This window comes from Hippopotamus amphibius, chromosome 2, assembly GCF_030028045.1.
Source record: "Hippopotamus amphibius kiboko isolate mHipAmp2 chromosome 2, mHipAmp2.hap2, whole genome shotgun sequence".
Taxonomy (NCBI): domain Eukaryota; kingdom Metazoa; phylum Chordata; class Mammalia; order Artiodactyla; family Hippopotamidae; genus Hippopotamus; species Hippopotamus amphibius.
The window spans coordinates 94631957-95208672 of NC_080187.1; the positions used below are offsets into that span (position 1 = coordinate 94631957).

Sequence of the window (576716 nt, forward strand, 5' to 3'; positions counted from 1 at the left end):
GGTTATTAGAAGAGTTAACATGAGATCTACCTTCTTAGCAGATTTGAAAGTGTATAATATGGTATTGTTAGTTACAGGCACAGCGTTGTACAACAGATCTCCAGCACTCATTGATCTTGCATAAATGAAATTTGAGATCCGTTAATTAGCAACTCTCCACTCCCTCTTCTCCCAGCTCCTGGAAACCACCACTCTATTCCCTGCTTCTGTGAGTTTGACTAGTTTAGATGACTCATACAAGCAGAATCATGCAGAATTTGTCTTTGTGTGACTGGCTTTATTCACTTCGCATTATGTCTTCAAATTTCATCCACGTGGTTGCATATTGAAGGATTTTCTTCTTTTTTAAGGCTGAATAATATTCTACTGTATGTATATACCATTTTAATCCATTCATCCATCAATAGACATTTAAGTAGTTTCCATACCTTGGCTATGGTGAATAGTGCTTCAGTGAGTACAGGAGTGCTCTTGTCACTTTGAGGTCCTGAGTTAGGATAAGACTTCACTTGCATGTGGCTATCCTGTGCTCTGTAGGATGCTTAGCAGCATCTTTGGTCCCTATTCACCTATAGTACCATTTGCCTAAATTCTGCTTATAGTATCACCACGCCCCTCAGTTGTGAAAACCAAAAATGTCTCCCGATATACAGCCATATGTGCCCTGGGATGGAGGAACAAATTATTGCCTCCCCTCCAGTGAAAACACTGGTTTAGGGGATTTGAACAAAGTCACTCAGAAAGTGTGACAAGACCAAAACTAAGACCTGCTCCACCTGATTTCCTGGTCTGTCCTTTCATCCTTGGAGAACTGGAATTCAGGGGATAAGATTACCCAGCTACTATAACCACTTCTACACAGATATATGCCCAGGGATAACTCAGAACATACACTTTCCAGATATAAAATCAAATCATCAAGTATAAATAGACACCCAACACATAAAAAGGATTACAGGAGGAGCTCTGAGGGCAACTGTAATAATGTGCTACCTATTTCATGTTCCTGTTTCTAATAACCTCTGCAACTGGGCCCACTACCCTAGATTTTGAGGCCAAGCTTACTCCCAGTAGGAGAAATTTAAATGACTGCATGTCAGTGGGCCACAATCGCAAGATTAATTTAGCCTTTGCTGAGATTTTACTCTAGTTGAGGGAAAACTTTTTTTTTTGTCAAAAGCCAGATAGTAAATATTTGAGGCTTTGTGGGACACATAGTCTCTATCACAGCTTTTCAACTCTGCCTTTGTAGCTAGAAATCAACCATAAATAAAAAGCATATGAATAGATGCAGCTCTGTTCCAACAAAACTTTATTTACAAAAACAGGCTGGACTTGGCCCATGGGGTATAGAGTTTGCCAACCTCTGCTCTAGTTCAATGAACTCCGTTCTTTATTTATTTCTATATTGAATCTTTCTTCTATCCATCCCAGTATCCAAATTGCAGTCTATAAGCTCAAAGGTACAGGGTTTATAACTTCCTTTTCTATAACTTAAACTAATTTCTGTTTCAGGCCTGCTTTCTGGTAGGTGGTAAAAAAAATAAATCACATCCAATTCAGACTCCTCTCAGCTTATTCATAATATATTCAGGATTATCTCATTGATTTTGGAGTTTTCTCCATCAACTCAGGGTGCTTCCCTCCATTCCCAGGTTGTGTCTGTGTTTTGGAAGGCTCCTGTAATGCCATGCATCAGGGGAGAAAGTAACAGGTCCCTTGCCTTGATCTGTCCAGTGGCCTTCTGCTTTCTGCTTATTGATCTCAATGTACTCCCTGTTTTTAATATAGGTCTTATTAATATTTAGGTATGGTCAGGCCAACAGATCAGGATATAACTGCCATTGTAAAGACAGTTTGTTTACTCACAGATTCCATCACGTGCTACAGAGGCCACATGAGTAAGCACTAGGGTCTTCAGGAGGCAGAGGGAGAGGAGAAAACCACGGGCGAGAGATTTTATTTTGGTTTATGTGGGAAGAAATGAGTGAAGCAGGTTAAGCAGGTTTAGGATTGGCTGGTTTGAATAGTTTCAGCCGGCTCTGGGACAGAGGAACTCTCCCTAATTGTCTGGTACCTAGCCATAGGGTGATTAGGGTAGGTGGACAGTGGCCTAGAATGTAAGAGTTTAAAAAGGAAGGTAGTTGGGAGTGTGGACTCTGCATTGGTTGGTCTGCATGTTGAAAAACTGGCTAGCTGGACTAGCAAGTTGCTTACTATCTCTAGGAACTTGCTAAACCTGAGAGGGACAGTCCCTCCAGGATTCGCAAGGACCCTGATATCAAAGCATCATAACATAAAAGACACTGTTAATACACTTCCCTCTTTACTCTACAAGGCCTTATAGACCACTGCTCTTTGGGCTGAATTTATACCACTCTCAGGCACATGGTGAAAGTTCTGAGGATCCTAACACTGTGGCCAGGACACAGGACTTTCATAAGGTTACCTTACAGTGTGCCAGAATCTTTCTGGCCATCTCTACTCCTCTGCATGGCACAGAGGAAACAGCCAAGGCCAGCTGCCTCTTCCAAATCCAATTAGGAAGCAAGGCACTGATCTATCCAACCATCAGTACTCCCAGACTTAACTGGGTTTCTAAAGTCTCAATAGGATGGAAAAACAGGGGCACAAGTGACCCCCTCCTCATGTGTCTAAAACCTTGCTTTTCTCTGGTTTAACTGTCTCATCCAGACTAAAGAAATTTAATCTTGCTGGGGGCAGAGGAGAGATGAGGTGGAAAAAACTAGCTCTTGCCAACTTTGTATTTTCCCCCTCATCTATTGCTTAGTGCATAAACATTAGGCCCTGTGTCTCTTAGAGCTGTGGATTGTGAAAAGCAAAATCAAGGCTTTTGAAACTCATATCTCCTTTTTCCTCACACCACTCTCTGCCACACTACTTAAAAGTCTGTTCTGACACTCAAAAGCTGAGCTTTGACTCTTGTTTTCTTTTGTAATAAAGCAGAGGAAGAGCCCTGAGAAGGAGAAATATATTGGTAAATATACCAAAATATTATCTTGTGACAGCAGTTATATACACTGGGTACCTGCCTTATTCCCCTCGCTTAACTTCCACCTTGAATCCATGACTCTTCATCCTGCTCCTTCTGGGACAAGCCTTATATCCTTCCCTTCCCTGGTGAAACTGTGCTCCCACTGCTGAATAATTTTCCCAAATGTACAGGCATAAAAAAGGAGTTTCTGCCCTTGAGGAAATTATGGGAATTACATATTCTGCAATTTCACCTAGTATAATTTTAATTTTCTCTTCTTTTTCTTTCTTCCTTGCCTTTCTTTTCCTTTCTTTCTTTTCTTTTTTTTTTTTTTTTTTTTTTTTGGTCTCACAAACCTGGATACCAGAACATCTGGACAAAAGAGGGAAAAGTTTAATATGTCAGTTCTCTATAAATATTGAGGGCATTTTAAATTTAAAATGTGAGGATAGATGAGAAATTAAAACTAAGTTTAATACTTTTGTGTGCAGCCAAATATGGTTTAACTATAGATTCTCATCCCTGTACACAAAAAGGACCAGCTCCATTTCCATGCATGTTTCCTTTGTTCCTTCAGTTCTTCAGTAAATGTTTACTGAGCACTCACTCTGAGCCAGAAACCAATCTATTTGCTGAGGATACATTAGTAAACAAAAGAGAGAAAATCAGCCACCTTCACGTAATATACATTCTAATTTCAGGAAATAAATGTTTAATTACTAACATTTATGCTGTGCTGATTATCTGCTAGGCATTGATCCAATCTCCACAGTAGCGTGATGCCTTAGTTTTATTACTATACCTGTTTTATAGATAATATTTAGCAATTTGCTCAAGATTTCAGAGCTAGTAAGAAGTGAAGCCAGAACCTGAGCCCAGGTAGACCAGCTCCAGTGTCTGTTCATGTTCTCAATACCTCCAGTCCACCACCACTACCTTATAAGTAAATTACAGAATATGTTAGAATTCAATGATTTCTATGGGAAAAATTAACTACAAAAAGGGAGTAGAGAATGCTAGGGAAGGTTAGAATCTTAGACAGGGTAGTTAGGAGAGACAACTAAGATGTGTTATTTGAGTAAAAACTTGAAGGAAGTGAGGGAGCAAGAGAGATTAACATCTGCAGTAAGGATGTTCAGGAAGAAGGAACAGCAATTGCAAAGTCCCCGAGGCAGAACCTTGCTTGGAAGTCCACAGGTGCAATTTTGCACGTTACTTCATCAAAATAGATCACAAACATTTAACACAAAATGCCCATCGAGTTATTCTATTATTTTGGCAAAATGCAAAGCATTCAAAAATAATTTGTCATGTCTTCTAATACTTTCAAAACAGCATTTTTATAACTTGGATGGATGAGACTAAGAAGAGTTAAAAAGAGCAAGAAATAAATGTATTATTACACCTTGATATTGTTAAGGTATGTTATAAGGGATTGATAAAATGTTAGGCAAATAAAAATAAAAACAAGCTATGATTTTACTGTATGTTTCTTTTGACGTGAGAATGATCATTCTTAATAACTAAAAGCAAAAAAATAAATGGCATGAATACTGTTTTTGGTAATACACACATCATGCTAATGGTAAACCTTCAAGGATCTGTCCTCAGAAGAGAAAGAATTTGCAGAGCTGGTCTTGGCAAGTGCCAAGTTGGAGTTTGTTGCTGCATTTACTTTGCCCTAGACGTCTCCAAACTCTTCATCAACCAGTTGATACTGTTCCTGATTCACAGGAATTAGAGATTAAACAGCTTGCAACAGAGGCTGCCCAGCCAGACTCCAGCAGAACTGATGTGAGGCTCACAAGTGCCTGGCTATTTTGCTCTGCTCTGTAACAGATGGCTTGTTTCTAAGGACAAAGTTCTTTATTTTCTTTCAAGTTTTCTATGGGTTATGCAAAGAATGGGGGTCCTGGCAGCTCAGTATTCACCCTCCTCAGTCCTAGAAAACATTCATCAAGGTCTAATGAGAAGAGATCTTAGGCTCAGACTCGGATTCAAAAGAATGGGACACAGATCTCAGCCTTTTCCCTAGCTAGTGGTTCAGTTTATAAAAATGCACTCTTTATTCTCTCTAAACCTCAGTATCCTCATTTAAAAATGAACGCAAAAATATTCTCCTACTGTTTTCATAGTATATTGTAAGAAAAAAGTCAGACAGTAGATTGAAGAGCACTGAAAATTAGTCTTCAGCAATAAAAGTTTTTCTGTTATCCTGTCTTACTTTTCCTACCTTTTAATTTGTTAATAATTTTTAAGATTTTCCCAGTCTGTTTATTCTCTTATCTAACTTCTTAATCTTTCTTAGCCTCCTCTATCTTTTTTCCCCTATATTTACTACTTAAACTATTTTCCTTCAAACCTGATATTTTTAAATTGAATTATTTTGAATCAATTCACTAACCTAAACATTCCTTAGTACTATAGTTTTGCTAATTCTTTTCCTCTGCTATGCCCTCATGTCTGCACTTAATTTATATGTATTCTTAGGTGACACTGGCCAGCATTCACTTTGATATAATACAAGGATCTCAGCAGTAAACTAGATTTCATCCAAGTCTCTGACTGAACTCATTTGGCCACATTGCTCCCATCTGCCTGGACCAAAGAGAGGAAATACAAACAGCTGGCTCTCCTGAATAGAAGGAATGCTAATGCAATTGCATGGAAGTATGGAATATGCTGCGTAAGGTTAAAAAAAAAGTGAGGGGAGCCTAAGAAAGAAATAGCAAATGAGGAGACACAAGAAAATGATGTTGTTCTGAATTAGACGAAAAGTCACTCACAGACTTTTTAAGGAGACTAAAGAGGATTTTTTCCTTCCTATTTCCCACATTTTCCCCACTTTTATATGCAATATTTAATGACTTCTGTTATAAATATAACCTAGTCTCAAAACACTAATATGAAGATTGAGTTAGAAGAAAAATTTCTCCTCTGATGAATTATCTGGTGTCTTTGGATGCTAACCTGTTGTTAATTTCTTTCTCCTCTGTCATCCATTCTCCATTATGTCTCCCTGTCTTTACTCTATCTGCTATATTTCCTTTAATCCTATATTCTTTTCACTTTTCTCCAGAGATAGCTCTGTCTGGTCCCTTATGATCTCCTAGACAGTGCTCCTGTTGAAGTCAGGGACTGTGTAGTTTATACAGTATTTATATTCCCAGCTCCATATACTAAGGTAAGTCCTCAGTAGGCTGATAAATGAACAGCCCTCTCTTAGTCTTGTATGGACTCACACTGCTGTCACTAAATGAACCTTGAATACTAGCTAAATGGTTGGAGATTCCACACTACTTCTACTTCTGATCTTAGTGCAGTGATGGTCTCAAACTGTGTACCTTAGAGGCCTAGAGGCTTCTTAGATTCTGGATAAAAGAAAACAAAAAACAGTGCTCCAGTGAGAAATCATGACCATGTCTAGTTTCAGTCTGGAATCTCCAGAAGAAGATGCTGAGACAGTTTGGAGTGTAAGGTATTTATTAGGAGTCAAAAACCTATGAAAGTTAGGAGGAGGAAGCACATTTGGGGAAAGAAGGATGGCACTCTCATGTGGGTCCAAAAAGCCTGAGCCAACCTAAGCCAGGGTGGGGGTAGGGGGTGTCTAGAGCAAATATTGCTTGTCAGAGATGTTCTTATACATTGTGGGCCAAAATGGCTGGATCTTTATACTCCCCCACCCCTCAATGTGCATACACACACACACACACACATACACACACACACACACACACACACACACACACACACACATGCAGAGTCACTGTGTGGGCTGTGACCTCGGGTGAGGAGGCTCTTTGCAGCTGAGGTCCACCCTGAAGGAGTTGACAGCTGGAGACGATTGGCTGACCACACTGCCCACAGCTTGGCAGCTAGTCTGTCCTTGAAGGGAAATGTGTGTGGCACATCTCTCCCATCTACCACTTGACAGGTCATCATTATAATTGTTTGTACAGATTAAACAGTACATAAGTACTAAGTTAGTTTTAAGGAATTTAGTTCCATGAGGCATGTCATTGAGCAATCTTGAGTCTACTATAAAAGTAAACTGAAACATCTCTGTGGTTACTTCTTTCAGAGCTCATGCTTCCTCCTTTGTCCCTAGCTAGCTGTCCTTTTCTTAGAGTGGGTTATAAAGAAGTCCTAAAACTCAAGCCCTGTGCTTTTGCCAATGGCCCACAGCAACTAGTTCATCTCTTGCAACCACAGCTGCAGAAAAGGTAGACATTATTTTCGGTGATAAAATTGCTAGCCAAGAACTTCTATGCTTGGTGCCATTGTCCTCATATATCAGACACTAACAAAGGAGCAAGGGTCATATGCCAGCCTGAAATGGGCTTCCATGAGCATCTGTTGTTAGCTTTATTAGCAAGAAATGAATGGGAACTGTAAAAATTAATCAGAGACTGCACTTGCTGAAACATTAATGAGAAAGCAGTTATAAACCACCAAAATATGGTTTCCTCCTCTTTTTCTCTCCTCTCCCTGATCCTCTGTCTCCTTTCCACGCTATCATGTCTTCCCTCTCTTGTTTAGACACTTCTGACTTTTACGAGCATATTCCCTTTTAGGGAATAAAAGGGGGCAGGGAGAACTAGCTGGAATTGATTGTATGACCCATATTGAAAGTCACCATTCTGAAGCAGTTGCATCTGTGAAATGGTCCATGAGGACTGTGTGGTTTCCTGGCAAGGCCTGACCAAAGCTCCAGTGTTGTCTGAGGGTTCTTTCCTCCTGGGGTTTCACATATGTACAGACATACTTCATTACAGCTTGAGCAGAAGTGTCACCAATAGCAATTACATCCTAACTTCAATGGTTTTCCAGAGCCTCTGAGCAAAAAGAAGTCATCAAGAGTTTCTTCTTTTCTTCCTTGTTCAGACATGGGTAAATTAGCACACAGCTGAGATTTCAAGAATGGCACTGAGGGGGTTCAAATGGCATCTATTAATTAGTGTTTGTTTTGGCAGTAGGCTGCTGAAATTTGACAGAAGATAAAAGTACTATTTGACTTCTTTAGGTACAAATGCTTGCTGAGGGAGGTCATCGAAGGGCAATGCTCATTACTGCAGGTTAAAGTTCTAGGGAACTGTTTTGATTCACCCTATGTTCAATAACTGAAATCACCATCATGGCCTGTTACTTATAGGTATAATCCATGTATCTGTAGCTCTGCTATAAAGGTTCAAATTCCTAGTGTGTATGTGTATGTGTGTATGTGTAACAGAGAGAGAGAGACAGGGAGGGAGGGAGGGAGAGAATGTTCATGTGTGTGCTGTGGGGCATGGAGGAAGGAGGTATCACACTTCATTTGACATAGTAACTACCAAGTGTCACTTGGAATAAATACACTACTAGATGGCAAATTTTCTCCCCAGGCATGCATGCATAGTTAAACTCATAGAATGAGGTTTAAAATGATAGTGTTTACTGAGCATTTATTGTATACAAGCCTTAGTTCTGAAAGTTCTCTCAGTATACATGCATTATTTAATTAAATCCTTACCACAACCCTATTATTAGATGCTATTGTTATCTCCATTTTACAGATGAGGAAACTGATATTTAGGAAGTTTAAGTAACTTGCTTAGGGTCACACAACTAGCAAGTGGCAGAGCCAGGACTGAAGTCAGCTCTTTGCGGCTCTAGAATGCATGGTCATCCAGACAGTATACAGCAGAGCTGGAACCTCAAAGCGGTCTTTTGACTCCAAAACTCATGCTTTTAACCAGACTTTACAGCCTTGTTATTTAGAAAACAACTTAAGAAATATTGTATCTGTAGATAATATATGGAAGCTGAACCCAAGATCAGATACACACATACACCTACATAATAAAACAAACAAAAAACAAAATAAACATCCTTCTCCTAATTTATGATTGCTCTATAAGCCAAAGAAGTGTCTTGTCTCATAGGTTTTCTCTCCTTTTCTCTACCTTAGCTCAATAGCACCAATGTTCCAGATTCTTGGGTCCCTCGTGAAGACTCAGATGTGTGTTTTGTTTCCTCAATAGCTGAAACATCAGGAGTGTTCTCCCACCTCCTTCACAATCTCAGATCTGATCTACCAAATACTCCAAAGTCGGCAGAAGGAAAGAGAGAAGAGAAGGAGGCTTCTGCCTCCCAATCTTTCCGAAGGGCTGCTGTTTTCTTTTTTCCTCAAGAAGAACAACAGTAAAAAACAAAGCAAACAAATCCAATTCCCACTTCTGCAAATCCCCAGGAAGCTCCTTTTTCCAGAGTTCTCACTCACTAATTTGGCTAACATTCCTGCTGGTAACAGACCCAATGAATTCTCCATAATTGCTGTCAATTGCACAGGGAAAAGACTGGGAGGAAACCTTCACTTCTCTTCTGCAACAGCAAACAGCAGAAGTGAAAGAGGCAGGGGATTTTGCAAAATGTCTACTCCCTAGAATTAAGAACAAGAGCTTTTCTTGCCAGACCTAATCTATGCTGGTCACCATGAAATGGTATATACTGTCATTTTACAGCAATTTGATAATCAACAGCTTATTATAATTCTTAAGGTCACATATTTTGCTGTGTGTGTGCATGTGTGTGTGTGAGTGTAGTAGAGGGAGTGAGAGACTGCTGGACAGCCACAAATAAGAACAAAATAGTTGCTGTTATTGTTAGTTTTCCTCAAGATGACCCTTCCCTCCAGAAGAACAATGTGCTGTGATCTCTAGCTACCCAGGCTTTACATCATCCACATTACCCTGCAGCAGCAATAGATTGATGTGTATTTTCACTTCCCCCAGCGAGTTGCCCTCTAATCCTTCATTTGCCACTCTAGCACAATTGCACAGAAGCAATAGCAGGGATAGTTACAGTGCATACAATTGATTCCAATCTATCCATCATAAACTACAGTCTAGGACATCAAGCGGTCAAAAAAAAAAAAAAAAAAAAAAAAACCCAAAACTTTTGAATCAAGAAATGCTTTTGTCCATTCTAGGTCAAGGAAAATCATCATACAATTTGGCTTTATTCTTTGCCTTTAGCATAGTTTCCCACTCTTCAGCAGATAAAGGTTAATGTCTGTTTGTGAACATTCAGTAACGAAGTAGTAGTGAAGGTGATGGTAAGCATTTTTAAACTGCATTTGAGGAAGAGCAGCTTCTACCTAACACAATCTTTGGATTCTATCATGAACTCTTCTGATTGGACATCATGAAAATAGGGCTTAGCCTAATTAACTGTAATGGATTTGGGGGAATTTAACCTTAGTTCATGTGTGCTCAAATACATACTTAAGGATAAGTGAGTAAGCAGAAAAAATATTTAGGAACTCAAATACTTTTGATGCAAGCTAATGAACATTCATCACATGAGGGACTGGTCCTATTCCTTTAAAAGATCAAAGATGACAGAGCCAAATATCCCACTCTCAAGCTGCTTTTAATCTAGGATAGAAGGGTAAAAGACTACACATATAACCATAAGAAATACAAGAGGCTCTAAAGTGGACTGCAGAATTGATGGAGTCATCTATAATTCTGTATTTGAGGCCACTGGCCCTACATTTAAATTCTCCAGTCCCCAACCCCCACATTTATCACTATTAGAATCTAAAAAGTCAATGCTAAAAATTGAGAGGCCATTATACCTTGGAATTATAGGAATAGGAAGGAGACAGGAAGGACACTACAGGCAGAGAAAGCATACTGGAGTCAAAGGGATTTACTAAAATGCTCCCTACGAGGCATTAAGAGGCCGCACCTGGTACTTAGGTTTGTGGCTTCTTCAATAACTGTCTATGGTTAAATATAACCTAAAAGGAGCAATGAAAAACAAAGGGAAAAGCTCCCTCTACAAAGGAATAATGCTCTCTAAAAATTCCTAAGCATTTTCTCCTCATACTTCTAAGAAACAAGTCTTTGCAGTTACAATTTGAGTTTAACTTTTCGAATGTGAAAAGAAATTCCATGTGTGTATATACTTTTTGCAGCCTGTGTGATTTAGCAAAAAACAGGCAAATCTATTGCTTTCATACTTATATTAGAGATGCCAGATGCATAACCACAATTTAGATTTGATTTTTTTCAACTCAAACAATAGTGTTCCTTTAAGCAAAATTGGCTTGACTTTGAGAGTGAATGCAAAAACTTAATGTTTTGAAATCTTGCAGAATAATTTGTTGGCAGCTCAAGATCTTGTTTTGCCAAGTTTTACTCCAAAATAATTTTCTTACTCAGAGCTGATACAGGGAATGGCAATTCTCACTTGAATATATGGCAGTTATACAACTGAGCCAACTGGCACGCTGGAAGAGGGAAGACATCTTAGACTCAGGGAAGGGGCCTGGTTATTTCAGTGATGGGGACTCAGAGGCCCCAAAAGTCCAAACTTGCACTATTAACTAGTGGAAAGTCAGGACTAATAATATGTTCAAGATGATGAGCTTTCAAAACTACTGCCCTAAAAAGACAAAATTAAAGAGAACTCTGGGAAAATGGTGGCTTGAGACATTCCACACACTTTCATTCAGTGCTCTAACTCCAACTTAGCCATTTCTTGTGGACCAACAGGCAGGGATAAGCCAAGACCTGTTACCCTACTTTCTCCCCTTTAGAGTACTCTAGGGCTCAGTACAAAAGCCCAAGGAAAGGATCAGAAAGCACACCCTTCCTAGGGAAAAAGCCCATTTCAGCTCTCTTGGACTTCAGGATCTTCCTGACCCCAAGAATCTGCAGAAGAGGTGAACAGTTGGGTTCACTCATCTCTACCTCTGTGATTCAGAGAATACAAAGAGATCACAGAGCAAAGACGTTAAACCTTCACACGTTGAGAGAGTAGAGATGGGCAGTCTGCTGTATGCTCAGCGAGCCACAGTGCAGAGATGGATGCTCTCTCCAGCTACGCTCTGAAGCTTTCCCACAGAAGGTGTGCTGACGAGCAGATATAGAAAAATGGATCCCATTAAAAGGGCATATAAGCCAGACAGCACAATAAACAGAAAAATCAGAATAGACTACCAAAGAAATAGAGATGCTTCTTTTAAAACTAGATTTAAAAGAAGTAGAAGAACATGTATAGAAATCCAAATATAGCACCCAGCATAGTTCCTGGCACTAAAACTACATGATTTTTTTTAATTTAAGAATTGAATAGATGAAGTAAAAGAGAAAGTTAGCACTAAAGATGCTTAAGTTGGTGCCTTGGAAGATCAGGTGGAAGAATATATTAAATCATAGAGGGAAAAAAAGAGAAAAACTATATATAGAAAATGCGGGAAAACATAGACATTTTGGAAAAGAGATTCATGAGAAAAACAGAAGTTCTACAGTGAGAAAAAAGATGCAAACAGAGTAGACAATAATTAAATAAATGCTTGATGAAAATTTCCCTGAGCTGAAGAAGACCTAGGCCAACAAATTTAAATAGCCCATCAATTTCCAGAGATAGTACATACAAGAGATAGTCCTTATCAAATAACTGAACTCCAGTAATGAAGACAAATAAATATTTAATGCATCCCAAGAGAAACAAGTAATTTACAAAAAAAAAAAAAAAAGAATTAGATTGGTAATGAATTTGTACAATTCTGAAGCCTTGATGTGGTAGGATAATATCTACAGATGCTTTCAAATAAAGGACTAGATATATGATAAGATATTATTCCCCAACAGTCTGTAAGAATGTTATTCAAAGAGTTTTTTTTCACTCATGTACTCCTTCTGAGGAAACACTTAAGAAAAGACTCAAACCCAGAGAATAACAAATCTGAACCTCATGATACTTGGGATGGAAGAAGAGGTAAAGCTGGTGAGCAAAGAATTTGGTAACAGATTTATAATTAAATATAATTGAATGATGATAGCCTATCTGGGAATTTGTACACTAAGGGATAAACAAGAGTTCTTAAAAGAGGCAAAATGCATGGAAAATTCTAATAATTGTAATTCTAAAATTATTTTAGAAGGAGTTTGTATGGGAGGAAGAAGAGTAAAATAACAGCATTCCAGAAGTCTCATATGATGCGCAGTTGGGGGGTTGTTAGTGAGCAAGTGAAAATATTCTAGAGGTCTCACCTTATTGGGAGGAGGCAGAGAAGCAGTAGAGGAATAAAGAACCTTAATAGGGAGTTATGATCTTCTTTTCATATAGTTTAAAGTAAATATGCATATAAATATGAGTAGGAGGAAAAAGAAGCTAACCATTAAGGAAAGTTAAATTACAGTAGAATTCTTTAGGTAAAAAGGGGAAAGAAGCAATTAATAAAGTTAATAAAACCATACAAACATAAGGAAAAAGTAAAAAACAGAAAAAATAAAATAATAAAGTATCAACTATGGCATAAAATCAATTATATCATGATGAAAACATAAAAGACTTAATTCTTCCAAAAAATAATAGGGAATATTCGATTGGAATAAGAAATCAAATCCAAGCTATCTACTATTTACCGGAAGCACAGTTAAAAATGAAATGATAAAGTTTATAAATAAAGGGATAAAGACTAGGCAAATATAAGAAAAAACAAAGCAGAAGGGGCAATATCAAACTAAGACTAACATTAAAATCCCTAAATAGAAAAAAAAAAGGAGAGAAATTACATAATATTAAAAGGTATCATTTATGAGACAAGAAACATAATCACAATCCTGTGAATACCAAACAACACAGAGGTTAAAGAAATAAAACAAAACCTATAATAATTCTAGGAGAATTGATTAAAAAATAAATGATGGTAGTTTATTTCAATTTATATTTTCAGAATCAGACAGATCTAGTAGAGAAAATATTAGTAAGAATATAGAGAAATTAATAATATATTCAATAAATTTTATTTAATAGTCCTGTTGAATCTTCTATTTTGGGAACAGAGAATACTTTTGTTACATTCAATAGAAATTTATAAAAATCAATCACATATTTGGATACAAATGAGACTTCAATAAAATTTTTCTATCATAAAGACCACACTGAAAATAACATAATAAAACAAGAAAAAATGTTTCACTGTAAAATCTTATCCTCTTTGAAATAACGAATAATTTTTTTTATATAACTTTTGGTTTAAGAGAGAAGTAAAAGTAAAATTACATTCTATCTGGAAAGAATGAAAATAAAAAACACTTTGTACTAAAATTTATGGGAAACAGCAGAAGCAATACTCATGACGAAAGATATAACTTTAAATGCCTTCACATTAAAAAGAAAGAATGAAATTAAGGGAAGTTAACATTCATTTAAAAAAATGTGAAACAACAAAACCTACCAAAACAGAATAGGAAAAGAGAATTAATTTAATGCAATCTGAAAGTAATGGACTAGAAAACAAAACAAAATGAAAATAGTAGAAGAGATAAATACAAAAGCTTGTTCTTTGACAAGCCCAAAAGAGACAAACATCTTATATTCCAAATTAAGGAAGAAAAAAAAGAGAGAGAAAGGACAAAAATCTACAAGGTAATGGATAAGAAGGAAGATATAACCACATCTAGAAATAGAATAAACTCAATAGAACATAAGAAATATTACATGCAACTCTATGGCAACAAATTTAAAAACCTAGAGAAAATGGGTAATATAAATAACTCAGTTAAATAAAGAAGTATCAGGAAACATGAGTAGATCAGGCATTATAGAACAGGTTGAAAAAGTATAAATATTTTCTATTAAAAATACCAGCTGATAATATTATAGTTGATTTTCACCAAGGTTTAAAAAAAACAAATCCTTGCATTTTCCCTTCCATTTCTTGTTCCTTTCTTCCTTTGTACCTTAGACAAACATTTATCTAATATGTAGTATGTCAGACACTGTTTTAGACTCTAGAATGCAACATTATATAAAGCAAGGTCCTTGTCCTCAGAGTTTACCTTCTATTTTACAGCTCTTAGATAAAGATGGTAAACTGCTCAATTCATTTTATGACCTCATAAATTGTAAAACTTATAACATCAAACAACAAATCCACAGACCAATCTCATTAACGAATATAAGCATAAAAATTATAAAGTAGACATAATCAAATAGAATGTAGATGGTGTCAAAAGCTAGACTGACTAAAAATGTCTGTTCCAGGGTTTTAATCATGGCTGTAAATCAGGAAATCTATCAAGATAATTCAGTGTATCAACAAATTAAAGCAATAAACAGTATTTAGACATACAATCAGAAAAAGTATCTGATAAAATTCAACAATTCCTGAAATAAAACTCAAACAAATTAGGAATAGAAGGAAAAGTATTATTTACATAAAGAGGTTAAGATATTGGTCCTTTTACTAAGTAAACTGTTTTCCTAAAACACAGAGCCTTCTCCTTACATCTGAAATAGTTCTATGGAATTAAAATTTTAATACTAGTTTTTACATTTTATCAGAATAATTACAGCCATACCAGTTACAATGCAAATTCAGGATTTAGACATAGCCAAACCTAAGCATCCCCTATAAAATTAACAGACCAAAGCCCAATGAGCTTCCTGCGGAATTTCCAGTCACTTGAGCCTTGCACAGGAGAAGTGCTTAATAAATATTTGTTCAAAGTGAGCAAACCATTTAACCTCCATGAGCCCCAGTTTTCTCAAAGAATAGGGAGGCATGCCCTGCTTATCTCGTCAAGCTGCTAAAACAATACAATCAATAATGCATGCGAAATTTTGTGAACTGAAATGCCAAACAACTGTAAGTTCTTTTGGTTGATATAAAAGAGAATATGCTTAGATGTCAAATGAGTAATGAAGACAGATTCTAAAGGTTTTCAGAGAAGTCTGAATGAGGTCATTCTAGGCATGCTTCCTCAAGAAAGACTTCTTGAAGGACATTATGCTGGGCTATATATTTATCCTTACCTCCTCTGGCCATGACTATCTGATATTACAATTGTTCATGTTTTGATTGTTCTTGATTACTCTGAGGCTTATCTGGAATTCTACCCATTCAGTTGACAAATATTTAATGAGCATTTTCTATGTGCTAAACATAGACGTTGTTTTAGACAAAAGTGGCCAGTCTATTTTCTTTCCTCAAAGAACTTATAATATGTGGAGAGATATTTCTAAAACTTCAAACATATGTATACTAACATCACTATCTGTACTGTTATCAACCATCTTAATTTTGTTTACTCAATGTTTTTTTAACTTCATTTTTAAATTTATATCTTATGTTAACTTTGACTTAAGCAATTGTATTCCTGAAATAACCAATTTTACATGCTAATTTCACATTTTCCAAATACATGTTAAAGATTGCACATACACACAAATTGTTTGTCTACCAGCAAAATGATCTCTCAAACCACCAGTAATATATGCATCTCACTTTTGAAAACAGAGAAGGAATAGAGTTGCAAATAGTAAATTAAGATGCACACATTGTGCTCTAGGGTTAGTTTAATGTTGAGGCAAGTCTTGTGTCAGGACTAAATTTTGGCAGGTAAGAGGAAAGAGCTGTATTCTCTTCCCTGCAACCCCTTATTAGAAAGGTCACTTGTCAACAAATGCAGAGGTAGACCCCCTCCACAGTACCTGAAACAAGAAGTTGAATTTGTTGCTTGCTAGGGAAGGGAAGGCTATGCTTGTAGAACATACTTAATCAAAATAAACAAATACAAGGTGTTGGGAAGTGCGGAGTTTAGGATTGATGGGCTTTCAGAAGAGCCTGGTTACAGATGTGTTGGTCCTTAATGCAGAAGCCCAAAGAGCAGGTGTTGCTAATTGGCTCTCAGAAGCTGGGGCTGTTATGACTGGCTGACTCTCAGAAGCTGGGTTCTGATGCACAAGAGTAAATAAACACTAGTGCTGGTGTGGCTAAAAAAATATTCAGTACCTTCCTTGGAGGGCAGGAAAGTTTTATTCTTGCAACCAAAAAGAAGAGATAAAATAGTAGCAACATGATTCTAAAGTGGACAAAATTGATTTAACCAACTAGCTTCAAAACTGTATCTACAGAAGAATTATTTTCAATTTTTTTTTTTACAAGTAGTAAAACCTGTTAGAGCAGCACTATCAGTTTAATCACACCTGCCTGGACTACCAATCAAAGCTTAGAAGGAAAAGTGCCTCTCCATAAATAAATAAATCTCTTCTGCTAGTTGCTCTGGAACCCACCATACAGAGTTGCCCATGTGAAAATCAGCCTCCTTGGAGTGTGTGCTCTTGGAACTTTGCATGATGTCTTATTCCTTATGCGCCATCTCAGTTTTAGCCACTTGAAGAAGGTGACTGCCTGTTTTGGAGGTGTGCCTCAGAATTCCCAGCATGAATTTTGCTTACGCCACGTGGCCTTTAACGTTTATTATCCAAAATAGCCCTACTCAATTTAGAGTAACACTAGTTACTCAATTTTTTTCAGACACAGTGACTAATAGACAGATATATATGTGTATAGTGCATGTGTGGACTCAGGAATCCTCAGGTGCACAGATGGCTTACTTACTCATTCAAAACACATTTTTGCTAATACCTTAAATATGGAAGTTATGCTTTTCTGTCTCCTTACTCCCCCATCCCTCTGAACTATATAGAGTAGATCCAGGCAACAGATTCATGATTGTAAAAATATATGAAATATGATTTCTTTTATATGTGTATAAAGACTCACACATGCACATATATACACACATATATGTGCTCCTCCATTAACTTGTGTGTGTGTGTGTGTGTGTGTGTGTGTACTTCTACTAACTGCCCTAAACATTGGGTAATTTTTTTCTTTAAAATGTATTTGAAATTTAGTTTATAAATAATTTCCATAATTTAGTGTCATGGGACAAGGTTCACAACTAATTTAGACATAACAGCAAGTATGTAAATCTTCTTTATCATTAATTCATATTCTGTAAAATGTACTAAAGTATTATACTGCAAAGTTATTTATGCCATGGGAGTACAGGGTTTATTGTTTTAATTAATCCTGACTGATCAAGTTTTAAAACATTAAGATATATTGGGACTGCTCTGCTGCAAATCCAGTAACATCTTCTTGGAGTGTGACATTGCTATTATCTTTCCATGAAGACTCCTACTGTGCTTTTTCTCTTTATTTTCGAAAAAATAATGTGACATAGTTAATTAATATTCTCTAGGTCTATATACCATGTATATAATTCACCACAGTTGCTAGGGAATGTAGCCTTCCCTATTATATTATTAACAAACAGATTTAATAATGATAACAATAACAATAGCTTTCTTATCTTTTCTTTCATTCACATTTATGAATCATAAAACTTGCTGAGTTCCTACTAGGTGCCAATATTCTGTGAGATCCTTCAGGAGATACAAACATGAATAGTTTGCAATCTAATGAGAGGCTCATATTGTTACTCACACAATCTCAATAATTTATAATGTGAACATGAGCTATGAATGTAGATAAAGTGGTCCTGACTCGACCACTTACAACAGGGTGGGTTGTGATAAGTTACCTAATTATTCTAAGCTTCAATTTCTGCATCTGTAAAATGAAGACACTGGTAATAATACCCTCACAGAGACTTTGTGGACAGTCACAGAAATTATGTGAGCAATATGCCTACACAGTGCCCAGAATACAAACAATTTAAAAAACTAATTTAATTTTTAAAATTCTATAATATATGTATAATTAACATTCAAAGAGCAGGAATGATTATTTCCTATTATCCAGAGAGGTATGGAAAAAGGAAATGACTTATTCAGGATCACACAGCAAGTCACTGGCAAGTCAATACCAGGAGTATCCTCAAGAAAAAGCATGTCCAAAGGTGGCTGACATCAGTCACCCGGAGCTTTTCTTTAACTCAGAATAAAGCTTCTCAAGTGAAATCATCAGGGTAGGGATGACTCACAACCACTGTGGTGAAGCAAAGGACATATTTATTAGTTTTAATCCATGCACTTGCTTCCAACCCACCAGAGGATGGGATATGGCTTGCAAACTTCTGCCCACGAATTAGACTCTCATACTCTGTGCACGGAAGGGCTTGCTTTTTTGCTTTTCTACCTGCAGCCTTAGGTCTGATTGTGCTGCATCTCTCCGTCTTCACTTCTGGCCAAAAGAAAATAGCCTTTGTTCTAAAATGCCCTCCTGAGTGGGTCTGTTACCTTCTTTGAGACTCTCATTAGCTTATCCTCTATGCTACAGATTGCATTTGGCAAATCCCCAGCGGGTAGGATTCCATTTAAAACCAAAAACTTAAGGATTGAAAGTGGAATAGAAATTGATCTCATCTGGTATTTCCAATGCACCACTTCTGGTAGTTTGTTTGGGCTGTCCCTCCAGAGAGGGAAGAGTGGCAAAGGCACAAAGTGTGTCTTTTCCAGATGACTTTCTGAAGTCCTATGTAGAAAGAAACTAAATCAACAAACAAGAAAATATAACAGCAGAGGTTTTGGTGGTCTACCTTCCCCACAGGCTGTGCATGTTCATCTTGTGACCCCCCCTGCATAGTGCCTAGAACAAACAAAAGCTGGCAGGCAGAGTAGAAAGAAAGTTATATATATTTGGAGTCAACAAGCTAGCAGTTCAAATCTTGTCCCAGCTCCTCGCTAACTATACTATATTAACTACATTTTGTACATTATTTAAGCCTCAGCTTCTGAATCTGTAAAAGAGGAATAATGCTACCTTCTCTACAGAGTTTTTTTTTTTTTTGAAGATTAGAAGTAGCAAATGCAAGGCATCTGTCACATAGTAGACATTTAATAAAGAATTTATTATTATTACAGTAGATGTCTAGTGAATGTTTGCTGAACAAGAGAAATTATGAATTATGATAACGCTTATTGTGAGCCTTAGAACTCTATACCCACTTCAAAGCATGCATCACTTTTCCCCTCCATTTCAGAATTACTTTTCCCCACACAGAATTATAGAATAGGGGGCAGGGACGGGTTTTATGTAACTGAGGTACAACAGAAACCTTATTCACAAAAATCCTCAAGTGAATGAGCCAACATTCTCTCACTGTACATACATTTTATACATATACGTAACATATAGTATAGACCAAACTATACGTACTATGTACATGTGTGTGTATATATATAGTACAGTATAGTATATAATCACATGCTCACTATATGGGAAGAGAAGTATAAAAAGACTCCATGCTGTCCCTTTGCAAGAGCACTGCTTTAATGGCCATGTGCAGAGGACAGACAGCAGCAGGCTAGCCAAACAGCCACCATATGGTCAGCTGGAAGAGGAAAAACCTCCAGGTAGGAGGGAAGAACTGTTCCAAGGACATTGTGAAGTAGAGTTTGTAAGAACATGGCATCAAATGACTTGAGATGCTTAGTGTAGGAAGGTGATGAGGGTCAGGCCTACACTAAAGCAGTCTAGACTACGGAAAATATTCATTTATTCTTTTTTTTGTTGTTTTCTTAGTGTTGCTGTTTTTAAGCAAAGTGATTGCTATTGTTATCATTATTCTTAAAGAAGATTTTGTTCTGCAATGGATAGAGGAAAGTTAATTAAATATTAGAGGGCACACCAGCTGGGGTTGAAAATGGGACTTCATGTTATTGTCTACAGCACATACTTTACTAGCTCTGACTCTTGTCTGCAAGTGCAAATCCAAGAGACAGAAGTCACCATGCAGGTGCTGTAATGCAAGTGCCTCTTTGGCATCACACATACTTGGGTTGGTTCAAATCTATTTCCTAACTGAGTAAACTTGGAGATATATATTTTATTTTATATATTATATATACATATGTGTAACTGAGTTGTAGTAAAGATTAAATACAGTATTAGGTACTTGGTATATGATAGCTATATTATTTTTATTCAAAATGGCCCTTTCCTTGTACACACACACACACCCACCCACATGTGGCCCTGACAAGGAGAGGATATTTTGATTAACTTGACTTCTGTCATTGGGTTGACTTCCTTTCAGAGAGCTCCTACTCCTGTCCTATAAATCAACCACATAGGGTTTCTCACCATCTCACCAGTCTTTTCCATCATTCTTGCCTCATGTATCAACTCTCACCAAAATATACTCCCCAAATTAAATATAAGTCAAGGATTGAGGGGGCAAAAAAAAATCCTTGTTATTGATCCACATATGCAAACAGACTCTTCTCTTTAATCTTCACTAAAACAAACCCTTATCCACAAAGCCTCATTAACAGCAAACTTACCAGTAGCATGAGGATTTACATCCAGAACCGTAAACATTTAAAATTAAATATTTCACATCCATATTTTAAAAAGTCTTTTAGTTGTTTTAGCCTAGTTAGCCTTCAGCCTCCTTCCATGTTTCTCAGTGCTTGCCATCTTTTTTCTCCTCCCCATTCTTGTCCTCTCTATTCTGCTTTCCACCTGTCTCCCATCAAATTCCCTTCCTCTAAGTTTCTAAGATTTAGAATTCCAATCTCTACCATTGTCCTCTCAATTGTAATGGTAGAAACTACTTCCTGGAGTTGCTATTTCCATGATATCTTAGTAACTTGGTTAACAAATTTATACCTTATTAATGATTCTTTATCTTAATTTTCCATGTTCCCATAAGTGCTGTGGATTCGGTCTCCTAACTGGGCCCTGTAGATACAGAACTAACTCTTGTTGAGCACCTCCTATGTTCCAAATATTGTGCCTGTCCTCTACATTTCTTATCTCAGGTAAGTGACATTATGTGTAAGAGTATCAGATGTTTAGCAGCAAAGAACTAGTCTTTTTCTTGTTCTCACCCATGTAAGGCCCCAAAGTTTAGAAGGATCGTTATCACCCTAATCTTCCCATCTTCAAGGAGAACAGTGCCTGCAGAGGACTCTCAATCACGTGGAGAATGATGTCACCAGCTACTGCATCCTGGACCAGTACTGTCCGGTAGAATTTTCTGCAATGGTGGAAATACTTCATATCTGTGCTGTACAATATGGTAGCCACTGGTAAAGCTACTGAGCACTTGAAACGTAACTAGTGTGACTGAGGAAACAAATTTTTAATTTTAGTTAATTTTAATTAAAATTTCCATATATGGTCAGTGATATTATAATGCACAGTAGAGTTAGACTTTACAGGGCAGTAACAAAGGTGGTAGAGGAAGCACCTTTTGGTCTTCTGGATGTACAATTTCACAGGTAACACAAATACAAAATGGGATTGTTGAATTGTGCGCCTAGGTGACTTGTCAATGAGCTTTCATGTATAAAAAGACTGTCAAAAACAGATCATTCATGCTGGGGCTCACCTTCACAGGTGCCAGGGAGCATCTTGCCTTGGGGAAGGAAACAAATCTATACTCCATGATTAGCATGTGATATTTTACAGACAGGCATCAATGCCTGGTGATTTTGCTGCACTTGGCTTTTATCTTGTGAGATTTATTTAAAGGAGCATATGCATGGCTTAGAGCCTTAGGGAATGATAACACATAAAAATAGGAAAGCATAAAGGAAAGCAAAAGAAAACCTGCTTCCTTTGTGAAAAGGCGTGTTCCTCTTTCAGTACCTCCAAATTCTACACCTGCACCTCTTTCTTCAACAAATCCTTCTCTAACTCAACCCTTACAGAATGTCTTTCAGTACCCCTCCCATCAGAGAAAGCTCTTGCCCACACTCCATTCCCCAACCCCCAGCTTTTAGCAGAAGAAGCCAAAAAGGGCAAGGGAAAAACAACGCTAACTAGGAGGATGAGAAGAGGGAGTTAGAGTGAGTTTTCATTGTATTCATAATGTTTTATTTCTCTAAGAAAACTGGAAGTAAATATAAATAAAATTTTAACTTATTTCAAGATGATGAAAATTGTTTATTCTTATTCTTCTTACCTTCTGTAATTCTATTTTTTAAAACATTAAAAACGAAAAGAAGAGCAATTGTGAAAAAGCCATTAACTCCAGACAGTATCCTGCTCTACTTTTCTATGTTGGTATTTTCAACTATTATCACTCTGGAACAGATGGATCTTTACAGTGTCCATGTTGTTAACTTAATGTTGTCCAGTAACTATTTATGTTTAACTTTTTTCAAGTTCATTTGGTAGTTATTTGGAAATGTCTCTGAACAAGACTGTTTCCATTAAATAGCCACAGGATGGGATAAGGCACTTAGAACATATTGCAAAATTGCCCCCAATTTAACCTTCAGCTTTACATACATACATTTCCTTATGTAAGTTAGCATAGTACTTTATAGGCTGTTAAAAGTAAGACACTTCACTAAAGTGCTCACCATTTAAATAAAGGATAGTGAGTAGGTTAAAAGTTCAGAACTAAAAGAACAAAGGACTGGAGCTCAATAACAAAACTATACTTTAACCAGAGTATTTAAAGGCACTTGCTTTTTCAAGTTGGTTTTAGCTGTAAATATTTTCCGTATGGGCTCTTGAGTTCATTTATGTTTATCAGATTATGTATGTCAATTTTGGTTTGGAAATGATCATTTTTGATATCTAAATATTAAATAGGACACATCTACTCTTTTCTGAGTGATTTTGTTTCTATGGCTGTTGCCTTCTGAATGCTGGACTACTTCCAAAGGTGAGAAGAATAAAGGCTCTTTTCCAAGAACATCTCAAAGTCTTAGCTGAAATACGTTACTTGTGGTAATAACTTTTTCTGCCTGTCTCCTGTTTTGCTGGCATTGGTTATGTCACTGCTATTATGAAGGCCACACTGGAAGTGCTAGAATTGTGTTTCAAAGAGAAGAATAATTTTAAGGTTCTTCCGAAGTTCTCATATAGAAACATATGAAAGCTATTATGGATGTTGATGGGTAATGATACTTTTATTTGATGTGAAAATTTTTGAAATAAGTATCAGGATCCTGAAGTAGAATCAAAGAAATCTGTATTACTAGAAGTGATGGCTACACAAATTCTCTACAGAAACAGCAGAGAACTATTGAATTTTATATAAAATACTCCCATATTTTTGCTCATTATAATGGACTTTCTCGTTGGAAATCTTTTTATACTATGTCTCTAAGTAGGTGGTATGCTAGTCTTTCAGCAAATCATTTATTTTGGGGATCCTTGTATAGATTTTATTAACAACATGCAGATTTTGAGTTTTTTCAATGTTAATTTAATACACACAATTATGTACAGATAACAGTGTTTTTTGACTCAGTATTGAGAGTCTTTTATTACTGTTATTACACATTCTATTTTGGCTATTATAGTTGCTTAATCAAAAACTATAACCTGCAATATTTCTTGGTTTCAACATACCAAGTGATATGACACCTCACTACTAGAAATAGTGACTCACGGTGGTGATGACTGCGGGGCTATGTGATAACTGATAAGATAAACAGAATTGGGAGGCTGCCCTTACCACACCAATTATTAAATAAGTGGAGTTAACATTGTCATTCCTAGGCCACTTTAAATGATAAAGATGTGGCATATATATATACAATGAAATATTACTCAGCTATAAAAAGAAATGAAATGGAGCTATATGTAATGAGGTGGACAGACCTAGAGTCTGTCATACAGAGTGAAGTAAACCAGAAAGAGAAAAACAAATATTGTATGCTAATTCTTATATACGGAATCTAAACAAACAAACAAACAAATGGTACTGATGAACCCAGTGACAAGACAAGAATAAGGATGCAGATGCAGAGAATGGACTGGAGGACACAAGGTTGGGGGAGCGGGGGGTGAAGAGGAAGCTGGGACGAAGTGAGAGAGTAGCATAGACATATATATACTACCAACTGTAAAATAGATAGCCAGTGGGAAGTTGTTGTATAACAAAGGGAGATCAACTCAATGATAGGTGATGCCTTAGGGGGCTGGGATGGGGAGGGTGGGGGGGAGTCGCGCGAGGGAGGGAATATGGGGATATGTGTATAAATACAGCTGACTGACTTTGGTGTACTTCAAAAGCTGGTACAAGAGTGTAAAGCAATTATATTCCAATAAAGAGCTTAAAAAAAAAAGAATCTTTTCTTATACATAATAAGTGGAGTTAATATTGTCATTGCTAGGCCATTTTAAGTGATAAATTTGTTCTTAACCAAATTAATGCAATCCAATATTTTGAAAAATCTAAGTTTTCACAATGATTTTTCCCAAAATTTTATTTATTTTTTAAGTTTTTTTTTTTTTTTTTTTGGCTGCGTGGCTTGTGGGATCTTAATTCCCTAACCAGGGATTGAACCCATGCCCTCAGCAATGAAAACATGGTGTCCTAACCACTGGACTGCCAGGGAATATCCTTTCCCAACATTTTAGAAAATGATACACAACAAATAAGAACTATATGAGCTGGTAATCAGTTTCTAAATTGTGAATGTTGCATTCATTCATATCCTGCTTTTGTGAGCCCAGTGCTTCAGTAAAGGAGAGATGTATTATGATGATCTTAAAAAAATCATGCAATTTTTTTGAGTCTACAATGAGTTTCTTCATTTATAAGGCAACTTAGCCAAAATTTTCCAAAGTTTCCATGGAATGATAGCTACATTCCATACATCTAAAAAGCAATGTTTTCCATTGTCAAAAATGTTTGAGAAATATTACACACAAAACTCTCCTTCTGGTGATTCATATTAAACATCAACATATTAAAAACTCATTAATTTGACGCCATAATTTCTTTTTTAGTATGAATAATCTAGTAATAACCCATAGTGCTTATGGTAAAATAGCAAACAGACTCAAGGTGATATGTGACATTGAAACAGTTCTGATATGGCAGAGGTGAGTTCTAGCAACTGATCAAGAAACAAAGAAAAGTCATAAATAAATAATCCTAGGGCTGAAAAAATAGAAATAGCTATAGTTAAAATATAGATGATCAAAAGAGAACATTTTATTCCAACAAATTTGAAAGCTAAGATGAATTTTCTGTAATTTTCTGAAATCGCTTTCTAGAAAAATTATCAAAAATCACTCAAGAAAAATATTATACAAGTCAATTATTATTATTAAAATTGAAATCAGTAATCAAAAATTTACTCCAAATCATTTCTGTGCCAATTAATTATACATTCCTCTCCTAAAAATTTCTTCTAAACTTTTTAGTAGGGACTTCCCTGTTGGTCCAGTGGTTAAGAATGTGCACTTCCATGGCAGGGGACACTGGTTCAATCCCTGCTCAGTGAACTAAGATCCTGTATGCTGCATGGTGAGGCAAAAAATTAAAAAATTAAAAATAAAAGATTTTAGTAAATGCCTTACTAAATCTTCCTTCAACAGAAAATCTCAATTCTATAAAATTTTATTAGACATAGAAAATTAGAGAAAGCTATCTATCTGTTTTGTTTTATGGGACTAGTATAATTTTATAACAAAACCAGAAAATTCAATATACCAAAAATAAAATAAAATTAAAAACAATATTAAACAAACCAAAAACCTGAGACCAATCTCAATTATAAACAAAAAATTTAATCAAAATATTAGCAAACAGAATGTAGCAGTGTATTAAATACTACCTTACCAACCACAGGTTTTTCCTAATTACAAAAATATAATACAACTTCAAAAATATAGTAATATATCTTAAAAGAAAATTTTCATATGTTTATCATAATAAATGAATACATGACATTCAATTCAACATCAACACGATTTAAAAAAAAGGCTAAAAAAGATAAAAATAGAAGAGAATATCTTTAATTTAATAAATACTTACAAAAAAACTACATAAAATACTCTACTTAATATTAAAACTCTAGATGTAGTCCCAACATGAGGGTTTTCACTATTGATTATTTTATTCAATATAACAGAGGAGGTCCTAGGCAATTCAGTAAGGCAAAGTAAAGAAGTAGGAGGGTTTGATATAGAAGATGTGGCACATATATACAATGGACTATTACTCAGCCATAAAAAGGAACAAAATTCAGTTATTTGTAGTAAGGTGGATGGACCTAGAAACTGTCATACAGAGTAAAGGAAGTCAGCAAGAGAAAAACAAATACCGTATGCTAATGCATATATATGAAATCTAGAAAAATGGTACTGATGAAACTAGTGACAGGGCAGGAATAGAGACACAGACGTAAAGAATGGACTTGAGGACACAGCAGGGGAAGGGAAGCTGGGACGAAGTGAGAGAGTAGCATTAACATACATATATTAACATATACACACTACCAAATGTAAAATAGATAACTAGTGGGAAGCTGCTGCAGAGCACAGGGAGATAAGCTTGGTACTTTGTGACGACCTAGAGGGGTGGGATAGGGAAGGTGGGAAGGAGGCTCAAGAGGGAGGGGATATGGGGATATATGTGTACATATAGCTGATTCACTTTGCTGTACAGCAGAAACTAACACAACATTGTAAATCAATTATATTCCAATAAAAATGAAAAAAAAAAAAGTAGGAGGTATGAGAATTGGAAAGAGGCATGCTTTGTAGTCAGTCATGTGACCCTAAACTAACAAAGAAGAACAAAGGATCAAGAAGGAACAGAAAGGCTAAGACAATTTTGAGAAACAAAGTTGGAGAGACTTTTTGTGCCATATATTAAGCCTTATTAAATCTCCAGTAATGGAGACAATGTGGTCTTGGAACGTGAATAGATAGTGGGCCAACAGAACAGAGTAAAGAGCTCTGACACAGGGAAACAATATAAGACAGAGATGGTATCACAGATCACAGAGCAATAGATAATGTGAAATTGACTATCTACATGAAAAATTAAAATATGATCAGATGCCTATTTCACACTTGACATAAAATTGAGTTCCAGGTAGATTAAAGATCTGTATGTGAAAACTAAACTTTAAACTTTTAAAGTAAATTAAAAGAAAACTTTTTTTTTTACTTGTCTCAGGTTAGAGAAAAGATTTCTTAAAATCATCTAAACACAGGCATAATAAAAAATAAAAAGCTGTTAGAGTTGATGACATCAGAATTTCTGTTCAAAGTCTGTAAGTTTAAAAACAAGGAACAGACAAAAAAGATAATTGATAGATTAATACTCAGATTTAAAAACTCATTAATAATTATAAAAACATCAAACAACCTAACGGAAAGGAAGAAAAAGGATACAAAAAGGTACTTCACAGAAGAAGAAATCAGAATTAACAATAAACTTATGAAAAGATACTCAGTCTTACTAGTAAACTGGGAAATGCTGATAAATCAAAAGGAAATACCATTTCACATCCATCATATCAGCAAAGATTGAAAAGTTTGCTAATGCCAAGAATTGATGAGGATGTAAAGGAATACAGTCTAGAGAGCAAACTGTCATTAAATTGCTTCAACTCAGCAATGCTAGGTCATACATGTTCACAAGGAAATATACACAACAATATTAACTATAACACTGTGGTGAATAGAAAACCTTAAGAAGAAGCTAACTCTCGGCCCAAAAGAAAAATGAACAGACTAGGGTATATTTATACAGTAGAATACTACACAACAGTTAAAAATTAATGAATCATGGCTATAAGATTAAATATCAAAAGAAAGTACAGCAAAAGAAGCAAGCTGCAGAAGGACAAAAATAGTATAATATTCTTTGTACATGTGAAATTTGTAAGCAATGTATTTTTTTATACATACATGCTATGCTCTAAAACATGGATGGGAAAGATAGTAACTTCCAAATAAAAATTATTTATGAATTGGAGGGAGGTAAACAGAATTGGGGAGGAGCACACAGGTGGATTCAATTATATGATGTTTTACTGCTTAAAAATATCTCAAGCAAATATAGCAACATTTAAAAATTTGATGGGGCTGAGTGGTGAGTAGTACATGGGTGTTTGTTTCGGTATTCTTTGTATTTTTGAATGTTTTTAATATTTTAAAATAAAAATATTTTAATAAGAAGAGTACAGTGAGTTTGGGGAACTCAAATATAACTAAAACCAATAACATATGACTGTTCTAGCTTGTAATGATTTGCCTGGATCTCAAGGCTAAGGAATCACTGCATTAACTTTTTCCCAGCTCTAACTGGAACAAAACACCTCCTTTTTCCCCAGCATTCATCTTTGGCTTCCAACCTGGATTGCCTACTGGGTGCTCCTTTTGTTTCCCTCCTCAGCTCTACAGCAACACCCTTGTACAAAGCTTTCAGACGCCAGGAGCTGATTCTTAATCCAGGTAATAAACACTGAATCATTTCCCTTGGCAGACCCGTCCCCACCCATCTGCTCAGACTCTTCCCTGAATATGGGTACGCTGTGGTATAGTCATACTATGAACCATTTCCCAGCAGTTAAAATGAATGAACTATTGCCACATTTCTCGACATGGATACATCAAAACATAATAGGAAACAAAAGAAGCAAGTGCTCCTCCCGAGAGCCACTTATTTTGCCCTCCCTCCTAGGGCTTGGATTCTGCCCACAGCATGGCCTCAGCTGGAAGTAGGTCCTGCCATGGCATGGCTGCAGCAGCTGAAGATTCTGAAACAACATGGAAAAAGCTTCTGCTCTAATGTGTATTGAAAAAAAATGAGTAGAATACAAAATTATACCTCTGGTAGGTTTTAACATTGTAAAAATTATATATATGGACAGGACTGGAAGAGAATGGAGAAAAATGAAAATAGATTTTTTTTTTAAATGTACTGGGGCTGTGGGTAATTTTCTTCCCTTTCTTTTGCAATCTATCAATACTGTTATGTGTTTGTGTAACAAGTTATTTTAAAATGTTAAAAAACGTAGGTTGTAGGACAGATAGAATCAATCTGTAATCTTTCTGGTAATGAACAGCAAGTTTTCTCAGAGTTGATAATGGGCTTCAATTCTGCTCTCAGAAGCAGTTTACCTACAATTCCAGGACAGCCATGTCCCACTGATCACATGCTCTGGAATAAGAAGGACAGGGCACCACTGTACTACACGACTGTCTGAAATTTTAATAACAACTTGCTTTTCAAAGCCTTTTACAGATTAATTACTTCATTTGCACTGTAGAAATGATGAATAAAGGTTACAAGTATTTCAAAGGCAGTTGGTGGAGTTGGTGTGAACAAAATGCTTGACCAATGCTACTGGAATGTTAAGATCCCACAGGTGGAATGACCATAGTCCAGTAAATACCACACTGGGAAGGTGATCAAGAACTTCTGGGAACAGAAGTATAACATCTGGTCAAAATGACAGGCTTTGGTGTTCAGGAATCCTTGGTTCCAATCCTAGCTCTGCCACTGGGTAGCCTTGAGCACCGTCTGGCTCCTCTAAGTTTCATTTTCCTCTTTGGTGAAACGGGGATAATACTGACCTGACAGAACGAATGTGAGCATGAACTGAGGTATTAGATTTCCAGCAGCTAGCCAGGAACCTGACCCATAGCAGATGCTCAGTAAATAGCTGCTTTTAGTTTTCACTCAGCCCCCTTTCCGAGTTTTATTATACATCATACTTAACTAAGTAATATAGGTGGGCTATTTCTGTGAATGCTATTATTTGACGAGTACTCACAACTATGGATTTACAGTACACTCCAACTCTCCTTCCCATGAATCTCTCCCCCTAGGACAAATCCATAGGTATGCATACACATTACATAGAGCTGAATACACACTTCTCAGCCTGCAGATCCAAAGCAATCTTGTGAGTAATAGTGTTTCAGGACCCCATGTGCTTGGGTGAGTAAATCATTCCTAAACTGGCAGTTTACTAAATATTCTTATTAACAGTAAAAGAATAAAAAGAAAGCAAAGAAGAAACAAAAGTAAGCCTTAGGCAAGTCACTTTACATCCTCTCTATCACCCCCTAAAAAGTAAGGAAAAGGAAGAGGAATCTATTACAAACTCCAATCCATTGTTATAGGGCAGAATCTGTAGGGCTGCGACATAGGATCTGGCAACTAGAAGAAACCCCTTGCCACAAGCATCCAGGAAAACACTGGTTTATCGCTCTCACTTTCTTTTTTCCAGAGTCATATGTTCATCTACAAGTACTACTCCATGATCAAGGAAGGGAAGGGGAGGGGAGGAAGAAGGATGGACCAATGATGTTGATTTGAGCTTAGGAGAAAACTCTGAAAACAGCTGTTTTCACAGATCCATCTCCCATAAAATCCCAGAGAGGCTGCACCTTATCCTTGGGAATATTCCAAACCATATGCATATCCTATTGGCATCGGTCCTGATGGGATATCAATCATCTAAAGACCTTCCTGGGAATTCCCTGGCAGTCCAGTGGTTAGGACTCTGTGCTTTCACTTCTGAGGGCCCAGGTTTGACCCCTGGTCGGCAAACTGAGATCCTGCAAGCCATGCAGCCAAACAAACAAAACCTTCCCATCTCACCCCAGATACTCATTTTTTTCCTTCTGTCTGAACTTTGCTCATTTTTACTGAAAAAAAAATACAATAGATATCACACAAAGTTTTTATCTTCCTCCAGGGTATTTTTCTTCTATTTACTTGAGGAACTGAGCCCAGAAAATATTTTGAGAATGAAATTACACCAAGAATGAAATAACTTACAGAGCCTAAACCTTTGGGGCATGACTTCATATCACTTATTTTAAATAACTGCTGGTGTCTGGGATTGCTACAGATATTTGTCCTGTTGCATCATTGTGGGACATCTGACAAATGTTTTATTGGCAGCTTGCTAAGGAAAGACAAGTAATGAAGACAAGGCCACGGAATGTATACGGCAGGGTCTGTATGGAGATCCCAGCTCCTCCAAGCTCTCAGACTTACTTAGGCAAGTCACTTTACACCCTCCCTATCACCCCTGAAAGTTTCTTGTCTGGCAAGCAGGGATAATAATATTTTTCCAATTTACCTCTCATGGTTGTCATAAAAATAACAATTTAAAAATCTATATAATGGTGCTTTGAGAAAAATATAAACGTACATGTAAGCCACTGCTATTGTTTTTGCCTCCAAATTCCATTTGGGGACTTACTCCATTGGAACTGAGTTATAGTTTTCCACAGCTGTCATTTCTCACCTACCTCTGCAAAGACAAAATCGTTTAGAGAGTGTTACAGAATGAATTGTGCCCCCCAAAGTTGTATGTTGAAGCCCTAACACCCAACACAACTGTATGTGAAGATAGGGCCATTAAGAAGCAATTAAGGAGGGGCAGGGGGTGAAGGAGAAGCTAAGACGAAGTGAGAGAGTAGCATAGACATATATATACTACCAACTGTAAAATAGCCAGTGGGAAGTTGCTGTATAACAAAGGGAGATCAATGATGCCTTAGAGGACTGGATGATGGATGATGCCTTAGAGGACTGGGACAGGGAGGGTGGTGGGGAGTCGAGGGAGGGAGGGAATACGGGGCTATATGTATAAATACAGATGATTGACCTTGGTGTACCTCAAAAACTGGTACAAGAGTGTAAAGCAATTATATTCCAATAAAAAAATTTGATCACTTATTAAAAAAAAGTAATTAAGGTTAAAAGAGGTAATAAGGACTTAATCTGATAGGACTGGTATCCTTATGAGAAGATGAAGAGACACCAAAGCTCCTTCTCCATATGCACAGAGAGAAAAGGACACATGAGGACATCATGAGAAGACAGCTGTCTGCAAGCCAGGGAGAGAGTTTTCACCAGGAACTGAATCTGCCAGCACCTTGATCTAGGACTTGCAGCCTCCAGAACTGGTAGTACCTTGTCAGCCTGAGCTGACTGACACAAAAAGAAAGAAAATAGGGGTACCTGTTTAGCCCCACTCTGGACTCAGGATGCTATACTCCTAGCCTCAGGCCACCTATGCCCCCAAACCTTAGGGGGCACTAGAAAAAGACTATAGACCCATCCCTCCCTCTTGCCTTAATCCTTTCCCTCCCAAAGGGAGCCTTAGTATCTGAGGTTTCTACCGTTAAGCACACCTTCCAGCCACAGTTGGGAATCAAATAAAATACAAATCTTGAGGACATCCTTATATCTGTATTCATTGGCTCCATTAAAGTAGCTTCCCAGCTTGTGAAAGGTCCCCAAGGGCCTTACTGCGGATGTCCTCATCGGCCACACACAACCCAAGACCCTGGGATATAGATGCCTAAGATTTGAGCGAAACCATAAGGAGACTAGTTTTGTACCTCAGTTGTCCTTACATGATGGAAAAATTTTCCCAGCTGCATCGAAATTGTGGGCTCTTTATTGTAGCTGAGATTTAAAGTTACACTAATGTACAATGATAGAAGTCAATGTTAAGGTTTAAAATTTAATCTTATTCCTACATGTTTATTCATTTGTTGTACCTTGTCCAGCTGAATCCAGCTATATTTCAGACTCAACTAAACTAACATATGATCTGCTATAACTGCCTGCCACTTGGTCATCCTTCCAGACACTGTGGGCATGCTGTGGATCAGAAATAAAATAATATTTTTTAAAAAACCCTCTGCATTCTATATTTTTCTTTTCCTTTGTTTTTTTAAGGAGGCGGATACATTGACATAAATCCCTAGCAGGTGATTTTGTAAGTCTCAGTGTAGCCTGTGCTGTTACCCAGACTGAAGAAAACATCGTTCCATTTCACTGCCAACTCTCTGGCCATGCAACTGCCCTCAAATGGACTTTACTAACAGAGCACTTCAAATCTGCACCACAGAAAGGATGCCATTCTCTGTCTGTCAAAGCCATTTTCCCTCTCCCTATTCAGCTGTGCTTTTCCACCTGCAGGTGCCCCACCTACTTCCTGAACCAAAGTAGGCATTATGCGAGGACTCCTGGCTTTACTAGCAGGAGGGTTCCAAAAATAGCTGTTTAGCCATAAATTCAGAATCTGGTATGCCTGGTGTGAGTGCTGGGTACCTGGGGCCTGACCAAATGGTAATCCTCTCCTTCCCTCTGAATTCTGGGCCTGGTCCACATGGCCTGGCCTTCTGCCTCAGCTTCCTGCTGGGACTTCAGCCCTTTGCAGAGTCACAACACTCTGGACTATGGCCCTACACATTGCCTGGCTCCTCAAAGATATTTCCCCTGGGGAGATAAAACATGCTCTCTCTCCTCTCTTTCTTCTTCCTCATTACTGACAATCACTGTCTTTCCAACAACTAGCTAGGCTCCTGTCTGAAAACAGATACCCAGAGGAATACCACTGTACTATAAAGATTGAGTATTTGGTACCAGATTTAAATACATCCTGGCAGAGGGATAGTGGCTTGACCAATCATCCCCTTTTCATCTGTCAAATGTGGGCTAGGAGCAGAGAACCCCCCAAAAAACTTTGTATAACTCTGATCTGGTCTAAACTCCACACAAATAAGGAATCTAGGACTCAAGAGAAAAGCTGAGGCAAGACTCTATGGATCATTCATTATTCATTGGTCTATTCAATAAATAGTCACTGAATGTCTAGAATGTGCAAAATAGACACTGCTGTGGTTTCACTCTTATTTCATTCCCACTTCAACATAAGTCCCATCACTCCTCTTTAACAAGTCTTCATATATTGAAAAATGAAATGGTCATGACACTGAGTTGTCTCTCTATCAAACCACAGGCTCTACCTGTAGACAGTAGAGGAAAAGCAGGGAGACTATCCTTTTCTTCTGCAACCTACAAGAACCAGTTCTGGTACATTATTAAAGGAGTGAGTCCTTTCCCCAGCCTTCTTGTAAATAGTTTCTACATGTCACAATTTGTGGATTTTTTCAATAGGCAAGGGATGGGGCAAACTCATAATGAAGAAGAGAGAGAAAAAGTCCATGAGAAAAAAATTATGATATATTATGAAAACCCTGGGGGAAAAAAAGTCCCCTGAATTTTAGCTAGTGAAATCCTTGATGACAATATTTTAAAAGTTATGATATTGTCCAGGATCTTAGGAAATGACCCTTTGGCAGTTCTTCAATCTGGAGTTTTCTTGTTAATCCACAAGCCATAGGCTTGGCAGAGTATTCCATGGAGGCTTAAAACAATAATCCTCAAACAATGCTGTAAAAGATTATGTCGTCAAGAGAAAATGGGGTCTGGCAGAATTACGTTACTCAAACAGCACTTACACTTTATTATAATAAAAGAGCCTCTGCACTCTTTGGTGTGTATTTGTCCAGTTCTCACACTGCAGGTCTCCAGAGGCCTCTTTTATTTGTGAAGTGATTGCTACAGAATTGAGGCAGAGTCCAGAGGCCTCACTCAGTCTCCTCTGTGATGATTAGAATTATTTTCTCATCTATCTCTAGTTTCTGTGCAGACATTATACAAATTACTTTCTCTGTATTATTTAAATTTCACTGCAATGATCCCTTACCAGGAGCAACAATAAAGTTACCTTCATTTTAAAAAGTACACATATATGTGTACATGTGCATATATACACATATACACACAGGTATATATGTATATTTATTTACCTTTGAGGATATAAAAGGTAAGTAAATATTTCAATTCATTTGTGTGTTATTTTAATACTAACATGTTGAGTTATTGATGCTAGGTGCCTTGTTAATTGCTTAATCATAATAACACTGTAAGACAGATACTATTATTATTCCCATTTTACGTATTAGTACACTAGAGCTAAGAAAATTAAATAACATATACAAACTAATGCAATTAGTAAGTGTAAGGGCCTGAGAATTAATGAAACCCAGCCCTTTCTAACTCCAGACCCCGGTTCTTAACAATTGAGCTACACTTTCTCTCTCTGAAGGACAGAGATGTGGGCAGGAAGAAAGGACAGACATGCTCTATGAGGGTACGCTAGGAAGCAATCAGAACATACACTTCTTGAATAGGATGTCCTATTCTCCGACCCCTCCACCCCCCTGCAAATGGCCTTTGCATTTGAGGAATTTGTCCAGCTTGCTTGTATGAAAGTAGCCCACTTTTACAGTTATTTGGTGCTCTTTTTAGCTTGGAGAAGGGGGTGTTGGGTGGGGAGGCTCTCTGCTTGTGTTTAAACAGGACCATACATAAAAAGATAAAACATGACAGTGGTGAATATCATGGTGGGGGGTACAAATGGATCTATTTTCCCAGCTAACTGGTTCATCCAATACATTCCATCGTACCAGAGAATGGCCTGAAAATAGCAATAGAGAGATCCTAACACTGTCAACACCCAAACAGCAGATTTCTAACTAATAATTTTAACAACTGAAACAAATCAGATCTTGTCACTTGCAGTATTCTAACTTTAATAATTTTAAGTACCAGGTAGAGTTGAATGAATGAATGAATGAGCAAATTCTACATTATCATACTTTCTACTAGTCTTGCTATGGTCTTAGCCATCATTCTGATAACCAGGTTTTTGTTTTGTTCCAGAGTCTGCATTTTTGCCTTTACTTCAGTTTTACATTATGGTAACACAGCAGAAAGGCAGAAGAAAATATATATTAGACAAACTTCACTCTGGCTGTGCCCTAAGCAAATAAAATATACTTGAGTCATTAACAAAATTGTGAATTAAAAATAAAAGGAGTTCATCAGTACCATTTTTTTAGATTCCATATATATGCGTTGGCATATGGTATTTGTTTTTCTCTTTCTGGCTTACTTCACTCTGTATGACAGACTCTAGGTCCATCCACCTCACTACAAACAACTAAATTTCATTCGTTTTTATGGCTGAGTAATATTGCATTGTATATATGTGCCACATCTTTAGGGTAAGAATAAAGATGCAGATGTAGAGAACAGACCTGAGGACACAAGGGGTGGTGGCACAAAGGGGAAGCTGAGATGAAATGAGAGAGTAGCATTGACTTATATTCCCTACCAATTGTAAAATACCTAATAGGAAGCTGCTGCATAACACAGAGACATCAACTCGATGATGGGTGATGATTTAGAGGGGTGGGATAGGGAGGGTGGGAAGGAGTCGCAAGAGGGAGGGGATATGGGGATATATGTATAAATACAGCTGATACACTTTGTTGTACAGTAGAAACTGGCACAACAGTGTAAAGCAACTATACTCCAATAAAGAGCTAAAAAAAATAAATAAAATAAAAATAAAAGGAGTTAATGTGATTGACAAGACTTTCCCCTACATACAATAAAAAAACCAGAAGACAAAAAAATTTCAGTACTCAGAGCAACTACACTGCAAACTTCCTCCCTGGAGTCTACCATGTTCTATGCGTTGCTCAAACAAGTTCTTTATTTTTAGGCACATGAATTCTCAGGGTTTATAATTATTTTCAAACATGAACTCTTATTGAATAATCTGCCTGAAGAAGAACATTCTGGGAGATATAAAAAGGATCCTAAACCATCATCCCTCATGAAATTTTAAATTTTCCTCCGGATGTTTTTTAAACCATATTTTACAAAGATAAGAAAAATAGAACATTGGCTCAGTGCAACTTCAGGCAGAAAAAGATGAACTCTTAGATTAAGCCAATTGTCCATAGACAGTTTCTCTTGGGATTTTTTTTAAAGGATTTAGAAAGTGTTTCCTCTTCTCATCAAGTGATTTTGGCACTTTTGATTTGTATTACTTTTGGAAAGAGCAAATTAATTAAAATCATAAACCTAGAATAGTTGGGTTAAGTTTCCACTCTGCTAATAGCACTATGTCACTGCATTTTAGACTATATAATAGTGTAGAAGTAACTACTTTACCTTCTTTAAAATATTCTCAATTGCTTTCTTATGAGGAACTCAAAAGTTTTTGTTTCTGTTTTCTAAATGAGAAAGAAGTGTTCCTGTCAATAAGAAAAGTAATCATGTTTCTGGATATGTAAACATGAAATCTATAAAACAAACATTTTGATAAAATATGTCTTTTGGCACTGATTTATTTGGCAATCAAAAGTGTTTTCCTGAGGAACAAAAGGTTTTGTAGAACCCTCTGTATCCTTAAACTGATTGATTACAGAAACTAAGTTGTAAAGCCAAGAATGAAAATTTATTTCTCTATCCAAATCAGAAGATGCTTAGATTTACATACCCTCACTGAAGTTGTCTTCATGTGTGTAGTTCCTACTCCTTTGTCAATAATTCACACTCACGAATCAGGTTTCTGTTGGATCTAGAATAGTGACATTTTGGCCAGTGGAATCAAAACATGGTCAAACCAATTTCATTGTCTTTATATACCTGAGTCTTCAGATTTTAGTGAATTTGATGGAGCTGGTCCAAAAATATCTGTAAGCTGTAATAGACTACATTTCATTTTCCCCACCCTCAAACTAGGAGCAACACAGGAAAAGTGTTAATAATAATTACAAATTATTACAAATCTCCTGAGGGGGGAAAAAAAATAAACTTTTTCTCTTCATTCAATCTAGAAGAAGAGGAAGCTTCCAGGAATGATAACCTGGAAATAAAAGAAACGGGACATTTTAAGATTCATTGAGGCAAATAATGAAAGTAACACTGCAGGAATCCTGGACTTGCATGGTAGTTTTGTCTTTTAACCACATGATGATTCTCCGAAGCCTGTGTCTTTATCTGAAAAATAGGTCTATAATGCTTCTCCTATATATCTCACAGGATTGTTATATCGCAAGGGTTATTTTGGGTAAAAGTGTTTTATAAATATTTAAGTACCAAAACATTTTATTATTAATATTATCACTTTTTATATTATTTTTGTTGGTGATTTTAGTTGATGTTGTATTGTTTCTAATGACAGCCTCCCAGGAGAATCATCTCCATTTTCATTGGGATTCCAGAGACAACAGTCAATACTATTCAAGTAATCTTCGTGTCATACAAGCAGGTCAGCATAGAACACTAGGTAATCAATAGTCCCTATTCTTTGATCCTGACAAAATGAACGATCAAAGAATTCTAAATAGTCAATGAACCTGACTCTTTAAAGATATCAACTATCTTATTACTTTTCTTTGGAATGACTGCCCAAATCAGGAGGGAGCAGGGGCAGATATGCCAACAAAAACAAGAAAGCATTCTCAGGTTAAATCATTCAAAGCAAAATTGTTATAATGCTAGAAGACTGCAAGCATACTTTACAAAATTATATATCTATCTACCTGTTACTGCAGTTTTATATAATGGTAACAATTTAGGAAGGTGAAGGAGGGTAGATGGATGGATGGACGGATAGATGGTCAGAAGGACAGGGATAGATGGGTGAATAGATAGATAAATAGATAGCTATTGTACACAGATTTATAAAATTAAAAATGTAATACATGCTTCCAGTAGGGATTTAACAGTGCAACCAAGTAGGAGAAAGAAAAATTTCTCTTAATTCCATACCTACAGATAATGAATGTAACTGCTATAATATGTATTCTTCACAGTATTTTCCTATGCAAAGTTTTTTGTTTTACATAACTGAATTATACTCATATTAGTTTTAAAATCAACTTTGTTAGGGTATTATTATTAATAAAATGCATAAATTTTAAGTATACAATTTGATAATTTTTGACAAATATATACTCCCATGTAGCAACTTCCCTATCAAGATACAGAGCATTTATATCACTCCAAAATGGTCCCCTGTGTTCCTTGGCAGTGAATATCTCTTAACCCATGCCCCAGGCTACCACTCGTCTGCTTTCTGTTACCATAGATTAGTTTTACCTATTCTAGAAATTCATTTATGGAAACATAGAATATATAATTTTTGTGTCTGGCTTTTATTCGCTCAAAAATAGTACTTCTGAGATTTATTCATGTGTAGGCAATTTGTTCTTTTTATTGTTGAGTAGTATTCTGTCACATAAATCCACCACAATTTTGTTTATCCACTTACATTCCAAGAAACATGTGGATTGTTTTCAGGTTTTTGGTATTAAGAATAAAGCTATTATGAACATTCATATATTGTATACACAATATACATATTGTATTTATCTTAAAAGAGATGTTGTTACATAGATGTATACATTTGTCAAAAATCAAATTATCAAATGCTTTTTTTCAGTTAATACAAAATGGGAGTATTATTTTAATTTTTTTCAGAAATACCATTTTAAGTGTATGCCTAATTTTTATTTTGTGGATACACCATAATTTACATAAACATTCTCTATATTTGTGTATTTAAATTGTTTCTAATTGTTTTCTTTTATAAATAATAATGCAAGGAACATCCTTGCTTTTTCTCTACTTTGGGTGCCAGCAAAGTTTTTCACAGCAGTTCAAACTCAAGTTGACACACAAAAAATTGAAAGAAAATGCTCAATAATGTTCTTTTCATTCTTTGATCTATAATATACATGAAAACACTAGACACTCTACGAGTATAATTAAAAATGCATTCCAAATTCTAAATGCATTCTAAAGAGTTTCCTTTCTTCATGCCTTTTTTTTCCCTAAGAACTTCTGAAGAGTGTGAGCTTCACTTGCTATTTTCCCCCATTTTCAATTGACAATCGCCTTGATGAATAGAGGAAGCAACTCCCTTTGGATTAATTGTTAATTGTAAGGAAAGAACTGTTCAATGAGGCCAAATGTGTAGGTGTTGAGCATTGTTTGTAGTTGTTTTTTTCTAAGCTTGGGAAATGTGTTTTTGCAACATGGCAGTCAAGCCCTGCATGAACAAGCAAAATATAGAATAACAGAACAAAAAAGAAAATCCTTTTTGGAGCCAAAAAATGATCAAAACAAAGCATCAAAGGTAGAGGCTACAGTGACAGAACTGCTGGGGACAGAAACATTTAAAATACACCTGCGTTTTTGCTAATTGAAAAATTCAAATTCACAACCTTAGCAGTCCTTAAATAAGCAATATACTTAATGTTTCTGTTCTAAATGTTTTCCCAATTTTTTTTTATTGGAGTATTATTGCTTTACACTGTTGTGCCAGCTGCTGCTGTACAACAAAGTGAATCAGCTGTATTTATACACGTCCCCATATCCACTCCCTCTTAAGCCTCCCTCCCACCCTCCCTATCCCACTGCCTAGGTCATCATCAATCATTGAGTTGATCTCCCTGTGTTATGCAGCAGCACCCCACTAGCTATCTATTTTACATTTGGTAGTGTATATATGTCAATGTTACTCTTTCATTTCGTCCCAGCTTCCCCACCTCCTCCCCACCCCCGCCCGTGTCCTCAAGTCTGTTCTCTACATCTGCATCTTTATTCTTGCCCTGCCACTGGGTTCATCCCAATATTATTTTAGTGAGAAAGAGAACACTGGGTCCATTTCTACACTTTATCTTAAAAAACAAGGCATGTTCAAAGTTTTAAAAAATTTAACTCATACAGGTAGGTAATTTCTCCAATGTATCCTTCAGCTTTCTATACCAAAAAAATGTATTCTTGAAATATCCCAGTTCCCTCAATTCTTCTATGTAATTCTTGTGATTGAACGCCTATATTCTTGATAATTGTGTATCTGTATCTCTCTCTTTCTCTCTGGGATTGTATATCACATCATGGATTTTGTCTATCCAATCTTCTTTTGGACTTTGAGGGGACTGTTTCTCATTGATATCAGGTATGTGAGTCTGGTGCAGCTGCCACTCTCAATGCCTACTTCCATGGACTGAATGTTTGTGTCCCAACAAAATTCATATGTTAAAGCCTAATCCTCAATGTGATGGTATTTAGAAGTGAGGCCTGGAGGAGCTACTTAGGTCTTGAGGGTAGCGCCTTCATGAATGGGATGATTGGCCCTATAAGAAGTAACAGGAGAGAAATGATCTCTTTCTCTCCGCTAGGTGAGGATACAGTGAGAAGACAGCTGTCTGCAAACCAGAGGAGGGCCCTCGCTGGAATGCAATGATGCTGGTACCCTAATCTTGAACCTTCAGGCCTCAGCCTGTAGAAATAAATTTCTGTTGTTTAAGCCACCTAATCTATGTTTTGTTTGTTTGGTTGGTTGGTTGTTTATGTTGCTGCTGTTATAGCAGCCCAGGCAGACTAAGACACATATTCAGCCAGTAGTGGAGGGGGAGTTCATAAGACTGTAGTTACCTACACACCTATCCATGATGATTGTCTAAAGTAATAGCAAATCACACAAATCAAGCCAGATCCTTTGCCTATGACTTTTTTTTTTTAAGGGAAGCCCCATTTCAAGATGTGTTAGAGTTGATGAGCAGTCTCATACTGATTCACAAGAGTTGATTGCTAAATTTTCAGGAACTTTGTAAGCCAATCAATAAACTATTGATAGCTTGAAATATAACATGATGGGAGTATTCACACTACAGAACCTAGAAAGTGCTTAATCAATATACACCACATTAACAAAATGAAGGATGAAATCATATGCTTATGTCAGCAGATTCAGAAAGAATTTGACAAAATTCAACACACTTTCATGATAAAATTTTCAACAAATTATGAAATGTACTTCAAAATAACAAAGACAATATGTGACAAGCCCATAGCTAACATCATGCTCAACAGTGAAAAGCTGAAAGCTTTTCCTTTAAGATCATAAATAATACAGTGATGCCTACTTTCACCAGTTTTATTCATCAAACTATTGAAACTCCTAGTCAGAGCAATTTGGCAAGAAAAAAACATAGAAGGTAACCAAATCAGAAAGAAAAGTAAAATTGTCTCTGTTTGCAGAGGACATGATATTATATACAGAAAACCCTCAAGATGCCATCAAAAAAACTGTTAGAACTTTAGAACTAATAAAAGAATTTATCAAATTTGCAAGATACAAAATCAATACACAAAAGTCAGTTGCATTTTTATATACTAATGATGAACTATCAAAAAGAAAAGTTAAAAAACAATCCCACTTACAATAACATCAAAAAGGATAAAACACTTAGGAAAAATTTAACAAAGGAGGTGAAAGATCTGTATGCTGAAAACTATAAAACATTGATGAAAGAAGACACAAACAAATGGAAAGATATTCTGTGTTCATGGTTGGAAAAATTAATATTGTTTAAATGTCCACAATACAAAGTGATCTACTAATTCAATGCAATCACTATCAAAATTCCAATGGCATTTTTTACAGAAATAGAACAAACAATCCTTTTGCATGGAACCACAAAAGACCCCAAATAACCAAAGAAATTATTAGAAAGAAGAACAAAGCAGGAATTTTTTAGAAAGAAGAACATACTCCCTGATTTCAAACTATATTACAAAGCTATTAAACAAACAGTATGGTATTAGCATAAAAACAGACACATAGTCAATGGAACAGACTAGATGGCCCAGAAATAAATCCACACACATAAGGTCAATTAATTTTAAACAAAGGAGCCAAGAATATAAAATGGGGAAAGGCTAATCTCTTCCATAAATGGTGCTGTGAAAACTAGATATCCACATGCAAAAGAATGAACCTGGACTACTTTCTCAAACCATACACAAAAATCAAGTCAAAATGGGTTAAACACTTGACATAATACCTGAAATCATAAAACTCCTAGAAGAAAACATAAGGGGTAAATTCCATGACAGTGTTCTTGGCAATGATGCTTTAAATTTGATAGTAAAAGCAAAGGCAACAAAAGCACAAATAAACTAGAGACACTACCCCAAAATAAAAAGCTTCTGCACAGTAGAGGAAACCACTAATAAAATGAAAAGGCAACCTATTAAAATACATATCCAATAAGGGGTTAACAAACAAAATATACAAGGAACACATAAAACTCAATAGCAAAAAACAAAGAACCCCATTAAAAATGACAATAGACCTGAATAGACATTTTGCCAAAGAAGATATACATATGGCCAACAGGTACAAGAAAAGGAGCTCAACATCACTAATCATAAGAGGAAGGCAAACAAAAACCATAACGAGATATCATCTCACACCTGTTAGGATGCCTATTATCAAAAAGAGAAGTGATAACAAATGCTGGCGAGGATGTGGAGAAAAGGTAACTCTTGTACACTTTTGATGAGCATGCACAGTTGTGCAGCCACTATGGAAAACAGTACATAAGTTTCTCAAGAAATTAAAAATAGAACTACTATATGATCCACAATTCTACTTCTAGATGTGTACAAAAGAAATAAAATCTAAAATCCCTATTTTGAAGAGATCTGTACTCCCATGTTCATTTTAGCATTATTTACAATAGGCAAGATATGGAAACAACCTGTGTCTGTCAATGAATCAACTGATTAAAAAATGTGATATATATATAACATTTATATATATTATATATATAAATATATTATATATATGGAATATATAATGGACTATTACTCAGCCTTCAAAAAGAAAGAAATTCTGCCTCTTTCAACAACATGAATGAACATGGAGGGCATTATGGTAAGTGAAATAAACCAGAAAAAGACAAATACAGCATGATATCACTTATAAGTGGGATCTAAAAACAAACAAACAAACAAAAACAGAAATGCAAATAAAAAAAAATCCCAAACCTCATAGAAACAAAGTAGAATGCTATCACCATGGAGTGGGGGATAGGGTAAATAGAGAGAGGTTGGTCAAAGGGCACAAATTTTCAGTTATGAAATGAATAAGTTCCTAGATCTAATGTATAACATGGTGACTACAGGTGATAATAGTGTATAATTGAAATCTGGTAAGTAGAACTTAAGTGTTCATACCAAAAAAACAGTAAATATGTGAGGTGACAAATGTATTAATTAACTCAATTGTGGGAATCCTTTCACAATGTATACATAAATCATAATATTGTAAACTTTAAGTATACATTTATATATTTAATATATATTTATCAATTATATGAGGGTGACTCAAAAATTATTCGCACTTAAAACTTCTGTAAATTCTACAGCCAGAGTGTGGACAATTTTTGACTCACTCTCATACTTTCAATGGAAAAAACAAATTGAAAAGTATTACCAATTTGGTTTTTGCTTTTTTTTCCCTAATTGCAGGGAGCTTCTTTTTAAATATTTACCTATTAATATCATGAGTTAGATATAAAAGGGCAGGGACAATAGCCTGTATTTATTATTTTTCTACTTAGAAGTTATTCTGTGGGTGTCGAACAAATCCTTATTGAGTCCCATTATCAGGCTTTGATCATAATGACAGTATTATAATGAGATGTGGTGGTGTCAAGATGGGAACCAGGAGTTCGGATATTAGGTTTTTGAGAACTAAGGTCTCACTTCTGTAGTACATTACAGCATTGAGTACTCAGGCTTTGGAATAAGAGAGACCTCAGTTCAAAACCTCACAATCTTACTTGGACATGTTCCGCAAGCCTGCCTTGCAGGTGGTTGTGAGTAACAATACTTTGCAGAAAGGCATAACCTTTCCCCAAAAGGGAATTTCCTCTCCCCTTATTGTCATGTGCTTCGCAGAATCCATGGAATGTCTTGATATGTTTTTTTTTCATTCCAAAATTCTTGGCAATGATTTCTAGACCATGCTGATAAACACTTGATGTTTGTGTAGCATTTTTCACTTTAAGAAGAATTTCCCCCACTCCTTATTGCAGTTGATCAGATTCTGGAAATGGAGACTATGTCTGACTGAGATGGCTTTCATCTCAATGTATCTGACATGGAAGAGCAAGTCCAATTCGAACATTAGCTTGGTGACTAATTATTAAATTTTGAAGGTCCTGTTCACTGTTACCAGCAACATCTTTTGTTGATAACATACCTTATAAAGCTTTCATGGATTATGAACCCATCACCATATATGTGATTACAGAGCCTAGCAAGGTGGCAAGGTAGCCAACTCATCCCTATAACTATAGACAGACAGACAGACAGGCAGACAGACAGAAACAAAATGCAGAAGAAAATCTCTACTTTGACAAATGCCATAGTCAAGTCAGTTTGGGGATTCTGGTATCTTAATTTAGTTATAGACCAGGGGATAAGACTTAACTTATTACCCAATTCAATGATCATTTATAGAGCACATTTCTAAATTAGAAGACAGATGGATCTATATTTGGATCTCTAAAGCAAATCTTTGCCTTTCAAGAATATAACCTGAACTTTTTATTTGAATTAAAATATTTTGAAGTAACACTATAACTTGCTAATTATCCAGTGAAGCTTACTTTCAGAAATTTATTGGTTGCTTCATTAAATTATAGCATAATGGTTTTAAAAAATATCTTCCCTGGCTACTTGTTATCAAACTTCTAGGTATGATCATTATAAACCTCCCTGACTTGGACTCCATCTGTATTCCCGATCCAAGTGTCAGTAATGAGAACAAAATAAAACAGCCAAAGGCAGGAAAATATCATTTATTTAAGGACCTTAACAGAGAAAAAGAAAAAAAAAAAAGCAGGGTGTAAACTTTAAAATACCACTATTAATTATAACACCAAGCTGAAAGAGGTGGCATCACCACTGCTCTGATAGAGTCAGCAGTTGTGAGAGACCAGAGCAAGAGATTCCAGAGTGCTCCCTGGTATTTCCTGCCAGCATTGTCTCATGACCAAGTGAGGCTTATCTGTGCTCCCTTCATCAGGACTTTTCCCATTGTAAATGAACCCCAATTCAAACTAGTTTAAGGAAAAACAAAAGTAAGCATGACATCTATTGGCTTTCACACTGAGAAGTTAAAAGATCCAAGGTCTTACTTGATGTTGAGAGTCAAATATTATTCCTAGGCCTGGGCTCTTTCCACTTCTTGTGTCTCAAGATCTAGGCTTCTTCTCAGGTAGTCTCTGTCCACATAGTGACCCCAAGTAGCACTCCATCCAACCATGATGGCCAGGGGCACAAGTGTCTGATTAGCCAGGCCTGCATCATGTGCCTACCCCAGGAACCAGGAAGTAAGACCATCCCACTCAGACTTCATGGCCTGGGGGTAGGTTCTTATTCTCAAGCAAAGATCAGCATTTTTATTAAAAGTACAGGGGAATGGGATGGACCTAGAGACTGTCATATAGAGTGAAGTAAGTCAGAAAGAGAAAAACAAATATTATATAGTAACGCATATATGCGGAATATAGAAAAATGGTACAGATCAACTGGTTTGCAAGGCAGAAATAGAGACACAGATGTAGAGAACAAACACATGGACACCAAGCAGGGGAAGTGGGGGGGTTGGGGGGTGGTGGTGGTGGGATGAATTGGGAGATTGGGATTGCCATATGTACACTTACTAATAAAAAATATTAAACTGTACACTTTAAATATATGCAGTTTATTGTATGTCAATTGTATCTCAATAAAACTTCTTAAAGAAACACACACACACATAAAAGTCCTTGAAGAAAAATAAAAATTAAAAAAAAAATAAAAGGGGTGCAAGAAAACCAAAAAACTATATATATATATTATATATATATATATATATGCACTTTATTGTATGTCAATTATATCTCAGTAAAAGTTCTTAAAAAAAAAAGTATAGGGGAGTGGATTTTAGGATATCAGGTGCCCATGGCTGGTTTTTGGTGTAACCTTGAGTAGGCAGTGTGGATTTAAAGCTTTAGGCTTTAGAGTGGGACAGATCTACATCCATGTGCCATCTCTGCCACACCCTAGATAAGCATCTCAGGCAAGTTGCTTAATCTCTTTGTATGTGTACCTATAAAATGGGAATATTAATTATACTTAGCTCATAGATTTTCTATGAGGATTACATAAGATTACATAAGAATACAAAGCACACTACCAGGCAAAAAGTAAACAACCACAATAAATATTTAGAGAAGGTGATATAACTTAAAAGAATAGGATCAAGGAAGGGAAGGAATATGGGGATATGTGTATAAAAACAGTTGATTGAACCTGGTGTACCCCCAAAAAATAAAAAAAAGAAAAAGAAAAAAAAAAAAAGAATAGGAAACCTAAAGACATGTGAATTTCATCCCTGAACAGACACTGATTCTACTTTTAATCACTAATAAGAAGGTAGGAGCAAAATCCAAACTAAACTCGTCTAGCGGTGGTAAATGTTCCATAGGTTTACTAAGATGTTTCCCTAACTTTTAAGGATTCTCAACACTACATTTAAGAATCTCTCAGTGGTCCTGGAACTTCAGGAGGGTAACCACTATTTAGTTTCTCTGCATTCTTATTACAAGTATATGAATGATTTAGAATACATTTTTTGAAACATTAAGATTATTTCACAGCTTACAATTACTCCTTTGTAACTGTACCTACTTTGATGGGAGAGAAGGGGAGAAATTCAGAACCTACATAAAAAATTGAAGTAAAATCTAACACAAAACAGGGATTGCTAACACAGCACAGAGATGCCAAAACTGCACGGATAAGTGATTTTGAAAACCATCAAACAGACATTTCACAAGGTCAACCAAAATGCAGTGTGCCTGACAGTAATGAGTGATTTTAGTCCAATAATCATTAAAATGCCTGAGAGAAAGGGTTTCTTTTCTGCTGGCACCTATTCTTTATTGGAGGGTATTATTTTATATATAAATTTCATCTTGCCTTTAATTGCCTAGTTTAGCTATAAACACTTGAAAAGAAATTCTTGCCAGAGGAAAAATCTGGCCTCGGCTTGGAGTCACTTGGGGTCAGTGACAGGATGAAGGTACACCAAGTAAACTAGTAAAACAGAAGGTAAGGAGCCTCTAATCCAAAAAAATTCACTTAGTTTTCTCCCTTCTTTCCTTCCTTCCTTTTATCTCTTAAGTACAAGTAATATGTGAATTTAAATAATATCTTTACAAGCAAAAAAACCAAATTTAATAATATCCTGAAGTCATGTACCATACAATTACACAATCCCTGATGTTAGGGACTGAATTTGCATTATTGATTATAACAATTTTCTGTGTCAACTCTGCACCAAAACACCTAAGTGAAAAATCTAATTGACTCTCTGGATAGTATCACAACCAACAGCCACACACTTGCATAATTAAATGTATTTTTTAAAATACTTCATGGATGAGATGTAGTCATTGCTTATATGGATTTCAGGTGGAGTTATTTGTCAGTACAACTAAAATTGAGTACTTCTCCCCAGAAGGAGGACCTTGGTGAACGATAAAGAGCTAAGGTAGTTTCCATTTTTAAGATACCTACCCTGAATTCTGTGGAATATCTATGATCTTTTTAAAGCACATGGGTTTTAGTATCAAACAGATGTGGCTTCAGCCTCAGATCTGTCATTTAATAAACACAACTTTGGAAAGTTACTTAATATATTTAAGTTCCAATTTTTTCATCTGTACAATGAGTATAACAAAAATAACTTCCTCTAAAATTGGTTGTGGGGCTCAATATCAAAAAAACAAACAACCTAATCAAAAAATGGGCAGAAGACCTAAATGGACATTTCTCCAAAGAAGACATACTGATGGCCAACAGGCATAAGAAAAGATTCTCAATATCAGAAATTATTAGAGAAATGCAAATCAAAACTACAATGAGGTACCACCTCTCACCAGTCAGAATGGCGATCATCAAAAAGTCTACAATAATAAATGCCGGAAAGGGTGTGGAGAAAAAAGAACTCTCCTACACTGTTGGTGGGAATGTAAATTGGTTGCAGCCACTATGGAGAACATCATGGGGGTTCCTTAAAAAACTAAAACTAGAATTACCATATGATCCAGCAATCCCACTCCTGGGCATATATCCAGACAAAACTATAATTCAAAAAGATACATGCACCCCTATGTTCATAGCAGCATTATTCACAATAGCCCCCCCCCAAAAAAAAACCCCTAATGTCCATTGACAGATGAATGGATAAAGAAGAAGTGGTACATACCTATAATGGAATACTACTCAGCCATAAAAAAGAACAAAATAATGCCATTTGCAGCAACATGGATATAACTAGAGATTATCATACTAGATGAAGTAAGTCGGAAAGAGAAAGACTAATACCATATGATATCACTTATATGTGGAATCTAAAATACGGCACAAATGAACCTACATACAAAACAGAAACAGACTCACAGACATAGAGAACAGACTTGTAGTTGCCAAGAGGGAGGGGGGGTAAGGGAGGGAAGGACTGGGATTGTGGGATTAGCAGATATAAACTATCATATATAGGATGGATAAACAACAAGGTCCTACTGTATAGCACAGGGAACTATATTTAATATCCTGTGATAAAGCATAATGGAAAAAATATTAAAAAAAGGAATGTCAAAAAATTAGCTCAAATATTGGCTGTGGGAATTAAATAGATACTGCATAAAAAATGCTACCATAATAGATGACATATAGTTAGTACACAATACATTTAGCTTTAGATACTTAGATTCTGTACTTGTTTGAATTGAGTTTTGCTTTATTTGTTTTATTTTGTTTTTTAAAGTCTTGGATCTATGAATGATGGATTGAAAAATAGATCAAATATGATTCTACAGACGTCCCACAGATCATGTGCCTTTTGAGCACAGGGAGGAGCTCAGTTATCACCTTCACCCCAGTGACCCTCCATAGCCTGGGACAGAGTAGGTACTAAATAAATAAGTTGCACTTTTCATATCCTCCTCACTTTTATTTCCCTTTCTGCATAATAGATGCAGCCTTATGGGTAGGTGTGATACTCCACAGGCGACCTTAGGTAGAGTTCAGCAATTCTCTTCATTCCCAAAAGATAATCTGTTTCACTGGACCTTGGTAAAATAATGGACGTCTTCCTTGAGATCCAACTGAGGGGAAGCAAATGGGGATTTATATTACACAGAATGCATTTTCTGTGGTGGGCAGGATGTACTTCATTACAGATATGCTCTATATCTCATGAGCTTGCATGTGTGCATGCACCTGTGTGTTTGTGTACATGCACATGTGTTGCGGAAGATGCCTTGTTACCTTTCTCACACTTACACTGATACTCATTTATCAAAAACTTTATCCAATCCTTTGATGCTTTAACTAAGTGAGGATAACATATTCAATCCCAGATGTTGAATCTAAAAAGATTATAAATTAACAGTTATAAAAGAATGTTTTGGGGAGCAACAAAGAAACAGTAGTTCTAGGAAAGGAATATAGAAAGATTTTGACACACCAGTTCTCATTAGATTCAGACATAGAAGCCTTAGAGGTATTCAGTTTGATGGCTTTATTTTATTTCCTTCATCCACATTGTCAGTTCTTTTGTTTTCTTGCATTTCCATTTTTAATCATCTTTGTATTCCTCTCCTATCCTGTGGCCAATTCCTCTGATCTCATTTCTTATTTTCCTCCTATGCTTACTTCCTCCACTTGCTAACTTGATTTAGCTTCTGGTATCAGTTTCTAACCTTTTCCCTTATTTTCCTCCAACTTCCACTTATCCCCCAGCTAATCTTTTGACCTTTTTGTAATCTCTTTTCTTTCCACATTATCTTGTTTTCAGAGCTGTCCTTATCTGCTTAGCTCTTGGTCAAGTTCATGGGGAACATTCATTCTGAAAAGTCTTTAGCCTATAAATGGATTACCAGTTGTCTCGAAAGTCTTGGCTCACCCAGATACCTGGAAAAAGGCCCTTCTGTTTCCAAGGCCTTTCCAGAATAGATGGAACCTCCACACTTTCTCCTCTGCTTGTTCCCACTTTCCCACCTGCTCACTGTTTTGCAATCTTCAGGCAGAATTTCTAAGTAAAAGAAGCACATAGGTTAACTCAGGTTTTACCCAATCATTTGTTGTTTACTCTCCATTTCCCCCTACCCTCTGTCTTAGGGCTTTTAAAGAGTGAGGGGCAATTTGGCAGGAGCCTGCCTGTGTCTTTCAGATTTAAATTGATACTCTAAAAAGCCTGGCCACCTCCAAGGCAAATGTTTCCCAAGTTTCAATTTAGTTTTCATTAGGAACCCAGCAGCCCTGTGCCAGTCAGCCTGCCCATTTAAACAAGGCCTCTCTCAGGGGATTATGCAGTTGCAAGCTGAAACATCTATATGCAAATGAGCTTTTCTGTATTTGCTATCAGCTACCACAGAAATTTTCCATTCCTTCAAAGCTATTTTTAAAAAGCAAACAGAAAACAGAAAAGAAAGAAAGAAAGAAAGAAAGAAAGAAAGAAAGAAAGAAAGAAAGAAAGAAAGAAAGAAAGAAAGAAAGAAAATCTCTTTAGCATAGACAGAAACCCTGAAGAAGAGTGGAAGGCTGGCTCCTACCCTACCCGTTTCCAGTCTCTCTCCACCTACTCCTTCAAACAGCTGCAGGAGACAGAGAATTCCTGCCTGCCTTTATCCCCCACCAGGGAACATAAACACATCCTAAGGCAAGGTTATATTACAATTCTAATTTATCTAAAATAAGTAACTGGTGCACAACAGAAGTAAGGAAATTTTTTTGAAGTGGAAAACATAAGGAAGATCCAAATGGGTCTAAAGATTTTGAGCAAAATAAAGTTTGATATATTTAAAAATGTAGAATTAACTCCAGTTATTTGCATGAATAAAAGGCAATGTCATTGTGGATGTTATGATTTATATATCATATAAAGTATTTTATTTTGAAATGCAGGGTATATTCGTGCTGTTAAAAAGAAACAACAGGCCCGAAGTGGAGTCACCTAGCAGATAAATGATAGCTAAGTGGCAAAGCCCCACCAAGATTTAATATTTAACCTAACTGCAGTTTTAGCCTCTCTCAGGAATGGAATTTTAAACCAATTGGTCTGGAATTTTCCTGATCAACACTACTGAGGTAATCTGCCTAAGACCCCCTGACTTCCCCTAAAAGAAGGAACCTGAATTATTCAGCTCTCTCAACTTTCTTGTCCCACCCTCTTTCTGCCTATAAAAAAACTTCCCTTTTGTACAACTCCTTGGAGCACCTTTCTACTTACCAGATAGGATGCTGCCCAATTCATGAATTGTTGAATAAAATCAATTAGATTTTCAAATTTACACAATTAGAGTTTGTGTTTTAACAGCTTTGGTGGCAGTAGTGGGATCTAGAGTGAACTTCTGATGGCACTCAGGGACAATGAGAAACACAGGAGGGGTACCCTGTGAACCCACAGTTCACTTCACTATCTTTTTTGCTGTTTCCGAGGGCCACAAGTAAGTTCCTCTTGGTGATGAGCCCCACTCTAATTGCATCTAGCCCCCATCTGATTGGCTTTTCTCTACGGGACAGGGCAGCTTGAGCTAGAGGACAGTTCTGCCTGGAGCCTAATTAAGCTGGTGAATAGTTCTGCCTACAGCCAAGCCCCTAGCTTTTCAGAGAGCAATTACCAAGTTTTTGAGTGGAAAACCCCAGCCCTTGATTCTGCTTCCAGATTCCACACTGGAAACTGCTGGTGGTGGCTGCAGTTTCCCATTTGTTTGGAATCAGTTGCAGTCCCCATCTGTTGAGATCTGCTAATTCAATCCTTTTCCCCAGTTCAAAGTTCCATAGGAATTGTTGGTGGTTACCAGCTGGGATCAGACTGGATTCAAATTAAAAACCAGGCAGCACTTGAGGTTGGGCTGAGTTTGGCTCGAGTTGGACCATGTCTAGGCTATTGCTAATGGGGAGCTCAGAAGCCAAAAGCCACAAAAACTAGTGGGCACAGGTAGAGCGTTTAAAGGCTGTTAGAGCTCTTGCCATCTCAAGGAGACTCCCATAATAGAACAAATTGGTCATGGTTGTTAGGTAACCATTGACTGGAACCACCCACCTTGGCCAGGCACTATGACAACCACTTGCATGAGTTGTCTTGCAAGAAGAGGTACCAATAAGGAACACAGTGCGTCCGCTGAAAACGAACCCAGAGAATTTGGGAGGGGCCAAAAGGAGGGAGAAGACGCCAGTCCATATGTCCTACCAACCTCCCAGAATCCTTCTTACTGGAATCCATCTTGGCTGAGAGATGTATACGCCACCAAGGACTCTGAGGCAGACCAAACACGGGCCAAGCAAGATGACTGGCCAGAGACAACCCAGAAACTAACCCCATTAGTATAAAACCTGAGACTGTGAGCCATGTGGTAGAGCGGTTCTCCTCAGTTCCCTTACCCTACTGCTCTCAGCCTGGGCACCCCTTCCCAAAAAGTCTTTTGCTTTGTCAGCATGTGTGTCTCCTCAGACAATTCATCTCCAAGTGTTAAATAAGAGCCCACTCTCGGGCCCTGGAAGGGCATCCCCCTTCCTGCAACATGGTCAGAGTGACAATAGGGAGCCTGCCAGCTTCAAGGGAATTTCCACTCAACAAGGTACACTATAGAACACCCTATAAATTCCAACCCCACGGCACATCCCTCTTAGGTATTAGTTTGGCTCTAAGAAACCCAAAGGCCTAGCTAAAAGAAATGGGATCCTTTATATAAGAAAAGTAGAACACACCACCCTCTGGTACACTTGCTTATTTTATGTCTAAGAACTATAGTCCTAGAAGCTGTAGATTTCTACAAAAATGACAAAATCTTATTGAAGTCAACACAGAATCACAATGGCCATTATGTGAAAGGTTACAATTAGACAAGATTGTTTATTTGAGAAGTGCACTTGAAAGTAAGGGTTCCCATATTCAACAGATAGAAGGGTATACCTATTTTATTTGGTATGTAGAAGCTTCTAAGAGGCTTCAAGATTCCAAAATAGCTTCATTGAAAGGTTTGTTGTAGAAGACTAATGAAAAATTAAAGACAAAAGGCACCTAAAACAACACCTAAGCCTCCCCTGTAATACAGGTCCAGGAATAAATGTCTCAATTGTAATCAACTGGGACACTAGAAAAAAGATTGTTCTCAAAAGCCTTGTGAAACATACTCGTGGTGGGGGAGGTGTGGATATTCCAACATAGGTAGGTGGGTGTGTCAGTTCTCTGAGATCATTTAGGCAGCAACACAATTCTTTGAGGAATTCAAAAAAGGTGTCCTTGTTTTACAATTCTAGTCTTTATATAGGACCAGAGGTGTGAGGAAAAAAATTTTTTTTAACTCCACCAATCCTTTTTACCAATCCCAAAACCTCCCCTATTCATCTCAAAAGACTTGTAAATATTGGAAACCAAAGCCCTCCTTGGAGGAACTCGCATTCTTTCCCTGTGCCTTTAACTCCCGTCTAGACCATCTCTTTAAAGTACAAACTTCAGGGAGGTATTTCTTATCAGGAGAATGAAAAGAGGAAAGGTCATTTGAATTAAGATGAATGAAAAAAATCATGTCTCTCCTCCACAAGTATTTTTAGAAAAGTCTTTAGCATCTGAGCAATGAACTTAACTTGCTCCAACTGATCTTTTATAACTAATGCATTTTACATTGTCATACCTGTCTTGTGGCTAAAATTTTAAAACAAAGCTGTAAGGTCTTTATTTCCATCTGTATGTTCATGTATGTCTATATGTATATGTTGTAAGTATGTGATTAATTTCTACCCTCAGATGGCATTGCTAAAATTAATCTGTAAAAGAGCTCTATTCAATTGGCTACAACAAGAACTTGTATAAATTAATGGTTGGCTAGATAGCTTCCTCCACAAGAGGGCAGACAGCAGTATCAAGCAGTATCAGCAGCATTTCGTCTTGTGGAACTGAAAACCACAGCCACAGAAAGGTAGAGAAAATGAAAAAGCAGAGGACTTTGTACCAGATGAAGGGACAGGATAAAGCCCCAGAAAAACAACCAAATGAAGAGGAGATAGGCAGCCTTACAGAAAAAGAATTCAGAATAATGATAGTGAAGATGATCCAGGACTTTGAAAAAAGACTGGATGCAAAGATCGAAAAGTTTACCAAAGACCTAGAAGAATTAAAGAACAAACAAACAGAGATATGCAACACAATAACTGAAATGAAAAATACACTAGAAGGAACCAATAGCAGATTAACTGAGGCAGAAGGGTGAATAAGTGACCTGGAAGACAGAATGGTGATAATCACTGATGTGGAAAAGAATAAAGAAAAAAGAATGAAAAGAACTGAAGACAGCCTAGGAGACCTCTGGGACAATGTTAAATGCACCAACATTCGCATTATAGAGGTCTCAGAAGGAGACGAGAGAGAGAGGACCTGAGAAAATACTGGAAGAGATTCTAGTTGAAAACTTCCCTAACATGGGAAAGGAAATAGCTACCCAAGTCCAGGAAGCACAGAGAGTCCCAGGCAGGATAAATCCAAGGAGAAACACGCCAAGACATATAGTAGTCAAATTGACAAAAATTAAAGACAGATAAATATTAGTAAAAGCAACAAGGGAAAAACGACAAATAACATACAAGGGAACTCCCATCAGGTTAACAGCTGATTTCTCAGCAGAAACTCTGCAAGCCAGAAGGGAGTGGCATGATATATTTCAAGTGATGAAAGGGAAGAACCTACAACCAAGAATACTCTACCCAGCAAGGATCTCATTCAGATTCGACGGAGAAGTCAAAAGCTTTCCAGACAAGCAACAGCTAAGAGAATTCAGCACCACCAAACCAGCCCTACAACAAATGCTAAAGGAACTTCTCTAAGCGGGAAACATAAGAGAAGAAAAGGACCTACAAAAACAAAAACAAAACAATTAAGAAAATGGTACTAGGAACATACATATTGATAATTACCTTGAATGTAAATGGACTAAATGCACCAACCAGAAGACACAGACTGGCTGAATGGATACAAAAACAAGACCCATATAAATGCTGTCTACAAGAGACCCACTTCAGACCTAGGGACACATACAGACGGAAAGGAAGGGGATGGAAAAAGATATTCCATGCAAATGAAAACCAAAAGAAAGCTGGAGTAGTAATACTCATATCAGATAAAATAGACTTTAAAATAAAAAATGTTACAAGAGACAAGAAGGGACATTACATAAAGATCAAGGGATCCACCCAAGAAGAGGAGATAACAATTATAAATATATATGCACCCAATATAGGAGCACCTCAATACATAAGGCAAATGCTAACAACTATGAAAGAGGAAATGCAAGGCAGAAATAGACACAGGTGTAGAGAACAAACACATGGACACCAAGTGGGGAAAGCAGGGAGGGTTGGGGGGGGATGAATTGGGAGATTGGGATACCAAATTGTACACTCTAAATATATGCTGTTTATTGTCTGTTGACTGTATCTCAATAAAAGTTCTTTAAAAAAAAGAAAACATTTTTGAAATCCATAAATTTAAGATAATAAAATTCTACCTAAATTTATTAAATAGCACTCTGCAGGTTTTCCTTTACATAGTTTTATTTTTACTAGCAAAAAAAAAAAAAAAAAGTTAAGGGTTGAGTATTCTAAAAATTCTCAGAATTATCATTGAAACTAACCTAAACGCTTTTCAGGTTCACATGATCAAGGAAAATATTTGATATTAAAGCTAGCTTAAATTCAGTGTTGCATTAAAACAGACATGTCTTCAGAATTACCAACATTTAACATAATGCAGACAAAGGACTTTTATTCTACCTGGGTTTACTAGTCAAATTCATATTATCTCTGCTGTAAAATTTGTCAGCAAAAAAATAACTTAGAATGATGGCTGATTTTGTCTAATGCTTCAGGAAATTTTCATGGGGCACAACTGTTGGGAGTAGTGGTGACTTAGACGTAAATGTTATAGAGTTTATAGATAAACTGTTTAGCAATAATTATATTTTATGTTATGTGTACTAAGAAATAGCTTTCAAAATCTTTCAGGTAACTTGAAACTTCAGAGTTGTGCTAAGCTAAGCTGAATGATGGAAATACATTGAAAATCTAGGTCATTTCCAAATAAGATGAAACAGTGAAACTTTACTAAATGTAGGTTTATGCTCTTTTGGCTTCTTATTACAAAGAGATGAAAGACATTTGGGATCTATTAGTAAACTCATCCAGTTCTTTATTGAAAGACTGTACTATGAAGAAACATATATTTTCAGAAATTATGGAATGTATTCATAAATTTGCAAATCTAACATATGCTGATGTAACAGCCACAATTCACAATTGCTTGCTTATGTTACACTAGAAATTAAGGTTTTAAGGGTTAAGAATTCTCATTAATATATGTAATTAAAATTACTAAAAAGGGAAATAATTCCATATGCAAGGAAAGTAGGATGTGGGTTTTGGCCAAAAAAAGGTATAAGATATGAAAATGCATTTTTTTCAGGGAAAAGAAAGTAAATTTGCCCCAAGGTAAAAAACTGGTTATTTCAAAATGGGAAAGGAGATAATGAAAGACAAATTCAACAGGAGGTTGGGAAGAGAGAAAGACAGGGGAAATTTTACCTTGTGTAATCAAGCTGGCTAAAATTGAACTGATATTACAAAAGTGTTTCAAGTAAGCTTTAACATCATTAATGTACTGGGACTTCCCTGGTAGCACAGTTGTTAAGAATCCACCTGCCAATGCAGGGGACATGGGTTAAATCCCTGGTCCAGGAAGTCCCCACATGCCATGGAGCAACTAAGCCCATGCCCCACAACTACTGAGGCTGTGCTCTAGAGCTCGCAAGTCACAACTATTGAGCCTGTGAGCCACAACTACTGAAGCCCATGTGCCTAAAGCCTGTGCTCTGCAACAAGAGAAGCCACTGCAATGAGAAGCCAACGCACCGTGAGGAAGAGTAACCCCTGCTCGCCCCAACTAGACAAAGCCCATGCACAGCAACGAAGACCCAATGCAGCCAATAAATGAAATATATTTAAATATATACATGTGTATATATATATAGCAGTAATGTACTTATATAAAATTAAAATTTTCTTTCATCTGCTAAATGGACAAAGTTTTTCTGTACTATTGGTCTGCTCTTGATAATAAGCTATTATAAAAGTTTTCTCTTACCCTTTCAAGTAGTATCCGCCTAGAAAGCAAAGATTTTGTGTTTTACAAAATAATTTCCTGTGCTTTGATTGGTTTTGCTCACAATTATGCAATCTTTACTATTTGCCTTCGAAATATTTTACTGTCATTTTGGTCAAATAGATAAGTATTATTTTATAATTATTTGTGATCTATTTGTAACGTGTTCTTTTAAACCTTTTGATCATATTGACAAACTTTCCAAAATCAAATTCTAAATGAAGTCTTTCTGACCTTAAACTAACTTTGGGATTTTCCAGAGGATCCCTGGAACATCTCAAAAGATTTGTTCTCTCTCTTCATAAAAAAAGAGATGTTAAACTAACTAGGCTTATTTAAAATATTAAATTACATGGAAAGCATTGTCAAATAAAAAGTAATACTAAGGCTTCTTAATGGTCTATTTGTAAACGTATATAAGTTTTCCTGAAATTCCTAAAGTCTGAGACACCCTGGTATGATGTTATAATAATAATTCTAGTTATTTAAAAATGTTGTGTGTCACAGAAACAGCCACATTTTCTTGTCAATTTCACTATAATGAACTCTCATCAGCTCTTTAACAATGGGCATTTTAAAAAGCCTTTTTGTCATTTACAGACAGTTATTATTTTACTCAGATGCTTTTGCAAGAGTTTTCCGAGAAAAGTGCTTCATCTTCAAGGAGATTCACGGAAAAAGTTTTAACAAGTACAGGTTTCTGATCATAAAACTGAACTAGGTAAGAATTTCCAGAACTAATGGGAAAGCTGGATTTAAATAGAACAAAAATTAATAACAGGGGACTGAATAAAATGAGGATGATTATAATTTTTATGACTTTTTGTCTGAAACATTGCTGGTTGCTTAATGTTGTTTTTCCAGATTTAAAGAAACTTTTTTCTTAAGCTGTCTATGATTTAAATCAATTTGGTAAAGTATACGTTTGTAAACAAAGATGAAAACATACAGTTTTTTCTGCCTACCTAATCCCTCCAAAATTGGGGAACTCTTGAGTATTTTCTTCATGACAATATGGTCAGTTATTTGTATAAATTCAGTAAAAATATATTCTCCTTGTAATATGACACAAATGGGAACATTGGCTATATTACCAAAGTTGTGACTGGAATGTCATACTTGAGAGAGACAGGCATAGACTCAGATATGACCAGGCAGTTTTGAGGAAATAATACTGACTTTATGAAGCCAATAAAGTCCCCCCAAAAATGACCTTGTACCTTGCTTATAATATTCCAGAAAAGCCATCTTAAAAAGGGCTTATATAGTCAATCACTATTCTTGCTGAACTTATATAAATAATCAGGCCAAGTTTTAATGCAAACAAATTAGTTTTACTGTGGTTACCTTTGGAAAAGAGTAAGGGTAACTGTGGAAAAGAAAATTATGTTTTAACCTTTGTAGATATTAGATTCTAGTCCTGTTAACTATCTGTGAGATTTTGTTATAAACCTGTAAACTGGACTATATCTTGAATTCTTCTAGTTTCCTCAAATATCTGACTCTCCAAACTAATGTTTCTGATTTTCTTTCACCCTTTGGCTTTGCAATACTGAGAACAAAGACTTCCCTTTAATCTCCTTGGAAGGGACTATAGCAGGTCCTCCTCACTACCCAGATGGCAGCCAAACTTCAGGGACTTACACTCTGGGCTCATATCTCACAATGAAAAAGGAAACAGCACACAAGCCGAAGACCTCAAAATCAAATTGACTAGGAAGAGAAGTAGCTGACATAGATGCAGACTATCTTCACCCAACATGTCAGATCAAGACTTCTTACTTTAATGATAAAACCTTTTTTTCTTTTTCTTTTCTTTACTCTGACATTGGCCTAAAAAGATGATACCATTACTCATACATCACAGGCCACCGCTAAGGGGGGATAACCTCTTGAACTTAGAAAAACATTCTATTTCAGGCTAGGAAAAAACCTAACTGACTCCTGGCTTGAATGGGCAAATGCAACAATCCCTGTAAATGAATTGATTAACAGTGCCAACTTTGTGGAAGTGGTTTGTGCCCTGACAGGATTTATCTTTGTTTGTGATGGCTGCCATTCTCCTTGAGCCTATAAAGCCTAGATGGCTGGCACATAACTGCACAGTGCCTCTTAGGTTATCTAACTGTGCCTCTAACTATCCACAAACAAACTGAAACACCTCATTGGTCAACTCCCCTGAATTTGCCTGGTCGAGTTAGAAAGGACATACCAGAAGGCATTCAGGATTAAGGATTCACTTTATTTAGCAGGGCTCTACTTCCCTGGATAGGAGTACAAATGAGGCTATGATCAGGAACCTCTCCCCAACTCTTGAAAGTATTGCAGAATCTGCTGCTAAATAATAATTGCCCAACAAAAATTCTTAGACCCTCTGTCCAAAGTTGTTCTTGATAACAGGATTATTGTTTAGCTGGGCAAAGAGGTATCTGTGCTGTAGCTGTGAACACTACCTGCTATATCTATATCTGGATTAATATTTTGGGGGAAGTTGAAACTCATCTACATAAGATCACTGAGCAAGTCACTTGCCTTAAAAGAGCGACTCCTTCAAAGGGGTCTTTCTTTGATTGGTTTGGTTCTTAGGGATCATGACTCTGAAGTGCACTCCAAACATTGGAATTACCCTTCTTATAGTTATCATGATAATCTCCCTGGTGGGCTGCATTCTCTCAAAAGCTTTAAATGCATGTTTGCAGCCACTGATAAGCAAGCAAAAGACCTCCTAAGAGAGAAACATCAGGACGTCAGAGTGGAATAAATGCCTTAAATTTTGATCCATCTCTCAGTTAGGATTAGAGGTTGATTTGATCAAAAGGGGGAATTATTAAAAAGAAACAACATTCACTTTACTGTACAGCAGAAACTAACAACACTGTAAAGCAATTATATGCCAACAAAAACAATAAATAAAATAAGAGTACAGTATAGAAACAGGAAAAAAAATAAGAAAGAAAAGCAAAAAAACAACAGGCCCCACATTGTGTCACTTATACTAAGCCCCACCAATATTTAATACCTAACCTAACTGCAGTTTCACCTTCTCAAAGGAGTGGAATTTTAAATCAGTCTGCAACTTCCTGACCAACATAACTGAGGTAGTCTGACTAAGACCTCTTCCCTTCCCCTTAAAAAAAAGGTAACCTTGCCTGAAATAATCTACTCTTTACCTTTTTTGTCCCACACTCTTTCTGCCTATAAAATCCTTTCATTTTGCAAAACTCCAAGGAGTACCTTTCTACATGCTTAACGAAATGCTGCCTGATTCATAAATCATTGAATAAAGTGAATTAGAACTTCAAATTTACTCAGTTGAATTTTTTTTTAACAGTGCTAAAGCGGAATATTTTAAGCACCATTCAAACATGGCTATTGGTCTTTGAGCAGGTCTCCTGGGCATCAATTTCCTCATTTGTAAATGAGGAGCTGAACTAGACAGATCAGTGGTTCTTAAATTATTAGAAGACTCCTCACTACTTTGTTTAACTTTGTATTTGGAAGCAATTTCAAACTTAAAGAAAACCTGCAAGACTGATATGAAGAACATTCATTATCCTTCACCTAGATTCACCTATTGTTAACATTTTGTCCCATCTGCTTTATCATTGCTGCTCTCTCTCTCTCTCTGTATAGACAGATAGAGAGACAGAGAGATAGTTAGATATCTAGCTACACACACAGCTCACAAGCACATATATGTGAATGAACATACACATATATACATATATGTATGTATATCCATTCACTATTATCTGAAATCCAAATTGAACTGGGTTACCTGTATTTTATCTGGCAACCTTAGGGAAGACAAAACAGCAAAGGGTACAATAATAAGCAAGTTATCATTGTGGATAATAGGTTTCCAATCTTGCTGGGGACCTTCTGAGAAACCCATACAGAATACACCTCAGAACTGAGCTGCAGCAGGACAGAGAGCCTAGGGCATTACCCCTGGCCTCCCATTTTACCTCTGTTGAAGACTGTCCTTAGGGCAGCATTAACTCCTTGTCACTTTTGTGCTGCTCTAGCTTGTGGCTGAGCAAACTCTCAAGGGTGAAAGAAGCTATCAAGCAGAGAAGCAGGCATTTAAAGTAGGGAGTTATCCATGGTATACCCAAAACTGTCCAACATGGGTACAGGGGACATTCAGAGATGAGCCTTGGGGACACGGGATAGGGCGTCAAAAGAGTCAACTAGAGTTCTCTTTACTCGTTCCTTTGGTTTGCATCTATGCTGACAAAGCAACCTTGTGATTATCACACTGCTTCTTAATGTTACAGAGAAAAAGCAGTACAGTCCTGAGGCCTCCAGCCCTGTCACGGATGGCTTCAGTGCATAGAAATCAACAGATATTCTGGTCTTTTACACTGGCTGTGGGAGCTAAGTCAACATATCTGTTCTTGAGATCTATACTCACTTCTGGCATGCTGACAATTTATGTTTCTGAGTCAGTAAGACTGTGGGACAGGCCTCCAGATGGTGCCATGATTCTAGTACATAGAATAGTACCCTCTAATGCCTCCTGAGAGTTACCTGGCCTCCTTCTCACAGCCCTACAACCTTGAAACAACATTTCAGTTGTTGTGAGTCACATTTCCTCTACTTTGAATTTTTACAATCTTCATTTTCCAGTTGGGCAAATTGAGTTTGGATACTCCTCCCCAAAAGCCCATTTTCTGTGAATTATTACTTTAGTTTTAAACCTCAAATCATTCTTAGCTTAATTAAAAGTACCTGGTTATTATCTATTTCCTTGTATCTACAAAGTAGAATCTTGGATTCAACTTGAGGTAGCTCACATTTCTTCGTAGAGTTTGATTAGTAGCAGAGGAAGCATAACGCATCTCTCTTTCTTCCTGGCTTGTGTCTAAACTTAGTAGCTACTGGTCAGTTCTCTGGGTTATGGTGTGAAATCAAAATGTTGAGTATCCTTCCGAGTATGGATAATTTAGAAACTAATAGAAAGCATTGGCTTAATATATAAATTAATTATATTAAAAAAAATCTTGATTAGAATATCGGTCAGCCTGGGTTCTTCAGGAAGCAGACCTACTTTTTCTGCTTTCCTAATCCTGCTTCCTTCACTCCATTATAGGTTTTACCCAAAAGTACATCCATCATAAATCACTTGACAAGAATCTCTGCCTCAGGCTCTGCTTCCATAAGTCTAACCTAAGATAGACTTGGCAACGGGTGAGCCTGAGAGGCTCTGAGGCAATTGATAAGAGGGGAATGGTGCATAATTAAAGAATAAATGAATTGACTTCTCACTAAAGAACCGAGAATAATTCAGCATATACATTTTGGTGTTTCCTGTCACTTTAAACTACAAATATTATAAATATCATTTTGCTAAACCTTTGATTTAGCTCCTACTCTTACTGCTAAGAACTTGAAATCAAAGGATCAATATGCTACTAGCTACCACACAACTTCTCTGATGCTGCGAACTTCAAATGAGACTCTTTAATAGAATGTTCATTTTCTTGCTGTGATTTGCTGACATGCAAACCTCACTTGGTAATTTTAATTAGAATCTTAGAATTTTATAGCTTGAACAAACTTTAGGGATCATCTAGTCCAACTCTTTTAGCTCATGAACAAATGGAAGCCAACAAAACCCAATTACCACCCAGGGTCATTCAACTACCAAATGGCAGAATTGGGATGATAGTCCAGTCTCATGGGCTCCAATCCAACACTATTTCCACTGAACCACATTATCTGGCCTTTACCAAACTCCACATATTTCAGATAGAGAAGAAAAAGAGTATTCAACTTTTTCACTCATTACTCATTAAGTCATATCATTGGGCTTATAAATGAATTACATTAGTATCTGCTTTAGCCTAGTAATGAGTTTGTAATGCTAAATTATAAATTCATCTTCTCTTCTTGCTTTCTCTGTCTGTATAAGCTTTACCCAATTACTTCAAGTAACAATAAACACGTAACTATCCATCAGAGAGAACAGTTCACAAGCAGAGCTACTGAATGTTATATTATTTCATTCAAGATATGGTTGGAATTTACTTGGACTAGACTAAATGAACTCATTCCCAATAAGGTTTAGTTTGTCTCTAAATGAATCAATGTCATGGATAGAAACGTTGCTGCACACACATTGTCCATATACACATTGTTTTCCTTAGCCTTGAGAGATGGAATTACATTAAATAAAAGGAAATCTTGCAGAGCCCTACTATTTCCATGTGATCTAACACAATCACCGCTCTCCATTAATTATAGCTATCTGAGAAAATTGACCTTTATGCCCATTAGGTTGGTCTTCAAACACAAGCAAATCTGCTAGCCTTGAAAGTTTACATACCCCAAAGCCACTGGACATTTGCTCCTTATTGAACTTCTTTGTCTCTATCTCCGTTTGCAACAAAAGTAAGACTTCCTAAAGAAAACATTTCTGCCTTAAATTATATAATTTGGCTACCAGTGAGTTACATTAGATTTCCTTCTGTAATCAACAGTTCTATAGAGAAAGGGAGAACATTCTACTCTCAGTGTCCAGAATTAACGATATTATAATCTTTCCCATACTTGGTGACTGTGATTTTCAGTTCATGGTAAGTCTTAAAAAAACTAATGTTTCTGTTCACTTCCACTGAACAAGTGGGAAGGAGGGGTAAAGGATTTAACAACTGAGAAAAATCCCTTTATCCTTTTAAACTCTAGGAAAAGAAAGCATTCAATGGATGCATTTTTTTGTTTTTGTTTTGTTTTGTTTGTTTCTGATCTGCTTATTTTGATAGTTCCTTTGCTGAAAAATTTTAACCCCACATTAGAGTGAAGATGATTCACCTCAGACCTCCCAACTCCCAATGATCCATTACTAACATCCAGTTAAGGCTAAGAGTGATAGTGATGTCAAGGAATTGCATGTGCCTGACATTTGACCAAGGCAAATATATCCTATTTGAGCTCATCATTCCACAGGAACAAAAGTGCATGACTTTTCTGGCCAACTTGATCCTTTTATAAAAAGAATATTGGTTTTTTTTTTCTATATTGTAAGTATCCTATACATATTACATAAAATACAAGTTCATTAAAAAGCTATCCTTTGCTTGGCTTTAACGTCAATCATATGTCCACGAGTGGCACATATATGTATATCTGTGTTTTTCTTTTCTAAGTTGAATTAATGCATTTTATTCGAATATTTAATAAATATATATGATCAATAGTCATTTTAAAAGTTCAAATGGAAGCAACCTAAGTGTCCATCTACAGATGAGTGGATAAAGAAAATGTGGTATATATACACAATGGAATACTACTCAGTCATAAAAAAGAATGAAATTTTGCCATTTGCAGCAACATGGATGGACTTGCAGGATATTATGCTAAGTGAAACAAGTCAGAGAAACACAAATACTGTATATTGCCACTTTTTTGTGGACTCTAAAAAATAAAACTACTGAATATAACAAAACAGAGATAGACTCACAGATAGAACAAACTGGTGGCTACCAGTGGTTGGGGGGGGTGGGGGGGCAAAATAGGAGTAGTGGATAAAGATGTGAAAAATATTATGTATAAAATAAATAAGGTACAAGGAGATATTGTACAGTACTGTAAGTACAGCCAATATTTTATAACTACAAATGGAGTACAATCTTTATAAAGTGTGAATCATTATACTGTACAACTGAAACTTATAATATTATAAATCAACTACACTTCAATATACATTAATTAACTAAAGTTCAAATGGGTATACAATGAAAAAGTAAGCCCCCCGCCACCCCTGTCCTCCAGTTCCTTGTCTCCTGAGGCAATAATTTTTACCAGAGTCCTATGCAACTTTCTGAAGACATTCTATATCTAATAAGCATGTGTTAAAGAAAAAACAGTACACATATACCCAGCATTCTGCATCTTGTCAGTTAACAGCATACCACTTCATATTCATGCACATAAAGCTGCCTTGTTCTCTCTCTTTATGGGATTCCATTAGATGGCTACTCCATAATTTATTTCACTAGTGTGTGGACATTTAGGATTTTTCCCCCAATCCTTTGTTCTTGTCAGCAATACCACAGTAAATCTCCTTGTACAAACGTCTTTGTACACGTTCGTATATAAATGTAGACTAAATTCCCAGAAGGAGAATTGCTATGTCAAAGGAGACATATATTTTTAATTTTTATAATTATTACCCCATTGTCCTCTATAGGAACTGCACTAATTTGTATTCCACTAAACAATGAATAGAAGTATCATTCTCCCCACATTTCTGCCAATAAATGTATCATCACAACTTTTTATTTTGACAACCTAATAAGTGAAAATGTTATCTCATTGTAGTCTCAATTTACATTTCTTTCATTATAAGACGTCTTACAAGACATTATATTTGTTTCCTTGCCTAAATTTAATTCATGGTTTATGATTTTTTCATCATTTTCCTATTTATTTATTGAGGCTCTTTACATATTAATCAAAGGAGCCCAATGTTATGCTATGTGTTGACTGTGTCCTCAGTTCGTACTTATTGAACTCTTTCTTATGAGAGTTCAGTGGAGACAAACACAAATCAGACAAGAATTTTGCCTTTAAGGTCTTTACTGTTTTGAAATTAAGTAATAAAATATCCTGTTAGGTGCTTTGTGTAAAATGTTTATACATTTCATCTTCAGTGCTACAGCCAGAGTATTTCTCAACTTAATGATCCCATTTGATTCTCACATTGCCTTGAGAGGTAAGTCATTGTTGCTGTTTGATGGATGATGGCATGGTAACAGGAAAGATGACATACCCAAAACATAGCACTGGATAGTGACTGAGCTAGAGCTCTTACCGGAACCCACATCCTGTGCACCCTTTGAAGCTGAGCGCAAGTGAGAAAGATCATCTGTCAGAATAGTCACAATCACTTGTTCTGCCAACAAGAATACCTTTCCTTTTCTTTTCCTTTCCTTTCTAAATCAGCAGAACATATTAAAAATATAGAAATATTCAATATATGCCTATGAACTCCTCCGTGGAGGGAATCTGAAATCCATCTGAGCAGGAATGAGACAGCCTGTACAACTGCAACAGAAGCATTCAAAATCATGTGGACTAGTACTAGAACTAATACAGGCTTTGGAAGCCACAACCCAGGACCCTGGAGAGATAATGGCTCTCCCCTCCTACCCTACCCCGGTGGTTATTAAACTCTTTGTGTCATAAATTTATAAATACTTTCCTGACAAAGATGTACAAATTTTTGCCCACAATGTTAGGGAGTCCTTGAACTCCCAAAAACTCTCCATGGGGCTTCAAAGGGAGCTTAAGGACTCCTCCATGGGAGAGGCATTCGTGGCAAACAGGTCACTCCACACTTCTGTGCTGTAAATGTACAATATCTTTTCTCTGTTTTTTTAAAGTTTTCTCTTTCAAGAAAAACACTTTATAGATGGTGGGGTAACCTAGACCACTTTGATCTCTAACGGTGGCATCCGCCCTCCCCTGTTCAATGCAGCAGGCTCCCTTATCAGCTGGCAATAAATGGTCAGCACACTGTCATTCTCCCCCTGCAAAGCACTGGCAATCAGCTCAGATGCATGGCTTTCTTCGATAACCCTTTAACCTTTGTTACTCCATGTGTCCAACACCAGAGGTGATTAATCCCAGTCACCAGAATGTCAGGAAGAGGGTGGAGCTGGCAGGACTTTCCTTGAGGTATTGTGGGATGGGATGACTATCCAGGCGATCTATTCCACTGAGGAACAATGTGTTGATTTAATTGGAAATTTCTCACAAACAGAATCTGGTATAACTGCATAGTGGTATATGGAACAGCACTGGGCAAGTTTTCATTTATTCACTGCCATCCTTGAGGCTAGTATTAAAGCTATGAATTTTGTTTACAACAGTGTGGGATATTTCACAGTTCTTTATTTTCCTAAGTCCAGTGAATTCCATTTCAATTTTCAGAAGTGTCTTATTTTCAAAGATCTTTCCCTCTGAATTATGTTATAGAGAAGTCCCAGAGGCTTATATGTCCCAAGATACTGGAGACAGTCCTAGCCTAAGACTGTTGGGGCCACTGCAAAACTCCTCATCTTCCTTCAAAGGCAGCATGATCACCCACTCTGTACCAAGGGCTTCTAAGGTCCTGGAACTTAGTACTTAATCATTTTCCAGTATCTTTAGAAACAATGCTGGTCTCTTTTTCCTGAGGTGGAGGCAGAGTGCCGGGGGAAGAATATGCTTTCTGGGTTCCCAGCATGTACAGTAGCAAACAAACAGAACAAAACGAGACTCTGATTCAATTATTTTAATAAATCACACTTACCTATGTACCAGCCTTTTCTGTCACCTTATCTGGATGACCACTGGCCAAGTGTCAAATGACCATTCCCTTTCTCTCAGGATTTTATACAACTGTCCTGGAACTATTTGGACCATCGCCAGGACTGAGGAGATGAGGAATTGAGAGTCTATGATTATCAAAGACCCCAGGAAATACCTTTTTCTGGAGAAATTATAGGAGTGTCTGTAATCACTTGGTATTGGTAGATTTCATCATTCCAGTTGTATTAATGCATTTGTTTGGACTGCAAGAAGAGGTTATTCTTTCTATTCCCAATGTGCACCCATGCCATATGGTTATTTATACTTTAAAATGGCTTATACATGAAAGCTTGAGTTTTCTTAAATTTTTTAATGTGGGCCACTGATGCATAAAAAATAACTTTACCATTAAACAAATGCTCTTTAGAAACGATAAGTCACTAATGTACTCAGAAAAATATAGCGTTACGGCAGGGATTATGACTGCTGTGACTATTGCAATGTCTTATATTATACCTACTATTTCTTTTAACTTTCCACTTGACAGCTGAGCAAAAGAGAGGAGAATGAGTGATATATGTTGGATCTCAAGCAGAAACTGTACAATCTTGTGGACTGAAAATTAGGAGTCAATAGGCCTTGGTTCTAATGACAGTTTCACTTGACAACAGCCCCATATCTCGGTCTCCCCAACCTGGGAAGATTAATGACACAGCAGCTGTGAAATGTCCTGAAGGCAAGTTTGAAATATCTGTGGCTCTCCTTACGTTGATACGTCTCCTCCTATCTCCTTCTAGTTTCCACTGCGTGAACACCATGGAAGGACACAGAGCTGGGGGGTGGAAGGGTGGGTGAAGGTTTTGCTTTTCCTTCTTTCTTTTTTAGTTTTTAATTGTCTTCCTTCCTCAACTATCATCTTCTTCTTTGTTCTCCATGTGTGTCTCATAATTACCCCCTCATATTTAATACCAATATCACACACAGATATGCTTACAGCAGCCTCTCCTATTTCCTCCAGTGGAATGCTTCCAGCAGTCATTTTACTTTATTTCTATGCAAGCTTGGAATGTGGTGGTTTAGATAAGAATGAGTGAATAGAACTAGCATTTATGAAGTGACTAGTAAGTGTGTATATTAGTTTCCCAGGGCTACTGTAACAAATTACCACAAATTGGTGGCTTAAAACAACAGAATTTAGCCTCTCACAGTTCTGGAGACCAAGTCTGAAACCAAGGTGTTGGCAGGGTCACACTCCCCCTGGAGGCTCTAGGGAAGAATCTTTCCTTGCCTCTTCCAGCTTCTGATGGCTGACAGCACTCTTGGTAGCTACAGCACTCCAATCTCTGCCTCCGTCTTTACATGACCTTCTCCTCTTCTCTCTGTGACTATGTGTCTGTCATAAGGACAACCGCTATTGGATTTAGGGTCTACGTAGAAAATTCAGGATGGTCACATCTTGAGATCTTTATAAGTGCAAGACCTTATTCCAAATAAGGTCACATTCACAGATTCTGAGGCACTGACAAATGTTTCAGGGAACACTGTTAACCCACAACAGTGTATATTTAACATTCACAAATCTGTTAGGTAGGTAATAGAAACTCCAATTTACAATGAGAAAACTGAGGTCCAAAACAGTTAAGTAACTCAGTAAGAAAAGGTGGAGCCAAAATTCAAGTTTAGGTCAATACGACATCAAAGCTTAGGTCTTTCAAAAAAAAAAAAAAAAAATCTTAGGTCTTTCACCATGAGCCTTCCTTGTGGCATCCAAAGATGAACACAAAACCACCTCAGCAAAAAGAAGATATTAATATCTCTAATAAATAAAAAGCATTCTCTAAGCTAATATATTTTCTTTTAAACTTCTGCTACAATGGATTTTTCTAATGCAGTTTATTATATTAAAAGGAAAAAGCCAGGTTTTCAACTTACCAAAAGTCTCTTAAAAATAAAAATAACACAAGAGTAGATACTAAATTTCCAACACAGGTCTAGGATGGGGACGAAAAAGGTAGTTCTTAGCTTTTGTACTTTAAAAAAAAAAAAAAATCTGATCCATGACCTCAAATGTATTCTCTTGCCAAATGGAATTTGGAAATCAAAGGACTTCAGCCAAGCAGTTCAATTTTCTATGTTAAAGAAGGACACCCTGGCAGTTTTCTCATAATATAAACCAGTATTTCCAATGACCTTCTGAACATTTCTACATGGATATCCCAGTACCACTTCAAATTCATCTCCAGTATCGTTTTTCTTCCAACACTGCTATTTCTACTTTTTCCAGTTCCTGTCATCAGGCTTCCATTTACCAAACTAAGAATTTTTGACTCATTGAATTTTGTTGTTCTTTTCTTCACAGTGTGTCTTACGTTCATTCATGTATTCCCAAGTGCTTCTGAGTATTTTTTCTGGGCCATACACCATGCTGGGTACTAGAGAGCTCTAAAAAGGCAGACACAAGTATGCTCTTTCGGGGAGCTTATAGTCTAGTTGGAAAAACAGACACTGAGCACATAATTACAAATATGACTTGATATAAAAGAGAAAGCAAAGGTTTCAAAGAACATGTTGGACTTCCTTGGTGGCGCAGTGGTTAAGAATCGCGTCAGCTCAGGGGACACAGTTTCGATCCCTGGGCCAAGAATATCCCACATGCTGCAAAGCAACTAAGCCTGTGCGCCACAACTACTGAGCCTGTGCGCCACAACTACTGAGCCCACATGCCGCAACTACTGAAGCCCATGCACCTAGAGCCTGTGCTCCACAAGAGAAGCCACCGTAATGAGAAGCCCAAGCACCTCAACAAAGAGTAGCCCCCACTCACCACAACTAGAGAAAGCTGGTGCACAGCACCAAAGACCCAACACAGCCAAAAATAAGATAAATAAATAATAAAATAAATCTTAAAAAAAAAAAAAAATGTTGCTGAACAATCATATCCATCCCTATCTTTCCACCCTCTCTGGTCTGCTCTGGTTGGTCCTTATCCTACCAGCTTCATGAGGCAGCCTCTCTGCCTTTAGTCTGACCTCTTCTCTGCTTATCCTACATTACTTTCCTCTCATGAGTTCTCAATAACATGACATTTACAAACTCTGCTCTTTTATGTGGCAGGTAGGACTTCCCTCCTTGTGAGCCCAACCCCATTCAATCCTGGAGAGAGATCTTGGGGAAGTTGGGGAAGAAGTTTAGGGTCCCTCTAACATTGGGAGCTTGGCAATGCTCTATAACAAACCCTATTAGCCTCATGAAACTTTTGCAAAAGCCAACCTGCCCACTTATTATCTGTCCTAAGATATCTGGCTTATTATAACCCTTAACATTTGTTCAAACTTTTTTTTTTCCCCACAGAATGTCTTTTTTGTCTTCTCTCTCTCTCAAATTCGACCCAGTCTCAAAGAACACCACTCTGAACCCTCCCTGACCCCAAGGGCTTTCTTTTCTTTCCCTGAATGCCAGGCACTCATTGGCACACCTAGCCTCTAGGTAACGGAGTCCAACTGAATTCTATGATGTTATTTTTCTGTGTAAGCATCTATGTCTTATCTCTCCCAAAGAGACCATGGGCTTCTTTAGAAGGGCTAGTCCTGCAGTCAGTGTTTCTTTGTACTACTGCACCTTATGCTTACTAGACAGTCAATAGTTCATATACTCGTAGAGCTGTAGAGCTGGGGCCTGAGTAAAATGAGGCCCAGACATGTAAAGTGGCCACCTGCAGATACATAGCTAGTTAAGGGCATGATTCAGACCAGAACCTAGATCTCTTGCTAGTAAATATTGTTCTTTTTACTGATGAATAAATGTAATAAATGAATATAGAGAAAAAAGTTCCATTCTTTTGAAATTGGTCCATCTAGTGCTAAACCCTTTCCAGCCAGATGTCATCCTATAGGTCTGCAGATGCTGTGGTTTCCACACACACACATAATAACCTTGCTACTGAATTTGAACTCTGATGCCCATTTTACCATCACTGCTGCACCTATAGATTCCTCCTACCTGCCCCCTATTTCCCACTCATTCTGATTTATTCTCAGCTATAACTAGCGTTAGACAGACTTTCAAAACTCGAATTCAGAGTTGTCAGCTTAATTTCCCATGCCTGGGATTTGTGCTGTAGCAACTTGGGGAGATACAAGCACACACTTTGTCTACATGAAGGAGGCTCTTGTGTGAGATGATGAAGGTAGAGGGAAGATCATCCTGTGATATCTCTAGCCCTTGAGACAGCTGGGGCTGGTTCCAACATTTTACCAGGCTTCTGAGCTATCAATCAGGAGCCCAGAGGTGGGATGGAGGCACCCCAGGAAATCAAAGCAAACTCAATGATTATCTATCTGCTGACAATGAAAAAAAAATTTCATTCTTCAGCTCTTTGCAGAATGAGATGGGGGAGTGGGGGTTGTGAAGAAATTAAAAGCGTGAAAATTTTTAATGAGCACAATTATTGAATCATCAGTCACACAGTCCATCTGCTTCAGAGCATTCCAGTGACTAGTGAAATTCTAAAATACTGCATTGTATTTTCACATTCATGTAATCACATAAATGTTCTTTAAGGAACACCTAATGATATTCATATATCATGTCCGTCCCTTCTACAATTCAGCATTCTCCTTTTGTCTGTTTCATTTTATTAGTCACTAATTTCACATTCTGACACCAAGTTGGTTAGAATTTGCTGGCAACTGTGTGAGTAGGAGGCAGCCCAGTGACGTTAAATACTGTGCTGTGGAATATTCATCTGTAAAGATAAACTGACACAAAATTTATCTCAAAGATCTTGTGTAGCCTGGAGTTTTGAGAGCAAACATATTGTCAGAGTGAAGAGTAGACTCACCTTTAAAGTCTTTACCCAGTGATGATTAATCCATTCAGGAAAGATATGGAGCAATGATAGCAACAGCATGTCAGTGAGAAGACCAGGTGGAGTATGGCTCTAAAATGGGATTTCTGGACCTAATTCCAGTGTCAGGGGTTGGGGTGGTTCTCTAGACCAATAAGCAATTCTCTAACACCAGCAAGATGTCCTACAATTCAACTCAATTCTGATACTATCTACCCGAAGATGGTGTCGGATTCTACGGGTTAATGGTTCGGTCCTACAAGACTCCCACCCCCACCCCCAACATACACACTTCTGATTCCAGTCACGAGTCCAGGTTGTTACCTGTGCTTCTGATCAACTGGCTATAAATCAGTGGTTCCCACGACCCCATGCTGGGTTCAATTAACTTGCTAGAGTGGCTCACAGAATTTAGAGAAACATTTTACTTTTACTAAATCACCACTTTATTATAAAAAGGATATAACTCAGGAACAGATGTAAGAGATGCATAGGGAAGGTATGGGAAAAGAGTGAGGAGCATCCATGCTCACTCTGAGAATGCCATTCTCCCCAAATCTCCACGTGTTCATCAACCCAGAAGCTGTTTGAACCCAGTCCTTTTGGGTTTTTATGGAGGCTTCATTACCTAGTCATGATTGATTGAATCATTGCCTGATAGCATCACCTGGGAACACCTATCCAATTGAGATGATAGGTTTGAAAAGTCTGTAAAAATTCATCAGAAAGGACACAACAGCAAGGGTGTCTAGCTGTAGACTAGGGATCTCAGAGGGAGCTTAGAGCTAAAAGTGGACACATTCTGTCTGCTTTAGTTAGGGAGCTTCTCTGGTTAGTAACCCACTCAGTTACTGAGAGGTGAGAGCCAGGCTGCCTGAGTCCCTATTCCAGCACCCCCACTTACCCATGGTATAACTTTAAGGGAGTTAATCTCTTTGTGCCTCATGTTTTTGTGGGTTTTTTTTTTGTTTGTTTGTTTTTGTGTTTGTTTAGTCTGCATTTACCTTATAGATTTGTTGAAAAAAATCAAATAGTCAATCCATGCAAATTTCTTAGAACAGTACCTGGCACGCAGTCAGTGCTCCATAAATGTTAACTATTATTCTATATCTAGGCTTCCCTAAGATCTCAGACATAAATCTCTGTACCAGAGTTATAAGGAAAATATTTTTCCAGGAAAAAATTATTTTCTGGTGTGACTAGAACGTTTTTTTGGGGGGGGATGATAAGACATTTTCTATTCATCATATAGGATGGGTCAGGATCACAAAACTACTTAAAAGATAAGAACTGTTAACTCAATGAAAGATCTTGAGTAACATCTTAGCAATCTTATAGATTCTGGAAAGAAAAAGAGAGAGAAGAGGGAGAGAATAAGAAAGTAAATAAGTTTTAATGGAGAAGTATATATGGGGGAGTACATTGTGTGTGCCTGTGTGTATGAGTTTAGCGAGTGAGAGTGGGGAGATACATACTGTATCATAGAGAGATGATCTACTCTACACAAGATAGGACTTGGTGAGGCAGACTTCTAGGTCAGCTTCTTCCCCATCCCTTCCTCATCCCCAAGCTGGTAGCATCTCTCAATATAATAGGGTTCCATGGGGAAATTAAAAAAAAAACATTTAACCAGTAATGCATCCATTATAATTGTTTAGGATCAAAAACTTTATAAAGAATTATGACGCACATTATTTTAAAACCTCAACAACTCTTAAGAAGCTGTTGCCTGAAAGAAGTGACCCATGTACAGATGAAGACACTGGCATAGCTAAATGTCTCATCTCAGTTAACACAGCTAGCAAATGGAAGGGCAGAGACTCAAAGGCAGGCTTCCTAGTTCAAATGCAGTTACTTCTTCTCTGTCACATCAGAACTGACACCTGCTCACATTTGCAGCCTTTTTGCACATCCAAATGGTTCCTAGTGTGCTTGGAAATGTATAAATTATTTCCACTCTTTGTATTATTGTTTGACTTTAACTCAATAAACATTCAAAAACCATTTATTCTGTTCCTACTATATGTAAGATACGCCACAGGGATATCAAGACATCTGTGAATACAAACTGGACTACTGGAATTTCCTTATGTGTTAGTTTCAAATTTAATCATGTCAACCTCTTATGAATAATATTCCAATTACAGCCATTACGTTCCAATTCATCTTGGGGTGCTGGAGTTCTCATTTTTCTATTAAATGATGAAAACAATGGTGTTTCTTCCCTCTCCACCCTACCTCCCCACCATCCAATCTTAAGACATAATATGGAATAATTTAGCACATATCTAGTGATTTCCTGTAAAAGTCCATTTGCTTTTCTCATTTAAAAATATTTAAAAGTATACAAAATATTTTAAAATATATTTCTATATAAAACCTCCCTATACCTTCTGGATTGTGTATTTGAGCAACTGTTCCACACAGACTTTGGTACAAGCATGGAGATCAGGGGTCTGAAGGTCCAGAATGAATCTCAGAATCTTTTGTCTCAGCTTATAATGAGAACTGGCACTTAGTTACAATCTTTTGTTCATTGCTGAAATAATTATTTGTGACATTTTTCAAATGCCCTAATTTTGTGGAAAGAACACACATCAAAGGTTGTGATAAACCTTCGCTGTCATCACCCTGGTAAAGATAACTGGCTCCAAGTTGGTGATCAGTGAACACTTAAGTTTCTTTCTTTTCCCCCATTACTTTTGGCATTTGTCTTGAGCTGTGGGATGGCTTCCATGGGTAAGGTTAATAATGTCCAGACACTTACAGGTGTTCAAGAACACATGTCCCAAGATCATTTTTCAGGATAGATCTTTCTCATTCCCCTGGCTTTGCATTGAGAGGCTCAGGAAGTGGCTCGGTGTAGGAAGGATTTGAGAATAAGTTAGTTAAAAAGTTTTATGCCTTTGAAAAGAACAGGAAAAAGACTAATATATGTAAAGAAGAGATTGCAAAAGTCCCATGGGTTACGGATGGCAACAGAACCAGTGCTGCAAATGAACCCTGAAATCTAAATTGGTTTAGAAACAGAAGAAGCGGCAGTATTCAGTGCCATTTTACAATAAGTGCCACCACTTAGTGCTCTAGTTTGGCTTTTTATGTATTTATGTGAGTACATTGGGTGTCCATCTGGATCTTTTAATCTACCCAGTTATATGCTTGGGCGTGTTCTCTGCATAATATCCTTCCTCCCAGGCCTCTGGAAATGCATGAACAAATACTGACTTCAGAGGGAAACAGCATTTTTGCTGATTAGAGAACAAAGCCAGAATGTTAAACCCAGCAGGGGATTGCTATTTGCCTGCCACGGAAGGGCTGAGTGTACACTTTTTGAGCATGTGGGTCTTACTTAGTGCTGGAGGTTTGACCCTCTGAACTCCCACTAAAGGAATCATGAAGCTCTAGATGGCCAAGTACCACTCACTAAATTCAGAAGCCTTCAGATGTGGGTGCCACATTCTCACACACATCGGTGCAGGTCCCTGAAATGCATCCAAAAATAAATGCTACCACTTAAGAGGATTTCAGGAGAAATATTAGACAGAGAGAAGTACAAGCAGCTTCTAGCATCATCTCAATTTTTAGTTTATTGAGGAAATTTCTAGGAATGAGTAACATGGTGCTAGAAGCAGCATAAACTAGTTGAGAACATAAACTCTGGAGCTAATCCACCTGTGTCCATCTTTTGACTCTGCTGCTAACTATATATAAAACCACTGACCTTGGGTGAAGTGCCTAATTCCTCAATGCCTTAACTTCTTTATTTTCAAAATGGCTCGATATCAACAGTAGCTACTGTATATTTTGCAAGTATTAAATAAGTTAATATATGAAACACATGTAATAAACCCAATATGTATAGTAAATACTCATTGATTTTTGAAATGAAGGCATTTATATTAGCAATTATTTAGGACTTTTTAATGTCTCTTTTCTTCCTATTAAAAAAAAAAGAGGAATGAAAATTGTCTTCTGTTTCTTTCCAAGAACGTAAGACAAACTATAGACTATGCTAGTGGAATCTATCTGGAAGCGATGTTTACTTGCAATAGTCAATAGTCATAAATACAGCCTCCTCATACATTGAAGTAAATTACAAAGAATGATTATTTCATTTTAAGAGTTCTGTTTACACTTATCCTGATACTGATATCTTCCATAGCTTTTTTCTTTTAAGGGACTGTATCCAAGGACAACTTTTATTACCTGCTGTGAACGAAGAGATCTCATCTGTCTTACTCATCTCTCTGCCCCCAAAATGAACATAACATACAGGAGCTACTTCATAAACATTCTTCACTGAATGAACAAATTAATATTTCTTCCATGTTTTTCTTACTTAAAAAGTCCCACTCCATTTATTCATTCACACACACACAACACATATGCAACACACACTCACATCAGGCTCTCCCTCTATCCTATAACCTCAAATAGAATTCTTATTTATTCCTCAAAGCTTAACTCAAAAACACCTCATCCAAAATGCCTTTCCTCATTTCTCTAACTAAATGTGCTATATCCTTAAATTCTCATATATGCTTTTTCTGTGTCACTTTTTTTTTTTAAGCTCTTTATTGGAATATAATTGCTTTACACTGTTTTGCCAGTTTTTGCTGTACAACAAAGTGAATCAGCTGTATTTATACATATATCCCCATATACCCTCCCTCCCACAACTCCCTCCCACTCTCCCTATCCCAGCCCTCTAAGTCATAACCCATCATCGAGTTGATCTCCCTGTGTTATGCAGCATCTTCCCACTAGCTATATATTTTACATTTGGTAGTGTATATATGTCAATGCTATGCTCTCATTTCGTCCCAGCTTCCCCTTTACCCCCTACCCCGTGTCCTCAAGTCTGTTCTCTACATCTGCATCCTTATTCTTGCCCTGTCACTGGGTTCATCAGTACCATTTTTTTAGATTCCATATATATGCATTAGCATACGGTATTTGTTTTTCTCTTTCTGATTTACTTCACTCTATATGACAGACTCTAGGTCCATCCACTTCACTACAAATAACTCAATTTCATTCCTTTTTATGGCTGAGTAATATTCCATTGTATATATGTGCCACATCTTCTTTATCCATTTATCTGTTGATGGGCATTAAAATTACGCATGGAAATGACATATATCCTCTATGTACCTTTGAGGTTAGGCACTGATTTGTATTGGGTTGGCCAAAAAGTTCATTCAGGTTTTTCCATAAGATGTTACAGAAACACCTGAAGGAATTTTTTAGCCAAACCAATATCTTATATGGTGGCTACCGCTGAAAATGTAATTGCTGGAAAACTAAAATAAATGTGTTATATATACATTTTAGACCATTTCAGGCTAAAGTCTGAACTAAACAGGTTTATAGTTACAATATTCAAACTGAACTCATTCCCTAATCCCTAACTGCTTAATTTGGTCAATAGCAGGCGCTACTCCATCTGAACTCACGCTGAGGAGTAGCTTGGCAAGCTATTGACTTAAATATTTAGTTTTCCAAGCCTTGTGAATACCTGGGTATTATTAAACTCAACAGAATGTTAAGAGTGGTCTGTAAGATATTTTTCAAAATACATTTCCTGAGGCAGGAGGTAGCTTTACTATTCACTAGTCATTGCCATTCTTCCCATGTGGCCTTACACTCATGTTTTGAAGTTATCTTGGATTGTGAAAATAAGTAACTTTTCTTAGTGGGTTCTGCTAGCATATCCTCCAGAATATGTCCTATCACCAAACATTACAAATGCTAAATGGCGAAGTCAGAGAATCCATGAACTTGCCCCTGGATTGAGTGACCACACAAATCAGCAGCACTTGCTGGATTGGAATGGCCCCATCTGATGACAGGACTGCTCTGCCCATTCCCAGGGTGGCAAGCCTATTGGCAGCACTGCTAAAGATCCTGACATAGGTACCTTCTGCAGGCATTAAACTGGATCAAGTCATTTCTAATTCTTGTTGGAAGCGGGCAGGGTATAAATTATAAATAGAGTAACACAATCAGATTAATTCAGCAAGTTAGTGATTATAGCAATGCATTTTAAAAACTCACGCAAGGAAAACAACTGGATTTAATGGAAAAGGCTATATAATGAGAGTATAGATCAAGTCTTGAGTCTGTCATCAACTAGTAGACTAATTCACTCAAATTATTGCCCTCTTTAACCCTAGTCTCCCCATCTGTGAAATGTAGATAGAAAATAAAACTCTCACTTACAGAATACCTTACTGAATGGCAGGCACCCTCACAGGTGGCATCCCTTTTATCCTTCTCAAAAGAGAGGCACTATTATGTTACTGATGAAGAAGCTGCAGCTCAGAGAGGTTCCATCGCATGCCAGACAACAGCTACCATGGGGTGGAGACAGGATTTGAACCCGGGTCTATTAAGCCCAAACTCCATCATCTCTTTCACAATGTATCAGACGCTACCTACCTTCATGACCTACAGCCACAGGATGAAATGCAGTAGTATAAGAGAGAATACTTTATAGAAGGCTAGATTTATTATTATGACTTGGGTCTGATAATCAGTTTTATTCAGAAACAGTTAATTGTCTATTAGGAAAAAATATTAAACACCAAGAAGATACTAAAATATGACTGTTAGATTTGTTCACTAAACAAAAAGAAAAACAACAAAAAAAGATTTGTTCACTAATCTCTCAGGCATATTTTTGTCTTCCACACTATAAGGAGGCAGTGGTTAGTCTTCAGCATGCAGTCAAGTCCTTGCATTCTTTTCTTCCTAACCACACTGCATGTTCCAATATGGGTTTCCTACTGCTGCTGTAACAAATTACTTCAAGGTAGTAGCTTAAGATAACACAAATTTCTTACCTTACAATTCTGGGGGTTAGAAATCCAAAATGGGTCTCACTGGGATAGAATCAAGTTGTTGGCAGGGCTTTGCCTGTGTTCCTTTCTGGAGGCCCTAGGGGAGAATCTATTTTCTTGTCTTTCCAGCTTTTAAAGGCTGCCCACGTTTTTTGCTTCACACCCCATTCTCCATCTTATTCTGACACTGACTCTTCTGCCTCCTCTTCCACATTTAAGGACCCTTGTGATTACACTGGGCCCATCCAGATAATACAGGACAATATCCTCACTTTAAAGTCAACTGGTTAGCAACCTTAATTCCCCTTGTCATGTAATATGACATATTCACAGGTTCCAGGGATTAGGAGGTAAACATATTTTGTACGGTGTTATTCTGCTTATCACAGCTCTCCAAGGGAAATGCCTGGATCTTAGACATCATTGATTAACTCTAGAGGGCTAACCACATCACTGGACACTGCAATAGCATAGGACATTGCAGAAGAGTATTCTGATTAAGAGTATGGTTCCTAGAGCTACATGCCTAGGTTCAAGTCCCAGTTCTGGTACTTTCTAGCAGTGTGACCTGGAACCAATTACTTCTCTATGCCTCTATTTCCTCTTCTGTAAATGAGGAAAATGAGAGTAATAAGAACAAATACTTACATAGCACTTACCATGTATCAAGCACTGTTCTAAATCCTTTTACATATATTTAGTCTTTACTGATCAAAACAAGCCTCAAAGATAGTTTCTATTATCATTCCCATTTTACAGATATGGAAATCAAGGAACTGAGATGATCTCTAACTTGTCCAAGGTCACATTGCTAATAAGAGGCAAAATCAAGGCTTGCACACAAGCAATACTGCTTCAAAACCAACACAGCAAACATGTTAACAAAGATGAAATTTGCGTTGTCCTCACAAAGTTAATGTCTATCAAGTACATTGAAATTCTATCTGTGGGAAGCAGCTTTCAGCAAGTTCTCTTCAATGTATCAGCTTATTCAAGTCTCAGCTAGGTTCTCCTTACTTTGTTCAGGAACAATTCTGAGTTATGCACAATAAGGGAGAACATAAGGAGACAGAGAAGTTTACTAAATCAATGTTCAAAAACCTTAGTACTCTCTAGTGGTAAGATACAAATGAAAATTTAGACTTGGCCTCTGCCTTCCTGGAGTTAACATATAGAATCTTCATTCATTCTTTCATTCGTTTATTCATTTTTCATACACATTTAGTCAGTTCTTGGCACTTAGTGAGGCCCCTGGGGAAAAGGCAAAAGTATTTAGCACTGAGTATTTGCCCACTAAAACCTCATAGCATAGTTGACACATGAACTGATCATGGTACAAACAGAATGAATGAATAACTTTTGTTTATTTAATGGAATAGAATGATACATTAATAAGATGCAGTCACTTCAAAACTTCATAGATTTCTCTGCAAGAGAATTTGTATCTATTTCTTCATTCAATGATGAAACAACTATTAACTGGACACCTACTATATGCTGGCATTGTGCTACTGGTCTTTGGAGATACAAGGTTGATCCAAACAGACCAGATCCCTCCCTGCTCTCATGGGGCAAGCATTCCAATGAGAAGAGATCAACAGTAAAAACAATTATGCTCAGTTACAGCTGAGATTTGAAGAACGGGTAAGAAAAGGAAAGCGAAGTACATTCAGGACAGAAGGAATAGGATGTGCAAACATCCAGGAAAAGAGGAAGCTTAATGAGTGAAATAGGAACATGTCAGAACGTCAGGTTAAAGAATGTAGGTGAGAGATCATATAGGGACATGCTGGCCCCATTAAGGAGTTTTGTTTTTATCTTAAGGGCAATGGGACACATTGAAAGTTGTAAAGCAGTGAGGGTCCATGACCAGATTTGGGTTTTTGAAACTATGTTGACTGCAGTGTAGACAAGGAATTGAAGTAGCGCCAGAGGGAGTCCAGAAGATAATGAAGTGGTACTGGAGTGGTCTAGACAAGGGATGGTAATAATCTGGTCTAGGGAGGTTGTAATAAAAATAGAAAACAGTGGGTAGGATTAAGAGAGATCTGAGAGATAAAATCTATGGGATTTGGTAATGGGCTAGGTGTTGGGGATGAGAGGATAAGTAGTGATCAATTTTTACTGACTAGTTTGACTGAGGCAGAGCTGAGAAAAATCTGGACAGAGAACTTTGTTTTCAATGTCTGTAGTCACTCCCTCTGCTCTTTTTTCCTACTCAGTAGTAATTTTTCCTTTAGTTTCCAACTTCAGGAATTCTTCAACCTCTGCAAACACACACACACACACTCTCACACACACACACACACACACACTCTCAAACATTTTCTTAGAACTTGGTAGTATTTTCTACTCAGTTGCTCCTCCTAATGTTGTCTGCTCTTCAAAGAGGAGACTATTGGTGTGGATGTGTATTATAAGGTTCCCAAAGCTACTCCATTCCTAGATCAGTGGTTTTAAACCGGAGACCATCTTGCTACCCAGGGGATATTTGGCGATATCTGGGGACATTTTTAACTGTCACAACTATAGGGGGGTGACCACTGGCATTTAGTCAATAAAGGAAAAGGATACTGACAAACATTATACAATGCACAGGACAGCTGCCCACAACAAGCTACCCATAACAAAGAATTATCTGGTCCATAATGTCACTAGTGACAAGGTTGAGAAATCTTGCCCCACATGTCAAGTCTTCATAAGGCTGGTCAAACTAAAGCAATACTGTGAGAGCTACCTCTAACCTTTTATATATCCTTGCTGTATTTTTTAAAAAATAAATGAACAAAAAAAGAAGGAAAATCCAGAACTGGAAATTTGGCACATCAAGATGCTACTCTTAACTTTTCAAAACTAATCAAAATGGGAGCAGGATAGTGGGAGAAGGCTTCAGTAATTACAGCATTTCCGAATTAGGAGCAAGAGGAAAGACAGCCATAGAAAAGTATAATTTAGTGTCTAATCAACTAGCTGATTGAATTCTCCATAAGATTAGGTTTGAGGCCCAAATGCATTACAGTGGTGATCTTGGGCACACGCTTGAACAACTATCAGTCATATACGAGGCTGGGGCAGTGGGGAGATTTCAAATATTTAAAAGCTTCTGTAATTAATTCAATGAATTATAACAACAGGGACAAGGCATAAAACTCCTTAATACAGGGCAACTCCAAGAAAAATTGGCAGATAATTCCTGTGTCATCCTGTTGTGCTTGCGGATTGCAGCACATATGGTCTTGCATCAGGGGTTGTAGAACAGTGAAAGATTCTAACACCATATGTGTGGAAATCCTGCACCTTGCAGAGTGAAGGAGCGGGGAAAACTTGTCCTTGAATCCTGGACCCTTATGGCCATTTTCTTCCTGGCTCAATATCAGATTTTTGTCCTCTCCATATGGTATTTTTAATGTATTGTACTTCATCTTTAATGTAGTTTTCTTGGGGATTTTAGTTGCTTATTTCCAATACTAATTTCCATTCCTGTGAATACGGAGGAAGTAGATTTGCTTCTCTTTCAATAATACAAAAAGAAAATAATTATGAAAACTACCCAGCATGAATAGTATTTATAGTTTTCCAATGAAAGGTCTGCACTGTGTCAAATATATGCACCTGTATGCATATGCATATCTTTAAATTTCTGTATTCAGATTTGTGGGGGGTTGCTGGAAGGAAATACACTATTTAAATGCACTAAGAGACTACTGTTGTTTACCTAATAGCCTGGGACCTGTGGATTTGGAGAGGACAATTTTCTATCATTAGGAAACTTTAATTATTCTTTTTCATATTAAGCTGAAATAGTTAAGGATATTATAAAATTAAGAGGATCAGATAGTGGACTTTTTAGGGGATACAACACAGTGATGTTTTAAGAGATTTGTCTATATTAGCGTCCTAAAGTAAAAGAAAATGAGGTCTGAAGAATTAAAAGCTCACTGAAAGCACTTTACCAATATACCAGTGCTCTTACCTCTACTGGGCCTTCCCTTTCGGCCCTTCAACCCCAAATATCACACAACAGTTAAATTTGGATGCTCTGTAAATTCATGGTCTCTAACTTGAGTTGAGCTCCTTGCCAGTTTCTTCTTCCGTTCCCTTTACTTGCCATCCTAAAGCTTCAGCAACTGCCTCAAACCACACTACCTAACTTCCATCCCACATGCATTCTGATAATGATCTCAACTCTTATTATTCTGAAAAACTGAGGCTGTCAACATACAGTTTTTCAGTTTTTGGCTTCCCTATCCACACATGCATTCTTTTGTAATCAAGCTTTCTCTTTCCTCTAGCCATAGATGGCTGTTCAGGGCCAAACCCTTGAACTGATTCATTCTCATCTCTGAACATGCTGTGCTCCATCAATGGTCTCCTCTTCATCCTACCACATTTACCCATCCATCAATGTGGCTCTTTTCTCAGTCTATAAACATGCTAGGTCTCTCCCATACTAAAAATTATCATCTCTTTAACCTCAGTCTTTCTCTTTCCCTTCCTTTTCAGCCAGAGGTTTTGTCAAAGGATTGTCACTGTCACCATTTCCTTTCTTCCCACTCACTGTTCAACCAAGAGCAATCTGGCTTTTCTTCTCATCATCCCACGGTAGCTGAGTTTGTGAGAGCTGTTGATGGCCTCCTTGTTGCTAAATACCATAGACCTAAGTAAGTGGTTATCTTTCTTGAACTTGCTGCTGCGTTGGCACTATTGATCCCTCATTTCCTTTAGTTTCTTCATTTGCCCTGACTTCTCTGATACTTGGTACTCCTGGTTCCCTTCTACCTCCCTGACTATTCCTTCCCAGTCCTCTTTGTGAGTTTCTAACCCCGTCCTTGGTTCACTGATCTTTTTCTCTTCAAGCTCCATTTGGTCAGCTTCATTAAAGTTCTTGTAGAACACTACTATCTGTATGCTAGTGAGTCCTACAATTTTAAGTTTCCATACCTCCTTTGAAGACTCAGAGTCTTTTGCAGAACTTCTTTTGAAGTTCCATTGGCTCTTCATACTTAGTATGTTCAAATCTGAATTCATTAAATGCATTAAGGCTCTGTCTTCCCCACCTCTGTCCTCCAAATCCCCCCATATTCTGATTTCAAATAATAGAACCTAAATCCACTTGAGCATCCAAGCAAGGTACCAGGAAGTCCCTCTCTTCCCTCTCTACACATCTAATCATTAAGTTCTATTTATTTTACCTTGCAAATACTTCTTGAATATAAACACCCCTTTAATATTACAACCACTCCCAGAGTTCCCACTATAACCATGGCTCTTGGGGAACCACCATAACGCTTCTATAACTGGTTCCTGCAAACACAGTTTCACCCTCAAAAATCCATTTTCCACACCACAGCCAAAGCAATCTGTGTAATATGCAACTCTAACCAAAGAGCCTTCATTCGCTCCCTACTATCTACAGAATGAAGTCAAAGTTTCTGAACATGCCACAAAAGACCCTCCATGACCTGGCTCTCATAGATGTCCTCAGAATTTCTTTCCACCATTTTCTAATTTATTTCTTATGTTCTTGTAATAATGATCTGCTTATAGAGCTCGACACACACATTGTGTTTCACACCTCTGGATTTATTCCTTCTTTCAGGATCACCCTTCCCATCTTTCCTCTTTTGATTAACTCAAACGTATCTTTCAAACTTCAACTCAGCTCTTGTGATGGTTAATTTTATATGCCATCTTGGCTAGGCCATAGTGTGCAGATATTTAGTCAAACATCATTCTAGATGCTTCTAGGAGATATTTTTAGATAAGATTAACATTTAAATCAGCAGACTTTAAGTAAAGCAGGTTATCCTCCCTAATGTAGGTGGGCATCACTAATCAGTTGAAAGACTTAAGAGAAAAAAGACTGACCTTCCTGGAGGAAGAGGAAATTCTGCCAGCAGATAGCCTTTGGACTCAAACTGCGACACTTCTCTGGGTCTCCTGTCCTAACCCTGCAGATTTGGGATTTGCCAGGTTCCAAAATCATGTGAGTCAATTCCTTAAAATAAGTCTCTCTCTAATAAACTTTATTCATAATTCCCTTTTCTCTTTTAATCCCACTGGCTCAACTAATTTTCATTATAAAAACTACCAAATCAAACAAAAAGACTAATTTATTTACTCATTTACAACTTAATTATTCTTCCATTGGATTATAAACTCCATGAAGCCAGGGTCCTTGTTCTCTGCTGCATCTCAAGTAGCTAGCACACAGTAGTCATCAAAACCCATTTTAAATGAATGCACTAAGGATTTAAGAGTTCATAACTCTATAATGCTAGTGGGGAGTGATTACAAAAACACAATTCTTGCTACTGAATATCTTTGAAACTACTTGGGGTGTTGAAGTTAACACTGATGATATTCCCAAGGAATAAGGTAAGACAATAGAGATGACAAGTTGTATGATGTGCATAAGGGCTAGAGGATTCAGTGGAAAATAAGATCTATGAGGATAGAGACATCAGGAAGGAAGCAAGGTCCTGTATTAGCCTTGTTAAAAGGGTAGAATTTTAACAAGAATAGAGAAAAGTGAATGAAAATAAGGAGACCAACATGAAGGGTAAGTTAACATGAGGCTGAAAACATAATAATTCTGACAATGGAGGTTAGAAGCACCAGAAAGTGGCAAGAAAATTAGCCTGTAAGGAAAGGTAAGGCAATCGATTAAAAAAAAAAAATTGTTTGGTTTAGTAGCCAAATAGAAGCCATCGAATGCTTTTGGGAAGAGAGACCTAAAAAAATGAGAAGTTAGTTTATGAAAAATTAGCCTGATGGTGCTAGGCAGCATGGATTGAATGGTAAAAATTTTGCAGTCAGGTAAACTTAACATACCTCTCTGCAGTCTGCCCTTGCATCAATTCATTGGTACCTCCTTTCTCACTGCTCATGGCATTGTTGGGAATCTACCCCCTGGCCTGCTTCACCCAGACCCAAGCTGGGTACTCTTGTTAGGTGAATAAGTGTGTTCAGCCACTTGTCTCCTTTTTCTCCCCTTTTTAATTTTTGCTGCCTCTTTCTGTAGCATAGTTACCAGAAGCCTCATACCAACCCAGGGTGAACTGGAGTCCAATCCCAGATCTTTCACCACTCATTGATATGTAATGTTCTAATCTTCAGGAATCTTTTAATATCCTATTGCCAAGTCTGACATCAACTCACAAGTAAGGTTATTTAACCTTAACTCATTGTTTTGTGTTTGCACCTCTTTCTGAAAATAAGCATTCCCAAATTCAGGAGGTTAGGAGAATCCTAGTACAGTAATATGTCAGTTCAGACTAAAGTCAGGTTCATTGACAGAGTAGCTATGACCTTAGGGCCTAATTCCTGTAGCATGGTTTTTGTCTTCTTTCTCATGGTGTCCTGGGTTTGGCAACATCTATCTGTTCATAAATGGCTTAAAATATTTAATATTCTTAGAAAAGACTGCTCAATTCTAAATTGGCAAGAAATTACTGGACCCATTATGAGCCATTTTGAAATGACTAGAATACACATATTCCAGGTAAAACTAAATAATCAAAATACATTTGAAATCAGAACTACTTTTCAATAGCATAATTAAGCTGTAGCCCAAAGGAACTAGACAGAAATCTTTGCTCTTGTTAAGACAGGTTCACACTGGCTTGCTGGCTTAAAACAGTTTGATCCAGTTTTCAGTTAGTCATATTCAAACTAGTCTGATTTAGTTGAATTCAATCGGAACAAAAAAGAAACATTTCAATCCAGTCAAAACTTCCCTGGGATATAAAATTATACTCTCTATAGACATCTTTGAATCTCCAGGATTTAATCCAAGGCCCAACACAGAGTAGAAACTTAATACGTGTAGTTACAACCATGGATGACCAAACTGGAACAACTGAATATTAACCTGGTGGAGAAAGGGACACTATGCACCCCAAGACAGGGACTAATAACAAGGATTCTTCTCACTGAAGGTACAGAAATTGCTCTGTACAATACCATAGCCACTAGCTACACGTGTTCTGAAATGTGGTTAATCAGAATTTAGCTGTGCTGGAAGTGTAAAATACACATCAGATTTCAAAGACAATTTTAAAAAGCAAAATATCTCATTAATTTTTAAAAATTGATAATACAGTCTAATAATATTTTGGATATATTGGTTTAATTAAAATATATTATTAACATTGATTTAATTTTTTTCTTTTTGCTTCTTGTTAAGCAGACCGCTAGAAAATTTTAAAACACCTCTGTAACTCACGTTTTTTTGGGGCAGTGTTGGTGTGCAATGTCCCGCCACTGCTCATGCATTAGAAGTGTCCATCACCATCTAATTAACACCTGTCTTCACAACAGGCCCAGGACACTTTTCCACACATATCAGGAATGTGCACTTGAATGAATTCCATTCTTGAATTCAAGGACTATCTTACCTGTTCTTCAGGAAACAAAAACAAAAACCTTTTCACTCCATCTGTCATCAAATTCTCCTGCTTTTCCTTTGAAATATTTCCCAAGTCTGCTCTTTTCTCTTTCTTTTCCACTGGATTTGCATACTCTTTGCCTCATGAAACTCCCTACCTCTAATATATCTTACACCTTTGATTATGAGTATGTCTCTTAAAATGGAAAAATAAAAGCATATTAAATTTAATATCACAGGCAATTTATGACTTCCACGATACCCAGTCTCCTCCTGGACCACCAGGTTTTTATTTTGTTTTGTTTTGTTTAATATTTCATTTAGCTAACAACAGTGATTATTACATGCCAGCCAATGCGCTGAACACTTTTCCAACATCAACACATTCAAGCCTCATAGCTCCATCATGAAGATCATTCTACTGCCCCCATTTCACTGATGGGAAAACAGCACTGAAAAGTCATCACTTGTTCAAGATCATGGCTGGCAGGGCCAGGATTTGAACCAGGTAGTCTCTTTATTATTTACTTAGCGTCTTGTGGCAGAGGTGGTCTTCCCCCTGGTAGCTTTATCTCTCAAGGGTTTGTTCTACCCAGACAAGGACGAATAGCACCAGCTCTCAGCCATTCCCACACTTTCCCTTGATCATGCTTTTCCTTGCTTCTATGATTTATCTGTTCTCTGTCTCATTCTGCCAGGGTCCTTTCTTTTGATTTCCCAGATAGCAATAATGTAATGCAGATTTTAATCCAAATTATGGCACTAATAACTCTAAATAATACAATTTCTTACACTAAAACTATAAAGGGTTTTCAGTTTACAAAGTACTTGAGGTACAATTATAAATTGCCAATGTGTAGATGGGAGAAAATGTGTCTACTTTGATCCTGATGTTTTGGAGAAACTGACGTATCTCAAAGGTTTTCTAATGGCGGGATTTCAGGCACTGTGATAGATCACTGAGTGGGAGCACACTGATATTGCTGGGAACACTGCTTACTCTCCCTGCATTTTTATATAGTCCTATGTTTCTTCATTTATGCATACCTATCCTGTTTTGCTCACAACGGGATTTGAGGCAGTTTTCAAACATAAATACAATGTAACAGGATTAAATAAATTGATGAGGCAATTGTCACTGTTATTCATGTTCTTAGTGGCAAGAATCCAAATCTCTGTTCCAGTTGCCTAGCACATCCATGATGGCTGAAAAACAGAGGCACAAGGCACACTCCAGGCCCACAGATACTCTTCTCTAGTTTGGCTTTGCCCCAGTCGACCTGGTGAGCTGAACTAGAGCTATCTTGGGTACTGAGTAATCCTGACTCCTTTTATTTATTTAGTTTTTAGTTTTAATACAATGTAACATTGTATTAGTCCAAGGTATACAACATAATGATTTGATATGTGTACATATTGTGAAATTATTACTACAATAAGCCTAGTAAATATGAATTGCCTTAGATGGTAACTATTTTTTAAGATCTACTCTCTTAGCAACTTTCAAATACGCAATACAGAATTGTTAACTATAGTCACCATGCTGTACATTACATCCTTACAAGGTATTTATCTTATAATTGGAAGTTTTTATCTTTTGACCACCTTCACCCATTTCCCCCACTCCCAGACCGCCACCTCTGGCAACCACCAGCCTCTGTTGTTTAAGTTTGTTTATTTTTTAGATTCCACATATAAGTGAGATCACACAGTATTTGCCTTCCTCTGTCTTATTTCACTAAATGTAATCCCCTCAAGGTCCATCCATGTTGTCACAAATAGCAAGATTTTTTTTTCTTTTTCATGAAAATAATATTCCACTGTGTATATATGCCACATTATCTTTATCCATTCATCCACTGATCAACATTTCAGTTGTTTCCATATCTTGGCTATTGCAAATAATGCTGCAATGAACATCGGGATCCAGATATCTTTCTGATATGGTGATTTCATTTCCTTTTTATATGCACCCGAAAGTGAAATTGCTGGATCACGTGGCAGTTATAAATTTAATTTTTTGAGGAACCTCCAAAATCTCACTGTTTTCCTTACTGGCTGCACCCATTTTACATTCCCACCTGGCTACTTTTAAAGATGAGTCTAGAGTCCAACATAATCAGCTGATTTGAGCTTTCTTTTCTCTGGGACCTTTTCAGATTCCTACCTGGCCTTTTAACACAGAGCACCTCCCAAGCAAAAGGTGCTTCCAGTCCTTGACTCACCACATCAATTTCTTAGGAGGCAAGACAGAAAAAAATGGAATGAAGAAATAAAAGTGATGTCTCCCATTTTATTTTGTTTTTAATTTGGTTAGTCCACTCACTAAAATCTCTATCCCCTCCTTCACTATGGTAGCCTAATTTAATTAAGCTGGAAATTACATTTTGACTTTGAGCTATTTTAGAGCCACCTCTTCCCTAGGGACGGAGTAAGGCTTCTAGAGTCTTGTTAGAGACATGGCAGGGACCAAATGAGTCAGGAAGAGAAGAGATTACACATGAAAAACAAGGATTATGGGAGGAATATAAGAAAGCCCCATGGAAGATGAACAAACAAGAACACACACCTTAAGTAAGGTACTTCACACCTGCTAAAAGTGGTCTACAAATTTGGTTCTGAGCTTCCTGGCATCCAAAGAAAAGAGAAATACAAAGATTTGTAAGAGTCAAAATGTCCATATTATAAACTCAACACAGTTACTCAAAGAAATACAGCTTTTTCTGGAATTGAGACCACAGAAGGAGTTTTGTCCCTACATTCTTATTAAGGGGCCTACATGATATAGAATGCATGTTCTCAAGAACATGCCTTCATTAATTTTCCTAGACCCTATCACATCTCTTGCCATGAATGCAAATCAGTAAAAGCAAATCTAAAAGGGTTGTTTCCTCTGGGTAAGGTACTATACAGTACAGCCAAAAATTTTTTTCATAACTAATAAATCACTGGACTCACTAGCAAATGAGATTTGCACTTTTAAATTTTTTAATTATTTCTATCAGAGAAAGTAAATTAATGTTGACAATTTAGGTACCTCTTTCCAGCCTTTTTTTCCTCACTGTTAAAGTTTGCCCTACTAAGGGTCCTTCTGTCCATGGGATCTTAATCCTGTAATCTATCCACAGGTAATTAGATCAAGGTAAGCGCCTGACCCAAGGGAAACCTGTTGCTAGGCTGAGCTGAGTTAATCAGATTCCTCGCACCAAGAAATTAAATTAAGAAACACAAATCCTGCTATAGTGATTTACTCTGGAGAAAGCAGCTGAAAGGACTAGAATGAGTTTCATGGACAGCCAAACCACAGCCACACCAAAGTTATAGAGAAACAGAACCTCTGACCCATAAGAAGGAAATAAACTTCCATATATTCCTGCTGAATCACCTGTGATTGTCTCCTGCCAGAGGAAAGAAGAAAGACATATTCTTTTCTCAGGCTCTTCACCCTATCATTTCCCCAGCCTCCATATTTTCAGACAAGTCCTGCCTTGGACATCCTTTCTAAGAAAATGTCTGGGTACCAAGGGACCATTGCCCTGGTGAGGGCAGGGATAAGGAGGCAGGTACTGGGGTAAACTGAGGTGATTACCAAACTGTTGATGACATGGGAGGGTCTGATGTTTACACTGTTTAATTTATTTATGACAAGGCACATCAAGCACTTTGAAATGAAATCTTTAAGACAGCCTCATGCACTGTGGGAGATGATGCCCCAAGACCCCGAAGGAAGAAATGGACACTCAACGTCAACAGGACGTTAAGTATTAACCTGAGCTCTTGCAGATTAAGATGGCCATTTGCTATAGCAGGAGATCCAGGGAAATCAATACTGCAACAATTACTTCTCTAGCATTAAAGCACCTGCCAGCAAAAGTGCCTTTGTGATCCCATTTCATGCTATAGACCAGCAGCTCCATTTCCTAATGGACAAGCATTTCAGCTCCTACAGCTTAGGTCTCCAAAACACTAGTATCCTTTCAAAAGAGCTTGCAAGGCTCTTATTGATATTCTGCTAGATGGCTATGAAATAGCCTGCTCTGGGAAAGAGTCTCTGTCCAGAGTGAGCACTTGTTTTATCAGGAAGCACTGTCTGAGGTGGCTGAGACAATCAAGTCACAGCTGAAGATATTGCCCAGTCTCCACAACCACTATCCATGTGAGGGTCATACCTTCCTCCTGGCAAGGGGTAAGCACTTCCTCAGAATGGTGAGCTTTAATGACAGCTGCAGTGCACTGAGAGTGGGTCATGACTAGAATGAAAGACACTCAGTCCCAGACAGATCCAAACTAACCACTCTGTCATGTGCCCAAGGCACCCCTTCGGTCACCTGACATCCAAACAGCCCCAAATACAGCAGGAAGAGTAAAATGGGGAAATAGTAGAAAACCAGAAGACAACAAGAAAGTTTGGATAATCTACCAAGAGGACATTCTGGTTCCGAATAATGGAAGATGGCAGAATGGAGTGAAGTATTAGCTGAGTTACACACCACATTACTCTTTTTTAGACAAAAGCGTATGTTCTGTGGAGAAAGCTTATTTAGTTCAAGTGATAAAGGATGCTAGTTCTTAAGGCAGTCAGTCTTCAAACTAAGATTCCAAAAGATTTGTTTTGGTTTGTGCAAAACTATAGCAGTAAAACGTCTTGAAGGAAGCTCCATTTTTTGTGGAATCAAAGCTTCAGGAATGAGGTCAAGAGGGATTTACTAAATAGACGTGTCTTTTGGGACCGACAACCGCAGTTTGTGGTTCTCTAGGAAACTTCAGGACTAATAGTCCCATGATAAGATAACCAAACATACAGGAAAAGATAAAAATCTGACCCCACATCAAAGTAAGAATATTAATAACACAAGAAAGTAAACCAGATGCTCTAATTGTAGTTAGAGAGAAAATATGATGCAGAGAGGAAAGCCTGCTCTGGTTGTATCGTGGAGCTAGTCCTGGAGTAACTCTTTCCCTTACTGCCTATTATCCCAGGTGACATTGAGCACATTACTTAGATCCCATAGCTATCAGCTACAGATATGTAAGCAACGAGAGTAATATATTCTATACAGGACCACTGTATAGGTTAAATGAGATCAAGGATATAAAAGTTTTTGGTTTGTAAAAGCCATTCAGTACATGTTTATTTCCCAATTTTGATGTTGGTTTGATGATGTTAAGATGCGTGAAACATCACAGATCCTAGAATCAAAAGGAATACTAAAGACTTCACTAGAGAGGACAACTGTACCCTGTTAATCAATTCTCCTCCACATTCCCTCTGAGAGAACTAGCCCCTTTTACAAACTGAGAAGGCAGTCCTTTGTTTTTGTGTGGCACTGCACAATGTGGTGACAAGGGCAGGACAAGGGCATCTTCCCAAGTTTTCACTGATACTTCTTGAAATAATATTCCTATGCTTGGCTACTTTAATTCATAGCATATTTATCCTCCCATTTTTTTCTCAGATTATCTCCCTGAACTTGCTTTTGTCTCCTAGTAGGACACTGAGTTGATGGTGTTCATACTCAGTCTGGGATGACAGCCCATCAGACCTGGATTCTTCTTTCTGAAAATGGCACAAAGTAACAATGTTATATGCCTAATAAAAAATACCCTATTATTTTTAAGTAAAATATTCTTAAAAGCTCAAAAAATGCAGAAAATATATGTATGCTATATGGTTATTTTCTGACCCATTTATAGGTTGCCACCTACAGTTAAAAATACAACATTAAGCAACGGAATAGTACTCAGCCATAAAAAGGAATGAAATAATGCCATTTGCAGCAACGTGGATGATCCTAGAGATTATCATACTAAGTGAAGCAAGTCAGAAAGAAAAAGACAAACACCATATGATATCAATTATATGCAGAATCTAAAATATGACACAAAAGAACTTCTTTATGAAACAGAAACAGACTCACAGATATAGAGAACAGACTTGCAGTTGCCAAGGTAGGTGAGGTAGGGGAGGGATGGATGGAGAGTTTGGGATTAGCAGATATAAACTATTATATATATAGAATGGATAAACAACAAGGTCCTACTGTATAGCACAGGGAACCATATTCAATATCCTATAATAAACCATAATGGAAAAAATATGAACAAGAATTATATATATATGTTATATATATATAAGGATATACACACACACATATCTATAACTGAATCACTTTGCTATACACCAGAAACTAAGTTAACATTGTAAATCAATTCAACTTTAATAAAAAATAAATTTTAAAAAATAATCATTAAGGAAGTGCTTCCTGAGCAAGTTGGACAGAAAAGCATCTCCTCTGAGTCCTGTACTAGCTTGTCCTGAGGATGTCTGCTTGCTTCTCTGTTCTGAAGTGCAAACCCCCTCATACTCCCTCACAGGCTCCAGATCAGAGGAGAGACACTCTATGTAGCCAAGGCTTCTAGGATCTCAAGAATCTTCCTTAGCCTCTCCTAATCTTACAGGATTTTGGACTAGGTCATGTTATTAGCAATACTTTGCTAATAGCTAGGGAAACTAAGGATTTTCCCGAAGGCTAAGACTTTGCAGTGGGGTAGGAGGAATCTGACAGATAGTGGGTTCTTTAAAATGTTTCTTATATGGATGAATGAAAGAGTTAATAATGGAGTGAGAGTTAGAAAGAAATTTTACAGTGTGGTTCTAAGCTTTGGCCAATTTCATTTTTCAGAGTCATTATTATGAAATTTATTACTACAAGTAAAGCAGTACACTTGAATGACTTTTTAAAAATATAATGATTTATGTCTTTAATTCTGAAAAACTCCTGGTCTATTATCTCTCGTAATAATTTCTCTCCCTCATTTTGATACTCACTCATCAGACACACCAATTATACATGCATTGGATCTTCTCAGTAAATCCTCTATAACTTTGTTTTTATTTTTTTATGTATTTATCTTGTTTTACCGCATTCCAGGTGAATTCCTGTTTACTCATGATAGGCTATACACTATGATGCACAACAAAAACAAACAAAAACCTCAGAAAGCAGAATAACAATTTACTTCTTGCCTATGTCACAGTTTAATGATGTTGGGCCGCTCTTTGAACGGGTCTTCTCCAACCTATGACTTAGAAATGTATCCTGTAATGTTGTGATACTGCTGTCATCAAGATGTTGTCCTCAGTTTCTCCAAGGAAAGAGAAATGCCTGGAGGATCACACGGATGTTTTGTGGCCAGACTGAAAAGTGATATACATTATTCGTACTCATATTCTAATCACATAGCCCCAATATCAATCCAAGGGCATTTAGGAGTGGTTTTGTTATGTGCCCAAGAAAATGAAATGCCATTGGTGAGTATCAAGCCAGCCCTACCATATTTATTTAGTTTTCTCTTCCACTATACTCTTTCTCACTTACCTTATTACAGTCTACTATTTATCTCATCTACTAAGTAATTTACTTAATCTTAATTTTCAATATTTTTGGTTAATTTGTATATATGCCTTTTCCAATTTAATAACCTGTTCTCATTTTAAGAATGCTATTTCTTCATCTATCTCTTTAAGGATTCTAAACAAACTTCTTATAAACAAATTGGCCATTCCCTTCATTACTACTATCTTCCTAGGTGCGACATCCTATTTGTTGGGTATTCCAAGTGACTCTCTTTATTATAAATTTATTTATGTGCTTTGCATTGTTTGTATGAAAGTTAACTGTTCATGAGAAATTTTTCCCACTTCTCCTTCAAATTAAAGTCCATTGTTATTGCAACAATTTTTTCTTTTGATGTGTTGATTTCAAAATTAATATGAAACTACAAAAGATTAAGAATAGTCAAAACACTCAAAGAAGAACAAGTTGGGAAGACTTCATCTACCAAAGAGCTTGAAAATTTGATAAATGTGAGGTAAAAGTTACACATTGAAAACACTGAGTCTTCTAATCTATTGCTATTGAGTATTCCATATACTAACTTCCCTAAACACTTTTTATAGTTTTCTACATAGAAGATTTTACATTTATCCTAGATATTTGGCATTCTTATGCTATTGAAAAAGGTGTCTTTTTAAAATTTTACTTTGTTTGTTTCTAGAATATGGAAATTCAATTAATTTTTGTATATTGACCTTGTATCTTGCAATCTTGATAAACCCACCTTTTAATTTAATTCCAATAATTCTTTTGGATTTTTTATATACACCATCATATTATTTATGAATAGTGACAGCTTATTTCTTCCTTTCTGTCCTTATACCTTTCTCTTCTTCTTCTTGCCTTAATGTCCAGCCTAGGACGTCCAGTACTTTTTGGATAGTGGTGGTGGTAAAAATCTTCCTTGTTTGTTTCCTGGTCTCACAGAGAAAGCTTTTCACATTTAACCATTAATTAAGATGTTTACTGTACACTCACTGTCACTACACTTTATCAAATTCTATTCCTTTTATTGATATTTCTGGTATGCTAATTTTTAAAATATATGAATGACTGTTTCCCCAGAGGAGCAACTAAACAAAATATTATGTATACTAAAACCTGGAAGAGTAGCTAACATTTATTGGTGTTTATTTTGAGTCAGGTATTACTCCAAGTATTTTACTTATATTAAATAAGTTAACGATCATAACAATCACTGAAGACGATTCTATTAAAATAAACATCTTTCAGATGAAAAACCTGAGGCCCAGAGAGGTTAAGTACCTTGCCCAGGATCACACAACTTCTAAGTTGAGGAGCTGAGATTTGAATTCAGGAGTCTCTATGTTTAAAATCTCTATGCAATATTATCATTTCTATAACCCTCCTACATAATATATGAGGTAAATTATATTAAACCCTGGGCATAGAACCACATGCAAAGTAGGTGTTCAACAAATGCCAGTTCCTTCTGCTCATCTACTGTCCTCTGAATTAGCAAAACAAAACAAACACAAAAAGTCATATATTCCAAAGCTTAAGGCTTAATTTGAGCTGATTCTACTCTAACAGTTTTCACCTCTTGGCCTGTGAGAAGAGAAAATACAATCATGAACTTGTTCCAATTAAGAAAATGATCTCAGTTTCTAAAAATTCATGACTCAGAAAAATGGAGATCCTGACCACACACTTTCCTTCCATCTTTACCCACTTCATCCTGAGAGCAGCAGACAGGACATATGTCATTCTACTTGCATTACTGTTAAGACTATTTTATCTTCAGAACTCATGTTCCAGCTGAATGCAGCATGATCAAATGAATGATATTTAAATGGTAATATATCAAACTAAGTTCCCGATATTCCATTACAGTTGGCCAGAATGTCATACTAATTTCACCTCAAACATTCTTATGGACTTTCCTTGCCCTCTCTTTTCTATTATATACATACACAGTTTCAGGTACTTTGTTTCTCTAGGGTTTTTTTTTCTTTTTCCTATGCTCTTACAACTATTTGTGTGCTTATAGTTAAAATTTATACACATTATTTTATAAATATTTTTTCTACATCTGCCTCTCCCATAGAAATGTGTGCACCTTGATGGAAGGCATGATTTTATGTTTATTTTTGTATCTCTACCACCTTGCACAGAGCATGACAATTGTAATAGCTAAATGAATGTTAGTTGAATAGATGGATGGATGAATGAACCTGACCAAGGGTGATCCTTTAGAGCTCCATTTTCGGTCTTTCTCTGACATTCTTTACTTCTGTTGCCCAGATTTCTCTGGGAATGAAAATACATCTGTTTGTCTTTCTGCTTCAGAAATATTACCCCTTTTCTTCATGCTATTATGTTGAAATTGCTTCCCAGATGATGGACAGTTTGCTTTCTTTCCCACTGGTTTTCCTAACATGACCCTCTGTGGCCTCTTAAACACTTGCCAGTCTCCCTTCCTTTCTTTACAGATTTGCATTTAGCAAGTGGAGGAAAGCAAGGAACTGGTTCAAAGGAGTTCAGCCTCTAATGCATTGCTAACAGGGCTGCCAGAAATTACAGGCTGTGCCTCATACAGTCCTCTGCAAATAGACATCTAAACACTACCAAAGTCCATGCTTATGTAATTTTAAGGCTTTAAGTCAGAACAACAAGGAACTGACATTGCTTTTTATCTATTCAACTCCCCCCAAAATGTCTGAGGTTGAATTGCAGCTGGTTGATCATTTTGGGTCAACATCTGAGTCCTGATTTGGGGGCTTCATTAGATACATAGAGGGCATCCAGAAAGCAATCCTACCTGCTGTACCTTCAGCCTAACAATATATTTTTGTGATTAAGTGCTTTGTGATATATGTTTGCACGCAGCCATTGGGGTGTGTGTGTGTGTGTGTGTGTGTGTGTGTGTGTGTGTGTGTGTGTGTTTGTGTATGCTTAGTTGAAATATGGATGTTTTCTTTCATTCAGCTTGAATATAAAAGCAGCTCCCTGAATCACCTCAGGGTACTTTTCAAATTCCCTGTGATATCACCCAGTTGGAATTATGCGCACTCATTTTCTAAATTCTGCAAAGAAAATTGTTGAATTCTCTGTGACATTTACCGTAACTTTGAAAATTTATGCTGCTTTTTTTTCCTCTTCTCCCACCTCTATCCCCTTTTCAAAAGCATACGTCTTCTCCCAGCTCCATCTCCTTGAGTGTTAAATGCTTTTAGAAAGCATTCATTTTTATTATTAGCCATCTTGCTCTATTTTATTTGCCACAGAATTATTCCATAGTCTAGTCTGATTCTTAGCTATAAAAAGCAAATACAATTATTTGGTACATCCCAGTAGTGAATCTTGGATACCGTAAGTGTCTCATATGCATTAAATTTAACTCAACAATATCAAAATCCTACATGGATGGATATAATATACTCCAAATTCCTAAAGTAAAAGAAACACAGTGTATGGGGTCTTAATTTCTCCTTTTCTCATGATTTCCCCCATTTAAGCATTTCCCTTGGCTTGGAGGGATTACATCCAAGAATCCTTACATGGATTCTCACACTGTAAGGTATCTTAAAATCCCTCAGGTAGATTGTAAAAACTGTAGTTTCCCCACAACCTACTCTCAGAGATTGTGATTCAGGAAGTCTGGGTTGGGACCTTGGAAGCTGCATTTCTAAGAAGTAATCCTGCTGGGTTTGATGCAAGAAGCACAGGGATTACATTCGGAAAAGCACTGATGACAGGATGAAATCCAACCTTTTAATATTGCACTACACCTTCTATCAACTATCCCCTATCACTCTCTTCTCTTTACCTGACACTGTTCACAGTCCATCTTTCCTGATCTTCTCACCACCCCTCCAGAGATACCCATGCCTGTATCACTTCATCTTTGCATGTGCTCAGAATGCCCTTTCCCTCTGTCCGGAGGGATCCTTACTCATTTCTTCAAGATCTGTTTCCAATATCCCCTTCTTGGTGCAGCCAGAAGCCAGCAACTTTCTTTGTTATGAATGAATCAATGAATCAAGGAATCAACAACCACTTATCAAATACCTGCTATGTGCTAAATGCTTAAATATATGCAATCTCATTTACTTCTCCCAATCCTACAAGGATCATTTAATCTTCTCATTTTACAGATGAGGTCACTGAGTGTTGGAGATAAATGACTTTTCCCAAAGTTAAAGTTAGTTACCAGAACAGATAACCAAACCCACCTCCAATGATTCCACAGTCAATACTCTTCCCTCCCTTTCGCTGCCTTTCACAGCTCCTGTTCACTGAATTTCCTTATCACTTAATCTGTGACTCACTGTGACCCTCATCAGACTCCATTGTACTTATTCCTTTATAGGCTTCTCTTATGTGCAATATGGTATCCTCTTCAAAGTCAGGGGCCAAGTGCTCTGCTCAGAAGCTAGACATAGTAGACATGCATTATGTTAGTTGACTGACTGAATGAATGATACGCATGTAAATGTAAATGTAAGCCTATATTATTGAGCACTTACTGTGGTGGATGTTTGTCACTTTAAAGCCACTCAATATGCATTCCCCTTTAAAATAGCTTCCTGATTTACTACTTGGATGTTATCTTTTCCCCCACTGTATGTAATTTTGTAGGCAGTATAATTCTAGGCAACTCTCCTACACAAAAGAAACTCAAAAAGAAGAACTCTTGAGTGGTGACTCAAGGATTGGGGAAATTTTGTAGGTTGCTTTATTTTAGCAATAGCAACAGTTCAGATTATTGAGATAGCTGCAGGGTTCCTGCCTCCTACTTTTCAGAGCTTCTTTGGTTCCCACCTATCCTCAAGCCCCATCCCCCAGCATCCCAGAGTCCTTGTGACAGCCCAGGCGACAAATTCCCTTTTATTAGACACAGCCAGTCTCTGTTGCTCTCAGTCAAAAATCATAACTGATATGCTTTTTCTTCAGAGAAGCCATTCTAGCTTTCCTTGTTACACAGTATGATTTTTACAAGCAACTAAAACCTACAGAATAGAACAAAATAAGTAAAAATTGCATGTTATTCTTAGGATACGAGATGTGATAAGCAACCTTTAACATCAAAATGCTTTTAAAGGCTTGTTTTGAGTTGATTATTCATGTTGACCCTTCTTTCACAGTGGAAGCAGGGTTTTCACTCACATTTTATAAGACAGGCCATTTATGGTGTCCAGAGGCAATGTAAATTTGTGATTCATATTTATAAATGGCAATAGTGGCCAATGAGTTTGACATCATCTACCCAAAGGGAATAATAAGATTTTATGAGTTTTTGCCAATATTTGCTTACTTGCAGATGTGATTAGACAAGGGCAAGTGCCTTCTTGGTGCAGAGAATCTGTTGAGGGAAAACAAAGAACTGGAGTTCACAGCATAATAATAATAATAATAATAATAATAATAATAAAAGCTTATAGAGATTAATATACTTTGAAAGGGGGTATTTACATGCCCAGATAAAAAGCTCAGATTTGAAAGGTGTTTTGTTGGTGTACAGAATAAGAGATGAAACTATTTTCAATAAACTTAGTGGCTAATAAAAGCTCTCAAAGAAAAGCATATTCATTCATTCACTCTTTCATTCTTTGAACCAGCCTTTATTAAACACTGGCTATGTGCTAGGTGCTGGGAATGAAAAGATGAACAAATACAGGACCACAGAGGAGGTAATATCTGATCTGCATTAAATGAGCATATTGTTTCAGCCCACGTAGCCTGGTACAGTGGAACCATTAATTCTGTCTTTTTCTCAATCAATAATTTATCAGAAATATGCAGTTAGCTGCTCCTCTGAGCAAATCATGATGTTAGATCCTTTGACATAGGCAAAAGACACATCAAAGAAGCCTAAATCATGGTTCCTGCCCTCGAGAAGCTTATGGTCCATTTAGAGAGCTATTAAGAAACTTCATAAAGTAAAAGAATGATATGAGAGAATTTGTATCTCAGTAACTGATTGTGTAGTAAGTGCTGCAAGTGCTGTAAGAGTTCAGAGAAGTGAAGTTAGTGTGTGATAGCATGATTGGGGAAGGCATCAATGAAGGATACAAGATTCAACATGGAACTGAAAGGAAAAAAAAGTTCAGAACTGGAAAGTGAGCTTAGAGATATTTCATGCACTGCCTCGCCCTTGCCCTGCATCCTCTCTCCCAACTTCACAGATTAAGAATCTGAGATTCAGAAAGATTAAGTAATTTGTACAGATATAGACAGCTAGTAAGTTACAGAGCCAAGAACTGACTTAACGATCTTAAAAGATTTTGATAGGAAGACAGAAAAGGGAGACTTGTTGAGACTGTGCTGGGGAGTAGAGGGAAATTTAAATGGATAGATGGGGGAGGTGACCATGGAGGTTTCTGAAAGCAGGAAGAGTAGGTAAGACTTGAGGCTGCAGGAAGGGAGATGTAATTGGAAAATTCTGAGCGCACAGTGTTCCTAACAACTTGGAAAGCTGGTTTGGAAAGATGAAAATCAGAAGAAGATTAATTATAGACAAACTGAATTTGAGATTATAGCAATGGATCAGCAAGCAAATGTCCAGATTTTTTCCAATATATTATAACATCAACCACTGACAACATTCAAGAGACCTGACAATATTTACTCACCATTTAATATTTCATTTCAATCTAACATTTTAATGCTGAAAGCCTTCTCTTTCAGAAATCCAACCACAGCGATATATAGCGTCATCACATAAAAGAAGAATCTGGCAGGCACACTGTATTCTGAGTCCCAGCAACATACCTCCCTAGCCTCCAGCTTCAACAAAGTTGGGTTCCAGGCAAGGAGACAAAAGATCAAATTTACCAACATTCTTACACAGAATTGCTCATGATGTCTTACTGAATAGATAGCTGTTTGAATGAACAGGTGAATGGATGAATGGGTAGATAGATGGATAGAAGAGTGAATATGAATGAAAAGTTACCATGGCAAAGTCTGGAAGATTATTAAAGAAATTTCTGAAACATTACCTTGCTCTAGGTAGCAAATTTTATGTTTTCCCTTAAAAGATGGAAACCTCAAAAATGTATTCACTCTTCCAATGGATACCCAAAGGAAGAGGAAGAATGAGTTTTATTTGGATATAGCTGCTGTCTGCTTGATGGCACTCTTCTAGTAAGAGGCGAGAGGAGTGATAAATCAGTTGACTGCAAAATTCATAAATATAAACTTTGAAATAAGATATAAGTGTTTCTAAGGAACATTTTAAGCAAAGTAAATGAAGAATCCTTACTACATAATAACTCACTATTGTGTTTGAGAATATCGATGGGTACAATGCAAAAGGTACACAGGATACACGGAGTTTCTCTTGTAAATACTACAATGTTCCACAAAGAGAACTGAGTATAAACTGACAGTTAAAAAAAAAAAAAAACTTAGGCAAGTAAAAGCACTTAGTAAGATATATGATAAGAGTAGGTACTGAGAAACCAATATTGATGTTTTACCATAATATTTGACTTGTTCACCATAAATATTTAGCTTGTTAAGTCACATCTAATAACCATAAAATGTAATTACACAGTAGTTACCAATGTCATTTTAAGTTTATTTCAAATCAGCCAGATTTACTCTACACTGCACAGATCCTAAATCACAATAGAGCTCTTAGAATAATCAATATTTAATTAACTTATAATTACTCATACTAACTGCTTTTTAAATGCAAATTAAATGCTACCATGTGATATTTAAAGGGATTATCATTTTTCCTATTAGGTCACTGTATATTATGTTTATTGCCATAATTTATCCTTATTGCTAGTGAGAATATCTGTAGTCTCAGAAGATGTATAAATTTGCGGAACATTAAGAAAAACAAGGCACTAACAACTGTGTTGTATTATCTTCTAAAGCCACAACTTAGAAGGAGAATAAATAGCAAATTTTTTAAATTTAGCAATTCTGATCTTGCTCACAGGGACATACTGACTGCTTGCTGCTCAAACTTCCCAGGGGCTCAAAGGAATTCCCCCATTTACAGCAAATGCCCTGGTACCCTGCAGCAAACAGTCAGGGTCCAGGTGTGAACAGATTGCACTGATCCAGTTTAGATGATGCTCTCTGCTTACAGATTCCATTCCCCTGAAAGGTCCGGAAGTTTTTTCAGGCCTCAGGGTGCCATTGAAAGGGTAACTGTTTCAGTGTACTAAATGGTACTCTACTAGTTAGAAAGCATTTATCAAGTACATATTCAGAGTGGCAGGACTTATGAACAAGAGGTAGCTTTAGCTAGTAGATTGGAAATGGCCTCTAATTCGATTGTTAATTTCTGAGAAGGCTACTAATCAGTCCTATATCTCTGGTATTCTTCAAGGCATCTAGATCTGTGACTGGTCTATTGCAAGCACTCTTCTATTACTTAATTTGTTACACAATGGGAAACCCCAATAATTTATTTTTAAGGAAGGTCCCTTACATTCAACACCAAACCACTCTAGCACTAGAATCAAGCCATGGTTAAGAAAATTGAATTCAAAGATGTCTAGGAAATCAGGAGATCCCAGGGAAATGCTATGGTTTTCAACAGGGAGACCCATGCCCCTAGTCCACTAGAACGTGAATTTCAATGAGAATAGCAACTGGCTGTAGGTTCAGGAGATGCTCCATTTGTGGAGATGTCCTCAGGTGAAATAAACATGCAATGCCATGTGGCTACTGACACTATGTGCCGGTATTACAGACATAAAAGGGATAACTGGAGACCGTGGTGACTAGGAATGCAGGCCTCATCTAAAGGGAACATCCGTTACTAACTCTAGCCAACTGTTAACACACCTTCTAAATTTTTCAAAAAAATTATGAAAATACAGATTTTTACGTGAAATCTGCTTATATGGCAACTAATTTGAATTTTTTTTCACATATGAGTTTCCATTGTACAAGCAACATGAATCACAACTTTGGATTCTATGTGGCTCATGGTGGTCAGTTAGCAACCTCTACTCTGTTCTAACACATACCCTTCACTCCAGTCCAACAGCTTCCCAACAGATCTCCAAGCCCCCTACTGCTCCACACCTGAACACGCTGTCATTTTTCTCCACTATTTTCAGATCTAAATGCATCATTCACTAGCTTGAATTTCTTCTAAGCTTCCCTGTTGTCTGGAATAAAGTCCAAATCTTTGGTGAACTCCATGAGGTCCTATCTGCAGTCTTAATTCTAGCTACCCCAGGGCTCAAGGTTCCTACATCAAAAAAACTCCACACAATTCCCAGCTTCCGGAGCATGCCGTGCCATTCTGTACACATGCCATTCTCTCTAAGTGAAGTGTCTCCCTGCTCCTGTCCCCTCTGCCTGCACAATCCCACTTCGCTTCAAGCCTCACCGTCAGTGACTCCTCTTCTGGGAAGATTTACCTACTTGTACCATTAGTTTCTCCTTCCTCTGTGTTCCCGTAGCTCCTTTAGCATTTATCACATCAGATCGTAAATATGTATTTATCTGTCTCTCCTTATTAGACTATGAATTCTTTTGGGAGCAAAGAATAATCCTCTCCATCTTTGCATTCTCTGTGCCTAATAAAGCACCTGGTTTTTATTAATATTTTATGAATAAAAGGAAAAACCCAATATTGATGTCTTGATATTTTATTGGCAAAGTGCAGATTTTGTAAAATATGAACTGCATTTAGGGAGCATGCATTAGACACGTATGTGTTCATGGAAGAAGTAAGTTAACGAGTAAATGTATCAGCCAAAATATAGCAGATGGGCTATAAGATAGGCTATACATGCCAGGTGCTGGATATTCCAGACATATGCTGAGATGGCATTGAAGCAGGGCTGAAGAATACTGTAAAGGAAGCCTGGAAGGCCATGAGATAAGTGCTGATATAAAAGCTTGAGAGACTGAAAAGCAGCCTGTGGAAAAGTGAAATGCTGGGTAGTACCCAAGTTTTGATTAATCTAAGCATTCCACATCCTGTCATCAAGTAGAAGTGTTTCTGGAATTTTGAGCCTGACCCTGAGACCCACCCATGAGAAAAGGAAATAAGGATGGATTGGCAGACCTGCTGGGGGGAGACAAGGATGAAACTGGATAACGGTGATGATTTTGTGTTATGGCCCAAATGCTGAACAGGTGATCTGGGTTCGTGGTCTACACCAATTAGGTGTGAACTTCAGGCAAAGCATGTAAATTCTCTTAGTCTCTATGTCTCCATTTGTAAAATAAAGAATCTTGATACAATGTTCTGAAAATTCATTCCAACTCACTAGTCTGTGATTCTATTTAGTCTATGAATGTCTAAACTACATCTGGAGGAAACTTCCCCAAGTCTAAAATTTCTCAACCCTAGGGGTTGAAAAGACACAGATGTACTGCAATAATACCAGAAGGTGAGCTCCATGAGGGCAGGGATTTTCATCTGTTAGGTTCACTCCTACAAGACTTGCAACCAGAATAGTAATTGGTACATTGTAGGCTCTCAGTAAATATTTGTTGATTGAATGAATTAGGGAAATATCTCACAAAGACTCTTCAAACTCTATCCTAAGCCTGGATAGGCTGTCTACATGCCAGTCTTATCAATAAGCTTCTCTCTCTCTCTCTCTCTGCATGTGTGTGTGTGTGTGTGCGTGTGCATGTGTGTGTACCTGGAAATCTAGGTTATTCCTTCCTGTACTGATTTTTGGCAAAACTACTTCTCATTGCGTTTTGGAACAATTCTATGCAGTGTGTGGTTACTTGTGCCAGACAACTACAGCATGAATATGATATGGGCACAGCCATGTGTCATCCTGGAATCAAAGTGAACCCAGACAAATAGATAACAGCACCTTCCTCCCTAGCAAGTAGGGTCTAAACAATTCTAGCTCAGCAGTTTTCAAACTGTGCTCTTCATGGCCCTTGAATTCCATGAAATCACATGGAGAGCTAAGTGGGTAGGGCTCTGCACGCTCCATCTCCTGCACTAACTGGAGAAGTATCATGTTTATCTATCATGTGCTGAGTTTCCCACAAATTTTTTAATTTGAAGAAAGAATTCACTGCCTTAAAAAAATGTTTGAAAACCCTTGAATGTTCTACTCAAAATGTCCAAGTGCCTATAAGTAAGTAATAGTAATAGCTAATACTAATGAGCACTTACTACGTGCTGTGCTCTGATCTAAGAACTTCACATGTATTCATTCATTTAAACCTCACAACATCCCTATGGCATAGGTATTACTATTATTCTCAGTTTTCAGATTCAGGGGCACAAAGAGGTTAGAAAATTTTCTCAAAGTCATACATAGCTAGTAGTTAAATGAGCGAGACTCATATTCAAAGTGAGGCAGAATAGCTCCAGCATTCATGCTCTTAATCACCGCATTCTAGTACCTAGGAACAATCAAAGTAAGCACTCCCTGCCAGCTTCAGAGTAGGTTTTACTGCTGGATATCTCTCTAATAATTTTTGCATGATTCTCCTTGATAGACAACAAAATTTTCAACTAAAAACAAGGCTAGGGACTTCCCGGGTGGCACAGTGGTTAAGAAACTGCCTGCCAATGCAGGGGACATGGGTTCAAGCCCTGGTCCAGGAAAATCCCACATGCCACGGAGCAACTAAGCCTGTGTGCCACAACTACTGAGCCTGCATGCCACAACTGCTGAAGCCTGCATGCCTAGAGCTTGTGCTCTAGAATAAAAGAAGCCACCCTAGTGAGAAGCCCGTGCACCACAACGAAGAGTAGCTCCTGCTTGCCACAACTAGAGAAAGCCTGTGCACAGCAACGAAGACCCAATGCAGTCAATAAATTAAATAAATTTATAAAAAATAAACAAATAATAAATAAATAAAAACAAGGCCACATCTGCCCAGGAACTTTAAAACTACATCTTGCTTCCCTTCCCTCAGATTCAAACTCTTGAAATTAACAAGTTGATACGGAACTTGAATTTGTCCCCACACCATTTGCACTTAAAGGTTTTAACTTCATATGGGGTAGCACCTCTGTCGTACACCTAACTGGCTCTGGCCCTTTAGGGCAATCCAAATACTCAGGTGCCAAGGCTTATCAATGAATAATGACGAACTAAAGATACCCTAAGTTAATCATGGCAATCCCCCTAGATTCTGCTTGCTTATACCTCACCTGCTGCCTCTCTAAACCGTTTCCATTCTGCTGTGAACTCTTGGCTCTGAGACCCTATTCCATCTTGCTTCAGGACCTATGGCCTTAGTGTTGCTTTTTGGCTTGCCAGAACCTTGATGGGCTCAGATTTGGCTTGTCTCTATGGCTCTCTCAGCCAAGTACTGTCTCATGTTGAAACCTGCTGTAGTCCTTGTCCTTTGGAATACAATTCCCAGCACTAACCAAGGTCCTGGTCTAGGATGCCCAAGCCCCTCTCCTTTAGGGCTGTATGCAGATGCTGCCCTCCTCATTTTAGCCTAAATTCTAGTTTATCCCAATTCACTATGCAGAAGCTTTCAGCACTCATCACAGCCAGAGTTTGGGGTCATTTATAACATGATTGTAGCAACTGAGTAATGACAAGGTAGGACTGAATGAGTCTTTTAGAAACTAAAAAGTAAGAAGATTATAAAGAAAGCCAAGGAAAAGTAATTGGATTGCCTCACTTCCAAACTGTTAAAACTGTAAAGAGTTTTTAAAGAGGGGTTTCTAAAGGGAGGCTCAGAGAACTGAAAACTGAAGCTGTACTATGGAAAGGTTCTCACCAGTGGGGGGTGAGTCACTGGAGGAAGCCCTCCCCTAGATAGTAACACATTTATACATTTAGTACTTTATGTAACCTCAGAAATTTAATGAAGTAATTTTTTAAAATGCAGATATTCACGATTCACCTGATTGCTACTAATCCTCAACTCTTCAACCAAAGGACAGAACGAATCATACAAAATGGCCTGGATGAATCTTGCTGTGTGTGGATTTCCAAGAATCTGTAAGTGTATTTTCTAGCCCTAAAAGTCATTCAACTTGATGCACAACTATTAACTCCAGAGTCATAAGAAGTTAAACTGGGGTTAGGGTGTTTATAAATTACATTCTAGTAGAATGAGAGAGATGGAGTGCCCTATGCTCTCAGCTAACCTATGTTGATTTTAGTCCAAGAGTAATATTGACAAAATCGGCATACCTGGTAGTTACGCATTAAAGGCATCATCTGAGTGGCATTTTGCAATATAAATGATTAGGTGAATAGCTTGCTCCCTGCTGGGCCAGTAGAGTTTGTTTTGTTTTATTAGTCTGCAATATTTAGAACATGTGACTGCTGAAAGAGACCCAGGATGCACTCACACTTAGAATGAAGAATCAAAGGGGTATGCAAGGGTTTTGAGGGTGGTTGTTTTTCTTCCAGAAAAACAGGTTAGGCAAAAGAGTCATAAGCTTTTATTGAAGCCCTACTAGTTTAGACACTGCCCGAGGTATTTGTCATGGTCATGAAAATGTCTCTCAGATCTCTGTGAGGAGAAAGATTGATCCAGGCCTCAGCTGCTGCACTGTGAAATCCACCATTGCCTTTTCATGGAGGTCATGTTTCCCATGAGCTGCTCTTAACCAACAACTGATTATGGCTGGATATTGAGGTGGGTCCATTTTGGGGAGATGAGGAACTCCTCTGGTGGGGGACTTTGGCTCAAGTACTTTCTTAGAACTATGCTGCAGTCTAAGATTCTTCCATCCATCCCTCCTTCCTTCCCTCTCTCCTTCACAAGGGTCATACTTGCATTACATTCTGATGGCTCTTCCAGCGACCCTTCACTCCTTACCCACTTTCTCTTACAATCATTCCTCTAGTAAATCTCTTGCATATCTAATCCCATTTTAGTGTCTGCTTCTCAGAGGACCCAGACTTACACAATAGTTTTATATACATCCATTTAGTTTACCCCTTACAAAAAGCTCATGAAATAGTTTATTAATCGAACTCATTTTAAAGCATATATAACTGATTCTTTTTAAGAAGAAAACATGTTCAAGAAATGGTAACAGGTAGGAAGAGGTCTAATTTCTGTGTATCTGAAAAGCCCAAGGGAAGACCCTCAGGCATGGCTAGGTCTAAAGATTTGATCCTGTTATCAAGAATTACTTTCTATCTTTTGGCCCTGAAGTTATCTGTTTTAGCCCTATTCTATGAGAGTTTATGCTTTTGTATTAACTCCAGGTTTACATCCTCCTGTTAGTAACTCCAATGGTTGAGAGCTTCTATCTTTCCAACAGCTCCAGTCAAACACCTAGACATGACTTTGATTGACCTGAATCAGATCACATGTCCATACCTGAAGTAATCACTGTGGCCTGGAGGAGGGATACACTGATTGGCTTAATGCTAGAACATGATCCCACCCTAAACCTGGGGGAAAGATCAGCTTCATTTAACCATGTGGACTGAGAACAGGGAAGAGGTGATTTCCATACTGGAAAATTAGGATGTTCTTTTCAAAAGAAGGCAGAAAGTTTCTGAGCATCATATATTGATGACAGAAATATGTCACAGGCTGGAAAATGGAAATCAAGGAACGTTAAACCATTTGCATCAGGAAGTGGTTCTTAAACTTTAGAGTGCATCAGAATTACTCAGAGGGCTTGTTAAAACACATATTGCTGGGCTACTGTACCCTCAGAATTTCTGATTTAGTAGGTCTAGATTGAGTCACAAGAATTTGCATTTGTAACAAATTCCTAGGTGATGTTAATGCTGGTCTAAACCACTGCTCTGAATAAGTAAAATGTGTCAACCCTTTTGAGTAATTTCTAAGTTTCAGGCACTGTTATAAAGTTAACAATACATTATCTTATTTAGTCTTCAAAATAATGCTAGGAGGTAATTACTGTTATCTCTATCTTAAGGTTTTGGGAAGCTAAGGTTCAAAAAGCCTAAGTAACTTTACCAAGGACACATATTAGAAAGTGTCAAAGTTGGAACTGAAACTCAAATGGCTCCTAAAGTAAACTTTCCTAAGACAAACGGTTGGGAGAATGACATCTGCCTCGGGAAAATAGAAACCAACTAGTTCCCCACTATTGGGTTATCCATGGCCTATGTGATTTGAAGTTTAAAAATCAATTAGCTATCACTTCCCCAAGATCACCCATGTTAATTATATCTTAAGCACATATAGGCACATAAAGTGGTTATAAAAAATTGGTAATGGTTTCACACCAATTTATAACCCAGACCAGAACCCACACCATGGAAACACCTAGAAAGGACATGTTTCTCCCAGATATTTCCTCTTGAGCTCCTGCTGCAGTGTGAAATTTTAATATCTCATCAACTATATAGCAGTCATAAACCACCATCCTTTTTTATCTAGTTTCTAATGCAGGAAGAAGCACATTCTTAATAATGACCTAAACCTATCTCATGAAATAATGCTCGAGGACGATGAACTCTAAATTATAAGTGATTACTTTTAAATTCATGGCAACTTTCCTGAGCATTTTTACTACTTGCTTAATTTCTCCAGCAAACCATAGTCATTGTTACCCATAATATCAGCAGTTCATCTAGAGGAAGGAATTCCTAGTTTCCTTAAAGGTTTATTGAATTTTAAAGAAGAATTTATCACATCAGACCGTGGCACATCCTGCTGCCAAGCACAACCTTGTGTTTACCAAAACTGAATCATAAAAAATTATTAATTTCAGCCTCCAAATAGTCTGTATTTGAAGTAGGGAAACCACAAAGGTCAGACATGAAGGAAAAAATAAAAGAATTCATGATGACCAGGATTTTAAACTCTGAATATTATGAACTATGATTCAATCTCAGGAGCTGCACTTATTCAATAAAGAATTATAACAAATTTGCTATGCACAAGACCCTGTGCTAAACACTGTGGAGGATGCAAAGAACATTAAAACATGAACACTTCCCTTAAAGAAACAACAGTCTGGCAAGGGAACTGATACAATACCTATGGTTTTTGAACAGCTATAACTAGCTGGATCTCAGACTAGATACCCAGTTAGGGTAATGGCTATAGTGGTCTATCAAGGATATTCAAAAATTCAATAGCTCGAACAAGATGTCCAGGGTGGGTACCTGGTCTCTGCTCCAAGAACCAATAAGGGACCCAGGGCTAAAAGAAACACATCTGCCATCTTACCAGCATCTAGAGTCTAGGATCTTGCCATCCGCATGGACAAAACACAAAGGTACCACTGTGTCCTAGTTCCACCTGGAAGAAAGAAGAAAGAGAATGTGGAAACAACAGGCACAATGGCTTGAGGCCCAGGCCCAGAAATGGCATATATTCCTTCTGTTTACATTCCACTGGAAAGAATTTAGTCATAGGGCCAGACCTAATCACAAGGGAACACAGAAAATGAGGTCTAGTATTGGGCCCAAGAGAAAGGGTGGATGAATTTTGGTAGTCAACTAGCAGTCTCTTCTCTAATACTTCACATGATTTTCTTCACTTAGTCCTCACCACCATACAATGGCGTAGCTATTTTTATTTCCACATTATATACAATGTAACTGAGGCTTAGAGACGTTAAACAACTGGTACAAGTTCACATTAAGTCACTGAATAGAAGAACTGGAATTCAAACCACAACATACCTGATTTCCAGCCTGTGCATGCACCCATTATGAAAGGGGATGGCTGTGATATACCACCTTCTCATCACTTTAAACGCAGGAATGGCTTTAATACTGGGTAGAGTGTGAAAAGAAGTTCTTTTTCTTTTAATGTGAGAGTAGTTAATTAGTAATGATGTATATGAGTTCATAAAAGTTGTGAATATTGAAATGAGGCCAAAAAAGTACAGTCTGTGACCCACCTACCACGGACAGAGAGCCATTTATTTCTCTGCAGCTTGTATCCTCAAATGTTTTCATCCTGTTTTTGTATTTTATTGGGGATAGTGTCAGGTCGTGTTATTATAATTAAGTAGTTTCTAAATAAAAGGTGTTATTTGGCCAGAGCCCCGAGGAACTGCAATCAAAGAAGAGCTGGCTGTGAACGCTAAGTTGAAAACTATAACTGAGCTGCGTGACATTTGAAAGACTGGGGAATTGTTTTTATTGTCATTTTGTTTCACAAGTACAATTTGATTTCTACAGGCTTTTTTATTCACCATATTTCAAATGTCTGCCACCATGTACCAAAGCAGACAGATATGTGATGCCTGCAAAGGGAATCTTGGGCTGTCTGCCACTTGGAATGTGAAGACAGGCATAGTGGTTCTTTATTTCAATAGGGTATCTGCCACTTTTTGAAGGTAACTCATGAACACCTGCAGGATGAGGAATACAAAGAGAAAAGTAACAGGAAGGATAAGAGAGGGCATGCTGGAGCAAGAAAACAAAAAGTTTGGTAAATAACGGTGTTTAAAAAATATCTAAGTAAGTATTCAAGAGCTGAAGAACCATTTTGGATAGCTGAAATTTTTTTTTTAAGTTCTTTAAGATGAAAGAGAATTCAGAACCTGGTGATTTTTACTAGACAGCTCATCACTTTCTGCTTAGGAATGACATCTGCTAGGCAGCAAGCATTCAGGACTGGAAGGAGTGATTAGCTTGGGCTCACTACACTGTCATACAGCCATACCCAGGGCTGGCAAAACACCTATCAGTGAAACAGCAGCAGCAACAGCAGCAGCTGCAGCCCTGTCATCTCAATGAGAAAGGAGGGATGGTGTTGGCTGATAAGTGACAGAAAGCTTGACATCTGGCCATTTATCATTTGAAAAACTCCACCAGACAAAAGGAAGTGCAGCAGATGTGCAATCCTAGGACAATTCAGGTGAAATAAACCATCGAACCTCCCCCTCCGTATTTCATATATGCATCCAGAGCTACAGGCCAGGCACTACACCACACTATGGTCTTCTGTTCCTCCAAATGTCTTCATGGCCATGATTCACTTTCACTGCGTCCTATCACGTAGATACATAGTCCTGCTCTTTCTTTTCCCAATATCCTAAGGCTATGGCTCTACTTTAAGAGGCAGGGGAAACATTAGTCAAGATGTAGCTCTTCTCAGATTAATCGAAGTGTCTATACACATTGGAAAATTCATCAGAGGCCAAGATGGGGTGGAAACAAGATATGAATATTGTTGGGAGACAATTCTCCATGGATCTCTCACAATTCTGCATATCTCGCAAGCAGAGGCAGCTTTTGTTTCAGACTATTTTTTAAATAATATCTACATAGAAAAGAGACTTGGAAGATAGAGGTAGTTTCTCCTTGTGGAGAAGATGACAGGTTTGTTTACTGTCCAGTATAATAGAGATAATGTCTCCCCTGGGACAGAAGTTGGGTAGGTCTATTTGCAGCCTGTTATGAAGGATTTGGATTGCCTAATCTTGGGGTTCCTCAGCTGTAACACAAACCCTTTGCATGTACTGCATTTCTTTGGCCTCTGCATCACCCCTGTGAGACTTGGATGAAAAGGGGAACTGATGCCAACATAAAGCTCATGCTGGTTTGCAGCCCCGTGAATAAGAAAATTCTTTGTCTCTGATCCAGGAGTCTTGTGTTTTTTACTTGCATCCATGAGACTATAGCAGGCTGACTTGTTAGGTTGCCAGTAGGGTAAAACTGCAGATCTTCCACAGTCTGGACAAGCAGCTCTCTGTAGTTTTGTCTACCACTTAGACTCAACTTAATCCCAAGAAGACTTTATTTTTCCCTTGTCTATGTACCATTGTTATTTATACAAACCCTATTATGACACTTATTGAAAGTCAATATTCAAATGAATGTCTTTCCCTCACATGCTTTCTGCTCCTAAGACAAGGGTCCATGCCTTGGTCATTTTTGTAGCTTCAACTACCAGTATAAAATAGATGCTTAATAAATGAATCAAGTTAGGGTATTTGAAACAGCCAACTTGAGTTCTTCAGATATTAGCTGTCTTCTTGGCATAGTAAACTCTCCATCTGGTTCCAACTTATGGATGAAGTTGTAAGATATTTTTATTCAATCATAGATTCAGCCATCATGACAACTGTTAGCACAAGCACTCAATTACCCACAATTTCATCTGCTGGTGGCAAAACTACAAGAATGATCTATAGCTGAGAGGCACAAAGAGGCTATTGCAGTGATTCTGCTTGTTGGAAAACCCCAGCAAAAAGTCCTGCTGTAGTTGAGTATTTCTCCAAATGTCTTTGCCTATATTCTAGGGAAAACACAATCTGGGAATAAAATGTTCTTACCAGGAACACTGCATCTTTTCTAAGATTCCAATGTCCCTATCGTAAAGAAGGTAACAGCACCATGGTTTCCAAGACTAATTGTGATTCCTCCATAGTTTTCCCAAGAAGGACAAACTGATTTCTTTACCCTCCCGTAGCTCTTGATTCTCTTCAGTACCCTCTCCTTCCCCTCTCCCCAGACTCATGGGTGGATCTGAACGACAAATGTTCAAGGAGGCAACAGTGGTTCCTACTGTTCCCACCAATAAAATATGGTGTCATTTTCTAAAAGGGGACACTGAGAACAAATATCTATTGGAAGAGATTTATAGTTAGAGTGAAACAGGCACCTTTTCTTTTCTCAAGATCTTTTTTCTAAGGGAAATAAAAATTGCCTCTATGCAAGCATAGTTTGATCATAACTACTGTATTTGGCACAATTCAAAAACTCATTTTCCACCAAAGAAATATATTTGAAACAGCTTCCCGAAGCCTCTCACACTCACTCAAGAAAAAGCAAAGGGTATATAATTTTGCAGATTCTACAATATCCTTGAGTTGAAAGAAACTGGACACATGTGAAACAGACTTCTAGAGATGTATAAATAAATTTTACTAAAATGAAATCAGTCTCCTCAAAGTCTATAAAAGATATTGATAAGTAGTGATGAAAGACAGTGTCTTTATTTCTACCTTTGAAGAGAGATTATAATTATATTTTAATTAAACAGCTTTACCCAGATTACCATATTTTAATGAATAATTCACCTTTATTGCTTCTTCTGTTGCTTACCCCTCACTGATAACACTCGGTGATTTTAAATGATTTTGGACACTGCTTTCTAATATGAAACAAAAAAGAACAAATAGTATACCCTAACAACCTAAAGGCCTGTGCTAGACTTTCAAATCAGCCACTTACTAGTTTGGGGCAAGTTACTTAAGTTTAATTAGCCTCAGTTTCCTCATCTGTAAAGCATCAAACATATAGTGTTAACCTTAAGGGTTTTGTGAGGGTTAAATAAAATAAAAGTGTTTCCATAGTACTTGTTACATGGTGAGTGTTCAAAGATTAATACTAGTTTCCATTTTGTGAGACTTATGACATGCCAGGCACAATGCCAAATACTTTACTATTTAGTAGCTTATTTAATAAAATATGTATTATTAAAAGTCCTATTTTACTAATGAGGACATTGGCATCAGAGAAATTACATAATTTACCCAAGGCCATAGAATTAGTCATTAACAGCACAAGGATAGAAGCCTAGCCAGATGTGCTGCCTCTGGGTCCAGGACTCTTTCCAATAAATATAAACAACTGGGAATAGATATGAACTGGTTCCATTTCACGCTTCAGTCTAGCCAAACAAAGCCACTTTCTTTCCCATAAACATACCCCAGAGGGTCACATCTTTACAAATTTCATGAGTAAGTTTGACTTGGGATAACTTCTGACTCAGGGGCTGAGATGTACTGGTCTCTGCAGCCACCTTCCTAGGGCAGAAGTTGATATCAAGGGCACCTATTGTAATGGGAGATAATAACTATCCTTAGATCTGAGCTCAATAAAGCATCAAACCCCCCAAGGGGATTGACTCTCTCCTTAGCCGTCTGCGCTTGAATCTTAGGAATAGTCCACTGTGGACTTATTTCTTCCACTCCCAACCTTAGCATGTTGAATCTTCTCCCCTTTCCAGTCACATTCCTCCAAACATATTTCATGCTTCTTAAATATAAGTGGCTCCCTTCATAGTGGACTTATGGCTGGTACAAACGCCATTCTATACCCTATCCCTTACTCTGGGCTCTACATTTTCACTGATGTTTGTATGAAGGGTCTAAACTCTAGCCTGATCTCCCCTATAATCAAGTTCACAGTTTCATATTTATATTTTTGTGTGTATATTCAAAAAATGCCTAAGGGATTTTTTGGTAGTAAAAATAGTATATATTTCTTGGAAATTTTTCAAGCAGTATAGATACAAAAGTGGAAGTCAGCCCTCCCAAACCTATTCTACTTCTTAAAGGTGAATACCATTAATAATTTATTGTGTATCATTCTAGACTCTTCTGTATATAAACATCTACCTAATTGCATATAAATATGTACATGGTATATTGTATAGTATGAATATATGTAGTACATTGTCTGTGTATACACAGCAAACATATACATAACTATATATATTACTTACATAATTTCTTTAGATAAATAGAATCATAGATTCTGCAATTTGCTTTTTTCAATAAACAATATACCATAGATACCTTTCCATGTCAATACACAGGGATATACCAAGTTCCTATTGATAACAGTATGATACTCTACTATATTAGTGTACTATATTCAACCAATTTCCTACTGATGGACATTCAGGTTGTTTACAGTTTGAAAGCTATTATAACTAACACTGCAATAAATATCCTTGTAAGTAAGTATTTAAGTACTTGCTAGAGTATTTTTATAGGATGGATTCCTAGAAGTGGAATTGCTGAGTCAAAGGGTATACACAGTTAAAATTTTGATAGACATTGTCAAATCACCCTCTTACCCATTGTACTTGAGAGTACTTATTTCCCAAAATATTCTCCAACATTGGATAGAATCAACTTCTTTTCTTTTTTGACAATCTGATAGGCATAAAAATCTTATTTTAATTTATTTATAACTAATCAATTAATGAAATTCAATATTATAGTTCCAACTCTATGCGCCCATGAAGTTCTATTAGTGTTGCATCATTTTTTATTTTTTTACTTTTTTAAAATTTATTTTTATTTATTGTCTGTGTTGGGTTTTCTCTGCTGCGCACAGACTTTCTGTAGTTGTGGAGAGTGGGAGTGGCCACTCTTCGTTGCAGTCCGCGGGACTCCCATTGTGGTGGCCTCTCATTGCGGTGGCTTCTCACTGCGGTGGCTTCTCTTGTTGTGGAGTATGGGCTCCAGGAGCTCAGGCCCCAGCAGTTGGAGAGCATGTGCTCATCATTAGTTGTGCCTTGTGGGCTCTAGAGCACAGGCTCAGTAGTTGTGGCGCAAAGGCACGGGAGCCCCGGGGCATGTGGGATCCTCCCGGACCAGGGAACGAACCTGTGTCCCCTGCATTGGCAGGTAGATTCCCAGCCACTGTGCTACCCCAGTGCTGCATCTTAATTCCATTCTAGGCCTCCTGCTAATGTCCCTGACAACTTGACCCATCACTACCACATTTAAGACAGATACTTTGATCATCTACCATCCTCATCATTTTATACAAGAAACTGAAACCCAGAGTGGTCGGAGACACGCCAGGGTTCAAGCTGATATACAGTGAAATTGAAATTGAAGAGGGTCAATGCAGTTACCTTCTCACTAGTTACTGTCATAGGCAGATACCAAATTCTTACTCATTTTTAGCTCCCTCAAATTGTGTCTGATATGCTGTTGTAAATACTAAATAATTTTTTATTAAATAAGTGAATTGAAATAAAACAAGCTCTTTTGTTCTCTCATGGTAAGAAGATGTATCAGTAGATGTCCCTAGGGATTGCAATATTGAAACCAGAAAGACAATACTAGGTTTTTATTTATTTCCTGTAATGCGATATCCAAATCATATTTGTGGTAATATGGAAAAAGACAGATACATGCAAAATGTTTAAAAGGCAAGATTATTCAATGAAGTAGATAATTATCAATCACATAAAGTGTTACTTTGTAGTTAAAAGCAAAGCCCTCAGAATGAAAAATAGGGTCCAGCATCACAGGGAGAATAACTGGAATAGAAGGATCTGGTTAAATTATTTAAAGTAAGAAATGGTCAGACTCAAATTTTTCCTGAAGGAAAATCAGAGGAATACAGTGGAAGGAATCTAGCTATAAGCAAATGCAGGTAGCTGGGCTCTAGGGAACAGCTGGGAAATGGGCCTGATAACCACCTTCCTCTTTCCTTCCTGTACCCATGTAACCTTATAACCACACCATCCTCCGTGTTCCATCACCCACACCACTCTCCTCATTCTAAGAGGACGTCAATTAATTGTACTCATTTTTATTGCTGTAAAATTACCACAAACTTAGTGGTTTAAAACAATACCCATTTATTTATTACCTCACAGCACTTTAGGTCATAAATCCAGGCATGGCATAGTTGGGCTTGGGTCTCACAAGGCTGAAATCAAGGTGTTGGCCAGGGCTTTGTTCTCATCTTGACCTTGGAGTCTTCATCCAACTTCATTCACACTGTGGGCAGAATTCAGTTCCTTGTAGCTGTAGGACATAGGTCCACATTTTCTTGCTAGCTGTTGTCTCTTAGCTCCTAGAGGCTGCCCTCAGGTTACAGTTACGTGGCAATATGCACATGGCCCTATGGTAATATGTCATTTGGCCATGCCACAGTGTGGCAGCTCACTTAATCAAAGCCAACAGGAGCATCTCTCTCTAGCCTGCTTTGACAGTAACATGTGACATAAGGTAATCATCAGAGTGACCATCACCTCTGTCATATCATGTAACTTAAGAGAGTAACTGCCCCATGATATTCACAATTCCCACCCACACTCAAGAAGAGAGGATTATATAAAGCATGAACTCCAGGGTGTGGAAATCTTGGGGACTGTCTTAGAACTCTTCCTGCCACACAAATAATAGCAGACAGAAGCCCAAAGTGACTATGGTGAAATACTCATGACTAGTAGGCATGACAGAAGATGCTCAGCCCCCTTAACAGCCCAGGAAATGGGAGTAACAACAGTAAGACTACAACTTGGAAAGGTTTAGGTTTTAAACAAGGAAAGAATATAGTCTGAAAAGTTTGAATATATTTTGTTGGTGTGAAAATGATCATCTATGGTACATCTTAAGACATAAGTAGTTGAGAGTTCTGGGTATTCAAAACATCAAATAGTGATATTACATCAACAAAAATACCAGCATTTATTTACTTAAAAATAATTCAATATATCAAAATACTAAAAACCAATATTATAATCACAAAATGTCTCCTGGACTTGGGGAAATAAATCAATATCAATCTTTTAAATTATCCTCCTATAAAAACTGCTACCTAAACATAAGTAAGCTTATTCATTTTCTAAATAGTTAGGCTTTTTTTCACACCCATGAAAACCCTGCCCTATTTCTTAGCTTACATTCTTTTATAATTGATAATGGAGCATTGCTTCTTTTTTTTTGTTCTCTTTCATATTCTATTAAATCTGTATTCTCATTCTCCTTTCTTTGGTTTTTAATGAAGTCAGTCAGTCCTTCCCCCTTCCAGTTAATTTTTTAAATAGAATTTCACTGATGCTGAAACACCCACTGCCTGCTCTTACCTACAGGCAAAATCCTTACCACCCATGGGAAATGAATGAATTCAATATTGCAAGCAAATAAACATAAACAGTTTTAACTTGTGACACATTCTGACTTTGAATTACTAATTCATTAGCTTGGCTATATACTTGGTTAGGCTGAGTTGAGCTTAGTGACTTAAACCTGTTGCTCAGCAGAATGGAAGTGTAATGACGGTTTTGTAAGGTAAGCATAAGAGCTGCCAAAGGCTGTTCCTTTATTTCCTTTTCCTCAAATTATGTCTTACTGAGAAAGGGATTTAAAAAATTCACTATTTACTTTTGTAAATTTTATTTTAAAATTTTATCACTGAAGTTTCAAACATGAACACAAGTGGTGGCAGTAGTACTATAAACTCAATGTACCCATTTCATCACCTAGTTTCAACAACATATTAACATATGACAAGCTTTTTCTACTATACTTTTACCCACTCCTCCCTCAATTATTTTTAAGCAAATCCTACATATATCATTTCATATCGCAGAGATATTTCAGCATGTATCTCTAAAACAGGAGGTTACTTTCAGAAAATTTTTCACACCTAATAAATTAACAAGTTACTTAATATCATCAAATATCCAGTTCACTTATAAGACAGTCAAGTATATATTTTTAAAACAGATATTTCGTTAAATCAGGATTCAAAACGTCCATACGTTGAGATAGCTGGTATGTTGTTTAAAGTCTTCTCGTTTTTATATCTTGCACTTGTTGTTGTTAAAGATACTAGGTCATTTACCCTTCAGAGTTTTCTAAAATATATTATGCTAATTATATACCAATGATGTCATTTATTGAGTTCCTTTGTCACCTACATTTCATATAAATTGGTAGGTAAATCTAGATGCTTGATCAGATTCAGATTATTTTTTTCTTTTCTGGGGAGATTTCCTTCCTGGGTAATATCGCATACTTCTACCAAGATGTATATATTGTCTCTCTTTTTTGATGTTATCAACTACTGATGATTATTTCTCAGACCCATTAATACGCTGGCAGGGTGGCAAAATAGTGATATTTGTCATGTCTTCTCCATTTGTTGCCAGAATCCTACACAGGGAAATATTTCCTCATCAATTATTTGGTTATTGAGGTACAGTTATATAAGAATGGAGGACAAATACTTAATTCTTTCTCTTTAGACGTTTTCAAAAAATAAGTAAATAGAATCACCAAAGGTCATCAATGAGTTATTTTTAATGCCTATGAAATTAAGCATATTATAAACCCATGAAACTAAGCATATTTGATGTATCCACCACAGTTTTTGTCTTAACTGATGCTCAAATTATTTCACCTCTGACCAGTAAAAGCTTATTCAGGTTGCCTCCTGAAGTCTTTTGATGTGACCCAAAAGTCTTTTATAGTTACCTTGCTTTCCAGTACTAGAGGATATTTCAGCATATTTCTCACTTTGTACATTTCTTTTTGTCCCATATCTAGAATCAGCCATTTCTCAAAAAAAGAAACAAAAGTTCCTTTTAATATAAGTGCTAAAGACTACAATCTGGAGACCAAAAAGATAAGTCTTTGCTGTTGGGTTGGTCATTGTTTTTAGACTTTCTCAGCATACAGAGGTAGGAAAAAAATTTGAGAGATAAAATATAGCACTAGTTATATGGATAATTATAACTCAGATTAAAGTTTATAGAGTTTTGTGAGTTTTTTGTCTGCTTGTTTGTTCATTTTGGGTAACAGCATTATTGAGATCTGATTTACATATTATAAAATTCACCCTCTTAAACTATACAATTTGATGTTTTTTAGTATATTCACAGAGTTGTACAACCATCACCAAAATCAGTTTTAGAACATTTCCATCATCACTAAAAGAAACCCTGTACCCGTTACTTGTTATCCAGCTATTATTCCCCCAAGTATTCACATTCTCCTTCCCCTCACTAACCCTAAACACAAGCACCAACCTACTTTCTGTCTCTGCAGATTTGCCTGCTCTGGGCATTTTCACATAAATGGAGTCATACATCAATAATATGTGGTCTTTTGTGGCTGAGTTCTGTTACTTAGTATTAGGTTTTTAAAGTTCACCCATGTTGCAGCAAGTATCAATAATTCATTCCTTTTTATGGCTGAATAATAGTCCATTGTATGGATAGACCACATTTTATTTATTTATTCATTCATCAGTTGATGAATATTTGGGTTGTTTTCACTGCTTGGCTATCATGAATAATGCTATCAATATTAATATACAAGTTTTATGTTAGCATATTTTTATTTCTCTAGAAATGCAATTGCTGGATCAAATGGTAAATCTACATTTAACTTTTTGAAGCACTATCAGACAGTTTTCCAAGTAACTACATCAAATTACAAATTCTATCAGCAGTGTATGAGGTTCTGATTTCTCCACATCTTTGACAACATTTGTTATTATCTAACTTTTTTGTTAAGCCAACCTGATGAGTATGAAACAGTCTCCCATCATCATTTGGGTTTGCATTTCCCTGACGGCTGATGAGGTTGAGCATCTTTTCATGTGCCTTATTGGCAATTTGCATATCTTCTCTGGACAAAATTCTATTCAGATCCTTTGACCATTTTTAAAATTTGGGTTATATGTTGTTTTTAACTGAGTTGTAAGAGTTCTTTGTATATTTTAGATATGTCATATAACTTGCAAATATTTTCTCCCATTCTGTGAATTGTCCACAATCTGACCCTAACCTGCGGTGCCAGTTCATCTCCTGCCTCTTACCATGATGAACTCTATGGTCTATAACCACAGCTTATTTTCTGGCCTTCTATTTAGAGTCCCTAAATTCTAATTGAAGTTTCTTCTCTCCCTCGTAAACTTTAACTAAACTTCCAGAAGAATGAAGCCTTCTCCAGACGACTTAAGATGATAATCCGATTATCTTTTCATATATGTATCTCCTGTAATATCTAACCTGGTCTTTGCATTCGGTTGACACAAATAAAAAATTAATTATGAGATAACCTGCATGCTATTGACCTATTGACACTCAGGACAATAGAAGTTCAGAAGAAGATCAAATAAATGTGGCCAACAGAAGTAGAAAATATATTCCTGGAAGATGTAGAACTTGAGCTAGAATCTTATATAAATAAGAAGTTATCTTTTTAAAGACATTTACATATTCCAATGGCTAGCAATACTCATCCCCCTGTCAATCTCATTCAGAGTTTAACCTGTTTCCTAAAGTACAGCCTTAGGAAGAATAGGTAGAGCTTTTTCATAGCCTCTATACGTGAAAATGCTCGTTAAATTCCTTACAGCCAATGTTTTTACTCCAGGTTCCAGCTCATTTCTCCAGTTCTCTCATGTTCTTAAAAGAACCTACTAGGATCTTGCTTAGCCTGATCCTACAACACTTATCCCAGGAAATCTGGGTTATGATTAGATTTATTTGAGAACTGAACTAGCCACTAAACTAAACCCTGTCCATTTATAAATGGGAGATAGCACAGCATAATAGTTATAGCAGGTTTGTTAACCTTTCCAGAATCTTATTTTTCACAATTTCCCTTTTTAAAATAATTGTTAAGACTTACCACAAACTATGATTCTGCATTTACATCTGCAAAATCTTTCAGGATCCTGATTTAGAATTTTTTACAGCACCTAAGAGCTCTCCCATATCTGATCTTGCTTAAATTTCAAATACAGTACTCCTTAAGCATGTTTGTTCTGCTATCTCCAGGTTGAAGTTCATTTCTTTAGAGTCAAAAAGGAAAAAAAATAAATCTGCAGTTGGTAAAAGAGTAGTTCAAAGAGTGTACAATGGAGAACTGAAAAAGTGAGTTTTTTTTACTTTAGTTCAATGCAATGAGGAGCCCGTGCACCACAATGAAGAGTAGCCCCGCTTGCAGCAACTAGAGAAAGCCTGTGTGCAGCAATGAAGACCCAATGCAGCCAATAAATAAATAAATAATTTTATTACAAAAAAAATAGACTCCATTTCCTCATCTGTATAAAGAAGAAAGAATAGGCAACTACTGGAACTTCCCTCCATGTTTGTCCTCAGTAAGTGTACTTCCCACTATCCAGCTGAATTACAAATCTTTTAACACTCAAGTGGCTCCACGCCACCATCTTCTTTGGTAAAGTCAATTTTCTCCTACCCTGAGGTTTTTCAGCCCATGTGATTGCTAGACAACCTACAGAATTCTCATAAAGCCTAAGAATCAGTCATTCTCCTCACTCATATATGGTCATCTGCCTAGCAATCTCACAATCTTTTGCAAGAAGTCCTGTAAGATTGCCGACTTTGATCCTCACCATTATTGCACACCTTTGTCCTTAAAACCCAAACAATGTGGGCAGTGCGAAAGAGGCTATAACTTCTACTTGAGGCTAGTCACCAGAGGGGCCTAGAAGTCAAAGGCAAGACTCTATAGTCCTCATAACTGCAGACCCACAGTGAAGGCCCCTCAGGAGGCAGGGAAGGCTACTCTTCTCTCTGGGTCTTGGAAGTACACACAAATAAAAACTTCCTGAGTCCTACTGTACTGTTCCCTGTTAACAAACTCTTTCACGCTACGTATACACACACACAAACACACACACACAACCCCTCACAATGTGGTTGAGTCAGAAGGGGCTTCAATATCAGATACAAGAATCTCTAAAACTAAGTGCCTCAGAGAGCGGAGAAATCCCCTTTCCCTTTTCCCATGGCCTACTTTATTTAATTCTAAAGCTTTATTGACATATAACTAACATACAATAAACAGTACCTAATTAAAATGTACAACTTGATGTTTTGACTTATATACACACCTGAAGAGCCATCACCACAATTACAATAAGGAACATAACCACCATCATTAAAAGTTTTTTCCAGCCTTTTTAATCCCTCTATCCTACCCCTTTCTCTGTTGTTTCAGATATATATAAGATGTGGCCATTCTTTGGGAATGGGGCCCAGAAGTCCTACCTTTAACTGGCTACCCAAGAGATCTCCTACATACCAAGGTTTGAAAACCCCCACCTTGGGAAAGGAACTTCACATCCTCTTTGAAACATATTCAGTTTTGGGCTTCCATCCATGAAGGTATCTTATTTTCCTCTAAATGTTTTAAAAGTCCTTTTTCCTATTGCTTATGATATATCTTCAACCACTCTCATCATTCTCTAATTTTTTTAGAATTCCAAGTCAAGGTCATCTAATCATTATAAATATATAAAACTGTGACATATAGTTCTAAGAGAAGATGGAGGATAATACAAGTCTCTGAGCTTTACAAAGTTCTGAGTAATTTTATGAAAGGCTTACATTTTCTCATACAGAAATTTTCGAACATGACTATATACAAAGTTTCCAAAAATGTACCATATACATTTTCAAGAGACATGATTCACCTCAAAGTGCTAGATAATTAATTTAGAAAGTTATTTTCCGAAAAGTGTTCATCATAGTTTTGTAATTCAAAATTTCAAACTATTTGGACTTTACTGAGCACATGCAATTTTCTAGTTCAAATGGGGCTTCTCCTCAATGGGAATATATATGGAGCATGAAACGCTATTACCAAAAATACTAAATAATTTATACTAGTAGTATTAACATTGTTGACATTTTACTTTATACTATTCTTCAAAATGTTCCTAAAGGGAATCAGATAAAAGTACAGTATTTGGAAAGTCTATTGAATTGTTTATTACTGATTGTTATAATAAAAGCAAACTTAAGTCCCACCTCCATAATTAATGCTTTAAGGTCTTATTTATTCTTTTGATGATTGCAACCCCAGGCAAAATTTAGAAAACATAAAACAACCTTTACATTTCAGGTAGAAGCATTATTATTTTACTTTTGAGTAAAGGAAAGCACCATGAGTCATTGCCACCAAATGGAAAAACACCTTATGGTAAATAATGTTTCCTTTTATTGCTGGTGTAGAAGTCCCAGCTCTGAGAGTAACCTAGGAGACATTGCAAGTCATTTTCTGTGAAAAGAAATAAAACCAAATGATCAGTGTGAGACTAGAGTGTAACCTAGACTCAGAATTAAGCAGGGATTCTCATATCCTAGTTCTCATTGCCAGGCTGCCAAAAGATGTTAAAATTATATGGTGTAGGTAGGAATGAGGATATAACTGAAGAGTTTTGGCTTGGTATTCTCCTTCTCAAGGAAATGATGTAACCTCTTAAAGATATGTTTCACTCTTTGATTATACATCCAAAATGCTTCTCTGAATTGTACAGGTTTATTAAATCTCTATAACAGAGAAAAGCACTCTCTAAAGTACTTATGTGATTTCTAGAAGAGCTAAACTGAATATGGCAAGATCCTTGATCACAGTGTTTTGACATTTCTTATCTAACTGATTCCAAGTAACACCAAGATATCCCAACAGCATTTCATATGGGAGGGGGCGGGGGGGGTGAAGGGGAAACTGAGATAAAGCAAGAGAGTAGTACAGACATATATATACTACCAACTGTAAAATAGATAGTCAGTGGGAAGTTGTTGTATAACAAAGGGAGTCCAACTCGAGGATGGAAGATGCCTTAGAGGACTGGGGCGGGGAGGGTGGGGGGGACTCGAGCGGGGGGAGTCAAGGGAGGGAGGGAATACAGGGATATGTGTATAAAAACAGATGATTGAACTCGGTGTACCCCCCCCCCCAAAAAAAAAAAACTAATATATTAAAAACAATTTTGTTGGAAAGATTTAATCATTATTCATTCATTCATTCGTTCAGAAAAAATGTTGTGAATGTCTACTATGCCCACCTATAGGGTGCTGGAAGATTTAAAACTCCTACTTCTTATTTTCACTAAGGTAGTTTATCCACTGTTGCTCTAAAAGAGGACAGCAGAAGTCCATACTACTTACCTCTCATCCAACAAGCGCCTCTTCCATGAAGACTTCCCTGATCATCTCAACTAGAAATTATGCCTCTCATCTCTCTACCATATGGTCATATATCAATCTTGCACTATATTCTTTTTTTATTTATTTTTCGTCCACACCTCACAGCTTGTGGGATCTTAGTTCCCTGACCAGGGATCGAACCCAGGCCCTCAGTAGTGAGAGTGCAGAGCCCTAACCACTGGACAACCAAGGAATTCCCAATCTTGTACTGTATTTAATTTAGTTTCATATCTTATCTTTCCATTTAGTCCATAAGCTCCTAGACAGCAGAGGCCCTAACTCTATACCCCTATTCATTCATTCATTCATTCATTCATTCAACAGGAAGATACTGAGTTAGGCATTATGTGAAATTTAAAGATAAATAAGACACAGGTACCATCATCAATTTGATTTTAGTTCAACTGGTGAAATAAGACACATATACAATTACCACAACATAAAAATGTGTTGAGTGAAGGCTTTTCCCAGTTTTCCTGGACCCTGCTTCTTTACCTGTCCCACATAACACAATGTCATGGACAAAGTAGGGACTAACTAAATAGGTGTTGGATGAATATTTGCTGAGAGCACTTTTTACGATCTTACTGTTAGGCCCATCAAATTTCCCTTTTTGTTCAAGAAGCTACCCACTGAGATACTTTATTACATTTGTATTTTCAGTTTCTGGGGGCTCATAACTAACATAAGGAGACAGAAATCTTACTAAAAATGTGAGGCAGCAATGTACAGTAAGAAAAGCATTGAGCTTTGAGTCAGGGACTCTGCTCTGGACTTTGGTTCCTCCATTTCCTAGGTGTGAATTGCATCTTAACCTCTGACTCCAGCTCTCAGTTTCCTTATTTGTAAAACAGGAATACCAATTGCCACCAGACAATGTTGTTGTGAGGCGCAAACAAAACAATGTGTTTGAAAGCACCTGGAAAACTGCAAAACATTTTGGAAATGATATTGTGAGCTCTCAGAATGCTTATGGCCAGTCAAGAGTAGCATGCAGTCAGGCACAATGAGAACTTTCCTTGCTGCTACGGATTGCCAGGCTGACTTGCCACTGACACCTTATCAATTTAGAAAAGTCACGTTGTGTCATCGAATTTCAGTCTTTCTAGACACAACCTGAAAAGATGCCTTATACAGACGAAAGCTTAGAGGGATTCAGCATTTGATGATCCTAACAATAGTTGTAAAATCTTCAGAAATCTTTATGATAATGGTAAAAGGCAAATATACCCTTGCTAGTCACACATTTATAGTAGCTTTCAATTACAGAATGTCTTTTATGTGTGAGACAGTGTGCAAAGTGCTCTAAAGACATTTTCTTAGCATGCTATGTGGATAGAAATCTCAAATTGCAGTTAGAAGATGCCATATGACTTGCACTGCACCATAGTATAGAAGGGTTCTGGAGTCTGAAGACCTGGATTCAAGTCTAGTCTCTTAAACTAAATGATTCTAGTAGCTGGCTTCTCATCCAGTTTTTTATTTTTTTTAATGGCACCAGTGTTAGTCTCTGCCACATAGGTTGTTATGCAATTCAGTACAGCACGTGCAGAGTGACTGGCTCAATTAGTATTTTTTTCATCTCTTTCCCTATAGCAAATTACCTTGAGCAAACTACTTAACTCTACCAGACTTCCATTTCCTTATCTGTAAAACAGGGATAATAATTAAACTTTGTCACTGTATTGCTGTATTAAATTAGATAATGTATAATCTGAAAAATACCACAGATATTTTAATTCGTATTATCACCTCATCCTCTTTCTCTTCTGCCACTTTATTCTTCATACTAATCTCAGTAAACTACCAGGATATGCCCTCTGGAAGGAAATTCTGGAATAAATTAAAATTCCAAGAAAACTGCATTTTATCACCAAGAATAGTTATCTCCCTTGGGTTACGCATGCTTCACATCAACAGCAGCCCCAGAGCCATCTAACTTGACAGTACAGCACCATGTGGATTAGCGTCAGCAAACCTGGAGGTGCAGTTGGCTGCAGGACACCTGGGGCCCATCTCCTCTTCTGCTGATTCACTGGACAGCAAAGAACAGCATTCCCAGATGTTCAACCATGCAACACCCACCAGGCCTAAAAAAAGATTACAAGGAGGGTCAATATGAGATCCTTTCTCATGACAGTAATAAGGAGCAAGGGAGTAGAGAGGCATCCTATTGAAGTGAATAAGTGTTATGGGAAGAACTGAAATAATTAAATCATTTTTTGCTCACAGCTCTAAAGGTCTAGGCTCACTGACTTGTACTTTAACAGCGCTTCCTCCTTGGCTATGTGTATACATCAGACATGTCCAAGTTAAGAAGATTCAAGACATTATGGGACTTTCCTGGTGGCACTGTAGTTAAGAATCTACTGTGCAGGGGACACAGTTTCACTCCCTGGGCCAGGAAGATCCCATATGCCACAGAGCAACTAAGCCCGTGCCCCACAACTTCTGAGCTTGTGCTCTAGAGCCTGTGAGCCACAACTATTGAGACCACATGTCACAGCTACTGAAGCCTGTGCGCCTAGAGCCCGTGCTCTGCAGCAAGAAAAGCCACCACGAGGAGCCTGTACACCACAATGAAGAGTAGCCTCCACTCACTGCAACTAGAGAAAGCCTGTGCGCAGCAATAAAGACCCAACGCAGTCACAAAAAAAATTAATTTATTTAAAAAAAAAAAGACATTATGAAGTGTCATTTCTTGAAGGGAGGCCACACTATTTATTCCTCATCTAATCAATACCAGTATCCAGACCAAAGGAAACACATAAACATACAACCAAAGCCGCGTGTGCTTCATAGCTCATGTACAATTCCTTGAATTCAATGAATGTACACATTAGTACTAGGCTGTAAGAGTGGTTGCTCTTATAAGATGAGAATTTACTTAAACAACATTTTGAATGATGTTTTCATTTTTAGTTCTGGTCGAATGAGGTACTGCACTGAGTTAAGGTCGGTAGACTAAAGCAATGTGGGCATCCAGAGTGTATACGAGCTGCCATTTTGCAAGTCATGAACATTCTACACACACACACACACACACACACACACACAGTCACAAGCTGCGGACTCAGTGGTAAATTATTGTACTCATTTTTAGAATACCCTATTTTAAATTGCTTTAAAGTCTCACTATTTTTCAGGTTCTAATTATATAAATCACCTGCTGATATTAATACAGTCATAAGAATAATGTATTTAATCACACTATTTAATATGTAACAATGAAACACGTTACTGATGTTAGTTATGACACCTCTTAACCCTGCCCTAAGACAATGAAGTCAGTGGTATTTACATGTTATTCAGCAGTCCACGCAGTAGGCTTCTTTTAAAGTTCAACTTAAAATAGACTTCTTCCTAGATTTAACTCATATGCCTCCATGCAATTAAAAATCTTTCTTTCCTACATTCTCATTGAAGTTTCTTACCACCTCTGTGATAACACTTGTCACAGCCTATAGGTATTAGATTTATTTATGCATATGTTTAGCTGCCAGATAAGATTCCAAAAGCCAAGAAGGCAGGCTCTGTCCTGCTCATCTTTGTGTAAGTTGCCCCCTCAACTTCCCTCCACGAGGAATTTATACCTAGCTGGTCTTTAATGATTTTTTTAATGATTTTTTTTTAAATGTTGCGAGTCATCTCAGTTATATTTTAACTATGGAGCTACTTATTCTGACTGTTAAAGTAAGACAATTATGTAGACCACCCTCATCCCTTACAAAAGTGTGTGGTTATCTACTAGGGACACATGCAACCATATTTGTTTTGTGCTTTTCTCTCAGCTACACGGGACATTCCCTCCTACAGTTCTTAGGGTGATACTTTCTCTCCATGCTGTCTGTGGTAAGTGGCAAGCAGTGCTTTTCCCTAGTGAGAAGGAAGTCAATAGGCTGTATTTTACTGTGACAGCTGGGCCATTTGACTCGAGTCTTATTACATTTGATGGCTACCTTTAGGGAATGTCTTTTTCAATTGTTTATTTTCCAAGCCTCTTGTCACTTCAAACTACAGAAAACAAAAGAGGAAGCCACATTTTACTAATGTGTACTCATAACATGGAAAGCACTTTATCAAACATGGGCCCAAGAAGATATTTCACTCTAATGAAACCCACAGATATTTACCAGATATTAACAACAATATGAGAATGATACAAAAATTAATAAACTCTAACAGTCCACTCCCGGGTATTATATTTAGGAAATAATAAGTATATAGATATATATTGATAAATTTGAAAATTATCTGCATTACTTAAAATACAAGACCTTCCAAAATGCCAAAAATATCCAACTTGGGCAAGGTTTTAATAATAAGCGCTCATTTTAGGAAGGTACTTTGTCTGTACTTGTCAAGACATTTACTGAGTTTTTCAAGGGGGGAGCTACTGACATTACAGCAAAGCAATCTTTAATACAAAGTGCTGTTGTAAGAATTACTAGAGGACTTCCCTGGTGGCACAGTGGTTAAGAATCTTGCCAGTGCAGGGGACTCGGGTTTGATCCCTGGTCCAGGAAGATCCCACATGCAATGGAACAACTAAGCCTGTGTGCCACAACTACTGAGCCTGCGCTCTAGAGCCCACAAGCCATAACTAATGAGCCAGAGTGCTGCAGCTACTGAAGCCCATGTGCCTACAGTCTGTGCTCTGCAACAAGAGAAGCCACCACAATGAGAAGCCCGCGTACCGCAACGAAGAGTAGCCCCCGCTTGCCACCACTAGAGAAAACCTGTGCATAGCAACGAAGATCCAACACAACCAAAATAAAATTAGAAAAAAAAATTACAACATTTTAAATTAACTATACTTCAATAAAATAAATTAAAAAAAAAAAGAACTACTAGAGATTTAGTATCCCTGAACTCTGGACACTGTCATTATGGCAACCAAAAGTGCTTCTTCTTATTTCCATATGCCCTCTAGGGTAGCACCCCTTAGTTGTGAACTAAGTGTATCAGTCAAAATAGGCTAAGTTATGTTACAGTAACAAACAACCTCAGGAACATAATATATAACACACTTTTTCTCCTACTCTACATATACACAACAGATCAAGAGGGGTACTCTGCTCATTATAATGACCAGGGACCAAGGTTGATGAGGCTCCACTGCAGTATGTATGCACATAATCACTGTAGCAGCAGTGATCACACAAGGGTGTGTGAGAAAGAAGAGACAGTAGAGTGAGGGCGTAATAGCTGCAGATATCAGAATGAGTCATCAAAGCATAATTTTGAAGGTGAAGGGCACACCTTGAGTTGCTAAACCTAATCCCTAGGTTCCCCAGAACTAGTTTTGTTCCTTAAAGAAAAGAGAGTAGAGTTAAAAAAGGAGTCCACCAAGAAGCCACGTATGCAAGAAGCACATTGCCTCTGCGGTAGGGTAGAAGGAAACAAACAAAAACAAAAAAGCTGCCTATTCCATTCACTGAGGAGAAAAGCAGGCTATATGAACTCACATAAGATTCCCTGAAACATAGAGGTAATTCCAACTGGCCTGGAATTCAGTTCTGGCTCTGTCCTGATGTAAACCTGCTCCTAATGGCTGGGAAAACTCACTTTTTCAGAGATACTTAATAAACAAGGGAGCAAAATCAGGATATTCAAAGACATGCTTAGGAAAAAGGAAAAGAACGTAAGAAATAAGAAAAATGGTGGATTCATAATAACATTCAGAAAAATATTGTAATGGAGCATGTAAAAATGATGACCAAATATTTCTCCTTGAATTTTAAAAACTTAAGAAGCAGTCAACTCAATGAAGGAAGAGCTCAAAGCACAAATAAAAGAACTTACAGAGAAGATGACTAGATAGCAGGAGAAGATAAAATGTAAGCTGTCCCAGAGCTCAAGAAAAGCAGTGGGAGAAAAAAATAAAACCATCAAATTTTTAAGGACAAAGCAGCAGGGGAATATGAAGGAGAACAGACACTGTTATGAACACATTAAGGAGAAAAGCTAAAATAAATAAGAAAACAAATGAAAAGGATTTGTAAGAAAATGAAAAGAGATACAACAGGGTATATAATTGGGATTTTTTTAAGAAAAAAGAAAAAACAGAACAAATATTTAAAGGGCAGATCCATTTTGGCAACAGTGCAGCAGGAAGAAGGTCTGCTGAGCCCACACCAGGCCCCCAGGGCACAGGTGAGGGATTATAGCATGTCACACTGCACTGCTGTTCTCTTCCACGTGCTGATGCGGCAGCCATGGCTCTCTGGCCATTGCCCATCCCAAGGTCTATGAAAGTAAGGAAGATTCCCTCAAATACACTTATCAACAAAGTAAAAGAACAGATTGTTAGCTGCAGGGAAATAGGTAGAGGCTATTTCTTGTCACAAAAAGGCAGACATATATCTTTCTGAATCTATGAGCTGACATGGTCTGAACAGGCCCATTTATCACTGGAATTGCAAATGGATCACTGCACAAAGCAGCTACTGCTCATTCTGGAGAGGTGGAAAAAGAAAAGTATTTGAAGGTTTGAAAGTCCAGCAAAATATGGACTAGAATGTTACTACTCATCTTCAGGCATCTCCAACCCTCCGCTGTAGAAGTTAAAAGTGCAGGTCCTTTTCTTTTCTAGAGATGGAGGCTCACCACAGAGACACACCTACATAAATTGAGGGGGGGAGGTCTTTTATAAGATCTATTTTTTTAATTTAGCAACAGAATAAGCTGGAAGAACTATGCATTAGAAGCAAAGCTCCAAAAATGATAAAATACCTGTAAATGAGCATATGACTAAAACTGTGTATCTAAAAAGGCATGTGGGAAAAAAATAAAGAGGCATGTGGAGTTCTTTGAGACTAAGAATGAAACAATAAGAAAACAATGAAAGGCTGAAAAGGTCTTCACAAAGTTCTAATGGAAGAGGAGCCATAGATAGATGTTGATTTTCTAAAAAAAAAAAAAAAAAAAAAAATCAGAGTTGTACACTTTGTCATCACATTTAAAACTTCAACATCATCAATCTGGCAGAAGTTTGCAGCAAACAGGGAAAGCCAAGCACATACCAACACCCAGTCTTATTCTAATTTTCCATCTCTAAAATTTCTTCTCTTAGAAGAATATTCTTCAGAATGTTCTGAATTGACTTAAAATTCAGTAAAATAGAAAAGCATGTTAGAGGAGGAAAGGAGAGAAATAATATAGTTCATAGACAATAATAATGATAAAAAAAAAACAACAACACACAGAAAACCACCATGCCAGGGATACTCCCTAGAAGCACATAACCTGTCAGTACTTCAGGAGAAAAGGCAGACCCATAACTTAGGAAACTGTGAAATATGTAGCATATCTGATGTTTTGACTCAAGCTAAGGATTTCACATTTGGTAGATACTAAAATCTTAGAGGTTCAGTTTATCCTATTATAAACAAAATGGCTACTGGGAGATCTTTTCCAAGAAACAATTACTTTCCTATTCTTAAGAGAATAAATGTATAAAAATATGTCTTATGTAATAATCTATAATGTCATAAAAGATAGTTCAACACCAAATTTTAATATGAAAGCCTAGGGCTCTCTGTATTCATTTTGTTATGCAAATTTTATTCATTCCTTTCTAGATGAAACTATATGTACCACACTCTGAGCTACTTTAACATAAAGATAGCATTAAGACTAACAGAATGCTTTAAATTTCTATTTATGAGGAAAGAAACAAATGATTAGTTTTGTTCTTTTCTTAATTACCAGTTTACATAATTAATCAAGTTACTTTTGTAAATTTAATTTTTTTTTTTTTTTGCTTTTTTGTGCATTATTTTAAAATATCCAATGAATTATCTCTTGTCTTTAATGATGAGTGAGTAGAAGTAATGCTACTTGGCCGTATTTGGTTATGAGAAAATAACAAAATAATTGTCCTTTAAAAAAGATACAATTCATATAAATATTCTTAGAATAAAGACAACAGAGTATGTATGTAGTTGTTTGTGCCTGGAAAACTGGGCTAGAATAGTCCACAAAAATACACAGTCTAGTAAAGATGTTATTGGATTTCAATAACTTTAAGAAGGAAGGAAGGGAGGTGGGAAGGAAAAACAAAAAGAGAAAATCATTTGGGCATCTAGGCAAAAAGATCTAGTCACTTACATCAGAGAATAGATTGGCCTGGCCTCAGAATTCTCCACAGCAATATCCAACGTCAGAAAATAGTGGAGTGATACAAAGTCCTTAAGAAAAGAAAGTACTATCCCAAGTGGTTATACTTTGCTGCCTTAACCTAGCTTCTTCAGAGTGCAGACTCTGGAACAAAAGTTCAGTTGAGTGCATTTATTAGTTTCCTGTGGCTGCTATAACAAACTTAGTGGCTTAAGATAACAGAAATTTATTCTCTCACAATGTCAAGGCCAGAACCTGTAATCAGTATCACTGAACTGTAATCAAGGTATTGGCAGGGTTGCGCTCCCTCCAGAGGCTCTCAGGGAGAATTTGCCCCTTGCCTCTTCCATTTAGTTTCTGAAGGCTACCAGCATTCCTTGACTTGTGGTGACATCACTCCAATCTCTGCTTCTGTGGACATACTGTCTTTTCTTCTATTGTGTAATCTCCCTCTGCATGTTACTCATTCCAAGCATAATCACTCCACTTCAAGAACCTTAATTAATCACATCTGCAAAGAATTTTTGTTTTTATATAAAAGTTAGCATTAGCAGGCTCCACAGATTACATATAAATTAAAGGAATTTTAAGGGACTACTCTTCTCAACTTAATGCAAATAAACTTGAAAACTGGGATGAAGCAGGTAATATGCCAGAAATATATAATTTACCATAACTATTTACAGCAGAAAATTTAAAGATTTCCAAAATTCAGAGAAAGATGTCAAAGAACCTCCCTCTCCACTTCCCCTCCCCCTGCCAAAATAATAAGGTGCCTGGATTAGACAATTTCACAAATAATGATTTCTTTCTCACATATATATGGAGAAATCAAATGCACTATAGAATATTTTATCAGAGCATAGGAAAAAGCAGCAGCCATAAACTATGAATTTCTAAGTGAAATACTGTTGAATTCATTTGGTGCAGCACTTAGCACAATGTTATCTAAAGAGAGATTACTAATAAATAACAGAATTTTGAAGTTAGGAAACAATGTCAGATATCACTTTTTTTTTTTTTTTAATAATTTATTTTGGCTGCACCTGGTCTTAGGTGGTGCATGCGGGATCTAGTTCCCTGACCAGGGATTGAGCCCAGGCCCCCTGCATTGGGAGCGGGGAGTCTTACCCACTGGATCACCAGCGAACTCCCAGATACCACCTATTTCAAATCTCATTTCAAATATGAGGTAACTACAGGCTGGAGAGAATAAATAACATTCTCTGTGTCATATGGCAGCCTCATTAGTGACAGAGCCAGATACAGATCACAAATTTCCCAAACTTTTGTCTTTCTACTATACTATATATATATATATTTTTAGGGAAAAGGGGAGGGTCTTAGAAATTAAACAGCAGACAACCTAGTATTTCGTTTTCTCCTCTTTAACAATATCTTTATTTTCGTCTTCATTTTAGCTTTCCCCAAATCACATCCCGTTTTATAAAGTTGAATAGTGAGTTTCTTTTTATCATGTTAATTTTTTAAGCCATTCGAAAGGAGAGAAGTTCAAACCTGAAATTAATCCCGCTTTCGTCCATCTCTTCTACCAAAAACAACCTGTGAACTCTAAATGCCTTTCTTTCTTACCAACAATCCTCTGAGAAAAACCCAGCACAAGCAACAGACGCCCAACCCTACCCGAAGGAAAGGAAAGGTGGGATGAAAAATGCTAAAGCGAAATTAAAAGTATTTATGCAGGTAACTCAAACCCATTTTTAACACCTATCTTGTATCTGTGTAGTCCCTTCACGTTATGCACAGATAGCGTTTAAGAAATTTGATTCTATCTTCACACAGACATTGGGTCAACTGTAGTTATGTCACCTAACCACTTACGTCATGTATTGGGAAACTGATACCGTGTTGGGTCGGGAATAGTAAACGGCATAGAGCAGATAATCGCCTAGCAAAGTGTCTAGCATAAAGTCAGGCACAAACCACTTAACTCTCTTTAAGTCAAACACCTCCAGTCAGGTGAAGTGACATGCCCGAGGTCTCACCTTTCCTGTCAGGCAGAACACTTAGAAACCCAGACTTTTCCTCTAAGGAGACTGCGAGTTGAGGAATTTAGGGAGTTGGCTAAAGTCTTAAAAGGATTGGGAGGGAAAAAAATTGGCCTCCGAAATGGCCGAAGTTTTCGCCACAGGCCACCACCGCAGCAAGCCACCTCCATCTTTTCCTCCCAACTCCGAGGCAAGCAAGAACTACACTTCCCAACGGCCCTCGGGCTGCTTCCGGTGCAGCGCGCCGGCGCTCTGCTTCCGGGAACATCGTTTACGTCAGTTCATGGGACGGTTCCTACGGCTGGGGCCGAGTTCCTTAACATGGGTTCTTTCTTTTCGCAGCCTCTTGAGCCGGTCAAGGTCGTTGCACCTACTGAGGCCGCCTCCTCCGCCAAGCCCGCCCCTGTCACTGCACCCGGAGCGCAGACCTCTCCAGCGGAAGCCCCTCTATTTAATAACTGCTGGAGCTGTCGCGTGCTCTCCGGGTCGGGGCTGATAGGGGCGGGCGGGTACGTGTACTGGGTGGCGCGGAAGCCCATGAAGCTGGGATACCCCCCGGGTCCAGGGACTATCGTGCAGATGGTCTTCGGCATCAGTGAGCGTTTGGGGCACTACCTTTGGGCTGGGGGAGAGGGAGAAGAGGGGCACAGCCACCACGTGGGCGGGGCGCCAGTTTTGGTCACGTGGCGGCAGGCATTCGCCCACCCCCGCCATAAGATGCGGGGCGGCGAGTTGCTGTTGGGACGCTTTTCTGTTTCTTCTTAAATCAGAGAGTTTTTTTTTTTTTTTTTTTTTTGAGAAGTCTCACTAGCCTCAATCTTTTTAATCCTACCAAGAGCTATTAGAGATAGGTATTAGTATAGTAGTCACATTTTCCTGTTGAACAAACCTAGGCACAGAGAAGTAAGAAATACCATGTTCGAAGTTGGACCCCCAGTGACACAGCTAGTCGTTGATCCCAGGTTTATCTGTCACCAAAACCCATGCTTCGTCTCTAGATTGTGGAGCGAGCCCGAGTGAGGGCGCTTAACCTGGGTTTAAAGAACTTTGGCTTTGAAGATAAACTGTAGACATGGATTCAAAGCCCACATACTAGGTCTACCACTGAGTATCGTGGCCCACAGTTGTGTTTTATAACAACTGATTATCAAGATGTCTTCCAGTAAAATGTAGTGATTCTTTTAGCTCTTCAGACGAACTGAGTGAATAGAATTTTAAGTTTTCAGATGTCTTACCTTCTTAACTAGATTACCCAGATCAATCCCTTTTTAGTACCTTTCCTGCTTTGGGGAAGTAACAGAATTTTTTTCTCTCAGCTTTCCATTAATGAGCTTCACTCTTCTATAAGAAAGAAATAATGGTAATTGTATCTTAAACAAGTATTGTGAGGGTTAAATAAGTTGACATATGTGAAAGCAGCTGGTAAACTGAAGTACAACATGACGAGTAAAATACTGTTGTTTTTTCTCTAGGCATTGCTTGTTGGGGTGTGGTAATCCTGTCAGACCCCAAAGGGAAGGCCTTCCGCGTTGGTTGAAAGTACCACCAGTAAATCTGTCATCTCTCCGCATCCCCATGACACACAGAGGAAGCGTGGGGCTTATGAATGTTCTGGATGGACACATGGACATTGACAGACTTCAGTCCTGCAGTTACTACAAGACTGAAAAGACAAACATGGGTTGTTATTCATTGGCCATATGTGTTTGTGGCCTTCTTCGAAGGTTCCACAGGGACCAATAAATCCCTCAGAGAAGAGAAGAGGTTCTGTGTGTTATTTGAGGAAGGAGGGTATAATTTTAAAAAAATATAAAGGAAATGATGAACCAAATGGGAAAGTGAGCTAAAGTTATTTTAAATAGTTCTTTTTACTTCTATAATGGGTAAACACCTACTATCATCCTCATCCTGGATAGGCATGCAATGTGCAGAAGTACATAAAACATTTATCTGTGTACTGCTCCTACTTCCCAAGTCATTGTCAGATCCATGACCTTATGAGAGATTCCCAGGTACTTTGACTTGGTTATTTTATTAGTGGTAAGTGAACCTTAAAAAACAGTCCTAGTGATTCGCCCAGGGTCATTCAGCAAATCAGTGATGGAGTTAGGACTTGTTCTTGTCTAGTTGTTCTTGGTCTTTCAGAACTAGGATTGTCCCAAAGAGGCAAGAATTACCTTTATGAAACAAATAATCATAAAAATCAGTATAAAATAAAAAACTTAACCAAAATATTTGAGAGAAATTCAAAATCTTTTGTGGTGTGTGTGTGTGTTTTGATTCTTTTTCTACAAGCACTGGAAAGTTTTCTATGATGAAATTGAGTTGCTTTTGAGATAAAAGACAACATCAGACAATTTATTTTTAAGAGAAGTTTGCTTCCTACCAGTTTTTTAAATTTATTTCTGAAATACTATGGTTTCTTTATAAAGTTATGTGTAGCTATTTTTTAGAGCAGAAAGATACTCAAATTCAGCTGCCAATCACAATGTGTAAATTTTGAATGATAGGTTGAGTAAGTAGAGTACCTTAGGGCTATTTTTCTGATACTGTATAGAAGTGCCCAAGTTTATTAAGCCTCGCAAATGATTATGTCTCTTGCACTGTCTACAATAGAGTTCATGGCACAGGTGGTTATATATCTATGCAACTGAGAAGACATTTCAACATAGACAACAAAGTATTTAAGTGAGATGCACAATTCAATTATGTGAGGTTAGTGAATACAGAAGTTTTAAGTTCGAAGGGACCAGAGAGGACCCAAAGCAGGGTGCTTCCTTGAAAACAAGTTACTACCTACTTTAAAAGGGAAGCCATCCTAACATTTTCTTAGTTTAAACCCAAATTACATAAATCTAACTTGCTGGTCTTGGCTTGACTTACTGGATACATAGAATAACTCTTAAACGTATATATTCTAATATAATTTTAACATCTTTCCCAGAATTTATACTAATATGGATCTTTAACCAAATAAGAGCTTTTTCCAAATAAACTTGGCCACTCATCAGAAACATTGCCATAGTATGTTTGGCTCTTCCCAACTTGGAGTCACTTAACTAGGTGTGAGCAAAGTATTGTTCTACCATCTCTATAGGCAGTTGGGAATAATGCCTCTCCCCCCCCAGTGGAATTTGTAGTTAAACATTGTTTCATTTTGTTTTTCTCTTGAAGTGTATTCCAAAATTTGCCTCGTTTCTGCTGGTGCTAAGTCAGAGGTCCTAGTTTGTTTTAGAAATGAATCTTCAGAGAGAGAAGAGACATCACCTTAGTCCTGCAATGCAGGAAGTGCATTTAGTGCCCCTACTGTTTTCCCTTTTCTTGAGGATGAAGTGGGATAAGCAGGACAAACAGGCTCAAGAATCAAGGGATTTTACTCAGTCATTTAAGAACACCAGCTTAATTATGATTTATGGACTTGAGAATCTCTTTACAGAATGGAAATGAGAGTTTATAATTACCTTTAGCAAACAAGAGAAAAAAATACAAAAATAGGTAATTTAAAAATGCACTTAGCGTTTTCCTTGGAACACGTATCAAAATGTGACTATAACATATGAACACTGACATTTTTCAAGGTGCCTAAGATACCTGTTTGCATAACCTTTACAGGGTATAAACTCTGATATCTCCAGATGATCAAGAAATCATTACACCCTCTCTTGTTCCCTTTGTGTATTGCATTGACTAGTCTAGAATCCGGTGACCAGCTAACAATATGTCTGAACATTTCAAAGTGCCTGAATATCGATTGTTCCTTAAGATCTTGCTGTGTGTTGGGGGAGAGGTGAGGGGTCTCTTTCTCCTTAGGCCAATTGCTGGACAGCTGTTGCTTGCAGCACTGGTGTGTGTCAAATGCAGATCAGTCTAAAAAGTTCTGGAGTTTCACCTGACCAGGACCAATTGCAGAGACAGCTGTTGCTGGCAGCCCTAGAGGTTAAGCATTTCAGCCATGATTTGTACTTCACCTCTACCCTCAGCTTAGCATTTGCCCCTTGCTCCTTTTTATTACTGGCTTCTCAGCCTAGCTATGTCTGAATTAGGGGCCTCTTGAATGATGCCACTTGATTTGACAACATGAAATATATTGCTCCCGAATTAAATATATGTTCAGGGCAAGCTTATGTTCAAGTACCCCCTCAAACCAGGCTTGACCTCAACTGATTTATTGCCAGGACTACATTGATCAAACCGACACGTCTCAAATCTTGAAGTGAGGAATAGTAAGCAACTGTGAGTTGAAAAGCTCCATTTTTTTTTTTTTTTTTAAGTGACAAATGAATCCTTGCCTTGACCCAGTGGTTATTTAGATATTAGGGGCAAAGAGTCAGAGGTGAAAGACCTATAATTACACATCATTCAGAGGTATCCTAAGAGCATGGAGAAAAAATATGTCACTCTTCTAAATGCTTGTCTCTTGGCCTTTGAGATATTCAACAACTTGTCATTCAAATGTAAATGGAATGTAGAGAAATAGCCAAAAGGGCAAATGTCAAATGCGGCAATGCCTCTAAAAACCACTGCTCAGTCCTGTGGCTGAACTTGCGTGTGATTCAGGAGTGTGGTAGACAGGATTCTTAAGATGGTCCCCCAAGGTTCCCAGCCCCTGGGTTTACATGCACCTCCTCCCAGTTATTCAAACACCACTCGAGGTGCTACTGTGAAGGACATTTGCAGGTGTAATTAAGGTCCCAGATCAGTTGATCTTAAGATAAGGAGATTATCTAGATGGGTTTATCACATAAAACCATTAAATCTCAGTCCAGGGGTCAGAGACCTGAGAAGCCAGAGATTAAAAGCAGGAGGGGGAGTCAGTGCATGAGGGATGCATTGGAGGCTGGAAGAAAGCAAACATCCACACTGAGAATTTCCTGTGGGGGCCATGTGACTAGGAATGGCAGGCAGCCTGGAGTGCTGAGTGATCACCAGCTGACAACTCAAAGGGAAACAAAGACCCCACTTCTGCAACCGGAAGGAGATGAATTCTGCCAACCACCTGTGAGCTTAGAAGAGGGCCCTGTGAGAACCAAGAACCACAGCCCTGGCCAACACCTTGGTTTCAGTCCAGTGAGGCCCTAAGCAAAGTATCTATAGGCAATGAATACAAGGAATCAGAAGTGTTTTGTGGTATCATAGTCACAGTGGAACTGAGCAGAACACTGAAGTCCCCTCCCCCTAACTACAAAGGCCCCTCCATGTCTCCTGCCTCTTATTTGCAGAAGAGCTGAAGTCTCCTAGGCCTCCCAGAGTCACAAAAGAGCAGGCTCAAGCAGTTAATGATAAGGACAATAGTCATAGACTCAGTGTCTGATGAAAGAATGGGATTAACACTATTGCTCCTAATAATCTATATCTCTGTGGGCATTAGAACAATTGTAGCTTAGTCTTCCCGTATATGTAAGCAGGCAACTAAAACTGTCAGCAAAGAGACACTATAGACCCCTGTCGAGATCTTCCACTCTGAAAATAAAGCACCCTATGTCAGCATGAAGTTATAGAAGATGGACCTTCACCCCAATCTCATAGAAATAGAATGATGTCTGACGAGTGAGGATTTGTAAGCAGCTCTTTTGCCCCTTTCCTGTTAGTCTCTTTCTATTCTCCATAAACTTTAATTATAAAAATGAGATCACTAGGTAACATTTAACCTAACTCCTGACTTCCGCTCTACTGAATGTACACAATGCCCTGCCTAACCTGTTGATTCCTTTCTGGATTAAAATGAGTAAGAATGAAAGATTAAGTAGTTAAAAAATGACTGACTCTCTACTCACAGCATCCCCCTTAGCAAATTTGCAGGCCGACCAAGCAGGCAAGAGAGCATCCAAAGGAGAATCAGAAGTCAGCAGGTCTGCATGCAATAGAAAAATGATGAAGATTCTGATCTCCTACCTTGATGATTAACTGAGGTTGTTTCCCCCTTTTCCCCTTGAAAATTCTCATGGCTGAACAGAATTTTCAGAGTTGGTCTCCAGACATGAGTCTACCTCCTCCCCAAATTGCCGGCTTTTCTGAATAAAGCACCTTTCCTTTCTAGTGACACTTGCCCCTTGGTAATTGGCTTTTGAGCAATGAGCAGCTGAACCTGAGTTCGGTAACAAGAGTAGGTGGCACGCCAGACCAAATACGTTTCCCCATTCTGGGTACTGAGGAAGTAGCAAGAAGGGCCCATGTGACTAGCATTTGTCTTTATACCATTAGTTATGGTCTTCACTTGTTCTTTTACTGGTGGTTTTCTTGGGTAGTTTGTATTTTCCGTTTTCTAGTAAAATTGTTCCACTGTTTAAAATATAAAGAAAATCACAGCACCCTTTTTATGTACTAAGCATTATGCTAACTAAATGCTTTGCAGGAATTGCTTACTCCTCTCAGTAACCCTATTTTACAGATCAGAAAATGAGTCCTGGAGCAGCTAAGAATTTCCCCAAAGCCTCAAATGATGAATCAGTAGTAGCTTAGCTAAGAGCACTAACTGGGAATTGAAAATTCATTTTGCTACAGTCATTTTCTTAGCATCCATTCTCAAAATGTTCAGTTATCAAAATTAGAAAATTTAAATTCTGATTTTCCATTTTCTCCATTATTGCTTAGTTTAACACGTATCATTAATCTCTTGGTTTCCTCTTTTTTATAATTTAGGTTATATCACTTATCACCCTGACAGCAATTTATATAATAATCCAAGCCAAAAAATTCTTCTCATCTCTTTAAGCTGGTTCATACGCTCCCCTAACTTTACCCCAATCTCTCTACTGATCTTGGACCATTCTGCTGAACCTCAGACTCTATTTTCCAGGAGCAGTAGAGCATCCTGTCTTTCTATAGACACCAGAGTCCCAACTTGTCCCAAATGAACACTTATCTCCCACCTACTTGTACTCCGTTTTTTCCTATCTCTGCTCATAGCATTCCCATCTAGTCAGCTGGCAAAGCTAGAAATTGTGGAATTATCTATGACTCTCTTTATTGTCACTCTTTACTTCTGATCTGTTCACAAGTTCTGGTTATTTTGACCCTTTACTGCTCTTTCCTATCCATTCCCATTGGTATTGTTTTGGATTAGCTATACCATTTCTCATGTAGATTACCATAATAGATTCATAATTCCTCCTTGCTTCCAGGAAACCCCTCTCATCTGCCCTGTACACTATAGCCAGAGTAATCTTACAACATGTCTCAGCTTAAAACCCTTCGGTATCTCTGCTAACACAAAATGAACACCAGACTACCTGGCAGGGTATGGAATACCTTTCATTATTTCACCCCCCATAACTTTCCATCTTTATCTTTTTCCACTCCCTGACTTCTGTTCCACACCACCCCCCTCCATGTTCCTGCCACTCTTAGCCAATTCCTCCTAAAAATACCATTCTCCATGTGTTTGCATGTGCTATTCCTTCAGCCTATAATACTCCTTTTGTCGGGAGAAATCCTGCTTGTCCTTCAAAGCCCAGCCCAAAAGTCCCCTCTCTGGTAAAGCATTCCCTGAAAAGTCCCCATGTCATTACTTTTAGGGCTGTGCAACCATTACACTTTGTACAGACTTCTATCACTGCATTTAAAAGATCGCTCAGTAATTATTTATGCATCTGTCCCTCCCCACCAATTGTGAGCTCCTGAGGAGTTCACAATCGTGCTTTTTTCATCTCCATGTTTCCGGTCCCCAGCCACAGCACCAAACATGCCAGGCACTTGGTTGGTGTTCAATAAATATTTGATAAATAAGTGAATAAAGGGCCGAACAAACTAGTAAGGATACAAAAATATTTGTTTTATTTTGACAATTTTAGTGTACTTCAGTGGTTCTAATCTCAGGTATGATCCCTCACCCAGTAGCATCAGCATTACCTGAAAGCTCATTAGAAATGCAAATCCTTAGCCCCATGCCAGACCTACTACTGAATCAGGAGCCCTGGAGTGGGAGTCCACCAATCTGTATTTTAATCTCTGGGTGATTCAAATGAATGATTACATTTGAGAACCACTGGTGTAGTTGAACCTGACTGATGTGTGTAGAACAGATCTCAGCTGTAAAGTAGTAGAAAGAACATATGAACATCTGGGCCATAAGTCTCATGTTCTAAACTCAGTTCTACCATCAGCTCCTACTATGCTCTTGAGAAAGCCACTTACCCTTTTAGAACATAAATGTTACCCTCCGTAAATTCAGAAGATCAGATTAGGTAATTTCTAAATTCCCTTTCAGCACTAAGATTCTCTCTTTGCATAAAGAAGATGTATTCTCTGATCCCAAAGGACAGAGACAGTAGTGGGGAACTGAGAGAAAACTGAAATAACACTCTCTGCAGTGATTCTGTGAAGATCAGACCATTGCTCCTGCAAGTTCACTCCTGAGAATCCTGCAGCTGCAAATGCCTAATGCTTCACAGGAATGTAGCAACCCCTCACCCCAATTAGTGCATCTGGCCAACCAAACAATTCTACAGAGGAGGGGAGAGCGTCCTTCCTGACCCTCTTGTGATCAGACCGTGCCCTGAAGCATGAAATGTGATTACCCTCTCCTAGCTTGCATAGCTGCCCGGGCATTCAAAAGAAATGTGTGAAGTCAGGAAGGACTGCAGTTGGTGGTGGTGATGTCTGTGTATGTGTAGTTCCTTTCTATTTCCCAAGAACCCAAATAGGAAAATCCCTCCTTCAGTTTCACCCTGCATAATACTGATTTAGTGATGTGAATTAAATTAAACATGTTATGTTATGCAGGCTGTGTCTAGAATAACAATGCACTTGAGCAAAGGAAAAAATGCCTTCAGTGAGTAGGTAAAGCAGACCAATAAAAAATGCACATTCTGTCCTGTACCTGGAGGTACAAAATAATATATATATTTTTAATGGTGTCTACCTATATATGAAACTGAGTGGACACAATAAAACCCAATAGGTGACTTCATCACTATAATGGCTAACTACAAAAATAGCCATTAAGCCTGGGACTAGGAGCCAGCATTGATGAAAGCCCTAGACTCTGGTCATGTTATCACCAAAATGGTTTTGATAACTAGAAGAAATCTGGCCTCATTTCCTTCATGGGAATCACCATTCTCAGGTACCGTGGATGCCTTGTATTAAGATTCAGTCCAATATATATTTATTATTAGCCTTTGTTATATGTCAGGCACTGTTAGGTGTGTTAGGAGTATTGCAGGGTCCCTGATCAAAAAAGCTGAGAGTCGATTGGGAGAGATAGACACTTTGAAAAGTGACTGCGATATACGGAAATTTTATACACTGGATCCATGAAAGCAAGGAAAACGGATATTTTAGATCTTCTTAAACTGGCACAGAAATCAAGTCTGATATGTTACCCAGAGCAAAGCCCAATCACCAGTGGGACAAACAGGACAAACTTTTGACCTGTGTGCCGCCCACCAGGAGGATGAATAGAGCAGACACATGTCAAGAAGAAGGGCTACCCACACTCATATCCAGGCATGTCATCAAACAGAACCTCTAAGGGAGGATTCTCTGAGTTCCTGACTCGGGGTTGCTTTAAGCAGCACGCTGTGCAGCCATGCTTGGAACTGTGTGACAGAGAACTGCAAAGCGCCTGTCAGAACCCTTGACAAGTGAGAGACAGGCAAAGTCGGGGGAGGCCTGCTCTCCATCCTCACCACCCCGTGAACACCTGTTACCAAGAGAGCAAGCTGAGAGACACATTTGGCACATGTTGGCAGCACCAGAAGAATCAGCCCCTCCCCATGATTTAGTGAAAACGTGATCCTTTCTCTGTGGCTTCTGCTGCACGACCTCATTACAGTTTCCTTTGCTGCACAGTTATTAGGAGTGAGAGGGGGAGGTAAGTAAATTCCCTCTAGCAGGTTTTACCATGGCTGGATCTAGGGATACTAAAAATTTTTGCAACATTCTTTTTTAAATGAGAAAAAAAAATTACACTAACCCCACATGTAGGGAGTTTTTCAATTGACAAGGCACTTTCATGAATTTACACACGTGGGTCTACAGCAAGGAAAGAGAACGGGCAGGGCATCTCCCAGAGTTCCCATTTTACAGGTGAAGTAATGGAGGTGGTTTGGGGAGTTGAGGGACTGTGCGATCACCAGTAAGAAGTGGGTGGGTCATGTGAGCTCAGGTCTTTGGAACCTTTGCAGGAATGCTCCTTCCACACTGGCTCTCTAAGAATTCAAGGAGATGTGTCTATTTTAACCCAGCCATCTTTCTGGTAGGGAGCCATTTAGGTTGTGCCTTCTAAAGCAACGGAAATTCAATTTGTCTCCCTTCAGTGTAAGGATGTAAGTGTAGTGACCCTGCCTTTAGAAGCCTGAGATTCAGAGGGATGAGGGCAATGCAGACGAAAGTTTTGCTTTAGAACCAGCCAGTTGGAAGCTGTTTGTCCCTAGACAAGCTACGAACATAGCTGAGCCCTGGCTTCCTGATTTTAAAAGGTGAATAGTCATACCCCCCAGCTTTTGTGGGGACTGTGTGTTAATGACTGTGATGTACTAGGATGTCAATAAATGATCACCAAGATTGTTTTTATTAGCATATTTTGTTTTTAATCGTATAGGTGTGTAAATATTTAATAGTATAAATAATGAGTCCCCACTCCTCCTGTCACCTGACTGAGGACTCAGAGTCTGGGTGTGGGGAAGGGCCTGCTACACTAGTGTCTGAGGGATCAGGTGTTTGGGGTCATCTCATGCAGATACCCAGAAGGCAAATTAAAAAAAAAAGTTTTTTTTTTAAACCTGCACACTGCTCAAGGTAGGTTTGTGTTTGCAATTTGGTTCAGTTCATTCCAATTTTTTTAATTTTAAAATGTTTCCTTTATTTAGAAATGTAACTTTAAAATAAATAGCAAGCAAAAAATAAAAAAGAGAAATAACGAAGTCTATCTAGAAACAAGTTTTCTTCTCAGGGAGCCCCAGAGTTGGCTCTAGGAAAGTGCCAGCTGCCGGTTTGTTTTATTATTCCGTTTAAATATATCCATGGCTGAGGGGGAGGAGGGCAACTGACAGCAGCTCTAGCTTCCTGCGATGCTTGATGCTTATTTCACTGAGTCAGCTGTAGGACTGACATGCTTTTCCTTGACACCAGTGCTAAATGATTCCCCTGCATTGAACCCTTTCTCTACCACTTAGTGACTGTCTCGCTTCCTCGTCTGGAAAACAGGGATGTTCTTGCCTGTCTTGCCCATTTTGTGGCTTTTTCATGCGGATCAAATAAAATCAGTGGATATGCATGAGTCCTTGAAATTGTACATAACACCCTCCCAGTGTTACCCATGGCTCTCTTCCAGTTGTAATTTTTCAAGAATAGGCAGTGCAACTCGGGAAAGGGAGTTACCCAACCAGGGGTGCTGCTACACATCCAGAATCCAGGATCTGCCACATTACCTCATTTCTGTGCAATATTAGATATTCTCCTTTGCCACCAGTTTAGCTCTTCAAAACACCACTGTGATACTGATTCTTGAAATATCATGATTTCTTGGAACTTGCTTTCTAATATAGGCATACCTCAGAGATACTACAGGTTTGGTTCTGTACCACTGCAATAAAGTGAGTCACACAAACTTTTTGGTTTCCCACTGTATATAAAAGATGTTTACACTATACTGTAGTCTATTAGATGTGTGATAGTGTTATGTCTAAAAAATATACATATCAGGATTAAATAATACTTTATTGCTAAAAATCTCTAACCATTATCTGAGCCTTCTGCAAATAATCATTTTTTGCAATAGTAACTTCAAGGATCACTAATCACAGATCACCATAACAAATATAATAATAATGAAAAAGCTTGAAATATTGCAGAATTACCAAAATGTGACAGAGAGATGAAGTGAGTAAATACTGTTGGAAAAACAACACCCATCGATTTGCTCGATGCAGGGTTGCCACAAACATTCAATTTGTAAAATCACAGAGCATCTGAAGTGCAATAAAACTAGGTAAGCCTGTAGGTAATCTTGTTAAATAAGACTTTCAGCTTTGAATCCTTCGAATCAGAAAATAAACCATCAGGTATGCACCTTCCTCCTCCCAATAGCTCACATGCTGTTCTGTGGTTCCTCTCCCCTTTCCTCTGACCTGTGACCTGAAATACGGCAGCTCTTTCTGGGAGGATTCTGTTCAGCATACAGGGTTTTGAGGAGCACAGCCACTCCTCCTCTTAACAACTGGAGTCAAATGGAATCCCACTGGGCTCATGGCCCACTGTATATTTCAGGTGTACTTTAGTGACATCTTATTTACTCTACTAAGCCATATGTGAACTTGAGACCAGTTAACATTCATATCATTTCTCAAGAACTCAACTATCTGCCAGGGTTCAAGTCGGCTAAGGCACTCTAGCTGATATTCTCGTTCACTATTTGGACTTTAGTTGGAACACCATGCTTAGTTAAGGGCTTTTCTTTTATATTTCAAAAAACACTGCTGATTTTGAAAAATACTGTAAGGTCTCTTTGATATTCAGAATTTTCTCCTACTGAATTTAGCCTTCACTTATTTCCTTGAATGCATGTTATATCTAGAGCTAGATATGTATTTCATGTTATATTTATTTCATGTAATATTATACATATATTTTAAATTAAAACAATACTCAAATAACATGCTGATTTCTGCCAAGTCTGTTTTGTTTTAATAAGTCATCTAGATACAGTCAGATATGGAACAAAGAAGGAGGCAGAAGTTCAGGCTTAAGTCTCAGATCTGCCAAGGAGGATCTTAAATAAGCCAATGACAATGATTCTCAAATTTACATCTCTAGACCCCAAATCTTCCCGACCCAGACTCATATATTCAATTGCCTCTTGACATTGCTGTTTGGATGACTAATAGGTGTCTTGAATTTAACCCATCCAAAACCAAAATCACGAAACTCTTGATTTCTCCTTTCATATTCCAAATCTGCTTCATCTCTTTTTTCCATTTAAAAAGTGGCATCTATATCCTCCCAGGTGCTCATATCAAAAGCCTAGGAATCACCTTTGACACTTTCTCTTATGCTCCATACCTGTTAAATTAATAAAACAGGTAGGCCATTAGACTGAGATGGCTCTAAGGTCTTGGCAGCCTAGTAGGCAAACCAGAATCTAAGCCTGTAAATGCCTCAAGGTTACAAAATCAAAACACTAAGAACAGCCAATCACAAACAGCCAACTAGGCTTTAAGCTATAGCCAATCCAATAACTTCCTTTCTTTGCTCCCATACTTTCTCCACATAAGTCTTCCCCCAGCTTCTGCCCAGGAGTGCTCCTAAGCACTTTCAGTTTCGCGTTGCCCAATTCAAATTGATTTTTGCTCAAATAAACCCATAAAAATTTTAATATGTCTCAGTTTATTTTTTAACATACCCAACGAATCAGCACATCTTGTTAGTTCTATCTTCAGAATATTCCTAAAATCTGACCACCTGTCACTCTACTTGAGTCATTCCCAGCTGTTGCCTGGACTACTGTAATCCTCTCCTGACTGGTTTTTCTGCTTCCTGTCTCATACACGCTACAGTTTCACTCCACACAGCAGCCGGCATGACCAGTTCAAATGTTAACTGGATCCTGTCTCCCTCTTTCCTGAAACTCAACCATTGCCAAACTTGTCCTATCACACTTAGAACAGATTCTAAGCTTCTTAACTTGGCCTTCAAGGCCTTACATGATTAACCCTGGATATTTGCGTGATCTCACTTCACAAACTCTCCCTCTTGCGCACAGAGTTCTAAACACACTTCCTGCTGTCTCTCAAACACACTTTACATCCTCTCAGCTCAGAGTCTCCGCACTTACAGTTATCTCCGCCTGGAAATCCTCCCCTAAAATAGTCCAATAGCTTGTCCCTTGCATCAATCAGGTGTCTGCTCAGACTCCCTCAGAGTGCTTTCCATCAGGTCCGGAAGAGCTCCCACTTTTAATCCTGTTGCTGAGTTTCTCTATTGTACTTTGTTTCCCTTCCTAGCTCCCATCACTCTCTTACGTTCTGCTCAAACACATACCCACACTTCTTCACTCTTCAATTGAATATAAGTGTCATGGGGACAGAAACTTAGAGTGTTTTGTTTACAACTTTACATTCCCAGTAACTAGACCAGTGCCAGACACTCAGTAAAAGCTAAACAAAAAAATTGTCAGTGAATGAAAGTATGCAGGCTCAAGGCTTGTTTCTTTTCTGTAAAGTAAAGGTATCAATAAGATGATCTACAAGATCTCTACTGGCTTTAAAAACCCATGACTCCTTGCTTTATTTTTTGGTTTATGATCTTGATTTGTTATGTATAGAAAAACAACTGTGGCAGAAAATGGTAGTGCAAGAGGCAATGAGCTGGACCAGGTAGCACCTCTACCATAACTTTTAAGGATTTTCTCTCAGATTTTCTTTGATTAAACTTCCCATTCCCTAGAGTTTATGTGTCGGTGGAAAACAAATGAGCATAGCTAATGCAATGGGATCAAAGAATCTGATTTTGCTAAATTAAGCTAACCAAGAGCCTAGTGAGGTCCAGAGGCTTGGGGCCAGATTTTCTATCTCCAACGAGCTTTACACAAGCAGCCACATAGGCAAGAACATCTCCAAATTGTTCCGTTTGAGGTCCTAATTTGTAGGTACCGCCCAGACAGTGTATATTATAATTAAAGGAGCAACGGGATTCTGATGACCTGTTCCAGCACATCCTGTGGATGTTGACAAATCATACATGATCTGGGCTTCATCTATTGAATGCACTGACTGAAATAATGAAATACTTTCATGCAGAAATTGATCAGTATGTTTATGGTGCAGAGATAGAGCTCTTTCATAATGTTCATGGTGGCAAACGTTTTTTGGCTTCCATTCAACATGAAGAAGCTTGGAGTCAATTTAGAGTAACCCCAGTACTATTCTTTAGGTGGATAAGAGGGGCAGTGCAGTTCATTTTTAAACACCCTTACTTGTAGTCAAGCACTCACAGAGAATATAGAAGATGTACAAATTGTTCTTTGTATGTTGCCTCCAACTTTTACAGTCAGAGTCCCTAGGAAAGCAGACCTCTTCCACCATGGCCGAGGAAGGTCTATGACACCTCTGCATTCTTCCCTGGGGGCTTCCTCTTCTTCTCAAGTCTCTGGCCCAAGTTAACAATTATTTGTGTGTGGGGGGTGTGCATAGGGAGCAGTACTTGGGAAGCTTCAAGAGGAGGATTGGTAGGACAGTAGAGCAGTTTTATACTTGCACAACTAGAGTTTCTGTTTCTTTCCTCATTTGATCTGCACTACCAAACTTTCTTTCTTTTGCTCTCCTGATTTTAATGTGCCTAATTCCCATGAAGGAGGAAGAATGAGAGACAGGGAAATAAGTCTATCTCATCACAATTAGCAAAATAAGATGGAGAAGAGTTTGAAGGAGCCTTGCTCATGAGATGGATAAACCAAGCCAAGTATGCAGGCTCAAGGCTTGTTTCTTTTCTGTAAAATAAAGGTTTCAATGAGATGATCTACAGGATCTCTACTGGCTTTAAAAACCCATGACTCCTTGCTTTATTTTTTGGTTTATGATCTTGATTTGTTACGTATAGAAAAACAACTGTGGCAGAAAAGCCAAGGGTGCTAAGTAACAGCGAACAACAACAACAGCTGGAGAAGCTACAGACACAAGATTTAGAATCCAGCATTCTATTTCTTATACTATGATATATATATACTACGTGTATAGGTTCTGTACATTAGCTCAGAATCCCACCTGAGTCCCAGAGATCTGGTTCTGCTTTGGCAAGTCATAAGTGAGAGAAAAGAACAGCAAATGAAAGGGTTAGATCAGCTCTCGATTGGCAGCCCTGTTGCCAAAATTACACCCAAGTTTAAACCTCAGGTTCATGAGGCGTATTGCTGCAAACTGAAAGGAAAAATCCACCAACGCATCTGAGCACCTGAGATGAGCATGTACAAAGGGTTGTGCTCAGCATTCCAGCTGTAGTCCTAAAATATAATGTCAGGCGGAATGGGGAGCCACAAAATGTGAAGTCAAAAGGCTGACTGAGTTGTCGATGGAAGGTTCATTACTAACTGTGATGTGCTCCTTGGCACTGACCCAGACAACCTGAGGCTATGACATTAACATGTGGTTCTTTATGTGAATCCAAGCCTTGCTGCTGCTTCCCCAGAAAGAAATGGGGCGGGGGAGGGGCTAAAATATCTTAATTTCTTCTGCAGTTTCACCAAAAGCCCAGGAATACTTTTAGATGTATATGAAGGATATCATCTGAAATAAAAGTATAAGACATTTTAAACTTTTATTCATATATTACACATGTGAATAAAAGTTACGATAAATGCTGTCATCCTTTCAGATATTTTTCAAATCAATCTGCACGTGCAACTTCAAAATATTTAAAAACACAGGGAAAAGATAAACTGTTCCCAAATACCACTGAGGGTTATTAAATTTAAAAAAAAAGAAAGAGAAAATAGCCTTTCTGCTTTTAATAACAAAGCAATCCAAAGGTCTTTCCCAATTGAGAAGAGCAACGTCTAAACATATATCTAAACATATATCTGTGTCCAAGGCTTGGACTGCTTTTTGACAACACACGATATAAATCCTGATTTGGGAATAATTGCCTGGGATGGTGCCCAGTTACCAGGTCATTTAAATCGATGCTGTGTGGTATTGCACACTTAAAATTATTTACACTGCTCTTATCCTAGCTACAATCTGTTCTCTCTCGCTAATGCAGTGGAGAGCAATTTACTCCAGAATACCAAAGTCCTTCTGATTTCATTTTTGCTCCCACATCTGCTGCTCTGAGCACAAGTCCTAGAAATAAAACCAAATAAAGAAGCACATGGAAGCTTTGGGGAAAGTGGGTTTTAGAGTAAACATCAATGAAATTTTCAAAGTTCTGTTTCTGACACTTTATTCTAATTAACTTTAATGGTTAGTTGCAGTTGTTCTTTGAGAGATTTGGAAGATTTGCTCCCTTCTTTCTAATTTCTTTCCTTCCTTCCTTCCTTCCTTCCTTCCTTCCTTCCTTCCTTCCTTCCTTCCTTCCTTCCTTCCTTCCTTCCTTCCTGCTTGCCTGGCTGCCTCCCTCCCTGCCTCCCTTCCTTCCTCCTCCCTCCCTCGCTCCCTCCTTCTCTCCCTTCCTTCCTCCATTAACTTTTTGGACATATCTCCCCTTTAGGATTGAGGCAAAGGGTGTCCACTTAGCAGTTCTCATTGGAAGGGAGGATGGTCCACAGCTCATGTTACTTACACCACTGAAGTGACTGGCTGTTTGTGAAAAGTAAGAGAGTTCTGATCAGCAGAACTGAAATGACTGGCAAACCCTGGAAGATATCAAACATCACTGTTTTGTTTAAATCTCAATTGTTTCATCATCATTATTATTAACTTTTTAAATTTTATTTTATTTTATTTTGTTTGGCCATGCCAGGCTGCTTGCGGGATCCTAGTTCCCTGACCAGGGTTCAAATCCAGGCCCCTGGCAGTGAGAGCCCTGAGTCCAAACCACTGGACCACGAGGGAATTCCCTTGTTTCCTTCATTTTATATATATATATATATATATATATATATATACACACCTAAAAAGCATTGAGAGGTCTTAGATTTTTCCTTAACAAAAAGACAAACAAACAAAAACAACCAAACAAATCAGGAGGTAAGTAGAAACAAATTTGAGAAATCAGACACTAGAACATGCGTGACTAGTGAAAAATCAAAAACCTCCCCATTATGGTAAGCCAAGATCCAAAATATGCTTCTGGCTATTCTGGGGTTCCAGAGTGGAAATCTAGGGGTCACCAACATGCCGGAGGTTAGATTATAAACAACTCCATTGGTTTTCCAGAGCTTTTTCATCATCTTTCAGTAGGGATGAAATGTGCTGCCTATCTCAAACCCGCCTCTTTTCTTCTCAACTAATAACACCCCAACTTTATTCATGTGTCTAGCTTTCAAGGAGGAAATATTGAATATTCTAAGGAAAAAAAATCCACAAGTTTAACCTGCCCCCCTCCCCGCCCCTTGTGATTGGTATAAGGGTGAGTATGCAGCCCAGCCCATGAGATTAAAGGATAACTTGCTGGGAATTTTGTCAGAGAGGTTTCCTCAGGAAGGAATGGATGCTTTTCTTTTGATTACTGGGTCTACAGTTGATGCCTGGCATTACTGTAGCCATCCTGTGACCATGGGGTGAACCAGTGTGAGGACAAGCCAACAAGCTATACAAGATACAAAGCCTCGTGTCCTTGATGGCATTGTTAACCCAATGAAAGCATCCTATTAAAACCTCCTATGGAAAAAAACAACCTCAGCCTACATGGGAGAATATCGAAGTCAACAAAATTGATAGGAGGTTGAAGAACCTGTGTACGAAAAAATGGTCAATTTGAGTGTCATCAGCTCCCTACCCAACCTCCTAAACCCTACCATAAATGACTTCTGATCAACTTCTGTGCACGGGAAGAAGTAACCCATTAAGAATCATATCACTCCATTCTCTGGCAAGACACTGAGAGTAAAGGTAGATCCATTTAAAACTTTGGATGCAGAGGGCAACACTGCGCTAAGAAGCAAGTACTCCTCACTAGCAAGGTAGCCTATTGCAACTGGAAGTGTGAAAGCAGGACCAAATTGAGCTCCTGGGTTTGGAAAGTTGGGAGCAGAAAAACACAGCATCCTAGAGAGGTGCTGGCCATACCAGTGACGGTGTCAGAGCAATATTATTGCAAACCTGAAGAGCAAGAAAGGAGATGAGGCCATCTAGGGACCACATGAGAGCACATATGGGCTTCCTAGATGCCTTGGGAGGAATTTGAGGGTGGGATTGCTGGGTGTATAGCCAGAGAGCTATTCTTTTGTTAACTTTATTGCATACTTAGATCATTGTAACAAGGAAAAACAAGGGTTCTCAGTCATCAAAACAACAGTCACTTTGATTTGGGTTAGAATAGAAAACTGATGTGGGAGAGAAACTCCTTAATAGCTACCAGGCCAAAATGGCTTTAATTAATGGTATACTGGTGAGCTGTTGTTGTTTTAATGCAGTTTATTAAAGTTGTGTACTCATAACACAATGAATATATTCCAGAATACAATTGGCTACTCACTTGCTATCTTACACAACAACTTAAGTTTTTTAAGTATTGTTTCTGAAACATCGCTGTGTCTAAGACTCACCCAGAGCCTTTGTTTAAACTGCTGAATTCTAGTCTGATGATTCTCATTATGAAAGTCTGGGGGTGGAGGCAGAAATCTGCATTTTCAACAAGTTTCCTATGTGATTCTAACATAGGTGATCCACACTTTAAGAAACTCTGTTCTAAGAATTTGGCATTAAAGTACAGATGTTATAAATAAAAGCATGTAGTTTTTCCCTCCAAGAAGGCTTTGCATTTGAAATATTGTTCCATTGTTAGGAATGAGGTTGATACTGAAGAGTCCTCTTGGGATCTACAAATAGTCCATGAGTTGTGATTTAGCCACCCAAGAGCTATTGTATTGCTGTCATTTTTCTTCATAGAGGTTCCTTAAACCTTACAGAAGGAATTTTTTTGTTGCTGTTGAAGAGGGGAAATGAGAAATATGGAAGATAACGCTCACTTCATATTTCCTCCTTCACTGAAAGGGAAGTGTAAGAGGAGGTCAAAAGTCCACCATCCTTGAGATCAAGAAGCAAAGTATTGATTTGTGATTTTCTGAGAGCAGAGATTGCTATTCATCTCTGCATTCCCAGCACCCACCTGTGACATTGCTCTACCTACTACCTTGCATGTAACAGAAACTTGCTAAATATCTGTCAAATGTTAGTGGATTTGGGGTGCTTCTGGTCTGAGTTTAAAACCACCCTAAGACAGCAACAAATATATGGTAAATTCTTAGCTCTAAGAGGTAAGAGCAATGTATTTTTTAATTGTTTGCCCACCATTGTGGGCACTAAACAAATGTGTGTTGAATGACTAATGGATATTTGAATATATACAGACTCTAGGACTCTAAAATCATCTTTTATATGACATCAGTTTTCCAAACTAGTTTTTTAGTAACAGAACCTTCTCTTCAAAGAAAAACTCATGTAGGATCCTTCTAGATAAGACAGACAAAAGCAAAGTTGAGAGACTAGGGGTTGAAGTTTCCTTTCCTTTGCATGTCCACCATCCATCAGCAATAAATAGTCCCTGAACCAATTTCTCTTAACCTAATTTAAAACTACTGGTCTGTACAATCTTTACAAGGTTCTTGTGCAGCTTTCTATACTTCTAGATCTTATACTTTAGTATCAAGGGTTATCAAAGAACTAACTTTTGTGTGGCTCACCTTTCGAACAATAAGCAGGAAATATTTTCTCCTCATGGGTGAGATATATTTTAATCTTCTAGACATAAGATGTGCATACACTGCACTTTCTTCCTTTATAAAATCTAAAATAAAATATTCTACAGATGTGTACCTTATTTTATTGTTTCATTTTTTTTTTAAATTATGCTTCACAGATATTACATTTTCTACAAACTGAAAGTTGTGGCAACCCTGTGTCAAGCCAGTCTATCAGCACCATTTTTCCAATAGTATTTGCTCATTCAGAAGAACAGGAGAAATTTTTGAACTTAGAGAACACTGAAGAGCATTTCCATAATGAATTGAATTTACTCAGTCTTTCTCATTTATAATCTCAAAAGAACCATGTAAACTACATGTGAGATTATACTGAAGAATACAGAAAGTTTGTAGCTAATAAAAATTTTTTTCAAATAGCAGCTACAAGAATTCTGATATTTTATTTTCACAAACCTCACTGCATGTCTTATTTTATATGTACTATTCTGGGTGAGAAAGGTAGAAACAAGTAAGAAGTGGGATGTCCCTATTTATTTAAAATTTCTTCTCTGTGCTTTTTTTGCAATTTCCAAATTTTGAACAGAAATGATGCCTTAACTTTTAAACTACTTTCAACAAATTAATAATGATAATAATAGTTAACATTTAATTAGGGCTCAAAATGTGCTTGATATATGCCAAGCTAAACACTTATGTACATCAGCTTACTTGGTATGGCAGCCATCAAGATGGTCTGTAGTGATCCTCGCCTCCTGGTGTTCACACTCTTGTGTAGCCCTCCCATTGAACAGGGCTGACCTACGTAACCAATAGGATATTGTGGAATAGATGATACGTGACCCCTGAGACTATGTCATAAAATATGTTCCTCTCTCTTGTATTACTCACTCTGGAGGAAGCTAGCTGCTGTGTTGTGTGGACACCAGCAGCCCTACAGAGAAGACCACATGGCAGGGAACTGAGAGCTCCTGCTAACAGCTAGCACCAACTCATCATCCATGCAAGTGAACAGATCCTCTGGCCCCAGTGTAGCCATTAGATGGTTGAAGCTCCCGCCAACATCTTGACTGCAACCTCAGGAGAGATCCTGAACCAGAACCATCCAGCTAAGCAGCTCCGGAATTCCTTATTCACAGAATCTATGAGATAATAAATGTTTGTGTCTTTTAACCCACTATGTTCTGGGAGAATTTGTTATGCAGCAAGAGAGAAAAAATACAGTTGGTTCTATTGCAATCCCCATCTTATAAGTGAAAAAAATTAAAGTGAGCTCAAGATCACAAAGAAAAGAGGGCAAACACCTCCACTGAAAATGAAGCCAGTTAGATTCCAAAGCCCTATACTACCTACTAGGCACACATATTCTGGAAGGGGGACAATGAAAGTCAATCTTAAATGCTCCTCACACAGCAACCACTTCATGTGTTCTCTCTTTCCCACTAAACCTGGACAATTAAAAGGAAGACAGTATGATACTGCCATTATTATAGTTTAAAAAAAGTTGAATATTGGCAATTTCACATGTTAAATCTCTACAAAAAATATACCCTCACTAAATGTCTCCTTTTCCTGTGATGTCCTCTTCCATACTAGGAAGAGGTTAACTTCCTTTTACTAGGTTCTGAGGTAGAGGTAACGTCTCCCATATAATAATACTCAGTAAGGTTTAAATTAATAAACCTTCCATACATTAAATTTACAAATAATTATGGATTTTTAAAAAGAGCATAGGAAGAAAAATGACTCAAAATAATCAGATGAGAGAGAAAAATATATGTATGTATATATACTTAGCGGCAGCTATGCTCAAGCGTATCTGCCCATCCTCTGCTACCCTCTTGGTCACTGCACTTCCCAAACCTTTGTCTTAACAAGTGTTACAAAAAAATTGGGTACCCAGCTACCATTCTCTTAGTCTCCACCTTTCTCTACTCCAGCCACACACATAAACGTGTCTCAGGTGCCCTCTGCATGCACGATGCCTGCCACAGCACAACCAAGTGCCTGTCCTGCAATGAGAAGTGTCTGCGTACACGGGTATATGTGTGTGCCACTGTGCACTGTCTGTGACCTGACACTCTCCATCCAGCTGCATTTTCAACATCTGCATTTAATTCTGCCGTGACAACTCTCCCTTCCCTTTACTAACCCCCAGCACAATCCCCTGAAGGTTATTCCTGCATTTTTCTTATTTCCAGAACGTTGAAAGCAGAATCTTGCTGGCTAGAGCAGAGCCACGCGAGCTACACAAAACATGAAGCTGAAATCAAAATGAATCAGCAGGACAGACAACAAACAGAAAAGGGCACTGTAGCACCACTGTTTACATGGGAAAACTCCAGGGAGACTCAAAGCACCCTAGTTCTGCCTGCAGAGCAAGGCAATATGGTGCCTTCAGAAAGCAAATATTTCATAGAAAATAATGGTTTAAAGTAATGTTTCCTTAGCTCCTCTAACCACTACAGTCCTAAAATGACAGTAGATGAGAGAAGGGGGAATAACTCCGAATTGAGTATTCAAGGAGCATGGATTGCGATATGAGCTCTGCCAATAGATAGCTAGTTGTATAATCTTGCCAATATTTTTTTTTCATGTCTCTGAGTCTTATTTTTTCCTCTATTAAAGACGGTGGCTTGACTATAAGATTACTAAAATCACTTCTGCTTTAACATTTTTTTGGTACTAATTAAGGAGGGAGACATAATAAAGTAGAAAATTAGCTCAAGAGGGAAAAGTTAAAATAATAAGATTAGAGAAATGATTAAAAGTGAGCATATAATGGTACTTATTTTAATAGAATTTTTTAAAGAGGAAGATTATCTGGACTTAATCTTAACTTTAGTCAGTATGAGAGGAAGTAAACTTTATTTGCTGAGGTTAGTTTTAACAGGGATCTCCCTGACTGCACTGGATACCGAAGTTGCAATAGGCAATGGGAAAGAATGTACCTATCCTCTTAAGGCAATTGTCAAAGCACATATGTACTTATTTCTTCAAATGGTCTATTCCAAGCAGAAAGAATACGCAGGTGGCTTTTCACTGATCCTTTGATTTCACACATTTCATGGACAGAGTATTTGATGTTAGAGATTAAAATCCCTACTTTTAGCCTATATTTTCTTCTTTTTTCCAGTATCCATCTAACTGTCTGTCTCCCCCACTAAAGCTCACAGTGCTTGAAGGCAGAAGACAGACGTTCAAAAGACAATGGCAAAACAACACGGTAAGTGCCACAGGCAGTGGTTTGCTGGTAAATTTTATGACTTTTTCTATCAGAAGTAAGATCACCACCCCTTTAATCCTATGCACACATACATAGTAAGGACCAATGTTCATATTTATTATAACTGTTTGTGGAAGTAGAACAATTAATTGTCATAGTGAACATAGTTTACTAGGTGAAGATTTTATATTAAAATTTTAATAAATGATCTCATATATCCCTCACAGTAAGTCTCAGAAATAAGAAATACTGTTACCTCCACTTTACAGGTGAGGAATCCAAGAGTCAGAGAGGTTAAGCATCTTGCCCAAGGTCACACTACTAGTAAGTGGTGGAACCAGGATTTGGACCATGGTGGTCCAATTTCAAAGCCCATTGCGGTTGGCCCAAAAGAGAGATATCAGTTCTGATTCATACAACTCTCAGCTTGAACCCAATCTTAGAATTTTTTTTTTTTTTTGAAGGAAAGAGGATTAAGTTAAGGATCAATGTGCAAAGAAAATTCCATTTCTTACCTGCAAGAGTCAGGACCAGACTCTGTATTGTGGTGGCCACACTCATATGCTGCTCTGATGCAGCTTGGCCTCTATATTAATGACTTCAAACGTCTTTGACTGTGACTCACAGTAAGAAATATAGTTTACATTGCATCCAAGGGCACACACATAAACACACACACACAAAACCTAATAAACAAAACTTCATAGGAAAGTACTTAATCATATAATATGTAATATACTCCTTTTTTGTCTGTTACACTCTATTCCATTCTATTTCATTATTGGTAGAGACTCACCAAATTGACTCCCCAACTGCAATTTGGAATAATGCTGCTCTATAAAATTCCTCCAATGGTATGTCTCTCCCCCACCTCCCCTTGTTTTCATTCCAACTTACTACAATATGATCATTGTATTCTGTGAGAGACACATGTACTTTAGAAATAATTTGGAATGTTTTAATAAAATTTTGTCACTTATCAAAGAATAGCATTAATTATTTGGCAGTAATAAATACCTCATTTCCTTATGATGCCAGATAAATAAGTTTGTGTAAACACAATATAAACACAAAATTGATGCAACAAAACTAAATAACCATGGTTTAAATTATACTATTTATCTCATCTATTGATTATTCATATATATATATAATTAACTTTCCAATGGCATCTATATCCTATGAAAATAATTGGATAGACTTTCACCAAGTTGGAAAAGTAAATTTAGGATTGTCTAATCTAAAATATAGGCTATGTAGCTCCTATAAAATTCAATGTGAAGGGCCTGGGGGACATGTTAAATAAATAAATAGTTATCCTCCAAACTAAGAACTGCCTCTTGGTACAGACAGAGCTTCCATGTTGACATGCCATGGACAATGAATTTGAATATGAACCCCAAGTTGAAAATAAACACCTAAGGGAAAAATGCTGCAATCACAGGGGTTGGTTTCCACTTGGAGTTGCTTCTCACATGGGCTTCTTTTTTTTTTTTTTTTTTCTTGTTTCCTTCTTTTTTTTTTTATTTTTCACATGGGCTTCTTTAAGCAGGGCAAATGGCAATAGAGATTTATTGATTGCCTGAACAATAAAGGACATCACGTAATATTAGGTTATTTGGGGGGAGGCATAAGGATTTTTTTCTCCTTTGTTCTTCAGGGAGAGGTAGTAGAGAAAATGAGAAAGTAAAATGTGAGAGGTCAGTGTTTAGCCATACAGAGGGACCCTAACACCCTATTTTGCAGAAATGGCCACAAGACTTTAAGAAAGGAATGCTGACTATTTAATTTTTATATTGCTTATGTTTCTGAAATGTAAATTCCCTCTTTTATCTTAGATATTCTTTTATATCCATAAAATCCTCATAATGAATTTTTTCAGTTTTTTGTTTGTTTTGTGTTTTTATTTGCTGTTTGTGTTTTGAACATCAAGTAAAGGGGCTGAGTTCTACATCTGGGTTGATACAGTGAGTTTGGGGGACAGCTCACTTGGGATGACAGGAAAATGTGTAACTGAACTATGTCAGCAGAAGCAGGACTTGGAGCTACAGGTGGCCATGAAATGCAAAGCCTCCTGGGAATTCAAAAAACACACTTACTGATGGCACCAGATCTTCCACAGATACAGTGTGGGGTGGTAACTTGATCTTATTTAGGTCTTAAGGAGCAATCACCCCAACTGATATCAAGTATTTGTTTTTTTTTTTTTAATAAATAGAGCTACATGTGGTTTTAAAACTTAAGTTTAATCCAAAATGTACATATATTACTTCACTTCAAAAAGGGGAATATGTATCAAGCAATAGGACAATGTTTGGTAATTTAGATTGGAAACACCGTTGAGGATCTAGGCAATTATTCATCACACTAATAAGTGGACCTTCTATAAAGTGCTTAAGTTCAAGTGAATGAAACAATCCAGGACTCTATTAAGTTCATATTCTTATATTTAGTTTAGGAATTAATAATTTGTAAGATTCTTTACAGTTAAAAAAAAAGCAGAAAATTGGAGAATTCCTACTTAAAGACTGTCTATAGATTGAAATAATTTTTGTGCTAAAAACTCAGTTAAAGTAACACATACAAGGGTGGTTCACGTTTTTTAGTTCATTCATCCATTTCATCTGTACCCCTTCATGGCTTAGCCTTACTAGAAAAGTGTACCATAAGTTTATTTTCTAACATGCTTTAGCAATATTATTTTCTATAGATCACATTCTTTCTATGAGCATTTACCTAATAACAGGAATCGGAAAGGGCAGGGGAGCAGAAAAGAATAAATTAATGCTGGTTGAGCTCCTATGTGCCTCTTTTGTTTGTGGCCATTATGAAGATCCTTCCTTTGTGAATTATTTCATTAAATTAAGTTAGTCCTCATATATTATTATCCCCATTTTATATAGAAAGCTTAAGAAAATCAAGTCCCTTGACCAAGGTCACATACCTGAGTTCTGCAAAGTGTGCTCAGCTATGTCAATTAAGCATGTCCCAAAGAAACTAGAAGTTGCTTGATCACACCAGCTTGGCAAAGGCTGTATTAAACAACATCAAAAGGTTTCTTTACTACAGGACTTCTCTGAGTCATTAATATGTTGAGGTTGATTGTCACTTTCCAAGAAGGTAAAAGAGTAAGCAGAAACTTCCAACGAACTTTTTAAAAAGAGTAACTCCCGGAATTAGTGTTCTGTGAATTATTCCCTTTGGGAAATAAATACTACACAAACTATGTCACCTCCAAAAAAAGAAAGGATTTGATCGATCTAGAACAGTGCAATGACATGATCACAATCTGCCAGAATATGGTTTAGGCCAGGTGGCTGGTAACACATCAAACAGAACCTGCAATTCTGAGCACAAGTAAGGAGTCTTTATTGATTTTCTCTGGTTGCTTGACAGCCTGAGCCCATGGGTGATGTAGGGCTACAAATCCCATCAAATTCACAGGAACTTTTCGACAGACTGTGTCTGCCTCCTACGCTGCAGTGATATGGTTGAACCCTTCTTGGGTTTATACATTGATTATAACCTCGGATAACATGCCACTGCAATTTCTGACGTTCTGGCTGAAGAAAGGGCCCTACTGAGAAAAATAAAAAGCAAAAGCCCAATGGAATTTTCTTCCTCTCTGATGCATATTATCCATTTGCTTGGGAGTTATTTTTACTAAAAGTGTAATTTTATTGTATTGTAATCATTTTGATTGAAAAAGCAATTTTTTATCATTTCTGTTGAAAATTCCATTAAAAATTTCAAACACTATAAAAACATATATATATATATATAGCTCTCTCTTCCAACCCATTATACTTTTCTTCTCCAAAATCAGTACTGAGACCAATTTCTTAGAAATTCTTTCAGATATTTTCTATGTATATACAAGCATATATACATGAGTGTGTTTACGGGTCTTTTGGCAGGGAGGTACATATATTGAGAATTATTTCACACAGTGTTCTCATTCTAATGATCTGAAGATTTTCTGAATTAAGATCTTTTTTTCGGTAACTTAACTTGAGATAGAACAGGCTAGTATAATCCATTCTAAGAGAAATACCAAGTTAGACTAACTGGATCGGTCTTTTTAAAGAATACAGCCATATTAACTGATGTACCATACAACCCAACCATTCTACATGGCACTATTCTATGATCTGAGTATGAGTCCTCAGGGAAATACCAAGTGAGCAAGGGAAAGTGACATGAATGGGAAGGTGGAGAGAAAAGTAGGAACTGGTTGGCTATGTAAAAAATGTGGCTTTTATCGTAAGGGTAACATGAAACCATTTAAAGGTTTGACTGGGAGATTGGGTAGCTGTATTACCTGTGTTGTCTAACACAGCAGCCAAGAGTCACATGTGACTACGGAGCATTTGAAATGTGGCCAGGCTGATCTAAATGAGATATAAGTGTGAAATACACATTGGATTTTTAGATTTGGAAGACTTAGAATGAAAAAAAATTGTAAAATATCTCAGAAATGTTTAAATTGGTTACATATTGAAATGATAGTATTTTGGAAGTATGAGGTTAAATAAAATGTGATAATAAAATTAATTTCATCTATTTCTTTCTAACTTTTTAATGTGGCTCCTAGGAGCCATTTTTACATACCGGGCTCACATTATAGTTCCCTTGGACAACATAGTAGAGACAAGAATATCTAAGTACGTGCATACTGGAAGTCTTACTTATCTATTGGATTTCTCATAGCTCTGAAACTCCATTTGAATTTTTTTCCAAAATGAATATTAAGCCTAGGATGACCCAACATTTTTAAATGGTTGTTTTCAAAGATAGTATGGCTCTTAGAAATGAAGTCTCCCTGTTTGCACATGAGGACTACTACTACTTAGTCTGAGAAACAGAGAGGCATAGGGGAAAACTGATTATAGTCTGTGTCATGAGGTCTGAATTCAAGTACTGACCATGGACATGTCATTTAACATCAACTTTCTCATCTGTTAAGCAAGAATCATATCATCTGGTCTATCAACTATTGGTGATATTGTAAGTATCAACTGAGAAAGCAGATAAGCATTTAATGAATTATTAGGCACCCTTTGATAGTTGATTAAACAGGTATATTAAAACAAAGAACTAAGAATATTATGGGAAGTTTAATTTTAGAAACTTCTGAAGAAACCATACAGTCTAACATACAACTACTCTTCTCTCATACATCTCTGCTTCAATTTACAGGTGAGGAAACAGAGTTTGGGTTTAACCCATATAAATTAAAACCAATAGTAATTACTTGGCTAATCATAGATTTAAGATTATAATCCAGATCTGATTTACTTATTTTTTGAATGAGCATCTAGATGGGTTCTAGCCTATTCATTCATTTCATAAATATTTACTTAGTATCTACTATGGACCAAAACTATGAAAGAGTCCAATGATAACTAACAATAGCTAACATTCACTGATTCTGTACTAAGCACTGGACACATTAAATACTTTAGCTCATTTAATCCATCAACCCTTGAGATAGGTGTTATTAGAGATTAATTACAAAGTGGGTAACCTAGGGTCTGTGAGGTTAAGTAACCTGCTCAAGGTCACACAGCGAGTAAGTGATAGAGCACAGATTTGACGCCTCTTGTCTTTGACTCCAAAGCCCATGCTATCAACCCTGTGCTTCTTACCCAATGGGGTGAAAAAACTGTCAGGAAAAGCAGTCAGGTAGACAATAAACCAAAGCATTGTGTGGTTTATTCCATAACAAAGATATGTACAAAGTTCTCAAGGGTCGCAGAGAAAGTTTGGATTGGCCTTCTGCGTCTTCTACAGTCTTTCCCCACCCAGTAAACGGCACCACCACACACCCATCCCATGAAACCACTCCATAGCTTACTAAGTTATCCTTGAGCAACCTCTTTGTCACTTTTACACCACCCAAGTCGATTCCACCTCCAGTGAGTATCCCCTGTTCTACTTCTACTTCTCTCCACCTGCACCATCATCACTTTCCTGCCTCCCCTCCACACCAGCATTCCATGCCTGAAATGTGAACATGCCTACTAATTGGCTACAAACCTTCTTATGTCCTCTCTACACAAACCTTTCTCTACCAAGAAAGCAGAGTGATCTTTTGAAATTGTAAATCTGATTATGCCATTCCCCTGAGTCAAACCTTTACAGGATTTCACATTAACCTTACAGAAAAAGCCTCATTCTGGACATGGCCAATGAGCCCCTGCTTTCATCTCCAACTTGCCATTCATGCCACCATCCCTTGCTAGCTCTGCTTTAGCCACACTGGCTTCCCTTTAGTTTCTGGAATAAGCCAAGCCTTTGTCCTCCCAGAGACTTTGCACATGCTTCTGACTGGGTGTCCTGCTCTTGGCATTTCACATGACTGGCTCTTCCTCATCTTATAGGCTCCACTTAAATGGTTGCTGGCACCTTTAAGGGGGTTTCCACTGTTTTCGATCTTCACAGCACTTTCATCTAATTGAAAATACCTATCTATTTTTTTTAGTGACATGTTTATTGGATCCACTAGACTGCAAACTCCATGAAAGGTAGGGATCATGATAATCTAGCTCCCCTCTGATTACCCAATAGTTTACCTTGTGCCTGGCACATAGCAGATGCTTCACAAATGTTTGTAGAGTAAATGAATTATAATGAACTCTTATTGGAAGGATGGTGAAGGCATGCTAAAAAAGCAAACCAGTCATCCTCACGTCTCTGTTTGAGTAACTACATTTCATTTTCTCTCATGCTCCTGCTAGAAAAATCATAGGTAGCTCATCACGCAGTTTCCCAGAATTGGAAAAGTCACTGTGCGATGCCTGTAACGCTCACAGTTTGTGTGATTTGCCTTCCATATAGTCCTGCGGCCATGCATTATGGATGCTCCTCTTAAGTAAAATCTGCTGCAGAAATGAATCAGCAAGAGCTAGAAGCTTGCTGCCTCTACCTAGACACAGCTGTTTTCCTGGCTCTATTCAATTCTAACTCCCTGGCTACCTAATTCAACCAATCATTTTCTGGAGAGAATGGCACAGTAGTTGGTATTTAATAAGACACATAGTTCTCTTCCAGGAACAAACAGGATCTGAGTGTGTGAGCTGGAGTTTTACTTCACTGTCCTTTATTCCTAATCTGGGAGTTACAGGCTAACCACACTGCCACAACTCCAGCACAGGAAAAATCTACAGCTATTGATTGGTATTGTCTACAAACACACATCTTTTTTAGTCTGTTACCTATTTTATCAGGTTGAGAGGGCAGGGATTGGAGGCAACAGAATGGAAGCTAACACTTGTTGAGTATCTGCTGGTGACAGGAAATATGCTAAGTACTTTACGCATTGCTTCTTTCATCTTCAGAAAGAAATGCTGTCAGGTAAATACGACCATTTCTATTGTATCTCCACTTTATGTTGACAGAGCAGAGAGCTTAATTAATTTGCCCAAAGTTACACAACTGGTCAAAGGCAGAGCCAGGATTTGAAATCATGTCTTTCTCTGAAGCCTATGCTCTCTGAAGAGACTGAAATTGAAGTTTATTTGGGGTTTTCTGGTCAGCCAACACAGTTCAAGTTTGGGTCAAGGAGAAATTGAAATTATGGCCCCAAATAGTATTTCTGAGCCATCTGAGCAGCAGCTGTGAAACATCCATGCCTCTCTGCATCTGGGAATGAAAATAAATCAGGTAAATTTTAACATGGAAGCTAGCTTGAAAGAAATATGACATATTCTGCCCTTATTTACTGAGAACTTCCTTTCCCTTTGGGTTTTTGGAAAGCACTGATTTGGCAGAGAGTAGTATTTGACAGATGACTATCCCAGAAAAAGAGAGCCACAGATGGGGACAACCGGCACAGAGCAGGAGTGCGGAGGGCTGGTACGCAGTGTTCACATCTGGGACAAGTTCCACAAACTGTTTTAAAGAACTGGCCTATGGGGACTTCCCTGGCGGTCCAGTGAGTAAGACTCCGTGCTTCTGATGCAAAAGACACAGGTTCGATCCCTGGTCAGGGAACTAAGATCCCACATGCCGTGCAGTGTGACCAAAAAAATTAAAAAATAAAATAAAATGCTAATCTTTAGAAAAAAAAAAACAAAACTGGCCTATGGGCTTACTATTTACTACAAACACATCTCAGCTCCAATGAGACCCAGACAGCTGCCCATCAGAGCAGGCCTTCCACAAACTGCATGATTCCTATGGCTGAGCAGACAGGTGTGTGGCAGCATGTAAGAGACAGGGGAGTGACCTTTCCCCACAAGAAAATGGCATTGGGCCCTAACTCCAGTAGACAGTGGGTATTCAGAATAGAGCATGGATGCTCGAGTCAGGCGGGGTTAGGTTCCAACACCTACTCTTGGCCTGTGTATGGGGATCCTATCCTGGTTACATCATTTCTCTGAGCTCCAATTTCCTCCCCGATCAAATGGAAAGGCTGGGCATTTCCCATCCTTGTGGGGAAGATCATATGGGGTGGTGATGGAAAAGCACAGAGGATACAGTGAGTCCCTCTCCTTCCCTTTCCTATTTTCCTTGCAGTGTTTCTCAAACTTAGTTGAGTCATTCTTTTTGTTTGTCCTACCTTGCCTATCAACAACTCCAAAAAGAATTTTTCTGAAAACCCACTTGCAGAAAGGATAGTATAACAAAAGGGAGAACGTCCGTCTGCGCAATTCCAGGGGTTGATCTTGAGACACGGAGGCAGATTCCACTCCCCGGGAGCCTGCAGTGGTGGTCTCCATGGCGCGCCCTTATTTTGATGACCCCTCCTTCCCTCTCTCACTTTCCTTACTCCCTCCCTCCCGATTTCTGGAATCACCTGCAAAGTCCTTATCTCAGGTTCTAAATTTGGGGCAAACCCGAATTAAGAATATTTGCCACATTCTATCTGCTACATGACGTAACCCATGCCTGCCATTACACTGAACACCTTCCAGGGATTTGACATAATTCCTGTAAATTTTTTTATTATAACATAGAAAAAATGATTTCACTACATCAGTCTCCCCTTTGACAAACTGGGGGGTAATAATAATTCCTATCTCCCAGGGGTTTCTGAGGATTTAACGAGACATGGCATATCAATGTGCTTAGCATAATGTCTGCAACATAAAAAGCAATTTAAAATGTTAACCAATTACTGATTACTGTCATCATTTTTACTATGAGATTAAGAGTAATGCGGCCTATGGGCCTCTATTAACCTTCTTGACTGAAGTATCCTTTGGCCTTTCAGCCAGTCTTTAGCACATACTGCCCTGCCCCCTTCCCTCACCCTCCCCGCTAAACCCCATACCACGTATAGATCGTTGCAGACAACATGCGAAAACACCACACATGGGCTGTATCATGTTACCGGGTTTGACTTCACTTTCTTTCTTTCTTTTACCCAACTTTCTATTTGCATTTATTTTTTGCAGAAAAAGAGAAAGTAGAGGGCTGAGCAATCTTTGTGAGTACTGCACATCAAAAGGATTAGCAAGAAAAAAAATTAAGTGTTGAGGAAGGATTTAAAGAAAAATCAGGTACTAAGTGGGTAAAAGATCAAGAAGAGAGGGTTCATCTCAGCTTAATGGATGGCAGTGAAAGAAGGAACAAAAGTAAGACCTAGATAAGAAGATTAAGGAATAGCCAAAATTGGATAAAAGGAAGGAAATTAAATCAGAAATACAGGAAATCAGAGAAGATTTGTAGGTAACTCAAAATGTTAAAGAGGCCAGAAATTGAGCCCATGAACCTGTTTCTTGAAGAGAAGTAAGAAGCAGTCATAATAGTACAGGATACTAGAACTGAAAGAGATTTTAAAGATGATCTAGCCCAACCATTCCATTTTACAAGCAAAGAAACTGAGACTCAGTGTCGAAAGCACATTGCTTTCCCAAGGCTGCATCATTACTAAGTTTCCAACCTGGGCTAGAACCCAGGATTTCTTACTTTTAGCTTAGTGATTGGTTCTACTCTATTATTTCTGATAAAAGACCTTAATGAAAAGGAGTCATTTGATCTAACTGACAAATGAGGCATATGATTAGCAAATTAGATCATCTGAGCATGTAAAAGAATAACCTTTAATAAATCTTGTTATTAAAAGGTTTATTTGGAATTGTTTATAATCACACAAAAATTGGAAACAATCTAATTATCCAATCATGGTGGTATGGTTAAATAATAATGTTGCAACTATAAGAATAGACCTCTAAAAATAAGGTGCCTAAAGGATTTCAATGACATACCTCAAAACTTTATATGATGTTGAAGGAAAAAAATGCAAGATATAAAATTATAGTAGCAGTATGATCTCAACTATATAGAAAATACAAGTAGAGAAAAACTGAGAAGGAACATACTAGAATATGCTAATAGTGGCCATCATTCTCTGTGTTTTGGCTATAGATGAATTTTACTTTCTTATTTATAGTTTGCATCCTACACATTTTCCACAATAAACATCCATTTCTGTACTAATTAGAAGAAAACATTTAACTTTTTTCTTTGAAAAGCCTAGTTGAAAATTATAATGCATCTGATATTACAATTTGAGATCACATTCTATTTCTACTTTCAGAATGAGGATGGGATTTTAATGTTCTTTTATTCCTTCCAAACACTGCACTTACCTCCTTTATAAAGTGACTCCTCACTCTGTGCAATTACTTTGGACATCCTAATTGCTGCAGCAAGTGATGTGGAGTTTATGGTATCAACCTGCATCATTTGTTCACGCATTCATTTTTTCAGCCAGTATTTACTGAGTGTCAACTACACATTGTTCTATGACAGATAATGTCTTTACCTTCAAGAAGTGCCTTTACCTAAGTGGAGAGGCAGGTAATGAACAAAAGGACACATTAATTTTAAAATGTGTGATAGAATAGAAATGAAATGAACATGGTGGTTGGTAGAACGCAGTGTGCAAGGGCGGTATGCTAATCAGTATAGCGTGGTTAGGCAAGGCCTCTCTACTGAATACTCTGATCCCCCTTCTGGACCTGAGCTTTCATCTCCCCACCTGCAGGGATGTTGGCCACCATAGGCTCACAGCTGAGACCCTCTAGGAACTGTCCTCAGCTGAAAGGAGCTGCCCAACTCACATTACTACCCCTCCCCAGAAGCAGCCTGCATCCAAAGCCTGATTGATGTGAGGGTCCAGAGGCCCAGACTCTTTGCCTCAATATAGCACAATTAGGAAATACCATCCCAGCTCCTAAACTCCCAGCGAGATTGGCTGAGGCTTCTGTTGTGACTTCATCACAGCTCAGGTTCTCTCTCTGTCCAATCCAGCTTCCTTCGCCCCCTTCACAGGTATTACTCCCAAGGGTGTTCCCAATCAACTTTCTGCACACACACCTGCATGTCAGAATCTGCTGCCCACGGAACACGGCCAAAACCAGCCTTTCCTTACAAAGAATATATGATTTGAATCTGAAAGATGAGAAGGAGCCAGCTGTGCACAGGGCCAGGGAAAGAACAAAGGCAAATTCCTTGAAGTAGAGGGGGAGCTTTTGAATTTCAAAGAAAAGAAAGGAAGCCAATATAGCTGTCTTGCCCAAATTCATACAGCCATTGAGTAGTGGAATCCGGACTCAAACCTGGGTTTGTCTGACACTGAAGTCTATGTTGTTCTTTCTGTCAAATTATGAGCTTCCCATAATAGGGGTCTTTGTTGTGTAAAATACTAGTATTCTATTTTAATCATGAAGCATTAGCTCTGCCAATATAATCACTGAGTTGTGAATTCTTTGAATTGGCTCCTCAGATACCTCTGTGACTTTATTCTTAAAGTATCGTTACTTTAAGTATCTTAGTAGTTTAATTATATCCAATTAAATGTTCTTTCATATTATCTGCATGTATCTGTAGGCAGCATTTGCAAACCATGAACACACCATTAATTCCACCTGCGCACTTTTTGAATACATTTATATGTAGATAATAACTATATTAGGTCCTTGCCTTAGTCATGCTATTAATTTAAAAATTAACCTGAGTTTTATTTTCTCATTCTGGAAAATACATTTCATAAATGTCTTCATGGTGCACCTGCAATAACTAAGCAAAGTTGCTTTAGGTGCTCATCAAAAGGTCAGTTATCTGGATTTAGCAAAATGATAGGATAAAACCTGCTGAAGTTTGATCTCTTAACAGTCGTCTCTCTGACTTGAGAGGCTTAATATACTCCAGCTGAATTTACTAATTCATTCATTCCCTCGTTCATCAAACATTTCATCTACTGCATGGTACTAACATGGTACGATCTACACACCAGGCACTGTGCTGATCACTTGGAACATGATCACTGTACTGTGAAATTCCCTCTTCTTGGGGAATTAAAATTGAATGACTGGGGGGCGGGGAGAACTTATCACAAAAACATAGCAGTGAATGCAGAGTTACAAAGTGAGTGCTTGGCGGGAACAGAACATGGTTCTGTCAGCTCTCGCGACGAAGGAACCTAATCTGGACCAGAAATGAAGGGAGATAAGAAGCAATGGTGGTTGTCTGGGTTGGAGAGAGGTACGTCAGATAAGGCTTTCTCGAGAAACTGCCCTATGAGCTGAGTTCTTAAATGATGGAGGCGAAAACAAGAAAACTCCCTTTTAGATGCATTGGGAATGCACGGAAGGACGCAGTCATTCCCACAGAGAACCAGCTGAACACCAGCAGACGGCCTCAGACACCGGAAAGGGCTGCGGAGAACCTGACATAGCCGGTAGGGAGGCGTCTACGAGGGCTCAAAGAGGGTGAAGCGGCGGAGCTGTGGCAGACGGGAGGGAGTGAGAAACATACGGAGGGTCCGCAGCGCAGCTCAGCGTTCCCGGACCGAGACATCGATCCGCGGCTGAACGGAGGGTCCAGGAGCGGGAGCGTGGGAACCGGAGAGCTGGTTCAGGGGGAGAAACATTGTTGCCGGTAGGGTGACGGACCGAGAGGACAGGAGGGAGGAGGTCCGCGGAGAGGAGTGCCGATCCCTGAGAGCTGCCCGGCCATGATGGCGGCTGGAGGCTGCAGGCTCCCGGGCGGGGGGGAGGAGCCGCGCGCATAGCCTCTCTCTCTCTTTCTGCGCCTCTGCAACAGGCAGCGGAGAGACGCCCTGCGGGGCCACATAAGGCGCTCAGGGATAACAAGCACCCTCAGGCGCTCGGGCGGGGCTAGATTAAAACTCCTTGCAACGCCAGCAGCAGGGAGGCTGCCGAGAGAAAAAAAAAAAAAAAAAAAAACCAGCATCAAAAAGAAAAAACCCCGAGAGAGGCCCAACTCTAAGACTTTCTGTGTACGCCTGAGCCACCAGCGCTCTCTGCAACAGGCACCTCCAAGCCTGACTGAAGCAACAGTGTGCCACTGCTCACTCCCTCCCAGGAGAAGGAGCCACTATTGCACCCTCTCCCTCCCCACACACCGAGGCTTACAGACGAACAATAAAGGAACCTCTGCTGGTCACAGAATAACGCAAAAAAAAAAAAAAACCCAAGGCAAGGAAAAGGACACTTACAGCTGAGACGCTAAGGAAACAGAAATAGTAGTATCAATACCTATTGAACTGGTCCATTCGGGGATCAGTTCTGGATTTTTTTTTTTTTCCTTTCTCTTTTTTTTTTTTTTTTTTTTTTTTTTGATTTATTAAATACGATCTTAGCCCTAAGGGATCTACAAGTTTTACAACATAATTTTATAAGGATATTTTTTACTCTTTTTTTTTTTTTTTTTTTTTTTTTTGCCTTTTAAAATACTTCTATATCTAGCTAAGTTTTTGGTAGTACGGACAAAATATCTTTCATACTTTCCTTTCATCCCTTTCTCTTATACACTTCTATTCCTTTCTTTTTCTTTGCATATTTCCAACCACATTACGCTCTTCTGTTCCCCTTTCTTCCAGCCATTTTAAGTGTATTTTATCTTAACATACTTATAAGCAACACTATCGGTCTGCTCAGACTCCTTGCTCTATTCTCCAGATGATGCACTGCCTTGGTATTAATATTAGGCTTTTGTCTTTATCTTAGTTCTTAGTACAGTTGTCTAATTACATTCTGAGAATCTCCATTCTCTCTGGTGGTACTCCAGCTCATTTCTATATTTGATCCTAGCTTACAAAATCTCCCTGGATTGATGTTTGTATGTGTAGGGTGTTATTTGTTGTTTGTTTGCTTCTGCTTTTGTCTCTGATTTGTTCTGTTTCAGTTGTCAATTTCTGCTGGGTTTCTCTCTGAATATCTGATAGCACACTGGGGTTCTGTCAGGTCTTTCTAGAGCCTTATGTCCTAACGGATTCAATAATTGTGTGTCTTATACATGTATGTGTTTCCTAGACTGAATATTCGTCTAATCCAATACTTGGACATTAGTCTGAGGCTTGGACAGTCTTCTATAAACACCTCTATCACCAGGACAAGCAACCCCAAAAGCTTGGACAACCATGAGGAAACAAAGAAACACCATGCAGGCAAAGGAGCAGGAAAAAAACCCACAAGACCAAATAAATGAGGAGGAAATAGGAAAAATGCCTGAAAAAGAATTTAGAGTAATGATAGTAAAAATGATACAAAATCTCGATAACAAAATAGAGAAAGTACAAGAAACAGTTCATAAGAACTCAGAAAAACAAACAGCAATGGATAACAAAATAACTGAAATTAAAAATACTCTAGATGCTCTAACCAGCAGAATGACTGAGGCAGAAGAACGAATAAGTGAGTTGGAAGATAGAATGGGAGAAATAAACGCCACAGAGCAGGAAAAAGAAAAAAAAATAAAAAGACTAGAAGACAGCCTCAGAGACCTCAGTGATAACCTTAAACGTACCAACATTCGAATTATAGGCATCCCAGAAGAAGAAGAAAACAAGAAAGGGTCTGTGAAAATATTTGAAGAGGTTCTAGTGGAAAACTTCCCCAACATGGGAAAGGAAATAATGAACCAAGTCCAAGAAGCACAGAGAGTCCCATACAGAATAAACCCAAGGAGAAATACACCAAGACACATATTAATCAAACTAACGACAATTCAACACAAAGAAAAAATATTAAAAGCAGCAAGAGAAAAGCAACAAACAACATATAAGGGAAAACCCATCAGGATAACAGCTGACCTTTCTACAGAAACTCTGCAGGCCAGAAGGGAATGGCAGGATATACTGAAAGTCCTGAAAGAGAGAAACCTACAGCCAAGAATCCTCTACCCAGCAAGAATCTCATTCAGATTTGAGGGAGAAATCAAAAGCTTTCCAGACAAGCAAAAGTTAAGAGAATTCAGCACCACCAAACCAGCCTTACAACAAGTGCTAAAGGAACTTCTCTAAGTAGGAAACACAAGAAAAGGAAAACACCTACAAATACAAACCCAAAACAATTAAGAAAATGGTAATTGGAACACACATGTCAATAATCACTTTAAATGTAAATGGATTAAATGCTCCAACCAAAAGACACAGACTGGCTGAATGGATACAAAAACAAGACCCTTCTATATGCTGCCTACAAGAAACCCACTTCAGACCAAGGGATACATATAGACTGAAAGTGAAGGGATGGAAAAAGATATTCCATGCAAATGGAAGTCAAAAGAAAGCTGGAGTAGCAATACTCATATCAGACAAATTAGACTTGAAAGTAAAGACTATTAAAAGAGACAAGGAAGGGCACTACATAATGATCAAGGGATCCATCCAAGAAGAACATATCACAATGGTAAATATCTATGCCCCCAATATAGGAGCACCTCAATACATAAGGCAAATGCTAACAGCTATAAAAGGGGACATCGACAGTAACACAATTATAGTGGGAGACTTGAACACACCACTTACATCAATGGACAGATCATCCAAACAGAAAATAAATAAAGACACACAAGCTTTAAATGACACATTAGACCATCTCGACTTAATTGATATTTATAGGACATTCCATCCAAAAACGACAGACTACACTTTCTTCTCAAGTGCACACGGAACATTTTCCAGGAGAGATCACATCTTGGGTCACAAATCAAACCTCAGCAAATTCAAGAAAATTGAAATCATATCAAGCATCTTCTCAGACCACAACGCCATGAGACTAGATATCAATTACAGGAAAAAAACTGCAAAAAATACAAACACATGGAGGCTAAACAATTCACTATTAAACAACCAAGGAATCACTTCAGAAATCAAAGAGGAAATCAAAAAGTATCTAGAAACAAATGACAACGAAAACACAACAACCCAAAACCTATGGGACACAGCAAAAGCAGTTCTAAGAGGGAAGTTTATAGCAATACAGTCCTACCTTAAGAAACAAGAAAATGATCGAATAAACAACCTAACCTTACACCTAAAACAACTAGAGAAAGAAGAACAAAGAAACCCCAAAATGAGCAGAAGGAAAGAAATCGTAAAGATGAGAGCAGAAATAAATGAAAAAGAAAGGAAAGAAACCATAAGAAAAATAAATAAAACTAAAAGCTGGTTCTTTGAGAAGATTAACAAAATTGATAAACCATTAGCCAGACTCATCAAGAAAAAAAGAGAGAAGATGCAAATCAACAGAATTAGAAATGAAAAAGGAGAAGTCACAACGGACACCTCAGAAATACAAAACATCATGAGAGACTACTACAAGCAACTATATGCCAATCAATTGGATAACCTGGAAGAAATGGATACATTCTTAGAAAAATACAATCTTCCAAGACTGAACCAGGAAGAAATAGAAACCATGAACAGACCAATCACAAGTACAGAAATTGAGGCAGTGATTAAAAATCTCCCAACACACAAAAGCCCAGGACCAGATGGATTCACAGGCGAATTCTATCAAACATTTCGAGAAGAGTTAACACCTATCCTTCTCAAACTCTTCCAAAATATTGCAGAAGGCGGAGCACTCCCAAACTCATTCTATGAGGCTACCATCACCCTGATACCAAAACCAGGCAAAGATGTCACAAAAAAAGAAAACTACAGACCAATATCACTGATGAATATAGATGCAAAAATCCTCAACAAAATACTAGCTAACAGACTGCAACAGCACATTAAAAAAATCATACACCACGATCAAGTGGGGTTTATCCCTGGGATGCAAGGATTCTTCAATATACGCAAATCAATCAACGTGATACATCATATCAACAAATTGAAGGATAAAAACCATATGATCATTTCAATAGATGCAGAAAAAGCTTTTGACAAAGTTCAACATCCATTTATGATAAAAGCTCTCCAGAAAATGGGCATAGAAGGAAATTACCTCAACATCATAAAAGCCATATATGACAAACCAAAAGCCAACATTGTTCTCAATGGAGAAAAACTGGAAGAATTCCCTCTAAGAACAGGAACAAGACAAGGGTGTCCACTCTCACCACTGTTATTCAACATAGTTTTGGAAATGTTAGCCACAGCAATCAGAGAAGAAAAAGAAATTAAAGGAATCCAAATTAGAAAAGAAGAAGTAAAATTATCACTCTTTGCAGATGACATGATACTATATATAGAAAACCCTAAAGACTCTACCAGAAAACTGCTAGCACTCATTGATGAGTTTAGTAAAGTAGCAGGATACAAAATTAATGCACAGAAATCTCTTGCATTCCTATACACTAACAACGGAAGAGCAGAAAGAGAAATTAAGGAAACTCTCCCATTCACCATTGCAACCAAAAGAATAAAATACCTAGGAATAAACCTGCCTAAGGAGGCAAAAGATCTGTATGCAGAAAACTTTAAGACATTGATGAAAGAAATCAAAGACGACACAAACAGATGGAGAGACATACCATGTTCCTGGATTGGAAGAATCAACATCGTGAAAATGTCTGTATTACCCAAAGCAATTTACAGATTCAATGCAATCCCGATCAGATTACCAATGGCATTTTTCACAGAACTAGAGCAAGAAATCTTACGATTTGTATGGAAACGCAAAAGACCCCAAATAGCCAAAGCAATCTTGAGAAGGAAAAATGGAGTTGGTGGAATCAGGCTTCCTGACTTCAAACTATACTACAAGGCCATAGTGATCAAGACAGTATGGTACTGGCACAAAAATAGAAAGGAAGATCAATGGAACAGAATAGAGAACTCAGAAGTAAGCCCAAACACATATGGGCACCTTATCTTTGACAAAGGAGGCACGAGTATACAATGGAAAAAAGACAGCCTCTTCAATAAGTGGTGCTGGGAAAATTGGACAGCAACATGTAAAAGAATGAAATTAGAACACTTCCTAACACCATACACAAAAATAAACTCCAAATGGATTAAAGACCTACATGTAAGGCCAGACACGATAAAACTCCTAGAGGAAAACATAGGCAGAACACTCTTTGACATCCATCAAAGCAACATCCTTTTTGACCCACCTCCTAGAATCATGGAAATAAAATCAAGAATAAACGAATGGGACCTCATGAAACTTAAAAGCTTTTGCACAGCAAAAGAAACCATAAACAAGACTAAAAGGCAACCCTCAGAATGGGAAAAAATAATTGCCTATGAAACAACGGACAAAGGATTAACCTCCAAAATATACAAGCAGCTCATGCAGCTTCATACCAAAAAAGCAAATAACCCAATCCACAAATGGGCAGAAGACCTAAATAGACATTTCTCCAAAGAAGACATACAGATGGCCAACAAACACATGAAAAGATGCTCAACATCACTCATCATCAGAGAAATGCAAGTCAAAGCCACAATGAGGTATCACCTCACACCAATCAGAATGGCCATCATCACAAAGTCTGGAAACAACAAATGTTGGAGAGGGTGTGGAGAAAAGGGAACTCTTCTGCACTGTTGGTGGGACTGTAAGTTGGTACAGCCACTATGGAAAACAATTTGGAGGTTCCTTAAAAAACTACCAATAGAACTACCATATGATCCAGTAATCCCACTCCTGGGCATATACCCAAAGAAAACCATAATCCCAAAAGAAACTTGTACCATAATGTTTATTGCAGCACTCTTTACAATAGCCAGGACATGGAAGCAACCTAAATGCCCATCAACAAATGAATGGATACAGAAGATGTGGCATATATATACAATGGAATATTACTCAGCTATAAAAAGGGATGAGATGGAGCTATATGTCATGAGGTGGATAGAACTACAATCTGTCATACAGAGTGAAGTAAGTCAGAAAGAGAAAGACAAATATTGTATGCTAACTCACATATACGGAATCTAAAAATGGTACTGATGAACTCAGTGACAAGAACAGGGAAGCAGATACAGAGAATGGACTGGAGAACTCGAGGTATGGGAGGGGTTGGGGGGTGAAGGGGAAACTGAGAAGAAGCGGGAGAGTAGTACAGACATATATATACTACCAACTGTAAAATAGTCAGTGGGAAGTTGTTGTATAACAAAGGGAGTCCAACTCGAGGATGGAAGATGCCTTAGAGGACTGGGGCAGGGAGGGTGGGGGGGAATCGAGGGGGGGGCATCAAGGAAGGGAGGGAATATGGGGATATGTGTATAAAAACAGTTGATTGAACCTGGTGTACCCCCAAAAAAAATAAAATAAAATAATAATAAAAAAAAAAAAAAAAAAAAAAAAAAAAAGAAAACTCCCTTTTGCCAGAGTGACCAGGCCATAATCAAGGAATGAGAAAGAAGCCAATATACCTGAGCTTTGAGAAATGAGCGAAGAGGAAGATGAAGCTGGAGAAGTAAGTAGGGGTAAGAGGATGGGGAAATTATCATCCATGTTGAGGGTTTTAATTTTTATTTTTTAACAGCAATGGAAAGCCATCAGATTCCTCAAGTGGCAAGTCTTGTATTAAATTCTGGGTTAACAAAGGCAAGTAGACCCTTTTCTTGCCCACAAGGGCTCATAGTCCAGTAGAGGATAATTGGTGATCGAGTGAAAATCACAGCACAGAACTGTAAGGACTATGATGAAGACAAGTAAAGACTGCAGTGGGAATGCTGTGGAGGCCGCCTAATTCATCCTGGGAGATCAGGGCAGGCTTCCTGGAGGAAGCACTGTCTGAGCTGAGTATCAAAGGTACACATCTAAAATTGTTCTGATCTCAATTCCAATCCATGTGGGGGAAAGTACTCCCCACACCAACAAGCAATTCTTGGTACACCAACGGGGTGTCCTATAATTCAACTCAGTTCTGATACTATCTGCCCAGAGATAGCATCAGATCCCACAAATTAAGGGCTCGTTCCCACAAGACTGCCCCTCCCCAACACACAGACACTTCAGATGTCAGTCCCAAGCCCAGGCTGTTACCTGTGCTTCTGACTGACCAGCTACAAATTGGAGGTTCCAATGACCCTCTCCAATTCAGAATGCTAAGTTCAAGTCCAAATGCAATCATAAGCATGGCTGATTAAATCATAGACCATTGATGACTGAACTCCATCTCCAGTCCCTCTCCCCTTCCTGGATATCAAGGAGTAGGAAGTGAAAGTTCCAAACCTCTAATCATTTGGTTTATTCCAGGGGCAACCAGCTCCCACGGCTTAGGTGCTTTCTAAAAGTCACCTCATCAACATAACAAAAGGCATGTTTATCACTCTCAATACTTTGGAAATTCCAAGGATTTTAGGAGCTCTGCGTCAGAAGTGGGGACAGGACAAAGACCAAGTATATACTTCTTCTTATAAATCACACAACATCCTCTATACATGATTCCCCATCCCAACAGGCCCACTCAAATACAGATCTCTTTGTCAAAGTATAGGCTCATGCTTTTGCTACTGTATACATGATTGGTCAACATGGAATCAAAATACCAAAGATAATGACATGTCTTTGCAAGGCTGGTGCCACCAGGAGACCTCTCCTAAAAGGCAAGTCTTCATTGAGCCCCTACTATGTGTAGGGCAGGAACCTGGCTCAGCATTGGAAAAGAATGACAAATACTAGCCCACAAATATACATCTATGCTTTCACACAGAAGTTCTGCAGAATGAGAAGAAATTCTGTCTGAGCTGGAGCTAAGCATCATAGACATGTACCAAGTACAAGCTGGGAGCACCCCTCTACATAAACACGTATTTGGAGAAAAAGGAGAAATGATTTGTTTGCTTGTTTTGAAGAGCATGCTGGGGCGGTGGTCCCAATGGAAGGGATATGTGGTATCTGTCCTTCCAGGAGGATTGGCATTTGCTGATCTGACAGATTGCTTATTTATTTCAATTGGGAAAGAGGGAGAGGTGGGACTAGTGCTAGACACCGAAAGTTCTTGGAAACTGTGTTAAGACCCTAGGCACGAGTAGCACTGCTTCAGGGCCTAGGTAGCTAATGTGAAACTGAGTTGGGAAAAGTGAATGTCTCCCCACCATCCACACTCCACTGTAGGTTTCAGGGCAGTCATAGCACCCTAAAGGCTCAGGAAGGCCAGCAGAGACGTTCTGAGCCCAAGGAACCAGCAGCGGGGAAGGCAGCTCCCAGCAGTGGCAGAAGGGCCATGATTCCCTGAAATGCCTGGCAGGCAGTTTGACAAAGTCTAACACAGGGATAAGCAGAATTGCCCCTGCATGTTTGTAAGCTGTGTCTTTCCTTGGTTTTCTTAAAAATAACCAGTAGTCTTCTGGGGGATGTCTGCTAAGGTCCTGCAATTATTCAAGTGGGGATATAGGTAATGTAAATTTGGGCATTCATGTTGGTGTGTCAGCACTCGTACTCAGAAAATACTAATGTCTAAGACATTCAATTTATTTTCGATTGCCTTGCAGAGAGCAAAGCTCTGAGGAGAGGAGACACAGGACAACTAAAGCATCATTGACTGACCCACTAGATAACTTTGGACAAGTCATGTTACTTCTTTGGACCTCAGCATTCTTAAATATTAAATGGGGTGGGCGATGAAGATAAATTAACAATAACTCAGTAGGCAAAAGGCTCAGAGCAAAGCATGGGGTGCAACTTTACTGAAAGGTATCTCAGAGCCATTGGACTGACAAGATCTGAAGCCCATCCAAACCCTCAGTTTCCACTGAAACAGAAAATATCCTTGTTGTCTATGCCCCATTTACCTGGCTTTGTTTCTGTTGGATTCTCTCTCCAATCCCAATTCTCATCTCCTTAGCGGTTCAGTCATACCTCTAAAGGCAGTGCACTGAAGAAAAAAATCTTTACATACTGACTTCGCCAGGTCAGGATTCTATTCTTAAACACTTCAGTGGCTCCTATGACACTTGTGATGTTTCCACAACTTTAAAAGTATGGATTTGCAAGGTGTAATGAGGCTGTTGCAGATACCAGAGAGGAAAACCCAATAGATCTTGGTGACTGAAGAGGGAGAGTAAAGTGAGTCTAATTAATTGAGAAAAGGGTGGTACTATTTACAGACGGATGTTGAGAGGGAGAGCTGGCTTAGAAGTAAAGGAAATGACCTTACTTTCAGATCTATTGAGTCTGAGATGCCAGTGAGACAGAGATTTCGGAGTTTCCCACAACTGGTGCATTAGAGGAAGCTGAAGGTTTACAAGGAAAACAAAAGAGCAAAATGATTTCCATTGAGCACTTACAGTATGCCATTCCTGAAGCAAGGATGTTATATCAGTATTCGCAGTTAGTGCTATGATGAAGTAGGTATTCTCATTGCCAGTTTATAGACAGGAAATCAAAATGGAGAGATATTCAGCCGCCTGCCCAAAGTCACACAGTTCAAAAGACCTGAATTTGAACATATATTACCTTGAAATCTAGATGTGTCCCTTTTCCATTACACTCTGCCTCCCTTGTCATGGCAAAAGGACAAAAGTGGGACCTCAGATGTTGATGAGGTCTGCACATGTGATGTTTAACTTGTGTTTTAAGCATTTAGTCTTGCAGTCCCCATTCTGTATAAAAACACTATTTATATTTTATTTTGATGTAGAGCCAAGAATCAGCATTACAGGCCCTGAGACATGAAAGTTTTGGGTACCCCTCAACAGCCAGGACCTTGGTTTTCCATTTGGAAACCAGTGGCATTTGGAAATTAAAGCCTAAGCATCCAATTTGAGGCTGGCTAGCTCCTATCTGTTCTTTTAAAAGCCTTTATAACCAGCAGTCAGCTGAGTGACCAAGCGCAGAAGACCAAGAAATGACCTCAAAACCAAGAGCTGGGGAGATTGTCCCAGTGGTACTGGTTGCTAGCAAGACCACCCTAGTGTGGGAAGAGCACTAGCTTTGGTCTCCTCTTGTCTGAGGGTGTGAGAATAATGGAATGGCTTTTGGGTTTGTGCTTCTCATCAAGACTTCTAGGCCTGGGACAGAGCTGCCGGGCTACTCCAACTGGGCAGAGGTCCATGAGTCCTGGCTTGTTCTCCCAAGGCTTGTAGGTAGTCTCATCTCAGTTTGTCATCAGTTTGAGGTTCTCCAAAAATAGAAATGCTGGACCCGAGATAAGTGTAGACTCCCCCGCTTTCAAATGTACTTTTCTCACAGGTACAATGGCTTGCAGCTGAGGTCACATCTCTACTGCCTCTCCTTGGGGAGCGGGAACTGAAATCCTGTTCTCAACAGAATATAATGATGGGTTTGTGTCAAGCTGCCTTCACAGCTTTGGCTGGGTGAACAGCAGCCACCGGGACCCACAGGGAGCAGTTATGTGACACTTTACAAGGTAAGATGTAGCATAAAAAGGAACCATTTTCTGGTGGCTTTCCCAAAAAGGAGCTCTGTGAACTGGAGAACAGAAGAGGATGCACCCTTCCCCATCCAAGCGGCCATTTGTTTCAAATTCTGAGAATTACACGAGCCCCAGGAGAGCCACTGCCCGCTCCCTGGAAGGCTGCCAGTCTCCCTGGACTCAGAGTCCCTCCACATTCTTTCTCCTTCATTTGCATTTTCTGAGTTTGTCTCTTTTAACGCCCTTTCCTCTTTGCCTGATTAACCCCTATCCATTATTTCAAAACCATCCTCAGGGGCTCACCACTGGTATCACCTCTTATGAATATCTTCTTTGACTACTCTAGCACAGGATACTTCAGTAGTCCTTTTTGGTGTTTTTTTGTTTGTTTTTTAAGCACCTTCTATATATCTCTAATACCAATTTCATTTACTATATATTTTGTTTTGTTTTGTTTTTTATAAATGTATTTTTATTTATTTATCTACTGGCTGTGTTGGGTTTTTGTTGCTGCACACGGGCAGTTGCAGTGAGCAGGGGCTACTCCTAGTTGTGGTGCGCAGGCTTCTCACTGCAGTGGCCTCTCCCATTGTGGAGCACGGGCTCTAGGCATGTGGGCTTCAATAGTTGTGGCTTGAAGGCTCAAGAGCGCAGGCTCAGCAGTTGTGGCACATGGGCTTAGTTGCTTCGCGGCATGTGGTATCTTCCTGGACCAGGGCTTGAACCCATGTCCTCTGCATTGGTAGGCGGATTCTCAACCACTGTACCACCAGGGAAGTCCTACTATGTTGATTTATGTATCTTTTATGTGTCTGTTTTTCCCCTGTGTGGCAGAGACTGGCAGATTGTTGCCCAAACAGGTTTTCTCTTTTCCTCCTAGGCACACAGTGAGACTACACTTTCCAGCTTCCCTTGTACTTAAGAAGTGACCTAGAATGATATGGGCCAAGCAGGAGGGGGTGTGATCCCCCACATGCTCTCTCCTCCCTTGTCTGCTGGCCAGATGCAGAGAGACTGGAGGTTCTAGGGATGGTGAAGCCCAGGCCCCTGAAAGCCTGCTTGAAAGAGTGTCTCTGTTGACCCATATTCTTCTCGGACTTGAGCAAGAAACAAACCACTAAGATTTCAGGCAGGGTTTTGAGGTAGCTAGTCTGCTGCAGATTCCTGGAGTGACCACATTTTTACATGTTGACCAGCTAGCAGAGTGCCTGGCAAATTGTTGATACTCGCTTAACATGTAAGGAATGAAAGTATAGTATTCTCACAAGAAAGTCTATCAAACTAATTCCCATTTGTAATTGCACTGATAGTTTCTTATAAACTAAACTAAAAACTCTATTTTTATTCTTGCAATTGAGGTCTCTTACTAGAGTTCTATACTTTTTTGACTTAAATTTAAGTGGTAAGTTGACTTGGAATAAGCAAGAGAATAGAGCCCCAGAATGTGATCACTAAGGTCTCCTTCTAGATTGGTGCCCATCCATTAATCAAATACTCCTTGAATATTCAACAATTAAATTAACAATTATTCTACCAGCAATTAAACTAGTTTACTATTATCCCAAGCCACATTTTTCTTCCATTTTATTAGCAAGCTAAGTCTGTTAATGCCTTGATAAATTTAGCTTTCTCATATCTATAGCGTTCCCCTAATTTTCCGTCCTGGTAACTACTTACAAAATGTAAATTACAGTTTGACTTGTTAGCCCTGCTTAGAGAGTCCATGTTGGTTCCTACATGTCACCTCTTACAAACTGTCTATATAATATCTACTGGGAAATTCTGTTGGGAATTACCATCCAGTTTAACATAATCCAGGGACCATATTCCCCTTTGTGAATAATTTCACAGTTGTCCATCCCCTCTGGGCTTACACCTTTCTTATTGTCCATGATTTCTCAAAGATGATCAACGGTAGTCCCACAGTCACATCAGACAATTCTTATGGTCCCTTGAGAGGTAATTCACCTGAGTTTGACAACCTGAATTAACTTCGAGAAACCAGGCACTATCCAATAATTGAACTCCACTTCTCTTTTAAAAAACGTTTGTTTTATGCCTTACAATTGAAGAGACCAGGCTGCTCACCACTCCTTATTAACTTGACACTATCTATATCCAAGCAGGTGTCCAGTCCCTTCCTTTCTCCCTCTTACATTTAAGTTGTTGACCCATGTTGAGTTGATATTTTGTAAATGGAGTTGAGTCCAAATTCATTTTTTTGCATATGCTTATCCATTTGCCCCTGCACCATTTGTTGAAGAGACTAGTCTCTCCCTATTGAATGGTCTTAACACCCATATCAAAAATAAATTGACCATAGATATTTAGGTTTATTTCTCAACTCGTAATTGTATTCCATTGGTCTAATATGTTTACCCTTATGCCAGTACCACACTATTTTAGCTTTGCAGTAAGTTTTGAAATTGAGAAGTGTGAGTCTTCAAACTTTTCCTTCTTCAATTGTTTTGGCTATTGTTTGGACTCCTTGTAATTCCAGATAAATATGAGGATTGGCTTTTCCATTTATGCAAAAAAAGGCCATTGGAATTTTGATACAGATTACATTGAATCTGTAGGTTATCTAGGGGAGTATTGCCATTTTAAAATAATACATCTTTCAATCCATGAATATGGGATGTCTTTCCATTTAATTAGGTCTTGTTGAATTTCTTTCAGTAATGTTTTATAGTTCTCATTATGTAAGTTTTATATTTCCTTGGTTAAATTTATTTCTAGGTATTTTATTATTTTGGATACTATGGCAAGTGGAATTCTTTTCTTAATTCCCTTTTGAATTGTTCCTTGCTGGTATATAGAAACACAACCAATTTTTTTTGTGTGTTAATTTCCTACCCTACAACTTTGCTAAATTCATTTATTGGCTCTAGTAGTTTTTTGTGGCTTCTCTGGGATTTTCATACATAGTATCATTTCATCTGAAAATATAGAAGGTTTTGCTTTCTCCTTTCTAATGTGAATGTCTTTTATTTCTTTTTCCTACCTTATTGTCCTTGTTAGGACTTCCAGTGAAATGCTGAATAGCAGTAGTGAAAGTGGACATGAGTGGTCTTGCTCCTGACATTAGGGGAAAAGCTTTCATATGATGTCAACTACAGATTGTTCACAAATATCCTTTATCATGTTAAGAAAATTATCTTCTATTCTTAGTTTTCTAAGTACTTTTATCATGAAAGGGGGTTGAATTTTTTCAAATGCTTCCCCATGTCTATTGAGATGATTGTGTGGGTTTGTTTTTTCCCTTCACAGTGTACTTCATTCCTGTGACAAATTCTACTTAATTGTGGTGAATAATAGCCTTTTAATATATTGCTAGATTTGATTTCCTAATATTTTGTTGACGATTTTTGTATCTCTATTCATTAGGAATATTGGTCTGTATTTTTGTTTTCTTGTGGCATCTTTGTCTGGCTTTGGTATTTGTTTTGTATTTTACTTGATCACTTGTTTTGCTCTGAAAATGTCATTGAACCCTATCAGTTGTTTTTGCAAGTTTTGCAGTTCTCACCTCATTCTGGCCTTCAGCTTCCTTGATTATTTTTTTATACTCCTGCCTTTATGATATGCACTTCTCTCTCTCTACACATGCATCTTTATACATATTAACTGTTTGTATATCTTTAAACACATTAACTCATCAGAGAGCTCCCTGTACAGAGAGACTTTCCATTTTTCCCTCTTTTAGGATCAATCATGACTTCTGTCAGTATTTCTTATATTAGAGCTCATCATTCCTCTCTAAATTCTATGAGGGTGGAAATAAATGAGCTTTACTCAGCACTGTGCATAGCACCTTGTACAGTACATAGTATGTGGTCAACATGAAATATTTCTCAAATAATCATAACAGCACTAATTAGGCACTTATTATATGCTAGGGAATGTTCTAAGCACTTGGCAAGATTTAGCTCATTTTTTTTCCTCCCAGTAACCTAGGAAACAGATATTACAGTGTTCGCCATTTGACTAATGTAAAAATTGAGGCATAGAAATGTTAAGTAACTTGTGCAGGGTCACAAAGCTAGGACATAGCAGAGATAACACTCAAATCAGGGAGTCTGATTCTAAGTTATTCTCTTAACCACTGTGCTCTCCTGAATAGACTAACTAAATAAAGGAGACTCATGCTATGTGCTGATTCATTTCTATACTCTGAAGATTTTAGGGTCTGGATTCCTAAATATAGTTCGGGGCCCACAGCAGATTATGCCTGCTGTTCTCGTTCATCGTTACAAAACCTTGTTCTTGCTGCACTCCCCAACTCTATCAATTCCATCCCGTGCATCCAGGCACTCAAATCTGCATCAACTCCTTCTTCCCCCCACTACCCCTTCCCAAACACTATCCAGAATTAGTTACCCCACCCAGGAATCAGTGGTTCCAACTGAGCTGACATGTTAGACTGTCCTATCAATCAGTGGCAAAATAATTTACTACTGCTAATAAAAAAAATGCCAAAGTTTATAAGTAATTTACTTTTTAACTAGTATATAAAATAGAGAGAAGTCAAAATGAACTCTGTAAGTCATCACTCTCACTCATACGAAGTCTGCACAGTAGAATCCATCTGGGGAGATTTAAGAAAGTGTGATGCTTGAGACCACCTCTTATTTATTCTTATTTAATTGGTCTGGAGTGAAAAAAAAAGAAATGGATAATTTCAAAAGGCTACCCAACTGATTCTTGAGTGCAGTTAAGGTTGAGAGCTGCTGTTATAAAGCAGTTTATAAGTGGAAGCCTATGTCCTCAAGGGGTTTATGATCTACCACAAGAAAGAAAATGAGAGGACTTCCTAGGTGGTGTAGTGGTGAGGAGTCCGCCTGCCAATGCAGGGGACACGGGTTCGAGCCCTGCCCTGGGAAGATTCCACGAGCTGCAGAGCAACTGAGCCTGTGCGCCACAGCTATTGAGCCTGTGCTCTCGAGCCCGTGAGCCACAACTATTGAGCCCATGTGCTGCAACCACTGAAGCCCACGTGCCTGGGGCCCATGCCCCATAACGGGAGAGGCCACTACAATGGGGAGCCTGTGCACCACAATGAAGAGTAGCCCCTGCTCACAGCAATTAGAGAAAGTCCCTGTGCAGCAATGAAGACCCAACTCTGCCGATAAATAAATAAATTTATTAAAAAAAAAAAGAAAATGAGAAAATTGGAGAAATTATGTTGATTCTTAATTGCAGCAGTGACCATTTGTTACATTTGTTATAGGTAACCACAACTTGAAACACAGGCTTAATTTCCCCTTTTTACAAGTGAGAAAACTGAACTTGTTCAAGTTTTATGACATACGCTTAGTCACAAGACCGCTAAGTGACAATATCAGAATACAGGTCAGGCAGAATCAGACAGAGACTTGTCCTTTTGACCTAACTTAAAGAGGTTATGGAAAAACCCAAGGCTGAAATGCAGGAAGGAAGCCAGAGTCAATGGAATGTACTTGTAATTGAGACTTATGGGTTCTAACTTTGGTCCTTGTGCGTAACTTTGAACATCACTTCCCTTTAGGTTCTTCATCCATAAAGCAGAACCAGCAATACATCAGGCTAAACTGCTTCAAGGATCCTGTGATGATTAAGGAATAAACTGTAAGGTACTTAGTGAATACAAAGTCCTGGAAGATGCTAAACAATGAAATATTCTGGAAAGCTGTGAAATTGTGTTTGTTTTTAGCAAACTTGAAACCTGTAGAACATACTGTGCAGTTTATCTCTTCCTGAAAGGGAGCAAATATGATAACAACACAAAGAAGTGCATGGATGTTCTGTGTAAAATAGTAGAAACTTGCTACATACAGATTTTTCTCATTGGGCTTGCGCTTCTTTTTCAAGGACTTTTGGGGATGAGAGGGCTCTTGAATTATGCTCTCGTCACTGGTGTCTGCAAGGCAGGGGTGCCTAATCAGACTATGTCTCGGATACACACGTTCCTCAAGACTGAAGATGACACTTCCTACACCCTGGAAATCACATCACAGGTCTCCATGTCCCTGCAACCTTATGCGGTGCTTTGTGAATTTGGGTGGCAGGCCCATGGTTAAAAATGCATTAGGGATACTCCGGCACAAATAAGCCAGGGTCAGAGTTAGAGGCAAAAAGGTGTTAGTATTAAAAGATTTCCCTGGTGGTCCAGTGGTTAAAAATCTGCCTTCTGATGCAGGGGACACAGATTTGATCCCTGGTTGAGGAACTAAGATCCCACATGCCACAGGGCAACTAAGCCTGTGCACTGCAGCTACGTAGCCCGTGTGTTCTGTAGCCCATGTGCCACAACTCGAGAGAAGCCAGCCCGCTGTAACTAGAGAAGCCAGCATGCTGTACCTAGAGAAGCTCATGCGCTGCTATAAAGGGCCAACGCACTCCAACAAAAGAACCTGTGTGCAGCAACGAAGACCCAACACCGCCAAATAAGTAAATTAATTTAAAAAATAATTTTATATTCACTAGCTGTCAAAATAATGTTAAAAAAAAAGAAGTACAGATATATTATGGAACAGAAAACAACTGCACACACATTTTTAAGCTAACGTGAGGTTTCAAAAGAAAGAAAAAAAAAAAGAAGAACACTTTTGTGACAGGGCACTTTGTCTGTGCTTTCTGACTACCCAGGAATGCCCACTGCAGGGAGCATTTGGGAGCAGACATTCTTGAGACAATAGGAAAAGCAACAGTCGGGACTGCACACCCCTCAATCTGTTCACCCCCACTTTGGACTTGTGTGCCCCTTTCTGCCTCAGTCATCTCCTATAGAAAATGCAGGTAATGAAAGTATATTCCCCAACAACCTGACAGGGATCACTTTAAAATCAATGGAGATAATATACACAAAAATGCTCTTAAAACATGAAATACTGGACAAATAATAGCTGCTATTTTTAATTATTGTAGTAGTGCATAGTGTCTTCACGCCTTACTTAGCACTTAATCATTTAAATTGTAGTACATCACTTCAGGCATGCTGGAACTTCTTAGATTGTTGCAACTGATTTTGATATTTTGTGTTTAAAATAGACCCCAAGCTTTTGGCTTTTGTGGGTTTTTGCTGTTGTTGTTGTTTTGGTACCTCAACAATAATACTCTGAATGTGTGTTAACCAGAGTTCTGCAGAGAAACAGAACCAAGAGGATACATACAGATACATAGAAAGAGGTTTATTATGAGGAACTGGTTCACATGAATAGGGAGCCTGCAAGCTGGAGGCCCAGGAAAGCCAGTGGTGTGTAGTTCCAGTTCAAACCCAAAGGCCTGAGAACTGGAGGCCAATGGTGTTAAGCCCTGGTCCAAGCTCAAAGGCCCAAGAGCAGAGAGAACCAATTTCCCAGGGCAGGAGAAGATGGATGTCCCAGCCTAAGCAGAGAGCAAATCCACCCGTCCTCTGCCTTTTTGTTCTATTCAGGCCCTCAACAGGTTGGATGAGGCACACCCACATTGGTGAGGGTGTTGGTTTGTAAACTGGCCCTGTACATGGAGGGCAAGGAGACTGAAGAAAGAGGCAGACCACTCCAGGTTGATAGGTGGCAGTTTTAAAAAGCAAGGGAACTTGTATACAAGGCTATCTTGGGCTACTGCAAGACAAGTAGATCTCTGCACTCGCCCATCAGAATCTTAAAATTTCATATAGAGACCTTAACTGGGTTCAGTCACATATACAGTCCAGACGGTCTCAACAACATATCTCAAGGCTATGTCTTTGGGGCTTCTAGTGCTGGGGAAGGCAAGGGGGAGTGCACATTCCAAAGACAGAGGAGGGGGTGAGGAGCCTCCCATGACTGTGGTCCAGCTCTTGGGACAGGCTGCCACCCTGTCCTCTCAAAGACCTCCTCCCACAAGCAGTGATCTTAGTTATTCAGTCTTCTGATTCAAATGCTAATCTCTTCCAGAAATGCCCTCATAGACACACCCAGAAATAATGTTTCACCAGCTATCTGGACATCCATTAGCACAGCCAGGTTGACACATAAAGTTAACATCACAGATCACATGAAATGCTCAAAAATACCTTTTAAAATCATTTTAGTATAACCACCTTTGAAAATATGCCTCCTGTGTGCATGGGGGAAGAGGTAAGAGCACAGTGTATTGTAACATCATAAGATTTGTGGTAGATGTCCCTCATTTCTGCCTGCCTGGGAGTTTCTCCACCCTTCTCTAGTAATTCATCCAAATTTTCCTTATGAAACCATCCCTCCTTTTTCCACGTCATGTGATCTGATTGGAGTTGCCCACACCCTAGCTCAAGGGTGGACCTTGGCCTGAGCATCCCGTTAGCGCCAATGACTGGTTCAGAAATGGGCAGTTGACCCAATTTTGAACAAGTTAAGCCCAAGATTTCTGTGAAACTGCAAGGGAAGAGAAATTCTCTTTCTCTGAAGGTAAGAGAATGATCTAAGAAGATAAATCAAAGGCTGCTACTGGCAGCCATTTTGTCACCACAAGTAGAAAGTCTGCCTGAGTATAGAACCATTACAGAAAAACAATGGAAAGAATGAGATCAAGGCAGAATATATGTCCTGAACCCTCTGCTTTTAGCCATGATCAATACATTGTTGTTTTGATCTGTGAGCCAATTATTCTCTTTGATTTAGCCAATTTGAATTTGGTCTTTATCTCTTATAACTAAAAGAATCATGACTAAAGCAAATCTTTCACAATTTTTTGACATAACTTGTTGGTTATCTGTCTTCTCTATGAGGCTGAAGACTATAAGGATGGGAGAGTCCCATCTGTCTCTTGATTTTTAAATCCCCAGCATCTAGTACAGTATTTGCCATGCAGCAGGAGCTCATTAAATATTGGCTGAGTAAATGCATGGGAAAAATAAAACACAGTAGAATGGCTGTCCTCAGGGAACTTGTGGTTTATCTGGAGAACTTCTGCACTATCTGGAATGCAACTGCATTGTTGGCATTAGCTTCTAGGGATATTTTAGCCTGATGAGTGAAAAAGTTTGAGGGAGTAGTTGTTTCCAAAAGAGACTTAATTTATCTTCCTCCTTTCCACTCCTGACCTCTTTGCAACTTCTTTTTACCACACACAATCCTTACTAAATTAAAAAATGTCTCATCATTTCCTAATAGCTTGATACTTTTGAATACAACTCCCATCATAGGGAAGAAGATCAGAAAAAAAAAAATCATAGAATTGCCACCCCACCCCACCCCCAACCTCCTTTTTTTTGAGATGGCCACTTTTTTAAAAAGATTGAGCTCAGGATTTCTCAAAAGTCTGCTCAAGTTCTACTTGTACTGCAGTGTTTGCATAAGTGCTGCCCATACACCTCTTACCCCACCCTCAAGCAAGACCTATCAGCTTGACTCATGCCTTTGGCTACTTTTCACCTCTGTGCAGCTGTTCAAGTTTCTTCACCAGAGGTTATCGCCAATCAGCACAAGGAACTTTAAATTGTATCCTTCCTCTTGTTCACTACATCTCAAAGTTTGTCAAATTGGGGAGTATTCATTTATTCATGCGTATTCCCACCTGTGCATTTAAATTCAGATGCATTTAATTGGTTACAGGGAAAAGTATAGCAAGAGCAAATTTAGTGTGTAATGGACTGAACGTGGATCATTTAGGTTTCAAAGAGATGCTTCTAAGACTAACCTGTCCAAGAATTCAACATTTTGGTTATTAATTGAAAACTGAAATCCCAAACACAGAATTAGTGTTAGCAGTTAGAATAAGCAAAAAAAAAAAAGAAAGAAAAAGAAAAAAAAGAAAGATGAGGTGACCCATTATAGGGATTATTCTTGAATTCTATAATAAAATAATCTTTGGTTTTTGTCCATATCCTTAGTTTTACTGGGGGGAGACTGCAGAGTAGGTGTTCAACAGGTATTCTCTTAAAAAGGCTTGATTACCGTATCGATCACTATAACTGTTTAGGCTTAGTCCTGAGAGCTATGCATTCCTTTCTTTATTAGCTCTAATCAGCATTCATTCTGAGTGCTATTACACTGCCTTGTAAACAATACTGTTTTGCAACCTTAAAGTCAGTAATTCTGTAGAAATTAAATTGGGTTTACAGTAAATCCATGATTACCATATAATCTGTGGAGTCTAAATAATGATGTACTTAGCTGTAGAATTGCATGTAAAACACAGAGCGATGATTACATGGCTATTTGAAGCCTAGGAAAGAAAGGGATGCCAAATGTTATGATGGTTGAAGAGCTGAGAAATCTTTTTGTTTTTAATGTCTCATTTTAATTATGATCTTCAAACATCTCAATACTACCCTAGCTGCCTTAAAAACAGCCTTAAAATCTACTGCTAAATCTTACTGCCTTACATCATGTGTTGGGAGTTTGTTTTAATAAATTAAGACGTTAAAAATAGAAAACCCATCTGATTTAAAGTGACAATAGAAAAGAATTAAGCAGACTTGCTTTCAGCAAATAATCTGTCTCTGTTTGGGGGGGGGGGGTCTTACATGAGAGTGTTTATTTTAAGCTTTAAGCAATGTTTCTGGAAACAAAATGAAAAAACAACTAGTCAAATGGACATTTCTTCCAAGGGCCCTGGCCTTCCGGTTTGTCTCAAGGTTTCAACCATGGCTAGACCTGCTCTTAATTATTTTCAGTTAAATCAATGCATGTTGCTCTCCTAACAGAGCCCAAGCTCTGAACCATAGTGATCATTGAAATGTACAGTCAGAGTGGCTCACAGAGAAATCTACAGAGTTGATACGATGGTCAAAGCCACACTGTTGCTTCATAGCAAAGTCAAGCCTAAAACTCACATGTCCCACCTCCTGACCCAGAGTCTTTCCCACTATATTAAGCCCTGTAGAGAAACCAAAGAAGACTTAGATGCAGACCCCAACCTTAAGGAGCTCAAAATCTAGTAGAGACTTTGAGACAAGAAGAGGAGATATTACAATAACTCAAGAGCAAGGAAGCTAACACAGAGGCGACATCGTGTAGTGGTGTGGACATGGGACTGGAATTTCAACAGCCCAGAGCTTAAACCAACTCCACCATTGCTTAGCTGTGAATCTTCAGCAAAAGACATACTGATTCTAAGCCTCATTTTCTTCTGTAAAATTAACAAGTAGAATTTTTGTCAGGATGAAGTATGATAATCTGTGTAAGTTAAACTCTTAGTGGCTGGTACATGGGAAGAATTCAGTGTATGTTAATTACTATGAATTCAGGAAAAATTATGGGAGTGCAGAGGAAAGGGATCACCACGTTAGCACAACTGGAAAAGATTGTAAAGACATGGCATTTGTGAAGGCTGAGGAAGGATAACCATGGACCTCAGAGGGAAAGTACAGGGAGAGGGTAGCGGAGCTGGAGCACATAAAGATGGAAAAACAACAAAGAGGAAAAAGGAGGCTCATAGGTAGGGAATGCTGAACCATCATCTGGACTGAATTCAGAGTTAAGAAATAATAATAGTTGTGAGTATTTACTGTGGGCTTACCAGGACCAGGATGGTAGAGAAATGGGAGGCCCCAACAGTGAGCAGGTAAGTTAGAGCCTTCTAATAAGGAGGCCTGAGTCCCAGGCTGTGGGTGTTGTATGTTGGGGGATCACTGAAAGCTTTGAACAGGAGAGATGTGACATAATTGGAACTGGACTTCTGAAAAATGATTCTGGCAGCACTGGGAAAGATGCATTGTCCAAGGGAAGAATGCTTTTCTGTCCAGCCTGGTGAAAAGCCCACCATAAGAGTTCAACTGATGGAGACAAAGGTCTGAGCTAGGTAGTGGCCATGATAACAAAACATAGGATACAATGGAAAGAGACAAGAAATATGGTATATTAGCCTCCCAGGGCTGCCATAACAAAGTACCACAAACCAGAAATTTATTCTATCTTAGTTCTGAATCAAGCTGTCAATAGGGTCACGCTTTCTCTGAAGGTTCTAGAGAAGAATCCTTTCATGCCTCTCTCCTAGTTTCTGGTTGTTGTCAGCAATCCTTGCTGTTCTGTAGCTGGTAGGTTGCATCATTAACAATCCCTGCCTGTTTTCACTGGCCTTCTTCCCTCTGTGTTCAAACCTCCATCTGCTTTCTCTTATGGAGATACCAGTCACTGGATTTAGCACTCACTCTACTCCAGTATGAACTCATCTTAGTTAATCACATCAGCCAAGATTCTATTTCCAAATAAGGCCACAGTCACAGGTACTGGGGTTGGGACTTGAACAATTCAACCCACTATATGTAGTACTCACAAACTTGAAAAACGCTAAGAGGTGGGGAGCCAGAAAGGGGTCCCTTCCATTATTCTGCTTCCATGATTTTTTTCTAGTCAAAAGCATAAAAGAAGAAGCAGTCCCTTTGGTCCTTGAACTGGATCAGCTATGCTCATTGACAGGCCAGACAGGAGCAGCCTTCTGCAGGCTGTCCTTCACTGAGATCAAGCCCATGTGGATGCTCCCACTCTGACAGCCTCCCCCTCTCAGCTGAGGGAGGGAGGCTCTCCTAGGCAGAGGTTTAACACCGAAAGAAAGAAGAGGCTGTGGGTCCAGTCAAACTGAATACCAGGCTTGTTCCTTTACATACCTGTCTGAGCCTCAGTGTCCTAATCTGTAAAATGGGCATATTGAGATGATGCAACAATTAAATGTTCTTATCCCAGTGCTTACTGCATACTTAAACACTTGACAAATATGACCTGGTACCATTATAATGATTATTATTCCTTTGCTTAATAATAGCCATCTTTTGATGGCTTTCACTGCCTCCCAGCCTACATGGAGACTTGATTTTACTCTCCTGCACTGATACATGTGGGGAACCCTGGCACATTTTTTTCAAAATGCCAATTATTTTGAATAATTTTGAAGGCCACAGTCCAAGGGTAAATAAGACATAGCTCCCTTAACCCCTAGGTCACTTTATGATTGCAACAAAGTCTCTGCATTTCCCTTTTCCCTTTGCTCCAGGAAAGTTTTATAAGTAAAATATCTAGTCCACTGGGAACATTTTTAAAATGCATAGATCAAACCCCATTATGAAAAACTCCAGGGGACATTTGAATCGCATTTGTTGTACTGAAATTTTGTTGTACTAAATGTTGTTTGAAACCTAAGTCATGGCTGAGAAATATTCTCCTGAATAGAGTTTTATAAAAGCGGTTGCTGTAATAGGAGAGTTGTTCCATCACATCAAGGATCTTACTGCTCCCTCCTCCCATCTGGTATATTTCTTATCATGATTCATAAGCATTTACTTTTAAAAGCAATCCAGAGGCAGTGTCCCTGACACTAGGCGAAGCTCCAGACGCTCAGTAGGCTGGTTGATGCTCCTCAAGGGCAGGAGATGCCTATCATTTGTTCTTATACCCCTAGGTCCCTGCCCAGTACTTGGACAATAACCCAAAATATATTTGATAAATGAGTGAATAACTAAATGCTGAATTCATTAACATCAAATCAGAAGCATCCTCATGAGACTGGGCCCCATATCTGTTTATTTATAAACATTCACCAAAATATTTTACATGTACTTAGTATCAAAGCAAAATTGGGGTCTCACAAGAGCAGAATGAACTCAGTGAATCATCTGAGTACCACCTGCAGGCCAATCAAGATATTGTTTCTAATTGGCATTCCTACAAGTGGTTAATTTTCCCCTATGCCTGACGTGTGAGCACTCAGGTGCAAAATTTGTTCCTCTCTTTGAGACCATCTTAATAATCACTCTCTGTCTGAATCCTGGAGCCAGAATCCCCCCACTGATAGGTACAAATGAGGGAGAAATATGTCAGCACACATGGGCACTGGCTTGTGGCAATGAAGATTTATTTGATCCAGGCAGCCAAGTGAGCACCAGAAGCAAGTAATCAAGAGAATGAAATTCCAGAGTGGGTTCCGCCAGTACCTCTTTTGTTCAACAGTATGTCTCTGCCCTACCCATATAGAACTTGCAATCCAAAGCACAGCGCATTTGTGAACTCAAATCTTGCTTGAAAATGTTGACCCTGAAAATATTGAGAGTTTGGAGCTCAATTTTCGTTCCTAAATGACTTTAAACTTTCGTTTGTTGCTCGGTTGATGTCATAGGGATTTATTTGGCTGCTGGCTCTGAGCTGCTATTTGAAAAGAGCAGTACCATATGCAGCACATGCATATTCAATGGTGCAGTTCTTTTTCTAGAGGGAGGGGGGAGTGCCAGGACTCATGGCTCGCAATATGAATTTGCATCCCACTTTGCATAAATTTGCATGTAGACTTCATAAGCCTCTAATTTCAAGTATGTAAAATGAAATGAATCAATGCAATCTACTGCAATTGTTTTCCAAGGCATTAATCACATGAAATACATATCAGCTTTCCTTAACCAATTAATTTAATCATACCCAAGGTTAGGAGAGACAGAGAAGTGCTGAAAAATGGTTGCTAACTGCCTGGCTTGGGGCTGGAAGAATGTCTTATTTCCAACTCCTATGTCTCCTGTGGAAGATTACATTATGGTTTTCCCAGTATTTCATTTTCTCTCCCTTCAGTGAGTAGTCATAAGACTTACTCTGACCAATGAAATGTAGGTAGAAGTGCTCCTTGTCCCCTTGAAGCAGAAGATTTATAAGCCAACACATGGTTAAGTATCTCTCATTTTCCCTGCTTTGATATAAGCAATGTTCCATATAGAGACTGCTCTATTTGCTTAAATCCCAGGGTGACTACCAGGGTGAAGACGAAGGTGCTGTAAGCTGCTGATATTTTCGGATCACTTGTTGCTGCAGCATATCCTAGCCTATTTTGACTGATGGTACATTTCCTGAATTATTACAATGAACTATAATTTGGCTTCAGGGATCTGTGTCAGCTTTGTGTATGTAAGAACATACATACAGCGTTGGGGTAGAAATGAAAAAAAATGAAAGATATGGTCCATGTGATTTATAAACATGTGAAGCAATGGAGGAAATAATCCACACGTTCAAGATCGATTAAATGTCATCACAATGAAGAATAATACAGTATATATTATATCCTCCCTATTTGAGTGAGGTGAGATAGACTGCTTAGATTTCTTAAGATTGGCAAATCCATAAAAATTTGATCTGTACTTGGGAGACTTAGCTCTCTCTTTGCAATACCTTGGAATTCTTCATGTCCCATTATGGGAAAAGTCTCAATTAAATGCTAAATTTTAAATGTCTTTCCTCAGTACATTTCAATCCACTATTAATTTGAGTGGAAGGATTTGAAACCACAGGAGGGTACGCAGTGAATTTTCAAACAATGGAACCTTAAATCCTGAATCTGAGAAACCAGAGCTTTCTGTATTTCCAAAGTGCAAAAATGTGTGGTAGAACATGAAAATAATATAGGAATACAGTTTATAGAAATACAGGGTACAACTTAGCTTCCAACCAACCAAATCTAGAGGCTTAGCTTCTGCTTTCTCACAACGCTGTCCTAAAATCCAGTGTGGAGCAGCCTGACCTGACCTGAAGAGTACAGAAAGTCAAGGGAAGAAGAAACATGCAATGCTGAAGATTATTTTTATCACCATGAGGAAAAGATTAGAAATATATATAAGACAACTCCCAACAGAGATGAAGGAATCATAAATCACAAACATTTAGTTTCTTATTCTTTCCCCAGGCACACAGAGCCAAGAAATGGCTATGCATTTTGTAAACTCTTCTGCACTAAGTGCATTATTATTTATGCTCTCTAGATTACATGGTAATCATCCTTGAATTGAATCTACCTCCTCCCCAGTATATTCTCTACATAATTAGTAGTTTGAAGGTTGCTTAAGAACTTTAACAGACCTGTAGAAGAATGAATTTTCCCTAAAGGAAGAAAAAATATTTACAGAAATTTTACACTGTGTGAAACGAACCCCAAGAAAAGAAAAGAAACATTCAGAATGCCAAAACATAGGGACAACAAAATAGAGAAACGAAGGTCTATCAAAGGACTGAGGTTTATTTTGCTTCCTCCAACTGCTCAGAAGTTTGCTTGAATCTCTGATGCTTTGGGGGCAAAGAGATCATCCAGCAGAGTGAGACCGTCCTGGCAGATTACAGATACCACAAGAATGATTTTTCTTAAACTAAATCAATTTCTTGCCCATAGCCAGAAACAGTATGATTAGAAGACTGGTTTTGAAAATCATTTTCTTGGCTCTTTCCCATCTCAGAAGTTTCAGAATCAGTTAGAAGTAAAGCTGAACTTTGAAAACTGGCTTGATTCCTAGAGTAATAAACACCTGTTAACTCAGCTTTTGAATGAAAACTCTGGGTTTGAGGCATTTAAATCGGCAAAGGGGTGAGGTAGGGACATCATAAAAGACAATCTTTCCAAATGAGTGTTACTTAAAACAAAAATAGGTCTTGTGATAAGATTGTGTTCTGCAACTATCAAGTGGACCATATTTCCACAGGGATAGTTCCTGAGAGTATTCCAATAATTCTTTAGCTTTAAAACTTTGCTTCAAGAAGAAAGAGGTTTTCCCACAGCTGTTCTTTAAACTTCTCAATTGTCTGAGCCTTGGCCGTGCAGCGGTATGAAGAGCGTACTGTGAATCTGCCTAATCTTTTATGGGAGGAGAGGAGAGGTTTGCAGACTAAGGTCCAATTTGTGATTTGTGATAAACCCAGCATTTTCTCTTCAGGGAGGATGAAACACATAGTACTCAATCTCATCCTCTTCCAGGGGATTCTTCAACTGTGTATTTCTATTTGAGATTCTGGAATTGTGACTGGAGCAGGACTTTACTCAGATTCGGAGAGGAACAAGTTAGGCAGAAATGTTGCCAGTCTTGAGAACGAGAGAGAGCACTGAATTATTCATATCTGGATAAGATGGCCCCAGACCCTTGGATCAACCTAGTCTTCCTTATCCTCCAGTGTGTAGGAATTTCCCACTGTTCTTTATGTCTTTCAAGACTTTCCTGTAGCTTTGCAGTCAAGTTGGTGGAATTTTCCACGGGTTTGAAAGAAAGCTTCAGTTGTGACCTATGATCTCAATGTCACCATAATTTAGCCATCCCTAATATGCCCATTCTTTGGAACGCCAACTTTTATTACTATAATAATTCTCACATTATTTATAAATAATATACTGCCATAAATACTGACCTTCAGGGCCAGCACAAGATCTTTTTAATCAGGCTTTTGCCTGGTTGAGGTAAGACTCCAACTCTTTATAACATTTTATTGCAGACAGCTATGTTAAATTTTCTAAAAATATCTGGGACATTTACGGACATAGGTATTGTGAAGCCATAACAGTGACACTGTAGGGCCTAGAAACGAGCACAGTGGAGCCCCACTGTCACCCTGATGTTATATGACAAGGAAAACCCCTGTCAGAGAGATTCTGCACGAAGGTAAGAGAGCATACAGCAGGGTCCTATATCAACAATGGAAATTATTTCCAAGGAGGCACTGATTAGACCCTCCAGGGGAACAAAACCCATGCCACTTTTAAAGAGGTGTTACTTTTCCTTATTTTTTTCCTGAGGAACTGGTAGGGTTATTTTTCCATTTACAAAGGAAAACAAGCAAACAAATGAACTTAAGATTTAAAAACATGACTAGCTCTGATATTGGGACAAAACTGAAAAACTAAATCATTTTTGCAGGAAAATTATCTATTCAGAAGGTTCTGAAAAGGGAATTGTGCCTCAGCTGAGGTGTCAGCAGGAAACAGAATTTATACACAGATGGTTGAGTTGAAGAGACTTTAATGAAGGGACTATTTGCATTAAGAGCTGGCAGGTTAAGGTGACCAAACAGAGAGGCTGAGGCACACAAAGCTTTGCAGTAGTGGAAAGTCATTACTACTCCTACACGTGAAGGGGCAAAAGAAGGAAACTGTGAAGCCCAGTGGGCAATGGATTTATGGAGAAGGGCTCAATATCTATAGCAACGGAAGAATGTAGATATCACCAGACCTATACAATTTAACAGGAAGCAGACAAGAAAGAAATTCCCTAACTTTTCTTTTCTCCCATCCTAAGATCTCCTGCTAGTGCCTTTCACTGGTAAATCCAATAAGAAGATGAAGTCATGGAAGTCTGGATGATGTGGCCCATAGGTTCAGGCTTGAGGAGCTCAGAGCAGGACAGAAAATGAATCAGGGGGAGGTGGGAGGGCAAAAAGGGGAGAGCCACTTTGAGACAGCCTATTGTCCATCAAATGTTCTTTCTCTTGTCTTCAGCAAGATACCATTTTAGTTTTAGGCAACACTGAGGTCTATACCTACAAAGTGCAATGGAAAAATGAGACCCCATCCTTGTCAAGAGACCGAGTATTTGCCATACCTCCAGTGTACTTAGTCTTAACTTTGTCTAGCTTTGCTTACCTTGAAATTGTGAACTTTTTCTTTTTCCTAAGTCCCCCTTTTATGACTTTTCCTTATCCCACTATTCCATTTCTATCCCCCATGCTTGTTTATACTTGCTTTGTTATACTCTGTCTCTTTAATATATGCCAATATCAGATAACATTACAACAGGGCCATCTTTACCAGATAGATCTGTAAGGGGACCAACATTTGAGACTGATGGCAAGAGATGCCAAGGGGAACAATCCTGTTTCACCAGTGGATGAGAAACAAGCATATTTCAGGGTGAAGCATGGTGTGGATGGACCAGACCTGTCACGATATTATCACAAGGGCCTTCTCTGCCAAACATTCCATCTCTATCAATCATGACATGGTCATGAGAGGGAAGAATGAAGGCAAAACTTTGCATCAAGGAGCAGGAGCACCTTCCACAACTTAGAGGACGAGGGGCTCTGAAGCTGGGCGATGGTTCTGAAGGCAGACATCTTCCAAATAGGAGGGAAATGGTGTGCACAGAAGTAGGACCCTCACCTGCTCCCAGGTATCAGGAAGTTCTCAGAAAGCTACTTGGTGGTAGCGCATGACGAAAAGAGACTCTATACCTTAGAAGCAGCACAAAACAGAAACCCACTCCCAATGATGTTACCGTAATCTAGGCCTCAGTAAACATCTGGCTTTTCTCTTTCAGAGCTGTGAGACCTTGCACACTTATTTTACTCTTCTTCCAAAAATAGGGGAAATAACCTAGCATTTACAAGCTGTGAGAAGTATATGTGATAGCATGAATAAAGCATTAAGCATACAGTAGGTATCTAAAAGACATTAATTTCCTTCTCCTCCTTTTAAAGTTTAAAACAATTCTTCTTACCCTACTGTATAATTCTGATAAACTCAAATAGGGACCAAGCGTGTTTTCCTCTGAATCAGAGGGGAAATTAATTTAGACTCTGCATTTCTCATGTTTATGTTTGTCATTTCAAAGTTCCCTTTTGTTGCTAACCCAAAACATGTCATAAAGATAATTAAAGGGAAAAAATACGCTCACTTAAAAAGTAAGCAAAGCAAAGCTCACAATATATGTCAGTGAAGGGAAACCTGCTGAGGAACTTGATTTCTTAGCAGAGAGGGTAAAGTAAGATCTAGAAGGCAGGGAGGAACAAAGAGAAGCAGAGATTTTTACAAATCTTGTGAGCAAGTCATTTCATAAGTCAATGTGAGGACAAGAATAAAGCGCTATTACGGCAATTTTCAGTCTGTTTTGCTATTTTGATTGCTGTGAATATGCTGGGGAATGGCATCCACTTTCTGAAATGGCATGTATTTATGTACCGATAAATAAAGCAGCAGGCAAATCTGGGGAGCCTCAAAACCAACAGGGTATTTCTCTTGTAGAGTAAGGTCTGTGAAGCCGTTATAGCAGATTTGTGGCCTTGTGTTAGCATCTTCCTACCAAGGGCAGGGTGTGACCACCATCAGATTACATCAGCTGTGTATCAGATTTCTACGGTGGCTCTAACGAATTACCAAAAATAAAGATTTGAAATAGTTACTACATTTATTATCTCACAGTTCTGGAGGTCAGAAGTCCAAAATGGGTCAGCAGAACTGCATTTCTTCTGGAAACGTTGGGGGGGGTCTCCTTGCCGTTTCCAGCTTCTAGAGGCTGCCTCCATTCCTTGCCTCAGGGCCCCACATCACTCTGACTTCTGCTTCTGTCCTCACATTGTGTTGTCTTACTCTGATCCTCCTGTCTACCCTCTTATAAGAACCTTTGTGATTACAATAAGTCCTTCTGCAGAACCCAGGATAACTGCCTCATCTCAAGGTCCTTACTTTGATCACAACCATAAAGTCTCTTTTTCCATATAAAGTAATGTATTCACGAGAATTTTCTGAGAAAAACACGCAAACATGCAAGTTTCAAGCAGTAGGACGCAGAAATGTTTGGGGGCCATTATTCAACCAACCACAAGCTATTTCTCCAAAGGTTCATTTATCATCTACACTTCTGATACGGTGCAGTGATGAGAAGCGCTGCACTGCGGTCAGATTTCCTTGGCAAAAATCCCGCCTCCACCCATCGCCAGCTAGATGCCCTTGAGGAAGTTATACAATCTTTCTGAGGATAATAATAGTAGCTACTCAAATTTCTATGAGTATTAAACAACAACAACAACAACAACAGAAGATTTGCAAAGGATCTGGGTCTTAGTGCCTGATCGAGGTTAGCTATTATTACCATTATCATTATTGTTATTATTATTATTAAACTGTAACGAGGAGTAAAAATTTGTATGACTCAGAGTCAGGATCAGGGAGAAGCCGTTTACTTATTTACTTTTTACCGCGTATTTACTTTTGGAACCCACTGAAAGTTTATCAGATGTTAGTTTTGCAAGCCACAAAACAATCTCATTTTCACTAAAATGTCTATGGAAAAAACTTCTTCATCCATCCAATCAATGGATGTATGCCTTATGGAGGCAATGTAGTATCTGAGCCTTCAGCATAACTTTCTGTTTCATATAAAACTCATTTACGTATTCATTCATTAATAACTGGATTGATTTTGGAGAATTTTCTGAGAAAAACAGGCAAATAAACAAAATTGTGGGAAGACATTCTGGAACCTTTTTGAAGCATTGAAAATGTTGAAGTATGTGGGCCGAGCGATGGGATTCAGAATGTCCTGCTTGAGCAGTGGAGGAGCTGAGGGTGCGGGGCATGGAGACTAATATCACCCTGTTTGGTCCTGAGGGATGGCTGGTTAGCCAAAGACGGGTAAGATTCCTCAGAGGAGGAACAACCTAAGACAGGCACAGCCGCAGAGGGGCCAACAGGGGTGGTGCATAGAACCTTCCTTATATCACCGTGTTTGGCCCTGGAGGATGACTGGTTAGCCAGAGACGGGTAAGATTCCTCAAGGGAGGAACAACCTAGGACAGGCACAGTCGCAGAGGGGCCAACACGGGTGGGGCACAGACCCCTAATATCTGAGAGAGGTCTCCTGCCCCCAGGGCTGTTTTGCTCTCCACCCCCAGCTCAAATCCACACCTGCTCAACTCGGACCCAGGAAGTAAACAAAGATAATTGCCTCAATCATGTGAGGCCTTTGACTGTTTATGAGTGTAACCTGAGAATGTTAGCCCACGAACTCAATAAAAGCAGCCTGGGATGAGTCAGCGGGGCTCTTGATCCGAGAGGTCTTGAGCCCCCCGGTCCCACTTTTCTCTTCAGTCTGTGTCTGTGTCTTCTTCAAGCTTGCGGCACGCGTCACTCGCCTCGAGTCGCCGAGCTGGTCTCGGCACAAAATAACTCCATGCACAAAGCAAAATTCCATGTATTTATCCACTCAGCAAACCTTATGAAGCACTTCTGTTCCCAGTCCTCTCAATAGGCAAACTCATTAATGAGGCAAAGATGGAGAAAGCACAGCCTTTTACCTAAAAGCCCAGAGTTTTGCAAAGGAGACACAAATACACACATATGCAACCGACCGCAAGATGCAGCAATCGTTTTCCTTTTAAATGGTCTCTGCCCTTCTGTTTACTTGCCATAAGCTTTGCATGGGACTCTAAGACTCTGAGGGGAAATCAAAAGCAGTCTGCTTTTCCTTTGCAACCTTTCAGATGCCTGCAATTAAGCAGAGGCGGGCTTGCTAGTTACCCAAAACACTTCCTAGGAAGGGCCCCAGAGTTTCCAGTGGTAAGGTGGAGATGGCGCTTTTCCTTTAATTGAGGAACTTTATTGATGAAAAAACACTGAAGACAGGGTTGTGAGAGGGCATAAAACAGTGTCAGGCAGCTTGAGGTCACTAGTAATCCCCTGGCGGCTCTATCAAAGGGGAAGCTTTACACCTTGCTAATCAGATCAATTTTACCTGGGTCACAGTCTCGAATTCCTTGAAATTCCACTTGGCCCATCTCTTTACTCTCTGACATCTGGGTTGGCAAAGCTGTAGCTGTGGGCTTGGAGGCAGTACTGCCACCTCTCCTACTAGATTTTTTGGCTCGAGATGGCCACACCAGAAGATGAGGCTGGGGCACTATTTGGACATCTGGTTAGGATTGGATTCAAGAAAGAACAGTGCTAGAACGGATCTTAGCAATCAACAGTCCACAATCTTTGTCTATCACTGGTGGGCCTAACTGGTACAGCCAGGGCATACTAAGAACAGGACTCAGGTTTACGGGGCTGCTGGTCTTCAGTTCCGACTCTTCTGCCTCTCTAAGACCTGCATCAGCAGTTAGCTGGAAGTCCTAGAGTGACTCCAATACAATGATTTTTTAATGGCCTCCCATTTTGGATTATGCATACCAATATTTTCATTGGATAAAGATGATGGAAGGTCAAACAGCCTCCTTTGAAGGGCAAGAAAATGCTCTACAGTCATGAGAAAATGACTTCCCTTTTCTCTCACGTGTAGACCTGCGGCTGCCTCATGGACTGAGAATCTTTTCTAACATGGAGGTACGTGGCCTAGAGCCCTGGTTCACAAATGACTGTCCCCAGACTAGCAGCAACAGCATCACCTGGGAACCTGTTAGAAATGCCAATTCTGGGGTCCATTCAGACCAACTGAATCAGAAACTCTAGTGTGGGGTCCAGCCATGTGTGTTTGAACAAGCCTCCCATGTGATTATGATGGGCATTAAAACTTGAGAGCTGCTGGCCTAGAGAAAGTAGCATTTTCATAGGTAGAATTGGACTTTGACTTGCAAATGGTCAATAAGTGCATATGTAGTTACAATGTAACCATGTAAAAATGTTATTTCTCTAAAATGTGAGCATTTCTTTCTCAAAGAGCAATTATTCACAGACAAAATCAGAACTATGTGTGCAAAATGTATGTGTGTGAAATGTAGCATTTAGCAAAATCCTGATTAGATTTCCTTCCTATGACAGGTTTACTGAGCCACTAACTGTACTGGCAAGCATATTATGTGGTTTGGAACTTTACAAAAATATATAAAACATTCGGTTTATTAATTTTGAAACTAATTAAGGTACACAAATATAGTATCCCAATTGTATAAGAGAAGAATAAAGCAGCCCATAAACACCAGATTGAGGACAAAAGCTGTAAGAATACCAGATATCACATTTTCACACCACCCCCTCTCACTATCAAATCCCCAGCAGGGTACTACAGAAAAATTGCCTGTCAACCGACTGAAATGAATCATATGTGATCGCTGGTATAATTCCCTTGGAATTCAATTTACACTAAATGCAGAAAGAACCAAGGAAGGGGGTAGAGTGGGAGCCAAAAATGGTCATGTACATTAGAAAAATTAAAATCTTCAGCTTCCAAAAGGGAATCATTCATAGTCTCATCCTTCATGACAGAAGTGCCTCTGGCTACAATTCTCAACATGCGATTTTAGTGACTCTTCAGGAGTGAAGATACCAAATTGCTGTCCCATCCCCACTACAAGCTCAGGCTTAGACTCAGGGCAAAGGGCCAGGCTTCCTGGCCTCAACCAGTATCTCCTGCTTTACCATTCACCTCCAAAGTGATCCCTGTAAAGCAGTGTGAAAGTCTCTTTGCAAATTACAATATGTTTATTTCTCTCCTAATTCTCAGCAATGGGATTGTGGCAGATACTATTGGTTGTCTATCCAACAGTCATTTCCTTTTCAATTCTTGCTAATAAAATATGATTTTGTGCATATTGCAAGAAAACACTGAAAGGTTTTTAAGTGGACCGAAAGACTAGAAAATGTCTTCAAATGAAAACTGGGTATTGATTGGAACTCACTCTCTCAAAGTATCTGATTTTATGTTATTTGTGTTTTTCATTGTCTTCGAGCTATTTTTCAACCCTGTAGAGATAGAAGTTAACTTGTAGAAAACTGGTGGTAAAACAAGTATTTCTTGTCTCTAGATATGCAAATAAATTACGTTCCTTAGAGATTCAATTGACTTCCCCCCACCACAGTGGAGGAAGCTAGTTTTGCACTGATTAAATAAATTAATTTCAGAAATCATGATGATCTTATATATTTGCTTTCGTCTTTGGATTCTCTTTGGAACTGTCTGTAACTTCTAGTTTTCTCCTTAATTAATGAGTTAAACAAAATCTCTGACACCTGTTCATGTCATATCTTTATGAGAGTCATAATTAAACCTTTAAAAAACAATTATCCTTAAACAATGCATTCTGCAACAACATATCCAGGAAATATGGGTCTCTTTCTAATTCTAGGAGATAAACCATGAAGATTCTGATCTAACCATGATAATGATATTATTCCCCTTTGCCTCTGATTGGTTTGGAGGTGTGGTCACATTCTAGTCAATGAGAAATAAGGGAGGAGGTTCTGAGAGAAGTTTACCTCTTTGACAAATAAACAAAGGGGCATGAGGGCCAGAAGTAGGGAGTGGGAAATATCCTTTTTCTCTTTCCTTTAGATATTTTCTTGTGAGAGCAGAATGTTTGGAAGTTATAGCTGCCATCTTATAATAATAGTGAGGGAAAACCAAAGAGGAGCTCAGAGAAGCAGTCTCTGAGCACTGACATCCTTTGCTCAGTCTTTGAATCAATCAATCAACTCAGCAACTGCTTTCTCCAGAGCTGTTATATGAGGCAATAATTCCTCAGTGTTTAAGCCATTTCAGTTGGTAATTTAGTTACAAGAAACAGTAAGCATTCTAATAAATACAATAACAGATTCAGAAAGAAAAAGTGTGGAGGAAATCTGACATGGAGTGAGAAGCTCTATAGTAATTTGTGTGCAGTAACGCAGATGGTGGGCAGAAAAGGTGGTTGTGGTGAGCTGGGAAAGGGATGGGTATTGAGGGGCAGTATAGTAGGGTGGGATTGATCTGAAGGTAGGAGTGGTGGTGGAAGAATTATAGTGAATTAGCAATTAACAAAGAAATGTTATCCATTTGTCCATTGTTGAGGCTAAACCACTCATAGACCCTCTGGTCCCAATTCTCTACTTCAGATCATATAACAGCAAAGTTAAACTATAACCCAGGTCTCCTATCCCCCATTATACATTTTCCTCAACTATAAGTAGCAATTAGATGTGCCACATCGGCAGTGACACATGCAGCAGCAGCAGCATCTTCATCATTCCCACTTACTGAATGTTCACAACATCCACAAATTTGATAAACATAATATTATCTAATCCATAGAGCAACACCATGATTGGATGTGACAGATTATTGCAGTTCCAATTTGTTTTTATCTCCCTGTATCCAGGGCCTTGGATAGTCAACTCTTACCTGACTCTGGGCTTAGCCAATGGGACAATGTGTCTTGTATTTCTTGTACTGGTCAGTGGGATAATAACATAACACAGAGTCTTGTAAAGACTATGAGCATTGTAGCTTGTCCTATCTTGAAGCTCCTGGGAATCTTAAGATTGCCACTATACAAATAAGCCCAAGTTAGTCTGCTAGGTACATGTGTACATTCACCCGCATAACCTTGACCAACCACCAGCACCAACTGGTAGCCAGATCAAATCACCAGACATGTGGCCACTGTAGATCAACGAGTCCTCAGCCAAGCCTCTAGCTGAAGACAGCCACAGGCATGAGTTCAGGTGAGGCCAGCAGAAAAACTGTTTAGTTGAGCCCAACCCAAAGTGTCAACTCGCAGAACCATGAGACAATAAATCATTTTTAAGCCACTGAATTATGGGCAAAAAAGTCTAGGTGTTACATTGAAGTACATAATATCAATGTCCCAATTTTACAGACAAGGAAAACTAAGACGCAGAAAAATTGCCCAAGGCCACACAGCTATCAAGGGGTGCATCTAGGATTCAAATCCAAGTCTATCTGACTTCAGAAACCATGTCTTTGACAGCAACTCCAAATAATATATTCTGAGCAAACCATTAATTGCAAGGGATCAGAGATGTACCTCTAAATCCTTCCTATCCTGTGAATATGTCAACCTTGAATTTATCTCTTTAACCCGCTGGTAAGTGTGTATATCACCAGCTTGTACCACCCCTTAAGGAAAAAAGTTTTGTAATTTTATTATCCACTGTGAAATGTAGCATTTTCTGTTATTTTTTCCTTTTTTTGGTCCTTAATTTATATTTCTCAAACTTGCAAGGTTGGCCCAGTTCCTAATAATCTAGAATCCTGTGAGAAGCTTCATATTCCATATGACTTTGTCACTGTACCATGCCCTTCCATATACCTGTGCATTTGCCTGTGATGCTTCCTGTACCTGGAATAGACCCTTCACATCCCCAGTGCTCACCCTCCTCACATAAAAAGCTCTCCTTCTGATTCAGCTCCAGTCCCAGATTCCTCCAACCAATGTTACTGCCTCTCCTTTGTGTTTTTATGGCATTTTGTGCACACTTCTATTACAGCGTTTATATTTACTCTCATAACTGTCTTCTCCGCTAGACACATTCCTTATTAAATCCTCAACATCTAGTATGGTATCTGGCATATAGTGGGTGCTAAATAAATTTTGCTGAATGAATGAATAAAAGAATCATTTAATAAAAAATAAAAATATTTTCCACCCATTTCTTTAGTTTTATATCAATTGATTTCTCATATCCCATCCTCTATTTCAACCAAATTGAATTACTTCTCCAATTAGACTTCCCTGCCCGTGGACAATATAGACTAGTTATTCATTCATTAAACCCATTTTCTCTTCTTTATTTTCACTAGACTGCATTTTCCAGTATCCCTAGTAGTCAAGTGTGGCCATATGACTAAGTTCTAGTGAACAGCATATAAGAGGAAGTGATGTTCCTCTTCCAGACCTGGCCCACATAAATCTCCCAAGCATTTCCTTTCATTCTCTTTCTCCATTTACCAGGTTAATGAAGGTGAGCATAGTGACCTTGGAGGTGTTACAGTTGGTGGCGTCAGGTATCACCTCACAATAGTCACAATGGCCATCATCAAAAAATCGAGAAACAATAAATGCTGGGGAGGCTGTGGAGAAAAGGGAACCCTCCTGCACTGTTGGTGGGAAGGTACAGCCACTATGGAAAAAGTATGGAGATTTCTCAAAAAACTAAAAATAGAGCTATCATATGACCCAGTAATCCCACTACTGGGCACATACCCTGAGAAAACCATAATCCAAAAAGAAACATGTACCACAATGTTCACTGCAGCACTATTTACAATAGCCAGGACATGGAAGCAACCGAAATGCCCATCAACAGATGAATGAATAAAGATGTGACACATATATACAATGGAACATTACTCAGCCATAAAAAGGAATGAAATTGAGTTATTTGTAGTGAGGTGGATGGACCTAGAGACTGTCATACAGAGCAAAGTAATCCAGAAAGAGAAAAACAAATACCATATGCTAACTCATATATATAGAATCTAAAACAAATGGTACTGATGAGCCCAGTGGCAGGGCAAGAATAAAGATGCGGATGTAGAGTAGCACTGACATTTATACACTACCAAATGTAAAATAGATAGCTAGTGGGAAGCAACTGCGTAACACAGGGAGCTCAAGTAGATGATTGGTGATGACCTGGAGGGATGGGACAGGGAGGTGGGAGGGAGGCTCAAGAGGGAGGGGATATGGAGATATATGTATAAATGCAGCTGATTCACTTTGTTGTACAACAGAAACTGGCACAATAGTGTAAAAGCAATTATACTCAAATAAAGGTCTGGAAAAAACAAACAAACAAACAAACAAAAAAAAACGTTGATGGCGCCAAAAGACAGTAAGAACCTGGTCCTTCAATCACCACTTTGCAGATGGCCAGCTACTGAATAGGAATGATCCTTTCAGACTTTATGAAAGCAAGAATTAAGCTTCTATTCTGTTAAGCCACTGATATTTGAGGATTTTTCTGCTATACCAGCAAACTTTACCTTAACTAATACACTGATGTATGTTTCCTGTAGTTCTTCTATATCATATGCCCCTTTCTCCAATATATGTGTGTTTGATTGTACCCATCCACTGAAATACAACTTAATCCATTATTCCTTCTCTAACCCTTTCAGTTGGTACTGTTCTTCTGAAATACTGTTTCAGCTACACACTTAGACATGTGCCATGTTCTGCTTGTACTGCCAATATTTATGTTACTTTTCTAAACTTAAAAACAGTAAAATGCATACAACCCCATGGCATGAACCTTGTCCTACTCATCTGTTTCCCCCACCAGCATTCAGCAGACACATCAGATGTTTCATCAAATGAGGATTTATGCTCTCTATACTCACGTTTTAGACCTCAAGTACATTTAGCTTTATCTTTCTGGGCAAAAATATTGATTTGTTTTAATTTATTTGATTTTCAGTCCTCCCTCTTTTCTTACTTTTTCTTCTCTATATTTATTTTGCCTGGCTATTCTTTAAATTCTTTCCACTGCCATTTGATCTCTCCTGTGGGCTGGTACCCAGAATGACCCCACATCCAATATGTCCCATGTGGCTCTCCCATTCATTTACTGGGCAACACTAAACCACTGGGATTTTGATGGGTCTTATAGGAGATAACACAGTGATTGCATCTTTCTCCTCAAAACCCCAAAAGATCTGTCATTTTGGAAAAAGTTAAATCATCTATTTCTGGCTAATGAAGTATAAATTAAGAGTTTTATAGAACTCATTCTGAGGGTTGGCTTCATCTACTTCATTTGGGCCACAAAGACCTAATGAGAGTCATCTGAGGTTAGAAAGTTAAATGTAATAGGTCCAGGATTTCCTCAATTACACTGAAGACTGTAACATTTAGAAACAGAACTGAGAGCATTAAATCTGCTAGGAGGAAGATTTAAATTCCTTTAAAGGATTTCATTTTTTCTTTTTTGCCTTTTTAATCCCTTAAATGGAAATGAATTTAAGACAGTTTGTGCCCAGTGGAAACTGGATTTTGGTTTTTAACAATTTATGTATCTAAGCCTTGCAAAAGCACTCTGATTTTACGTCATGTTAAAAACAATGAGCAAAAAGAATGAACTCTTTATTCCTATATAACATATAAAACCTACAGAAAATTCCAATTTTGATGTGAAACCTAGAGAGATTGTTTCTCATTTATGTGCCCTCCTCTCTTCCGAATCCCCAGTCACACTCTACCAGGGACTGGGATGCTATGGGATGGGAAATGCAGAGACTAGACGACTGTCCACAGGCTATAAGGAACAAGGGAATAGTGCAGTCAGATACGTTAAAAAGTAGGTGGCAAGCAGGGCTGAATGCTGATAAAGACTTCAGTAAGTCCCAAGGCAGACAAGACACAGTGGAACTATTTGATAAATGGAAAAGGAATGCAGAATAGCGATTAGGAAATAGTTCCACGGTTATGGTAAAAAAAAAAGTTCCAGAGCCTTCAGCTGAACCATATACAGCTGAGGAAGGAAAAGAGAAGCTAGAATACTGCTAGAAGGAATACATATCAAAGTGAGAGCAATCTGAAAACCAAGTTCAGAAATCTTATCCTCTTTTTCTCCTTCATGCTTTGCTTCTCTATCACCGCCACTTTCTCTAACAGCAATCCGTCCAAAGCACTTACATGTTGAAGAACACACTGCTGTCACCAGGCTTGACTGCAATCCCACCTCTGCTACTTAATTACCCTCTCGATGACCTCAGTCAATGTTTTCATTTCTCTGGGCCTCAGTTCCCCAAGGGGTTAGGGTGGCCGATTTCTAGAGTCCTTCCTGGTTCTCAGGTTCTCTGATTCTTGACTTCAAAGTCTTTTTCTACCCTAATTTACATTCCTTAGTGTCTATTTATCACAGGTGCAGCCCAGATGGATTTCTCTGATCTGCCGATTCCCAGAATTCATCACCTTCATAAAGGAAGCTTGCTTAGAAGGCAGGAATCAATGAAGACCTATTGCCTTAAGTGGCCTAAATTGGGATGACTGGGATAAGTATTTTAGATGATCTGATTCCCCCTTGGTGAGCTGAAGCCTTGAAAGACTTTAGGGTTGCTGAGGTACTGAAAATTTAAGAAGGTTAACACTTCTATGTGAGACAGACCTGATGAGTTATTATTTTCAGGAGGCATATCTCAGAGCCAGCTAGATTTGGTGTTCCTATTTGTAACAAAAACACATTTGTGGTCAGGATGGCACAAGAAAAGGTTGGCTGCCAATCTCTTTAGAGCAGGTTTCACCAGATGGAATTTTCCTGGTTCATTTACCATGGTCCACAGTGAGACTTGAAGCCTTGTAGGCTCAAAAATGTGATTTGACAACAAACCTAGAGTATATCTAAGTCTCTACATGGATATTAACTAGGTTCCCAGAGATTACTATAAAAAGTTAGATGTCAAATTTTATTAATTTATAGGAACGTTTATATATTCTGCCATGTAGGTAGCATGACTAGTGTATTATTTCCCACCAACTCACCAGCTGAGGTTGCCTGGTAAACAAAGAACTATAATAGAGGAGTTCATCAACTAAAAAAATCCTAAGACACTCTTTTCTGGCACAGGAATAGCCCTGCCAAAGGGACTATAATAAAAGTTTCTTGACAATTATAGATATAATCCTTCTGGCCTTCACTATTTGTAAGTGACCACAAAGACCTATAAATGACAACAGACTTGGTGAACAAGAGCATAGAAACAAGGCACTTCAGATCTGATTTCCCAAATGTAATGTGCACACCACATGTGGTATTTGCAGCAGATCAAATTGTAACTATAGGAGATAAGATCAATAGTTATGGTGGTGTATGTAAGTGACCCAGGTTAGGATTTACATCACCCTGTATTTAAATTATAAATAAAATATTTCATACAATGTAAAAGATGAGAGAGGGGATATATGCAAGGGTTAGGGAGGCAGAAGTGGGGGTGAGATTTGGAGGGGGAAGGGAAGTTCCTAGGGTCAGGAAAGGAGCCTTATGAATGACCTAATGATCTTGTTAGTATCCTCATTCATAAGGTCTAGGGTGGCCCTGAGGGTCTACATTTCTAACAAGCTTCTGGATGATTTTTTTTCTTCCAGTTTTACTGAGATATAATCAACATACATCACTGTATAAGTTTAAGGTGTACAGCACAATGATCTGACTTATACACATCATGAAATGATTACCACAATAAGTTAACATCATCTCATAGATATACAAAATATAAGAAAAAGAAACAAATTTTTCCTTATGATGAGAACTCAGGATTTAATCTCTTAACTTTTATATATAACAAGAGTGGTGTGATTATATTTACCATCTTGTATATTATATCCCTGTACTTATTTACCTTATTACTAGCAGTTTGTACATTTGACAACATTCATTCAGTTTCCTGTCACCTCATGTCCAGCCTCTGGTAACTACAAATGTGATCTCTCTATGAGTTTGGTTATCTGTTTTTTGAGGTATAATTGACCTATGACATTTTGTTAGTTCCTGGTGCCCTACATAGTGATTTGATATTTCTATACATTACAAAATAATCACCATAAGGTCTAGTTACCATCTGTTGCTGCACAAAGATATTACATTATTACTGAATATATTTCCTATGCTGTACACTTCATATCTGTGTATCATTTTTTGGTAACTGAAAGACTGTACCTCTTAATCTCCCACACCTATTTCTCTCATTTTAGGACCCCACTCCTCTCTGGTAACCACCTATTTATTGTATCTATGACTCTGGTTCTATTTTTTTTTTTGCTTCTTTCTTAAAGATTCCACAAATAAGTGAAATTATACAGTATTTGTCTTTCTCTGTATGACTCATTTCACTTAGCATACCACCCTCTAGGTCCATCTGTATTGTCACAACTGGTAAGATCTCATTATTATTATTATTATTATTACTTTTTATAGCTGAGTAATATTCAGTTGTATCCAAATATACCACATCTTCTTTGTCCATTCATCCATGGATGGGCAGTTAGGTTGCTACTATGTCTTGGTTATTGTAAACAATGCTCCAGTGAACACAGGGGTGTAACTATCTTTTCAGATTTGTGTTTTTGTTTTCTTTGGAAAAATATCCAGAGGTGGAATTGCTAGATTGTATGGTAGTTCTATTTTCAATTTTTAAAGAAACCTCCATACTGTTTTCCATAGTGGTTGCATCAATTTACATTACTACTAACAATACATGAGGATTTCTTTTTCTCCATATCTTAAGCAACACTTGATATTTGTTGTCTATTGAATAACAGCCATTCACACCAACAGATGTAAGGTAATATCTCACTGTGGTTTTAATTTGCAATTTCCTGATGATTAGCAATGTTGAGCATCTTTTCACGTGCCTGTTGGCCATCTGCCCACTTTTTAATCAGTTTGTTTATGTTGAATTGTATTTGTATATTTTGGATATTAACCACTTATCAGATATACCATTTACAAATATCTTCTCCCATTCAGTAGGCAGCCTTTTTGTTTTGTTGATAGTTTCCTCCGCTGTGCAAAAGCTTTTTACTTTGATGCTCTACATGTTTATTTTTTGCTTTCGTTTCCCTTACCTGAGGAGACATATTAAAAAAAATGTTACTAAGATCAACATCAAAGAACATGCTGCCTATGTTTTCTCACAGGAGTTTTATGGTTTCAGGTCTTACATTTAAGTCTTTAATCCCTTTTGAGATTATTTGATGCTTTTGTAAGTAGCTTTCTGGGTTTCCCTACACCATTTATTGAAAAGGGTCTCTTTTCCCCATAGTCTATTCTTGCCTTCTTTGTCATAAATTTATTGACTATGTAAGTATGTGTTCATTTCTGGGCTCCTGTTCTGTTCCACTAATCTATGTGTCTGTTTTTGTGCTAGAAACATACTGTTTTGATTAACATAGCTTTGTAGTATAGTTTGAAATCAGGGCACATGATACCTTCAGCTTTGCTTTTTCACAGGATTGTTTTGGCTATTCGGGGTCTTTTGTATTTCCATAAATTTTTAAAAATTATTTGTCTTAGTTCTGTGAAAATTTTCATTGGTATTTTGATAGAGATTGCATTGCATATGTAGATTGCTTTGGATAGTATGGTCATTTTAACAATATTAATTCTTCCAATCCATGAACATGGTATATCTTTCCATTTGTTGATGCCATCTTCAATTTCTTTCATCAGTGTATGAGTTTTCAGAGTACAGGTCTTTTACCTCCTTACTTAAATTTATTCCTAGGTCTTTTATTCTTTTTGATATAACTGTATATGGTGTGGTTTTCTTAATTTCTACTTCTGATAGTCCATTGTTAGTGTATAGAAATACAGAAGATTTATGTGTACTAATTTTACATCCTGCAATTTTACCAAATTCATTGATGAGCTCTAGTGGGGGTTGGGGTTTTTTTGTTTGTTTCCTTTTGTTTTTGTTTTTTCTGGCATCTTTAGGATTTTCTATGTCATCATGTCATCTTCAAGCAGTGACAGTTTTACTCCTTCCTTACCAAATGGGATTCTGTTTATTTCTTTTTCTTGCCTGAGTGCTGTGTCTAGGACTTTCAATACTATGTTGAATAAAAGTGGTGAAAGTGTGTATCCTTGTCTTGTTCCTGATCTTAGAGAAAATTCTTTCAGGTTTTCACCACTGAGTATGATACTGGCTACAGATTTGTCAATGCGGCCTTTATTATGTTGTGGTATGTTCCCTCTATAAATACTTTGTATGGAGATTTTTATCATAAATGGATGTTGAATGTTGTCAAAAGCTTTTTCTGCATCTATTGAGATGATCCTCTGATCTTTAGTCTTCTATTTGTTAATGTGGTATATCACACAGATTGATTTGTGGATACTGGACCATTCTTTTATTTTTTTTAAGAAGTTTTATTGAGATAGTTAATATACAATAAACTGCATATATTTAGAGTGTACAATATGGCATCCCAATCTCCCAATTCATTCCCTCCCAACCCTCCCCACTTTCCCCACTTGGTGTCCATATGTTTGTTCTCTACATCTGTGTCTCTATTTCTGCCTTGCAAACCAGTTGATTTATACCATTTTTCTATATTCCACATATATGTGTTAATATACGATATTTGTTTTTCTCTTTCTGACTCATTTCACTCTGTATGACAGTCTCCAGGGATATTGGACCATTCTTGCATCCCAGTGATAAATATCATTTGATCACGGTGTCTGATCTTTTTAATGTATTGTTGAATTCAGTTTGCTAATATTTTGTTGAGGAATTTTTCATATATTTCATCAGGGATATTGGACTGTAATTTTCTTTTTTTGTGATGTCTTTGTCTGGTTTTGGTATCAGGGTGATGCTGGCCTTGTAAAACAAGTTCAAAAATGTTACTTTCTCTTCAATTCTTTGGAATAATTTGAGAAAAAGAGGTGTTAATTCACCTTTAATATTTGGTAGAATTCACCTGTGAAGCCATCTGGTCTTGGACTTTTGTTTATTGAGAGTTTTTAAATTATTGATTCAATTTTAGTACTGGTAATTGGTCTGTTCATATGTTCTATTTCTTCCTGTTTTAATCTTAGATTCTACATTTTTAAGAGTTTGACCATTTTATTGGTATATAATTGTTCATAGTAAACTCTCAAGATGGTTTATATTTTTGTGGTGGTGCTGTAACTATTTTTATTTATTTGGACCCTCTCTCTTTTTTCCTTGATGAGACTAGCCAAAGGTTTTTCAATTTTGCTTATTTTTTTCAAAAACTCAGTTCCACTGATCTTTTCTACTATTTTTTTAGTCTCTATTTCATTTATTTCATCTATGATCTTTATTATTTCTTTCCTTCTGCTAACTTTGGGTTTTGTTCTATTTTTCTAAGTCCTTCAGGTGCAAGGTTATGTTGTTTACTTGAGATTTTTCTTATTTCCTGAGGTAGGTTTATATTGCTACAAACTTCCCTCTTAGAATTGCTTTTGCTGCTTCCCATAGATTTTTCATGATTGCATTTTCATTTTCATTTGGCTCTAGGTATTTTTTAAATTTTATCTTTAATTTCTACAATAACTCACTGGTTGTTTAGTAGTACATTTTTTGGCTCCATGTAGTTGTGTTTTTTTCAATTTTTTCCTTATAATTGATTTCTAGTCTCAAAGCATGGTCAGAAAAGATGCTTGATATGATTTCAATCTTCTTAAGTTCACTGAGATTTCTTTTGTCACCTAGCATGTCATCTGTCCCAAACAATGTCCCATGTGTATATTATGATTTTGGATGAAATGTTCTAAATATATCTATTAAGTCTATCTAAACTAACGTGTCATTTAAGGCCAGTTTTTCCTTATTAATCTTCTGTCTAGACAATCTGTTTACTGATATAAGTGGGATGTTAAAGTCCCCTACTATTGTGTCACTGTCAATTTCTCCTATTATACCTGTTAATATTTGCTTTACATATTTAGGTGCTCCTATGTTGGGTGCATATGTATTTAGAATTGTTATATATTCTTGTTGGATCGATCCCTTGATGATTATGTAATTTCCTTCTTTGTCTCTTATTACAGTCTTTGTTTTAAAGTCTATTTTGTCTGATATAAGTACTGCTACTCTGGCTTTCTTTTCATTTCTCTTTGCATGGAATAAAAGCTTTTCCATCCCCTCACTTTCTGTCTCTGTGTGTCTCTAGATCTGAAGTGAGTCTCTTGTAGGAAGCATACAGATACGTGTTGTTCTTTTAACCATTCCACCACTCTTTGTCTTTTGATTGAAGTATTTAGTTTATTTACACTTTAAGTAATTATTGAAGAGAATGTTCTTATTGCTATTTTGCTAATTGTGTGGGAGTTATTTCTTTTCTTACTTTCTTCTTCCACTCGCTTCTCTTGTTATTTGATGATTATCTTTAGTGTTATGTTTGGGTTCCTTTCTCTTTTTTGTGTGTTTATCTATTACAGATTTTTCATTTGTGGTTACCATGAGGTTTATCTATAGGAACCTATATGTATATTAATATATACATGGTTATTTTAAGTTGATGAACTCAATTTTGAAAGCATTCTAATAATCCAGCATTTTTACAACCCCCCTATTTTTAATGTTTTCAACATCATATTTTACATCTTTTCGTTTTGTGTATCCCTTAACTACTAAAGTGAATAATTTTTACTCCTGTTGTCTTTTAAAGTTCCTACTAGCTTTATAAGTGGCTGATCTACTTCATTTACTGTATACTTGCCTTACCAATGAGATTTTTTTCCTTTGTCATTTACATATTTTTCATTGTGGCTTTTTTTTTTTTTTTCATTTAGAGAAGTCCCTTTAACATTTCTTGTAAAGATAGGTTAGTGCTGAACTCTTTTAGCTTTTACATGTGTGTAAAACTGTTGATCTCTCCTTCAAATCTGAATGACAGCCTTGATGGGTAGAGTATTCCTGCTTGTAGGTTTTATCCTTTCATCACTTTAATATATCATGCTACATACTTCTGGCCTGCAAAGTTTCTTCTGAAAAGTCAACTGACAGTATTATGGGAGTTCCCTCATATTAACCAGTTGCTTTTCCCTTGATGCTTTTAAGATTATTTCTTTAATTTTTGCCATTTCAATTTCAATGTGTCTTGGTGTGAATTGGGTTGATCTTTTTTGGGACTCTCTGGACCAAAATGTTTTCCTGGAGCTGGATGTCTGTTTTCTTTCCCAAGTTAAGGAAATTTTCAGCTATTACCACTTCAAGTAAGTTCTCTCTCCCTTTCTCTCTCTCTTCTCCTTCTGGAACTCCTATAATGCAAATGTTAGTACATCTAATGTTAACACAGAGGTCTCTTGAACTGTCCTTATTTTATTTTTAACTCTTTTTTCTGTTCACCTTGGGTGATTTCCACCACTCTGTTTTCCTGCTCTCTGATTTGCTCATTCATTTGTATCATCTAATCCACTGCTGATTCCTTCTAGTGTTTTTTTTAAAACACTAGTTATTGTATTTTCAGCTCTGTTCGGTTCTTCTTTATATTTTCTCTTTTTTAAATTTTTCACTCTGTTCATCCACTCTTCTCCCAAGTTTGCTGAGCATCTTTGTCATCATTACATTGAACTCTTTATTGGGTCAATTGCTTTTCTCCACTTTGCTTAGTTCTCCTTCTGGGGTTTTATCTTGTTCCTTCATTCAGAACATATTCCTTTGTCACATCATTTTGCTTAATTCTCTGGGTTTATGTGTATGTATTAGGTAGATTGGTTACATTTCTGGATCTTGGCGAAGTGGTCTAATGTAGAAGATATCCTATTAGGCCAAGCAGCAGCCCCTCTTCTGGTCATCAGAGCTATACAATGCAGAGGCTCCCCCTATGTGGGATGCATGAACCCTTCTCTTGTGGCAGGGCTGACTACTGCGAGCATGCTGGTAAGCAAGGCTGGCCCCCGTCCTGGTTGGCTGCCAAGCCCTGGCTTCTGTAAAGGCTTCCAGCCACTGGTGGTTAGGGCTGGGTCCTTTCAGGTCTGGCTGCATGGCCTGGATGTCCTGGGACTGGTGTTGGCCTACTGGTTTGTGCAGGCAGGTCTAATCATGGCTGGCTGTGGGCCTGGAGTGTCCTGGGGCTGGTCCCAGCTGCCAGACAATACTGATCTGGCCAGGAACCATGCTTCAGGTAGCAAGGAAGGTTTTAGAATGTGTTCACTGCATCAGAATGGAAATGGTCTCCAGGTGTATTGGATGTAAATAATTTTATGATATTTAATCAACTAATTAAAAAGATATTTTATTTAATAATTAATTTACAGTAATATTCTAGTTACAAAGTGACAGTGGATTTATACCTGTGGTAGTGACATTGTTTCATTTATATCTGAATCTATTTAAATTTTAAAACATGAGCTGTGGTGCAGCCACTTTGGAAAAGAGTATGGAAGTTCCTTAAAAAACTAAAAATAGAGTCTCCATATGATCCAGCAATCCCACTCCTGGGCATATATCCAGAGAAAACTCTAATTCAAAAAGATACATGCATGCCAATGTTCATAGCAGTACTATTTACAATAACCACGACATGGAAGCAACCTAAGTGTCCATCGACAGATGACTGAATAAAGAAGATGTGGTACACACATACAATGGAATATTACTCAGCCATAAAAAAGGAATGAAATGGTGCCATTTGAAGCAACATGGATAGACCTAGAGATTATCATATTAAGTGAAGTAAGTCAGAAAGAGAAAGACAACTACCATATGATATTACTTATATGTGGAATCTAAAATATGATACAAATGAACTTATTTACAAGACAGAAACAGGCTCACAGATATAGAAAACGGTCTTATGGTTACCAAAGAGGAAAGGGGGCGGAAGAAGGATAAATCAGGAGTTTTGGATTAGCAGATATGAACTATACTACATATAAAATAGATAAACAACAAGGTCCTACTGTATAGCACAGGGAACTATATTCAATATCCTGTAATGAACCATAATGAAAAAGAATATGAAAAAGAATATATACATAAGTGAAGCACTTTGCTATACACCAGAAACTAACACAACATTGTAATCAACTATACTTTCATAAAGAATGAAAATTTAAGTGAACTGTTTTCAAGGTAAATATTAAGTAAATAATTGTAGAAGCGTATATTACAATGGTAAAAATCACAATAGAAGTGCTAAATTGACTTATGGGAAATGCAGACTTAGAGAATGAACTTATAGCCATTACTCAGATCATTCTAATTTTAATACAGGATTTCATGTAAACTTCATTACAATGTTGTGAAGTTGATATTTTGTTGGGAAAGAAAGTTTTTCCCTTCTACCACTTTTGAATTCTTATGGCTGGACTAACAATAAAATTAAAACAAGACAAATTAACATAAGAAAAATAAACAAATTTTAATTCATGTACTCAGAGGTCTCATAGAAACAGGACCTAAGAATTGGCCAAAATAAGCACCTTTTATACTTGTTAGGCAATGAAACAATAAATTTGTGAGGAACTGATAGGACAAAAACTAGGCTTTGGGTGCTTAATAAATGAAGAACTACTAAACAGAGTTTAAGCTTGGGGTAGTAAATTAAAGCAGTAACTGGGACTGTTTATACAGGCTTCTAGGCCCCAAATCTCTGATCTCTGGTGAAAAGGGTGTCCTACCTCCAGATGTAGGGAGTGCACCTTTCATAGAAGAGATTTATTTCCTGCTTCCAGTGAGACACAGAGGAGTGTCAAAGTGACCCTTCTGCATTGGCGGTTGCTTAAGTAACTCTAATTCAAACTAATCAATATACCATTGAAGTGCATTTTGGGATGGCCTGCCCTGGGCCACAACACTCTTAATCTCCATTTCAGAGATGAGAACATTGGTAGAATTCTATGCCAGTGGGGATTTGGGAGCATCTCAGGATATTGTCTATCAAACTTGATGAACAATTCACTGAGACACACACTCCCTTATTCCTGGGCACTGCTGGCTTTGAACATTTCCTTCCCTTTTATGGTTACACAATCCCTTCGCTTTGACTCAATCATGGTTCAGTTGTGTTAATACTATCAGTAAGAATATTCTCTTTATCCCAGAAATCACTTTACATCTTTGAGATGATTTCCTATATCTTTGTTCCTTTTCACTGAGTGTTGATTTTATCCCAGAACACTCAAGGCACATTCATATTTTCAGTTTCTTTGGGGTAATGCACTGTATCTTCCATGTACTGGATACTTTGGTCCCATTTAGATCAGTTGCTTCTCTAAAGTGGGTCACTGATGGCAGAACTCCAAACAAACTTTCATACTTGCAATTCTCTCAGTGGATCATAATAACTTATCACAACAATATCTGACCACTTTATGCTTTTCCTTTGTAATAAGACCTTGTTACTGGACTGAGGCTTTGCACTCAATAGGAGAAGATTGGCTCTCAAGAACTGAAGTCATCAATAAATTTGATCTTATGGTCTTGGAAACCTTGGGGGGACTTAGTTTAATTGGGAAAGAGATGATGCTGACATAAATTCAGACTTATGAGAGGCAAATCACTGATATAACCCAAGTGTTTATATCCACAAACAAAAGAATCTGGGGAAAAACAATTCTGCACTAAGGGTAACAAACATTTGAGAGAACTTAAAAAAGAAAAAACAAAAAACAACAACCCCAGAGATGGCAGAAGCAACTTGTCCAAAAGATAAAATTGGCAAGTAAGCTTATTAAAGAAAAAAATGGTGGAGAAATCAACAGCAAAATAGAAACTAAGATTGAAATAAAGATAAAAATAAAAGTGGTTATTTTCTTTTTCTCAAGTGTCCTTATTAATCTTTCTTGTTTGGTGTATAGAATCTGTATTGCAGCTGACTTTCAGATTACACTACTGAGAGTAATAAAATGGCATAAACATTTCTGGGCAAGTCTGTTTACCCAGTGGACTTAATAAAAGTGAATAGTGTGATGATAATCATATGGTAGAGATAATAGAAAGGATGTTTAACCAGATGACCACAGAACTGGATTGTAATACCAAATTTTCCACTAGTTAATTTTATAACAATGTGTGAGTCACTCAATATATATGTATTGATAGTATATATACCTTATTTGTATGTGTTGGTATATGTGTATGTATGTATATACACACATATATTTTATATATCATATTGTTCTTACCCTGTCTATATCAAAGTCCCTTTTGGACTTTTAAGTAAGAGTGACTTTTTCTTCAGGTTATTATTATGAATATATTATCACTATCAATACATACATACAGATATGTATATATTTATACATACATGTATGTATATATTTATATACATATTATATTAATGTATATGCCATTTTATTACTCTCAGTTGTATAATCTGAAAGTCAGCTGCAACAGATTCTATACACCAAACAAGAAAGATTAATAAAGACACTTGAGAAAAAAAACAAGCCACTTCTATTTTTAACTTTATTTCAATCTTAGTTTCTATTTTGCTGTTGATTTCTCCACCATTTTTTCTTTAATAAGCTTATATAATATGTATATTCATGTATGTATATATATATTAGTGTATGTAAAATTGAGTCTAAAACTGTCTTGGGGTAGGTCATACCTACTGACCCAGGTAAAGTCTGAAGGAAATATGTTAAAGAGACAGACCAATTGCCCTCAGGCAGAATCATTCTCTTTGTGGTATAGAAGCCCAATTTCATCGGTCAGACTTTTCCAGGCTCTTGGGACTGACTCACGCTAATCAAATAACACATGACTGGTTTACACTGGGAAATTATGAATTCAGCAATTTAAAAAAAATCAAACTCCCAAGAAGCCCAGAATAACCAGGCAAACAGCTCCGGATATTCTCTTCTCCATGAATGCTCAGATCCTCTGGGACTGCTGTGTGCTTGTCTCAGAGCCATAGTCAAGGGAGCTCAATGATTTTAAACCTTCAAGATTTGAAGGCCAAACACACCATTTCCAAGCGAGGTAGATAAAGGTTAAGTGGATGCTTGTGCTAGCTGGACAGAGTGCTCTTCTTTAGACAGGACTGGAGATAGAGATTTACCCTTCCTCTTCATTTTCCCCTTTTCTAGCTTCCATGAAGACCACCACCCTTTAGTTACCACAGCTTTGCCACTTTAAGCTGGCACTACTCAGGTTAACTTTTTCTGGAATTCCAGTTTAGTCCTGGGGGCAACATGTCGGCCATGCTGGTCTGTCTTTTCAGCAAAAATACAGCTAGAAATCTGAGAGTGAGGCACTTCTGTGTGTGAAACATGCACCCCATCATGCGTGCTCCTCTCTCTCTCTTTGGGCCCACCTTTTCCTGATGCTTCCCCTAAATTCTGGGAGTACCTCAGAGAAGCTGCCTATGTACCTACCACAGCCTTGAGTAAATGTGGACTAAAATAATCTGTTTGTCTTTGGTCTCAACCTGTAATAATTTGAGGAAGCACACTTTGCAAAATTCTTTAGAAATATGTGGTGTCAACAGCCTCCAAGGATCTGGGAAAAACACAAGTGGAAGTTCGAAGCATCAGGCTCACTGCTGATACACCCCAGGAGGTGCCTTGGGGAAGCACTGAACTTGCACTTGGAGGGTCCTGGCCTACAGAAAATGTTGACTGTGCATGGGCTCCAGGTCTACCGTGAGGCAGGAGGAGCATCTCCCAAGATCTATCTGTGAACTGCTCTGTTGACATTCATTTACTGCTGTGCGGAAACCTGGAGGATTCTCAGCACTGCCTGGAACCAAACGGCATTTAAAACACCCTCAGGATCTTTGGTTGGGCAATGAACTTTATCTTTGATTCCAGAGGGTGGTTCTTCATCGGTACGGCTGAGCTAATTCTCTCTTGCTGCCTGAAAAGGCAGAGATGAGCCTGTGTGGTCCAGAATTCCACATTAGAGGATGCCTACTTCCCCAATAAAGGCAGACTGTATTGTCAACTTATAGTCACCACAACAGCTGGAGAAAAAAAGTTAGAGCATCCTCATTTTCTTCCAGAAGTGTCTTTTGTAGCCACCCATTTGGAAGCTGTCCATGAATCTGTTGACTTCTTTCATCAGAGAGTCCTCTCCAGATTCATCTCCTATCCTTTTCCCCATGGTCTTGCTCATTTTTATCATCAGTTACACTGTTAATATCTCCTGAAGATCCCATGCTATGTTTTTCTATCTTGCATTTATCACTGCTTGATAGAGTATATATACATTTTGGGTTTTTTTTTTTTTTTTTTCATTGTCTGGCTCCTCCAACTAGGGTGTAAATTTCACAAACGTAGGGACTTTATCTGTTTTATTTCCTGCTATATTTCAAGCATCCAGAACAGTATCTGGTAGATAGTCAGCATTCAACAAATATTTGTTGAAAGAAACAATGAATGAGTCTCACTTTGAGTTTCTAGTATGGTACCCTGATCAAGGTCAGTAGTTCCTGAACCTGGGTATCCATCAGAACCACTAGCAATAATTTAAAAAGATATCAGATTCCAGGGCTCTACCCCAGATCTACTAACTCAGAATAACAGAGGGAAAACTGTTCAGGAATCTGTATTTTTAATAAGCTTGCTGGTGTTTCTGATGTGCAGTCAGACCTGGGAACCAGTGGTTTAGGCCCAGTTTCAGGAACACAAGAGGAAACAGAAGGTAGTGTGGTTAGCACGTGGATCTTGAGGTCAGCCTAGATTTGACTCCCAACTTTGCCATTTACTTGCTATTATAGATAAATAAATTTTCTGAGCCACTCAACTTCCTTATACTTCAAGTGGGTAAATACCAGTATCATAAAATGCCCAAAACTTCAGTTTTCTGGGGCATGGAAGAAACAGAAAAACAGCTTAGCTTTCCCATGGGGACATCTCATGGGATGCAGGTATGGGAATAGGATGGCAGAACATTAGCACCAGCACTGCTGTAAAGTTCTGGTGCATCAGCCCAGGGGTGAGACATAGATTATTCTGGAACCACTCTGTTTAACACAAGAACCATGATATACTGTCCACATGGCTTTCCACTTATAACAGGGAGGGGCAGGCAGCCTATGGCTGGATGGAGCTAGGTCTGAGTCAAGGACTGACATCCACAGTTCATGTATGGCCCTTCTTCATCCACTACTCAGGCTACGGAATAAGATACTCTCACATGCTTGCCCATGGCTGTGTTATTCAAGTTGGAACATAATACAAGAAATGAATATTGCTTCAAGCTTAACTCACAATCCCAGCATCATTATCCTTCTCTCTAGTTGGAACCTCAGGAAGCATTTCACTTTTTATTCCTGCTTGATGGAAAGTCTCTATGAAACCTGCTCAGCAGATTATTGGAGGTGTGACACCCATTTAGCCAGTAATGGTAACAGTATTAACCATAACTAATGCATTTGGTATTAGTGAATATAACACCAGAGTAATTCCAAAGCAATCCTCACATTCTATTCTATTAAAATTCCATTAGATTTCCATGTGTCAAGCATTAGTACAGTCTCACAGGTACATATATTATAGATAGTATTTATTTATATGCATATACTGAGTAAAAAAGAGTCTGGGCTGCTTCCTGGTTTTTTCCTCATTATAAATCTTGTATGTTAATATCAAAATTCACATTTGTGCAGTGGAATCTGAGATGTTTTTGGTTCATTGACTTTCCTAGAGAATTGGGGGGGGGGGAATGCTTTTTGAAGAAGGGGAGTAAGCGTGTCCTGTCACTCACAAAGTAGACTCCAGTGGTGCATCAGTTACAGCATGGTCATTTTTTAGTAAATGTGTTTACTGTGCCCTATGTGGTTTGTCTTTTCTCCCACTGCAGTACAGCTCAACTGCACAGGGGCACCTAAAGATGTAATCTGAATTTTCTTTAAAAGTGTGTCTGGATGAGAAAGTACTAGAGATCAGAAAAATACATTTCCAATGACCCAATTTGAGATCAGCAATTAATTAACTATGCATAGAAATGTCACTTAAAGAAAAGTCTTTGTCAATATGCTGAAATTTCTCTTATAGATTCGTGATTAACTTCTAATTATAGACTAATTACCCTCTTCGTTACCATCGAGGATCTTGAGTGTTGATGCAGAATCTATAAACGATGCCAAAGAGACAAGTGTGGATGTAATATACTCTCATGTTGCCTAATGTGCTTCCTTCACCACATGAACAAAGATAAAGGAGGAAGATGGTCCCCCAGTTACTTTAGGAGCAAAGCTGGCAGCTTGAGAATCCTGGTGTGAAAATACAGTGATGGGATTTCCAGCAACCAGGAAAATGACTCTGGTGAACTTTTTGATTTTACTTCAAAGAGAAGTTTAGGGTGATTGATAAGAGGGAGAAAAATGGGCTTTGTTTCTAGATAGCAGTTTTGAGATGAATCACTGATGCAGCTGCCTTAGAGCAGTGTGTGTGTGTGTGTGTGTGTGTGTATGAGACAGAGAAACAGAAATAGAGAGACAATGCCCATGTGTGTTTGGGAATTTGTCTGCCAGTGAAAGAGAGAGAGAATACTTGTTTCCTCAAAAAATGAAATGAAAGTTTCAATAGAACAGAAGACAATGTTATCGCTACTGAGGGAAGGATTCAATCATGTTTGGTGGCTGCTCTCTGGTTACTTGCATGCTACCTTGATAGATCTAATCTCACTACTCTACAGATATACTTCCTTTTATATAGTAAATAATATCATCATCCCCTTCTGCTCAAGTTTTATTACCACCATAAACCTGAAAGTCACTTCTTGTTTCATTTAAATCAACTAGAAAAACAAAATACCCAGCCAGGTTGTGTTTGATCCAAAGAAGTAAAAAGCCTTCAATTCCCTTGGGTCCCACACCAATGTATTGAAAATTTCTGGAAAAGGTAGTGAAGTAGACAGTCAGGTGCCACCCACCAGACTATGTTTCCATGGTGGCTGGTTTTTCTAAAATCTGTTTTGTGTGCTATTGTATGTGCAATACCCAGTGCAGTGCCTCGCTCATATTAGATGCTCGATAAATATTTTTGGAATAAATGTACTGTCCTACTTTTTTTGTCTGTTTCTGTTGAGTTCTGTTTTGCAGGGAATGCTCTACAGCAAAAAAAATTTATATTTCCTCCTTCTCTCTCTCACCACCCCCTCTACCCCCATCCCCCTCCACACACATTCCCAGCTGCTATGACATAAGACTTATACTGTAGCTTTGTCTAGAACTCACAATCATTTTTCTGCATTTTTGACAGGAAAATATATGAAGTCATAAAAAGAATGATTATCATAATGATTTATTGAGAAGTCACCAAAGGGAGTATCAGAAGAATCCCATCTAAAAAAGAAACCTGTAATCTCTTTCTCTGGACGGCCACTATTTACTCTGCTCAAAATACTACAAGGTGTAACATTTCCCTGAATGTTTTGAGATCAAAATCTTCTTGATGATGGGAGCAGGGGGATGACCAGTAATAACCTAAAGTTAAATATTCTGATATACTACCAACTCTTTCATACCTTCTCTATTTTTCCAGCAATTATGAACTCATCAGCTGGACATTTTGTAAATCTTCAAGGGAAATGTAGCCACATAATATACCTGACAATGGCATGAAGTCCCGTTAATTCTCAGGCTAATCTCAGAGCTTCCTTATTTCTCCTCATTATTTGTTTACCATGTTATTTCTACAGGAAAGGAACAGCAGAAAATTTTCCATTCGAAGATAAAGGGTGGGAGAGTTTTGGGGTATAAAAAGATGCTTGTATGAGACTATTAATGATTATAACAAATGATTCTCCAGTTTCATTGTTTAAGAGATAGAATGCATAGTCTATTGTGAGCCTGAACAAATGATCCTTATTACTTGCCTCTCTAATGCAGATAAATTATATATTCCCCACTGAAGGTTAATACAAAGATGCTAAGTCAAGTATTTTGCAAGGAGAACCATATACAAAGTTGATAAAGTTGTCACATATCAGATTGCACCTCTGATCTGGACTTCTCTGCACCCCTGAGGTGACTCACATACACAAACTCACAAGAGACATTTTACTGGGAGAATTTTACTGCCTCTAGGCTGACACTTGAAGCCTCTGCCCTGTACATCTTCTCCCTGTTGGAAAATTCCACAGGAAGCCCAATTCCAACCAGAAGGCTGCGTAGTAAACATGAAGTCAGCTAAAGGAAAGCTAGTTATCTAATCAAATGAGACAAGCATTTCATGTCTTTTCTTTCCTCAAACCTTCCACTAATACTAGTTGATGACTTTTCATAATTTATTGAAGAATAGTAGCTATTGGGTGGGAACAACATCATCTTTCTATCACTGCACCCCTCCCCCTCCTCTGCCTCCTTACTGTCTCTGCCAGTGAAGGTCAAGCTCACATCCTTTACTGTTTTCTCAAGAACTTTCCTCTTTCAGTTACCCACTCTCTCGAGCGTCCACTTTGTCTCTCCATCCACTTGCTTATTCTCCTCAGCACACAGACAGGTTTTAGCATCTCCCATCTTACACACAAAACACCCCCAACTGTCCATATAGTCCCTGCCAGCTTCTGCCCCAGTTATCTGTCCCCCATCATGACCAAAATTCTTGAAATGTCTTGAAAATCTGTGTACACACAAATGCTGTCTGCACTTCCTCACATTACATTCACTCCTTAAACCAATACGATCTACCTGGAGACCTAGGTGTACCTTCATCTGGCCATGGTTATCAGTGATTTCCATGCTGGCTCATCCAAAAGGCACTCTCTGTCTTTGCTACACTCAAACGCTCAGCATCACGTGACAAAGATGTCATCTCCCTCCTGCTCTGCCACTCTGCTCTCCTGATTGCAGCCTACGCCGTACACCTGGTGGTCCTCCCTCACTGACCACTCTCCTTCTGTTCCCCTGGCTCCTGCTCCTCCTCTAACTGACATCTCAATGTGGCAGTTCCCCAGGGCTTCATCTCGGCTGTCTTCTTGCTCTACACATATTCTCCAGTTGGATCACAAGTCATTTGGCTTTAAGTACCATAAGTATGCTAATGATTTCCACATTTATCTCCCTGGCCCAGACCTGTCCCTTGAACTCCAGGCTTATATACACATCCAATTTCCAACCTGACAGCTCCACATGGGTAATTCCCAGACATCTGAAACTTTAATGCACAAAAAGTAACTCCCAAACCCTTTGTCAAAATTATTTCTTCTTCACCTCTATCTTCTCCATCTCAATTGGAATGGCACCCCCTCCACCCCTCCACCCAGATACTCAAGCCAGGAGCCCTCCACCATATTCAATGTATTTATAGATTCTTTCTACTATATTTCCGAACATATTTGACTTCTACCATCTTAGTTTAGGCCTTCATCAGCTCTCACTGGGAGACTGCAAAGCCTATAAACCAGTCTCCCCATTTCCAGTCTTGCTCCTCTCAAATCCATTCTCCAAATAACCACAAGCATGGCAGATTTAAATAGGCACCAGCTGATGTCACTGACTGTTTAAAATTTCTAATTGCTTCCACTACACACACAAAATCAAATCAAATTCCTTACTATTGCCTAAAAGAACCCCATGAGCTAAACCTGCAAAGGCTCTAAATATACCTCACTATACTCTAACAGCACTGTCTTCTTTCAATTCCTGGAAATTCTAAGCTTCTATCTGCCTCAAGCCTCTGCACATTCTGTGTCCTTTTCCTGGAATGCTCTCCAGACATTCTCGTTCTTCACAAGGCTCCTCCTACTCATCCTTTCACATGGTCCTAGCTAAAGTGTCTGGGACTTTCCATTATCTAACCTATCTAAAGCAACCCTCTACCCTCACCCCACCCCCCAGTATACCTCATTAGCTATGTCAGCCCTTGGTTCATTTCCTTAGTGATGTTTAGCACAATCTGCAATTCTTTTGACCCAGTCAAAGAATTTAAGTGTGTTTACTTGTGTTGGTCTGTCTCTCCCATTGGAATATAAGTGCATGAGGGAAGGAATTTTCTCTGACCTCATCACTCACCATTGTATTCCTCAGGGGAGTGTCTGGCACATGCAAAGTTCTCCATATATATTTCTTGAATTAATAAATGAATAAGTGAATGACTGTCTTTAAATAAAGATTAGAGATGTTCCCACATATTCACTAAAATAACCATTTTTAGTGGAGGCATTTTCTAAGGAACACAATGGAAAAAGCTGTGCAGGGGATTTAGAGTTCAAACATAGGCCACCATTAAAGGAGTCATCCAGCTTCTCAAAAATGCTCTGGGTTTGTGTCGAGGGGAGACAGGAAAGAGGCATGGAGAGGCACGTTTGGGGAAGGGTGGAGAAAATCACAACCCTCTCAAGGGAGGCCCACATTTTCTAGCTCAGAAAGACATCCCACAGATACAGAGGATCTGCCTTTCCTCAAAAAGCCCCCATTTCTGTCAATGGTTCCTTTACCTCTCCCCTCCCCTTTTTCTCTCTCTTTCCATGCAACTCCCAAATTAGTGGCCACAGAGGAAGCAAGCAGACAGAGGAAACAGACCTGTCAAATTGTCTGGTCATGAAAGAAGAAAGAGCAAGCAGGTTAAGAGAAAAGAAATTTAAAAGAACACCAACCCTAGGCTGCCATGCATGAGGTTTCTTTCTTATTTAATTCTGTATTTGCAGAAGGCAGCAAGGCATAGAAACAAAAGCATGGGCTGATGTATTTCTTTCCAGTGGCTGCTATGACAAATTACCACAAACTTAAAGCCATGCAAATTTATTCTGAAGGTCAGAAGTCTAAAATGGGTCTCACTGAGCTAAAACCGAGGTGTTGGCAGGGCTGCCTTCCTTCTGGATGTTCCAGGGAAGAATTAGTTCTCTGCCTTTTCCAGCTTCTAGAGGATGCCTGAATTACTTTACCTGTGGCTGAATCACTCTGACCTCTGCTTCCATGGTCACATCTCCTTCTGACTCTGACCTTCTTACCTTCCTCTTCTAAGGACCCATGCCATTATGTTGGTCCACCCAGATAATCCAGGATAATCTCTCTATCTGAAGAGCCTAAACTTAATCACCTCTGCAAAGTCCCTTTTGCCATTCACAGGTTCTGGGGATTGGGACATGGGACATCTTTGCGGGAACATTATTCATTATACCACAGCTGGGTTCCAATTTTAGTTTTGTCACTTACATACTATTCTGTGCCAAGCATTATGCCAAACACTTTATATACTTTTCATTCAGTTCTTTAAAAATCCCTGAAGTAGATGTACTCTCATCTGTATTTTATACATGAAGAAACAGCAGCTTAGCAATGTGAAGCCACTTGGTCTTATGGTCCTACGCTGGTAACTCTGGTAGAGCAAAAATATAAACCTGTGTCTGCTTAACTCCAAAGCACATGCCGTGTTGATCGAACTTCTGCACTAACAGTCTGTGCACACAGGAAATGCTCAATAGATGGTAAGCTATGACTGTTTTACACTAGTAAGTTCTACCTAACCTCAAACAGCTATGTGACGCCTCTGAATTTTTGATTCCTCATAGGATTACACATTCACTCTTTCATTTGGCAAATAGTTACAAAGGTCCAATACTCTACTAGGCACTGTCCTAGGAGTTGAACAGTTCTAAATGCTACTGTGCAGTTAAAATGAAACAATGAATTGGCTCAGGGTCCAATACATAGAGGATATCACTGACTACTATTCCCATCTCTCTTTTCTTCTTTACATTATAAACTTCTTGAGGTTTCATCTGATTATCTGATTGTTCTGATTTGTCTGTGAGTGTTTCTTTCATTGTGATTTAGCAGAAAGTACTGATTCTGTATAATATTTGCCAGGTTGAAATGGTTTCTATGTGACCTACAGTAAGGCAATGACTTTGAATAGCTCTATCCTTCTAATGGGTTGTTGGTGGGTTAATTATAATCTGAGAAGTCCAAAAATAATAGTTTTCAGGAAACAATTGGACTCTAAAACTGGAGTGATACCTTTCAAAGTGACTTAACCCTATTTTCCAATATGTGGCAAGAATGCATATATGTGAATGTCTGGGAATAAGTGACAGGGTGGAGGATGGAGAGGTGAAGGAATCCCAGAGTCTGGTGAAAAAATATATCAGAGTAGGACAAATAACTCTCTAAAGCTTGGCTGAGGGGTAGTTTTGAGAATCATTTACTGATGGGTTCATATGTGCAAAGGAGAGGAAGACCCCATATGAATGGACCCACATGTGGCTGCAAATGTTCTCTGTGTTTTAGCGCAAGAGGTTTTTCATCAATTTCCTATCATTTGTTCTTTGACCCATTTTTTACTGCCTAGTCTTCCGTATCACCATTTTTTTCCTTTCATTTCTTACCTTGCTATATCATATTATCCATTCTAAGCAATCCTCACCAAAAAACTTAAATATGATAAAGATATATTGGATCTTTTCCTTTTTTTTCAAAAAGAATATCTCTGAAACAAAAGTTTCTCAAGTTGAATTTCTAAAATAAATGTTGGCACTAGGGCCCTGATGAAGTAACAATCCAGCCTCTGTTGAAGTACCACGGTGCCAATGATAGACCACTCAACAACTTGGCATCACTTGTCAGGAACTCACTGAGGTTCTGCAAATTTAATCTAAAAATTTTTGTGATTTAAAGAAATGCTAGGGAAAAAAGGTTATGAGATAAGCAAAGAAAGTCACATCATTGCTGGTAAGATTAGAGTAGATCAGAGCAGAAGCTTATATTGGAAAGTAGAAAGTGAAATTTCTAGTGTTATCAAATATCTTCTCTAAAGGTGAAATTCAATGGCAGTGTTTCAGGTTTTAACATTGCAGTCATTAATGTTAAATGATGAGGTCTGAATATATGTTACATAACTAAGTCACAAATAAATGCCTTAATGATACTGAAGAGAAACTAGAATGGCTCTAAATAAAATTCTTAACAATCTGTCAATCCTTTTTCTACTCTGCTTAACATCTGAATTTCACATAATTCTGGGTTTAGGGAAGTAACAGAAGGACATGTAGAGATCACTGGACTAGACATTAGAAGAGCTGATTTTTAGTCTGTTTTCTGCCAATAACTAATTGTGTGATCTTAAAAAGGACACAACCACTGTGACTTATTCTTCTCTGCTAAATAAGTGATTTAAACTAAATACATTTTAAGATTCCTTCAGACTCTAAATCATTAAAAATGTGTGGCCAACGTGCTTCAAAGAAGAGTTTTTTAACATATGTTTTTCAGTATGCTTATTCTGCAGGATGTTATGTATGTGTGTCTCCTATGGACATTCATTCCATCAACAACTATTTATTAAGGGCCCTCCTTGCATCAGGTACTGAAGATACTCTGTTGGGCAAAAACTGGCATGGTTTGTCCTCAAAAATTTACAATCTAGGGGGAAAGGTAGACATTTATCACAATTATATAAATAAAATATAGAATGATGTCAGGAAGCCTAATTCCACCAACTCAGTCTTTCCCTCTCAAGATTGCTTTGGCTATTTGGGGTCTTTTGCATTTCCATACAAATCGTAAGATTTCTTGCTCTAGTTCTGTAAAAAATGCCATTAGTAATTTGATAGGAATTGCGTTGAATCTGTAAATTGCTTTGGGTAAGATAGCCATTTTCACAATATTGATTATTCCAATCCAAGAACATGGTATGTCCTTCCATCTGTTTGTATCGTCTTTGATTTCTTTCATCAATGTCTTAAAGTTTTCTGCATATAGGTCTTTTGCCTCCTTAGGCAGGTTTATTCCTAGGTATTTTATTCTTTTTGTTGCAATGGTAAATGGGAGAGTTTCCTTAATTTCTCTTTCTGTTCTTTCATTGTTAGTGTATAGGAATGCAAGAGATTTCTGTGCATTAATTTTGTATCCTGCTACTTTACTAAATTCATCGATTAGTGCTAGCAGTTTTCTGGTAGAGTCTTTCGGGTTTTCTACGTATAATATCATGTCATCTGCAAAGAGTGACAATCAACAGTGCAGGAGGGCTCCCTTTTCTCCACACCCTCTCCAACATTTGTGGTTTCTAGATTTTTTGATGATGGCCATTCTGACCAGTATGAGGTGATACCTCATTGTGGCTTTGACTTGCATCTCTCTAATGATTAGTGATGTTGAACATCTTTTCATGTGTTTGTTGGCCATCTGTATGTCTTCTTTGGAGAAATGTCTATTGAAGTCTTCCACCCATTCGTGGATTGGGTTATTTGCTTTTTTGGTATTAAGCTGCATGAGCTGCTTATATATTTTGGAGATTAATCCTTTGTCCGTTGCTTCGTTGGCAAGTATTTTCTCCCATTCTGAGGGTTGTCTGCTTGTCTTGTTTATGGTTTCTTTCACTGTACAAAAGCTTTTAAGTTTCATTAGGTCCCATTTGTTTATTCTTGATTTTATTTGCATTATTCTAGGAGGTGGGTCCAAAAGGATCTTGCTTTGATGGATGTCATAGAGTGTTCTGCCTATGTTATCCTCTAGGAGTTGTATAGTGTCTGGCCTTACATTTAGGTCTTTAATCCACTTTGAGTTTATTTTTGTGTATGGTGTTAGGAAGTGTTCTAATTTCATTCTTTGACACGTAGCTGTCCAATTTTCCCAGCACCACTTACTGAAGACGCTGTCTTTTTTCCATTGTATATTCTTGCCTCCTTTGTCAAAGATAAGCTGCCCATATGTGCTTGGGTTTATCTCTGAGTTCTCTATTCTATTCCATTGATCTTCCTTTCTGTTTTTGTGCCAGTACCATACTGTCTTGATCACCGTGGCCTTAATGTAAGCTGGTATAGCCACTATGGAAAACAGTTTGGAGCTTCCTTAAAAAACTAAAAATAGAACTACCATATGACCTACTGGGCATATACCCAGAGAAAACCATAATCCAAGAAGAAACATGTACCATAATGTTCATTGCAGCACTATTTACAATAGCCAGGACATGGAAGCAACCTAAATGACCATCAACAGATGAATGGATAAAGAAGATGTGGCACATATATACAATGGGATATGACTCAGCCATAAAAAGGAATGAAATTGAACTATATGTCATGAGGTGGACAGACCTAGAGACTGTCATACAGAGTGAAGTAAGCCAGAAAGAGAAAAACAAATACTGTATGCTAACACATATATATGGAATCTGAAGAAATGGTACTGATGAACCCAGTGACAGGGCAAGAGTGGAGATACAGAAGTAGAGAATGGACTTGAGGACACAGGGCTGGGGTGGGGGGCGAAGGGGAAGCTGGGACAAAGTGAGAGAGTAGCATAGACATAGATACACTACCAACTGTAAAACAGATAGCTAGTGGGAAGTTGCTGTATAACAAAAGGAGATCAACTTGATGATGGGAGATGCCTTAGAGGGCCAGGACAGGGAGGGAGGAAGGGAGTCGCTGGAGGGAGGGGATATGGAGATATATGTATAAACACAGCTGATTCACTTTGGTGTACCTCAAAAACTGGTACAAGAGTATAAAGCAAATATATTCCAATAAGGAGCTTAAAAAAATATAGAATGATAATTGTAGTACTGCTTTGGAGAGGTACACAATGCTATAAGCATACACAAAAGGAGATTTCAATCTGGTCAGGGAAGACCAGCAGAGAGAATGGGATTGAGAACTGAAAGACGAGTCTAGGTGAGGAGGAAAGGAGAAGGGATTTCTAGGCAAAAAGGACAACATGTTTAAAGGCCCTGTGGTTGCCAGGAACACATGAGGGACTGGAAAAATCTCTTAAAATGATATGTACTGTGCCATGTTTCTTTCATTATTTGCTCTTGAAATGGTTTTCTTTTCTTTCTCCTCAAAAGTAGCTAATGGAAATCATGTTCCCTGTAACATACTTTGTATAACACTTCTTGAGAGTAATTTAATATGGTTGTCTCTGTCTTGGACCCTGTCTAAGGGGTCTTATTTCTGGAATGCCAGTGGATCCTATTACACGTGCCCTTGGCATGGGCCTGAAGTAAACAATTTTCCCACATTGTTTGTAGGATGCCTTAGTTTTACGATGTAGAGGAGAAAACAAGATGATGTACATACATGTGGATATGGGAAAATTTTTGTTTTTCCATTTATTTTTAAATAAAAATTGTATATATTTAAGGTATAAAACAATGATTTTATATATACATATATATTTATATATACTTAATGAGATGATTATTACAGACAAGCCAATTAACATATCTTCTCCTCACATAGTTGCCTTTTTTGTGTGTGATGAGAGCACCTAAAATCTATTCTCTTAGCAAATTTTCAGTATTCAATGCAATAGTACTAACTATAGTCATCATGCAGTAAGATAGATCTCTAGACTTATTCATCCCACATAACTGCAACTTTGTATCCTCTGACCAACATCTCCCCATTTCCCACACCTGGTAACCACCATTCTATTCTCTACTATGTAACTACTTTTTTAAATTCCACATATAAGTGAGATTTCAGCTTTTTTCTTTCTGTATCTGACTTAACTTCACTTAGCATAATGTCTGACAAGTTTATCCATGCTGTTGCAAAAGGCAGGATGTCTTTCTTTTCTAAGGCTGAACAATATTCCTATATATATATATTTTTTTCTTTATCCATTCCTCCATCAAACAGATATGTTTCCATATCTTGGCTATGGTGAATAATGCTGTGTGAACATGGGGGTGCACTATCTCTTTGAGGTGCTGATTTTATCTCCTTTAGGTAAATATCCTGAATAGGGATTGTTGGATCATATAGTAGTTCTATCTTTAGTTCTTTGAGAAACCTCTGTACTGTTTTCTAAATGACTGTACAAATTTACATTCCCACCAACACTATACCAAAGTTCCCTTTTCTCCATATTCCTGCCAACACTTGTTATTTCTTGTCTTATTGATGACAGCCATTCTGACAGCTGTGAGGTGATATCTCACTGTGGTTTTGATCTGCCTTTCCGTGATGATGAGTGATAGTGAGCACCTTTTAATATACCTGTTGGTTAGTCATATGTCTTCTTTGGAAAAATGTCTATTCAGTTTCTCTTCTCATTTTGCAATCAAGTTGTTTGTTTGTTGCTATTGAGTTGCATAAAGTCCTTATGTATTTTGGATATTAACCCCTTACCTGATACAGGGTTTGCGAATATTTTCTCATATATGGAAATATTTCTTAGGAGACTGTGGATGATGCCAGTGAAGATTTTTATACACTACATATTTGTGGTATAAAGGGTGCTCAATTACTGAAACCATGAACAAAAGTGTGTATGGGAGGGATGGGGGGAGATGAGATAGTAAAGAGAAAAATCTTATTTCAAAGCCTTTTCCTCTTAGGTGGAGTACAAACCACTTTCAGATCAAACTTTTAAGGACAAGCCTCTTCATCAATTTGAAGGGAAAAAAATGAGATTTTTGACAAAGCCAAGATTCTCTTTTGAAATGTAGGTATTTATAATAATGAGGAGCTAAATAGGTCATGTAGTATAAAGGCTATCATCATGGTGGTTAGCACGGAAATAATATTACCTTTATGCGGAGGATAGCCTGAGACTGGGAATGCTTTTAGTAGCCAAAACAAAACAGAACAAAGAAACAGCTACAGTGGCCTAAAAAGAGGGTTTCATTTTTCTCCCACCAGAAGAAGACTAGGGATAAGGTAGATACTGACTTTGGTCTAGGAACCAACAATGTTTCTATAATTTACTTTTCCTTTCCTTCAAGGTCAGAGGTAGATTGTCACAGGCCAATTATCCAATTATCACACCTATATTCAAGATAGAAAAGTAAAAGTTTTCCCAGAGATTTTTCCCCTCAAAGTTTCTTGTTACATTTTATTGCCCAGAATTGGGTCATATAACTACCCCTTAGCTGTAAGGAAGGCTAAAAAAGAGGAGACAAGATAGTCAACAGTGACTTGGACCAATCCTAATTCATCACCAGGAGTTAGGCATGTCATTGTTCCATGAGCAAGGGTTCCACGAGCAAGGAAGAAGAGAGATGGGTGTGGGAGAATGCAAACAACAGAGTTTTCCCCAACGAAAAACTCTTTTTAAAGAGTCTGTTGTTCCTGCTACTTATACTGTTTATTTTGTTTATTTGTTTCTTTAGTCTGGTCCTGGAGAATCTGGAGGCTTAAACTCCAGGTCAGGGAAATATGATCAAATCATTCTTTTTAGTTGGATGTAAACTTCTTCCTGCAACATGGCACTAGGGCACAAGTTCTCAAACAATTCCATTCCAAAGTTCCAACAGAGAACCTGCTTCATAAATATTTCATGAGGAGTTTATTAAAATATACATTTGTATACACCTACTCTCAGAGATTCCAATTCCCTAGGTCTGTGTTTAACAGGGAATTCTGTTCATTTGCTACAGAGACCATTTGGAAAGCATCTGGTCTGGGGATTAGAAGGACATAATGGGTGTGTACATTCTGCCCCCCCGACTCCCACTCCCCATCAAGCTGAAATATTTTTCTTTTGTCCCTAAGCCTTCACAACAATCTTGTCAGAGCCTGGTCTTTGCTGGGCTGAAACAATGAAGAGATAGACCTGGGTCAAATTTTAAGAAAAAGCAGTGTAGGGATGAAGAGCTAGAGCTTGGAGCGGATAGTTACACAACAGCAAGCGGGACTTGCAGAGAATCAGAGCAGGAGTCTGGTGCTGGATAGCTGGCTAAGGTGACAAGAACAGCCAGGATACGTTTGTGAAATATGTACGCACCCCTCAGAGATCCTCAGAAAACCTAGAGTAGAATGAAGGAAAACACTGGACTTCCTGGATTAGGTTAGGATGGAAGTTTAGATTATTGCTGATTGGGCATTAAAAGAAAATGTGACCCTTGAGGGCTGTAGATGTCTGGACACCTGGATTATAGCAATATTTACTAAATATGAAAACAAAGAACATGAAAGAAGCATTGAATGAAAGCCCCCTTTTATTATTTTTTGGCTGCGCAGCATGTGTGATCTTAGTTCCCTGACAGGAATTGAACCTGAGCCCCCTGCAGTGGAAACAAGCAGTCTTAACCCCTGGACCACCAGGGAAGTCCTTGAAAGCCCATTTTGTAAAATACATCTTCAGGGTTACCATGGAAGTCAGGTGGCGCTGCACCCATCAGTGCTGGTGAAGAATGTGGGCTTAGCTTAAGCAGATGTTTACAGCCACAATGCTGGGAAATGGTGGAGACTGCTTTTGAGATCATTTATTCCAAATCCTTTGTGCTCTTCATGACAACATTTGCCTCTCTACCTATATATCATCTTCCGTCAAATTAAAAAGTGACACTGGTGAATTGCTGGAATCTAAGAATTAGCTCTTCATCACCGGTGCCTGTCACTTACTGAGATTTGTTTAATGTGTGCCTGCTAATGGTGAAAGTACTTGCCCCAGCCTCTTTCCCATTGTAGTCAAGCCTGTGATGGATACACTTTAAAGGATCCTGAGAGACTCTTCTGTTTCTGGGCAAACAATGAGAGAGGTGGAAGATCATGCGTGAGGAAGAGGCTCTGGGACTTCATGACCCAACAAGAGCTGCACAGATTATCAAACAGTTTCAAGTGACTTAACCATGGCATGGAGCCTCCAGAGAACAATAGGACCATTGTCACCACTATCCCAGGGGAGGAAGCTAAATGACTCAAGTACTCTCCAGCTCTCAGAGAAAATGAAAGGGAAAGGAAGCAAATAGCATTTATTTTTGCCTGGGCCACTGGAACAGCACAGCCATTGTGAATTCTCTAAGGCTTCATTGCTATAGATGTGTTTGTTCACACATATTTGCTTTGCGGAATAGCCAAGAATCCCAGAACAACTGGCTGAGGTACTCCTATGAGGAATAGACCTGCCAAAAACAAGATGCTACTAATTTCCCCTTTTACATTGTACTACCTACTCACTAGCTCATTAATCTGTTTACATTCTTTAAACAGAAGTTATATAAGTTTACCAGATATCAGTAGCAGGATAGGCTAGGTTGTGCTGCTATAACAAATAACCCTAAATTTCAGCAGTTTATAACAACCAAGGTATTTTTCTTGCTTCAGCTACGCATCCATTGCGGGTTGGTAGTGGCCTCTGTTCCAGGTCATCCTCACTCAGGGACTAAAGATGATGGAGGCACCACCATTTGGAAATCCATAGGTCAGTGAGGTAGATAAAAGGGGAGGTGAAGTATCATGCATGTTAAATTCCATTTTACTTACATTTCACTGGCCAAAGAAAATCAAATGGCCTCAATTAATGTCAAGGGGGTGGAGGGTGGAAAGTGCAGCTTCTCTTGCGTCCAGAGGAGAGGAAAATAGTATATTAATGGGAAATAGTAATGCCTGTTACAAAAATTGGTATGCTACCCCAAAATTCCTGCCCATTAATTTGAGCCAATGCACCACAAACTGGAAATGGCCTCAGAGTTTGTCTATTTATAAATTAAGCATTTTCATGGTACCAATTCAAGTCCTGAGCCTGAAGCCAAACTTTGCAAGGGACACACTCTGCAAATCATTGATCCTAGAAACATTCTTGGCATCATCTAACACATTGGCATTTCTCCCCCACTATTCCTATCATGCCTCACTTGAGCTGAGACACAACAACCACGTCAAAATGTAAAATCACTGGTTTTTAACAAAACTAATGTGTTTGAGGACTCCACTCATTTTTTATCCCAAGCTCATATCTGAACTTCACCTCATCCTCATCCATTCTACACAAATGGGACTCAATGACTCAATGAAGCTCAGGGACAGAGTGAGAGTGCTGGTTTTATGTTATTTGGTGATTCGAAAAAAAAAAAAAACTGAAGTTTTATTATTTGTGTCTAATTCAAAAATTTCCAAACCAGAGTACATATGTCAAATGGTTTCATTAAAAGGAATGACTGCTTATCCACAGGGATTATGCGCCCTTCCTTTCCCATCAGGCAGAGAGAAGGGTTTGTCTGGGACTAGAGTTAGAGTGAATTGGAGATGAGGCTGAGCTGTGGAGTTATGGACTCGCTCATACTCACATCTCATACTCATGGGTTGCAGCCATAAAGAGGTATCTATGAAACCTACTAGGTAGCAGGCTTGGTGCCAAGGTGTTCTTAACTCTAGGAAGTCAGGGATTGGTGCTAAGAAGTTCATGAATCCCTGGCATGAAATGCAAGATTGCTGGCTTTTATGCATATATCTATCCTTCTCAGAAGAAGCTTCATAGGTTCATCAAGTTCTCAAAGGGATTATGACCCATAAGACATCAAGAATCTCAGTAGGAAGATAAGTAAGAAAGAAGGTCCACTCTCTCCAGAAACTTGTGAAGACCTGTATAAACCAGACTGTACATAGACAAGTGCAAGTTGCTTTACATAATAGATGTGTCTCTAAAAGTCAGATATAAATCACATAATATTTAAACTGTGATGGTACTTACGTAAACTAAATAGTCCTCGTGTAAGATGATCATGGTCTATTTTAGAAATTATATGTAAGCTCAAATTTTGTAATAGTGAAATACATAAGATAGTTCAGACAAATTGTACTTCCTGGGTAGTATCAAATTACATGTTAAAATTCACAGGACATAAGCACACGCATGCATGCAGACATACACACAGATACACACACAGACACACTTCTTTCATGTTCTCAAACTAATGGTCACAGATATCAGGTTAACATGCTCCTTGCATACTTCCCTTCTTCAGTGATCATGCCATTCCCTTACACCTCTCTTCCCATAGTCCAGGATACTCTGACAACTTTCTCACTGCTTCTCTCAGCAGCAAGGCCCTCTTGTTCAACACTATGACGTGTATAACATCATGCACAAATATAGCTAAATTTCTACATAATAGAAGATAGAAATTTATGAGCCTAATTCAATAATATCCCATTCCTCTTTTCATAGGCATCTCACCCTAGATGTAATTTTTCATTTTCCTTTAGAAGTTTAGACATAAGGATCATGGAATTGCAGAAAGGACACAAGACTTACGTACAGTCAAGAGACCTGGATCCAATGCGTGACTCCCATACTCAGCTCCACTCTTTCTCTGTTCCATGTGACCAAGTCACTTATCTTCTCTGAAGCTGTTTCCTCATCTGTAGAATGAGAAAATAGTACCTAAGTAAGTGTAAGACTACATAAAGAGCTGCTGTTAGGTTAAAGAAAATAATGTATGAATAATAATGAATGAATCTAGCATGTGGGCTGGTAAGCAGAAAATGCTCAGGTACTTAATAAATAAATGTGACTTGAATCTGATCACAGCAAGTGCATTCAACCAGAAGATGGAATATTTCACATTAGGCTGGTTTCCTAGTATTTCCAGTTGGGTCTAGAAGCAAAATGCTTAAAGAGCCTATTTTCAGAATTTCCTAAAACTTTTTTGAGAGAGTTTTGAATAGCTAGCAGGGATATAGATCCAAAACAAGACAAAAAATTTGATCATTTACACCCCATTTGCTGTGCATAGTAATATCCTTATATTAAAAAAAAAAGATTTCTCATATTGCATTAGAAAAAAACCTCAAGTTCTTCAGTTATCTAAAATGACATGCTGAAAATATATAAAAGATTCCTAAAACTGTGTTTTTTTTTTTTTTTCTCTAACAGTTGAGAAATTGAGGGGGCCCTGCAAGTTCCATTATGATTACCATAGGATACTGGCATTTCACATGGTTCAACCTCACACATGAGCATACTACATGTATGGTTGTGAAACAGGCATTTATGATTCCAAATAGTATCAAATCAATTCTGACACTGCAAACGCGCTATTCCCAGCACTCTCCACAAAACTAGATGAATGGAAGACACAATCTCCCACACCTATTGATGTAGTCCTTGATCTCTGCTTCCCTCCCTTACCTTACCCACTGGTATCATGTGACTCCTGTCCTCTAGCATGTTGCAATTGCCTTCTGAGACTCTGGGTCTCGTTTTTCTTTTGAATTAAAAAGGAGTATACTGGATCAACATGGATTCAACAGAAATTTTCAGCGGTTGAAAGTGGGATAAGAAAAAGGAGATGGTAGAAATGCCCCAGTGTTGTTAATGGGAACAACAGAAGATCGAGATGGTAGAGGATTCCAGAAAGTTGGTGAGACCATTGTTGATATGGCCAATCATGGTCCAATTTTCACTCATTCCTTTCATTAGGCTATTCCCTCTGTACAAGTGCCTTTCCCATCACAACACATAGAAACCCTATTCATTCTTTAAGGCCCTTAATGTTCCATAGTGCTCATTTTCCATCAAAAATATATAATAATACTAGTCAATCCTTCATATACCAGTGGCATTTTGTTTATACCAATAGTTTACCACTAGGTACTCTGCTTGAACTGGGAACTCCCAGGAGGGCGAAGCCTGCAGCTTCTTCATCTTTGGGTGTATAGTACCTGGCACACAGGAGCCAGTGAGCAAATGTTTATGGAACTGAATTGTGTTATCAGTCATCTTCTGTCTCTCAGCTGTCATAGCCTGGGAAATATTAGTGACCTCAGATCTGGAAGACTGGTGTGATCTACACACATTGAATACTGTCTTTGGCAGTCCTACAGTATATAAAAACTAAATAAAAGGAGTAAGGCTTTGTGAACAGTGAGTAAAACAAACAAAGAAACACAAAAGCAGGGTGTAATTACCATTAGAATTATCCTAAACCCATGACCAGTATTTTTTAAAGATTTAAACAGCATAAGGGACCAACATTCTCTGATAGTAGATTGACACAGTCTAGAAAATGCTAGCCATCATGTTTAACCTTTAAAGAATAAATCTCTTCCTCCCTCAATAAATACCTGGAAGGAGGGAGGGAGGGAGGGAAGGAGGGAGGGAGGGAGGGTAGGAAGGAAGGAAGGAAGGAGAGAGGAAGGAAGGGAGGGAGGAAGGAAGGAGAGAGGAAGGGAGGGAGAGAGAGGAAGGAAGGAAGGAAAAGAAAGAGAAAGAAAGAAAAGCAAGCAAGAAAGAAAAGAAGAAAGAAAGAGAAGGGAAAGGAAGAAACTAGTTGAGAAGAAAGGACATAAAAAAAGAGCTAAGAAAAAAAAAAAAATGAGAATGACCAGAAGCATCAGAGGGAAGGATAAAGAAAGGAAAGGTTAAGAGAAAAGAAGAAAAAAACTAATATATTCATGGGGGTATTTGCTCTGTGCTTGTTAGGCAACGTGGCGCTTCTTTAACTAAATAAAGAAATGTAAAAGGATACAGGAGACAAAACAGCCATAACAGGTCATACTGAGGTGAGACTCATCTGGGTTCATTTAGGCTGCACTCTTCCCCAGGTGTATGACTGAGGTGCGTCTCCCAGACAGCCATGTTTGGTGATGCCACATATACACACCCCCTTTATGAGATTTCACACTGCCTGCTTTAAGAGGGGGAACTTAAAATGCAGTAATGTTGTAAATAAAATGTTTCCTGTTGCTTGAATGATCTCAGCAGGTTTGTCTCTTGCTCTGTCCTCAGGCAGGATTTTCTGAGGAAAGTCTCCAGAGAGCACTCTGAGAATGGGACCAGCCATACATCTTTCCCTGGGCGCCATTAACTTAGACACAACCCCAATTTGGATTGGGAAAAAGTTAAACCGTTTAAAAAATATGGCCTTTTTGATAAGGCCCAAGAGGGGGAAATATATACATATATACATATATATTTCAAACCTAATAGCATACTTTCTCTGTCCAAGAAGTCAGCATTTTTCATGTGTCCTCCCTGAGAAAGGGGCTCGCACTTTACAAGCTGTGAACCTTTGCCCCGTCACATTCGTTCACAAAGCGGGGCTGGTTTTGTCACCCACACCTGGGCCCGCCTGCCTGGGAACTGTTCAGCTAATGACCCTCTGTTTAGCAGATTTCTCTGTGCAGATTCCACTTTCACAGATGGACTTTTTTTTTTTCCCCTTCTCTGAGATGACTTCCCTCCACTTCAAAGTCTTGGAAGTTGAAAACTTGACATATTTTGAACAGAAATGAAGGATTTGGAGTTAGGGAATAAAGGAGAGAAAAGAAAGGGAAAGGGCCAAAGAGCTACAGTGTAAATAAGAGTGGCACATTCATAGGATTCCACAAACACCATTCACACTCTCGAGTGTGCATTGGCCCCATGAAATGCCTGGGTTTCAGAAAGGGAATAACAGCAGCTGGCATGTACTGAGCATTGCAGGGAGACCTGTGAGGAGCATGCGGCAGGTATCTACACGCAAGTGGGGGCTTCCTAAAACAAGGTACTATTGTGGGAATGGAAGGAATTCAATGAGTTTGTGGACAGTAATAAGTGAGCAGTTACAGGACTTTGTTGACGACAAATGGGGAAGGAAAGGATATACTCATGGAAATGAATGTCCATTCAATGCCATTCAAGGGCTTGGCATCCACACTGGGCATCGGTAGATGCCAGTGTGTTCCTCATGTGTTTTACATAATTTTGCCTGTTGCCACACTATGGCACCACCCATCTCACGGTATCTAAATTGCTCTTTGACAAGTCCCTCTCCCCTGTGAGACTATAACATCCTTGAAAGTGGGGAGCCTGTTGTAAGATGGTGACAATATGAGAATAAATGAGAACGACTCACCCTCGGGCTGGGTGGACATCAATTCCTTCTTTAGCCATTTGTTCCCTAGGCTCCTTTCCCTGTACTAACTTAGACTTTTGCAAGAATGAAATCCCTCAGGTTAGATTCTGCTTGAAGGGAATTGCTATGATGTGCCACACAAATGAGTCCAGGCCTGGAGGCCTGAGGCCTAAATAAAAATCAGCCTCTGGACAAATAGTAACCTTAACTTGAGTGGAGAATACAAGGCCCAAACTGGTTCTGTACCTCCCTGAGCCCCTGAGGCTTGACAGCTTCCAATGCATCATTGCTACGCCAGGGATGAATAAGGCAAGATCTGGGAGACAGCTGCAGACAAGGAAGAATGATAAGGGTCTAAAGATGTGTTTCTATTCTTTCTGTAAAGCGAATCGAACCAGCCTCCTTTCATTGTCCTGAGCAGAACAAAAGCTGTGAGTTTGCGTGTGTGTATCCCTCAAGGGAGAACAAAGGAAGTAGTTTCTTTCATTTCTCTTTTCTCTAATTTCCTAATTTTTCTCTAATTTTACTGTTTATTATATATATAAATATATATTCATATCTCCTTAAACAGAAAAAATGTCAATTTTCTTTGAAGGTTTAAAGCTTGAAATTGTCATACTCAGCGTATATATTTTGCACAGTCTTTATTTTCTCACAAGGTAGAAAACTGCAGCTCAACAGAACCGAAAAATTGCTTCCGTTATATGGGGACTTCAATTTCTAATAACAGTGCAATGGGAAATAATCATTTTCCCTTGGCCATTGAACAAATTTACTGAGCAAGGCAAGATACCAACCAGTGCTTGAAGGTACTTATTCAGGACCAGGTCTAGTCAGACAGCAAGAGGAAGGCCACAGAAAAGATATAAATAGCCTAATAACTCTTCTTTTCTCCCACTACCATCTCCTGCCCCTCACCTCTTCTTTTTATTCCATTTTTTTGCAAACTCATATTTATTCACTTAATTCTTCTGTATCAATGCTCTTGACACAAACAGCCAGAATTGCTTTATGGGAATTGCCTACTTTTTTGGTAAAAGCCACTCACTCAGAAAGGGAGAGCGATCTCTACTCTAGACAGCTCTGCAGATTGACACTAACTGCCCACTTCTAAGCATGCGGATCTCAGTGCATCCAAAGACACTTTTAATAAAGAAAAGCAGAAATCACTGAGTGTAACACACTCAGCATCAACAGAAATATCATCACTGAGGAGGCACACAGTCAGTCAATATTATTTAATATTACCAGCTGAGGGTCTATGCAGAGACTTTGGGTCAGATAGACATGAGCTCAAATTCACTAGGTCTGTGACCGAGGGAAAGGAACTTAATCTCCAAGACCCCCAGTATTACTATTCATAAAACTGGATAATAATAGCTGCCTCTTGTGTATGCAGGTGTATCTGACACAATATGTGGCCCATGTTAGGTGTGCCATCATTGGCAGCTAATATTAATATCATTATTACCGTTGTTATTATTAAATCAGAAATCTTCCATTCACATTGGAGGATCTATTATCTTCTGCTATTGGCCCACTTCTCTTCTGTCAGCAGGGACTGATTGTTCATCTTGATGTCTTCCTTAGCCAGCACTCTCTCCCAGCCTCCTAGGGCACTCAAAGCTTTCCATTTGCAAATATGTAATTGACAAGAAGACTCAATGTCCCTATTCACAGACTCTAGGGACTATATCCTTCCTAGGTAACTTTAAGACAGTTAGCTTTGCACATACCTCCATCACCTCTAAATGGCAAAAGCTCCCTCACATCATGATCACAGAGTGAGGTTTCCTCTTCTCACCACCTGCTGAAACCTGCTACAATTAGGCATGAACTTACTGTCTCCCATAAGATCTGCCTTTTCAGTTTGCATTTGCAGGATGGGACATGGAGTTTGGCTTGTGGTAGGTACTCAGTAAAGGTGGTAGGTACTGAGTACATGAGTAGGTACTCAGTAAATGAGTAGGTACTCCCTACTGAGTACCAAATTAATTAACTGATTAATTAATTGATTAAATGTCTTTCCCAGAGAGTCACTCTCCTAAATTAGAAAGTTAGGGAATAATTCAGAAAGAAAAGGTATGAGCCCTGGATAGGGAGTCCAGTGATATATACCACTCATTTTACCCACAGTCTCCTAAAAGACCCATCTCATTCTTTGTCTATAGAAACGTTGGCCATTCTGATCAGGTGCTATAAGAAACATGTTTCTAAGGCTGGCATACTGGAATTATCTCCATCCACAGGCTATACTGGCAATTTGTTTAAGCCACCACCTGGTGGTGCTTAATGTATGGCCTCAGGGGGTGAACGCCTAGCTCCCCACAGGCATGATTAACTGAACCACAAAGAATAGAATACATTTGCAACACTTGTGAATTAACTTAGGCTACTTCTTTAAAAATTAAGACACCTGAAACAGCAACACTGGATTTCTATTACTTTATATAATTTAGCAATCTTATCATACACTAATCATTTAAGATACACTCATGATAAATGGTCCCAAAAGGACTCAGGATAAAGTTGTTGAAACCACCTGAAAAGAATTTTGGAGTCCTTCACTGTTAGCTCCTTTCTGTTAAGTTTGGAAAATGTTACTTGCCTTGCCTACCTCACAGACTGCTTGTGAGGATTCAGTGAAATAATGATGTGAAAGTCTTTATAAGCTGTGAGGTGATATACAGATAGGAGTCATTAATATTATGCCTACAGTCCTCTCCAGAGCAAGGCTGAGAGGTCTCCAGAGACACATCTCTTTAGATAGAAGGCTTTCTGTGTTGAACCCTATGTTCTAAGGGCACACATGGAGACACGCAGCTTACAGGACAGTGGGCATGAAAATGTTAAAGAATGAGCACCCATACACTCTGGGCCAAGAGACGGGAGAGTGTCCAGTGATATTTATCCACAGGAAGTCACGCATATCACAGCATCCGTGTTTCTTCCCAAAGTAGGGAAACAGTTTTCAATTTGGAGTTTAATTAGGAAGTGATTCTTTCCTCCAAAGGGAGTTTAAGTTACAGCATCCTTTGCCATGGCATGTTGAGAAAGATATGCACACATCCAGGGAGAGCACCCAGATTAAGAAGCAGAAAATTGAGCTCCGTTTATTTATTCCTGGTTCAAAGAGGAAGGAAGAGCTTCTGCGTCTACTGCGTTGTGTTGCTAGTATTGAACCTGACCCTCCACCACACCAAAACAACTGGAAAGCTGAACAAAATAAGGAAAACAACAGCTTTCAGACATTCACCAACTGGCAGGCTAGGACTGTGATCCCTGATCACAACCCCATGAAGTCCCTGTATGGGACTGGAGGCACTTTGCAGGTGTGGAGTAGTGAGGGCTAACCTGGCAGAGCACAACCATCTCACTGAATTTAGAAGAGATCAGAGGTGGTGAAGGCCAAGGGGGTGGGGATCTGAGGGGCACAGAATGGGAGAGGAGGGAGATACACAGAGGAAGATCTCCAGAAACCTGCAAGAAGGTCCCCTCACCTCTGTTGCCCACTACTAAGCTGTGCACATGTACGCTGACACTGCACAAGTCAGTCTAAGAACTGCTTCCATCAGGAGCTGTAAGCTGAACAATTCCAAGAGTTCACAAGAGATGGAAGGTGAGGGGGTGTGTGTGTATGTGAGAGAGAGAGAGAGAGAGAGAAACAGAGATAGAGACAGAGACAGAGAGCACATGAGAACTAGCATATGACATCCTGGAGTGTGGTGATGTGCAACAATAATGGAATCCAGAAAAGTATCAATGGAATCCAAACTTAAAGAGAAGAAATTTCGACCAAATGATAGACTATTTTCTTGATAAGATACCTACATTAAGCTAGAAATTTAATGCATTTAATTTATAGTTTGGCAAAGTGTAGGGTCAGTGATTCTCAATAAATCTTTGGATGGTTGTGTAAAATCCTAATTTATAAAATGATTGGGTTACTGTTATAAATATAGACTTCATGAAACTATTTTGGCAGCAGCCAGAATTATGTGCCTGGAGTAGGGAAAACCAAGTGAGCACAGAGTTGATACTGAGCTGCTGTGCATTAGTTCATTTCTATCAGTTACTAATGTTAACATGCTTCCATTTTGAGGCCCTGGCTCTTCCCCAGGACCATCCTAAATCTTCAACCAACTCTTCCCCAGGACCTCTTGAAATTTCATAGAATCCAGAACTTAAAGGATTAAAACAAGGCAAAGGAAAAGACCTCCAGGACTCTAGACACCTGTTGCCCATGCCATTGTTTTGCTATATATTTTCAGCATAATCCCTGGTAAGCAGTAACCTTATCAGAGCCTTACTTATGACATGTATTTTTCTCTATATATCCTATACATTAAATACAACAATATATTTAAAAGATGTGGCTAGGTCAATTCATACTCTAAAGAGTTGACAGTTCTGAAGAGTTCACGACCACAAACCAATTTATGCCAGAGAAACAGCCTATCTGCTAAAAGATGTCAGCAAAAAAGAGCCAGACCCTTAACCCTAAGCTTCCTATTTGGTCAGAATGTTCCTTATGGAAGGAATTAATAAGGGGAGTAGGAAATATGGTCAGTGTGGCTAGTCTGTTCCTTACTAGCACCCAGTGTCTCCTAGAGAAATAGATGCCCAGTCTCCTTAGTGCCTGCGAGAACTTGGCCTTCCCTAGACTTCCTTCATTCATTAAACATTTACTGAGTATATACTGTGGACCAGATATGATGCCAAGGTGTAGGAAAAGAAAAGGAAGGTGTAGATATTTCATTTGTCTTCTTTAATAACCTCAACATTATCTATATGCCATATAGTCTTTAAATGATTGTCATCAAGAATCCAGGCAAGCTATCAACAAAGTTAAATAGTGCCATTGAACTGCAAGGGCCCTAGTTTGGCTTTTACACAACTGTATCTTCAGTACATAGCATGGTTTCTTGCATATAGTAGGTGCTCAATAAATTTAAGTTCCTCACTTTCTCCATCCTCGTGCAGGCCAGTAAGTCTGTGTCATCCATCCATCCATCCATTATTGAGTGCCTTTCATAATCCTGGCACTTTACAGTTTATATATCATATCTGTATCAGCTAAGGTTCAATCACTTAAACCACTTAAAAGATATAACTCTGAATGTGTGCCTGTTTAAAAATGATTATGTAACTGTGGGAGCTGATTAAGCAGTCCCTGTAAGGCTGCTGTCTTCAGCTCTGATGTTGAAATTCAAGTCCACAGGGAACACAGAGGGCAGAAGAAGACAGATGTAAGGTGAAGCAGAGCATGGACAAGCCAGAGGGCACAAGCACAAGCCAGAGCCCATGATAATGGACTGAAACTTGCCAGTTGCTGTTGCCTCTGATCATGAAAATATAGGTGTCCTCTAGAAGCTTGGCCCCTTCAACACAGAGCTAAACATATGACTTGGATCAAGAATCCTAGAAACTACTCAAGGCAATCTACAGATTCAATGCAATCCCTATCAAATTACCAGTGGCATTTTTCACAGAACTAGAACAAAAAAATCTTAAAATTTGTGTGGAGACACAAAAGACTCCAAATAGCCAAAGCAATCTTGAGAGAAAAAAAAATGGAGCTGGAAGAATCAGGCTCCCTAACTCCAGACTATACTACAAAGCTACACTCATCAAAACAGTATGATACTGGCACAAAAATAGAAATATAGATCAATGGAACAGGATAGAAAGCCCAGAAATAAATCCACACAACTATGGTCCATTAATCTATGAAAAAGGAGGCAAGACTATACAATGGTGGAAAGACAATCTCTTCAACAAATGGTGCTGGGAAAACTGGACAACTACATGTAAAAAATAAATAAATAAATAAGAACATTCTTTAACACCATACACAAAAATAAGCTCAAAATGGATTAAAGACCTAAGTGTTAGACTGGACACTATAAAACTCTTACAGGAAGACATAGGCAGAACACTCTCTGACATGAATCATAGCAATACCTTTTTCTATCCATCTCCCAGAGTACTGGAAATAAACACAAAAATAAACAAATGGGACCTAATTAAACTCAAAAGCTTTTGCACAGCAAAGGAAACCATAAACAAAATGAGAAGACAACTCACAGATTGGGAGAAAATATTTGCAAATGATGTGACCTATAAGGGATTAGTCTCCAAATTTTACAAACAGCTCATATGGCTCAATATCATCAAAACAAACAATCCAATCAAAAAATGGGCAGAAGACCTAAATAGACATTTCTCCAAAGAAGACATACAGATGGCCAAAAGGCACATGAAAAGATGTTCAACATTACTAATTATTAGAGAAATGTAAATCAAAACTACAATGAGATATCACCTCACATCAGTCAAAATGGCTATAATCAAAAAGTCAACAAACAATAAATGCTGGAGAGGGTATGGAGAGAAGGGAATGCTCCTACACTGCTAGTGGGAATGTGAATCGGTTCAGCCACTATGGAGAACAGTATGGAGGTTCCTTAAAAAACTAAACATAGAGCTACCATATGATCCTGCAAATCCCACTCCTGGGCATGTATCTGGAGAAAAACATGGTCCGAAAGGATATGTGCACCCACCCCAATGTTCATTGCAGCACTGTTTACAATAGCCAAGACATGGAAGCAATCAAAATATCCATCAACAGAGGAATAGAAAAAGAAGATGTAGTACATATATACAATGGATATCACTCAGCAATTAAAAAGAATGAAATAATGCCATTTGCAGCAATATGGATGGACCTAGAGATTGTCATACTGGGTGAAGTAAGTCAGACAGAGAAAAAGAAATATTGTATTATATTGCTTATATGCAGAACCTAAAAATAAGTGATACAAATGAACTTGTTTACAAAACAGTAGCAGACTCACAGACTTAGAGAATGAACTTAGGGTTACCAAGGGGGAAGGGTGGGGGGAAGGGATAGTTAGGGAGTTTGGGATTGACATGTACACACTGCTGTATTTAAAATGGATAACCAACAGGGACTTACTGTATAGCACAGGGAACTCTGCCCAACATTATGTAACAACCTAAATGGGAAAAGAGTTTGAAAAAGGATAGATACATGTGTATGCATAACTGAACCACTTTGCTGTACACCTGAAACTATAACAAAATTGTCAATCAACTGTGCTTCAATATAAAATAAAAAAGTTAAAAACCAAAAAAAAAGAAAGTAGATACAGGAGAAAACATTTGGCTGTGTCATACCCAGCTCTGTCACTAAACTGTTGAAGATGATTTGGAAAAAAACAAAAACAAAACAAGAATCTGAGAAACTGAAGAAGGAATCAGGGACAGGGGGGGCAGTTACAGACATGGTCAATGAGGTAAGCCAGCAGATAAGCAACAATATCTTTGAGCTATAAAATGGTTTTGATTATAATACTACTTCCCTTTCACCCTCCAAAACTCACTCAAGAATCTCTCTTGTGGTCCATCCTATCCAGAAACATACAAGGAAGGAAAATCTGGGAAATGTAGTTTATCCAAGTTGATAATTTGCAGAGCCACGACAGCATCCTACCTAATCTCATAATCCTAGGAGGTCACTGTTATTATTTCTATTGTGCAACTGGAGAAACTGAGACCAGAGAGTTTATAATCTCATAGTTAGTAATGGATACAGCTGAAATTTAATTGCAAATTTCCTTTCCCACTTCAGCATTTTGGGAAAATACCCCGATGCTAATAGGAAGCAGAGTGGGTGGACTGTTTCAGGAGACCAAAAAAAAAAAAAAGAAAAGAAAAGAAAGAAAAGCATAATAGCAGACAACAGGGAAGAGTTGACCACTGCTGGGGCACAGTTACAGCTAAAAACCTAATTAATGAGGGAAACACTGGAGGTACTTCTAGAAGAGGCAGAAGGCCTTACACAGGGTGTTCTATAAGAAGGCTTGTTTTTGAAAAACAGTATCAAATTGGTTGCAGGAGTCAAGATAGCCAGAGCCACAGCACTGCAGGAGGCACAATTCACTAAAAATATAATGTAACTGTGGTCTCTAGAATTGTGCAACCAATGGTTCTGAAGTCAGCGGGCCATCACTAGACTACCTAGCTATATATACACTACAAAGCACAGCACCATTTCAAACAAGTTGAGACAATTTAATGAGTAGATAAATACAATTTAATGAGTAGATAAATGAGGGACTACCCTCATTTACACAGAATGTTTAATCAGTTCTTCCTACCCAAAAGTACACACACACAGACACACACATACACACACACATGCCACCTGGACCTCCCTATAGGAGAGGAGGTTGAGACTTGAGATGCCACCTATATTTGTTCATACTCTGGCTACTGTTTACTGCTAGCACTGTCACATGTGTTTGGCAGGCTGTCTAGAAGTGAAGTTCTTGACGGCAATTGAACTCTTTCAATAAGTCTCATCTCATCTAATTTTGAAAGTTGAGTCTCTTAATGGCATATTACCACACCACATAGATGTAGTTATTAGGAACTGTCCATCTCACATTCTAAGTGAGAACAGGAAGGAAATATCTGCTGTAAGAGGAAGAGTTGTTCCATTTATAGAAATGATGAATAGCATCAAAAAAGCAGGATCATTTATAACAATAGGTGTCGGAAGGTTTGATGCATGAACAATAGGCTGAGCCTGATAATATCCAAAAGGAAGGGGCAGCATTGTGTCAGGAGTACAGTCAATCACAGCAATGCTGCATTATTAAATATTTCTCGCATCAGGCAAGAAGCCTGTCTATCGCCATGAGTTCTGGAAGGATCCCTCCTCCTCTTCATTGGAGCTAGGCTGGAAGAGAAAAGTGGAAGGGGCAGGGGTGGATGCCTCATTTCCATCAACACACACCTGCCATGCATGGAATGGATAACCCATTCCACTGAAAAAAAAATTAAGTACTTTTCAAGAATTTCACTCATCACTCACCTATTTGGAATCTTCCTGAGCTTTATCATTTTCCTTGGAACTACTGGGTATAGGAATACTAGAAAATTTGTCTGAGCTCTCAGGGTGAAGCATTCTCATGGTGGGGCCAAAAAAGAAGCCAAGACTCTCTCTCTGAAAACCAGTATTCAGATTTATCTCTTTGGTTGTGCAACTTAATGTATCCTCAAACCAGTGCTGTTAATGCTTCTGGGAATGTCCTTTATTTTACTAGGAAAAAGTTTCAGATGTTCAGAGGAGACTGGAATAATTTGTCCTCTCTCACAACGAATGAACAACTCCTCCAACATGAGAATCATTTTAATTTTGTCCTATTGTAACTTATAATGATTAGAGAAGGCTCATTAAATACATTGGATATAAAACAAATCCAATTTTATTGTTCTTAAAGTTGGCCAGCATTTGAAAATGTAAGTAACGTGTGGATAGTGCAGTATAAGCAGTCTCAAGAAACTGGGGTGAAGTGTGCAGGAGAGCAGGGGTATACTGAACATTTACTGATAAAGACTTCCAATACCAGGCACAAGCTTCTTACAGCACCTCCAATCTCCTAACTCATTCCACTATTTGATTATTGATAATTAAAACAGATAACTGCATGGGAAATCATCCAGTGCAACCTCTTCCTATACACAGTAACTGGTAATTCAGGCCAAGTAACTTAGCCAAGGACACCCAGAAATGTAGAATCTCAGGCCAGGCCCTTTCCACTCACTTTACAGTGTCTTTCTATGTTAGGAAACATGAAAAGCTGGCACTCTTTAAGATAAGGATAATCTACTCTTTGTCTTAGAAGGGTTAATTAAGAAATGCCCTTCAGGTAGGGCATTGAACCCATTTTTCTACTCTAAGGTCATTTTCCTCCATTTCTATAATGTAGTTTTTCCGATGTTTAGTATTCTTTTCTATTGGGTTCTGCTTCAAGAGGCTGAAGAGTACACTTCAGTAATTCAAAGCTGCATTATCTCTTTTCTTCATTAAGAGAAATGTCTAAATAAACCCTGGATTTTAGTTTAAAGGACCAGAAGACAATAGCTCAGGCTGCTTAGTCAGATCACAATATAAACTGGAGAATCTGGTTGTATAACAACTACATTCCACACCAGATAACATGCTTCTGATCTGTTTCCTGTGCCTATTCTGCATCCCTCTCCCGACTTGCAATCTACAGTTGCTAAACATCTTTAGTAGTCCTGTAAATTCACAATAGGATTTTTTGAAAATTTTAAATGCCTGTGCAGTTAAAGTATGGAAGAAAAAATTTTTAACAGCTTTATAAAGGTTTAAGAGTCTGTGAAAGCATCAGCACAATCAAAGTAAGTATCTTTGTCTGCTTGAGCTACTACAACCAAAAATTATAGACTGGGTGCCTTACACAACAGACATTATTTCTCATAGTTCCTGAGGCTGGGAAGTTCAAGATCAAGGTACCAGCAGATTCAATTAATTCTTGGTGAGGGCTCTCTTCTTGGCTTGCAGATGGCCACCATTTCACGGTGTGCTCATATGACCTCTTTGGGCACACAGAGAGATGGAGAGAAAGATGTCTCCTTCTTCACATAAGGGCATTAATCCCATCATGAGGATCCACACTCATTGCCTAATCTAAACCTAATCACCACCCAAGAGCCCAAATACCATCACAGTGGGGATTAGGGCTTCTATATATGAATTTTGGGGAGACACAAACATTCGGTCCATAATAATACTGAATATATCCATCTTTTCCAAGTTTTTTTTTGAGGACTTTTGCAATTCCTTCATCCTGCTTCTCCCCACAATTACCACCCCAGTCCCCAAACAACCACTAATCTGGCTTCCTTGCACTATAGATTAGTTTCTATTTCCTCAAGTTACATAAATGAAACCACATAGTATGTATTCACATTTTTTTAAGTCTGGTTTCTTTTACTCAGTATAGTTATTTTGAGATTTTTCCATGTTGTTGTACGTATTAACAGCTCTTCTTCTGTTTGTTTTGCTGAGTAGTATTCCATTGTTTGGATATCCCACAATTGTTTATGCATGCATTGTTGATGGACATTTTGGTTTTTTCCAGTTTGGGGCTATTATAAATAAAGCCTTTTTGAACATTCATGTACAAATATTTGTATGGATATGTGTGTTTGTTTCTTGTGGGTAAATACCTAGGAGTAGGATGGCAAGATAATATGGTAGATGAATGTTTAACTTTTTAAAACATCTATTTTCCAAAGTGATTGTACTATTTTATAATCCTGCTATCAATGTAGAAGAGTTCTAATTCCTCCATATCTTTGGCAACACCTGGTATGGTCAGTTGTTTGTTTTTTAATGTTATCAAGTTTTTTTTTCTCCCCCAGCTTTATGGAGATATATTACTGATATATAAGATATTTAAGTTTAAGGTGTACAACATGATGATTTGATATACATGTATATTGCAAAATGATTACCAAAATAAGGTTAGTTAACACCTCCATTCCCTCTCATAATTACCATTTTTTTGTATGTGGCAATTCAAAAACTACTCATTTAAAACTACTCATTTAACATGTTTCAAGTATATAATACATAATTGTTAATTATAGTCACCATGCTATACATTAGATCCTTCAGAACTTACTCATCCTATAGGTGCAATTTTGTTCCCTTTGACCAAAATCACTCCATTACCCCCACTACCTAGCCTCTGACAACTACCATTTTACTCTATATTTCTATGAGGTCAGCTTTTTTAGATTCCAAATATAAGTGACAGCATACAGCATTTGTCATTCTCTGACTTATTTCACTTAGCTTAATTCCCTTCATGTTCCCCCCTGTTGTTGCAGAAGGCAAGATGTTTTCCTTTCTTTGGCTCAGTAGTATTCCATGTATATACATGCTACATTGTCTTTATCCATTTAACCATCAGTGAACACGAAGGTTGTTTCCAGGTCTTGGCTTTTGTAGATAAAGCAGCAATGAACATGGGGGGTGCAGATATTTCTTCAAAATAGTGATTTCATTTTTTTGAACATGTAGCCAGAAGTGGAACTGGATCATTTAGTTGTTCTGTTTTTCATTTTTGAGGAACTTCCATACTGTTTTCAATTGTGAGTGTACTAATTTACACTCCCAACTACAGTGCACAGGGATTTCTTTGCTCTACATCCTCGATGACACTTGTTATCTCTTGTCTTTTTGATGACAGTCATTCTAACAGATATGAAGTGATATCTCATTGTGATTTTGACTTGTCTATACCCAATGATTAGCGATGCTTTTAACATCCTTTTATGTACCTTCTGCCATTTGTATGTACTTTTTGAAAAAATGTGTATTCAAGTCCTTTGTCCATTTTAAAATCAGATTTTCTGCTATTCAGTTGTATGAGTTCCTTATATATTTTGGATATTAACCCCTTATTGAATAAATGGTTTGCAAATATTTTCTCCCATTCCACAGATTGCTTTTTCATTTTGTTGACTGTTTATTTTGCTGTGAAGAAGCTTTTTAGTTTCATGTAGTTCAACTTATTTATTTTTGGCTTTTGTTGCTTTCAATTTTGGTGTCATATCCAAAAAATCATTGTCAAAGCCAATCTCCAATAGGAGATCTTTCCTATGTTTTCTTCTAGGACTTTTACAGTGTCAGGTCCTACATTTAAATCTTTAATCCATTTTTAATTCATTTTTGTACATAGGGGTCCAATTTTATACCTTGGCATGTGAATATCTAATTTTCCCAACACCACTGATAGAAGAGATTAGCTTTCTCCCACTGAGTATTCTTAGCTCCCTTGTCAAATATTAGTTGACCATTTATGCATGAGATTATCTCTGGGCTCTTGATTCTGTTCCCTTGGTCTATAAATCTGTTTTTATGTCAGTACCATACTGTTTTGATTATTGTAGCTTTGTGATAAAGTTTGAAGCCAGGAATTGTGATGCCTCCAACTTTGTTCTTCTTTCTCAGGATTGTTTTAGCTGCTCAGGGTTTTGTTTTGTTTTCTTTTCTTTTAAAAAGAGTCTTATTGAGATATAATTGACATGCAATAAACTGTATATATTTAAGGTGTACAATTTGATACTTTTTTCTTATTAGTCATCTATTTTATACATATTAATGTATACATGTCAATCCCAATCTCCCAATTCATCCCACCCCACCCCACCAGTTTTTGTTTTTGTTTTTGTTGTTCCACATGAATTTTAGGATTGTTTTTCCTATTTCTGTGAAAAATGATATTGAAATATTTATGAGGGTTGCATTGAATCTGTAGATGGATTTGGATATTATAGAAATTTCCATAATATTAATACTTTCTATCCACAAATGCTGGATATCTTTCCATTTATTTCTGTGTTCTTCAATTATTTGCATCCAAGGGATAAACCCCATTTGATTATGGTATATGATCCTTTTAATGTGCTGTTGAATTTGGTATGCTGGTATTTTGTTGAGAATTTTTACATTTATATTCATTTGGGATATTGGTCTGTACTTTCCTTTTCTTGTATTTTTCTTGTCTACTTTGGTATTAGGGTAATGCTGGCTTCGTAAAATTAGTTTGGGAGTGTTCTCTCCTCTTCAAATTTTTGAAAGAGTTTGACAACAGGTGATATTAATTCTTCTGAATCTATTTGGTCCTGAATGTTTCTTTTGGGGTACGTTTTTGATTACTGATTCAATCTCCTTACTGGTACTTGATCTGTTCATGTTTTCTATTTCTTCATGATTTAGTCTTAGTAGGTTGTAAGTTTCTAGTAATTTATCCATTTCTTCTAGGTTATCCAATTTATTAGCATATAATTGTTCGTAGTGAACATTTATGTTATCGTCTTCTTTGACCCATTTGTTGTTCAGGAATGTGTTTAATTTCTACACATTTGTGAATTTCCCAGTTTTCCTCCTATTATTGACTTCTACTTTTATACCTTTAGGGTTGGAAAAGATACATGATTTGATTTCAGTCTTCTTACATGTGCTAAGGTTTGTTTTGTGATGTAACACATGATCTATCCTGGAGAATGTTTCGTGTGTGCTTGAGAAGAAATGTGTACTGTGCTGACGTTGTGTGGAATGTTCTGCACATGTACATTAAGTCTATTAGTCAAGTCCAGTGCTTCCTCATAGATTTTCTATCTAAATGATCTATCCATTGTTGAATACTACCCATACTATTGTTGTACTGTTTTCTATTTCTCCTTTCATATCTGTTAGTATTTGTTTAATTTAACTTAATTACCTCTTTAAAGAACATACCTCCACATATAGACATATTATGAGGAAGTTAGGATTTCAACATAATAATTTTGAGTTAAGGATCTTAAATAGGGAGATTATCCTGGATTATCTGTTTGGTCCCAATATAATCACAAGTGTCCTTATAAGAAGGATGCAGGAGACTTCAGGTTCAGGAGAAGTCATGTGACAACATCAAAGATTGGAGTGATGCAGCCATGAGCCTAGGAGTACCAGACTCTAGACACTGAAAGGAATAAGAAACAGAAAATTTTCCTGGAATTTTCAAAAGAAACCAGCTCTACCGGCACCATGATTTTAGGCCCTTAAGACTCATTTTGGACTTTTGACCTCTGGAACTATAAGAGAATAAATTTGTGTTCTCTTAACCACTAAGTTTGTTGTAATTTATTATAGCTAATATACCCACTAATATACATGGGTAGCCACAGGTTAGAAGAGCAAATGTCTTTCCCCTTTCTGTTGGTCATCACTGCTGATCTGGTTTGTAATATATAGTTTATAAGGTGGCACCTGCAGGCCTCAGAAGACTCTTTTGACAGGGGACTCAATCCCATGCATCAAATCTCCATATTAAGAATCTCTTAAGATATTTTGCTTTCTTTACCTCACTGTCAGACAGTGGCATTACCATGCCTTTCTCTCTGTCCCCTGCCACAGTGATCCCCACCAAGAAGGGTTTTTTTTTTTCTCTTCTTCTCTCCCTTGCCCCAATCTGGGGGCCTATAATGTGGGGAGATCTATTTTCCATACCTCTCAGAAACTAAACACTCAAGAAGTGGGCCATGACAACCCTGCCTGGCCTTATCACTAATTGACATCTCCACAGTGCTTTTTGCATCACTCCAGTAGCATCAGGACACATCAGCAACACTGGTGTCTTAGTGGTCAGTCAACTGAGGAATGAGTAACAGTTTCCTCTTACAGCAGATGCTCACGAACTTTGTGAATACTTTTACTAGCTCACCAACCCCCAATTTCATTTGATTGAGGGAAAGGGACCATTTGTGTGTTTCTTTTTTCCCTCTCCTCATGAACACCATTCCCCTGACTCTTTAAGTCCTACTTATTACTCCTATTGTCAAAGATCATCAAACAAGTTTAATTCTGCTCACCCCAGGAACTGAGTGGGAGTCTCACAGAAGAACCAGGCATTTTTTAAAAACCCAGGCTTGGAGAATTTAATGGCTTTGTTCTCTAAAGGGTACCATTTCTACTGTAATCTTTGCATTCCTGAGTGTTCTATAAGGAAAGAAAAAATCTCAATCAGTATCTCACATTATCCTATTACACTCTTACATCATCCTAGTTTGAGATACCTTTTAGACGTCTCTTTTGCATCCCAAGTGACACTATGGCTTAATTAATCAGAGAATGACATATAGGAAACCTGGCCCTTGAATCTAACCCCCTCATTCTACCTCCCTTTCTGTTACCAAGATATCACAAAAGTGGCTCTTTGCCATAAAGGGGCCCAGGTCAGCTAGACTGAATAAACACAAACTTATTGACACTACCATGAAGAACAATACAAACATAACACAAGGACTTGGCTGATGGCTGATGATGACTAAGTGGCTGAACTGCCCCTATGATGGGTAAAGCTATGTTTTTTATATCTCTCTACTCACACGCAGTTCTGAAACAGGTGCTTTTGTTTAGCCTTTCTCAATCCCCTCAGTCATATCACCACATGCTTGCAAACACTTGGAATAGAAAGGTCTTACAAGTATCCAATAAGTTAGAACAGGCATTTCAAATATATGCTTCACAACTGCAACTAGCCAGTTCCTCTACCCTACAGATGCCCAAGAAATGCTATTGATCATCTGACTAAGACTTTAAACTATCTCTGGAGACTCCTTAGGAAAATAAAATCTGGCCCATGAACCTTCACTTTTATACTGACTAGAGTGTTTAGCACATAGGTTGGCACAAAATAGGCACTTGGGAAATGTTGGTTGTGCTAAATGGAATTGAATGGAATTATTTATACATCTATGTCTGACCCTATGCCAAAATTCTGATAGGGTGAACTAATGGATGAAGGGGAAAAAAAAAAAAAAAGAGGATGGATGATGTATTTCTAAGTAATGGCAGGAGGAAGAAACAGTGACTTATGTTAAGTGAAGGGTAAAGTGATGATTTAGGGGAATTATTGACTTTGGAGGTCTTAATGCTTTAAGTATAATCTGAGATAGAAAATAAGCTTCTGTTTGGAAATGAGTCAGGAAATTCCCCTTTTCTGAGGAAACTTGGTACTCTCAATCACCACTAGGGCGTGCGTGTGTGTGTGTGTGTGTGTGTGTGTGTGTGTGTGTGTACATGAATGTATAGCATTGGGGAGATGATGAAAGTCACAATGACTGAGGATTCTAATTTAACACATTCCCTCATTTAGACACATAACACTGTTTTGACAAAACAAGCCTTCCTATCTGTACATCCAAGTGTAAATGCCAAAGGATAAAGTTTTAGAGTTAACAAGACATGACTTTCTAGATGACTGTTGGTATCAAGACACATGTCTGCTCAATATACACACATGTCTGTGTACACATACCCCAAAATGCACCAAAAACAGCAGAGAAGAAACGGGTCCGAGAGAACAACGTTACTGCTTGTACTCATCTGAAGGAATGGACTCTGTTCTATTGTAGATGAAATCATTTGGCTATGGTGACAGAAAACTTCCCAGTGGTCTTTTACACTATACTTCACCCAAGCTCCCTGTCAACACTCCTGTGTCTTGGACTGAGTCAGGAAATATCCCTAGTGCAAACAGACAACATTCCAGTCTGTAGCCATGCACATCTGCACAATGCAAGCCCATCCGTGTTTATTCCCGTGAAACCCATCAAAGGATGATAACTTAATACAATTCTCTGTATGAGCTAAGCACATTTTTATCTATGGCCAGGATTTGACCCTGGGATAACTTTCCTCCTATTTCCCAGACCCTTGCTGCCCCATGTAGCCATCAGACTTCACATTAATATCCACTTCAGGGGCATTCCGGGAGCTATTAAAAGAGTTCTTTAAATGTTTATTAGTAAAAAAAATTTTAAGGAGTTTGGTTATACAGTCAACTGAGGTCATTAAAAAATGTATCAGGAAGTAGCGCAAAGAATTGATGAAGGGAGAGTATATAATGAAATAAGTAAAGCCATTTCATAGGTGAATTTTGACTCTCCAATTATTTTAGGTGGATGAGTTACTGTAAACCAGTAGTAAAAGTCATAATAGGGAAAAAGCTTTTAAGCTCAATGAAATTCACTCCATGCGTCTGCAACTTCTCTTTCTTATGTGATAAATGTACTCTGTTGTACACCATTTTGTTTATAAAATGACTCACAAAACAACAACACTACAGAGCAAAAACCAGTAAAGCCTCAACCTTGGACCTGAAAGTGAGCTTTGAATGAAGGCTTCTTGAGGGAATCTGACCAAGATCTGATGTGGCTTTCTTTCAAATCAGTGGATTTTCTCCCCTCCCCAAAGATGAAAGGAGGCTCCACCTTAGATAAAAATAGAATGGAACACATTTGAAAGTAAGGACTTAAAACCCTTTTGACCTCTGTGACTTCTGACCTCTGTAACTTTTATCCCACAAGATAATTCCTGGGTATCACTGGCCTTAGGAGACAAAATACCAAAACCATGACCACCGCAAACTAGCCAAATAAAATTGTGTGTTCAAAATCTTTACTCATGCAGATGTCCTGCATGTCAACCATCAGTCAAACATGTACTCAGGGTGGAAATTAACACCTAATGCTTCACCTTTTCAAACCAACCCTTCCCCTGGTAGCAAGTATAATTTATTTCTTTATTACTTCCTCTGGGTCAAGCTGTATAGTGAAACTTCAAACGTATTTCATATTTTTAGCTATGTGTAATACGTTAACTGGGGGAATGTGAAAATCTTAAGTGCATACAATTAACCCCAAGCATTTTAAATACCTTAATTATAGTTTTAGTTAAACTAAGCAGTTAATATCTCTAATCTAGAGTGCATATACAATGAACCTACGTATCTAAAATTCAACACCAAAATGCCAACTGAAGACAGGAAATAAAAAGCAAAGACTTTGGAGATTATGCAATGATATGGGTTTGTCCACTATTTTATTCCTCTATATTTGTAGTCTGCTTATGAGAGCAAAGAGAGCAAAAGAAAGAGAAAACTTTATCTTCCTAAGTCCCTGTCTGTAAGGTAAGTGTTTGCGGAGAGCTGTGCTTCCTCCTAAAGCCACCAGAATCTGCTTTTTCTTAGAATTTGTAGAAACAAAGCCCTAACTGACCTAGGGTGTGAGCCAGGGTGGTATGGGAATAGGATAATCTGACACTGTTGTGTGTCACATAAAACTAATCGTTCAGGCTTATTCAGCATATCTGGCAGTCTGTGAGTGCAACTCATATAAGTACTATGATGCTTCACCTCCCCCTAGATGTTCTTCACCAGCCTGATACTTGCCCTAAAGTATCTTTCCCTTCAGAGTTAGTTGTTCCTTTGCCTGTGGTTACTGAACATAGCTGCTCATCAGATTTACCTGGGGAACTTGTTAAGAAACAGATTCCCAAACCCTATCCTAGACCTACTGAATCACAATCTCTAGAGACAGGACATAGGGAATCTATATTTTAACCAGTTTTCCAGATAAGATACAGTTAGTCCCTCTGGTCCAGTACTTGGACACTATTTGTTTAGAAAACAAACAGGAAACAGAGAGAAAAAGAAATGCTGCTAAGATACATAGAGCAGAGAGGGTTCTAAACCTCACCATACTAACAAAGGTGAGTTCGTCAGATGAGCTAGTTGTCACTTTGAAAGTCTCACAGAATGTTTCTGTTCCCCAAATCACAAACTCAGATGCCTTCAGGGCAGGCCAAGAACATAAATGAGTGAGGCCAGCTGAGTGGAACGCACATGGCTTCCTCAGTCTGTATTTCGTTTCTCACTTTTGATAGAAACATGGGAACAATAAACATCCCAGATGCCTCTGAACTCTTTTATGAGAAAAGCAATGGTGCAAGAATGATAATAAAGGGTCACAGGCACTCAGCTGTCAGGTCCAGAGTAATAGGGAGGAGTGGGGACTTTGGCATCTGAAGAGTTCCTACCATATCTGAAGTGGACAGCTTACATTATACCCAGTTCCTGTCCATTTTTTATGGAGGCAAAGCTTGTGCAAAAGGAGCCAGGATAAGCAAAGGGAAGGTTAAAGAAAGGCTAGGCAGGAATGGGGAAGCATTGAGTTTAATTTGGATCTAGCCTAACAGGAAGGAAAGGCTTGTCCTAGTGTTCTCTCCATAGGAAGGTAGACAAATAACCTACTGTTTTATTACACTGAGATTGTGATGAAAGAAACTGGAATTTAGAATTAGGCGTATCTGAAATAGAATGCCAGCAATCAAATTATTGATCCCTATCTGAGTGTCAATGTTTTCATTTTTTCAATGAGAGCTAGTAGCTAACTTGTATGGGTGTTTTGAGGATTCTGTCTGAAAATGCATATGAAGGCAGCAAGCACATGTCCTGACACACAGGGAACATTTGGTGAATAACAATTTTATTTTCTTTCTTGAATTTCCCATATTTGGGTCAGAGCACACTCCCATATTCTCCTCTTTACATACATAGCTCTGTGAATATTTTAGGAAAGTGGTTGATTTATCTCAACCTTTTATGCCATTTATAAAAAAAAAAACTACAAATAGAACTACCATATGACCCAGCAATCCCACTACTGGGCAAATACACTAAGAAAACCATAATTCAAAAATATACATGTACCACAATGCTCACTGCAGCACTATTTGCAATAGCCAGGACATGGAAGCAACCTAAATGTCCATCGACAGATGAATGGATAAAGAAGATGTGGCACATATATACAATGGAATATTACTCAGCCATAAAAAGGAATGAAATTGAGTTATTTGTAGTGTGGTGGATGGACCCAGAGTCTGTCATACAGAGTGAAGTAAGGCAGAAAGAGAAAAACAAATACCATATGCCAACTCATATATATGGGATCTTAAAAAAATGGTACTGATGAACCTAGTGCCAGGGCAGGAATAAAGACACAGATGTAGAGAATGGACTTGAGGACACAGAGAGGGAAGGGGAGGCTGGGATGTAGTGAGAGAGTAGCACTGACATATATACACTATCAAGTGTAAAACAGATGGCTAGTGGGAAGCTGCTGCATAGCACAGAGAGATCAGCTCGGTGCTCTGTGAAAACCTAGAGGGATAGGATAGGGAGAGTGGGAGAGAGGCGATATGGGGATATATGTATACATATAGTTGATTCACTTTGTTATACAGCAGAAACTAACACAACATTGTAAAGCAATTACACTCCAATAAAGATATATTTTAAAAAAAAAAACAGGGGAGAAGAAAGATGGCAGTGAAGTAGAAGGATGCGGAATGCATCCCTCTCCACAAATGCATCAGGAATACACCAAAAGATGCAATAATTCCCAAAGAGAGCCAGCTGAACACAAGCAAATGACCTTGCAAACCAGAAAGGACAGCAAAGATCCTGACACAACTGGGTAGGACAGAGGGGGAAAAAAAGGAGAAAGAGGAGGAGAAGAAAGGAAAGGGATGGGTCCCACACCCTGGGATCTGAAACAGAGGGGAGATTGCTGAATTTGGGGAAACGTCCCTTATCTGTTGAGGAAACCCCTTATCCAATGGGGAATTTCCCTGGGTCAGAAGAGAGACATTTGAGACTGTTCAAAGAGGGTGAAGTGGCTGAGCTGTGGCAGACGGGAAAGAGTGAGAAACACATGGAGGGTCTGCACCACGGCTCAGCGTGTCCGGACTGAGACATCAGTTCACAGCTGAACAGGGGGTCTGGGAGCTGGAACGTGGGAACCAGAGAACTGGTTCAGGGTGAGAAACATTGTTGGCAATGGGGAGGCAGACTGAGAGGAAAGGAGGGAAGGAATCTGCAGCAGAGAGTGCCTACCACAGAAAGCTGGGCAGCCATGGCAGCAGCTCGATACTGCTGACTCACAAGCAGCGGGGAGGAGCCATGGGTGTAGCGTCTCTCTCAGTGCCTGCGATGGACAAAGGAAGGACCCCTCCGGGCCTGGCTAACGCACTCAGGGATAATAAAGGCCCATGGGCAGGGCTGGCCTAGAGTGCCCGCAGCCGAGAGCCAAAAGTCCAGAGAGTGGCCCAGCCCTGGAGACATTCTGTTTACACCTGAGCTGCTGGCATCCCTCTGCAACAGGCACCACCTGAGCCTCCTGAGCTGCTGTGACCCAGGCAGGCCACCACTGCTAACTCACCCCCAGGGGAAGGAGCCACTATTATACCCTCTTTCTCCCCACACACCAGCGCTTACAGATGAACAACAAAGGAAGCTCTGCTAGTCACAGAGTAATGCAAAAAACCCAAGGTGGGTAGAAGGACACTTACAGCTGAGACCCCAAGGAAACAGAAATATTATTAATTCTATTGATCTGATCCATTCTGGGGTCAGTTCTAGTTTATTTTATTTTATTTTATTAATTATGATCTTAGTCCTAAGGGATCTACAAGTTTTATAACATATTTTTTATTCTATTTTTTATTCTATTTTCATTTTTAGCCTTCTTATATATTTCTATTTCTAGCTAAGTTTTTTTGTAGTGCTGCCTGTATGTCTCCTACCTTCTTTTCATCTCTATCTTTTATATCTTTCTATTTCTTTCTATTTCTTTTCATATTTGCAGTCACACTACACTCTTCTGTTGCCCTCTCTTCTATCCTTTTTTAGTTTATTTTATCTTAATAAACTTATAATCAATATTATCAGTCAGCTCTGTTTCCTTGCTTTATTCTCCAGATGACACACTGCTTTGGTTTTTATCATTAGGTTTTGTCTTTATCTTAGTTCTAAGTATAATTGTCTGATTTCATTCTGAGAATCTTCAGTCTGTCTGGTGATACTCTTGCTCTTTATTATATTAGATCCTAGCTTTCAAAATCTCCCTGGATTTGTGTGTGTGTGGTTTTTTTTTGTTTTTGTTTTTGTTTTTGTTTTTTTGGTTTTGAATTTCTGTCGCTTTTCTCTTTGATTGCCTGATGGCATACTGGGGTTCTTCTGTCAGGTCTTTCTAGTGCCTTAAGTTCTACTGGATTCAGTATTTGTGTGCCTTATACATGTATGTGTTTCCTTGACTTAGTATTTGTTTGACTCAACACTCTGCCATTAGCCTGGGGCTTGGACAGTCTTCTTTAAACCCCTTTATTGCCGGGTGAAGCAACCTCTGAAGTCTGGACTACTCCATCAGAAGTCAAGTAGGAGACTGCGGAGGGAGCACTGAATCCAGGATGCTAGACTACTAGGGAGTCCCCAGACACAGGGAAGATTAACTGCAGAGAACTCTCACAGAGCCCTGTATCAGGGACTAAGACTCAGCTTCATGTGACCATCTGCAACTGCCAGAGCTGGACACCTCACACCAAACAACAAACAAGACAGAAATACAAACCCACCCAACAGCACACATACTACCTAAAGCCATATTAACCTCACAGATACCCTAAAACACACCACCTGACATGGCCCTGCTCATCAGAGAGAAAAGACACAGAGCCACACACCAGAAAGCAGACACCAGACCCCACCACAAGGAAGCCTACTCAAGACACTAGACAAACCTCACCACAGGGGGCAGAGGGCAGAAACAAAAGGAATTACTACTAGGCAGCATAGGGAAAGGAGACAACAAATCCTATAAATAAGACAAAATGAGAAAACAAAGAAACACCATGCAGGCAAAGGAACAGGAAAAAACCCCACAAGACCAAATAAATGAAGAGGAAATAGGAAAATTGCCTGAAAAAGAATTCAGAGTAATGATAGTAAAGATGACCCAAAATCTTCATAACAAAATAGAGAAAATATAAGAAACAGTTAATAAGGACTCAGAAGAACTAAATAGCAAACAAACAGTAACGGACAACAAAATAACCAAATTTAACAATACTCTAGATGCTATAAACAGCAGAATAACTGAGGCAGAAGAACGAATAAGTGAGTTGGAAGACAGAATGGAGGAATAACTGCCACAGAGCAGGAAAGAGATAAAAGAATAAAAATAATGGAAGGCAGTCTCAGAGACCTTGGGGACAACATTAAGCACACCAACATTCGAATCATAGGCATCCCAGAAGAAAAAGAAAAAAAGAGAGGGTCTGAGAAAATATTTGAAGAGATTATAGTGGAAAACTTCCCCAATATGGGAAAAGAAATAACTAAGTCCAAGAAGCGCAGAGTCCCATACGAAATAAACCAAAAGAGAAATACACTGAGGCACATATTAATCAAACTAATGACAATTAAACACAAAGAAAAAATATTAAAAGCAGCAAGAGAAAAGCAACAAACAACATATAAGGGAAAACCCATCAGGATAACAGCTGACCTTTATGCAGAAACTCTGCAGGCCAAAAGGGAGTGGCAGGATATACTGAAAGTCCTGAAAGAGAAGAACCTACAGCCAAGAATACTGTACCAAGCAAGAATCTCATTCAGATTCAATGGAAAAATCAAAAGCTTTCCAGACAAGCAAAAGTTATGAGAATTCAGCACCACCAAACCAGCCTTACAACAAGTGCTAAAGGAACTTTTCTAAGAAGGAAACACAAGAGAAGGAAAAGACCTACAAAAACAAACCCAAAACAATTAAGAAAATGGTAATAGGAACACATATCAATAATCACCTTAAATGTAAATGGATTAAATGCTCCAACCAAAAGACACAGACTGGCTGAATGGATACAAAAACAAGACCCTTCTATATGCTGCCTACAAGAAACCCACTTCAGACCAAGGAACACTTATAGACTGAAAGTAAAGGGATGGAAAAAGATATTCCATGCAAATGGAAGTCCAAAGAAAGCTGGAGTAGCAATATTCACATCAGACAAATTAGACTTTAAAGTAAAGACTACTACAAGAGACAAGGAAGGACACTACCTAATGATCAAGGGATCCATCCAAGAAGAATATATAACAATTGTAAATATCTCTGCAGCCAACATAGGAGCATGTCAATACATAAGGCAAACGCTAACAGCTATAAAAGGGGAAATCGGCAGTAACACAATAGTAAGAGACTTTAACACCCCACTTATATCAATGGACAGATCATCCAAATAGAAAATAAATAAGGACACACAAGCTTTAAATGACACATTAGACCATCTCAACTTAATTGATATTTATAGGACATTCCATCCAAAAATGACAGAATACACTTTCTTCCCAAGTGCACACAGAACATTTTCCAGGATAGATCACATCTTGGGTCACAAATCAAGCCTTGGTAAGTTCAAGAAAACTGAAATCATATCAAGCATCTTCTCTGACCACAATGCCATGACACCAGATATCAATTACAGGAAAAAAAACTGCAGAAAATACAAACACATGGAGACTAAACAATACACTATTAAACAACCAAGAAATCACTAAAGAAATCAAAGAGGAAATAAAAAAAATCTAGAAACAAATGACAATGAAAACACAACAACCCAAAACCTATGGGACACAGCAAAAGCAGTTCTAAGAGGGAAGTTTATAGCAATACCGTCCTACCTCAAGAAACAAGAAAAATATCGAATAAAGAACATAACCTTAAACCTAAAACAATTAGAGAAAGAAGAACAAAGAAACCCCAAAGTGAGCAGAAGGAAAGAAATCATAAAGATCAGAGCAGAAATAAATGAAAAAGAAAGGAAGGAAACAATAGCAAAGATTAATGAAACTAAAAGCTGGTTCTTTGAGAAGATAAACAAAATTGATAAACCATTAGCCAGACTCATCAGGAAAAAAAGGAAGAAGACGCACATCAACAGAATTAGAAATGAAAAAGGAGAAGTAACAACGGACACCACAGAAATACAAAAGATTGAAAGACTACTACAAGCAACTATATGCCAATAAATTGGATAACCTGGAAGAAATGAATAAATTCTTAGAAAAATGCAATCTTCCAAACTGAACCAGGAAGAAATAGAAAATATGAACAGACCAATCACAAATATGGAAATTGAGACTGTGATTAAAAATCTCCCAACAAACAAGGCCCAGGGCCAGAGGGCTTCACAGGCAAATTCTATCAAACATTTCAAGAAGAGTTAACACCTATCCTTCTCAAACTCGTACAAAATATAGCAGAAGGAGGAACACTCTAAAAACTCATTCTGCGAGGCCACCATCACCCTGTTACCAAAACCAGGCAAAGATGTCACAAAAGAAGAAAATTAGAGGCCAATATCACTGACGAATATAGATGCAAAAATCCACAACAAAATACTAGCTAACAGACTCCAACAGCACATTAAAAAAATCATACACCATGATCAAGTGGGGTTTATCCCTGGAAAGCAAGGATTCTTCAATATACGCAAATCAATCAACGTGATACATCATGTCAACAAATTGAAGAATAAAAACCATATGATCATCTCAATAGATGCAGAAAAAGCTTCTGACAAAATTCAACATCCATCTATGATAAAAACTCTCCAGAAAATGGGCACAGAAAGAAATTACCTCAACATAATAAAAGCCATATATGAGAAACCAAAAGCCAGCATTGTTCTAAATGGGGAAAAACTGAAAGAATTCCCTTTAAGAACAGGAACAAGACAAGGGTGCCCACTCTTACCATTATTATTTAACATAGCTTTGGAAGTTTTAGCCACAGCAATCAGAGAAGAAAATGAAATAAAAGGAATCCAAATTGGAAAAGAAGTAAAATTGTCACTCTTTGCAGATGACATGATATTATACATAGAAAACCCGAAAGACTCTACCAGAAAACTGCTAGCACTAATCAATGAATTTAGTAAAGTGGCAGGATACAAAATTAATGTGCAGAAATCTCTTGCATTCCTATACACTAAAAATGAAAAAGCAGAAAGAGAAATTAAGGAAACTCTTCCATTTACCATTGCAATGAAAAGAATAAAATACCTAGGAATAAACCTGCCTAAGGAGGCAAAAGACCTGTACACAGAAGACTTTAAGACATTGATGAAAGAAATCAAAGATGATACAAACAGATGGAGAGACATACCATGTTCTTGGATTGGAAGAATCAACATAGTGAAAATGACTGTACTACCCAAAGCAATTTACAGATTCAACGCAACCCCTATCAAATTACCAATGGCATTTTTCTCAGAGCTTGAACAAGAAATCTTACGATTTGTATGGAAACGCAAAAGACCCCGAATAGCCAAAGCCATCTTGACAAGGAAAGATGGAGTTGGTGGAATTAGGCTTCCTGACATCAAACTATACTACAAGGCCACAGTGATCAAGACAGTATGGTACTGGCACAAAAACAGAAAGGAAGATCAATGGAACAGAATAAAGAACTCAGAGATAAACCCAAGCACATATGGGCAGCTTATCTTTGACAAAGGAGGCAAGAATATACAATGGAAAAAAGACAGCGTCTTCAATAAGTGGTGCTGGGAAAATTGGACAGCAACATGGAAAAGAATGAAATTAGAACACTTCCTAACACCATACACAAAAATAAACTCCAGATGGATGAAAGACCTACATGTAAGGCCAGACACTATACAACTCCTAGAGGAAAACATAGGCAGAACACTCTATGACATCCATCAAAGCAAGATCCTTTTGGACCCACCTCCTAGAATCATGGAAATAAAATCAAGAATAAACAAATAGGACCTAATAAAACTTAAAAGCTTTTGTACAGCGAAAGAAACCATAAACAAGACAAGAAGACAACCCTCAGATGGGAGAAAATACTTGCCAACGAAGCAACGGACAAAGGATTAATCTCCAAAATATATAAGCAGCTCATGCAGCTTAATGCCAAAAAAGCAAATAACCCAATCCACAAATGGGTGGAAGATCTAAATAGACATTTCTCCAAAGAAGACATACAGATGGCCAACAAACACATGAAAAGATGCTCAACATCACTAATCATCAGAGAAATGCAAGTCAAAGCCACAATGAGGTATCACCTCACACCGGTTAGAATAGCCATCATCAAAAAAATCTAGAAACGATAAATGTTGGAGAGGGTGTGGAGAAAAGGGACCTCTCCTGCACTGTTGGTGGGAATGGAAGCTGGTACAGCCACTGTGGAAAACAGTTTGGAGGTTCCTTAAAAAGCTAAAAATGGAACTACCATATGACCCAGTAATCCCATTACTGGGCATATACCCAGAGAAAACCATAATCCAAAAAGAAACATGTACCATAATGTTTATTGCAGCACTATTTACAATAGCCAGGACATAGAAGCAACCTAAATGCCCATCAACAGATGAATGGATAAAGAAAATGTGGCACATATATACAGTGGGATATTACTCAGCCATAGAAAGGAATGAAATGGAGCTATATGTAATGAGGTGGATAGAGTCTGTCATACAGAGTGAAGTAAGCCAGAAAGAGAAAAACAAACACTGTATGCCTACTCATATATATGGAATCTGAAAAAAAAAAAAAAAATGGTACTGATGAACCTAGTGACAGGGCAAGAATAAGGATGCAGATGCAGACAATGGACTGGAGGACACAGGGTTGGGGGGGGCATGGGGCAAAGGGGAAGCTTGGACTAAGTGAGAGAGTAGCATAGATATATACATATATATACTACCAACTGTAAAATAGATAGTTAATTGGAAGTTGCTGTATAACAAAGGGAGATTGACTCGATGACAGGTGATGCCTTAGAGGGCCAGGACAGGGAGGGTGGGAGGGTGTTGCGGGAGGGAGGGGATATGGGGATATATGTGTAAATACAGCTGATTCACTTTGGTGTACCTCAAAAGCTGGTACAAGAGTGTAAAGTAATTATAATCTACTAAAAAGCTTAAAAAAATTTTTAAATGTAAAAAAAAAAAAAGAAACTGAACCAACTCAGGCAGTGTTTCTTAGATTTTTGCAGTCTCTCTAAGATTTCTTCCAAGTATCATACTTAAGATTTGAATAGTAGTCAGGCATTAGAAGACATTCTGTGGTTGTTTCTTAAAAAATATTTTTCGTTTAAAAATTGGTGATATAATTTTGCAACAAAAAGAATTTATGATCTCATGTTTTCCTTGACATAACCTGGAACTTATCTGGCCTTTCTCACTTGGCCATCATGTACATACTCAGAAGATACCTGACATCATTAATTATTACCAGGTCTCCAGGATTTGTCTTTATTTCTTTTCATGGTATTTTAGAGTTTTTCACAACTTTGTTCTTTATCCTTTAACAAACAGAAGTAGTAAAACAGAAACTATGTTCTCTTATAGAAAAAGTAATTTCCCAGTCTGCTAATCTGGTAAAAATCAAGAATACTAATAGCAAATGCTCATTTGACTCATTCATTTACAAGCACTACCTGAGGGACTACCATAGGTTAGAAACAGTGCTTGATGTATTTGTATACATCGGAAAATGGTAATATAAGGCCCTTCACAAACAAGAATTTAAGAGCTTCTATTCAGTATATATCTAATGGTTGCATAACACTTTGCCTGACCATTCTGATGAAAGCACCATGATTACATCTTGATAATCAGTTACACTACTCATGACTGCTCTGTATGACATACATTCCCTAGATTTAGGACCTAAAAAGAAAACCAAAATAATGTGGCATAGATACAGATTCATCATGTAACATTGTATTCCATCATTTTCATCTTCACTACGTTAATATCATCTTCCCTGGTACCAATGCCTCTAGAATTATGTTGGCACATGTACAATGATAATTTTTGCATTTCTTGGTGCACTTGTTATTTATATTTACCTCTTTCTATTTATATCTGTCCATTTACTTAAATTACATATCCTTCCATACCATGACAGAGACTATTCGCTTCTCACCAAAGTGTACTTTCTCTTCTTCCTGGACATACAGCTAAACTACATATCCCAGACTCCACTGGGGCTGACTATGACCATGTAACTGAGATGCAGGTCTGGCCTCTAAAAACATCTACACCTGGCCCCTTAAAAGCCTTCCACATACACCACCTCCTTTTTCTTTCCCCTCAGACCTTTACTGGAGTATAATTGTTTTACAGCGTTGTGCAGCTTCTACTGTACAACAAAGTGAATCAGGTATATTTACACATATATGCCCATATCCCCTCCCTCTTGAGCCTCCCTCCCCTCCTCCCTATCCCATCCCTCTAGGTCATCACCAAGCATCAAGCATCAAGTTGATCTCCCTGTATTATGCAGCTGCTTCCCACTAGCTATCTATTTTACATTTGTACACCACCTCTTCACATCCGTGGCTCAGTGATATGCTACATGATGTCCACAGTGATGCTCAGGATGGTCTTAGAAGCCACATGCTGAAAATGTCAGTGCCACCATATGTCTGGGTCACTGAATTTCTTCCTGGAGGAGAGCTGACCTACTAATATAAACATATTTCCTGGACAAGAAATAGAATTCTTATTGTTTAAGCCACTTAAGTTGGCAATTCTTTTGTTACTACACCCTAACCTACCCAAGTTAATGTGTCTAATTACTCAAATGTCTACATTACTTTGGCACATTTATTGAAAATCAATTGGTCATCTCAGTGTGCATCTATTTTTAGACTCTATACTATTTGTTGATCTATATGTCAATTCTTACCAGTAACACATTGTTTTGATTACTGGTAGCTTTATAGTAAGTTTTGAAATCCATTTATATGTTATCCAATTTTGTTCCTTTTCAAAAAATGTTAAGCTATTTTTTTAGTCCTTTATAGTTGCATATAAATTTTAAAATCAGCTTACCAATTTCTTATTTCTAAAGCCTGTTAAGACTGTATTGAATATCTAGGACAATTTGAGGAAATCACTACCTTGAAATATTGAGTCTTTTGGGACTTCCCTGGTGGTCCAGTGGTAGAGAATCTGTCCTGCAATGCAGGGGATGCAGGTTCGATCCTTGGACAGGGAACTAAGATCCCACATGTCATGTGGCAACTGGGCCTGTACGCCATAACTACTGAGCCCAGGCACCTCAACTGGAGAGCCCGTGTGCCACAAACTACAGAACCCATGTGCCCTGGAGCCCATGCACCACAGCTAGAGAAGAGAAAATCCACACACCACAACTAGAGAGAAGCCCACATGCTATAGCGAAGAGCCTGTGCTTCAATGAAGACCTGACACAGCCAAAAATAAATAAATAAATAAATAAATAAATAAACATTAATCTCATTCAAAAAAAAAAAAAACCCTCACAGAAATATCCCAAATAATGTTTAAAAAAAAATATTGAGGCTTGCAATCCATGAAAGATTGTGTATATATATTAACTAGGGTAGGTTAGGCTGCAAACACACCAAGTTGATTATGATACTAGTAACTTTTTTGTGGATTCTCTATAGTTTTCTATATGCATAGAATGCACTTAAAGCCAGTTTAAGAGCTGCAGAAATGGGAACCTACTTGTACAATTCCCAACTTCCTTCCCCTCTACTTAGTATAGATTCCCCACCAGAACCTGTCTGCTTCAGTCTTCGCTTGAGTACCTTCAGAGTGGCAACCCTGGTGTCAGTTTGAATTTTTTTTATCTTTGGCTGAGCTTATTCTGTTCCAGGCATGTATGCTTCAGGAGTCAGAGATATCGGTAGACAGAGTTTAAAGGTGTTTTCATTGGCTCTTTCCCTCATGTGATTTCCCCACTCTCTTTAGCATTTGGTTTCCCAGATTCACTTTTCTTATTTTCCAAGCTAGAAAGATGGCAGTTTTCCTACTTGTACCCCACTGGTTGTATGCTCTGCAAGGGTTGCTGTTAGCTCTAGTTGGAAAGCAATGGAGATAATAACTGACTTGTATAGTGAGCCATCTCCCTCCCTGCGAGTGTACACTTCCCTGTCAAGTCTGTCTGCTTCTCTTCATTCTCCAGTACCATCAGGTAGATGTCTTTTTTATGTTGTGACCAAACTTTATAGTGTTTTCTGCCCAGAGCAGCTATCTCATGGGGTTTTAGTATATCATACCCAGAAGAGGAAGCCAGTCAATGTCTAAAAGCAAAGTTTTTTTGCACTTCCAGAGGCTTCAGAGTTCATCTAGGTAAGCAAACTTACACCCAGGGGGATGAAGTGATGTGACCACAGCCATATAGCTACTTAGTGATGAAAACCGTTAAACCCATGGCTTGGCCCACATCTCAGTGCGTGACGTGCCAGAAAGAGTACTGTGACCTGTTTGGCTAAATGGGGTGAATCAGTAGAGCAGCCCACTGGAAGACCATCCTCAAGAGAAACTAGAGAACCTCCTTGAAAAGCACCTACCCTAAGAGAAAGGGAGCCGAGACAGGGAGGCCTGGTCTAGGAGGTGGTATGATTATTTTTTACCCAAATTCATTTCCTTCCAGCTCCCTAATATGCATGTCTGAGTCTTATGACAGTTTGGGCTGTTGGTACAACCAGAAAGACTTTGCAACAAAAGCCACATTGCTCTGGTACTCTTCTAAGAGAAAGTAACAAAATGGTGGGTGATTAAGGCATTTTATCCAACTGTGCACAGGACAACTTGCGGCTTGGGCACCTCTAGTTCTCCAGTGCACCAACAGTGGCAAAAGTGGAGCCCAGAGGAGGAGAGCAGTGCATACCAAAAGCAGCAGGAGAACCTGAGGGAAGCACAATGCTCTACTTTGTTTAATGCATGTGGCAGGAACAGAGGTTTTCAGAAGGGGCAGTGGTACCTGGAGGATGCGGCAGCATCTAGCAGAGGGCTTCCCGAATAGGAAAGGAGGGACGGTCAATGATGAAACATGCTTTTGAGAACATCGGAGAGGTCCCTTAGGAGGAGGAGCTTTTCAGGGACCTAGAAGTTCTACATGAATTGGTGATACAAGACACATGAAACACACATGTTTACAGTCAGTGTGATCCAGTTTCAAATTCTGGGCTGATGTGGCCTAAATAAGCACAGGTAACCAATATATGTTAGCCAATTGATTGAATACAATTGTCAATTGGGATTAATGGGCAGAAAAGATGCAAGGGACACTTTTAAGCAAATGGAATATTATATATAAAGACATGGAAATAAGAAAAGGCATGTAGAAATAAAAGCAGTGTGTTTTGGTAACCGTGTTTTCCCAATCAATATATCAACTCCTTCAGGTCATATCAAAATCAACTAACATGCAATTCAATAAATAAATATCCTGCCACTCAGGTATCTTTATTAGTATAAACATAAATTCCACGTGCAAAGGAGAATAGGAAAGTAACAAGGTGATTTAGTCAAAGAAAGGCTAGAGAAACATTCTTCAGTATTTTAAAATGTAGGTGCCAATGCCTTACTTGTAATAGAGCACTATTCAGGTAGGTCAGTAAAAGAGGCTCAGGACTGCAGCAGGGAAACCAATGTAGGTATGAAGGAAGGATGAGGTTGGATACGTGGACACAGTGGAAGTTGCTTTATGGAGGAGGGTCTTGCACACAAAGCCATGGAGTTCAGATTCCATTTAATAGACAATAGGGAGATTTCCGCTGCTTCTTGAGCAGGGGCACAATGTTATATATATGCCCCTGGGAAGAGAGAACATTAGAGCAGTGTGCAGTGTGAAGGAAGGAAAGAGGACCCCTGAAGCTTCTTCAATGACTCATGTCAGAGATGATGGGACCAGGCCTGGGATGCTGGCACGGGAATGCAGAGAGGAAACCACAAGGGTTGAGACTTACAGATGGAATATTACCATGATTAGAATCCTCATAGCTTCTAAAGGGCAAGCCTGCACATCATTCAGGATGTATCCCAGGATCCAGCATCATTCTGGTGCTTATGGCAAGTTGCAGCCGGGATAATTTCTAGAACATTTCTGTGCTTTCTTATAATCATTCTTTTCCCTTTTCTCATGCCGGAGATGCTTTGCTTTTCATATGGTGCTTGTTTATGAGCACAGAGGCCAGAAAATAATTAGGGGGTATGCAGTCTCTGCCATGTGTTTGTCTAATGCTCTTAAAAGGGAACACATTTCAAAGATCCCCACATCCTTTGTCTCTGCCATACTTTTAGCTTCTGTCTCTCTGGTGCTTCTGCTAGAGTTTTGTCGGCTCTGCCTTCTTGTAAGAATTTTCAAAGCAAGACAGTTCTATCAACACCCTGCCTCCTGTTAAATTAATATCTAAGATGTTATTTGCTGGCAGCTTATCTGATGGTGCTGAGATCAGAGGCTCTGTGATTTCCAGCAATAGGAAGTTTGATTCCAATCTGACATATAGTAGGGCTCTGGCTTCAGTAGAACCCCTTCAGTGGCAGAATGCCAGCCAGCTAAGCCATCCTCGTCCGACTCCCTCTCAGCACACTGCCTCCAATCCCTCAGCACCCGTTAACATCAGGAAGGTTTACACACACACACACACACACACACACACACACACACACACACACACAGAAAAGCAGGCTAGAAGGGTAAAATGATTTCTTGGAATACATGTATGGAGAATATACAGTAATGAATATGGACCAAGTCGTTTACTTTTGTGATCAATGGGTTACCACTTTTGAAGTGCTCCCCAATCAACAGCCAAGGATCCAATATCCCCGGGGCAACTTCAACCAATAACGGGGTGGATATACCGCAGTTTCTCCATCCCTCTATTCTGAACCACATTCAACGTGGTTTCTCAGAAGCTCTCCAGTAGGACTGAGTTTCAGTTGCCCACAGCAGTAGCCCCACTCATCAATGCATCCTTTACCAACTTCTCTCCCTGCCCTGCGTCACTGTCCCCAATCTCTGTCTCATGCTTACCGGGATGACTTACCAAATAAACTACCTAAACCCAAGTTCTGAGTTTATGGTCTGCATTTGGAAGAACCCTAACTAAAACAAGCTCTGGACTCTAGAATTGCCTCTTTCTCTCTCTCCACCTACCTACTACCAAAATTTATTTCCCAGAGGGCCAGAAATTGTAGCAGATAAGAAAAAAGAAAAAAGGGGGGAATTAATTGGGATATTAGGATTGACATATATACACTAAAATGTATAAAATAGATAATTAATAAGAACCTGCTGTATAGCACAGAGAACTCTACCTCACTTTGCTGTACAGTAGAAACTACCACAACATTGTAAAATAACTATACTTCACTAAAAAAAAAATGAAAAAAATAAAAGTGGTGATTATTATCTGTGGGGTTTGTTTCGCTTACCCTCCCAGCCCTGCCCCCCCCCCAAACAAAAGACAGAAAACAGAGAAAAATGTGCCCTGTAAGAAGAGAAAAGTGAGTTTTACAAGCTCTCTTTGCATTTACTGACAGTGCTGGAATGGAGATGGTGGAGAGAACTGTGGCAACTTGAAAGTCTTTAGTTTAGAACATCGTAGGACCAGATTCCATGGACGAGCAGCTCCAGAAAGCAGCTAGAACCTCCTTATGCTTGGAGGACAGTGTGGATTCCATGCTCACTTACCATGGACACAGTCCTTCAGAAGTGTATCTTTCTCTGAGTCACTAGGAATGACAGTGTAGGGCCAATTGTCTGCTGGGCTTTGAGGCAAAGACCATTTCTTAAACTATGAAGATAGGAGTGGAAAGTTGCTGAGCCCTCTCAATGAGGAGCCTGAGGTCCCACTGTTTGCTGAGAGCCTCAGTTAACCAGTAGCTCACAGTGCTGTCTGATACCTAGAAGCCAATTCCAGGACATGAAACCAAATGCTCCAGCTGAGTCTAAGTCCTGACAAAATTAAAGCCAATTGTCTAGAAGTCCATGAGGCTTATTTAAAACATTTACATACTCAAACACAAATGCCTGACATTTACCATTTTAAATATCTGAAACACTGTATTATTCCCACCTTCTCCCAGTAACAATCTTATGATCATATCTTAGTTCTAAAAAAAAAATTTGGAAAATCTAGCCAGTACTGATGAACATGTGGAGACATAGAGACTTTCCTACTCTGGTACATTGGTATAATTTCCAGAGAGCAATTTGGCAATAGGTATAAAATGTGAATGTGCAATAGTTCTTGGGGGGTGAGAAGCAATGATACAAAAATTAAATGGAAGCAAGATAGTGGAAGGAATGTAGATCCGGGTTGAACTCATGACTTCATTGTGTGACCTTGAATACGTCATTTAGATAATCTCTCTGACCTTCACTTCCCTCATCTCTAGAACAGGAAATGTTAACTCCCACATACTTCATTTTGCAGGTTAGAGAAAATGCACACAAAGCACCCACTATAGTGTCTGCCACTTTAGCAGGAAAAGTCAAAGGTGAGGGAATTTTTGTCCTTAAGGAACACAGTTGGGTGGTGGAATCAAGGTTGGGTAAAACTCAAGAAAATTCTAAAATTATTATCATTGTTGTAAGGAACTTAAAAATCTCATGGGGAAAGATTTGAGCAAGTAGACTGAAATCTTGTATATGTTTATGAGATGTTTTATAAATATTTTTTATTTTCTGAAATAAAATTATGAAAAGAAGCCCACTAACTAGATATAATATCTATGAGAGCCTATATATCTTAAATTAGTATACTATTAATTTCTCATATCTTGCCCACCAGAAATTTTTGAGTATCCTCCTCTGAAGTTTCAATAAAAATGTTTTAAAATTCATTTTGCGGGCTTCCTTGGTAGCACAGTAGTTAAGAATCTGCCTACCAATGCAGGGGACATGGGTTCGAGCCCTGGTCTGGGAAGATCCCACATGCCACAGAGCAACTAAGCCTGTGTGCCACAACTACTGAGTCTGCGTTCTAGAGCCCGTGAGCCACAACTACTGAGCCCATGCTCTGCAACTACTGAAGCCTGAAAGCCTAGAGCCCGTGCTCTGCAACAAGAGAAGCCACCGCAATGAAAAGCCTGCGCACCACAACGAAGAGTTAAGGAGAGTCCCTGCTCTCCATAACTACAGAAAGTCCACGCGCAGCAATGAAGACCCAACGCAGCCAATAAATAAAAATATAAAAATAAAGTCATTTTGCTTTGCTGGAGAAAATATACACACTCTAAGATGAGGAATTATGTGTTTACTTTCAACTGTCTTTTGGTTTTTGGTTATTTTGGTTATTGTAACTATTGCTTTGTCTAATCCATCATTCAAATATCCAGTGCCTTTCTGATTTTATGTCATGAATCACTGACTTCTATATTCTTGAGTTTAACATAATTCCAGAAATTAAGAGTTACTTGGATGCTTGAGATGGAAAAATTTGAGCAAGCAATACTTAACTACCCTCTCCCAGCACCATCATAGGTCCAAGAATTATTCCAAACTCCCTTTACCAATACATAGGGTTATAAATTCTCAATTATACTCATGCTAATTGCATATCAGAGCAAATTAGAATAGCATTTACCTCTAATACAGACTCACCAGCAACTTACCTACCCCCACCACGAGGGTGAGTCAAAAATTATCCACACTCCAGTTATATTAAAACTTCTGTTGGCCATACTGTCTTATCAGCGATTTCCGTCTAAAGCTACTATCTCCCCAGTCACTGCTGTGCAGGTGTGAACGTGTGACATCAGTTCATTTGTGACTGCAGTGCGAGCAAAAATGGATGCCCCACTTGTGATCTGCACAAAAGAAGAGCCGTGTGCAGTGATTCGTTTTTTGTGTTCTAAGGGTGTACCTGGTGCCTTTATTTATCGAAGACTTTGTGCGCAGTATGGAGAAAATGTTTTGTCGTGAAGAAGTGTTTATGAATGGATGGAGAAGTTCAAGGAAGATTGCACAAGTGTTAGCCATCAAGAAGGAGCCGGACGCCCATCCACATCCACAGCTGATGACAACATTGAGTGTACACGTAAAATGATTCTGTCAAATAGACGAGTGACAGTGGATTATGTGGCAAATCATGTGCAAATCAGCCATGGCTTTGCCTATGAAATAAGCCACGACAGACTTAGGTTTTGAAAAGTTTGTGCTGAAGCCTAACCTTCGGATTAAATGCAGAGGACTGCTATCCAAGGGCACCGTGATCTTGCATGACAGTGCACGTCCACACACTTCTGCCCACACTGTCGACACTCTGCAAAAAGTTCATTTTGAAGTGTTAAGGCATCCTCCCTATAGTCCTGATCTTGCTCCATAGGACTTTCACTTGTTTGGTCCCCTGAAAGCAGCCCTATGAGGACGAAGATTCACTTCTGATGAAGAAGTGAAGACAGCAGTGCATTCGTGGCTTGCAGCTCAGTCTAAAACATTTTTTAATGAGGGAATACGAAAGCTTGTTGACAGATGGACAAAGTGTACTGAAAAGCCAGGAAATTATGTCGAAAAATGATGTATTTGTCTTTTCTAAAATTTAATTAAATTCTACAGCCAGAGTGTGAATAATTTCTGACTCACCATTGTACATACACAGACACATTCACAGACTTAACATTCATCAAACATCTAATACACGCCAGATGTTCTCGTAGGCTCTACCAGTTCGGGTTCAAAGAGGGAGGCATAAGCATTGTGCTTGCTATGGGGTAAGGAATTTATGAGACCTTAAACAATTATGGGAGTAGCTGGGAAAGGAAAGGCCTGGAAGGGGGGTTTTGCAGATTTAGAGGAAGTCACTAACCAGTCCCCCTGAAGTGCTGGTGCAGGTAGACAAGTTGGGGCACCTGGTGAAATATGAGAAACCAGGCACAGTGAGCAGCAGAAGTTTATAAGAGCAGTGGTCTCTGTGTAGCTACTATTTCTGTGGGTGCACAGCCAAGCATCTGGTGGAGATGCTTGGATAACAGGCCTAGCAGTTGGAAAGAACAGTTGGATGCAGAGCAGGAGAGAATGAGGACACGCTGGGCGTCTCTGTGCATGTTTTTCCAGCCTCCAAATCTCACACAAGCTCCTGTTTTGGCCAATTATAGCTTGGAACCATTCAGGAAAGGAGATTCTTGGAAATGTACTGCCGAGATTAAACAATCCAAATTAGTCCATACCTGTCAAATTGTCCATATATACCTTTTCTAACCATGTTTAATTTCCAAATAGAGCTAATAGCAAAATGTTGTTTCTACCTAACACAATACAACTATCCTTAATACAACCAATAATGTACAACACAACCCTCCTCAGAAGAGGATACACTGTTTCATGTCTCTTTATCTATCTTTGGATGTTTATTCCTCTTCTATCTGAGTCACACTCCTTCTTTGATATCTAAACATTAAACACTATTAATACATTTTTATATTGGAGAGTAAATAGGAAAAGGAAAAACAAATGGCATTTTACACACACACATACCCACACACATATTCATATCAAAGTAAGGAAGAAATACTTATAACTATAAGAGTTTTTATTTCTATAACTTGTCAGGCCATCATAACTGGGATTTATAACTTCTTTCTTCCATTATCCATCTATATTCCCTTTGTCCTCAGCAAGTACCTTGGCTGGTCATGGTTCTTTGCCTGATGGCAGGGTGACTCAAACATTTGTTCCTTAAAGGTCTATGCGACTAGCAGTCTTACCTCTATTGAATTGTTGCAGTGTTCCATTAATTTTAACACACGACATGGGAGAGCATTAAGAGGCATCCAGAGAACCTCCTGCTTTCCAAACATACCCTCCCCTGCCCTCATTGTGCCGGAGCAGTCCAATTTCCCCACTGACAGTCAGTACCAATCACCCCTCCAATGCAATGATTCTCTTCTTTGCCTGTTGGTTCACTGGGATGGGGAGCCCAAAACTACCAGGTAATAGTCTCAACTTCCAGTTTAGTGAATCTTCGCATGCCCTCTGATAAAAATAGTCTTCTATTGTTCACTAAGAACTCTAAATCAGATTACAGCACCTCTGCTTGTTTCTCTTATATACTAACCCTCAAAACAATCATTCTTCAGTACTCTGACTCCTAGTTTACCACCACTCATTTCAAAAGTTTTGTCACAATATCAGGTGATTTCAGTATTGACACATGATCACCGGGCCCAGCATTTCCTGCACCCCATCCTTACCTCAGGCAATAATCTTCTACTTTAATCATCCTAGGGACAGGGACCAGGAAACCAGGAACCACACACAAAGCAAAGCCCCATGAAATCATTCACACTAGCCGGTTCTAAGCTGTATACCCTGCCTCGCCTTGCCTTTCCCATGGAAACCCCAAAGGCTCTGGCCTAATGCTTTCTCTTGACTCCTATCACCTTTTTCCTGACCACCCTTGTCTCCTGTCTCTGGGACTTGTGAGGATGATAATTTTTTTTCCTGAGCCTGTTCTCTTTTACCTCCTGTGGCCACATCGGAGTGACCATCTCTTAAAAGAATACAAAACGTAGGGTCAGCAGGTATTCATCACATTGTGTTTTTTTTGCAAACGAAATAAAATGAAGTGAAAGAAAAAAAAAAGAACTCTAAACCAGCAGAGCCCAAGTTATGGGGACAAATTTTGCCAGTGGATCACTAAAAGTAACAGGGAGGAACCATTCCCAGGGTCACTGATTCAGAGCACACATTCATCCTAAAGAATTTCACACTAACCCCGCAAAATAGTGAAACTATTCATTATCAGATTCACTAGTGTTATTATGGCCCTCATCATCCTGAAGCAATGGATCTGACACGTTTGGTGCCACAACTGAGTCTTCAAAAGGACCTATCAGATCAATTGTTTCAGGATGATGAGGGCCATAATAACACTAGTGAATCTGATAATGAATAGTTTCCATCCTAAAAATTAATATTGTGAAAACTGTAACCCTGAATAAGGCATTTTGGAAATCTATGGGTGGTGGTTTTGGCAGAGTCATCAGAAAAGGATGTCATCTGGGAAGACAAATTCATACCAGGATATGTGTCTATTCCACTGAGAACAAAGTGCCATTCCTTCCATGATGGAAGCAGTCCAATGGAATTAACCTTCCGCCACAGGCTTGGCTGATGTCCCTTGGGAGTGGTGACCCACTGTGGACCCAGAGTTGGTTTTTGATGGTAGTGGGTTGGGCACTCGGTAACGACCGAAGCCAATTTTGTCTTTAGGAACAAAGTCCGTGTTGCTGACTCCATGTATAACCTCCATTTCTGCTGGGGAAAGAGGCTGACTAACATCTATAGCACCAGTCATCTTGTCCACCTGGACATTAAGACTGGCCTCTGCTGGGGGAGTTCTTTTGTAAACAACCACATGGAACACAAATATCTTTATACTTTGTGCCCATTTTGAAGAGTTTTGTCCACATACCACTTCTCAACTACCTGACACAATTACTAAATTGTGTCATTACCAAGGCTCTGACTATCCAGTCAAATCATCAGCCACTACCCATGACTCAGTACAGAGCCACAGAATTTGCCATTTTTCCTAGGCAAAATGGACAACCAGATGCACTGCTTTAGAACTGGAAGAGGGCCCAGATGCAGCAACTTCACCCTTTCCTTAGAAGGGATATTGATGAGAGACAAATCCAGATGGCCTTGGGGGCTTATCTCCTTTCCTGTTCAGAAGCTTAGGAGAGAGTTGGCTTAGCACGACTGAGCCAGCCTACAGAGATAAGGCCTTTGGCTAATTTCAACATTCCACTCAGCAGGCAAAGCTGTTTCCTGAGCCCTCGGGATGTAGGCCTTGGTCTCCTTCATGCATCTTCCCTAGCATGCTCCTGGACCCAGAGATCTCCTGTTTTACCTCTTTTTACTGCAAGAAACCAGGCACTCCCTCCCTATCTTAGGCTGACTTACATAATGGAGTGAGAAAGCAGGAGTTCTTTTTGCATATCCAGCAGCTTTTTGGCTAAAGCAAGTCTCTGCTGGACTTTTGGTCATGGTGCATATAGGGCATCTATGTCTAGCCTGTCCTACAGAGTAATGAGAACTTGAGGGACTGTGTCCACTCTACTACTTCTCTGACTTTCAGTTTTTCACCCAATAAATCCTATGTTATATCTGCAACCCATGGTACTATGCTGAATATCTGTGACTTCTTTCACAGCAGATATCTTGATATGTCCCAGACTCCTGGATGTCTAAAAGTTTGATCAAATTGGCATGCTCCTGCTTTTTTGTGAGAAATATTTTCTATCTTCTGGCATACATATTTTTTAGGGAAGCATCTACTTCCCATTCAACAAGTCCAAGGAACATAATGTCATCAACATGGTGAACCAGCATGATGTCTTTTGGAATGGGAAAGCAGAGAGTTTCCTGAGAAAATAAAGTTTTGAAAAGGGGACAAATAGTCCTGAGATGGAGCAGTGTGTTGCTACCTACCAGCTGAAAGCAAGCTCCTCTCCTTCTGGTGTATCTACTCATAGATATTTACTAGGTAACTAGCTGCATACAGATTCCAGGGGATGTGTTGATTAGTCCAGTAAGGAAACCACATCTGTAACAGGTTACAAATGGAGTTCCCTACCATCTAATTAAGTTTATGATAATCCACTGTCATTCTCCAAGATCTGTCATCTGCACAGTCCAAACAAGCATATTAGATGAGGATGTGGTAGGAATCACCGCTGCTGCATCTTTCAAGTCCTTGATGGTGGAACAAATCTCTTTAATCCTACAAAAAATTTGGTATTGATTTTGGGTTATTGATTTAGTAGGAAGAGGAAGTTCTGGATGTTTCCATTTTGCCTTTCCTATGATACAAGGCCTCACTCCAGAGATCAGGGAACCACTATGGGGATTCTGCCAGTTGCTTAGTTGTCTACTTCAATTATACACTTTACAACTAGGACAAAAACTATTGCTTGACATAGTCTACAAGTGTCCCATTTGCCACTGACAAGTTAATCAGTGCCTTTAAATCTATTCAGATCAGAGTCCTAATACCATATTGCTATCCTTAAAGTTGTATTCCCCTAAAACCACTTTTGGCAATACCAATATTTGCCTCAGTGTTCAAAAAGGAATGATATAGGATGATAGATTTATTATAGGAATTAGACTTCATACAATTGTTGGAGGAGGTGGAACAGTAAAGGTCTCAGAGAGGAAATGCAGGACTTAAAGAAGTTACTAACCAGTATTCTCATAACCCTGGCACCGGTGGACAAGATGGAGCTTTCAGGGAAATTCTATAAACTAGGCTCATCCAGTCACTAAAGTAGAACCCCAAATGGGGACCCCTTCATGAGGAACACAGCAGCTACTGCATCTATGTAGCTACCACTTCTGTGCATCTATAACCAAGCATACTGTAGTGTGACTGGGACCACTGCTGCTCAACAGAACCAGAAGTCACAAGGCAGAACCTGACTTGGAATCAAAGAAAAGAAACACAAGCTGGAAACTGCCAAGCACTTTTGGTCTTTTTATCACCATATCTGGCCCTGAAATTTTTCAGAGAGTAAGGACTCTGCTTTAGTTCCACTTCTCAAATCCCACGCAAGTTCCTCTTTTGAGCAGCTCCAATCCGGAGCCTTAGGGGAACGGGGATTCTGGGAAATGTAGTTCCCAGCTTAAGTAAGCTGACAATAGAACAAACCGGTATAATAATATTGATATGAGATGAATGAGACACAGTGATGAAGAGGAGGGGGAGCCAGCAGAGGAGGCTAAGAAAGAGCAGGCAGGAAGAAGATAGGAAAACCAGGAGGATGTGGTTTACTGAACACCACATGCAAAAGGTGCCTTAAGAAAGGAGTAATCCATTCTGCCAAATACGGAGGAAAAGTCAAATAAAATGAAGTTTGAAATCTGGCCACAGGACTTGAGAACATGGGGATCACTGTGATGTTGTGGATCTTCAAGGGAGCGGAATGTTGGTGGTGATGATGAAAGCCTGACTGGCATGGTGCAAAGAGAAGAGAACGGAGACAGGAGGGTGAACAATTTTTGCAAGGATTTTGGTATAAAAAGTTGTAGATAAATGGAGTAGTAGTGAAATAGTGAAGGAGATGCCCTAGATCAAAGAAGATTTTCATTAATGTGTGTATTTATTAAGATGAGAACTCGTAATATCTTTGGGTGCTGATTAAGTATAGAGGCAAAAATTATTGATGCAAAAGAAGAAAGGAGTGGGGAATAATTGAAGGAGAAAAGTCCCTGAGTTGGCAAAGAAAAATGGAACCCAATACAGATGAAGAGGGGTTGCCTTATTAGACATACGGGCAGTTGATCCACTTCACAGGAGGGAAAGTACACGAGCACAAATTGAAGTGGATTTGTTGTCTATGGGCAGATGAAACCATTCCTTTCTTATTACTTCTGTTTTCCCAGTGAAATGAAAATCAAGGTCATTAGATGAAAGTGACAAGGGGAGGGAGTACTGAAAATTTGAGGAAAGAGGAGAAGTTAGCAATAGTAGTGTTGGAGAATGAAATATAAGTTGATTTAGGGAAACAGAGTTGCATGCTTGGCAGCACTGGAGCCTCGCTTAAGATTTGTGGGTGTAAATTTAAACTGAGACCAGTCACATTGTTTTCATGTTCCTCTGTCGCCATGGCTGCTATTTGGGTACAGGAGGGGAACTGCCCTTGTCTTAAACTCAGTTGGCTTTGTTTTTTTTTCCAAGAACAGAATGCTGCTCACACTAAATTAAGTCCCAATGGGGATTTATGAGCAAGTACAGATGTACCTTATGTGGTTATTGAACCAGGAATGGAAGGTCAGGACTCCAAGTTACTGTCTCCATCTCTTTGGGACCACATGATCCTCCTGTCTGCTTTTTGAATTACATTTATTTTTTCTCTCTCTGCCAACAAGATTTTTCTTTCTTTTTGTACACTTGATAGAAAATGGCCCAGCCCAGCCCAGGCTAGGTTAACCTCCCAGCTCCAAAGCCCAGAAGAGGGTAACTAGAGCCTCTATGTACCAATTCCAGATTGATAAGGGGAAAAATCAGATTAGCTTATCTTGGGTCAGCCCTTGGGAGAGAAACCTCTGCAGATAAAATGTGGTGCACAGGGTAGGGAAATTAACTGATCCAATTCCTAAAATCCTCAAGAGGAGTAGTTGGTATAGTTCTGAGAATTTATGGGCAATCCAAAATCTTTAGTGTTGTGGAAATGGAATCTTGAAGTAAATTTACATTTCCTAGAATTTCTTGTAATTAGAGAATTGAGTTTTAGAGATGGGAGAGGTATTGGAATAAAGATTTTTGCTTTCTTGTGAGTCCCAGTGAACTTTCAATCTCATCTAAGTACAGTTTCTAAAGTTATGGAATAACTGTGAACTGCAAAGAAATGAACGTAGCAGAGACAAGGCTTCCTTCAGGAATGGGGGGTGGGGGAGGGCAGTGGTGCTTTATTTTAGCAAAGGTTCTGAATCAAACTTGAGAGTCAGAACAGGTTTAAGAATGAACACTACGTACTTTAGCTATACACTAACAACTGCCTTTTGCCATAAACATTGACAAAAGAATATTTGTCATGAGTTTATCTTCAGTTACAAACGACATAGGACTGCTGTCATGTTCTTACCTGGAAGGACATGTAAGAGGTCACATGGGGCAGTGGAAACACCAGGAAAAAATTAAAATATTTGGCCTGTCCAGTCCTGACTTGGCCACTAGTCAGCTGTATGACCTTCCTCAATCTATCTGAGCCTTCTAGAATACCATATCTTCAGGTTTTCCTCTAGTGTTAAAACCTGTGAGTTGAAGAACTCCCAGAGAGAATGGTCCTGAGAGCATGAGCAGTCACAGTAAAATATGCCCCAAGGACTTGCAGTAGGACTCACACCTAACTCAGAAGGCTGTTGCATCCAGCCGTGTCCAACAAGCAGAACAACCTAGAAGCCTGGTTGATGCAGCGAGTGCTTACAGTGTGATTTCTGAATGAATAGTAAATTTAAACTAGGAGAACCCCTGCAGTTGATTTAGATTAATAGCAATGGGGCAACACTGTAGGTTTAGGATGTCGAAGCTCCTTAAAAATGCAAAGCCTTCTTGTTTGCTCATGATCTTGTTTTTTATTGAAATATTATGACTAATAATAACACGAGAGCTTTCTCCCAGTACCACAAGAGTGACCGAAGGATTTTTAGCAGCTATGGTACTGTTTTAGCAAGTAACCACACTGATTCTCTAAGGCATACAAGAACAAACAACAGAGATACTTGTGGAATGGGGACGGTTATTAGATCCCAATGCACTAAACAAAGTATCTGCTTACACTATCACTCAAATGCAGATATGTAAGTACACCAGGTCGGTTTTCTTTTTAAATTGGAAAAAAAAAAATGTGATTCTTCAAGATACATGTGAAAATCAGACCATACGTGTTCTGAAAAGACTAATTTACCCTCTTGGCTACAATCATATCCAAAACTGTATCTGCCCAGGATCTTTGCTATTATTGAAGACAACCAGAGTAAACAGCTCCACAGTTGGCCTCAAGAATATAACTTCAAGTTAGAAAACACTCACTCTCCAGCCCATTCCCTGTCTTAAGTGAAAACTGGTAAAACTATTAGGTATCAGAGAAGAAAGTGCTCTGAAATATGTAAAGTGCTATTCAGATGTAATCTTGGATTTATTTAGATATATGTGGGCAGTAAACCTCATCTGGGTTAGAGTCAGAAGGAATTAGACATGCAAGGTGGTAGAGACAAGAAAGACCTAACCCGGGAATGATAAGGACTCTCTCCAAAGGCACATTCCTTGGAAAGTAGCCAAAGACCTGAGAAGCCAGGAACTGGAGAGTCTTCCAAGAACACTCCATCACTGTGGTAACTCAGGAATGTGCTGAAACATTGGATGGATGTCCCAATCTGCTCTAGGATCAGGAGAAAGTGAAGCAATCATATAAACATTTGTTAGAATGACTTGAGTGAGCTGAAAGATGATATATGAATATAGGCAGGCCTCATGACAATCTCAACTGCATATAGAAATAAAGCCACAGAGGATTTCAGCATTACAAAACTGAACCAATAACCACAAACCGAGGTATTATTTTTCTTGTATGATAGTCCAACCATGTACTGAGCCACCTCCATACATGTGAAGATAATTACCATTCACTGCCAAGTAGAGGAAGTCCTTTTGTAATCTTGGGCTAATGGCAAGGACTTTTGAGATAATGAAAGTGGTTTCAGTAAACATTAAACTCTGAACAGACAGGAGAGCCATGATGATGATTAAACTCAAGGCTGTAAACACATACTAATGGGCCTATTCCATACCTTCTCTGATGAAAGAACCCGTTTTCACACACTTAAAGGAGATGAACATCTAACTTTGTGATTGGCTTAGATTTCGGGGACAGAGGGAAGTACTTAAAGGATTTCTAGACATAAGAGCATTGGATAGGAAAAGGGGAATGGAGATATCCTTTTCCCAGTTTTGAGTTGGCGGGGAGGGAGTGGGGTGGGGGGGAGTTGTTTGTTTTCATTTTGGCAAGGCCCTGTCTGTAAGGGAGAAACATTCCATTGTATCCCCAGTCTCTTTCTGACTTGATGGTCACTCTGTCTTGACTACCACACTCTTTAAGGAGCAAGTCATGATCTATGACTGCATCCTGAGAAATGCAGCACAAAGTGGGATGAGTTACGCCTTCCTATCCCCACCCTCGAATCCTCCGGGAATTCCACAGCCAGAACTATGAATCATTTCCTGTAATTCCAAAGAGGTAAGGTCTGCGGTACTCAATCCAGGATAAATCTCTCTTCATTGTGTTGTTTGTGGTTATTTCACAGCCTCTTGATGAGAGGTTGGTTAAGCTGATCTAATTCTCCAATTCCAATGAAAAGAGGTTAGGAAAGGATGACAAGCTGCATCATTTACCACTGATTTCCAAAATCAATAAAAGGTGAAGCCAAGCCAGTGGTAACAAATCCAACCAGAAACTACTTTATTTCTGCATCCAGCAAGCATTTGCTACTAGGGTGTGAACACTATTATTTGATGCCCCATTGATTCTCCCTGGAAAGTCACTTTTCATCAGCATTTCCTACATGTTAGAAGAACATCTTTACTAGAAATAACTGGGTAAAGCCCATCTCACAGGTCTGTGGTACCTGGGGCCCACTGCAATCTTCCAAGAGACAGCATTAAATCTCCCAACTCAAAGACTCCTATGTGACTGCAAAGGGCTGTGTCAATGCCCCGCAGAGTCCCAACCCTTCTTTGCCTCATTTTGTCTACTTGCAGCACACAGGCAGGTGCACACACCCACAATGCAAAGCGCTTTACCGTATTCTCCAATTTATCCCTCCCCATAGCCCTGTGAGTTAGGTACTATTTTTAACCTTCTATAGATGAAACTCAGTGAATCGATGTCCACACCCACACAGCTAACACGACGCAGAGGGGGTTTGAGCCACGTTGGTATTTTTAACCTCCACCCTCTCCTAATTGCCTTTCTGAAATGTTTTGTCCAAGCTCTTATTTTTATAGATGAGAAATTGGATCCACAAAACTGAAACCCACTTTCTCAAGAGCCCAGGGCTCCTTGAATGCTTGGCAGGAGCTTTCTCTAGATTCAAAATTGCTTTCCTTGTGCTTGTTTAGCTATTAAGGTTCCTGGAAAATAAGTGTGCTATTACCACAAAGTTACAACGTACATTACTAAAGGCAGTCAGAAGTAATTATGTAACAACAGCCATCTCTCTTCCTACATTACCCACCTCACTGGCTAGGGGAAAGGCTCCATCACAGGAGAAAAAGTAGGTAACTGTTGACCCACATCAAGGAAGCCCTGACCAGATGCTCTGACAAATTTTGAGAAAGAAAGCTGTTCCATTTTTTTTTTCTCTGAAATACCCTCTGAAATAGACGTGTTAACTTTTCTTAAGTAAGACAAAGCATGTTTGTTTGAGGCAGTGGCTAGGGTCTGTGTGATGAGGAATAGGACACTGGGAATCACTCACGCGGTGAGTCAGCTAAGTAGCTGGATGGTACAGTTTCCTGAGAGGTGACGGGAGAGACGTTGGTCATCTTCCTGCAATCACAAGTTTAGCTTCTTCTGTGTGTGTGTGTGTGTGTGTGTGCGCGCGTGTGTGCACATGCACGTGTGTGTGCAAGTTCTGAGAGGCAAGGGGGCACAGAAAGAAAGACGTCAAGAATCAACCGAGGTAAAGCAAGTCACCTGACATGTTTGCCTTCAGGGTATTCAGAGTTTGTGACTCTTTCAGCATTTTTGGTCACATTTTATTTTGCATATAAACTTCCATTAAAAAATGGGCAGAGCAGGGTACGTGGGGGCATAAGACAAGAATTAACTTTGACATAAAAATGTCTACATTATGGAAGCAATCACTTGTTTCACACATCTTGCTTATTTTTGTTTTATTTTTTACTTTATATTTATAATGAACATATTTCTACAGACCTTATCAACTATTTTCATAAGTTTATGAAATCTGTACCCAAACTACACACACACACACAAACACACCATTCAAGACTCATCATAATCCCACCCATCCTATCATGCCTCAAGCCCCCACCTCACAGCACCACATGCCCCAAGCATCCTCCATTCTGGCAAGATGGAATTTCTTGCTGTTCCCTGAACGTCAAGTGTTTGGCCTTTCCACTTCTCATGTCATTTCCTCTCCTTTGGGGCTCTTTATCCTTTTTCAGACTAGAAAATTTCTACTTATATTTCAAAGCCCAGCTTAAATACCACCTTCTCTGTGAACATTTCCTCCCCACCCCCACTACCCTTGATCTCCACCCCATGGCCTCTGCCTTCACAGACACACGCATACAGGCCTGATGCATGAATTATGGATAGCTGTGTGTCTGCCTCTCCATCTTGTCTCAGCTCCGCCTCTACCCTGCATATTTTAAATTCCTTCAAAGCAAAGGCGGTCTTCTATTTTCCTGTATCCTACTCTATCCCACCCCTACTTGCTCCTTGTGCCAGTGAAAAGCAAGTCTTTCAAGTGTTTAGATTTGTTGAATGATGACTGACTTAATTGACTGATTGATTAGATTGAATGAAACACATTTCCATATCTGTTCTCTAGCTATAGAGATGAAATATATTGAGCTAATCCAATCGCTTGTCTGAAAGCAGGTCCTTGGCAGTGCTCCCCTCCAGGTCTTCCCCTTTATGGTAAGGAGTGAAATCAAGTCAAGCATACAACCGTTTGAAACCTCCACCCTAAGGTTTAACCTCTATGCTGGTTCTTTTCTATTTGCCCCTATAGATCCATTCTCCCCCCTGAGCTGCCCTGCTCTGTGCTTCAGAAGACTAAACACTAGGAAATGCATTACCCAGGCTGTTTGGCTCTGTAGCTTTCAGCTAATGGGTTCAATGATGGGAGGCACTGGAGGGACCCCAGGGGGCAGGAGGAGAGAGAGGCCAAGGTATTCATTTCCCTCTCTAACTTTGTTGGAATACAGTTGGGCAGTAGCTGAAATCCTCTATCCAGGCCCACAGCTCCTGTCAAGCACCCTCTCTTACATGGTATATTAGTTCCTTATGGCTACTACAACAAATTACTACAAACTTGGTGGCTTAATAAGGACCTACTATATAGCACAGGGAACTCTACTCAGTACTCGGTAATGGTCTATATGGGAAAAGAATCTAAAAATGAGTGGATATATGTACATGTATAACAGATTCACTTTGCTGTACAGCTGAAACTAATGCAACATTGTAAATCAACTACACCCCAATTTTTTTTTAAAAAACACACCCACCAATGTATCATCTTACTGTACTGTAGGTCAGACATCCAACAAGTTCTCAATGGGCTAAAATCAAGATGTTGACAAGGCTGGATTCCAAACTGCAGCCTCTAGAGGAGAATCATTTCCCTACCATTTTCAGCTTCTAGGGGTTGCCCATATGTTTTTGCTAATGGCCCCCTTCCTCTATCTTCAAAGTCAGCAATGTTGCATCTCTCAGATGCTTCTTCCTTCATCACATTTCTCTCTGACCATAGCAGGGAAAGGTCCTCTGCCTTTAAGGACTCATGTGATTAGGCTGGACCCATCAGGATAATTCAGAATAATGTCCCTATCTCAGGGTTCTCAATCTTAATTACATCTGCAAAGTCCCTTTTGCCACATAAGTAACATATTCACAGGCTCCAGGAATCAGGGCACAACATCTTTGAGGGGCCATTATTCTTTCTACTACACGTGGGGTTAGCTCTTACCAGTTCCAACGACACTGTTCCCTCTATTTGCCCCTTCAAGTCTAGAAGTGGCAATGGCTTTTTGATGTTGCTAATCTCTGAGACCTCACCATCTGATGTCAGTTCCTCTACCCTACCCTCAGCTCTACAAAGAGTTTCTTTATTAAATTATCTCCAATTAACCCTTTAAGCATGCCAAATGATTCTAGCAAAGACCCTGATACCACAATGCTCGCTCACTCACTCACCACAGGTGAAACTGTGTGGCTACAGTCCTGTTGCAATTAAAAGGCCATTGATGATCCTATTAACCTAGCTAATCCTCAGTAGAGTCCAAGGATTCTGACTCATTAGCTGTCTGGATGAATTAGGACCAGTTCCACCCACCACTCACTTTCCTTATTTTCATACTTGGGAAATAGGAAAAGGTGGCTTACTCAGCAAAGCTGATAGCTGGGCAGCTCCATTTCTTAAGGCACTACTTAAAGATCAGTTCAACTAGTTCCTCCTCTGCAACCAAAAGGATGAAGGACCTGAATTTCTGTTGGAAAATCAATAAAGTCAAGACTCTTCTGGGTCTGAGAGCAAGACAGGTAAGTTTCATTCCAATATGTTCTTCCTTTCAAAAGACTTGTTCCTCATCTTTTCACCTCAACATGTCTGCCTCATGATTAAGAACACCTACTTTGACAGGAAACAAACTTTGCCCAAGGGCTTGAACCCAAAGTATTTAACATCTCCATGACTAAGTTTCCTTACTTATAAAGTGGAGATACACCATCCACAGGGTGAATGCAGTGAGCTGTACAAATCTTCATATTTGTCTAGCGCATAGTAAGTTCAACAAATTCTTAGCAGTTGTATTAAATTCTGCCCATTTTTCAAGGTCAAGGCCAAATCCTCACCTCCAGGAACCCTTCCTAAATTCCTCCAGACTTCAAAGATCTCCCTTTCCTTTAAATTTTTATAAATCTTGTAGCTAATACAGTAAATATTTAGTACTTATTTACAGTAAAGGATGTAATCTCATCCAGAGTGGGAGCTGTTTTCTGGTCCCCTGGCATCTGTCTTTGTGCCAAACCTAGTGGTGGGTATAGAAAAGACACTCAGGAAACATTTGTCAATTTACGTTTTTCTAGATGGATTGTTATTATGAAGAGTACATCTCTCCCAGCTTTCCTCCAGCTGCCCCTGGCTCCATCTGACATTCTGAATTCACAGAGAAAGTAATAGTACAGAACCTATCTATACAAGGAAACAAAGTCTTCTTTATACAAAGTCACAAAGGTGTCACAGTTTTTCAAACCATGGAGGGTGTTCTACTTCTAAATGCTCTGTCGTGTATACTAGCATATATCTCATTTACAACTGCATCAAAAAAGAATAAAACACCTAGGAATAAATTTAACAAAGGAGGTGAAAGACCTATACTCTGAAAACTATAAGACAGTGATGAAAGAAACTGAAGATGATACAAACAGATAGAAATATATCCTGTACTTATGAACTGGAAAAATTAACATTGTCAAACTGTCCATGCTACCCAAGAAATCTACAGATTCAATGCAATTCCTATCAAAATACTAACACAATTACTCACAGAACTAGGACAAATAATCCTAAAATTTGTACAGAATCACAAATGACCCCAAATAGCCAAAGCACACTTGAAAAAAAAAGAACAAAGCTGGAGGTGTCACTCTCCCTGATTTCAAACTATATTACAAAATTACAGTAATCAAAAGACACATAGATCATTGGAATGGAATAGAGAGCCCAAAAATAAACTTACGCTTCTATGGTCAATTAATCTATGACAAAAGAGGCAAGAATGTACAATGGGTAAAAGATAGCTTCTTTAAACTCTCACAACATTGTTAATCAACTATACTCCAATATAAAATAAAAACTTAAAAAAACAGAATGGGAAGATAAAGTTCCAGAACTGGAGCTCTGACAAGATTATAGAGAGGACCCTGCTCTTTAGACACCTAATGCCGCCCCCCACCTGGTTTCTAACCCCTTCTGGGAGCCACTCAAAAACATCCCAATAGGGACTTCCCTGGTGGCACAGTGGTTAAGAACCCACTTGCCAATGCAGGGGACACAGGTTCGAGCCTTGGTCCAGGAAGATCCCACATGTCGCAGAACAACTAAACCTGTGTGCTGCAACTCCTGAGCCTGTGCTCTAGAGCCCGTGAGCCACAACTATTGAGCCCATGTGCCATAACTACTGAAGCCTGTGCACCTAGAGCCTGTGCTCTGCAGCAAGAGAAGCCACTGCAATGAGAAGCCCACGCACCATGACAAAGAGTAGCCCCCACTCACTGCAACTAGAGAAAGCCTGTGCACAGCAACAAAGACCCAACGCAGCCAATAAATAAATTAATGGATTTTTAAAAATCCCAATAAACTTGTTTTCTGCTTCAGAAAGAAAGAAAGAAAGAAAGAAAGAAAGAAAGAAAGAAAGAAAGAAAGAAAGAGAAAGAAAGAAAGAAAAAGAAAGAAAGAAAGAAAGAAAGAAAGAAAGAAAGAAAGAAAGAAAGAAAGAAAGAAAGAAAGAAAGAAGCCCTCTTTAATAAGTGGTGTTGGGACAACTGGACACCTACATGCAAAAGAAACAAACTAGATCATTTTCTTACACCATATACAAAAGTCAACTCAAAATCAAAGGTTTAAGTGTAAGACTTAAAACCATAAAACTCCTGGGGGGGTGGGGGAAACATGGGCAATATGCTCTTTGACATTGCTCTTAGCAATATTTTTTGGATCTGTCTCCTCAGGCAAGGGTAACAAAAGCAAAAATAAACAAATAGGACTACATCGAACTAAGAAGTTTTTGCTCAAAGTGAAGGAAACCACGTACAAAACAAAAAGGCAATCTACTAAATGGGAGAAGGTATTTGCAATGATATATCCAATAAGGAGTTAATATTCAAATTATACAAAGAAAATATAAACTCAGTATCAAGAAAACAATTTGATTCTAAAATGTCTGAACAGAAATTTCTCCACAGAAGACATCTAAATAGCCAATAGACACATGAAAAGATGCTCAACATCACTAATCATCAGGGAAATGCAAATCAAAATCACAGTGAGATACCACTTCACACCTGTCAGAATGGCCATTATCAAAAAGATAAGAGATAATAGATGCTGGTGAGGATGTGGGGAAATATATATCTAATGGAACATTGCTCAGCCATAAAAAAGAAATCTTGCCATTAGAGACAACATGGATGGACCTAGAGGGTATTATGCTAAATGAAATAATTCAGGCAGAGAAAGTCAAATATAGTATGATCTCACACATAGAATCTAAAAACAAAAACAAATGAACAAAACAGGAAGAGACTTATAGATACAGAGAGCAAACTGATGGTTGTCAGAGAGGAGGGGTTAGGAGGTTGGTCAAAATAGGAGAATAAAAGGTACAAATTTCCAGGTGGAAAATAAGTAAGTCACAGGGATGTAACATACAGCATGAGGAATATAGCCAATATTACCATAATAATGTTGTATGGTAATAGATGATTATTGATCTGGTGGTGATCATGTCGTAATGTATTATGATTGTCAAATTACTGTTGTACACCTGAAACTATACTCAACTAGATAGATAGGTAAGTAGGTAGGTGGGTAGGTAGGTAGGTAGGTAGATAGGTAGATAAAATTAAAACATTTGCCCATATATCAGACCATGCGTCAGGCTATGTACTGTAATTCTGACTTCAGGAAAAATGCTAACTTCTATAGTCCTTATTTTAATCACGATGGTGTAGGTTATGCTGCAGAAACAAATAAGTCCAAGATCTCAGGTGCTTAACACAACAAAGGCTTATTTTTCTCTTGGACAAAATGTGCTGCAGATTGAGGTGACTCTCTAGGGCAGCCAGCATTCATTCAGCCCCTTATCAATCCAGGCTGACTGAAGGATTCTCCATCCTCAAGCTGCACTGTCTGGAACATGCCAGAAAAGAAGGATAGAGAATCTTGCAGTGATTTATTAAATCCTCAGGTGATATACATCACTTCTGCTTACAACCATTCAATGGTCAGAACAATAGTCACATGGCCCTGTCTAAGGCAAAGGGTATGAGAGATTGTGATTCTATTAATTTGGAAGCAGAGGAGAACCAGACAGAGGTGAGCACTGAAAGTCTTTACCACACTCCTTAAGACACTTGTCCAACTCCACACTGAATAATTTTCTCTCCTCCTGAACTACATAGCCCTTGAAAGCAGAGATTTTATCTGATCCATTCCTAATTCCACCTCCCAATGCCTCTCTAGCATAATCCCTGGCACACTATCCAAACATATCTACCAAGCTCATTTTTTTTTTTAATTTGCCAAATAGTTACTGAATGTTTACCATGGGCCTGGCATTGTTCTAGGTGATGGAGATATGGCCCTGAACAAAATACACATATATCTCTAACCTCAAGAAACCTAGATTTTAGTATTGAAGGGAAACAAAAAATGTATAAGGTGGGTGTTGATGAGTACTAAGAGAAAAATAAAACAAAGGAAGATGTTATTAAATATATATGTGGCAGGGAAGGGAGCAGGTAATGGCTATATGGAACCAAAGAGGGAAGAACACTGACCAGGGAATCCTGGGCTGCTTGTCGTGAGAGATATACAAGGATAAAGATTTAATAAGATGAGTCTTGATGGTCTCAAGGCAGATGGTGATAGTGAGGCTGTGAGTCCTGAGAGCAGGAGGAAGAGGTGGAAGTCTTGCTAGAATTACGAAGAGTTTAGCGGTTCCCTTTTCAACTTCTTTAAACACTGATGTCACATCCAGAAAAGAGCTGCGGTTTCTGATTTTCCTCTGGACTTGCCAACAGAAGCGTGGAGTCGAACCAGAGGACATTTTAATTGCAGCCCATGCAGAAATTTTATTGGTGGTCTCCATCACACTTTTAAGGTATTTTTATATTTTCTTCTCCCGCTTTGACTCAAATAGAAGTTCCAGTAGCATCTGTAGAGTCCATTAAGATGTCCTTTCTTAAAGCCATTACTGCTTCTGCATGCTGTCTCTTCGCCCTCATGTGAAATTTCTGCCTTATGATTTGTTGGAAAGAAGGCGTTAAAAATCTGTGAATTAAAGGCCACTTTGAAGAATGCTCCTGCTGTGTTGATTTTTTTTTTCATTTTTCTTTAATGCGTTTATCCTCCTAACCCCACCCAAATAATCACCTGGACTATGGTGCTTATCACTGCAACACTGAGATGTATCTTGTGTTTAACTATCGATGGTAATTGGGTGAGCTTTGTTCAGCTCTGGACAACTATTAATTTTTCTTTAAAAGAATGGATTTTCAGAAGATTCTATCCTTTTTATCAACACCTGTAATACTTAAATCCTCCTTGCAATGAGAAAAGGAGTGTAAAGAGGCAGGTGGCCCCAATTCTGTCTTTGAGCTCTAGGCACTGAAATTCTGTGCATGTTGTTGAACTCAGTTTTCTCTTTTCAAAGTTTAAGTTGGTGAGTTTTACAGTTATTAGTAAATCACTATCATCATTAGTTTTAGAGTATTGTTGTTTTTGTTACTCTGTGCAGGCATTATACTAAGCACCTCACATACATGAGATTCGGTTATTTAATAGTGGAATAGGCACATATTATTATTTTTCTCATCTTATATACGAGAAAACTGAAGCTCCTAATAATTTTTCCGAGGTGATACAGCTAAGAAGTGGTTGTTTTGCTCACTAACGTATCCCAAGGACATACAGTACCAGGTACTCAGCTATAAATAAATACATATTTTTAGTATCTGTATGTGTGTATAAGTATACAAGTAGACAAATAAATAAAATCAAACAGAATATTTGAGCTTAGAATCTGTTCTCCCACCTCCTAAGTCCTTAAAAAATTGGTAGTTCCTACATAAACGAGATGACTTTAAGCTCTAATCTCCCCATACCTAATTCAGTTGCTGATGGTGTTCATTCACAATTTAGACTTAACTGTCCACTTAGTTAACAGTGGATAATATATACATGGTTCCTCCCATTACTAATTTTATTACTTAGTAGACTGTGGCTTGAGACTCCATTACAGATTTTTTTTTTAAAGGATTTTGAAAATCTGTTGCCTTCGATCACCCTGGGCTTGCCTTAGACTAATGATTCTCAACCAGGCAATGTCTGAAGATATTTTAGTTCATCACAACAAAGGAGGAGGTGCTTTTAGCATCTAATGGGTACAGGCCAAGGATGCTGCTAAACATCCTACGATGCACACAGGTCTGCTCCACACAACACAGAATTATCCAGCCCAAAGTGTTAACGTTCAGAGGCTAAGAAATCCTGCCCCAGACAAACTAGAAATGATGCAGAGGAGGCTCATGTCCCTGATCTATCTCTCAGTATCACCCTCCTTGCCCCACATAAACTTCTACGTAGACAGACAGACATATATTTCCAGGACCCTGATGTTCAGCTCTCCTCTGAGATGCCTTTATCTAACCACAACTCATTCTTCATATCCTTCTAACCCCTTCAAAAAATCATTTCTCTTTTGATCCCATTCTGAAAGAGGCTCGCAAGATGACTGACTGACCAATCTCACATATTAAATACCTTTAACTTAGCTTTGAGCTTAAAATGAGTCATACTGGCCAATTACCCACTGAATGGATGAGGTCTAAAAAAAGCTTAGAATAATATTTTTTCTGTCATTCCCCCGCCCCTGCCAGAGTATAATATTTTATTTTCATTGGCCAAACAGAGCCCATCCTCCAACCTTGTGATCTAAAATGAAAGTATCCCAAGGGGCCCTCCAGGAGAGCAGGTGGATAGCATAATTCAGTCAGAAGATAAGAAAAGATGTTTAATCTCCCCAATTGCCAAGTATTTCCCCCCTGATTAGGAAAGAGAATTCTGAAACTCTGCATAAATTAAAAATACTTCATGTGCTAATGGAAAAGGACTGAGAATAAAAATAAATCTTTGCTATAAATAATCAATGCTATCAAAATGTCATGGTAACATGCTCCTCTGATAGAGACAAAGACAGATAGTTTTCTAGGGTTTTATCTGGAGAGCATCGGGCTGTGCACCAGAATGACTTCTTAGTCACTTCACTTATTTATTGGTTTGGATGTCTGTCTCCAACTACTTCCATAAATGACTCCATCCAGATTCAAAGTGAAATACTATATGTGTGTGTGTGTGTGTGTGTACATACATACAATACACACTATACATATGCACACACACACACACACACAATGAAACTTTGGAGCAAAACTAAACCAAAGAGACAAGGAAAAAATAGCAGCTGTTGATGGGCAATTGAGAGGGCGATACCGCTCTCAAAGCCCTTACCAAGTGATAGTACAATCATTTGTTAACGTGTTCATTTTACAAACAGACTTGCTATCCTTTGAAAACAGCTTTTGTCTTATTCATCTTTGTACTTCATTTGCCCAGCACACCATATAGTAGGGTTCAATAAGTGCTTACTGCCACCATGAATGAATACATGAGTTCATTAATTTCAATTGATAAATACAAAATCTCCAAATTTCCTGAAAGCCTGAGATTAGAAACAACACACACACACAAACACACACAAGAGGAAAAGAATGATGTATTCCAGGAAAGTATCATTCCGGAAAGAATGATTTGGTAAAGTATAATATAGCTTAGATTAAATCAGAGGGAAGAACAAGATGGAATTATTTGAACGAATTAGGAAGAGAAGAACGAAGGAAGGGAAGCAGAAATACATGAATGAGGAAGTACGTGAACGGCCATTTGTGTCCCTCCAAATAACCCAAATTTGAGTGCCCACACTGAGATGCTCCACTTGGTTCTGGGATCGCAAAGATGAGTGAAAGAAAACCGCAGCCTTCACAATACTTTGGGCAGGAGGCTGTTCCTCAGTCTTTGGCTGCACATTCGAATCACCCAGAGAGATTTTTAAGTATGTTTTCTGCCCCCAGAGAAATTAAATCAGAACCTCTGGGAATGAGGCCTACCTTAGCATCAACAGCTTTTAAAGTTCCCCAGGTGATTCCAATTACAGTCAAGGTTAAGAACCATTGTTTTCTAGTCTAGTGGAGAAAAGTAATGAAACCGAGATCGTTGAAGAAGTCTCTGTAGGATATACCTTGAGTAAAGGACTGAATGGGAATGTGTTCATTTAGCATCTACTCCATCCTGTGTTTTACTTTTGTCACATTTCATTCTCATGGCATCCCTAGGAGCTAAGTATTATTACCCACAATTTAAAGACTAGAGAATACAGGCAAAGATGATGGAGATAAAGTCCTTGCTATAAAGGAATTCTAAAACACACACACCCACACACACAGAGAAAGGCAGATCATAAGAAACAGATATATTGGGAAAAAGTAGGGAAGCTCAAGTGGAACTCAAGAGACCTGGGTTCATGTCTAATTTCTGTCACTATTTGGATGACAGTACGGTAACCTGTTAAGGTCACTAGAATGGAAGTAATAGGGTTAAAATCTAAAATTCTATAATTTTAGCAAAAATACACTGGAGACAAAAGTAATAGTACTATGGCAGTTGCAGTCAAAGAGGGAAGATAGATGTCACAGATGGAAGGCTGGCCACCAGTCTAGCCTTCAAGAGGTATTAGAATCTGGTTGAGGTTGCCATGGTTTATAGTTAATCCTTGACTTTGCAAATTCAAACATCTGTTTGTGAGGATGTTGGTTTGGCTGTGAGGGACTGAAACAATAATTCAATATCCGAGAGTCTGATTATTGCTATTGTATTGTAACCAATCTGCCCAAGTATTGCTATGTAAAGAGAGAGATGTTTCTATTAACTTTGTTAAGGCCAAGGTCACTTGGTGTACAAATCAAGTCAAAGGAGGTGGTGTGAAGAAATTTTCTTCTTGGTCCTAGCATGGCATTATTTACTTCTGTTGCCCTCCAGAGACTATGCCCCCTTCCCAAAATAGAACAGATAAAACTATGTGGTTTTTTTTCCTCTTTGAGATTTCTTTCACTACATTCCATCAATTCCATCTCTTTCTATTAATATTGTCTTTTTATAATACAATTGCTATTTCAGCTTTCCATTAATCAGCTTCAGCTGTTCCACTATAAAAGCTTTAGTTTATACTTGACTGTGTTATACCTTTAATCATATAATTACAAAGCATCAGGTTACAGTCTCAGCTGTGTTCAGAGATTCATGGTCATTCCCCATCAAGTTCTTGAAGGAAACAGAAATAGAACTGAGAAGATAAGGAGACAAGAGGGTCCTTGTCCAGGCTCTGCCTCCAATGGCTGTACTGCCTTGGGCAAATTACTTAATATTTCTGAGCATGAAGACTCCTTTTATAAAAGAGGGAGAAAAAGACTACCAGTATCTCTTTTTTGCATACAAAAAAATTAAAATAATACATTAATTTAAATCACACAGTAGACACAAAGGAAGTTAGTAATATGCTTTTCCTAATTTTCTGCCTGATGATCTTGACTGAGTTTGATATACTCAGATAATCTCTACCACTGATTTACTGCAACAAATCACCAATCTCATTTGCTTTACTTAAATTCTCCTTTATTGCACTTTCAACTTTCTCTTAACATTCTGAAGGCATTTTACTCTTTCTCTTAGGTTCTGACAACCCTCTGTATACAGCTTTATAATTTCCCATTATCTCTTACATCTCTTATGAACTTGATAACATCCCTAAGAAAGAGGAAGAATATACAGTATCATTTCCACTTCCTAAATGACGATAAGTGACAGAGGGTGTAGGTGATAGACTCAAATCCCTTTCTCTTGATTCTGAGTGTTTCCTCCACTGAGTGTGAGTTCCTTGACTCTATCCACTTTCACCAGTTCTTATGAGGCTCTAGGCAGTCACTCCATCCCTGGGATTCAACTTTTCTCCTCTAAAGAGAAAGCTAAGAAGCTGTTTCTCTATGACACTTAGCTTTGGTGAGATGTTTTAGGGCAGTGTTTAAGGAAAGGGGCATAAAAATAGAGAAAGACTGAATAACATATAGAATATCAACTAAAAGAGTCTATGAATCAGTCCCAAGGGCACAAAGTTTAAGGAGTTAGGGGTCTTTTAATCTAGAAGGAAAGAAGACCAAGCAGCAAACTCTAACTCTTTCTACATGGAGGGTTAGGACAAGGGACAGTGAACAGCTGTTCTCAGAAGGCAATATTAGAGGATCTGCAACCACAGGGATTTAGATTGGAGCTTCCTTACTACAAGGATAATTAAACATAAGAACAGAATACAAAAAGCAAGCCTCCTGTGTAGTCACTATTTCTGATGATGTTAAAAGCCTTCGCTCTCATGGGCGGGTGCACAGGGACACAAGTGATTGAAAGATATATCCTGCCCCCACCTTGAGGGGCATATCAGCTTTTTGGAGTGGCAGAGATGAGGGGAGAATAGTTTTTAAAGCATATTCAATATTACGATATTATATATTTGGAAAACTCAAATGGCTTTATGATTTTCATAAAATAAACTAAAAAGGTCAAGTGTAACACAGATGTGTGTACCTTGAATAAGGAAGATTCTTAACAGAGTAGGGTAAGAATCACGGGATAGTTTGTGCTTATAAAACGAGTGTAGAAGTGGACATGTTGTTCAAAAACAAACAAAAAAAAAGCCTCGATGCACACTTACATTGTTTCCAATGACAAGTAGATCAGCTTGGAGGCAGAAAACCAGACTAGGGGTCCAGAGCTCTTCCATATCAGAGGTCCTACCACCAGCTTGTACGTACACCTGCCTTCTATCATCCAATTATACAATGAGTGCCCAATTACTGCAGACCCACAGTGAGGCACTCAAGGAAAGGCAAATGAAACAGAATCTCTCACCTAGAAAGAAAGCTTACAGTCTGGTGTTGGAGGCAGACAATATGATACATGTAACCAAGGGGATGAAGAGTACCAAGAGCAATGAGCCCCAAAAGAACAAGGAACGAGTAACAAAGAGATCTCAGGGCTGAGATGTACTGAGTAAAAGTAAAGCTTAACTTTCCTCAAGCATGAGAAATAAAGAACATGGGTTTAGAAAGATGTAAAAACAAGAGCAAAAAAATCTTCAACTTCTTCTCATCAACACATGATAAAGTATCCCTAACCTCAAACAAATTTATAATCAAATATACAAAAAGCCATACACTAAGTATTAAATAGAGCTATTATTACATATTTACCAAACATAGGACCACAGAAACTGTTCCTTAAATCTAGGCTCTGCATATACAAAGTAAAATTCTGGTCCCTTGAAACTGCTATGGATATGCAATTTAAAAAAAAATTTTCCAAAATGACCCTGCTTTCTCCCCTGTGAGACACAGATGCATGGGAAGTTTCAAATTTAAATTTACTCTTTGTTGGAGTTATTCATGTGCAAAAATAATCTCAAATGATTTTTGCAGCATAAAGTTGAGGGTCGGCTTCTTCTTCTTCAGCTGCCCGCATGTCAGAAACAGCTGAACAGATGTTTTTCTCAACACTCAACCAAGAAAACTCACCTTTGGGATGAAATCAAGCATGAAAATTTAAAGCCCAAAGGATGATTTTTCAGCAAGTTCCAAGTGAGTGAGACATGTTAGGGAGGCTCATGACCCTGAAATCTCACGAGTAGCATCCCTCTTGGCAAAGAAACTGATGGTCAAGCCAGGTTAAGTCACTGTACTTATTCAGCATGTACAATGTGCATATGATAAGAAGACACGGTTCCTGCCCTCAGATGGCTTGGCTCCTAATGAGCAACTAAACAACAATGTCAATCAGTAAAGGCAAATTAAATTCTATCTCACTTTTTTTAATACATATATTTTTTAAAATTTTGGATGCAAATGAGTGACTTACATTCCTGGTCAATTCTATGTGGGAAGCAAATTCAAGATGCTATCTGCATGTTGTGCCCAAACTGAAGAATGCTCAAGATACTGTGTCAAGCATGAGTTGAAGGATACTCAAGGTACTACCTGTGTGTTAGGTGCAAGTTGAAGGATGCTCAAGGTACCATCTATGTATGTGTTGAAGGATACCACAATGGTCCATTTTACGTGTCAACTTGCCTGGGCCATGGGGTGCTCAGATTTTGGTCAAACATTGTTTTGGGTGTTTCTGTGAGGGCATTTTTGGATGAGATTAACACTTTAATTTTTAAAGTAAAGCATATTGTCCTCCATAATGTGGGTGGGCCTTATCCAATTAGATAAAAGCCTGAAGAGAAAAAAGACCGCCACCCACCCACCCCAAGTAAGAGAGAATTCACCAAAAGACTACCATTGGACTTCATCTGCAACATTGGCTTTTCCTCCCTGGTGGCCCTTGAACTTGCACATGGGTTCTCTCCCTGGGTGTCCAGCGTGCCTGCCCACCTGCAAGTTGGACCTGAAAGCCTTCATAACCACATGAGCCAGTTTCTTATTATCTATTTCCTATTGGCTCTGTTTCTCTGGAGAGCCCTGACTAATAGAGAGGCTAAGGTACTAACTGTGTGTTGAATGTGAGTTGAAGGATGCCTTTCACATCCTCCCTCTTCTTTTTCCTGACATCCCCACCCCCACGGCCACACACTTCCTCACAAATTCAGCTTTGCCCTTCTGCCCAACCTAGCATGAAATTCCCATAGTTAGTCAATCCTTGGGTAAAACAACAAGGTCAGGACATTTCTAATACAGTCTCAAACAATACACATTTAAAAAAAAAAAAAAGAAACTAAACAAGCAGTCAATGAGAACTGGGTTCTAATGCCTGCTCTGCTCTATGCTATAATTCAAAATAGATTAACCTTGGGAAATCTCTGAAGTAACCACTTTGGGTTTTAGCTTTGATCAGTAAAATGAGGGTATTTGAGGAAACCATGTATAATTCTCACAATAGGCAGAATATGAAAAGGCAATTTTGGGGAATGAGAAGCCCTGACTCCTCCCACTCGGCTTTCCCCTTGGCCCCATGCACATCCTAGACCCCGGTGTTGAATCTGGGGCCCCACAGTGTGGAAATCACTGCTCTTGTTAAACAAAGAGTAGGACATATGTTTCCTGATTCTTTTCCAAGCTCTGTGGCTGACTTGCTGGATAACAGACCAGGCATTGCTTGACCAACCTGTACTTTAATGTCCTCGACTGGAAAACACGGATGCAGACAGGCCCACGCTGACTTGCCCGTCAGCAATCCTGGGAGGCTAAATTAGGCTCCACCTGCTAAGTGCCTTCAGCTTCCAAGAAAAGGAGGAGGAGGTGGGCCTGGGGGTGGGGGTGGGGTGCTACCTGAGGCCTAATTAACAGCCAGGCCTTTGACAATCCCACCCAGGGAAACACGCTGCCCCAATTACCACAGGTGATAGAGCTCCTCTGGAACAGAGTTTGTTTAGACATTTTGGTCCAAGGCAGAGCATTTTCAGACAAGAAGGATAATTTAAGAGTCAAGAATATAGTGATTTATTTGAGGGTAGAAAGAAAGAGATGGGGGGAAAAAAAGCCTTTTAACTGATCAGCTCTTCCCCAGGGGATGTACCCTCGGCCGCGTCGCAAGCTGAGGAAGGCAAGTTAATTGTTCATAACTATTGACTTGACAAGGCAAACCACTGTTGCTTCTTCCCTCTCCCTCACCTTCAATACAGTCAAGCACTAAATCCTGACCAACTCATTTCCCACCCTGAGGCCAAAATGATCTTTCCAAAACAGAAAACCGGCTCTGACACTCCTCCACTTAAAGTATTGTAATGGATTTCCGTTCTTATTGGCCATAAAGACTGAAGGGTTGAGGTGGATAGAACTACAGTCTGTCACACAGAGTGAAGTAAGTCAGAAAGAGAAAGACAAATATTGTACGCTAACTCACATATACGGAATCTAAAAATGGTACTGATGAACTCAGTGACAAGAACAGGGAAGCAGATACAGAGAATGGACTGGAGAACTCGAGGTTTGGGAGGGGGCGGAGGGTGAAGGGGAAGCTGAGACGAGGCGAGAGAGTAGCACAGACATATATATACTACCAACTGTAGGATACATAGTCAGTGGGAAGTTGTTGTATAACAAAGGGAGTCCAACTCGAGGATGGAAGATGCCTTGGAGGACTGGGGCGGGGAGGGTGGGGGGGACTCGAGGGGGGGGAGTCGAGGGAGGGAGGGAATACGGGATATGTGTATAAAAACAGCTGATTGAACTTGGTGTACCCCCCCAAAAATAATAAATAAATAAATAAAATTTAAAAAAGTAAAAAAAAAAAAAAACAAAAACAGACTGAAGCGTTCTCAGCCTGGCTTACTGAAAGGCAATAAGCATGATGTGCTCTTGCCTCAGTCTCCAAGCCACCTTCGTACCAGCCTTCCTGGTTTCTGTTGGTTCCTTGAAAATCTCACATAAGGGCAGGCTCTCTCACCTCTGGCATTTCTAGCACACCATGTCCTTGCTTAGAACAATCTGGCCCTTGCAGACACTTTATGTATCATTCTTCAGGATGCAGCTAAAAACTCATTCCTTCAAGGGATGCCTTCTCTCACACCTGGACCACATCCACGTCCTGCCTGTGACTCTGTGCTTCTGTTAACACCCGCTGCCTGCTCAGCCACACTCTAAGTCCCCTGAGAGCGGGTATCTTATCTGTCTCGTTTGTCATCAAAGTAGGTGGAAATAGAAAAGTCCTGGGTACTATTTGATAAATGAATGAGTGAATCCATCTTACTCCAGGAAAGAAAAGCCTGCAAGAGTGAAGGGAACACAGAGAAACAGTTGCAGAGGAGACTCAAGAGTTCTGACCTCCTTCCATCGCTTTTCTGTGGAGAGTAGATTATAGAAAGCTGAGGTCGTTGTGAAGATGCATATGTGCTGGCAAAAAAGGGAATTGTAAGCATGTTATTCTGGGTGTGACAAAGAGATAAGAACAGAGAAGAATGGAAAGGTCCTGGTACTGCACTGGCCAGGGCCTTGAGCATCATTACCAGTGATGGAAGGCACTAAGATTATTATCTTTTACAGATTTAGGACTAGATCTCATTCTACAAGCTTAGAGAGGCCTTTACAATGCACATTTTCTTTGGGTTAGTCTCTTGCTTAGTCAAGTCAAAAGCAAAATATATGCCCAGGTGAACTTATGGGACAGAAAAGGCATCAGCTAGTTGTGCTTATAGGTTCCATGATGCTTCTGAACATTCATGGTCCTTATAGGGCTGTACTGCCAGAGGCATGCCTGGGAATGAAAGCCTCTTCCCAAGGTACATAGGGGAGGAGTAATTCTAACCTTTCTAAGTAAGTACCTCAAGCGCATTCTAATTTGCCTTTACAGCTAAAAAGATCATTCACTCTAGTTGTCTTGTTTGAGATAACAGAATGAATGAATAGAAAAACAGGACTCAGTCCAGGGGTGTGAAGGCTGTTTGCACTTGAGAAGAAAGAAAAAGATAACCAAAGGGAAACGGCAACATCTGAGTGTAAAGGAGAGGCTTCACTCACCAAAGAGCTCAGGAAGTGCTTTCTTGTATACTGAAGATCAGTTTATTTCAAACTGAGAGTTCTAACTTATTAACAGGTCATGAAACCAATCTGAAGAGTCAACAGCTGCATTTTTCTTGTTCTTGTTGATTGTGTTTTGTATTTTTAAGGATCTTTGTTAATAAATGTTTGTTTAGATTTAAATTAACTCTGTTGTTTTTACTTTTTCATAGATACTAAAGTTAATTATTATTGTATAATTTTCTTATATATATTGAGTGTGTCTGTAATATGAAATATAATTATCTGTGGGGTTACAATGTTTGTGAAGCACTGCAAGTATGTGGTTATGTTACAGCCTTCTCTACCCTCTGGGATCAGGCTGCAGAAAGACTTAGATTGATACACACATGATCTCCTGTACCACATTCCTGGTCAATTTGGATGAAAGCTGATTGTTCCTAAAACTTCACTGCCATGGGCAGAAGGATTAAGAAAAAGGCACCATTTGGGGAATGTAAGTTGGTGTAGCCACTGTGGAAAACATTATGGAGGTTCCTCAGAAAACCAAAAATATAACTATCATATGATCCAGCAATTCCACTCCTGGGCAAATATCCATAGAAAACTACAACTCAAAAAGATACATGCAGCTCTATGTTCATAGCAGCACTATTCACAATAGCCAAAACATGGAAACAACCTAAATGTCCATCAACTGATGAATGGATAAAGAAGATGTGGTACATATGTACAATGTAATACTACTCAGCCATAAGAAAAGAACAAAATAATGCCATTTACAGCAGCATGGATTCAACTAGAGATTATCATACCAAGTGAAGTAAGTCAGACAGAGGACAAATATCATATGATATCACTTATATGTAGAATCTAAAATATGACACAAATGAACCTATCTATGAAATAGAAACAGAGTTACAGACATAGACAACAGACTTGTGGTTACCAAGGAGGAGAGGGTTGGGGGAGGAATGGAGTGGGAGGTTGGGGTTAGCATAGCACAGAGAACTATATTCAATATCCTGTGATAAATCATAATGAAAAAGAATATTTTAAAAAAAGATTGTGTATATATATAACTGAATCACTTTGCTGTACAGCAGTAATAAATACAATGTAAATCAACTATACTTCAATTTAAAAAAGGAAGAAGAAAAGAAAAAGGCACCAGCTAAGAGAAGATGCTGAAATATTCCAATATCAAGATATGAAGAGAGAGTCTCAGGGCAAAGAGGCAGAACCTGGGCAGGTAAGCACTAGCAAACCAGCCATCTTGGGTCTAGTCAGCTCTAGTGGATGTGAGAAATTCAGGGGGGAATCCTGGAGTGCACATAAGATGGGTCACGTGAAGGGAGAGCTCTACCAGGTCCTCAACAGTCTGGAGCAAGAGGGTTTCTTGGTGTGCAAATGATCCCTGCAGAATTGACGGGGTTGCCATTACCCTCAATCTACAGCTTGGATCTAAGCAGAGAATAAGTAAGACACTCCAGAACTTTAAGACCCATGACCTAGGAGAGTCATACAGGAAGTAAACATGTCACAGATTAGGCTATAGTACATAGAAACAAGCTCTTATATAAGTAAGAACTGGGAAGAGGCAGGCCCATTCCTTTCCTATGCTATGGGCCTTGCTCAAGCTATAAATTGTAGAAAATGGGTGTTTAGGGATTTGAAAGAAAAAGAGGCTGTCTTCTGGGAGTCCCACCAATATCCTTCCCCAGAAAGTTTATTATAAGGCTTCATAGGTGGTTTTTCATACTCACAAATGTGATTTTGTTCACAAACCATGACTATCCCATTCATCCAGGTTAAACTGGCCCACAAGCAGCGAAGGGAGAAAACTGAATGCCTAAGAAATGGTTCACAGTGGCAACTATAACTAGTAAGAAAGGCAGACATTCAAGTTATCCAGGCCATGCTATGCCTACCTATACCATGATCTCATTGGTAAGCTACATAATCATCAGAAGCTCTTTGGATGAACTTGTTAGCAGGGGATTGAGTTGTAGAATTTGATATTTTTATTTGTTTGTTTTGCTCAGGTTCCGGTGGCCATAAGTATCTCTCAAAAAGGAATAGACCAACCAGAGGTCCTAGACACTAAAGTTTGAAGACCAGCACCATGGTCTCCTCTGTCCATTTCTCCATCATTTGCTATTTTCTAACTTTGCTGTCACTCATTCTCCTTCTTTTTCCCTCTTCCCAATCCCTTCTTCAATAGTAGAATTATTTATAAGAAAGGATTTCCAAAAGCATAAGCATCTTGTACACAATTTAAAGAGAACTTTTAACAGCTGTCTATGATTTCATTCCAAAGTATCCACTGTAGTTTGAAACAAGTATATAGAATCGTACTGACAATACATTATCATTGCATATTAATCTTCCTAGAAAGATCATATCTATTTTCAAGTCAAAACAATTTCATGCTTTTGCTGTGTAAATAATGGCTTTATAAAGTTTTTTAAAAGTTTGTGGAATCTGGCTGAAATAGGAAGAAAGATGGTTGATGTTTATTATAAGCTGTCATGTACTATTTGATATATTACCATATATATTTGTTACTTTGATAATGTAAAGTAATTCTTACTTTATCTTAGTTCAACTAAATGAAACTCTCATTTATCTAGATTTTTTCATCTCAATAACAAAGAAGCATATGATACTATAACAAGCTACTCACTAAAAATGTTAACATAGCTAAAGTCCAGAGCATAGTAAGCAACTGATAATCTCTATTTCTATTGCTCAGTTATCACATATATGTAATAGTTTTTTGAATTTTGCATTGATAATTCTGAGGAAATGCAAGAGGTCATTACATATTACATTTTGGTGATTCACTTTTCTCACATATTGTTTTAAAAAATGACTTAGACTTCACCAGCCCTTGACTTTTACACACTCATTTCAAGATTTTCCCCTGACTCCTCCACAGTTCAGAGCAAAAGTCCATCCGCCAGCATTTTGCCTTACCATCTAATGTGCGCCACCTGGTGGTCACACCAATACCAGCAGGCATAAAGGTCAAAAGATGGTCCTGATGGAAACCACAGATACTGCCATCCCAGTAACCTGTCAGTGTCTAGGAATCCAATGCTTGATGAATATGAGGGTTTCTTGCACCCTTCCATAAAATAGCAGAAAATGTGAATTTTAGACTGAAATTATTGGAAATGAAACTCAGGGGGAAAAAAATGCAATGAACTCTAAGTAATCAGCTGATTGACCAATGCCAGGAAAGCCAACATCTAGTTACGTATTTTAACAAAATGCTCTCTTGGAAAAAAATCAAATACTAAAGATTATAATCATGCAAATTATGCAATCCATCATGAATTTTTACTCCTCAAAAAATAGTCACTTGACAGATTATGCTCCAAGGTAAAGCTGTGGGCAAAATTCTGTATAGTTTAGAGGCCTAGAGCGGGGAAAGTTTAAAAACAATCACAGGACTAAAGTGATTCTAAATGGTTTCCAAGAAACATTTTTGTTGTTTTTAGTCCTTGCCCAGCACCAATCTATTCTGAAGTGAATCTCCATTCATTCATTCAGCAACTGTATTTTGAATAACTATCATGTGACAGGTATTTTTCTAGGAGTGAAGATAAAACAGGAAACAAAGCAATTAAGAGTTTTTCTCTCTTGAACATTGTATGTCAGTGCAGAAAACAGTAAAAAATAAGTAGATTATAAATTGATAAAGTAATTTTAGGTGGTGATAAATGCTATCAAGCAATCAAAGCTGGCTATAATAAGATAGAGAGTGATGGTGGGGTTAGAGGAGACACTTTCAGACCAGGTAACCAGGAAAGGCCTTTTGAGGGCATGGTCTTTGAGCTGTGACATGAATGTTGAGAAGGAGACACACATGTTATGAGATAGGGAACAGAATTCCAGGCAAAAAGGACAGCAAACATGAATGTCCTCAAGTGAGACTGGGTATTGTGTGGTTGAAGAATTACAAGGAGGCCAGCACATGGCTGGAAATTATCAAGAGAGGGGAGGGGGTAGTAAGAGATGAAAGTGAAGTTGTCGGCAAAAGCAATGGTAAAGCATAATGTTTTATATTAAGCATAAAATCAAGCTAGGAAAGAAAAGGGAAGTTTGAGTAAGGGCATGATATGGTCTAATATATGTTTTATGAAAAATTACTTTGGCCATACCATGATGACCAGACCAAGGCAGAAAGGATTGGGAACAGGGACATCAATAAAGAGATTATTGAAGTTGTACAAGTGAAAGATATTTATGGCTGGAAATGGAATGAGAGCAGAGGAGGTGAGAAGAATCAGATTTCAGATGTATTTTTAAGATAAAGCCAATATGCTTTGCTGATAGATTGACTGGACCTGGTTGAGGAAAGAAGGAATGGAGCCAAGGTTGACCTCAAGAATTTGAGTCATTAAGAGGGATTTCCGGGAGAGGACTTTATTATTTAATGGGAGACAGGAGGAAGATATCAAGAGTTCTGTTTGGGCACGCATAGTTTGAAGAACTTGTTAGAAATAAATGAGGTAATCAAGAACTTCTAAAAGCCTGGGATGTTTCTCACCAACTAACTGTTGCACTTGTACCATGACCAAAGAATATTGAGAATAAGGCTTTAACTTCTCTAGATTGCTTCTACTCTATTGCTTTACTAAGAAATCTAGATTGCATGGGATTATAGAAGCAATCATCCATTCCACCAGTGTTCATTGAGCCTGGTGCTAAGCTGGTGCCCTGGAACAATAGTGAACAAAGGGTTTACTCTCTAATGCAGGAGACAGACACAAGTCAAATATCACATAACTGTACAACTAAATTCTGTGATACTAGGGGAGAATCTGGCAGCTTTTGATCTCATCTGGAAGGCTGGGGGATGTATGCTCGAGTAAGAGATGTTTGAGCTGAGATGAAAGTATGAATCACAGTATTAAAAGCTAAAGGGAAGGACTTCCTTGGTGGCACAGTGGCTAAAAATCCGCCTGCCAATGAAGGGGACATGGGTTCAAGCCCTGGTCTGGGAAGATCCCACATGCCACGGAGCAACTAAGCCCATGCACCACAACTACTGAAGCCCTCATGCCTAGAGCCTATGCTCCCCAGTAAGAGAAGCCAATGCAGTGAGAAGCCCGTGCACCACAATGAAGAGTAGACCCTACTCACTGCAACTGGAAAAGCCCCCACACAGCAACGAAGACCCAACACAGCCAATAAATAAATAAATGTATTTAAAAAAAAAAAAAAAGCTAAGGGGAGAGAAGCAGAATAGCTTTGCAGTGAGAGAGACAAATTACTGCACAGGTCCTTTGGGGCAAATGACAAAAGACCAATATGACTGGACCCAAAAGAGAAAGGGAAAATGCGGTGGGACGTGAGGTAGGAGAAACAGGCAGGGACTAGAGTACATGTGGCCATAGTAAGGAGTTTAAGCTTTATCCTAAGGGGAGTGGGAAGCAGGAAATGACAAGATCAAATCTTGCTTTTAAAAGATTATTCTGGTTTATATGCTTAATTTCTAAGTACATCTTTTTTTTTAAAAAAAAGATAATGCCAATGTAAATTTACTCCCAGTTCATGAATCATGATGGTTAATGCAGTCTGAATTAGTGAGATTTCAGGGCTCTCAAAAAAAAAAAAAAAGATTATTCTGCTATACTATAGATTAGAGGCAGGGCAAGAACCAGAACTTGAGAGACACGATTCCCTAAAACAATATTATATTCCCTAACCGACCCCTCCCCCCCCAAACACACACACACACACATAAGAATCCTGTTCTGTAATACAAAATAAAAGCAATCATATAACATTATATAAAATTTTTAATCTTTAAATGACCCAAATAAACATGGGTGCTGATATTAAAATAGCTTTTACCCGCTTTTTAACTTCCTTTTGTATGTTTCTGTGGATGGGGGAAGGAAATGTGTCCCCATCGTGCTGGTACCCTGAGCACATGCTTAGACCACCTGTTGGGTAGCCCATCATTAATTAGAGGGAGGCAGTGGTTCAGGTGAGAGATGCTGGTGCCTTTGGTGAGGATGGTGGTAATGAACTATTCGGGAGGTAAACAGATTTTGGAGATGAATTGCTAATGGGAAGATGAAGGAAGGAAGGGGGATAAAAATGACCTCCAGGCTGCAGGCTGGGCAACTAGATGAATAATGTTATTCAATGGACAGGGAACAGTGGAGGAGGACCATATTTAGGAAAGACTCTTAATGATGGTCTGGTCCAAGTTCAAGAAATAGACAGCACTGAGTGCTTCTCTTACTAGATACTTTTTGTTTTTGTTTTTGTTTTAAGAACTTTTATTGAAATACAGTTAGCAGACAATAAACTGCATATATTTAGAGTGTACAATTTGGTATCCCAAATTGTAGACACTGGTTTTTAACCACAGCAAGCATTATTCCCTTGCGAGCCTTAGAGTCAGTACTTCAGGTAGCCCCATATGCCATCCCAGATTAAGCACAAGCTCCTCATTTAGAAGGTAAATAAACTGAGACCCAATTTAAAAAATACAGTCCTGGGCTTCCTAGGTGGCACAGGGGTTAACAATCTGCCTGCTAATGCAGGGGACACAGGTTCGATCCCTGCTCCAGGAAGATACCACATGCCGCTGAGCAACTAAGCCCGTGTGCCACAACTATTGAGCCTGCACTTTAGAGCCACAACTATTGAGCCCATGTGCTGCAACTACTGAAGCCCACATGCCTAGAGTCCGTGCTCCGCAACAAGAGAAGCCACGGCAATGAGGAGCTCACGCACCACAATGAAGAGTAGCCCCCACTCACCACAGCTAGAGGAAGCCCACACACAGCAATGAAAACCCAATGCAGTCAATAAATAAATAAATAAATTTATAAAAAAAAAATACAGTCCTACAGAAAAGGCATTTTGAATAAAGGTATCCCCTTAAATTACTTTTTTATTTAAAAATTTAATGAAAACAATCTAAATTCTACATGTCTGCATTATGCTCAACTATTTTCTTCTGTCTGTAAATTAAGATACTTAGCTGGATTTATATCCAGGAAAGCATTGGCAAACTATTGGAACAATAAAGATAAGTCAACATTAAATAGAAAAATATTGATTGAGCATAAATACCCATCAAAAGATGTCAATGAACAGTTCTATGCTTCCATCTGATCTCCTTCGATCTCTTAGGATTGCATATACTGCTGTAAAGAAAATGAGAGATCATCTAGTTCATACTTTGAAGATGAGGATTGAGCTCCAGAGAGGTGAAACTCCAGGCTGGGAGTCACAAAGCCTTTTAGTGACGAAGGCCAAGCAGAAACCAGTGCCTCCTGATTCCCAGACGGTCACCCTTTCCCGTGGACCCCACTGCCTCCACAAGAACACAGACACGCTCTCCAACCCTAACTGCAAGACAAATATGAAAATTCAGGAGCACTCAACTGGCTGCATTTGGTGTAAGTATTAGTCATCATTGTATAAAATTCCTTATGATACGATTTTAACAAACGCTGCCAGTACTCTCAGCCAACACCTCCTGCCCAATAACCTACCCAGAAGGTAACAGGATTGGTGCTTTCATCCCCCTACCAGTTTGCAAGAGGGGCAGAAAAATATAATAAAATGAGGGGTGAGGATAAAACTCCATTTAAGAAAATTCAATATTTATATATCCAAACTTATAAAGAGATAAATTAAGAGAGATTACTCAAATAATACCAGACTTTCTCATAGGTTTGCTTTTAATAGTATGCTCCATTAGAACTTTCTAAATATTTATAGATCATTAAGTATTTGACATGAAGATTGGGGGTGGAGAGAATAGAGCCTTAAAATTAGAGCGTTAAAATATTCAGCTAACTGATGGAAAGGAATTTTTAATAATAAAAACTACTTAAATTACATTGTAGAACAATAGAAAATATAATCTTTGGCATCAAAATAATTTTCTATGAATTGAAAATGCTGTTCCTTAGGAGGGAGGTAGATGAAAAATTGCTCAGCTGATCCTTGCATTATGTTCACAATTCAATGAGTTTAAACATAAGCAATGCTTTGAATGAGCTCTGATATGTCTTCTAGGAGCTTACTGAAATGGCCTTGTTTTTCACTTTTGGAATCTTTTTTTTTTTTTTGCTTCTGTCCTAACTGCTTCAAAATTAGAAGATAATGCTGTTTCACATACAATTACATTTGACACAGAGATGTGCTGATTTGATGATTCCTTTTATTAAGATTCCCTCTGAAGTGTTACATATATTCACTCTCAGAAACACACACTCTGAAACACTCCTACTCAGTAACATACTTGGTCTTCAAATTACATTCCTCTGCTTTGGCTTTGTCATCTTACACAGCTTTTGGGCAAAAGCAATCGAATTTGATCTATACCAGAGTTTAGAAAGTTTTCCAATGCAAAAGTAAGGAAAAACTAAGTTTGAGTTTTGATGCATGTTGTCTCTGATGGTTTCCAGAAGTTTGGAAGTAAAAGAATGCAGCTCCTTTAAGAAACAAGCTAGAGAAAGTGGATCCTTCTCTAGGAAGGAGAGGCCTTGAAGTTGAGGAATACCTGCAGCCCATGCTTTGTTGTGAAACAGTTCAAAAACATTTGGAGGAAAGGAAAGGAAAAGAGGCTTATAACTCCAACCTGGAGGAAAGCTGGCTTAGGTGGGAAGGTAAATATTTGAGGACATTTAATGCTCAAAGCACATAGCACCGCCTGGCAACTAAGTGAAAAACGTGATCCTGGATTAGATCCTAGATAGAAGAGAGAGACAGAGAGACAGAGACATACAGAGAGAGACAGAGAGAGGGAGGGAGACAGAGGGAGGACAATGGAGGAAGTTGGAAAGGAAAAGAGAAGGGAATAAGAGAGGAAAAATGTAGAGGAGAGAGAGAGGAAGAAGAAGAAACAGACACATACTATAAAGTGTATTTGGGATAACTGGTGAAATTCAATGTCAAATTCCTTGAACTTGATAATCACATAGTATAAGAAGATGTCTTTGTTCTTCAAAGATCCATGTTGGCATATTCAGTTGTGAAGGGTCAAGATGTCTATAACTTAATCTCAAGCAGTTCAGAAAATTATAATAAGAAGAGTAATACTAATAATGATATGAGATATAAATAAAAGTGATAAAGCAAATACATATTACAAAAATATAAACAATGAATCTAGGTGAAAAGTAACGAAGGGTTCATTGAAAAGTAATGAGGGGTTCATTGCAACTCTTCTTTAAGCTTGAATTTGTTCAAGATAAAACATTTATTGAAAAAAGAGATATACATATAGCAGAGAGATATTAAGAAATTATATAGCCCTTATAATTTACATATAAATTTGGAACAGAATAAAAATAATTATATACATGTATTTCTCTCTCTCCTCAAAGTATTTGAAATGGTTTATATAAAGACATGGGGAAAATGATGGTTTATTAATGCATTCAAACAAAGGTCAAATAGATACTGGCTAAAAATACTGACTTAGGAGTAAGGGTGTCTCAGTTCAAACTGTGGCTCTATCATTACCTGAGCTTGGACAAATTAATGAATTACTCCAAGTTTCAGTTTCTTCTTCTGCAAAACAGGGATAATAAATTGGTAGCACGGTTTTAAGGATGAAATGGAGTAATCTTCAGCAAATGCTTAGAACATACCTGTCACATGGTAAGCATTCAGTAAATGTTAAATATTTTTATTTTAAAATATAAACTAGACAATTCTGGCTAAAAAACATATAAATAAAAGGAGAAAGTCAATTCTAAGGTAGCGAAGACATAAAGGCAGACTGCTATGACTGAATGTTTGTGTCCCCCCAAAATTAACCTTCAAAGTGATGGTATTAGGAGGTGGGGACTTTGGGAGGTGATTAGGTCATGACAGTGGAGCCCTCATGAAAGGAATTAGTACCCTTATCAAAGAGGCCCCAGAAAGCTCTCTTGTCCTTCTGCCATGTGAGGTTACAATGAAAAGACAGCTGTCTAGGAAGCTGGTTCTCATTGGCTTCTGAATACTGCACACTGAGTCTGAATACTGCATACTGCATCTGCTGGTTTCTTGGTCTCAGACTACCCAGACCACTGTGAGAAATAAATGTTTGTTGTCTATAAGCCATGCAGTTTATGGTATGTTTGTTATAGCAGCCCAAACAGACTAAGACACAGGCAAACTGTAGTTAACATAGATGTTAGAGATATGCTTCAAATTTGGAGCTGAGCATTCTGAAAACCAACGTTAAAAGAGGATGCAGAGGAGTACATAAAATTAATTCTCAGAAAAGAGGTGCATTAGTCAGGTTTCTCCAAAGAAACAGAACCAATAGGATATATATATAGAGAGAGAGAGAAAGATTTATTATAAGGAACTGGATCATGTGATTATGGAGACTAAGAGGCCCTAAGACCTGCAGTGCAACAGCCTGAGAATCAGGAGAACCAATGGTGTAAGTACAGAGTACAAAGTCCAGTCTAAGTACAAAGGCAGGAGAGACTGATATCCCAGCTCAGAGACCACCAGGCAGAGAGTGAATTCTCTGCTGCTCAGTCTTTTGTTCTATTAAGCCTTCAAGAGATTGGTTGAAGCCCACGTATATATGGAAGGGTAATCTACTTTACCCTCTGTCCACCAACCCTAATGTTAATCTCATCCAGAAACACCCTCACAGACACACCTAGAACAATATTTAAACATATATCTGGGCAGCCCATGGCCCAGTTAAGTTGACACATAAAATTAACCATCACAAGATGATTCGTAACTATTCCTCAAGGAAGGTAAAACTTTTCCTAGCACTGAATTCTAAAAGAATTAATTTACGAAGCACTGAATATTCTAGAGGAAATGTTCTGAGCAAGATTTCTTCAATAGATAAAGTTATGGATTTGATTTAGCTTTTAAAAAATACTATTTTCTGATAAAAGCTAAGGGAATGCCATTAAGAGAAAATTCAATAAGATCATTCTGAAAGCAGCTAAGGTAAAAAGAGTTCAACTGTGTACTGTTCTGAGAATAACTTGATCCAAGAATAGAACCTGTAGTATCTGGAGGAGGATGTGAACAGCCGATCCTTAGATGATGCTTTATAAATATCTTTTCTTTTAGCAGGGTTTTGTGAAAGAGCAAATGGCAGACTATTAAAGATTTTACTCTGTCCAAGGTCCAGACTGGAGATGTTCTGTGTTGCTCCTGGAAAGTAGATCCTTAAGTTTAGGAGCAGGGCTGGAATTTGCATGACCCTAAGAGTATCTCTTTAAATTTTGTGCCGTAGCTGCCTCTCCTGCCTTACCCTAGACCAGATTCTGTTTAGGAAAAGCCAATAGTTCAAGAGCAAGAGCCGATAACATATGTTAGTCCCACTACATTTTACATATGTGACAGTTGTTAAGAGGGGACAAATAATGCCCTGCAAAAAACCCATTCAGAGAGCAGATGAGGCAGACTGTGGATCAAGAATATCACCTTCTATTTAATGATTACATTACAGTAATGATTAATTTCCCGGTCGAAGACTAAAGCGCTTTCTAACGACACTGTTACTCCTCTTAACAGGAGCTCAGAAGCCCTCGCATTGTGCCTGTGATGAGCTGGCATCTCCATAAACAACAGGGATGTCGATGCACTGTACTTAGAATAACACCTTTTACGCTTCAATACTTTTAAGCCTGAAATCACAAATCGGCGGGGCCATTTTCAAAAAGAACCTTAAAGGGTTAAAAAAAAAAAAAATCCCATCACCCTATAACCATGCTATTCCCCACCCAAAGCCCTCAGACAGAGGCACTCTGTGGCCACTCTAACTACCACCTTGGCTCACATATTTCATTCAGGAGCAACACAGACACAGTGTTAGATGATCTAATTATCTGAAGAGAGTGATGTCTAGCTGGGGCAGTGCAGGCTCCTTGGGCCCGTCTCCCCTTTCACAAGGGCTTGCATCCAAGACCACAGGCCCTCCAGACATGCTGAAGCAGCACTCCGGTGGGAAGCAAATTCTAGTTCGTGGTTTTGTGGTCCTAATGGAAAAAAGGAAAAGCAAGGATCACTGCAGAAATGAATTAGGTTTTCACAACTTTGGAAGACAAAGAACTTTTGTCCACCTAGAACACTTTAAGCCCTCAGTGTGCTCTGGATTGGGATGCAGTAAAGATGATACCTTTAATATCTTATATTCATTCCAGATTGCATTAGGAGAAATTCTAATGGTACCAAGAAATGTGTAATGATCTGCTGCCCTCATGTTGGTCCTGGGTAGCAATGAAGAACTACCAATTTAGAGTTACATTTTCAATAGATTAGCTTTTTAGCTAGAAATTATATGCATGTGTGTGTGTCTTTATGTGCTTGTTTGCTTTCATTTATTCAGATCATTTCTAAATATTGCCATATGGTAATTGAGTTGTAATGTTGCAGCCTCTCTGAAAGGAAGATGGAGTATGAAACGGGTCTCTAAACAATTCACCCAGCCAGCATCAGCCATAAAGGGGAGGGAAGAGGAGGGAAACGTCCTATTTACCATCTCTCCCCTTGGAAAAATGTCGTTTCCGGGGAGGTCAGAATCCCACACTCCAGTGCCAGTCAGAATTAGAACAATCTATTCGAATGTCCTTTATGAGCCCAGAACAACTGTGGAGCTCTGTAGAAACCGTGTGGATCAGCAAGTATTTGGAATAAAACAGCTGTGCCTGGTGGTTGCTTTATTCAGTTAACACCGTTAATGGCCCAAAACAGAAAACAGGAGCCTAGGAAACACCTTCCCTGCCTCCCTTGAAAGCCTCCTCCAGCCCTCAGCCTTGAAGCAGCTCTTTCTGGCAAAGGTTTAGCGGGAAGGGGGCGGGGGAGGGGTGAGCATGCTGGAGACGTGTTCTCCTGGGGGTGGGGAGGAGTGGAGGGCTGTGCATGTTTTTCTGCCCTTGCAAGCTCTTTATACCATCCCCTTATCCCCTCCCTGGAAAAATCAGAGAAGACGTGATGCCATTTGTTTAGAAGAAAGGATGGCCAAAAGAAGACACATTATAAAATCCTGCTTGTTTTCCTTCTGGTACATTCCCTGGACCTCACAGCCGGGCCATTGAGTTCCCCAAAGGCTGCCTGGCTTCAAAGGTTCCACTCAGCTTCAAACAAAACCAGCCAAAACCAAACACAGAGCAGTCTTGGTGCTTTGGAAACGGGAACCACAACCAGGCAGGGAAACGAACAACCCAGAAACAGCAGCTGGGGGTGAAGGAGAGGCACGGAGGCTGGGGCAGGCCAGGGCTTCTGTTCCGGGAGGATTCTGAAGAGCCCTTTGTATATATACCAATCATTCCGGGTGATAAAATGCTATCTGCAATAACAGGCGTTCTCCATGGCTTCTGAATGCTAACGTACTCCTGATCCACAGCGTCTGGGTGTGGAAGGAGGAAGGAGCATGGAAACATCTTTCCAGATCCAAGCTGGTTCTGGTTCTTCTTGGTAGCTGCTAACAAATATTTCAGCTGAAGGACTGATTAAGTGGTAATTGCCAACTGGCACCAAAAGACTTAATGCGACTTCTAGAAACAAACAGACAGGAAAGCAGCAGACTGCTCCTTGTTTAACAAGATAGCCACTCTCACCTACTTACCCTCCCTAAACCAGCCAGGTCTCCTAGGAGGACCCTGCAGGCCTGGTTGCTGCCTTTAGCCATTTCCTTCCCATGGCATTTGGAACGGGCCTCACCGAACTTTTATGTGAGAATTTGGTGATCGTGCCCCTAGTTCTGTCATTCCTACAAGGGCAACAAGGACCCGAAAAGCACTAATCCCCCAGCGGAAGTCATCTAGACAGGTGTCTGTGAATTCCACCGAAAGAAAGAAAATGGCTATGAATAAAAAGAGAGCGTTAGAATCAGGGATCATCTTCTCTTCCTCTCAACAAATGTATTTTTAGCAAAAATCACCATCTACCCACTCAGATCCAAACACATTAACCTTGAAATGTGTGGCCTCACGCTTTCTCTTGGAAATTAAAATGAAGCATGTTTGGGGGAGCGTATTTGTGCCTCTCCATTCTCTTTCCAGATGCTTGTTTCTTTTTTCTGCCTGTTTGCCTCTAACTCATTCTTTCTTGGACAATGTACTTAGAAGGGAAGAGCACAGACTGTGAAGTATCCTCAAGTCAAGGGCTGTTTGTTTGCAGGGATCTAAGAGCACTCATGGGAAGAAGACCTAAAAGATTTAGTGGATTTTTTTTTTAACCGAATAAAGATACATAAAATGACTGTAGCTTTAAAGAGGTACTAAAATCAATCTAGGAAGATGAGCACGTTATACTCAGCATAAACCAAACTACGCTAATTACCCCAAATTCTGCCCCTTCTCCTCCTAGGTTTCCCACCTTTGCAAGTAGAACCATAACCTGCCCAGCTGCCCAAGTTGTAGTCCTGTTACTCATCCTAGTTTCATACTCCTCATCTTCTACATTGAGTTACTCAGTAGAATACTTTCTCCTCCTAAATGTCTCAATTGTGTTCCTTCGGTGTCACCCTCATAGTTGAACAAACTGTAATATTTGCGTAGTAGGTGGTACTAGCAGGCGCCATTGATCACTCCATTCAAGTTATTGAGCATTTACTAGGTGCTCAGTGTTACATGCGTGTCTTAGTCAGTTTGAGCTGCTGTAGCTGAATACAATAGACTGGGAGGCTTAAACAACAAACATTTATTTCTCACAGTTCTAGAGGCTAGAAGTCCAAGATCGGGGTGCCTGCATGGTTGGGTTCTTGGTGAAGTGCCTCTTCCTGGCTCCCTTCTTTTTTGCATCCTCACATGTTGGAGGGAGACAGACAGACAGAGAGAAAAAGCATACAGCCTCTCTTTCTCTTCTAAGAGGGATGCTAATCTTATCATGGAGGCTCCACCTTCATGGCCTAATTACCTCCTAAGGGTCCCATCTCCAAATACCATCACATTGGGGCTTGGACAGATGAATTTTGGAGGGACACAAATATTTAGTCCATAGCAATGGGAAACTACAAAGAAGAATGGTCAGTGCCTTTACCTTGTCAAAGCTTGTATTCGTTTGCTAGAGCTGCCATACCAGGTACTACATACTGTGTGGCTTAAACAACAGACATTTGGTTTCTCACAGTTCTGGAGGCTACCAGTCTGAATGCAAGGTGTTGGCAGGGTTGGTTTCTTCTAAGGCCTCTCTCCTTGCCTTAAGGATGGCCATCTTTTCCCTGTATCTTTACGTGGTCTTTCCTAAGTGTGTGTCGGTGTCCTGATGTCCTCTTCTTATAATGATACTAGTCATATTGGATTAGGGCCAGCCTGATAACTTCATTTTAACTTATTTATATATTTAAAGGTCCTGTCTCCAAGAACAGTCACTATCTGAGGTATTGGGGGTTAGGACTTCAACATATCAACTCGGGAGGTACATAATTCAGCCTGTAATAAAGCCCTTTCATTCTTATTGTCTTTTTTCACTGTTCTCACAAGTCTTCAGGACAATTTCTGGGGATCAGAGCAAACATTAGTATTGTATTGGACTGATGAGAAAACTAGAACCGAGAGAGACTGAACGATGCCCGAAGTCCCCAAGCTAGTCAGAGCCCGGACTTGACGTCTCTCTTTTCCCAAACACTATCACCTTTCTCCATTGTAGAATAAAATTCTGTTGCCATGAGTATATCACACTTTACACAACTGCCTACATTATACTCTACTTTTCACTTCAAGTGTTTTCTAAGCACCCCTATTATTTTTCTTATCAATTCTAATTCTTAGTTGTTCAGTCTTTTTCTACTCATCTCTTTTTTTTTCCATTAGACGTACATGCACTCTTTCCACCCTCACTCATATCAAATTTCAAATGGAATGTAAAATCAGCATCTTTTTATCTGTTGTTCTGCTTCTGTGGCGTAATTGTTGGGACAGCAGCGTGTCATCATAGTGTGCTACCCATTGAAAAAGGCTACATCCTACATGCTTAATAAACTTGTAATCTAGTCCCCCATCAATCCTTCCAGCTCCAGAGGAGGAGGAGGTGACGTGCATTTCCCTGAATGTAAAAACTAATACAGAAATGGTATTGGTAATACCAATATCGATTGGTATTTTACAATAACTTAAGTTTCTTCATTTTGTGTCCCATTTTGTACAGGAGTGAGGAGGTGACAGTGATTTGGAACAGAGAGAAACTGACTGGTATTCACATAGTCGGGACAGACAGTTGGAAAATAGCTGTGAAAAACTCACATAACAGCTGTAACTAATGCAATATAAATTATTGTGTACTCAGGCATTGTACTGAACTCTTTATTTTCTTTCTCACTAACACTAGGAATACTCTGATAAGGTAGTTTACTCTAGTTCAATAGACAATGATATCATAATACGAGTTCCCTAAAAGCAAGGACTGTTTGGTTTTCTTCACCACTTTAGGGACCCCTCTCCTCTAGATCACTGTCAGTTTCACCTCTAGGCTCCTGTACAAAATGCGAAGTAGAATAAAGACACAGAGGCCATTGTAAAACACCAATTATAAAATTACAGTACCTCCAGATATACTGACATTTTGGCTAGGGAACACAGCCTTAGATAAATCCCCTGTACCTATCAGTGCTTAACACATTGTAGGTGCTTGATAAATACTTACTGATGGTAGGAGCAAATGAATGAAGGCCTACTTTGTGCAGGTGGAAAAAGCAGTAAGACATCCCCCCCCGCCACCACTGCCACAAAGCACTTCACTGTTACAGGAAGCATGGATGATTACTGCCCACAGGTGCAAGGGCAAAGTCAAGATTTAATTTAACATGTCCACATTTCTAGCTTAATTATCTATCTTATTTCTAATACCTACATTTAAAAAATTACCATATGAGTAAATAGCAAGCTTATAATGAAATGCAAAAAGATTCAGGAGCCCGATTCTTAGAGAAAGGTGATTATGGCTGAATTCTACCCTGGAAAGACGCAACTTACTCATTAAGTCTGCTTTCTGTTCAGCCGAGAAGTCTTCTTTTCCAAATTAAGAACTAATCACTGATCCCTGCACAATTAGTCATGCACCAGGAATCCTGGGGACAATCTGAGAGTCTCAGAAACATTTGCAAAAACTTTCTGGTTTAATCTAGAACAGCCCAAAAAGGAAAATATCATAGCAGAGACAAAAGCTACAAGTAAGGTGTCCCTTTGAGACACGATAGCAAGCAGACTAGTACTGCTTAGCGATTAAATGTAATGAGGAAGAATTTTACATTCCCTATTTGCACTGAGGAATAAGCATCTCAAGATGAAGTAACCATGCTGAGAACAAAGTCAAATGCCAAGCCAGCATCTCTCCATTCACTTTTTTTTAAACAAGGTTCTTTTTAATATACAAAACATTTAACAATTCGTATAGCACAAATAATAAGCAGTCAAGACTGACCCTGTCCATATACAGAACAGAACAAAATAGAACAAAAATCTGGCCATTTAGGTGCATGTTGACTGGATACCATACATCTAGTAGACCTACTTTCAACTCCTCTTCTTAATTCCATTTCCAGACCTATCTCCTGGCTCCTTACATCACTTGGCAATATCAGAGAGCATCACCTGTTGTGATGAGAGAAGCCCTCTGCCCTGGAGGTCAGAAGGCCTGGGTTTCAGTCTCAGTGCTATGAGTTCTATGACCTTAGGAAAAGCATTTCATTGTCCTGTGCTCCACTTGCTTCTTTGGTTAAAGCAAGGATACTGAACTGGTGTTTTCCAACAAGAATGCTATGGCCATGGGCAGGCAAGGAGCAATTCTTTTAGGGTGTAGATTTGTCCCATACAAGGCAAGAAGTTTACCATCCATGGCCTCTGGGCACTAAATGCCAATAGCATTCCCCAGTCATTGTAACAACTCAGAATTTCCCACAAATTTCCACTTTGAGAATGGTCTCTAAGGCCTTTTCCAGTGTTAACTTTTCAATATTTCTTACATGCACAGTAACAGTTCTATATTAGTGAAGCCTGTTTTATATCGAACTACAGTCTTTGCTTATTCTCCACAATGACAAACTAACTTGTGCACCAGGGCAAACGTCTTCTAACAGCTCCCTGACAATAGATACTAAGGAGACCTTGCCATCTAGGTAAATGAGTACTCTACAATGGAAAAATAGTCAACAGCCCATCAGGGCAGAAGTCCAGCAAATCAGTGATTCTAAACATTTTGGAGGTATATCAGTAGGGTTCAGTTGCAAGAAACTGATACCTGCCTCAATATTTTAAATATTGGGTTGGCCAAAAATTCGTTCTCTGAAAGATGTTATGGAAAAACCTGAACGAACTTTTTGGCTAGCCAAAAGAATGGGATTTAGTTCAAGGAATTAGGTGCTTTCAAAATTTTCAATTGGCATGGAGGAACAAGTTCTAGGCTGGGCCTCCAGAAATGACTCCTAGAAAAAATATTCAAAAAATGGTCTATCAGAGGAGTGGCTATTTCTGCCTCTATTGAAAAGCTGGGAAATGAGAAGCTGGCTTCTGAAATGGTGGACTTCAAGAACATACTCTTGTAACGGTGACACAAAATCAGAAAACCGCTGTCTTCACTGCCACTCTCACTACACTGCCTCTTACCACCCATGAAGCTCTTCCTTGGCTGCTGCCTAGCAAGAAAATGCAGAAAAACCTAACGTGACGACTGACACACTTGCCAGTAGAAAACAACCAAAGCAGCAGGAACATGGCCTCTGCCTCACTTCTGCCTTCCACATACCTGGAAGAATTGAATTTATACCCAACATTATAGCTACAGGTGAGTTTGGAGGATATAGATCTAAGCCACCCAGGCTCTGCAATACAGGAAGACAGGATAAAAGAAGCCTGATACTAAGTGCCAATCTGCCACATCCACCACTGAGAGCATGGATCTCTGTCACAATCTGATAACAGCCATGAACTCCCTCCAGAAAAAAAAAAGGGGGGAGGGTGTACATAAGGTTATGCATAAAATTTTGCATATATTTTCATGGTATGTACATATCTCCCAAAACTCACCTTGTACCCTAAGAACTCTTACACTAGGACAGTTTCTGAACCTTGACACAATTGACATTCAGGACGTTTGGATAATTCTTCATTGTGAGGGGCTGTCCTGTGCCTTGCAGGATCTTTAGTAGCATCTCTGGGCTCTACCCGTTAGAAGTCTAACCCCTCCACCACTCTCCTCTACCACAGCTGTGATGGCCAAAAATGTTTGACATGGCCATGTGTCCCCCCGAGGGCAAAAATTTCCCCCTGTTGAGCCCTATTTAGCGCTCAAGGATCAATATAAATTTAAAATATTGTGAGGAGGCATACTAAATGACCATAGGCAAAATTCTTGTAGTAATATAAGCAACTAAGAGCATGGATGACAACTTCAAAAATAGATCTGGAAAAGGGGTTTCATATTGTTATTATGCAAGCAAGGCATAGGATTTAGACCCAGAAGGCCCATGTGATGGTTAGTTTTATGTCAACTTGATTGGGCCATGGAGTGCCCAGATATTTATTTAAACATTATTCTGGGCGTGTCTGTGAGGGGGTTTCTAGATCAGATTAACATTTGAAGGGGTAGACTGAGTAAAGCAGATTGCCCTCCCTAGTTTGTGTGGGCTTCATTCGATCCACTAAAGACCTGAAGAGAAAGAACAAAAAGGCTGAGTAAAAGGGAACTTCTGCTACCTTAACTATGTGTTTTTTAAAGCTTTTTGACTCACTTCTTCCTTCTTACCGCAGCCACTTGAGTCACTGAGAATGAGTATCTATAGCCATGTTTGTCCCCCCCACCTCAAAGAGTGAAACCAAGTTTACTCTGCTCCACTTTACTGAAGGTTAGGTCTTCTGATTCATAATTCTATAAGGATTATTTCCATTTGGCATCATTCTTAAGGATGAATTTAAACACTCAAACCTTAGCAAGTTTTCATCTTCGGAATAAGTTTTTGTTTTTGAATTGGAGACTATTAAAGAAAACAATTATTGGGGACCAAAAATAAAGTCATTCCTCTGCCAAACCATAAGCACTGAAATTGTTTCTATCAGTGGAAACAGTCCAAGAATTTAAAAAACAAATCCCAGTGAAAACTCACATAATCAAGTTAGCAATTTCTTCTTTTAGACTATTTTTAAAGATACCATAAACTAGAAAATGTTGGGGTTTTTTTAAATAGAAGTCTCATCTTCCAGCAGGAACCATTATTTTCACAAATCAGTGCTTAACTGCTAAAGAGAGAAAGCTTAATGGATGAGCACTGCGGTGAAAGCAAAGGCCCTTCCAGACAGATTTTAAAAGGAAATTACAATTCAGTAAACTCTCTTTCCTCTTCTTTTCTGTTTGCATTTCCATTCTCTACTGTTACTAACTCCAAAAGTCAGATTTTTACTCCACTTATTCTGTTCATCTTTGCAATGTGGATAAGTCTTTTTGATACGAAAGACTTTATACTGTGAGAAAGAGGTTCCAGCTTCTGGATTTAAAGCCTAATTTGGAATCCTTCTGTGCCAAATTCATCTACCTCTACAAATACACTGTAATGAAATATTGAAGATATTAATAAATCATGGTATAATCCATAGCTGTTGAAATGTATCTGGAGGGGCAAGGGTTTACTCTTAGGTTCGAATTGTCCCAAGACAATAATAAAGATCCTTTCCTATTAAAGCAAACAAGTCAATAAAAAAGAATCCTTGTATCTCAAAGAAAGCAACCCTGCAGGGTGTATTTATCAAAAGCTATTCCCCTCCAGGAAATTTTTTTTAAAATAAATTTATTTATTTATTTACTGGATTTATTTTTTTATTGGCTGTGTTGGGTCTTTGTTGCTGCACATGGGCTTTCTCTAGTTGCTGCAAGCGGGGGCTACCCTTCATTGTGGTGCGTGGGCTCCTCATTGCAGTGGCTTCTCTTGTTGTGGAGCATGGGCTCTAGGCATGTGGGCTTCAGTAGTTGCAGCACATGGGCTCAATAGTTGTGGCTCATGGGCTCTTGAGCACAGGCTCAACAGTTGTGGCGCATGGGCTTAGTTGCTCCACAGCATGTGGTATCTTCCTGGGGCAGGGCTTGAACCTGTGTCCCCTGCATTGGCAGGCGGATTTTTAACCACTGCACCATGCCTCCAGGTAATATGTATTAAAAGCTATTCACAGAATTATACTAATTATCATAATCAATTCCACAAATGCAGAATCATAAAACTCATAAAGATTGTTTACAACAGCATTCTCTAACCTGTGTTATACATGGTGTTAATAAATATTCAAGGAAAAAATAATACCAATTACCTTTGAAAAATACTAATTCCCTCTTGAAGAGTCACATTTTATGTATTATACCAAAGGATCTGAAAAGTCCTGGAGTAAATAAATTTAACTCTGTTTGCCAATGTTTCCTCAATTAATTTGAGCTGCAGAAATTCTCTCTCAAAAAACATCTCTTTGCAGAGCACAGTTTGGAAAATTCTGGAATAGAATCTCAACCTCCTATATTACCCACCTCCCTTGCAGGACATTTGGCCCATGCCAAAAAGTCTTTGATATTCAGTCCTGTCCAAAATGTCCATAAGACATTTAGTGCATAAGACATCTGGTCCTTGCTGAAAGTTCCTTGAAATTTGTTTCTGTCCGAAATGACTATAGCTATATTTGGTCCATGCCAAATAGTTTTGGATAGGACCAGATATCAACAACCTTTTGGTGTGGACCAAATGCTTCCATGGATGTTTCGGACAGGACCAAATATAAGCAAATATCAAGGACCTTTTGGTATGGACTTCATCCTGGTGCGTGCACGCACATGTGTACACACACACACACACACACACACACACACACACACACACAAATAACACAGTTGCTCCTTTGGAAGCACCCACTTTTTGCTTTCAGTTTAACCTTCTGAAATTAGCTTCCCCTCACTACCAAAACGTGTTGACTCTCTGTACAACTTCAGGGTACTGCTCTCTGCTAAGAGGCCACTTATCCAATCAACTAGTTCAAAATTCTAAGGTAAGACTGAGGGCTCTGGAATAAGAATACCTAGATTTCAGTCCTGGTTTTATTATTTATGAGCTGTGTCAACCTGAGCAAATTATTTGACCTCACTAATCCTTAATTTTCTGTTCTGTAACTTGGGCGTGTTAAGGGTGCACATTGCACTGAGCTACTGTGATGTTTAAGTGAGGCGATGGCTGCAGCAACACGTCTGACACGTGGTAAGTGTTCAAATAACAAATACCTACATGAATCGTACCAATGAATCTTAGTTGCTGCATTTCTCCTTCTGCTTTACAAATTCTCCCTTTGGATAAGGCTGCTGTATAAATCCTACGAGGGAAGACTTCGTGAGTCTTGATGGCAAGACTGAGGCAAACAAACGAATCGATCAATCTACAACTTTAATGATTGCTGCTACTTTAACATTGTGATTGTGAGCTAGTCATCTGCCCTTTCTGAACCTCAATATTTCTGAACCTAGTTTTTCAACTACCTGGCCCCTCCCAACGCCCCAGCCGCATCTCATGCCCCCTCTCCTTTCTTGCTGTCTACGCCAGAATTAATGAACCACCCTGCCCCCCATCCAGACTAGGTTAGTTATCCACTTGTTCTTCCCCTATAATAATAGTCTTCACACTATTTTGTAAGGTTATCTGTCTTCTCAGCCTTACTGGAGTGACTGAGTCTATTTTCCATTCTCTCCCCAACATTTGTCACAGAATAGAACAGACTGGTTGTTCTGTGAATAAATGGCTGATTTGGAGATCCTCACTCAACCCTTGAATCTTACCCCCTATTTTGCACATACCACATGTGTCTCTCATACATCCATCTAGCACAATTCTAGCAGGGGGAGCCCCTATGCTATTGGAGAAGAAATTTTCCATAAGCTAATAGTAGGAACTCAAAATCAGATTTAAATTGACTTAAAGAAAATAAGGAAGCCTGACGTTTGTTATTATAAAGTTAATCCTGCCACAAAGGTATGAGGATTTCCATTTTAAGGATGCAACTTACAGCATTAAAGTAACTCACCCATTATCACACAAGTAGTGAAAGGCAGAGCTGAGATCCAAATTCTAGATGCTATAACTTTTAGCGACCCCCCTTCAATTTTCACAGGACCATCTTGTCTGACTAAGGTATCATGCCAACCAAAAATAAGACACCCGGAAAAAATTTTGAGTATAGACACCTGAAGTCGTATGGGGTGCAGTAGTGCCAGCAGATCAATGTCTATAGACAAGAGGGACCAGTGCTATGTCTAATCAGCAGTATCCACCAGCAGGAGGTCTTACCAAGAGTAGGAATTATCTGTCCCACAGTGCCCTTTTGTCCTGACACTTTGGAGGAGTGGAAAAAGCTCAGCCTTTTAATCAATCAATCCTCCATTTTAATCATTGCTCTGTCACTTTAATGTTGTGTCGTTGTGGGCTAGTCCCTACCCCTTCTGAAGCTCAATATTTTCTCTATAAAGTAGGGACAATTCTACCTATTTGTCAAGTGTGAAGATCCAGTAACTTCACATGTGTGCAACTGCCCAACACAGATATATTCCCTTTTCCCCCCTTCCTTTTGACCTGTGGTTTCTGATAAGAGAGCTGACTTCTTAAGGAACATCTACCTTTCATTTTGAATAATCTTCCTGTTGACTGATGCCATCATAGGGACTAGTTCTGGTTGTCAGTATCCTGGCCCTGGGAAGAGGTGAGAGGTTGACAGAGGAAGATAGTAAATTCTTCCTCCAGTTTGGCTTTGAATCCACGGACCAGAGATGACATGGAGCTTTGTGCAGGGAGAACACATTGGAATCCCATGTGCTCTGATGTGGGCTAAAGCCAGGCCATGCTATCTGAAGGGCCCTCCAGACTGTGAAACTCAACCCTCTTCATCCTCCCCACAAACATGCTGGTGACTGTGTGGCCCTAGGCAACTATCATCACAGCACTCATCCATCTCTGCCCCGACAGCTCCCAAGGCCAACCGAAAAACAAACTCCCTGGCAAGGCTCAAATGAAAGGACATAGAGATTGGATCCATAAGTTGAAATGTGAGGCTTGGCAGAGACCCCAAAAGGGAATGATTGGGAGCCTCTCTCATTGATGCTCTTTCCACTGAAAGGATATCTTTGCTGCACAGTTCTCAGGAGCCACCTAACAAAGCCTCTGTAAAGAAATCTGGCTCCACACATGGAATGTCTATTGATTTCATCTGTAATTCCTTAAAAGGTTCAATTAATGATGAGAAGGAAAGCAAAACTGTGCCTAAACAGTGGGAAAAACCAGATCCAAAAGAGGTGAAGCTGAAATTTTCAGCCCTACTGGAGTGTGATAAGGATCAGGATGTAAGAGAGCTTATCAATCACACCATTAAGACAGCTTATTGACAAAAGCAAGACGACAATGCAGAACAAAAACAGTGTTTCCTCAGTCCTTCAGGAAAATATACTGTACCATCCTCCCTCAACGTCCATATCTATCTCACTTTTTAAAAATTTATAGACAACTAACTCCAGATACTGGCTTTCACTATATTTTCGTTTATTTGAAACGTTTGCTTGTATATTTCATTTTAGACCCTGTGTTAGAGCTGCAGAAAAAATCGTGAGCTAAAACAGATACAGCCTTGCTCTCAGAGAGTTCAAATTCTAATTGGGAAGATAGACATCAATCAAATAATCACCCTCATGAATGTCTGATGACAGCTATGTGAGTGTCCTGGATGAGGAGAACCAGTGATATAAAGGGAAACTGACCTACACAGGAATGGGTGCCATGAAAGGCTTCCCTAAGGAAGTGACTCATGAGCTGATATCATGAGTGTGAGTAATGAAGCAAAAGGACATCAGATGAGGAATGTACACGACGGATGTCGGGTAACTCACCGAACTGGCAGGAAGACTGAAGGAACAAGCTCAGGATATGAGGAATCAAGGGAAGCTGATGGAAGAAACACATCTGGACCTTCAGCTACTCCTGCTCAGTGATGCTGCCACTGAGGCCAGCAATTGAACCTCATTGTCCTTTGTCTTTTTGTCACTAACTCCAGATTCAAAGTGTAGGACAGGAACACCCAGATAGGACAACTGACAAGCTTGGGTCACATGTCCAAGAAGAAAGTGGCTCCTCTTTTACTGACCCACATGATGAGAGTTCCCAAAATTAGGAAAGTGAGTGAAATACTGGACAGTAAAAAAGAAGAACAGTCTAACATCAAGGCAGAAGGGAGAAGTGTATTTTTGAGAATAAGAAAAAGATGTACAGTAGCCCCATGCCTGAAGAGTAGAGAGACTGTGAGAGATGGATGAGGCTGCAAATCTAGGCAGAATCGAACTGATTCAGGTCTTTGTAGGCCATATAAGGATCTTGGTCTTTACCTTGATGTAATAAGTCACTGATGAATTTATAAGCAGGGTAGAGGCATATCCAATTATATTTTGGAAAGATAATTTGGAGTAGTGTATAAAGAACAGAGGATGGGGACTTCCCTGGTGGCGCAGTGGTTAAGAATCTGCCTGCTAATGCAGGGGACACGGGTTCGAGCCTTGGTCTGGGAAGATCCCACATGCCGCAGAACAACTAAGCCCATGTGCCACAACTACTGAGCCTGCACTCTAAAGCCCACGAGCCACAACTATTGATCCTGTGTGCCACAACTACTGAAGCCCACGCACCTAGAGCCTGTGCTCTACAACAAGAGAAGCCACTGCAATAAGAAGTGCACGCACCGCAACAGAGTAGCCCCTGCTCACCACAACTAGAGAAAGACTGTGTGCAGCAACAAAGATCCAACACAGCCAGGGCTTCCTAGGTAGCGCAGTTGTTGAGAATCGGCCTGCCAATGCAGGGGACACAGGTTCAATCCCTACTCCAGAAAGATCCCACATGCCATGGAGCAACTAAGCCCGTGCACCACAACTATGGAGACTGCGCTCTAGAGCCCATAAGCCACAACTATTGAGCCCATGTACTGCAACTACTGAAGCCCATGTGCCTAGAGCCTGTACTCTGCAACAAGGGAAGCCACAGCAATGAGGAGCCTGCGCACCGCAACAAAGAGTAGCCCCCACTCACTGCAACTAAAAAGAAAGCCCATGCACAGCAAAAAAGACTCAACACGGCCAATAAAATTAATAAATTTATTTAAAAAAAAGATCCAACACAGCCAATAAATTAATTAATCAAAAAAGAAAAGAACAGAGGATGGGGGCACAGGAGTGGATGGAGATCAGTGTAGTGGATGCTGTTGTGCGTATCCCAGGTACCCCCTTCAGGGCGGCGGTGCATTCCCCCAGCTACAGCAGTGTTGGCTGCTGACAACTTACAGTTAAAACCCTCTCTGGTAGCAGCCCTTGGCTCACGGAAGCTGCCATCGGGAGGCTACGTTCCTCCCTGGGGAGAGCTGACATCAGATAACTGATCAATGCTGCTACAAAAGGTTTCCATTTGGGATGACTCTGATGCACTATCTGTGCTCTGAAGCTCCCTATGGCATCAGCTGAGACTGTGTTGCGATGACATCACAGCTGAACTTCTTCTGCCCAACTCTGCAACACTCACTCCTCACAGGTGGTGACCCCCAGAGCACTCCTCAATAATCCTCTTGCATACAAATCTCCATCTCAAAGTTTGCTTCTCAGGGAACCCAACCCAAGACGGCAGAGCAATCAGAAGACTATAGGAAACTAGCAATGCAAAACAGCAGCCTCAGCAGTGGATACTGGGGAGAGAAGTGTACTGATTGAACTTTTCAAGTCCTAAGGGCCTGAGAATAATAATGGGAGAACAGACCATTTGCAGAGTCAATGAAAGAAACACACTAATCCCTTCTAAGCTGAGATGCGTCCAACTTCCCTAGTGCTTGCGTGAAAGAGAGGAACTGTCATTCCTTAGCACACTGGGCCCCAACATCATTTCAAACCTTGTCCCTATTCTAATAACCACTAATGCTCCTGCTACAATTAGCATCTGTTGCAGTGTGTGATGTGCTGGGAGCTGGCTGCCTCCAGAGCTCAGACTCTTAAGGCTGGAGCAGCTGTTTCAGCTCAGGCTCTCCTGTCTGATTCTTTGTAGCCATGTCACTAAATTTCCAAAAGTCAGTTCAGTTTATGGCTTTTTTCCCTTTCTCTCTCTTTTTAAAGCTGCTGCCGCCCAAGCACAGGCTGCCAAGAGGCTTGATTCCAAACATGGGGCTTTTAAAAGGTGACAGAGGAGATGATGTCATGGCATCTAAGGTAAAAAGCTCTTTCTTCCCTCAGAGTGGTTTAACTAATAAAATTAATTTGCCTGTTTAAAATTTAAAATAAAGACAAGATGTTTCGATTTTTCAGTAAGAAGTTTGGCAGGAACAAAGGGAGTTATCTGCATGTTGATGGGGCTGGTGTGAAGCCAAGGTGCAGACAGATCTTCCTGACACCACACGGAACACCCTTTGGTTGCAGAGGGAGCTGTGGAGATGCAGTTCTCTGCAGGGGCGAAATGGGCAGGGTTGGGTGGGCCTGTGGGAGCTTTGGGCACTGAGCAGTCAACCCTCTTGGACCATTAAGAGAAGTGGTCAATTCATGACCATTCTCAAAGAGCATCACATGGGTCTAGCAGTGACCATCCCCCAGTGGCTCTCTCTCCATAGCTGAGGCCCAGCTCTCTTTGCCATTTGTGGCAACCATCAAACGGATGAACTTTGCAGAGCTTCATGGACTGCTGGCAGCAACTGTGTAATGCCCCCATCTCTTGCTTTCTCTCCCCAGCTGACTACAAATGGATTCAGCATTTCCTCCACAGCCAGGATGGCAGGGCTCAGTCTCAAAGGGACCCTCCCTCCACCTTCCCACTCTCTGTTTCCACCTTCCAGCCTCCCCACAATCCATTGTTTAAAGGAATGGCTATAATTCTGCACTGAAAGACCCTGGACACTGAATTTGAATTCAAAGTCACAGAATCTTGAAAAAGCCCAGAGACTTACAAGGATTTTCCGAAGGACCTGCTCATCCCTAACAGACCTTATTTCACCAGAATATAATTAATCCTTGCAGGTTTATAACACATTCTGCTTTACAAAGTGCTCTCACGTAACATTATTACATTTCATGAACATATTATTAGCCCATTTCAAAGGTGAGTAAACTGATGATCATAGGGAAGATAAGGAAGATGAAAAAAATGTTTTTTGCAACTCATGCATTAGAAGCCATGTGGAAGCTTTGCTACCTTACCCAACTGAATTTTCACAACAGCCCTGAGAACTAGAGAACTGTATTGAACTACACTCATTTATATGTGAGAGAAGGGAGACGTGACAATTACATGCCCATTCAAACTCACAAAAATGACCTTGGATTTGTACTTAGACCAGGTTGGCTTCAAGTCTTTTCCCTACATTGGCAGAGGCTTTACTTAATTTTCCTGGCAGATGGGTAAGTCCACATGATCTATTCACTCCTCAGCTGCCCTTCCAAGCTAGAATGTCTAACAAACTCTCTGCTGCAAGCATCTTCCTTTGTGCTCCTGATATAAAAACACAAACACACACAATCCCCTTTCATACACCTGGAAAGAAAAGTTACACCACAGTTCTCATCTTCAGTTGGCATCAAAACAGGGAATAGATCCAATACTGTCATCACCATCAGCACTGTCTCCATCACCCCACCATCAGCATCTTCATCTTCACCAAAACTCATCCTTGGGGCTCCCTCAACCACTTCTCCTTCCTTATGGGCATTTTTTTTCAAACATGAAGCAGACACGGTCCTCGCTTTTGAGCTGCACTTTGTGGTAATGTTCAGTAAGAATTTAGTCTCTAGAGCTGGTGGAAATTAATGAATACTTAGGATAAGTGACTTAGGGAAATTCAATGGTTGAACCAAAGTAATAGGAATCTGTTTACTAGACAACCCTCATAAATAGCATAAAATGAATATGCTGCTTTAAAAAAGGAATTAATTAACATTTAACTACTGTGCATTTTTCTATCCATTAACTAAACATCTCTACAAATGATCTGTGGATGGACAATTTATTCCCACCCTTTTGGTTTTCATCACTAATGGTGGAAGCGAGAGGAGGAAAACAGGTGCTGCATCAGCAAAACCACCACTCAGTCAAGTTTCAGAAGAGTCCTGTAAGAATGTGAACCATGCAGAAGTGGATGTAACCCTTCTGAGACAACCTCCTTCCCTGCGAAGTTCACTCTGCAGGACAGGAGCGCTCCCTGGAAATGCTGATAATCAGATGCATTCCCAACAGGACCAGCCGCATCCCCAGCACCTAGCAGAGTTCCTTCCTTATTGTGTGCATGTCATAAAACATATGCCAAGTTAATTAACTAATGACCTAACTTACCTTCATAGAAAGTCTCTTTGCCAACACTATTTCTCATTCCATATTCCAATTTCCAGTATCTCACCCCCCCAAAGCAACCCTGAAACATGTCATGGGACAATAGTACAGCACTTCTCCATTTTCAATATTTTATCTCATTAGCAGTCTGAAAATAAAGACAATTACCTGACATTTCTTCCACTTCTTCAAACCCCCAAAACACTTTTTTTCTTTCTCTCCAATGCTGCTTGTTATTGGTTTTCTTTTCCCACACTGTGACTTGGGACACAGGGACACTGCATGGTGGCATACTCAGCTAGCCACTCAGGAACGTGTCCATGTTGGCGCTCAATGCAGGCTGTTCTTTTTTTGAATATCATCAAACTTTGCTTGTTCTCTGGAAAACTAAAGCCTCTCTTTCCTTGGAGCATTAGAGACACAGTCCTTTCTAGAAGCAGAGAGATGGACTCAATGACTATGAGCTGATCCTTCCCATCAGGTGTGTCCAAGATTCCACTTACCCCATTGCATGAGGCCAGGGTAAGGGAGAGCCAATTCTGCAATCCAGCCTTTCAGGCTTTAAGAGTAAGTGATAACCCTGTGAGCTGAGTTAATGGAGTCCACATCTCAGTATGACTTCTATGCACTCTGTGGGCAAAATAAAAAAACAAGGCCATCCAAGAGGAACTGTGGTTTGGTTGCGAGCAGTGAGGTCTGGAAAGCAGGCCAGGCGAACTGATTAGCGCCATTTCATGACCTTACAGAGAACCATTAGTGTTCTACTTAAGGACAGAGTTCTCTCTGGCCATATTAATTCATTTCCCAGGTTAGGCTTTGCGGTGTGTGTCTGTATGCATGTGCGCTGGTGTATGTGGGAGTCTTTCCCCTCTCTGCTGCACAGTTGACGTGTGCACATGTCTGGGACTCATTACATGACTGAAAATTCAAAACAGCTGGAAACTCATGGGGCAAAAAGGCAGATCCCATTATCAGAAACATCAGAGACATGGCCCATTGGGAGGTAAACTGTACAAATGATAAAGTCATAGAATCATCTGGCCTTTAAACCCACTGGTCACCCTGTCAGATTTATAATTCTGCCTACTTTTGGCTTCTACCACCGCAATATCTCTTGGTTCTCCTCTTCTCACTCAGCCCCCTCCTTACTCAAATCATAGTCCTCAACACACCTAAGGATATAAACATACCCCAGGTCTCCACAGTGCTCTTCTTTTCTACCTACCTCATTTCACTGGGTAAACTCATCCATTCCCATTACTTCCCAGGATGCATTTCCCAAATTACATCTCCATCCCAGACCTTCTCCCAGATTCCAGAGTTATCACGAAAGACCCAAAACCTGTTGCTCCTCTTGTGTTTCTAGGTCACCTGATGGCACCAGCATGCCTTCAGTCTCCCAAGACAGGGCCTCAGATTCATCTTCCATCCCTCCTGCCTTCCCAGTCTGTGGTCCAGTGAAACTGATCTTTTGATGAATAACATTCTTGTCCAAAAAATGCTTATCATGTGCCAGTTACTGCCTTCAGCTTTACAGCCCTGTGAGGAAGGCACTAAAACTACCCCCATTTTAGAGATAAGGAATGACACGTCAAGAGGTTAAACATCTTGCCCACAGTTTATAAGTGTTAGAGCCAAGATTTAAACTCAGGCAGCTTAGTCCCAGCACCTCTGTACTTTACTTGTTCACTCTGCTGTATCTACATACCCAATTCCACTCCCCCATCGTCATTGTCTCTCAATTAACAGCCATCTCTTTCTACCCTATACCTGCACATCACATTTTTCTTTCTAAATTATAAAACTCTTTTCTAATATTGCTGATCTAATCTGATCTAAGTAGATCTAATATCCACTAACTAAAACCCAAACTTTCAGACCTTCCAAGGCCTTTGAAAGTCTACCCCTAGGCCTACTGCTAACCTTATCTGCTTCTACACTTTCCTTTCAAACACCCTGCCTCTGCCCCCACCCCAACTTTTTGCTTTTCCTTGATCTAATAATAATTATTCTAGCAAATGTATGCTGAGTATCTAGGATGAACTATCTTTGCAATAGGCATTTTATACATATTTTCTCACTAATTATCATAGCAATCCTACAATGTAAGTGTTATTCTTATCTCCTTCTTGCCAATGAGAAAACTTGGGCTCTGGAAAATTAAAATTTGCCTAAGGCCCCTTTGGAAATGAGTGGTGAGTCAAGATTTGAATACACAAATCAAAAATTACATCCTTTTCCCTATGCAACCAGTAAACTTATATAAAAGTGTCCAAATAATTCCTGAAGGTATTCTCTGGATTGCAGACTTGCTCTTTGTCATAAATTGTGTTGGTGTCTTCTGGGCACTCAATAATATGCTTTCTGTTCAAAACATTTGAATGAATCATCGATCCAATGGTGAACCAGCCATGGGTTGATTCCCTCTTTCTTCAGGTGTATCTGCCTTCTGACTACCTCAAACCCAAGGGAGAATTTGCTTATAAAGTAGCAAGTACAGTGACTACAAAAATAACATGATGATAGAGTTCAGCTGTCTTATATTTATACCTGAAGCAAAGAAATATATTGAATACTGGATACTAGGCATCAGTAGTTGCCTATCGGGTGAGAGCTAGACTCAGGAGGTCAGGAGATACTCACAGCCTCTGTATGCTCTTTCTCTTTCAGTAAGTTCCACAGCCAAGGTAGCAGGGGTTTTGATGGTGTGGATGATGTAGCAAACATTTGTTAATCATTTGCCATGTATCATGTAGTGTGTTAGCCTTTATACAGGGCTCTTAATCCTCTACATCTCTGTAAAATGGCTATTACTATGTTTATTTCCAAGGAGGACACTGAGGTTCACTTGTCCAATAGTCCAGATATAGCTGAGACAGAATTTGAATTCCGTTCTGACTCTAAAATCCCCAATCTTTCCTCTCTGCAACACCACCTCTCTTAGATGTAGGGCTACTGTGTCTTATTTCCCCTTTCATTCGCCCTCCCTTCTTTCCTGAGGTCTCTATCCTCATTTCTTTCCTCAAAAAAGAATAATAATTATTTTTTTCCGAATCTCCTTGTTCCTTTTCTCCATTTCCCTTTCCTCCTAAGAGCACATTTGAGAAATCATTTTTAACGACATCAAATCATTTTTTATTGGTGCTCTGCAAAAATGATAGTGGTGTCACACCAGGCACTCTGAAAGGCTGGTATATTATAGAGGGAAACTGCTCAAATGGCAGCCTCATGCTGCGGTACCGCTCACAACTGCTTCTTAATCTGCAACCCTGGGGCTATGAATGACAGCCCACAAAAGTTCTTAGAAAGTTAAAGCTAGGGGAAAAGAGATCCAAATCCACATTCATTTATTTAACCAAGATACATCAAACTTGTGCTGTGCTTCAGACTTAGTACTAGGCACTGCAGGTGAGATGATAATCAAGCCATCATATCTGCCCTCATGAAGCACGCAATCTAGTGCAAGGGGGAGTGAGTTGGTAATTAAAATACAATAGGTTGAATTCCATGATACACTAGTGCAGAGTGCTAGGCGAGAAGAAAGGAAACATCTCAGTCATTAGAAGTTACTTGGGCCTGGAGCACAACCTCTTAAGTTATGAGTTTTGAGCTAAAATATGAAGGATACTTTCACATCCGCCAGCTATGCTGGATATTGTCCACCTGCCCCTTATTCTAGGTGACAAACTATCCTAAAACTTAGGGACTTAGAACAACAAGTTACTTATTATGATTACAAACATGCAATTTGGACAGAGTTTAATGGGAAACACTTGCCTCTACTCCATGTGGTGTAAACTGGGGTGGTTCAACCAAGGGCTAAACGATTTTCCACCAGGATAGCTCACACACAAAGACTGACAACTGGTGCCAACATTCAACTGGGAGCTCAACCAGGGTTCAGGGCCAGAGGCCTCGTTTTTGTCTCCCATGGATCCCTCCATGTGCCCAGGGCTCCCTGAAGCATAGAGGCCAGGTTCCAAGGGTGAGCACCCAAACAGAGAGGGCCAGATGGCAGTTGTATTTGCTTTTATGACTCGACCTCAAAAGTCACATAACCTCACTTCCACCTCACCCGAGTAGTTCAGACAGTCATAAAGGCTCACGTAAGGAAATATGACCAGACTCTAGCTCTTGATGAGCGCATGACAGTGATCTAGAAGAACATGCAAGACAGGAAACAGTATTGCAGTCATTCCTGAAAATCTTTATCAACCACACTCCTCTAAATATACTGTCCATACTTCACACTGCTCTTACATGGAGAAGCTAAAAATACGGACCACACCACAACAGGCTCCCTTGTCCTCTGGTTTCCTTTTGGGTTTGATTAAAGGGAGCATCAGCAAGAGATTGAAGGGAGTAAGTGAATTTAGTATATTCATTCCCCCAGCCCTTTGCAAACAAGTTCACCTTGGCTAACTATGCCCTTCAGATCCTATCAGGCAACCCCTTCCACCCTGCTTTCTTTCTCTAGGTTTTGATACCCTCATCTTTCCCTTGCCTTTTCAGATTCAAAGGCAGTAAGCACTCCTGTCTGTTGCTAGTCCCAAGGTATTGCACCAGCTCTTGTGCTTTTCTATACTCTGCACTACTCCCTGATGTTCCCTATACTCTAATTACACCCACAGAAGTAATCCCTTTATTAATATATTCTCAAATTATCTAATTTGAGTATATGATCTGTTTTTGTTTTTCCCTGATCCTGACTAATATACCAAGCAAAGAGCTATCTGGTGAAGGGGATGCCGTAAATTCATGGTTTGACACATATCTTCTGCTCTAAATATTTAGCAATCTTAGGTAAATTTATAGCAAAAGAAGCAAGAAATGTGTTTCCATGGACCAATAATAGGAGGAAAATGCAAAGTGGTGATCGGGGCAGAAGCCATGGGAGTCCAAAGCTTGAGATGCAGAAAGAGATACTGGGGCACTGGGACAAAAAATGTCCAACACACAGTGTAGGATTGGGGCCAGAAATTAGGAAATGAGAAAAGGTTCTCCCACTCATGAAAGGAAGCTAGTAAAATACCACAGCTCACCACAGTCTTGTGCTATGGACGGTAGGAACCCATGGGTTCAAGGAATTTGGGGGACACAGACACTGCCTCCGTTCCAGGAACTGAAACAAGCTACCTGCTAGCTCAGTGCCTGGACCTGCAGTATTTCCAATACCATCATGGGCTGGGAGCTCCAGGCCACTATTGTAAATATTGGTTTTGGTCTGTTCATAACAGGCCAAACAGAGGCTAACACAAAAATACGATATAGAGAAGAGTAGAGACATAGGTAACAAAACCCAAATAATATCCAGTCCAAAATGAACCTAAAAAACAGAACTCAAAAAGATATGAAGTTGGATAATACAAAGATAGCAGTTCCCTCCATACCCCTTCCCCCAAAAATCAACTACACAAACATAAAATGACTTTAGAAAAAATATATTTTAAAGGATATTTTGACCAAAAAATATAATAAATATGCTTAAGATGCTCAAAATGGTAAATGAAGGAATAAAAATAATTAAAATTTTAAAAATTTAAAAGGGATAAGTAGACATAAAAGAAAATCAGAAATCATAGGAAAAATGTAGTCACATATAAAAAATTTAACAGACAATAAATTTTAGATTGACACAAAGAGTTAATAAGGTAGAAGGGTACTGAAGAATGCACTCAGACACAGTTCAAAGACACAAGGAAATAAAATGTGAAAGAGTAATTTATTAATTAAAAGACATGAAAGAGAGTTTGGGAGGCTCTACCACATATCTACCAGAGTTCCAGAAAGAAAAAACAAAAGAATTGGTAAATATATGTATATTTATGACGTGTTTATAAATATATACATATTCTATATATATTGGGTTGGCCAAAAAGTTCATTTTAACATTTTATGGAAAAATCCAAACGAACTTTTTGGCCAACCCAATATGTTATACATATATATAATTACCGAGAATTTTCCAAAATCAAAGAACATCTAAGTTCTCAGATGTAAAGTGCACTTAAAGTGCCCAGAGTATGAATAAAAAAAAATCACATCTTGACCCATTATAGTAAAATACAGATCATCAAAAGTAAAGAAAAATACTAAAAGTTATTGGAGAGGTCTGGTTGACCCTAACATGAAGGCAGCTTCCTATACATGCTACCCCAAAGTCTTAAGCTCAATAAGGAGCTCTTATAAAATAAAATATAAGCCATGTATTCAGAATTATTTGGAGAAAAATAATAGCACAAATTTCAAATTACCTATAATAAAAACAAAACAATCATCATATTCCAACTGAGCTTTCACTATTACAAGCTTGTGGAATCAGAGAGTGAGACATTTGTTGCCTTAGGAGTCTCCAGGAAAAAGAGAAGAGGCGTATATAAGACTTACATAAAAGCAAAATAAAAATAATTCCCAGGAAGAGACTGCATACTAAGTGCTCAAATACTGAACACAGGTCTGGGACTTAGTAGTTTATATTAGCACCAGTAGAAAAGAGGCTTGAAAGTGAGTGAAACCAGAGGTTCCACTGATGCCTCTGCAAAGTATTTGGGGGGAAAATAATAAATGGAGAAGAAGAGGTGAACCCTTGATGATATGGCATTAAAATAACACAAAGAAACAAGAAGGAAAACATTAAGAAATGTGCAGAAAAAAGAGACAGAGAAAGAAGAGAGACAGAGAAACACAGATTATACCAATCCCTCCCCCAACACCTTCATCAGCAAAAAGATTATCCACTAAAGAAACTGCACTTCAATATTCTGGCACAAGTGGGTACTCTTCAATGATGAACGCTGAAACATCTTGGAATAGAAAAAAACAAAACTAACAAACAACAACAATAATAAAAAAACTTCTCAGGCTAACTCTACATAAAGCTATGGTAAAAAAGAGAAAATAAAAAGTGAGACTTAAAACATTTCAGCTGATGATTAGCTCCCTAAAGAAAAATAATCATGAGATAAAAAGTGTAAGCCAATGCTCCAAACTTAATTAAGCTTCCTTAAATAATCATCTGGAGATATAAAAGTACTCAAAATCAGAAATTTAAAAATTTAAGAATAAAAGTGAAAAATAACAGAAAGAAATGCAATAGCACCATAAAAAAAATACAGGAAAACAAACAAACAAAAATCTCAGAAAAATATTACAAGGTGTCTAAGGAAGAATAAAATCAAATGATTACAAAGGACAATGAACAAGGCAATGGAACAACTAAAAGAACAACAACAAAAAAAGAAGAAGCAAAAAGGGTCAGAAAGAAAATTGTTGAGAAGAGAGAAAATGAAAATCCAATATATGTACAACTGGATTCACTAAAAGAAATACACACACACATATACGAAATCTGAGAAAATTTTCCAGAAACAAGACAAAAAGGAAATCTTCATATTGAAAGCATCCACCATGTACCTTGGAAAAGTGGTCTGGAATGATCAACTCTGAGATAGAATCTAGTAGAGTAGAAGAATTTAAAGACAAAAGAAAATTTCTCAGGAACTTCAGGTAAAAAGAACTAATTATTATAAGGGTAACAAAATTACACAGGCATCAAATTTCTCAAGCGAAACACACAAAGACAAGAGTTAACATTAAGAAGCTCAAGGAAAAAAAGTGGGAGCCAAGGACTTTATATCCAGCTAAGCAGTCCTTCCAGTAGCAAAGCTACAGAAAGATCATGTTAAATATCCAAGAGTTCAGGGAATGCTCTTTTTAGAACCACTTCCTGAAGGATTTACTAGAAAAGAAGCTCCTTCCAATCAAGAAAGGACTAGGGAAACTAAGCAAAGGGCTGATAGTGTGAGTTTAATACATTTAATTGAAGATTTAAGACTGAAAGGTGAAAGCATGGATGGGAGAATAGATAAATATCCTGCGCTCTGACAAAGTAGAAAAATAAATGCAATTTAACATGACAGAAAAAGAGAAAATTAAAATCAGATCATTATATAGGAAATAGGTGGAAGTAAGAGGATATCATTTAAAACTAGCAAACAAGATCACAAAAAATTAAGGAGAAAAAAATAAGAGCACTGTAAGAAGGTATAAATACAAAGCTAACTACTGAAACAAAAATACAAACCTTTCTAAATACAAAAGAAATTTTTAAAAAGAATGGATACATAGACTTTGTTATAGGAAATAATATGACAGTGTTGAGAGCAAACATATCAGTCATATCAACAAATGTAGTTAGGCTTAACTTGGCAATTAAAAGAAAATCATTTTAAAAATGGTTCAAAAACAAAGCTTAACTCTACATCATACAGTTGACACACCTAAAATAATGTGACTCAAAAAGCCTTAAATAAATGGATAGGAAAAATTAGACAAGACTAATGGAAACAAAAACAGGGCAGGATTGCAATCCTAATGTCAGATAAAATAGAATTCAAGCCAAAACTACAGAAGATGCAAAAGGAGTTAATGATAGGACAAAAGCACAATAATGATAGGAGACTTTAACATCATTTTTAGTACAAGGACAATTTAAGGTGACAATAGATATGTAATGTTTTAGAAGACCTAAAGAACATAACCAACATTGTGGATAGTGTAGATCTTATAAATATATACCTAACAACTCACCCTGATAATAGAGAATGTAAGTTCTCAAGTATACAGGGAACATTCACAGTAGTTGATCATGCATTAGTTCACTAAGACAATGTCGGTAAATTTCATAAAGTAGAAATACTGCAAAACTATTCCTGGGTCACAATGCAATAAAACTAAAAATTTAGAATAACACCAAAGCCCCCAAACATCCTTCCACCTGAAAAAAAAAGAGTCCTCAATCAAACAAGTTTTGAGTGAAAGGGGAAATAAAAAAAACATTGAACACAGAAAGGGGAAATCAAACAAACAAACAAACAAACAAAACACTGCATACCAGAATCGATGGGATATATTTGAAGTAATGATTAGAGTAAAATTCATAGCTTTGAAACCTGTATCAATAAAATTTTAGAATAAAAAGAAATTAAATTTCCAGTCCAAAAGGCAAGAAAAGGATGCAAAGAAAAACACTAAAAGCACAAGGAAAGAAATAAGATAAAATGTCAAAGTTAATGAGGTAGAAAACAAACAATAAATTAATACATAAAAATCCTGATTCTTTGAAATAAGTAAACAAAATAGACAAACTACTAGCTAATTTAATTTATTAAAAGGGGGAGAATATACAAAGATGCAAAATGAGAAACATGGGATAAATATTAGCACAGAGAAAACGTTTTAAATCAAAGCAATTTTCAGCCCATGTGACAAAAAAAAATTAGGAAACTAAACAAAAAGCATAATTTTTTATTAATATTTAATTTACCAAAGTTTACCCCAGTAGAATTAGAAAGTGTCAATGATCATTTTCTATAGAATAAATGGCAAAAGTTATAAAGGAGCTATCTAACCAAAAAGCACAAGTGCAGGTGGTCTCACAAGATCTCTACTAAACTTTTAGAGCCACCAGATAGTCCTAATGCTACATATTGCTTAAGAGAATAGAAAATGAAAGAGAACATCAAAATCCCTTTTATAACGTATGTATGATATTTATAATTAAACCTGATTTTTAAAAAAACACCACCAACAAAGACAAAATGACAGACGAATATATCTCACAACTATTGATGCAAGAATTCTTTAAAAAAATATTTGCAAGTAAACCCCAACAGCATATTATGAAAACAATACACCATGACTAAGTAGAGTTTATACCAGGAATGCAAATATTGTGCATTAAATCCTTTAAAATAGTTCACCAGATTAATAGGTTTAAGAGGAAAAATCTTGTAAAGATGTTGAAAAAGCATTAAACAAAATTGAACACCCATTCCTAATAAAATACTTGAGATTATAAGAATGGATATGTAGTTCCTTACCATGGTAATGGAATGTGTATACTTCCATCCTAAAGCTAGCATCTCATCTAACGGGAAAACTTCAGAGGTGTTCTGCAAGGGTTAAGAATAAGGCAAGGATGACCACTGTCTCTACTACATTTAACAATATCGTTGAGATATAAGCCAATACAACTAGAGAATAGAAAACAGTTCAAGGCATATGAGTTGGAAAGGAAGTAAAACTATCCCTATTTGCAGATGATATGACAGTATACCTGAAAAACCCTAGAGAATAATGATAAAACTAATTCAAACAATTAAAAATATTTAGCGAGCTGACAGGCTTTAAAATTAACATGCAAAAATCAATAGCCTTCACATGCCCAAATAATAATCTAATAGACGATATAATAGAAAAGATGATTGTACTTATAACAGCAAAAATAAAGATAAAATATTTAAAAGTAAATAAGAAATGTTCAAAACCTATATGAAGAGAACTATTTAAAAAGAAAAAACACTGAAAGACAAAAAGCAGATTTGAACAATGGAAACACATTCTTGATTTCAGGATAGGACACCTCTCAACTGAGCAATCCCAGGTGATGGGACATTGAGTAGAAATAAACTTTCCTCACAAGCCCCTGCCCAAATTGCAGATTTGTGCCCAGATCTTGGTTTCTAAATACCATTCTCCACTAAAAGGAACCATAGCTCCTTGGAGAAATAGCTGATTCCAGGGCTGGGGCAGGAAAGTACTAGATGAGCCTGAATCATATTGCTGAACCAGAAAGTAAAGTAAAGAAGAAGTGAAAAAAGAAGCAGGAATATGTCACAAAGACACAGGAATCAGCTTGAAGGAATGCCAACTGACCAAACCCAGGAAATTTGATCATTGAAATAAAGGACAGTAATAAGTTACAACATATTAAATAAAATAGAATCCACCAATTCATACTGCAAACACATAGAACAATAAAAGGGAAAACTCATAATAGAATACTGACATAAAAATAGAGAAAAGGTGAATAAATTTAGAAAATCATCATTTTACAGCCATCATTGTAAAAAACTGATCCAGGCAAGAATCATCAATAGATGCTAAATTTGGGGAACAGAAAAGTTTGATGAGGAAAAGGGTATTACATCTCAAAGTAGCCTCTCCACAATTACATTTTAACTACAAAAGGAAAAAATAGTAACTGTACAGTGGAAAAATTAGGCAATACCTTACCCAAATGGTCAAAATTAACTACTTACAAAGACATGATGTCACATCAGATGTAAAATGTCATTTATATAGTAGTTCTTCCAAAAATGCAAAACATGGTTTCGCTCTTGAGGAAACATCAGAGAAACCAAATTCAGGGACATATTAAATAAACAGCTTGTATTTTTATCAAAAATGCCAATGGTATGAAAGACAAAGATGGACTGAGGAACTGTCCCAGAGTAAAGAAGACCAAAAAGCCATGATAACTAAATGTAATACTCGATCCTGAACTGGATCTTATAAGAGAAAGACAAAATTTCTACTAAAAATTCCACATTATTGAGACAATTGACAAAACTGAAATATGACTGTAGATTAAAGGTATGTTAAACTTCCTGAATTCAATGGAGTTCAGGATGATGGCAAAGGTCATATCTGATGAGCAGAAATAAGACAGCGTTCCAGTTATCAAAGACATCACATTCTAATTAAGAAAAGAAAACCAGCACATGAAAGAAAGGATAACACACACACACACACACACACACACACACACACACACACACACACACAAGCAAATTATCAGAACAGAAAGTAATTAGGTGAGCTGTAGTGGTCTGAAAAATATTCACAGGGAGATGGAATATAAATGAGGCCTTTCAGGGAGGAGGGGTTAGAGGTAAGCAGAAAAGAGAAGGAAACCTTTTTAAATATAGAGGTACCATCAATGTGAGCAAGGAAGTAGGAATAAACTCAGCGCGTTGGGTAGATTGTGCAGAAGACCTGGGTAAAATGTCAGTGATGCAGAACAACAGGAAAATTATTTGATACCTAGGAGGAAAGTACCAAAAACTTCAAACAAAACTTCAATATACATCAATTAAATTAAAAGATATTAGATCATGAAAACATATGGGTTTTTTTTATCAATTTTTTTTAATTTGGAAACTTTTAAATACTTTGTCCTAAACTTTTTATGAGAGTAAGTCTTTTCTTATAGGGGAAAGGTCTATTACTGCTGTCCTAAAGAACTTTCTGTGATGATGAAAACATCCTATATCTGCAATGTCCAGTACAATGGCCACATATGCCTAGTGAAAGATGGTTATTGTGACTGAGGAATTGAATGTTTAATTATATTTGTTTTTCTATTTAATTGAAGTATAGTTTATTTACAATATTATATTAGTTTTAGGTAACAACATAATGATTCAATATTTTTATAGCTCATACTCCATTTATTGTAAAATATTGGCTATATTCTCTGTGTTGTACAATATATCTTGTAACATTTATTTTATACATAGTAGTTTGTATCTCTTAATCCCTTACCCCTATCTTGCTCCTCCCTACTCCCCTCTCCCCACTGGTAACCACTAGTTTGTTCTCCATATCTAAGAGTTTGTTTCTGTTTTATTATATTTATTCATTTGTTTCATTTTTTAATTATTATTATTATTGTTTCATTTTTTAGATTCCACATATAAGTGATAACATACAGTGTTTGTTTTTCTCTCTCTGACTTATTTCATTAAGCATAATACACCCCCAGGTCCATCTATGTTGTTGCAAATGGCAGAATTTCTTTTATGGCTAATGTTTCATTTTAAACATATAATGGCAATTGTAAATAGTGTTGCTATGAAAATTGGGGTGCATACATCTTTTTGAATTATTGTTTTCATTTCCTAATACAGAAGTGGGACTGCTCGATCACATGGTAGTTTTATTTTTAGTTTTTTGAGGAACCTCCATGCAGTTTTCCACAATGGCTGCACCAACTTACATTCCCACCAACAGTATACTAGGGTTCCCTTTTCTCCATATCTTCATCAACATTTGTTATTTGAAGATTTTTTGATGATAGCCATTCTGACAGGTATGAGGTGATATCTCATTGTGGTTTTGATCTGCTTTTCTCTGATGATTAGCAATGTTGAGATTTTTTCATGTGCCTATTGCCCATCTATATATATTCTTTGGAAAAATGTCTATTCAGATCTTCTGCCCGTTTTTTAATCAGGTTGTTTTTTTTGATATAGAGTTATATAAGCTGTTTATATATTTTGGATATTAATGCCTTCTCAGTCATATCATTTTTTTTTTAGAGTGTACAATTTGGTATTTTTTTTCTTATTAGTAATGTATACATGGCAATCCCAATCTCCGAATTCATTCCCCCCCAACCCTCCCTCAGTCATATAATTTTTAAGTATTTTCTCCCATTTAGTAGGTTGTCTTTTCATTTTATCAATGGTTTCCTTTGCTGTGCAAAAGCTTTTACGTTTAACTAGGTCCCATTTGTTTATTTTTACTCTTGTTTCCTGTGCCTTAGGAAACAGATTCAAAAAAATATTGTTACAATTTATGTCAAGTTGTTCTGTCTATGTTTTCTTCTAGGAGCTTTATTGTTTTCCGTCTTACATCTGGGTTTTTATATTTAATTATATTTATATTTTATAATCATATTTAAAAGTTACTTAATTAGTCACATGTGGCTATTGGTGATCTTACATCACAGGTATTTATATGTATAAAAGCTCTCTCACAGCTGGCATGAATGATACAGATTTGTGCCCTCATTCCCTTTACACATGTAGATATAGCATCAGCTCTCTCCTCTAATCCTTATTTTTGTAAAAGCATGAGAGTGTTACGTAAGGTATGACAGTTCCAGTGAGCTTAGAAAGTAATTAGGTTAGGGTTTCTCATTTCTGAAATGTAAAGTTCACCCTGAAGCATCGTGAGGATTGAAGCTCCCTTGAAAACCAAGCAAATATTTAGAATTCTAGTTTCTTTCCTTCTTTCGTTAAGCTCATCCTTCTGCCTGCTATAATGAAGTCAGCAGCTCGTGTGATCAAAAAAAAAAAAAAAAAAGCTGGGAGCAGCCTTCACAATGGCCTCCCACTAAGATTCCTACAGGAAGGACATGGAGGGGTCATGGTGCTGCGAGCTCTTTCACTGTGATCTCAGCCCCTTAAACCTCATGCAAGAGTAGCAAATTAAGTTGCCCTTCTAAAAATTCTGCTTCCAAAATTTTGGCACATTTAGGATATTCCTTGGGTATAAAAATTCTTCAGCCCCTTATGCTCAAGAATGTACATTTTTCTCTCCTAAAAATAAGTGAGCAGCAGGTGCCACACTAAACAAGTCTTAAATGATTTAAGCTGCAGTTGGGAAGGCTCCATAATGTAATTCATTCCAGTTACTGCTCATTTGGAGCTGGAGGGGCTTTGATCTAGCTGCATGAATTTCAGATCACTTCTATTGGACAGTTATAATTTTGTTATCAGTCTCTGCAAGTTGAACTTATAGTCCATTTGGAGTTATGAGCACACACACATATCCCTATCAAAGGTCAACATCACTCAATGCTGCTAAGAATAGGTAATATGCAATATTTAAGGGTTACTTCTCATTTCTTTCCAGCATTCCTTATGACATTTTACGCCCTGGCTCTATTTTATCACTGCTAGAAAAATGCCATAAATAATTGGTTTGGGATGGGCAAGGGAATATGCACAGCCTCTCTGCTGATTACAAAATAATGCCAAGCATTTTGTACAAAAGGCATAGCAAACTTCTTCCTGGGTTTTTAAATACAGTCAAAATTCCGAATATTTTGTTCAATTGTTCCCATCAAAATATGTCGGAAATTCCCATGCTGTTTTGAAAATCAGCATTTCTACACCTGAAATATATTTAAACCTCAAAAAAATGGGGAGGGAAGCAGTAAGTAGGAAGATAATCACAGGTCGAACAAAATTTGTAATTAATTCTTGAAAACATGCCCACGTTAGTTCAGATTATATATGTATATAACTATGTATGCAAACATTAATATGCAAATGGTATATGAGGGCATGAAAACAGGAAACTTCTAGTAAAAAAAAAAATATTAAGTAGGAAAGGTCGGTTGCTGCTGCCTAGAGAAGGCTGAAGATCTAGACTCAGTCTTTGATGACACCTGCCATCCTCGCAGGCAGGGAGCAAGTTACACTGGGAGGAGAGACCCAGTGGGGACATTTGGTTAATGAGCACAGACTCCCATGTGAACCTGCCGTGAATGGGAAAGGCGGGGATGGAGACCAGAGTAAAACAACACAGAGCACTTCTCTTTCTTTGTACAACAGATCCTATGGAGGGGATGTGAAACCAGTTTATTTCTGGTTTCAAGTTTATTCACATATGATTTCCTCTCAAAATGCCTTTCTCAGTGCCCCGTATCCGAAGCGACTAGCTCTTTGAAGAGTTTATATGAATATTTAAGTTACAAAATGACTCAAAATAATTCCATGATTTGTTATAACATAATTTTAAATCTCACTGTTATACAATATACAAACAAACAAACACAGGTAGTTTCATCACTGTCTTCCTCCAAAATGATAAGAAGGCCTAATGTTGGAAAGCAGAGGATGTTTTTTGCTAATCTGCGAATAGTGCACACTTGAAGACTAGTGATGGGCTGGCTGGGTTGGCTCAGATGTGCCTCTTCCAGTGTGCCTTTTCCCCACTGCAGGCTGGACCACACAGACCCTCCCTGTTGCTCTCAAGGCCGTGGAAAGTTAATGCCACAGAAAATAGGACAAAGGATATACAAACCAACCAAAATCTAGTCAATATCATTTGAAATTAGGGACCTGAAAATCACTGTTCAGCTGTGGTGGACTGCATTGTTCCCCCAATTCTTCACTTCTCCCAGGAGCCACGTCCAAGACACTTGACTTTCCAGTTTCTACACTAAAGGGGTATATTTCTCCAACTCCTGACATTAGGTTGAGACACATAAATTGCTTTGGCCAATAGAATGAGGGGGGAATGACAGTGTGTCAGTTCCAAGCCTTCCCCTTAAGAAGACTTGTGTGTTTCCACTTGTCCCCTTATGTCTCCAGCATTGCTACGAGGAGGACATCCCCCAGTTTGAATGCAGGTCCTAAGCATGTGAAGAGTCATGTAGGGCAGAGCTGCACCCACCAACTGAAGCTGAGCCTCCCCAGCCAACCTGGACACCTGCACTCAGCGGAGTCCCCAGCTAAGCCCAGACTAGATCAGTCAAAACCCAGTGAAACTGCTAGTGTATGAGCAATTCTAAATGATTGCTGTTTTAAGCCACTGTGTTTATTTGCTTTGCATTTGTGTATGTGTGTGCGTATGTGTGGAGACGCAAGATCTACTCTGTAAGCAAATTTCAAGTACACACTACAGTATTATTACAGTGTTATTAACTCTAGTGGGGGGTGGATGAAATACAGACAATCAGTGAAGCCACCATGGTTTACAGTCCTCTGTTACGCAGGATTACTGTTGCAACAGAAACCAATATCAGCCTCCACAGGATTCTCACAACCAGAACCACTTTAGGAATTGCACACAAGTGGGAAAGAGGTCTCCACCACTCTCAGAAATCTCTACTCCTCTACTTTACCCTCCACCACCTCCCTTCCCAGAAGAGGTTATTCCCCTTGCTCCTGATCAAGCATTGGAATCTTGCCTTTCTCCCACCCACACTGCAACTCAAGTATAATTCCTTGACATAAACTAGATCTTCCTCTACGTGTATCTGGTAACTCACCTACTTTCCCTAAACCTTAGTTCTTACAAGTGGGACTAATTATAACAAGATATATTCGTATTAAATTAAGTTAGATAATGCTTGTAAAGTGCCTAGAAAGCAGTAGAATTCAAAAAAAAAGTAACTATTATTATCCTGACTCTTGAAAAAGCATTCTCCTTATAATGATCTGCCCTGAAACCAAGAGATAAGAAAATCTCTTTGGATAAGATCATGTAAGAGTAGTTAAGATAAAAATAACTGCTAACTCATCCCAACTCTTTAATATACAGTACTTAACACATGACTTAAAAAATTATTTGCAACATATATTCTCTCACGCTAAGTAATTTTGAAGTTTGGAGAAATTTTAAATCACCTGAAAAATGTTCTAGTATCTTTGGAGGTATTCCACTCTTTATTTATTGCTATTCAATTTATTCAAAATAAAAAATAAAAACAAAAACAGTTCATCCATCCATTTTTCCCACCACAACCCCTCATCTCTGGTAACAACCAATCTGTTCTCTGCATCTATGAGCTTATTTTTTGTTTGTTTTTTTCAGATGCCACAAAAAAGAGAGATCATATGGTATTTGTCTTTGTCTGACATTTCACTTGAGGGCATAATGCCCTCAAGGCCCATCCTTGTTGCCACAAATGGCAAGATTTAATTATTTTTTATGGCTGAATAATACTCCATTGTATATGTATGTGTATGTGTGTGTATATATATATATATATATATATATATATATCACAATTTCTTGATCCATTCATTTACCTGTTCTACTCTTGATTAGTCTGAAAATTTGAGACTCAAAAGTGTCAATTAACATGTCAGTCATTCATTGAACCAATATTTAGTGAGCACCTACAGTACACCAGGCTCCATGCTAGTTGGCTATGTGGGATTAAAGGTACATAAATTAATTTCTTCTCCTTGGCAAATTATGAAGTGTTGGGAAGTTGGTGCATTGACACAGTAACAACTACCTGAGGTGGCCCCTGCTGAGTCAACAGTAAAACTCACATCGACTAGAGTAGAAACTAGATAGAAAATAGATGGAATACTTGAACTGGCAAAAGTTAAGGAGAGATTAACAAAAAGACCATTCATAGAGATGAGGGAAGGGTACCAGGAAACCACAAGGAGAATGCAGTCACCGTGGGGGCATTATCACCTCCCCAGGCCTGACAGGGTGACAGCAGTAAGCATTTACCTAGACCAGGTGACACAGAGCCATGTACAGAGGCTCTAACAGGAGCTGTGATTTGATGAAGGAATCTAGCCAAGCACAGGGCAAGAGAGCCCACTGATATTATCCATGTTTGTGAACCTCCAAGAACAGAAAGCAAGGTAGAGAGTAGATCTGCAAGAGCAAGCACAGTATATCCAGCCAGGTCACAGGAACCCACACCCCAAAAGATATCCTCTTAGCCTACTGATAGAAACAAGCCTGGGAATGTAATGGTAACCCTTATCAGTGAAAATTTACTTTCCCTGGACTCTCTTGGGCCTCTGGAATATGAATTATGTCAGAATAGCCCTTGGAAAGACTCCCCTACAAATTCAGAGGGCATTAGAAAAGTGAACATTGGATGGGACTGCAGTAGGCTGGAAAGTGAACTACGAATGAGCAGTTCTGGGCTCTTTCCATACCTTTTTTTCCCCAGGGAAGAACACAGGTAATGGTCCTCAAATCATCTCCCCTCTAGCCCTGTTTGTTTATGGTCAGAAGGGGTTCTGCCAAAACACCCCATAAAAGAAAGAAAATGGAGATGAAAGATTATTTCTCAGCTAAACTGCTATGTAAATTTTTAAACATCATCAATCTGGACTATTTTCATGCTAGTTAAAATAGTTGGCACAGGATATTTTTCATGACCCTATTGTACTAAACCTGGTGGAAGGTGAAGTTCACTGCTTCCAGTGGGACCTTATACTTCCTGCCAACGTAATTGTGGGCAGTAGTGCCATTTGGAAATAACAATCATCTTTTTTGGTTTAACATAGCTCTGAAGAGGTAGTGATATTTTGGCATTTTCAGTTCCTTGCTTTGAAAATGCATTAACCTATATGCATACATAGTTGCTTTCCAATTCAAAATGATGCTTTTGTTTTGAATTCAAATAAGTTTTCCATCCTTGTCTGCAACCTCCAAATGATTTCATTGCATTATTTTTTTAGCATCATCTGTGGATGAGAACGCAAACAAAATTTCATAGCATCTCTGATTCTCTGAAGGCTTTATTTATACTAGCATAATAGGGATTGATTGTACTATAGGATAAACAACCTTCAGTTTATGTAGGAATGTTTTCAGCATCCCATTTTCCACTCGCATATGTTCTCAATAAGTAACTCATCAACCAAGTCTTATTTTCTGTGCTTTTCAATGCTTGCCTTAGGGCCTGTTCTTTTTCCTGATGTTGCAAGGTAGTAGCAAATAATGTCATAGTTACGATTGCAAAGTCACAGCATTATAACCTCCTCATCTCTATTGCCCATAATGAAAATCTATATTGTAGCCTTAGTTTTCCAAGGGACTATCTTGTAATCAAGTGATGCTTCTTAGAAATTCATCTTCTGCTTTTCTTTTATATATATATATATATATATATATATATATATATATATATATATGCATCATCTACTTTAAAATTTCTGATGGCATCCAGCCTTTTATAGGATAAGTACCAACCTCCTAAGGATGCCATTTATGTATTACACAAACATCCATTGAGCACCATCTCTGTGACAGGTACTGTTACAGGTTCAGGGGATATTTTCAGAACCATCCATATTGAGCTTCTTGCTTTCTCCAGCATTCAACCTTTTCTCAATCCCTTGACTTTCCTGGTGTTACACATGCGAGCACACTTCCAATGACTTCTCCCCTGTTTTCCTGAAAATTCCTACTGCTCCTTTTGAATTCTCCTCAATAACACCTTCTGTGGGCTTCCTTCCCGACTCCCTTCAGCTGAGTTCATCACTCCTTTCTCTGATCCCACAGAGCAGAGTTCTTCTGTCTTTATTACAGTCTTTGTTACATTTGCTGACTGTGCATATATCTTAATCTGTGAGCTCCACAAGAGAAAAGTTGGAATTCTGCTCCTCCTAGGGACCTAGCATGATGTACATACTCAAAAGACTTGCTGAATGAATGAATAAATATGTGAACCCAACAAGTAGAAAACAAAGTACTAGTTAAAACTCTCAGAAGAAATCTCTTACCCACAATTAAGAATTACTCAGCCAGGGACTGAGTGTGTAACATGGTGAATATAGTTGATAGCACTGTATTGTATAGTTGAAATTTACAAAGAGAGTAGAACTTAAATGCTCTCTCAAAAAGAATGTAAATATGTCAGGTAATGGATGTGTTCATTAACTTGATGGAGAGAATCCTTTCACAGTATATATATATATATGTATCAAATCACCAAAATGGACACTTTAAATACCTTACAATTTTACATGTCAATTATACATCAATAAAGCTGGGAAGATTCATTCATTCATTCAGCCATTTTTTAAATAAAGAATTACTCAACTGGAAATATAAGCCATCACTGCAGCCACCAGTTATCTGGAGACTTTTCAGCACCAGGTAGTAGGCTGATAGGCTAGATCTGGAGGGAATTACAAACCCTGGCCTGCACATTACTTGTTCCACATCCAACCTGTCCCAAGCACAGTCCATCAAAGTAGCCGTGTCTCCTAGGAAGCTGCTCTGCAAAGCAGGAAAACCTCAAAGATGGAACAAGCTGTGGGAGCTCAGGGAGTCCTAACGTGTACGTATTTGTGTCCTGTATCATTGTCTCTCTAACCAGACGGTAGGCTTCTCCAAGAAAAAGTATTATGTCTTGAACATCTCTATTTTTGCTTCCCATAACCCTTGTCTCACAGAGGACCGAACCCTCAGCTAATGTTTAATAGAACTCTTTTAAGGAAAAAAATACTTCTGAAAAAAAGAAAGGAGGAGATTGCGTTAGGGAACATCAGCTGCTGTAACAAATACGTTTCAAAACATCACTGTCTTATCACAGTAGGGTTTTATTTCTCATTGTGTAAAAGTCCAATTTTCTGCTCAGCACACAGCTTTCCTCCAGGTGATGGTCCAGAGACCCTGGATTCCCTTTTGTGCTACAAGGGCTATAGCATCTTCTTCATCCATCCAGTGGAAAGAGTAAGAAAACCTGAAGCAGGCACACCAACTGCTTAAAAGCCTTGGCCCAGAATGGCACACGTCATTTCTGCTCTCATTCCATTGGTAAAACTAGTCCACACGCCCACACAAAGAGGCAAGCAGCTGGGAGATGCAACCCTGGCTGCACAGGCTCTTCCTCCTAACAACAATGGACACTAGAAAGGGGAGCCCCAGTTTTGGTGTTCAAAGAAGCTTTCCCGACACAGGAGTCTTTACTGAGGAAATGGGAATAACAAGATACGCTTCTATGAAATTAACCCCATTTCTCCAAAAATGAAGCTTATTGTGATCATAAAATACAACCTCCTGACGCATTCATCATTTCTATATGAGCCACTTCTCCTGCTACAGTTGCTGCTTAACTTCTGAGAATCTCCATAAAGAGTCAGAGCTTTGATTTGAGAGTTCAGAGATCATCCTCTCTTCCTAAAGATTATTCTGGACAAGGTAGTGAATTTCCCAAACTGTGTTCTACAAAACACTGGCATATTCATGTGTAAATTGTTCCCAGCAACTGAGTTTGAGAAACCCAACACTGTACTTCCTTCCCTCTTGACGTTTCAAAATGTATATTAGCACAAAGATTCTGAGAAATCCTATAGTAAAGAAATTTGGTTTCACTTTGTTCAAACATTCTTCAAACTTAAGTTTATATATTGAAAAATATAAACTTTATAATACAAAAAATAGATCTTTTGAAAACATCTACTTACCTCAAAGTAGGTAAGAGGACAAACTAATAAAAGTAAGAATTAGCATTTATTGAAACCTCTCATGCGTCAGATACCACTCTATCTAGTTAAATGAGAACAAACCCCTATGAAGTAAATAAGAACCACTTCTCCATTTAAAGATGAAGATTATAAGGCTCAGAAAGGTTAATTACCAAAGTTCTACCATTAAATGTAATTGTTTGGGTCACTGAGAAAAATGACCAAGAGATTCTGTATTTCTGTCCTTTTAGAGATGCCAAATATGAAAATAACACAGATAATGTCCAAGTCCCCAGCTTAATGTCAAATGCATGGTGGGGATTCTCCCAAAGATTTGCAAGGCCAGTCCAGCAAAACTCTATGAGAAGTTATTTGTACCTTTTCTAACCAGCTGTTACTGTTAGTTTTCTCACTCAGCTTTACTAACATGTGGATTCAGTAGTGAGACTGAAAGAAAAACAGAGGGAGGTCCAGGGCCCTGAATATAGAATTTCCCACAGAAAGAACTTTCTCCCTCCGGGACCAATAAGTTCCAGTTCCCAAGAAGTGCTAGGACTATATGGGAACTAAATTTCTACCAACAGCCTTGCTAGGTAATGGTAACACCTCATTAAGTTATATAAACCCACTCTTAAAATGCGTAGCTATTCACTTGGGGAACCCAGAGAGTAGACATTTTGTTCCCATTTACTGCCCCTGTCTCCTAGAAATGCCTGGATTTCTTGAAATTATGACTGTGTCATTTTCATCATTGCATTCATTTTGGGAATGAAATGGTTTAGAGCATTGGAAAAGGTCCTTTGATCAGGAATCAAGACATTCTGATTCTAGCCTCAATTCTACCAGTACATTTGTGTGACTTCGAACAAGTCTTAGGTCAACTACAACAACTACTACTGACTTCCATTTCTGCTCTTACTTTCATCTGCTAGACGTTACAGTAAGGATCCTTCACTTGGTATCTCATTCAATTGCTACTTCCCTTTAAAGTAGGCCTTTACCATCACCATTTTATAGGTAAGAAAACTGAGGATAGCGGGTGAGATTTGGCTTTATGAATCTGTGATCCAGATGGACAGATTCCAAGACCCATGGTCTTAAATCATTCCCCTATACCTCTTCCTCTTGAGGCTTCTCTCTTTTATCCCAAAATTGAGGGGTCTTTACTAGCCATTCTCTAGCCATTTCTTCACCCTTAAACCTTTTGTGATCTAAACAGAACAAATGAAACAAAACACTTTGAAAGTTTTTACTTCCTTCTAGAAACTAGCAATAATTTCTGGTAGCTGCTACTAATTGGATATTAGTAGTTTTCTGAATTATGACATGAAATACTAGGTATTAACTATTATCACATGGAATATCAGTTATTAAGTATCTACATGGGTAAAAGTTTGTGGGTAAATCAAATGACATAAATGCTGTCAACACTGTCATTTTTCCAAAACTTCAACTCAATCAAAATGGTACACACAGTAGAGGCAAGGAGAATTTACTGTGTATCTAATAAAGCTTAAGTTTCCAAGGCCCTCTGAGGGGCCTTAGCAACTTTGTATCAATAACTTTTGTATTTTTTACTTAAAGAGGGTCCTCCAATTGTACATGCTTCAGGACCAACAAAACTCAGATCCATTACTGTTTAATGACTGTGTGGTTGGTCTGCTTTGGATGTAAATCCAAAGAGATTTACCCCTTAAGAGCTGTGTGACCTTGAGTGTGTTACTTAACTTCTCTGTGACTCCATTTTTTCTTTTGAAACAAGGTTTATAAAAGAGGACAGATTATAGGATTATTATGTGGATTAAATAATTTATTGCATCAAAGTACCTGGAATAGAGCACATGAAGTGATCAATAAATGAAAGTTATTATATATTCATTTATTACTTTAATAGCATACGTGGATACTGACAGTATATATACTATCTGAGCAAAATTTGATGAGCTGCAATACTTATTTACAATTGCTGCTTTGTCTAGCTGGGGTGACACAATTACCAATCATCATTTAAAGACCTGTTTTCACTCGCACTCTGAGTCTGATTTCCTAGAATATTCTCAGCATTGATAGACTGAAACTGTATCAAATAACTTGAATCTAGTTGCTGATCTAAGACAAGGGCTACTTCTGGGTTATTCATTTTCCTAATAAGTTATTCAACCAGCTTCCCTCAGTGTGGAGTTCTTGGTCATTTGAATTAAAAATCTACCAACCTTTATTATCCAAAAGTTCATTAGACATGTTTTATTTTGGTTTCTTTTCCTGTTTAACTGGGAGCATGCTAAGTTACTCACTTGCTCAAAACTTTCTAAGTGGAAATAATGATTATTTTATGATAATTTCATCTAATTTTTATCATATTTTTGGAATGCAGTTCAGGCAAGCATTGCTATTCCATTTTACACACAAAGAACTGAAGTTCAGGGTAATGAAATGGTTTCTCCAAGATAACAGAGTGAACGAGTAGGAAACAGGAGAAACCAGAATTTGCAACTCCAATGCCAAGATTTGAGGTTTACCTAAGTAAACTTTTCAAAGTTCTAGTCCTTTAGTAGGATAAAGCTTTTTATTTTATTTTTCAAACCTGGGTTCTCACTAGAGACTTGTATATTAAAGGGGGTAAGACACTTTTTTCTCTACAAAATATATCCAACACTTGAGAATAGAGCAGAAAAGATGTCAATAAATGTATGTAGTACTCTTCTCATGATTGTTATTAATAATTTCAGGCATCATAACCTCTGGAAAATCTCACATTTAATAAGCACCAATGCCAAGGCCAGCCTTATGTATGTGTAGATATAATGGACATTGTCACATGGACATTATTTGTGGAACTGGGGAAAACCTATCAAGAGAGCATCTCTCCACAGTATGGCCATGTTGGAGAGTCTGTCATTACCCCTTTTGGATTAAGACATTGCTGACCCAAAGAAACTTAGTTTTCAGATGCAAAAATCCCCAGGATAGTCAACTGTTTAAACACTACCAAAGACAATTACAGAGTAATGTCACTGAAGTAGGCAAACTGGAACTATAATTAAGTAGGAAACATATCAACAAAGAAAGGTTACGGGATTTGAGTTAGAGGATCTGGGTTTTAATCCCACTTAGTTTATTTTTCCACTCTAGCAAGCTGCTTCTCAGCTTAATGTACTGACTTTTTAAAAGGCACACACTTAGTGCTCATTTAGACTAGTATTCCTGGAACTTTTAATCTTCAGAGTTCTTTTTTTTTTTTTTTTCTAACTCTTTAATCAATTCCATTAGTGATCTTAAAGAAAAAGTAAATAGCACATTGATGAAATTTTCAGCTGATATTCTTTAGGAGGTGGTAGAAACACCACTGAGGACAAATAAATAATTCAGATTCTCTGGCAAAGATATATTGAGATCTAATTTAGGAAGGAAATGCAAGATATTTTCCTAGGAAGCAATAATCTAAAATACCAGTGATTAGATGAAGTAAAATAAACTTGATCATAAACTCAAGACACACAGTTTAGGAAAACAGAAGCATATTTGCCATCACCAATAACTAAAAAAGCCACAAAACTTTTCTACGTCTGGAAGAATTTAGTGTCATGTAATGTTATCCCAGGAATCAGTGACCTGAACAAAGCCACTATTAACAGGAAGAGTGACTTTCAGCCTAGAAGCCAAGAACATATATCACAGAGTCTGAGGTAGTAGAAAGAGTATTGACACCTGTAATTCTCATAGTGATACTATGGCTACTAATAAAAGCGATGACAGCAGCAACAACAATAATAATAAAAAGCTTCTGCCTGATTAGCACTTTATAATTTTAAAAGCACTTTCACATATACGGTTTCATTTGATCCTCAAAGGGACTTGATGAGGTAAATAACAGAAGATTTACAATTCCCATTTTAGGAGAGGAAATTAGAGGTTAAAATGGGGAAGTAATTTCTACAAGGTTATTTAATTCATGAATCCAGGACCATTACAGAATTTTAGAACTTGATGGCTCCTTACAAGCATCTAGTCCAATCCCTTCTTTTCTATGTTAGGAAACTGAGGCTTGGAGACAAAAAGTGACTTTCTCTAGAAGAATACAGTTAATTAGTTGCAAAGCAGCACTTGAATCCAAAGCTTAGTGCACAGATCTTTTCACCAAACTCTGTTGCCTTTTAGATGGTCTTGAAAGGAAAGAATTATTAAGCTAGTCCAGGTCTGTTATGAAATTTTGTAGGAAGAGTCCAGGGCTGGCTTTGATGTTAGATGAGAAAGAAAGATTTTTCACTACGATGTTTACAGTAATAGTGACACTTGCGATGGATTAAATGAATGCAGACTTGAACACCTCTGAATCAGAAAGATATAGATCAAATAGGCAGAGGAGCAAAAATGATGCCAGCAATGTGGGCATTGATTTATGAAAAGAGTCTAGAAGATTAAAAGTGCTAAATATGCATGACTTGGTTAATGACTGAGGAAAGACAAGGAAGTCTATAAATATTTGAAGGGTACAAATGTTATAGAGGAAGCAAAGATACTTTAAAAGCAAGGGGAAAAAAGCCAACACTGTTAGATTAATGGAACCCAATGAAGAAAAGAAAAAACAAAGGTTGAACATACGGAAATACTTTAAAATGAAATTTGTTATTTTCTAGATTTGTCTTCCAAGATCAGAGGTGGAGTCTGTCACTTGGGATATTTAAAATCTGACTGGACCCAAAGTACCTAAGCCAAAGACACAGGAAGCTATGTTCCATGGGTCCATAACGGCTGGCGCACACGCCCTCACAGGTCTTTTCCATCTCTCATTTTGTAATCCTGGAACCACACAACACTGCCTTAATTTTCATTCATCTTGAAGGCTGAGGCTTTGGAGATGTGTGTGGTAGGAACAGTGGACTCTGAGTCCACTCCTCTCTTCAGTGCAGGACCCTAGAGATGAGTTTACCAACTCAACCAAATAAGAGGAGATCCCAACTGACATTATAAAACTGCTTCCTAAATAAAGGAGACAATTAAACCTACCTGCCTGCTCCTACATAAAGAATCCAGGAGGACTACCTCTGGCATCAGCAAAGAGCATCTAAGAAGCACCCTGGCTGAGTCAAAGGTTATATCACTATTACTATCTCCTCATGGCTGGTATTTTACACATGTTGCTTAGGTTGTTAGCCTGGATTTCCAGCTCATAGTTTTGCCATGCCCTTCAGTATCTGAGATGCCTGCCTAGCCTGGGCCTACCTTTTCTTATTCTCATCACCTACACCCTTCTGAAACCTGATTCTGTGGTCAGCTATTTTCTTACCCTGCCTCCTAGTATCCATGTGCTTTGACATTGAAATGCAGTTGGTATTACTGTGGCAATAAAAAAATTAACAGAACTGAGAATTGACAATATGCTTGTTAAGGGGAGACCAAAAAAAAATAGTTAAGTCTAGTGAAGTCCCTGCATGTGCTGAGCTTCAAAGGCTTCCATCTGCTTTGCCTAGAGCTTTGACTCTGGCTGCCTGCTTACCCTTCCCTTCCCTGGGACAGTGTCTATAATGCTTACCATCTGTGCCGGCGAAGCACCATGTCCAGCACAGAGTGACTGTTCAATAATATTTGTTAAGTGAATAAATGAATGAATGAACCCCAGACTGCTTGGTTGGCTGAGGCTCAAGTGCACTAGTCTTTGTATTTCCAGATCTTGGGGATCTGTTTCCTGGCCCAAAATCCCTACCCACTAGAAGGACCCTGACTGGACCACATGGAATATTGATGCACAACTGTCTTTAAATAGTATTATTTCCCAGAAATCCTAGTGGTTACGCCTTACTTACCATCTTGGAATTACATCGATTTTGGCACTAGCTTTCATTAAACCCTAGATTATCCCATTACTTTAGACAACATGCTTTGGGTATGTGGTCACCCCCAAGGTTCTCTGTGAGTTACTGCTCCAGAGCTGGTTTCTCCGAGTGCTTCTTTCTCCCCAAATACTACTGGGATATCACCCTATCTCCCAGTAGAACCCACGTCACTTGGGAAAACAAAAAACTTTTTCTTTTTAAATCTCTTTTCTGTTTTTCTTCTTCTGGAGATCCATCCATTCTTCCCCAAACAAAAGGATTACTGAGATTTTCAGTCAGAATTCTGGTTGCCATCACATCTTAGACTATTCATCAACTGTGTGCTGTTTGGAAAAGCACTGAAGATCATTACAGCTGTAGTCGGAAGCCAGTATGCCAGGATAATGAAAAACAACTCTGCAGTCCCCATGCTCTGTTGGCTGCGTTTGTCATAAATGAGTTGTGGAGATTCGGAGTGAATGATCCATATCATATTGAACTGTCCTTTTTTATCGCTGACAATTGAAGGTGACTGAGAAGCAGGGCCAGTGTCAGACTGAATCTAATTGGAAACCTTCTCTCATTAATGTCCGATGTTGACTTGTATTGCTTGATGAAATTAGGACCACAGTGAAATGGATTTTATTATACAGAATGAGCTGGTTGAGCTCTCTTCCATTTCAGTGTTTTTTTAACCTCATCCCACCCCTAGTTCTGTGGCTGAAGGGGCCGAGCAGAGCAGGAATTTTGAGTGACGCAGGTCTGTGCACAAACAAAGCAAAAACAGCAATGAAGTAAAGGAAATTGAAACCATATGGACTTTTATGTCACATATGTTTGAGCAGTTCTTGGGTACTGCTGTGGAACCAGAGGACGAGGGGATGTCTGAGAAGTCACCTTGGCCCCAGAGCTCCAAGCACGACTACCCCTTCCCTGGCCCAGGCAGATGAGCACCTACCTTGCAGGTAAAGGGTACAATATGGAGAGGAATGTCCAAACCTCCCTCCACCCTTTCCAGTCATTGGCTGCCTTGATGACATGCACTCTTGGAGGCTCTCTTTGCAGGTAAGGGTCTTCAGCTGAGGTATTATTTCCAAGAGAAAGAGTGTTTGGATCAAGGAATGGGAATTTCACTCTAGCTATGTCCCCTCTTCCCTGACCCTTACAATTTCTGGAGGAGATAAGAGGAATCAGGAGTGAAGAGCAGAGATGGAAAGTCTCAGCAGAATATTGAGTAAAATACTCCAGACCCATAGGGAAAAAACCTTCAGACCCTCCAACAAAAAACAAGCAAGCAAATTTGCTTGGAATAACAAAAACAAAGTGACTGCTTACAGTATGCTTTTTATTAAGTATATATTAGAGCCACAGAGGTTAAAGTTTTGCAATCCGACTTTTGGAAACCCAAAGGCAGGCCAGTTTGGTTTTTTGTTTTTGTTTTCCATAGCTTTGCCAGATATGAGTAAATTAATGCTGATAATAGAGACCCACATTCTGAATGATTAGTTGAGCATCTTACAAATGTTAAAATGCTTTCAGACACTACATAATGATCAAGGGATCCATTCAGGAAGAACATATCACAATGGTAAATATCTATGCCCCCAATATAGGAGCACCTCAATACATAAGGCAAATGCTAACAGCTATAAAGGGGACATCGACAGGAACACAATAATAGTGGGAAACTTGAACATCCAACTTACATCAATGCACAGATCATCCAAACAGAAAATAAATAAAGACACACAAGCTTTAAATGACACATTAGACCATCTCGACTTAATTGATATTTATAGGACATTCCATCCAAAAACGACAGACTACACGTTCTTCTCAAGTGCACACGGAACATTTTCCAGGATAGATCACATCTTGGGTCACAAATCAAACCTCAGCAAATTCAAGAAAATTGAAATCATATCAAGCATCTTCTCAGACCACAACGCCATGAGACTAGATATCAATTACAGGAAAAAAACTGCAAAAAATACAAACACATGGAGGCTAAACAATTCACTCTTAAACAACCAAGGAATCACTACAGAAATCAAAGAGGAAATCAAAAAATATCTAGAAACAAACGACAATGAAAACACAACAACCCAAAATCTATGGGATGCAGCAAAAGCAGTTCTAAGAGGGAAGTTTATAGCAATACAGTCCTACCTTAAGAAACAAGAAAATGATCGAATAAACAACCTAACCTTACACCTAAAACAACTAGAGAAAGAAGAACAAAGAAACACCAAAGTGAGCAGAAGGAAAAAAATCATAAAGATCAGAGCAGAAATAAATGAAAAAGAAAGGAAGGAAGCAATAGCAAAAATTAATAAAACTAAAAGCTGGTTCTTTGAGAAGATTAACAAAATTGATAAACCATTAGCCAGACTCATCAGGAAAAAAAGGGAAAATACGCAAATCAACAGAATTAGAAATGAAAAAGGAGAAGTCACAACGGACACCTCAGAAATACAAAACATCATGAGAGACTACTACAAGCAACTATATGCCAATCAATTGGATAACCTGGAAGAAATGGATAAATTCTTAGAAAAATACAATCTTCCAAGACTGAACCAGGAAGAAATAGAAACCATGAACAGACCAATCACAAGTACGGAAATTGAGGCAGTGATTAAAAATCTCCCAGCACACAAAAGCCCAGGACCAGATGGCTTCACAGGCGAATTCTATCAAACATTTCGAGAAGAGCTAACACCTATCCTTCTCAAACTCTTCCAAAATATCGCAGAATGAGGAACACTCCCAAAATCATTCTACAAGGCCACCTTCACCCTGATACCAAAACCAGGCAAAGATGTCACAAAGAAAGAAAATTACAGACCAATATCACTGAGGAATATAGATGCAAAAATCCTCAACAAAATACTAGCTAACAGACTCCAACAGCACATTAAAACCATGATCAAGTGGGGTTTATCCCTGGGATGCAAGGATTCTTCAATATATGCAAATCAATCAATGTGATACATCATACCAACAAATTGAAGGATAAAAACCATATGATCATCTCAATAGATGCAGAAAAAGCTTTTGACAAAGTTCAACATCCATTTATGATAAAAGCTCTCCAGAAAATGGGCATAGAAGGAAATTATCTCAACATAATAAAAGCCATATATGAGAAACCAAAAGCCAACATCGTTCTCAATGGGGAAAAACTGGAAGAATTCCCTCTAAGAACAGGAACAAGACAAGGGTGTCCACTCTCACCACTGTTATTCAACATAGTTTTGGAAGTTTTAGCCACAGCAATCAGAGAAGAAAAAGAAATAAAAAGAATCCAAATTGGAAAAGAAGAAGTAAAATTGTCACTCTTTGCAGATGACATGATATTATACGTAGAAAACCCGAAAGACTCTACCAGAAAACTGCTAGCACTAATTGATGAGTTTAGTAAAGTAGCAGGATACAAAATGAATGCACAGAAATCTCTTGCATTCCTATACACTAACAACGGAAGAGCAGAAAGAGAAATTAAGGAAACTCTTCCATTTACCATTGCAACAAAAAGAATAAAATACCTAGGAATAAACCTGCCTAAGGAGGCAAAAGATCTGTATGCAGAAAACTTTAAGACATTGATGAAAGAAATCAAAGACGACACAAACAGATGGAGGGACATACCATGTTCCTGGATTGGAAGAATCCACATAGTGAAAATGACTGTACTACCCAAAGCAATTTACAGATTCAATGCAATCCCCATCAAATTACCAATGGCATTTTTCACAGAACTAGAGCAAGAAATCTTACAATCTGTATGGAAATGCAGAAGACCCCGAATAGCCAAAGCAATTTTGAGAAGGAAAAATGGAGTTGGTGGAATCAGGCTTCCTGACTTCAAACTATACTACAAGGCCATAGTGATCAAGACAGTATGGTACTGGCACAAAAATAGAAAGGACGATCAATGGAACAGAATAGAGAACTCAGAAGTAAGCCCAAACACATATGGGCCCCTTATCTTTGACAAAGGAGGCACGAATATACAATGGAAAAAAGACAGCCTCTTCAATAAGTGGTGCTGGGAAAATTGGACAGCTACATGTAAAAGAATGAAATTAGAACACTTCCTAACACCATACACAAAAATAAACTCCAAATGGATTAAAGACCTACATGGAAGGCCAGACACTATCAAACTCCTAGAGGAAAACATAGGAAGAACACTCTATGACATCCATCAAAGCAAGATCCTTTTAACCCACATCCTAGAATCATGGAAATAAAATCAAGAATAAACGAATGGGACCTCATGAAACTTAAAAGCTTTTGCACAGCGAAAGAAACCATAAACAAGACTAAAAGGCAACCCTCAGAATGGGAAAAAATAGTTGCCTATGAAACAACGGACAAAGGATTAACCTCCAAAATATACAAGCAGCTCATGCAGCTTAACGCCAAAAAGCAAATAACCCAATCCACAAGTGGGCAGAAGACCTAAATAGACATTTCTCCAAAGAAGACATCCAGATGGCCAACAAACACATGAAAAGATGCTCAACATCACTCATCATCAGAGAAATGCAAGTCAAAGCCACAATGAGGTATCACCTCACACCAATCAGAATGGCCATCATCACAAAATCTGGAAACAACAAATGTTGGAGAGGGTGTGGAGCAAAGGGAGCTCTCCTGCACTGTTGGTGGGACTGTAAGTTGGTCCAGCCACTATGGAAAACAATTTGGAGGTTCCTTAAAAAACTACCAATAGAACTACCATATGATCCAGTCATCCCACTCCTGGGCATATACCCAAAGAAAACCATAATCCCAAAAGAAACATGTACCATAATGTTTATTGAAGCACTATTTACAATAGGCAGGACATGGAAGCAACCTAAATGCCCATCAACAAATGAATGGATAAAGAAGATGTGGCATATATATACAATGGAATATTACTCAGCTATAAAAAGGGATGAGATGGAGCTATATGTAATGAGGTGGACAGAACTACAATCTGTCATACAGAGTGAAGTAAGTCAGAAAGAGAAGGACAAATATTGTATGCTAACTCACATATACGGAATCTAAAAATGGTACTGATGAACTCAGTGACAAAAACAAGGATGCAGATACAGAGAATGGACTGGAGAACTCGAGGTATGGGAGGGGGCGGGGGTGAAGGGGAAACTGAGACGAAGCGAGAGAGTAGCACAGACATATATATACTACCAACTGTAAAATAGTCAGTGGGAAGTTGTTGTATAACAAAGGGAGTCCAACTCGAGGATGGAAGATGCCTTAGAGGATGGGGGCGGGGAGGGTGGGGGGGACTCGAGGTGGGGGGAGTCAAGGAAGGGAGGGAATACGGGGATATGTGTATAAAAACAGATGATTGAACCTGGTGTACCCCCCCAAAAAAAATAATTAAAAAAAAAAAGGAGAAACTTAAAAAAAAAATGGTACTGATGAACTCAGTGACAAGAACAAGGACGCAGATGCAGAGAATGGACTGGAGAACTTGAGGTTTGGGAGGGGGCGGGGGGTTGACGGGGAAGCTGAGACGAAGCGAGAGAGTAGCACAGACATATATATACTACCAACTGTAAAATAGCCAGTGGGAAGTTGTTGTATAACAAAGGGAGTCCAACTGGAGGATGGAAGATGCCTTAGAGGAGTGGGACGGGGAGGGTGGGGGGGGACTCGAGGGAGGGTGGGGGGGAGTCAAGGGAGGGAGGGAATACGGGGATATGTGTATAAAAACAGATGATTGAACTTGGTGTACCCCCCCCCAAAAAAAATGCTTTCAAAATGCTTAGCAACAACCAGGAAGTTTAGAAATTTCATCCAGAAGCATCACAAGCCAATACCTACATATTTATTTTCTCTAAAGCCTCCCAGTCTTAGAAACATAGCTTTTCAGAATACACATTTTATTTACTCAAAAATATACACAGTTCCCTTCAATTTCAGAAGATGAAGCAATGGCTAATTTAAGCTATTTTGATGCCTAATTAGTGCCCAGGCCATGGTCTTTGATCCCTCTGACCAAGATACTATCATCCATCCAGCAGGATTTAAGAGAAGGAGGGGGCCTGTTCTTGACAAAATTGTGATACTGGCCAAGTCAGTCCTCTGCGACTTCCCATCCTCCTTCCATGTTTTCTTCCTGTCCTTTTAACCCCTCCTCTTTCAGTGTCAGTCACCAGCCCCACACCACCCCCACCATGGCAGTGCATAAGAACCTTTTTCCCATCTGAAACCTTTTGAATGTTTCCTATGTCCGCTCTCAAACCACATTTATCTTGTGCTTTTCGGTGAGAATGAAACTTTTTTTAAACAAATTCACTCCAGGATATTAACGACACAATCATGTTTAATACATTGCCCTAGGAACATTTGGAACTAAATAGAACCACTAACTCATTGTGCAAGGTCTTTTCTTACCTGTATGGAATTTTTTTCCTCAAGGAGCAAACCCAACTCAGTGTCATTGATTATATCTCATCCATCACCTCCTGGGTTTCAGCAAATCACAAATTGTTAAAGCCCTACAAATCTCAGTTGTATTTCACTATTTTTCAAGTCAGGAAATGGATGCCTAGAGAGTTGAGCTGATGCCCAGATCACTTAGAGAGTCAATGAATGAACTGGCTCTACTTCTCTGACTCCTAATCCAGTGCTCTTCCCACCCCAGCACACTGCCGACTCCACTCCATACTGTTTCGGATCCCAAATATTTCACTCAGTGCTACCAAGAGACTTTCTCTCAGACACAGGAGAGTTCCCTAGCTAAATAGAGAATGGTAGAAAGGACACTGTCATGGTTATAAAAGATCTACTCTATTATATCTAGAATCCAGAATGTCGATTGATAAGTAATAGCTGCTCCCTGTAGTGTTCTAAGGAAAACTCAATGCAGGGGTAATTTGTGAGATACTCTATGCCATGAAAATACACCTAGATGTTGTGCCCATGCTAACATATTTTTGCATTGCTTTTACCACCTCCAGCATCTCTGCCAAAGATGTCTTTATAGAAGAAGGAATCAAACAGAGCTGGAAAGTAGTTGATGGGCAGTTGGTAAAAATACAAAGAAACTATACAGTAAGCAAAGCAAGCAAGATTCCATCTCAGAGTCAAAACTTATATTAGTATAAGAGAATTTCCTATAAACTAGAAGTGATGGAGGGCCTCAGGAGAATGCCCTTCCTAAAGGGTCTACTCACACACGGTGCTTAGTTGATACCAAACATCTGGCCTGAGAGAAAACCATTCAGTCAATCAAACAGATGTTTAGTCTACCCTCTGCCAAACATCTGGGCGATTGATGGGATCATTTCCTTTTCATGAGGGAGCTTGGCCACAGCGACCTGGAGGTGTAATCGCAGCATGAGAACACAGCATGAGGATGACAGATACCTTGATCCACCAGGATCCCCAGCATGGGACATTTTTCAGGTCTGCGCGGGTCAATTCAACATCACTTTAGTTTGAGCTTTGTTGGCTGTTTGTTTTTCCGAGGCACTTTGATGCCAGCACAGTTTTTAATCCCTACTTCATAAAGAGCAGAGGCCTTGAGTTGAAAAAAAGCACCTTACCGACATTCAAGGAGAGGAGGCCATTGGATGAAAGCTACAGAGGTTTCCTCCCAAATTGCTGTTAAGTGACCTTGCCCTGCTGCTCAGCTACTGTGGGGGAAAAGGTGCCGGGATTTTGTTGGCACTGGCCTGGGGATTCATGATGAGCACAGAACTTGGCTCCATCATAAAACATAATCCATGTGACAAAGGGAAGTCATTTAGTGGGCACTCTCTTAATTACAACAATTTGGAAGAGGGAAAAGCTGAGGACAACTGCAGAAAACATGGTAAGGTCACAATGAGAATTTTGCCTTTGGACTCCCTTCTTGTAGACTAGCAGCCCCAAGGGTTAGAGAGGAAAATCAACATTTACCAATATTTCCCTCATCAATTCTAATCAAAGGCAAGGGGAGGGGAAAAAAGGAATAAGGGAATAAGGACAAATAAAAAAGGGGGAAATAAAGGACTTTGTTGTATAGTATACTGAGGAATAACAAGATAGTGATGACAATTGTAACGGTATTATTCAATGGAATTTCCTTCTGAGGTGGAGGGGTCTCTAGAGGAAGGTTTAAGCAGTCAGCCATGGGTCACGTCTCACTCAGGAGCACTGCGGGATCTGATCTAGGAATCTTCAGAAAGCTAGATCTACAGCTCTGCTGATAGCCTCAGAGGGAGACTGTCCCTCTAAAGAGTAGAATACTACCTTAGTTTGTCTTCCTTGCTTACAGTACTACACTGGTAATGCCTTACAAGTGTCCAGAATACTGTACTTTTCAAAGTGCTTTCATAATGATGACTTCTTTTGATCCCTGCAGTTTAAAGTGCAAGGTTCAGTTCAAAGGCAACAGAAGGAAGAATATAATAAAGTATATATTCTCTGCCCATTACTTTCCAGACACTTTGCTAAGCACTTTCACATGGCATCATATTCATTCAAGGCATGTGTACTTTTTACCTCCCATTTAATTGAAGAGAAGATTGGGTTCAGAGAGGCTAAGTAATTTGCCCAAAATCACCCAGCCAGTTTACCCTTTTTAGGTATAGAGCTTTATTAGTTTAAATGTACTCATTTACAAAATTGTAAACAGTTTAACAGTTTTGGTTTATTTCTTAAATTTTTTAATCGAAATCTTAAGTGAGGATTTGAATCTCCACATCCAGGTAGTCACTTTCTGAGCACCGATTAGCATGTCCAATGACCCCAGGGCAAAGTCACTGAAGCAAAATCTCCCCTTGAAGTTTTAATTTTCACTCTATTCTTTTCTGAACCACTGGGTAACCCATTATAGTTGCCTCTCAGAGACCACCCCCCTTCCCTTAAATGTTCTCTAACCTCAGCCTCACTCTGAAGCCCATCATGAATGCCTTCTGACACTCAATTATATGAATATCATGAAATCTAGCACTTTCTTTCATTGGAAACTTCCATGATCCAGACCAAAACCATTCACCTCCCACCCAAGCACAGCTCCCCCCATGCATTTAACACAATCACTGGCTCCTTTCAAAACACTTTCTTCACCTGCCCCTGGGTACAACACTTTTCAGATGGCTTGGCTCGTTTCTCTTCATCTTCCTGACCTTTACAGATTGAAATACTCCAGAGCTTCTCTTTTTATCTGTAATCCCTTCTGAGGTTATCTCATTCAGTTCTGTGGCTTAAATACCATCTACACACAGATGAGTCCCAAATTTGTACTTCCAGAATTAATCTCTAATCTCTACGTCGAACTTCAAATATATACAACTATGTTGCTCAGCATTTTCACTTGGATGGCTAAAAGTTATCACAAACTTAACATGCCTGAAATCACACCCCCATATGTTCCTTCCCCTTCATAATCCCAGTGATAGCAGTTCCATTTTACCAGATGTTCTGGCCAAAACCCCTAGAATTATTCATGACTCCACTTTTCTACATGCCACATCCAATCCATCAGCAAATCCTATTAGATCCACTTTGAAAATAGGTCCAAGCCCCCTCTTGCTTTAAGATTTTTACATTCACTATTCCCTTTGCCTGGAATGATGTTCCCCCAAATGCATGCATGGCTCATTCCCTCACTTTTTTTCAGATCTTTCCTCCAGTATCACCTCCTCAGAGAGGCCTTTCCTGACCACCTTATGTTCAGAAGTTCTATCTCCCAACTACTGCTCTATATTGTTCTTTATTCTTCTTTCTAGCATTATTGCCCCCTGCTACAGCAGGGGTTGATGATGCCCTGTCTAGAGCCTTGATTATATCTTTGGCCTTCCCCAGAGGTCACCACAGATACTTCCCTTACAGCCTATGGCTTTCTTTGTCTCTCTGACTAATGGCCTTATTGCTTTCCTCTAGCAATGAAAACATGTTCACCCTATGTGCAAGGCAGGCCAGAAATGTTTAGAAGTTAACACCCTAGAAGCCAAGGAGGGACAGAAGTTTGTGGATAAATATCCCAACATTTTGTCCACAACTCTGAGTAGCTTTCTGCACTGACTTCCAGGGAATCCTCAGTGGGATTCAGCCCCAGTTGCCCACAGGGGTAACCCAATCATTAGTGCACTCTTTATTGGCTTTCCTCCCTTCTCTGCCTCACTTCTCTACTCCCTCCTTGTGCTTCATGGGGTTACTTCCTAAATAAACTACTTGTACCCAAATCCTTGTCTCAGGGTCTGCTTTTTGGGAAACCAACACAAAAATATATTTTATACATTTATTTGTTTAGCCTCTCTAACCCCCACTCAATGCAAGCTCCATGAGAACAGTAAAGTCGTTTTGTTCACAGTTGTGCCCCCAGCATCCATGTGCCTGACACATAATAAGCACTCAATCATTTTTTGTTGAATGAACATGAATGAATGAACCCTATCTCTATTCTCATTTGACTTCTTCCTCCTGCATTTTCTTGCCAATGGGATGCAGCATCATGGGCTGGAAGATCTGTGCTGTCATTTTAACAGAGAAAACAGAATAGAAGGCAAGCAAGACTGGGGAAGATGGAAAAAAGAGAAAGAAGAGAAATCCACATTCTTTCTCACATGTCTTTCAGGGGTCCCAAGGGCAAGCCTCAGATAAACAATATCCAATCTGGAGTGGACATTGGTGACAGGAGGGTCACTAACTTTGAACTCATCAAAGGGCTCCCAGATGAGGGTAGCAGTGGGCTCTGTTACTGGGACAAAGCATCAGGACCAGCTGGAGAAGGAGAGTTTGACAAATGCCTTTTCCTCTTCAAATATTTTCCCTCTTTGGTCATTGGCCTTTCATCAACATCTGAAGCACAAGGGCTTGTTTTGAATGACAGGCATGATCATCTGGTCACTAGGCTGAAAGGAAAGGTGAGAAGCCAGTGCGTGTATTTGCTTTTTACCTCAATGGACACTCCTTTATTTGGGATGAATTCACCACTCCAAGAACATAAGCAGGGCCCTACCCAAGTAACAAAAAGATAAAAGTTCCTTTGTATGTTCCAGAGGCAGAAGTCTTTACTGAGAAAATAGTAGGTGACCACATTAGTACAGCCTTTATGGGGTCTACAGGCCCCATTAGTGTACCCTCAGCATAAAACACATGGTTGGCACTACTATTTAACAGAGTATTGAAAGTCTCAGCCAGAGCAATTAGGCAAGAAAAAGAAATAAAAGGCACCCAAAGCAGAAAAAAGTAAATTGTCTCTGTTTGCAGATGACATGATATTATATGTAGAAAACCCCAAAGATTCAGCAAAAAACTGTTAGAACTAATTAATTCAGTGAAGTTGCAGGACACAAACTCAACATTAAAAAAGTTTATTTTTACATACTAACCATGAACTATCTGAAAGAGAAATAAAGAAAACAGTCCCATTATCAATAGCATCAAAAATAATAAAATACTTAGTAATAAGTTTAACCAATAAGGTTAAAGATCTCCACAGTGAAAACTGTAAGACACTGATGAGAGAAATTGAGAGAGGGGATCAAGATGGTGGAGTAGGAGGATGCAGAGCTTACCTCCCTCGAAGAAAACATCAAAAATGCATTCATATGTGGAGCAATTCTCACTGAAAGCAAACTAGAGGCTGGCAGAAAGACTCTTCTACAACCAAGGCTATAACAAAAGACCACACATAGTCAAGTGGGAAGGAAGGAAAAGTGACCCGGTCAGTACCCATGCTGCTAGGAGAGGACACAAATGAGAAGGGGGATATTATGGGCTCAGAGATCCTGCCTGGGGAGTAAGGGATTTGAACCACATATTGAGCACCCCAGCCCTGGGGTGTGACAGGAAGATGAGTCCCCTTAGCTGGTTTGAAAACCAGTGGAGCTTATGGGAGGGCTATAAGAAACCAAGACTGCTTATGAAGTGTGTATGCGCTTACTTACTGCCAAGAACAAAGTGGAGGAAACAGATGGAAACTTCCCAGGACTCTGGCTGGCTTCCTGTGACCATCCCAGGATGTGACCCAGCCCCTCCAGCTCTGGTGCAGCTCCCAACTAGGGTGAAGGCCACTTAGTGAAATAAGTCATACAGAGACAGACAAATACTGTACGTTATCACTTACATGTGGAATCTACAAAATGAAACAAACAAATGAATATAACAAAACAGAAACAGAGTTATGGATATAGAGAACAAACTAGTGGTTACCAATGGGGAAAGGAAATGGGGGAGAGGCAAGATAGGGGTAGGGGAATAAGAGGTAAAAACTGCTATGTATAAAATAAGTAAACTGCAAAGATATATTGTACAGCACAGGGAACATAGCCAATATTTTATAATAACTTTAAATGCATTCTAATATATAAAATATTGGATCATTTTGTTGTACACTTGAAACTAATATAATATTGTAAATCAACTATACTTCAATAAAAAAAGAAAAAGAAGTTGAAGTAGACACAAATAAATGGGAAGACAGCCTATGTTCATCGGTTGGAAGAATTAATATAATTAAAATGTCCGTACTACCCAAAGTGATCTATAGATTCAATGCATCCCCTTTCAAGATTCCAATAGCATTTTTCAGGGAACTAAGAAAAACAATTATAAAATTCACAGGAACTTCAAAAGAACTTCAATAGCCAAAGCAATTCTGGAACAGAACAAAGGGAGGTATCACACTTTCTGGTTTCAAACTTTATTACAAAGCTATAGTAGTCAAAACAGGATGGTATTATCATAAAAACAGATACATAAACTAATGGGACAGAATTGAGAACCCAGAAATAAACCTACACATATACAGTTAACTAGTATTTAACCAGAGAAGCCAAGACTATTCAATGGGGAAAGAACAGTCTCTTCAATAAAGGGTGTTGAGAAAACTAGAAAATCACATGCAAAAGAATGGAACCAGGTCCCTATCTTACACCATTCACAAAAATTAACTGAAAATGGATTAAAGGCATAAATATAAAACCTGAAATCATAAAACCCCTTGAAGAAAACATAGGGGAAAATCTCCTTGACATTGGTCTTGGCAATAATTTTTTGGGATATGATAACAGAAGCATAAGCAACAAAAGCAAAAATAAACAAGTAGGACTACATCAAACTAAGAAATCTTCTACATAGCAGAAGAAACAATCAGCAAAATGAAAATGCAACCTACATAATGGGAGGAAATATTTGCAAGCCACTTATCTGATAAGGGGTTAATATCCAAAATATATAAACAACTTGTACAACTCAAGAGCAAAAACAAACACGCAATCCAATTTAAAACTGGGCCAAGGATTACATAGGCATTTTTCCAAAGAAGAGACACAAATGGTCAACAGGTACATGAAAAGGTACTCAACATGAGGAACCATAAGGGAAATGCAAATCAAGACCACAATGAGATATCACCTCACATCTGTTAGAATGGCTATTATCAAAAAGACAAGAGATAAAAAGTGTCAGTGAGGATATAGAGAAAAGGAATCCTTATACCCTTTGGTGGGAATGTAAATTGGGAAAACCTCTATAGGGAACAGTATGGGGGTTCTACAAAACATGAAAATAGAACTACCAAATGATCCAGCAGGTCCAGTTCTGGGTATATATCCAAAAGAAATAAAATTACTATCTCTAAGCGATATCTGCACCTCCATGTTTATTGCAGAGTTATTCACAATAGTCAAGGTATGGAAATGAAGAAAATACACATACATACATACACACACACACACACACACAGAAGAATATTATTCAACCATGAGAAAGAAGGAATTCCTGCCATTTGCAACAACATAGATGAATATTGAGGGCATTACACTAAATGAAGTAAGTCAACAGAGAAAGACAAATACTATATGATCTCACTTATGGGTGGAATCTTGAAAAATCAAACTCATATAAACAGTAGATTTGTGATTGCTAGCAGCTGGGGTGGGGTGGGGACTAGGAAGATGTTCTTCAAAGGATATAAACTTTCAGTAATTTGGTACCTAGTATGTATCAAGCTGACTAGTACCTACTCTACAGGTGTTGCTCATTTAGTCCTTTTATCAGCTCTGTGAAGTTAGTGATCAGCATCATTCTTATTTTATTTTGGGCTTACAGGGATTAAGAAACATGCCCAAGGTCACACATTAAATTAACCATTGTTACCTCACCCCTACTGGACAAGAAATTCAGGTTGCCAAACATCCTTTCTATTGATGTGAGGCACGTGCCCCACCCAGAGCAGGGCATTTTGTCTTTTGATGCAGGCATTTGGGCTGAACCCTTTTTTCATGCCACTGCTCGAAAATCAAGTGCATCAAAATGGCATTATGAATAGGTGTGCGTGTGCAAATGCTAGAAACTTGTCTCAGCTCACACTGGGGACATGATCACTGAGAACAAGAGATGGAGAAGAGCTCATTCCTGGCCAAGGGGCAAATTGATGGTGCGAAAAACACAACTACAAAGATATCATCAAAATATTATAAACTAGGATCACCTTCCTGAGAAAATCTACAAGGTATGAATGGTGGGCAGCCAACCCTACTGACTAACAGAAGACAACACCATGCCTACAGTACCCTAAGCTCACAGATCCTGGAGGAAATTCCCCTGCCTGTATAAAATATCACTAGGATAGAATGTCTCTTCTGTGATTGGATCTTATGAGAAAAAGACCCTCAAAAAGTACAAGACTGAGAGAAAAAGATGGCGGCGAAGTAGAGAGACGTGGAGTGCATCCCTCTCCACAGATGCATTGGGAATGCACGGAAGGACGCAGTCATTCCCACAGAGAACCAGCTGAACACCAGCAGACGGCCTCGGACACCGGATGGGACTGCGGGGAGCCCGACATAGCCGACTGAATATTCGTCTAATCCAATACTTGGACATTAGTCTGAGGCTTGGACAGTCTTCTATAAACACCTCTATCACCAGGACAAGCAACCCCAAAAGCTTGGACAACCATGAGGAAACAAAGAAACACCATGCAGGCAAAGGAGCAGGAAAAAAACCCACAAGACCAAATAAATGAGGAGGAAATAGGAAAAATGCCTGAAAAAGAATTTAGAGTAATGATAGTAAAAATGATACAAAATCTCGATAACAAATTAGAGAAAGTACAAGAAACAGTTCATAAGAACTCAGAAAAACAAACAGCAATGGATAACAAAATAACTGAAATTAAAAATACTCTAGATGCTCTAACCAGCAGAATGACTGAGGCAGAAGAACGAATAAGTGAGTTGGAAGATAGAATGGAAGAAATAAACGCCACAGAGCAGGAAAAAGATAAAAAAATAAAAAGACTAGAAGACAGCCTCAGAGACCTCAGTGATAACCTTAAACGTACCAACATTCGAATTATAGGCATCCCAGAAGAAGAAGAAAACAAGAAAGGGTCTGTGAAAATATTTGAAGAGGTTCTAGTGGAAAACTTCCCCAACATGGGAAAGGAAATAATTCACCAAGTCCAAGAAGCACAGAGAGTCCCATACAGAATAAACCCAAGGAGAAATACACCAAGACACATATTAATCAAACTAACGACAATTCAACACAAAGAAAAAATATTAAAAGCAGCAAGAGAAAAGCAACATATAACATATAAGGGAAAACCCATCAGGATAACAGCTGACCTTTCTACTGGAACTCTGCAGGCCAGAAGGGAATGGCAGGATATACTGAAAGTCCTGAAAGAGAGAAACCTACAGCCAAGAATACTTTACCCAGCAAGAATCTCATTCAGATTTGAGGGAGAAATCAAAAGCTTCCCAGACAAGCAAAAGTTAAGAGAATTCAGCACCACCAAACCAGCCTTACAACAAGTGCTAAAGGAACTTCTCTAAGTAGGAAACACAAGAAAAGGAAAACACCTACAAATACAAACCCAAAACAATTAAGAAAATGGTAATTGGAACACACATGTCAATAATCACTTTAAATGTAAATGGATTAAATGCTCCAACCAAAAGACACAGACTGGCTGAATGGATACAAAAACAAGACCCTTCTATATGCTGCCTACAAGAAACCCACTTCAGACCAAGGGATACATATAGACTGAAAGTGAAGGGATGGAAAAAGATATTCCATGCAAATGGAAGTCAAAAGAAAGCTGGAGTAGCAATACTCATAACACACAAATTAGACTTGAAAGTAAAGACTATTAAAAGAGACAAGGAAGGGCACTACATAATGATCAAGGGATCCATCCAAGAAGAACATATCACAATGGTAAATATCTATGCCCCCAATATAGGAGCACCTCAATACATAAGGCAAATGCTAACAGCTATAAAAGGGGACATCGACAGTAACACAATTATAGTGGGAGACTTGAACACCCCACTTACATCAATGGACAGATCATCCAAACAGAAAATAAATAAAGACACACAAGCTTTAAATGACACATTAGACCATCTCGACTTAATTGATATTTATAGGACATTCCATCCAAAAACGACAGACTACACTTTCTTCTCAAGTGCACACGGAACATTTTCCAGGATAGATCACATCTTGGGTCACAAATCAAACCTCAGCAAATTCAAGAAAATTGAAATCATATCAAGCATCTTCTCAGACCACAACGCCATGAGACTAGATATCAATTACAGGAAAAAAACTGCAAAAAATACAAACACATGGAGGCTAAACAATTCACTATTAAACAACCAAGGAATCACTACAGAAATCAAAGAGGAAATCAAAAAGTATCTAGAAACAAATGACAACGAAAACACAACAACCCAAAACCTATGGGACGCAGCAAAAGCAGTTCTAAGAGGGAAGTTTATAGCAATACAGTCCTACCTTAAGAAACAAGAAAATGATCGAATAAACAACCTAACCTTACACCTCAAACAACTAGAGAAAGAAGAACAAAGAAACCCCAAAATGAGCAGAAGGAAAGAAATCATAAAGATCAGAGCAGAAATAAATGAAAAAGAAAGGAAAGAAACCATAAGAAAAATAAATAAAACTAAAAGCTGGTTCTTTGAGAAGATTAACAAAATTGATAAACCATTAGCCAGACTCATCAAGAAAAAAAGAGAGAAGATGCAAATCAACAGAATTAGAAATGAAAAAGAAGTCACAACGGACACCTCAGAAATACAAAACATCATGAGAGACTACTACAAGCAACTATATGCCAATCAATTGGATAACCTGGAAGAAATGGATACATTCTTAGAAAAATACAATCTTCCAAGACTGAACCAGGAAGAAATAGAAACCATGAACAGACCAATCACAAGTACAGAAATTGAGGCAGTGATTAAAAATCTCCCAACACACAAAAGCCCAGGACCAGATGGATTCACAGGCGAATTCTATCAAACATTTCGAGAAGAGTTAACACCTATCCTTCTCAAACTCTTCCAAAATATTGCAGAAGGCGGAGCACTCCCAAACTCATTCTATGAGGCTACCATCACCCTGATCCCAAAACCAGGCAAAGATGTCACAAAAAAAGAAAACTACAGACCAATATCACTGATGAATATAGATGCAAAAATCCTCAACAAAATACTAGCGAACAGACTCCAACAGCACATTAAAAAAATCATACACCACGATCAAGTGGGGTTTATCCCTGGGATGCAAGGATTCTTCAATATACGCAAATCAATCAACGTGATACATCATATCAACAAATTGAAGGATAAAAACCATATGATCATTTCAATAGATGCAGAAAAAGCTTTTGACAAAGTTCAACATCCATTTATGATAAAAGCTCTCCAGAAAATGGGCATAGAAGGAAATTACCTCAACATCATAAAAGCCATATATGAGAAACCAAAAGCCAACATTGTTCTCAATGGAGAAAAACTGGAAGAATTCCCTCTAAGAACAGGAACAAGACAAGGGTGTCCACTCTCACCACTGTTATTCAACATAGTTTTGGAAGTGTTAGCCACAGCAATCAGAGAAGAAAAAGAAATAAAAGGAATCCAAATTGGAAAAGAAGAAGTAAAATTATCACTCTTTGCAGATGACATGATACTATATATAGAAAACCCTAAAGACTCTACCAGAAAACTGCTAGCACTCATTGATGAGTTTAGTAAAGTAGCAGGATACAAAATTAATGCACAGAAATCTCTTGCATTCCTATACACTAACAACGGAAGAGCAGAAAGAGAAATTAAGGAAACTCTCCCATTCACCATTGCAACCAAAAGAATCAAATACCTAGGAATAAACCTGCCTAAGGAGGCAAAAGATCTGTATGCAGAAAACTTTAAGACATTGATGAAAGAAATCAAAGATGACATAAACAGATGGAGGGATATACCATGTTCCTGGATTGGAAGAATCAACATCGTGAAAATGACTGTACTACCCAAAGCAATTTACAGATTCAATGCAATCCCGATCAGATTGCCAATGGCATTTTTCACAGAACTAGAGCAAGAAATCTTACGATTTGTATGGAAACGCAAAAGACCCCGAATAGCCAAAGCAATCTTGAGAAGGAAAAATGGAGTTGGTGGAATCAGGCTTCCTGACTTCATACTACAAGGCCATAGTGATCAAGACAGTATGGTACTGACACAAAAATAGAAAGGAAGATCAATGGAACAGAATAGAGAACTCAGAAGTAAGCCCAAACACATATGGGCACCTTATCTTTGACAAAGGAGGCACGAGTATACAATGGAAAAAAGACAGCCTCTTCAATAAGTGGTGCTGGGAAAATTGGACAGCAACATGTAAAAGAATGAAATTAGAACACTTCCTAACACCATACACAAAAATAAACTCCAAATGGATTAAAGACCTACATGTAAGGCCAGACACTATCAAACTCCTAGAGGAAAACATAGGCAGAACACTCTTTGACATCCATCAAAGCAACATCCTTTTTGACCCACCTCCTAGAATCATGGAAATAAAATCAAGAATCAACGAATGGGACCTCATGAAACTTAAAAGCTTTTGCACAGCAAAAGAAACCATAAACAAGACTAAAAGGCAACCCTCAGAATGGGAAAAAATAATTGCCTATGAAACAACGGACAAAGGATTAACCTCCAAAATATACAAGCAGCTCATGCAGCTTCATACCAAAAAAGCAAATAACCCAATCCACAAATGGGCAGAAGACCTAAATAGACATTTCTCCAAAGAAGACATACAGATGGCCAACAAACACATGAAAAGATGCTCAACATCACTCATCATCAGAGAAATGCAAGTCAAAGCCACAATGAGGTATCACCTCACACCAATCAGAATGGCCATCATCACAAAGTCTGGAAACAACAAATGTTGGAGAGGGTGTGGAGAAAAGGGAACTCTTCTGCACTGTTGGTGGGACTGTAAGTTGGTACAGCCACTATGGAAAACAATTTGGAGGTTCCTTAAAAAACTACAAATAGAACTACCATATGATCCAGTAATCCCACTCCTGGGCATATACCCAAAGAAAACCATAATCCCAAAAGAAACTTGTACCATAATGTTTATTGCAGCACTCTTTACAATAGCCAGGACATGGAAGCAACCTAAATGCCCATCAACAAATGAATGGATACAGAAGATGTGGCATATATATACAATGGAATATTACTCAGCTATAAAAAGGGATGAGATGGAGCTATATGTAATGAGGTGGATAGAACTACAATCTGTCATACAGAGTGAAGTAAGTCAGAAAGAGAAAGACAAATATTGTATGCTAACTCACATATACGGAATCTAAAAATGGTACTGATGAACTCAGTGACAAGAACAGGGAAGCAGATACAGAGAATGGACTGGAGAACTCGAGGTATGGGAGGGGGTGGGGGGTGAAGGGGAAACTGAGAAGAAGCGGGAGAGTAGTACAGACATATATATACTACCAACTGTAAAATAGTCAGTGGGAAGTTGTTGTATAACAAAGGGAGTCCAACTCGAGGATGGAAGATGCCTTAGAGGACTGGGGCAGGGAGGGTGGGGGGGAACCGAGGGGGGGCGTCAAGGAAGGGAGGGAATATGGGGATATGTGTATAAAAACAGTTGATTGAACCTGGTGTACCCCCCAAAAAAATAAAATAAAATAATAATAAAAAATAAAAAAATAAAAAAAAAATAAAAAAAAAATAAAACTAGTTAAAACTAAAAAAAAAAAAAAAAAAAAAAAAAAAATATCACTAGGATAGACTAAAAGAAAAGGCCAGATATCTTTGATGGGGGAGAATTCAGTCTGAAAGAGAGTGACAGTCTTTAAAGCTCTCCTCCTCCTGCCCTCAATTCCCCAGTCTTACTCCAGGTTCTCAGCCCACATCCCCTTTATCCTAGGTGCATCCTTCATGGCACCTGGCAGGACACCGCCACAGATTTCAGTGAGCCCTGTGTAGTGGCAGGAAGACAGAGCTTGGAACAGCAGATCTTCAGCTCAAATCAAGACATTGGCCCTTACAAGGACAGAAGCTTAAACAGGTCACTTATCTCTCTGAATTCCAGTGTCCTCACCTGAGAAAAGAGGAGGTTTCTAGGAGAATTAGATAACATCAGAAAGTCAGCCAGCACACATGCTCAATGAATGGTATCAGCTGTTGCACACAGCGATGTTGTTTTCTTTCTGGTTCTGAAGTTTCATAAAAGTGTAATTGCTGAGTTGTCTGAAGGAGATGAAAAGGGGTAATAAAGATGACAAGGCCTTTCCATGCCTTTCCCTCCTTTCATAATTTCTGAGTCCAAAGAATCCAAGGCTCTATGAACTACATTAGCACTGTAGAAGGAGGCCCGGAATTTGGCTTGCTTCTGGACAAGAAATTCAGGTTGCCAAACATCCTTTCTATTGATGTGAGGCATGTGCCACCCAGAGCAGGTCATTTTGTCTGCTGGCACCCACCAGTATAACTGAGACAATGGGCCAAGGATCCATGAGTATGGAGTCTGGATAAAAGGAACAAAGACATGAATGAAAGCAGATATGGAATCATGTACAGCCAACCTTAACGGCCTGAGGCCAATGTGAGCGGCTCAGGCTGTGGGCAGCTCCACCATGCAACTCCGTGTGCTGCCAACCCACAGCTTCACTGTCAGGCTAAAGCCAAGGCACATCCAGAAAAGGATGTTGCCTTACCACGATCTGGATTTTATCCAAATATCTAAGCTTGTCTAGGGCACTATTCCAGGAAAGAGTCCTGAGAAGCCTCAGGCCCTTTCAGACTATACTCAGCCTGCAATGTGGATGGGGTGAAGGTGGCAGTAGAGGAAAGTTGAAGGTGGTAAAGATGCATGCTGTTCCCCCAGACACATTACGGTAGGAGAAAGTGCTGGATCAAAATTCAAAAAATGGGTTTAATTACCAGCCATCCTTCTTACAGGCCAGCTTAAGTCTCGTGAGCCTCAAGCTTTCTATCTATAAAATGGGATGACTTAAGTTGCATCTCTACAGTTCCTTGTACATCTATAATTCTGTGAGTCAGGAAAAAAGAATGGTGAGATTTTGAAAATGAAAGAATAAACCAATTTATAAATTGTTACATGGGCCCAACGGAGTTCCCCATGATGTGTTAGAGTATACATAGTCAAAGAAAGAAATTGCCTTCATCTTCAGTTTATAATTCTGACCTTACATTAAGGGCTGATTGACTAGTCTACAACATACAATGATAGAATGAAGCCTGGACTAGGAGTCAGAAGACCTCACTCAGAAACCTGGATCCCATTCCTCCAGCTGTGCATCTTCTGGCAAGTCACCTAACCTCTCTACACATCACCATCGCCTTTTGCCTACTCCTCAGAGTTTTGGTAGTTATGAAATGTAATCATGAAAGTGAACCTACTTTGTAATCTGTATAGCCCTATACCAGTGCAATATTTCACTATTATCATTACCGTTTCCTGTTGTCGTGGCTTACTCACCAAAGCACCTTACACTGTTTCTACCAAACCTGGATTACAAAATGTGCTTGATACCATTCCATTTTAATTGAGCATAGCGTAGTGGTCAAAGCTGAGTTCGTCTCAGCCTTGGATGATTTCCCGAGTTCCGAGGCTGCCAGTCTAAATATGGCAGACAGACAAGGCATAATTATGGGGAGAGAGGGGCAGCCACTACCAAGGGACTAGGATGCTGTTGAGACAGCAGAGGAATCAGCAGAACTTCCAGCTTATTTGAGCCATGTTTAGAGGTTTTCTGTGGCCTCCCAGAAGGATCTGGTCTCAGTAAGATTCAAACAAAGGAATCACAGCGGTTTGGTCAATGAAGAATAGGTTATTCTTCTGAAGATGGAAGACTCACCAAGCAGCACAATAAAAAAAACTCAGCCATATCTTCTTCTATTCCCAGCCAAGACGCCAAAATGGAGCTCAGAAGCTTAACAAGTCTCCTTTAGGGAGTGTTGTTCATCAACAGCCTTATAGTACTTACCTTAGGAAGCTATGTATGTCATTCTGAAGCTGCTCAGGGTCCTTTATTTAATGGTACCCAAGGCAGCCCTGTTCTCCCTGACAACGGGATCCCACACACTGGGGCTGGATGGTGGGCCTGTCCAGTCAAGCCATCAGGTAGCTCATAACTGTGGCTGTGATTCAGGCTCGTTCACCCAGGTCAGAAGCATGAGCCCAAACCAAAACCAAGTCTATACATACACTAAACCCACAAACCAGGCAGTCAGTAGAAAAGCCAGATTCCTAAAGCCAAAAGGGAAATTCAACAACTAGCCAAGTAAAGTGCACAAGCCAAATTTGGCACAAGCCAAAGAGTCGAGAAGATAAATCCAGGAGCTGAGCTGCCAAAGCAATAATGTGCTCAAAGGCAGCTGAGGCCCATAGCTGGCTGGAAAGTTTAGATCATCATGGACAGCGAAGCTTCACCAGAAAGAGCAGCCAAGAGAGCAGAAGGATTCATTTTGAAGCTACCATGTGCTTAGATACCCCCAAACTCTCTTTCATTCAGTCCCTACATTCATGAATGTAGACAATGACCAGCTCCATTTTCTTCTCTTCTTCCGTCACCAAAACCTACCGTTTCCAGACTGGAAGGAAACGCATGGAAGTGTTGCCAGAGAGGACGGATATGATTTTATTTGTCTTTTCTATCTACTTCTCTAAAACGTTCTCTCATAGATATACATTATTTTTCATAATGGATGAAATATATAGTGCACTTAAAAAACATAGAAAGGAACACAGACCATTAAAGTCTTTTTCTGCTGTTAGATACACCATCATAGATAATGCTATAGGTGCTTTGGGAAGAACTCACGTGCTCAGTTCCAGTGTCCCATGTCTCTTATTGCAAAAAGACACAACAACCTATTTCCCAATGATGGTGATTCAAGCTACTGTAGCAGGTGGCATGATCACTATTCTTAAGTAAGTGAAACTTTTGGTTCCCTTCAAATTTTACCCCTAGGGTTAGCTCATCATCAGCTACATATACTCCTTTTCTTTTGGGTCCCTGGAGTACCTCTGATGCCTGAGACTGGGGTGAAAGAAAAAGAAGAGAATCAAGGACTGGCATCAGTGCATACCCAACCCAGCCAAATATCCATGGGAAGAATATCTCCATGGGATGAATATCTCCATGGAGAGGATGTGTCTCTTCCTAACCAACTTGAAAGGTAGCTTGAGAGTAAATGGAGAAGAACCTGAAAAGCCATTCTTTCATCCAGTAACTTCAGTTAACTCAACATATATGATCAATTCTGCTCTAATGCTTGTTTGGAACACTCAGATTTGTCCCGGTGTAATTGATATAACTGGGAACAATTTGAGCATAACATGAATTTCACATTTGCTTATGTGTGAGTTTATATGTGAGTAACATGAGGTGAAGGGGAAAACAGTACCTTGCTGAACCAAACACAGGAATACACAAAACACACGCACCCCACAAACATCTGCTCACTCCTCAGTTCACCATGTGTGCTGTGAACCTCACCCATACACGTCTGATGCTACAACTTTCCATCCTATTTCAAATCACACTTCTTCCACCACTTTGCAGTAACTCACAAGCTTCAACTCCTCCAAAGCCTAATTGCAGAAGCAAACCTCAGGTCTTTTTCAAGGTAAAGTGTCAAAGTTATTGTAGTGTTTATATACATCTTTATTATTTAACTATGTATAAAACTGTGCCATCATTTTTATTTGGTTCTTATCTTTCTTTTATGTGTCACTGATGAAGTTTTTGCATTATATCCCTAGTCCCATTTTCTGCAATATCCCTGTGGTTTTTCTTGCATGGTTTTGCATAGTACCATGATTTTTAGGAATGCATGTGTCATGTTATAGAACTGACTGTACAAGGCTTTGCTAGGCACAGTGGAGAAAGCAGACATAACTGAGGCAATGAGTCCATGAAGAACTCCTTCCCCAGAGTTACTTAGGAAATCTATGCTTTTCTGAATCTCAAATTCCAAGAAAAATCAGTTGAGAAACTGGGGCCATAGGAGCAAGTATTTTAATTCTCCTGTAAGAATTAGAATTTATCAGTTAACTTGAAGACATTACTGGCTCCAAGGAATCCACTGACACATGGAATCAAAAGTCAAGATTGGCATTTCCAGAAATTGGACGAGGATTACACAGGAGAGAAATGGTTAGGATCTAACCCATTGGTCTTGCTTGCAGCTGTTGACCATGTTGTCAGCATATGTATGTGTCCCTGTCTAGCTGATCACATGAAAATGAATTTTAATATGTTTAATATTTATTAAGCATGAGATACTTGCATGAAAATAGTCATAAGTTTATATGGGGCAGTATGCCTTATGCAAGTCCGATGAGTGGGGTTCAAAGAAATAACAAATTTTGAAAGAAAAAGAAGTTCTTAATTGACAATTCACTCTTTACCTTGCTAAGAGATACAAATACTGCTGTTTGAACACTACATGTAGTGAACACTACATGTCAATTACGCTACCAGTGTTTTCCAGTGTTTGAATATTTATTATGGGCTATATTTTTTGTTAAATGCTACTAAAATGTTTATTATTTTTTCAACTATCTGTTAGATATTCTTAATAACAAGTAAATACTATTAGGAGTATTAGATATATTTTAAGACTAATATGATTTCAGGCATACCTGAAAATGCCTAGAAATTTTTGATTTCTCATTCAAAAATCCTGAAGTTTAATATTTGTCTGGAATTTAGAAATGCTGAACCCAGGCATGATCTTTGGCCAAAATAAAGCTTGAGTTCTATGAAGCCTGAATGACGTGTTCCTCAGAGATACACTGCCTTAAAATCTGAGGTCCAATGTCCCTGGAACGATATGCATATCCTGCAACTATTCTCGTGTTCTCCTTGGCCAATTCAGAGATAACTGGAGTTAGAATTCAGGACGAGTGAAAATATGTTTTAAAACATAACATTAAAACATATTTTATATATGCATATGTGGTGGCAGAGTATAGATGGGAAATCTCTCTGCCTCCTCAATTTTCCTGTGAAAAACTACTCTAAAAAGTAAAGTACATTTCTTTAAAAAGTCACACAATCTCAGACCTGAGATTTAACACACACTGACACAATATGCACACACATGCACACACACACACACACGAGGCCACAATTACACACACTTCCTCAGTCTTTCAAAACGGCAGTTTCCCTTGGCCCGTAAGTCCCAGTCTCAGTCCAAATGATGGATGGAGGTCTCCATTTCTTACTCACAAACACACATCTAGCTCTTTGTCTGCACCCCTTAATTTCAGAGGAAGCAGGCATTCCTCAGCAAGGCCCTTTTGAGGTTCACAAAGGCTCAGCTGCCATAAATCAAATGTTGGTGGTGTTAGTGGAGTCAAGGAACAGTGCTGCAGGTAACATTTTCCCGACCTTGCTGAGGGAGAGTCAAGTCTAGAGTTTAATGAAATGAAATCTCTTCATGGTGAACATGAATAGGGCTCCTGGAGCAGTTCTCTCTTGAAGTGACTTTTAACTGGCCTATAAGAAGATTTAAGACCTATCCCCAAAGCCAGAGGCAGAAGTAGCCTTCATACCACACCTGGAAGGATAGCCAAGGGAAAGCTGTTTTCTAAGCCCATAGCTCTGTGCAAAGCTGACTAAAGCTGGGACATCTTGAAGGCATTGAAAGAAAATGAAGCAACAAATAAATAGTGAATCCAAGAAGAACCAAACTCACTATCTGGTGGGCTGTATTTTCTGTCTCCTGGGCAGTATTTTCCCTCTACAGGGAAAGTGAAAACCCACTGCTCCCAATGGACTGAGAATGGGGTAGAATGGTCTGTTTTCAGCACTCTGCATTCAAAATTGACTTCTCTCAAACCTGCATATGGGTTAAGTTGCAAGTGGATGGAAAGATGGTATAGCTATTTGCACCATGCTATTATCTGGAAAGATCTTTCAAAATACTCCAATAGATTCAATAAGCTTGTTGAGTTGAATTTGAATTTCAAAACTCTTACCAAAGATGTTTGTTTGTTTGTTATTAAAGATTAATGAGGTATAAAGGCAGAAGTGGCTTCTATGAAAAGAATTTTATTTTTTCACCCTTTCTTCTGGCTCTCTAGAAAACAATAAGAGAACGAGGAAAAGGAAAAAGAACTGCCTGACGTCTTTGACACTGCCATTGGTGAAGAAAGGTGTCCCCATTCTCTCAATGCCCTATCCTTCTCAGGTTTACTGGGAAGGTCCTACTGGTTTTTCTGCGCTTATAACAATTTGTAAAGTTAAAATAGTCTGCCTTGGGAAGACTTGCTCCAAGTTTTTACCCCCTCTTTTGGTTATGTTCCTGATCTATGAACCCTATACAAATGGCTCCAGATGTTAAACTCTGTGTGTAGGTAGGGAGGTCTTATTTGCCTTTAACTTTTGATAAAGGGTCTCTGCCCTGACTATTGGTTCTTAGTGACTTTTACAGATAAATTTTCTCTGGGCACTGTCTTGACTCCTAACTATACTTAGCTTCTTTGTCATCATATATGCCTATAGAAGAAGTTTATATCAACCCTGAAGAAGTCATCAGCTCTTCTTGGAATTCCTCCTAAAACTTTTTTATACCAAAATGTTGTGGATGATATTGATTTTACTAAAGATTTCTTAAGAGAAACAGAGAAGCAATATCATATTACTAATTCTATACTCTGCCCCACACAAAAATAAAATCCCAATTGGACAAATTCTTCTGTCCTCCTTTCATGGGTCTCTCTTCCTCTGCTGACTTTGCCGGACTCCCCTCCCATCTCCCACCTGTGTTTTATAAGTCCCTTCCTTCTTCTGGGTGTTGGGGACCTGTGCACCAGTAGCACTTGCCTCTACCCCAGAGCACGCTTCCCAATACTTCTTTCTGACATTACTCATCTTTTCCCCAAAAGGAATTATCATACTACTGCTAAAAAGATAAAAATTTCTTCACGTTGCTATTGATTTATGTTCCCTCCCAACTGGTGATACTTGCTGTAGAAAAAGAAAAAAGATGAAAACCCCAGTCGGCAATTTGAGGCACAGATCTGCATCTGGATACTTGTAATTCTCTACTCATGGACCTTACCGTGATATCCCAAATCATAAGCTTGTGAACTACTGCAAGAGAAAATACACCTAGATCAAAGGAAAGAGTGGCACATCTGATGTCTACTGTAATAAAAAGTATTTAACAATAAAAAACCCAACCATGTGATTTATGAAATGGAAGCTTCACTAGGACTTTTTAGCTCTAGAGCCTAGGACTTGACTGTACATTTCACTTTAGGGTTTGGATTTAGTACACAACAAATGCTAAACCTTTTGAAAAGTTTTGGTTTGTTTACTTTTTCTCTTGAATAAAGCCCGTGGGACTGGATACGTAGAGTGAAAATTGATTGTTTGATTGGCCAACATCCATATTGCCTTCCTACAGCAATATTACTTTAATTTCCCTTTGTGGAATCCACCTCTTCTCCCACTTTCTGCCACTGTTGTATTGAAAGGGACTGACAAAGGTAAACCCTGATGGATCTGAGACAATTTGCATAGCCCAACCCCTCAACCACAGGGATTAGTTCAGAGATTATCACATAATCTAACAGATCCAATGAGACCTTTGCTGGGGCTTCTGGGAAAAAGAAACACTCTCTCTCTTCCTCTGGGCTCAGTAGAATGAGAATGTCTGCTCCAGCCACCTCAGTGCTCTAAGGGGAGCCAGGCAGTGGATGAAGGCAACATCTAGAGGAAGCAGAGTTAACAAATGTCTGCTGCCCACATGGTTTGAACCCTGAACCAAGCCACTCCTGAAGCCAAAATTCCCCAGATTTTTCAGCTACACGAACCAAGAAATTCTTTTTTTTTCTTCTTTAATTACTGTGAGTTTCTCTTGCTTGCAAGATATAAAATCCCAACAAATGCAATGTAGGTCTGCAGCACCTAAGAAAAGAATTCATTCAGTATTTGTTTTCTCATTTGTCTTTTTGAAGCATTTACAGAGTACCTCAATAGAAAAATTAGTATTATCCAGACCCTGGCCCTCAGGGAGTACAAGGTAGAAGTGTGAGCATATACAATATAATACACTACGGCTGACAGTAGAAGGTGCCATGGGAAGGCAGAAAATGAAGAGACTAAATCAGCCAAAGAGGGTTGATAAAGAAGTTTAGCAGGCAAGGAAGGGACATTCTAGGAGAAGCAAATCACACGTGCAAAGGCCCATTGGCATGAAGCAGCATAGCCTTTCTGAGGAATCACCAAAAGTCTGTTCCAACTTGCACATGGATTATCAAGCGAAGCACAGAGAGATGTCACTGGAAAGAAGGGTCAGAATCCAATCAGGAAGGGCCTGGTACACCTGGTCATCAAGGGATGGCATGGTCAGGCCTAAGTTTTAGAAACATGCAGACAACATCCACAAGTGGCAGCACGAGTGGGCTTCCTTTGTCTAATCCTCCAAAGCCACCTGACTGCTGGAGCTCCTCACTCGAGCCAGAGTCCCCCTCTTAAGCAGGCCTCTCTCGCCTCCCCATCTGCTGCCAAGAGGGATTATAAGGCCGATGCTGACAGTCTCCTATGCTATTGTGCACTTCAGATACTCATCTGTGCTCTGGAAAATGGCTTAAAATTCTCCATGGAGAGTGCAGACAGAAAGGTCAACAATTATGCAAAATGAATAATGGGCTTGGAGCAATCAGGCCACGCAGCTGCTGCAATGCATTCTCTGAAACCCGCCTGCCAGGTGTCCTCATCCCTGCCCAGCGGCCTCGGCCAGGTGTCTGGAGCCAAGCCCTTAGCTAACTAGTATTCCTAGACAGCTAGGGGAGACCCCGAATGGGAGCAGAGAAACCGAAAAGTCCACAGCTCTGAGCATGTAGAAAAGTCTTCTTGAGGCTTCCTTTGAAGCTCAGTGAATGACCTGCTCTCAGAGGCAAGGGGTTAAACAAGGAGCCAAGAGTCAAAAACTCCAGGCAGGGGCCCGCCAAGCTACAGCGTACAGCCACGTGTGCCTGCGGCAGCCTTTTGTTCTGGGAGGACACCATGTCCCATGGCTTTCCCACCAACCAAGCAGGAAAACAGTGCTGAGAACCTACTCTGTGAAACACACTGGGGAGCACAGAGATGTTCCCGCTCAGTGCCCGGGAAATAAACAGGCAATCGGCAACTACGTGCCAGTGGAGGCTGACAAAGCTGGTAAGAGAGGAAGGAGATGGCACCTGTGCACACGTGGCATCTGTTTCAATCATCCATGATTCCACAAGGTCAGTGCCATCTTAACTGATGAGGAAATGGAGGACCAGAAGTAAACAATCCAAGGTAGGAAGAAAAGGGACTGCAACCCTATCAGCCCAGTTCTAATGCTCCACTTCTTTCCACTCTGCCCGAGAAAGTAGGGAGGCACAAACACTCTTTCGAAGGTAAACCTCAGCTCTCTGACCAGGGTTTCTGGAGTTCTGCCAACACCTCGGGACAAGAAAGGGTACATCTTTCTATGTCACTTTTACTGAAAACTGAGGGATGGGGAATTTTTTTTTTCCATCAAAAAACACTCAGTTTTCTATGGCTAGTGATGTAAATTTCAAATGCATTTTTGTGAGAAAAAGTAGGTCTTTTGGTAATGCCATAGGATCCTGAGGGCCTTCCCTTAGGGCTGCCATGACAGCAATTTTTGGGAGGTGTTCATATAGGGGACTAGAGGGTGAAACACCTAGAAAGGTAGGCACCCCTTTCTATACAGCTAGTCGCTTTGGGTTCTGGTGATTTTTTTCTTCTTTTTGCCCTTTCAGTCATAGAAGGAGTAATGACTTCGACTGCCTCCCCTGCAACCTTCAGGGAACTGCATCATCTCTTGTTGGTTTCCCTAAACCCACCCACACTTTGCAAACCATCCCTTTCATGGCTGGCTTCATAGGAGTGTGACCTGTGCAGTGGCACAGAGCCCTGTGCTTAGAAGGGCTCCAGACTTAATACTCTTGAAATTCTTAATGCTTTTTTTTTAACAAGGGCCCCACGTTTTCATTTTTCACTGCGCCCATAAACTATGTAGCTGCTCCTAGACCTTTTATCAAACTCTCTTCAAACGTGTCATCTGTATCCTGCCAGGAACCTGACCCATATATCTTCCTATGCAGAAGGAAGGATGCCCCCAGTATAACTGATGTCCTCAGAAGGAGGCAAGGTTTTTCCTTAAAAGCCCTCAAGGGAAAGACACAGGCGTTTTAACAGGGTCAACTTGCTCCTGAGGCAGGAACTGACAAAAAGCTAAGGCCTGAGCCTGGGACTCAGGCTATGGAAGTTTGAGTTCTGGAACCACAACACATAAGCTCTGTAACCCTCAGAAGTCACTCACCCTCTCTGAGCCTTGGCTTCCTTATCTGGATAACACACTGCCTAACTCAAAGTTAACAAGCTTGACATGTCTTCCTCTTTGGTACTTGACAGAAGGGGCAATAAATATTTGTTAAACAAAGATGAGTTTTATTCGTGGGAAAGCATCCTGCATTTAGTCTCAAGATAGACCATGGACTTGGGGGGATATGGAATAAAGGCAATAATTCATCCATCAGCCCTTCTGTCCCAGTGATTCTGGAAATCAAGGGCACTCCCTGCTGCAAGTGAGAATCAGGTAGAAGAGAAGGCTGAGAGGCCTTCGGCAGGGGCTCCAGATTCCAAAGCCCAGGCACCAGGCCAGAAGGATCACAGGAGGAAGACACAGCAGGATGATGGCCCCAAGAGTAAGATCCTCTTTTCCTTTTGCCCTCTTTGGTGAGAAATGAATAGAACTACAACCAAATTGCTCAGCTGTACGTGGATCATAACTAAAGAAAAATGAGTTAATTGTGGTCCGGTTCTGCGTTGATTTGGCCCACCCTTCACCACAGTACAGGAGCACTTTGGGCCTCTGTGAATCCTCAGGTTAGGTTTCCCAGGCACTTCATAATAGCCCCTTATTGTGTTCTTAGTATGTGCTGGCACGGTGCTAGGGGCTTTCACTACATTGCCTAGACCAGGGGTCTGCAAATAATTTTTTAAAAGGCTGATAGGGAATAGTTTAGGATTTGCAGGCCAGGTGGTCTCTGGCCCAACCACTCAACTCTGACCTTTAGCAAAAAAGCAAACACAGACAGTACATAGTGAATGAGCCTGTGTTCCGATAAAACCTCATTGACAAAAACAGGTGGCTACTAGTTTGCCAAAGCCTGGTCTAGAGCAGTGGTTCTCAAACTTGAGCCTATATATGAAACCCTTTGAGGGTTCCTGAAGCAGAGTATGGGCCCTCTACTCACAGATTCTGATCCAGGAGATCTGGAGTTGGGCAGAGAATTTGCATTTCTAACAAGTGTCTGGGCAGTGCTGAGGCTACTGGTCCAGGGACCACACTTTGAGAATCACTGGCCTAGACAGTATAGCAGACATTTCAGAGCACAACTCCAAAGCCAAATAGCCTCTTCCACCTACAACCAGAAGAACCTTGGGTAGTTTGGATTTCTCTATATATTTCCAGACCTTATCTGTAGAATGAGGGCACTAATAGCACCGATTTCACAGGGTTGTCCTGAGTTAAATAAGTTAATGCACATGAAGGGCTTAGAACAATGCTTGACACTTGGTCAGCCCTCAAAAAATGTTAGCTAATATCACCTCATTTAATTCCCCCAACAACCCTACTAGGTAGACCTGCTGGCCATTTGATGGGTGAGGTGGCTGGGGCATGAAGGCTTAAATGCATCACCCATGGCACAGAGCTCGGAAATGGCAAACTGGGAATCAAACCCAGAGCCCCAGAACTGAGAGGCGATGCCTTTACCTTCTGCACTGTTCTCTTTCCACAGCCCTTGGAACAAAGGCATTGCCACATGAGGCTTGCAGAAATACAAGCCCTCAGGAGGTGGGACCTTGTTAGCCTGGATCCCTGCTGTACTCCCAAGTCTACACCTGGAACTCAAGCAGGAAGCCAGCTCTCTGTCTCTGACACTCCCTCCCGTGCATCCACAGGCCACACTGGTATCAAAGAGCAAAGGAGCCCTCTGTCTCCATCCAGCCCTGGCCACTCATTTTCTGTTAGAAGCCCCTGACCTGCATGTGGATGCTCTGAGCTAAACCGGGAGGTTTTAGGACAACATTTGCTGTAATGGGCTAGATGTTTTACATACATTATCTTATGTAATCATCAGTTATAATTCCATATGGTAAATACTATTATTATCCCCATTTAACAAATGCAAAAACCAGGGCTTAGCGGCAGTTGACCTAAGCCATGGAGCTAGCGAGGATGCCAAAGCAGAAACAGATCTGAGTGCTTGCAAAGTTTTCATCCATTCACATGATCTCGACTCCTGAAAAGGTATGAAAAGTAAAAGAAGATTAAGGAAAGGGAGCACTATAGGTTAGTACTTAGAGCAAAGGACTTGAAATGTCCAAAAGGTAGTATTATCTCATTGGCAATTTTGGTCAATTTCTTTGAAAAACATGAATAAGCATAAGTGAATTTGTCCCATTCAAGTGAAGTACTCTTGCTATTTTATAACAGAAAAAAGCTATGCAAATCTTACTTTCATGTGGGTGGCTTTTATGAGAGGAGGGAAGGAGACTTTTATGAGAGGAAAGGCACAGTTGGAGAAGCACTGACCCCTTACCCTTAAACATGAAAAAGAAGCATAATCAAGTGTACGCTGAAAATTTAACAGCAAACAAGCTTCTAGATGACATTTGGGCTTTGTGGTTTTATTTCGGCTGTATGACAATGAGTGCCTGTTCAGCTGGCTTTTCCCAAAGCCCAAGAAAGGTCTCTTAGCTAAAATGTCACAATGCATCTTATTTTCCATTTTCAGCATGCATTCCAAGGGGAGACTGACACTTTGTCCTGCCCTCGCGCACCACTTTGAAAATAACAACAGCAAAGCACAAAGAAAGGTAGGAAGGAAGGGGATAGTCTGGAGCTGGCTCAAGCTCTCTGACTTCATTTTGCAGCGGTTGCAGGCTTGGGGTGGAGAAGAGGTGGAGGAGACTAGAGGATCGTGACATCACCTCCAAATGAACACTCCTGAGAAACCACAACAAAAAAGACATTTGACCTATTTTATACAGCCATGTGATGCTCTGGAAAGTGATTTTTTGAATTCTATTTAGAAATTAGAAGATTTTTATTGGCCAGTTTAGTGATTATTTCCTCAAGGTCTCTGGTCCAATGAATAGCCATTATTTGGTGACCTGGAGGTTTGAGTTCTGCCTAAAAGGAAGACACGACCCACCTCCTTTCTAAAACTAGCTCTTCCATTTGGATTTTCAAGGCCACGCATAATTTGACCCCTGCTGACATCTCCAGGCTTCTTTCTCACTACTCATCCCATTTTCTCTGTGCTCTGCTGCTGATTTTGTCCACTCATGTGGTTCCTTCTTCCTAGAATATCCTTTAAACACCCCACACTCCACCTTCCAATACCTTCTTTAACTCCTACTTCTTAACTAAACCCTTATGAATCTGGACCATGCTGTCTAATCTCAGATGTATTTGTGGTCAGAGAAACATAGTCCAGAACCAAAACATATTTTCAAAATTACCCAAGTTCTTCACCTACACAATAAACCCTGATACTGTTATCTTCTTCCAACAAATTACAATTGGCAACCAACTGGTCAACCCATGTACCAACTTCCCCTCACCGTGCTGCCACTCAAGTGACCTTCCTAAACACAAGTCTCCTCTTCCATCCATCTCCACTTTGAGCCTTATCACCCATCTACACTAAATAAATTTCAATCCCTGAACATGTCTTCTATTCCCATGTGCCTATGCTTTTGCTTTCATCATTTTCTTGAATTGCATTACCACCTTCCTTTCTTAGCCTGTCCAAAACAGACAGTAATCATCTTTCAGTTCAAATACCGCCTTCTTTATAAATATTTCAACATCAGGCATTGTCTCTTTCTCCTCTGTTGTTTCTGCTGTCCCCTCTTATAGGACTTGCAGTGTAATTTACATTACTATTACTTGTTTGTATGTTTCCCTTTTCCACTAGAGGAAGAATTCCTTGAAGTCAAGGGTTTTTTCTTACACATCTTTGAGTAATGTTATACGAATTTAAACTCAGCAGATACAAAATGATTTGTATAGTAGGTGTTCATTATGTACTTGCTTAAGTTAAATTCATATCACATTTTAGTATTTACATTGTATTCTCACAGGCAGTTACTCATTACTCATTCCAACAGATGTATGAGGTATGTAATATTACCCCAATTTTAAGATGTGAAAATGAAGGCTCACAAAGTTAAGTGACTGCTTCAAGGTGGCACAGCTTGTAGGTGGCTGATCTAGACCTGAAGCCAAATCTCTAATTCCTTCTGCAGTTCTGAACTTCTATGCTTCTATAACTCTATTCAAAATTGTACGCTGGAAAGGAGAAGAGAATGATTATTTTATTACAATTCTTCAGAGAAAAAAGATGGCTGGCAAATGCTCTTTCCTTATTTGCAAGGCTGTATTATGCCCCATTGGAAATGAACATTATAAACATTAGCTTCAGCGCTGTAACATAACAGCAGCTTCTTTTATGATTGTTGTGTAAATATTTGGGTAGTAAGCAGGTACACCTCACCCAACATATGTTCTCAGTCAAACATACATCCTCTATGCAAGTTTTATGGAGTTATATCTTTATTAGGTGTTATTTATTCTAAAGGTAGAAGGTGCTAACATGCAGAAAATAATGAACAATACTGGACTGCAGGAAAAAAGCTTAATTATGTAGGTCAAAAGAGCCTTTACCAGATAACCCCAAAGGCTTAGGAGGATTTAAAAACCACTTTACAAAACTGGAGGAGGACTGGAACAGGGACGTGCATACATTACCTCCTCACATATTAAAATAACATCTGACTATCGTAAAACCATCTTATACAAAGTCCCCAAAACAGCAGAGATCTTGTCCTGTGGCTTCAGAGTGCCAAAATCAGCACAATAAAGGATATGTTGAAATGTGGAGAACAAGCTTTTTTTTTTTTTTTTTTTTTTTTGTAATCTGCAGGTCTTCAGAAACCCATCTCTGCCACTCACCTTCTGCGTGACCTGGGACAAGTTACTTCATCTTTCTGAGTCTCTCATTCCCATCTGTGAAATGGGCATAGTAATGTTGAACTCAACTGACTGTTTATTATTGAGAAGACCAACTGATAAAACCTATGTGACAAGAAAACCTGGACTGTCAAACTATCGTACATACTCACTCAATTAATATCTATTATTCCCACACTAGTTGCACAGAGATATAATCGTCTCCTAAACATGAGTTTCCAGGGGAAGCTGTGGGGAAGATAGAGAAAATTTAGAGGATATTTTCATCCTTTATTTCTATTCCAGACTCTATAATTCCTTTCCTGAAATATCCTTTGACTTTAACTTTCCTTGTCTCTTAAGAACAAATACCCTAGCCTCTCCAGGCACTCACCTCTGATATATTAAGAACAGAGATATTCAAGTTAAGCAGAAAGGAGGAGAGCAGGAGGTTAATTCCAAAGAACAAAAAGCAAGTGTAAGTATCAAGAGATGGTCATTCTCCCATTTTCCTCTTTCCATTTCTTCCTATTTAACTTAGTTTGGACCCAACTGAATCAGTGTTTCTCAACTGGAGGTGATTTTGCCCCCCAGGGGAACTTTGGCAATGCCCGGAGACTTAATTGGTTGTCCCACTGCAGGGATGCAACTGGTATCTAGTGGACAGAGGTCAGAGATGCAGCTAAACATCTTCTAGTGTGGAGGACAGTCCCCCACAGAAAATAATCATCTGATCCAAAATGTCAATAGAGCCACGGTTGAGAGACTTTGAACTGAACAAACAATGATCAAACGAGACACAGATAACAGTGAAGAGCCTTGATCCAATCCAAACAATATTTAGTGAGTTTTGTTTTAGGTGTAAAACCCTTTACTAGAAAAACTGATCCAAGATATTCAGAAGCATTCAAAAGCAAGAAAGTAATTGGACAGTTGGGGGTCAACTTTATGTGGAAAATTCTTTCTTGATTGGGGCACTGATTTCCCTAAAGTTAGATGCACAGGAATCCTTTTGCGATAGGATACCTTAACAGTTTATGTCAGAGGTAGTTTGTAAAAATTGCAGGTTTTAGGAAGTAATTAAAAGAAGTCTTTATATGCAAATTACCAGCTTCACTTAGCTAGAAGCTATCTCTAGGTAGAGTTGCCTGGAGGGGGAACTTTTAACTCTGTTTTAAACATTAATCGGAAAGTTAGCTACTTTTCTGACTGGAAAATAAAAGGCCAAGTTTAGTTTGAGGTTCTTGTCACTGTTTTTGTGGAGGTATTTGTGGGATTTCTTTTTCTACACCTGATACCCAATGTTGTAACGTGATGCCTTTTTTCCCTTTTTTTTTTTTGACTTCTATCACATTAAAAAAAAAAAAAGGAGTTAGTGGAAAGGGGGTTGGGGTGCGGTGCTAAAAAACGGGGAATAGATACCTTCCTTCCTTCTTTCTCAAGGAAGACAAATAGGCTAGGAAATATTTCAAGGTGAGATAAACAGCTCAAGCTGGCTCTCATATTCCCCAGTCTCTCCTGGCTTCAGAACACAGCACCAAGGTGACAGACACGTAGCCAGCACCACTAATATCTAATTATCTTGGTTAGTGGAGAATTTTGGAGTTAAGGAGTAGGACCGCAGAGCTGAGAATAAAGGTTCAAGTTTTTAAAATGCCCGTGATTGTTCACAGAAAGATGACATCAAACAGGCTGGGTATAGCTGGTCAGAAAGCACATTCTAGATTCATGTTAGAAGAGCAATGGACATAAGCATTTGAAGACCTAGATCATCTATAACACACCCATAGAGGCAAATAGCAGTGCCCGCTGGACCTTCTCAGCCAAGCATTAGTGAGGAAGGGCTCACAGGACCCAGATATAGGGGCTACAAAGGTGTAGCAGATGGATACTTAGGTTGGAGCAAATATTGGTAGAATTTACTTGAAGATGAATGGTGAATAGGTAAGAGGCAAGCAAAGTCTAGCAATGGGACAGGCGTCTTGTGTTAGATCAGGAGAGAGTGTTCAGAGGGCAGTGAGGGCCACTCCTATTGCAGGAAGACAAATCCAGCCAACTCTCTCTCTGGCCACTAAGGACGAGTGAAGGAGGAAAGGGATTATGGGACCCCCATAGGAGCCTGCAGTATTGAGGGCCTGAGTGAAACTCTATCTGGGAGCCAGGAATTAGATACTGGGACCCAGAGACCAGACAAACGGGATTAGTGGGCCAGGTATTTTACTCACTGATTTAACAAATATTAATTATTAGAATGGAGGAATATAGTCAGACCCATCAGAAGACTTCACAGAGCCCTAAATCTAATGGGTTCTAGGGAATCCCCAGCACCTGTCAACAGGAAGAGATTCAATAAGCAAACACTAGAAAGGGGCCTAGCTGTAAACCAGTGTCTAATCATGACAGGCGAAAGCTCTCACATCCACCGCACGACTATAACGGAAAACCACATAACAATCCTATAGGTTGTTTATTATTACTTCATGGTGCTGACTTAAAACGCTAAGGCTCAGAGATGTTAAATACAAGTTTTCACAGATGAAGAGAGACAGGAGGAATTCAACTTACTTCTACCCTCAGAGCCTGTTCTGCACTCCCTCTGTGTTGACCTGCCCCCTCCCCCCAAAATTCCCACCATATGAAGGCATCAGGGAAGCCTGGTAGCAAATGGTAGGGACTTACCCAATGGATTTTATTTGGGTACAGGATTCCAGTCCCTAGAAATGGGTAGGGAAGGGCCAACCCCAGCCTTTTGAAGAACTATGGCATTATATAAAGAATCAAGAGCCCCTCAAGAAAGAGGAGACAAGGCAGTGGTCCAGTTACTGAGCCTAGAAAGAAAGCCAGCAGAGGAGCAAGAGTGAAGCTGACCCACTGGCCTCCTGTCCTGCATCTCATGTTCCTAATGAGAATGTGATTGTCTTGGGTTGCCAAGTAAAAGACAGAATGCCCAGTTAAATGTGAATTTCAAATGAACAATGAAATTTTTTGTATTAATATTTTTTAATATATGCCCCATGCAATATTATAATACTAAATACCACAACAGGAAAAGAAAAAAAAAAAAAAAAACTACTGGTAGAATAGGAATGGGAGGCCTTAGCGTGATAAGCATGGTGAACATGGATCTGAAAACCAATCAGCTTATATTTGGAATCACCATGGAGGGGTCTGTGCTGGAGCTGGCAGAAGAGCAAAGACAGCGGGTCTCCCCACTGAACAAATTATATACAATGCTTTTTCCTACTGAAATCTTAACCTTAGGTGGTTTGGCTGCAGAGATATTACGCGTTGAGTGGATTTTTTGCAGGCTGCCCAGCCGACAGTCACATATAACGTTCTTTCTACAAGTAAATGTCTTCCAAGTTCCCTGCAATGAACTTACAAATGAGTTTTAACAATACAATTTGTTGTTAATTGGGGTCTCTCTACTCGACACGGCATGAGCATGATTTGGCGTGTGCTCCCCCATCCATCCTCCTCTTGGGCCCCCCTGCCCAGCTCAGCGCACTCCGCTCCCCTCTCTTCTTTCCATCCACAGCTCCCTGCTGCCTTGGAGCATTTGTCCAGACTCTCCACCTCCGAGGAACTCTCCGCCTCTGGCTCCTGGCATGGCTACCTCTTCAAGTCTCTTCAAACAGGCCTTTCTTAATAACTGTGTGATCTAAATGTTACCCATTTAAGAACCCTGAAAATTACCTTCACTTTTATCAATTTACAAATTGATATTGTTTGTCCCCCACTGGAATATAAATTCTTTAGGGCACGGATCATCTCTATTTTGCTTTCCTCTCTACAGTAAGAAGATATCACAGTGCTTAGCACAAAATAGGTTTTTAAAGAATAAATCAGGGCTTCCCTGGTGGCACAGTGGTTAAGAATCCGCCTGCCAAAGCAGGATACGTGGGTTTGAGCCCTCGTTCCAGGAAGATCTCACATGCCTCTGAGCAACTTAGCCCTTGCGCCACAACTACTGGGCCCATGCGCTGCAACTACTGAAGCCCACGTGCCTAGAGCCCGTGTTCTGCAACAAGAGAAGCCACCACAATAAGAAGCCTGTGCACTGCAGTGAAGAGTAGCCCCCACTCTCTGCAACTACAGAAAGCCCGTGCACAGCAACAAAGACCCAACACAGCCAATAAATAAATAAATAAACAAAAATTTTAAAAAAACAATGTATGCTTAAGCACAATAATAATAACAATGTAGTGTGGAGTTAATACTATATGTAGAAGTAAAATATATAACACTAAAAAAAAAGAATAAATCATATGTATAAAATAAATACATGAATGAATGATCTGAATGGGTTAGTGAGTGAATGACCGCTTATGTTTTTCCCCCCAGCAAACCATGTTTTATTCCTAGTTTATGATTAACACAAGATCTTTTGCCAACTCATGTCAGTGTATCTTAACTGCATTCCGGCATGCATCAATTTATTCCTTCATTCTTTCATTCATGTGAGAACCCCTCATGTATCAGGCACTGTGCAGATTCTGTTCTTTTAAACTGTGACAAACCAAATTCAACTCAAAGTCAAGTCAGAAAACATGTAACGTGATGGCTAGCATCACAGGCTATAATGGGTCAACAGTGTATTTTATATAAATCAATTCCTCTTCCCACATGTGCTTCACAAGGCTCAAGTTTGTTAATTGGAACTTTTGCCTCCAGCACCATGTGTTTCCTGTTTCAAATTTGAAATCCTGTTGGAAGACAGGGAATTGTGATAAAAGGCTTCAAGGTAGATACATACAAACCAGAGGAGGGAAGTGTTCAGATGAGAGACAGAGAGCGAACAGGAGGCAGTGTTCACATCAGCTGTGCTGATATTTCCTGGAGCAAATATCAAACTGGCCGCCTTGCCCACTTCCTCTGCCATCGCAGAACCTGACTTTTCTTGCTCTTCCTTCATGTGTTAGTTTCATGACAACCATTGAATGTACTGACTGTGTCTAGCCTTATCTGCAGATGTAATTTGTGCTTCTGTTCTCCAACTTTTCCAAGCTTGTTAGCCCACAAGTGCTCCTTCTTGCAAGGACTGTAATGGCTTAACTCAAACCTGTTGTCTGTTGCTTTCACCATCTGAAAATAAAGCTCACTTCCCTCTCAGTAGTCTACCTCTTGGAGAAAGCTTTTAGGATAAGCAGGACTGCCTTCTTAATCTGCCCGGGTCTTTATATCCTACAGTAAGTGATTCAGAGCAGAAATGAAAAAGAAAATTATAGAAGAGCAAGTGAGACGAAAAAAAAATACAGAACTGCTGTCAAGGTCACCAGTATATTTTTGGTGCAGGATAGCCCTAGGTGAAATTATTTTAATTTACCAATTTGCAGAGATAAAAAACATCCCACTGTGAAAACCACAGTATTCACAGTAGTGTGTGGCACTGATGTGCTGCACCATATGATACAGCAAATTGAGATCAGGCATTTGCAAGACATTTCATGGTGGGGGAAAATCATGTGAAGAGTTATAATATGGTTAATGGCATTGCAAGGCTGATCTCACTAATTTTACAATTCTCTTTTACGCATAGGTTATCATACTAATTAGCTACATCTGGAATATTTGTCATTTTAATAGAGTGATTTCAAATTTCCCTTTGCTCTAGTTCTGCAGCCTCCAACCTGATGTTCAGAGGTCCCAATAAGTTTTAGCACAACAAATGCTCTGGATGATTCAAAACAAGTCACCTTGGAATGGGAAACATTTGAGGATGGCATGGCAGAAAGGATGGAGGCGTGGAAATCACGTGTCAATTACAACGGCAGTGTAGATGTTGGCAATTTACTTCATCTCTCTGAAAGTGTTTCATTAAGAATGGAAATACAGAACCTACTTTGTAGGCTTATTGTAAGGATTAAAATAATCTCTCTCACATGCCTAACATATAGTCCAATCAATGGTCCACATATAGTAATCATAAAACACAATTCATTTTTTTCCCCCTATTCTTGATGATCACAAGATTCATGAGAGTAGACCCAGTAGGGGCTAGCAGAAAATTCAAAGATGTTGGTAAGAATAATTTCATATCCCAGAAGTTTTAAAACATTCTTTTCTTTTCTACTCCTCTTGGGTAAATCAGGAGTTTTGCAAATAATGGCAGTATAATAGAAAATGATGCTTCTCAAAGGTATAAGAGAGGAAGCCAACAGTTTGCCATACTCAGGAACAGAACTTTTAGATGAGAAAATACAAATCACTCACCTTGGTTTCAAATTCAAGGCACGTTTTAGTATCTTAGTATGGCCTGGAAATTTTATAAGAAACTAGACCTAGGATTCATCCTTTAATCATAGGTACATATAGGTGACATGCCTCTTGGAAACAGGAGGGATCAGAATGCTAGCCTGTAGAAGTGTATTGTAATCTTATAGTGTTCTAATGTCAAGAATTGTTACTGTTGCTATTGTTGTTAAACTATAGGTGGAATCTGAGAAATGTGCCAACAATAACAATGATTATTATTCCTCAAGTACTAACAAAGGTAAAAGAAAAAAACTGCAAAAATGTGGTTCAATTACATAAAACTCACGCCAATTATAGTTACAACCATCTGGAAAGCTTATTATTTATCCTTAATATTTTCCTCCAGAAATTGATACCAGCATATAATCTGAAAATATGACATAAAATAGGAGCTGAACTAAATTCTTAGCAATGGTTGGTTATGAAAAATTTGAAACTTTCTGGTGTCTCATCCTGAGAAACCCCTATATCAGTACAATGGAAATAACTAAAAGTTCTCATTTCTGTCTTTGTTTCTGGCGTCTCCATTAGACCCTTATTTTCCTTTCTGGGAGAGGTGGTTAATTGATGTCCCTTTGCTCAAACCATTAATGCATATCTCCTTGCAGTAAGAAAATGGACAAAGCTTTAGAAACATGACATTGAAACATCATGTAGTAAACCCCAAGTGGAGTATTCTAGACTGAAAGGGGAGAGTCTACATTCTACCCATCCCAAAAGGGTAGTCTACATTCTAAAAACAATGAAACTAACCACTAGATACAAGGATCCTTTATGATTTCGCCCCTTACTGCTTCTGCCTCACATATCTGAACTCTTTGCAGGTCCTGGGAGGAATCCTCCCCTAATCTACCCCAGACATTTGAACAGACTCTTAATACTAGAACATTCTTTCTCCCCTTTCTTCAGTCGAATAACTCTTCTCCATCCTTCATGTTTCAGCTTAGCTGTGCCTCAAAAAACCTTCCCTAACCAGCCTCTACCACTGCTGACCACCACAACCAAGGCTGGCTTTGACGTTTCTCCTATGTGTGCCCATAACAACTGTCAAAGAGAATGTAGATAACCTGTTAACAAATCTGGTTCTTCTAGATCATAAACTGCTAAGAGCAAGGCCTGAGTCTGCTTCCCTGTTTCATTCCTGGCACCTTGCATATAGCAGGCACTCAAGAAATATTTGTGAATTAATGAATTCTAGGAATCCCATCTTGAAAGCATTCAAAACAAATAAGCTTGATTCCTCAAGAGTACAAAGCAAATTGTTCATCATGCAGCTAGTGTCAATGGGGAAGGCTACATAAATGGATAATGTGCAACTATATATTTTGCTTTTTTTTCCTTTTTTTTTCTTCCTTATCTTTTTTAAGCTCTTTACTGGAATATAATTGCTTTACACTCTTGTACCAGTTTTTGAGGTACACCAAAGTGTATCAGCTGTATTTATACGTATATCCCCATATCCCCTCCCTCTCGTGACTCCCTCCCACCCTCCCTGTCGTGGCCCTCTAAAGCATCACCCATCATCGAGTTGATTTCCCTTTGTTATACAGCAACTTCCCACTAGCTATTTTACATTTGGTAGTGTATCTATGTCTATGCTACTCTCTCACTTCATCCCAGCTTCCCTTTCGCTCCCCAACCCCCCACCCCAGCCCCATGTCCTCAAGTCCATTCTCTACATCTGCATCTCCACTCTTGCCCTGTCACTGGGCTCATCAGTACCATTTCTTCAGATTCCATATATATGAGTTAGCATACAGTATTTGTTTTTTTCTTTCTGGCTTACTTCACTCTGTATGACAGTCTCTAGGTCTATCCACCTCACTACAAATAACTCAATTTCATTCCGTTTTATGGCTGAGTCATATTCCATTGTATATATGTGCCACATCTTCTGTATCCATTCATCTGTTGATGGGCATTTAGGTTGCTTCCATGTCCTGGCTATTGTAAATAGTGCTGCAATGAACATTATGGTACATGTTACTTTTTGGATTATGGTTTTCTCTGGGTATATGCCCAGCAGTGGGATTACTGGGTCATATGGTAGTTCTATTTGTAGTTTTTTAAGGAACCTCCAAACTGTTTTCCATAGTGACTGTACCAGCTTACATTCCCACAAACAGCGCATGACGGTTCCCTTTTCTCCACACCCTCTCCAACATTTCTTGTTTTTAAGATTTTTTGAAGATGGCTATTCTGACCGGTGTAAGGTGATACCTCATTGTGGCTTTGACTTGCATTTCTCTGATGATTAGTGATGTTGAGCATCTTTTCATGTGTTTGTTGGCCATCTGCATGTCTTCTCTGGAGAAATGTCTATTGAGGTCTTCTGCCCATTTGTGGATTGGGTTATTTGCTTTTTTGGTATTGAGCTGCATGAGCTGCTTGTATATTTTGGAGATTAATCCTTTGTCCATTGCTTCATTGGCAACTATTTTCTCTCATTCTGAGGGTTGTCTTCTTGTCTTGTTTATGGTTTCTTTCGCTGTGCAAAAGCTTTTAAGTTTCATGAGGTCCCATTTGTTTATTCTTGATTTTATTTCCATTATTCTAGGAGATGGGTCCAAAAGGATCTTGCTTTAATGTATGTCATAGAGTGTTCTGCCTATGTTATCCTCTAGGAGTTGTATAGTGTCTGGCCTTACATGTAGGTCTTTAATCCATTTTGAGCTTATTTTGGTGTATGGTGTTAGGAAGTGTTCTCATTTCATTCTTTTACATGTAGCTGTCCAATTTTCCCAGCACCACTTATTGAAGAGGCTGTCTTTTGTCCATTGTATATTCGTGCCTCCTTTGTCAAAAATAAGGTGCCCATAAGTGCTTGGGTTTATCTCTGGGTTCTCTATTCTATTCCATTGATCTACCTTTCTATTTTTGTGCCAGTACCATACTGTCTTGATCACTGTAGCCATGTAGTATAGTTTGAAGTCAGGAAGCCTGATTCCACCAACTCCATCTTTCCTTCTCAAGATTGCTTTGGCTCTTTGGGGTCTTTTGCATTTCCATACAAATCGTAAGATTCCTTGTTCTACTTCTGTGAAAAATGCCATTGGTAATTTGATAGGGATTGTGTTGAATCTGTAAATGGCTTTGGGTAGGATAGTCATTTTCACAATGTTGATTCTTCCAATCCAAAAACATGGTATGTCTCTCCATCTGTTTGTATCATCTTTGATTTCTTTCATCTGTGCCTTATAGTTTTCTGTATACAGGTTTTGCCTCCTTGGGCAGATTTATTGCTAGGTATTTTATTCTTTTTGTTGCAATGGTAAATGGGAGAGTTTCCTTCATTTCTCTTTCTGCTCTTTCATTGCTAGTGTATAGGAATGCAAGAGATTTCTGTGCATTAATTTTATATCCTGCTACTTTACTAAATTCATCAATTAGTGCTAGCAGTTTTCTGGTAGCATCTTTAGGGTTTTCTATGTATAATATCATGTCATCTGCAAAGCGTGACAGTTTTACATCTTATTTTCCAATTTGGATTCCTTTTATTTCTTTTTCTTCTCTGATTGCTGTGGCTAAAACTTCCAAAACTATGTTGAATAATAGTGGTGAGAGTGGACACCCATCTTGTTCCTGTCCTTAGAGGGAATTCTCTCAGTTTTTCACCATTTAGAACAATGTTAGCCTTTGGTCTGTCATATATGGCTTTTATTATGTTGAGGTAATTTCCTTCTATGCCCATTTTCTGGAGAGTTTTTATCATAAATGGATGTTGAATTTTGTCAAAAGCTTTTTCTGCATCTATTGAGATGATCCTATGTTTTTATCCTTCAATATTTTAATATGATGTGTCACATTGATTGATTTGCATATTTTGAAAAATCCTTGCATCCCAGGGATAAACCCCACTTGATCATGGTGTATGATCTTTTTAATGTGCTGTTGGATTCTGTTAGCTAGTATTTTGCTGAGGATTTTTGCATCTATATTCATCAGTAATATTGGCCTGTAATTTTTTGTGTGTGACATCTTTGCCTGGTTTTGGTATCAGGGTGATGGTGGCCTCATAGAATGAGTTTGGGAGTGTTCCTCCTTCTGCTATATTTTGCAAGAGTTTGAGAAGGATAGGTGTTAGCTCTTCTTTAAATGTTTGATAGAATTTGCCTGTGAAGCCATCTGGCCCTGGGCTTTTGTTGTTGGGAGATTTTTAATCACAGTCTCAATTTCAGTGCTTGTGATTGGTCTGTTCATATTTCCTATTTCTTCCTGCTTAAGTCTTGGAAGATTGTACTTTTCTAAGAATGTATCCATTTCTTCCAGGTTATCCAATTTATTGGCATATAGTTGCTTGTAGTAGTCTCTCATGATCTTTTGTATTTCTGTGGTGTCTGTTGTTACTTCTCCTTTTTCATTTCTAATTCTGTTGATTTGTGTCTTCTCCCTTTTTTTCCTGATGAGTCTGGCTCACAGTTTATCAATTTTGTTTATTTTCTCAGAGAACCAGCTTTTAGTTTTATTGATCTTTGCTATTTTTTCCTTCATTTCTTTTTCATTTATTTCTGCTTTGATCTTTATGATTTCTTTCCTTCTGCTCACTATGGGGTTTTTTTGTTTTTTCTAATTGTTTTGGGTGTAAGGTTATGTTCTTTATTCGATATTTTTCTTGTTTCTTGAGGTAGGACGGTATTGCTATAAACTTCCCTCTTAGAACTGCTTTTGCTGCATCCCATAGGTTTTGGGTTATATAGTTTGCTTTTGATAAAACTCGTCAGCCATCACCTTATCATGACTTTTCTTTGCTATGTAGACACTGCTCTGACATTATCTTTTTATGGTTTCATTTCTGATCAAAGCAGGAACCACCAAGATATGAGGGCAAGAATGTGCTGGCTCTGCCATTAACCTTGGTGCCTGAGCAGACACTCCCCAAGCCTTAGCAACTCTGTCACTGTCAACCTTCCAGGAAGGAAGATGAATGAAGAAGGTAAAGGTCCAGAGTGAGCCCGTTAGGGCCACAGATAGGATTGCTGTGGGGATGAACATGAGTATTTTTCTAGCTAAATATTGTTTACCTTCTACATCACAATCTCTGCACATTTTATCCATTCCCCTGACATAGTCACATTAGTTTCCATTGTTCCCCTATGGATCTGAGAGGCAGCCCAGTTCTTTGTTTAGGTTTTATAACCTCGTTCACAAACTCCTACTAACCAAACCCCTAAGGTCAGTACCTTTTGAACCCAACTTCTGCTACTCCCCAAGCAGGCCAATTAAAGAGCCCACCTGCTGTAGATTGTGTTGCCTCCCAGAATATGATCACATATGGCTTCTTTAAAGAGGGGGAAAAATGATGAATGGCAAAAACACATGTTTATACTTAAACCCATTATGCACAAGAGCTTTCAACTCTTGGGTAAGAGAATTTCAGTGGGGGTAATGTGTGTGTCTGCTGCCTGTAAGAATGATTGTCTGTCAACTGTTTTTGCAGACTTCACAGATTCCCTAAGGGGAACAGGGGAAAAGCAGAGGGATTGTAACTTGGAAACCAGAACAAGCTGAGGATTCATTCTCACCTTGTGACATCTGCAGTTTGGGAAATGGAAAGGCTGCAGAATGATCTCATTCACTTGAAGCCTGAGACTCACACCTCCTCCCCTGCCCCTCTGCCTATCATCTGTCTATTTTTAAAGGTGAGGAATCTGAAATGTACTTCAAAAAACTTAAATGATGCTCACAAAAGCCAAAGTCCCTGGTTCAATGACTGGATCTACAGACAGGAAAGTGGGAGCTTTAGTGTTTCTTTCTGTCTCTTCCAGAGTGTGCAGTTAATAGCCATTTGAAAACTGTAATTGGGGTTTATCTCAGCTACTTTGGGTACCTTCCCTCAGGTCCCTGAGAGCAGGCACTCTGGTCAGGCACCAAGGCAGAGGGCCCTTGGTCTCCTTTAATTAACCCTCTGAGCCTGGTAACCCTAAGTAGGTGATCACTCGGCTTTCTCTTCTTACAGGAAATTCATCTCAGTATTTTGTACAAATTCGTACTTTGTATAAACACTCATGAACTACAACTGAGACAAATATTTATTTTTTGTAGTTTTTGCTACAAATCTGTAAGAAAAAAGCACAAACCTGTACCTTATGAAAAACATCATCATGAGGAACATTATAGGATTTAACAAAACTTTGGTTAAATATACTTTTCCCCCACTTACTTTTGAATGAACCTTGGAATCTCTCCTTATAATGAGGTAAATATCATTTAGGGAGAAAAAGCATTAGAAAATTCTAAATAGGAGATTAAATGAATGAGTACAGGTAGAGAGGTAGAATACTGTCTAGTCCCAACTCTTCCACTTTCCTAGGTGATTGGCTCAAAGTCTCATTCAGCCTCCTGATGCCTTTGAGGTCTGGGACAGGTCTCATTTTCTTAATTAATAAAGCTGAGGGAGTGAGGGTGGAATGGACTAGCTGATCTTTAAGGCAGAGCATCCCACCCACTATGCCATGGCACTCTGGCATGTCTCAAATAGATTACAAGTGTTGCCAGGATGCCTGGGCATGGTCTGGGACAGCAAGAGCTTCTAAGTCAAGCATCTCCATCCACAAACATCCTTCTCTCTTTACTCCAATATGTTGAAAAATTACGTTCATTTTATATATTTGCCATGATGTGAAAAAATGTTAGAAAACACTGATTTAAAGTCTCTGGCATATAAAACAGACAAACAACAAGGCCCTACTGTATAGCACAGGGACCTATGTTCAATATCTTATAATAACCTATAATGGAGAAGAATCTGAAAAAGAATATATATGTACATATATATATAACTGAATATACATATAACTGAATATATATTCAGTTACATGTATATATTTATATAAGTGAATCACTTTGCTGTACACCTGAAACTAACACAAGATTGTAAATCAACTATACTTCAATTAAGAAATAAAGTCTCTGCCAATTCTGTTATTCAATTATTCCCTTGAGGGACTCATTTTGTTGGAAACCTAATATATCTCTTGTGAGGAACAGATATGAAAACACAATAAAATAGAAGGGGAAATAAAGAGGAGATGCCAAGTCTCCCATGTAACACTCAGGACAGTTCTACGTTGGGTAGGTATAATGCCCTATAGCCCAAGTGAATTGAGAAGCCCATGTACAGTAGAAGGAGAACATTTGATTGCAGAGGAAGAGATCATTGATACAGAACCCTGTGGATACTTGTATTTTCCTTGGACCCAAGTGCCAGGGAACTTGGTTTCCTTGAAAAAAAGTGGCTGAAAGAAATGAGGAACCAGTCCAAATTAAGAGTTGAAAACACCAGGAGCACTGCAAGAAACTGAGAATCAACAACTTATTCCTAGTAGAAGAATTGCACCACTAGTGGGGAAAAGGTACCTCCACCATTAACCAAGGGGAATTACTAGATCAGAGTTGTGAAGATGCGAGAAGTGACAGCAAGGTGGCAAAGCAGGTGTAAAGAGCTGAGAGCTTCACAAATGCACCAAAGGAAATGAGGTAAATTCAACAACTTTGGAGGCCTTCAGATCAGGCCATAACAACACAAACAAAAAAATCTAAAAGCAAATACTGACTGTGATTATCATATGGAATTTTTTCAATCTCCTTTTATTTGTTGATTACTTATAATCTTGCTTAATTTTCAAAGTCATGTGTACTCATTGTGGGGAACCTGAAAAAAATGGAAAAGTGTAAACAAGAAAAATTTATCCTTACTACTACACACAGAGATAATCACTCATATATCACACAGATAAACTAAAATCTGTGTAACCGTTTCCCTGTGGTTAGACATTTAGGCTCTTTCAAATTTTTTATGATTATAAATTATAACACTTCAACAAACATATTTTTCTCTATCTATGATCATTAGGAAATAAATATCCTTTGTTCCTATTCCTGGTTACTTCTTTAGGATGGATTCTTTTCTTAAGTAGTCTGGAAAAAAAGACTATGAACATCTGAAGATCTCTGATGCATACAAACAAAGGAAATACTTTCTGGAAATGTACCCATTTCCACCAATATAAGAGAACTCTTTTTAGCGTCCCTGGTTAGGACTGATTATAACCTCTCCTATACCTTTGCCCAATTGGTGTGACATCTCCTTGTAGTTTTAGAGTGTCTTTCAGGTTGAAGCTTTTCTTACATGTTAATTACCAGCAGTAAAATCTTAATGACAGAAAAGAAACAAACTTTGACCTGCGGACTCCACTAAGGTCAGGGAGAAGCTGTCGGAGAGGGAATGGGGGGCCTGCTTGTTGTATAAGCTCAGGATGCCTTTTACATTTTTAAATGCTTGAAAAAAACACTAAAAGAAGAATATTGTCTTGTGACATGAGAAAATATGAAATTCAAATTTCAGTGTCCATAAATAAAGTTTTATTGGAGCACATCCACGCTCATTATTTATGTATTGTCTATAACTGTTTTCACACTGCAACAGCAGAGTTGAGTAGCTGTGACAGAGACAGTCTGGCCCACAAAGCCTAAAATATTTACCATCTGCCCCTTTACAGAAAAAGTCTTCTGACCCCTGGTTTAGGCAATCACTTCCCGCCTGCTGGGAGATGCAGCAATGTTCAGGTTAGGAAGAAGTGATTGGATTGCTCAGGGGTCTTTAGTAAGAACATCAGTTCATCTAAGATATTCACACTCTTCCCCCTTTAGGACCGTGGGGTTGCAAGAAGGTGACATCAAGCGGGGTGAGCATAGTTCAGATGAACAAGGAGGGAAATAAAGTGGAGGATGACACTGTTCTTCCCAGGTAGCTTCAAAGCAGAAAAATTTGAAACTCTTATCCTGAACCACTGTATTACTTTTTTGCCTTGTTAACAGAATGTGCTCAAGTTGAATTCAAATCATGTCTTGCTAGAAACACACAAACACAAACATGCACACACTATATATACACACAACTTGCTCTTTTATAAAATATAATAATAAAATAATAACAACAATTTTAGAAGAGAGCAAAGCAAATCTATAAATTCACTCAAGAGCAGAGCAGTAGACATAGAAAGGTCTAGGCATAGGCAATTTAGACTTTAAAATACAGTCTGTCATTAACTTGCCATGGAACCTTGGGTAAATCATCTGAAATATCTAACAGGTGGGCTGGAAAAAAGCTGATGCTTCGTCCAGCTCTGACATTCACTGGATTTGGTTCGTCTAACAGTGTTAGTCTAAGCAGCAGCATTAGCAGCACGCCAGCTAGAAATGCAAATGCTTGGGCCTGCTACAGGCTTACAGAATCAGGAAATCTGCTGGGGGGGATGACCCAGCTTTCTGTTTTAACAAGTCTTTCAGAGGATTCCAACACATGCTAAAGTTTGAGAAGCACTGATCTAAACTGTGTGTTTTGCTCTCAAAGAAAACTTTTTCCAGTTTTGATGTTGCATTTTAAAATCTGTTTTACATTTGCAAACACCTTGCCACACCAAAACCTCCTCCCTGTTAACTCATTTTTCTCCTTCCATGGGAAGTATTGATTTATTTGAAAATCGCACTGAGAATATCCAGTTAAGCAGGATCATCATCCCACCTGCATAGAGACCAGGAGCTGTAGGGAGGGAGGAGGGATGAAAGGAGCCCTAGCCCAGCTCACACAGGTGGTACAGGTACCACCGTGAGGCTGTAGCCTGGACTCAGCCCATCCAAGCAGAGTCAAGCCCTCTTGGTAATGAGAGGGCAGAATGAATCTCTTATCCTGAGTGGCAATTTATATTTAGCTATGAAAAGTCATTCTCAACAGTCATAGGAACCTCATACCTTTCTGTGGGTTTGGACTTAGAGTTTGTGAGAGCATTTGTGTAAATTTCTGCCTAACCACAAATGTGCATACCATCCTATCAGTTGATGTTGTGGAAATGTCCTGTACATACTAGCAACCTGGCCACTTGGGTTTATATGCTACTTTTCCAAAGACTGGCTATGTGACCCTGAGAAAGATAATTTAATCTTTCAAAACCTCAATGATCTCATTTAGAAAATGAGAATAATATGAGCTATTGTACTCACCTCATAGTGTTCTAGAGAAGATCAAGTTTAAAAGTGGATGAAGTCCTTGTGCTCTATCAAAATGCAAATTATTGTATTCATTAATGCCTAATAGTGTTCAGAAAATATTGCTTATGTCAATTAGGATTATACTTAATTGACTATAAGAGAAACTCAACCAAGATGGATTAGACTAAATAGGAATTTTATTTTATTTTTTTTGTTTAACAAGTCCAGAGGCAGGCAACTCAAAGCTAGTTTTGTTGCTTGAGGAATTCAAAAGGACCCTGGCTCCTTCTAACTTCCTCTTCTACTATCCTTAGCATTCAGCTTTCATCTTCATAGTTACAAAATGCTGACCGCCCCCCTGCCCCACCTACTGGCATCTGTGTTCCAAACAGGAGGCAGTTTTGCCTGCTGAATCTGTGCCTTTACATCAGGAAAACACTAGCTTTCCTGGAAGTTCTATCTAGTAGAAAGCATATGCAACCACAATATTAATGAAGACAATAATTGAAATGAAACAAATAGTAAAGTTAAAAATGGATGTTAAATTTCTAGTAGTAAAATAAAATAGTTAACATAGGCCTCTACCTTTTAAAGTGGGGGGCAGAGTGGAGGGAGGTCCTAATGTCAGAATGGACGAGGCTCCTGAATGATGTAGGCAGAAGTTAAATATACAAAAACCAGCAGACCTGCACAGGGCTGTGCTGGTTTCAAAAAGAGACCAGTTGCCTGAAAATTCTGTACTTTTATCCTCTAGAGTAAGATAAGGGCTCTGCTGTCAAGCAAAAGGGGCTAAGGAGGACATCTAGAATGACTGCTGAACAGGTGGTCAAGAGCCTTTGTCATCCCTAGTAGATCTTTATACCCCTTTTGCTTTAATCTCTGTGTCATTAGCTTGGCTTTTGTAAGTATCTCACTACTGATTTCGTCTCTATTTTTTGTTCAATTATTGAATAATCTGAGAAATTTTCTTTTAACATGGGAATCCACACCATTTGTATTGTAATTTTTAATGTATTTTGATTTCCTCCACCTTATTTTGTGCTTTCTATTAACTTTTTCTTTGCTTCTTTTCTCTTTCCCTTCCTCCTATTGGAATGATAAAGTTTTGTTTATTCCTCTTCTCACCCTTTCAAATGGTATCAAAGTAGACACTTTCTATTTTTATTCTGTTATGAGCTACCCTTAATATTTACCACATAAATTTGACTTAGTAATATCTAAAGCTAACCATTCTGTTCTTTCCCCTCTTAAATAATACAAGTAACTAAAAATGCTTTAATTCAAGTCATCCCTTTTTCCATCTTATTATTGTCTAGTATTTTACTTCCATATTTTTTTAAACAATCCTACTGCCTAAAATGAGTATCTCCTACAAGATTTCTATTTTTACAGTGAATGCTTATTTAGACTTACTCGTATATTTCCAGTTGTCTTGTTTACTATTTCTTCTTGCTTCCTACCCCTTCCTTTTGGGTTCATTTCTTTTTTTTTTTTAAACTAAAGGCATCTTTTAGTAATTCCCTATGAAAGTCTATGATAAGTAAACTTAACTTTTCTCTGAAAATGTCTTTATTTAACCCACTATTAAATGAGATATAGAGTTTCCCTTGGAACCTGGAAAGTATTATCCCATTATGTTCTGCCATCCATTGCCACCATTGAGAATTATACCAAGCTAGTTGTGACTCCTCTGTTAGAGAAAATTCCGTTCTCCTCTGATTGATTTCAAGATCTTTCTCTTTGATATTCTCTAGTTTCCCACAATTTGTCTATGTTTTTATTTATCCTGTTCACGATTTAGGATACCCTGTCAATTAGAGGATTCAGTTCTTTTTTCCAAATATGGAAAATGTCATTTAGAATGTTGCTTCTTCATCCTCTCTATTCCATCCTATGAGAACTCATGTTAGATGCACTTAATACTTTCTCATGCTCTCCCTCCTATCTCCTAGCTTCTTTTTCATATTTTCTATCTCTCAGATCTGTATTGTGGGTGATTTCCTCATATTGACCTTCCAAACCCCTCAATCTTTCTTCAATTGTATCTAATCTGTTAAATATTTAACTCAATCACTGAGTTCTTAACTTCAAATACTATATTTTTTATTTCTACAATATGTATTTAGCTTCTTTTAAAACTTTTTTTGCCTATCCATTATATACTCTTATTTTTGCAGACCCATTTTTATTATAGTTTCTATTCTTTATTTCTTTAATCTGTTCTAAATATGTTAATGTATAATCTCTTCTAATGTGTTCTATTATTCCCTTTTGTTAGAGTATTGAATTTCTTCTTTCTTGCTATCTGTGAACTCACAGATTTGTAATTTTTTTATTGTAAACTCAATTTCACTAAGGATTGTTGACCTTTAGGAGTCTTATGAACCCTGTACTTTGATTGTGTCTCACAGAACCATTCTCATTTCATTCTGCCAGGATCCCTAACTTAACAATTTTCTTGGACATATTTTTTATGTTAATTTCTCGTCTGGGGTTCCTATACCACATGAGCTATGTAAATTCAGACATTTTGCTCACTCAGGCTAGAAGCCTTGGATTTTGATATTCCCTGGATGATTGTTTGATACAATAAAGCCCCTGGAAAGAAATAGCCCAGCAAACATCCACTTCTCCAGACTTTTGCCAAGTAGCTTTTTGAGGCTCTGGTCTTTATGGAGAGACTACAAATCTATGTCCTTATCTAGACAAGAGCCATCTTCCTGTGTGAGTATTGCCCCATCCTTAGGACTTATATTTACACCTGCTTTACTTGCCATTCTAATTTTCACTTCTCTCTTCTTTTTTGCTAGTTGAAAACAAGGCAGTTAATGTACACTGGGAAAAAAACAGGATTTTAACTCAGGATTCTAAATGAAATAGCAAAATCCTTTCCTCTTAAGCCTTGTTGCATTGTTTGTTGAACTGATTTTAAAGTCAAGTCTGTTTCTAGCACTTGCTTCACCTCTTCATCCTGGTTTGCAGTCACAGAGATGTTTGACCCTTCTGAGTTTTATTCCTGGGTTTCCAAATTAATCATAAGCAAACTCTCCTTGTTCCAATCCCCAGTTTACTCTTTGCATTGTTGTTCTCTATCTCACTCATTTTTTCTTTTCTCTTTTTTTTTCTTTTCTTTCTTTCTTTTTTTCTTTTTTCTTTTTTTTTTTTTGTGACCCTACACAGCATACAGGATCTCAGTTCCTCAACCAAGGATCGAACCCGTGCCCCCTGCAGTGGAAGCACAAAGTCTTAACCACCACACTGCCAGAGAGGTTTCAATCTCTCTCGTGTACACACACACACACACGGGACACTAGCTACAGTTCTCACTCTAAGTAGTAATTAAGGATGTATGTAGTTTCAAGGAAGAGATCCTCCTTTCCCCCTCATCTCATTATATCCCCCATGGCTCAAGCCCCTTCTGATCTTGCTTTTAGACACTAAATGCCACTGCCCCTATCCCAGCCATCTCTCAATACAATGCTGTTCCCTTGTGTTGATGATGCTACAAATGGTGCTGCAGTTCCTAATCAGCTGCTGGATCCAAGTTCTCCTCTCTCCATCAAAGTCAGAGCTCTTCTGTTCCAAGTGGAAAGGGACTTAACCTCTGATACAATACAGATATTTGGTTGCCCAGTGACTCCAGTTCTTTGGGTTCATTCAAAGGTGTCTTTGACCCTGCAGGTTGACTATTTCCTCTGTCATGAAATTTCTGCCATGTTTCCCAGTAATTCGCCCTATTGGCCTGAGGGAAACTAATTGACAACATCATTAGCCTCCATCCTTTAATTCTAGTGCCTATAGAGATAAGGTGACCATATTATAGCTTCCAAACTGAGATACTTTTAAGCATGAAAGGGAGCACTATTGTAATTACACCAGGATGACAGGCATAAGCCAGAAATGTACAATGTACTGGGCAGACTTTCAGATCCTTTACAGATAGGAACTCTAGCTGCTTGTCCTGACCTCCTAAATTTCCAGATATGCAGACACACACACACACCACATCGATATGGTGTGTGTGTGTGTGTGTGTGTGTGAAAATTAGGTCTCAACATGACCACAACTCTATAAGAGAAATGGGTTTTCTACTTGTATTGCCTAGGCAGGTTGTTTGGTAAGCCTAAGGGCTTATAAGCCTATAGAAAGCAACTGTGAGAAATGAGATACCACTTAATAGGGGCAGAAAGAAACAGGAAGGGACAAGAACAAAGAGAACCCACAGGCTCTTCCATGACAGAGCAATGGTTTATTCCTCCTCTGGTACAGCTGCTTTGGCTGAATTGTGCTGTGCCAATTTGCCACTGACCTAGACTGAGAGATATTATGAAAAAGAGCCATATGAGATACTTTACTACACTTACTGTCATTATAGTGTTAAGAACATAGTTCATTACTTTACAGTTTCCTCTTTATAAGAACTCATAGGAGAAATTTCTCAACATTTTGTCTCAGTACCAAAACTTATGCCTATCCCACACAATTGCTTCCTATTACATTTATTTTATGGGTCCAAAATCATGTGACCGTTGATCTTTTTTTTTTCTTTGAGAAACTAAGAAGCTCAGCATGAAATCTGTGACCTCTAGGAAATGAATGTGCAGTATGCATATTTCATATATCAATTTTTCTCTTTTTTCTATTTTTCTATTTTTGTTTTCCCTCTAATCTGTTTTCCTCATGGTTTATATTTCATTTCACCTTTAAAGTCACTTCAAATGGAATGGGAATCCCATCCAGTTCTTTGTCAATAAATGTACCTCTCTTTTCTTCTTAAACTGTTTTTATTTTGATGACTATGGGGATATAAACTCTACTAAAGCAGTATCATATTCAAAGATGCACATATAAGCACAGGTTTGAACAGGACTTTTCACTTTGTGGATGAGAACATGGCAGGAAAAAAACTCAGGTATATGTGTCAGCAGGCTTAACTCAAATAGCTCTTCTTATCAAAGATTCTTCATTAGCTGGGACGAAGTCAGAGAGTAGCATAGACATAGATACACTGCCAAGTGTAAAATAGATAGCTAGTGGGAAGTTGCTGTATAACAAAAGGAGATCAACTCAATGATGGGTGATGTCTTAGAAGGCCAGGACAGGGAGGGTGGGATGGAGTCGCGGGAGGCAGGGGATATGGGGATATATGTCTAAATACAGCTGATTCACTTTGGTGTACCTCAAAAGCTGGTACAAGAGTGTAAAGCAATTATATTCCAATAAAGAGCTTAAAAAAATAAAATAAGATAAAATGGATACCCAACAAGGACCTACTGTATAGCATAAGGAACTCTGCTCAATATTCTGTAATAACCTAAATGGGAAAAAGAATTAGAGAAAGAATAGCTACATGTATATGTATAGCTGTATCACTTTGCTATATACCTGAAACTAACACAACATTCTTAATCAATGATGCACCAATACAAAATAAAAATTAAAAAAAGAAAAAAAAAGATTCTTCATTAAAAAATCTCACTTGACTAATTTTACTTTCAAATGCCATGAACACTGTCACAAATCATTTAGAATTTCTAGAAGTAAGAACCTGTTATGAGGAACATGCTATAATGATTTGGACACCACCTGACATTTTATTCCCTTGGTACAGGACTTCTGACAAGCTATGCTTAATGGGGAAAAAAAAGTTTATAATAAAGCTGAATAGTGCAATAATTGACTATAGTGTAAATAGAATTTCCCAATATACTGTATTTCCATCACCTTTCTTTTTCTTTTTCTGAAAACTATTTACTGGCCATTAGATCCAAATGTGGAACACGGCCTTTATTACCTTACAGGAAGATATTTCAAGACGTGCTATATAAATCCCCTCTGTCCCTCTGTTTCCTCTTGCCAGCAGCTCAGTCATCTGGATGATAAATAAGCTCGTGCTGGTGTTAGAGTTTAACTGGCAATGAATTTCACTTTATTGCAATATTTATGAAAGCTTTTTAAAATGTGGTTAAATGAAAGCCTTCTTGTGGGCTGCAATCAATATTTCTTAACATGAGGTAGAGAATCCAAATCTTCAGAGTTTCTTTCCATTTGTGAGATCTACACTGCCTTTTTGACAAAGGATCACAGTTTTAGTAGTCAGGAAGAGTTTTTATGTTAAGAACACTTTTTATGGTTTTGTATTATTATTATTATTAAAGTTGAGATGTTTGGGGTTTATTTTTTCCCTTTGGCTGGAAGGGAATATACAGTCAGGGAATTTAGGCCAAAAAACCTGAGTCACAATAATTACTATTTCCAGGCTACAGCACTGTGTTTTCTATTAAGCCTGTAGAGCAATTAGCAATGTTTTATAACAGCTGTGAGAATTGTTGCTTGACCTCGTCTGATTACAGTTCTGACACTTCTAAGAACAAATTGGTAAACAGTGTTGGCTTCAGAGGCCCTTTCAGAGTTCGCAGGAGAGGAGTAGGCCTGTAGGGAAGGAGAGTCTTTGACAGAAATGGACTCAGAGGTGGTCCAGGCTGGAGAACAAATGATCCAAGAAAAATGTTGTCTTATTAGCATCCGAGGACAGCTGGTTTCCTTGGACTGGGACGCAAAGGCAGAGCCCATGTCAGCATTTGACAAACCTAAAAAGATACTAGTCAGGCAGGTTCAAGGTAGGAAAAAAGACAGCCTTCCTATCCCTAGAAATAAATTGAGAGAGTAATTCCTAGACAGAGATTGAGGGACTACAGCTCAGCTCTTCCAATTTTCAATCATCCAACTGAAATTTCAGTCTTGTAAAAAACCCTTTAGGTCCCTCTTCTGTACCACCAAAGTGGACTTCTGACTCCAACGTGGGCCTGTGATCTGCAGAGGAGGTACCAAAGCAGTGCAATGGCAGTGTTCTAGGCATGTGAACCAGCCAGTACTGGGGCGGGGGCCCAACTTGCCTGTGACACAGCCATGGATAAGTCAACTTCTCTAAGCTTTAAATTCCTCATTTATGAAATGGGAATCTTTTTTTTTTTTTAAATACCAGCCAGAGAATATGTAGTAGTAAAAAAAAAAAAAAAAATTGGTGGATTAGACAAGAAGTCAGCAAACTAAAGCCCATGGGCCAAAATTAGCCTACTGCCTACTTTTTTAAATCAAGTTTTATTGGAACAGAGACATGCCCATTAGGTACAGACTATGCTGTTTTCACACTGCAAAGGCAGAGTTCAACATCTGTGGTAAAAAACCGTATGGCCCACAGAGGCAAAAATATTTACTATCAGGTTCTTTAACAGAAACAGTCCGGACTAGACCACGTAGGACCCTCCTCTACAAGGCAAATTTGACAAGCAAAATCTATGGGGTGATTGTATCAAAGGTTTCAAATACAACATTATAGCACACTGATGTTTACCACTCAGCTGTAAGATGTGTCCCATATCATTTGTTACTTGTAAATAGTATTTAAAGTCATAAAATTTGCAAATAACTTTCTTATTTACTAAATTAGAGCAAGTTCAACATGATTCATGCAAAAATGTTACTCTTACTTTTATTCTAATACGGTTTTTTTTAAGAGGGCAGGAAAATGAGGGAAACTCAGAGCTACTGCCCTACGTTCCACCACACCCCTAGCTACGCCCAGGGAGTGTGCAGCTTGTCACTCCATGTATGTCTTAAGTTTCACTTAGAATTCCTGCTGCTGCAGGTAAGAGAATGCCAAGATAAAGGTGAATTAAACAATACAGATCTATATAATCTCACTTGACAGGAATCATCTCACAAGTGGATGATTCTAGGATTGGCTCAAACATATCAAAGTTGTAGATGCAATTTCTGCAACTCTCCGGAACATCGCAACCTGCCCATGATACCTGCACATCCTGTCTAACAATGTTCAAATCAGGAAGGAGGGAACAGGCAGAAATGGGGTTTGATTCTCACAAGTTTTCTTTTTAATGACAAAAATATTGCAGAATGTCTAGAATTTGCAGAATTCTGGAAAGACTTCTCTTGGCCTTACTTGTCACAACAGTCACCTGCCCAACCCCTAGACCAATACTCATACAAGGAAAGATGACCGCTAACACTCGCTTAAACCCTTCTTGATTCACCCCCTGAAAGAGGGTACATGGCTGACCTACAAGAGGGAGAGAGGCAGAAATGACTGCTACATAGACAATTAATAGTGTCTCCAGTATGTGGTAGCTTGAGAAGTGATGTAAAGGGATTTGCCCTGTTATGATTATGAAAGAAATCTCACAAAATTTTGGAAAACATGTTTTTCTAAGAACACAGCAAATTATTTTCAAAGATCTCAAAACTCAGGTCACTCTGGATCACCAGCCAATGAAATGCATTAGAGCAGCGTTTCCCAACATGTGTTCCCTGGAAAAATAGTCCCGATGGCAAAATGTCCTATGGTCAAATAGATTTGTGAAATGTTGCATGCTATAGTCTCACAACACAAATTTCTATAATACAAATTAGCACAGTACAGTCTTTCCAAAGCCCTGTGCAATAATGCAGTTTACAGGAAAACCAGGGCATTTTCCCTCAGTGTCCAAAGGGGGTTGGTTCCAGAAGCCTCCAGTGTACCAAAATCCACAGATGCTTAAGTTCCTTATCTAAAATGGTGAAGTACAATGAATACAGTTGGCCCTTTGTATCCACAGATGCGAAACCCAAGAACATGGAGGGCTAACTGTATACTTATTGGAAAAATGTGCATGTGAGTGGACCCATGTAGTTCAAATCGGTGTTGTTCAAGGATCAACTTTATATTTGGTCATTCAGAGGACCAAATATGTATTTTTCACAAATATTTGGTCTTGATCCATAGTTCCTGGCTCACAGCTCCTGAAACCCTTGGAATTTCCTGAGCGGTAAGAACAACGGGATAATATTTGGTCTCTTGTCCTTAGTTCCTGAAAATGCTCCAGGGAAGGTGACTTTCGAATCCCACCTAACAGTGGGGGCTGGTTGCTAGGAGAACCAACCATGTGATTAGAGGACTGGAACTTTCAGTCTCACCCCCTGATTGAGGAGGAAGGGAAGAGAGACTGGAGGTTGAACCAGTTGCCATTGGCCAGTGATTTAGTCAATCACGACTATATAATGAAGCCTCCATAAAAACTGAAAAGGACAGATTTCTGGCCCTTTTCTGGAGAGCTTCCACCATGGGGAAACAGAACACTCCTGTGTGCCATCGTGCCCGGTCCCACGCTCCACGAGGACGGAGCTCCTCTGTTTAGGACCTCACCCTGTGTATCTCTTCGTCTTGCTGTTGATTCGTATCCTTTGATATCCTTTTTTAATAAATCAGTAATCTAGTGAGTAAATGAGTTTTCCCGAATTCTTTGAGCCATTCTAGCAAATTAACTGAACCTGAGCAGGGAATCTGATTTATAAATCTCTGATTTATAGTCAATCAGTCAGAAGTACAGATAAAAACCTGGACCTGTGACTGGCATCTGAAGTAGAAAGGAGGTCTTGTGGGACCAAGCCCTTTGCCTGTGGAATCTGATTCTATCTCTGAATTGATAGTGTCAGAACTGAGGTGAATTCTCAGACACCCTGCTGGTGTCCAAGAATTGCTAGTTGGTGTGGGGAAACCTCCACACATACATACACTACACACACACACACACAGAAATTGAGTCCAGAAACCCGTATTACCCTGGAATAAAGAACACGTCCCATTTTGTTTTCACTTGTACGTTTTAAGGGGTTTTTACAAGGCCTCATAGAAATAGAAATTCCAGAAAACTGACCTGAGTTATTATTCCCAAAGGTGAAGTCAGGGAGGATATGTTTGACAAATGAGGGTGGAACCCACCCATTTACCTCCAGATATACCTGGGGAAATTCTTCCCTTCAGTGACTACGTATCTGAGTCCCAAATTTCCTCTACTGCCTCTTCTCTGGAAATGCCCCTAACAGTAACAGTAAGCAATGATTTCAAGTATCCTATTAAATTTGACCAGTATCTGGGAGTCTCAAAGAGTAGACTGAACACATTAGAGGTAGAATACAAACACAAACACAAAACGCTAGTTTTGCACAGGTTTGAGCTCTTGTTAAGGCACATACTTTTCCTCCCTTATCAGCTTAAAGGTTCCTCCTCTGAAGTATGGGTTTGGATTAAGGGAGGGTAAGATTGATGGTTAAGATTAGGGTCCCTTGTCTCTAAGACCTTTGTTCTGAGTTCAAATAATTTTCACTCTTTGGATAAAGACGATGTGGTACATATATACAATGGAATATTACTCAGCCATAAAAAAGATTGAAATAATGTCATTTGCAGCAACATGCGTGGACCTAGAGATTGTCATATGGCGTGATGTCAAAGACAAATATCATATGGTATCACACGTGGAATCTAAAAAAAAAAAAAGGCTACAAATGAACTTACCTATAAAACAGAAATAGAGTTACAGATATAGAAAATAAACTTACAGTTACTGGGGGTTAAGGTTGGGGAGGGATAACACTGGAAGAATGGGATTGACATATACACACTACTAAACAGATAAAATAGATAACAAATAAGGACTTACTGTAGAGCACAGAAAACTCTACTCAGTACTCTGTAATGGCCTATATGGGTAAAGAGTCTAAAAAAGAGTGGATATATGTAAATGTTTAACAAATTCACTTTGATATATACCTGCAACTAACACAACATTGTAAATAAGCTACACCCCAATAAAAATTTTTTGTATTTATTTTTTAAATTTTTATTGGAGTATAGTTGCTTTACAGTGTTGTGCTAGTTTCTACTGTACAGCAAAGTAAATCAGCTATATGTGTGTGTGTGTGTATATATGTGTGTATATATATATATATATATATATATATACATATATATATATATATATATATATCTCCCCTCTTTTTTGGATTTCCTTCCCATTCTTTTGTCTCAGATTTAGCTGTTTCTGCTAGTCACCTACCTCACCCCACTCCTCACTTGTTTTTCCACTCAATGCATACTTAGCAGAAGTAATATGAGATTTGGAATTAAATAAACCCAGGCTCAAATCCTGCTTTCCCATATCCTAGCTAGGTTCTCTCTCTCAGCTTCAAATCACTTATCTACACCAAGTAGATAAAATTGTACTGTTTTGAGAACTATATAATAAACATATGTAAAATGCATATCATCAGTTTGGAACTGAAGTAGGGACAGAATAAATGTTTGCTGTTTTCCCTTATTTGTGCTATAGCTATAAAGAATAATAGTAAACACTTACTGAGTGTTTATGGTTTGCCATGCACTGTGCTAAATGCTTTACATTAATTATCTCATTTAATCCTCATAAGAATCTGATGAATTAGGTGCTATTATCTCCATTTTAAAGTAACTGAGGTTTGTAGAGAGCCTATGTAACTGATCAGTTGGAACCCAGATCTGTCAGACCCTATGGCAGAAGCCACAAGTTGTCCATGAATACCTATTCTCCCCTTCCTCCATAGTGCCTTGCCTTTATCTGAGCCCTTGCCTGGACTATATTCTCCTGCCTCCCTTGCAAATGTAGACTAGCTGGCTTAGTTGTCTCCAGTGGAATGTAAGCAGAGGTCACGTGTGGCCCTTCTGGGCTGGGTTTCTAAGTAAGCAGGCGATTCACCATTCCCTTCTTCCCTTTCCATCATGTGGGTGCAGACCATGACTAAGTCCCAGGGGTTCTGAGAGCCACAAGATGGAAAGAGTCTGGGACTCTAAATCTCCAAATGAAGGAGAGCCTACCCAAGCATCCACTTTGGACTGTTTCATAAGCAAGAAATAAGTTTCTACTCTGTCCAGGCCCATTCATGTTCGGGTCTACTTGTTACAGCAGTTTAGTCTACTCCAATCACCATAGCCATCAATACTGTAACCTACTGTGCACTCATTTTGCTTTCTTGTCATCATTGCTATTGGCCTAATGACCTCCCTTTCTAACTAAACTTGAGTCCCTTTGTTATGTTTTCATCTAGGAAGGCTTTTATGTTCCTATTCCTTCTCTTCTGCCTTTGCCATATTGCCTTCCAGGGTCCCCCAGCCCAATGTCAGGAGACCAGTGTCTTCTGACATCATTCGCTTCTTCCTGTCTACTTAGCTTCTATGTAGCTTCGTCACATCCCAAAACACAATCCCTTCCTTGATAGAGTCTCCTTGACCCCTTTACAGCAGGAGACTCAAATATTCACAGAATATTTGACAACTGTGTGACAATGGCAACTTTATATTGTTCCCCAAAGCCCACTGACTGCATTTAAAAGCCTTCCAATGGCAGTAGTCAGGGAAGGACATATGTGGGAGAAAAGTAAGCAAGGGGTGAAAAAAGAGATGGTCAAAATGTGATCTCTCCCCACAGGTAACTTCACAGTCTAGAAAGAATGCAGTAAAGCCTGCCAAAGTATGTGCTTAGGGCTTTCATTAAAAGATAGGAGAAGCCACTAAAAACAATATATAGAGAGTAAGTTCAGACAGTAGGAAGTAAGGTTTTAAACCTCATCTCCAGTTTCACTGAAGTAAGATAAATTCATGGCATATATATATATATACATATATAGAGAGAGAGAGAGAGGGAGAGAGAGAGAGGGAGAGAGAAACTTTCAACACCAAAGAATCAAGATGCATGGTTTAAAAAATGCCTTGTTTATTTACAGAAACTACAGTATATTATCATGGGCTTGGTCCTCAATGTTCTTCTCCTATGACAAAGGAGGACAGATGGGCACAATTCATGGAAAGGTCATCTTTATTAGAAGACTCTGTGCCCAGAAGTTCCATATGGGAACTCAGGTCAGAGCAGAACACTAGGGAGCTACGTAGTATCTCCACTCTGGTGAGAATAAACACTGTCTTTCCATGCATTTTAGATGGAGGACATTCAGCATAATTTCATGTTCTTTTAAAACAGTGGTGACTGTCCTGTGGTTTAATATAGTAAAGTCCTCTGGGACTACTGAGATGCAAATGACATGTGCCCTTAGGCTTAATTTTTCCCTGTCACTGTGTCTTTTGGGTTCTGGTGTTTGCTTGAATCCTTTTTTTTTTTTTTTTTGCTGGGCCAGCAGCTGTCATCCTATCAAGTTTTGGTATGGTTGATTGCAATAAGACCACTGCTGAAGTTAAAATTTGGTCCTTCTTGAACTATGTCAAATGTAAGGGGACTTAGAGTGAGGTTCTACCGACCTCTCCTATGAAAAAGGACATGGAAAGATTCATTAGGTTGAGAAGAAGAAAGGCCATTTGGGCAAGGAAATCCTTGTAAGAATCTTCTATGAATAAAATAACCAAACTGAAGAGGTAGCATTTGTATTGGCCTTAAAATCATCCTCACCACCACCACGACCACCACGACCACCTCTACTTCTTCTTTACATATCTACTGCTACTAATAAGTAACATGAGATAATGAGTTCCCACTGTGTGTAGTCATTCACCTTAGGTTTGAATCCTGGTTCTAGTCCTCTTACTTTAGGTCATCATGGGCAGCGCACGTACCAGAGCTTGAGCTTCTTTGCTTGGAAAGCAATGATAAAAATATGCACCCCCTAAGGTGTGGGCTGATGGCAAGGGATGGATGAGGTAACAACGTACATGTGCCTTGCACATTGCTGGTGCTCACTGTCTGTTGAGAACATGCCCTCTCCTGCTGGATGTAATCGTGGTAGAACTGTCAATAAAACTGCCTCATGTGCCTGGCTGAGGGGTGGCTATATGCGCAGTTTGAGACCAGTCACTCCCTCTCCTGGCAATCTGAAACATGTGTGAGTCATTAAAAACAAGAAACAGTAGGAGCTGAGTCTTTCTAATGAGAGCTCCTCAAAGAAGAGGATGTCCATCCTCTAGTTCCTCATACCTGGCTCCAGAGAGCTCTCCAGGTTCCTGCCCTTGATAAGATCCAATTGTTCAATTCTGCCTCAGAGTCGGAATTTACCCAGTCTCCCTGGTACAAATACCTCCTCTCCCCCTGCATCAACCACAGGGCAGGGGGTTCTGCTTGCAAACAAAAGGTAACAACAGAGATACCATGCTGTTGCCTATGAAGGTATGCTATACTAATATAGAGGCACAGACAATGGAGATATCTTCTTTACCCACCCCTCCAGGCCAAGCTAAAACAACTAAACTAACCACTAAAAGCAACCAAACAACTAATATGATAATCTCTACCATCATATTAAAATATTGGATTTTAAAGACAACAGTGATGGATTTCCTAACAGTGCAAAAATGTTCCCGTGTGTTGATCTCTGGGGGCTGAAACAAACGTCTTGCCTAACACAGATTCTCTGTTCTAGAAGTGCAAAAACAAAAGGACTGTGGACCCAGGGGAAGCACTAAATGGTCACAAAAGGCCCAGGCTTTCCCTCTTCCAGAGCAATGCTCAGAGAGCCTCCCAGAACACGCTAAGGGCCATTTTGTTGCAGAAAAAATCTGTAAGTGCCGCTCAGGAATAGAGCCTCAGTAAGAAGGGTCAACACTACAGTATTGACCAGTAAGAAAGTTCCAGGATATGGTTTCCAGCATGGCCAGGCCAGGGCAAGGTTCTTCCCTCTTACATCAACTAAAACCTGCCCTTGAAGCTTGTTTTTAACAAGCAAGCCCCATGAGCCAAAAATGCCAGTATATGCAGTGGCCTGCAGTCCCTGGAAATCCAAGCAAGGAAAACACAAGCGCAAGCTAAGAGTGAAAAGCTGAGGTTCAAGAGTGCAAACTAGGAATCCACTGAAGCCAAGTGAAATGTAAAAAGAAACTTGAAATTAAAATATTCCTTGCTTTAAGCAATAGATATGTCAAAGGAATGGTGTCACATCAAATCAATTGAAACAAAATCATTTCTAATGCATGAAAGGAGCTAGTTCTTTGTAGTAAGCTGAGGATGATTCCTGCTTTAAAATCAAGGAGTTTTCAGTAGCACCTTATTGTTTATCCAGCATAATATTTTTTTTTTAAATCAAGGAGTTTTCACAAACAGCAAATAATCCTTTCCAGTCTTTCTTTATTCATCTCTAGGTTGTTCTTTCTCTCATTTCCCACAGCAAAACTTTTCAATTTTCTTCTGTCCACTAATTTTCAACCTTATTCACTTTTAGGCAACCAGAATAAAGAAACAGAAGATATATACTCCAGCCACCACTGTAAACACTTTTGTTTTCAACCATTATCACTTCCCTCCCTTCTCTCTCTGAACAAGCATCCCCCTCTCTTTGCCAGATGCAAACTTTTCCCCATGCTCTTGGTCAATCTCCCTTTTTTCTCTCATTTACAACTTTGCATTAGAGCTCAATCTTTCTCTCTCCTCTCTCTCACATTCTTTCTATATTGCCCCCCCCCACCTCCCCCTACACACAGTCCCAAGGATAAAAATAGAAGAAAATGTTATTTTCCTCTTCTTTCACTCTTTCTGGTAACAGAATACGTCACACCATCAGGTAACTGAAGTCTGGAGAGGAGACAATTATTTTAGCATGATAAGACACAGATCCTTATAAGCAAGGGATTAGTCCCCAGTGCTAAAGGTCTGATTCTGTTGTAAGTGCTCTACCTAGAGGCAGGGCTGGCTACATAATGCATAGGACCCAGTGCAAAATGAAAACGTGGGCACACAGTTCTGTGCCATTAAAAGTAGTAAAATATAAAACTTTTTCCTTTCTTCAGTGGTTTTTTTGCTGATCTGTCATGGTGGGATTTATTGGCTATATATTGTTACCATCTCTGAGGCATAGTGATACTTACTTGGAGTGTGCAGATGCCCCCAGATTCAGGGCCAGGGACCCTGTCATGTGAATCAATGCACAACCAACTGTTGGGTTCCCCTCCTGCTGACCACTGCACTGACCTTCTTGCACTGGAGGCAAAGACGCCAATCTGCCCTTCCCACAGGCCCACCTCTCCAACCCATGACAAATGGGCAACCTGCAATGGATTGCATCCTCCCTGCAGGGCACACTCTGCACCTGGATAGGAGGTGTCCAGGAGCCTCACCCCACTAAGTAGCTCTCCAAACTGCTGCAGCATTGAATGTACCAAACTCCCATGCTCCTTGAGCCTAGGCCCCTGCCTACGTGGGTATGGGAAGCAGCAAAAGCAGCTGGGCAGTGATGGGGAAGCAAAGGATGGGTAGGTCTGGGGTACTGGGAGGCTGGAAGAGCAGTCAGCCAAGAACTAATCCCAGGAAGCAAGGACACCCAGCATGAGCCAAGGCTTCGAGCCCTCTGGAGTATGCTCCATTGTCTCATTAGACTTCACTTATAAAACACAAATTCAAAGATAAAAATTATTAAGAATTTCAAGACAGTGAAAATAAAAGATTAAACCCCAAGTTTGGGGCCATTCTATGCATATAGTCTTATGTGAAAAGTCACTGAAGCTGGCTCTTCCTGGAGGCCAACAATTGTCACCATCTTGCTCCATCCCTTTGACCATCCTCATGATATGCAAGCACCTCTTAATAACTCAGTATCCAATTTTGCTCCCATTCAATCCATACTCCATGTTTTCAATATGCTGAGATTTCTGAAACATAAGTCTGGTTATGTCTATTCCTCTCCTTAAAAATTCTTCAATGATTTCCCCTTGCCCTCAGGATAAAACTGCATGGGAGTTGCAGGAAAAAAAAACACATTCCCTATTTTAAGAAGAAAGAGTTTTAATCCAGGGAATTGGGGGTTTACAAATTAGTTAGAAGGGCTGAAGAAGTGGACTCTAGGCCAGGTTTCCAGGAATGAATCCCAGAGATATAACAGAATTTGCCCACCAAAGGCACTGCTGCCAAAGCCATAAATAAGAAAAGGGAATCAGGAGGCTACCACACAAACTGTTGACTTCCAAAAATATTGCTGCAGTTGTAATCTCAGGGTCAGGAAATCACTGCCACCATAACAGCCTCTCAATACCTACTAAGGGCTAGAGATTAGATACTGGGAAAATGCAAAATCTCTACCACCAAGTTGGCAAACAGAAATGGCCAAAAGCAGCAGAAAGATGGACTCTACCTCACTTCTGCTTTCCAAATCTCATGAGAGGACATCTGATTGATGGAGTCTAGCTATTGCAAGAGATTCAAGGAAGTTAGATTTTTAGGTTTTCAGGCTGTGAAATAGAGAAAGGCTCCCTAGAATGAGGTTAGAATTAAATAAAGCTACTCCTCATATGTACCAAAAACATCAACTTAATTTTCTAGTCTTCTCTGTCATTCTCCCCATTATTCCTTCCATGAATCCTTCAGTTCATCTATGATGATGTCTTTCCTTTCTCCTAGAAGCCTAAACACTTTAGAGCCTCTGTATATTTGCTTACAATAGCCATGGAATGCCCTTTCCTTCATTTTCAGAATCCATAAATACCACTCATTCTTCACGATCCATTCTAAACATCATCTCCTCTGAAATTTTCAGTCCGAAGTAATTTCTTCCTTCCCTCTAAGTCCTTTAACCATTTATTGTGTACTACTGTCACTAAATCTATTTCCCTTGTGTTTTAGTGTTGGGTGTGACAACACTAGACTGCGAGGTCCAAAATGACAAAAATTGTCTGGTTCTTTGATATCCCCTCTACCTGGCCCAGGGTCTAAACTATACATCCGAAGTATACTGACAGAATGAATCTGTAGAGCAGAGCTAGAATTCTTTCAAATCAGACTTGCTCATAAAGCAAAGTAGACCCATCTATGCTAATAAATTTACAAACAGGTTATGAATGCAGAATCCATTAGAGCAGAATGAAGTAATTAAAGATAGTTGGTATCTCATAATAAGGGGATAATATAAAGCATAAAACCTCTCTCTTGCTCCCTTTCCTCAGAGGACTCTAGAATGTGGAACTTATCAAGCTTAAGGACCAAACAGAAGCAAGTCAAGTGCCTAGGCTGTTATTTATGTATCTCCCTCTTGTGGTAATTAGGGAGACTTCATTTTCTTTTACAGTAGTTATAATTAGAATTTAATAGAAACAAGACACAGTTCATTTAAAAAAAACTGCAACATTCATGTGGTTTGAAGTATATTAATACAACAAATTTCAGTTATCTGTGTCTCCTAAAATTCTTAGTCATGAACAATATAGACAAGAAGAGTATGTATAAAGCATTCCAGTGGGTCCTTTCCCCTCAGTGGGAACTGACCACAGGGATAATGTTTTGATAAAGGTCAAGTCCACCATACTCCATGAAGCCATGCACAATCACCCATGCTGGTTCAGGGTCTCCTTCCTCTGAATTTTTCTACTGTACTTAAGGCTTTTGTTCAAAAAAGATTTATTGTCTGTTCAATACACTTTCCAGGACAGAAATGAAATAAACCAAGATTCTACCCCCTAGGTGTTTACCATCTAGTAGAGGAGATAAGCCACACGCCTGATAACAGTGGGAAAAAAAAAAAAAAAGAAGAAGAAGAGAATAGATAAAGGACCAGATTCAGTGGTTCTTACAGAGGGTAAGAGATTTATATATGGAAGATTTTTCAAATATGGTCCTAACTACCTTAAGATTCTAAAATAGTAATTTAAAAGAGCATCCCAAGTGATTCGGACATGCACATTCCCTTTCCCCTTTAAGGACCACTGAACTAGGAGTTCAAAAGATACAGATTACTTCCTGAATGGGGGAGTAGGTACCAGGGTGACTCTGGGAAGGAAGTGACAACAAGTTTAGTGCTGCATAGTTCTGAGAAACAGGGGTGCAATCTCTAATATCTACAGAGACCAGGCAGGTAATGCAAATAAATGAAGCATTCTGTGTCAAGTTGACCTCAGGGAGCAGTGGGAACTACAGCTAGCTGGAAAGCTCTTGTTCCTTTTCATGTGAAATAGCCACCTCTTAGCTCCAGTCATGCAAGAGAACAAGCCTAATGCTGCTATATCTTTCAACTTTTCAGAAGATATCATAAATTTGGAACTTTATATTGAATTGGCAGTTCATTCAAAACAGTTTAAAACACCAAGTAGCTCCACACTGCAAAACCAAACATGGATGTGGGCTATATCAGGCTTCTAGGCTATTGAACCCACAGGCTCCCAGGCTCTGTGATAGGTGCTGGAGTACACACAGCAGTGTTCCTGCCTGCAGAGTGTCTACAGTCCAGAGGACACTGATAAGAAAATAGATCATAACTGTCCCCTGTAACCAGGGCCTCAGAGCACTGTGAGAGCAGAAAGGAAAGGACACTCACTTCTGGGGGGATTATGAAAAGCTTCAAAGAGGCAGCGATGTGCTGGTTCAACCTGGAAGAATAAGTAAGCATCTTCCAGGTGAGAAGCTGGGAAGCAACAGGCAAAAGGAACAGCATTTGCAAAGGCTCAGAAAGTGTCTTTCCTCAGAAAAGCCATAAACTCCCCCAGAATAATATACATCTTTTTCCCCTTTAGTGCACTTTATCCAAGGCCACACACAGAAGATTCTCCATAAATAGTTCTTGACAAATTTTGAGGCTCATATTTTGAGATATGAGATATATTAACATTAAATAGGTCTCCCTAATGAGTGATCTGTAGCAATTATCACAGTCTCAAAGAGCCCCAAACCTTTGATTTGTGCCAATGTACCAGGATGTAACAAAGCCCTTAGATTAGGAAGAAAAGGAAATTTAGAAATCATGAAATTCCCTTCCCAAACCACACAGAGCTAATCTTCACTTGCTCACAGGTTGATGATCTAGTAATGAGAAGTTCATATTCTTGGCAGTTCTCTTTCCCTCCTCTTTTATTCCTTTTGGTCTTATTCTCTGATCCTATTGCCTCTACCAGAACATCAGTGAGGAGCCAGACATCTAGCTCATCCATTTTGCTACATATTAATAACTTTCAGGTAAGAGCTGAAAGGCAGCATATCAAACTCACTGGAGATTTCTGCACTTTCTGAGAATTTAGGCCATTATATTCTTCTAGTCCCCCATTACTATGGATGAATTGATGCAGCTAAACATTCAGAGTCCAAGAGGACTGATGCTTCAGACTGCCTAGTCAATAAAAGGATACTAAGTCATAACTCCCTTCACCATAGAAGCCAGGACTCCTAAGCTAAATGTAATTTCTTCACTTAGGCTATGGACAACTCTACTTGTTCCCATGAGGACCGATACAGCTAACCACTTTCTAAGAGGAATGGATGTGATCTCAAACTGTGCTTGTCTGCAAGCAACAGAGTTTGGAAATTCATATTATTTTGTGTGACAGGCAAGAAATGGAAACAGAAAAATACATTGCCATGCAATGTACTATGGAGAAAAGGTGAAGAGTAATGCAAAAGCAGAAGAGGTGAAAATCATTTTCTACCTCAGTTTTCCAAAGGCTGTTAGTCTATTAGGGCTAAAGGAACAAAAGGAAAATTTTTCTTTCCCAAACTATCTATTTTTTAGCTCATAAATCTCATCCAGGGAAAATATTTTTCTCTCTTTCTATTCCCTCTCCAACCCCCAATTTATACAGTCCTCTGTAATTTCCCTTAACATCATTTACTAAATATATCATAATATACTCTTTCCCTGAGGCCACCATTTCAAGAGACACCTTCCCCCAATGTGGGAATTTCTCAAATAAATCACCCCACTTGGACTTTCTTCCCTCAATATATTTAGTGCTGGGAACACATTGGTGAAGGTTATAAAAGCCAAAATTCTGCTTTGAAATGTCAACATATTTGGAGTGTAGACTTAAGGTGCAGAATGACTCCTAAGGGCAAAGTCAATCACCTCTTTGGTTTGTTGAGTCTCCAGAACTATTTTACAAATGTTTTTGTTAAAATAATAACCCTCCCTCCCCCTGCAAGTAAAAGCTGTGCCAAGCACTCTCTCCCTTCATGTGGTTTTGGGAGAAAATTCAACCCATACATTTTTGTCTTACTTAAACTCAGATCATTACAAGTTTTAGGCACTTCTTGTTCCTCAGCCAAGACTTTTGGCTATCTGTGTAAATATAAATCAATACCAAAGAATGAGCACTTCTTTGAAACTCAAATCCTCACCTTTGAGGCAAGGTTATGTTGTAAAACCAGCATCTCATTTCTACTTGTTCCTGCCTAGGCTGGGGGTTTGCAAACAATAGCCTGTGGGACAAATCTGACCCACAGCCTGTTTTGTATAACTTATCACAAAGAACGGATTTTACATTTTTAAAGGATTGTAAAAAACTTTTTTAAATTAAAAAGTATACAAAGAATTATATGTAACCTTCAATGTACATGGCCCACAAGCCTGAAATATTTACTACCATCTGGACCTTTACCAAAAAAAAATATGCCAACCCCCGATCTAGACAAGTAGACATCTCTCTGTTGTTTGGGTTCTTCTCAAATGTCTAAACACAGTTAACATGTATCTTTACTTAGATAAATCACAGTCGAAACAGATTGGAAAATAGAGGAAAGTTGTTTTATATTTGATTTTGTGATATATTTCGGATATTGTCTTACTTGAGTTCACCCAGAAGCAGACCACAAAACAAAGATTCACATGCAGGAGGTTTGAGAGGTGACCTCAGGAAACACTGGTTGGGGTGGGGGGCGGGCGGTGGAGAGGAGAAGGGGTGGGGAAGGACAGGGAAGCAGCTGATACAAGACGTGTTATTACACAAGTTTCCTATTGTGGGTAAATGAAGTTCCCACCTACAGGCGAGCTCCGGCTAGTGTGGAACAGGCATCTCAGAGTTACTCCATTTGAGAGGTACGGGAGGTAGGGCACTGACACATCACCTCTCACCAGGCTTAACTAAGAGCTGCTTCTAGAAATTGGTAATTCTCTAGAAATTCCAGCTTTGGACACACCAGCAGAGTGGCCTGCAGTCATGAGAGGAAGTCTTCAAGCAGAGACACGTAGATGCTAGTGGTGTGAAGAGGTGTGAGTGGCCGCTGAGAACATCTGCTATATTCCATCCTTTGCAGTGCCCCACATTTTAAATGAACTCCATGCTGTCACTGCTTCTCCAAGAAGGCCACGATTTTTCTTTCCGCTTTTATTGAGATATAATTGATATATAACATTATGTACATTTAAGGTAAGCAATGTATTGATTGGATATATTCATATACTGCAAAATGATTACTACCATAGCTTTAGCTAACATCTGCCTCCAATTTCTGAAACAAGACTTACAATAGGAGAGTTAAGGGGAGAAACCAAAGTCTCCATTTCCACAAATGATATTTTCATCTGCCTCCTCTACCACCCATGGTAACTCCTCCCTACCCTTAAGCAGCATTTGTGTTGGTCTAGATTGCTTTCATTCCCTAGAGTCTAAGCTCTGGGTAAAAATGCTCTTGGCAGGCTGTGGTTACTAGAATTGCTTACCAGTTGGCAATGAACACTGGGCTTGAATACACCTAGAGGTAACTCAATGATTCGCCTGAGTTCTAGACACAGTGCTCTCTGTCCGCGTTACGAATCAGGAATCTTATCTCTGCATGAGAATCAGGGCCATCCATCATTGATAGTATAATACAGTATAGTACAGTATAACTCATTTCACGGCCTGCTTGTCTACATGCATGAGGAGCCCACAATTTCTAGGCTGCAGTCATAGCTTTAGGATTCGTGGCACCATTAACGTGTCCCTGAGTAGAAGTGCCCCCCACCTACTCCCTCTGGAAACCAGGATCTCTTGTTCAGTAGATACTGAATTTGTGCAGATGGGAAGCACAAATTCCCCCAAAGAAGTCCCAGGGGATGATGATAAGGTAACCATTTCTACTTCCACATCTTGTTTTCTAGATTCAAGTAATCAAGACACAACACCTTAGAGTGGACGTCAGTTCAACATATATATCACACCATGAAAAGGAGTAGCCCCACACTACAGGGTATATTTACAAAGCTGGCCCCTTGGGTGTGCTTTAGATTCTACCAGGTAGCATCTCTCAAGTGGGGTGGAATATTTTAAGACCAGTGGACCCTATTGTGGTCATTTGCTCATTGTCACATCTTCTTCCTTGAAAAATGGGTTGCTGAATGCAAGGTGGTGCAGGATCCTATGGTAATAAATCAGACAATAAGCACATGTTCACTCTGGGGCTTCAGAGAGATGTGCCAACCAAGCCGCTCTAGGCAGGGAAGGTGCTATGGTCTGAATGTTTGTGTCCCCCCAAAATTCATAGGTTTAAATCCTAACCCCGAAGGTGATGGTATCAGTAAATAGGGCCTTTGGGAAGTACTTAAGTCATGAGGATGGAGCCCTCATGAATGAGATCAATACTTTTTTTTAAGCTCTTTATTGGAGTATAATTGCTTTACACTGTTGTGCCAGTTTTTGCTGTACACCGAAGTGAACCAAGGTATATATATTTATACATATATCCCCATATCCCCTCCCTCCCACGACTCCTTTCCATGCTCCCTATCCTACCCCTCTAAGTCATCACCCATCATCAAGGAGATCAACACTTCTATTAAAGAGATTCCATAGAGCTCACTAGCTTCTTCCACCACGTGAGGACAAAGCAAGAAGTCACCAGCTATGAACTGGAAAGAAGAGCCTCGCTCAACTATGCTAGCACTGCGATCTCAGGCTTCCAGCCTCCAAAACTGTGAGCAATAAACTCCTTTGTAAGACACCCAATCTGTGCTGTTCTGTCACAGCAGCCCAAACAAACTAATACAGGACAAACCCAGACCTAGAATATGTACCAATACAAGGAAAATGAATTTCTGTCCTCTCCAGGTAGAAGGGGTCCAATATAATCATCTTGCTAGCAAGTGCCTTAATTGATTTCCTAAAAAAAAAAAAAAAAAAAGTACCATAAAGAGAGCTCGACATTGGTCTCTCCTGCTGACATTTTGGACAACCTACAGCAGCAGTTGGATCAGCCCTGATACAAGGGCGCTCATGTTGTTGGGCCTACACAGAGCCTCCATCCCTGCCACACAGCACTGTAGTCATAAGTCCATCGTGCAAGGACCGGTGGCCACAGGATGAAACTTCACTGGCCTCTACTGGACAAGACATCTATTCAACCTGCTTGTTCAGTGCCACCTCTGCAGCGGATGCTCTCCGGGCGGCACCCATGTGAGACACAAAGATCTGCACGCTTTGTGCCTGTTCCCACAGGACTATCCACACGCCTTTTTTCTACATCTCTTTGCTCTCCATCTTCCAATCTTTCTCTTTCCAGGCTCCTAAGCTGCAAACCCACTCTCCATTTCCCAGGAATTTATGTGTATCTTCAGGCCACTTCTTGCTGCCCACAAAGCTGATGGTCAGGTATACAGCTCAGAGCTCCGTCCACTGAGGGAATTTCCCCTCACCACTGTCTTCCAGAGCTACCCCTGAATGTGGCTATAATGCAACAACTGTCCACACTGAAGCAACTCATTTTTGATCCAGGTCTGGATACTTTCTTCCTCTGTCAGCTAGTCATTGTGAACTCCCTGAAGCCATAGACATGAGCTAAAGAAGAGACATCAGTACAACAGGGGTAGGTGACATGAGAGCCTGGGCCACCTGTTCACTCAGCTGTGTCCTCTGGACCTGCTCAGGCCTGATCCTGAATATATAATCTCCATCATACAATGGATTACTGCTGTGTTCTCCTGACTTTATTACTTAATAGGTCTGACAATACCCAACTCATCCTAAGTAGCTCCAATTACATAATCACTAAATGTCCTCCATGAGGCTGAGGAGCATGCCAGGAACTGCATCTCAAACAATGGATGCTTTCCTGCTGCAGATGGCATGGCTTTGCTCCAGGGGTCTGTGCTATGACTCTCCTACTGGGGCTTGCCAGAGACCTTGTCACAGATACCTCTAATAATCTGGGATCTGCTGGGTCATATGGCCCAATCAGCTGTACTGAACGTGTACAGAAAATTGATACCACTATAGAGACCTCCCTGTCTTTGTGCTGCATTCAAAACCTTATGAGTCACATAATAAATGAGTTGAAACATTTCCAAATGTGGTCTATACCATCTCTAAAATCTGCCTACCAAGTCCACACTTCTCTCTTAGAGGTAAGAGATCCAGCTGATCTGGGAAGAGTTTATCTCCCACCCACTCTGCACGTGTCTTACCAGAGCATCCAGAATACTTGTCACCTCCTGCTCCTCAAACCCAATTTAACATGATACTCCAATAATAAAACAAATAAGATACTACAATATTAAAATGCCAATAATGATATGCCCCAAATTTTAATATATTGCCATATTCTTAAGGAGTATTTAGAGTCCAAAAATTAATTTTCCATGAAAGTTAAAGTCTCAAGTAATTAAAGTTTCAAGTTATATTATCTTTCCCTTGTGAGTTAAAAGTCCTAAGAAACTGAAGCTCAAATTCACTCTCCCCAAGTTCCTCTTCTGGTCAGTTGAGTTTCGGAGTTGTCAATGCCTGGGTGGAGTTAGGAATCCTCTAACAGCAAGAGATCAATGGTCTCTCCCTGGAATGGATGTAGTTTTTCCAGGACCTCCAAAGTTAAAGTAGACCAATGCTAAGTCTTTAGTGCACCTGAATTCTTAAAGTTCAATTAGTTAGGCCATGCACTGGCCTTGCCCCACCACACTTATAAAACAAGCCAGTCCCCTTGAGTAATATGCCCAAAGTCATATAGTACCAAAATGCAAACACTAGGAAGCCCCCCCCCCCACCTCCACCCCCAGAACCTGTCATCCTACCCACTGTGCTCACCTTGCTGGTTTCACTCTTGCCAAGATGAGAGTTAATCTACGCTAGGGCTCTAGAATATGTGATCTATGAGCTCAAGCTCATTTGGACTTGAAATTCATCATGAGGTTAATTTTGGCACTATGTACTTAGCACTATATACTCAACCATATCTTAAGGGGAAAATACATTGTCTTTCCCTTCAGAAAATAATGCAGTTTTCTTTGAAAAGCAGCAACTACTGTCACACAATGTTATTTGAGGAAGCTTTCTGTCCCATGCAGTATATTTAAAGCATCCTAATTTCCATTTCCTCTTTGAAGCCCCAGATTCTGGCAAACCAGGATTGGACAGAGTGTAGGGCCTATCCAGTGACATAGCATTTACCTTCTCCTGTGAGCAGTCATTTTTAGTATTTTACCAGAGTGGCTTTTTGTTTTTGTTTTGGTTTTGGTCTGAGCCTTAACAAAGAATTTCTGAAGCCTAAGAAACAAACTCCCAGATAATGTTTTCCTTTCATTTGTAATTAACTAACCCAGGGTCAACTTGGGACAAAATGGTGGTTGATGACTTTTAAGCCTGAGTATAAGCCATGTGAACCCAACTGTAGCCTTCTCGCATTACCTTCCTCAGGCCTAAATTCAGAATGAATGGGGGGCAGCCAGTCTAGTGCTATCTAGACATGGGCACTGACAGCTTGAAGCCAGCCCTTTGGTATTCTAGAGCACATACAGAACTCAGCTGACTTTTGCTTTACAAACAGCAAATACTGTTCTGCTTCCAGTGCCCAAAAGGTCTGTATTTGGAAAGATTCCCCTCTATATATTCTAACACTGGTTTCAGTTATACCTGTATCACTCATATTCAAGCAATAAGCTGCACTCTAAGGCTACCCAAGCCTACTAAACACATCCCCCAACTCCGACATGGGCAGCTGCTCTCAGGGGATGCTCACTGCTAAAAAGAAAAGGCTCAGGTATACTTGTCCAGTTTCTCTATCTAAAATTGCCAGTCATATAAGTCAGCCCTTCTCCATTCCACTAAGTGAGAATTCAGTGAGGAGACCGAAGAGAGTTCAATAGGGCAACAAAGAATGGAGATTCCTCCACATGGAAAGAAAGTTTATGATAAGGAAATCAGCATTTCCTCCTGAAAAGGACAAGCGAAATTCCTGGAAAGAATACTGGAAAATACAGTTTTGCTGTTGCTTGAAGATTTAAAGACTATGATATGAAAAAAAGAGTCCCTGAGCTCAAGAGCAAACAAGAAGAAACACATGGATTAGGTTAGTATCTGCGGGAAGTCATAGCATATCTTGTCTCTAAATCACGCATTCACGTACACTCTACCCCTTACAGCTGTTATAAATTCAACCAGAACTTTAAGGTAGTCAAGGGAAGGAAAAGGAAAAAAAACAACAATTGGGTCTCCCTCCTTTGTTCAAAACAGGCAAGTCCTAGAAACCAGAACTAATGAAGAATAGCTTCTGTCAATGAATCATAAGATGACATTTATGACCAAACATATTTTATCAGTGTGTGAGAATCACCAAATCCCCATCTTCTCGTAGCCCCTTTGTCATGTGACAAAGGGAAGGTATTAATGTCTTCTCTACCTACCTCACAAGACTGAGTGAAACTCCAAAAGAAATAAAGAAAGGCTTTGTAAAGTGTAGAATGAGCCACACATGTTCACTGACATCCCTCTTTCCCATGCAAGGGATGAGTTGGTCTCTTCTTTAGCCGCTTGGTGGTTGGGTGGCTGCTTTATTTCAGTCTGTGCCTGCCCAACTGCCTGACCCAGAATTTCCAATTTGTTTCTAAATGCAAAGACTTTTGACCACCACAAATCCCTGCAGTGGATCCTAAAGCTTTATAATATTCTGTCTCTTTTTCTCTTTCCCTGAGGCAGATACAAATTAGATTATCTGTTTAGGCGGTTTCTTGGCATAGTACTAGCTCTTAATTTTTCTTATTTATTTATTTACTTATTTACTTATTTATTTATTTATTGGCTGTGTTGGATGTTCGTTGCTGCATGCAGGCTTTCTCTAGTTGCAGAGAGCGGGGGCTACTCTTCATTGCAGTGCATGGGCTTCTCAGTACAGTGGCTTCTCCTGTTGTGGAGCACGGGCTCTAGGTGCATGGGCTTCAATAGTTGTGGCACATGGACTCAGTAGTTGTGGCGCAAGGGCTTAATTGCTCCGAGGCATGTGGGATCTTCCCGGACGAGGGTTTGAACCCATGTCCCCTGCATTGGCAGGTATTCTTAACAATTGTTCCACCAGTGAATTCCCCTAGCTCTTGCTTTTTCAATCTCACTGGGTGCCATTTCAATCTTTCCACTTGTCCCCTTACTTCAAGTGTGAAGGCAGACACTGCGTTAAACACGCCATATAAATTACCTGATGTAATCCTCACAACAGTTCTAAGGGTGGGCAAAATCTCTATTTTATACAAGAGGAAACTGTGACAAGTTTTCCATAATTAGTGAATTGCATACCCCTCTCCCCCACACACATACACGCACAAATTTACCAAGACTTATGGTAGATCTGAAGAGACCTTGCAAAGAGTCACTGGTACTTCTCTTGTGGAACCCTTTCTTAGTCCCAGGTAGGGTATCAGCAGCTCATGAGCTAAATTCACATGGCCATCTGATCTCCTTCCTTCCTTGCACATTAATCTTTATAGTGAGTCCACAGTAGAGGAAGTATCCTCCTCGTGTTATGCAGGGTAAAATGCTATTTTAAAAGCTGGCTGCTTGTCTGAGCCAGTTGCTCCTAGAGGAGAGCAGAATTCCTCTTGAAAGCAAAATTGTTCTTTTGGAGGGGAGGCTGTGTTTATATGTATAGCCATAGTCTAGTCTGAATGGGAAAAAGGAATAAAGGCTCTTGTTCTTTCTTGCCTTTGCTTACAAATTTTCATTAAATGAGAAAATCTTCGACCTTGGAGATCACTTAGTATAATTTTTTAATTTTGTATACAAGGAAACTGGGATCTAGCGATATTAGGGTAACTTTCCCAAGGTCACAGCTAGTGAATGACAGCAATCCTTTTATTACACCAAAATCTCTCCCATTCAACAACCTTCACTGTATACTATAGTAGGTGCCCCAGGGGACACAAGAATAAGGAAAACACATTCCCTAACTACCAGGAATAAACCAAGAACTTACACAGCTACAATTAAAATATGGCAAGATATACACCATCTCACAAATGTAAATACTACTATGGGTTTCAAAAGTAAAGAGCTCAGTTAAGAGGTAGACAGATGTTCCAGAGACAAGGAGGCATTTAAGACTAGAAGATTAGAGAGGTATGTTATCATGTTATTTTTAATTGAAAGCAACAGAAAACCCTACTCAAACTGGCTTAAATAATTAGGAAATGTGTTTGTTCATCAACAAAAATTCAGAGGTAAAGCAGGCTGCTCAGCTGGTTGGCTCAGTGACTCCATGATATCTTCTGTTCAATAATATTTCTATCCCACTGCCCTCACTAATAGTGTCTTTCTAAGTCTGGTTCCCCTTATGGCCAAAAGATAATTTTAGCAGCAATCAGGGCTATAAGCTTCTTTTCGTTCACAGTGGAAAATAAATACCTCTGCCCCAATCATGGGTCAAAATTATTTCTTTTCTTTCTCACTGAATCAATCTGTGGGTCACATTGTGTCCACTCTGGTCACTTAGGCCATGGTCCCTGAACCAATTACCATTCGTTCCATCCCTCCTCTATTACAGATACTTTCCCATTGCTATACAATAGGGTGAATGGATGTTGGGAAGTCAACAATGTTACCTCTTTAATAGGATTTCACAAGAAAAAGTAAGAAGTGGGACAATCCCAGTAGAGGGAAGAACAAGAAAGAAGGCTAAAGAGTGAAATCAAATAAGAAAAGTGTTTAGATGGAGAAAAATAAAGGATGAGAACAGGGCCCTTGGTTCTTCCATTATTAATAGTTAGACAATAAGAGAAAGAGAAAACATAATTTCCTGAAAGATAAAAAATAGTGATGAGAGATCAAGAAATACAAGAACAGAGAAGTAAATGATACATTTGTCTGAATCAATAGTTCTCAATTGAAGGCCACAGTCCCCAGGGAGCATCTCAATATAACAGAAAGCATTTACTCCTTTGTTGTTTTTCTTGTCCTAATAACTAAGGGTACAATTGACAAAAATATTCAAACTGAAATATACTGTGTTAAATATAGTTATTTTCTCCTATTCTCCATTTTGAAATAAAGTTATCCCAAGACTTTTCTATTCAATGAAGTAAAAAAAAAATCTTATGATGAATTTATATCAAAACAAGATTTCATAAAAGTGATTGGATCAATTTATATAAAAATGAGATTCTATATCAGTGATTAGATCAATTTACATAAAGAACATGATTTCATATCAGTGAATAACTCTTCTATCTCATAGCTATAAATTACATCTGAAATCTATAACAAAATTTCCATCAATTTGGTGACATGTACTCATTAGTTGTGTTTAGTTTTGCTTTTGTACATTTAATAGAAGGTGTTGACTGAAAGAGAAAAAAAGAAGAAAGGCATACAGGAAAGGAAGCTCAAAGCGTGAGTATGTGAGTCTGTCTGTAGCCTAGAATATAGACAGGGAGACATCCACAGGAGAGGAGGAAAAACTTGTAACAATAGGTTTGGTCCACACTATTAAGGGATTTGAGCATCAAGGTGAGCTCATTAATTTGTTAGTCACTTATGGATTATTGAATTTCTTTTAACAAGAAGGGACAAATAATCAGAAATTACTTTTAAAGACATATCTGAAAATTATTTTCAGAATGGTTTGGAATGAAAAGAGATCAGTTAGGTGACTAATGTATTATACCAGATTAAATACACTAAAGCCCTAAACTTGGCAGGGTTAAAGGCGGGGGGAAACCCAATAATAGAAATCTTGAGGAGGTAGAGTCTAAGGGACTTTTTGACTGATTGGATATAAGGAGGAAATAAAGGCTAAGTTGAAAATAACTCAGAATCTGAGAATACAGGAGTGGGAATTGGTCAGAAGGTGTTGAGGAGAGAGATAATGAGTTCCATTTCAAAATTCTAAGACAGTATATGGAGACTTCCAGCAAGAGGTTAGAATTCAGGCCTGAGATTTGGGAGAGAGGTGAGAATTGAATCTACAGGACTTTGCCAGGGAGACAGTGAGAGCAGAGAGAGCTGAGAAGGGGCCAAATACACACCTCAGGTGGCATCTGCATCCTATGAATAAACATGGACTAGGAGCTAGAGAAGGTGCCTGAGAGGACAGAGAGGCAGAGGACAACCAGGGTAACAGGAGCTATGAGTGAGCATTCCAAAGCGAGGCTGGAGCTGAAGTACTGGCGTGCTGTGTGAAGATTCAGTAGAATGAAGAGTGAGCAAATCCTACTCCCTGAGGTGATTTGAGGGCATCTGGTGACATTTCAGGGTTTTGTTGTTGTTGTTGTTGTTTTTGGCAGAAAGAAAATGGTAGCATGAAAGGGTAAATTAATTTGGTGGTTAGAAAAGTTTGATGCTACTTCCTATGAATTCTGTTACAGTCTCTAGCACTCTCATCTGTGTCACCATTTACATATTTCACACTCGTTCCTGAATGCCTCAAGAGATGTGACTGTGCCTCGACCACCTTTGCACCCCCCATTTGTAACTCAGAGCTGGTGCTCCAGGCTTGTAAGGGAATGGGAAGCAAAAGGAGCAGACATCTGATGAGACAGAGCAAACAAAAGGCTAGGGCTAGTTCAGAGAAGAACTGGAAATTCAAGAGAGTGTAAAACTAGCCTACAGGTGGAGGTGTTAACTTTGGCAAGAATAAGGCACACTCAGAGAAGAAGAGGAAGAAAGTTTTAGAGATAGGAAAGGGGCTTCAGAGGCTTCCTTGGGCAGCCTTATTCTCTAAGGGTGTAAGGTAAGAGGTGGGACCGGAAGGAAGCAAGAGGAATGAGGTGGTGCCATCCAGATGTCAGAATTCTGGTCACAGCTGACCACTGCTCTGCTTCCATCATTGGCTAGGCCTGCTGTACATTTCTGTCTTTTCACCTTCTCTCTTTGTTATATTTTTATTGCTCTCTTCAGAGTTGCTTTCACATCCCTTCAATGCTTCTAAGAGCCAACACTCCACAGTTGAAGTCTGTGGGTTGGAGACCCAGGCCTTTCTCCTGTGTACAGTAGCATTTGGATTTCCACCTTGACAAAAACAGTGGCCTCTCGTCACCATTATGGATGGAATTGTGCCACCCCGTTCATGTGCTGAAACCCTAACCCCAATATGATAGAATTTAGAGATGAAGCCTTTGAGAGGTAATTAGGTTTAAATAAGGCCATAAGGATGATGCCCCAATCCAATGAGATTAGTGTCCTTCTGGAAGGAGGAGGAGACCTTAGCGAGCTCTCTCACTCTCTCTCCACACACATATACAAAAAGGCCATGTGGGGACACACAGAGAAGGGAGCCATCTGCAAGCTTGCAAGAGAGCTCCCGCCAGAAACTGAATTTGCCAATACCTTGATCATGGACTTCTAGCCTTCAGAATCACAAGAAAATAAATTTCTGTTGTTTAAGCTGTGATATTTGTTAGCACAGCCCAAGCTGACTAATACACTCACCAATAAAGTAACAAGGTTTATTTACCAGTCCCAGAAGATGCCCCAGATCAGGAGTGCTTGGGCCTGGGTTCTGTCCCTGGGCCCTAACTAACTCAGAGGCATTGGAGCAATAACTTAACCTCTCTGATTTTTAGGTGCAGCATCCAGAGGATGAGGGCACTGAACTAAACCATCTCAGAGGTTCTTTCTAATTCTTCTGGTTTATGATTCTGAGAAGCAATTTCAGTTTTAGAAGGTTGGTTAGCATTGTCAAGCCCCCACATGGAGGCCATATCATCTCCATTACTAGAGACAGAAGATGTTCATAGGACTGGCCTAGAGAACTTTTAAAATGCTCTTCTAGTGCAGAGATACCAATATTTGATTAGGCTGTTGGCAGCCCCTGAGAAGGTAAGTCAAGAAAAAGCATGGCAGGAAAAAAGTGTCATTCAGAGAAAACACCATCAATTTTTAAAAAGTGAATTTCAGCCTTCTCCTCCCCTTTCCTTTGCAAAGTATGATTAGGCTATACTTTACTTGCGTTTACAGTAATAACACCTTAAGTCAGCACTGTGAATTCCGGAGAGTGTGCTCCAATGTACTTTACCAGCTTGTACAACATAGTCCTTTCCTGGAAGGGTGTATTGCCTGGCCCCCTCTGTCATGCCCCTCCTCCATGGTTAGTTAACCAGCAAGAACTTGTTTTAGGACAGAGACACTAGGGAGAGGCTAAAGAAGCATAGTTCCAACGACATAAAAGCAAGTCTGATCCTGGGAAAGGAGAGAAAAAAAGAGCGTTCCCATGGACTGAAGGTCTAATTGTGCCAAATGTAATACTTGCTCTTTTGACCTGAATTGACTCATTCTAACCTCATCTCTGACAAATGAACACCCTATAAGAAAGGTTAACCTACTCCTAGGTGTCCCCCTTTACCGGGCTTTTGCTGTTTATACTCCTTTTACCCCAATAACCAACATGAATGAGGCAAGTGAAGCTATCATTTTCCAAGGAGCAAACAGACTCATGATGAACAAAATGGTGGCACTTTACAATCAGGAGTCACAGCAGCCACTGTCCCAGACCCCTCTCTCCTGGAGACTGAACACAGGAAGAGCAGTGACAGAGTAATCAGGACAGAAAAGATAATAAATGCAAATTTCAAAGACTGCAGGACTGTGCCAAGAGCCAATGCTATTCTATTTAATTAAGGATTTTCCCACAATTCACATAATATTGCCTTCTCTGTACACTCATCCTTTCTCAGATATTCCATGTTACCCAGAAATGAATGTGAATCAAATTGATATACAGTTAAGTACAAAAATGTTTCCTACATTTGTATACAACTTCCAAGTTGTCAAAGTATTTTCAAGTTTTTTATCTCATTTCATTCACATAAGTATGTGATGAAGTTTACTGTTCTATTTTATAGATGAGGAAAATGAAGTATAGAAAAATTCAGTGATTTAGTCTAAATCATCAACTCATAAAACATTAACAGATAATTCTCAGAAGGAGCATAATTGTATATAAAAATTTCAACCCAACAACATGTTAAGTAAATTTTTACAGAAGTTTAACACAGAGAAAAGCAAAACAAACAAAAAACAACAAAAAAATAAGCATACAGTGCAAGAAATTTTCACAGAATAAACACATTACCAGCCAGCATACTGATTAAGAAACAAAATGCTACCAGCACTTCAGAAATCCCCCTCTATCTCCAGTCACCACTTATAGGAATCAATACCAAGAAAATATTCAAGAAAAGAGACTATGGCATATAAACTAAGATGTTTGTTGCAAAGTTATTTAATATAATGAAAAAATAGAACAATTCTAAATGCTCAGTTCCTAGAGAATGGTTAAATAAATCATGATATAGTTATACACCAGAATAATATTCATATCTGGCCTCCAATTAAAATATAGAAAGTGAAAAAAGTGTACTTCTCACTCTAACAAGAACAAATTAGATAAGCTACAAACACATGGCTTTTTGAAACCCATCACAGAGCTGAAAACGGGAGAAAAGTTAAATGAATTAAATTCCAGAAAGTGACAGTCTTTTCTAGAAAAGACAAATTGCAGCTTTCACTTTTGGCAGAGAATCAGGAGGAAGAGGAAGCCATCTTAGATGTGAGTGAGGAGACACAAGCTGTGTTTTTAAACTTTTCATGGCTGTATGTGAGCTACCATGAAAAATTAAAATCCCGATGAGCACACCTACAGGGTGAGTCTACATCCACTCACCAACACTCTTCTACCAGCTTTCTCAAAGGACTGACTGACAGTTGAGGACAGGGAAGTAGAGCTGAGATATATCCTATATGAGGCGTGTAGGACATTTCTCTAGTCCAAAGTAGTGGCTTATTGAAGTCTAGAGACAGGCAGGAAATCCAACAAAAATCCTTCAAGATGTTCCAGAAGGCAATCAAGGCCTTCACTAGTACATTGAAGCTGCCATCCTAAAGCTCGGGACCGGGCAGGAAAAAGAAAGATGTCCCAGAGTTTAGGAAACCAGGAATGGGACTGAAGAGCAAAGAGAACTCTCTAGTGACCCAAAAATCCGGCATCTAGGCAGTAAAGCAGAGAAATCAATCACGGTGCACAAATTTAGTGACTGTCTTCTAAAGTAGAGAGAAATATCTAGACTCTCACAGACACTCCGATCTCAAAATCTGATAAGAGAATGTCCTAACCCTGCCCTCAAAACATCTGAAGTCAATAGGAACCAAGCTTAACTAAAGTTGCAACAAAGCTCAGACCCTGCACAAGTACAGAATAGACTGATTCAGCTTCCCACACTAGAAATCTGACAGAAGAAGTGATATGCCCTTTTCTGGGTAAATATTATTTCATTCAGTCTCTACTTGTCTTTTGCACACAATATCCAGCATATAACCAAAGATTATAAGACATATAAACAAAGGAAAAAATGTGACTTATGGTTAAGAGAGCAAATAGTCAATAGAAGGAGGTCCCAAAATAACCCAGATTGGAAATATAAGGAAAGAACTTTAAAACAGATATGATTTTTATTTAAAAGACCTAGGAAGAAATGTGAAAAATATGCATTAAAGTTGGGAATTTCAGCAGAGAGATGGAGATCACATAAAAGAACCAAGAAGAAACAACAGAAATGAAAAAGCACTATAACAGAAATGAAGAACTTGTTCTAAGGGCTAAGTAACAGATAGAACACAGCAGAGGAAAGAAGCAGTGTACCTGAATACAGGTCAACAGAAATTACCCAAAAGGAAATGTGAAAACAAAGAGAGAGTTGAGCATCTGAGATCTATTGGACAGTATCAAACCATGTAACATAAGGGTAATTGCATACATACATAGAAGATGACAAAGGACTTACACAGGATAGGAACAAAAACTCATTTCATGATTCTGAAATGTTTTATCACATCTAGGATGTATAAAAGGATTGGGGTAGAAGATTTAAAATGAGAACTATGGGAGAAGGATTTACCTTGGATAAATTACTTTTTCATTTGGAAAGAGCAATGATGCATGGCTCACATTTTCTCCTCACGGGAGAGGTAAATAGAAGGGAGTATTGGGCATCTTAGCATCACAAGAGAGTTTTCAAAAAAATTACGCAGAAGGATTTTTTTAAAGATAAATGTTGATGGGCTTCCATTCCAACTACCCTACACTTCACCCCCAGGCAAGGGCAAAGGTGGAAGGGGGTCTGCCCCTACCCAAGGAAAAGGGGCCCTGAGCTTAGGGACATGGTGAACCTGTTCCTGAAACTTGCCTGTAAAATCCAAAGGGCCAGCAATGGGATGCTTAGTTGCCTTGTTGGAAGTGAGATAAGGGACCAATTAGGCATCCTATACTCCCAGGGCAAAGGACACTGGAGTGTTGCTATAAATGATGCAAAGAGACTTGTCTGAAATAAATGCTGTAGCAAATCTAAGTCATTGTGATTAGCTCAGACTATTCCATAAGGAGTTGTCTTCCTTCAAAGCAGGTGAACTATGTCTGTCTAATCTGGGGTACAGTGGATATCATCCAGCAGAATTGGCTATCATTTCCAGTAGGCTCCTCTGGGCTGTGGTAAACAAACTGAGCTGCCTTAAGTGGCCTCTGGGAAAGCCACCAGAAAAAATCAGCTGAGGCACGAAGGAGAGTAACAACCATCTTTGAGATTCTATTTTTTCCAACATATATTGGAGCCCTGCTACCTATGAGGCACAGTGCCAAGTATTTGGGGGGCACATGGACATGGATATCATTCTTAACAAACAAACAAAAAAATACATGATCAAATGTAATTAGTACCATGAGGTAAATGCCAAATTCTCTGGTTATTTAAGAAAAGAAGAGACTATTTAGCTTAGGCTATTTTAGAGATCTGGTGATTGGGGGAATGGGGTTGGCAAGGTGGGAACATGGAGGAAATTAAGAAGGCTTAGTGGAAGAGTTGGTTTTTGACCAATTCGAAAGCTGATATATTAGCAAGAATGCAGTGGGCAAAGGGAAAGGTATTCCTAGCAGAGAGCAGAGGGAGGCAATATGGCATCTTAGAAACAGAGTGAACTGGGGTATCAGATATTTCCAACTTCAAATCCCTGCACCACTGCCTTATACTATGTGACCCAGACAAATTATCTCACTTCTTTTGATTTCAATTTCATTTTCTGTAACATGGGAGTGATAGCCCTGCTATGGTCTAAATGTTCGTGTCCACCTAAAATTCATATGTTGAAATTCCAACGCCCAGTGTGATAATATTCAGAGGTGGGACCTTTGGGAGGGTGATGAGGACATGACTGGGATTAGTGCCCTCATAAAAGAAACTCCAGGGAGCTCCCTCGTCCCTTTCTTCCATGTGAGGACACAGTGAGAAGTCTACAACCTAGAAGAGGGCTCTCACTTGACCATGCTGATACCCTGATTTTAAACATCCAACCTGCAGAACTGTAAGAAATAAATTTCTGTTATTTATAAGCTACCCAGACTGCAATACTTTGTTACAGCAACCTGAGCAGACTAAGACAAGCCCTAATTTTTACGCCTGGCACATCAGCACCCAGTGATGGTAGTTGTGGGCGCTGTTAGGCCTGGATAAAGTCATACATGTGAGGAAATACATAGGTGCATAGAAGGGATCATAAGTAATGACAAATAGTAGAGGGGAAAAGGAAATGAAAAAACCAGTTGTATCCAAATCCTGGAGCCCCTTGAAGGCCTGGTGAAATAGTGTTTGAGGCCTTATTTGGTAAGCAATGGAGACACTTGGAAGGTTTTCAGAGGGATCAGAGCTGTGCTTCAGGAGAAGTAATCTATAACTTTTACATTATTTTGCAAAACAGTTTAGATGCTACTTATGTAAGATCTAGAACCCCAACTCACATCCTTACAAAGTCAAGACAGACAACACAAACCAGTGAAGCAGGCTGAGTGGTCCGTGCAAACCTTCCACCCAAGAGGGGGTGGCCCTCACCTAGCTCCAAGGCCGTTGTTTCCATATAAGAACACTGGGATGTGTGGTCAGACTGCTCTGATTTTCAAGAAAAATGTGGAGCTTTATGTGACATCTCTTAGTTTTTGTGTGTTGTATACATGTTTTTAGATGTCATTAGTGGATCAAACATATTGATGGGAGTGGTCCACCTGTTTTAGGTCTATGGCCTGCAGCCTCCTCATATCTGAAAACAATCTTTGATTTACCTTTGCATAATTAAGTGCCGAGACCAGCTCGGCGACTCGAGGTGAGTGACGGGTGCCGCAAGCTTGAAGAAGACACAGACACAGACTGAAGAGAACAGTGGGACCGGGGGGCTCAAGACCTCTCGGATCAAGAGCCCCGCTGACTCATCCCAGGCTGCTTTTATTGAGTTCGTGGGCTAACATTCTCAGGTTACACTCATAAACAGTCAAAGGCCTCACATGACTGAGGCAATTATCTTTGTTTACTTCCTGGGTCCAAGTTGAGCAGGTGTGGATTTGAGCTGTGGGTGGAGAGCAAAACAGCCCTGGGGGCAGGAGACCTCTCTCAGATATTGGGGGTCTGTGCCCCACCCGTGTTGGCCCCTCTGCGACTGTGCCTGTCTTAGGTTGTTCCTCCCTTGAGGAATCTTACCCGTCTCTGGCTAACCAGTCATCCTCCAGGGCCAAACACGGTGATATAAGGAAGGTTCTATGCACCAACCCTGTTGGCCCCTCTGCGGCTGTGCCTGTCTTAGGTTGTTCCTCCTCTGAGGAATCTTACCCGTCTTTGGCTAACCAGCCATCCCTCAGGACCAAACAGGGTGATATTAGTCTCCACGCCCCGCACCCTCAGCTCCTCCACTGCTCAAGAATCCCATCGCTCGGCCCACATCAAAAAGGTTCCCGAATGTCTTCCCACAATTAAGGTCCAGGAAAAGGCTGTCTTTGTTGTTTTGGTTATTTGTGTTTTTCCAAAGTGACGAAGAAATCTGCCCTCAAAGGTAAAATCAAATCTACACCTCTAGAGAAAGAGAAAAATTGCTGGCACCTTCAGAAAGGCAGTTTTTGTTTTTTTTTCCTACTTCTAGCCATCATTTAAAAATAACATCGGACTCTTGGCTCAATCAGAAAACCCTGTTATAAATTTCAGCATTTCATCCTCTGATAGTTTGGGGGCCTGAAACATAATTTTGTGGTTCTAATACGGTCTTTTATTATTTAACTCTACAGGATTATTTCTTTGAAGTTTTTAGGAAAGGTTAATCCTCAAATGACTTTCAAATTCTCCAGGATTTCAGAACATAGTCACGTGTTATCAAGGTTTTGTCTCCCTTATGCCCAAGATGGAATAAGAACAGAGCTAGCATATACTGAGTGCCAAGCAGAAGAAGGAAAATAATGAAGATGAAAGCAGAAATAAATAGAGAATCAGAAAACAATAGAAAGATTAGCAAAACCAAGAGTTAGTTATTTGAAAAGATATACAAAATTGGCAAACCATCAGCTAGAATAGACATATAAAACAAAACAAAACCAAAGAGGGGCCAAATAAATATTTAAATAAAAGCTGTAAAGTCTCCTTTTCAAACACAGAGTTACAAAGATTTATAAAAGACTTCTATAAGCAACTATATGCCAATAAATTGGACAACTTAGAAAAATTAATAATTCCTAGAAACATACACCCTATAGAACTGAATCAAAAAGAAAGAGAAAATAAGACCAGACCAATAACAAGTAAGATTGAATTAGTCATCAACAACAAAGAAAAGCCAGAACCAAGTGCTTTCACTGGTGAACTCTACCAAACATTTATAGAAAAATTAATGCCAATCCTTCTCAAATTCTTCCAAACAGTTGAAGAGGACGAAATACTCTCAAACTCATTTTCTGAGGCTAGTATTACCCATACCATAGCCAGATACGAGCACTACAAGAAAAAAAAAAAAAAAAACCAGAGACCAATATCCCTGAGGAATACAGATGCAAAAATTCTCAACAAAATACTAGTAACTGAAATTCAAGAGCATATTAAAAGGATCATATGCCATGAACCATGCGATCCATCCCAGTGATGCAAGTGTGGTTCAACATACACAAATCAGTTAAGTGATATATCGCATTAGTGGAATGAAAGATAAAAAATTATATGATCATTAGAACACTTCCTAACACCATACACAAAAATAAACTCCAAATGGATTAAAGACCTACATATAAGGCCAGACACTATCAAACTCCTAGAGGAAAACATAGGCAGAACACTCTTTGACATACATCAAAGCAACATCCTTTTTGACCCACCTCCTAGAATCATGGAAATAAAATCAAGAATAAACGAATGGGACCTCATGAAACTTAAAAGCTTTTGCACAGCAAAAGAAACCATAAACAAGACTAAAAGGCAACCCTCAGAATGGGAAAAAATAATTGCCTATGAAACAACGGACAAAGGATTAACCTCCAAAATATACAAGCAGCTCATGCAGCTTCATACTAAAAAAGCAAATAACCCAATCCACAAATGGGCAGAAGACCTAAATAGACATTTCTCCAAAGAAGACATACAGATGGCCAACAAACACATGAAAAGATGCTCAACATCACTCATCATCAGAGAAATGCAAGTCAAAGCCACAATGAGGTATCACCTCACACCAATCAGAATGGCCATCATCACAAAGTCTGGAAACAACAAATGTTGGAGAGGGTGTGGAGAAAAGGGAACTCTCCTGCACTGTTGGTGGGACTGTAAGTTGGTACAGCCACTATGGAAAACAATTTGGAGGTTCCTTAAAAAACTACAAATAGAACTACCATATGATCCAGTAATCCCACTCCTGGGCATATACCCAAAGAAAACCATAATCCCAAAAGAAACTTGTACCATAATGTTTATTGCAGCACTCTTTACAATAGCCAGGACATGGAAGCAACCTAAATGCCCATCAACAAATGAATGGATACAGAAGATGTGGCATATATATACAATGGAATATTACTCAGCTATAAAAAGGGATGAGATGGAGCTATATGTAATGAGGTGGATAGAACTACAATCTGTCATACAGAGTGAAGTAAGTCAGAAAGAGAAAGACAAATATTGTATGCTAACTCACATATACGGAATCTAAAAATGGTACTGATGAACTCAGTGACAAGAACAGGGAAGCAGATACAGGGAATGGACTGGAGAACTCGAGGTATGGGAGGGGGCGGGGGGTGAAGGGGAAACTGAGAAGAAGCGGGAGAGTAGTACAGACATATATATACTACCAACTGTAAAATAGTCAGTGGGAAGTTGTTGTATAACAAAGGGAGTCCAACTCGAGGATGGAAGATGCCTTAGAGGACTGGGGCAGGGAGGGTGGGGGGGACTCGAGGGGGGGGCGTCAAGGAAGGGAGGGAATATGGGGATATGTGTATAAAAACAGTTGATTGAACCTGGTGTACCCCCCAAAAAAATAAAATAAAATAATAATAAAAAAAAAAAAAAAAAATTATATGATCATCTTAATAGATGCAGAAAAATTATTTGACAAAATTCAACATCCATTCATGATAAAAATCTTCAACAAATTAGGTACAGAAGAAACATTCTTCAACATAATAAAGGCCATATATGACAAACCCTCAGCTAACATCATACTCAATGGTGAAAGGTTGAAAGAATTTCCTGTAAGATTAGGAATGACAAGGGTGCCCACTCTCACCATTCCTACTCAACATAGTACTGGAAGTCCTACCAGAACATTAGGCAAGAAAAAAAAGTAAAGGCATTTGAAACACAAAGGAAGAAATAAAATTATCTCTGTTTGCAGATGACATGATATTATATACAGAAAATCCTAAAACCTCTACCAAAAAACTATTGGAGCTTATAAACAAATTCAGTAGGGGTGCAGGACACAAAAATCAACATACAAAAATCATTTGTATACACCAAGAACAAATTTTCTGAAAAAAAATAAAGAAAATAGTCCCATCTAAGTAACATCAAAAACAATAAAATAGTTAATAATAAATTTAACCAAGGAGATAAAAGATCTGAAAACTATGAGACATTAATGAAAGAAATTGAAGACAACACAAATATTTGGAAAGATATCTCATGTTTATAGCTTGGAAGACCTAACATTGTTAAAACAGCCATACCCAAAATAAACTACAGATCCAATGCAATCCCCATCAAGAGTCCAATAGCATTTTTCACAGAAATAGATAAAAACAATGCTAAAATTCATTTGGAACCATAAAAGACCACAAATAACCAAAGCAATTCTGAGAAAGAACAAAGCTGGAGGCACCACACTTCCTAAATTCAAACTATATTACAAATCTATAGCAATCAAAACAGTATGGTATTGGCATTAAAAAGACAAACAGATCAATGAAACAGAATAGAGAGCCCAGAAATAAACACATATATATGGTCAATTAATTTACCACAGAAAGAGCCAAGAATATACAATGGGGACGGGACAGTCTCTTCCATAAATGATGTTAAGAAAACTGGGCAGCCACATGCAAAAGGATGAAACTTGACCACTATCTTATACCATACATAAAAATTAACTGAACAGGGATTAAAGACTTGAACATAAAACCTGAAATCATAAGACTCCTAGAAGAAAACACAGGCAGTTAGTTCCTTGACATCAGCCTTGGCAATGATTTTGCACATTTGGCAACAAAAGCAAAAGTAAACAAGTGGAAATACATTAAATTAAAAGGCTTCTGCACAGCCAAAAAAAAAAAAAAAGAACAAGAAAATAAAAAGACAACCTACCAAATGGAAGAAAATATTTGCAAAAATCATGTATCTGATAAGGGGTTGATATCATAAATATATAAATAACTCACACAACTCAATAGCAAAAAACACCCACAAATGATTCAACTAAGAAGTGGGCAGAGGACCTGAATAGACATTTTTCCAAAGAAGATATTCAATGACCAATAACTACATGAGAAGGGGCTCAGTATCACTAAACAACAGGAGAATGCAAATCAAACCACAATGAGCTATCACCGCATGACTGTTAGAATGGCTATTATCAAAAAGACAGGGAATAACAAGTGCTGGTGAGGATGTAGAGAAAAGGAAACCCTTGTAAACTGTTAGTGGAAATGTAAATTGGTACAGCTGTAACAGAAAACAGTAGAGATGTGCCTCAAAAAATGAAAACTAGAATACCATATGATTCATCAATTCCACTCCTGGGTATATATCCAAAGAAAAGAAAATTACTGTCTTAAAAAGATACATTCACCCTCATGTTCACTACAGCATTAGTTATAATAACTGAGAGATGGAAGCAACCTCAGTGTCCACCCACAGATAATGGATAAAGAAAATGTGGCACATGGAATATTACTCACCCATTTTTAAAAAATGAAATTCTATAGCCACTATGGAGAACAGTATGGCGGTTCCTTAAAAAACTAAAAATAGAACTACCCAGCAATCCCACTCCTGGGCATATACCCAGAGAAAACCATAATTCAAAAAGACACATGCACCCCAGTGTTCATTGCAGCACTATTTACAATAGCCAGGACATGGATGCAACCTAAATGTCTGTCAACAGAGGAATGGATAAAGAAGATGTGGTACATATATACAATGGAATATTACTTGGCCATAAAAAGGAATGAAATTGTGCTGTTTGCAGAGATGTGGATGGACCTAGAGACTGCCATACATAGTGAAGTAAGTCAGAAAAAGATAAACAAATATCATATAATATCGCTTATATGTGGAATCTAGAAAAATGGTACAGATGAACTTATTTGCAAAGCATAAAGAGAGACACAGATGTAGAGAACAAATGTATGGTACAAAGGTGGAGGGGGGAATGAATTGGGAGATTGGGATGGACATATATACACTACTATGTAGAAAATAGATGAGAACCTACTGCATAGCATAGGGAACTCTACTCAATGCTCTGTGGTAACCTAAATGGGAAGAAATCCAAAAAAGAGGGAATATATGTATATGTACAGCTGATTCACTTTGCTGCACAGCAGAAACTAACACAACTTTGTAACGCAACTATATTCCAAAAAGATTAATTAAAAAATGAAATTCTGCCATTTGCAACAACATGGATGGATCTAGAGAGTATTATAACCTGAAACTAATATTGTAATAATATTGTAAATCAACTATCCTCCAATTAAAAAAGGAAAATGCGGCACATACATACAACAGATTGTTTTTCAGCCATGAGAAAGAAGGAAATCCTGCCATTTGCAACAGCATGAATAAAACTTTAGGGTATTATGTTAAACAAAATAAGTCACGCAGAGAAAGACAAGTACTGTATGATATCACTTACCTGTGGAATCTAAAAAAAGCCGAACACATAGAAACAAAGAGTAGACTGATGGTTACCAGGGGCTGGGGGAAATGGAGAGATGTTGGTCAAGGGTACAGAGTTATAAAATAAATAAGTTCTAGGGATCTAATGTACAGCATGATGACTCTAGTCAATAATATTGTATTCACTTGAAAGCTGCTAAGAGAGTAAATTTAAAAGTTCTCACCACAAAATAATTGCAACTCAGTGAGGTAATAGATGTGGTAACTAACCTCACTGTGGTAATCATTTTGCATTTTATACATATATCAAATCATCACACTATACATCTTAAGCTTACACAATGTTATATATCTGTTATATCTCAAGAAAGCTAGGGGTAAAAAGACACAGAATGCATACATTACAAGCCAGTAACTGGATCTTATAAATTAGACCATAAATATTCAAGAAGAAGGGAACAAACCCATGATTCTGAAATAAAGGCTATTTCATGGTTACACGGTCCAAGTCTAGATGGAAGAAAGAAATGAAACTTCCACTCCTGCTGGGAATCAACTGTCCACTTCCCAAGAAGCATACAGATGTGAGCAAGAGTGAATTTTTTTTAAATAGTAATAATAATCAAGGAAAAATAAAACTCTGCCTCCTCTTGGCTCTGGTATGTAGATGTGTAGATAAAAATCACTACAGAAATCATGTTATTTCTGTTGAAGAAATTGAGAATGATAATTCTGCCTCAAGAGGCTTTAGGGTCATACTCCATCTTGAATACACACACACACACACACACTCTCTCTCTCTCTCTCTCTCTCTCTCTCTCTCTCACTCTCTCTCACTCTCTCTCTCTCTCTCACTTCATGTACATTGAAGACACCAAAGTAGGATACGGGTTATCAAGGGTAAAAGTTCACCTCCCACCCCAACTTGAAGGATCTAGGACCCTGTCAACAGTTAGGTGCTGTGTTCCAACTGTTCACCCTGTGGGTCTGACCTCCCGTCATCCATTTGTGATGATGCAGCTCAGGCTGAAAGGCAGGGCCGCAGCTAAAGCATTTATTCCCAGCAAGAGATACTCTGATGTTGCAACCCAGCCATCTTGGTAACCAGTCCTTGGGCCATCTCAGTGATCTGAGTTCTCAGAAGGGAGGACAGTACGTGTAATGACCGCCCAGGTCACACATATTCCATCAGCCTTTTCTATCTAACCCCACTTAGCTTTCCCTCTGCAGTATGCCTAGTAATCACACGGGTTCACTCAGGATGGTAAGAATGAACTGTAGTTGAACGATGAGGTGGTAATTTGCTCTGAGATCACTAAAAATGCATTTGCTACAGGTCAGCTCCAGCTATAACACAAGGGGCTGTGGCCAACACAGCAAATGTAGCAATTACTTGGTTCCAAGCCTGAAAAAATAATCAGACTCTGCTGCTCTGCCTTCAGAATTGCAAAGCAGGGGCACTCAGTAAATGCTTGGAATCCTTAAACCCACTGAATGAGAATCAGATCTTGATCCACTGGAGTCGTGGACATTAGAAATGCTCTAGCTTTAGTGCCAGGCAATAAAGAATCAGACGTGGACACTGAAGACTTCCATCCCTGACCACCCACTTATAGATTAGTCAACGTGTGTTTACTGAGCACCCACTAGTGTCAGGCGCTATGATGGACGTAAAGATAAAGACAACAGATCCTCAATGAGCTGATACTCTAGTAGACGAGATACAGCAAATTAATAAAGATTATCATGGAAGGGAAGGTACATTTTATATCTTAGGAGAAGTACAAATTGGGAGGTCTTAAAAGATAAATGGAACTTTCATCCTCAGAAAGGAAAATGTTCCAGGCAGAGGGCGCAACTGAGACAGAGGTGGAAAAGCACAGGACTTATTCAGACAAACTTGTAGCTCATCAGGTGGGGCTAGAGTTGTGTAGGGAAGCTTGAGTTCCTCTAATGCGGATCTGAGACAAGAATTTGGGTTCATATAGCTTATTTTGGAGTGACTCCAGGAAACCGAAGAGAAGCAGTAGTAAAATCAGCAGGGCACGGAGGGAAAGCCAATGAAGGGTGAGTTAATGGTGGCCACTGTGGGTAAAGGTAACACGGTCCCACTAGATACCAACTGAAAGACTGTGTAGAACACAGTTCAGAAGTGTCCTCCCAAGGGACAAGGGAGCTGGGGTCATTACCCACCATCAGTGGTTGAAGGTTGCCACTCCAGGGATGTTAACTCCACAGCACTTCCAGCTAAGCAGGCTCCTGAAGATGGAGAAAGCCCTCAGGCAAGCAGACACAGGGACTTGGGGCAAGAAGCCTTTCTAGTGTACAGAGAACTGTCTGCTGGACCTGCTGGTGACCCTCTGGGATGAGCCACTGACAGCACTGGCTACAGGGAGTAAAGCTAAACCACCAAATTATGAGGCAACATCAAAGACCGTGTGTTCCATTCACTTGAATTCAAATCAGTAAATACTTGGGGGTCCTAGGCACTCTGAAAGAAAAAAATATGAATTAAAGATGGTTCTTCCCTCAGTGGGCATACAGTGCTTAAGTAACGAATCCAATGAGTAGCCACCGAAGATTTATGGGGAGCTGAGTAACCTGATCAGCCTCGCAGTGGCGAGTGCCATGGGCTGGCGAAAAGAGATATTTGTGTGTGTGTCTGTGTGTGTGTCTGTCTGTGTGTAGGAAGTGCAGACTTAAGTAAAATGTACAGGAGCAAGTAAAACTGGCAAGATGTGGCTGCTGATTGGAGATAAAAGATGAAGGGTGAAGGAGGATGCAGGAAATTCAGATTTTTAGCCCTGGGGAAATGCTGGTAGCTTAAGCAGAAACAAAGAAATCAGAAGAATGGAAGGTATGGAGAAGAAATGTTCATTTTTTCCTACGTTGAACTTGAACAAGACTCTCTCTCACTACCCCGTCTTGCTTAGCATTCCAGTCACTTCCTCCAGATCTGAGCTCTGGGCTGCTCACAGTTTATAAACTGTTACAGCCATTTCCAGGCCTTCTGGGCTCACAGAAGCAGAGCTGGGGGTCTAAGCCACATCCATTGTCATCAGCTCCCAATAAACACCAGGCTTTAAAAAAAAAAAAAAAACCTGAATAGTCTTTCCTTCACCAAATCACAAGCCTGTTCTCACCAGCAGGGCCAATCTGGTCTGGGCAGAACACAGTCAGCTTTCTCCCTAAACAGAGGTTAAGACTCAAGCAAGAAAACACCTGGCTTTAATGACCTGGCCTATGGAGAGCCTTCCTTCTAAAGTGGTACCACAGGCAGCTGCCGGGTGTGCATCTATCAACATAAAAATACCTCAGTCCTTGTCAGAACATTTATATCATTCCCTGCTTCCATTTGAACCACAAATGCAGCTGAAATAATGGAGGGGTTCCCCCATCCTGGCTGAGGTCTCTTGCTGCCTTCACTTTGTTTGTTTGTCTGTTTGTTTGTTGTAAAGGGGAGGGGGAGAGCTACCCTCCCCCAGGCTTTGGTCAGACACTCCCCCAAGTCACCAGTGGTGTCGGGGTAAGGAGTCACAGTGATTGTGCTCTCTCAGCTTTCTCTGTCAAGGAGGGGTGTGTACACAGCAGACTGTGCCCTGGCTACAGGATCTCCTTGGGAAACCACACTCACAGTGCACAGCAGCCGAACACCTAGGATTTCTACCAGGGAGCAGCCAGCTGGGGGAGGCGCTAAGGTCAAACCACAATAACGCACGGCTGCTAGCATGATTTAGACACCGCAGAGGCTATACTGGTGAATGAGATGGGGGCGGGGGGGAGAAGCCTCAGGGAATATGGCGGGTTGATGGGACCCCCTCTTTGGGTGCCAAAATGATACTGAGCCCTACTTGGGACTCCCTGTCCTAGAGCACACTGGCCAAACTCAGCTTCCAACAGTACTTTCTCCACAGCCAGCTTAAATTCCTGTTGGGACAGTCGTGATCAGAGCTAAGAGTGCCACCTACAGACACTTCAGTGCTAAATATTTATCAGAAAATGAAGAAAGTCATTCACAATCAGTTGTGCAAGATCCTAAGTAGATCTTGAAGTATCATCAGTAAAGAAGGGTGCAGGGTGTGTGTGTGTGTGTGTGTGTGTGTGTGTGTGTGTGTGTGTGTGTGTGTGTGTGTGTGTGTGTGTGTGTGATGGGTGGGGGCGATAGACCAGGAGAAATTTTTAAAAAAGGAAAAAAAACACTGAGACTCTGGGCCTGAGCATGACTGGAAAAATGCTGGTGACATAAATAGACATGGGGGACTTTGGAAGAGGGCTTTAGGAGATAGGATGAATTCATCCCTCCCCCTCCCCCCACACACGCTGAGTCCAGTCCCCCAGCGCCACTCATTCTCACCTCTCCCTCCTTCTGCCAGCATTTCAGACACTTCCTTGAGGTCTGGACTCCGAGCTCCCAGCAATTTGTAACAGGTAGTTATAGAACTACTACCTCCATGTTTCTTACTGATGTACTGAGACTTCCAGGACTTAACAAAAATGACACGGTGGCTGGTCCCCCACCAGTGGCACTGCCCTCGCTATTACCATCCCATCTCTACCATCCCAATCTCCGCCTACTAGCAGCTACTAATTTTCTCAAGATTTGGGATATATGAAATTTGGCCTCTTTTTTAAAAAAACTTTGAACATCAAACCTTAAAACATCAGGGTCTTAATATGTGTTTTTCCACTAGGTATTCTAAAGGGTTAGCATTTAATTCAGAAGAATCAAACTCTAATAGTAGGATTTGGGGCTGATAGAGGAGCTATTCTGAAGCATGGATCCTCTTATAAATCTTCAAATTACATCATATAAAACTTGCCTATGTATCTTTAGTTTTATCACAAATATTGACGTTAACACTTGCCCTTTTATGTACTATAATGAGAATTGAGTACAAAACTCAGCTCTGCCACCTTTCAAGCTCTGTGACACAAGGCAAGTCACTGAACTGACCTAAGCCTCGGTACACTAATCTACAAAATGAAAAAGAAAAGCAACAACAACAACAACAAACTTCCCTCGCAGGGTGAGTTACAGACGTAAATGTTATAATACTCTTAACATAAATTCAGCGTTTCACACAATAAGAACGATGATCTGTGCTTCTGAGCCAATTTGATTAGTGCATTTCACTACATTCCAAGGTAGCCTCTTCTAGCATATCTCAGGTCACACTTCCTCTTATTAACAGAAGGTCATTACATTAATTAAAAACTTTTTCATGCTTGTCAGTGACATCTTAATTTAAAGCCAAGCTCTCCACACTTCAAATGGCTTCTTGGAAAACAAACCAGAGGAAATCATACTTCTCTGACCACAGGACCACAATTCAGCAGGTACCAGATTTTCTTAATGAAAATTACTAAGACAGTGCATAGAAGGAAAAATATTTGCCAGAAACTCAAAAATGCACAAGGGGAGCTAAGGGGAAAGTGAATTATAATCATGCAGTTGATTCTTTTTCCCTTCTATTTCTCCTGGGAGGAGAGTTCATTTTCCTGGCTCCCAATGCAATGACACCATAGTGGACATGTGTATATTTTTAGAAGAGCTGTATTATTGTTGCCCTAGTACATGTGCTGCTTTTAATCATCCAAGTCATGGCTGGGTGATGGGCCTAACACAATAGGGAGGCAACGACTAGACAAATAGGCCATTTCCTGAAATGTGCAGGAACATAAACAGGGAGATTATCCAAAATTCCATCATTGTGTACAATACTTATCTTCTCAAGTCAGGAATGAGGGGACATTCCTCAGCTTATTTCCCACTGAACTGATCCTTTGTTTCCCTCCTTCCACCCCTTTCACAATCTAAATTAGAGTGATTTGCTCCCTCGATGAAATCAGAGCCATTCATCTTGGTATATCCAGATTTGAGGGATGACGTGGGAGAGGAAAGGAAGGGTGAGAAAATTCATGTCCTATCCTCAGAAGCTGACTCACAGGCCAAGCAGGTAAAACCACCGCGAGGGTAAAAGGAGGAAGTGTCTGTTTCACCCTCTCCTGACTCAAAGCCAAAGCTCATTTTTCTGATCACACAAGTGTGACTGCAAACAGCAAAGTGTAACCCTCACTGTTCTCGGTAAAGACCTTTACCCTCCACCTTTTATTAGGCAGCTGTGGTCAGAGGAGATGAGGGTGGAACCACCAAAGCTGATTTAAAGGAGCAGAAGGAGAGGCCTGATCAGAATATCACTGCCCAAAATGGTGACACACTGCTTTTACAGCCATGAGCCTGTGGTGTCGTGGCAGCCAACACAGGGCACCACCAACATACCCTCTCAGTATCTCCAGATATGGCCAGTGGGGGACAGGAAGGTAAAGGGGAAATTTTAAAGCTTGCCTGTGCAATCTGGGATTCACAAAAAGTTTAAGACTAAAATTAATCCACTCTGAGATCAACAATAACCTCATAAGCACACAGTTCGTCTCCAGCTAGGGTTCCAAATACTCATTTGTTGAGTACTGAGCACGTGTTGCCCCCATAGGAACAGCATTATTCACTAAGGTTAGTAGCGGGCTCAGGCTCGAGAGGCTGGACCAGCGGCAAGACTCCACTGCTCTCTAACTGGGATGCTCCCTTCACCCTCAGGATCAAGCCATGACACACCAGGGACTCCACAGTCCCAGATACACAAAGGTATCTTCCTGGCATCAGTTGTACTTGATGATGAGTCATTTTAAATGTAACTTGTAGATGAGGGTATGGAATGGAAGGCTAAATTCACATGAACCTTTAAAATAAAACCCAGATGTGCCCAGAAACTGTAAAAGGCAGTTAACCCTGTGATTACTTTATATACATTTGCATTGTTTGAGTTACTTTTTTCCAATAAGCATGTCTACAATTTGGAAAGAAATGCTGTTTAAATCAATAAAGCATAGAATCTTTAAGAAATCTCTCACTGGACAAATTCAGACACACCTGACTCACTGATGTTCCTCCAACACAGAGGTCTTTCCATGGGCAAGCCTGAGAAACACTGAGATGTAGAGATCCCTGGGCTGAACCTGAAACTCGGAAGACCTGCGTTCAAGGCCCAGCTTCACCACCACACCACGTGAGACTGAGCATACTATTTCTACTGATTGCTTGTTCATCCAATAAACATTTATTGAGCACTGTAAGCTAAGGATGTTCCTCATCTGTAAAATGGGGACAGTAATATTAGCATACAGTGTTACTGAAGTCAAATAAAGTACTCTGCATAAAAGCATTCCAAAACCACAGTTCTCTACAATATGGGATACTTTGCGACTCCAGGCCCCTTATAGATTAAAAATTTCCTGGGTTAACCTGTGAACCTAAGCATTATTTGTAGCATGGTTTCCACTATGTTAGAGTACTAATGACCACATCTCCCTCTCCTTGTCTCTTCTTCCTCCTCTAACCTTTCTGCTTCCTCTCCCAGATGACCTATGGGGGTGGCCAGCCATGGACAGAAGGAAGCCTGTGAATAACTTTATCTTCCCCATTTCAGACCCAATAGCCATTGATAAACTTTAAGGATCAAAAAGAGAATATATTGTTTCATAGGACCCTTCTGACCCCCTAGGTCCCCTAGGCCCCCATGATGAATCCATTACTCCTTCAATTTACCACTTGTAAAGGACATTCATGTGTCAGGTGTCCACCAGTACCTGCACAAGCAGTTCTGAAGAAGAGAAGAAGCTAAAACAAAGAGAAATGGAAATCTTTTCCACTGAAGTGTGTCAATGCCCTGAATCCTGCCAGTGAGTCCTCCGTGGGCCACTCAGGTTTGCATCCCAGAATGAATGAAAACTCTACAGTTTTCCTGAAGGAGCTCTGGGGGCTGAGTTTTCAAAGGGCAGAAGAAAGTCCACCCTGCAGTGAGCATAAAAGAGGAAAAAGAAGTGGTAAAAGTAAACAACCCCCAAACTAAAGAAAATAGTTGTTTCTGTCTCAAGGAAAGCCTTTCCCAAAACTGGAGGCTAGAGCCTCTGAAGGAGTCTATTGTAAAGGATGGGAATGCCGCCAATGTATCTGGTTCAAACCCTCCATTAGGAAGGGCTGAGTGCAGCTAATCTCCCCTTAGGCCAAAGAAAATCACAGAGCCTTCTAATTTTTTGGCTTTTAATCCTTAGACGGGTTGTAGGCTAATTGAAAAATGCTTTGATGAGAGCATCTAGAAGCAAAGGAATCAATGTCATGGCTGTTAAATTCATTCAAAACACAGTAAAGACACTACTTCCGGACCACATCTGCACATGGTCACAGACACAGTCCTTTTCTCAAATAAACACACCTGAATGAAGCACCTGCTATGTGTGAAACCAGGGGAAGGTGCTCTGGGAACTGGAATGAGACTAGATAACCCCTGAGCTCTGCTTGCTCACTATCTACTGTGAAAGCAAATGCCTACAGAAGTAGCTCTGCAGAAGGGAGTCTATGCTAAGCATTATCAAACCATGCGATGGAAATATAGAGGATACAGACATGCATTCTGAGAGAAGATCTGAGAGACCTACTTGAGGGAGAAATCTTTTCAGATGATAAAATGAAAGGGTAACATATGTTGATGGAATTGCAGGGGTTAGTAATTTGGTAACTAAAACAGTATAAACTGGTCAGAGCACCCAATCATAAAGAAAAAAGAAAAGGGAAGGGGAAAAGAAGGGAAGAAAATAAATCAAGAAAACATGTTTGCACCAATTATCTATACCATCCTTACTTTTTAAGTATTGCCCCAGTTTCCCTTATGTTACCAGCTAATTTAGACAGAGAGAGTTTAGTTGATGCTGTCGGTTGCCTCTCCAACATTTGTCCTTAGTAGCCTTGACCTTTAAGACAGGCTGGCCCCATCCAGGGATGGATTCTGATTGGTTCAGCCTCCCACAGTAGCCTCAGCCCTCCTCCTGCCAGTGGTTTGTTCAGGAAAGAGCAACTGAAACAAATCTGGCCAATGACACTGCAGGGCTTGAAGTTTCCTTAATCTTCAAAAGGGAACCAAGGAAGAGAATTTTTTTTCTTCTCTCTCTGGATATTGTCTTGTCTGGATGTGGTGCCTGGAGCTGCTGTCAGAGTGGGAACTAGAAGGAGGCTGACTCCTAATGATTGCACCACTGAACTAACCAGCCCTGGAATCCCTGCGGCTTCACTTCATGCCGTGTGAGAAAATAAATGTCCTCACTGCTTCAGTCAGCTGCTTCATGCTTCTGTTACTTGTACTGAGAGAATCCTAATACAAGGTATATGAGGAGGTGCCACATACCTCCTTTGTCCTGCTCTGGCTGCGAAACAGGCACAGATGTGGACACGAGGAGATGGACCACTGTCATCGGGTTTTGCATGAGATACACATAGTAAAGTTTTCCTACAAAACTCACTGAGGCATGTGTTTAATTCTGATCAGAGTCCCCTATGCTCCTCTCCACAGGCCCTCCATGTACTCTGTCTACTGGATCAGGGCTCTGGTGGGCTCTCACACTGGATTCAGCTGGTACTGAGATTAGATAGGAAGGAGCCACCACGTGGGAATATTTAGAGGACACAGGGGATTTGGAGGTGTAACCAGAATTATCTCAGAGGCTGAAAAAACCATAGTGCCCAAACCACTAACCTTTTCCAGCAATGCCTCTTCCCTGCACATGGTATATAAACACCCAGAATATCTTACACTCACCTATTTCCAAAGCACTAGGAAATATCATTTCACATTGATTTGATCCTTAAGAAAACATCATGAAGTAGAGCAGGTATTTCTACCTCCATTTAATAGATAAGCAAACTAATAGATAAGCTTTGAAAAGCTACACAGTTGACATTGATGGGCTCCAGACTTTGGCAATCACTCCCTAAAAAGACCAGGAACCTAAGAATATAAATGTGAATATATTTAATACACAAATTCATATAATTAAATGTGAACATATTATGTTAGCAATATACTTACTTATAATTAAATTATATATAATTGAATACAAATATAAATCACAGAGGATTCAAGCCATGGGGAACTCTTACATGATAATAGGAAGGAGTGGGTAGATACATTAAAACAAAATGTGAGAGATGCAGGGAAAAAAATTTAGGGGAATTCTGAGGAAAGTTTTATTCTCAGATCTTCCGATTTGCAATGCAAGGGATTTTTACCATACCATACTCACTAAATTTTTTGGGGGGTGGGGGCATCTAAGATGTAAGAGGTGTTCCTTGGGCTGAGTCCTAAAAGGTTAAGTAGAAGTAAGACAGGGAAGCTGAGAGGCAGGGAGGAAATCCCAGAGAGAAAATAGTCTATGCTACCAGGAGTAAAGACGCATTCATCAGCTCGGTGCAGGGGCACTTCAAGTGGCTTCACATCGCTGGAGCACTGGATGCAGCGATGCCAAGGACAAAACACAAAAGAAAAGCACAACAAAAACCACCCTCTGCCCAAGCTTCCTGCCCTCCATGGAGGCCTTTGAAAGCCAGGCTGGGGAGTTTGGGTTCTCTTCTATAAATCCGTGGCCTTCAAACTTTTTCTACACATATAACCATGAAAATAACCGAAACACTATTTACAACTTACTTTGAATTGCACTGAAAAAACAAGACGGATTGATGAATGCATAGATGGATGGCCAGATATGTGATAAGGCAATTATATTAAAAGGTTTATAGAATCTAAGTGGTGCACATATGGGTGTTCACTGGATAATTCTTTACCCTCTCTATACATTACAGTTTTTCATAATAAAAATGTTAGGAGAGAAAAAACTATGTTACTCCTTACCAATATTTAATTTTTTTTCCATCATAGGTTTACTTTTTTATATAGAAGGACATAGAAAATGTTAAACATTTTATAAAATGAAATAAGATGAGAATTGGTTGCTTATGAAACACATATTATATTTCATGAGTTGATAATTTTAAATACTCTGTTGATAAAGCACACTGAATGAGAGAAATTATGTAAAATAGTTATCTTTGGTTTTTTACAAGTATCTTGAAAAATGTGATAGTCTCCGAAGCATTCCAGTTACATTCAAAAGAAGTGGCATCATTAACCTTTAACTGTTTCAACTGTTCTGAATTTAGACCAACCCAACACCAACCAAATCTAAGCTCCACTCTTAACAAAGAGATGTATACGACGGGATAAACAGGAAGCTCAACAGGATCAAGGTGTAGTGATTCATTAAAGCAAGTTTCTCTAAAAACCAATATTTCAATTTATCCCGTTGTTTGATATACAAAGGTTTTTACATCCAAGGGTAACTCACCAACGTAAGATTTAGGATGGGTGTAAAGCCAACCTTTCTTTTGTAAGAGGTAGATGAATCCTGTGATTGCAGGCTCATTTGGAGACTGAAGACCTGGAAATTGATTTCTTAAAATTTACTCATGCACACGTACCCCTTGGCAAGTCTTTGTGTAGCCCAGTTTGGAGACTATTCTTTAAGTGAGAAGTCATCACCTGTGAGATGTTCTGAGAAACGACAGGATCAGTTTTAGCCCTTAACCCTGGGATGAGTGTGAAAGAAAGATTTACGGAGCTCCAGAGTGGAGTGCTCAGGGAAACTAGCTAGGAAGCTATTGCAGTCCTTTGGATGTGAAACAGGAGAGATTTTACAGCAGGAACTGGGGAAAGAATTTGAAAAATACTTTAGAGAGGCAATGCTCAGCTGGATTGATGACTGCCCAGATGCAGGGAGAAAAGGAAAGAGAAAGTCAAGAGTGACCATTTGACCCATTAATGGTAAGGAATAAATATACTCAATAGGAATTCAATATGTGTGCAGCCTTCTGAGGATAACACACGTTACAACATTATAAAAATTTCTACATTTGATTTTAGCTTTTTTCGGTTATATTAAAATGTGACTGTTCAACCTAGATACCATCCCTCAGTGCTGTGGCCTCGGCATTTCCATCTCAAGGGACAACACATCCAAGAGCAGACTGGGTCATGGGGGTGCCTGCTTGATCTCAAGCTACAGTCAGGGCAATTGAAAGAATACGTAATGAGGGTTAGCGAGAGCAGAGTCTAGCTCCAACTCTGTCTCTACTTCTTCCTGTGTGACTTCAGACAAATCACTTAACCTCTCTGACCTTCACTTATATCATCTGGAAAGCAGAAGATATCAACAAGGTGATCTGCAAAGTCCCTTGCCTCCCTAATCTTATTATAAGCCTCAAAAATCTATTGACTCTGGACAGGCCAACTCCATCAGAGTAGTGAGAGAGTTAAGAAGTTTGAGTGAAGAATTTGACAGACCATGAAGATGAATTAGCTGCAGGGATAGTCAATAGGTGTAAATTGCTATAGGCTCGGGGGCTGTCTGCAGCCCCTAGTCAGCACCTGGAGGAAGAGGGTGCTAATGATATTATGGGGACAAAATCACTGATAGTTATTAAGCAGCAGGCAATGGAAAACTCAAATTTACACTAATGTAACCTGAATTGGTGCCAATATCAGCCTGATGAATGTCCTCAGGGGTGGGTGACAGCACTCTGAGAAGCTGAAAATGATGCCTAATAATGAAGCACGAATTCAAACTAATATATGCATTTCTCATTTTTTCTTTAAAAAAAGACCCCACTCTATTAGCAAGTGCTTCTTCCCAGCTAAAGAAAAGTGTTAATTATTTCCAACAGTCTACAGACAGATGGGTCCATCTTCTTTCTTAAGCGAATGAAAGAAAAACAGAGCATTGGTACAGGTCTTCCACATTCTCTACCTGAGCTCACATTCTGACCCCAGGGGAGTTACTGAGACAGAGCAAATGGAAGGCTGGTTATGAAATGAGAGGGAAGTGGAGCAACAGAGCCAGTAAACCGAGGCTGGGATCCCAGCTATCTGAAGAACAGTTCAATCAGGATTTTCCCTTTTGGTAGGGAATCCATGAATCCAGAGTAGAAGAGCCAGACAAACCAATCTCCTGACTCCACTGGGGGCAGCACTCTCACTTTTTCAAGATCTGTGATCTCAGTTTAGCAAAGTTCTGTGATCTCCAACCTTAACAGTTGTGTTTCCAACCAGAATGCACGCACATACATTTGCCTTGGAAACAGACAAGTACTAGATTTCTCTACATGGATTTTGCTATTATTATTCCCATTTCTACCACCTGGAGCCCTTGGGGCCAGCATGGACACCATTCCTCACACCCCACATTCCACTGTCCATCTAGAATGTTTCCTCCTTCCTGCCCAAGACCCCATGACTAAACCAAGTTAATCCTTCAAACCTCACTTTATCTTTGACACCACCAGGACTGGCTCCACTTCTAAGCTCCTTTTATTCCTATAGAACATGATTAGTAATCCAGACCTTGATTTTGCCAATGTTTTTCATTCTTAACCAAACAATTTCAAAACTGTTTACATTCTCATAGCTAAGGGACATCTGCTACCCTTAGTTTTAACCTCCTGTAATCCAAAGGAGAGTTTGAGGCACTTGCAGACACTCTAACACCTGATCAGTTGATGGAGGATGTCTCAGCAACCTGTTTCCCAGGATTCAGAAATGCAGGACAGCCCTCCTATCCTTCACCCAGATGTAAATAGTCCTCGAAACAGAAGTAACTTTCCACAGCATCCACATATCCTGCCACCACAGCATCCACGTATCTGGCCACCATGCCCGGCACCACCCTGGTGTGGTCCTCCCCTCCCTGTTTCTCATGTCTCTCAGAGGCTCCTCCCTGTGACAGCCACAGACTCCAGTGTTGGGGGGGGTGGGGAGAGAGATGGGATGTCATGGAGGAAGAAGAGGAAAGAGATGGTGACTGAGAGTGAGGAAACTAAGACGTGCCCACTGTGGAATGAGAAAGTATGAGTCCTGCAGGGCGGTGACAGCCTGCAAGGCAGCTGGAAACGTGCCCTCGAATTAAAGCACACCTTGACAAGAGGAGAGATCACAGTTTGAACACTACAAAAATGGAAAAGTAGAAGAGATCAAAACTCAAGCATCAGGAATTGAAGCACAGTCACCAGAAAATCAGGAACTAGAACATGCCTGATCTTTAGTCATCTCAAGTGAAGTCACTGTAAAAGCACCAGAGTATGAGAGAGTGGGGGTAGGCGAGGCAAATTTCCCAGAATCTTATGACATTCAGTGAGTTCATCTAAAAAATGCTTGCTCTTCATTGATTAAATATGTAAACACAATCTTGCATCACCAATGTCTCCAAAGTATGTGTGGGGAAAAGAACGCAGCCCATCTATTATAACAGACACTCTCCTGGATATGATGCATAGCGTGTAAAGCTGGGTGCTCATATAACTCCTAACACTGTGCTGGCCAACACGTATATGAAGCCAATGTCAACCACCAACAAAGCTACTATGTGCCAGAAACTGCTGTAAGTCATTTACAAATATTAACTCCTTTAACTCTCACACCAACCCTATTATTATCCCCACTTTACAAATGAGCCATCTAAGACAAAAGCAAACTAAATATCTTTCTTCAGGTCATCCAGCTGCTAAACCATGGAACTGAGATTTGAACCCAGTGTGTCTGACTCCTCGGTCCTTGATCTTATCTGTTTTTCCCCCCTTTCTGCCTTTTAAGCTGGAGAGATGCCCACAACAGCAGAAGTGTATCTACTTCCCCCCAACCAATGCCTTCCTTCCAGAGCCTACTTCCCTGGATCTTCCCAGCCTGGAACTCCTTAATCAGCCCTCTTGTCCATCCTCCAAAAGCAAAATCTCAAAGATATATTTATAGGTTTATTGGCATAGCACAGATAAATGATCTAGAATTTGCTTTCCAAATCTCTTTCTCTATGTGTGTCTCTCTCTTTGAGGGGTTACCTCATTACTGCCGATAGAGGTTCTCTTACTGACAGTGAAAGAACACATTGCTTCTTCCTTCTCCTTGGCCACCAGCTGGCTTCCCTGCCCACCCCCCCTCCCCCCCCCCCGCCCCACCCACCTAGGGATACATCCTGTGCGTAGGGCCTCTCCCCACGGACCTACTGCCTGGACTGCCACAATCTCTCAGCATCTCAGAAAAGCAAAGATCCCTTTCCTGGCTGACACCCCGCAAACTCAGCATCTGCTTGTTGATCTGCTGACCATGCCAAAGTAAGTAAAAATTTCAAAGTTTTCCAGAACTCCCTCGATTTCAAATGTTTTGTCACATACACAAATTGGGAGATGAGGGAATCTTCAGAACTTATATCTGAATGTGGGCTTAATTTTCCTAAATAGATATTATGAAAATGCCATTTTTCCTAGTGTTTGATAATCAACAGAAGAATCCTCCCGGACTCTGGGAGTTTTAGGAGGGCAATGGCTCCACTTCACCACTGAGAATTTTCTGGACGTCCACACATAGACAGCTTTCGTCACTGTTTCTTTCCCAGCTGTCTTTTCCTCCTCGTATTCACAATCCTCCTTCCTTCCCCCTCTCTCCCAAACTAGAGGCAGCCAAAGCTGACTGGGGTCCTCCTGGGTTCTTCCCCCTTGCCTTATATACTGCCTCCCTTCAGGTGTGAGAATAGCCTCTGAGTCTATGTCATTTACTCTGTTTAAACATGAAATAGACTCTATTGGATTGGGGGTAAAAATATGCTTTTGAAGAAGGAGTCAGTGGAGGCCTATATTTACAGGACATTTATTGCTGCTACTTTATGGGGAAAATTAGTCTTTTATGCTTTCAGTAATGATTCCCCAGGCCCTCTTTTCAAACGGCATGCTCATAAATTCCTTGTTTTTACAGCAGGGCAAAAAATGTGCTAAAGCGTGCTCTTCCTCACTTACCAGCATCCTCTGGCAGAGGATGGAGAGGCATCCTGGGAAGAAGACAGCTTGCTGGTCAGGGCCAAAATCCAGCAGGCCACAAGGCCCTCTCTGGATATTTCTTCCAGGGGTAGGGGCAAGTGCTGTGTAACTGAGGGGCCCATCTGGAGAGCACACGTCTTAGAAACGCAGCTGGCTCTTTAAGGAAGAGAAGCCCAGCACCGGGCAGGGAAAGTCCACTCTGGCTCTCTGGGACTTTGCTAGGGTTGAGTGATGCCAGCCAGATGCTGTTTGAAGAGGGTCCCCTCATGCAGGGCACCTGGCCTCCGTACATCCTGTCTCCAAAACGAGCCAGAAATAACTGCTTCAAAACCTGGAGAAGGTTCTGTGGATTGTGTTGCCCTCCTAGGATGTGCTCTGCAGGACCCGAGGACCTCCTGGTTCCATGCCCAGTGGCCTGGGCTCCCTTTCCACCTGGTTCAGTACTACTGCCAGAGCAACGTCTACCACCTCACCCTGACTTAGTCCTTTCAGACTCCCCAAAACATGACTCAAACACACCAGCAAGAGAAAATAAAAACAAGATTGCTTTATGCTTAAAAGCAACTCAATTCCCACTTACTTAAAAGTGGGAGGCTACTGAATTCTTACTTATGTCAATCTGTGCTTTCAGGCTAATACACTTAATACTAATGTTACAAATGTGGCAGGTGGTGTTGCCTAAGAATCAGCTCGTTTCAGAGAATATTCGAATCACACAGCAGTCTCGCCAAACTGTAGATTTGGATTCAGCAGGTCTGGGATGAGATGAATGATTCTGCATTTCTGACAAGCTCCCCTCCTCCCCACCCCCTCACTACCACCCCACCCCCACCCCCCGGGCAGCCCCGGCTCCCAGTGCAGGAGTCCCACTTTGAGTAAGGAGGTCTTAGGTCCAGTGCTTTGGCTTTGGAGTTAGACAGATTCAACCTCAAATTCAGTTACTTACTACCCTCAGGATACCAGGTAAATTCTTTAAGTTCTGAGCCTCTGTCTTTTCACATGAAAAGTAAAGGAAATAGCAATAGTTGTTCATTCTTCTTCCCATAGTTGATGTGTTTCAGGTGAAAACATACATGAACGAGCTCTGGAATGCTTAAACAAATGTTAGTTAAAATGCTTATACAAATGTTAGTTATTACTACTGACTCCTTTCAACAATACTATTTTATATTCTGAGTTACTCCCAGATTTCGTCTAGTGATGGAAAGAAATGCCTTTTGCAACATACTGCAGAGACAGAATAGAGGAGGAAGAAATTCCAAAAAGCTGTTTTTCTTCCATTGTCCCCTCAAAGGCCAGTGATAGGACAGGCTGAGACAAATCACCTGTCCTATTTTTAAAGAATTCTAGGGGAGGGAGATTCTACTACATTTCTTGGTAGGCTGTTTAACCTCAAGTAGAAGAAAGCATTTCTTGGTTAACTAAGGGCTGATTAATAAAATCATCAGCTGAGTCTTGGATTTGGTAAATATCATGGTAGATAGATGGGCTGCATTTTTTCTAATCTCATTTGATACATGTTGTTCAATTAAGTAGAAAAAGCATGGGCTTTAGGGTCACATATATGAAGTTTAAACCTAGAGCCTACAGCTTACAATTGTGTTGACTCGAAACCAATTGCTTGACCCGAGTCTCAATTTGCTCATTTGTAAAATGGGACTGAACATTCATATCACACAGTATTCTAGGGAATACTTGAAGAAATAATATGTTAAGTTCCTGAAACAAAAAAGGTGGTCAATATATATTAGATTTCTCCCCTTTGTTCTGGACAAAGGACAACAAATTATCACCTTGTAAATGTATTAAAAATTAGCCAAAGTGTAAAATACTTTCCATATACCTAGAACTTCAGTAAGCACTTTAAAAGGATCCTCTCATCTAATCCTGACCCAGGCCTGTCACTATGATCAGTCCCATGTTAGAGATGAGACATCTGGGTGGTAGAGAAGTATTTTACCCCATCTCCACAGCCGGTGGTAATGCCAGGATATAAGGTACAGAGGGAGCTAACTCCAAGACCCTTGCCTTTACTTATGCTCCCTGACTGCTATCCCCCTCCCCTGACACTAACCCTCCCAGCGAGGCAGCCTCACCATTCGCTGTCAGCCTTCTCTTCCTCCCACTCTCAGGAAAGCTCTTATGTTACTGTCTGGCATGCAAGCTGGTGCAAAAGACATGACATTTTGGAGCTGATCCCACAGAGTGCTGTCTGCCATTAGTACAGCTTTATGGAAGAGCCACAGGCCAAGGGACACTGCAGCAGAGAAAACAAAACAACAGATCTGGAAAGCAGAGAAATGACCAGTATGTCAATATCACCTTGCATCCCTCCATAAATATTGCACTAAATATATATATACACACACATATATAGACACATACATATATATTGTGTATGTGCTTTTTAACTGATTAGATGAAAGACCAAATTGAAGGAAAACTTTTAACTACACTCCTCCCTTGGTATCCATGGGAGATTGGTTCCCGGAGCCCCCATGAATACCAAATTCTGTGGATGCTCAAGTCCCACATATAACATGTCGAAGCACAGTGAATTCAGTCATCCCTCCATATTCTTGGGTTCCGCATCCACGGATTCAACCAACAATGCATCAAATAATAGTAGGAAATTTTGATCTGCCCGTTGGTTGAATCCGTGGATGCAAAACTCGCAGATACAGAAGGTGGCCTATACAGTTCTCAAAGCACATGACTAGTGTCAGGCCATTTGAAGGTTATGAGATTGTTTATATAAATCTCAGAACTCCTTAGATCTTCCTTCTTCCTACATGGATGACTCCACCCTAACTTTTCTCAAGTGACATTTAAAAAGAAGAAAAGTGAAAGTTAGTTTTTAATGAAGGTAAATTTTTACCATGACATGGATGCAGAAACCACTGGAGATATAGATTAATTTGACATGGTGGAGGTCTCAAAACTATATGAGAAGAAGCATAGGAACTGGTGGCCAGGTGCCCAGAATCAGAATTCCAATTTTTGACTCACTGATGAATTGGTGGATTGATTGATTGACTACACTAACATTTATTGAGAATTGACCATGCATCAGGTACTGAACTAAGCACTTAACATCCTCTGCTTAATTGGATCATTCATAAAATGTTACGAACTAAGTGTTATTATCCCAATTTACAGATGAGGAAACCAAGTGCCAGAACAATTAGGTATTTGCTCAAGGTATAGCTAATAAGACCACCTAGTTCTGAATCTAAAGGTTGAGATTTTAGCTACTCTCTGACAACTGTCCTTAGATTATTTTTACTTTCCTCTCTTTTCTTAAGCTTATATAAGACTATAACACTCACATAGGCATGTGTGCAGGTACACACACATACATACCCCAGATAATAGTCACAGTCACTGATTTAGGCTCAAAATAACATGGTCTTTTTAGCTTCACTCTCACCCCATCCTGTTCCTAGAAGTGGTATAGGATTACTTTCTACTACCCGCCTCAATTGTAGAAACACACCAATAGGGATGCATACATTGAATTGAATTTCTTGAACAAATTCTAAGATTGTTACTTTTGTGGCATCAACACATCGAGGCTAAATCCAATACACACCATTTACAATCAACAGAGCCCCCCCCTCATCTCACTTATCCCCACTTCTCTTCTTCATTTGCCCCCCTCTGTAATATGACTCAATGTGATATAAAAATGCTGCTCTGGGACTTGAGAAGACCTGAAGCAAAGTCTGGTCCTGCTATCATGATGCCACCCGTACATGTGAGCACTTCACTCACACTTTCTGGATCTCAGTGTCTTCATCTCTAAAACAGGGAGATACATTCCAGACTAGCCTATGGCAAAGGATGGTACCTCAAATCTAGTGAAACAGAAGATATAAAAATGTTCTCAAAACTCTAAGAGCTGTACAATAATAAGGCTACCTAGGATTTATTAAACCCTTATTATGTGTCAGGTACTACACTAAGACATTGGAATGAAATGTCTTACTTAATTCTCCCAAAGTCACTGTGGGGCAGAAATTACCGTAGGCGAGGAAGCCCAAGGCCAGAGCATTCAAGTAACCTGCCCAGGAGCACACAGCTAGAAAACTAGAATGCACACCTATGTTCCTTATACTGCATAGTACTTCTTTCAGGAATGACTACTCAATCCCACTTAAAAAAAGAGAGAAAGAGAGAGAGGATTGTGGGAGTGTGTCTCCAATCCTACTGCCTCGTGTTTGTCCTGAAGCAAGACTAGCTCCTGCAGAGATTAGAGGCTTGCACTACACAGTGGTTCTCAATCCTCCATGCCTAGTGGAACCACCTGGAGAGCTTTAGATAATACTGACAACTGGGTCCCTTCCGAGAGATTCTAATTTAATTGGTTTAGGGACACTCCCAGGCATCAAGCTTTTTAAAAGCTCCCAGGTGATTTCACTGTGCAGCTATCGTGGTAAACCACTGCCCAACACCATCCAAGCCCTACAAAGAAAGAAGTTCCACACATGCTCAGATCTGGGCTCTGAAGGCTCCCTTCCCAAGTGGGAAGTAAGGGGGAGGGTCGGGGGAGGGAAGGGAGAAGTGGCTGAGAATTGATGGAATCCAATATGCATTGCTGCATTCTGAATGGCAGCTTTCCTGGCAGATACATTACCAGTCATGTCCCAGCCATAAAACATAGAGCTCTCATTTCCTCAGCGGCCTTATATACTCTGAGTGCTTTTCAGCATTATTAACCTCCATGATCAAAATAGATAGGGAGGCTGAAAGCCAGGGAAAACCTCTTTACATCTTCTGAATTGCAAAGCCACACAGTGAGAAAGAAGTCAGCCTGCGTGTGAGCTTTCTTGCTTGAATCAGATGAACCCAGAGCCTGGACAAACTCACCTGGTGTACATAATAGGTTCAGGAGGGTTGTGGATTTAGAGAAATAAATGTATCACAATTAGACTCACGGCCATTAGTATAACAACATGCCTGTTTGAACAGTGTTCCATATAAATGAGGCTGTCTCGGCTTCTCTTAGGCATATTTCTGCACAAAACCTAGGATACACAGAGAAAACATGACTCTCTCAGAGCTGCCCAGCATCTAAGCTCTCCTCCTATTTGAGCAAATCACAGAATTGATAGAAGACAGAGTTCACTTCCTGTTGGGGAAGTCGAAGGAAGCCAGACAGTCCCTCTCTCTCCTCCCAGGGGGCTAGAGTGTGGCCATGTGACTTGGCATAGCCAAACAGATGCCCCCACCCCATGCTCCCATATATCTTGAAAAGAAAAGTGTGGGATCGGTCAGAGATTTTTTTACGTTCGCTGTAGTAGATTAGAGGATCCAGAAACAGGGAAACAATCCAGCAGCATGATGAACGTCCACTGACTATCCGCCGACTGTGGTGCCAGCAGCATTGGAGAACCCCTAGCTGACAAACAGGACCCCCACCCCCCAGCCATGACCATCCCTCAGCTATGTCTTGTGCCTCCCTTGATTACTACATGACCTGTTGTCCAACCTTCCCGGATTCCATGAGCTACCCAACTGCCTTCCAAGAAATTCCTCTTTCCCTTAACATAACCACAGTGGGCTTTGGCTGTTTCCAACCAAGAACTCTACTTGGTACAGGGTAATATAAGGTGATATAATTACTGCTCCTTTAACTACCGGTTATCCAGAAATTACCCACATGGCCCTAAACCCTACCGATGTTCATAACATGGCAATGTCTAACTACAAACCCTTCTCTAGCTCTTAATTCCTCACTCGCAAAATTCAACTCTGTGCAGATTAATTCTATATTCTTTTCCTTCATTGTGAGAATTTTGGATACAGCACACATGAGTGGTGAGTCACATTAAGTGATGATTTAAGGATTAAGAGTTAATTTCCTTGTCTGAAGAATGGCAATAAAAGTAGTATACAGCCTCACTCAGCGTAAGAGTGCCTACATTAAGTAGCATGAAACAAGCTGCTGAAATACCAAAATTTAGTATTCCATTTCTGACTAATAGATAATCCTAAACCCTATATCTATCATATTTGGTCCCTGAATGCAGTACTCAAGTATATCACATCCAAAATTATCTCTAAACATTTTTGTCTGACATCTTTTCTGCGGGTGGGGAAATAAAGTGTTTTGATCTGAAAGATCTTTTCTTGGTAACTGAATTGAGGGTGGGATAGGAAAAGAAGTCCAAACCTCATTCTTCAGCCTTCTGCTGCACTATATAAGCGTGTCAAGCTTCATTTCAGATTAGGAGTCCATGGAAAAGGTTATCACAGATCAGCCAAGCTGCTAACGTAAATGTCAAATAGGTGGTCAAATAGGGAGGATGCAATATCACCTAAACCAGCCATTTTCCAGTTGAAGACCATCTATTTCATGTCTACAGTCCGTGATGATCTCACCCAGACTCCTTACTGTCTCTACTCGTTACCCATGTGTAACAAATGGCTCCTGACTTGAAATACCATACAGTGGAAACAATGTAGGGTTTGTAATGGAACAGACCTAGGTTTGAGGACTGCTTCTACTGCTGTGACCACTATTGTGCTCTTGAGCAAATTCCTTAATCCTCCCCAACTCTTAGTTTCTTCTTCTGTGAAATGTATGCATAAAATTATACAGAATGCCTAGCACAGTGCTTGACATATAGTTGGTGAAAATGGTTGATCCCATCCAGGTAGGGTAATTGAGGAGCCTTGAGGAATAACAACGTGTATTCACTTATACAAGCCACATTTATTGTCTGCCCACCATGTGTAAGATTTTACAGATATAGATATACATACAACACACACACAGAGATAAAGAATACCTAGAATCTGACCTCAGAAAACAGCTGATGACTGAAACACTGGCTAGAGTTTATAATCATTAGAAATATATCTGATACAAAGCCTGCTTTCCCCCATATCCTCAGAAAAAAATCCCTATACAAGCCCCCACCTCCCCCAAAAAAACATTCAAATTCCTCTCTGAAAAATCCAATAATGGCTATGCTTCTACTTGCTCTACAAGATTCAGCCTAATAATCCCCTTCTCTATATTATGCCTTCCCCACCCCCAGGCAGGAGTATGTTACTGGCTCTCTGCAGGGGGGAAGCCCTAACTTGCAGTGTTTGCCAATTTATGCAGTGTGAATACTCCCACCATGGCTGATATTAAGCTACCAACATGACATCACTGAACACACAGTCGGGAAGAGATACGCATAGTCACTTCCACAAGCTGAAGAGCTGGCGGCAATACACCACAGCTGCCCCATGTAAAACCAACCCTTGTTTTTACCGTGCCCCACTACACCTGGTCCGGCTCGACCTGATGTAGTCATTTGGGTCTATCTATGTCTGTCCCACATGATTCCAATGAGCTGTAAGCTCCTTGATGGCAGGAACTTTACCAGTATTTTATTTTTACAGTTCCGGCACTTACACTCTCCCTGGCCCAGGATAGGTCCTCAATGAACCCTTTTTGAGTGAGCCATGTCACAGGAAGCGTTCCATTCGCTTTGGTACTCCCGCCCTCTTGGAGAGATAATAAACCGGTCTTATTAAGTTCATGAGGTCTGTCCTCAACTTCCAAAACAACTCTTTAGCTTCTCAGTGTCCCTTCTCTCTCTTCCTCTTTCCCATCATGAAGTACAACCAGGAAAAATTCTAGCAGCAGTCATTTACAGCGCGAAAGGAATGAAATGTCTTCTTTTCACAAGCGTGCCATGCTTTAGCCCTCCCTGGGCAATGATTTGCTGACCTTAATCAAGGTAATTTCAGTGACAGGAGTAAACATTTGATGGCAGACACTTACTTCGTACGTATGTGGAAACAGCTTTATAGAAATCTCTCTAATGAAAATGACATTTCAGTATCTGCAAATATTCAGGTATCAAAAGCTTGGGACAGTTTAAAATCCATTGTATCCTAACCTAAGGCACACTGACCATTCACTAAATTCACTTGTCTGTCCTGATACACGCAAGTCCAGGAAATCATCAATTCAACACACTCCCTTTCTTAAAGGCTTGGTATCTACCAACTACACAAGGGTCTTGAAACGCCTGTTTTAACCACCTCATTGCAAAACCAAAACTGTCCTCAAGCATTTATCATTTTAGGTAAGAACTGTGTCCCTGACAAACAACAAAAATTAAATTAGATATTAAGTGCGAAGAGACATCATTTTCAAGGAACACTGGTAATAATAAGAACAAAGATGATTAACATTCCAACTGCTTACTATATGCCAGTCACTAAGCAAACTGCTTTCTGTGAATTTATTCCTTTACTTCCTTCCGTAGAGCAAGGAAACCACTGATGATGTACCCTATCGCTACGTGCATTTCTCTGTAACTTTGATTTTGGACTTTCCTCAAGTAATGCTGTCATTTCAGAGGTCTGGTGCAGGCAGACTGAGAGCATGCAAGCTTTGGTGTATTTATGGAGGATACATTTGCACACTTGACTCTTCAACGAGCAAGAGCCAGGCCAAGCCTTGGGGAGTGTTCGTTTAAGGCAGGACATGAAATAATATCCACATGAATGGATTGTCTCATATTCAATCACATTTGTTTCAGTATTTATTTAATTAAAAGCACAACTATGTTATAATGGCAGCCTGTGCCTTCTAAGATCCATAGCCTATTTCCTTCTGGAAGCATTCACTGAAGAGGAACTTTAAGTACTTCTCTTCATAGCCAAATATATCCTATTTTCATTAGAGGTTCCTGAGCACATAGACATCCACCATAACCTTATTGATAATTGCACTTGATTAACCACAAACTGAAATGGAAGGAGGGCTGAATGCTTTTTATTAATTAACATAGTCAAGTCAAGGAAAACAGCCTACATGAGGGATAGCTTGTATAAAAATAATTGACTCATTAATCTTAACCATATGAACATGCTTGCATTAGCAAGGTCAGTTGCTAGAAAGGATTCAAACTGGAATAGTACATTCATGCAAGTATGATTTTGCAGTTATTTCATTTGGACTAGCATGGAATTCCTTAGGACAGTGAAGGTTTTCAGAAGGACACAGTCACACACAAGGCAAAAGTTTCATAATGACAATCTGGGCTTCGTGTTTTCAAGGTGTCAGAGCGTTGTGGGGGAAAGCCACATTCCAATTTTTATTCCAGCACATAGGCAGCGTTTGCACAACAAAAGCAATCCCATGGGGGCATGCTTCCTCATGCTGTGATACTGCAGACATAAGCACCAAGCTCACCTCCACAGTGGCAGAAGTGTGTGTTCCAGGGGCTGTGAGCCAGAGACGTTGCATCCTGGGGACTATAACTGGTCAGGCAGGGGATTTTTTGGGTACGGGAGCACTTAAGCCTGGAAAGCAGTTATTTAAAATAATAACCAAAGGAAGTCCTTCTTCACACAGCAGGTGGTAAACATGTGGAACTTGTTACTCCCAAAGAGGTGAACAAGCCAAGAAATGTAAATAGGTTCAAGAAGGGTTTGAAAAATTGTGGATGTGCCCAATCTCTTACCGGTTGTTGAAGGGAGGTTCAAGGTGTCTGGATGCATTCCCAACTTTTGAAGTTGCAGAAGCAGCTGCTGCACTCTTTTACAAAATGTCCCTGGCTCCAGCCTGTTCAAAGGAACATTTTGGTGGAGTGAGCCAAGAGACTGACCCGATGTGGCATGTCTTTTGCTCTTGCTTTCTTAAAGGTAGCCTTCTGAGGAGCCCATCAACAGAGGTATCAGAGAATCTGGGCTCTTGTACTGGCCTGGCTTCTTAAGAGCTGTGCGATGGCAGAAAAGTCTAGAAGCCTCCACAAACTCACCTGTGAAATGAGCTTGATTGCATCCCACCTCTCCATATCACAGCAACACAACAACGGTGTTATGGTGAGAATCAAGTGAGAAAATGCTTTCTAAACTGTAAAGTGTGGTGCACACCTGAAGGTAGCACTTTTTATAACCCAAATAATCCTGGATGCTTCATGGGCAAATCCTAGGAGTGCCACATCCAAAAGAAACAAAAATCAAGTCTGAAAAAGTGTAAATGATTATGACACAACTAATGTCTAAAGGATTCTCTTTTCCTCTCCACAGTCCCACGATCTACTCATCATCAGAACTCCTCCAAACCTGCTCTCTCCATCTCCACCAGGCTCCAGACCGCCTTGCCCTGTCCCTGTCCAAACTCTCTTTCGGAGCTTTATTTCGAAAGGCAGTTTAGGTTCTCTTCCCATCACCCAATATCCTCATCAGCAAAACAAAATCCAGGAACTAAAATTAACAGAAGGGCGTCATACCTGGGAATATTTATGTGTTAATTTTTTGCCACTGGAAATTATTTCCAGCCTTAGAATGCAGTGCTACAGTGTATTGTACATTTTCAGTGTTTCATGTGAGAGGTGTGTCCTTCAGGATTATGTTTAAGAAGCAAACATGCCAAATTCACAAACACTCTCTCAAGTACCTGCTGGTCGGTAGACAGTGCAGTAGTGGCAGGGGTCACAGAAATCCACACCGACTTTTAAAGGCTGCAGTCCCTGAGGATCACCTGACGTGACACTGTCACGTCTGTGAGGTCATGTTCAACCTCACTATCACGTTTGTGCCCCTCCTATGACTTGCTCGCGTGAAGTTTCTTATCCAGCTACTCTGACCTTCCTCTGGTCACAGTGTAGCGAGTGTTCTAATTCAGTGGCTTTAGACTAAAAAGAATCAGTGTTTGAGTCTTAGTTCCACCACCTGAAAGCTGTGAGACCTTGGACAAGTCACTTATCCTCCGTGGACTACTGTTTTCTTGTCTATCAAATACACATAACTCCCACTGAGACTAAATGACATAATGCATGCAAAGCTCATGAGTGCTGGGCCTGGCATACAGTAAGTACTCAATAAATGATAAATGTGACTCTCGCAGATTCTCTGAGGCTCCACATAGATCTACAGATGCCACAGAAGGTGGGAGCATGCCTGGTGGCATGAAAACACTAGCTGCTACAACTCGCACAGTGTCAGCTCCAGTGATACGGGAGAGAACTAACTACCCAGTGAACAACCAAATAGTGACTCATTCTCCAGCGTTCCACTTCAGCCTGCTGTTCAAGACACCGGAAAGCTGCTTTTGCTCCAGAGGAGACCATACCCTGGATCTTCCCCTGGAGTCACTGTGTCAGGTGGCGTTTGTCTTGTCTTCCACAAACTGTTGTTCCCTTCAAGGATCATTGCTTGTCTATTATTTTCTTAATATTCTGGCAAGGTCTCCCTCTGATTGTGACTGGCTCCCCTGTAAGCAGATCACTCTGGGCCTATTAAATACTGTATTTGCTTAACAGCCAAAGCGTCGCTGTGTACACATGCTGTGAAAAGGGATATTTTCAATGAGCAGCATTAGAGGTCAGTGCTTAGAGAGTCTCATTACTTTGAGAGAAGCCCATGACTCTCTCACCCACATCCCTCACATTCCAGGGAGGCTGGAAAGATGTCGCCACAGATACCCCCGAGGGGATCCTTTTACCCAAACCACACAACACTTAGGTCTTCCAGAAACTAAGTTTTTGCCTTCATTATCTGAGCAACTCAGGAATTAGTTACTTTTCTCCAAGAGAAAAATAATTATTCCCATTGTAGCCAGTATTGTAAAATATTTCATGAAGCCAAAGACCATTTTTCTTTCAGGAGCAATCAGATGGCACGTAAGGAAACAGCAGGGGTGAGTGGGGATTAATTTGAGCATCTCACAGCCATTTATATTGATTTTTCCCAAGTTTGTACAAAAGAAAAGCTTTCCCAGCTGAGCTGAGATCAAATGTGGTGCATTTAAGAGGATCCTGAGGACCCAGAAGGCCATCTTGTTTAAATACCTTTAAGATTCTACAATATGAGTCTTTAAACCTCGTGTCTACAAGAAGGCAAACAGTTTATCCAGGGAGGTGCGACATAAGGGAAGCTTTCTAAAAAGCAACACTAGGAAGCCCTGTACAACATTTCAGGGAATCAGTGTACAATTGCTACAGCTAAGGAGTCATGCCCTTCCGGTTTCTCTCCTCCCTTTGCTGCAAGCTTCACAGCCACTGAAGTGGGAGACCTTTGCCACAGGGTGCAGCATGAATGCAGAGTACCAGGCATCATGGGGGAGCCCTGCAACCTAAACCTGTGGAGAGCATTTCCATTTTGTCTTCTTTGTTAACCCAACCTCTCAATTTGAGAGTGCTGCCAGGATAACAATGAAAACCGTTTGTATACGTTTATCTTAACACCTGCTACTGGAATATCAGAAAACCTCACGATCCCTTGATCAAGAAATCCACCAAGGACTTCCTAGGTGGCGCAGTGGTTAAGAATCCGCCTGCCAATGCAAGGGACACAGGTTCGATCCCCGCTCCAGGAAGATCCCACATGTCACAGGGCAACTAAGCCCGTGTGCCACAACTATTGGGCCTGTGCTCTAGAGCCCGTGAGCCACAACTATTGAGCTCGTGTGCCACAACTACTGAAGCCCACATGCCTAGAGCCTGTGCTCTGCAACGAGAAGCCACTGCAATGAAGAGCGTGCTCACCACAACAAAGAGTAGCCCCCGCTCATCTCAACTAGAGAAAGCCCGTGTGCACCAACAAAGACCCAACATAGCCAATAAATCAATTAATTAACTTAAAAAAAAAAAGAAATAGCACCAACATCAAAAGATCATAGGGGAAATGGAGAAGAAGGTATGACAGATCTAAGCGGTTAACTTTCCACAAGCATTCAGTGAGTCCACACTACATATAAGACACTGTATTAGGTGCTTGGAGGCAGAATACCAAGGGGAAGACGGCAATTAAAACCTGCACCAAAACAACTCAAGTGGAGAGAGGACAACCAATCAGGGAAGAAGAAATTAAGACCTACATAACATACTTGTTAACAAAGCTGTTCAAGTCTTAGTGTGCTACTGGAAAACATCATGGAGGAGGGTGGAATTCAAGTTGCATTCTGAAGGAAGATTGGGAAGAAAAGGAAAATGGCAGAGGTGACTGTATAGTTTCTACACTGGTTGCCTGAGTAGATAGTGATGCCATTGACTGGATAAAGCAACATAGGGCAACAACTTTGGGAGGCAAAGAAGTTCAATTTGAGCTCCTTCACTTCATCCATATGATGATATCCAAGGGATATCTGGAGATTCAGGTGTAGATCTTGAAAAACCTGGTTTGCACTCTTTCTCAGATGCTACGTGTGTGTATAGATCAGTAAGACCAGGTACAGATTTGCTGTTCAGAGCCACATAATGCAGGTGACTTGCACACTTTTGTTTCTTGCAAGCCAAGTCTTGCACAGCCACAGCCTTCAATCGCTATCCTCTGATTTACCATGGGGGAATTTCACGTAAAAGACCATGTCTACCATTCCAGGATTGTGGCAGGAAAAACTATCATGATAATTTTTATATTGTAGTGGCTTCTCTAAATAGGCTTGAAAAAAACTGAGACGGTAATCCCACTCTCCACCCCCACCTCCTAAAAGGCCAGCCTGCTCTGAGTCTGTCTTCTAAGTCTTGAGAGAGCAGGGAGCTTTCACCATGGGTTTAGGGGACAGTCGCTGTGAAGGATTCTTAATGGCTTCCATTACAAAGAGGAAACACCCAACACATGGGCAAGGGCTGAGGTTTTACAGCAGCTTTGTGGAACAGAAACAATGAAGGTCCCTTCCAGCACTGAGGACCCTCCAGGAACCACAGCAATTCCTGGAAGGTTTCTATGAATCCAGCGAGAGATGGAGGAAGCCACCAAAAAGATGAAATTTTACCAAGTGAGGATAAATGAGAAATGTGAACATATTCTGTACATTATAAAATGCTATTCAAATGGAAGGCATTATTACTACTCGAATGCCCAATGCCTTCTCCCCATTAGAAACTGCTCTTAGGAAAGTTTCTTATTTCACACATTCACACAAAACGGACAGAAGCTAATGCACAGCTCCCTCAGCTTTTGTCTTATTAAAGAAATTTCTGGCATGAACGAACAGGTGAAAATGTGACTAAGTAGATATGTGTGTGTGTGAGCACACGCACACGTATGTGGTAATGTGTAAAGGAGAGTTGCTGAATCCACCGTCAATCTCACTGACTGAGAGCACAGTAAGGGTACTAGTGAAGCTAGTCATGGAGGAGCCCACAGGCACAGAAACAAGCAGGACCTGCTGTGTTCAAGCTCAAGTTACTGTGCAGTTTCCATTTTTTATTTCACAATAATATGACTCATATAGACCCGGAACAACAGAAACTACTACAGGTATACTACATGTGTGTATGTATATATTCATATATTTTAAAATTACATAATTACTTAATATCATAATTTTTTCCATTGTTTCAGGTCTTCTGATAAGGGTATTGAAATTCTTGTCCTAAATTCATTTGTCATTTGATTGTAAATGGGCAGGGTGTGGCTGTGGCGGATGAATAGGTATGGGGGGGAGGTGTGTGTGTGCATGAGAGAGAGACAGAGATTTGTGTCAGTGTTTCCCTGATGGCTCTTACATTTCACATTCTTCATTTTGCCTTTAGGATACTATATGCATTGCAGGTGGTACTCCTGCTTTCAAAGTCCTTCTTTTCCTGCTGGTCATGTTTTCATAGGGAGATTGATGGAGAAGGTCCTTCAATAGTTAAGGGCTTTCTACAAACACACACTATCCTAAAGGCAAAATGAGGAACTTAAAATGTACAGCCGTTAGGGAAGTATAGAACACAAATCTCTTTCTCTTACATACACACAAACAACCCCCCCCCCCAACTCTGCCCACTTACAAAGTGGATTTAGGACAAGAATTCCAGGACCCTTATCAGAAGACCTGAAACAGAAAGGAAAAACTAGGTCGCCCTGCTGCTTCCAGCACTCCCTGGAGAGCTCCGTGCCTTCCAACAGCAAGTGTGTCTACTTCTATTTCTGCTCTTCCTTCAGGAGGCCCCTGAGGGCTTGGCTGCTCTGTTCCAAGAGTACACAACCCAGGGCACTCTGGTAACTTGCTCCAGTTTCTATATTAGACTCAGCATTTGTGTATTGATAGGCTTTCTCCCAAATCCATTTTCCATCATTAAGAGACCTGATATTGGCAACTAAAAGAATCTGCCACCCTGGTTCCCCCTTCCTGACAAGATCTATCCATTCAATATTTACACTGAAAAAAAACAAGAGAAACGATTGCAAAACTTGCAAACCTTAAAATGAGTTACATATCCACATAAGGAAAAGGGCATTAACCTTGCTTTTCGTATAATCTCAACTTGAGTTTGAGAAGGCTTTCTCTGAGTTTGGGGCCTTACAATAAAGCCAAACAGTTGTTCCTCTCTCTCTAAAGAAGGACAGACATCCCACCTTAAGGACAAAATAAAAGACACCTCTTGCTAAAGAGAGATCATTCACCTTCATGCACGGAACATCTGATCTCATGTTATTCTGCACTTGAGGCTTTGTTCAAGTCTAATTTTATATCAAGCAGCCTGCCTGTCCATCAACAAACAGTGTGTGGGGGTGGGGCAGTGGGGGGAGGGTGGGAATTGCTAAGCTTAGCTCAGAGTTGCTAGGCTGGACAGGCACAGGCAAAGGATGACAGCAAAATAGCTGATGGAGAGGACTGCCTGGCTGAAAGTAAGGGAGCCCATGGCAGGAGGAGAGGGGAAACCCTGTGAGTGAGACCAGGCAGCCCACCTTCCAACAAACTGTCCAGGGAACCAGCCACACAGGGAGTAAAGGGCAGCTTTCAAGGTATCCAAGAGTTGATTTCAACTTTAAATATTCATTGAACAAACAGTCACGGAAAAAGACTTCAGGGCCACAGTGAGCCAAAAAAATCAACCTATCTTCCCTTCCTTTCTGTGCGTCCTTCCTTTCTGTCTGTCCTTCCTTTCTGTCTGTCCTTCTTTCCTGTCCCAAATGAACAGAAGCTCCTCCACTTGGAAAAGGAAGAGTTGAGCTGGTGTCAGGGAAATATCTGGGCTCCATCCATGAGCTCAACATACCACAGGCCCAACTTTGGAGCTGCGCTTTACTACTGCTGCTGTTGTTTAATCTTACATCTGGGACCAGAATCTTTGAGACTAGAGCAGGAAGCAAAGTCTGTGAACTCTCTGGGATCTTGTCTTAAATTTTGCTTTTCAGAGGGATGAGGGACAATTGTCCAATTTCAATGTCATGTGCCAGGCTCCTTGGGACTTCCCAGTAAAACAAGGACTTCTTAGGCCTCTGAAGGTGGTGAGAGTGGGAGGTAGGTGGAATCAACTGGGCCTGGCAGGTCAGCTGTTTTGCTGCCACACGTCTCTTTCACATGACGATTCATTTAATCCTAATGGCAATTCTCAGAAATATTTAATATGATGGTTTTCAATCCCATCTTGTGTATCAGGAAACTGAGACCATGGGAGACTGAGATTTTTCCCATGAATCAGCATAATCATGACAAAACCTGAATCCTTTGGCACTGAAGCCTGTGATTCTGGCCCCACTCCCTACTTCCATTCTCAGTAAAAATGGAAGGATGAAGGACAGCACTGTATATTGTGCAGAAAATTCAATTTAAATTGATTACATGTCTGAAGAGCTATACGCCTGCCTGATAATAATTTGCCTTCTCTTCGGTACTCTCTAAGCAATAATTTATGGGCCTCAGAAAGCTGACTTACACAACGGAGCAACTAAAAACCCTGCAATTAATTTTACACTTGTGCCATACTTCCTGCATTTCCACTCTTGTCTGGTTCTTATTTTCTACATCCTGTTCCAAAACTGGGACTCATTCAAAACCAGGCACCTCCTTTGTACGTTCCACCCAGGTCCCCACTTTCAACCACCTTCAGAGGCCTGAGAAATCCTTGTTCCATTATTGCTAGAAGTTCCAGGGAGCCTGGCACACAGTCTGACAGATTGAAACTTGACAGCTGCCCCCTGCCCCCCACCCCTCCAAAAGGCAAAATTTAGGGCAGAATCCCAGAAAGTTTACAGACTTTGCTTCCTGCTCTCGTTTCATAGATTCTGATCCCGGATATAAGATTAAGCAATGGCAGAAATTCCAGGGTTCTGAAAATATACTGTCAACTGGGATGACAGAAAACAGATGTGTGGAGCTCGGTTTCTTATGGTGTCTGGTGGAGGAGTTAAAGATTTTAACAAGGGATGGGGGGGTGGAGGAGGAGTGGAAGAAACAGAGGTAAAGGCCAGGAACCAGCTGCCTTGAAACCTTGGTTTGGAAGCAACAGTTAGAGAAGCATGGTGATACCAGATTCCTTTGTCTCTGTTAAAAAGAAGTAAAATTTAACGGTCTAAGAAAAAGAGTATACAGAATATTATTTTCCACTGGCACCAGGCAGACTGTACTGCTGTGCTTATAACTGGCTTGGAATTGAGAAAACCTGAAATTTTTACCTTGTTAATACTGCTCTGAACAGATAGGAGGAAATCTGGGTTCAAGTGGTAAAGTTTTCTGTCTAACAGGGTAATGGAAGAAATGCAGTATTTATTTTTAAAACACAAATTCACCTAGGCCTTATCTGTCTGAGAGTATTCTAACAGTTACAGAGACAACGACAACACAAGTGTCATAGACTCTTGACTCCACTTGTTACTACAGGACCACAGTTCTTCATGAAATGATGCCTTATTATCTCCTTTATTTCTGGGCGTCCCCAAGGAAGGTTTTACATGTGCTCACAAATCAGTCCACTCTTCCCAGGCACCTCTATCACCTCTAACTCCACACCAGAGCCCTCGAGATGCCAAACCCTGGCCTGTGGTGACTCAGGGAAAAGATGACACTCATCCCTCTACCATGGGAGACCCACTCAGATGAGTCTGAAAACAGTGTACCTCTGCTCTTCTGCTTTTTGGTGTGTTTAGTGGAATAACTTTGCCATATTTTACCCCCAACCCTTTATCTCCATTAACCAGAAATGAATTCCTGAGATTGGGCCAGAAAGAGATAGATCTGAGTGGCAGCCTTCAGAGTGTTATCCAGAAGGTCCTTTCCTCTGACAACCAAGGCTTGGTTACACCAAAGCCAACCTCGTCATTACCAGAGCCCTTTTCCCAAGAGGTTCCCCAGCACCTTAAAAAGACAGACTTCCAGCAAACCCACCTCATACTTACCAGACATTCATTCATTCAACAAATGTTTACTGCAAGCCTACTATGCACCAAAACTAACTGAATGCCAACTTCCTAAGGCATTCGTTCTCTTTAGACCTTACACAAATCTTAGGTGTATTCACTCCTTCCAAAATGTAAGAGTCTGCTGGCAGTCACCTGTAACCATAGGGATATATTTCCAACTATATCACCACCTGAATGCATGTAATATTAATCATTCCACACTCACACATCTTTTTCCTAAAGAAGTACCCAGAAGCCCACAGGCATAGCTATACTTAGAAAGCTGCAATTGGCTTTGGGAGAAGTAAAACAATCCTGCCAACAAAAGACTCCACGTCAACACAGAAGAGAGAGTAGGCATTACTATTAAAGAGTAGACATTATCAGATTTACACACATGTAAGACAGCACAAAAGTGACTACAAAGTCTGGATAGAATTTCACACAAATTTATCCAGTGAAGTAGAAGAAAGAACAATTACAATTTCTCTTATCTTCTTGAGAGATAAATGGATGTACCTTGTAACTGTTTCCTGTACACCTCGGGAGGGAGTGATTTCAGAGGTATGTATTTACAGTCCAAAGGTCAGAAGGCCCATGATTTCGCATCATAAAATTGAAAGGTCCAGTCTCTCATTAAGCCTATTAGGTTTTCAAGGAGGCACTCCCAGAAAGGGAGAGTGGGGAGATAGTTACCTGTCTCCTCCAAGAAAATTCATCATTTTACCCCTGTGAGGCCTGAGGGTCCGGATTATAAAAAGGACTCACGTTACTGAGTGGGAAGTCACTGGATTTATACAGGGATTGTGTGGTTCCATGCTGGATCTTTTACACAGGGTATCTGTAAAATATCATACTCACAGATTTTTAAGTTTCCAAAAGAAGAGCACATTTGCATTCAAAACTCATTTCATCTGCAGGTTACTCACTGTCACCAAACAAAAGGCAAGCCTCAGTGGGAATTAACAGAAACAAAAATAGGGGATATAGGGTTTAACAAGCTAAGAAAGGCAAGGAATGATCAAAAAAGATGGTTTACAAAATGCTGTTTCATAAGCTTATCAAGAATCAGCACTCCATTCAGCACCCGTGTGTGTATGTGTATCCATGTCTCTGGGGGTCTGTGTGTCCCCACATGCTCAGGCACATGCCACCTGCTTTTATATCAAATGAATACATTTTTATCTTCTTTAACATATTATGGGAGCATAATTTATTGAGGTGGTAATGTTTTGGTTTTTCAGTTTGTTTGTCTTTTTCTGTTCTGCAAGAATGAGAAGGGATGAGCATTATATGTAAATTTGGTCTCAGTATTTTCCTCTGGTCACCTTTTCCCTCACTTTAGCACATCTGTAGAGCCCAAAGCAGAGTTGCTTGAAAACAACTTCTTTTTCAGGCTTTTGTAAAAATCTCTACCTCCATAGCTGCCTGAGTCAGCCAGAAAGTTCTCAGTATGATCATGGGCATGGTGTGGTGGGGGTAGCAGCTTCTTAACTCCAAACAGTTCAGATGCTGCCTTTTGAAGGAGGAAATGGGTCCCTGTTAAAACTACATTTTCTATGATGCATCCTCAATTAGCACTGGAGCCAGAAACAAGGCCAAGTTCACAAAATCTGCAAAACTGCATCAGTGCAAGGTATTCAGTTTTGTTTTAATTTTTGGTCTTGGTTATCATTGGAAACAACACTTTAGTGAATTTTGACCCCTATTTTGACTCTTCCATTACAATTTAGCTTAACAGGAAGTCCATCTCGGTCTCTGCAGGAATGAATAGGCACCTCAGCCCAGCACTCCACAGACTGAACCATCTCAGTGCCTTCTGACTTGTGTTTTATTCTGCTTTCAAAGACAAGCCCTCCAGCTCCAGCTGCAAGAATTATCAGCTAAAGGCAAGCTGTGCTGGCTGATGAGCATAGCTCTGCTTGGTCCCCTCTCACCTCAGGTAACACTGGCTGAGCAGAGAACAGTCACCTGGAGACTTTTTCCCCCTGTGTTGAAGGGGAAGCCAGAGGGGGGGTTTCAGTATCAAGAACAGTTGTTGAAATGTTTTTTAAAAACAAAACTTTCAGGCATTGAATTCTTGTTGGCAAATAAATTCTGATATCTAGCTAAGCAGTCCCTACACTTTCCGTTAACACAATTCCTTTCTGGAAACCAGAGCAGAAGGATTTACAGCAGGCAGGCTATACTAGGGTCATTTCTAAACATTCACTTTTGCCTACTGAGGCATACTGTGCGTGGGAGCCTGTAACAGAGGACACAGTCTTTAACTAATACAAATTGTGCAAACCCAAACTCATCCCTAAAAGTAATTTTCTATACAAATCATCTAAATCAGCCTATGATCATTTAAATTTTTTGACATTTAATGTTCTGTTCGAACAGGATATGGTTATCTGTGATTATATCTGAGCGGTGGGATTATGGAAGGCAATTTTTTCATCCTTTTCTATATTTTCCTCAAAATAAGACAATGTATGCAATTTTGTTGGGAGATTTTTTTTGGGTTTTTTTTTAAGATGTTTGTGAGTAGTTTATTTATTTTTATCTTTTGTGTGACTAGCTGCCCCAAAACTCACTGCCTTGAGCTGTCTTTCAGTCTGAGGGAGGTCTTGGGAGTCACCCAACGCCAGCCGGATATTCAATGCACCCAGTTGTGGCACACACAGCAGCTTTATTGCTTCTTCTGGTTGTAATTTAAGAGAGACCTCAAATCTGTTGAATCAGATACCCAGGGGCAACTCGGAAAGGAAGAGGCTCCCTGGGTTTATTGCACTGGCTGGAAAGAGGGCAAAATGTCTGAGCGCAGGCAGGATGCACCAAGGGCAACACTTTTATGTGGGGACTGGCAATTTAATTTGTATTTTATGAATAGCAGGCAGAGATGTATTTGTAGGGAAATACATGGGCATTTTTGAAAGCGATTAATTAAGCATGCAACTTATATGAAAACAATTTACTGCAGGACATTATCGGGGCACCCAAAATGCACATGCAATTTCTTTGCCTTCTAATTTGTGGACATAATTTATTTTGATTGTGCAATTAGGAAAGGAGACCTTTATTAATTTCAGTGCAAGTCTAAAGAACCAAGACAAATTTAGCAGTGAAAGAGTCTGCCTTAATGGAAAAGAGGAAAGCGTGGCCTTGAGCTCTTGCCTTTTGGATAAGCTTTCTGAATCCAAAGCCATGGAACTATATCTATTTCTGCTCCAGACTTTCTTCAACAGGGCATTTCACCACTCTGAGCTTCAGCTTTTTCTTTCATAAAATGAAGCTGAAAAAACCTCCTCCTGGATTGGCAATGAATGACCAGTTTGGAGAGACTGTTGTGGTTTGGTTTGCCCCTCAGTAATGGCAGCCTGCCCCAAGCCTGGCCTCGCTATGCAGACTCATCCCTCCCCAGCGCTTCCCCTCCTTCAAGGTAAATGCAGTTTCACCCCCTGCAGCAGGTTCACTGCAGTGCCCTTATCAACTGACTAGAATGAAGAAGGCAGACAATGGCCTGAAACAGACTTTTGTTTTATGGGAAGCAAACTGCCAGTGTGGAAACGGAGTCCATGACTCCATTAGCCCAATCCTAAGGACACACCAGTAAATTAGTCCAAATCATCAAAATTCCACTAGCTATTTTTAAATCATAAAGCCCCCAAATGAAAAGGTTTTTTAAGGAGTTGGGAAGAACTATAAAATGATAAACAGAAACATCTTCGGGACTTCCTAGGTGGCGCAGTGGTTAAGAATCTGCCTGACAATGCAGAGGTCACGGGTTTGATCCCAGCTCCAGGAAGATCCCACATGCCACGGAGCAACTAAGCCCGTGTGCCAAAAAAAAAAAAAAAAAAACTGTGTGAGAAACATCTTCGGAGGCCTGCCAGCAACGTGAAGAAAGCACTCACTGGCCCCTAGTGCCACCCCTTTCCCCCATACCCACTGAACACAAAAAAGGGGAAATGAGTGAAAGAAATCAAGATGCTCTAGATATCACGCTAGACTCCCTTCCCATGTTAAGCCATGCGAGGGCCATTACAGCACCATAAAGTAGGTATGTTTATTCCCATTTTGCAGATGGGACTCAGGAGGTTAAGTGGGGCTCAGAAAAGCTAGGCGGAATTCAGTTCCAACTGCCTATAGAGCTCGTGCTCTTTCCACTGGACCACTGGAGCTGGCTATGGGGTGTAAGGAACTTCTGCAGGGGATGCGATCCTTCCTACCTTCAATTTCAACAGGACCTGATTGTTTTCAAAGCACATTTACAATAGTTATTTCCATATGTAACCTGAACTTTACCAAAGTGGACTCACAGCATAAAATTTTTCTTTCATATACAAATTACAATGCCACTGAATCCCCACATACCCAGGTTAGCAGAAAATCTAAGCTTTCTATACTCACATAAAGAAGCTCCCTCCTAGGTATTGACTAGAATGTCCAAGTTTGCTTACTCCGTCTACAGAATCAGTCTGGATTTTCTTGAAATTGACGGTACTAAAAAGCCAAAGAAATGCCCCCATCACTGCAATGTTGATGCTATTTCCAAACCCAGATGCACCACTGGGAAACAAAAGCTTTGTTCATTGGAATGGGCCCTAGCAAATCCTGGGAACTGGAAGCAATGCCCATTTGCTTCCATTGTTGCTGCTGTCACTGGGACACTATGTCATCACTCAATCCAAGGGGGTTCCCATAACTGGTGGCCCCAGTGCCATCCCCTGTAGAAGTTCCTTAAGCCCCACAGCCAGATTCAGCTACAGATGTCCTCGCCTAGAGTTCCAATTGTTACATTCCTAGCTCTTTGAACTCACCCATTTTTTTTTCTCCAGTGCAGGCCACATCCTGGGGCAGAGTTTCTAGCACCAGCCAAGGACTGTACCGGGGAGTTCACTCACCAAGTCTCGGCCCTGGTGCTGCCTGGGGGTTACTCCTTCACACTCTTCCCTCCCGTCCAGTGATGTCCTCTCAGAGCTCCTGCCAGGCTTTCTGGAGCTCTGACCTATGTGGACTTTGCTCCAGTCCATCAGAACTTCAAAGTCTCCTTGGGCACCCTGTAAACTTGTGGAAAGACACAGAGTAGAGAAGGTTTTTACCAGATAGCTAAATATCTTAAATGGGTCACTTAGTGGTCCTTCCCAGAACCAGGTGAGTCTGCCCAAGAGTGAAGAAATTTTCTCACCTAGAGAAGGAAAACTGCTTAGAATTCCAAAATGATGGATATAAAGTTTTTTTAAAGTCAGTAAATAGAGCTAAAGTCCAGTCTGCCTAGGCACTCTATAAAATATACCTTCTTCCTCTAAGATTACTCCAAGCACACAGTCACGAGGATATGAGAGAGAGGCATGCACAGTTCTCTTGAGATGGTGAGGTGTAATATAAATGACGATTATCCCAATGACAGAAATGATACCACACGCAATTCACTGACTGCCTACCCTGACAGTCTACTAGACGCTTTGTTGATGGTCTCTTATTTAATCATCACAATAACCTTACAAGGTAGATACTGCCATCATTCTCACATTACAAATGAGAAAACTTGAACTCAAGGAGGTTAAGTGACAACTAACAAATGGCAGAGCTGGAATCTGAACCCACACCTATCAGACTCAAAAATCTGTTTTCTTAACCATTTATGAATTTTGAGTTAGAAACAAGCAATGTGGATAAAACCTCTGTTGTACCCTTAGATCTAACAATTACTCACTTTGGCAAAATACACTTCCAGCAATCATCAATTTACTCGTATGTACATGGAACTAATAACTACCACCTTCCAGGGTTTTGTGAGAAAAAAAGTGCAATAATGTGAAAAGAACATCTTAAATCATAACACATGTGAAACATAAGTTATATTTTCAATTTGTCTTCTGGTAACCTGGGCAGCAACATGATGAAAATAGATCCTGGAAATCTTGATGGCAGTGGCCGTCATTATGATTACAAGGATTGCCTTCACGCCCTGACAGCTTAGTGAGGTAGGAATAAGATGCCTCCAACACACCTAAGACATGATGGTGGGCATCTGACACTTGTGGCTGCCAAAATCTTTTGATAATTCTCCACATTGCTAATTCCACCTCTCAGCATAGAATCAAAACAAAACCTGCTTCTTAATCTCCTTTGCTGTTAGACAACAGCCTTATATATTAGGTCCATGATACAGTTCCACCCGTGTGAGATGGATTCTGAAGAGACATATGACAGGATGGGTGGAGGATGGCATGTCTGTGTGCTGGCGAATTTCTGGAGTCTTTGTTGGTGCTCACAGAAACAACATGCTTTTGGAACAAGGAAGTGACAAAAGTACTCTGACTGCAGCAGAAAAGCCAGGCTCTGACACTGGTGGTGGCAGCAGCCCCTCTCCAGGCCAGTTCTGCAGTGTGCCCTCTGACATCCCTGCAGAACTTCTATTCTGCTGAAAATTGCTAAAAAGGATTGTGTTGTCTGAGAACTCTGACTGAAGCAGCACTTATACCTTCTCCTCTAGCAGTTATGCAAGGGAAGAAGGATCATTCGGAGAAAACCAACCTGGAGACTTCATGTAGGATGGTCTTAGACAGCAGCTGACCAAGGGAGTTCTCTAGGAGGCGATAAAACTGCCAACAATGACAATGAAGGCAACAGAAGTTTCCTAAGTGCCTGCCAATGCATAGATCAGCAACCCACCTTTGTCGTTTTGCACCCTTTCTCTAATCTATATGATCATCATGAAACATAAGCAACATTACTACCATTCTACATCTGAGAAACTGAAGTTTAGAAAGGTTAAGTGAATTGGCTAAGAACAAACATCCAGTCAGCACAGAAACCAGTCTTCATTTTAAAAAGTCATTCTGCTGTCAAAGCCCACTACCTCCCTGACCCCCGTAACACTCTGGAATAGAGCATGGACTTGGACCCAAGAATTTCCAGGTTCCTGAGGCTCAGCCTTCCCACAAAAAGAAAGAAATCACCTACTTTAAAAGATTTACCCATTTATCTAATGACCCCCCCCCACCCAAAAAAAAAAAAAAAGCTCTACATACATTTTAGTATCCAAGATATTTTTCATGAGCAGGTTTATTTAATCTGAAAGAATAAAGATTGATTTTCCTATTATTTGTTCTGGTGGTTTTATGTATTTAAATTGCAAACTATCCTAAGAAGCAGTACTAATAAAAGGTAAGTGGAATCTACTTAAGGACCAAAGCATTCAGATGTCAAGTTGTTGCTGTTGTTAAACAATACCATATTTGAGATCTTCTTATTTTTTGTTTTAATTTCGAGGGAAATGACACTGAAAAGGAGTCACTAAGTAGCAGACCCAAATAGAGGTCCAGGAACACAACCAGTTCTCTCCCAGAAGCCCCTGCTCCCATGATAGGTGCAGATTCCCAGGCCAAGTGTCTCCACTTTTATTGCCTTCACTTTATGAGTAGGAAATAATACAACAAGAAAATTTGGCCCAGGTCAAGTAAAATGTCTCAGGGAAATAAAACCAACCATTCTACGAGCACAATCATTTTGACGGGAGTCCTCAAAGTAGGTCAGCCATTTTGTAGTCTAAGAATCTGGAAATCCAGGAATATTAGTATAAAAACATAGGGACATGAAGTGTGTTGCATTAATATGCTATTTCCTTGATTCTGAGATATCATTGATTATCAGATGCTCCTTTGGCTTATTAACAGCTTCTCAGATTAAAAAAAAAGAAACATTATTTCAAATGTTCATGTTGCTTTTAAGAGACTCCAAGTTCTTGAAGATATAACATTAAAAAAACTCTCTTAGATTGTAGCCAATGTTTACTGAGAAAGGATAAAACTTTGACAGTCTGTCATTTTCTGTTTATTCCTTTCTATTAATTAAGACTCTCTAGGTTACAAGTAACTAATTTCAGCATTAAACCAAAGGAGTATTTTATTAAAAGGATATACAGAGGTGTTTCATTGAATCCAAAAGCAAAAACATAGTCAGATCTTAATGACAGAGAGACACTAGCAATTGGAAAATTGGAGAATCTTAAAAAGCACCCCCTCTGCATTCTTGTCTCTGCCCCCTTCTGCTTCTTTTGAAGACAGGCCTCTTTCCTTCTCATCCATGTGGTAATATCTGACCACCACTCTAGAGTTCACTTCCCTAGGGTCGAATTCCCCCTAGTTCCTGGAAGGAAATTCTGATTGTCCAAATTGAGTCCAGCGTCCTCTATATCTTGAAGTGAGAGGAGCAAGGGCAGGCTGGGTCATGTATGAAGCTACGATGTCCGGGACACACCCATGTGAATGTGAGGAAGCAGGGGAACAAAATTCTCAGGTAGGGGACAGTGACTCCCAGGCTGGGCAGTCCATCCCTCAAGCCCATCTCTGGAACCCCCCTACTCTATATTCAGAAATGCTTTCTCTGCCCAGCAGCGCACACATCCCAGATAGACTGTTTCGGACACAAACAAACAACTGTAAGTTTAGGTGACCTCCTGAGGAAAGGCAGCTACTCACAGTGGCAATAAGTCTCCAGTATTGATGTCATCCATCCCTAAGCACAGAGCCTATGAGTGAATAGTGCCCTTTGTAAATCTGAGCTCCATAAAGTTTTGCTATTTCAATGACTTATAAACCAGGACACAGACGCTTCTGCTTTATTACTAAAAGATTCTGAGGTTTTGCCAATGAAGACTTGGGTGCCTGAATATAATGTAAATGTGAAAGTATAGCCCCAAAAGCCAGTGGTCAGCACTTTGTCCCAGAACCAGCACTGTATACATTTCGAAATCATCACTCGGCCTGACATCTGTGTCATGTGATGGGGCACTCAGTTTGGGGTTTTCACTTTTGCGATCTTACCCATAAAGACCAAAAAACCAAACAAACAAAAAACTGTGACTAACACAGGGCCTATAAAGATTTGCCATTTTAAACAGAGTAAAAATTACCTACTTTTAATACCTAGCAGATTTTTGATGTATAATTTGTTTATAATTTGGAGAAGATTGTGTTTTTTGATACACCTATTTTTATCATCCTAGAAACTTTTTTTCTTTCTTCTCTTTTTTTGGTTTGCATTGCTTAGGATGTTAAGATATCTGTAGGGATACTAATGATGTTGGAATCAGGTTAGGAAGAAATCAGGATGTATTCACTCACCTTGAAAGAATCCTTCTCACTGACCTGATCCCACATGCCTGGCTTTCCCCAAAAGCCAGAAAGGAGCTGCTGCTGCCTTAAGCTGCCCAGAAATTCCCATTGCCTCTAACCTTCCCTTTTGCACCAGACAAGTGCCTCAGCTGAAGAGCTTTGCCTTGTACTTGGACCTTTACTCTGCCTTAGAAAAGGAATCAGGAATTCCCTGGAAGTCCAGTGGTTAGGACTCTGTGCTTTCCCTGCTGAGGTCACGGTTCAATACCTGCTCAGGGAAATAAAATCCTGCAAGCTGCACAGCATGGCCAAAAAACAAGAGAAAATAAATAAATGAATGAATGAATGAATGAATGGAATCAGGGCTTCCTTGAGTCACATGCAGTCCCAATTTCTGCAACAGGGAAGTTAAAAATCTGCGATGTTATATTTGCCCTTTGAACGAGGTTCTTCTATGGAAATTGGTGGTTGCATTAACTGCTGCTTGTGGAGAGGAAAAAGAGACAGGATGGAGAGAGTCTGTAGTATGAACGCGCTCTATAACTAAAGTAATCAAAGTGGGAGCCAGGAAAACTGAAAAGAGTGAATATGGAGATCTAGTGATGAGACTGGGTATATAGCGCATCTTAGTCTATGAAGAGCCAGATTTCTTTAATACTTCTAAGACAGTTTGTTTCCCCTGCTGTACTTTTCTTCTTTAGGATGGAGGTTCTTATGGTCAATAGGTATACTTGCTCAGCTGATATCAAAATCTGAAGGAGTGTGTGTCACCAGCTACCTATTTCAAAAGTGGACTCAAACAGTGGCATTTTTTAGTGAATTTTCTAGAATCCATTGCTCAGAACTGGGCTCAGATTGACTGAACTCTAAGTCTCATATCTGAAACCAGAATAGTGATCTATTCACTTACAGGGAAATAAAATGCCAAGAGGCCAATGCATTCAGCCCACTGTTCTGGGCATTCTCTTCCTGTATGTACATTAACTACACAAAAAATCAAGTTGTAACGACAAAGTAACTGGGTGAACACAGATTTAAAACAGGGACAGTTAGTTTTATGAGGTGGATGCTTGACAGCATCAGGCTGCAATTCCACAGTGTATGTCTCTCTACAATATGAAGATCATTAGACCAGATATATCAAATCCTTGGGTGGGTGCTCACACTCGCAGGCATTTTCTCTCTTCCAAAATGATTTTAACTGTCTTCACACCTTGACATAGACTTTACCTTGGTAAGTTAATAGTTTCAGTAATTTTTCTGTCTGGTCTTCTGGACAATAGAGGCATTCTCTTTCTTATAGAAAGAATTCACTGGGACTTCCCTGATGGCGCAGTGGTTAAGAATCCGCCTGCCAGTGCAGGGGACACAGGTTTGAGCCCTGGTCCAAGAAGATCCCAAATGCCACAAAGCAACTAAGCCTGTGCACCACAACTACTGAGCCTGTGCTCTAGAGCCCACAAGCCACAGCTACTGAAGCCCATGAACCTAGAGCCCATGCTTCGCAACAAGAGAAACCACTGCAATGAGAAGCCTGTGCACCGCAATGAAGAGTAGCCCCTGCTCACCGCAACTAGAGAGAGCCTATGCGCATCAGCAAACACACAATGCAGCCATAAATTAATTTTTGAAAAAAAATTTACTATATGCCTGTTTTAAATGTGTTACTCTCAGAAAGCAATTTTTTTTTTAATTTTCAGACTGTTAGAGGATATCATGATAACTACAGGAACTTAAAATGCTATCCATCTGTGCTACTTTGGCCATTTAAGACCCTTGGTATTTCCCCTCTCAGGGTTCTAATGCTTGATACTCCGCAGCCAAGGGTCAAAGAAAAGTAACATCACCATCCTGTCCCAACCTTTGGGATGCAATATGCTCTGATGATCTCACGTGCTTATTTGTGAATCCTTCAGTTTTTCTTGACGTTCACAAGGGGTTGGTGGAATGACCAATGTGGGATAATCGAGCGGACTTCTATGTAAAGGGCATCTGCAATAGTAGAGACATGAACAAATTCTTTCCTAGAAATATAATGCATGAGAGTGGTGTACCAATGATTGGAAAGGGAAAAATTCGGGGCCTAAGAAAATCAAAAGGAAATAAAAGGATGACAGGGGCAGGAAGTTCAGAAAGCCTCAACATTCATGCATGCAATTTTCAAACAATTCACATATCTGTATAGACAGATGGATGGATGGATGGATGGGTGGATGGATGGATGGACAGACGTAATTCTAAAATATTCCCATGCCAAACTTAGACGTTCATATTTCTTCTCCAAGTCACCTCTCAGCCAATGGTTCCATTTCAGCAGCCTCACTGTATTTGTGTAACTAGCACTTTTTGAGCAATTATTTACATTTTTGTACTTTTCCCTATTATTTTATAAATAAGGGTAAACAAATGTTAAATAGCTGATACCAGCAATAAAGTGAATAAGTCTCATTCAGTTGAAACAAAGAGGGAACTCATGAGGCATGCCAATAGCAGAAAATCATTAATCTGAATTGAATTTGTGCTGGCCATAAGCCAGCTGATTGTGTGTTCCGATGCAAAAGAAAATAACCCAAGAAAGTACATCTAAATAATTCTGGAAATGTAATACTGAAGATTATATACAAAAGGAAAGATGTAATTAGGAAGTTTAAAGTTATTTTGTTCTTTATGATTGAAATTTTCTTACAAGATTTGTCTGCGGCTCAACTTTCGTATATTTCAATTTCTTGCACATTTTCAAATATACATTAAATCTGAAATATATTTTTCAGGATTCTCTGGAAAAGGAAAAACAAATTATCAAAATACCTAGAGGCCTTGAGACTACTTTTCTATTAACAAGGAAAAAGCGAAGTATGGGTGAACCATGTCAAAACTTTCTGTTACATCCTGCTAGCAAAGCCTGCCTCCGATGAGGAAAGTGAAGGGAAACCTCTGTGAGAGAAGATATTTCCCCCTTAGCAACGGTGAGCTGATTGCATTAATAAAGGTTATATACAGACTTTGCTATCACAGTAACCAGACTGCGCTGTCTCTCTGGAGATGTTCTCACACCAGGAAACACAAGTCAAACAGTGAGCCTCTTCTTAAGAGCTAGTTTTCTAGCCATGTCTCACTGATTAATGAGTACCTTGGCATCAGAATCTGAAAGTTGAAAGATAATGAGAGAAAGAACTCCTAGAACCAGTATCACCATCTATCTGAAGACTACTTTCCCACTTCCCCTACATTATGTACCCAAATCCCCAAATTAACACATCTTAGACTTTGTTCATTTAAGCAAAATCATAGCACCATGATGAATAGTAGCAGTCATAATCAAAAGAGAACTGTAGGACATTAAAGTACTCAGAAATAAGACCAAATAGAATTCAGGCGTCTCCAGACCCCATAAAACCTTCTGCTTTAGTCTGCATGACTCTTGAAAAGACACAGAGTTCTAATGTTAGGTTTTATGTCACTTAGTGCACAGGTAACACAGCCTATGTTATCACCACCTCATATTTAAAGATGATGCTACAATACCAAGTGTTGGGGAAGATGTGGAAAAATGGGAGATCTTGTAAACAGCAAATGAGAATATAAATTAGTAGAAATACAGTAGAGCACTTTGACAGTATTTATCCAATGGACTATCCTTAAGCAGTAAAAACTAATGAACTAGAGCTAAATCTATCACCATGCATGTATGTCAGATATTTAATGTTGAATAAAGAAAGAAAATTGCATAAAGCTATATATAATATGACACCACTTATCTGAAGTTTAAGACATGTAGAACATGCATTTTAACAAATATATCCACATGTAATAGAGGTAGACAACTAAGGAAGAGAAGGATAAAAGCTGACTTCAAGATGGTGTTTACCCTGGGAGAGAAAAGGAGAGAAATGAGAGTGCATAGGGGTCGAAAAGAAGTTTCAGCTGATTGTGTAGTGTTTTATTTCTTAAGAAAGAAAAATCTTAGGCAAATATGGCAAAATGTTAAGATTTGTTTAAACTGGGTGATGGCAGATTGAGAACACACATTCACTTTCGTTCCCTCCCAAACCCCGGTAAAATGATAATAGATATATTTTTAAGGCATAAAGCTAAAAGGAGAAAGAGAAAGGGAAAGGAGACAACAGAAACAAATTGTGGAAGCTGGGAAGCAGATGGGATTTCTGATTTGAAAGAACTGAAAAAAGGGAATCCTACGCTGACAGTAGGGAAGCAGAAAAACAACTCGATTTTCTCTGCAGGCTCCCTAAAAAGTTCAGAAGCTGGCAATACAAAGTACTGGAAGTGCAGGTGAAAGTGAAGCTACAATAGGATGATGGGTTGAAAGTCTGTTTTAAAGGCAAATTCCTGTCCCTCTCTGAGCAGCCTGGTGCCTGCCCTTCTCATCTTACTGGAGAACTATAGGCTGAGTCCCGAAAGAAGGTCCTCCAGCTAGAAGACATGTAGCGTAGGAAGACTCATGTTGAAGACAAGATTAAGGGAATTTTTCTTTGTTGAAATCATGAAACCCAGAGCCCTCTTCCCCCACTTGGTTCCTAGAACCATGGTAATAAGTCTATCACTCTCCAGGCAAGACACTGAAAGAATTTTCTCTGGAGAATTGGACGATCCCAAGAGACGGCTGGTTGGTTGGTTAGCTTTTACTACACTTTATAAATGTCAAATCTGTTCTTAGTTCATGGGCCATACAAAAATAGGCCACAGGGATGTAGTTTGCTGACTTTAGTCTACTCAACAGCAACACTGGCAGCCAAGGAACACAAGGAGCAATGCACTCGAAAGTCTGAGAGAAAGTTATTTCCAAACTGGAACTCAGTATCAGCCAAACTATCAATTATGTTATCAGGAGAAAGATACTTAGCCCTGTAGGGTCTCAAAACTGTTTCTAGGTACCAGTTTTCAGGATACTGCTGGAGCATGTGTGCCACCAAAAAGAAAACAAACTAGAAATGGAAAAGGAAATGCCATTACAAAATCTGGAACCAACCAGGATAAATATAAAGGAAATGCACAGTAAGTGAAACAGACGGCGGGAGAGACTCCATTCCAGGTTAGAGCATGTTCGGGTCTCCGGAAGAAATTCCTTCCAAAAGACAGAATTAATAGAGTGCCTCATATAACCAAACACACTGGTTTCAACGTGACCTTATTTTGTACTCTGCACTTTTCCTTTGTGACTGAGGGGGAAAGTATATGTACACAACAACAACTGAGTATTTTACAAGCTCACTTTAGGCCCAAAGAACACTCACAGTCATCATTTGAGACCCTATCCCCATCAGAGACCCCAAGTGGCCATTCTAGTCCACTTTGCGGAAGAATTGCCTCAAGCTACACACCATGTATAGGAAATCACACATCCATATGAGCGAAATGTTTTTGGTTGTCCCTTGCACTGGTTAAAACCCTGCTGTCTTTGCAAATGATCAATTTCACCATTCCCTTACCCCAGTCCTCTTTCACACTTCCTAGAGGGAATGCTAAACTTATGCACCACATTTATTAAAACAGTAATCAGGTTAAATCATCTCCTACATCCACCCTCCACTCTTTTTCTTCTTTTTTTATTAAATAAATTTATTTATTTATTTATTTATTTATTTATTTATTTATTGGCTGCATTGGGTCTTCGTTGCGGCACATGGGCTTTCTCTAGCTGCTGTGAGCGGGTGCTACTCTTCATTGTGGTGCACAGGCTCCTCATTGTAGTGGCTTCTCTTGCTGTGGAGCACGGGCTCTAGGCACATGGGCTTCAGTAGTTGTGGCACATGGGCTCAGTAGTTATGGCTCACAGGCTTTAGAACACAGGCTCAGTAGTTGTGGCACACGGGCTTAGTTGCTCCGTGGCATGTGGAATCGTTCCAGAGCAGGGCTTGAACCCGTGTCCCCTGCATTGGCAGACATTCTTAACCACTGCACCACCTAGGAAGTCCCACCCTCCATTCTTAAAAAGAATAAACTTACTGTTGAGATTTTCCTAAAAAGAGCATAGGTTGTTTAGGTCATTAGCCCAAGTAATATTTTCATAATATCCCCCTAAACAGTCAAGGCTTCTCATGAGCTATTCTAAAAATAAGCTGTTTCTCTGCTAAACTGAAGCTCATCCTAAACTCCTGATTTCTTCAATATTGATTCATGCATTTATATTCCTTGGGTTCACCACAGCCTCTTCCTGAAAAACTATAAAACAACTTCTCTGGTTCAAAAAATATCTCACTTTCTGCCTCCAGCTCCCTCTTCTGGACCTAACGAGTCACAGAATTTTTTAGCTCCTCTTTTCTTTCTGCTCACCTGTTTTCACTGTTCCCTCCCTTTTCCTCCTCAGTTTGTCCTTCCTTTTCTCCATTTTACCTCAGTCTTTCAGCCTGTCGCTCTCTTTTCTCTCGTTCAAAGTTCTCTTGCTATGAGCTGGTCCAGGTCTCATAATCTACTTCTCCTGAGCTGTCCCTACGGTTTTTCTTTCTTTGCTAAATTCTGTAAAAGTTGGTCATTTCTTCACTGTCTTTCATCTCCCCAGCCCTTTCCTCTCTTTTCCCCTTGTTCACTATCTACTCAGTCAGCTGTAATCAACCCTTTAGCAATTAATTCTCCTCCTCCATGAATCAGTCTAGAAGGGATTACTCACTCATGGGTAAACTCTCTCGGCCCTCACAACAAACCAATGTTATTATTATTATGACCCAATTTTAGAGACAAAGAAATTAAATCACAGAGAGGCTAAATAACTTCTCCAAGCTTATAAGCTAGTAAGAGCCTGGAAGCAAGCCTAAGTCTATCTAACTCCGAAACCCATGATCACTGACCTGCACCAGGCTGCTTCTTCATGCGACAGTGCCTTGCCCTCTTTGGGGTTTAATAGTATCACTTATAACTAATCTTCAGAGGATTTGGGGTTAAGATACATCCAAATGCATCTTAACCCAAAATTAACATTAAGATGCATTGATTTTTTTAAGCTCTTTATTGGAATATAATTGCTTTACACTCTTGTACCAGTTTTTGAGGTACACCAAAGTGAATCAGCTGTATTTATACATATATTCCCATATCCCCTCCCTGCCGTGACTCCCTCCCACCCTCCCTGTCCTGGCCCTCTAAAGCATCACCCATTAGATTCCATCTAAATGCATTTCAAAAGCACCTGCATATCCCTAGAATAATAAGCAGGGGTTTTCTGCAGGATATTAAACATATGCTGGGGGATATCATGTTGTATTCCTCAAGGTAAAGAACATAATTATAATTATGCACACACCCAGGGAAAGAACTAGATATTTACCTGTTGATTTTTTTCACGCCCATACGGAAACCTGTTAAAGTTCCTGTAAATTACTATATGGAAGTAAACTAATATTTGTCTTAAGAAAGGGGCATGCTTTTTTAAAAAAATAAAAGATTCAATTCAGAAAATGAGAATTTCTCACCAACAAGATAACTTGGAGACACTTATCCAGCAAGGGTGAAGGAAGGAGTAAATCTAAGAAACTCGACCACAGTTTGGCCATGGACAGTGAGGCCAGGAGGCACAGATGACGTGAACAAGGATAACATCAACATGGCTCCAGGAGAGGCACACTCTTACAACACCCATAGGGAAGGCTGTGCAAAGGAAAGGGCTCTCCCAATAAACACCGTCAGTCAGGGAGCTAGAGGCAGAGGGAGGAGCCCTGCAGAGAGAAGAGCGGAACATGTTAAGAGGATAAAATGCTCCCTTGCCCAAGAAAGGGACTCTCCCAGTGACAGTTTTACCCAGGATTCAGGGAAATTCACAACAGAAATTAGAGTCTCTGGCTTGAAAGGAATTCTATATGAAAATCTGTAATAAAATCACAGAGTTTTAAATTAAAAAAAAAAGAATTTAGAAATTATCTCATTCAGTCTTCTAAGTTTATAATATGCTATATTGTCAGAAGACCTAGAGAAAATTAAAATCTTAAATAATTTAATAAAGAGTGAATTACTATACAAAAGTGTACAAAGAGCAAATGTTAGTGTCTCAATGTTGCCATTAATAGAAATAAGGCTTAAAAAGGTTAAGTAAACTACATACAGCAGCAAGTGTTAGAGAAATGAAACTATTACCCAGAGAGAAGCTTTCTTATTGCTGGTTGTAATATATTTTACTATTTTTTTTCTTTTCAGATTAATTTATGAGTACAATAGAGAGTTTGATGAGAAGTGAAAACTGAAAGATTTCAGCTAAAACACAGAAACCAAGACCAGTGTCCTTTTTAAAAGGGGATCACATAGAATAATCAGATACTATCTTTAAGTTTATAAGCCTAATTTTAAAAGGATTAAACTACTTTCCTGGGAAATTACTTTCTCAGAGAAGCTTCCTTCCCTCCAATTGCATTTTATTTATTTATTGCCTGAAGAGTTTAAATAAAGATAATAAATTGCATGATCAATAGAAACAACAAAGTTGCTTTGCTTAAAGCTGATAACAGAGCACATAGATTTTCCATGAATAATTGAAAATGTTCGACAAAGAGGTTTCAACTCTTCAGTCTCTGCTCCTCTCTTGCTCTGCTTTGCTTACAGAGCTAATTCCTAAGTCTCCACATGGAAAGAAATCAAACCCATCCAAGACAACCACCGCCACAGCCAGGAGGGCTTATTTATTGCCTGTAGAGGGGGAGCCACGTGGCAGTAAGTGCTCAGGAAGAAGGCAGCAGCTCACAGCTGCCTGAAGTAATCCACAAGCCTAAGGGGATGGGAGCCTGGCAGTTGCTCCTTAACCAAGATCCAGGGCTAAAGACATAAGTATGTAGAGCCAGGCAATTTTTTTGTTGCAAATTACAATAACTTCATCACCCTTGAACCTGCTGTTCTCCAGGGGGTATCAGACAGCTTTCTCTAAGGTAAGTTTTGAGACTTATTTTCATTGTTCGCTGTTATTTGTTTCATACATTTTATTACTGTGGTAAGAACACTGAACATGAGCTCTACCCTCTTTAAACTGTTAAGTGCACAATACAGTATTGTTAAGTATCAGCATGGTATTGTGCAGATCTCTAAAATTTATTCATCTTGCATAACTGAAATTTTATACCTGTTGAAAAGCAACTCCCCAATTCTCCCTCCCCCCAGCCCCTGGCAACCACCATTCAATTCTCTGTTTCTATGAGTTTATTGTAGACACCTGGTATAAGTGGATTCATGCAGTATTTGTCCTTCCGTGACTAGCTTATTTCAGGTAGCTTATATCCAGCAATGGATGAATGGAAGAAGAAAATGTGGCATATGCATGCAATGGAATATTATTCAGCTCTGAAAAAGAAGGAAATCCTGCCATATGCAACAACATGGATGAATCTGGAGGATATTATGCTAAGTGAAAGTTGCACTTACAGTTTAGGGATACATCTAACATGCTCACTCCATCAACAATGAGCCTAGAGAAAGTTTCTCTACGTTCACGACTTGAGTCCCCAAGATTCTGATAGAGAAAGTTAGCAAGAACTCAAGGCTGCTGTAGCTCAGTATCTGGTGCAAGCTGCCAAAATGTGATCATTCTGGTGACCACAGTCCAGGCCCTGGGAACCTCTTCTCTTCTCCCCAACAGTAGCAGAAAAAGCAATGAAAATACATGCATCCTAGTCCCAGCTCTGCCAAGGGCTGGGCTTCAGGAAGTTATATCTATTGTCCCAGCACCCAGCACAGTATATGGCACATAGTAATGGTCAAAAAGTGTTTACTGAGAAAAGGAATAAATGAAGTTAATCTCAAGAGATCTCCATTTCCTTATTAGTAAAAAGAAAAGTTACAATCAATCCCTTTGAAAAATCTCTATCTCTGAGATTTCAAAATATCAGTAACACTATATTTTTAGGCCAGCTTTTCAGGATAGTTTAATTATATTAAGTAAGAGCTCCCCTTCTGACATGATGGAATAAACTGATAGACCAACCTTTAAACAGGTAACAACTACTTAAGGGCTCAGCAGAGTGAACAAAAGCAGGAAGATTTTAGAGATGAGTCAAACTTGAAAAAAGGGACCAAGACAGGGTTAATTTTCCATTTTTTTAGCTTTACATTGAGGGCAGATCACAGTACAGCACACAAGAATAAAACCCCAACAGGAAATCTTCCACCCTTCTGTACTAAAGAACCAGAGGACAGAGTGTGGGGCACAACCACCACCAAAAAGTGAAAGAGAATCTCAGAAAGAAAATAGCATGAGAATGAAAATCAGGAAATCATAAATTGTGAGTATAAACTCTGCCCAAATCTCCAGGTGACCCCTCAACCATCCATACTTGGGCAGCTTGCAGTTAAGGCTAAAAGAACTGAACTGAGATTTAAGCTACTACAAATGCAAGAGTGAAAGTTTGCAATTTGAGTCAAGCAAAGTTAACTGCCTCCTAAAACAACAACATCAATATTCTTTGGAGGAATTTAAGAAAATCCAGAATTTCCACAATATGATATTGCAAAATTCCCAATATACAATCTGTAGCTACCCAATAGGAACCAGGATAAAAACAACAAAGTGTAATCCATGTTTATGAGAAAAGACAATTAGCAGAGGCCAACATCAAGATGACCAAAATGTTAAAATTAAAAGGGAAAGACTTTAATGCAGTTACTATAACTGTTCTAAATGAAGTGAAGGAAAACATAATCATAATGAGTAAAAGACAGGAACTCTCTGTACACAATACCTGAAATTAATTCAATGGATGGACATATTTGCAGAATATATATGACAATGGAAAGGATCAGTGAACACAGATAAATAGAAATTATCCAGTATGGGGGGAAAAAAAGAGAAATAAGTTTGAAAAAATTTAAACAAAGTGTTAAGTATGTGTGAAACAGTATCAAAAAGTTTAGAAGACCCAGCTTGAGGGGTGAGAGAAAATAGGTCAGAAAACATATTTGAAGAAATAGTCAAGGGCTTCCCTGGTGGCACAGTGGTTAAGAATCCACCTGCCAATGCAGGGGACATGGGTTAATCCCTGGTCCAGGAAGATCCCACATGCCATGGAGCAATGAAGCCTATGCACCATGACTACTGCCTGCACACCACAACTATTGAGCCTGCATGCTACAACTACTGAGGCCCACGTGCCTAGAGCCTGTGCTCCTTAAAAACAGAAGCCACCACACTGAGAAGCCCAAGCACTGCAATGAAGAGTAGCCCCTGCTCACCGCAACTAGAGAAAGCCCGTGTGCAGCAACAAAGACACAGTGCACCCAATAAATGAATAAACAAATAAACTTATGAAAAAGAAAAGGAATAATCAAAGTCTTCCCCAATCTGGCAAAGACTTACATACAGATTGAAGTAGATCAATGAACTCCACATTGGATAAAAAAAAAGCCATGTCTAGGTAATACAGTTTTCCTACTAATTTCATGTGTGTGTGTGTGTGTGTGTGTGTGTGGGTGTGTGTGTGTGTGTGTGTGTGTGTGTGTGTGTGTGTGTGTGTGTGTGTATGATTGAAGCAAAAAACACAAAATTATTTTGTGGTGCTTAAAATACATATTCCAATACACTATGTATGGCAACTAAAGCCTAAAGAATCATAGGAAGTGAATAAATGGACTTAAAGCAGTATTCAAGTTTTCTGCATTTCTTGTAAAATGGTACAACATTAATTCTAAATAACCTATGAAATTTTAAGAACATGTGCTGCACTAAAAAATAATGCAAGGATCTATTTTTTAAAAACCCAATGAATAAATTAAAATATAACTCTAAAATGTTCAAATAATCCAAAAGAAAAAATGAAGAGGGAAACAAACAACCAACAACATAAGGGACAAAAAGAAAACCAGCAACAAAATGGTAGACCTAATCCATCAATATTTTCATTATTATTCATTATATCAAATGCTAATAGACTAAACACTACAGTCAAAAGGCAGAGATTATCAAAATGGATAAAAAAGAAAAAGAAAAACCAACTAAATGCTGTCTATAAGATAAGCACTATAATACATATACAATGGAATACTAATTAGCCAAAAAGAATGAAATTTTGCCATTTGAAGCAACATGGACGGACTTGGAAGGTATTGTTAAGTGAAATAAGTCAGACAGAGAAAGACAAACACTGTATGAGATCACATATATGTGGAATCTAAAAAATACAACAACTAGTGAATATAACAAAAAAGAAGCAGACTCACAGATATAGAGAACAAGCTAGTAGTTACCAGTGGAGAGGCCAGGAGTAAAAGATAAGGGTAGGGGATTAAGATGTATAAACTATTAGGTATAAAATAAGCTATAAGGATATAGTGTACAACATGAGGAATACAGCAATTATTTTACAATAACTATAAATGGAGTATAACCTTTAAAAATTGTGCATCACTATATTGTACATCTATAATTTACATAATATTGTATATCAACTATACTTCAATTTTTCAAAAATGGGAAAAAAGGAAATAAAAAACACAAGCACTATAAATAGAAAGACAGGGACTTCCTAGGTGGTGCAATGGTAAGAATCTGCCTGCCAATGCAGGGGACACGGGTTTGATCCCTGCCCCAGGAAGATACCACATGCCACAGAGCAACTAAGCCCATGAACCACAACTATTGAGCCCATGTGCTGCAACTACTGAAGCCCATGCACCTAGAGCCCGTGCTCTGCAACAAGAAAGGCCACTGCAATGAGAAGCCCGCACACCACAATGAAGAGTAGCCCCCACTCACCGCAACTAGAGAAATCCCGTGTGCAGCAACGAAGACTCAACACAGCCAATAAAATTAATTAATTAATTAATTAATGCATTTGTATAAATAGAAAGACAAAGATAGGTGAAAGTAAATGAACATACATAATTATACCATACAAACAATAACCAATGGAAGGTTAGATAAAATAAATTTCAAGATAAAGTATTACAGCAATAAAATGGGACATTTCATAATAATAAAAGAGTAAATATATCAAAAAAGGCATAATAATTGTAATATGTATGTATATACTTCATAACAGAGACCCTAAATACATAAAGCAAAAATTAAAGGAATTAAAAAGAAGAAATAGACAATTCCACAGTGATAATAAGAGCTTTTAAAACCCTTCTCTGTAACTGCTAAAATAAATAGACAAAAAAATCAGTAGAAACATATAAAATCTGAAATACTTTACCAAACAATCTGACGTAATTGATATTATAGACCCATTTACCCAATCACTACAGAATTCATATTATTTTCAAATGCATATGTCGTATTCACCAAGATAGACCATACGCTAGATTGTGCAAAAGATCTCATTAAATTTAAGAGGATTTTCAGAATACGTTATCCAAATACAATGGAATTAAATTAGAAATCATTAAAAATTAGATATCTAAGAAAAGCCCAAATATTTAGAAATTAAACAATTCATTTTTAAGTAATCCATGGATGAAAGAAAAAATCATAAGGATAGTTAGAATTGCTTCAAAATCTGTAGCAACAAAAATATAACATAAAGATGTGAGATGTAGCTTATGTAGTGTGAGAGAAAAAAACTATAGATTTAAATATACTTATCAGAAAATCAGTAAGGCCTAAAATCATGAGACTCCAGCTCAAGAAACTGGAAAAAGAAAAGTAAAATAAATCCAATATAATAAAGATAATTACAGAAAAAATTAAATAGAAATCATGCTAACAATAGAGAAACTTGACAACGTCCAAAAGCTGTATTTAAAAGATGAATAAAATTGATAAAGACATCACTAGGCTAAGAAAACAAAAGAGAACACAAATCATGAAAATCAAGAAGGAAACTAAAGTTATCAGTACAGACCCTACAGTTATTAAAAGAATATTTTTTCACAATTATAATAAACTTTATGCCAATAAATTTAACAACTTAACTGAAGTGGACAAAATCCTTGAAAAACACAACTTAACCACATGATACTAAATGAGACAAGAATATCTTGCACACTATATCTAGTAAAGAAATGTAATTCTTCATAAAAAACTTTCCTGCCAAGAAAACTCAGATGATTTCTCTGGTTAATTCTGTCCAATGTTCAAAGAAGAAATAACACCACTTCCACTGAAATCTTTCATAACATAGAAGAGGAGGAAGAACTTCCAAAGTCATTTTTTGACTCTAGCATAACTCTATTATCACAATTTGAAAAAGACATTATTAAAAAAATTACGGTCCAATATCCCTCATATGTAAAATCCTTGAAACAATTAACAGACTATATATTTCACGTATACAGAATCTCAAGCAGTGTTTGTCCCAGGAATGCAAAGTTGATAAAATATTTGAAAAGCAATCAAGTTAATTTACCATATTAACAGGATAAAGGAGAAAAATCATACAACTATTTCAAAATTAGCAGCAAAAACATATGACAATATTCAATATCCGATAATAATTTTTTAAACCCTCACAGATTTGGAATATAAGGGAAGTTCTTCAATCAGACCAAGGACATCTATAAAAATCACAGCTAACTGACAGTATAAAATATTGAATAGTTTCCCCTTAATATTGGAAACAATCCAAGGTCATCTGTTCTTACCACTTCCATTCAAAACTGTAATGAAAGTCCTAGGCAGCAGTAAGACAAGAAAAATAAATAAGAATAAAGATTATATAAGGAGAACAACGGTCTCCATTTGCAGATGACATAATTGCTAACGTAGAAAATCTTAAGGAACCTATATAAAACCCACTGTAACTAATTAGTTAGTAAGATGAAGCAACAAGGTTACTATTAAAAAATAAATTATATTTTTAAGTATAGCCAGAAAGAATTATTAAATGGATTTTTTTAAAACAATTCCAATTAAAATACCACAAAAAATATCATACATACTTAGGAATAAATTTAACCCCCTCCCCCGCAAAAAATATACATATACAAGGCTCTTACTTGAAAACTGCAGAATAATCCTGAGATAATTTAAAGAAGACCTATCTAATTAACGAGATATACAACCTAAATGGATTTGAAGACTCGATATTGTTTAGATGTCAGCTCTTCACAGTATGATCTATGGACTCAGTGTAATCCCAATCAAAATTCCAAAATTTTTTTTTAGTAAAACTGAAAAGCTGATTCTAAAATTAAGCAATTTTAAAAGAGAAAAGCAAATAAAGGGGACTTGGTAACTGATTTTAACTAACAGAAACACAGACTGGGTGGGATTGGTATAAGGACAGACATACAGATCAATGGAAGGAATAAAAACCAACACTTACATGGTCAACTGAATTTTCACAAAGATTTCAAGGCAATTCCCTGGGGAAAGGAAAGATTATTCAAAAAAAAAAATAATGCTGGAATATGGAACAACTAAGCCCATGCACCACAACTACTGAGCCTGAGCTCTGTAGTCCACAAGCCACAACTAATGAGCCCATGCTCTGCAACTACTGAAGCCCATGCACCTACAGCCCATGCTCCACAACAGGAGAAGCCACTGCAATGAGAAGCCTGCACACTGCAACAAAGAGTAGCCCCCACTCACCACAACTACAGAAAGCCCATGTGCAGCAACAAAGACACAATGCAGCCAATAAAATTTAATTAATTAATTTAAAAAATAATGCAGGAATAACAGATATCCTTTTGGGAAAAAATAAATATCAACACACTTCATAATCTATATAAAAATTAACTTGAGGGGCAGAGTCAAGATGGCAGCGTGGGAAGACACAGAGATCATGTCTCCCCACAAATAGAACAGTTACCGGTGGCCAGCGGGGGAACTGAGGCCCAAGCAGACCGCAGGAACCCCGCAGCAACCAGCTTGTGGGATCTTGATACACAAGCCCAGTGTCAGGCCTGCGCTCCTGAGGTGGGAACTCTGAGTCCAAAACATTGGACTAACAGGGAAACCCAGTTCCCAGGAAATATCCTTTACCGTGAGGTATCCCAGAGGTTTGCAACTTAACACCAAGACCCAGCAGGAACACAATTCCACCCATCCAAAGTGGGGGGGAAATGAGACAACAAAAAAATATGCCACAGATGAAGGAACAAGGTAAAAATACACAAGAACAAATAAATGAAGAGGAAATAGGAAAATTGCCTCAAAAAGAATTCAGAGTTATGATAGTAAAGATGATCCAAAATCTCGATAGCAAAATAGAGAAAATACAAGAAACAGTTAAAAAGGAATCAGAAGAACTAAAGAACAAACAAACAGCACTAGATAACAAAATAACTGAAATTAAAAATACTCTAGATGGTATAAACAGCAGAATAACTGAGGTAGAGGAATGAATAAGTGAGTTAGAAGATAGAATGGGGGAAATAACTGCCACAGAGCACAAAAAAGAAAAAAGAATAAAAAGAATGGAAGACAGTCTCAGAGACCTTGGTGACAACATTAAGCGTACCAACATTCGAATCACAGGCATCCCAGAAGAAGAAGAAAACAAGAAAGGGTCTGAGAAAATATTTGAAGAGGTTATAGTGGAAAACTTCCCCAGCATGGGAAAGGAAATAATTAATCAAGTCCAAGAAGTGCAGAGAATCCCATACAGAATAAACCCAAGGAGAAATACACCGAGGCACATATTAATCAAACTAATGACAATTAAACACAAAGAAAAAATATTAAAAGCAGCAAGAGAAAAGCAACAAATAACGTATAAGGAAAAACCCATATGGATAACAGCTGACCTTTCTACAGGAACTCTGCAGGCCAGAAGGGAGTGGCAGGATATACTGAAGGCCCAGAGAGAGAAAAATCTAAAGCCAAGAATACTCTACCCAGCAAAAATCTCATTCAGATTCGATGGAGAAAGCAAAAGCTTTATAGACAAGCAAAAGTTAAGAGAATTCAGCACCACCAAACCAGCCTTACAACAACTGCTAAAGGAACTTTTCTAACCAGGAAACAAAAGAGAATGAAAAGACCTACAAAAACAAACCCAAAACAATTCAGAAAATGGTAATAGGAACATATATGTCAATAATCACCTTAAATGTAAATGGATTAAATGCTCCAACTAAAAGACACAGACTGGTTGAATGGATACAAAAACAAGACCCTTACATATGCTGTCTACAAATAACCCACTTCAGACCAAGGGACACATACAGACTGAAAGTAGGGGATGGAAAAAGATACTCCATGCAAATGGAAGCCAAAAGAAAGCTGGAGTAGCAATACTCATATCAGACAAATTAGACTTTAAAGTAAAGACTATTACAAGAGACAAGGAAGGACACTACGTAATGATCAAGGGATCCATCCAAGAAGAACATATCACAATGGTAAATATGTATGCCCCCAACATAGGAGCACCTCAATACATAAGGCAAATGCTAACAGCCATAAAAGGGGAAATCAACAGTACCACAATAATAGTAGGAGACTTGAACACCCCACTGATGTCAATGGACAGATCATCCAAACAGAAAATAAATAAAGACACACAAGCTTTAAATGACACATTAGACCATCTCGACTTAATTGATATTTATAGGACATTCTATCCAAAAACAACAGAATACACTTTCTTCTCAAGTGCACATGGAACATTCTCCAGGATAGATCACATCTTGGGTCACAAATCAAGCCTTGGTAAATTCAAAAAAATTGAAATCGTATCAAGCATTTTTTCTGACCACAATGCCATGAGACTAGATACCAATTACAGGAAAAAAAACTGTAAAAAATACAACCACATGGAGACTAAATAATACGCTATTAAACAACCAAGAAATCACTAAAGAAATCAAAGAGGAAATCAAAAAATATCTAGAAACTAATGACAATGAAAACACAACGACCCAAAACTTATGGGCTATAGCAAAAGCAGTTCTAAGAGGGAAGTTTATAGCAATACAGTCCTACCTCAAGAAACAAAAATATCGAATAAACAACCTAACTTTACACCTAAAACAACTAGAGAAAGAAGAACAAAAAAACTCCAAAGTGAGCAGAAGGAAAGAAATCATAAAGATCAGAGCAGAAATAAATGAAAAAGAAAGGAAGGAAACAATAGCAAAGATCAATAAAACTAAAAGCTGGTTCTTTGAGAAGATAAACAAAATTGATAAGCCATTAGCCAGACTCATCAGGAAAAAAAGGGAAAAGATGCAAATCAACAGAATTAGAAATGAAAAAGGAGAAGTAACAACGGACACCACAGAAATACAAAAGATCATGAAAGACTGCTACAAACAACTATATGCCAATAAACTGGATAACCTGGAAGACATGGATAAATTCTTAGAAAAGTATAATCTTCCAAAACTGAACCAGGAAGAAACAGAAACTATGAACAGACCAATCACAAGTACAGAAATTGAGACTGTGGTTAAAAATCTCCCAACAAACAAAAGTCCAGGGCCAGATGGATTCACAGGCGAATTCTATCAAACATTTAGAGAAGAGCTAACACCTATCGTTCTCAAAGTCTTCCAAAATATAGCAGGAGGAACACTCCCAAACTCATTCTACGAGGCCACTATCACCCTGATACCAAAATCAGGCAAAGATATCACAAAAAAAGAAAATTACAGGCCAATATCACTGATGAATATAGATGTAAAAATCCTCAACAAAAAACTAGTTAACAGAAACCACAGCACATTAAAAAGATCATACACCATGATCAAGTGGAGTTTATCCCTGGGATGCAAGGATTCTTCAATAAACGCAAATCAATGTGATACACCATATTAACAAACTGAAAGATAAAAACCATATGATCACCTCAATAGACGCAGAAAAAGCTTTTCACAAAATTCAACATCCATTTATGATAAAAACTTTCCAGAAAATGGGCATAGAAGGAAATTACCTCAACATAATAAAAGCCATATACGACAAACCAACAGCCAACATAGTCCTAAATGGTGAAAAACTGAAAGCATTCCCTCTAAGGACAGGAACAAGATAGGAGTTTCTACTCTCACCACTATTATTTAACATAGTTTTGGAAGTGTTAGCCACAGCAATCAGGGAAGAAAATGAAATAAAAGGAATCCAAATTGGAAAAGAAGAAGTAAAATTGTCACTCTTTGCAGATGACATGATATTATACATAGAAAACCCTAAAGACTCTACCAGAAAACTGCTAGCACTAATCGATGAATTTAGTAAAGTAGCAGGATACAAAATTAATGCACAGAAATCTCTTGCATTGCTATACACTAACAATGAAAGAACAGAAAGAGAAATTAAGGAAACTCTTCCATTCACCACTGCAACAAAAAGAATAAAATACCTAGGAATAAACCTGCCTAAGGAGGCAAAAGACCTGAATGCAGAAAACTATAAGACACTGATGAAAGAAATCAAAGATGATACAAACAAATGGAGGGACATACCATGTTCTTGGATTGGAAGAATCAATATTGTGGAAATGACTATCTTCCCAAAGCAATCTACAGATTCAACGCAATCCCTATCAAATTACCAATGGCATTTTTCACAGAACTAGAGCAAGAAATCTTACGATTTGTATGGAAACGCAAAAGACCCCGAATAGCCAAAGCCATCTTGACAAGGAAAAATGGAGTTGGTGGAATTAGGCTTCCTGACTTCAAACTATACTACAAGGCCATAGTGATCAAGACAGTATGGTACTGGCACAAAAATAGAAAGGAAGATCAATGGAACAGAATAGAGAACTCAGAGATAAACCCAAGCACACGTGGGCAGCTTATCTTTCACCATGGAGGTAAGAAAATACAATGGAAAAAAGACAGCCTCTTCAATAAGTGGTGCTGGGAAAATTGGACAGCAACATTGAAAAGAATGAAATCAGAACACTTCCTAACACCATACACAAAAATAAACTCCAAATGGATTAAAGACCTACATGTAAGGCCAGACATTATAAAACTCCTAGAGGATAACATAGGCAGAACACTCTATGACATACATTAAAGCAAGATCCTTTTGGACCCACCTCCTAGAATCATGGAAATAAAATCAAGAATAAACAAATGGGACCCAATGAAACTTACAAGCTTTTGCACAGCAAAAGAAACCATAAACAAGACAAGAAGGCAACCCTCAGAATGGCAGAAAATACTTGCCAACGAAGCAACAGACAAAGGATTAATCTCCAAAATATACAAGCAGCTCATGCAGCTTAATACCAAAAAAGCAAATAACCCAATCCACAAATGGGCGGAAGACCTAAATAGACATTTCTCCAAAGAAGACATACAAAAGGCCAACAAACACATGAAAAGATGCTCAACATCACTAATTATTAGAGAAATGCAGGTCAAAGCCACCATGAGGTATCACCTCACACTGGTCAGAATAGCCATCATCAAAACATGTAGAGACAATAAATGTTGGAGAGGGTGTGGAGAAAAGGGAACCCTCCTGCACTGTTGGTGTGAATGTAAGCTGGTACAGCCACTATGGAAAACAGTTTGGAGCTTCCTTAAAAAACTAAAAATAGAACTACCATATGACCCAGTAATCTCACTGCTGGGCATATACCCAGAGAAAACCATAACCCAAAAAGAAACATGTACCATAATGTTCATTGCAGCAGTGTTTACAATAGCCAGGACATGGAAGCAACCTAAATGCCCATCAACAGAGGAATGGATAAAGAAGATGTGGCACATATATACAATGGAATATTAGTCAGCCATAAAAAGGAATGAAATTGAACTATATGTCATGAGGTGGATAGACCTAGAGTCTGTCATACAGAGTGAAGTAAGCCAGAAAGAGAAAAACAAATACTGTATGCTAACACACATATATGGAATCTGAAGAAATGGTACTGATGAACCCAGTGACAGGCAAGAGTGGAGATACAGAAGTATAGAATGGACTTGAGGACAAAGGGTTGAGGTGAGGGTTGAAGGGGAAGCTGGGACGAGGTGAGAGAGTAGCATAGACATATTTACACTACCAGCTGTAAAATAGCTAGCTAGTGGGAAGTTGCTGTATAACAAACGGAGATCAACTTGATGATGGGAGATGTCCTGGAGGGCTGGGACAGGGAGGGTGGGGAGGAGTCACGGGAGGGAAGGGATATGGGGATATATGTGTAGATGCAGCTGATTCACTTTGGTGTACCTCAAAAACTGGTACAAGAATGTAAAGCAAATATATTCCAATAAAGAGTTTAAAAAAAAAATTAACTTGAAATGGGTCTTAGGCTTAAGTGTAAAAGTTAAAACTATAAATACTTCCAGAAGAAAACATAGGAGAAAACCTTTGTGACCTCGGGATGGGCACAAAGATTTCTTAGATAGAATGTAAAACACATGAATCATAAAATATTGATAAATGAACTTTATTTTATCTAAAAAACTTTTGTTCCTTGAAGGACAAAAACACAGTATTTAAAAAATGAAAAAGCTAATCACACAATGTAAGAAGTTATTCACAACATATATCTGACAAAAGATTGGTATGTAGACTATAAATAATTCTTACAACTAAATAATAAGACAACCCAAGAAGAGATGGACAAAAGATATGAAAAAACACTTCGCCAGAGAAGATATATGAAGAACAATAATCCCATCACAGGATGCTAATCATCATTACTCATCAAGGAAATGCACATTAAAACTACAGAGAGACATCACTGCATACTCATGTGAATGACTAAAAATAAAAACCCTGACAATTCCAAGTGCTGGAGAGGATATAAACATAAGTATATACATTTGTTAAAGCATCAAATTAATAAAATAAAATCTTTTGGATGACCATTTCTCTGGAGTTTGGAACATCTTCTCCCCTTTCCACCCCCTGTTATAAGATAAAGCCATTTTATAATAGCCCTTACTTTTTTCCATCACTGAATAGTCCCCCGATGTAGTAAAAGATTTATGCCCTAAATTAAATGTTAGAAACTTGATACAGCATTCTGAATTTAACTACATTTGAAATGCCATAGCTTGATAGTCTTTTGGTATATATTTTCAAAGGATTAGTAAATTACTTGTGTCTGAACAGTTCACCCCCTAGATCATTTAAGACAATTGGACACTCTCCCCCAAAACTTGCTACTAATGTGTGGCAGCCACACACATGAGAGTGCACTACTCAGATCTCCCTTCAGGAGAGAACCTACTCTTAGGTGAGTAGCAGGCTGACAGCCTCCAGTTGTCACACCAGCAGGGTCCAATGCACAGTTCATGCCAAGTTCATGCTCTCCCTAAGTTGTTCCTAGTCAATAACTGTGTATAATGGCGTTACAAAAACAAGCCATTCTTGATCAACATAGGATTCCTCTGATGGGCAGTCTTTGCTTTAGGACTCCTGATTTATCAGCTTGAGACTTTCTCAGAAGTGCACTACAGTTTGGCTCTTTGTAGACAATTCCCCTTCCTTCCTTCTTTCCTTTGAAAGGTGTCAGACCTACATCATGATTTGAGGCTCTCCTCACCTCCTCCTATTTCCTCTCCCCTTCATCCTTCACAGGCATTTTCGCCAATAAATTTCATGCACTTCTAATTCCTTTTTTCCATCTTCTTCCTGGGGGACCCACAGTGACACACTGCTGCAACTGCTAAGATTCATCAACAGAAGTGGTCTTCCTCCCTTGCCACAGAAGGAAAAATCCAGTTTTCTTGAAGACCCATGGGATATTAATATTACTCCATTCCTTCTTTAATGTCAGCATATCCCACATCCTGTCTAGAGAAGTGAAAAACAATTAACCTAAACCACTATCTTGCTAAGGAGTTTACCCTTCCTTGGCCTCTGGTGCTCAAAAGATAACAGGTTTCATTAAAACTCCTTGTGTTTATTTACACCCTGTGAATCCATCTCTCTATTTAAAGTTTATGTATCAATCAGGATTCTTAGTTGCAAACAACAAATCCTACCTACTCTACATAGAAAAGAAATTTATTTGAACAATTTATGTCAATTCAAAGAATTGCCAACAAGGCAAGAAATTAGATTTGGAGACTCTACAGCCAGGAATAACACATCGAAGTACACCTGAGGGCTACTCTTATTAAAAAACAAAAAACAAAAAAACAACAAAAAAAAACACGGCCACCACTGTTGGACACAGATACCACAGTTTGCACTGCTGGTACCACTGATTTGACATTGGGCTTTGCTGCTAGAATAGTTAGCATTAGTGCCTCTAGATACTTATGTAAGGACCTCCAGTTCTGCCTCTATCACCTCTATTCTTTGTGTCTCCAATATCCAATTCAAAATCTGTGGTACCTTAAAAAAAGTAAGAAAAATCAATAAAACCAAGAACTGGTTCTTTGAAAGGGTAAACAAAATCAACAAACCTCTGGCCAGGTTCATCAAGAAGAAAACAGAGCAGACTCAAACTAAGAAATGAAAGAGAAGAAATAACAACTGATACCACAAAAAAACAAAAACCATAAGAGAATACCATGAACAACTATATGCCAACAAATGGGAAAACCTAGAATAAATGGACAAGTTTCAGGACCACATTGCTTCACTGAAGAATTCTACCAAGTTTACAAAGAAGAAGTTATACTGATCCTTCACAAACTCTTCCAAAAAATTGAAAAGGAGGGAGCACTCCCAAAGTCATTTTATGAAGTCACCATAACACTTATACCAAAACCAGACAAAGACAAAACCAAAAAGGAAAATTAAAGGCTAATATCTTTGGTGAATATAGATGCAAAAATTTAACAGAATATTAGCAAACCAAATCCAACAATACCTAAAAAAGATTATATAGCATGATCAAGTTGGATTCATCCCAGGGTCACAAGGATGGCTCAACATATGCAAATCAATCAATGTGATACACCACATCAACAAAAGAAAAGACAAAAGCCACATGATCATTTCAACAGACTCAGAAAAATCATTTGATAAAATTCAATATCCATTCATGATAAAAACTCTTACCAAAGTGGGCATAGAGAGAACATATCTCAACATAATAAAAGCTATTTATGACAAACCTACAGTCAACATAATACTCAATGGTAGAAAGCCAAAAGCCTTCCCACTAAAATCTGGAACAAGACGAGGATGCCCACTCTCACCACTTTCATTCAACATAGTATTAGAAATCCTAGCTGCAGCAATCAGACAAGAAAAATAAATAAAAGGTGTTCAAATTGGAAGACAAGAGGTAAATGTGTCATTATATGCAGATGATACTCTATAGAAAACCCTCAAGACTCCACACAAAAACTATTAGAACTGATTAATGAATTCAGCAATGTAGCAAGATACAAGATCAACATACAGAAATCTGCTGCATTTCTTTATGCCAACAATGAAATATCAGAAAGAGAAAGTAAAAAAAAAAAAATCCCTTTTAAAATTGCATCTAAAAAAGAAAAGGAAAAAAACATTAGGAATAAACCTGACCAAGGAGGTAAAAGACTTACATGCTGAGAACTATAAAACATTGATAAAGGAAACTTAAGATGATTCAAAGAAATGATAAGATATACCGTGTTCTTGGATTGGAAGAATTAATATTGGTAAAATGGCCATACTACCCAAAGCAATCTTCAGATTTAATGTGATCCCTATCAAATTACCCATGACATTTTTAATAGAACTAGAGCAAATAACCCTAAAATTTATATGAAACTATAAAAGACCCAGAATTACCAAAGCAATCCTGAGGAAAAAGAACAAAGCTGGAAGCATAACCCTCCCAGACTTCAGACAATACTATGAAGCTACAATAAGCAAAACAGTGTGGTACTCACACAAAAACACAAATGAATCAATGGAACAGAACTGAGAGCCCAGAAATAAACCCACACACCTACAGTCAATTAATTTTCAGCAAAGGAGGTAAGAATATATGATGGAGAAAAGACAAGTCTCTTCAACAAGTGGTGTTGAGAAAGCTGGACAGCCACATATAAATCAATGACATTAGAGTACTCACAACATACACATAAACTCAAAATGGCTTAAAGACTTAAATATAAGACATGACACCATAAAACTCCTAGAAGAAAACATAGGCAAAATATTCTCTGACATAAATCATAGCAATGTTTTCTTGGATCAGTATCCGAAGGCAAAAGAAATAAAAGCAAAAGTAAACAAATAGGATCCAATCAAACTTATTAAGCTTTTGCACAGCAAAGGAAACCATAAAGAAAATGAAAAGGCAACGTACAGACTGGGAGAAAATGTTTGCAAACAATGCAACTGACAAAGGCTTAAGTTCCAAAATACACAAATAGCTCATACAACCCAATAACAACAACAACAAAAAAAAGAATTAAAAAATGGGCAGAAGAACTTCTTTCTCCAAAGAAGACATACAGATGGCCAATAGTACATGAGAAGATGCTCAACATCTCTAATTATTAGAGAAATGCAAATCAAAGCTACAATAAGATATCACCTCACACTGGTCAGAAAGGCCATCATTAAAAAGTTTACAAATAAGAAATGCTGGAAAGGATGTAAAGAAAAGAGAACCTTCCTATGCTGTTGGTGGGAATGTAAATTGGTGCAGCCACTATGGAAAACAATATGAAGGTTCCTTAAAAAAAAATAAAAATAGAGTTATCATATGATCTGTCAATCCCACTTCTGGGCATAAATCTGGATAAAACTCTAATTCAAAAAGATACACCCCCCCACACACAATGTTCAGAGCAGCACTATTTACAATAGCCAAGACATGTAAGCAACCTAAATATCCCTCAACAGATGAATGGTTAAAGATGTGGTACATATATACAATGGAATACTACTCATCCATAAAAAAGAATGAAATAATGCCACTTGCAGCAACATGAATGGACCTAGAGATTATCATACTAAGTGAAGTCAGACAGAGAAAGACAAATAACATATGATATCACTTATATGTGGACTCTAAAATATGATACAAATAAACTTATTTACAAAACAGAAACAGACTCACAGATGTAAAATACAAACTTACAGTTACCAAAGGGGAAATGGGGGGAAGAAATAAATTAGGAGTTTGGGGTTAGCAGACACAAACTACTATATATAAAATAGATTTATAAAAGGTCCTACTGTATAGTACAGGGAACTATATTCAATATCTTGTAATAAACTATAATGGGACAGAATATGAAAATGAATATAGATAGGTAGACACATAGGTAGATACAGATATAGGTAAACTGTATCATTTTGCTGTACACCAGAAACTAACACAATATTGTAAATCAACTATACTTCAAATACATATATACATAAAAAGTCTGTGATCTCTTAATTGATGGATTTTAAGCTCATATGCCAAAATTCGAATGTCAAAATGATGAAAACTATTACTTAAGATGGAGCAAGCCTAAAGTGAAGATAGCACTCTCATATCACGCATCCAAAAGTATAATAAACTACTTACATAGAAGAAAAAACTTGATTTTCATTCCATCCCTGGAATTGGATAATTAGTCTATAATAAAATAAATAGCTTGCTGCAGATCAACTTACTCTCAAATCTTGTTGATTTGAAAGCTGCATTTGAGAGGTGGTAAGCTGAGCCATTTCATGGAAATAAGGATGCAAAAAATTGGAGTTCAAGGTCTACCAAAAAGGGAGGGGTTCTGGTAAAACTCAGGCTTTCATTTGGGGTTCCCAAGGTGTATACCCTTGAACTAAAGGTAAACCAAAAATAGAATAGCACCTATAAGACCAAAGATTAATTTTGGACCAGCTTATTCCCTGATTATATTAAGGTGATCTGTCCCTATTTTAACTGCTACCAGTTAAGTAATTATTTTTTGCAGAAATATAACATTATTCAGAGCCTCAAACTTTGTGCACAATTTTATTCATAATGACTAATACCAATCAAAAATAACTAGACATTGCAGGAGACATTACAGTAACACCACAAAAAATAAAGAAAAGAAAAGAAAAGAAATTAAGAAGAAAGAAAACAGACACCAGAAACAGCCACAATAAATCATAGAGCCAGTGGGACAAATAGAAAATAGTCATATGATAGATTTAAGCCCAAATGTATTAGTAATTACAAAATGGAAGCAAATTAAACCCCTAAAGGTTAAAGATTGAAGAAGACAGACTTAAAAGACAATTATATGTTACTTATAGGAGACACTTTATTAATGTATGAGTGACATGTAAAAAGCTGTACATACTTAAAAATATACAACTCAATGACATATCCATCACTATACAAAACACGTTAAATAGTAAGATATAGAAAAGTTGAAAATAAAAGGATGCAAAAATAAAACCTGGTGTTGCTACACTATCGTCAAAGTAATCTTTAAGAAGCACTAGTAGACAAATAATATTTTAAATTATAATATGCACACTTTACTGAGTCAGAATATTAATATATATGTGTATATATTTTAGATGAATCAATTACAGATAATTTACAAAATCAATTACAGATCCTTCCCTACCTTTCTAAGAAAGCTGGATGTCCTCCCAAATTCCATTCTGCTTACAAACCCAGCACAATCTAGAGCCTGCAGTGAAGTTTATCTGCGCCCCCTCGAAGAGCCCATTATCCTGGATGTGCCCTAAAGACAAAGAAAATGCAATGAAGACTTGAATTTCACTTAGTAGGATTATTCCTGGTTGTGGAATGGTATTGTAATTCTGAAACCATTTTGTGTTTCATAGGATAGAGAAAATTAGAAAATATACTGATGTTGCTAGGAACCAGGGTGTTTACCTGAAGGAGGGGAGAGGAAAGGAATACAAAATGGGGGCTGGTAAAAGTCTACTTGATTTTGAACTTGAGGTTTCAACCAAAAAATTTCATAATTGTATGCTCAAAAGGCCCTAGAAGAAATGAATCTCAATAGCAATGAGGCACAATTATTGCTTGGTTCTTGCACTATTCTCTAGTGAAAGTCACTAAGACTCCTAGGCGAAATAGCTGATTCCAGGTCTGAGACAGGAAAAATGCAAGATGATCCTGGAACACTTTGTACCAAAAAGCAAGCACATACTTAAAAATTGATGAACCCAGAAGCTGGCCCAAGGGGACAGCCACTGGTCATATCTGATCATTAAAAAAAAAAAAAACCCACAATGATGGTAATGAATTAAAACACATGGAAAAAATATAAGTCCTCATGATATTCAAAACAATGTTGAGAGAGAAGAGAGAAAAAAAAATCCTCTCTATAGAAAAATGCCAGTTAAAAATGTAGAAGGAATGACAGACTGTAAAATCACCACTCAGAAATCCAATATGAGTTGATTCAGCAAAATCAATAAATTCTAAGTCAAATGGAATGAAAGTTTATTGGAGAACAAAGTATTCACAAAATATTACTCAAAGTAACCTCTTATTCCCTAGATCACTTATTCATTATGAAGGGAAAAAAGTGAATCTTTGCAATGGAAAGATATGATGGTCACAAACAGAACCAAGTGGGCAAGTTTGGCATCTCCAGAAGTGGAACACAGCCCAACACGGCTGGTCTCCTGATTCAGTGCAGTGGGAGCTACACAACATCACCTGAGAGGGGCTGCTGCCAGAACTCCTGACCTGAGTCTGTCTGTGAGGAACTAGCCTACAGAAAACCAGAATGCTGGATCCCCTGTAGGACCGCAACCACGACTCTTCAGAAGGAATCAGTATCATTAAAAACAAAGAGACCAGAACACCTGAAAACTCACACGTTGGTCATAGAAATACAAACTTGTACAACAGTTTGGCAATTCCTCATAAAGATAAACACATACTTATGCATGCAGAAATCCTACCCCTAAGTATTTACCCAAGAGAAATGAAAACATATGCTCATATGAAAACTTGTCCTGGATGTTTATTGTAGCTTTATCCTTCATCATCTAGAAATGAAAACAACCCCAAATTTCTTTCCGCTGGCTAATGGATAAATAAACTATGGTACATCCATGCAGTGGAATAACAAGTGACTATGTCAGTCATGCAACACCGTGGGTGAATCTCAAGTGAACTATGCTAAGTGAAAGAAGCCAGGCTCAAAAGACTCCATACTGTATGATTCCATTTGTATGATCATCTGGAAAAGGCCACATTATAAGGACAAAAACAGATTAGTGGTCGTCTGAGAGTGGGAGAGGCTGGACAGCAAAGAGACATGAAGGCATTTTGGAGGATGATGAAACTATTCTACACCTAGACTGTGGTGGTTGTAACACAATGTATGTGTTTGTCAAAACTCATAAAACCATACACTAAAAGGAGTGAACTTTTAAAATATTTTTATAATTATATAAGTTAGACCTCAATAACCTTGTTTTTAAAAAACAAACAAATGAAAAAAGAAGGTAACGGGACTCTCCTTGAGTGGGGAAGACCAAAAAGACATTACCACCAAATGCTGTGCACGCACCTTGACTGGATCCTGAATCGGCCAGCGGGAGCAGCTACAGCATTTTAGGAACAACTGGGGGAATCTGAGCTTGGACTCTTTTGATAATGTTATTGAATTAAAATTTTTTTTCTCAGGTGCAGCAATAGGGCTATGGTTGCATAGGAACTAGTTCTGTTCTTGGGAGGTTCCTGCTAACATATCCAGGGGTAACAATGTAATGACGGCAACCTTCTTTTGGATATTTTGTCAAGAGATAAGTGAGAGTGTGTATACAGAAAGGAAGCGGGGGTCTTCTCTGTGGGTTTGAAGTATTTCAAAATAAAAATAAATTATTTTTGCCAAACCCCAATAGTGCACCGCTGCAACCCCCATCTGCAGACTTCGTGCTGGATGCGGTGGCTTTGCTATCCCATCCCCATTTCCCTCCAGGTCTTCAGAGGTTCTGTCCTTGGCAGCTCTTTATTTCTTATTCTCTGATCATGTCTTTTGGCTGCCTGGAAAGCATTTGTTTCCAAGGCGGTTGATCTCTGCCAATGCCCTTCTCTTACCTCTCCCCTGAGCCGAAGCCTGACCTGTGCAGCTTTGCTATTTTTAAGTATAATCTATATTCTCCAAGTATCTTTAACAGAGTCAAATGGTATCTAGGGCTCTCTGAGATCATCCACCTTGTCTTTAAAAAGCTTCCCACTCTGCCCTCAGCCCTCTCTTTTGAACTGGAAGTCTATTCACCATATTTTCCTCCCTTAACTTACAGCCCGGCTGCCTAGCCAGCTGAGTCAGGGAGGATTTTGCTTCTAACATCTCATAAATTTCCTATCCTTAGATTGCCTTCCTCCTTTACTCCCTCTCACCTAAAATTTAGCTGTGAAGTCCTCTCCCTTTCTCGCATCTTTTCGCATTCCCAGGCTCAAAGATGCACCAAATATGACCCTTTCTCATCAGGGCATCTCTGCACACATGGTGTAAACGAATAGGTGACTCTTAGCTGGAGAGGTCAAAGTGGGCCATGGGAATATTCTGCAGCCTGATGTGGGCATACTTGGCCTGGAAAGGCCTAATACAGGGATGGGCAAACCTTCTCTAAAAAGGAACTTTCAAAGCACTCAGAAAATATCATCTTGATTTTTCTTTAAAGAGTGAAAGCAAAGAGCATAACCTTCTCTTTTCAAACAACTCTTCCCTCCTCCTACCTCAAAATACATCGATTATAATTGTTACGCCAATTTTGTTAATGAAATAATCTGCTGAGAAGCGCCCATTAGGACAGATTATAAGCTGTTTTCCACAGTTTCCATGCACAGCCCAGTGAACTTGGCCAGACTGTCTGGCAGGTTGGGTACCCAGCACCTCCTGTGCTTTGCTCAGAGCTATTATGAAGCTGATGATGCTCAGTTATTCTAAATCACTTCCTAATAAGATCCTAATATGAACCTCCTGGCAATTGGCAGCTCACTGGTTTTCTGACTTTCTTCTCCTGAGTATTTCTCTCCCTGATTCTTGGTTAGATTTTCCTCTGAATAGCTTCAGATGGGTCTGATCTCACCTGGTTAGTAACTGTGGAATATTTGCTCTCAAAGAAGTAGGTATGTAATTTATTTGATCACGCAGATGAGCCAGCATCACTCCTCTGCAGCAGGTCTGCTTTCTCTACAATAATTCACTTTTCTTTGTCAACAGAGCAACTGGCCACGTATCCATTCAAGTAAATTAACATTTCCATCCTGAACATTTGATTCAGGAAGAATAAATTGGTAAAATGCTAATACCACGTGAGATGGGGTTCAAGTGCACTAATTATCAAAGAAACATACGTTTAGAACAAATACACACAACTTTTAGCCATTGAAAATGCAAATCCTTTTGTAAAGGGAAATATCGTGTCAGCACAGAGGCCGGGGTGTGGGAACGCCTGCCGAAGCAACACAGCAGGGATAGTGAAGGCAGAGCATCTGGCTGCTGAATCTGAGGACATATGTTATCCTACACTCTGTCCCTTAAGACAAAGTTCAAATAAATCATAGTATGATTATAAGATGGACTATTAATTAAAATTCAAGCTCTCTCAGAATAATTAATGATATGGGAAAATTTTATGGCATTATATTAAGTGAAGAAATCAGGACACAAAATTGGGTATGCAGTGTGACCCCAACTTATTTTAAAATATGAATACAGAGATACAGGGGCATGTTTGTGTGTGTTGAATGACATGGCATGTGAAGATTCCTGGATTTATGTGTTGAACTAAATTGGCTTAAACCACTAACTTCATGCCCTATGAAAAAGCAAAACCCTTTCTAAGCTTTTCTGAAGGATGACATATTCAGTCACCTCAATTCCAGGATCCTCTTTTGTTCCATCCTGCATCAACTCAGAGTTGTGGTTTTAAGCTCAGCTCCTTTCATCCTCAGTTTCCACCAAGAAAAAGGAAAGCACACAAAGCACTGAAGAGTATAGTAGAATCCAGCATTTGGGAGGAAGATGGAGGAGAAGTCCATTCAACAATATGCAAACCATTTCAAAATGAACACTATTACTAGTTTTTAAAATTATTTTTGCCCTCCACCCCCAACAGGTAAACTGCCACTGGCCATTTGCCTCTTAGATCAGCCAGTCTCACACTGATGGGCACATCTTTTCTCACCCTCTCATTTCTTACCACCTCTCCTCCTTTAAGAGCAATACATTCTATCATATTCCATGCAAGCCACTTAACTCTCTCTTCTGTAGCTGAAATCCTAGTCAACAGTCCTCTCTGGGTCCTGCCTCCTATCGGAGGCTGCTTATCAAGGTATTTTCCCAAACAAAGATGGTTCCTACCCTAACAGTAACCCTGGTATATCAGCTACTAAAATAGTGGTTCTCAAACCTAGATATTCATTGGAATTTCTGAGAAGTGTTGTATTTTTGTGGGTTTTTTAAAAATAAGTATTACTCCCTTTGCCTCTCTGGAAGGTCTGAGGGTTTGATTTTGACCTAGATTTACTTTTAATATCCATGTTATTCTAATGTGTAGTAGAGTTGAAATATTCTGTGCTGAAATAAAGACATTCACATTGTTACACATATACCATATATATTTGCTTCTATGCTGCATATTTTTTCACAGCTTGATATTTTTTTAAAAATTAGGATGCATTTAATACTTTATATCAAAAAGAACTTACACACTGCCAAATAGATTAAGTTGTGACATACTTGTCATTTCTTGCAATGCATATGGGAACAGTGCCCGGTCTCTCCAAATATATCATGCAATCTTTAAAGCTGGGAGAGTTTGGTGTGACTGATTCATGCATTATGAAATACTATTATTTGGGCACCAAAAATTCATGAGTAAAAGCTTCTGGCTGAATTTCAAGACAAGCTTGTGACGTGTAATTTAATAAGGAAAAATTGTAAGTTTAACCACATAGGAAATGCAGATAAATCCTATTATTTTAAAATATACTTTGACGTAAGACTGTAGATAAATAATGTCATGGGGTCAAGATTTTATGTTGGGAAGCAGTAGGTAATAGGGATCATCTGTACAGCTATGTGTGGCCAAAAGAAATTGGGAATTAACTTTAGACTCAGAATGAGAAGGAAACAATCTCAAATTTTGTGAGAAAATGTTACATAATTGCCATGTTTTTAGTAAAAAAGAAATCTATCTTTACCTTGAAAGGTAACACAGTAGCTAAACCAATACTGCATTTCATCATAGATAGTATCTCAGAATCGAAGACTGCAGGACACATAGATATTTACAGAACTGTATTACACATAGATATGCATAATCCCAGAAAAACAGCTGGAGTGAAACACACCAACATGTTAATAGTCATTGTTAAGGGACACACGTATGGATAATAGTGACTCTCTTCTTTACATTTTCTTTACTTTCCAAATTTTCTAATGAGTAGAGATCAATTTCATAATCAGGAAAAGCAAAGAGTGTTATTAAAACAAAAATGCAAGCATAGGCATATCATTTTCTATTTCTCACGTCCCCTAAAACACTCATTGATCAAAAATACAAATATCAAAATAAAAGATAGGAAAGCCAAAAAACAGATTTCCAAGGACTTAAATTATAGGCCTTTTAACCACAACACCATTTGTCGTTTTTTAAATGAAAGTCCAAAATGTAAAAGACTGTTAAGATTTCCTCTGTACGTTCTCTCCCCACCTCAAACAATCTTTAATTAAGCCCAGAGCCCAGTTTACTGGAATGATGTTAAATGTGCCAGAAAAAAAACTAAGAAGCTGTCCACCTTCTCCCTTTCTAGCATTCCTCATCCGAATGGCATGCTGCGAAACACACACTTAAATTGATTGGTATTAATGCTTGCACACAGGTTCCAAAATGTCAGCAAGATGCATCTGCTTTCAAGTTATATTAATTCTGATGATTACAAAGAGCCGGGTAAATAAATCTTAGTTATACACAAAATATGCTTTAAGGTCCTTTCATATACATGCTTAGAATGTTCCTTCTCTACAGCCTCACCTTCATTTATTTATGTACTCATTTGACAAAAACTGTGTGCCAGGCACTGGGAAAACAGTAATGAACAAGACAAGAGATCCCTGCCCTCGATCAGCTTACAGGCTAGCAGGGTTAGGAAACAAGCAAGAAGCAAATAAGTGCACTGAATATGGTGAAAAAGGAAACATTGGAAAGACAGTGCCTGGGGCTGGGCAGGGGAAGGGGAGCACGGAGCAGCTACTTCAGCTAAGATGGTCAGGACTTCTCTGAAGAAGTCTTTTCCAGTCTCTAGAGCAAGGAGGTAGCCCTGCAAAGATCCGAAAAGCATTCAGGCCAAGCAAACAGCAAGGGCATAGATGACAGGTGTGGTGAACTTGGTGTAGGCACAAAACACACGGACAATCAGTTTGAATAGAACAGGGTTGGGGAGGGAGTGAATGGCATGAGGTGAAATCAGAGAAACAAATAGAAGCCCAGCCATGGAAGACTGCGCAGGTCATAGGATGGAGCTGGAATTTTATTCTATTTGTTATATGAAACCCTTGGCATGATATAATATGATTTATGCTTGTTTTAAAAATGTCTAACACAGAATACAGAGATGTATATTATTCCTCCCTGATCTGTTTACACCTTCGGAAATAGATTGGAAATAAGAACACTGTAGAATAGAATCAGAAAACCTGGGATCCAGGTCTATCTCCTTCATCTAGAAGCTGCCTTACCTCAATCAAGATACTTAATCTTCTGGCCTTAGTCTCTTCATCTGTAAAATGGTACTACTACATCATAGCACTGAAATGAGATAAAAATGAGATGAAAAATTTGAAATCACCCATAGAGCAGATGGTTAGTACATCAAGTCCCCTGTTTCTTTCTCTCCTTCCTATGAGATGCAGAGAAGGCGGATTATGGGCAATGAGCACACACAGGACACGTTACAACTACTGATGGAGGAAGTGAACCAATGTGAATGGGTTCTTTGTTTTAGGTTAGTTTTCTCCAAAGTAGGCTCTGAGACAAGAATGTGACTGTGTTTGGGAAATGATCCAAAGAAGCATTGTTTAGGGAGGAGAGAAGTGAGAGAAGAGAAAAGGAAGCAGACAAAGAGAATGTTATCCATCATGGTACCCTGGTGGGCACATAGAAGCTCAGTCACGCCGGGGAACTCTGGAAGACAGTGTAAATAGAAGACACCTTGGAGTTTTCCCACCTGAGGGACAAAAAAGCTTGGCATTTACTCTTCATGTCCCTCAGTCCCCAGGGCTAACTCCCCCACACCTCCTACCTGCCCCTGACTTAGGCTGAGAGGGCTCTCATGGTCAGAGAAGGCCCTAAGCAAAGATTTGCAGGTCCTTTCAGCAGAAGCCGTAGGGGAGGCATGCACAGGAGAAGGCGCTAAGGGAATGCAGCTGGCGCACTGACAGCATCTGCCAAACCCTCAGTCTCTTCCCCAACACATTGTGAGGCCCTTGGGATATGAAACACCTGTGCTCACTGCCAGATCTGCAAGATGATTTTCTCCAGACTGTGACAAGACCTAGGAGTACTGTGCGTCGTGGATGTCTGCTGCCTACACCACTATGGGCCCCCTAAAAAGGTCTTACCAAAAGGCAAAGACTCTGGGCACCATCTTCCTACTCACACCTGCAGGATAACTCACAGCCCTGGCTTCCTCTTAGACCAAGTATGTGGTTTTTAGACACAAAACAGGTTGAACCCATTAGGAATTCCAGCCTCTAGGGAAATTTTGCATAAACAGCCTTCCTGTTTAAGAAAAAGTTAAAATCAATATCCTTTGAGAATAGCCAGGCTTTGCTAAGTTTGGTCATTGGGTGGCATTTATTATTTTCCTAGTTTCAAAATGACAAGATCATGAGCCAGCATTTATTGAGAGAATTTGCCATGTGCCTGGGAAGGGAAGCACATAACTAACATCATATAAATGAGACCTCTGTACAAATAAGAAGTATGAATTGGCCTGTAATGTAATCAAATAGAATATGATAGAGCCAGAGATCATCTAACAGGACTGTACTACATTTGAAATGATATAATATAACCCATGGAGGAACATTTCTAGTTTCTTTGGATTAATAACTCTAGCCTTAATTTATTGAGCATTTATTATAAGTAAAGCACAATGCTTAAACTCTTTGTCCCCTTTAATATATTCAAACTTCACAATAGCACGAGAGATTAGTATTACAGTTCTCATTTAAGATACAAAGAAACTAAGATAAATTGAATTAAAGAACTGGCATTTAACCTATGTTCTTAAATTCCCCAAGCTATAAGCAAGGTTATAACTTGCCCTGAGTGCCTTTATAGAGAGTTCCTGGTGAACATCTGGATAACCAGACACAGAAGTACACATTGGAGAACTAGTAAAGCATCCCTGAGCCCTGCCCAATCAGTGGATCCCAGCTGGCGGGAACTGGGAGTAATGTTATCTACTGAGCATCTCAGGTCCTCTTTTTCTTATGGGCCAATGGAAACTCATTCTCACTCTTGGATACTATGCTGTGTTTCTAAAAAGGACTCCATAAGGAACATCATTTAATACTCCTAAAACGTTATATTCTTAAAATTGAATGAAACATAAGACCAAATCTCATTTCAAATTAAAATCACTCTCAATTCTTTTTCCCCTCAACTGCCAATGAGGAGAATAGAAGATATTGCCTAATGGCAGAAAGCCCAAGATATTTTTTATTTGACCCCTTGTTTTCAAAGAATAAAACAAATACACAAAAAGAATCTTTTAAGTACTTTCCTTCATGCACGTTTCAAAGAGAATTCTCTAAATTTGGGTCTCTATGGATTGGTCCAAAATTGACTGCCCCTCATTTTCCTTCCCTGGGGAAAATAGTGTGAAAAGTAACCCCTATCAATACCCCCACACTTTGCAAAAAAAAAAGCAGTTTACTAGTGATGATGAAATTTTTTTTAACAGAGCATGATGCTAAGTAATGGATTCTCTTCTTTTACAAATCTAACTACTCTCTAGGTAAAACATTTGTTTCTAGAGGAAGCTAAGCATATCAAATATAATCAGTTCTACCTGCTGGCCCCTTCCTGACATCTCTTTTTCCTCTTCTTTCTCTTCATCACCCTCTAACACGAGAGGACTTCCTTGTACCTTCACCTATTGCTAAAGCCAAAGATCCCACACTCATTTTCTGTCAATAAATACAACTCTATCACGCAGGCCATCAGTTCAGTGGCTCTGACAAGTGAGGCACAGACACAGGTATCCCATCGCACTAGTTATCTATTGCTGTACAGAAACTTATTCCAAAACTCAGTGGCTATTGGCAGACAAGTCTCCGTTGAATCCCTTGTGTTTCTTATGAGTAGAGGTTCTGACATTTTTTAGTCCCGATGATCAGGATATTTGTATAGTAAACAACCTTGCAAGATGGAGACAATATCCCTCTGGGGAAGAGGCGAGAATTGTTTGCCATCCAGTACAATAAAAATAAAGTCTCCCTCCAGGGTAATGTTTGAGTAGATTTTCTTGAAGCCCTCCTGTAAAGATCAAGGTTTCCGATGCTGGTGGTTCCTCAACTGTGAGATGAGCCTACTGTGTATGGAGCACCCACCCATGCCCATCCCTGCAACAGCCCCACAGGACTTAGGGGGCAAGAAGAACCAGTGCAGATACGATCCCACACTGACTGCGGTGCTGGGAATAATGCAAGTCTTTTACCTCTGACTCAGCAGTCCCATGACTTCTACTAGTGTCTATAAAAACTGTGGTCAGCTAATTTAGCTTACAGATAGGGTAAGATCTCACATCCTTCTCAGTTTTCGACTGTACTTTCAAACAACAAATGCGTCTTTCCTCACAGTTTCTGAGAATCAGGAATCTGGAACTGACTTACCTGAGTGACTCTGGCTCAGGGTGTCTCGTGAGATTGCTGTGAAGCTATTGGCTAGAACTGCCGTCATCTGAAGGCTTGATTGGGGCTGGAAGATAAAACGTTAAGAAGGCTTACTCATATGGCTGCTGGCTGGAGGCCTCAGTTCCTCACCACACTGGCTTCTCCAAAGAGATTTTGGAGTGCCCTCAAAACACAGCAGCTGGCTTCCCTGCAGAGCAAGTGATCCAAGACAGAATAAGTGTGGCCAAAATAGAAGCTTTTACAGTCTAATCTCAGAAGAGACACACCATCACTTCTGCCATATTCTGCTGGTGACACAGCTTCACCCCAGCACACTGTAGCACACGACTGCATAAAGGTGTGACTATCACGAGGCAGAGGTCACTAGGGCCATCTCGGAGGTTGTCTACTGCACCTATGCTGTCAGGTGAGCACCTCACTCACACACACAGAATCTGCCTGGCATTACCAGGTGTTTTCAGGACAAGAGAGGGTAGAATTGATGAAAGAATGGCTCAGAAAAAAAGAACAGAGTCTTGAAATCTGGAACTGGCTCCAGGAGAGATTATTTTAGCAAGGAGATCAGCCTCTGGAAAGAGCCTAGCAAAATGTGAAGCAATTCAGTGCTTTTTTCCTGTGAAGAGCAGTGGAATGCAGAAGGATTTGTTTTCATTTTCCTTCTGAGACAGCTGACATACTCAATTCAGTCTCTAGGAAAATAAAGACTCAACCATTGTTAACTGTCTCCCTTCTTTCCTCCTGGAGAAAGCAATAATATTTTTTCCTTTGTCACTCCTCTCCCAACAACTCTGCCACTTTCCCATTTGACTAGACCATGAGATAGGGGGACATTTTTCTCATTTTTCATGAGGCTTTGATAATGTTACCCAACACAGTACCATACCACTTCAGAGAGGACACACTCACTACTTCTGATTCCAGCAAAAACACATTCAACAATGAAAAACATGTGCAACAAGGTATCTGTAAAGGAAGGAGGAGCAGCACAAAATGTAAAGGGGGGTGGGGGACTATGAGTGTGTATGTGTGCATGCAAGGGAGCTCTAATTAGGAGTCAGGGAAAAAACTGAGCAATATGCAATGCAATTCTAATTCATATTTTTCTGGTTCTAAACTGTGGAGGATGACAGTGCAAGAGAAGAAATGTGAGGAAATTTTTAACTTATTAATGCTGACTGCAACTTGCAAGCACAACCCATAGATTGAAATGTTTGCCTGGAAAACATGTTGTGTGTATGTACAGTGTGTAGGGATGATAAGGGAGGGCTCTAGGGACTTGTAGAAATAAAAAGCAATGGTATTTATTTAGCAAAAGAAAACATTTTTGAGCATCCTCTGTATGCCAGACTTTATGCTAATTTCATTCACATTTAATCTTAATTCAAAACAGTCCTCTAAAGCAGACATAATCACCCCATTTCACAGGTGAGAAAAAAAGTGGCTCAGAAAGAATGTAACTTGCCTTATGTGACACAGCTAGTGACAGACGGATATTCAGGAGTACATGCTCTTGTATATCTCACTAGCTCTCTAACAAAATAGGGACATCTGTTGCTTAAAACAGTGAAAAGGAGAGATGCCAAGTCTGAAATCTTTATTGAAAGCTCTAGTATTTCTATAACTTAGGGAGGACAAACTAAGTGAAGCAAATAAGAGTGAAGACAATTTTCAGGTTGTCCTAAAAAGCAGCAAAGCGCACATCAGTTTACATAATCTCTTTGTCATCAGTAAAGTATTCCATGGGGCTTCTCTTCTAACAGCAGGTCTAGTGCCTTTAAGTCTCTGAAAGGGGGCTGATGACCACCCAAACATGCATGAAGGAGAGGAAGTTCCAAGTCCCCCAAAAGACCCAAGACACCTTGGCCAGGACTCTGCTTCCGGGATTCTCCTCTAGAATGTGACTAGCTCCAGGGTTGATGCCAATCAAGCCTGCCCATCCTTATGGGGCTTGCTGTCAGGAGATATAGTAAAGGGCTCCACTTAGCACCTAAGCAACCTCTGGAGCATTAGCCACTATTTTTACCACTGTGGGCAAGCCAGGGAATTGTCAAAGGAAGCACTAGTAATGGCAGTCAACATCCCCAAAAATGAGCCTTCAATTTCATTTTTAGTCACTTAGGTAGTACTGTGGAAGAAAATCACAAACACCGAACTAGACAAGGACATAAGGTGCCCAGTGACATCCCTTGCAAACAAGCTATGGTCAGCTAAGTGTCTGCTACTTTTTCTCAGTCTCCCTAGAGTTCTGCTGGGATGTTCAGAGACCACTTATTTCAGAGGCACATTAAGCATGGCTCACTTAGCTCACCAAACTCATGGCCCTGGATGAGTATCTCGTACCCAAGCAATAATACTTTAGTTGTTACCAAAAGGAAATTACCTGGTTCAGAAACATCAGAGTACACATGTAGCTGAGAGTGAGAAAGGAGAGGTACCACACATGATGCTATTCTAATGAAAAATCATTAGAAGACCCTAAAACTCTTTTCTCTAAGGCTTTCTGCAATAGGGGAAATAAAATGGGAAACCCTAATTCTTCAAATACAGCTTGAAGTGTGCCATACACAGCACACAGGAACAGTGGATTTTCTCCTTGAGAGAAGCAGGGTACAATAGAAAAAGCATGGCCTGTGGAGCCAGACAGACCTGGGTTTGTGTTTTAGCTCAACACTATTAAGTTGTATGACCTGGGAAATTTATATATAAAGTCTCTGAGTCTGTTTTCTCATTTGTACAATTAGAATTCCCACTTCTAGGCTTTGGGAATACCTACCTCTGAGACAACATAAGTAAACTGTCTAATACAGAGTCAGGTGTATGCTGGATCCTCTGTAAATCACAAGAATGAATTCCATCCATTCATCCTCCAAATCATTACGCATGAAACTTTGGGTTACACTTTCAAGGAAGAACTTCAGGAGTCTGAAACTGCAGGCGAACTAAGTTTTCAAAGAACCACATCTTTCAAATTCAATTGGGTAAGTCATCAGGTGTTTAAACAGGGTGCTGGTCTTGAAGAGAATAGAAGATTTAATTTGGTTTAGTTCCTTTGGCATTTGCAGGTAAAAACCACCACAAATTAATTAGCATGTCTTCATTTGCTTGAGGATGATTAATAATACTCAGGGAAACAGGTTTTACATAATTCATCAGTCTGACACAGCCCAACACCTCTGGAGTTCTGAGAACTTCCAATCCCAGCTGGTCTGCGACACTTTAAAACTAGCTACAAACTAGTAGCTATATTAGCTATTGTTCTCTATGTTACAGGCTCTATATTAGCTGTTGTTCTGAAGTTAGGGGAGAGAAATCTAATCACAAGCTTCAGGGCTACTTTCTTTCCAGTTTGGGGGAAAGGGGTATAAACAAATTCTCTCTACGTGGAACAGTTTTGACTTGGTCACCAATAATTCACTCGGTTGAGCACCTGTTCTGTTCAGGCAGCATCACTGGTGCCTCCTTTTGTTTTCCTTCCCAGCATCAGTCTGTGTGAGCCCCCAAAGAGTGAGACTCTTTGGATATAAGTGGAGTCTGTGTGAGTGGAGGCTTTTTCATACTGTCAAAACTGTCCTTGTACAACAGAAACTAACACAACTTTGTGAAGCAATTATACTCCAATAAAAATGAAAGCAAAACAAAACAAAACAAAAACCTGTCCTTGCCCCAAGCACACAGTTTTCTATGAGTACCCACATTGCAAAAGATGTGAGCTAAGGCGTTGTAAGCATGAGTCATCCACACACAACCAGGGAGCAGAGTGAGTCTGATCAATGTTTCTGAATCCAAATTGGAATGCCTGCTGGCAAAAGTTTCTTCATTATATATAGATGGCCTTAGAAGTAAAGGAGAAGAGGAATCCCAAGAGAATATTAAAAGTAATAACTGTCTTAAAATATTTGGAAGAGGGTCTGGAGGAAGAAATTGTGAATTTTAAAAAACAGAAAATAACATTTATCTTTCTAGGTCTGTGCAGACCTTGAATTGAACCAAATGATTTAAAATAATTAGGGGTAGGATGGCTATCTGCCGAGTTCACGAGAGAGGCCTTCTGCTCTGCGTGAAAGGTGGGACAAAATGAACTATCTAACTTCTAAGATCCATCCCAGCGCAAGATTCTAGGAATCTGACTGGAGTTTGAAATGAAGAAGTAATTCCATTTCTTCATTAAGACCTACCTTCAAATTGTCTGTTCGCTCTCAATTCCAGTCACTCATCTGGCATTATCAAGCCCTGCATTTGTGTCGCTTATGATTCAGAATTCTTTGCAGGATGGCCAGGTCTGATAGAAGGGTTCCCTAGCTAAGATCATCTAATGCTACCTTCTCATTGCAGTATTAGAAGACAACTCAAGCTACCTTTAATCTAAGAGAGAATTCAATGGAAGCATACTGAAGTGCTTCATGGTTTTCAAGTGGAGAGGGTCTTAAGGAAGGAGCAGAAACTGAGACCTGGACCATCAGGAAGCTAAGCAGTACCTTTTCTCTGTCTTTAATCTTGGACTTTCCAAGAATCGGCCTCATTTTTTTGGTTTGTTTTTATAGAATGGACTTCTCTAACTCCAAGTCCAATGACAAGAAATGCCATGACCCCCAGACTGACATCATGTCAGATTCAGCATCAGTAGCGAATATCTGGATGGCCCAAAGTGAGCCAGGAAACTACTTTTGATCACATCAGTTCTGGCCAAGAAGGCAGGTGGAGTTAGGTACTACAAACGCAGTTGCTGAGGTGTCTGTAGATGAGAAATGACATGAGAAAGAAGGGAGATCTCATGAAAGGAAACACTGGGAGCTGAGACAAATCCTAAAGCAAGTATACTACAAGTATACTTCACCAAGACAAAATATTTCAAAGTCTTGTTTATTTTTTCTTTAATCGGGTAAGTAGTATAGGTTGCTGTTGCTTCTATTTGTATCTTACAACTAAAAGAGCTATGTCAAATCTTACAGATGCATCAACTTCTTATTTTTTTAAAATGACATATGAAGCCTGCTGTCTTTCTTGATTTAAGACTTTAAGTCACAAATAATCAATAGTTGCCCTGAGGAAATCGTAGGGCTATTTTAAAAACAAGAATCCTATAACCCTCTGGTGCCTTATATAGCTCTAAGAAAAACAAGTCATCCTCTTAAAAGAGCCATCTATAGTTGTTTCTTCTCCTACACGGGGAACTTGGTTTAATGACCCCATTTCACGGGGTGGGGTAGGCTCCTTCAGAGAGAATGGAAGCAGTTATTTTTTATTTCCAAAGTCATCTGGAAAAATGTTTCATATATAGTTTTCTGCTGTCTGGCTTTGAGAAAATGTGACTCTATCTACACTAACTGTTATCTCAATGTCTTTCTGGTGGCTAAAGGCTGGAGGGAGGGGAGATAGTTGAACTAGTCAGGCTAACAGACAGTTGAAAATTTCCACCTAACCAAAAATAATAGTCATAACTAAAAAAAATAAAACAAAATACCATTTTTTTCTATCAAATTAACAATTTCTTTCAAACAGGTAAAAGATGAACAAACCCTTCATTAAAGAAGATATATAGACATCAAATAAAAATGTGAAAAGAGGCTCAACATCGTTAGTCATTACATAAAAGAAAATTGACACCATGATGAAATAACACTCAATGCCTATGATAATGGTTAAGTTTTGTTTTTTTTTTTTGGCACACGGGCTTGGTTGCTCCACGGCATGTGGGATCTTCCTGGAGCTGGGATCGAACCCGTGACCTCTGCATTGGCAGGCAGATTCTTAACCACTGCGCCACCTAGGAAGCCCAATGGTTAAGTTTTTTAAAAAATTGATAATATTAAGTGCTGTCAAGGATGTGGAGCACTGGAAAACTCATTCTTTTTTGGTGGAAATAGAAAATGCACACCCACCTTGGAAAAACATGTGGCAGTTTCTTATAAAGTAAAACATGCACTTACCATAAAACTCACTTACCCCACAGCTAGATACTGACCCAAGTGAGATAAATTTTATGTTCATTTGAAAATCTGTACACAGGAAGCTTTATGCATAATGCCAAAAACCAGGAACAATCCAAATATTCCTCTAGTAGGAAATGGATAAACAAACTGTGGTACATCCAGGTGGAACAGAATACTTAGCAATAAAAAAGGAACAAATTACTGATACATACAACATGGATGTATCTCAAACACAAATAAGTGAAACATGCTCCAATGTTAAGTGAAAAAAGCCAGACTAAAAAGGCTACATACATAATATATATGACACCTATATGGCAACTGGAAAAGGCAAAACTATAGATGAAAATCAAATCAGTTGTTGTCAGGGGCTGATGGATTGACTACAGAGGGGCACAGAGAAATCTGGGGATGGGGGTGAAGGGACTACTGTATATTTGGATTGAGTGTAGGTTACGTGACTGTCTGCATTTGTCAAAATTCACAGAACTGTACTTTGAAAAGGGTAGATTTTACTGTATGTAAATTATATCAATTTTAAAAGTTGAAAAAATACACCTTTGTCAACAGATATAGTGTATTATGTATTAATTCCTATTTAACTGTACTTGTGTACACATTAGTGATTCTCATTGAAAATATTTTTAAATTTCATGGCAAGTCCAAGGCACCTTCAGTGTCTTGGGCTGCTTCCACACATTTGTGAAATCAAAACTGAAAGCTCTTCCTTTGGCTCAACTGTGTTTACCTCCAGAGCCCTCTTTCCAAAACGAGAGCCCTTGTGTTGATGGATTTACCACAGAAATGGAGAGAGGCCAAGCAGGTCCCATGGGCTCTGCCAAGGCTGACGGCTCTCTCCGTGATGTTAAACTCCTCACTTAAATGAGAGGGAAACCCTGCCTCCTATTTTCTCTGCCAGGTAACTTTTCCCCAATCTGTACTTGAATTCAAATATCCCTAAAGTCTAAATAGCTGGAGATGATGCAGGATGGTTACAACTCACATTGGTCTGCACTGGTCCCAGAGGGAACTGTTCCCCAGCTCCTGGAGAGAGGAAGGGCCAGCCCATCAGTCATCCTCTGGGTGACATATTTGGGCTCTATTAATATCACAAGATGCTTCCCCTCAGCATTCACCTCTTAAGAGTCCATTTCAGTCCCAATAAATATTCACAACTGACACCTTCCATATGCCACCTCGGCTAAAATGGAACTAAGGAGCGCTTAGGAGATGATGTTTTAAAGTGATGCACTGCATAGGAGCCTATACAAATCTCTGCTTTATTGCAGGAACAAGAGGTTAGCATTAAGAGGGCTGCCATTTGCTTCTCCAATTTGTAATACCATTAATTACTCTTGTTTTTTTTTTTTCTGACTCTACACTTTAAACAGCAGCATTGCAAAGCCACAGTGCAGGGATTTGGCAAATGAAGACTTGGGATAAACCACACTCTCCAGAATTATTGGTTCTAATTCTATCAAGGAAGGGAGAGCTCGGAAACCAGACTCAGCACCTCAGGAGCAGGTTTAAATCAGTACCAGGTACGTGAGCGTGGGATGGACGAAACAAAGAAACACATTTCACCAAAGAGTGTAACCATGAACTGTCCCTCTGCAAGTCAGACGAGTCAGTCTCAGACTTTCTATCTGGGTCCCTCTGGCTGTGCTAAACTAGCCACAGCCCTATGAAATCTAAGTGCCAGCCTGCTGCCAGCCACAGCGTGTCAGCCCTGACATCAGAATCTTCCTGTCCTCTGACCTACAGGGATGCTACAAGCAGTAATTAACATCCATTAAGTGGCTAGTCATCCTTACTCAACTGCATTCTGTCAAGTTGTAAGCAGACAGTGGCCTAGCCCACGACCCAGGGCACCTCATCAGACCATCTCCCCTCTGAACAAAAGAGGTGACCTCAGCTCCTGTTGCCCACAGTGCAAAGGCCGCAGACATTGAAGGGCCTCTTGTCACCATAAACAGTGTCCCCAAGATGGATCTGAGCCCCGTTGAGACGTGCCGGGGCTGAGAAGGCCAGGAGGAAATGGCTGTTGCTTGGTAGATGGCTTCAGGGTTTAGAGCAGTTAAATCAATGCAGACAGCTTTGATGGATGGAAATAGTGCCAGAACATTCTTAATGCAAGCCTAGCCAGAGCATGAATGATAATCTACAATGACTTTCTCCTGCTTTCCAAACAGCCAACCCTACACTGTAGCTCTGAATTCATGAGGCTCTGACTGGGACTACTGAATACCCCAAGAGATGAAATAGTCTGAGAGGAGAAACTAACATGTGTTAACTTCTATGTGATGCCAAGTCCTTTAATTACATCTATAGCATAGCACCTGACATATGATAGGTGCCAAAAAATCCAGAGTTTAAATAAGACTTGTCAAATGAATGGGGTGAATGAATTCCCATTTCACTTTTGCAACAATTCCAAGTATCAGTTGACACACAGGGAAAGTAAGCCCAGTAGAAGCCATAGACCTTCTTAGAGTCGCAAAGCTAAGGTTGGAATAGCTGCAATAGAAATAGGTTTTTCTGACTCTTTAGGAACCAATGCTAGCTCCTGACTCCGATAGCTTATCTTGTTAATGCTAATATTACCTGGTTGATGTCATCTGCTATTAATAGACCAAGGGTTGGCCTCCTCATCCAGATTGTTTGGGTCAAAATCTCCAGAGGCTCCTCTTCCCAGCTCTCTTCTGCCAATGACTAGTCATAGTACTGCCTTTATGTAATTACCTATTGATGGGAGAGGAAAAATCCCCCACAGTCCTTGCTGGGGACACTTTCATTCCATCATCTTTGGTCTCTAGAGGGGCCAGTTCACATGTCCCTCTCCATGGCAGAGGCGAATATTCAAACAAACTTTTATGGTTCCCCTTTCCCCCCTTCGCCCATTCCTCCCCAGAGGAGAAGGTATTTGTCCATTGAAGAGCCCAATCTGTCAAGTCACACAACAGAGAAGAAACTGAATGGAAAATGATGGCTTCCTATGTGCAGCAGGAAGAATTTCCAGCACTCCTCCCGGTTTTCCAGAAGTGGTCAGCACCTAAAGACCTCCACTGCCTTCCTGCCTCCCTGGAGCGCCCCCCTGTGCCAGCACCAGCTCTGTGAGGCGGGCAGTGGCCCCCCAGCAGCAACAGAGCTGTCAGAGTCCACTCAGTGCAGCAACTCGCCCACAGCTGGAGCCCCTGTCCAGGCTCCAGAGCAGCACCCTCCACCTCCACTGTGGCCATAGGGCCCCTCTGCGTCCTCTAGCCTGGTTTTACCCTGGCCTTTGGCAACAGAGGGGCCCTCATTAATAAAGCTAATGCTCTGATCTAGCTTCTGCAGCAGTCCTCTAGGACCCACCTAAGCCCTAGGGTCAAAGGTTAGGGGTTGGATGCAGGGACCCATCACTCCTCCTCCCTCTAGCACATTGCAGATGAAGCCTCGAGTATCAGCTTTAAAGGCTGAGCACCAGCCAAAAGTATTTACCCCATCTCTCTTAGAATATAATTATGAGTATTTTAGATATCACTTTGCTTCCTGCATTGTCTCTTTTTCTTGGGGGGGGGGAGGGGATTCTAGGTTCCTTGTTTTGGTTTCTTTATCATAGATTGGAAGACTCCATCAAATATCTTGTGCTCCTTGCTTGGCCATAAGACTTAGAAATGCATTACTAAAGGCTAGCTGGAAACGAGGTGTAGGTGCATGAGGCTTGTCAGCACATGACTCTCGCCACGGGGCAAACATCCTGCAAACTGGCTCGTATTTGGTGTGACCCCAAACTCTTCCAGAGAAGCCTCATCTGATCCCCCGCCTTTAACGGCACATGGGATTTCTGGAAGCTCTGAGAGAAAGAGTGGGAGAAAGGGTGTTCTATGATTCCATGTGTGCGTCTTCATTAATTTCCCCCCATCTTCAGCTCTGAATTTCATCACTACCACCCTGCCTCTCTGTACCTTGTACTCAGAAAAGTAACAGTCTGGCTGTGTAAGGGGAAAAGGTACCTGGGGGTCAGACCACCCTGTACTCAGGCTTTCCACCAATGCCTCTGCCTTCAGCTTTATACCCCACCCTCCATCCAGGTCCTGGGACTTTCTGAAGTTCCACAGGACCAACTATCCCCACCCCCCCACCCCACCCCCGGCTTCTGACACTAAATTGCCACTGTCTCCACTTTGTTCAATCAGTTACCAGTCTCCTCTCCACATTCCAGCTTCCAAAAATACATGGAAAGTTTTCTTCTTCAGTTGTCCTTGTACGTGTGAGTCTGCAAGGCTCTTACTCCTCTACAGTGTTTCTGTGGGGCTTGGCAGGGCACAGGACAGTAGTCACACACAGTCGGTCCTCCAGGCTTCTCTCTCATGGGTACCACTTCCAGTGTGGAGAGAACTAGACCAAACAACGAAGGCAACAGGGAGCTCCAGAACGTGGCTCCTCTCTGTATATTACTGAACACCCATACCCAGAGCTCTCAGAGCAGGAGAGGGCATCCCCAGTGATGCTCCTTTAGTGCCTGGTGAGAACCCTCACTTTCCTGTAGGGGTGGAGGCCCCATCACTCACACCCCTTCTGTGCATGCCTGCCCTAACCTGGCGAACCCAACCCCAGTCCCTCTCAGTCATCACCAGAGACTCTGCCACAGCGATTGGGACTTCTCATGCTCAAGGCACCCACCATTCTAGAATTCCTGGGGTGGGTACTCAGGCCGTGAGACCACATTGTGACCTGGTTTCCCTTTGATGTTCCTTGGCTGTGTCTAGCCTTTATCTCTGAGCCCACTCAGTAGCCTCCAGGAAGGGAATCAAAGATCCTTCCAGGGAACCAATATCAGCCCAAAATTTGAAAGATGCCAGAGATCAGGTTGGTGGAGCTCTTTGATGGGAAAGGAATATGGTGCACAGGTTTGCAGGAATGAGGGGCAGGCCACCAACGACGAATTCAGCTTATGGGAAGAGCGGACACACCTTAGTGACAGACAGGCAGCAGGAAGCTCGGTGGTGTAGCTCTTTCCAATTAACTATAACAGTACAGGGCCTGGATAAGGATGTTATAAAAGGGAGAAATGCCTGACACAGAGGAGCTATTTTAAAGTGCATGTCTTAGAAACTCTTCAAAGAACTTGTTCCCTCTTTCTCTCCTCCTCCCTCACCTTTCTACCTCTCCGTTCTCTTTTCTCTTTCGCTGTCGTCTTCTTTCATCCTCCCTTGCCAACATTTTTTCCCTGACTTTCTCACTTCCTCTTTTAAAACCTGACAAGATTATTTGGTGCCTGATAAAGATCTTCCACACCAAGCTCAAGCCCTCAGAGACTATTTTCGACACAGCCATTTCTAGGCCCTGGAAATTAGAATCTACAAAGGAAGTGCTGACAAAAGCCACAAGTAGGGCAGCCTGCACGGCCCCAGCCTCATTTAATCAGCTTTCCGAGAGCTGGGCCCAGAAAACAGGATAAACTTCGTCACAAAACTTTTCACTCATCTTTTACCCACCCACTTCTCATCAACCTATTCATAATGAGCAGGAGAGGGACCCGTCACAAAGCCCCAGACCTGGAGGCAGCATTTTATTTCACAAAAGAGAGAGCTTTCCACATTAATGCCTTTTGCTTTCTGTCGTAGGCTTCTTGGAAAAGATGTTCTTCTTTCTTTGCGGAGGGAAACAAGCCAAATGGCTTGCAAGAGCTAAGATTTAGTGGGTCCTTACTCTGTGCAGGGCTCAGCATTTCACATGCATTATCTCATTTAATCCTCACAGCAACTGTAGGGGAGCCATCCGATCAGGACCCTCTTTTGCATTGAAGGAATTGAAGATGTAGATGGCTGCACACAGCGAGTATGTGGTGGAGTCAGGGTTGAACCCAGGCATTCTGACTCCCAGGCTCACGTTAATCTCTACCCTGAACTTGTTTTCTAAGCACAGAAATCCAAAATAGCCTCCATTCCAAGTCCTCACCAGGCCCTACCTTGTTTAATTCAGTCAGACCAAATCAAGCACATTCAGACATCAGAACACAGGGGAAAACCCAGCCTGTTCCTTACACAGAGCTTGTCAGCATCCTGTCCCTCACAGACCCAGGTACGTAGTTGCAAGGACAAGCTATGCTTTGTCTTAGCTCCTTTTATCTCACCCAGGGCTGAAATGCAACAGCGATTCCTGCTTGAGAAAGAGCAGAGCTTAGGACACACATTTGGAAGTCATCAATAGAGAGATGATATGAGAAACCAAGTGAACAGATGCAGTTTCCCCAAAGCAGAGGCAGGAAGGGGAAGCTTGAGGAAGTAATTTAGGAAAAAGGAATAAAATTGAGATAATGAAAACAAAAGAGAGAGAGAGACTAGGAAGTAGCAGTAGTGGAGGGGAGAAATTAAATTAGCTTTTGATAGGAGAGTTTTGTGGGACAGAGAATAAGGGCTTCAATTGTCCAGGCAGTTGGTCCCAAATAAACCCACCTTTTCGCAGCCCCGTGAGCTTATGTATGTATGTGTGTGGGTTTGTGTATCTGTGTGTGTTCAAATGCCTCAACCATCCACCTCCTATTTCTCATCTTCCTTTACACTCTCATAATGTACCAGTTGAATATGCTGATCAAAGAAGAAAACTGGCCATACTCTCATGTTCCTTGACACATCTTGTCTTACTTCCCTTTCCCAAGAGCCACAGCCCAGAGAATTCCAGGCATAAGATACGTGACATAACAACAGCATCACACAAATGACACCTCATGACACTCACCAATCATCCAGCGTGACAACCACCCACCTCTTCTTCCCGATTACCCCACTCTCTAACTCCACCTGAGACACTTTTATTTTAAAGAGTTGCAGCGCAGGGGTTGGGTTTTGTTTTTCGCTTCTTGTTTTCAAAGAAGAAGGACAAAACAAAGCTCTAGCAGAGTAGGGGGAGAAAAGCCCTGAAGAAGGTGATTAATATCATTGCTGCTAATTTTCCACAAGCACTTGTGGCACAGCAGTGAGCCGATGCAGACAGTGCCAAAAGTAATCTTGAAATTCTCCAGCATCTCACTCCAGCAATAAAACACAGATTTATGTGGTGCAGCCCATAATAGACGATGGAATAAAATCATTCTAGATGACTAAATCTCAATGTTTCTGGTCGGGGAGCTTAATAACTGAACTCTTTATCCCTCCAGGGACTGTTCAGCCATTTGTTTTCATTTCCCTGACATTTTGTCAGAGTCGCATAATCAGATGTGCTGCCCTCCTTCATGGTCTGGGCCTCAGAGATCAGCATGTTTCACAATGGGGTCAGAAGGCCCTTCTCTAGGTCCTGCTCTGTCACCCCTCACTCTGAGACCTGAAGCAAGTTGCCCCACAAACCACACCATGACCATCTTACACCCTACCCTGCAATCCTTTCCAGGCCTCCCCACAGCCCCCTTCCTCACTCTTCCTAGTTTCTCAGCCCCATTTGGTCCCTTATCTAGGTTTCTGGTCTTCCGTTGGCCCATACGGAGCCCTGTGTAGGCTACCTCTAAGGGAGAACACCTCAAAAATCCAAATTACTTTTAAAACTATGCGTCAAGTAGGTTTCATCAATGATTGTCACCTGGAGTAGGTTTGGGTTTATTTGGAGGTTTTTTTGGTCCTCTGCTACAAGGTGGACTAGTTTCTTTTCCTCTCCTTTTGCTCTGTACTGTCTTGCATCTTTTCCTTCCCATGTCATTTTCCTCTCCTTTCTTCCTCTCCTTTCTTGCCCCTGACAGTTACCTGGACCCCTCTGACACCCTTGAAAAGGCATTGCTTACTCGCCTGACGATGCTCAAGGATAAAAAGAACACTCATCATCCTGTACTCAGTGTCAGTTCAAAGTTGTGTTCAGTCACCGAGGAATAGTTGAGGAACCATATAAAGCAGCTGACATCTATAGCACCAGCATACATGGAAATGAAACGGTGACAAACACAGCTGCAGCCAAGGGACACATTTGAGAGTGCAATATGGACACATCTGAAGGAAAATGGTGAAAACTTCTGGAAGCATTTCTCTGCACGAAAATTACCCTTCTTGTTCTCAAAGCAAAAAATAGACTGTAAAATCCCACTAAAATAACAGTGAAGGAAAAAGCAGTTCTTATTAAGTATCAGGCAACAGCTGAGGGCAATGTGCCTGAGTTTCAGCACTGGCTAGGAACACAGTTATAAATATGATCAGGACAAACTACACCTGGAGACACCTAGCTGCTGAAGACGCCTCCACAAAGCTTAAACATAATCCAAATACATCCAGGAAGACTGACATTTCTCCAGAGGTCCTTTATCAGTCCTGGCACCCAAAATGAGACTTCCAATCTACCATGGATCCATGTCAGAGGAAGACTGATATGAATGTACTGAGAAAGAAAATTTAGAACAAAACAAGGAAAGAGTTATCCCCTTAGTAACACTGGTTAACCATTTCCTTTGAGTGGAGAAATTTTGTGTTAAAAATCACAGATATTGAATGTGCGTGTGTATATATATATACACATTAAATATATATACTATATATAGTAACTTGATGTTAAGTGTATTGTTAATGTGTGTGTGAATATATATATATATATATATATATATATATATATATATATATATATATATGAATAGGGTCACATAATTTTTCCAGGTATTGCTAAGAAGCACCTGAATTGGTTCAGCCAAACTGACAGTTTCTGTCAAGATTCTGGCACACAAAGTTGGTAATATCCTCTGTAGTATCATAAAGAATATGTTTGATCTTTGGTCTTTGTCCCTGGTAATTGGCACAGAGCTCCTAAAACCCTTGAGATTTCCTGAGTGATGAGTGCTTTTTGTTATTCATAAGGAGCCTCCTTGACTATACCTGAGTTTATGCTAGTGAGATGACACATGGGGGAGGGGCCTAGGTAGCCTCAAGATGGGGGCTGGTCACTAGAGGAAACCACCACCTGATCACTTGGTTGGAACTTGCAATCCTACTCCACCAAGGAAGTTCTCTCGAGGAGATAGGGTCTAGAGATGGAATTCAGGCATGGGGCCAATAATTTAATCAGTCATACCTACTGACTTAGCCTGTTCAGGCTGCCATAACAACATACACAGACTGGGTGGCTTAAAGAACAGAAATTTCTTTATCTCATATTTCTAGAGGCTAGAAACCCAAGATCAAGGTGCCAGCTGATTCAGTTACTGCAGAGGCCCCTCTTCCTGGCTTGCAGATGACTACCTTCTGTCTATGTCCTCACATGGCCTTTCTTTGGTGCACGGGCACAGAGATAGTCTCTTCTTATAAGGCCACTAATCCCATCATCAGGGCCCCACCCTCAGGATCTAATCTAACTCTACTTATCTTTCATCTCCAGATATCATCACCCACTTAGGCCTTCCACATGAATTTGGAGGGACACAAACATTCAGTGCATAACCCCACATAATGAAACTTCATATAAAAGCTCTGGAACAAGGTTCAGGAAGTTTTCAGGCTGGTGAACACAACAACATGCTGGGAGCATGGTGCACCTAGAGAGAGCATGGAGCCCTGTGCCCTGGACTCCCCAAAGCCTGCTGCCCTACTTATCTCTTCAACTGGCCATTCATTTGAATCCTTCATAATAAAGCAGTGTGTGAGTGTGTGTGTGTGTGTGTGTGTGTGTGTGTGGCACTTTTCTGAGTTCTATGAGCCATTTTAGTGAATTCTTGAACCTGAGGGGTGGTCATGGGAACCCCTAAATTTGTAGTTCTCTAGGCAGCCATAGTGCAGGTGGACCCCTGAACTTGCAGCTGGCATCCAATGTGAGAGCAGTCTGGTGAAGCTGAGCCCTTACCTGTGAGATCTAATGCTAATTTCAGGTAATGTCAGAATTGAATGGAACTGTAGGTCACCCAGTTGATGTGGGAGAATTGGTATTGCAAAAAACATACCCTCCCATGACCCTATCCCAACCCCTAACAAACAGAATAATGTTTTTGCTTTCTAGTTGTCCAGTGAGGTAGGCAAAATTCTAAGGTGGTCCCAAGAATCTCACCACTCATGTGCATGCCTTGTATAATCCCCCTCCCCTTAGTGTGAACAGGACCTGTGAATATGACAGGACTTTGCTTCTGTGATTAGGTCATGTTATATGGCAAGAGTGAAAGGATTTTTATAAATGTAATTAAAGTCCCTAATCAGTTGACTTTGAGTTAATCAAAAAGATTATCCTGGATAGGTCTGACATATAAGATAAGCCCCTTAAAAGAGAGTCTGTAAGTCATAGAAGAAGTCATAGATTCTTCTGCTGGCTTGAAGCCATAAGCTGCCACATTGTGAGAAGGCCTATGAGAGGACTACATGACAAGGAACTGAGTGGCCTCTGGCAGCAGAGAGTAGACCCCAGGTGATAGTCTGCAACAGTATGGGGACTCAGTCCTACAACCACAAGGGACTGAATTCTGTCAACAACCTGAGGGAGCTTGAAAGAGGGCTCTGAGCTCTAGAAAGCAACACAACCCAACTAATACTTTGACTGCCGCCTTGCCAGAGCCTAAGCAGAGGACCCAGCTAAGATTTGCCCAAACTCTTGACTCATGGAAACGGTAAGACAATAAATATATGTTGTTTTAATCTGCTAAGTTTGTGATTATTTGTTATGCGGTAATAGAAAATAAAAACAATCACACACTGATCAATTGATCACTCTCCTACTTCACATTTATGATGCTTCCCAGTTCTTTCTTTGGTGGCTGTTTCAAGAGGGAGCATAACCAACATTTTTGACAGGGGCTCAGCAAAATGATTTGCACATAATATATGACTGATAACTTTGTTGCTGGATTGATATTACACTGTTATGCTTTACAGGAAGGTATTAGCAAATTAACACATGGTTTACCTCAGGCATTCAACACATTCTACTTTAAAAATAAGCATCCGTTGTTATATGATGACTTACTATAAACCATTCCATTAAAGTAACATTTCCAAAGCAGGAAATAAATTCCAAATATGAAGACACATGGTTTGGAATTTTCTAATTTTCTGAGTTTTTTGGACTCTACCACTAGGTAACAAAATAGCAACTATGACTCAGCTAAAAATGTTCACCCACATGCAATTCCAACTTCTCTGTTCAAGAGTGAAATCAACCATTTTTGCATAGAATTCTGATTTAATAGGTATTTCAAAACCTGTGGTTACCAGTGGGAAGAAGGAAGTGGGGAAGGGCAAGATAAGGGTAGGGAATTAAAAAGTACAAACTACTATGTATAAAATAAATAATCTACAAAGATATATTGTACAAGAGAGGGAATATAGCCAATATTATGTAATAACTATAAATGGAGTATAATTTTTAAAAATTGTGAATCACTGTTATACACCTGAAACTTGTATAATATTGTAAATCAACTACACTTCAATAAATTTTAAAAAAAATTCAACAGACCAAAGCACAAAGGGAGAGGTCAGAACTATACCCAAAGAGTAAGTTCAGTTATGGATCATTTTGCCCATTACTATCTCTGACCTCTCTCCCAAGCCCACCCTTCTCCACTGGCCTGAGATCAGAGCATGGAGAACAATGTGTTCTGGTTATTTTTGTGTCCCCCTTCTCTCATGATGTACAGCCTTGCTATGTTTCCATCATTTTCTTCATGTATAACACTTACATAATGGAGAAGGTTCATAGCTCTCACAAGTTGGCTAAAATCAAATGAGGTGATGCATATGAAGTCATTTTCAAATGAGAAAAGACTTCCATGAATGCAACAAATGCTTATTTCTTAGAGAACAATCACTTTACAGAATAATAGAAGCTCAGCATTAAAGAAGTCTGATATAATTCTGAAAGATACCCAATTGTACATTTGAATTTCTTTTCCAACACCCTACATTCATTCATTCATCAAAAATGCATAAAACACCAACTACGCTCTATGCACTAAGGAAGGTTCTTTCAAGTGGTCTGTAGTTCATATCCTCCAGTGACAAGGAAGTCACTATACCCTGGGGGACCACATTCCATTTGGTACATCTCTCTTGCAGTAAGAACTAAGCATCCTTACCAATAGTTAGGTTTAAAGTAAAGCGGTGCTTACCACTAGCTGGGAGGTATGATTTACACATCTGAAGCAAGAGTGAACAATGCAGGGCAGTGTGTTCATGGTGTGGGGACTGATTAAATGCACTCAGGAAGGCTGAAAGAAACAACGACGTCTTCTCAGGGGAGGCAGAACTTAAACGAAGCCTAAATGTCAGCCAGAACCTGAGGAGTGGAAGGCAATTTTAGATGAGATGAACAAAACCAACAGAGGCATGGAATGCACTCATGGGAAAAGACTATGTGTTTAACAATAGTGGAGGGTCCCCAAGCTTGACAAAGGAGTTTGAAATTGATATGGTGGGAACCAGGAAGCCTCTGAAGGTCACTGGAACATTATTAGTTTCAGTCTCACAAAAGCACATTTTATCTGAACAGTAAATGGGTGTTCTTCGTCCAGAAGAGGAAAATAGAGACACAGAATAGTGTAGGTCCAAAGAGAACTTTAGGCAAAAGGCCAGTTCCAGAGAAGAAAGAATTGAAACAAGATCAAAGCCTGTGGTTGTTGAGTCGATCGTTACTTGTTTTACAATTTTGTCTGAGGAAACTGCCAGAAGCAAGTGGCCTTCTGGTCACCTGTTCCTTTATGCAATGTGGCTTTCTGAGGTTTGGATAAAATTATTTGTTCTCTGCATCTTGCCAAGAAGAGTGGAGTATTTTTATCAGCCCTATAATTCAGGAAGCAGAATTCGTCTGGTACAGACACCACAAATAAATGAAATCTCCTAATTAATACTTAGAGTTTTTCAATACTTCACTTTCTGAATATGCCTTATAGTGAGGTTTCTTTGTGTAGGATCTGGGGCCATGCTTATGTTCCACCAATACCCACTCAGGTGGGTACATGTCAGTTACATCTGGGTGAAATGACTGAACATAGTTCTCTTGAACCCCAAAATACTGGATGAACAACATTCCATAGAATATTATGGTGGCCAGTTTTAAAAGCTGCTACATCAAGGAAGCCACCCAAGTCTGGGCCAGCACTTAATCAGATTTATTTATTCATAGTGACATGGGTGTCATGACAAGAGACTGATCAAGGGTGTTTACTATTCTTTTATTCCCTATGCAATACAAGGCCAGACCACATGACAGTCCGTGTTCTGTTCTGTCTTCTGCCTGAAGTCTGTGCTCTTCATTCACCTAGACAGGCCTGGACTCCAGACTGTGAGCAGCTGATCTGACTTTGGGCATATCTGAAAGGGGGGAAACCAGTACCTACAGTGAAGCCTCCTCCTGCATTGCAGAGGAAGGCGTGCGTTCCCCCTTCTAATTGTTTCCTCAGAGCAAAGATGGAGGGTCAGTAGGTCACCTCATCCTAACTCCTTTCCTCCATGAGCCAGATTTAAGGGTGATATCCTATCACAATTTATCTTAGCTAATTTGAGGCATGAAGGAGCTTACTTTTACTCTTAGAAATAGAAAAGCAAGGAGGCAAGCATAATTTTAGAATAGCAAATGATGTTTAACAAAGACTTTTCAGACAGTCTCCATTTTGAAAGAATGCATGGCTTTCTTTCTGGGAGGGAATTCTTGCTGGATATTGCTTTAGAGCAGAAGTAGACAGATAATCTGATAACCCTATAGGTTGCCACGAGAAACGAAGACATTATGGTGGTGATACACAGAGTCTCAGCATGTTTCCAAAGGTATCCCTTAAACTTGTTCCAACTGCCAAATGTGTATTTCCTAGACAAGTCACTTTCTCCCTTTTTTCATGATTTAAACAATTATTTTGTGTGTGTTTTCTATTATGGGGAACACTGTATGTGAAAGAAACTGAACATGCAGTCCCCATCCTCAAATGCTCAAGGGGCATATAAGTGTAAAGATGAAGGCAGGTATAAATGAGCAGATGGTGGGAAAGATGGATTAGGAAGGCTGGTGCATACACCTCCTTACAACAGAGTCTGTGATTCTTGGCAAGAGAAGAGGGTAGCTCTGAGGGAGAGCACTGAAGCAAGAGTATCAGCAGAAAGTACAGAATAATACTCATACTTGCTTTGACCCAACCGCCATCTCAGGCGATCTCATAACCACCCAATGCAGCAGCAACTCTTCCTCTCTCCATTTCACAGACAAGGACACTGAGGCGTGGAGAGGAACAGAACTCGTCTAGGATCACACATGTATAAAGTGGAGAACTAGAATTCAAATCGAGGAATCCAACCCTGGATCTCACACCACTGATCTCAAGATACCACAAATTAGACGTCACGAGTATTTCCTAGTGCAGAACTGCCCAAAAGAAATATAATGCAAGCCACATAGGAATTTTAAGTATTCTAATGGCCATATTTAAAAGGTTTTGAAAGGACAGAAGAAATATTAATGTTTTATCTAACCCAATATATCCAAAATATTTTCATTTCTACAGGTAATAAGCATTTTAAAAACACCATTGGAGAGGAGAAGGGATGGCGGTGAAGTAGAGAGACGTGGAGTGCATCCCTCTCCACAGATGCATTGGGAGTGCACGGAAGGACGCAGCGATTCCCACTGAGAACCAGCTGAACACCAGCGGACGGCCTCAGACACCAGAGAGGGCTGCGGGGAGCCCGACATAGCCAGTAGGGAGGCATCTATGACGGCTCAAAGAGGGTGAAGCGGCGGAGCTGTGGTGGACAGGAGGGAGTGAGGGACATGAGGAGGGTCCGCAGCGCAGCTCAGCCTTCCCGGACCGAGACATCGATCCGCGGCTGAACGGAGGGTCCGGGAGCGGGAGCGTGGGAACCAGAGAGCTGGTTCAGGGTGAGAAGCATTGTTGCCGGTGGGGTGACGGACCGAGAGGGCAGGAGGGAGGAGGTCCGCGGAGAGGAGTGCCTGCCCCTGAGAGCCGCCTGGCCATGATGGCGGCTGGAGGCTGCAGGCTCACGGGCGGGCGGGGAGGAGCCGCGCCCATAGCCTCTCTCTCTTTTTCGGCGCCTCTGCAACAGGCAGTGGAGAGACGCCCATGGGCCACCTAAGGCGCTCAGGGATAACAAGCACCCTCAGGCACTCGGGCGGGGCTAGATTAAAACCCCTTGCAACACCAGCAGCAGGGAGGCTGCCAGGAAAAAAAAAAAAAAAAAAACAGCATCAAAAAGAAAAAAACCCCGAGAGAGGCCCAACTCTAAGACTTTCTGTTTATGCCTGAGCCACCAGCGTCCCTCTGCAACAGGCACCTCCAAGCCCGACTGAAACAACAGTGAGCCACTGCTCACTCACTCCCAGGAGAAGGAGCCACTATTGTACCCTCTCCCTCCCCACACACCGACGCTTACAGACAATAAAGGAACCTCTGCTTGTCACAGAATAACACACAAAAAAAAAACCCAAGGCAAGCAGAAGGACACTTACAGCTGAGACGTTAAGGAAACAGAAATAGTAGTATCAGTACCTATTGAACTGGTCCATTCTGGGATCAGTTCTGGATTTTTTTTTTTTTCTTTCTCTCTCTCTTTTTTATTTTTTATTTTTTTGATTTATTAAATACGATCTTAGCCCTAAGGGATCTACAAGTTTTATAACATAATTTTTTAATGATTTTTTTTTTGCCTTTTTATATACTTCTATATCTAGCTAAGTTTTTGGTAGTACGGACAATATATCTCTCATACTTTCCTTTCATCCCTATCTTTTATACATTTCTATTCCTTTCTTTTTATTTGCATATTTCCAACCACATTACACTCTTCTGTTCCCCTTTCTTCCAGCCTGTTTAAGTTTATTTTATCTTAACATAAGCAACACTATCGGTCTGCTCAGACTCCTTGCTCTATTCTCCAGATGATGCACTGCCTTGGTATTTAATATTAGGCTTTTGTCTATATCTTAGTTCTTAGTACAGTTGTCTAATTACATTCTGAGAATCTCCAATCTCTCTGGTGGTACTCTGGCTCTTTTCTAGATTTGATCCTAGCTTACAAAATCTCCCTGGATTGATGTTTGTATGTGTAAGGTGTTATTTGTTTGTTTGTTTGCTTTTGCTTTTGTCTCTGATTTGTTCTGTTTCAGTTCTCAATTTCTGTTGGGTTTCTCTTTGAATATCTGATAGCACACTGGGGTTCTGTCAGGTCTTTCTAGAGCCTTATGTCCTAACGGATTCAGTCATTGTGTGTCTTATACATGTATCTGTTTCCTAGACTTAATATTTGTTTAGTCCAATACTTGGACATTAGTCTGAGGCTTGGACAGTCTTCTATAAACACCTCTATCGCCAGGACAAGCAACCCCAAAAGTTTGGACAACCATGAGGAAACAAAGAAACACCATGCAGGCAAAGGAGCAGGAAAAAAACCCACAAGACCAAATAAATGAGGAGGAAATAGGAAAAATGCCTGAAAAAGAATTCAGAGTAATGATAGTAAAAATGATACAAAATCTTGATAACAAAATAGAGAAAGTACAAGAAACAGTTCATAAGAACTCAGAAAAACAAACAGCAATGGATAACAAAATAACTGAAATTAAAAATACTCTGGATGCTATAACCAGCAGAATGACTGAGGCAGAAGAATGAATAAGTGAGCTGGAAGATAGAATGGGGGAAATAACTGCCACAGAGCAGGAAAAAGAAAAAAAAAATAAAAAGACTAGAAGACAGCCTCAGAGACCTCAGTGATAACCTTAAACTTACCAACATTCGAATTATAGGCATCCCAGAAGAAGAAGAAAACAAGAAAGGGTCTGAGAAAATATTTGAAGAGGTTATAGTGGAAAACTTCCCCAACATGGGAAAGGAAATAATTAACCAAGTCCAAGAAACACAGAGAGTCCCATACAGAATAAACCCAAGGAGAAATACACCAAGACACATATTAATCAAACTAACGACAATTCAACACAAAGAAAAAATATTAAAAGCAGCAAGAGAAAAGCAACAAACAACATATAAGGGAAAACCCATAAGGATAACAGCTGACCTTTCTACAGAAACTCTGCAGGCCAGAAGGGAATGGCAGGATATACTGAAAGTCCTGAAAGAGAGAAACCTACAGCCAAGAATACTTCACCCAGCAAGAAGCTCATTGAAATTTGAGGGAGAAATCAAAAGCTTTCCAGACAAGCAAAAGTTAAGAGAATTCAGCACCACCAAACCAGCCTTACAACAACTGCTAAAGGAACTTCTCTAAGTAGGAAACACAAGAAAAGGAAAACACCTACAAATACAAACCCAAAACAATTCAGAAAATGGTAATTGGAATACACATGTCAATAATCACTTTAAATGTAAATGGATTAAATGCTCCAACCAAAAGACACAGACTGGCTGAATGCATACAAAAACAAGACCCTTCTATATGCTGCCTACAAGAAACCCACTTCAGACCAAGGGACACATATAGACTGAAAGTAAAGGGATGGAAAAAGATATTCCATGCAAATGGAAGTCCAAAGAAAGCTGGAGTAGCAATACTCATATCAGACAAATTAGACTTGAAAGTAAAGACTATTAAAAGAGACAAGGAAGGACACTACATAATGATCAAGGGATCCATTCAAGAAGAACATATCACAATGGTAAATATCTATGCCCCCAATATAGGAGCACCTCAATACATAAGGCAAATGCTAACAGCTGTAAAAGGGGACATCGACAGGAACACAATAATAGTGGGAGACTTGAACACCCCACTTACATCAATGGACAGATCATCCAAACAGAAAATAAATAAAGACACACAAGCTTTAAATGACACATTAGACCATCTCGACTTCATTGATATTTATAGGACATTCCATCCAAAAACGACAGACTACACTTTCTTCTCAAGTGCACATGGAACATTTTCCAGGATAGATCACATCTTGGGTCACAAATCAAACCTCAGCAAATTCAAGAAAATTGAAATCATATCAAGCATCTTCTCAGACCACAACGCCATGAGACTAGATATCAATTACAGGAAAAAAACTGCAAAAAAGACAAACACATGGAGGCTAAACAATTCACTCTTAAACAACCAAGGAATCACTAAAGAAATCAAAGAGGAAATCAAAAAATATCTAGAAACTAATGACAACGAAAACACAACAACCCAAAACCTATGGGATGCAGCAAAAGCAGTTCTAAGAGGGAAATTTATAGCAATACAGTCCTACCTTAAGAAACAAGAAAATGATCGAATAAACAACCTAACCTTACACCTAAAACAACTAGAGAAAGAAGAACAAAGAAACCCCAAAGTGAGCAGAAGGAAAGAAATCATAAAGATCAGAGCAGAAATAAATGAAAAAGAAAGGAAAGAAACCATAAGAAAAATAAATAAAACTAAAAGCTGGTTCTTTGAGAAGATTAACAAAATTGATAAACCATTAGCCAGACTCATCAAGAAAAAAAGGGAGAAGATGCAAATCAACAGAATTAGAAATGAAAAAGGAGAAGTAACAACAGACACCTCAGAAATACAAAAGATCATGAGAGACTACTACAAGCAACTATATGCCAATAAATTGGATAACCTGAAAGAAATGGATACATTCTTAGAAAAATACAATCTTCCAAGACTGAACCAGGAAGAAATAGAAACCATGAACAGACCAATCACAAGTATGGAAATTGAGGCAGTGATTAAAAATCTCCCAACACACAAAAGCCCAGGACCGGATGGGTTCACGGGTGAATTCTATCAAACATTTCAAGAAGAGTTAACACCTATCCTTCTCAAACTCTTGCAAAATATAGCAGAAGGCGGAGCACTCCCAAACTCATTCTACGAGGCTACCATCACCCTGATACCAAAACCAGGCAAAGATGTCACAAAAAAAGAAAACTACAGACCAATATCACTGATGAATATAGATGCAAAAATCCTCAACAAAATACTAGCTAACAGACTCCAACAGCACATTAAAAAAATCATACACCATGATCAAGTGGGGTTTATCCCTGGGATGCAAGGATTCTTCAATATACGCAAATCAATCAACGTGATACATCATATCAACAACTTGAAGGATAAAAATCATATGATCATTTCAATAGATGCAGAAAAAGCTTTTGACAAAGTTCAACATCCATTTATGATAAAAGCTCTCCAGAAAATGGGCATAGAAGGAAATTACCTCAACATAATCAAAGCCATATATGAAAAACCAAAAGCCAACATTGTTCTCAATGGGGAAAAACTGGAAGAATTCCCTCTAAGAACAGGAACAAGACAAGGGTGTCCACTCTTACCACTATTATTCAACATAGTTTAGGAAGTTTTAGCCACAGCAATCAGAGAAGAAAAAGAAATAAAAGGAATCCAAATTGGAAAAGAAGAAGTAAAATTGTCACTCTTTGCAGATGACATGATATTATATAAAGAAAACCCGAAAGACTCTACCAGAAAACTGCTAGCACTCATTGATGAGTTGAGTAAAGTAGCAGGATACAAAATTAATGCACAGAAATCTCTTGTATTCCTATACACTAACAACGGAAGAGCAGAAAGAGAAATTAAGGAAACTCTCCCATTCACCATTGCAACAAAAAGAATCAAATACCTAGGAATAAACCTGCCTAAGGAGGCAAAAGATCTGTATGCAGAAAACTTTAAGACACTGATGAAAGAAATCAAAGACGACACAAACAGATGGAGAGACATACCATGTTCCTGGATTGGAAGAATCAACATCGTGAAAATGACTGTACTACCCAAAGCAATTTACAGATTCAATGCAATCCCGATCAAATTACCAATGGCATTCTTCACAGAACTAGAGCAAGAAATCTTACGATTTGTATGGAAACGCAAAAGACCCCGAATAGCCAAAGCAATCTTGAGAAGGAAAAATGGGGTTGGTGGAATCAGGCTTCCTGACTTCAAACTATACTACAAGGCCATAGTGATCAAGACAGTATGGTACTGGCACAAAAACAGAAAGGTAGATCAATGGAATAGAATAGAGAACTCAGAAGTAAGCCCAAACACATATGGGCACCTTATCTTTGACAAAGGAGACACGAGTATACAATGGAAAAAAGACAGCCTCTTCAATAAGTGGTGCTGGGAAAACTGGACAGCAACATGTAAAAGAATGAAATTAGAACACTTCCTAACACCATACACAAAAATAAACTCCAAATGGATTAAAGACCTACATGTAAGGCCAGACACTATCAAACTCCTACAGGAAAACATAGGCAGAACACTCTTTGACATCCATCAAAGCAAGATCCTTTTGGACCCACCTCCTAGAATCATGGAAATAAAATCAAGAATAAACAAATGGGACCTCATGAAACTTAAAAGCTTTTGCACAGCTATAGAAACCATAAACAAGACTAAAAGGCAACCCTCAGAATGGGAAAAAATAATTGCCTATGAAACAACGGACAAAGGATTAACCTCCATAATATACAAGCAGCTCATGAAGCTTAATACCAAAAAAGCAAATAACCCAATCCACAAATGGGCAGAAGACCTAAGTAGACATTTCTCCAAAGAAGACATACAGATGGCCAACAAACACATGAAAAGATGCTCAACATCACTCATCATCAGAGAAATGCAAGTTAAAGCCACAATGAGGTATCACCTCACACCGATCAGCATGGCCATCATCACAAAGTCTGGAAACCACAAATGTTGGAGAGGGTGTGGAGAAAAGGGAACTCTCCTGCACTGTTGGTGGGACTGTAAGTTGGTACAGCCACTATGGAAAACAATTTGGAGGTTCCTTAAAAAACTACAAATAGAACGACCATATGATCCAGTCATCCCACTACTGGGCATATACCCAAAGAAAACCATAATCCCAAAAGAAACATGTACCCTAATGTTTATTGCAGCACTGTTTACAATAGCCAGGACATGGAAGCAACCTAAATGCCCATCAACAAATGAATGGATACAGAAGATGTGGCATATATATACAATGGAATATTACTCAGCTATAAAAAGGGATGAGATGGAGCTATATGTAATGAGGTGGATAGAACTACAATCTGTCATACAGAGTGAAGTAAGTCAGAAAGAGAAGGACAAATATTGTATGCTAACTCACATATACAGAATCTAAAAATGGTACTGATGAACTCAGTGAGAAGAACAAGGACGCAGATACAGAGAATGGACTGGAGAACTCGAGGTATGGGAGGGGGCGGGGGGCGAAGGGGAAACTGAGACGAAGCGAGAGAGTAGCACAGACATATATATACTACCAACTGTAAAATAGATAGTCAGTGGGAAGTTGTTGTATAACAAAGGGAGTCCAACTCGAGGATGGAAGATGCCTTAGAGGACTGGAGCGGGGAGGGTGGGGGGGACTCGAGGCGGGGGGAGTCAAGGAAGGGAGGGAATACGGGGATATGTGCATAAAAACAGATGATTGAACCTGGTGTACTCCCAAAAAAATAAAAAAATTCAAAAAAAAATTCAAAAAAATAAAATAAAATAAATAAAAAAATAAAAACACCATTGATGAGATATTTTAGATTCTTTTCACTATACTTAGTTTTCCCAATCTGGTGTTTATGTAATGCTCACATCTCAGTTTGGACTAGCACATGCCAAGTGTCAACAGCCACACGTGGCCAGTGAACAGTACGACTCTGCTGTATATTGTGAGGCAAGTGAGACAGCATGGAAACTGACTTGAGAGAGAGATGATAATACACAGATTAGATCCAACTAGAATGGGAAATATCACGCAGATTTAAAGTATATTCTTTAATACTTGTTTTCATCCTTGCAGCAATAAATGACAAATTCTACCTATAGAGCATAACTGTAGACAATCCACAGACACCAAGTACTATGAAGAATCAGAGCCTTCAGGGTTCTAGTTACTCGTTTTAATACGACGTCCCTTGGCAACATCTGGCCACCTTGGGCTGAGGGAAACGCCTAAGACAACAGTTAATCAGCTGATGGCCTAAGTGCTTCCTGCCCTTCTTTCCAATTTGCCAGATTAAAAATGTCAATTAAATTAAATGTCTCCCTTTCCACTCAGACTCATTCAACGTCCACGCCCAGGCTGAAAGCTTTCTTTCTGGCCAAAAATTGTCTCCATCCCTTGGCTAAGATTTTGAACCACTTAAACAAAGATGAGAAAGAATGAAAGACTTTCTGATTAATTTCCATTTTTGTGTCATTACAACTAGCTTTATCCTTTAAAGCAAAAAATAAATCTCACAGCCTATGACCTGGCAGATTCAGTCACTAACACCCAGGAAACTTGGAACTTAGAACTACATTTAAACATCATCTCTCTCAGCTTGGGTGACGCTTCTAAGAGAGTTTAATCTTCACTTCAGTCATTTTATTTAAATATTGCTGTCAAGGAAACACAATCTTAAACCAGAAAAGGGATGGATTGGGGTTTTCTATTCTCAGTTCTCACCCAGAGTAAAGCTATTCTGCATGCCATCAAGCTCACCCCCAGATCCTTCACACACACTAAAGTGTAAATAATTATACCTCAGTGGTCTGTTTTCAAATTTGATCAAGTAGCAGAGCCCCTGAAAACCATGTTCTTCTTGGAATATTATTTAAAAATTAACATAAAAACTAAAATTTTTAAAATTAAAATTTTACAATTCTATCTTAAATCAGATACCATCTTAGATTCTAGTATATACAACACATAGCAAATGCCAAGAGTATGAAAAGAGTTGAATGGGGAAAATTTTACAATTGATAATATCCCATCCTTTGATTTAACATTTTTACTAGAGTCACTGAAAATGGCTATATCCAGAACAGCAAGAACCCTCTGAGAATGAGTTTTTTCTTGGAACTCCAACTTGAAAACTAATAGGTTACAGGGTCAGCCGCTTTTCTTGGGCTTTGCCTTTTAACAGGATCTTATGTTTGAGAATCATGGACATAGAGAACAGATTGGTGGCTGCCAAGGGGGAGGGGGTTGGGGGAGGGATGGAGTGAGAGGTTGGGGTTAGCAGATGTAAGCTTTTATATACAGAATGGATAAACAACAAGGTCCTACTGTATAGCACAGAGAACTATATTCAATATCCTATGATAAACCATAATGGAAAAGAATTTTCTTAAAAAATGTATATATATGTATAACTGAACCACTTTGCTGTACAGAACTTAACACAACATCGTAAATCAACCATACTTCAATAAAATAATACTAAAACTGAAAAAAAAAAAAAAGACATTGTTTGGCAGTAGAGGAGTGATGTCAACTCTTAGCCCCTAGAAGAAGGGGACAGTTTTTTGACGTGTGGTCTGTGGTTAACTCCCAGAATCAAAGCATAAGCAACGAGAGGGATGCTGATTAAGAGCCAATACCACAGTTCATCAGAACAAATCCTCTGCAGTTTATACTCAGTTTGTTCCACTGAATCCTGTCAGCAGTCCAGAATATGGCAGGAGTGTGAGGAGGGGAAGTAGAGAACAAGAAAAGCAAGAGCGATACACCATTGCAGTTGAGACCTGAAAAACAACAGTCCCGTATATTTCAAGAGGCCCTGGGATGCAGTCCTTACTCACAAGCCAACCTCATCAAAGCCACTGCTTGTCTTTGCCAGAAGCCTTTGCATCAAGTCCCCTGCCTACAGCCAAAGTAGCAGAAGCCAGAATTGCAAGATTCGAAAGTGGTTGATCCTAGCTGATTCTTTTCAACATTTTATCATGGAAAAGGTCAAACATATGCCAAATAGAATACTAGAACCCCATGTACTCATCACCCAGCTTCAAAATTATCAATATATGGCCAAGCTTGTCAATCTATACCCTCACTGACTTCCTCACACATACACTGTATCATTTTGAAACAAATCCCAGTCATTATATTATTTCAAATGTGAATATTTCATTATGTATCTATTTACAAATTGAGCTTTCAAAAAAATAACCATAATACCATTATCACATCTGAGAAAGTTAATAGCTTTATATAAAATATTCAGTTAGAGTTCTCCCACTGTCTCATATTTTTTAGTAGTTGGGTTGTTTATTTTTCTTTTTAAATTTTATTTATTTATT

General features: G+C 39.2%; 1 protein-coding gene across 1 annotated transcript; it reads left to right on the top strand.

Annotated features, from left to right (window-relative positions):
- The first annotated feature begins 137760 nt into the window (after positions 1-137760).
- On the top strand, positions 137761-139150 carry DMAC1 (distal membrane arm assembly component 1). The gene is made up of 2 exons (XM_057723596.1): positions 137761-138076; positions 138954-139150. The coding sequence occupies exons 1-2, from the start codon at positions 137803-137805 to the stop codon at positions 139016-139018; spliced, it is 339 nt and encodes a 112-aa protein (XP_057579579.1). The 5' UTR covers positions 137761-137802; the 3' UTR covers positions 139019-139150.
- The last annotated feature ends 437566 nt before the right edge of the window (positions 139151-576716 follow it).

Coding starts and splice junctions, on each gene's coding strand:
- DMAC1 (XM_057723596.1), top strand. CDS start 137,803: ATGGGTTCTTTCTTTTCGCAGCCTCTTGAGCCGGTCAAGGTCGTTGCA. Junction 138,077..138,953: donor GCAGATGGTCTTCGGCATCA/GTGAGCGTTTGG, acceptor TTTTTTCTCTAG/GCATTGCTTGTTGGGGTGTG.